Genomic DNA, 481,513 nt, shown 5'->3' with positions numbered 1-481,513 from the left:
GAGTTTAGTCCTTTCTTAGGTTCTATAACTTCTATCGTCGTTTTATTACTGCCTATAGTCGTATCACGAAGCTACTCTACTAACTTATAAAAAAGGACTATATATTTATATAGAGCGAGGACTATATAAATACCTTCTAGTAACTAAAAACGACTCTTTCTTCGGCGCCTATCTTAGCGTACTACTATCCGGAGAGGGAGATAAGACTAGAAACAGACGCCTCGAAGGATATTATCGTAGGAGTACTATTCTAGAAGTAGAACGGGTTATAGTACCCTATTAGGTTCTTCTCTAAGACTATATTACCTAGGGAGCGGAAGTAGGATATCTATAACCGGGAGATACTAGCGATTATAGAGAGTATAGATAATTAGCGGGCTAAGCTATCGGGACTATAACGTAAAGAAAGATTCGAGGTCCTAACGGATTACCGGGCGTTAGAGTACTTTATATTATCAAAACTTCTAAACGCTCGTTAAGCTCGCTAGGGTTTAAAACTTTCCTAGTACTATTTCGTTATCCGCTACCGACTAGGATAATAAAATACTTTTACGGATATATTATCCCGCTTCTAGATTAAATAATAAGGGGAACCGGAGAGCTAGACGTTACTACCGGAATCCTACTTAGATCCCTAGATCGTAAACGAGCGTAAGACTGTTTAAATTAACCGACTCTATATTAGTAGCGATTTAATTAAATAGTTACTCTTAGTAAACCGGGATAACCCAGAGCTAGAAGTATAGCGTTAGGAAGCTAAATAGGAGAACTCCTTAAGTAGATTCGACTTACAAGAAGGGGTACTAATCCGTAATAAGAAGCTCGTAGTCCTAGTATATAGGTAGCTACGAACCCGGTTAATCTCCGAAGCCTATAATTAACTATCTTTAGTCTACCCGAGCGCTAAGAAGCTTTAGAAGTTCCTAGTAAGCTATTTTTAGTAGGAGACTCTCCGCTAGGATATTATTCGGTTTTCGGATAACTATATAATATATAAGCGTACTAAAACCTAGCGAATAAAGACTCCGGGACTCCTAAACCCGTTACCGGTACCGGATAGACCCTAGTAGTATATCTCTATAGACTTTATATATCTACCAAAAGACCGACACGGATATAATAACGCCTTAATAGTAGTCTATAGATTAATAAAGCGGATAGTTTATATACCCTTATTTAAGGATACTATAGCTAGGGATCTAGTAAAGTTATAGTTAATATACTATTATAGATAGATAGGACTTCCGGACTTAATTGTATCGGATAGAGGACTATAGTTTATTATATTATTCTAGAAGACCCTATATAAGTTAATAGGGATTAAGCGGAAGTTATCTACTCCGTATTACCCTTAAACAGATAGGTAGTCGGAAAATATAATCTAGTTACTATCTTAATAACTACGCGCCTTTATAGATAAGTTCGCCGATAACTAGTCTAGTCTACTACTAATAATAGACTTTACCTAGGCGATTTTGCCTTATAAGTCGACTAGGGTCTTACTATACTATACCGAACACGGGTATAAGCTAAGAACGATAGTTAATTAGTAACTTAGTAGTAGCGGACGGGATCTCTATAGGCCAGACCGGGAGATAGCTCGAGACTAGGTAGATAAAATTCGCTAAGTTTATAAGTTTATATAGGATAATATAGCTAAAGCGCAGGAACGTTAGCGTACCTAGGCGAATCGATATCGTAGGAAGCTAAACTTCGACGTTAGGAACCTTATTATAATCACGATAAAGGATAATCGGTAGATCGTGGAAGGGCCGTTAGGTAAACTCCGTCCGAAAGCAGAGGGGCCTTTCCGGATTATCGAGAAGGTAGGACACGCTTTTCGACTATAACTACTAGAAGGATCGTTACGATATAATATCTTTAACCCGGAGAAGTTACGCCGTACGATAAGCACAGATCTACTTCTAGGATAGCCTATCCCTAAACCGGCGATATAGGTTATACCAGAGCCGGAGTACGATATAGAGATAATCCTTGCTTCGCGAATTAACCGGTCGAAGCTTTAGTATCGAGTAAAGTAGGTAGGATTCGAGAATGATATAATATAGTATAATACTAGTAATTTCCGGACTATAGCTTCGAAACTCCGGGAATATTATAAAACCTACCCGTCCCGCCCTAGACCTCCGGTAAATCTTAACCGTTAGTTAGAGTACGAGGCTCTTAATAAGGAGCTACTAGTACGCCCGGACGATAATATACCGTAACGTTACTGTACCTAAGGATAGTCGCGAGTCTAAACGGGGGGTGATATAACGTATAGGTAATAAGTTAATAGTTAACTAGCTAGTTAGTTAACTAGTTCGTGAATAGACTTAGAGTATAGAGTTAGTTAGATAAGTTAACTAGTTAGTTACCGTGAACTAGTGAGTTTACTGACTAGTTAGTTAGCCGACTAGCGAGTTAGTATTAACTAGTAGGTTAGTTAGCTAGTTAATAGATATAGACTTAGGGAGTTGAGGAGGGGATTATATAATCGATATTTACGTTTATAAGATTAGATGTTTGCCTACGCGTTATTGATAGAAGCCTTACGCGTATATATGCGCTGGAGCCTGAGGATTGTTTGTCTTTCGGTTTACTTCTGTAGAGGAACCTTCTATTCGGGACTTTCTATAAGGATTCTGCCGCCTTACTATAGCCCCGCCCACGATAGGTATTTAAGGTAGTACTTTACCTTCCTTATTTCTTCCTTTCCTTTTTCCCCTTCGTCTTAGTTTTCTTCGTTGTATAGGATATAGTTACTTCACCTTCTTCCTTCTATATATAGGTTCTCGTAGCTGTACTGCCTAGGAGTCATAGATAGTATACTTAATTATATTTTCGGTAAATTTATCGAATATAAGTCGAATAAAAAGTCTATAAATATAGTAATCGCGGCCGTTTCTACCTTAAAAGAAGCTAAATCTATCTAAAGTAATCGAGGTAAAGGCAGAGGAAGAGGCCGAGATAATAGAGGCCGCGGTAGAGGAGCTAGATAAGATCGTAGCTAAGACTAAAATAACAAAGACGACTTAGAGCTATAGTATTATTATATCTACTATAAGCGTTCTACTTATTATACTAGTAAGTAGTGCTTCTTCAACCCTAAATCTAAGGGTGCCTCTTAAGGCGGCGTTAATATAGCTATAGCTAGTACTTCTGATTCAAAAAAGGACTTAAAATCGAAAGAGAAATCGGAGAAGATTTTAATAAGCTTCGCCGAAATAAGCTTATTAGCCGTTAATATTACGGCTCTATTAATAGATAATAATAAATAGTATATTTAGATAGTAGACTCTAGTATATTAGCGTATATAATATCTTATCGTATAAATTTTATTAATTTTACGCTACTTATTACTAATATAAAGCTCCTAAACGGTTATTAAGTATAGACTAAAGGATATAGTAATATTATCCTAAACTTTTTAAATAGAAATACTGTTTCTGAGCTTAAGCTATTTAAAGTCTAGTATATTCCTTCTTTTAATATAAACCTAATTTCCTTATAGTAACTTACGAAGGATTCTAGTATTAAGACTCGATTTAATAAGGTATACGGCTCCCTCTATAGGAGGGAAGAGCTTATTGTTATAGCTAAGTAGGAGAACGGTTAATATTAGATTCGTATCTATAATAGTAATAGTTATATTAATACACTTAGAGCTCTATCTATTTAACTATCCTACGTATTTAGTAATGGTTATATACCCGCCGCAGATTCGGCTATAGCTTCTTAAATCGGTAAAATTTAATCTATTATAATAGACCTAGCTTATCGTAGAGCCTATTACGTAGGCGAGCAGAAGGTAAAGTATATACCTAAATATACCGAAGGAATTAATATTAAAAAGGGATCTAGTATTAAGTATCCTTATCCTCCGTATATTCTTAGTAAAGGTTATATCTTACCTTTTAGACGAAGTAAGCGTATTAAGACTATACTAGCGTAGAAGCTTTATATCGATATTTAGGGTCCTATTTCTATCGTAGGCGTTAGAGGCTATTATTATTTTATAACCGTTACCGATAATATAACGCGTTTCTATTAGGTCTTCCTATTAAAGACTAAGAGCGAAATTACTAATAAGATTCGCGTATTAGTAACCTACTTTTTAACGTAATTTAACTATAAAGTTAAGGTAATTTCAGGCGATAATACGTAAGAATATATTAAAATCGCTACTTTTTACGAAGAAAGCGGTATTATTTAGGACCCTATTCCCCCCTATATACCTTAGCTTAACGGTATTACGGAGATTAGGAATCGTTAGCTTATTAAGCCGCTAGTCGCTATATTAGCTAAAAATTAGCTTCCTAAATATCTATAGGGTAAGCTACTTTTAGGTATTAATTATACTATAAACTGTCTCTGGTAGTCTACTATTAATATAACTCTATATAAAGCTTTCTACGGCAAAAAGCTAGATATTTTAAATCTATATATACTTAGCTACTAAGCTTAGTATCTAATTCTAAAGGAACGTAGGGTAGATAAACTTTCTCCGTATATAGCCGAAGTAAGGCTAATAGGCTATAGTACTAATAGGTATCGTCTCTATAATATTTATTTAAAGAGGATCGTAGTCTCTTATAATATAGTCTTTAATAAGAATATAACGAAGGATCTACCTAAGCCTACGTACGATCTCGATATAGAGCTAAAGTCTGTTCCTACGTAATCTATAGCTAATCAACGCTGTTATATACTATCGGATTTCCTACCGGCTAATAGCGATTAACTAGTTTAGCTAGATTTAGCTAATAGCCCTAATAAGCTAGTATAGCTAGTAACCCTATCTCCTTATATTCTAATAGGAGACCTACTATTATCTAAACGGTCTAATATACTACTTTTATCATTTAAACGCGAAGCCTAACTTAAAAAGCTTCGTAAATAGATTAAGCGGAGATTCGCCTATAAATAGAATAAATATATCGACGACAGCCCTTAAACTATAGAGGATAGTTCCGAAACTATCGAGGATAGTCCTAGAAATATCGACGATAACCCTTAAACTATAGAAGGTAGTTCTGAAACTATCGAGGGTAGTTCTTAAACTATTAATAAAAATCCGTAATCTGAGATAGATCTTCGGTATTCCTTACGTATCCGTAAGAAGACTTAAGCGGCTATAGAGTTAGAGAAATATTTATATTCTCTTAAGCGTTTATATATAGCTCTAGCTAACTATATTAAATACGCTACTTTTTTAATTCGTAGTATAGCCGTAGACTTATAATCACTTCTAAAACTTTTATATTAAGCTTTAGCTTAATTAACGCTATATAAACCAGATAGCTAGCAGGATATAATATAAAATTATAGTAAGGATAAATAGACTAAATAGATTAAAGCTATACATAAGGAAATACAGAAGTAGCTAAAAAACGGTACTTAGCGCGTATACGATCTTCCTACTAAAGATACTAAAAAGATACTTCTTCCGCTTCGATAGGTCTTTCGTATTAAGGACAATAGGACCTATAAAGCGCGTCTCGTTATAAAAGGGTTTAAGTAGCGCGAAGGAATTAATTATCTTAATATTTATATAAGTATAGCTAAAGCTTTAAGCTTTAAAATATTCTGCGTAATAGCTACGTATTTCGGCTAGTAGATATATTATATTAACTTCGTTACGGCGTTTTTTAACGCAGAGCTTCTTAAAGAAATCTATATTTAACTTCCTAATAGTTTTAAAGAGCCTAGAAAATATAGCCTTCTTTTAAAGACTTTATACGGTCTAAAACAGAGTCCTCGCGAATAGTATAATACTATCTATAGGGCTCTAATAGTAATTAGATTTATTCGCTTATATACAGATTATTCGGTATTCGTATATATAAAACGTAAGCTCTATCTTCTTATATATATTAATAATATACTAATTATTACGCCTTTAGATATATCTCTTATATAGCTCAAGGACTATATTCGTAAATCCTTCGATATTACTAATAATAGTACTACTACGCGATTCCTTACGATTAATATTATTTATATAGATAGTAAGGTAAAGCTCTCTTAGCTCGCCTATATTCGGAAGGTCCTCGCGAAATTTAACCTATAAGATATATACGTAGTCCCTACGCTATTTTATAATAAGGAGATCCTATAACCGCGTAAGGATACTATAACTCCGGCGGAAGTTAAAGCTTACTATAAGATAGTAGGCTTACTTATTTAGTTAATAGTTAATATACGACTAGATATTATATTCGTAGTTATAAAGCTTGTAAGATATACGTATAATCCCTCCGCGAAGTATATAACTATATTAAAGTATATCTTTCGGTATCTTAAGGGTTCTGAAACGCTTACTATCGCGTATTTCTACTTACTAGACTCTCTTTTTAGATTCGTTAATACAGATTAGGCCGGTAAATATATAGATAGTAGTATATCAACCTCTAGCTTCCTTTTCAAGCTTACGAATAGTATAATTACTTAGGCTTATAAAAAGTAAACGTACGTTACTCTTTCCTCTACAGAAAGTAAGTATATCGCTATATCTTTAGCTATATAAGAGGTATTATAGCTATAGCTTTTCCTTAAGGAACTTAATATAGAGTCCCTTTTATAACTTCCTACTACAATCTACGAGGATAACTAAGACGCTATTTACCTTACTATAAGCCATAATTTATACTAACGAACGAAGTATATCAACGTTAAATATTATTATATTAGAGACTAAGTCTCTAGGGGGGTATATAAATTCGTTAAAATTTTAACTACAGAGTAGGCCGCAGATAGCTTCACTAAGCCGCTATAGCGAGTCTAATTCGAGAGGTTTCTATACCTTTTAGGCATAAAAAAGCTCTGATTCAATAGCCTTTATAGCGAGCTTAATTCTAAGGGTTTAAATACCTTTTTAAGCTCAAAAAGTTGTATTAAGGCATTATTAATATATTTGTATGATCACTTTTCATGTTTTTCATGTTTTGAGTGAGATTAGTAGATCGAGGTCTAGGGGGGTATTAAGATAGCTTAGTGGTTAGGCGTGTTACTAGTATAGTACGCGCCCACGTACACCACCTTCGTAGCTTAGATAGGCACCTCTTACTAGATACAATCTCATTATTCCTTTCTCCCCTCTTTTGGGTCTGCTACGTTTTCCCAGTAGCCTCCAATAATACCGTCCACCACGAACACTAAGGAAGATACCGCTAACCACGCATACTATATTAAAAACCTGGGATATACTATAGCTTCTTCCTCTTTCTCTTTTTCCCCTCTAGGTCTTAAGATCCTTAGTACCACGTAGTTAAGTTAAATAAAAAGTTTCTAAGTCCTTCTAAAGCTTTTCTATTCTCGCGTATCATATTATCTCAAGACCTCCATCCTTTTATATATCTCTTTTTGAAGTATTAGCCGGGTAGTAAGGTACTACGTTCTCTAGCTATCCTAAGATCTTCGTACCTAATAAGAACCGAAGAACCGATAAAAACCTATAGCTATAGTATTAGGACTAGGGTCTAGTCCCGGGGGGGTTCGGATCAGAGTGAAGGTCCTAAGGTCTATGATTTAGACTAATCGCTAAGGAACTAAGGGGGTTCCTCCTATAGGTAGTAGTTAGAGCCCGCGGGTACGGCGGGCTATAACTACCTCTTACGTAAGAGTACTACGGCGGCCTATAGGCCCTATATACGTAGTATGGCTAGGTCGTAATATTATCCCCCTCCTTAAAGGGCTACGTCCCTACGGCCTATTATACTCCTCGTAGTAGTATCCCTTTATCTTTCTACGTCTTTATCGATCGTATAGCTCCCGTTATATAGTTACGTCTTTACCTTAGAGATTATAGACGCGGGATTAAGCGTCTTATCTACGTCTATATATCTTTCTCGTCTTTATCTTAGGTAAATAGGTATAGGGATAAGCGTTTTATCTTTCTATTATATCGCTCTTTAACCTAGATATTACTATTTTTATAGTTATAGCGCTTTCTTTATATATTTATCTTATCCTATCCTATAGTACTATTAGGTATCGTTATAGAGGTAGTATAAGGAGGATACTAGATCTCTTTCTATCTTACTCTTAATTAGAGTCTCCTATTATACCTTCGAATTTTATATCTTAGAATATCTCTAGTAGTCCTATAGCGATATAGTATATCTATTATTTAGAGTACTTACGCTAGAATCCCTAGTACTAGTATATTATACCTATCGGTCGGCGTATCTACTTATACTATACTACTAGACGCTATCCTTATCGTATAGTAAGTTCTTCTTATCCTTTATAGGGTTTAGCTAACTTATATATCTCTATAGCTCGATCTCTAAGTTACTACTTCTATAAATATAGTTCTAAGTATCCTTCCGACTAGTAGTACTATACTTACTACTATACTCCGCGAGTTCCGAGGTACTTATCTATATCTAGTAGCTACGATTTAGAGAGATAAGATTCCTATAGATCCTAAGACTCTTATTCCTTCTTCTCTTCTTAGGATAGGGGATATATCTTCTTTATCTCTATCTCTATCTCTATCTCTATCTCTATCGCTACTATTATCTAAAGAGAAAGAAGAGGATATATCTCCTTCTTTATTCCTATCTCTATATAGTAATTTAGAGTTATAGGTATTTATACTAGTTATATTTATAACTAGATAGGAGGTACTTTAGCTAGCGGATATAGTACTATTTAGCTATTAGGAGTAGTAGTTTATAGAGTTACGCTAGCTTCTAATATTACGGGTAGTATATATATTTATTATCGGAGTTATAAGTTTTACTATCGCGCGTCTTCTATTATAGTATAATAAGACTAGGGCGTAGATCGGTAGCTCTAGGATACTATATTAGCTTAGGATATCTATCTCTTATAGTATCTTATTCTCCTAGCGAGTTACTTATCTTTTTAGGCTTCCTAAGCTATCTATATAGGATATTTTTATATATCTTTTATATATCCTATATAAGTTAATTCTCTCTACTAATAGCCTTATATTATCGCGCTTCCTTCTTTTACTCCTTAATACTCTTCTTATAGAGGACTAGCGTCTTCTATATATTTATATTAGCTATTATATTATTCTGTCTATATTCTCTATCTATTTATATACTTATTTAGATATAAATTCTTTAAATACTACTATTTCTTTAATATATATAAGTAGCTCCTATATATTTTCTTTATCTCCGTAGCCTACCTATTTAACGTAGTAGTACTTCTTATCCTTCGATTCTTATAGGATATATTTTATAAGCTATTCGTTAGTATCGCTAATCTATATCGGTCCTAGTCGCTAGTTCTTCTTGTATAGGTTACTATAGTATAGCTCGAGTAGCGAGATATAGACTATAGGATAGATTATACGGTATTACGGTATAAGAATTAGGCGGTATACTTACTATCCGATCTTTTCTACGATTTAGAATAGTCCTATATAATAGTAGTTAATCTTCCTAGCTAGACGCTTTTACGTAATATTTTTATTCCTTAGTAGGATCTATTTGTCTATACGGAATTCTTTATCTAAGTATTTGTTATCTATATTTTATTTTATCACTTCCTTCGCCTATTATAGGCGAGTATATAGTTATTCTCGTATTATAATTATTTCGCCTATACGGGTAGTTATATCTCCTACTTCTTATTCTTACTCCTCCGTTTAGACTAAGAGTCGTAGGTCTAGCCTTATACCTATAAGTACGTATATAGTGAAGAGGGGAATACTTAAGGTAGTCTGATCTTACTAGATAGGTCGAGTCATAGAAGAACTAAACTAAAACCATAAGTAAGTAAGTCTCGGAATCCTCTAAGATAATCGCGTAGTCTGACATTAGGAACTATAGGTAGGAATTAAAAAGAGTATGATATTATAAGTATAAAGAATCTAACTATAAAGACTGTCTAGATATAAACTATTTATTAGACCGAGAGGTAGTTAATGATTCCTATCCCGAATCCTATATCGTAAGGACTAAATAATATCTCTAGACTATAAGGCTATTAGGTACCTATACCTCTATAGGAAAACTACTCTAAGTATATATAACCGAATCCCCTACTATATAATCTCCTCTCCCTAAAATTAACCGTTCCTTAGTTAATTTACTATATCTTTCGATTATAATATAGGTTTTAATATAGGTTCTCCTAGAAATCCTTAGATAGGCTTATCGGTCTATATAAACTATAGTATAACCGATAGGTCCTTCTCTTTTTATAGAAAATAAGAATATATACTAAATTACTACCTTTCGGTTTTTACTATTATCTTAAAATATCGTAGATAGACGCGTCTTACCCGGTCGCGCTATCCTTAAATTAATTAGTATACTCACTACTAATTCCGACCGAAAAGGATATCTAACTCCTTAATAATAGAAGGTAAATCCTATCTTTCGCGACCGATAAGCGTATCTCTAATCGGGTTCGAATCTAGTAGTCGAATTAATACTAAAAAAGGATATATAAGCTATCTACTATATTTCTAACTAGACTAACCCGAGAGAGTCTTTTTAGGCGATAAAAAATCGCGATAGTATACCGAAAGTTTAGACTAAGTACCGGATTTAGGACTATCTAGGGTCTTATAATTCTCTCTAATATCTATAAACTAAGGTAGAACTATTCTCCGGAGACTAATTATAGGACCGGTTAATCTATAAGATAGGTATAGCTTCGAAATATATATCTTATCTTATTTATATATAACTTTCCTCTAAGAGAGACCGAATTTCTCTTTATTAGTAGCTATCTATATCGTAGATAAAACTTTATAAATTAAACTATTCTTCTAATAGCTATAATTATATAGATCCTACTACTACTCCGTAAAATAGTTCTATATTCTAAGTAATATTTCGGTATAATTTCGCGAATCCTTATCGGTTAGGAAGACTATTTCTTAGATTATATTCGCTATCCGTTAAGATTCGAGAAGATCTATTATATTTATATCTAGATATCGAAAAGTAGTCTATTTACTAGGATATATACTCTTTATATAGTAAGAGAATAAAATTAGTTAATACTAATAATTAGATCGGAGTATTATATAGAATAGATAGTAGATATAGTTATACTATACTAGTTACTAGATACTACTATATTATATATTTTTAGTCTATCCGATTCTTAGATTATATTTATATAACTAGTAATACTAGTTATAAATATTAAATTCCTTCTCGATTATCTCTATTAAACTATAAGGATAGTAGCTATCCTAATTATCGTATAGCTATATAAAAATTAGTACTACTATATTTTCTTTTATATCCTAGTCCTTCTCTAGCTTCTTCCCGAAACTTATAGGAATTCTTCTAAAATAGCGAAGACTTATATCCTAAAGGATTAGATATAGTAGTTTCTTAAAATCTAATATTAGTAGTATTTATATCTTCGGAGAGAATCGAAAATAGCTTCTAAGCTCTTTCCCGGATAATAGCTTAAACTAGGCTTTAAACTCCTTTTTAGTACTATCCTAGTTACTAAGATAGCTATAGAGATAGTATAGATATTATACTAGCGTTATATAATTTATACTATTAGTATAAATATATAGTAGATAAGCTAGTTAAGTTATATACTTCTCGTAAATCGATTCCGGACTAAGCTCGGTCGTATTTTCGCGAATCGATCTCCTAATAAGCCTAAAAATTACTAAAGCTTTGTACTTACTCTCCGTATCTAGCTTCGCTTTCGGAATTAATTTTATTAGCCGAGAAGAATCTATCTTATATCTATAGGATACTAATTTTAGTAGATTTTATAACGCTTTTAGTTTCTTAGTTATAGGCCCTTCCGATACTACTAGTAGCTAGGAATTCTATAAACTTTTATTAAGCTCCGAATTCTATTTATACGGCCGAATTTCTTCTATAGAAGAAATCTAACTCCTTTATAAGTCCTAGAAAGATAACTAATTTTTCGACTAATTTTCTTCTATAGAAGAAATCTATATCTTTTTACTATCCGAGACTAGACTCTAATCCTTAGCTATCTCTTCCTCTAAGATTCGCGATATTAGTTAATATTCGTATAAAAACCTATTCTTATCTACCGAAAGATAGTATCTAGCTAGCTATTCTAATATTAATTCCGTTAAATCGGGCGATTTATAGGTATTATCGAGATTATCTTATATAATATCCTTAGCTCTATAAATCTCTTATCTATATATTACTCTCTTAAGATACTAAAGAATCGCGTTATTAACTCTAAGCTATATTTCTTCGAAACTAATCCTACTCTATACTAGCTTACTAATCTTTTTAGTAAAAGTCTTCGTTTTACCCCTAATTATAATCTTTTTAGTATTACTATTCTAAGCCTATAGTACTATATATATATTACCTATTAGATATAATTCTAGTTATATTCGCGGTGATTAATTACTTTCTTTACTACTATCTAGCTATCCTCGAAATCCTCCTAAGTCTTATATCCCCTCTAGAGTTCGCTATTCTTTATAAAAGAATAAAGTTCGATTATAATAGAGTCTAGAAATTCCTATCCTTTCTTATAGATCTTATATAGATAGAGCTTAGTAGTCTTATAGACCTAGTCTATAGGTAATACGCGTAATTCTTCGATAATTTAACTAGAGGAAATAACTAATATTAGATAATTATTTAGTATTAAAGATATAATATTAAGATACTAATTCGTGCCTAATATTATAGTTTATTAAGCTATATTATTAACTCTTCTATAGAAGAAAAATAAAATCCTAAAGCTAGAAATAATAATAAAATTATAAGACTTCTTATAGTATTATTACTAATCGATATCTTCTATAGAAGAACTTAGCGGAATTTAGCGAAAATTATCTATACTTAAGCTCTCTCTAGAGATCCTAGATCCTCTCTATCTTAAACTCTTACTATCCCTAGTAAATTACCTTTTTAGCCCTATACTAATAATATAGTTATTAAAGAAATTATAAGTATTTAAATAAAGCCGAAACTTAAACGATTTAGCCCGAAAAACTTATTAAAACTTTTAATTAATTAAAATTTAGTAAATAATAAAGGAAATTAGCTTAAAGCTAACTTAATCTTATCTCTATTAAGATAGCTATTCTTTTCTATATCTTTATATAGAAGATAGGGATTTATTCTTAGCTACGATTCTTTTATCTTGCTCTAGGTCTCTTTTATCCTAAAGAGCCTAGTAATAAAATCTTTTTAATCTACTACTATTTATACTAGTACTTATCTTATTTATTTACTAGTAGAGAGTACTATCTAATTCTTCGATTTTATATATACTATTTTTTAGATCCCTTCTAACTTAGTATAGTCTAGTCTATCTAAATTATAACTTATTTTTAGATATTATATTATCTTTAAGCCTAGTATTATATAGAAGGATAAGATCCTTTTCTTTTAGAGATATAAGCTATAGATTTCGGTATAAGCTATAGTATTCTTTATTTTAGATCCTTAATCGCTTTAATCGTAGTATTACTTCTACTATATCCTAGTTATATCTCTTAATTTATTTTACGTATATCGTAATTAGATCTATATATATCTTAACTTTATCCTAAGATAATATTATCTAAGTTAGGATATCTAATTCTATTAGTAGAACTATATCTTATCTATAAATAAATCTAAAAGAAGAGATACTAGTATATATATATAAAGTAGCTCTATCTATAAGTATCGCGATTAGTAGTTTCTACGACTAACTTAGCTCGACTTCCTCTAACGGCTTATATCTATTCGTTATCTTAGATAGAGTATCTTTTAGTATCTATATTACTCTCTTAATTACGCTATTTACCTACGGATTATATATAGAGATCGAAATTATATCTATATAGTAAGATTTTAGGAAATTTCGTAGCTCTATACGTATTTTAGGCCTAAGATTAATTATAATTTTATATAGTACTCTATATCTATAAATAATATCTTCCTAGATAAATCTTATAGCGCTCTTACTATCTATTTTCTAGAGGATTCTTATCTCTAGCTAGCTACTTATAGAATCTCTTACCTAAATAACTCCCTTTCTTCCTTCCTTATTAGGTAGCGGAGTAATATTAATATACTACTTTTCCTAGATTTATATCGGTCTTATACTTCCGATAGATTTATATAGCCTAATAGGATCGCGTATCTAGTATATAAAATATATATATATAAATCTTATAGTCTTATTATATATTCCTAGCTAGTAATATTATATAGCTAGTAGATTATAGGTAGCTTTACGTTCTTTATAGCCTAATTTCTTATATAATTACTATAGTATCTCTTTTTATAGATTAATATTATCTAAAATTCTCTATATAATTAGATCCCTACTATATTCCTTATAGAATAGATACCGATCTTAGATAGCGAATTTTAAGGCCTTCTTCTTAAAGATACTAAATTCTATCCTAGATATCTTAGATAGTCTACGAAATATTATTAAAAATCTCGTAATCTACTAAGACTTATCTAAATAGGGTCTATCTAGAATCTCTCTATCCGTCCTAATTTCTTCTATAGAAGAAATATAGCTCTAGGCTAGCTAGTCTTCCGGTAGGTTTTCTTCTATAGAAGAAATATCCTAAGATCTTAGAATCTTAATAGAAACTATCGTCTTTATAAGAGAGATAGTAATATAAAGATAAGATATTTCTACTATAATAAACTTATTAATATCCCTCTTCTTCTCTTACTCCTCTACTTCTTTAAGTATAATAGATTTCCGAGATAGGCTATCGGCTATCCTATTCTTTATACTAGGAATATACTTTATATCGAAATTAAAAAGCCGAATCTAAGTTAGCTATTATATTACTAAAGTATTAGATAAGTCTAAAGCTAGCCGATTTAACTATATAACTAATATATTAGTATTAGTTTCTAGCGTAAATCTTATACTATATAACTAGTAGCGTAGCTTCTTAAAAGCCTTTATTACTCCGCGATACTCTAATTTTCCTATATTATAGATCTACTCTACTTTAGACTATATCCTAGACTTATACCGTATAATCTATTATATTCTATCTTTTTTCTATATTAAAACCGTCCTCTATCTAATCTTAGAGATATCTACTATAATAATTAAATCTAATAGATCCTAGCTATAATTAACTAGTATAATAGTAGGAAAACTATATAAAATCTCTTTAATTTTATTAAAGGTATACTATTCGCTTTCCTTCTAGTCGAATTTTATATCTTTTCGTAGAACTATATATAAAGATACTATAATATATTAGAAATCTTTTACTAAGATCCGAAAGTAGACTATAAGTCTAACGAAAGAGCGTACTTCGTTATAATTTCTAGGAATAGACTAATCTACTAGTTTAGAAATCTTCCTCTTATTAGGCCTATATCTATTTATATTATATATCTAGCTAATAATTTTAAGATCTAATATCGTAAGCTACGATTTTTTAGTAGAGACTCTAGCTCTAGTAAGCTCTAAGAGATATAGAGTTTTATCTAGATTTTATATATATTCTAAGATAAATTTCCGAATCCCTAGCTTTATAAACTTCTTATTATATCGAGTCTTTAGCCCTTTAACCGGAATATTATCTATAAAAGACTTAGTAATATATAGGACTTTAGCTAAAATCTAGGCTACTATCCTTTAGAATTATAGTACCGAGTTTAAAGCTTCCTATAGTAAGATAGTCTATCTTAATAAGCTAATCGGAGTCTAAATCGTAGTTATATTCCGGTCGCGGCTATCTAGGGCTATCTAATTATATCTAGAAAATAAGTTAATAGTAGAGGATATAGCTATTCCTAAAAATTCTTTAATAAATTCGTCTATATTTAATAGTATATTCGTATTATATACTATTATCTTATTAATATATATTATAGCGTTAACTATATAATATTTATTATTCTTCTTTCTTACTAAGAACTAAGGATTTCGGTAAGAACTATTATAATACTTAAGAATATCTTTCTATAGTCTTTCCTATAATATTTCCTTAACTATATCCTTTAGCGTAAGCGGAATTCGAAATCTATAATATTACTAGGCTTTATATAGAATTATCTTAATCTATTAAGACGGTATTACTTTAGGAAAAATTAATAATATATAGGACTATTCCTATACGAAATAGCCCTCTCTTTTAAATAGTATCTCGCGTAGTAGCTCTCTTTCCTTCGGTAGAAGATCTTTTCTAATTAATATCTTCTCTTCTCTCTTAGGTATTAGATATATAGCTCTTATAATCGTAGAGATCCGCGGAATTAGTAGATTATTAAACTTAGTTTTAGTATTAGGGATATAATATTTAGTAAAATATTTCTTTTCGTAGATTTCCTTCTAATTCGTAAAACTAGTAGATACTAACCTATTATTTTCGGTTATATTAACTAGCTTAATCTTATCCGCCGCTCTCTTAAATAAGATATAAATAGGAATACTCCTAGCTAGTCTAAAACGCGAATCTATATTTAAAAGACGTCTTAGTCGTAAGAATCTTAAAGTAATATCCTATAGCTACCTACGTAGGATTTTATATTCGTAGCTAAACCTTAAATTATCTATAACTATAGATATTTTTTTTATTTCTTACGTTTTCGGATATTTTTAGTATTTTTATAGTATTCTTAGAAGCTATAGTTAAAATATATAGTAGATTATAACCTAGTATCGATATCTTATTCCCTATAGTAGAAGTATCGCTAATTATACTTCTAGATATCCTAAAAAATCTATCTATATAGCTATAGATCCTACGAAGTCTTTAGGCTATAGTTAATATTCCTAAACCGAAGTCTTCTTACTTAGGGAGTATATCCTAAAAACTAATTTTCGAGTTCGATCTTCCGAAAAGATAGCTATTTCGATAGATCTATTAGCTCTTTTAGTAGTAGAGGCTATTACGTCCCGTAGCTAGATCTATCCTAGAAGAATCTCTATTATATAATCCTTCGTAATTATATAGTAGGAATATATTATAATATTACTAATTAAGATAGATAGATCCTCTATAATCCTATAGAAAGAATATATTCGGCTATTAACTAGTACTATATAAAGCTTCGGGTCCTTTTAAATACTAAGGTCTAATATCTATATAGTTTCTAGAGATATAAGATTAACCAATAATCCCTAATTAATTATAGCCTCTAGCTTATATCCTTATATATATATCTTCGTATATAGAAGTCTCCTAGTATACTCTTTAGTAGTACCCGAATTTCGCGGAACTATAACTTATACCGATCTTCAGAGATCCTATACTCGTACAGTTACTTTATCTACTTTTATAGCTTATTACGTAGTAGCGAAATATATAGATATAGTAGTATTTATAGCTACTATAGATACTAAAGATTCGAAGGAATTTATAATATTTCGGACTTAGCTATATAGTTATAGTAATATAAATATTAGATCTCCTAGCGTAATCGTCGGCGGTATAGAAATAGCTAGTAATTTCCTAGTAATTTCTTTCTTATACTAGATAGTAGTATCTACGGAAGGTTTTAGACGTTTTTAGATAGTTACCGAGTTTCCTAGGCCGGACTTATAGATAGGTATCGAAAATCTTATATCTTAGCTAGCTCTCTAGGTTTAACTATCCTAGCCATAGATTTCTTCTATAGAAGAACCGTATAGCTAACTAACTAGTTAGCGATCCTATTCCTATCTATAGATTTCTTCTATAGAAGAAATTTATAAAGGGGCTAGTACTATATCTACTATTATATTATCCTTATCCTTATTAATAGTTATAGGATAGTATCTACTCGGTTATATACTATATACTTTTATATAATTTCTAGATTAATTAGAATACTTACGACTAGTTAGTTATCTATCGATCGCGAAGACTTCTCTCTTATATATTTTATCTTTACTCCCTTCTAATCCTTTAAAGTTAGCGTTCTTTCCTAGGGAAATCCCTACTAAATCTATCTAGGTAGTATAAATTTATAGAGTATAGTAAGAATAGATCCCTAAATATAATTAAGATATATTAGTAGTAGAGACCGTATTAATATTTATATATTAATTCTTCTACTACTAATACTAGTCCGGAATTATATCCTTCTAAAATTAGTTACCTCTCTTACGCGCCTCTAGTCTATTCTTACTAATCCTATTAAGTACTACTCGATTTAGTTTATTTCGGTAGTATAATCCTTTATTTTATATACTTAGGTAGATAGGATAACCGGTTACTCGATACCCTTTATTACTATACTAGTAGTAACTATTAGATAGCTATCTTATAGATATAGAAGTAGGATTATTACGGCCGTCGTTTTTCGTAATTAGATACTAAACTAATATTCTCTACTTATTAGTAGCCCTCTACTAGTCTTTAATAATCTTTAGTATATTTACCGATAGACTATTAAAAGCTTTTGTTAAATTTTCTAAGTCCTATTCTCTTAAAGAGCCTATATTCTTAATTATAGAATCTCTATTTCTCGGAGCGTCTCTTATTTTCTATCCTTCGTACGATTTTTCTATAAAATCTACGTAGACCTAAATCCCTTTCTTAGGTACTATATAGCCTATAGCGAGATCGTAATCTTTCTAGTCCTAATTTAGATCCCTAGCTATCTTTTTAATCTAATCGAAAGAGATCTATTTTTTACTATTAGAAGGGTAGTTAATATTAATTTTCTTCTTCTTAATTAGTTTCGATCTTAACTTTTCCGGGAGTCCTTCGATAAACTAAGTATATCGCTCTAGATCGCTAATATCTCCTTTTTTTACTAGATAGGATAAAATAGATAAGAATATAGTTAAGTAGATAGGGAAATTATCCTACTCGATATAGTTTCTATAGAAACTCTATAGCTAGATATAAGTATAAGTAGTCTATAAGCTATCTATATCGCGGTATTAGTCCTTAAAATCTCTAAAAAACTCCTATTTATTCCTTACTTACTAATTTAGATTTACTTTAATCTATATATACTATAGCTAACTATAGTAATTAGGAAGAATATCGAGAATTCGCGCGTTATCCCTTATCTTATAGCGCTTATATATACGCTTAAAACTATCTAGGAATTCTAATATATTTCTATCTTCGAATTATAGTATACCGAAGATCCCTAGCTTAGGTATAGTCCTAACTATATATCGTAAAGTATATATCTCCGAATTTAGTATATAAGCCTATATTAGTATCGGTGAAGGAACTAGTCTCGGTAGTAGTAGTAGCGGTAGAGATACTCTCTTACTAAACCCCTTAGGCAATCCTTTAGTAGACTTAGAAAGAATATAATCGTGATCGCGATTATAGGGATTACGATAGGCGTTAAAGATAGCTATATTTATAGGTATATCTAAAGATATTTTATAGCCTTCCGATTATTAAGGTTTCGATAACTATTTTTTATTCGATAGTTCTATTAAATTCGGATATTTTTAGGGGTTTTCTAGTATAATTATATCTAAAGAGGTACTATAAGTTTCGAAAAGAAGTTAACTCTTTAGGTTATTTCCGATCTTAATCCCCTAATTAAATCGCGGTTAGGTAGGAATTTCTTCTATAGAAGAAATCTCTAGCTACTATCTTAGTATAGTATTCTTCTTCTTTAATATAGTATTCTCTTTAAGTAGGACCTTCGTATTCGTAGCCTATAGTAGCTGTTCTATAGTAATATACTAGCTCTATATAAAATTTAGATATACTAAGTTTATTTATTAATATTATTAGTTCGGAGGTATTTTTAGTAGTCGAATTAGTATCTCTCGATTATCCTAGTATCGATTAGCTAATAATCCGCGAATAAGATATATATATTAATCTAATAAGGATATTATCTCCTTAGTAAGGCTCGCTATAGGTATAGTCTCCTATATATAGCTAAAAGTCGTATATTTAGCTATAATATACGCTATAAGTTTCGAATAATAGTCTTAATCTCTTCGATTTCCGTTAGGGTTAAACGAGCTACCTACTTTTTCTATAGAAAAGTATAGAATTTCTTAATTATAGTAGTTATAGTAGTAGTAGTTATTTTAGTTATCTTAGTCTTAGCGGTTATATTAGTAGTCGGTAATTTAGTAGTATTAATCTTAGTATTAGTCTCTATAGTAAATCCTTTTATAATTATATCGTAGTAATAGTATAGTCCTCTATCTTAGCTATCTTTATTACGAAGTCCCCTATATCGGTTACTAATAAAGAGGGGAATACTTAAGGTAGTCTAATCTTACTAGATAGATCGAGTTATAGAGGAACTAAACTAAAACTATAAGTAAGTAAGTCTCGGAATCCTCTAAGATAATCGCGTAGTCTAATATTAGGAACTATAGGTAGGAATCAAAAAGAGTATAATATTATAAGTATAAAGAATCTAACTATAAAGACTATCTAGATATAAACTATTTATTAGACCGAGAGGTAGTTAATTATTCCTATCCCGAATCCCGTATCGTAAAAACTAAATAATATCTCCAGACTATAAGGCTATTAGGTACCTATACCTCTATAGGAAAACTACTCTAAGTATATATAACCGAATCCCCTACTATAATAATTATAATTATTATAGCCGAAGAGATATCTTAGAAAGTATAGGATATCTATTCCTATTATTTAAAATTTTTACTGAGGCTTAGTATTAAGACTATATTTAGATATAAGTATTATTTTAATATACTAATTTTTATTAGGTTTTTAGGATTAATTAGTTCCTAGTAATCTAGTAGCTTATATTATAGATATCCCTTATAACCCTTCTCTAGTAGATCTTTCGAATTATCTCTTTTCTACTATATAGAGAAAGCTCTAAATATCCCGGTTATAGTTACTTAGGATAGAAATTTCGATTTTATAATAAAATAAAATTCCGTAAAGCCTTTAAGTATCTATAGAGTCGGGTTAGAGCTATATTTATATAGTTCGTCCTCTTTCCTAAGATATCGATAGTATTTAAATCTTTTAAGTAGAAGTTAGAACCGAATTTTAGTAAATTTATAATTTATCTATAATTCCTATAGCTTTACTACTGAATTATATCTATTAACTATCGCGGGCGCTAACTATATTTAATAAATAGCGTTTTTGCTTACCTCTCTTCTATCCTAGTATTTAGTTATAAAGCTACGTAACTTAATATACGCGAAAACCTCCGCGAGATACTTCTCGGAGTCGGTTATTTTAGCGTAACTTAGGATTAGTAGTAAAGCAGAAATATAAGTTAAGAAGGTAAGAGCGGAACTTACTTATATACACACTAAGTCCTCTACTTCAAAGTATAGGTAATATACTAGGTATAGATATACTAGAATTTCTTATAAGACTATTATCAGAAACGCTAGTAGCCTCTTACCTATTACGACCTAGCCATACTACGTATATAGGGCCTAGAGGCCGCCGTAGTACTCTTGCGTAAGAGGTAGTTACGGCCCGTCGTACCCGTAGGCCCTAACTACTACCTACAGGAGGAACCCCCTTAGTTCCTTAGCGATTAGTCTGAATCATAGACCTTAGGACCTTTACTCTGATCCGAACCCCCCTTAGGACTAGATCCTAGTCCTAATATTCTAATCGCTTTAAACTACTAGATCAGACCGTTAGAACTAGTAAGATATCCCCGAACACCCGTAGCTCGGCTAGCCGCCCCCCGTAAGACCCGGAACCTACTACGTACGCGGAGACGTAAGAAACTATAGAATCTACGGGAGACGCTATAAGGACTCTTATAACTAATCCCTTATAGATCCTTCCCGATACTACGGAAGTAGTAGGAGATCTAGACCGCGAAGAAGAATATACGTAGGAGAAGGAACTAGAAGCCTTAGAGTAGTAGATTAACTTTATTAAAAGAAAAGCTAAGCTACTAGAGAAGCTTCGGGATTATATCTATATAGTAGTAATCCTAGAGATAGAGACGTAGATCGTAGGACTAGAAGTACTAGATATCCTAGGAGAACTCTTAGTAGTACTACCGCCTTATATATATACTATTATAAGTAGTAGTACTAGTAAGGATCCTCTTCTCTAGGACCCTATAGATATATAACTCCGACTCTAGGAGCTAGTAAGGGGAAAGTAAGAACTAAGAGCCCTATTAAATATTAAGCTATATAAGGACTATAGTACTAACGAATAAAATATATTTAAGGCGGTAAATAAAGTATTCTAGGACTATTATCCGGAATAGTACTCGATAGACTATATAAGAGTAATATAGGTCTCGGAATTCCTATTAGGAGTAAAGAATAATAACTAGATATAATACTATAAGAATAATCCGATCCTCGAGGTAATATAGGTACTATTCGAAGAGTAGACGCTCTTATAAGTCGCTAATTCTACGAAACTCTAGCGTAATATAATAAGTAACTAGTAGTACTATACCTAAAAGGAGACGTAGAGTATAAATAATTATATAAACTATATAATATCCCTCTATAATACCCTTAAGAATCGATCTATAAAGTAAGAGCGGGTCTAGTACCTATATATAGGGATCCTATAAGAGATCGAGCTAGAAGGCTATAGGTTCCCCGAGCCTATAACTAATATCTAGGATAACTAGATAAAATACTATAATATAGTAGAGTAGTAAATACTAACTAGATAAGCGGTACTCCGAAATAAGAGATATAATAACGGGAAAAGAGAGCTAGCTATAAGATCCTTTCCGTAGAAGTTATAGAAGAAAGTAAGACCCTATCTATAGAGATTATAGGGGGATAAGCGAAAGTAGAACGATAATACGTAGAAGCTATAGTACGCTAGAACTAAGACGCCCGACTAGATAGGCGGAACGGAAAAGCGTAAATTTAAAGAAAGCGATACTATAGGATACTACTTCTATAAGAAGCCTAGGTATCTTATAAGAGATTACTAGATAAAAACGAAGAGTAAGTTAAAAAAATAGATAACCCTCTACTATAAGCCCCTATAGTATTAGATATAATACTAGAAAAGAGGAGTAGCTAGGAGACCCCCTAAAATATACTAGTATATAAAGCGCTTATATTAGATATAGAAGATACTCCGATAGGAGTAGTATAGGTACTAATCGATAGTAGAGTAAATAAGAGCTTTATTAGCTAAATTTAGGCGAAATAATACCTATAAGATATATAGGAAGTATCTTATAAAGTCGAAGTAGTCGATAGATACGAGATTTAATTATATAGTAGCCGGGAGATACTCCTAAGGCTCGTAGATAGTACTAGAACTTATACGAAGCTAAAATAGTAGTATAAGTCGGTAGATATATCTAGATATAATATAATCCTAGGATATAACTAGCTCTAGAGAGTAAACCTAGAGATCGATTAGGCGTAGTATAGATAGTCCTATAAGAGCGAGATACCGCTTAAATTAGAAGAGATTCCCGTAGAAGAGTTCGAAGAAGAGCTAATATAGCTAAACTCGATATATAGTAAACTACGGTTTATACTATAAGATATAGACGTAGCTATAGCTAGAAGAGCGGAAGAGAGACGTATTATCCTACTAGAGATAACGACGGAATCCCTAGATCTAGCGATCCCTCTAGATTATAAGAAGTATATAGATATTTTTAATATAGAGAGGGCGTCGATACTCGTAGAGTACTTGTAATATAATTATATAATCGATCTAATCCCTAGGAGAGTAGTACTATTTAAGCCGCTCTACCTACTATTAATCGCAGAATTAGAAGTACTAAAAGAGTATATAATAGATAGCCTTACGAAGGGATAGATATAATATAGTAAGAGTAAGGAAGAAGCGCTAGTCCTTTTTATACCGAAGAAGAATAGGAAACTCCGCCTATATATAGACTATAGGAGCCTTAATATAATTATAGTAAAGAATCGATATATACTTCCTTTAATTAGCGAGTTACTCGTACGACTCGTAGGCGCGAGAGTCTATACTAAGTTAGACCTATAAGATATATACTACTATATTTATATTAGAAAAGGAGACGAGTAGAAGACTATATTTTATACGCGCTATAGATATTTCGAGTACTATATAATACTTTTCGGCCTAGTAAATACGCTAGTAATATTCTAGTCCTATATTAATAAGATACTCGCGGATCTTATCGATATATATCTTATCGTATATCTCGATAATATCCTAATCTTCTTATAGGATACAGAAAGCTATATCTGTAATATACGTATAGTACTATAGCGCCTATAAGAATAGAATCTATATACTAGACTAGAGAAGTATACCTTTTATACTATATAGATCGAATTCCTTAGCTTTATTATAAGTAATAAGGGAGTTACGATAGACGATATAAGGATAGCTACTATCCGTGATTAGCTAGAGCTAGAGTATATCTTCGATATTTAGTAGTTCTTAGGATTCGCGAACTTCTACCGCCGATTTATCGATTTATACTTAAAGATTACTAAGCCCCTTACGGACCTAGTCTAGGGGCTAGATATATAATAAAAAGAATAGAATAAGTAGAAGTAAAACTTTAAGCTAACCGAAAGTACGTAAGAGGCGTTTAACGAAGTTAAAGCGCGCTTTCTCTATATACTAATACTCGTATATTTCGACCCTAACCTCTAAAGTATAATCGAGTTAGACGCGTTAGGATATATATATAGAGAGATCTACTTATAGAAATAGGAGTTAGGAGTATAGAAGCTAATTATATTCTACTCGAAAAAGATAATCCCTATATAGATAAACTACGAAGTAGATAACTAAGAAATACTCGCTATTATAGAATACTTTAAGGAATAGTAATACTATCTAGAGGGTAGTATATATTAAATTATAATAAAAATAGACTATATAAACCTCGTAAAATTTATAAGTACGAAGGAGCTCTTCCGAAGATAGATATAATAGGCGGAATACTTAGTATAATATAACTTTATTATCGTCTTCTATATAGAATCGTAAAATCTAGTAGATACTCCGAGTAAGAGACTAGACTATAAATAAGAATATATAGAAGATATAAGTAGTAAGGACTATCTAGGAGACTTAATAGTACGACTAGAGTAATATATCTTATAAGGAAAAGAGATAGAGGATCCTCCTATAGGAATCCTTACGCTAAATATAGTCTTCGAAAGAGAGATAGAAGCGAAAGGATATAGGATAATAATTAGCTAATAAGCCGTAATTATAGGGACTATAGAAGAATTATCTAGGATATAGATACTTCTAATACCTCTCGCTAAATTAATCTATCTTATATAAATATAAGATATAGGTTCTACTAAGAAGAGATAGGAGATTAGAGAGGAAGACTAGCCGAAGAACGGTCTATAGAGTATCTCTTAGAAAGATAACCTTCTTAGGAGGAGTAGGAAGATATATATCCCGAATAAACTAGTACTAATCGTAGAAATTATATATATATATTACGACGATCCTATAGTAGGATACTATACTATAAGATATACTAGCGAATCGATTAGATCGCGTTTCTGGTAGATAAATATACGCGAAATAATTATAGAATATATTAGTAAGTATCGTATTTATTAAAAGGCCGCTATTAAGCGATATAAGCTATATAGGCTCCTAGAACCGCTACTAGTACTATAGAAGCCGATAGAATAGATAAGTATTAACTTTATTACGGGCCTATCCCTATCCCGTTAGGACAGAAAGATCTATAACTCTATTATAGTAATAGTCGATTTATTTATAAAGTACTTACTCTATATCCTATATATAAAGGATATTAACGTAGAAGGACTTACGGATAAATTCTATAACCGTATAATCCTATACTTCGGAATACTAGAGAATATCGTAAGTAACTACGGAAGCGTATTTATAAGCGAGTTCTAGTCTCGCTTCTACTATCTACTAGGAGTAAGAAGGCGTCTATCTACTATATTTTACCTATAGATAGATAGCTAGATAGAGAGATAAAACTAAACTCTAGAGTACTATCTCCGTAGCTATATTAACTAGGAGTAAGATAATTAGGTAAGATAGCTCCTACTCGCGTAAATAGTCTATAATAACGCTACGTATAATATATATAGAACTATACCTATATATATACTTATAGATATAAGGCTAGACCTACGACTCTTAGTCTAAACGGAGGAGTAAGAATAAGAAGTAGAAGATATAACTATCTATATAGGCGAAATAGTCGTAATACGAGAATAACTATATACTTACCTATAATAGGCGAAGGAAGTAATAAAACGAAATACGGATAAGAAATACTTAGATAAGGAATTCTATATAGATAAATAGATCCTACTAAGGAATAAAAATATTACGTAAAAGCGTCTAGCTAGGAAGATTAACTACTATTATATAGGACTATTCTAAATCGTAGAAAAGATCGGATAGTAAGTATACTACCTAATTCTTATACCGTAATACTATATAATCTATCCTATAGTCTATATCTCGCTACTCGAGCTATACTATAGTAATCTATATAAGAAGAACTAGTAACTAGGACTAATATAGGTCGGTAATACTAACGAATAGCTTATAGAATATATCCTATAAGAATTAAAGGATAAGAAGTACTACTATATTAAATAGGTAGGCTATAGAGATAAAGAAAATATATAGGAGCTACTTATATATATTAAAGAAATAGTAGTATTTAAAGAATTTATATCTAAATAAATATATAAATAGATAGAGAATATAGATAGAAAAATATAATAGCTAATATAAATACGCAGAAGACGCTAGTCCCCTATAAGAAGAGTATTAAGGAGTAAAAGAAAGAAGTATAATAATATAAGACTACTAGCAGAGAGAATTAACTTACGTAGGATACGTAAAAGATATATAAAGATATCCTATATAGATAGTATAGGAAGCCCGAAAAGATAAATAACTTACTAGGAGAATAAGATACTATAAGAGACGGATATCCTAAGCTAATATAGTATCCCGGAGCTACCGATCTATACCCTAGTCTTATTATACTATAATAGAAGATATATAATAGTAAAACTTATAACTCTAATAATAAATACGCGTACTATCTATAACGTTAGAAGCTAGTATAACTCTATAAACTACTACTCCTAATAGCTAAATAGTATTATATCTACTAGCTAAAGTATCTTCTATCTAGTTATAAATACGATTAGTATAGATACCTATAACTCTAAATTACTATATAGAGATAGGGACAAAGAAGGAGATATAGCCCCTTCTTCCTCTTTAGATAGTAGTAGTAATAGAGATAGAGATAGAGATAGAGATAGAGGTAAAGGAGATATACTTCCTACCCTAAGAGAAGAAGAAGGAATAGGAGTATTAGGATCCGTAAGGACCTTATCTCTCCGAATCGTAGCTACTAGATATAGATAAGTACCTCGGAACTCGCGGAGTATAGTAGCGAGTATAGTACTACCGGTTAGAAGGATACTTAGAACCGTATTCGTAGAAGTAATAACTTAGGGATCGAGCTATAGGGATATATAAGTTAGCTAAACCCTATAAAGGATAAGAAGGATTTACTATATAATAAGGATAGCGTCTAGTAGTATAATACGAGTAGATATACCGACCGATAGATATAATATACTAGTACTAGGGATTCTAGCGTAAGTACTCTAAATAGTAGATATACTATATCGCTATAGGACTACTAGGGATATTCTAAGATATAAAGTTTGAAGGTATAATAGGAGACTCTAATTAAGAGTAAGATAGGGAGAGATCTAGTATCCCTCTTATACTATCTCTATAATAACGCCTAATAGCGCTATAGGATAGGATAAGATAAATATATAAAGAAAGCGCTATAACTACGAAAATAGTAATATCCGGGTTAAAGAGCGATATAATAGAAAGGCGAAATACTTATCCCTATACCTATATACCTAAGATAAAGGCGAAAAAGATATATAGACGTAGATATAATACCTAATCCCGCGTTTATAATCTCTAAGATAAAGACGTAACTATACGATAGGAGCTATACGATCGATAAAGACGTAGAAAGATAAAGGGACCCTACTACGAAGAGTATAATAGGCCGTAGGGACGTAGCCCTTTAAGGAGGGGGATAATATTACGACCTAGCTACACTACGTATATAGGGCCTAGAGGCCGCCGTAGTACTCTTGCGTAAGAGGTAGTTACGGCCCGCCGTACCCGCGGGCCCTAACTACTACCTATAGGAGGAACCCCCTTAGTTCCTTAGCGATTAGTCTGAATCATAGACCTTAGGACCTTCACTCTGATCCGAACCCCCCTTAGGACTAGACCCTAGTCCTAACATTACCCTTATCACTCCGGTCACCCCCCTTAGTAATATTCTTACCCCTATCACCCACACCTAAGTTTTGTCTTAGTCGACCTCTCGAAGATCATTTAGGGCGCCTTGGAGATTGAGCGCGTTCATGTATTATGGCTTAAGTACGGCTGAGCGGACGGGAAGCCCTATTTTCCATACCCTATGGTCGTATGTACCGGAACCTAAGAGTTTGCAATCAGATCCCATAAATTCAAAATAATAAAACGTCACTAGATGAAACGTAACTCCTAGTTATAGGAAAATTGTCATTATGTTTTACGGGCCCACCTCCCGATCTAATGCTTATCCGATTCAAGTCAGCGCGAACTGTGGTTGTCATAACTCTACACGAGACAAAATAGTCGCTGATTAGGCTCAAGTTCCTCTTTGCTTTCCCTCGCCGAAGCAAGCTTCTGACTGGGAAGTCTCGAGACATCTGAGCACGCGATCGCGTCTAGGCACCACCAGCTGCTACTTCCGTGAACAGTCTTTCACGCTGGAAGCTGTCAGTGGATGTCGCAAGAGGAAACTTTTCGAAATCCCATGAGACAGCACTATACACCTAGTCAGGGCCGTCAAACGACTGGATTTCATGGGATTGTTGGGCTTACGTCAATTGAAGATAAAACGCACGCTCGGACACGGTCGTATTAACGGACAACTAGGTCAAGACACCGAAGTACATGCCACTTCCCTGTGATATTGTTGGTTAATCATATCTCATATTTTTCAATTCAAAACCGCAGACTTACCCCAGCACCAGCCATAGCTCGGCCAACTATCATGGATTTCATGTCTGGAGCAGCGCCACATAAAGCGGAGCCTGCCATGAAGAGGACGACGCACTGGTGTATGATAATCAGACATCCATGGCTCCTGTCGCCTTTGATTCCATTTGAGACAGACATAATTTGCTTACCCTTATGTACAGCCACTTGGCATATAGGTTGCGTACCTCTAGCTGTCTTCGACCGAGGAAGACACAAAGCAGGTGAGCAGAGGGTGAACCTAGCCACAAATATTTTCACGTCAGCCCAGGAAATGAGTCAATTTAAATAAAATAGAGGGAGCTGTACCCGACGGACAACCACGAAATTCGCTCAGCTTAGTTAAACTGCGTAAGAATAGTCTTTCTCGAGGTAAGAGTGAGTTGAGCGGTAAAATTGACCAGTCAATATTTAGCGAGAGAGACCAACCGGTCAGATATTAGCGACAATAGTATTATTGAGGGCAAAGAGCATATGACTCGACAAGATGGCGGTCACAACTAGAACCCACTGTGATTCAAAAATTTAGCGAGCTTTATGGAGGACAAAATTGATCTCACGAAATTTGATCCCGGTGATAGTTCTCTCCTCTTCCTTCGGTACCTCCTCAGAGGAGCTGTCATGTTTCTCACTGAGTTGGGAGTTCGAGCTCGAAGTACAAGGCTCTACAAGCACGGACGGAAGCCCTGCTTTCATTTAGGCAGTATTTCAGTCATTGCGACTTACTTATTAGCGACGGGCCGGACCGCAGTTTTTGTTTCTCGGCTAGACCGATCGCGAAGCCGCAATAGGATGCCGAAGGGATAACGACGGGACGGACCGTGCTTTAGCAACGGCGAAAAGTCTCACGAAGCCGCAATGCAATGCCGCTGGGTTACAGTAGTACAGCTACCTGAAGTCTGCATGTCATTGCAGCCGTGGATAGTAGTCAGTACAGTTATTCACAGTGTGGTAGATGGTCCCCTTGGGTTGCACCCACATCCTACTCTTTTGGCAAGGACAGCACAGCCAAAGAGACCGGACTTCGATGCGCTACCTACTTATTTGCCACCCTTGAAATTACAAGCGATACCCTCGAATGGGCTCGATGCGAGAGTGCATTCAACGTAAACACCCGTTTGTGCTGATCGTTCTTAAGTATTCTCAAAACTTCTGTCTGTGATTTCCGCCATCGACATTCTCATTGAAAACATACATCTGTGTTTTGAGACGGAAATCACCTGCCATTACATATCAGCAGCATGACAACCTTAATCCACCGCATTGCGATGTTCATTATACCTCAGTCAAAGGATATCGATATCCATCTTGATGAATATCGTGGCCTAGCTCAAGGAGCAAAGAGGGTGTGAACGCCCCATGAGCTCTCTTCATTGTGATGAACAGTGCTGACCGCTCGTTTCATAATCGAAATACATGACTCTGAGCCCTATATTCTAGGCGTTCAAGCTGGTCGCACCTTACCCTATGCACGGACCAAGGGCTATACACTAGGCCGCAGGCGTGAAGAACACCTTCCGCAACGTCGATGATATGAAATACTACGATTCCGACTGCGAGACTCACAGGCGTTTGAAGTCGCTGGCTATGCCGCTCAGTGAGGGCGATGTAATTGTTAGGCCCTTCGAAGATGAGGTCGTATTGTCTCCGAGTGTCTTGTTCAAGCTCTTGCTGGAAAAGATGACTGGTCAGACGGGGATATCTGGTATGGCCCGCGTCCTCTTGTAGTTTCAGAAGTTATAACGCTGAGTTAGTGAGAGAGTAAATTGGAGCCGTCATTTGATCATTTTTAATTTCAGAAGTATTGATATCTGGCCGAAGTATGATTCCTTAGGGCAATTCAGACGATGTCTCGACTCACAAATGTCTTCGTGTTAGGTGGTGCTCTTCTAGGTATCTTCCGTAGTATTACCTCATCTCCACGGGCATGTATCTGTATAACGAAGGAAGATATGTAATGGGTGGAGTTTAAATTCAAAGAAAAAAAGTATCAGATCCACTGAACTTGTGCATCACGAGGCTGCAAAAGCCGCGCAGTTTGAGATATCCACTTTTCTTCAACGTTCGCATTGTGGCACGCGGCTGGGTTTTCCGCGAGTCGCGCCGCCAAGCCCGACGTGGCATCCCAGAGCTCATCGCTATCTGGCAAAGCAAATTGCAGATCTGTCAGAGACAGAAGTCTTTCCCCGGGTGCTCGTGGTCCACGACGAGCACTGAAAGTGGGTGCGTCTTCCAGGATTTTGGGGTCAAATACTCGGCACTGCCGGCATACTCTGTATAGTGACAGACAAAACCGTTTGATCTCCTCGATACCGAGCCATATGAAAACGTCAGGATCTACTCCTGGCTTGAATTGAGTTAGCATCGAGGGATAAAAGAACATGTTGCGCTTCAGACATGAGCGCACAAGAGCGACGAGAAGCCGGGAAGGCAGTTCAGGCAGTGCGTGGGTCAATTGCAGGTCCAATTGGTCCTGAGAGATGAGAAGAGAGAAAATGAGGTGCAACAAGATTCCTTGATATGTTGCCATTGGCCAAGGGGTAGGCTCAGGCGAAGATGTGTCATTTGGTTGGCGTTGTGACTCGTCGTGGTGATTTGACGTGTCCCATATCTCCTATCGTATGGCGCATTGTATTAATATGCGAAAACACGGGAAAATCATCTGAACATGAATACGGAACCAACTTTTTGCTCATAAATTAGAAGGCTGAGTTTCTGGTGAAGAACCTTTGCAGTCTGTCGCGCATTGCTTTCACCCGTCACCCAAAGTCCCATCATGATCACTGATTGCAGCAGAAAAGCTGGCTCACGGCCGGGATCGAACGTAGCAGGATGCAAAAGCGGCCAGTGTCGGTGAAAGATCTCGAAATAAGCCTCGACGTATGGTGCAGTTCTACATGAGTTATTCTCGGTCACTTCCGCATGCTGTATAGAGCTTGGTCCCCCTGCAAACGAAGTCGTGGAAAACGCAGAGTCCAACTCCGAAAATGCCGTTAAGCTTGTGTCATCATTTGGACTCTTCCTTTGTTCCAACACGCGGCGTCGTGAATTTTGCGAGTACAGACACTGTTTCCCTCGCTGGGAACAGGCATCACAGGGACTCTGTCCGTTACATTTTGATCTTCGCAAGCGACAGTATTGGCAAGCTCGGACTGCCCGGCTCGATTGACACTCCTTGTTTTTATGATGTGTGCGGATATGTTGCCGGCGCGTGTCATTTCTCGCATAGACGCGGTCACAAAAAGGACATTCATAAGACCGTGGTTGGATGTGGCTTTTGGCATGTCGCGTCAGATGTTCCTTGCGACGATAGCTAAGGCTACACCCGGGGAAGTCACATTGGAACGGCGGTTGCTGCGGAGTCATCGGAAGACGAAGGAGCGTGAGGGAATGGCATTCGCAGAGTAGAACAGGAATATCTTCCAGGCTGCTCGGCCACAGATCGGCCAGGAAATGGACCGGATGTGACAATCGCGATGCAAGAGAATGAAATGGCAATACGAGGTGGGATTCACGATGGCGTCTGGGATACCGAGGGAAGAATGAGGGAATGATGGGATGGTGGGATAGCGCTGGGAGCCCGTTATGGACGAGGGGATGCCGATGGGATGCCGATGGGATGGAGCCTCGAACCTTTCCCCATTAGGCTTCGAGGGCGTACATATCAGGGCGGCCCCACTCTTGGCGCCAAGATGAGGCCTAATTGAGGACGCTGACTCCTTGGCACAACTGTTACCTAAGGCTTCCTCATAGTGAGGTGGTAGTCTTGTACCGATGGTGCAAATCACACTCGGTCTAAATTGCTACTCTGCCAATTCTGAGCTGATCTTGTTCGGATCCACGTACGGGAAAATAGCCCGCTAGTCGGGATGGGTGGTTGTGCTCGTCTGTACCTTCGCGGTAACAGAGGTGCCGACAGAGTTGGATTCAGAGATGTGAGACATTGTTGGTCAAATGGATCAAGCAAAGACAAGTGAAGACAAAGTGTTGAAAAGGATGGGCCTTGGAAGATGTCCGAAGTGTCTGGACTTTGTGTTGGGAAGAAACAGATACCTTCGTCGCAGTGAAAGCTTCGGAAGAAAAGAGTCAAGTCAAGATCAATGGACACCGAATTGAGCTGGATGAGATCGAGAGCGCCATCCGAAAGACGAGCCAGATTCAACACGCCATCGTCAGCGTGGTGGAGATTCAAAAAGAATATGCAACTAGCAGCCTTCTGCGTGGTCGATCCTCGGAGCCCCAGTGGTATTCTTCCCGCAGAAGAATACCTGGAGACGTTGACAACTGTGAGCAACAGCTTGACCTCCCTGCCACCATACATGGTTCCGACAATCTAAATCCTTATCGGAACATTGCACATGGCGGGCACTCCATCCCGGCAATCAACCTAGTCAGCAAGTGCAAGGGTACAGACTACAGAGTATGTCCTCGCGGTCAGCGACGTGCTTGCCTTTCCACTCCTTCATGGGATGGCCCGTCGTATGAGGCCTGTCAAAAAGGATTCGACCAAGGTCGAACGTGTCTCTTTCCCGGCATCCGATGAAGCTTACGCCACTCTTGCTGCGGCAGGAGTTCACCAAACAGACATTGAGGTCACTACCGGGCTTACCCCGGAGTTGAAGATTTCCTCGTTCGTGGCGCCAAGGCGAAGTAGTTCTGGCAGTGTCAGACCATTCACCCTCTGTCGAGTGTGATCAATTTCGACAACTAGATCGAGATAACCGCCGAGCTCATAGCAAGGAATGAGATTTTTATCCTCCGTGTGGTTGGAGGCGGATGAAACCTGGCTTTAAGTGGTGTCGTCGAAGCCGGTTCTGGATCTGTAGGTCATTCCTTAAAAGTCGGAGAGTAACAAAGAGGAGAAGATCAACCAGACCCGGAGCGAGCCGCTTGAGGTTAGTAGAGGATACCTTTCACCCACTACCGTCTGTTTATTCTACCAAATGGAAAACGTGACCTACTACTCACTTTGCTTCGCATCTGCGACGACGAGTCCAAAGCTCTGTGAAACGAGCAGTCTATTCCAGAGATAGTATCTTTATCCATAGACTTAACTAAGCGGAAGAAGTCTCTGGTCTTTTAGAAAGGCCTATTACAGGAGAATTCAACACCATTCCCTAAAGCCAAGCATTTCATCGCTTTGGTGATAAAAATTGCCACCACAGACTGCAAGGTGGACTCTTTCGCAGCCCACTGCGGCATCACGGTTCCCGTCATCTAATGAACAAGCCTTTCTAAAGTCATCAGGTCCGATCTAATCATCTCGAATCAAATTCTTGATATCATACCTCATCTACCTCGACAACCTCATCAATCTCACTTCCGGCTGATCCTCTTTCGTGAATTATTCAATCCGTTCATTCATTCAAAGTGCGCGGAGCATCTATAAGCGCAGACTCAAAGTAAACTTGATTTGACTCCCTACCTACCTTGTAGACTCCAGCTTGATCACAAGAGCAGCATTCTAAGCATCCTGATCCATCCTTTTCGAAGTTTTTGTTCATGCTCTCGTAGGTTTCCGGTCATTCCATTGAACCCTGCATGGTCCATCAAATTGGAGGAGGAATTAAAAAGCCCCCCAGCTTGATTACTGCCTTTATGTGGTTTCCTAGATTGCGTACATCCTTGGCCACTTTCTCCTGTCGACATTAGTACTTGATCTTTGACTCAGGGGCCCAGAGTCGCTGAAGTTCGCGCAACGAAAGCATATTCAAGTACCAACATTTTCCGCGGCATATCAATTCCCCGCTTGACCGAAAGAGTGGCATTTCGCTTGTACTTGACGGTCTTGGCTAGGCCTGTTTTCTCTGGGCGAGACATTTCATCCTATCTAACGCCCAGAAAAAAATTCTACCGGCTGTCATCCCATGTGTTTCATGATCTTGATCGCAGCGCCAATTCTGCCGGCGGGGGGTTTCCCGTTCATTTCTGTCACGGCTATGTTGACAGTCGTGCAAGCGAGTTCATTTGCCGGCGGTCTGTGAGACGTTGGTTTATACGGACGAGCGAAGTTAGGGGAATGACCGGATTGGAAAGATCTTTGCTGCGATGGATCGAAGACGGGTCTCGGTTGCGCGGGGATTATGGATGCTTGAGAATAGGTAGTTTCCGAGTTGGATTTTTAACGGTTTTGCATGGGAAAATGGATTTGGGTTTTGTGATGCTTCCGGCCTGGATGCATATGGTTACTTTGTGCATTATGTAGAAGGCGTCAGTTTGCTTAGAGGACTTGATCGGTTTTATTGGCACGTATTATACGACGCCAAGGTTTCTGCAATGATGCAGGTTCGTGTGGGTCGATTTACGTTTGCGGAAATTGGTCAAATTCGACTTGCATTCAGAACCGTATCCTGTGATTTTGCCTATCGTGGGTGTGATCGACTATAAACCTATGGTAACTTGAGATGCAGAGTCGTCTAGGGATCCTTGAGACCAGCCAGACGAACTCGCTCGCGATCAGCATGGTTTCAGTCATGCGACTGCAGAGGCATTCGAATCCTGCGTCCCTGTGATCCTTGGCAAGACTCATGTCTTTCTCGCTTAACGATGCGTAATGGCGTAATTGCAGGCCCTAATAGTACCCAGCTAAGTATGCTGTTCACAAAAAGGTGGAAGCAAGCTGCCCAGGACGAGTTTGGTGCAGAAGGTGGAGGCACCGTGTCATACTGCAGTGAGCTGGAGAGTTGGCAAGGCAATCGCATTATGCAGAACACAATGATCGTGGATCGTCGATAACATCAGTTCTTTGAAGATGATCTTCAGGAATGACCATGCGGGACAAGACCGCAAAGGGCAAGGTCCTGAGGCACTTCAGACAGTGCGCTTGAATGTCGAGACTCGGTAATGTCCAGTCCGTGACATTGGTGTTGATCAAGTGAGGCTTTATAGACCCGTGACGGATTTGAAGTATCTCTTCAGGGGAGGAAATCGTCATCACCAATTCACATCACTAAGCTGGAGTTTGCGAGACCGGAATGCGGACCGGTTGGCGGCAGACTTGTCCACACGCTGGTTGGCAGGAATGCGCTTTTCAAAGGCTGCGAACACATTGTTAGTAAACTGAGTAGTAAAGAGTACAAGAGTGTGACTAGATTCATACTCTCGGCTTCCTCGGGTTCGTTTGCAGCCTCGTAGTTAAGTACCAAGCTCTTGATACGCTGTTGTTCTTCCCGATCAGCTTGTTGCTGAGTGCGCATAGCAACAGCAAAGCTAGAATCGGAAGGAAGATCAATGGTGCGTGTCTGGAACAATTGTCAGCATGAACGTCACGCCTTTTCATCCCCTTTTTGTTTCCTCATCCTGATCTTACCTGTTGCTTGTTACCCTTCTTCGTCATCAAAGAAAAAGCCACGGTCTTTGTCGGAATAGGCTCTGGTGTGGCCGACTCGGTGGACGATTCGGTTGGAAGATGTTCACGAGGTACTCTCTTCATAGGCAAAGGAATATCAAAGACTCCCTTCCGCTCAAAGCGTCTCGAGTCCATACTCTCCGCCATCATTTTCTCGAACTCCCGATCAAAATCGGCTTCGGCCTCGGGGTCGCGCTCTTCTTCTTGACGAGTGACAACAATGTGCTCATCCTCAAAGTCACTCTCATCATTGACATCCACATTCGGTCCAGAAGCCTGTCATTGTTTAGCGAGCTACTTTGACAGAGGTCAATGATGCAACAATTTTTCAGGGGTCAGCTTACCTCGGCTTCGTCGCTCGACTCTTGATCCTCTTCAATCTCAGGAATGACGTCATCCTCCAGTCCTTCGTCAGAAGAGCTGCTCTCCGCGTCCTCTTCCTCAAGATCTGCATGTCTTTCCGCGTCTTGCACATTGTAGTTCTGTGCGACCGCCTCGCTGAAGATGCGAGTAGCCTCTTCTGGATCGGTGGCCAATTTCCACTGAGGACGCAGACTAGAGTAAGTGTCCTGGACCAGGAAATCCACATCCATGGGCAAAGGGTCCTTGGTAAAGAGGTAATATTGAAAGAAAGTCAAGAAGAAATCAAGTTTCTTCTTCGCAGAACCGCGGTCGAAACAGTGACCACAGGTATCAAGGAGGGTGCAAGCAAGACGAAGTCGGAAAAAGTCATCCGGCATGTCAAGAGGACTAATTCTACCTGGTACAGGAGTGCCGCCCTCGTGGCCGAATGTAACAATGCGGTACAGCGTATCAAAAATGACGGGCGAATCGATCATCTTGTAATTATAGAGCTCTCCAAGATACTTTACCTCGGCGATTCGCTTCTGATTGAATTTGAAGTCGTTCAGTTCAAGGCCGAGCGTGATCTGCTCCAGAACATTGTCCACAATGCCAATCACGAATACTTGGTGATAGCGATAAAGCGCGCTGATCAAGATCGCTAGAAGGTGGATGCTGCCATACTTGACCTTGACTGGCTTGCTGAAGACACGCTCGAGAATGTCCACGACTTCCTGCTCTTCCCAATGGAGCTTGCGGATCGTCTTTAGGACCTTGGTGTAGTTGCGCTTATTCATGTCCAGGTAAATCAGCCGGCGGACATACTGCTCCACGGGAGTTCTTTCTTTCTGCTGGATGGCGGGTCTTGGAGGCGGGTCGACGTAGTAGACGGCGTTTTCAATGACCATCCGCTCTTGTTGACCCAGATGCTGCACAGTCTTTTTTCGACTCAGAGTCTCCAGGAATGAAGCCATGCGCGGCGACGTCTCTGGGTTGCGAAGGAGATAACGACCGCAGTTCTCCAGCAAGTTGCCGATGATCTCAATATTCATACGAGAAAAGTCATCCAATGAGACTTTGAAGCAGTGGAAGATGATGTGTTCGGGAACCACGCCAAACTTGGTCAATTCAGCCAGATATCGCACATTGCTCATACGCACTTGACCCAAGAATTCCTTCGACTTGCGCCGTTGCAGACTTCGAAACTCTTCGTCGAGATAGGTGGTCAAGCCTTGTGGAATATCCGGCAGATATTGTCCAAGCGTCGCGACTAGGCGAGCGTATAGCGGCAGGAGATCAATTCGGCCCTTGGGAATGTCGGAAACGGCCTTAACAAGTCGATTTCGAGAGGCCTTGGAGTTGACAAAACAAAAGTCCAATGCGAATTGATCAACTTGATCCTTGGTCTGCAACTCAGGTAGCTTGCTCAGAAGAGCGTCAACCTGGGCGCCGACCGTTTTGCTGGCAATGGCTGTCGACTGGTCGTCCGCATCCGCCGCAGCACGATCCTCAGCTGTCTCGGTCGATTTTTCCACAGCACCTTCAGATTCGCCGTCTTGCTTCTTCTTCCCGGTTTCTTCACCCTCCCCTTTCTTTTTCTTCCCATCCTCGAGAAGCACGGCAGGTACTTTACCCTTCAGATCTACCAAGTTTTCGTAGAAACGCCTCTCTTCTTCATCTTCCCAGATCCCGGCACCATCACCTTGACCACGAAGGTACTCCGTGGTCTTGACTAGGCCGATGCCACCGCTGCCGCCGGCATCTGCAGACTCCTTCTCGACGAGATCAGGCATCTCTGCACCTAGTGCCTCGCAGAGTACTTGAGTATTGGCGACCAGCTTCTCGAGTGATTTGGACTGCTTCTCGAAATTGGACTGTCGGTCTTCAAAGATCTCGCCGCTCTTCACGTAAGCCTCGGCATTGCGTCGGCTCTGCGATGCAAGTGCCTTCTGGTCGCGGACCACATGGGCCTTGACATCGTCAAGATACCGAGTCAAGATGTTCCTGAAACGCTGCTGCGTCTTCTCCGGAACCAATGGCGGGTCCGATTCTAGAGTTGTCTCCGCATGGCTGTCTGTAGCCTCGTGTTCTCCGCCGTTGGGTTTTGATGTGGCGCCATCCGCCTCGACAGTCTTTCGGCCCTCCTCGACCAGCTTAGTCCCAAGAACATCCCAGCTAAAGCTCTTCACAAATAACACGGCAAGTGGCAAATTGGTGTGGTCGCGATCGTGGCCAAGTAGATCCTTGAGGACTTCCAGCGGAAAGGGCTCAGCCTGCTTCTCCAACTCTTTTAAAGCCGCCGCTGTCTTTGTCGCTCTCATGGGCACCAGATCAGGCAACTTGCCTGTTGTAGCATCCTTTCTGGCATCCTCGGGTCTCTCCGTATCGTCGAGCGTTCTCAGGACACCAACCAACCACAACTCCGTCACCACACGCAGAAGGATTCGGTGCCGGCTCAGACGATCCTTTTCCTCGCGCTCGCGCATCTCCTGGGGCAATGTCTTCAACGAGGCCTTGTCCATGGAGCTCATGCCACGTCCAAGAAGCCATCCAATCTGCCGCGTGAACTCGGCCGGACCGAATCGCTGGTGCAAAGCGCACACGATCTCGACCCCCGCGGCGATTTCGCCGGGCGACTTGAGTTTGCAAAGTCCTTCATAGCAGGCAGAGATGATCTCGGAGAGGTACTTGTGCAACGAGAGGGTGCGGATATCCGTCAGGAAGGTAGCGAGGGCGGAAGCACTGATACCGGTGCGGAGACGTTTGATGAAAGCTGTGTTTTTCTTGAGCGCCGAGTCGAGGGTCTTGCTTACGGGGAAGACATCTGCAGTTACCAGGACGATCAGTCACGGTCAAGCTCGGCGGTGATTCCTCTGTGGAGTTAATCTCGAACAGGAACAAGAGCTAAACATACCAGTCTGTCCTTCCCATGCTTTCTCATTCAGTTCACGGATCTCCCCTGTCCAGACATGTCAGTTAATCTGCTGAGAAAGTCCGAAAAAGCTCGGCGAATGCAAGCGCATACTTTTCTTGAGGTGATCCATGGCTGTGTGTGCGTTTGCGGGGGCACAGGTTTTAGTCGCGGGGTCCTTTTAGAACTTCCAAAAGGTCGATATTGAAGTGACTTGAATGCCACATCGGGGAAAGGAGCGGCCAAATTAGTGAACGAGGAGCGGGGAAAAAAAAGCACTTTGAACTCGAGACTGCACTCCCTGCAATCTGATCGTCGGGCTCAAGGAGCGACGGTGATGAGCGGCGATGGTGGAGCAGAGCAAAGGCAGGCAGATTTGCCAGGCGGTGCGGAGGTTGAAGATCGCCGGACATGCAAAGCAGGCATCTTACTTGGCGCCGCGCTTATCCTACAGTCAGGCCCCGCCGTCTTCACTGACAACCCTGGGTCCTCCTGTACCAGCGTTGGCTTGACAGCTTTTGTTATATCGAGTTCGCCTCACGCGCGCTATTACAACTCTTACAACTCTCGGGATTCTCGAGTGTCGAGTATGGACTATCCTTTTATTACGCAAAATATACTGGAAAGAAATGAGGCAATGAGCGATATCAAAGCCAGGCCTTGGTTAATTCATAAAATTGTGTAACACCAGGAAAGCACCTAATACCTATTCCTCAAAGTCATGAAACGCATCGCTGTCACCCGCGATTGAAAATCCAATAGAAAACTCATAGGACCCAGCCACTCAACTTGGTCCAGTCCTCATTCCTTTGCGCAGACCATTCAATCTCAACCGATACAACGCCAATTCTCGCTTTCCGATGATCGTAAGCGCAAGTCGTCAGCGCCATCAACACCTAAACCTCACGTCCGGTCTCAGAAAACCCAGTCTCCCGAGCTGGTTCCAGGTTCAGCAATCGTTCCTGCAACGCATGTTTCTGATCCTCATGATTCCAGCTTTGGCGGCGGTCGTACTTGGGTTTCCAGGACTGTTGAGAGACCGAGTCTGCAGTAGGTGGTGGTCGGTGAAGCGCCTCTTGATGGGCGAAGGGAGCGCTAGCGGAGGGATTCTCGCGGGTGCGATCAGGCATGGATTGACTCTCCATTGAGGATTGCATTTTGATAGATAGTGGTGATTTGATGGGGACGAGATGTGTGGCTGGAGGGTTGGTTTCGGTGATGATTTAGATGTGGATAAGTCGAGCGATATGGAGGTCGAGACCTGAACTTAGTAGAAAGAAGACCGCGGTGTTCTTGGAGGCTGGAGGAGAATTGTTTAGTCTGGGTTGAATACCGATGGTTTCCAGGTTTGCTTCAACGGACTTGGAGAATGGTAAAACTGGCAGTCCAAATGACAGAGTCTGAGTGTTTTATAAAGACGAGACCCTACAAGATTCAAAAAAAACTGGCACTTGGTGGCGATTGCGGTCTGGGTTGAGATGAAGGTGCAGCCACAGCTAGCTGCAGCTTGCAGCTGCCACTACGGCGGTGGTACCGTGATTGCCTCCAGCCGGGTGGCTCCCATTGCATGATGTAAACTTTGGCTTAAAGTAGTTGTACCAGACTTTTTGCCGAGCCTCCTGCTTTGGATCCCAGAGTAACAGACTCTACTCATTTGGCGGCGCAATTGAGCCATCCATGATACTTCAAGTAGACTCGTCATTGAAGCTACGCTAGCCGTCAAATGTAGAGCATTGATCAGGCCATCTTTCTTGACCCCTTCTGGGACTCTAGATAAGCTACTGTCGTTGAATTTTACTTTGGTAATAAGGTGTTGACTGGCGACGTCCGACCTTATGAGTAGGTGGCTCTGCCAATGGTTGTACTGAATGTATATCTATCCGATCTGCGGCACCAGAGATAATGTAAATGAGGGGAAAGCTCGAGTGACGCAAGAGTGGCGAATGGCCGCAGCGAGAACGTCTGGACACGAGGTACCAATCTAGACTCGGTAGACAAGGAAATACATCGAATGAGGCCGGGTTTCAAGGGAGTTCACATTGTGGAGAGGATTGTTCTATGGCGATCGCCTGCTCGACAATCTAACAGGTGAGATCAGGGTCCATCAGAATGGAAGGTGATGCATATGAATATACCTGGGTCTGGCTCGCAATAAAGTTCCACCTGAAGTATCTGGCCCTGTGCACAGCACGACAACCTAACGGCGACTCCCTGATCCACAGTTTCACCCGAGGAAGCACCCATGTCGGGTCCGACATGGAGACCGCTACAGATCCAATTGAGAACGGGTCAAGACTTGGGTTCTAATACTTTCTCACGTTATCTATTTGACCCGATGCAGGCGTGTCATGAATGAATTAAGACTTTTGATCTATTTGCCTGTAAGAGGAGAATTAAAGTCAAGATACACACTCGGACATCATAGGTCAATTGTGTTACCCAAACACACGGACCCGGTGAGATCGGGCCTCTGAAGGCAAAAAGCGGACAAACAAAAGAGGTGGGGACGCGACGAGGAGCCCATGTGTTGAGCTCGTCATCATGATCGAGGGAACAGCACTCGTACAAAAAGAGACGACAGGGAAGGTAATAGAGGTGGACTGGTGAAACCGGTACATCGAACAGACACATGTTACAAAAAAACAAAATAGCAGTCGGAATCAAAGCAAAAGCGGCCGTCAATGTCGGTAATCCATCACGCATCATGAGAGGTACGAAGAAGTCCCCTTGGGAACACAAAACAACAAAAGCCAAGACAACAGATGTGGCAAATGGAATCGCAGCACACAATCGTACATCGTCATGCCGATGCAAGGAGGAGAGGTTAAGTCGAAAAAAAGGAAGAAATCGCAAAACAAGAGGCTAGGCCCACGGGTCGAGGTCCACAGAGGTCAGTGATTTGCGGGAGCCGAGGAGGAGATGGGGAAATAATGAGGCGCATAAGAAACTAAAGCGAAAACAATATAAGGGTATGCCACACGCCACGCTATGCGGACCACCCAGGATAGGCTTTTGTCTGGGTGGCCAAGAACACTGCAAATATATACGAAAGAGAAATCGATCCGGAACTGGGGTAGGAACTGGGACTTATTTCGGCTTCTTCCAGAAATATTGCTAAATAGAAATTAGTATCGGCCACCCACAAAAGGAGAGAGGAACGATCGGGGGAATGTGGGGAAGCGGTGAAATCTGGAGGTGGAAGATGTCGTACCTTGTGTTGCTTGCGGCAGTTGCGGAGACCCGGCTTGCGAAGATTGGTCACCACGGTCTCACGGCGAATGATGTCTTCGTCAAAGTCGGGAATGTAGTAGAACTCGCTTTCTAACGGCTGTCCAGCGGCGTCTTTGCCTTCACGCGCAACCTTGCCAATGCATTTAGTGGTTTCCAGAATGGTGCGAATGTCAGAGCGCGAGGGACCAGAGGTGTTGGCCACCTTGTCGGATTTCCAGAATGACGGGGGAAGGTTGTTGAGAATGATTGAGAAGGGGGTCGAGGACAGACGTGAGTAAGCCAACTGATTGATGGCATGGTTGCGAACACGCTCAAAGGTTTCCTCTTCTTCCTGGGTCTTGACCTCGACCTCTTCTTTCTCCTCCGAGCTTTCGATATGACGGGAAGAATCCGCGTGAGCACGAGGTACCGGAGTCACCGAGCGCCGACGTGCCGCGGGAGAACGACTGGGAGACCCACCTGCGTGGAACGAAGCCAGACGAGGCAGTAGATTATCTCCAAATGGACCGAATGAATGCACGATAGGATCGTTCTCCTCGTCGTTATCAGATTCGTCGTGATGTCGGCTGACGTCACTAGACTGAGAGATCTGCAGCATTTCACTCGCTCGACGAGCGCTGTACGCCGAGAATCCACCGACAGTGTTATGGCGCTTCAATGGAGAGGGTTCATCTTCATACACAATCACAGATCCACGGCCGCGAGAAGGTGTGAAGATAGGCGACGATGGAGGAATCACATTGCGCACAGCGGGTGATGGCGAGTCCGGAGAGCCGAGGCGCTCGCCTCCCAGGAAGGGACTCTCATGGCGTCTCCGGTGAGGGTTCTTCTGGGTTGGCGTTCCGTCGTCCCATGTCTGCTCGGAATCAGTCGAGGGGCAGTCCTTGCGGTCGAGCTCGTGTCGCGGCCATTGCACCAAAACGCGTGCCTCGTGAACATCAATCATGATGTCCGCATCCTTTATGTCCGATGTAAAGGTCTTGCCCTTTGCCAAATCGTACGTCTTCCCCTGGCAATGGATCTTGATACCATTCCAGCCCATGCACATAATCTCCACTTGGTCACGATCGAAGGGATTCGGGGCGGGTTTGTAGGTTGCCTTGACGTGCACACGCGAGATCATTCGACTCGCTGCGAGCTGGTGGTGGCACGAAGCACTGGATCGGCCCATGAGCACCGGCTCGCCATTCTCAGGCAACATCACCTGCGGGACAGCCGACAAGGGAGACCGTTCCGTAGCGGCGGAGAAGGTACGACGAAGCAACGGCCGAGCAGCGGGAGGTGACGAGGATAGGATATGGGTTGATGAGGTCGGGACTGGCGTTGGGTAAGCATTATCACGAGCCACCCGCTTCGACGGCCGCGGGAGGGACGGCGATGAGGTCAAAGGCTCGAAGGCGGGCAGCAGAGCCGCAGGACGCTTCACACCAGCCGCAGAGGCCGAACGAACAAGGGCGGGAGACGAGTCCATCATGTTTCCCTCCGTGTGCAGAACTCACACGAAGCTTGTTCACTGACGACTTGTCCGGATCTGATTTGGGTGTAGACTCAAATGATTAGTAGACGGCCCAGAGGGGAAGAAAAAAGTCTTGACTTGACGGCTTTCGCGTCACCCGCGTCTTGCTCGAGATCACCCAGACGGGACGTGAAGAAAAGATAAATAAAGGCCTCCGATGAGCTGGAAAGGCACCTCAAGGGCTATCAAATGGGAAAAAGGAGGGGAAGTTGGCTTACCAAGGGGAGCGAGATCCTTTTTGGAGGAGGGAAGTGAAGGAAGGTCGCTAGGTGAGGTGGCAGCAGTAGTGGAATGCAGTAGAGACGGTGGGTTCACCCTGCGCGGTAATGCACGCTTACAGTCAGAGACGCGTTCTACAGGCGCCGACGAGGGTGGGCTCCACTATTTCTTTCCACGCCAACCCCCGTCACCCTTACCCAGCCTTTACTTGAATGATCCGGGGGCAGTCAAGGCAGATATCGCGATCAAGGTACTTTGCGTGTGATTTGCAGAGTCCATGGCTCGATCGAAAGCTACACTTCACTCTACATAGTTGCAGTCCTCGTAAATAGACTCGTCCGCTGCACTACGCGGTCGCGTCTCAAGTCACGTGTGTACCGAGGAGTGGGTCGTGACGGGGCACGCGAGTTCAAGGTTACTGCTGCATACGGAGACAAGCTCGGTGAGGCCGAAATGGGTGTTCGTTTCCATTGACTTCTGGACCAGTGCGTAGCTGCGTAATGTGTATTTCGACTTTGGCAGCATAGCTGGATGCCATATTGTGACCTGGGGTCTTGAGCAGCTGTGGGTTTCTGAACTGATGTCTCATACAAAGCGAGACTATGTGACGGGGAATTCGCACTGCCATAGAAACACATCTGTAGGACAAGCTCGAGCTAGTCCTGCCTGACTCCTATTCGTATTGACTATTGAGTATCTCATATTGACAGTGCGGAACCACCGCGGCGGAAGCTTGTGATTCACTCAAATCAGCCGAGAACAGAATACCTCTCCAGTCAACTCCACGTACCCTTATACTTTTGAGGAAGTACTCATACTACTTACTACTAAATTGAGTAGAATCCAGCCATTGTGATTCCACCTAGGCACTGTGATCGAAAGTCGGTTCTATGAGAGATAGAGATATTAACTCTCGAAAGTGTTCCTCAATTCATCCTCCAAGTCGAGTCTACTACTAATCCGATCCCTCTTCACGGCTGACCGGAGAAGGCGGGGCTGTGGAGGACTGGAGGGAAAATTTTCGCTTCGTGGAGTTCTCATGGCGCGTGAATAATTGGTGAGGTTACGTGACTGCGTCAAGTCCCAGTGGATTTGATCGATTTTAACGTTACTGTAACTACGAAATACCTGACCGTCTTACGCTACCCAAGTGATCATCACCTGGCGGACTGGCCCAGCCCCTCCACATCAACCATGCAAATGGAGAATGGAGTCCACGCAAGGTCTCGATCAAGATTTCTTTTTCTTTCTCACTTCCGGGGAAGAGCGTGAATGACACATGGAACAGGACGGTGATGTGACATGAGTATTGACCGACTAGCCAGTTTCCATGGCCAGTGCATGAATATTGCGTACTTGATCTGCATGGTACTATAGTGTAGCACTTAGCACTGCGCAGTGAGCACTGTACTGGATAGTAGAATGACCTCAGATCTGGAGCAAGATTTCGCCCCGGCAGGAAGGTTGCCCTGGTGTGGGGGCTGTCGATTGCGTTGAGCTGCCAACACTCTGACTGTGTAGGGTTGTAGACTGTAAAATGTTGACTGAAGAGTATGCGTGCTGGTCGATTGGCACGCAACGATACTAAGGTACGTGGTACGTAGGATGTAACTACTAGAATGGCAGTGCTGTCGGAAGATTAGGTAGTGTTTCTACTTTCGAGTCTACTGTACACCCAAGTGGAGGAGTATACAACCACCCAACAACATAAGGATACTGCACAAGTGTACATTTCCTGTGGTGAGATTGAGTTTGTATTCATTTTCCTCCAAGAAACGCCACTAGAATCCAATGAGATCACTGATCATCACCATCGATCCTTTTCCATGCATACCTCGCAGTCAGAGCCTATTCCACAAATTCTTGAAGCAAACTTGAAAGGTATTCTTAATCCCAATCTTCTTTCCGATCGTCCCAACGAGATCGGCCATTCCTCAGTATCGCAATTCCCTAACTCTGGTCTATAGCTTCAAACCTAGAAGGTGTCACTGTCCAAGGTTGAGTCTCGGCTACCGAGTACCGAGTCTACCGACCACCCCATAGGTACTAAGCTCGGACCAACGATGCTGTCTGTGCATTCGGAATAGAAGACTAGCCCAGCTGCTAGTTAGTGGCCTGTTGATGGTGGTCAAATTACCTCCACAATTTGAGATTTGCGCAAAACTACCCACATGCTCGATTGATCGAAATCTTTCATCTAGAGTCTCGAAGACATCCTGAGCATAGAAGATTCACCGATTTCAATACTCACGACTAACGAATAGCTGTCAAACTGACTGCAAAGCGAACAGCCGCTACGAGCGTGTATTGTAGTTCCTCGGGCGATCGCCTGCGATCCTGCAGGATACCCGGCCACTCTCCATACAAAATTGCATTCTCCTTGCGGCGCAGTGATCGTTCGAGCAGAGAGCAGATGCATCGAGCTTGCACATGTATGGAATTCTGGGCTCCATTGATAATTTCATATTGCTGCAACCAGTCATGGAGTTGGCCAACTTCACGGGATTGTCAGCTCACAATTTATACGCTCCGTCCATCCAGCTTTTCCATGCCTTGAGGGTATACAAGCAACGCTCGACATTTGCAGCAGAGGCTGCCAGACTAGCAAGACGAAATCGACTCGATCAAGCATACCATTCGCCGAGTCAGTACATACATAGTTAGCCTAAAGTGTCAGGTAGTCATGGACTCCAGCTAGAGGTATGTGGGGATCGACAAGATCCGCGCATGAATGGACTGGGCCGCTTCGCTGCCCTGGGGTCATCGGCAAGTCGATCTAGAAGTGACATTCCTCGAACCCGAAACTCAAAAACGTGGTTACCTTGGAGATGGAAGGCACTTATTGAGTATTTGATGACCACTTAAGGTTACTTGCTGGGAAGGCAGTGAGGTTGATGGAAAACCAACATTTGGGAGTTGAGTCACGGTACCAGTGTACCACAGTGTCAACAAACCTGGCCATTCCACACCTCGGATCTACCTGTATCGACAGAGGGCCACCTGAGTAGATATGTAGATCTGTGAAGTTCATTTCCATGGGCTGGTCGAGCCGAGAACTGAAGAACTCGATCTGTCAAGATATTCGCCTTCCCCGCAATTCGAATCCAGGGGTAGAGTACGTAGTGAACAAGTGAGGTGTAGGTATGATGCAAGAATCGTTATACTGTAGCCATTCTCCCCGAATCACCTGATAGATCTGTCATTTGGTATCTTGTTCGTGGCTGGCTCATTCATCATGTATTCGATGATGTCGCGTTCAGCTTCACACACACACACAAAAAAAAAGTATAAAAAAACTGATACTGTTGAGTATCTCCGAATGCCTTAGTGTCAGCGGAGGATGGAGCGAGCCTCATGTCAGCCGTGGAGTCAACACTTCGTCGAATGAAACACATTGCCCATAAATGGGTCTCGTGAATCATGGCGCTCTTCGGTAGGCCGAGCCAAATTGTAGACACGGTGCATATTGATCGATGGAATGAGACCGAAAACAAGACACAGTAGAGACTCTAGCGCGACAATTCCCTCAACAAGAATACTGGCACTCCTGGCACCAGATCGCCCGGTGCTGAGTGAACATCAGAAAAATGCACAGGTCATTGCCGAAATCTCCAGCGCTACGTGTCAAACAGCCTGATCGCCTAGGAATAGATGATAGCACAGTTACGACGAAGTGACAGCACAATTCGAGCGAGAACGAGTACTTGATATCTAGAACGGAAGTAACACGGAAGTAACCAAAAGATAAGTTTCAACCCCACACAGGCCACGATCAAGCAGATGGCAGAAGGTAAGATACATTGGAAGTGAAGATGAAAAGGATAAAGGGGCTCCCCTCAGACAACAAGCCGTAATATAGACAGAAGCACAGGTAGCGGAGAGAGAAAGACAAGGCGGCGGGAAACAGACGCTCGAGTGCTTCTCCGGTTCATTCAATTGCCTTGTCCTCGATCCACTACGAGCACCTTTCGGGAAGAATATGGTGGGAAAAATAAAGGGCAACAAAGGGGAAATCAGGCATCATCTAGACCGTAGAGGTTTTAAATTGTCAAAAGGCCGAGATGCGAGACCTCGACCTACTTAGCGCGAGGGTGGTGCTTAGTTGTAGAAGACAAAGTAGGCATTGCCAGACGCCGATCGGGCCTGTTGAGAGTGAGGACGAGTTAGTAACTGTGCCCTTGGCATTCATGATCACAGCCCCATTCAATGACAAATGGCAGTTGGTATGACTCACAGTGCATCCATTGTTTCCTTGAATCAAACCGGCGTTGTTGTAGAAGTTGCCGGCACCGTCGTAGCGACAGTTGTCGCTGAGGTCATCACCAACAAGCTTGATCTTGAAGTTCAGATCGGCATCGGTGGTGGGCTCGTTCTTGAACATGGACAACCAGGTGCCCGAATCAGTGCGGCCGACACCCAAGTTCATGGGAGCCCAGTTGCCGACGGGCTTGGAGCCGTCACCCCACTGGCAACCCTCCTCGATGGAGACACCGTTGTTGTTGACGTAGTATTGAGCAGAGGTGCCCTTGCCCAAGTAGCGGTAGTAGGTGTTGGCATCGGGGCAAGTCAGAGGAGCGACCTGGCCGGGCTGAGCGGCGAGGGGAATGGTCTCGGACTCAGTACCGGGGTAGTCGGTACGGCAAACGGCGACGGTGCTGCTCAGCTCGTTGCGAACGTGAACGCCACCAGTGCCCTGGATGCAAAGAGTCTTGTAATCGGAGTTGGTCCGGTACAGCTTGCCGTTCTTGCAGTGCAGGCCACCGACGGACTGACCGGTGGAGCCCTGGGTAGTGGGCCACTGGGACTTCTGGTAGCCGGGAGGGCAGGCGTATGAGCACATGGCACCGCTGGTGCAGCCGTTTCCAGCGACGGCGGTGACAATTTCAGTGACGAAAGAACCCGCAATGGTCACGTACTGGATGCCAGAGTAGCCTCCCAAGCCAAGGTAGTTCAGTGGGACGGCACCATAGCTGGAGGGGAAATCACTGCAGTCGATTTCACCATCGGGGAACTCAGCGTTGAGGCCCGTGGCAGTGCTGGCAGATGAAGTGTGGGTGGGGGCGGCCGAGCTGGTGGTGCTGGTCGAACTAGTCGTGCTGGTGGAGGAGGTCGAAGTGGAGCTGCTTGAGCTGGTGGTAGAGGTCGAGGTAGGGGCCGCGGAGCTGGTGGTGGGGATGACCACGGCGGCGGTCTCCATGAGCACGTGGGCTGCGAGAGTCGCGGACGAGAGGACATCGCTGGAGCTGGATGCGGCGGAAGCGCAAGCCTCGGGGATGGCACCGTCGAACCATTCGAACTCGTGCTTGGCGAGGCCAGCGCAAGCTTCCTTGCCGCTGATCACCTTGGGGGAGCCATTGCTGGGATCCATGACCACGAAGTCATAGACAGTGGCACCGGCCGAGACGGCGGTCTCGGTCTGGGTTCCGGCAGCGCGCTGGTGAAGGTGAGCATGACCGTGGCCATGGCCATGAGCGGCGGCCAGGGTGCCGGCCGTGGCCAGAGTTGTGGCAACGGTGAACTTCATGGTGCTTCACGTATTTGAACGGGGGGAGAGGAGGGGATCTATATGAAAGAAAGTCGCCATCTGGTTAGTCAATGTCCGCAAGATCCCAGCTGCACAAGCTCCCGTCATCTCCAGAAGGATGCGTCCCTGGCCATACACCCATGCTCTTCGTTCATGGCGAGTGGTTGCGATCGGGTTCAGGGGGGAAGAGCGGCGTGATGTTTGCGCGACATCGCATCCCCAACCTATCTGAGAGGGCATTACGTTGCGCGTCTCGGTCGACATCACATGTCATCTCTGGTGTTGCTGGGCACTTTGCGAGAGCCACCATCTGCGATCCGCACTGGACTTATCCTCCCCTTGGCCAGAGACACCCTCTTTGTGGGAGTATACAGGATAGCACATACATCAGACGCAAGCCAGTCGCGCGTTCTCGTTCAAGGGCTGTACACAAAAAGGGGGGAATTTGAGGAAAAGACCGGATCGCTTCGATAGTCGAGAGTGAGAGGGAGCGACAGGATTTCCGAAAAGAACGTGGGAGAGAGATGGAACTCTCTGGTCGGAGGGAGGAAAACTGAAAGGCTGAGGCTAGAACGAGAAAGGAGAGGAGGGAAGAGGGAAGAATAAAACCCCAGGGATAATAATATGTGGGTGTGGAAAGGAGGGGGGCGGCCTAAGGACGGGGGCCTTGGGGCCTGGGATGTGGGGGGGGGGGGGGGGGGGGGAGCCACTATACTGGGCCACTCAGCCAGCGCCTTGTGAAATCTGGGACAGATTGTTTTTTTACGCATGGACAACAGTCAACCGTGTGTGATGTGGAGCGTGTTTGTGTGTTAAATTGATGTGCATTGGTCTATGCCGAGTGCTGTATTGGACCGTTGGTCAAACAGTCCGGAACGGCTTCAACATGCAGGAAGCATACAGTAGTAGTCAGAGAGTGTCGAAAAGGGGCCCCTAATCAAGACCAAGACGGGGTATGTACAGTACATTGACTATACAGCTACAATGTACAGGACTGCTTTTGTCTTTAGGTCGCTGATCGCTGTAGTAATTTGATTGCCTATTAAGTATCAAGGCACCGCCGCTCATCTCGGCACCTCAATTAGACTTTGCGCAAGTAAAAGTGGGCTTTGTAACTCATGTCCGTCAGAGGGTTTGTCTCCTCCTAGTCCTACTGCTCACAAACTCTGAATCACGATAGATCCCACGATGTGATTGTTCGACCGCACATTGCCCCCTAGTTATCAGGCCCTCTGGACCATCTACCTGTGTTTAGCTGCTCACTGCCCAGGGGCACCTGTCTTGATGAGGACTTGTTTTGGTCGCACCGCTGCCGCTTGCCCGGCAGTGACCCATGGCGATAGTCATGTTTCAGATTCTCAGCCACTGGCCTGAGTAACCGTTCCCGCGATTCATGAAGCCCTCCAGGTCTCGACTGTCACGCTGTTTCTTGGCATAGGCCTCGCCCACTTTTCCAGCCCTGGTGCCCACCCTTGATCGCACCATTGATGTCTGCAGTGTCCATCATGATTTCCAGCATTGAGATACCCATAGATCATCCCATCCACCTTGGGGGGGGAGGTCCACCGACTCTCAGTAGTGGTGTGCTTCGCGCATCTGTAATTTCCAATTTCCGTGGGTGTTTGGTTCCTGGGAGCTTGCCGCCCATGGAAATGACCCAAGCGTCAGGGGGAAAAGCCAATGAAGACGCAAAAGAGCGCGGGTGTGCGGCCGGCCAGGAGATTAGACTCCACTTGGGGCCAGGCACACCAATCATCAGCTCCACCGGCTGCCCAGCAGGCCGCTGTGACCCCCTGGCGGTGGTGAGTAGGTCAACAGTGGCCTTTTTCATGTCCAGCCAGAGAGGCAATGGTCCTGAGTCAGACAAAGTACTTTCCCTTAGTCACTGCCTCCGTACCAAAATTTGTGCCCAGCCTCTCTCTCACTGACGGAACGAAAGAGAGCCCCCTTATCATGTCACGCTATGTTCACTACGAGTCGAGTGACTCGAGTGACTACTGCTTGAATGACTTCATCTCAACTCAATCGCTGAGAAGTCTGACTGTTATGGCCTATAATAATCTAGTCCCATTAAGTGAAAGTCAGACCGCGTCTGTGTCCATAAGATCCGTGATGCCTGAGTCAGGCTCTTTGGACGTCTGAGTGACAAAAAGCTGAATGCTTCTGTCACCGTGTGCTGCAAGCCCTGGCGATCTCACGCCAGGGGCGCTTGTGCTGCGCCTGACTTTGATCCAAGGTACTCAACCCTCACTGCAGCACCTCTCTGTCACTGAGACCTGGACCCCCTCGCAGACTCATAGACGGTTAGCCGATAGAATTCATCAAGCATGAAAAAACCAACAAATATGGTAATCATTCAAAGCTCGGTCAAAACAAACAACGTAGCCTGGCGGAATAACACTAGCTTTTCGCGAGGGTACGGGACTGTGGGTTCGTCTGGCCTGGCTCGCTCTCCAGCCGTGGAGAAACACTGCAGTGGACAACTTTCCAGGCTGAAGAAGAAGATTACGTCAGCCCTTCAGTCTGTCGAAGCCCGAGGTCACATCGACTGGTACGCTAACAATTACAATTTAGGAGTTCCAGTGGCATATCGGCCTCAGCTGATGTACCAAGCATCCTTCATAGTCATACCACCGAGTTTTCGCACGACAAGTATGACGGGATTGGCACTCTGCCCTTGCTGACATACTCGTATCATAATATCATTGTATCACTGTCCATGGTGTAGTTGCCACTGTCTAAACATCATCCGTTTTGCATCACTCACACATTGAGGTAGGCTTTACTTGTCCCCGCCGGGTGTCCCGTGGGGTGCTTGTGACTTCGCCGATGATTACCGAGATGCCATTAAACAGCAATTGCTTGTCCCTCTCCAATCTTGCGAGATCAGCAAATCATGTGAAGTGAGCGATACACGATCCATATTTGGTGGGTCTCTCCAAAGTCCATCTGCCTTTAATACTCTAGAGGAATCTTGTTGAGACGTTTCCACCCGATGATGACCAGCGGCATCAACATTCGAAGTCACAGTAGTCACCTCCGCTCCAAGGTTCGTCGTAGCAGGAGATAATGATATATAGCGCCCTATGTATATACCAGCGCTTTCCATCGAATGATCTCAACCTCCAACGGTGCACTCTGAAGATCTCCCTACAGATCATCCCCATACCTTAGGGACTACACTCCGACGGTACTCATTTTCTAGGTAGCACTCAGGCCACAAACTTCAGAGCCATTTGCAACTTCAAAATTGTACCGCTCGATAAGGATGATCCACATGATGACGAGTCTCTCAGCCCCATCTCCAGACCTACCTCGTCAGAGCTTTCCTCAAAGTAGCACCCCCCTTTAGTTATACGAAGTGACGAACAACTTTCTAGCTGTTGGTGTTGTACCCACCTTATAGAAGCTCCTTGCCCATTGCAGCAGCGCCCGCAGCTTCCAAGATTCAATGTTGGTTGTTCCCGTCCGTGTACAGTTGTACACAAAGAAACATTTACACCGCAGCAACGCCCCCTCGTCAATTTCCAATGCGTCAAGTGCGAGATAACTTGGCAGACACAGACGGTGGCTACCTTATCAACTGAGGACTAAAATCTTATGTACTTGATTCATCTCAGTGCATGTATCAGTAAGCGCTTTCCAGTCAAGGTCATAAGGTTTGCGAGGATTAGGAATATGTGGGAAATCTTTTCCAAACAGTATTGATGGCGGCCGTTCAGGGGTCATATCCCAAGCTACCCACGGCAGACATCGCGAGTCCGCACGATCTACACCTCACGTACCTAATCCATTGACGAGTGTGCCTCGAAACCAAAGATAGGAAACTTGGTATCTACAATCTACACTGCTGCATGCTTTTGAAGCATAGAGAAGGAAAGATTTTCTGTATCAGAGTTCGCTTTGCGGTTTTTATGTTTCTCGGGCAGATTGATCATCCCCCTATCGAATCGATACCTACCAGGTACCTGACCTAGGTCACGCCGGGCACCAGTGTCAACTTTGAACCTGGTCGGGCGATGATCGTCAACCTTGGAGTGTCCATCACATATTGATTATCACCACCTGCAAATCCTGAAGAGCAGGACTCCTACAAATTCAGAAAATAACTGATGAAAGGAGTCCGTCAATGTCGACGGAGAGGTTCCTGCCATATGAATGCTTTAGGTTATGAGCATGTATGGATTTCGCGATCATAGGGTTATCGCTCAATATATATTGTGTCGGACGGGTTGTTGGAAACGTTGGTTATAGTACCTCCTAGTGGAGTGTCTAGTTCTACTGTCCACGACCTATCAAGTACCGTACGCAGTCGACCCTCATTACGGTCTTTCACACCAGCTTCGACCAGTCTCTCCAGTCAACTCTGCCTTCCATGTGCGTCTCGACAATGTGTCACTGACTGTATGATCAGATGAACACCTAAGGTAGGTACCCGACCGGCACTTCCGTGTCCGTTCGTCGGAATACGTGTGTCGCTCAGCTCCCCCTTCTTTAATGGATGAATTGATCACAGTCATGGAAGTCGCCCTAATACTAAATCTTTCTAGTACCCTTTACTACCCCGCCACTACCTGACTCGGCTGGCATTGATCATCGATAGGTGTTGCTCGTCCCCCGTAAATGGTCGATTGTCTGTGCAAAAGAGAATTTATGGGCAAGAGATGTATGGTTAAACCCGATGGAATCAATGAATTTCCCACCCTCATTGAAATATATATCTACTACCCACCTCGGCAGAGAGGTGGTCTGTTCCCCGTCACTGGCCAGCAGAGTCAATTGCCAGATTCGAGACTCCATCGTGCGCAAATGAATAGACGTGGCCGACGACAGCATGCGCGCTACTGGCATTATTGCGCGAGACGGAACAATATGAAGATCTGTTGATTCGAGGTTCAAATTTTAAAAAAGGTCCGGCATATGATTGAAGCGCGTGATCGAGGCGGGAATACTGGACATGAGGGAGCGCTAATCAGGCTTTGGACCATCGAAATGAGACATGTACCTAGGACCGTTGCACAGGTCCGTTTGATAGCCACCAGGCGCCAACACCATTGAATGTAACCACGCGAGGCATCTGCGGGCGAGGGTCGAAGGCGCGGTTGAACGGCTGGTTTCATTCAAAGTCATCACCAAAAACACTCCCATGTACTTAGGAAGCTAAAAAGTCGAGACGGTTGGAGATGGTGAGATTGCTACGAAACCAGCACGAGATTCTATCTACGTCACAGGCTACTGTCTCGTACCTAGTCAGGTGACAGTCGACCCTTGCGATCTTAAAATCTCAAATTTGGTCGATTCTCATGCGTTTCCTGGATCGACTTCACGTAACACATCGGAACCTGAAAGGAGATCACTGCATTAGGTATGTAGAAAGTGCACATCGTGTGGACACGGATTGGGTCTTGACAAGGGCTCGAATATGACCGGAATAGCAATCCATCTTTTCAGTCTAAAAAAGATTATCCGTCAGTTGATACATCGCATGTAGCACGTGTGTCGCAAACAAGACGGACTGACTTCGAGATGACTTTTGAGCAGAGCCGCCGCAGGACCCCCAAGTCGCCCGAATCCGCGTGGGGCTTCGAGCCATCGAACGCCCCATGGAAAGGTCGGCTTGAATGCCTCAGGCCGTCAAGCTCTGGGGTTCAGAACTAGAACGCCAAGCCTCACCGGAGTGGCAGAACTTTTCACTCCGCCTTCCCAGAAATTTTTTTGAGTCTCAATATCGTCGCCGAAAAATTGTAGGCGAGATTGAGACAGATATTCATCAAAATGCCGTCTTCCACTACCCTCACGACAAAGGCAGCCACTGGCACACCTTATCAGCTTGACAACCCTCAGGTACGTGGAAATGTCTGCAAATCCATCCCAACATCCAACATCCAGCAGCGAGAATTAATCCTTTACCTTTGCGCAGGTTGTGAAAGCTTCCACCGCCCTGCTGCGCCATATCAAGTCCAACCAGCAAGAAAAGGAAAAGACGGCGACCAAGAAGACTCTTATTGGAGACAACGATTCGGACGACGAGGATACCCCCATCAACAATGAGGCCGTCTGGTTGCTGCTCACCACCAAGAAGCATGTCGTGGACAAGAACCGCCTGAAGCCCGGCAAGATCGTGGTTCCCCACTCTCTACACACATCTCCCTCTCTCAGCATTTGCGTGATCACCGCCGATCCTCAGCGTGGATTCAAGGACGTGGTCGCCGACCCCGCTTTCCCCCAGGAACTTTCCTCGCGCATCGAGAAGGTCATTGGCTTCTCCAAGCTCAAGGCTCGTTATCAAAGTTTCGAAAGTCGCCGTCAACTGTTCTCTGAGCATGACGTTTTCCTTGCCGATGACCGAATCATCACCCGCCTGATCCCCACCCTGGGTAAGATCTTCTACAAGTCCAGCAAGCGTCCCATTCCCATCCGTATCGCCGAGATTGAGAAGGTCGACGGCAAGCGTGTCAAGAAAGACCCCAAGCAGAAGAAGCCCTCCAAGGATGAGAAGAAGGCTTCCTTCGCCGCGCCCTTGATCTGCGCTAAAGAGATCGAACGTACCCTGCACTGTGCCGCAGTCCAGCTCGCCCCCTCCACTTCCTCCGCTATCCGTGTTGGCTCGTCCAATTTTACCGCTGAGCAATTGTCCGAGAACATCAGTGCGGTCGTGAACGGTATGACCGAAAAGTTCATCAACAAGGGTTGGAGGAACATCAAGGCCATTCACGTCAAGGGCGCGAACACCATGGCTCTTCCTATCTGGCTAGCCAACGAGCTGTGGGTCGAAGACGGCGACGTGATGGAGGAAGATCAGGCTGCAGCGATCGAGGACGCGCCCAAGTCCAGTAAGAAGCGCAAGTCTACCGGTGAGGAGAAGCTTCTCGAGGGCAAGGCGTCCAAGAAGACCAAGTCCGCCGAGGACGAAGAGGAGGCCAAGGCTGCCGCTGCCAGGAAAGAGAAGCTCCAGAAGCAAAAGGCCAAGGCTCTCGAAGATGGTGAGCCTGTCGTGGCTGAGGCCGCCAAGGCTGGCAAGAAGAAGAGAAAGTCGACCACATCATAGTCGGATCTGTTTTTGCCTCGTTATAACTTCTTTGCATGTAAAGGTATTCTCGGCGTACAAAATATCACGTGTGTTATCTTTTTTTGTCGAATATTATCCTCACCAATTGGTGGATCCGTCTATGAACTCTGTAAGATTAAAAATGATTCGGACCAAATTACTCTTCCGAATATTCGAGTGGCTATACAACAATACCTGACGATCATCTGCATCTGCAGCGTCATAGGCTCGGGCGGCTCATGCACGTAGACTTCAAAGATGCCTGTGTTAGCCGAGTCCGACCTCGGGCGCGCGGGTCTTGGCATCCCGACGATAACCACATCTTCGACTTTCACATCACCGCCGATCGCCGAGCGTCAACTCTGACTGTTTGCTCTCCTGCTCTACGGTTTTCGAACAAAACTTGCGCACATCTACACAGCTAAACAAAGATTTCGTGATGATCCCCATTGCTCGATCGTCCGTCTTGCGGGCCGCCCGCTCGCAGATCTATGCAGCCCGCACTCTGACGTCGCCAACTTCCTCGGCGCTCGCCCGCCTTCTCTCCACACTCGCTGTTCTCGAGCAGCGCGATGGCAAGCTGCAAGGCTCATACGCCTCTGCGATCGCTGCGGCGCAAAAGTTGGGGGGACCTGTGACAGCTTTTCTGGCTGGAAGTGGTGTCAAGGGTACATCTGCCGCTGAAGCCGCCAAGATCAAGGGCCTTGACAAGGTCATTGCTGTCGAGAATGATGCATACGAAAAGGTACGCGAGCAACGCCTGTAATCTCTCACTCATGAATCTCACTGACGTGTGTTGTCATTGTAGGGACTTCCTGAGAACTACGCGCCTATGCTGCTTGAGAACATCAAAACGGGCGATTTCACACATATCAATTTCACACATATCATCGCTCCTCACTCGGCCTTTGGCAAAAGCCTTCTTCCCCGTGTCGCTGCTCTTCTCGACGTCCAGCAAATTTCTGATATAACCGCTATCGAGAGCGAAGACAGTACGTATAAATACGGAGTGTCATGAAATTATTTTTCCATGTGGAAGATTGATCTAATCGTTCTTCGCCTACAGCTTTTGTTCGCCCCATCTATGCCGGAAACGCTATTTTGACCGTCCAATCCTCCGACAAGGTCAAGGTGATCACAGTACGAGGCACAGCCTTCCAAGGAGTCGAGCTTGAGGGCGGCTCTGCCGAGATTGTCGACGGTGTTGACACGAACGCTCCCGCCCAGACTGAGTGGGTATCCGAAGAGCTCACCAAGTCCGAGCGCCCTGACCTCGCGACCGCTAGTCGTGTCGTCTCTGGTGGCCGTGGTCTGAAGTCCAAGGAGGAGTTTGACCGCGTTATGCTGCCTCTTGCCGACGCTCTCGGCGCCGCTATTGGTGCCTCTCGCGCAGCCGTCGACAGTGGCTTCGCTGACAACAGTCTGCAGGTTGGCCAGACTGGTAAGAACGTGGCTCCTGAGTTGTACCTGTGTGCCGGTATCTCTGGAGCCATCCAGCATTTGGCTGGTATGAAGGATAGCAAGGTCATTGCCGCAATCAACAAGGACCCCGAAGCTCCCATTTTCCAGGTGGCGGACGTTGGTCTGGTGGGTGATCTGTTTGACAAGGTTCCCGAGTTGACCGAGAAGGTTAAGAGCGCATAAGCTTACCGTTAATCGGCTGATTTACCGCGAAGTGTATATGGATTCCTTACTTTCTGCTATTTTGCGATCTCCCCCGCATGCGGGTTGTATGCTATGATCTCGTTTCCATCTCTCCTTGTTCCTGTTTTTTCATGACAGAATACCACAAAATAGAGAAGCAGAGCCAGTCGACGCTTTGCCATCCGCATCTTGACCTTCAAAACCACCTCTCAGGTAACCATTTCATCAATGCCTGAGCAGTTGACAGGAGCTATAAGGATGACTGTAATATTGGAAGCGAAAGGAGATGTCATCATCGTTTCACACTGCGAGATCGCAATTCAATCTATTCGCGAATGAATTGGGGAGCGAACCAGCCTTGGCTAGTCTAATGACCAACCATTGCCTGATTCTCAGGTCCGTATCTATTTCCATGAGGCTTGGCCGCATCAACCACCCGGCGGAACTCTTGCATCTCCTCATTCGTTAGAGCAATATCTCGCGAGGCCCAGTTTTCCTCCAGTCTCTTGGCCTTTGTCGTCCCAGGAATTGCGATCATACCCTGGGCTGCTACCCAGGCGAGCGCTATCTGACTAGTCGTGCAGCCCCTCCGAGCGGCAAGCTTCTTGATCTCATCCACGATTTGCCTGTTCTTGTAGAAGTTTTCACTTTGAAATTTGGGCGCTGAAAGAGAAAGAAAGAACCCGCATTAGTGTCTCGCATATCATCGGACCGTGACCTGTATCACTTCCAAGTGTCGGCCAATGTCAGATACTTACAAGTGCGACGGAAGTCATCCGGAGCAAAATCAGCAGGCGACTTAAACGGGAAATCATCAACGAGCCATCCATGACCCAGGGGACTGTAGGCGACATAAGCGACACCAAGTTCTCTAGCCGTATCGACCAAGCCATCCGTCTCATGAATGGTCTCGAAAGCCGAATATTCAGCCTGGAGGGCATCGATTTTGGCGACTGTAGCAGGGATGGACGTCAGTGATGTGACTCATGAAGACCATGAACGACAGAAGTCTTACTGGAGTTTGCCTTCCGCAACGTTGCTGCCGAACACTCTGACAGACCAATGTACTTTGTCTTGCCGGCTTTGCGAATCTCATCTAGAGCTGGGATAGACTCCTCGAGCGGGGTGTCTATTCAATGGTAAGAACTGCAGTTGATAGAGTGGCGCGCGAACAATTATCAAAAAAGGGACTCACTGGGATCGATGCGGTGCAGATAATACAAATCAGGGGTGAAGCCCAGACGCTCAATGGTGCCTTCGATGTACTCCTTGATGTGGGCAGGCGAATTGGTACAACCTTTTCCTTCGCCAAAGGCCATCAGACCACACTTTGACGCAACTACAATCATGGATTAGCCTTTGGGGCAGCTGTAGCACCGACGACAGTAAGTGACACTGACTGAACACTTTTTCGCGAACATTGTGCTTTCTAATAAAGTCACCCAGGAGCTTCTCATTGACCCCGGCCTGGTATATAACCTAGGGTTGTAAGAAGGATTTGATCAGTTTCAATAGTGAAGTCCAGCTTCAGCCCAGAACGATCCCACTCACAGCAGTATCCCAAAATGTGCAACCGAGCTCAATGGCTTTGAGCAGAACTGGTTCTGCCTCCTCGAGGCTAAAGTTGTTCCCCAAGCCGAAGCTCAATCCCATCGCACCGAAACCGGGCGACGGTACTTGAAGGTCGCCGAATGCAATTGTCCTAGCCATATCGATGACTCAGATGATACCTGTGCAAGAAGTAGTTGAGTTTGGTGCGCTACTAGGTCATCCTTATATGCATATTCGAGATACAAAATATCTACCTGCTACATCTACGTCGATTAAAGCTGGTAGCAAGGTTATGCCAGTTGCTGACTGCAAAGCGGGTCGCGACCCACGGTCCACCATGTTTTAAGTCCGACAAGGTCTCCGGCGTGGACAATCTTTCCGCAAGATCCGGAGTTAAATGGAGATATTCGTAGATCATGTATTGATATGAGATGACAGTGCAATAGCATCGTCATCTGTCATCGAGAATGTCAAAGTGGTGAGATTACATCTGAACCTTCAGGTTGCATATCACGTATTCGTATACCTCGAGGCACCTCGTTCCAATAACGCGTTGACGCAGTGCGTCATATGGCCGTGGGGCTGGCAGGTCCGCTGAGTCCTGCTATGTACTTGCGATATTGAAGCAGAGAACTTATCAGGGCTCATAGCGGACTGGATAAGCCAGGGACTATATCAACACACGTCTCAGAGGGAGGCTTACTGGAGATGATCGCTCGTGACACGACTTGCTTTGTTTCAAAATCAGTCTTCCATCAAGTCGGCAAGCTTTCGTCAACCGTCTGATCCATAGAAGCCAAAAATGTTCCACAATAAGGTAGGAAGGTATGTAGATGAATCTACTTGCCTGTTTTGGTTAGAGTGACTTTGCTTGAGTAGCTATTTAGTGCCTCATTTATGAGGCGCACAGAGGCCCACATCGATTATGATCAATTAAAGTTACCCAATCAAGATTAGCGCGTTTTACACGCGTGTCGGCGCGTCTTCAATCGGAGGGGGAAACTGGGCGAAATACATTGAGTTGGTGAACCAAAGATTTCGACATTGGCTGAACAGACATGATACAACGACGATTTGAATGATTTCTTCATCGCCAGATATTCCTTCCTCTTTTGACCCGGCCCTCCATCTTCATTCCGAATCCCAACATCCACCAGTCCCTCTGTCCGAGTCGTTCTCCGACGATCTCGAGGCTATCCACTTCCATCGCCTCGAGCAGACCCGCAATAAAGTTGTGATTCAACATCGTGCCTGGAATTTGTCAGATGTGTTTCGCAGTGACGAAGATCTAAGACCCGGTATGGTTTCGTCCCCATTTTCTCCTGTAGCTTGCGGACGTCGATCTAAACTGTCCGTTTGTCCAGATACTCCGACAAAGGCGTGTCCTGCCACACCGCGCCGCAACACGCTGATTAAAGCTTGGACAACCGACCATATACCATCTTCACCTCCAATCCTAGATATGCCTTTCATGACGACACCGGGGTCGACCATTCTCGGGGACGTGGACGCGAACGCGCAGAAGCGCAAAGTGCCGGACACCGATGAGCAGGCCTCTCAGACTGAACCCAAAAAACCCAAATTTATTGGCGGATTCGTCGATGACGACGACGAAGATGACGACGAACAAGTTGCAGCGATGCGGGACGAGCATTTGAAGAGTCAATACGAGCTGCAGGAGAACGCCGAGCCATTACCCCTCGGAAATTTGGGGATGCAGAATGGATCACCGGACCTGAATTCTACTCCAAGAGTGGGCAGTCTTTCCACAGTCGCGATCACACAACCCAGGGTCATTCCAGGCCCCCATTCCGCGCCGAGCAAGTTCCAGATCAAGACTTGTAACGGCAAAACTCGCTACACTTCTCTTCGGAAAGCTGCCGTGCCCATCTCTTACGAACAGATGATTGCAGGCCGCTCAGAAACGGATCCCGGACGGGCGAAACGCAGCTACTATGGTATCGAGATTCACAAATTGATGGACGAGGCTGCGAAGGAATCAAAAGCCGCGAGAGAAGCACCTCGACCAGCGCCTCCTGTCAGTGAATCTATCGAAGCCGGAGAAGTAGATGTCAAGCAAAAAAAATGGGACTCCATGATGTGGACGGAGAAATACCGCGCTCGCAAATTTACCGACCTGATTGGGGACGAACGCACCCATCGCGCAGTCCTTCGCTGGCTAAAAGGATGGGAACCAATCGTTTTCCCTGGCTTGGCCAAATCTAACAAGAACAAAAAGACTGGCCAGGATGGCGAAGAAGAGGAGCGCATGCACCGCAAAGTGCTTCTTCTAAGCGGACCACCTGGTCTTGGTAAGACAACGTTGGCACACGTATGTGCAAAACAAGCTGGCTATGAGGTTCTCGAGATCAATGCGAGCGATGAGCGAAGCAAGGACGTGGTCAAAGGCAGGATCCGCGACGCCCTGGGAACGGAGAACGTCAAAGGAGCGAATGTGGAGGTGGGCGAGAACAAAGTCCGTCGCGCTGCCAAGCCCGTGTGTGTCGTCGTGGACGAAGTTGACGGCGTTGTTGGAGGTGCCGGTAGCGGTGGCGAGGGAGGTTTCATGAAAGCTCTCATTGATCTGGTCATGCTTGATCAACGAAACGCTCGATTCGCTGCAGAGAATGGTGGCAAGTTCCCCAAAAAGCGGAAAGGCGACACGTTTCGCTTTCTTCGGCCGTTGATCTTGGTGTGCAACGATCTTTATCACCCGAGTCTTCGCTCTCTGCGAGCATCGACGATCGCAGAAATGATCCAAGTTCGACAAGCTCCTCTGGAAAATGTCGTGCAACGTGTCAAGCACATCTTCGGCCGTGAGGGCATCCCCTGCGACAATGATGGGGCACGACGGCTTTGCGAAGCCGCATGGGGACTCGAAACCAGAAGAAAACGCAGCTCCAAGACTAATGGGTCGGCCGAAGGAGACATTCGAAGCGTACTAGTTGCCGCTGAGTGGGTGGCTCACAAGCTTCGAAATGAGAGTCTCTCATCTCTGCGGTTGACACGCAATTGGCTCGAACGTCGAGTGCTTAGTGCTTCTACGGAGGGCGGGAGCTTCTTCAAAGAGATGAGCCGCGGAGGGGTGCGTGAAATTGTCAACCGGGTATTTGCCGAAGGTGCAGGATTCACCGACGCTCCAGCCAGCTTGTCATTCCAGGACAAGTTTGACGGCTTGTCGAATCGTGTTCCAGTAGGAGTCGCTGATCTGCGTAAGCGGCATGCTCTGAACCGTCTCCGCGAGATGATAGACTCCAGTGGCGAACATGATCGTTGTGTGACGGATTGCTTCGCAGTGTACCCGAATCAACAATACCGAGATGATAACTTCCTCAGCAAACCAACCCTTGCCTATGACTGGCTTCATTTCCACGACTGTGTCTCGGTGAGGGTGAACACATCACAGGAGTGGGAGCTAGGCCCGTATCTGAGCCAATCGACGCTTGCTTTCCATCATCTCTTCGCCTCTGCTGCCGGCAAAATTGAGGCAAATGATCGTGACAAAGAAGAAGAGGATGCCGAGGAAGAGCACCCGTTCTCGGGACCCAAAGCCGACTTTCTCGTCTTTGAGGCGCAGAAGGAGAACCGATCAATTTTGAACGGGTTCCACGCATCTTTGCCTGCACCTATGCTGCGGATGTTCCGGTCCACTGAGAGCGTAGTGACTGATTTGGTCCCACATCTAATTCGAATGCTATCACCAGATATCAAGCCTGTCATTGTTCGTGGTGGTGGTGACCAGAGGAGTACAGCCAGTATTCGCAGGGAGAGCGAGCGTGTACTTGTGCAGTCCGCTGTTCGGGTCATGACTGGCATGGGCGTGACCTTTGAGAAGGTCCGCGTCGAGCATGAAGGTGGCAGTCACGGTGGATGGGCGTACCGAATGGAGCCGTAAGTCAAGACAGCAACACTGCTGGTCCCATTTTGGTAATCTCCATCTTGGTGAGCCTCAGCTAACTCCGCGACAGATCGATCGACTCTCTAGTCGCATTCTCCAAGATGACCGGCATCACTTCATCATCCAGTACCGCACCTGTCCGTTATGCCGTCCGCCAAGTGCTCGATCAAGAGTATCGCAAAGAGATTCAGCGCAAGTTCTCCAATGCCAAGAATGTCGCGAACGGCAGATCCGTCCCAGGTCAAGCTGGCAAGGAGCAACAGGGCGGCATCGGCTCGCGCAAGGTCAGTGGAGATGGAGCCAAGCGCGATTTCTTCGGACGAGTCATCGAACAACCTGTCCGTGACATTACAGACACAAATCGCGGAGATGAGTCAGAGGAGGCATCCAAGGCAGGTCGGAAGGTGTGGGTGACCTATCATGAGGGATTTTCGAATGCAGTCCGCAAGCCCATCTCAATGGGAGAATTGTTGGCGGGATTGTGATGAAGCTATGATACATTGGGGGATTTGTCAAGGCGATTTCGGTTCAAAGTCGTTGTTTGTCGACTTGACGGCATTGATCCAGCGTTTCTTACTTGTTGTTACCTTTCATACACAATCTTACACTATTCTGATCGACAGCATGACAGAAATCGTACATCAAGGTTCTACCATTATATCTCGTTACTGACCAGCAAGCTCTAGATCAGACTTCTATGAGCTTTGCTACGGGGGAAGCCCAGAACTCCCGCCACTCTCTAGGTTTGATCAAGAGGTTATCCTCAACGCAATCCACTTGAACAGGCAGAATACTAGATTGATTGAATGCTAGGTTGCACATGGAACTATGTAGGCCACGAGGCCTGTCTGACTACATACGCGCGCGACTTCAATGTTCCAAGGACTACAAGTCAAGTTTTGTAACAATATCCAAACAAAAAAAATAAGCAATTATTCTAATCTGCTAAAATCCATGAAAAAAAATCAAGGCATGATATCTGAGATCAAATGACAAGACAAAGGTAATTATGAACAATATTGGTATCCAGGGTCGTTCCATCGTCGCAAACAAGCGGCTTCATCGAGAAAGGCGGTGGTATCAAAGCAGTCTCTCCGAGCACGCGGAGCATCGGAGCAAAGATCAAAGGTGGAAATGGAAAAGCAAATCACTTTCGAGAGACGAGACGCAAGCACCAAACGAAGCAAGCAAGCAAGCATGGAAAAGCAAAGAGGTATCGGTTTCTCATGAGGTTGTTCGGGAGCATTATTGCTGATGTCGCGAAGAAATTGTGGCAGAGGCATTGAAGAGAGAGGGTATCGTCGAGTTCAGTTGTGCAAGGTTGGTTTCAAACTCATATCCAAATCCAATTGATGGAGAGGGAACTGAGTTTACCGCATGCTGAAGTAGCTGGCGACGGCTTCGTTGTGAAGAGCTCGCTTGGCGTAGTATTCCTCAGTGTGTTTGGGAGACGTCTTGGAGGAGCTCAGAGAGTACCACTTCTTCTTGTGGATGTCCATGCCCTTGAGAGTTGTGGCAGTGGAGACGGAGGAGTGTGTGGAGGCGGCGTCCGAAGAGGCGGACTTGGAGGAAGCCTTGGAGATGAAGCTGGACATCTTGAATGGAGGTATGTGGTTGGTGATTTGACGTGGAGTCTTGGTAGATATCAATGTGGTGAATTGAGAGGTTGGAATGAGAAAGGTTTGTTGATTTGATGATCAAATGGATGATCAAAGTAGATAGAGTTTGTGTTGGTGGATTGAGTGATTGATTGCTCTGATGGATTGTTTTGAATCTGATTGAGTGGTGAATGATTGATTTGGAACCGGGGGTTCCTGGGTCTTATATAGTTCTCAAAGTCTGAGAAGATTCTACCATGCGACTCGACTCCATCGTGACTTACTCCGAAGAAGAGACGGGAAACGCAAGCAAAAAAGAAAACCTCATAAATTCTTTTTTTTTTTTGAATTCTCAAACAAAGGTATATGAAAAAGCCACGGCCCCACCTCGCAGCCAAGAAAAAAGGGGATCAAATCTGGAATCCGCTTCAACAGCAGAGCCTAACAGCAGCGGAAGCCTGAAGGGAACAGAGGAGAGGCACCACAATGGCACACAGACGTCAGCGTCAGACACATGCCTTGAGGTGTGGGATCTCGACCCTGAAGGCCTCGGAGTCGGAGTAGCGCTTTAGGGCTGAGGGAGAGAGGAAGCAGTTAGGCGCATCGAAGAGATTTTACGCCGCGGACTACTTTTCGGAGTGAAGTGGATCTCTCGGAGTTCTCTATCGAGGCTAAATACCAGCTCGCGGGTGGATTCACTTTGAACGCCGAGCTCCACATGTATTCAAGACGCGCTCATGTCAACCCAAGGGCGCGCCTTCAGAGACGACATGTGTCGCAATATACGGTAACAGGAGCCAACTTTTAGAGCAGTCAAACGATGATTGTTGCTGACAATTCATTTGCGGGTCTTCCGCTTCTGTCTGTGACCGGTCCCCGACTCTCACGAATATAAATTTGACATTCTATGGTACTGAAGATCATGTTCGGATCTTACCCGTTGGTCGATTGTCAGGGCTCTTTTGTGATGTTTTGCGGTGGATCCGGACATACTCCTCTCTATAGTTGACCAAATACGGTCAAACCTGATCATCCAAGGGCGTGAAATGAGTAATACATCTGAAGAATTGAAACGCCTCACTCACTATTGTGATTAGCAATCACTGAATTGCACAGACTACTCCTCATTCAATAATTAATCACATGTGTTTAGGCACCCAGCTGGATGACACATGAGTGATGTTCCTTTAGTGGTGACAGCCACCGACTGAAGACTAATCTAGATTCTGCCACATACGAATGACATCGTAGCAATGGCACCTCGACTCTGAGACCGCATCTTCCAGAACCCGATCGACAAGGATCAGAGGCATATACCTAGACAGCCCCTTGCCACATACAGTAGTCCATCGGAGATGCTTTGCTGCGGCGGTGCACAAACGTGGCGGTCGACTCAAACCACAGTGGTCAGTGCAGTTCCATCATTCAGTCGATCCGAAAGGCTCCACTTCCCGTGTACCCAATCCTTTCCAGCGCTGCTCGGGGTCCCGAAACGGAGTGGAAATGGAGTTTCGGCCTGGCGAGACTGGGCGGGTGAGCTCATGATGCGGCTATCTGCGGTGGCCGTGGGCGACCAGTGAAGAGATTTTTGATAGACAAACTGGGCAAACAAGTAGTGTTCCATAGAATCGACAATGCGGTTGTAGTACACGAGAATAACTTGTCGAGATTGCTGACTATAGTCTATGGATGGCAATTCCAAGTCAGCTTCCTGGGAGTGTGAGACTATTCCTAAAAGGAAGGTTTATCGATACTCCTCGTATGTTGGCTATGTAGTATGGAGTATGGAGTATGTACTACTATGTAGTATGTAGTATGTAGTATGTACTATGTAGTATGCCACTGCCAGTGACGCAGCCGGCATAGTCGCGGCCCAGGCTGTTTGATTTGGAAGCAAACACCATCACTCCCGCCCACGCGTCTTGGCAGCGCAGTACGAGCATAGCAACTTGGCGGCTGGATTGAAACCCACTGATTCACATCCACATCTCACAAATTCTTGGTCCTCACCTCCGGGCTCGATGAGGGTCTAGGAAAAAAAAGAACGGCTTGTCCTGGAGAGTCCACTCAGCGGGGCCGCGGGAAACATCAGGCCCGTCTATGATTTTTATATAGGAGAGTGAGACTGGCATCTGATCATTGAAGGGGGTGTCGAATACAAGTTGAGCTACAGTATTGCACGCAATGAGTTTGAAATCTATCTATGACTTTGCGGGTCGAGTGTCGCTTACAATGCGGACTGGTATTTCCGACATTGGAGTCAGATCGGTGGCGCATCTGGATCAGAAATCCAACTTATTCCGCAAATCAAGTGAAGCAATCGCTACCATTGAGCCCGTAGGAATTGTCTTCTTGATGAATCTAGAATAGTAAGTATGTAGTATGTAGTACGTAGTACGTAGTACGTACCACTTTGTAGATGTGGTAATCAAGTTCGTCTATGCGTGTCGTTGACTCGTTCCTATTTCAGGATTCAGCACCAGCCTTGAGTCTATTCCGAAGCTCTGCCATTATACTCCGCAAAGTGGGGCCTACTCCGGCGCTTACTCCGAGAGACCAACGCTCGTCTCACATGACCAGACTGCTCCAAGTTAGCGGAGTTCTTTCAGGTAGTTAGCGCTCTTCATTCCGTACGAAGTAATGCACGCTGTCCTAGGCTGAATAGTTTAGCGTCTTTCTTTGGCTGGTGGACTCTTTTAAACATAGCATCGCAATTCGCGATACCGCAGGATCGGCGCTCCGTGTGAACTCCTGAATCATGAACGATGGCAGCTTTCGCTTCGACTAGGAGTTTTACGATCGGTCTAGGAAAGGCGCGTGTAGAGACAACTAGGGTATTTATCGAGCTCGAAAGAGAAGGTTTGATCTCAAAAGCGTACGTTCCACGGCGTTCGCCAAGTTCAACATTATGTTCGGACCAACGCCAAGCCTCACACTCAAGCTCGGACCAGCTCAAGCGTCAAGTCGAGTAAAGGCGGTCACTGCTGAGCAATCAACAAAGCTAAAACACGCCCTGCGATAGACATCGAGTCATCGACTTCCATCTCCACTTGATACGAGATCCACATCTGAACTCAAGTGCCGCTTTCCATTGCTGACATGCTACAGCAAGGGCGTCGCTACCGTATACCTGGACAACTGAATTTCAGGTATGGCGAAGCCGGGGATCTTTGATGTTTGCGAAATGAGCTCTGCTCGGTCAAGAGCCGAGCTCAGGTAAGCAGCAATGATGGCAATGAGTCAGTAGGAAATTAGGAATGATGTGGCGTCCAACGTTCCAGGCAAAAAATGTGGTCTACCTACCTATGGAGCTAGCTTGAGTCCCGTCTGCCGGCGTGGGGGTGGAGGTTTACGCTTGGATAGTAAGATATATTCTCTTTGTTTATCCTGGTTGCGAGTTGACTCATCAAGAAGGGCGAGTTCGGACATGCTCAATCCTTGTCTTGGTTGGATTTGGGCAGCTTGTTGGATGGGAGTACACTCCACGGTGATGCTATTGCTGGTTCACGAGGAATTTCTAGAGCCAGAGAAGGTGCACCGCATTCTCTCAGTTCTCAGGCTCAGTTTGCTATAAATTTACCCTAAGCAGGATGGGCAGACCTGGGGAATGCACAGGCAAGGTGATACATCATTACGATGTTGATCAAATCAGTCGTCGTGGTCCTTACTGTGTGTCATAAATACCAGATTGTAAGATGACACGTAAAGATTCTTGCACTGTATATTTATCGCGAGCCTCTTCCTACATTCCGGTCCACGTCTTCGAGGTATTGATCTGTTTGCCAATTGGCCACAGCCGCGTTGCTCAGGGCGAACGAAGCATTGATTTCATTTTGAAGTGGCATGTATCACAATCGGTAGAGGAAAGAAAGCCTCATACGTCAAAAGAAAAACGAATGTTTCAAAACATGTCTAGGCAGAACTTGAATCATGGATTACCTTGAAGACATCTTCTCACAGACACTGCGAGTAGTAGTCATTCTGCACCTTGCAGGTATACGGACTGGCACACACCGTGGGTCCCGAATATCCAACTCCGCCGCACTGAGCCCAGTGTGCAGCAGTCGCGCCTCCAGTCGCAGTAGTGGTAGCAGGGGCGGTCGTGGTGGTGGTGGTAGTAGTGACAGGCGCCTTAGTGGTCGTTGTAGCAGGGGCAGTCGTAGTGGTAGTCGTCGAGCCGCCGCCAGTGCTCTTACCAGGGAAATAGTTCGACAGGATCTTGTAGTAATAAGTGTATCCCGCTCCTGATGGCGGCTCCATGGAGGCGAAATAATTGCCCCACCACGGTCCGGCAGCCCACCAGGAAGCGCCCAGCCAGACGTCACTGTTGGCTTGCATGTAGTCGAGCATACCAGTGATGGCACTCTCGCACACAGAGTTGGCACCGCCGGCGAACTCGCCCAGGAAACCGAGCTTGTTGTTGTCCTTCAACCATTGGGTTGCGGATGTGACGCGCTCCTTGCCGATGGTGGAGCTGGCGCAGGTGCCCGAGGTACCGGAACCGTCAGAGTCGAGGTATTGGTGCATCTCGTAGACGATCTTGTTCTGGGGGTCGGTCAGGTTGGCCAATCCCGAGTTGACGCTGACCCAGGTCCAGGCGCCGGTCCAGGAGTTTCCTTCGACGAAGATGTATTGTGAGGTTGCGCCGGCAGCTCGGATGGCGTCGATGGCGGCCTGGTTCATGTCGTAGACAGTCGATTGGTCCTCGGTGTTGAACTCGTTGTCTGTCATGTCAGTCAGCACAGAAACTTGGAAGGTGTGATTGATCTCTCTTTCGCTTACTGGTATCAAAGATAACCTTGTCATTTGATGCAAACTGCTTGGCAACAGTCGTCCAGAACGCCTTGAAGTCGCTCGTCGAGGTGATGACTTGGCCATAGCTGATGGACAGGTTAGTAGGATCCTTCATTCAAGGGCGAGTGAATGTGAAACTGACTAGCGTCCATAGTTATGCGGGTCGACAATGGCATGCGCACCGAGGGAGGTGATGAAGTTGATAGTCTATCGGGCTGTCTGTCAGCATGATTGATCCTCTTCCAATCTTGCACTAAGAACATACGTCTGTAAGACCCTTGAGATAGGCTGCATCCGGGCTAGCAGTCATTGAGTTGGGGATCAACCGCTCCATCAAAAATGGCACTCGGAAGATGTTCATGCCACCATCGTAGAGAGTCTGGATGGCCGAATGATCGGGCCAGTAGTAATCGGTTCCTAGCACACCAGGAAGTTTCCCCTGGCCAAACTCTGCAACAGACTCGCTTGCTCCGAACCCTTCCCAAGATTGTCAGTAATGTTTCGATTTGCGCCAGATGGTAGATTGACTTACAAACGAAGCCTGGAGCACGCTTGGAGATGCCCTGAGGCACTGCAAGTGCCAGAGTAGCACTGGCAGCTAGAAGGAGATCGTATCTCATGGTGGAAATTTGAGACGTAATGCTTGCAGATCTGAGGGATTCTGAGACGAACACTTCATTTCCACGGCGTCGCTCTCTGCATTTATACGACGATCAGCTGGCCACCACATCTCTGGCCGATTTCTGACCGGAGACTCAACCGAGTTCACCCTTATTCAGTCAGGAGAGTTTGGCCACACTGAAAATGGCGTGCATCCTTGTGTCAAGACAAGCACAGACCCTTTCTGCAGCGCCACCGGGGTAGCGTGATCAGATTGAGCGCTGAAGAGTTGCAGATCGCTGTATTAGACACGGAAATGAGGGACCCCACCGAAGCCAATTATAGTGTTCGAGTGCTGAATAACATGTTTTCAATCTTGAATCCCTACAAGCGTGGCACCGTCTGCCAAAAAGAGTCGTGGAGAAGGATTGCGGAGACAGATGACGCTGGAGAAAGCCCCGATCCGAAAGGGGAAGAATTCACTCCATCGTGCAGCTGATCGGCGGATTGAGCTAGAACGGTTGAGATGTTTCATGGCGAGAGAAGAGCTGTGATCACTGCGAGTGCGTCGCGCATGGTGAGCGTGGCTCTTTCAGCGTAGTAAGGACCGTATCGCCTTCTTGAAACCAAACTGGCTTTACTCCTGTGCGAGTAAGCTTGCTCTACTGGACGCGAGAAATGTATCTTCTGGCAGGCACTATTCGCATCTTAGTGAGTAACTACCATGACTACCGTCATGTCACTGTGAGAATCAGACCTTATGAAGCTTGGTCAGAGCGTGCCCACAATTTGGAAAAGGGGGAACAGAGTTTACCGCAACAGTATACCCCATGTTGACGTGTGAAATGTGGAACATGGAACGGGGAGGAAATCTTGCAGAGGTGGCTGATTTAATCTCGGAGCGCCCTCCGCACGTCGCTCTGCACACTAGAATGTTGCAGAGCCGTTTTAGCGTGCCAAACCCGGGATTGCGGGGAAATTCAGAACTATGGGGCAACGCCGCTGACTGGATTAATCTGGAATAAAACTAGTCCACGAACCAAAGCTTGCGCTTGTAGAAATTTGGCCGCTTTAATGATACTCTTCGTGCTTTGTTAATTTCCTCAAAGTTTCTTGTTCTCTCAGGGGAAGTTGTCCCCGCTTATTTGCAAGAAGTTGACTACGGTTGACTTACGCCAATGGAGATGTCACAGATGTGTCCTGGACTCCTGGCCCAACCCTGCTGCGAAATTTTTCAGTCAAAAATTTCAGTTGTGTCTAGCAGCCCCTTCTGCGGTCAGCCCAGGAGCCCAGTTCTACTCGTTTTTGCGTTTGTGCGCGTTCTTTCGCTCGTTCGTTCGTTCCATCAGGTATTATACCAATGGCAAGCGGATTTCGAAAAGACGAACAGTTGGTGCCAAGGCAGTCGTATCGCGCGCAGGCGAGCTACGGTCGTTGAAGCTTTTGGCATTAGATAGGTCGTTGGTTTCGGCCAGAAAACCCTCTTGATTGGAGAGTCACTGCACCGCAGATTCCCTTGGATCTTCACCACAAAGCGACCCGGCAAGAACGACAAGATGTTCACCATCGGTCAAGTCACAATCGCTCCAGACAGGATCGAAGGCGAACACTATGTTATCGTGGCTCGGCCGCGTTACGTTAACCAGCCATACCTAGTTACCAGTGGAGACGAAGCCACCGACGCATGGTGTACGGCTGCTAATACAAATAATGCGTGTATTTAGATGGACTGCGACGCTACCGCGATGACACGAAATGTTATCGTACCTTGCTCGATGAACGTAGCGACACCAACCAAGGTGTTACCATTGATGGAAGTGCCAGGCTTCCGACCACGGGCTTCCCAGCACTTTGCGGACTGCCAGATGATCTGGGAGCAAATCCTACCGGATCATATCTGGGCGGAGATCCCCGATGCCCCATGGACTCCCGAGAACCCACTCTCACCCAGACCGGCAACCAGATCTAAGCCGAAGGCGTCAGCGACTCCAGCGCCCTCGGACTCCGTCAAACAGGCACCCAAATACACAGCAACTCCAACGGCGTCGGTCAGAGACACACCCACGCGAGAAGAAAGCACCAGCACTGGTATCCACTCCGCTGCCGTGGCCATGGCTACATCCGGGGTTGCAGCACAGAAGGCCGAGATTGACGCAATCATCACTGCACAATGGCCGCGACGGCAGCCTCAAAGCGAATGGGTATATGGTGCCTGGGTGTCGGGGGTCGCGCCATGGGTCGCAGAAGACGTCGGAGGCATGGGATGTGGTTGAGGGATGGACTGCACATTCAGAGGACTGGGAAGACTCCTGACCACCTGACTCAGGCCGTTACAGGTAACGTTGACAGACAAACGGACTGAGCACTGGAGCGCTAAACACCCAGCTTCGATTGTCTGAGTAGGGTCAAGGGCCAGTGAATTTCAATTTCCGAACATCAACCATATATTGTTCAGAGCAGCAGATTTGGATAATTGAAGTCGAAGGATGCACGCGTCATTCATAAGGGATGCCCGTGACGTCTTGTTACTTCGCGAACTTCATTTACTCAGACTAAAGTGCCTTGAGAGTGAAATGATCTCAAGCAGAGAATGAAAGCGGCGCATCGTCTTGATTACTAACGACTTTGTCACCTTGGAATAGGTTATTCCTGCCTCTTTCCCTATTTTTAACTTGAAGTATGGCCAGGACTAGCGGTCTTGCTCCGACTGTCAGCTAGGATATGAGGTCAAGTCAAATCCGTAAAGGTCACGGGCATCGTTAGTACTAACGGAGAAGTCAACATACCCCTGCCCGCATGAGGGATAACCGGAGTTGAGTGGCACTGGACAGAACGTTATGGGTTAACCATGACGGAAGTATTCGCTACGAGAGATGGTTTAAACTTGAAAGAATATTATCTTGATCAGAAGAATCTCTAATATCCCTATCGATCAAGATCGAGGTATTTGAAAGCATCAAACAATGTGGTGGACGATGACAGCCACGCCGGACAGTGCGTGTTGTATCTGCGGAAAGTGCCAATCTTCTTGTGCGACCAAGTGAGTTCAGCAATCTGACGAGACGCGGCATAAGTACTTCCACATAAAAGAGAGACAGGTACATGAAAAGAAGGACGAAAATAGGAGTAGGAAGTCAAATCAATATAGATGTTAACTAGACGGAAAGTAGAATCTGACATAAGAAGAAACGTCACCTAGATGGGAAGTCAGCAGGTCCTACTAGAAGAGGGCTAAGCAAAAGGTTCAAGTATAAGTATCAATAATAAAGACTCACAATCGTCACTACATGTACTACCCGTCATGGTCGGTATGGCCCACTGCTATAGCGGTGATTAGAGGTCACATCGGCAGTGATTAATTTATAATCCTAGGATTCCTCCAGGGAGCTGCTCTTCTTCCAGTGGGATACGGGTGACCAGAATGAACAGGTCTGGTATTGCGTGTCCGGACAGTCGGCTTTGTAGCTCTGTCTGTAATCTTATAGCAAGCTGCTCTTGGATACTTATGAACGTCGACAAAAATCTCGGCGAGTATTGACAGAGAGCCAATATTCGAAAAAATACTCGAAAGTCAAGGCGATGTACTAGCTTTACTGGTCAGTACGCACAAGTATGATGAAGTGCCCGGATGGGATTGAACCCTCCATCACCGCTTCTTGACCTGTCTCAAGATCGAGGTGAAGTGGTGGATAGAAATTCATAGATAGGGGAGTGTCGACAGACATTTTCTAGGTGTGCACGAAAAAGGCGTCCGTGATTTGCAGTTGGTATTGGAAATGAATGGACGCAAGGAGAGAGAGAAGAGCTATATTCTTTGGTCATCTCGTCGACATTCATCCGATCGCGAACGAGCATGGTCAATCTCAGATTATCATATACTGTTCGTATAGTATGGAAACTGCTGTCTCACCGCAGTCCTAAGCCTGGATAGAATCTCTCCTAGCCGGACAATCTCACACTCATTCCTCTCTCACATTATGTGGCTACCCATCGTCTGTAGCTGCATTCCGTCACATACCATTGACTCTTCTTTTGCAATTCGCCAGCTCACTTGAATTTGTTGGGCAAAAAGAATTCTGAAAACCGAGATGAACAGCGTACACTATGGCTGACCCATCAAACGCACAGAAATGCTTTAAAAGGTCAAGATGTGAGAATCAATCCGCATCTCTCATCCTTCTTGCTATAGCGTGAGAAACTGGATGGGCTTTGACTTTGATGTTCAGATATAGCATTTGATTCAAAGCAGCACTGCCTGAAGCAAAGAATAATTCTGTGGGCCGTGGGGGTCGTAGTATCTTGAAGTAGACAAGCTTAATGAAAGTTGAGCACGATGTTTGACGTCACTCAAATTATAGTTCCTCGTGCCCAAGTCAATTTAATAAACTCCAACAAACCACCTCGATAACATCAAGCGAGATTACCATCACGTAAATTTAATGGAAGTCTTTGCATCTTCGTAACAGTCATGAAGCGCTTTCGCAAAATGATCACTGGGCTAATCCCAGCCCCCGGGCAATTTCCTTAAGATAAATGGGAAGATTGCTCGAATTCGAGCTTCGACGAGCCCAAGATTGAGGCTAGGGCAAAGTCCGAGGTTCATAGTGATGACTTCAAAGCCAGGAACTGCGGCAGGAGAACATACTTGACTCCTGCCTTTGCTACTCATAAGTCTGAGTATAACCGCCCGTTAGGTGCGAATCTGCTTTTTTGACTGGGCTATTTTATGTCAAATCTCTAATGCAATTGATCTGATTGACTAGACCTGTGTTGCTCTCACCTGCAACCCTCTCTTCACAACATACAGCGGATTTGCCAGGAATCAAGCAATTCTTCCTCCTTACAGTATCTTCCTCACTCATTCGTCAACAGCAATCATGAGCTGAGATTGAAGCTTCTTGTGCGGCTTGGGGACGACCGGTGGGCGTACTGTGCCAAGTATTTCATGCTCAAATCTCCAAAGCGGTTTACACCAGATGCACTCCAAACCTTGCCGCTACAGAAACATTGCCAGTACTATGACGGGGTTCATCAAACCTCGCCCTTGTGTATCTTCTACTCGTCGAGATCGGAAAGATGTTAAACAATTTCTTTTTTCAACCCCTTCTTCCTCTTCGGCTATTGATGGTTGCTTTGTAATCCCATCGGGCGTACGGGAATGCGAACCGCAAATTTGCTTATCTCACTCAAAGGACGATTGGAAGGCGGAAAATATCTGAGAAGATAGTCATGGATGACAGAGGTCGGATCACGTTTCGCGTTTGGCACTGCATAATCTTACCAGAGTCTACTACTGGGTGTTGAGATAGCTTGGTGGTCAGGCGTGTCACCAGCGTGGTGCGCGCCCACGCACACCACCTTCGTAGCTTAGATAGGCACCTCTTACTAGATGTAATCTCACTATTCCTTTCTCCCCTCTTTTGGGTCTGCTACGTTTTCCCAGTAGCCCCTAATAGGTTATAAGCCCTGCTTAGCGTATAAAGAGTGAGGTTATTTATATTTCCTTACTGCCTAGGTATAACTTGTATAATAACCTCTTTTTCCATCGTTTTTCGGCGCGTTTTGCGCCTTCTACAGAATGTAGACTTCGTACCTCTTTACGACTTGATAATCCCTATATATCGAATACGGCTACCGAAGCTATTATATCGAATCGTCGCTAAAAGTCCCTTCTTCGGCTCTAATACTATTTAAAAATATACAAAATCCTTCTAGCTTCTATACTATTTTTAGAGCTCTTACGCTCTTTATCTATATAGCGGTATATCGCCGTAGTAGATACGCCTATATAGCGGTATATCGCTATAGTAGATACGCCTATATAACGGTACTTCGCCGTAGTAGGCTTACTATATAATATATCTTCGTTATAGTAGATCTTATATCTTCCGGCTCTTACGCTATTTAGAGCTTTTAAGCTATATATTACCTATATAGCAGTACTTTATCGTAGTAGGATTAATATATTTATAATATTTAATATAGTTTCCGATCTCGAGGCTTATAAAGCGGCTAAAACCTTCGCCGAATTAGTTCCTACGCTTAAGGGAAGAGCTAACTTCGAGAAGTAGAGATAGGGGCTTTAATTTATTACGGATAGTCTAGACGAAGATCTATAGTCTATTATTACTAGTAAAATAATATACCCTATTTAAGAGCCTCGTGATACTCCTATAGAGGAAGCTATTTAAAACGTTCTTTTCGCTTAACTTAGATAAGAGCCTACCGAAGAGGAATTTAATAAGTAGATTAATAAAAATATAACTTAACTAAATAACCGATTTTACTAGTTTCGCTATAAATATATACTTACGAAATATCTTATCTATTATATACTTAGCGATTTAGCTTATAGCTTTATATATAATTATAAAGATTCTTATAAAATATTTCTTTAAAACAGTAATATATATAGTATTAGTAACTATACTACTTTAAGCTATAGACTATCTTCGTTAATTAAGCTTATATATACTAGGAGTAATCTATATAATTTTATTACTAAATAGTAAGCTACTCTAGATCTTACGAATTTAGCTATTCTAAATACCCTATTACTACCTAAATAGGCTCTAGCTTATTTCAAGCTTATAATTAATAGCTACTAAAGTATAAAAGGTTTCTTAAATATATATAAACCTCTAACTAATCCGGAAAGTATACTTAACTATATTTTCGGTAAATTTATCGAATATAAGTTAAATAAAAAGTCTATAAATATAGTAATCGCGGCTATTTCTATCTTAAAAGAAGCTAAATCTACCTAAAGTAATTAAGATAGAGATAGAGGAAGAGGCCGAGGTAATAGAGACTACGGTAGAGGAGCTAGATAAGGTCTTAGCTAAGGCTAAAATAATAAAGATAACTTAGAGTTATAGTATTATTATATCTACTATAAGCGTTCTACTTATTATACTAGTAAGTAGTACTTCTTTAACCCTAAATCTAAGGGTACCTCTTAAGACGGCGTTAATATAGCTATAGCTAGTACTTCTAATTTAAAAAAGGACTTAAAATCGAAAGAGAAATCGGAGAAGATTTTAATAAGTTTCGCCGAAATAAGCTTATTAGCCGTTAATATTATAGCTCTATTAATAGATAATAATAAATAGTATATTTAGATAGTAGACTCTAGCGTATTAGTATATATAATATCTTATTATATAAATTTTATTAATTTTATACTACTTATTACTAATATAAAGCTTCTAAACGGTTATTAAGTATAGACTAAAGGATATAGTAATATTATCCTAAACTTTTTAAATAGAAATACTATTTCTAAGCTTAAGCTATTTAAAGTCTAGTATATTCCTTCTTTTAATATAAATCTAATTTCCTTATAGTAACTTATAAAGGATTCTAGTATTAAGACTCGATTTAATAAGGTATATAGCTCCCTCTATAGGGGGGAAGAGCTTATTATTATAGCTAAGTAGGAGAATAGTTAATATTAGGTTTATACCTATAATAGTAATAGTTATATTAATATACTTAGAGCTCTATCTATTTAACTATCCTACGTATTTAGTAATAGTTATATACCCGCTATAGATTCGGCTATTACTTCTTAAATCAGTAAAATTTAATCTATTTTAATAGATCTAGCTTATCGCAGAGCCTATTACGTAGACGAGTAGAAGGTAAAGCGTATATCTAAATATACCGAAGAAATTAATATTAAAAAGGGATCTAGTATTAAGTACCCTTATCCTCCTTATATTCTTAGTAAAAGTTATATCTTACCTTTTAGACGAAGTAAATATATTAAGACTATACTAGCGTAGAAGCTTTATATCGATATTTAGGATCTTATTTCTATTATAGATATTAGAGGCTATCGTTATTTTATAACTATTACCGATAATATAATACGTTTCTGTTAGGTCTTCCTATTAAAGACTAAGAGCGAAATTACTAATAAGATTTATGTATTAGTAACCTACTTTTTAACGTAATTTAACTATAAAGTTAAGGTAATTTTAGGCGATAATACGTAAGAATATATTAAAATCGCTACTTTTTACGAAGAAAGTAGTATTATTTAGGATCCTATTCCCCTCTATATATCTTAGCTTAACGGTATTACGGAGATTAGGAATCGTTAGCTTATTAAGCCGCTAGTTACTATATTAGCTAAAAATTAGCTTCCTAAATATCTATAGGGTAAGCTACTTTTAGGTATTAATTATACTATAAACTATCTCTAGTAGTCTACTATTAATATAACTCTATATAAAGCTTTCTACGGTAAAAAGCTAGATATTTTAAATCTATATATACTTAGCTACTAAGCTTAGTATCTAATTCTAAAGGAATATAGGGTAGATAAACTTTCTCTGTATATAGCCGAAGTAAGGCTAGTAGACTATAGTACTAATAGATATCGCCTCTATAATATTTATTTAAAGAAGATCGTAGTCTCTTGTAATATAGTCTTTAATAAGAATATAATAAAGGATCTACCTAAGTCTATATATAATCTCGATATAGAGCTAAAGTCTATTCCTATATAATCTATAGCTAATTAACGCTATTATATACTATCAGATTTCCTACTAGCTAATAGCGATTAACTAATTTAGCTAGATTTAGCTAATAGCCCTAATAAGCTAGTAAAGCTAGTAACCCTATCTTCTTATATTCTAATAGGAGATCTATTATTATCTAAATAGTCTAATATACTACTTTTATTATTTAAATATAAAGCCTAACTTAAAAAGCTTCGTAAATAGATTAAGCGGAGATTCGCCTATAAATAGAATAAATATATCGACGATAGCCCTTAAACTATAGAGGATAGTTCCGAAACTATCGAGGGTAGTCCTAGAAATATCGATAATAATCCTTAAACTATAGAAGGTAGTTCTAAAACTATCGAGGCTAATCCTAAAACTATCGAGAGTAGTTCTTAAACTATTAATAAAAATCTATAATCTAAGATAGGTCTTCGGCGTTCCTTATATATCCGTAAGAAGACTTAAGCGGCTATAGAGTTAGAGGAATATTTATATTCTCTTAAGTATTTATATATAGCTCTAGCTAACTATATTAAATATACTACTTTTTTAATTCGTAGTATAGCTATAGACTTATAATTACTTCTAAAACTTTTATATTAAGCTTTAGCTTAATTAATACTATATAAACTAGATAGCTAGTAGGATATAATATAAAATTATATTAAGAATAAATAGATTAAATAGATTAAAGCTATAGATAAGGAAATATAGAAGTAGCTAAAAAACGGTACTTAGCGCGTATACGATCTTCCTACTAAAGATACTAAAAAGACGCTTCTTCCGCTTCGATAGGTCTTTTATATTAAGGATAATAGGACCTATAAAGCGTATCTTATTATAAAAGGATTTAAGTAGCGCGAAGGAATCGATTATCTTAATATTTATATAAGTATAGCTAAAGCTTTAAGCTTTAAAATATTCTGCGTAATAGCTATATATTTTAGCTAGTAGATATATTATATTAACTTTATTACGGTATTCCTTAATGTAGAGCTTCTTAAAGAAATCTATATTTAACTTCCTAATAGTTTTAAAGAGCCTAGAAAATATAGCCTTCTTTTAAAGACTTTATACAGTCTAAAATAGAGTCCTCGCGAATAGTATAATACTATCTATAGGACTCTAATAATAATTAGATTTATTCGCTTATATACGGACTATTCGGTATCTATATATATAAAATATAAGCTCTATCTTCTTATATACGTTAATAATATACTAATTATTATACCTTTAGATATATCTCTTATATAGCTTAAGGATTATATTCGTAAATCCTTCGATATTACTAATAACGGTACTACTACGCGATTCCTTATAATTAATATTATTTATATAGATAGTAAGATAAAGCTCTCTTAGCTCGCCTATATTCGAAAGGTCCTCGCGAAATTTAACCTATAAGATATATATATAGTCCCTACGCTATTTTATAATAAGAAGATCCTATAACTATATAAGGATACTATAACTCTAGCGGAAGTTAAAGCTTACTATAAGATAGTAGGCTTACTTATTTAGTTAATAGTTAATATACGACTAGATATTATATTTATAGTTATAAAGCTTATAAGATATACGTATAACCCCTCCGCGAAGTATATAACTATATTAAAGTATATCTTTTAGTATCTTAAGGGTTCTAAAATACTTACTATCGCGTATTCCTATTTACTAGACCTCCTTTTTAGATTCGTTAATATAGATTAGGCCGATAAATATACGGATAGTAGTATATTAACCTCCGGCTTCCTTTTTAAGCTTATAAATAGTATAATTACTTAGGCTTATAAAAAGTAAATATATATTACTCTTTCCTCTACAGAAAGTAAGTATATCGCTATATCTTTAGCTATATAAGAGGTATTATAGCTATAGCTTTTCCTTAAGGAACTTAATATAGAGTCCCTTTTATAACTTCCTACTATAATCTACGAGGATAACTAAGGCGCTATTTATCTTACTAAAAGCTATACTTTATACTAACGAACGAAGTATATTAACGTTAAATATTATTATATTAGAGACTAAGTCTCTAGGGGGATATATAAATTCGTTAAAATTTTAACTACAGAGTAGGCCGTAGATAGCTTTACTAAGCCGCTATAGCGAGTCTAATTCGAGAGGTTTCTATACCTTTTAGGTATAAAAAAGCTCTGATTTAATAGCCTTTATAGCGAGCTTAATTCTAAGGGTTTAAACACCTTTTTGAGCTTAAAAAGTTATATTAAGGCGTTATTAACATATTTATATGATTACTTTTCATGTTTTTTATATTTTGAGTGAGATTAGTGGATCGAGGTCTAGGGGGGTGTTGAGATAGCTTGGTGGTCAGGCGTGTCACTAGCGTGGTGCGCGCCCACGTATACTACCTTCGTAGCTTAGATAGGTACCTCTCACCAGATACAATCTCACCATTCCTTTCTCCCCTCTTTTGGGTCTGCTACGTTTTCCCAGTAGCCCCTAATACTGGGGAGCAGTCGCGGCCAGCCGACCCTATCTTCGCGTGCTTCCATGTTAACTTGATGGACTTGGCGGACACAAATTGCGATGTTTCTAATTATAATTCATACGGTACCATAGTCTGGAGGAAACTAAGATCACAATATGACGGTAAAATCATCTTTGGTATATGGCGATTCCTCGGATATGCCGATGTACAGAGTTTCTCCCGTCGGATTGATTGATCTGCTTTTATAAGCCTAGAGAAGAAGTGGAGTATATCTAGCCTTCATCTTGTTGGGAGCAGGTAACTGACTGGGTTCAGGTGCGTGTCTCGTGATCTGAGGAGTCGGCAGAAGATATGGCATAGTCGGGGAGGCGAGCCATTGTGGGTGAGGTCTGTATGCATCCAACGAGTTGCGAATTAATTATTTTGCCTTCTTACCTGACCGGATTGGAACCGACTATTGGCTTGCATGATGTAAACTCAGGTCGGGCGAAGCTCAGTCATCATCGAACTGGCCTCATGAAGGACGTTGGTCCACGCTATAGAGATGGCCTTAGTGCGACTTCTTTAAAGGACAAAGATTCAAGGGTCGAATCTCAGGCAAGCCTACCAGAAGACCTTCTTCGCAACAAAATACGTGCAAGTCCCGACGAGTGCAACTTGGAGTAATCCGCTCACCCCACGACGAGGGCCTTGGACAACCCGCGGGCCGGACCATTGGAAGAAAGCCGACCAAGAGGATCGATGGCCAAGATGCATAGGAAAGTTCATATTCCAGAACTTTGGTCGGACGGAGAAGTTAAATAAGCCGGTGTCTTATTGGTCAAAAGTCAAAATAGAAGGACGCATTTTCACAGAGGTACGAGAATGTCAGAGACATTTATCTTTCAACGGGGGATATGGCGGAGACCGAAGTTCGGCATCAGTAGTTTGCACCGAGGCCGATATCCGGGCATGGCGTAAGGTAAAGGGACCCAACGCGCAATGTAGATCAGAAATTACCAATTAGCAAGATATCAATTTGGTGGGAGCCGAGATCTTGAGAGCTTTTTTGGGGTTCTGACTTTGAGCTATGGAGGTAGGATAATCAAATATGCATGTATGACAGAGTCGGGACCTTCAATGACTGAAAACTAGTGCCGGAATGCAAAGTCTCATCGTAACGACCGATAAGCCGGGGCCTAGGTAGAATCGAGGGATGTGAGTGTAAGGCTAGTCGACGAGATTGAGTTGACGATTCAAGTATACCATAAGCCTGGATTATGATGCTGTTGGGGCGTTAGGAGGCATACCACGGTTCTATTCTGTAAGCTGCATCCTAGCTGTACTGAGATCAAAAGTTATAAAAATGCCCGGGCTTAGTGTAGTAATATAATGACTGCAAATGACCAGCGGAAATACCTCTCTGTAGCCTTGAGCAGTAGTTCGAAATCTCGGAATATAATTATTGATGACAACCTTTACCGGACGTAGGTAAACTTACCATGTTGAATGACATCCTAGGATAGGAGCCAGATCTCTGCGAAAGTCCAACCTGCTACGCCAACACACAGGGCTCTGATTCGGACAAGCATAAGGCGCTTTTGAATACAAGGTCGTGATGGCTTACCCGCGATCTAAGGCTCTCTGGCACAATTCAGGTTGATCGTATTCGGAACGAGCTGGCGACACGGGCTACGCGCAAGGTATTTTGTTCACGTGCAATAAAAGAACAGCTCTGGCCTTTATACAGGTGTCATTGGCTCTCCAAAATACATGAAGACTTCTTCCAGACTATCTCATTCTACGAATCAATTTCATGTGACATCCATGACTCGTGAATTGCTTAGTAACGTGCATTCATTCGCGCTACCTAGTCTGTTCTCCAAAACAACGCCCCCAATCTCCATCCGGATCCTGATTGACGTAGTCGTGATGCCCTGAAATAACTTGGGGCTGTAGCCGCTTGAATCCATGTCCATTCGTTCGCGCTGAGCGAATTGCGTCTCGCGTCTTGCCGTCCCTATTTCGGCTCGCTTATCGCTATTACTGTGTTCGGTGGGGCTGCTAAAGTAGCTTCACGAGAAGCATCTGGCCTGACTCGCGAATGCCCTAGCCCGTCTAGCGCGTAGGTGACGGCATTTGATATGATCAGTCGCACTTCAAGTCGTCTTGTTTGGGCGGAGTCCATCTCCTTGCAATCTCCTCTGCCGCAAAAGCTTCTCCGAGACCTTTCGACCTTTCTTGAGATATTCTCTGTGGAAACACGTCGCAAAGATTGCAGAATGCACCATGTATTATTTTCTGTTGGTGTACTATTTTGACATGATTCTCCAGCAACGAAGGGTAGCAGAGTAGGTGGCGCAAGCCACAGCGTCGGAGTTTTCGCGCACAACGTCCAATAGCAGACTCTCCAGCTGTTGTTCTTACTAAATGAAGAGCAAGGGGGAGATCGAAAGCTTGCCCTGACATATTTTAGTGCTCACAAGCGCTTGTAGAGGCTTAGACTCACAGTGACTCTGGGCCTTTAGCCCGCAGCGTTCGAGCGAGCACCCCCGTTCCATCAAGCGTTCCCCATCCATCTGGCGACGACGCACAATATGAATTCTGTTCATGGAGATCTCAGGAACTGAGGCATCATATGCAAGATGGAAAGCGATGATGGAGGCAACGAAAATACATGTCGTATCGCGGTACAGATTAAAGCAAACATGCAGCGCTTTGGAAATTGGCATCGTGCGTTATTTACAAATAAGGTATTTCGTAGAAGCGCAATTGACGATGTCGAGCAATGGCCGCCGCACAGCAGCTAAGATAGGCCTATTCTCGAACTGTACCCGTCGGTTCATTACATACATGTACACATTCTGAGTCACATCGAGCGGTGACGCGCGCTCGAGATTCCATACCTCTGGCCCTCTTCTCAGGTCACTTTAGCCCAAAATTCTTTGGTTTCTTCAATATAACCAGTTTGTTCCAAGGGTAGCTCCCACTCGGCAGCGTGATTTTCCGCAATTTCCAAATACGGCGTTAGCGTTTGGTCCAGGTGATCGCTCGGGGTCCCGGGGAAATGCACCAGCAAATCTCCTGGGTGCACTTGAAGATGTTCTGGTGAATCTGGGTTCGGTCTCAAAGCGTCCGGCGACCTCATGTATGCATTGAACCATCGTAGTGGGCAATAGACTGTATGTTTCCGGAAATATTCGTTCTCATCGAGAAGATTGCTCAGGGCGGATTGATCTTGCCAGGCGAGGGTAACGTCTGGATTGACTGAAGGATAGGCTATCGTTGCAGAAAGCAACCTCACCGACCACTCGTTGACTCGAATGAAATAGACGCCATTATTCAGTCCGTTCCAGTCTTTGGTGAGTAAAAGGTGAACATCTGGGAGAGTCGGAGGAGGCAGAAAGACCTCGAGGGGCATATTCGCATTCATCAGGACCGTGTCGCTGTCAAACCAGCTAGAAGTATGAATTAGGCCTTAGGGATTCATACCCTGTGAACTCGGTTAAGACCTCTCTGCCACAACTTACAAAAGCCACTCGAGTCTCTTGTCTGCAGGTTTCTCCAACTCATGGAGCATTTCAGCGAGGAGGATCGCACACTTGCTGTACGTGCCGCTCAACGTGGGTTTGCGAAGAACAGACACTGGGTAACCGAATCGGCGAGCATGCTCCTCGTGTGTTTTCAGGCCTCTCTCGTATATCGAGCGGTTGCCGTAGATCATTGTGACTTTGCCTATTGTCGGCCGTGGCTGCGCTTGTCGTCTATCACCCAAGGGGGACATTGCAGGTCCAGCTATGGTCCGGATCAGTCCTTGCGAATTCACAAGTACTACCACGCAGCGTCATGTCCGACCAACGTACCCAAGCTATTGCAGAGAGTGTATAGCCCGAATATCGAAAGCACCCCGAGAAAGAGGTTGCGGATCATTTTCATTTTCATGTTCCGGCTTCTCGACGCCGTACTCCATTGGGCCATCTCCGAGGATCCAGTTCTGGCATTCACGTAGGGAACAGCGCAAGAAGATATATCGTAGGGAGTCAAGCGATTGCGAAGGAGGAACAAGTTCGAGGTCCGTCTCTTCCCCATCGGCTAGCTAGAATTAGCCAGCGTCATTAGACCCGGGTTTAGCGCCGTTCTCCTAACGCACCAACCGAGGCGGGGCTGCACGTTCATCGGTCGCTCAGGTGGGCCGCCCTGGGATCAGGCAAAAGTACGGCCATGCCGATCTGAGCACTATAGGCATTCATTCCATTATTTTCTGACTCCCGCGCGCCGGGCATGAAGTACACATCGGTCACCTTATCTGTCTGACCATTTCGGGGCGCATTTGGGCCGTCGCTGGTGGACCAAGACAGAAAGGAGATTCAAAGTTCCCAAACGGGCCGAGACGCCCTGACTCAGGGTCCTACCCTGATCCCCCGGCAGCACCCTGAAGTTTGTTGATCCAAGCGCAGGAAAGAGTGGACACGGAGCATCAGTGTCGACTCTGTCGAGTGTCGAATCTGTCGACTCAGGACTGTCGTGGCATTGGGGGCCGGAGCTCGGCGTGATGGGTGGGCCATCTCCCGCATTACACACGTGATTGGCTCCATGTCGGAGCCTGACTCCATTTGCGTGCGCCAGTCTAGTCCTCTTGAGTCAGTTCAGCTCCGGGGGAGCTTCGCCCCGTTCGAATCTTGTTGGTCAAGTACCCGCGTCACATCTCCCATGTGAAAGTGACTAAGTAGTAAGTGCAGGTTGTCAGGGACGACTGTAGGAGTAGTGCAGGACTGATCAGTCGTGACTGTTGTAGTCTGTTGGTCCCACTGTTCCCTGGTCTCCTCTGAGCGGTCGGGACCTCGCCGATCAAACACACGGACACAAGACTAATGCAAGCACGGGCACACGGACTTTGGACGGAATCAGACGATCATTTACTTCGATATTTGAAGAACTTGTCAACATCCAAGATTTTCGAGTTCGACGGTTTAACGTATGTTCTCTACGGTGAAGGTTTTTAAGAAACTGTTCGAATCAGCCCTTTCACATTCTTCTTTGTGCCTGGTAAACAGCATCCGTGGGACGGTGACGGGAATGGCGCCAAATCAGCCAAACATTACGACGACAGGGATTGACGCCGCGAGCGCTTGCGCTGAAACCTTAGGGCATGTGCTATTGAAAGTAGTCGTCGTTTGGGCAAATAGCCAGGTGTGCCTATTTTTGTCGTGATGCAAGCTACCTGGCAATTTCCGGTGGGCGCAGGGGTCCAGGTCGGCAGATGAACTGATCATCAATGCCTCGAGCCCTTTTCAGGTACAAGGATCACTCACTTGACTCCTTAGCCGCTGCTCTGTCTGTCTCTATAAGGGCCCTCGGAGACCCAGGAGACCCATCATAGATCGATCTATATTGTATCAGTCTGGGGTTATAAGAGGTCTTAAGAGAGGTGATATCAGCAGAGTCAGAGGGTGATCAGTCACGTCCAATCTATCATGAACTTCGCTCCGATGACGGCGGCGTCTGCCATGACGACCTCCATCATGACCATGACCATTCCCATGGTCTCACGCTTCACACCTCCTGCCTCTTGTTCAAGCTCCTGGACATATGAGCCGGAAGCAGCGAACGCTGTGCCGGGGGGTCTTATTGTCCAGAACGCCGCCACCGCGGATCATGTTGACAGCGCTTGTTGGCCTTCGGGCTTTTATCATTATGGGAGAGTGCAGCCAACCCAGCGATTCAGTCCAGGATGGTGTCCCTCTGGCTATACCTCCGCCGATAAGGCTATCAACCGAGGCGTGACCAGCGCGGCTTGCTGTCTGTCGTAAGTGTCATTTCACTTCTCGTCTTAACGTACTGAAACCAGGATTTCGTTCATACTGACCCCAATTCCAGTGGATACTCCTATGCTTCAAGTGTTGACGGCCCCAATGGCATCTATGCCGGATGTCTTTCAATGTTACAGTCGGATTCCTCAACGATTCTTACCGTACGCCAGGAGACAAGTGCCAGTACAGAGATTGTCGGACCAGTCACGATTTGGGGACAGCCTATTTTGATTGCCATGGAATCATCTGACCTGAGTCTCTTCGTTCCTGCAACAACGACAACATCGCTCTCTTCAATGTCTCCCGCACAGACTTCCACATCACATGTTTCCTCTTCTGGGTCTTCGTCTACACCTTCATCTTCATCTGCATCTTCATCATTCACAACCCAGTCCTCATCTACGCAAAGCACTCTATCGCCCACAAGCGCCCCAGGCACAATCACGAGTGGTCTCTCCTCGGGGACGAAGGCGGGAATTGGAATCGGTGCCGGTGTGGGCGTTCTAGGAATAATAGCCCTAATTGCAGCAATCTTCATCTTCCGGCGACGGCGCAAGCACCCAGTTCCCCAAGACCACCTTGCACCCGCTTCGCAACAGCGTTATTATGGTGCGCCCGTCTCGCAAAGCAATCAATATCCCAAGATTGGTAAGGATTTCCTCCCGTCTTTGGAATAATGAGGGGTTTAGGGCAAATGCTGACTTTCTTTTGATAGACGTGTATGCTGCGGAGTTGAATGGAACCAAGGAACGGCCAGGCGAATGGGGTATACCTCCAGCAGAGCTACCAGGCGGGACACGTTGATGAAAAGTTAGTCTTGCGGATATGTGTACTGTGTAAGGATACAGCTCTTTCATGTGCATACAGAGCTGCGTGGCGGTGGAGTTTTCTTGCTTTAAAGTTTAATCTATGTCTAATGATTACTAAATACTGAACACCATTCCATTTCATGTCATAAGACATTGCTCTTGGTTGAATACGGCCCCGTTCTGAGTTTACTGATTAGGGAGAAAGCAAAGCTGTGTCGAGTCGTTGACTATCGAGTGATCGTAGAGATGTGGACTGGCCAATGCAATACCTAGTTATCTACACAGCAGTCTTGCGTCCGCCGTCCAGTACTACTTTCAGACTGAACCTTCGGCCACCAGCAAAGCCTAGCATTACCCATTGTCAAGCCTCGCACCGAATCGTTTCCAGACCCAAAATCTGCCCATATATTATACCCAGGCACAACCAGTGATGTGGCTTCGGGTCCATTCCTGTTGCTTTGTCCCACTGACAACAGCATGGATACTTTGATGTACCGTGGTTTGGGAGGACTGGGCTAATATCAAATTACTCAAAACGAGTGTTCGGTCGCTTTTAATCTCCGCGTGCCGCCAATACTTCCGGGAAGACACAAACTGAATGTCCTCTACGTCTGGTATCAAAGTGCCTTATCATCCTCGTGGTTCTGATCTCGACTAGTGTTCTACCCGACTTCAGTCAGGCTTTCCACTCAAGTCGGCTTTTTTCGGCGAGACGGCCAGATCCAGTTCAAAGTAGGCGCAGTGGTCAATTGACACGTCCAAGCGGCCAAACTGGGCTAACCCAGATGAGGTGATCATCAAGATGATTCTGTGAGCGATTGGTTACAAGGCAGAGTACGACTATGTTCGCGGGCGCAAATCTAGTCCTCTTTCGTCAATTGCTCCGCTCGCTGCATAGCCTCAAGGAGTTTCGATCCCCTGTAGTAGTTGATGCCCGAGCTTGCTACGTTTCCACAGCCACTCTCACTAGGCGATAAGGATCTCACCCTACTCAGGTACACACGTCACACAGACACGAGACCAATGCAGACAAGTGCGCACACGTTGGTCACAGCGGCGTTTACGTCAGGTCGTGAAGCAATATTACCACTTGATTACTGTATTCGACAAAGAATCCTCTGCTTTGCTTCAAAGTTCACTTGGTGTAAAAGTGGCCACTCACTGGAGTTTTACACTCCTTCTGAATGGAATCAAATTCTGCAACGGCACACTTACAGGGAGCGGCGCCAAATAGGTCAAATGGTACGGCAATGGAAATCCTGCAGTCGTAGAGGGCGATTAGGTAGGTCTCCTGTCATACTCTAGTTTTTGGGAGCTAAGAAAGTGTCCATGCTAAGAACACGCTCTAGTGGTTTCTCATATACTTCAGGAACTTCTATCTGGTGACTACACGGACGAATATTGACCCCTCGGAGATATGCTTACTCCCACCCATAGATGTGGACCTCGTATCCTGCGGAACTAATGGATGGAACGGGGCTCATTATCGGCCTGGCGAGTGAGGTACGCCTCCGGCAGAGTTACCGAGTAGACACCGTTAATGAGGTTTGCGTCAACAACTGTACTAGGGTCATAGGGTGACTTGCTTATAATGGGTCCCGTACGAACACTAGTAATGGGACTGGGAACACCCGTAATGAAAGTATATCTGGCGCTATGCCGCTGTCTGCCAGGGCGATGTTTTCGCATTGTCTTGGGTGTTCAACCGTTCAACCACCACCTTTCTGTGGATAGTTTTTGACATGGTTCAGGGCTGCCGCGTGCGGTCACATAGGCATAACCACAGTGAAGTAGCTCTGTGTATTGTGTATAAACAATCGAAATATGACTGTCGGATGAAGAACGAATAGAGAGAGACAGGCAAAAACGCAAAAACAAGAACATACAACAGCCAGGATTCGCATGTGGTCACCCACCATACTACTAACTGGCCGGCGTGTGGCTTAAGCACGGCTGAGCGGACGGGAAGCCCTGTTCTCCACACCCTGTGGTCGTATGTACTTACTGGACCTGTCTCACAATTATCACAGGTACAGGTGGTGCCAGGTAGGTAAGAGTAAGTGCAGAATCTACCAAGGATATCTGTCACCATCCGCCATTCTGGAATATGAGACGGCGTTATGTTATTAACTCTTATAAGCTTAAAGGAGCTCGATCATTTAGCATACCCATCAAGCGTCAGGAATAGGATTACCAGAGTCGGAGAGTTGTCTTTGAGAGACCAGAAAATTAGTCACTTAAATATTCGTAGAAATCCTCTACGGGAGGAAAAGAGAAAGGTGAAAGGCGACTTGAATAATTGAAGTAGGAAGGAGGAGAGAAACTTCCTAGCTCATATGTGGGCTGGTGGATCACTATGTCGGTGTCGGCGATAGTAGATCTCCCTTTACCTGGGTGATCATCTCTATCTCGCTGGACACGACTAAGCACTTCGACGTCACGACGTGGGAGACTCGGATCTTCCATTTTTGAAGGACCAGGGGACGAGACATGACGAGATATAGGCTATAGAAATAGAGGCATTTGGGGGGCGCCGGGGGGAGGGGTATATTACGAGGATTTAGCCACGTGAGAGTTCAGCTGAACTGCATGTTTGGATGATTCTGCTGACTCACCACCGAGGGACCCACAAACCCACGCATCAGATAGCCTCACCTTCCTCCCATCTTCTTCACACCAATCAAGTTGTCTTTCACCTTTCTCTTTTCCTTCTCGTAGATCACCTACAAATACTGCATATGCGGCGAAGAGAGCATGTGCTGCAGTAGCGATGTGACCAACGCATTTCTGCTCCAACAATGTGCGGGCGCTTACAGATCAGATGAAACTCAGATAATAGAGAGATTCTGGAGGTATATCGGACTTATGGGCTACGCCCAAGTAGTAATATTCCATCATCGACCTTCGAAGTGGGCCATCCAGCTGTGCTTGTGACTGTACCCTCCTCGAAATGCCCTCAAGGCCATGTTTAACGCACATTTCGAGATGTCTAACCTAGTCTTGAATGATTGTGTCATGTTGAGTAACAAGTTCTCTACTGCTAATTCGAGCGTGACAATCCACTTTCTAGTAGATAGGTTGTATAGGAACTTAGGCTTCACGCTTGTGATATTCATCTGTTTAAGCTTCTTACTCGACAATCGAACCGAATTAGGTTCCAGTCATATTTCACTTCTTCAGTTTCCCCACCTTTAGACCGCTAGATGAGGTCTTGATGGCAGGGTTCAAGACAGGGTCTTGCTAAGATTATGACTTGATGTGATGAAAATTGATGGCTGAACGTATGGCATGTGATACTGCCGTCTCACCGCAATTTATAGCCTAGATAGAATCTCTCCTAGCCAGTCAATCTCACACTCATCCCTATCTCCTATGGTGATGCTGCACCTCTTGTAGCTACCCCCCAAAAGTTATCTTGCTACTGGATTGGTATACTCAAGAATAGAGCAGCTCTAATCTTATAATATAAGTCAACAAGAGTTACAAGATAACTCCGTCTCGGTATCTGTTACTCGTAGATGCTGGATCGTGACAAATATTATGGATCGACTTCTAACTTTTCACTTAACACTCGCCAGTCAGATATATGAAACAAGCTTGTTCGAGTGCAAACGACCACAGGATGTGGAGAACAGGGCTTCCCGTCCGCTCAGCCGTACTTAAGCCACGCGCCGGCCAGTTACCGGCACACAGGTATTTAGACCCGGGGTAGGGCAGGGGGCTGGTTTGTGTCTCTATGGTGATCAACCCGTGTCAGACAGATAACCACGGGCTCGTACCATCATGTCTACGGTACATCAGCCTCTAATTATACTTGGACAGGACAACGTCTTTGAGGATCATTATCGCAGATCGACTTGAAGCTCGACTTCGCAGCTTTGCGATGGGCTATCGGACTCCAGGCAATGTGCGAGATGATAGATGATATAGCCTGCCCAGTCGCGGAAGAAGCTGAGCCCCGATCAAGATCCATACGCTCTCTATGCCAGCAGGGCCCTGTCATTCGACAAAGCTCCCTGTGAGCAGAGCCTGGCGGTAACCTCAAGCCTACCTTGGACCACTGTGGTGATGTGTGGACGAATGGAAAGCTCTTGGTCATGAGAAGCCAGCGCTTGTCTTAACTTTGGACCGATGAATTTCTCGCCGGCCTTGCCCCTGGAAGCAACCAATAGCCAGTTTCTAGTCACGGTTCTGAAATGGGTCTTCTGGGGCCGGCCGAAGCTCACTCACCAAGGGTGTGACATGGCCTTGGGTTGGGGGCTCTGGCGTCAACATAACCACGGGCCAAAATGCCATCTCGATACCCTCACCCATCGATATCCCTGTGATCTCGATGACAATGGGCTTCGCCGGATCCGCATCCCAAGCATCCTCCCAGTCCCCAACTTCCTCGGCACAAGCGTCTGCAAATTCGAATTCCTCGTCAGATTCAATCGCTCAGTCATCTTCTATATGCCCATCATCAGCCGCACCACAGATATCCACTACAGCTTCGGAGAGCGGCACTTCTTCCCAGTCAACGTTTGGTCTCGAGATAGGCCTAGGAGTGGGCTTGGGGGTGCCGCTGATCGTCGTCGCGTCAGTTTGCATCAGTTTTAGCCTTCCTTTGCATCCGCGAACGACGCCAATTGAACGCTCAAGGAAATATGCGTGGGAGCATAAGCTGGCGTCCCTCGAGTCGATTAGTACGAATCGGCGAAAGAGGCTACGCCCCTCATAATTTGGGGGCGAAAAAGCATATCCCGGAGCTGCATGGGTGAGATCTATACATTGCATCATGGCGATCATACTTATCTACTATCAGACCTTTTGGGGATTTTCCATGCCCGACTGACCAAACGTTTTGTATATAATTGATCCCTTTCTGTGCCATGCATCTTTCATTGACTTTCAGTGGTCACTTCACTCCCCTAGCACGGGCATCGGGACCTTCCAACATGTTTACAGATATTAGTAATCGAATCTTGCCCGATTGCCCAGCGCACTCTTGTCAGGGCAAGATGGATCTGCTAGTGACTCGATATCAATCCGGCTTACACAAAGTCCGATGTTAATATTGCTTTGTAACCTGCTTTGAAATCAGGTTCAGACGGGATCAGGACGATTGCTTCCGCAAGGGAGGATGCGCATAGCAGATGCACGCGTACAGCCACCGAGAAACCCGCCCAGCGACTGGGCAGAGTCTACTTAAGACGCAATGAGGCCATGAAACTCCAAAGACACGACTCTCTCACACGTTCCCCAATCTCGATTTCTATTACTGGCTCAGTCCAGGCCACAGCAACCAAACTCACACTTTCGGCTCACAAGAACCATCATGTCACTCAAGCCTATCAAGATCTACGACCATGGTCCGAGCCCCAACCCCTGGAAAGTGGTCATTGTGCTAGAGGAGCTCGGTATTCCATACACCAGAGAGCATGTTGATTTCGCTGTCATCAAAAAAGAGCCCTTCATCTCGGTCAATCCGAATGGTCGAGTGCCCGCCATCGAAGATCCCAATACCGGATTGACGCTGTGGGAGTCTGGTGCTATTGTTGAATACCTCGTTGAGACATATGACACGGAGCACAAAATCAGCTTCGAAAGAGGCTCAGCAGATTACTTTCTCGCGAAACAATGGCTTCATTTCCAGGTGTCGGGCCAAGGGCCTTACTTCGGCCAAGCAGTGTGGTTTACACATCAGCACCCGGAGAAGATCGAGAGCGCCACCGAGCGCTATATCAAAGAGATTCGGCGTGTTTCTGGAGTCCTAGACAATTTTCTGCAAGACAAGCAATATCTCGTAGGAGAGAAGTTCAGCTATGCGGACTTGTCATTCATCCCTTGGTACTTGATCATGGATTGGTTCAAAATCGATTTGGCGCAGGAGTTCCCCAAATTGAATGCATGGCTGGAGCGACAGCACGCTCGCCCTACGATCGCGAAGGTGATAGAAACACGAAGCAAAGAGCCATTTGAATGATGGAAGCTTTCATCTTCAACAGCCTATGAAATCGCTCGCTGCCCATGGGCTCGGATGTCCAAGCCTCTTGCATGGTGATATCGAGGAGGGAGAGATTCTAGTCCAGGCCACAAATATTCTATCTGAAAAAAAAAAAAATTATCGATGGGATTTGTCTCGCGCTAGAACACATTCCATGTCGTCAATTACAAGTGACTGTCCATTTTCTGACTGTGAGCCAAAAACTTCCAAGTCTAAGTAAAGTACCAGTTAAAGCATGTTATTGTTCAAGTTTAGAGAGCCGGCGGCACGAGCATTCAGGCGCCCAGGCACCAAGTCATAACAATTCCCGTAATTTGCCCTTCCATTCTGGGATTAGCGTGGATGGATGGCTTGGCACAGCGACCGCGAGTTTTCCGTGTCGCGACATCCACCTCCTCCGTATTTCAATAACTTGTCCGCTTATCCTCGCGTCGCCCGATCCGTCATCCGAGCGGGCTACTGTTTTCCTTCGTCCATAGATCTAGCCGCAGGTTCCAGTCCCAATACGCATCGTTGATTGCGCAGCGCTCCGACAAAGAAATAGAGGGCAAGGAGTTTGATCTTCTATCGCCCGCGCCAACAGCTCGACCTTGCGACACTGGTATGGATGGTTCTTCAGCAGAGCAAACATCGAACCCTGACAACATAAACAAAATGGTTGGCACAGACAGCGTTGCTTCTTCAGGTCAGACTATGCCTGCTCCGTTGATTCACCCTGTACATGGCAGCAAGGCTCACATAAGAAATCACAGGGCAATCACGCCAGGTTTCCCCAGAGAAGAAAGCTGAGTCCACTGCTGGGCTCGACAATCCTCTTGATGCCCCTGCGTCGCCCAAGGCACAGAACGCCGATGCCGAACCGGAGGATGAGGAGATGGGAGGCACCGAAACCGACGCCAAGCCTGACACCGAGGGTTTAGACGATGCCGCGGGGGAGTCACAGCCTCCAGAGGCGGCGACAGAAGGCATGGAGGATGCTGCTGGAGAAGATCAGCCAGTGCCCAGCAAATCGGCACTAGAGGGCAAGGCTCGCGATCAACTCATTTCACAGACACACGCCATCATCCTCCCTAGCTATGCCACCTGGTTTGACATGAACACCATCAATGCGATCGAAAAGAAGGCCCTCGCTGAATTCTTCAACGGCCGCAATCGAAGCAAGACCCCTGCCACATACAAAGATTACCGCGATTTCATGATCAATACCTACCGTTTGAACCCCATTGAATACCTGACGGTCACCGCCTGTCGCCGTAACCTTGCCGGTGACGTGTGCGCGATCATGCGCGTGCACTCCTTCCTTGAGCAGTGGGGACTGATCAACTACCAGGCGAGTATCGGCCTTGCGAATGGTGGCTGTAGACTGTTGCTGACTTTCTGCGTTTTAGGTTGACCCCCAATCCCGGCCCTCCAACATCGGTCCTCCATTCACTGGTCACTTCCGCGTCATTGCCGATACCCCTCGCGGACTGCAGCCATTCCAGCCTGGACCTCAGCCAGCAGTCACTTCTGGTAAAGCTCTTGCTGCTACCGAGCGGGCTGCCTCAGCGACTCCCGCGAAGGGCGATTTGAACCTGGAGCTACGCCGCAACATCTACGACGACAAAGGCAAAGATGTGACGTCTGCCGAGGACAAGGAAAAACAGACTAATGGCCAGGCAGCAAACGGAATCGAAATCTCCGAACCTAAGAAGAAGGTCCATTGCTTTTCTTGTGGAATCGACTGCACACGACTCCGCTTCCATTATGCCAAAGCAGCTCCAACGTCCGCAAATGCCAATGTCCCCGACACCAAATACGACCTGTGCCCCAACTGCTTCCTACAGGGTCGTATGCCATCCAGTCACAATGCGTCCGATTTCGTGAAACTCGAAGACAAGGCCCATACCTCGGTACCCGATAAGGATGCTCCTTGGTCTGACTCAGAGCTATTGCTGCTGCTCGAAGCTCTCGAGAATTTCGACGACAACTGGGAACAAATTGCCAACCACGTTGGTACGCGGACGCGCGAGGAATGCGTAACGAGATTTTTGTCACTTGAGATCGAGGACAAGTTTGTCCAGGATATCCCAGAGCTGCGATCCGGTCCTTCACGCGACCCGGTTACACAAACCGAGAACCCGGCCCTGTCAGTAGTGACTTTCCTCGCTCAAATGGCCGAACCTGCCGTTGCTGCTGCCGCGGCCGGCCGATCCATCGAGGAGATTCGCAAGGAGCTCCGTGCCCAGGTGGAGAAGGGTTCGGGTTCGGGTAATGAAGGCGTCAAGTCTGAGGATTCTATGGAGGTAGACTCTTCCCGAGACGGAGAGCAACTGCTGCAGAAGCCCAGGGAGTCCTTGGCCACTGTGGCTCTGGCAACCTCTGCGGCCCGTGCAGAGGCTCTCGCATCTCACGAAGAGCGCGAGATGACTCGTCTGGTTGGAGCTGCTGTTAATGTCACTCTCCAGAAGTTCGAGATTAAGTTGCAGCAGTTCAACGAAATGGAGGAGATTATCGAGGCCGAGCGTCGGGAATTGGAGCAGGCCCGTCGCCAACTCTTCCTGGACAGAATGGCCTTCAAGAAGCGCGTAACGGAGGCTCAAGAAGCTTTGAAGGTTGTCAGTGATCAAGGTCCCAACGAACATACCAACGCCATGCTTGCCGGTGCCGCCACTGCTGGCATCGGAAACACCTACGGCTTCCAAACTCCAGTGGGGGAAGCCCAGCCGAATGTGCAACCCTTGAGCGCCGATGGAGGCGCCGATTACAAAGCCCTTGACCTATGAGCCCTCTACCTGTCTGCAACATGTGTATGATATCCCATGGAGTGTGGTGTATGAGGGGTGAACAAGCCGAGCGCCGTTGTTGAATGGAAATTTGCCCGCCTCTGCTGGTGTTAATGAATCGTCTTGGTTTGGACCTTATTGTCTGTTTGGGAAAAGGCGCAGTATTCTGGTACCTCTACGGAGTTCTAGTCAATTTTTTGAATTCTTTTCCTGCTGTGGAAAACCTTATCAGCGATGGAGGATAGGAAGCGGGGACCCGGTTGTTCAGTTTTCTAGCTGAATCTGAATAAGGGTGCTTTCCAATTAGTCTTCTCTTGTAGCACAGACATGTGGTGAAGCGATCTCTTAAAAACGGCCAAGGCTCATCTCTTGCGGAATCCTAATATTCAGTTACCTCGTCGATGGACTGATTGCGTGAAGGGTCGGGCGATGGTTTGGTTGCCCCTGGGCCCGTCTAGAGTAAACAAACGTCTAAGGAAATAATTCACTGCGATGTGGGTACTAAATGAAGTGGTTCACTAAGGTATCGCTAACTATTTATGCATGTCCACGTGGAGTTCCGTCACCTTTGCCATCGAACTCCCGAGCCAGCTGGTCAATCAGTCGTAGGCCCTGCAGACGGAGCTTCTCCGGGCGTTAAGAATGACTGAAGAAAAGCCTCCCAGCCAGCAGAGCCATACTTTGGAGGCTCAACTCGCGTGTGCTCCTCCGCTCCGAGTTGCGGGCGATGGGTATCATTATCTTCGCTAGATTCGTCGTCTTCACTGTTGACGACTGAAGCAGAGAGAAATTGCTCTGTTCGACGTTTTTTGCGGCGATTTTCAATCAGCGCCTCTTCTACATCACCGGCTTCATAGCCAAATTCCTCCCATTCACCACGATACAACACACGATCTCGCCAATCGACCAGTTCATGAGGAGCCTTGCGCTCGGCTGGGGGTTTGCGAAACGCTTCTTTGTCATTTTCTTCGGTGGCGATGGGTATTTCGAGTTTTGGCGGAGGGGGTTTGCCGAGCATTTGCCATAGGTGAAGCTCTGTTACACGACTGTGCTCGCGATCGAGAGTGTCGGCGTGCTCTTCTTCGAGGTCTAGGAATTCTGTGTCGCTGTCTGAAGTTGTCGAGAAGACTTCTGAAGACGTTGTAGAGAGATGGTCGGTTGTATCTTGAGCGTGACTTGGCGCACGTTGGATCGAGTCCTCGTCAGATTCAACGTCTTCAGCATCGTCAAGTTCTTCATCTCCGTCACTGTCGTTTGCTGCGGCTCCAGGCATAGCATCGGTCTCGGATTTCCGAAAGTAGTCTGTTTCACCATTGAGAATTTCCTCGGCCTCATTGTAGCTCAACTCGCGAGTCTTCCAGCCCTTGGTCTTGCGGCTGTCCTCGATGACCAGCTCGTTGTTTCGGGCAACGTCTAGAAGGAAATTGTCCCGCCGAGGGCGCATGTTTAGAATCTCCATGGCAGCTTTTACATCCTTGCGACGGACCGCATTGGCTCGTTCACGACCATGTAGACTCTGACTTCGAATGCGACTCATGGCGATAAATTGGACAGACTGGATGAGTCGACGAGTAATGCTGACGGCCAAAGCGTAGAGGTCCATCAGCGCCTCTCCACTGAGAGACGGCGACTCTTTCCTGGAAGTCACAAGATTCATCCAATTGTCATCCTCTTTCGAGCCTCCAAAGTTCATGAAGAATCGCTGCTGAAGCTTGACCCATGTCGGAAGATTCAGCAAGCCGGCTGGTAATTGTATATCGCCGCGAAGGGCTACATTTTCATCAGCTGCCAGCAGCTGTTCAGCCCGATCGCTGTCGACATTCCAATTCTCACCAAAGCGCGTGCGGCCAGCAATGGCGGCTGCGAGCTCCTCCTTGGATCGCAGTCCTTGCGCGTACTCGTCTAGCTCGGCGCAGCATGCTTCGCTGATTTCGGCGGCGCCAGGAACATCCCCCATGACAATCGTCTTGACGTGTCGCCCAATACGGTGTTGACCTTGGAGACCTTGTTGAAGGAGTCGCAGATGATCCAACACCTCGAGTTCGGATTTTGTACCGATGGCTGCAGCTATCTCTTTGATTCCATTCTTGCCTTTCCGATCAAGAACATTGTATAGAACTTCCTTCTCTGTCGCAGTCCAGATCACCGCGCCATTCTGGTGGACATTGTATAATTCTTCATCTTCCTTGGTCGATGAAAAGTTGATATCGTTCTTGATCTCGGTAAGGAGAGAGGAGTATAATCCGAGAGTTCTGGCCGACAAATTCTCGACAATGTCATCAAACGGGCCGAATTCGTTCTCGCGACTGATGACTTGCGGTCCTCTGTCAATACTCACTCCATCTTCGAAATCAGACAACAACGCAGGCTTGCTATCAAATTCCTCGTCTGGTAAAGTGTCTAGAGCAGCTACCCGGGAAGAAGAACGTCGAGTGCGCAATTGGTGCGGTTGTTGATCGACGCTCAGCGCGGACTCGGAATCGGAAACTTCATCGGGCGCGAAGGAGGACTCGGAACTGCTCATGGTGCGGGCTTGCAGATACCCAGTGCATCCGAACGAACCGGAGGCGAGGACATCACAGCTGCGCCTGTGAATTAAAAGTGACCTTGCAGAGGCAGAATGATCCAACTTCGACCCAGCTGAGAGAGAAAAAAAAGAGATCCGCTCCGCGATAGCTCCACCACCAAAACAGCGACTGACGTTATCGCGACGGCCGATAAGGAATGTTTGCAATGTTTGGTTGTCTTCTATAAAGCTTTCCAAGCTTATCTTCTGATCTAGTCATGGAATTCATTCGGAGATTTGGGCTCTTAGCAGTCTCGCGATCTTGGACGAGGCCACCCAGGAAGCTTTTGTGGTCGCCGGCATCCCTCCGTGCTCGACTGAATCATACGCAAACACCCTCGACTGGCTCGGCGAGCATTGTGCTCCGCGATTATCAGGAAGAATGTATCCAATCAGTCTTGAAATACCTTGATGAGGGCCACCGACGTCTCGGCATATCACTCGCAACTGGCGCAGGGAAAACAGTACGTATTCAATTATGACTTATGAATGCTCCCACTAAGAACAAGCCTTCAAGGTGATTTTCACGCAGCTGATCAGCCGCATCCCGCCGCGCAGTGTCGAAGCGACCAAAACGATGATCATCGTCCACCGACGCGAACTGGTTGAACAGGCAGCGAAGCATTGTCGCCTTGCGTACCCCGACAAAATTGTGGAGATTGAAATGGGAAACAGCGTCGCGACGGGGCACGGAGACATCATCATCGCTTCAGTACAGACGCTTGCGCGAGGACGCATCCATAAATTCGATCCAAATCTCTTCAAGTTGATTCTTGTTGACGAAGCACATCACATTGTGGCGAGATCATACCGTGAAGCTCTGGGGCACTTTGGCCTAAAGGAACCATCGGCAAGTGCGCCTGTCCTAGTCGGTGTTTCGGCCACATTTGCACGGTTCGATGGTCTCAAACTTGGAGCTGCCATCGATCACATCGTTTATCACAAAGACTATGTCGACATGATCGGTGATAATTGGCTGTCAAATGCAATTTTTACCACGGTCAAGTCCGAAGCCAACCTCTCGGAAGTCAAGAAGGACAAGTTTGGCGATTTCGCTCTTGGCTCTCTTTCCAAAGCCGTCAATACAGCGACGACAAATGACATCACAGTGCGGGCATGGATGGCTAACGCTCAAGATCGAAAGTCAACTCTGGTATTCTGCGTCGATGTTGAGCATGCGAAGCAACTCACCGCTAGATTCCGCGAGCATGGCGTAGATGCGCGGTATATCACTGCGAATACTCACAAGACCGTGCGGTCAGAGCAGTTAGAAGCGTTCAGGAACCAGTATTTTCCCGTGCTTCTGAACTGTGGTCTGTTCACGGAGGGCACAGATATACCTAATATTGACTGTGTTCTCCTTGCACGACCAACGAGGTCCAAAAATCTTCTTATCCAGATGATCGGACGTGGCTTGCGTCTTTACCCCGGGAAGAAGGACTGTCACATCATTGACATGGTTGCCACACTGGCGACTGGTGTCTTGTCAACACCGACACTCTTTGGACTTCATCCTGATGAAGTACTCAACAAGTCTTCAGTCAATGATTTTCAGAAGGGACCAGCAGAAGAAGAACGCCTTTCTGAATCATTAGCCGCGGAGTCAGCAGAACCAGACGTTAGTCTTCAATTTACGAAGTACGATAGTATCTACGACCTGTTGGATGACTCGCGCTCAGAGAAGCACATCCGCTCACTCAGTCCGAATTCTTGGGTCCGCGTCGGCGACGAGAAATATCTACTTTCAGAATCATCTGGATGGCTAAGTCTCGAAAAGGAAAAAAACATGTACAATGTGTACCACGTCATGAAATTCAACAATCCGGCTACTGAGACGCCACAGTTCACGCGTCCTCGGCGCGTCGCATCAGGGGAGGACTTGGAGACCGCAGTCCGGGCTGCAGACACCTACGCAAGCAACAAATTCGACGAGCGGTACATTGCATCATGGAAGCCGTGGCGACAGAATCCCGCCACTGCAGGACAGCTTCAGCTCCTGAATAAAGCCCGCATCAGACAAGGCAAATTACGACCCGACGACTTGACACGTGGTCAAGCGGCCGACATGATCACCAAGCTCAAGTTTGGTGGAAAGAAGCGCTTCAAAAGTATCGAGGTCCAGCAGCGCAAAGCGGAGAGGAGAGAGAAAGCTCTGAATGACTTTGCTGAGTTGCAAGAGAGGACTCGGGTCAAGGTTGGGCCTGTAGAGAACTAGCGAATTGTAGAAGTCCTCGTGCTACGAGTCACTTTTGACTGTCGGAGCGCGGATGGAATGTGACAAGTTGAAAATTGGAGGGTATACGCGGCGGGCGATAAGACCATCCAGGAATGAACCCACTCTACGTAAACTAGTGAAGTGAGCCAGGCGATAGCTGTGGTTCTCTGTGCATGACTCTTCTGGTAAACTACAATACCTACCTAAATGGATGTAGTGATTCTACGGGCCATTTTGTATGCGGACTTTATAGGGGTCCTTCAACTACGGATCAACTGTCTTTTGACTTGCGGCCTGCTCCGCATCTTGAACACTTGCCGTCTGTTCCCAAGTGCCTTGATTCACGGCTCGATGATAGATCCGAAGGCATGACGGTATGGAATATCATATACCTGGTTTTCAGAAGTCTCTCGTGGTCCGCATGTTGCTTAGTGAAATGCCCGTAGCCCAGACAAGCAGTCCATTCTTAAGGCACTGATCCGCTATCCCGAATCCGTATGCATCAAAGAGACTCCTCGAGCCTAATCGTCCCGTTTACACCTGGAAAACAACCCTCTGAATCAGCAAGAGGGTTCTCTTCCATTACTTAGACAATATAAATCTGTCGCTCGAGTCCCATCAGTTCCTCAATTCGCCCAGAGAATGGAGACGGACGAGAATTCACTCTTCCGAACAGCCATGCACAGTGCACATCTATCGCTGTTCATGCTGTTCATCAGAAGACTCAGTCTGCGCTCAGCGTGAAGGAGAAACAAGAACAAAACAGGGGTGACATTGAGAGAAGGCAGGATGAGGAACGGAAATCGTACGAAGCGGCCATAAGAACGGGCAATACTTTGACGATGATCATCATAACGGGAACCTTGGAAGAATCCAAGATTAATCAAGTTCGAGGGTGTGCGTAATGAAGCATTGTAGATTTACGACGACTTCGGTTTTTTTCACTTGAGGTCTAGTATCTACAGTATTTTGGGTACGAGGAATATGCCATGCAAGGCAAAGGCTTGACCTACGCGCAGAGACAACTCGCACGTAGAAATTCAAGACAGCAAGGCAAGCAAGATATGGTTCGAGAGAACAGCCTTAGGAGTCCATCGTAAGATTGTTCAGTCATAAAGAAAATATTGATAGCCAAATCGATACTTCAACCATAACTTTTACGGATCTACAATGAAACGTATTGATTTGAACAAGGTGAATGTATTTGTTCTCAGCAAAAAAGAAACAGACGAAGAAAATTCATAATCATCAACTCCATAATCAGAGCATCGTTGCAAAAGTCTAAACAATTTAGATGTCGTCCTCATCGGAGAACACCTCCTCACCACGCTTGCGGCGGGCAGCACGCTCCTTCTTCTTCTTGCGGAGCTCGGAACCAGTGAGCTTCTTCTTCTTCTCAACAACGATCTTGTTACCCATGGCATCGAACTTGTCCTCGTCGTCATCACCCTTCTGGTCAAGACGGGGACCGGAGCCCTGGCCCTGAACCCAGTTGTGACCGGAGGGAGTCATGACACCGTGGTTAACGGCCCAGACTTCCTCAGTAAGGTTCTCAGTGAACTCACGAGAGTGAGTAATGATAACAACACCACCCTCGAAGGACTTGATGGCCTTGGAAAGGGCACCGAGAGAGTCACGGTCAAGGTAGTTAGTGGGCTCGTCAAGGACGATGATGTGGGGACGCTGCCACGAGCAGGCGGCGAGAACGACCTTGACACGCTGACCACCAGACAGACCACGCATGCGGGAGTGGGAGACCAACTCGGCATCAAGACCGAAGTTGGCGCAGTGCTGCTCAATCTCTTTACGGACAAGGGGACGGAACTGACCGGAGGCGAGGGCCTCCTTCTGATCAACCTCAGCAACCTGCTTGGGGTGAGACACGATGATCTCGGAACGGGGCAACCAGGTGTTCTCGTTAGACATCATGGGAGTCCACTTCTCAGACTTCATGCCGACGTTGTCACCAAGAGCCCAAGAGATCTCGTACTCGTAGGTGTTCTTGAACTTGCGGCGAGAGTGGATGCCGACGACACGGCGAAGGGTGCCGTCAACCTTGTAGATCTTGTCCATAGCCTTCTCGTCCTCCTCGGTGACGATCTTGTTGGCACGGTCCATGGTCTCACGGTCCTCACCAGTCTGGAAACGCCACTGAATGTACTCGGAGGGAGTGGAGTCCAAGTGGTTATCAATGTGGGCGAAAGCGTGCTGCTTAATGTAGGCGATACGGATGTTCTCGTGCTGGTAGACATCACCGGCAGTGGGGATGAGCTCACCAGTCAGGACGTTAACAAGGGTAGACTTGCCAGCACCGTTGGGACCAATGACAGCGATACGAGAGCCGAGAGACACCTGGAAGGTGATGTCACGGATCTGAGGCTGGGGAGTACCGGGGTACTGGAAGGACATGTTGCTGACACGGATGATAGCCTTGGACTTGGTCTTGACACCCTCGAGGAAACCGGGCTCGGGGAACTTGAACTCCATCTCAGAGGCACCGAGCTCGTAGTAAGAGCGAGCAGAGGGGACACGCTTGACGAACTCGGAGAGGGTACCACGGTAACGCTTCAGCTTGAAGCGCTCGTAGTGGACAACGTGCTGAATGACACGGTCCAGGAAGCCGGAGTCGTGAGACACCATGATGGAGGTGCAAGGGGAGGACTTAAGGTAGTTCTCGAGCCACTCAACATTCTTGACGTCCAAGTGGTTGGTAGGCTCATCGAGCAGCAAGATATCGGGGTTCTCGAAAACAGCACGGCACAGAGCGAGCTTCATCTTCCAACCACCGGAGAGGGCACCGATGGAGCCATCGAGCTGGGATTCGAGGAAACCGAACTCGTTGACAAGCTTGTCACGGACCTCAGACTCGACGGGCTCGAGACCGACCTCATTCAACTTCTTGATGGTCCAGCCAATGACAGTGAGCTCAGTGTCAGCAGCGTCAAGATCGTGCTCGACGTAGACGGTCTTGACCTCGTCCTTCTTGGGGAAACCCTCAAGCTGCTCGTTGTTGATGGCACGCATGAGGGTGGTCTTGCCGGAACCGTTAGGTCCGAGGAGACCGTAACGCTGACCACGCTTGAGACGCAGGTGGGTCTGGTTGAGCAGAATCTTGGCACCGTAGGCAAGGGAGAAGGTACAGTTGCAAAGATCCTCACCCTCCTCCTCGTCGGAGGGAACCTCGTCAGCGGCAGCGGCATCGGGAGAAGCACGCTTGCGGAGAGCCTCAGCGATGGGCTTGGCAGCCTCCTCACCGACGATGGCGACGATGTAAGGGAGGGCGTTCTGGGTCCAGGTGGTGTTGTCGGAGTCCTTCTCGTCGACGAGCTGACCAGCAATGGCACCGACGTAGTTGATGACAGCCTCGGAGGAAGCAATGCGGTCCTCGAAGTTCTTCTCCTTGAGGATATCCTTGAGGATACCGGCAACGGTCTCGATGTCACCAGCGGTGGAGACCTCGGGGATCTTGCCGTCCTTGACATCACCAACACGGGTGAGAGTGTCCAAAGCCTGCTTGGTCTTCTCACGGGCCTCGGGGTCGGCGAGGGTCTCGAAGTTCTTGTTCAGGGCGGGCAACATCTTAGGCAAGAAGGGAGCGACCAGCTGGGGGTCCTCGACAAGCTTACACATGTTGTCGACGATGACGGCGGACTTACGCTTGATGGCAGTCTCACGCTCGACGAGGCCACGGTCCAGCAGGGGAACCATGATAGCGAGGGTGGGGCTGGTGACATCGGAAACGAAAGTGGTAGCACCGAGCAAGTGAACGGTCTCGGGGACGTTCTCGGGCTTGGAGATACACTTGATGAGCTCGGGAATGAAACGCTCGATATCCTTGTTGACGATGAGACCGCAAACCTTCTCCATGGTGGAGTAGGCGGCCTTCTTGATGTCGGCCTTGGTGTCCCACATGGCCTCGGAGATTACGGGGATCAGACGGGGAACCTGGTAAGAGAGCTGAGCCGGGGCGGTCTCGACCAGAGTGTCGAGGCACTTGAGGGCGGCCATCTTCTCCTGCCACTTCTGGGCGTTCTGGATGGAGTCGATGAGGGGGGTGACAACGGCCTTGACGGCGTTACCGTTCACAGCCTGGACGATGGCGGCAGCGGCAGACTGAGCAGCCTCCTTGACGGGGACCATCTTGTCACCGACGGCGTTCAAGACGGGGCCGAGGAGGTCAACCAAGTGAGGCTCGACACCGGGGGAGATGGTGGTGTGGGAAGCGATGGCGCGGATACCCTCGCAGGCACGCTCACGAGCCAAAGCATCCTTCTTGTTGGCGAGCTGCTTCTTGAAGGTCTCGACGGCCTTCAGGGGCAGAGCCTGCTCATCGATAGGACCGCTGAAGAGGGTGGCCAGGTTGCTGGCGGCAGCGTTGACTTCATCGGCGGAGGTAGAGACGTTGAGGTTCTTGATGAGGTCCTCGAGGACGGCGATCGACTGGGCGACCTCCTTGCTGGAGACAGCAGGAACGGAAGAAACGTCAACGGCAGGCATGATGGGCGAGAGTTGTGTGGTGACGGGAGGAAATCGTAAATTAAGGAGAAACGAAAGAGATTTTTTCTATGAGGAGGGGTATCTCGGTATGAGCTGGAAAAGTGGCTCCAACTGCGTCAGCTGTCCAAGACGCAGCAACGCTCTGAAAATGAAGAGCGAGTCTAAGAAGAACTTTTGGGGCGAGAGGACTTTTTCCTGGCTGTGCAGAAAAAAGAACAAAAACAGGAAAGAAAGAACCCAAGAAAAAAGATGGGGTGGGAAGAGGATGGGAGAGTGAAGGAGGGAGGGGTGCGATTAGAAGGGGGGGAAGATATTTATCGTGTGGCCCCTCGCCGCCCAACCGCAGAAATTTTTTTTTTTGGCTTGCTGCTGCGGTGCCGCTAGTCCGGAAGAGGCTTAGCTCGTTGGCGGAAGTCAGTGGGTCTGCACAAACGGTACTGATTGGGTGGAGGGGGTGCCTGCCTGATCAACCTCCGTTTCATCATTGGCGGGCTGCCTTGGCGGAGAGACTGCCGACAACTGAATTGTGTTCGGACTGGGGGAGAGACTGAAAATTTTTCGAATGATGCATACCTTGTTGCTGGGCTTTTTGCCGCCGTGGAGATGGGTACGGTTTTCTCCGAGAACCACCATCGGCATGGTGACACCGAACGAACCTACAAGGTGGGTAAAATCTAAATAACCCTTTTCATCTTTGATTATCAAGATTCGCCACTTGTCTATGCGTGAAGTCCTGCTCTTCAGACTGTTGCTTCAAGGGAGGCGTCGGCCAGGTACGCTGCACGATCTAGACGCCGGACACGAGTGACCGTGAATTCATAGGTATCTCTTGAGTAGGTACTAGGTAAAGTAGGGACTAGTAGGCAGTCCTCTCGAGGGATTCAAGCACCACGAGCAGCCCGGCCGAGAATCATGCTTCTAAATGACCGTTACTCTGTCTATTGCCAGACAAGGCCCAAAACGTAGTCTATCAACCCAAGCGACAAAGTTGAACGGCATTCGGCCCTGGAGACAGTCCAGGTGCAACCTACAACATGTGCGGCCCGAGAATATCGAGAATACTCACATCGCTCTTGTTTTGGGACAAGTCAGGGCCCAAGTACAGTATCACGTTAGGTCTTGATCGGCCGAGGTCTTTCCGGCGCACATGGGGTATCGCAGTCTACATGCATGATCAACGGGAAAGGGTGATGCCTCAGGATGGAGACCTCCTCAAATCCGGGGATGAAACACAACAGAGTGCTTGTTGTTTAGCAGGGGGGCAACCTAATGAACTCCGTTGTATCTAGTAATGTACTAGCACTGCGTAGATGGCACATAGCACCAGAGTCGATCTTGTCCACTTTTGCATGTTGATTTGTGTCAAATGATGAATTCTACTAGTACTCCCTGACCTGACAGCCGCAACTTTCAGACAGTCACTTGATGCTAATAGACATCAGATCCAATCCTTTAAACTACTGCCGCACTACCGAGCACTGCACTTCCATGCAACTTTCGATGTGAGGCCTCCGGGCTCCAGGGTCCTTCGACGGGGCCCGGCACCGAGGCCTGGGGCTTCCGAATTCGCCACTGCTCATGATCCGGTGGCGCAGTCCCCAACCAGCCCTACAAACACCCAATCACCGGGTTTGCAGATCTTCAGAGATTTTTTTCTTTTCTGTTGACGTCTTCTAGAACCGTAATAATAATGGTCGAATGGAGATCTCTGGAGCATGATTCGTGTCAGGTGGGCCTGGATAATGACTTTTGAGCTCCAGAGAGAGAGAGAGAGAGTCGGACACTTTCTCGCGGTCACGTTGACTACACGATCTCCAGAGCCAGAATTCGAGATTAAGACCGAGGCTGAGAAATGAGCAGAACTGGCTGAAAACGTCCGGATTCAGCATTATTGAGTGGTCCTGTTCTAGCTGTAGTCTCAACCTGCGATCTTCTTGTGAATACTTCAGCGGTAGGAAGAAAGACCGATCTACCCAGGGTCATCAAAGGGTGGGCTTCCAAGGACTTGAAAGTAACCTCGAGGCTGAAACCCTTTAACACTCGGAAACTCCATCAACTTCGTACCTCAGGAGGTATCTCACATGTACCCCATGTGCCCTGCCGAATAGGGTCCCCTGCATCACATCCACCGCTCCCCAATTGTTTCAAGTTGACCGCAGCTAATCACTCATCGCTTGACGTATCCAGATGGGATTCAGCCCCATTGGAAATCTTCTTCTACCCCTGCACGCCTCAAAGAAAAGAAAGAGAGGAAGTGCTCAGATTCATAATCAGAGGCGGGCTGTCAAGATGTTCTAGTCATCGATGTTGACTCCCGAGACGCTCAGTGCGGATTTCAGGAAATAAAGGGTTCTGAAAGGACAACCCGCCTATATCGCTCAAAACTTATCAGATACCCACGACTTACCTTCGGACCTCAAGATACTGCACATAGGACTTCGGAGACGGCATTACTCGAAAAATAGGCGACAGACGAGAGAAAAAGAATAATTTTCGGTAGAGTACGAGGCTGCATCCCGCTTTTGTCGGGCTGCAGTCTCGCTGGACTACGGATGCATCCCTGCTGTTTCAGGGTCGGCCTGTAGGATGCTCATGTGTTGGAAGGCATCTCAGATTTCTGAGTTCTTCCCCCTCAGACGACAGACCACATTGCGTTGCGTGACCCTGGACAGATGTTCTTTTGGGGTATTCATGTGTAATCTGGTAATCCTTTTCTCATCGGTGACGTGTCAGATTCATGAATTGTATGAGGCAGCAAATCCATGTCTTTGTGCACTTGTGTGGTTGCCGGCTATACGAGGTATCCTTGCTGAACCCCGGAGACGATCCGAGAGCCCCAGTGGCTTGGCTGCACTGCTCTTGTTCGCTCAACATTGACTTACTGATTCCGTGCCTTGGATTCGCTGAAATTTCCCCTCGGTAGAGGAGAACGAGAGCATGACACGACTAATCTCAAGGAGGGAAATGAAACCGAAAAAAAAAGGGGGGCGATTAGAGTTCCAACACAGAATGGGGAGGTTTGCAGGAAACTGTCCAGTTGGTGGCGTTTGTCTAGCCATTGATTGGGATGCGCCCGCCAGTTAGCGATCCAAGGGAGAACCCAAAGTCTGGGTGCTGACGTTGCGATCGAGTCATTGAAGTCATCATGGAGGTTTGTTTGTCAACAGCCCAGAGTCACAGTTTTGGGAGTTAGCGAACTAGCAAGACGCAGTGAAGTGGAAAACCTCGTCGCTATGGTGTGGACTTGGTGTATCTCTTGCACTGGGAGTAGTCTGTTGTTGAAATTAAGAACCTGGGGGTGGATACGGGATCCGCATCGTCTTTGAATGCGCCCCATCGATGATAACAGCCCTCAAGCCCTTCGAAGGGGCCCCCTTTATCTACTTTCAACAAGTCTTTTTCATCCGTGGTCGGACCCATCGCTGCTCTTGCATGTGGACAACCTCAATGGAGTTCCTCGTATTCGTCGGCCGTGATCCCTCCCCCGGTAACCCCTTGCATGTCCCCTTTCATAGTGAAGTCTATATTTTAGGGTCAGCATCAATTTCAATCGCGGTCATGGAATACTTCTCCGTTCTCGATCTGTCTCTGAATCAGCGTCGTTCATGCATATTCCATTGGTTGGCCTTCTCTCAACATTAGCGTAGGACGGCCGATTGTCTACTTTAATGACAGTTATTTGAACATCCAACGGATATGCATATGGCACGTTACACCTGAAGATGGACCAACAGCAAGAATCGTAGAGGATATCATTCCTCCAATCATGCCCGAACCCACATGATGGTGCACGTCGTGTGTCTACTCCCACAGGGCTAATGGGGAGCGGGAAAAACCGTTAGAAAGACCATCGGATCAATCTATCGCGGGATAGTACGATGTGTGTACAGATAGAGGGGGTGATCTATCAAAGGGGTTTGACCGAAAAGTCGGAACTTGGTGATAAGGAAATATTCTTCTCTATTCATTCCACGCATCTACCACTTTAACCATGTTTGACCTCGTGGGCCATGACTTGCTCTTCGCCTAGGGTATTTCTCGATACCGTGCTTTTCGTGGGATACTCGGAATACAGACGGGAGACAGATCGCTGACAACTGACTACACAGGCGACACTGCCGATTCTATGCGAGAATCCTTCCTCGCGCACGAGCTCTGCAAGTGCTCATCTCCATCAGACGAGGTAAGGACGCGGCTTAGCTTTGCAGAAGTTCGCGGCCCTATTCCGTTCGCGAAGTACACGATAAATCCAGGTCCAGCCATTCATGAGGACTACTTGCTGATCACGAAGAAAAGCTAACATGGGTGCTGAGCCACTGAGTACTTTTCGAGGCCGCTGCGAATCTGTTTCCTTCAGGTCGTCCTCTTTGGATGAGGGTGATCAAGGCCCACGCGCAAGTGGAAGCAAAGTAAGCGTCACCAAGGTATTGGGTGATCTGTGAAGAGAAGCAGAAGAGGCACTTTGAGACGAGACAAGGGCGCCATGTCTCAGGAGCAAGCACCATTGCTCCATAGCTTGATCTAGGTCTGATGGAGTGCAATCCAGTAGAGGCGACTTATTTCAAGATGCTCACTTCGGTCAGTGCATTGAACGACCTTGATACATCTGTTCGTGGCCAGCGTCAAAAGGCAAGGTTGGCCAGCATCAGAGTATGTGCGAGGGGGAAAGTGATGGAAACAAGATGCGCACGGATACTTCAGTCTACGGGCACACGAAGCAGCAAGAGAGACGTAAGGAAGCCGCCGGCGAAGAGAGAAGTAAAGAGAAGATATCCTGTTCACACCAGGGAGGAGAACAAGTCCACATTTTGCCTTCATGGTTGGTCTTGAACTGCAAACGAGCAGAGACGAGAAGGTCGGAATCACTCATCATTTCTGTCGATATCTCCATTGTAACGGACTCGTCCAAGCCAAACCTTGGGTACCCGGAATAACGTGAACTAGCATGGACTGATGGAATGAGAGCGGCTGATGAAGACGTTTCAAAAGGAATTTACCCAGCGCCGTTTGAAGTATGGCCTCGTGAAATTGTCCTAGAGTAGAATCTTCTTCACTCGCCAGCCACTCTTCGAGCTCGTTCAACAACGTTTTGTTCAAAAACTGCTTGTTCCAGAAAAAAAGAGAATTGAAGTCCCTCTCGTCTTGTCTCATCGAAAATGGCAGACGGATTTGCTGCCCCCCTCGCCGTCGATGACTGTGTTTCGTTTGCTGTCCCAAGTACGTCAAAACTTTCATGCCATCCCACGGTAATTCAGATGTCTTTTCTCGAACTTTTCAGACGAGAAGACCACTTTGGCCTGAGTGCATGAAATTGGGAGCGGCTGATCGATCTTGTGCGCTTCAGAATTAAGTTGAGACTTGAAATCACTTGCTGACCACTCGCTGTGTCCGTACACAGTTCTGCTTTGCCATGGCTGCTCGGGATCGCGAGGTTGACCCCCTGGCCGTTCATGCCATATGTACGTGGTAAATTCGTACCGGGTCATGCCGGCTGTAGTCACTGACCAAGATATCAACAGGTTTGAAACGTGGGACAATTGATTCCATCGCAGATGAGATCTACAAACTCGCAGACTGGCTCGAGAAAGTGTTCGATGTCACCGTTCCCTTGGTGATGGTCTACCTATATCTCTTTTCACGGCGATTCCTCACTGGCCGACTAAAACGAAGACAAGGTCCGATCTTTGACGTGATGTTGGGCGTGCTGGTTTGACAATGACTGTTTTCTCAAATAGAATAACCAGATCGGTAAGCATTGAATGCTCATGGTAATTTATTTGATCATCGGCGCGGCAACTACCTTTCGCACTTTGCCCTATGATGATGAAGAGCCAGAAGGAAAGAGGATTGGAGGAAGATGTCTTGTGAGAATTAAAGGGCTGTTGCTGAGAAGCGTCGATGAGTCCGTGGTAAGTATGGGCAAAAGAGATTCAGGTACATGGAATGGAATGCAAATTTTAAATGCCCCCAGATCGGACACCACGTATGCAGAAGAGCCTGGGACCCTGGCCTTGGTTGGTTTAAGGTTTTGACAGCTGCAGGAACCGGGTGGGTGCATTGCTTCAGTCACAATGTTACGTTGACATTGACGCTCCGTCCTTGGAATCAGCCTTGCCACATTGACAAGGCCATTCGATGTTCTCCATTGAAAAGATTTTGAAGCGCGATATGTAAGCTTGTATCATACCAGGACTACTATCTGTAGTAGTCAGCAAGACACGAGATGCACTCCAGAGGAGAACGGAAGACCCGTGTTCTGGCGCTATTGACCTCGTCCGCCAAGCTTCGCATATGTCATGGCCAATCGCTTCGCGACGTAGATAGGTAATCCCCAGAAGGACGGCGTCTTGACCTCCAAGGCTACTGGTCTATGTTCCCTGAGAACCATCGGCGGAATCAACTGAAACCGAGTCCCTTCCACATCGAGCTTGTTGGCAACCGACCCGTTCAAGGTATCGAGAGTCTTCCAAGTTCAACCAAGGGGGAAAGGGCAGCTTCCATGAGCTCTGGGCAATGAAAACGCCGATACAATATTAGTGACCGAATTCAAGGGAAGCCTGAAAAGAAGAAAAGGAAGAAGATATCTGGAGGACGAGCCAAAAAGAGTAAAAAAAAAGACGCTAGACTCCGATTCCTATGCGCTATACCACAGAACCCTAGAGCGGGTAAACAACACCCACCAGAACCGCTGGTAAGAACGTAGAGGGGACACACGAGAACCCTGAACATGATGGTACATGACAAATTTAGAGCGAACAACTCCAAAACACTTTCTATGGGTAGGCGCGGCAAAGAGTAGAAGAAAATTTGGGGAAAAAAGGCAAAAGAAAAAGGGATGTTAAAAAACACCGACATTTCATTTCAAAACAGGTCTCATGGCTTCTTCTTAACATGTTTTCCAGAGATATCTGGAGCTTCATCATCGTCAATGATGCGCCACAACCTTCTCGGTGAAAAGCCACTGCCGACGAGATAGATCCCCACGAACCAAGCTGCTAGAAGATTGGCCATGTGGTGGAGGAGATAAGCGTAGGTGACTCCGTAGACGGCCGAGTAGATGGCGATGGCGAAGAAGATGACGGACGTCACATGGCGCAGACGGGTAGTAATGCGAGGGATCATAGTGCCTGAGGTCATGGTCTCGACGAGAAGGAGGAACGGCATGATGGAGAGGACGTTGTGGTGTGACGAAAAGGGCATGAACCAGTGCACGACCAAATTATGGGCCCACACCAGGAGGACGAGCACGTTGATGGGTAGAATCCAAAGCATCAGAATTAGGATAGAATGGGCGTAGTTGTTAAAATTGAGGTGAGAAATCGATCGCTAGAAAGTCGAGTCAGCAACGTTGCAGCTTTCCAGCGCAGAAATGACCGAGAGGGGGGAAGCTCACTGTTTCCTTTGCGTGCCATTGGCTGCGCACTGTGGTCGCTAATTGCACGATACAGGCTACCATATAGGCGAACTGGTAAGGAATGACGGTTGATACGAGCAGAAGCAGAATGGCAGTGTGAATCACGCGACGGCGGGGGGTTGAAGCTGTGAAGACGGTCGAATTGCCTCGGTCTTCTCGGCGGATATAGCCTGACTTGCTAATGATGGCACCGTACACCAGCGAGAAAATCGTGACGAGGCAGAGCGCAAGGTAATTGACGACAACACAAACCCCAATGCTGACAAGACCAAAGACAGGGACGAGGAACCAGAAAAAAGCGTCTTGGGAGCCGAGCAGTAGATCGTTCTTGGTAAAGTCAAAAGGGGTTTCGGTGGAATTGGTTCGCCAGTGAAAAGGATCGTCCGATTGCGGCAGGGCTTTCGTGGTAGCTAGGGACGTCGCCAGAAGTGACATGGCCACCAGCAAGAGGGGCAACGAGGATCGCATGGCCCGGTCAAGGCCATCGGTGAAAGGGATGAAATAACCGGTCTGGTCGTATATCTGGAATTGCTTGCGAAGGACCACTGCAACGACTAAAAGTGGGAAGGCCGCAAACACAGTCCGATAGCGCATGACAAGTTCACCCAAACTCCCACGAATGTCGATAGACAGAGAGATGTCCACCGTTTCGCCCGGAGTCGGGTCCGTCCACAGTTGGAAAGACACACCCCCTGCAGAGACAGATTCGCGCACCGGAGACGGCATGAAAGGTGCGATTCCATGCAAGTTGACGTTGACATCATTCACATTGACAAAGAACTTGGACTCATGGGGGTCGGGAATTGACTGACGAAGCAATGGAGCGAAGAGCTCCTCCTGTTGCGGTTTGCGCTCAATCTTCAGCTTGTAGTTGAGCAGACTGGAGTACAATGCGGGGATGTTGACTTCAGTGAGCATCGGACGAGTCGCTGGCAAGCGCATCTTCAGGCCCGCACTCAGCAGACTGCCCAACCCGACCTTGGCACGGATTACCGCGTCCGAGCTGTCGGAAAACTCGGCCACTAAGAAACCCGCGGAGGGCACGTTTGCCTTGTCCACAATAGCCACAAACTGATGTTCTGCCAGATCTTCCAAATCATATTGAAGGTACGAGAATGGGGGCACGCGATCGTAAGGGAAATGTGAGTTTGCCCTTGACGCGGGCAAAAATATGACATCCTCGGCAGCGCTTTTGCAAGCCAATCGAGTCGAGCCCACAGTGCCCCCAGAAAAGTCCAAATTCATGGAAAACACCGTGGACCTGCCATTACTCAAGGGAAACACACTGCAGAAAAGAACCTCGATGTGGCCTTGTTTGTCAAAAGTTTGATCAGTAAGGAGGGTGAACTTTTTGCCAGAGACACCCTGGGGTGGGATAGGCAAAAGGCGCACATCAGGGCCGTGTCGCTGACCCAGTTGCCGGAGAACCAGTCGCTGGCCCTGAGACAGGATAGTGTTCGCGTTGTCTTCCAGCGTCAGAAGCGTGTCTGGCTCCTTTTGCGAGAGGGTTCGCTCCGCAACGGACTCAAGACCAGTCAGGTACCACCGCCTGAGGAGTTGCATCCGGTCCGCCCGAGGCTTGGTCTGCGATGGACGACGAGTGTCGACAATGTCAAAAAGCGACTGAATGATGGCCTTGCGGAACTGATCGCACCATGTGATGGACAGGTGATCCATGCCGATCCAAACTTTGGGCATGGAGGAGGTGAAGACGGTAAACCCGTGGGTCTCGGGGACGAGGGAGGAGATACTTGTGTAGTCAGATGGCACGACGGTGTCGCGTGCGCCACCCGCGATCGAGATCAGGGTAACGTGCCAGAGCGGGTTGTTGTTGGCCCACGTCTGCGAATATGCTTCTCGCCAGTAATCGTTGATTTGCTTGTAGGTGTGGACAATGTCCGAGTCAAAGGACACCGGGGGTATCGCGTGTGGTGTGGACATGGTGATGATGGTGTTTACCGAATTGGCCTGGTAGTTTGCCATAGTCAAGGTGGTCCGCGCGACAATCCCGCCCATCGAATGTCCGATCAGAATGACGGCGCTGGGGTCCGGTAGGCCCGGGTCACGGCGAGTACGACGGGAGTCGTGGTAGAGTGACAGAATGTATGAGATGGCCTCATTGACATATTCGGCCTGGTCCAACAAGGTCTGCCCATGAAAGGCTGCCATATCCTCATTGAAGTCCATCATGAAGAAGTCGAGGCTGCGCACTCCGGCGGCGTGTCGGGCTTCGTCATGACCCACCACATCGTAATAGTGTCGCGAAGCCTCGGCGGCCAAAGAGCGAACCTGCCGATAACTCCCAGCATTTCCGGGCAGGAAAAGCACAGGGACGCCATTGAGCTAGATACGCGTCGCAAATCATCAGCAACCCATCACCTGACCCGGGCCCCTCAAATCCGAGCCCTGTGGCCCAATGCGCCCACCGGCGCCGCGAGAAGTCTTCCACTTACCCCGATGTTATCCTGTGTATAGGGGTCGACGCCCTCCTCCCGGTACAAGAATAGATTGTATTTGCTGGCGAAACGGGTATGTTCTGTGTCAAATTCCAACATGCGGATGAAGGTTGGACTCATCATGGGTACACCACATCCGGCTTCCCCTTGCTGTCGAGTGGCAAAGGAGCTGACAATCGAGGCCAGAAAGGCGAGAGCGCACAGTGTTGTCAAGGCTGTGAGGATGGAGAGTGACCAGGGACTGCGCAGACTCGATTGACGCGCGCGGCGACTCTCGGGGGAGGATGCCTCCATGGGCAGTCGCGGAGATCCCGGAGGAGGCATTGTCTTGACGTCGGTCGAGAGCTGCGTAGCAGGGTTGCGCCAGACACTGGAATTCCGCGATCGCGGCGTGGAGTGACCGTTATCTCGGCGTAGATCAAAACTGGTACCGTGGCGAGCTATGTTCGAGTGCGATTTCTCGTTGGAGGACTCGGTGACATTGCCCAGGCCCGGACCCGTCCCATGATCGTCGGAGGCGCGTATGGGGGAAGAGTTGTCAGAGTCGTCCGCGACCAGAGAGCCAGACGAGCGTCTGTGCATTGGAGGAAGCGGAGTCGAAACTCATCCAGGACCGAGCGAGTCGGGGGGGGAGACGAGTAGTGCAGACAGCCGAACAAGGGATAAGGAAGAACGGGGGGAATCTTCGATGGGGGTGGATCTTGGCACGGGAGGGCCTGTCGTGTCGGTCGGAGGTCGGTCTCGCCGGACCCAATCGGTATGAGACACGGAACAGCGACACGATGCGAGTCGCAAAGGCTGACGAGGAGAGCAAAGGGAAGCGTGAAAAAGTGAGGAAAAGAGCTGCAGTTGAGCAGAGCAGGACGGCAAGGCAATGCGCCCAGCAACGGCAGCGGCAGAGAGCACCAGCAGGGCCACAAATCAAACGGACCACCGGTTGGGAATCACGGGCGGGCTCATCCGTCCGCTGGTCGAAGTGGAAGCAATCGAAGAGGAAAAGAGATTGGAAAAATCGAGAATTAAAGTAATTCGATTCTCCACTCGGCCAGAATAGAGCAGATTCTGGGCACAAGAACCCAATATCAACCAGGATGCTCAGGGAGAGCACTGAGGGGAGGTAGGGCTATGTCGCAAGCTGGACTATAAATTGAATTGCCGGACAAGGTACCGTACAAATCTGCAGGTGGAGGTTCGCTGATTTGGACTCACCACGCACTCGTTCGTCCTGACTTTGGAAGTTCTCTTTTCTCGCGGCTCCCCGTCGACGCACCTGGCACTGTCAGGCTGAGATCTTGGCAGCGCACGGTCACCAACAAGCGAGAACGATGACGATCCATCACCAGAGGAGCCTTATCGGAGCACCCGGGTTGGAAATCTCGGTGATGGACCAGTAGTGAACTCTTCTGCCTAAATAGACTCGGGCCTCCAAGCAGGAAACGAGTTCCAAGCTTTTCATGTAGTTGGAGACAAGCGCGCCTAGCATATCAAGACGGAGCTCTTTCTGGGCAGTTAAGGTTCTCCTATGGATCAGGACTTTGCATCGTCCAAGCGCATGGAGTACCTTGGCATAGTTCAATTTTTCTGGGAGCGTGCACGGCTGGACCATGCAAGCAAGATGGATATACCTAGATTTGAAGGAAGCACCTGCACTTTGTCAATTCTTGGTCAGCGCTAAGGTAAAGCTTGATTCGGATACGCAGCACCGATCTCTGACTCGTGACTCAAAATATAGCACGAGCATTCTCCTCCACATGAAGTATGGTAAACCTATTTTGCCTCTGGGGCACGACCTGATGGCGCGTTGTCATCTGGTACAGCAGATTCAATATTGACGATCAGAACTATTAATTATCGCTGAATGGGATACATCTGGATTGAAAGATGGTCTGAATGCTAGGATGAATAGTACCGTGCCCACTAATTAATTGTTCCAACGTTATTTCACGCTAGTGGCGAATGATCAATATTACATACATATTACATGTACAAAACTTCTGTATGGATCAGCAAATGTGTTACGGAAGCCTCACTGCATGCGGTAGGATTAACGTACTGTTAATACATTACAGCTCTGGTAAGACTGTGAGCGCTTTAGTGTCAAAAGTGGATTGGACAATAATCTGACGGGGACTGTGAGAACACTCTACACAGTAAACACTGAACAGTGACTGGTGATCGAGTAACCATGTATTTGGAACCCGGAGTAGGTAGCGGTTCTTAAGGAATAGCGACACGCCAACCTTGCCTATTCTATACCTCCTGCCGACATGTACCAGCCAACCACCTGCACCAGTGCAGCTGCCGAGGTGACAATGACGAAAGTACCAGCATTAAGCAAGCCACTTTCAAAGTAACTTTCAAAGTAGGCCGAGTGTCCAACCCAGGTCCAAGCCCGGTGGAGAAAAATCAAGGAAATGAAGAAACCCCGGCCACTTATTATGAGGCCGCAACCTAGATAACCTAGCAGGCACATGGATGGCACAATCACCTATAATATTAGCCTATGTCCATGTTCACTTCAATAGTATTCTTGAGCACAAACCTCGAAACAATGCCGTGATGCATCGCTAGCTTCACTAACCTGGTGATACTGCATTCAGCAATTCTACGCCAAATGGCTGAGAGATGAGTGCGCTGTGTCGTTGACCCGTCCGCGTCACCAATCGGTAATTCCAACTGTCGTCGAAGCGTTTACTGTCCAAAGGTGTTGTTACACACTACCCCTCCCTACGGGACCTCTGAAGCACAATAAGAGGCCTTGCTATCTCTCACATGATCCCGCACGTGGTGCGTCGTCCTCTTCTTACTTTCATCCTGCTCTTTCGCCTCCAGCTTCTAGCACATAATGCAGTATCTCAAAATACCTCGTACTCATTTCATTCGAGAGTCACTGTAGCGCCAGGCAGGCCAGCTCCATATATAGATACCAACGCCCTGAATCTCCGATCCCCCATCTCACTCTCCGTCCTTCAAAGTGTAAGTTCCATCCGCACTCTTCACTTACCAGGCCCCTCTCATCTCATCCATGTTCCGTCACTCTCACTCTATCACCGACAAGGGAAGAAAGACCTGCATGAAGAGAACTTAATCTTCAACCCTTTGACCAGCTTTTGTGGCTGGGATGAGCGGAGCACCAGATTAAGCAGATTCGGATGGGGAGCTTCCTTTCGGTGGTAGGGAGGGGTTATTGTCCGGGGCTGGGGTTTTCTTCACTTTATGGGGATCATAAGGTTACTGACATATTTTTTTCCGTCATCAGCAAGGAATCAGATTGAATTTGAAGTCGAGCCAAGATGGGGAATTTGTTAGCGAGTGTGGATCCTCTCAGATCGTTTCCCTGTGTGAGGTAGGCCGCCGATAAAGTATGTGGGATAGAAAACTGCACGTATGAAGCTGGTTGATGGATTCCGGTCTGTACCTGTCCCAGGCAAATGTACAATCTCAAGACTAAATGGAGGTAAACACAGTACATTGAAGCCGTCTAAACCTTTTTGCAAAAAATAAGAAGATCAACAATTTCATAGCTCATTTCATCCATAGCTAGTACTAAGAAAAAGGATTCAAGGAAGGAATTTTATTCCATTGAGATTCTGGTGTAGTCAAATCTCCCTCCAACCCAGAGAGCAAAAGTGTCAAGACACATTAAACCACGCTAGTGGATAAAGCGACTGGAGGATCCGAAGAACGCAGGAAAAAAAATCCCCAAAGCGGCCGAGATCACTCCCGCTGTTCCACAGTACCTTTCTCAGGGTCACTCTGGTACCCGTCGCGGTCCATGCCACGGTGGGCTGCGACAACAGCAAGGTCCGCATCGTGATCCGCATCAAAGTTCCGACCCAGACGCTCCGGACCTGCCAGGGTCAACAAGATTGTGTAGGCAAAGACACAGCCCATGAAGATACAAATGACCTTGCCATAGTCGTAGCGGTGAGCGGCGGTTGGGGTCGGAGGCAGAGGGAAGCGCTGGCCAATAGTGGACTCGATGGTCGAACTGGCGGAGGACACCAAGTTACCCAGTTGGTAGGCAGTGCCAACCACAAAGGTTCGAATGGAACCTGGAGACAGCTCCATCAGGTGGATGGGGATCACACCCCAGGCTCCCTGGACCATGAACTGTTCAAAGAAGGCAGCTGCCATGACGGCTTCGGTCGTGACGAAAGTGTAAGGGTAGAGCAGGGCGCCACCGACAATACAGATGACAATGATCGAGAAGCGACGACCGAAGATTTGACTGGCCCATCCACACAGGGTGCCTCCGGTCAAGGCGCCCAGGTTGGCGACAATCTGGGTCACGGTGACAGCGTTCTTGCCGAACTTGAACTGGTTACCGAGCATGGTCGGGTAGAGGTCTTGAGAGCCGTGAGACTGGAAAATTGTCAGCATCAGCTACGTTCAAAGTTCCGCTTTCCATGAAACATGAACCCTCAAATCACGTACCATAAAGTTGAAGCCTGCCATGAGGAGGACCATGTAGATCAACAGCAGCCAGTGACGCTTCAATGCGACTTTACCCTCAGAGACGAACGAGGCTGCAGCGCCTCCCCTCATCTCTGCACGAGCTTCTTGGCGTTGAAGGAATGTGTTGGTCTCGGGCAACCACAGGCGGAAAGCGATGATCAGAACGGGCGGACCTGCAGCGAACCAATAAAGCGGGCGCCAGCCATGCGGGGTGGTGTCGACCAGACCTCGAGCAAAGGCAGTCGCCAGCAGGTAGCCGAACGCATAACCCTGCTGCAACAGACCGGAGATGATACCACGGGCCTCGGGAGGGCAGTCTTCGAGAGCGGTGGCAGCAGCATTACCATAGAGACCACCCATGGCGATACCGAAGATCGCACGGCAACCCAGGAATTGTTGGTATGTCTGGCAGAAACCACCACCCAGCTCGATGGCGATGAACAGCAGTTGATTCACCACAAACGGCCATTTACGACCGTAACGATCGGCGGCAATACCGAAAATGATGGCACCCACGGAGCGGAGCATCAGCACGAGGGTGATACCCCATGTGATGTCGGTAATGGAGACATCAAAGGTCTTTGCCAGCTGGGAGGTAGTCAAGGAGACGGTAAAGAAATCGAAAGCATCCCAAGTCCAGCCTGCAAAGGCGACCTGTGTTGGGCGATCTGGTCAGCATTCATGTCCACTGAGACATGCATTTACACTTTGGGGACAGCTTCGCTGCGCCTGATCACTCACTGCAAAGAACATCCATTGTTGCTTGTTGAGGAGTGTCAGCGCCTTGAAAGGATTCGGCGCTGGGTTCATAGGCGGTTTCAGCGACGAAATCCGAGTCGCAATGTACTGCCCGACACTCATATGCTCCTCCACATCGGGCGAGTGTTGCTCGTGAGAGGTAGTCAGATCTTTCGTTTCACCCATCTTGGGCGTCTTCGAGGGCCCTCGGCACCTATGTCAGACAATCGAGGAGGAGAGACTTGAGTCCACGTCAAGCACCTGCCAGACAAGTCTCAGAGTAAAAGCTGGTCAGCAAGACTACTCTGTCTGGGCTGGCTTGGACACAAAATAAAGCCAAACACGTGAGCAGTTAAGCCGGCAAGGAGGAGGGACAGTAGTGACTCTAAATACCACGACCCGTCACTCGTTCCCGAGGAGTAACCTCATGGGGTCGTGGAGTCAAATCCTGCCTCATCATGACCACTGACTGGTCAGATGGACCGAATGACTCTTCGAAAATCTTTATTTCTATGATTTAGATTTTATTTTGTTGCTCCCTTCTTGAGACATGCGAGCGACGGTTGGACCTGCAACCCCGCGCAACCTGGTAGGCAGGGATAGTGCCGAATTAGGTCCCTGGTTCATTCGTCCAAAACCGATGGTCCGCGGTCTCTTGGAGGAGCAACGTGTATCTCTGATCGGGGAAAAGTCACCGCCGATCACTGCTCTGGTCTTCTGTTCTGGGGAAGCGGGAGCTGGAGAAGCCCACACTACTGTACTAGTAGTCTAGTACACTGTACTTCTACCGAAAAATGTATGACAGCAACGTGGTCGATGCGTCGGGCGTCATCTTACCTTGACGCCATTCCACCCAATTTAGTAGAACACCAATTGACTCTATACCCCAGCCCGCTGAGGAAAAGGTCAGACTTGTATCTTTTCGCCTACAGTACAGTGTCTCGAAAGGTACCATCCCCATTTTCTGCAATGCATCTCACCGAGCGGAGACCCATCAGGTTGGCCCGAATCTGTGTCTCAGAGTCCAGCCAAGCTCAGTCCCGTGTTCAAGGAAATTTTAGCCGCTCGGCGTATGAGACTCGCGGCTTTGGATGGATCCCAGGGCCGACAGGGTGACCCGACAAGGGCAGGTATGTGATTCCCAGAGGAGGAAACTCTTTGGGTCTTGAGTCCGCGGGACCCCGATCTCCACCACGAACCTAATCCTGTGCACTACGTGGATAGTGGATCACTGGATACTCTGGAGTCTGGAGTCTCGATAGTAGTAGTAGTAGTAGTGATACTGCTTGCTCATGCTGTGCATTGGCCTTTTGCTATCGGCAGATGTCACCCAAGAGCTGACCGAGTGCAAAGTCGAGTGTTGCTCTGTTCCCCGCATGCGCCTTTCTCCACAGACAACCTTGTCCTTCTTGGTGGTCGCATACCCCGCGCGAGTAAGGATGGAAAGATGAGGGATCGAAAGCGGCTGATTCTGGTCACCGGTCACCGGTCACCGCCAAGGCCGGCCAAGCCCAGCCCTCCCGCGACAAGATTTGCTGGGCAAAGAGCTTTTATCCGTCCCAGGCTTGTTGAACGCTTCGTCCTACGTCGCGGAGTCATGAACATTCCACTCGTGAATTGTGCGTCGGATGTTGTCCGTTCTGCTCAGATGGCTATGGCCTCAAGTTGCGATTTCGATATATGAACCAAATAAGGTGCATTTCCGCGGAGACTGAAGCCAGAGGAACGGTCTGGTACAGAGGACTAGGTTAACCTTCTCAAAGTGGCAATGTGATGCCCTCCCGATCTTCTCCGACTTTGGGATCTTGGGTTTCATTATACCTCAGATGTTCACACGCTCGAAATTCAAAAGGGATCCGGGGTCTGTGTGCCGGTGGAGTGCTGGGGGAACTCCCTGGCGCTGTCCAACTACACTTCGAAGATGGGGGGCTGCGGAGAGCCCCAGGTTCCCAGGTCAAAGTCGTGGCAGGCATAGATTCCGGTTACTCTCAAGTCAAGACACGTTGTCCGTGTGCTATACGAGCCCTTTCGTATCTTTGCATACACGTCAGAATACAGCAGGTCCGATGTTGAAAATCGAGAGTCCAAATGCTTTCATGTTTGGAAGACTTGTTCCAGCGGCCACCTTTTCTGTGCCACCTTGGCCTTTAACATTTCAGTTGCTCAAATCGGCTCTACCTCGGCTTCATTGAGTCGGGCAATTCATCGTGCCCGGGCCAAATCTAGTCCCACTCTCCAGATACCGACGATACCGACCCGCAACAGTTGAGCCTGCCCCGGCGAAGACAACACGGAGGCCCAACCATACAACCAGACCAGACTTGGTGTTCACGGAGGAGCTATCGTGAGAGGCTGTTTGGAACTTAGTCATGATATTTGAAAGCGACACAAATGTCAGTCAACTTGTCACATTCCAGATTTGACGGAAAAGACGCGAGGCCCTTTCCTCCGACTTTCGGCGGGCCTGGGGCTGGGGCTGGATGGCAACCCAAATAGACTTGTGGGGCCCTCGAGGGCAACCCCGAGAATTGAGTGCGGAGTCGGGTTATTCAAGAATCAAGATGGGGTGTGGTCAGCGCGCACGCGGAACTTGACCGAAAGGATCTTGTCTCCCGGACTGGTACAACCCCTAAAAAAAAGCCTAAGGACTGGGTATCGGGTATCCAACCCACAGCCACTATGACTTTAGGCCCGTAGCCTGGCATCAAAGTCAAACACGACTGCGACCAAGACCGAGACCGAAACCAAAAGACTAAACGGGTCAATATGACCGGGCCCAATTGGACCGAGGTTTTTCCGACGCGATGAACGGCCACTGATGGGCTATATGGTGACATGGTCTATGTCGTCCATGGAGGGACTCAAGATTGAAAGGGTTTTCTCTGCTATTCAGTTCTCGTCATCCGGTCTCGGCTTGTGACGTGACCTATCCGCTGGACCGCTATAGTCTCTGACCATGTGCATCTCATCCTTTGCTCTGTTTGTGTGCCATCCACTCGATGGATCGAAGCTGTATGCACCAATGACCCACGCATCCTCATTGCAATATTTCTCGGTGATCCTGCCGACACCCAAAACTTACGACACCACCCGGGGTTAAGACCGAGGAAAGGTGATTCGCAGCCTGGTCTCAGTCCTCCTAGCTCAGATCCCCCGGGACCCTTGTTTGATTTGTTGCGAACCCCGCCATCCAGAATTAAGTCTAAAACATAGCGGCCGCTAAACGAGCATGTAGCCATGCACTCATCTACATACCGTGGTACAGCAATCACTCTAAAATGCTGCAGATTCGATTGGATGAGACCGCCGATTGATCTTATAGCCGGCCTGATGCAGCTAGACCTGGAACCTACTTTATGGAGCTGCATCCAATCTCAATTGCTTAAGTTTGTCGTTCGAGCGGCAAAGCCGCCTTCCGATGACGGATGATTAAGTGTAGGTTCAAGCCTTGTTCTCGGCCATTGAATATAGCTCCGATGGGGCGCACTCGAGATTTGACTTCAAGATCACTTGACGATTCCATGAACTGGGTCTACCTGGAGGGATAGGTAACGGGTGTTCTCGGAGCGCACGCTGGCTGGAGGTTTATATTGACTTCCACAGGGGTCTGTAGGAGCTATTGCGGGACAGGAAACCAAGCCTGATTCAATCCAGGAATGTGCAAAGAAGCTGATCTACCATTTACTGTATGAGGAGACGAACCGATCTTGTTGTGGGTGCGCCTCTTTGCGCAGGCCAAAGCCTTGGATGTGTATCACCCGTCAGACGGGCCATTCTCCATTGAGTCCAACCCACTCTTGAAATTACTCCAATTGAATAGGTCAGGTGCACAAGTAACGTATACCTAATATACCTCACTCTCAGTACCTAACCTCACACTCGCACCTCAGCAATCCAGACATCCAGTTCCCAACTAGATCTACTTCTCTTCAACCCTCTCCACCACACAAGCAGTTCCATACGCACAGATCTGCGAACAAGACCCAAAATTATCCACATCAAATCTCACCGCGATAATAGCATTACCTCCACGACTCATACATTCCCCGACCAGTCTTTCCATCGCTTCTTCGCGAGAAGTGTACATCAGATTCGTAAATATTCGAATCTCTCCTCCGACCGCCGTGCGAAGGCCACCGCCAATATCCGCGCTCCAATTCCGTGCGCGCACCGTGATGCCGTAGATCGTACCCAGGACTTGTTTGATCTTGTAGCCTGGGAGATCGTTCATGGTAGAGGTGATTACGCCGTGGGTATCAGTGAAGCATGACGGAAGCTCCTTGGTCTTCTTGGACGAGGACATGATTGAAATAGATCCGCACTGGGTAGGTCCTGATGACGAGGAGCGTCCAGGGGCGATATACACTGATGCACTGATGCAGTGAATGAAAGCTCTATGACTCTTATTGGTTGTACTCCATTAGCGGGTGATTAGGTGCAGGTCTAAGGTTCTGGGAGGCCTGTTCCATCCAACGACGGATACTGCTCGGGCGTTCAGCTACCTTGGAGTCTTTCTGTAATCAAGATGAGTCCTGTTGATGAATATGCAATCGATGCTGCAGATGGCGTTCACAGCTATGGTTGACTTCTACTCTTTTATACAGTCAAGCCTTGATGGCACAGTGTCTCGTGGTGCTCCCGTCAGTGCGGAATTTCTCGCCAGTTCACGCGCAGCGGCCTGTCCCCATTAGGTAACTTCGTATTGGGGCGTCTCTGGCTGTGCAGGCGAATCTTGCAGTGACTGGATCCACTAGTGACGTCCTACCAGATGTGAGGTGTCCGAGTCCTCCCCCCACCACCTGTGAGATTCAGGTATCTCGTTCTCGTGAGAGGCTTGTCCGTGGATGATGTTGCGTTGTCCTTTGAGTTAAATCTCGAGGGCACGCACTCTTCACGTGATTGACAGTCGCAACTGGAGCACGTGCTCTGTGAAAGTTGTGAACTGATGAAATGCAGCAAAGGTAAGTCTACTGGCAGAACAAGCACAAGCACACATATTCCACAAGCGAAGTGTCCTTTCCGATCAAGCCTACTTGAAGCCTCGTCCGTAGAGTACCTAGCTCAGGTACAGTGGGTATATACAAAAGTACCATGAATGGCCGAACGAACCCCTTTGTTTAACTCGGTCACTTCAACGCCGCGGCTGCCACGGCGCAGGAAGTGGGGCGATAGCAATTGCTTCGACTTGCTTGGCATTTGAAGAATAGCTCATCGGCGTACTACAACATTCTTCAGCCAAGGAAAGACACACCAAGGTCGAATATCGTGGAGAGATAGTGGCAGAGGCAGTGGCTGTGCTCGTGGAGGATTGAGAACTTGAATAGTACCTTAGGTACCACTACTACCGTACTTACCAGTACCCAATGTACCCATGCTGCATTGACCCCTCCCCCCATCTGACTCGAACACGGAACGAAGAGCATAGGAAGCTGGGACAGTTTGAGGCGGTGCGTGGATTAGCCGCGACAGCCCCTCAGCATCGTAACTTCCAATCTCGCCATTAGCTAGTCTCCAAGATTGCCACCGGTCTTATTTAATCAAGGTTTCCCTCTCAACTCTCGAATTCGTTTCCTAGTAATCTCATCCCCTCATTTGAACTCGTCTGAAAATCAGTCAGGTTCGAGCTAAGATTGCTACACTCTCTCATCATGTCTTACCACGGAGCCCCCACGAATAATCAATACGGTGGCAATGACTACTATGGCCAGCAGCAAAGTCAGGGTCAGGGCCACTACCCGCCTCCGCAAGGCCACGCTGGCGCTCAGCAGCCCGGCTACTATCCTCAACAAGTATGTCCAAAGTCGAACACATCGGTGTGCTTGATTACCGCACCCCCCCCCAATGTAAAGGGGACAGTCCCCATTCGTACCGGTTCACTGGGACGCTTCAAATGCTAATGGACCGTCAAAACAGCAACAACAACAACCATATGGCCAGCCCCCGTACGGTCAACCTCAATATGGCGGACAATATCCCCCTCGCGAGCAAGGCCAACATGGTTACGGTGCACCCCCTCAATACGAGCAGTACCAGCAAGGACCCAGCTACGGCTACAACCAACAAATGCCTCCTCAAGACCAGGTTCACTCGCCTTATCCACCCCAACATCAGCAGCAGCAGCAGTATCAGCATGGTGGAGCAAACTCTTCATACTACGGCGGTGAAGCTGCTCAATATCCGCATCAGCAGAACCCGGGCTACGCCCCTGGCCCCGGAGGTCCGCAGGGAGAAAAGGGACTTGGGTCAACTCTTCTCGGGGGCGCAATGGGAGGATTCGCGGGCCAGAAGATGGGCGGTGGACTCCTAGGAGCAGCAGGCGGTGCTGCCTTGGGCGCCATTGGTATGAACGCTGTAACTCATGAAGTGTAAGTCTGCGCGTCGCCTCGTCAATCAGTAATGACCCGCCCCTGATACTGACAATTGCCCGCAACAGCAAGAAGGACAAGAAAGACAAAAAGCACAAAAAGGAGAAGAAGGGAAAGCATCACAAGCGCCGTGGCTCGGGTTCTAGTTCGAGATCCAGCTCCAGTTCCGGTTCTTCCAGACGCTAATCTGTGTGGGATCGAGCCGCGGTGCGACATTGCTCGATCGCCTCGTAGATGCTCTTCGGTAATTCCCAAGTTTCTTGTTCGGCTGGTTTGAGGATAATGGTTGCGTGGACCATTGCTATACCCTCTATGCCTTTCAGCCATTCGTTCTCTTTTCGCATTGCAGGAATACCACCAGCATTGAAGGGTCAATATTATTACATTGTTGCCCACTTCGGCAAACCGACATTGAAGATGATGGCCTGATAGGCGATCGGAAAAAGCAAGAATATCATTTGAATCTTCCCTAGAAGAGGTGATCAGGCAGTAGATTTCGTGAGGACGCTCACCGAGGCATGGGATTGTAGAGCCTTTTTGTTATAAAAGAGGATGCCCAGAAATGATCAACGTGAAAGATGGAAGCAAGAGGGTATATTGGTGGTTGATAAAACACGGAATGATCGCTGCAAGATGGAATAACAAAACCCTGTTCTAGAGCTTGACTCCAGAGGCTTGTTTGACATATACGGGGACCTCCGGCCTTGATGAGCCAGTACTTTGCTCATTCGGTTGGGCGTCTTGCCCTGAACGGCTTCCAGTCACCGGACCAAAGATGTCCTCAACACTTACATCCTTGTCTATCTCAAATGCTAGTTGAGGCATGACTTTGGGACTGTCCCAAACAAAATAAGCCTTGTTCGAAAAGGGATTGTGATGCATGCGAGGAACCAAAGAGGACACCCGCCTCCAGAGTCGACGCATGAAGCGATAAGTAATTGCATGGGGCCGGCCATTTGCAAATTCACGAAACGTGTAATCCTTTTGAGGCCCTCGAATCAAAAAGTCGAGGAGATGGTTACCATCAAGGCCTTCCACGGCATTCTGAGACGATGTAGCTGTTCCTGACTTTCGCCGCCGCGAAGGAGCCCAGTCCCCGGTACCTTCAATCAAGCCATCCAATACTTGAAGCTCTTTCTCAGGAAGCGGTGGTAAAAGGGTCTCCAACAAGTTACCGTACCACCGTTTCCGGATGTTGGTACGCCGTATGGAAGGCATTGGCTTGCCCCAGCTATTTGTTTCGGGTATAGGAGGGTGAAGACTCTTCAATGCGGGCCGTATCCGTGACGATGTCAACACACCATTATGCATTTGGGATTTAGCAAGACTGAGCACAATCTCTGGCGGCTCCCAGCCATCTTCGAATAATATAGGCTGCGAAAGAAGTTCTTTTACAGCCTCACTATTCTGAGGCACTGCTGGCTTCATCAACTGTGACAGAAGATCATGTCTTCGCCTGCCGATGCGGCCATAAGACATGAACAACACTCTCTCCAGAGGGCGCTGGTAACCCTGGTTGGCACGTTGGAGCGTTGATAGCCCTTGTCGTGCTACTCGAGCGAGATCTGAACTTGGGCGGTCTGTTTTTTGAGAATGCCGGTAGCGATGCCTGACATGTTGCCGCATGAATTCCCTGGCCATGGGATCTGGGAGATAGCTGCACTCTCGCAGCGTGGCTCGGTATATTGACCTCCATGATGAAGGATCGGCGATGTGAAGAAATCGAGGTGCTTGTGCAGTTGCCATCGCAGTGAAGGGCTATCTAAAGCTCTAGATTATCGATTGCTCTTATCATCTCAAATTGAAGACACGAAATCCCGGGCGGTAAGACTCGTCACGGGACCGACGCGCCTCTTTTCGCAGCCTCAACCCGCACTTACTGAACCCCAACCACGCGTCGTGCCTCGGATTTAGAGATTCCTGTACATCTTGTATCATCTCACGTGCGCATCCAACACTCACACACATCATTACTGAGGCTCTTGCATGGAGTCTCGGATTGCTGATTGCTACTTTCCTTGCCGGAAGGTCGGCAGCTACGCGCCTCCTCGAGCTCGCGTCTAGCCGCCGTTCGGTACGCATCTCCACCTTGAATAATTCAATATTTCCTACCCTGGTCGTGCCCTTGCGGCTCGCTGAGCATACCACTGCAGCAGACCCTGCAGCATGACCAGTGCCAAGAGTGGTGTCGGATCAGCGAATACCTTACCCTACAACAAATCACACAATTCACAGTCCTTTTCATCCACCCCTCGCGCGACTCCGCCACCTCGAGGATCGCAAATGTCCTCATTCGGCATCTCCAATGGCGCCGCCTCCCGTGGCAGCTTCAATGCCAACTATGATGGTGCAAATGACTATGGAAGCATGATGTCCTACCAGGAAGATCAAGGCCCACAGATTTATCGTGTACGTCCCCCCCTCCCGCCTTTTGCTCACGCCCTGTGCTATCATATCATCAATTGTCTGACACTGTCTTCGGTTCTGTTCGATTTGCAGGCGGTTTACTCGAACATATCTGTCTACGAGATGGAAGTCAATGGTGTGGCTGTCATGAAACGACGGTCTGATTCGTGGCTGAACGCTACTCAAATCCTGAAGGTGGCTGGGGTTGCAAAGGCTCGGCGTACAAAGACCCTGGAAAAAGAGATCACGGCTGGCGAACATGAAAAAGTTCAGGGTGGCTATGGAAAATACCAAGGAACATGGGTCACCTATCAGCGAGGTGTTGAGCTATGTCGTGAGTACCATGTTGAGGAATTGTTGCGACCGTTGCTCGAGTATGACATGAGTCCCGATGGCTCTGGCCCTTCGCACAGCGCCCTGGAAACTCCGACGAAAGAGCAAGCCATGGCAGCTCAGCGGAAACGTCTCTACAGCGGCGCTGAAAATCGCGGGATGACCCAGTCTCAACAGGGAACCTTTTTCCAGAATATTTCACGCACGGCAGCCACGGCGGTGAACGCCCTGAGCAAGGCTCGCTTCGATTCTCCAAATGCGAACAGCCGACGACCCAGCGTCATGCGCAAGCCGTCACAACAATTGAGCAGTCAAGAGTCGCAGATGCAAATAAGTAGTCAGCAGAGCATGTACGTATCCGACAGCGGATTCAGCAGCGCTCCAAACCGTCTGCCAACGCATGACGAAAACGATGAGCTTATGGAGCCGCCTCGCAAACGGATGCGCTCAACGTCACACCAAGGTCCTCCGATTGGACTTCCTCGAGATCACTCTACACTGTCCATTCATGAGCCCACTCCAACCGAACCCAACGATTCATTCTATCAGGACGCGGATCTTGCCCCACATTCAGATGATGGACACAAACGCGGGATTGAAGCCATTGCTCCTGCGTCGAATCCTGAAGGGTTCAAAAAGCAGAAGCTGATCATGACTTTGTTTTTGGACAAGAAAATGAAAGATTTTTCTAAGCACCCTGCCATGTTGCAGCTGACTAGCAAAGAGCTCGAAATGCCTCTGGATAACTACCAGAACAACGCACTTCACTGGGCCGCAATGCTAGCGCGCATGCCACTCATTCATGCTCTTGTGGCCAAGGGCGTGAATATTTTCCGAGTGAATGCCGCAGGCGAGACAGCTTTGCAGAAGGCAGTCGGGACTCGTAACAACCTTGATTATCGGAGTTTCCCACGTCTTCTCCAAGTCCTTGCGCCAACGATTGACATGGTCGATTACAGTGGGCGAACTATCCTTCATCACATTGCAGTTATGGCAGCCACAGGTGGGGGTGGACATGTGTCAGCAAAACACTATCTCGAGGCCCTTCTCGAGTTCATTGTTCGTCATGGTGGAAGCGCGTCTGCAAACGGCAATGTCGGGCCCGAGACGGAGAATAGCGAGGTCATTACTTTGGGTCGGTTCATTTCGGAAATTGTTAACTTGCGAGACGATCAGGGTGATACCGCTCTGAACCTTGCCGGACGGGCGCGATCCGTATTGGTTCCTCAGCTCCTGGAGGTTGGCGCTGATCCGCATATTCCAAACCACACTGGACTGCGACCTGCGGACTACGGTGTTGGTGTTGATATGGTAGATGGCAATGGACAATCGCAGCCAGAAATTGAGCGCAATGATACCTTCATCAATCAATTGGCAAAGTCGAAGAAGGAGATCATTGATGGTAAGATAATAAATCCTTTCTCTCGACAATACCAAGGAGCAATACTGATGCCATTCTAGCCGCGGTGTCTCAAATCAGCAATGTCGTTCAAGAGATGCTTGAAGGAATCGCCGGAGATCTCGCATCAATCAGTACCCAGAAACAGGAGAAATTTGATCATTGGCACTCCAAAATTCGAGAATCAGCCAAGGCCCGTCAGATTGAGCAGAAGCAGCTTGACGCCTTGGAGAAACGGGCGTCGGAGCGAGCGCATCTCGACCGACGAATCAAAAATCTTGAACAGTCATCGAAGGAGTTAATGGAAGAACTAAAAAATACGCCCGGATTTGACCCGACTCGGACTCTGGAAATAGGCGATGCTGACAAAGCTACTGGCGTTGACTTTGTGACGTTCAGGTCCCTGTTTCCGGAGGACTTCGATCCATCCAACGGATTTTCAGCTCAGCAGCTCGAGTTTCTGAAGTCGCTTCCTCGGCCAGAAATCCTGGCGAAACTCATCGAGGGCTATCGGAACATCAACACTGGTATCATGGCGGAAGTCAATGCATTGAAAGCGAAGAATGCTATTCTGGGGCAAAATTACCGGCGCATGGTGATGGCATGCACGGGCTGGTCCGCCGAAAAGGCAGACGAGTCAGCCGAGGGTCTTACTCAATGCGTCAAAGAATTGAATGACAACCCAGTCCCTGAAGATGAAGCTATCGAGATTCTGATGCAAGACCGTGGCCAGGACTGGTAGGGTGGGGGTACATTCGCCATTTGTCATGATTATTTTATTGAGCGTTCAGGCGGTTTTGTCGGATTGGTGTTCTTGTGTTGCATCCTTGTTTGACTAATACCCAGATATCCTTGTTGAATGTCATTCGTTGCCATGTTCTGTATGTACAGTCATAAAGTCTTGTCCGAAGCCATGTTTGTGACATGAAGTTGTCGTTGTTGCTCCCGTTCCGTTCCCAAACACGTGGGGGGACCCATCCACCACAATAGGCTAAATAGAACTATGAATTTAGCCAGCCTTTAGCAGCAGCGGCAGGTGCAGTTGTGTACAAATGTACAGTGGACGATAACGGTCACACCAGGCAGTAGGGACTTGAGGAATTGTTGCTTTCCTACTATTCAACAAAGATAATGATGTCTAGTGATTTGTACATCTGGCCCAAAGCTTCCTTTCTCTTCGAGCATCCTACACGGGATTCGGTTTCCCGGCATAACATGCTCATTTCCCATCAAGGCTACCTACGTTTTTCGCTACGTATCTGCTCATTGCTCTCTTTGCTCCCCCTGAGCTTACATCTCTGTCATTCCTCTTTTCAAAAATTTCTCGGACTACAAATGATCTCACCGGAAGATCAAAATCTTCCACCAATGCCACAATTGATGTACTGGCCGGTGTGACCGTTATCATCCACCGTAGTGTTGTATGTAGTATGTACTATGTAGTTCACCCTAGTTGGGCAAGGTCGGCTCTTGTCACGAAATGACTACTTTTACCCCAAATTCCCCCGCAGTCGGAGGCCACGCCGAGTTGCTCATCTATGAAATTAACCGTGCAATCGTCCGGCAGGATCATTTTCTTGGCTTTCTTGTTTCCTATAAATCGGTGTCAGCCCGATCCGTCTTTCCATGGTAAAACAACGAACCCCTCTCCCGAGTTCCTCTCAACCAATTTTACCATTGTTTTGAGCACTATGGCAAGCGGAATTCTTCGCGTGAAAGACGACACTGTTGTCGATGAGAATGGTCAGCAAGTTGTCCTTCGAGGCACCGCGATCGGTGGATGGATGAAGTATGCCAAGCCAATGTGCTCAGAAGCCCCCGCCAGGTCATTGTGCTGATTGACTCTGTAGCATGGAGAATTTCATCACAGGATTCCCTGGTCATGAGGTGCAGCATCGCGCAGCTATGCGGAGGGTCCTGGGTGACCAAAAATACGAGTTCTTCTTCGACAAGTGGCTCGAGTACTTCTTCACCGACGCAGACGCCCAGTTCTTTGCGAGCTTGGATCTGAACTGTCTACGAATTCCATTCAACTATCGTCACTTTGAGGATGATATGAACCCGCGAGTTCTCAAGGAGTCTGGCTTCAAGCACCTCGATCGCGTGATTGACCTGGTGAGTGACCGCCAGGATACTTGGGCAGAGGACCGCCTCTGCACACTGAGAATCGTTTGTACTGAAACTTGGAGATAGTGCGCTGCCCACGGTATCTATACGATTCTTGACATGCACGCTGTGCCTGGTGGTCAGAACCCAGACTGGCACTCGGACAACCCTACAAGCTATGCTGCATTCTGGGACTACAAGGATCATCAGGATCGCACAGTGTGGCTGTGGAAGCAGCTCGCAGCCCGCTACAAGGACAATGCTTGGGTTGCTGGTTACAATCCATTGAATGAGCCTTGTGATCCTCAGCATGTCCGACTTCCCGCATTCTATGAACGGATCGAGAAAGAAATTCGCTCAGTTGACCCTAACCACATCTTGTGGCTGGACGGAAACACATTCGCCATGGAGTGGAAAGGTTTCGATAAAGTTCTCCCCAATTGCGTCTACGCGATGCACGACTACTCGGTGCGTATTCGATCATGCTTCTGTAGTCAAGAAAGAACAACTGACTGTACATCATCCTAGACCATGGGTTTCCCTACCGGTGAGCCCTACAAGGCGACCCCCGAACAGAAAGACTCGCTCGAACGCAAATTCCTCCGCAAGGCAAAATTCATGATGGAAAAGAAGACCCCTATCTGGAATGGCGAGTTCGGCCCCGTCTATGCTGATGCAGTCCTCGATACCGATGCCGAGTCAATCAATCAGGATCGCTACAACCTACTTGGAGAACAGCTGCGCATTTACGACAAGTACAACATCAGCTGGTCAATTTGGCTATACAAGGACATCGGTCTCCAGGGTATGCTCTACACCAATCCCGAAAGCAAATGGAACAAGACGATCCAGCCTATCCTTGAGAAGAAGCGCAAGTTCTGGCTCGATAAATGGGGACAACGGCCTGCGCCAGAACCCGAGGCGGTCTTCCGACCCATGGTGGAGTGGATTGACCGCGTCAGCCCAGCGGCCAAGGAGACGTATCCGACATCGTGGAACACGGACTTGCATCTGCTGCGAAATGTGTTCAATACTTTCTTGGCGCAGTCCTTCGTCGATGAGTTTGCGGAGTTGTTCCGGGGCATGGATGAGAAGCAGCTCGACGAGTTGGCGAGAAGTTTCCATTACGACGAATGCAAGCAACGAGAGGGCCTGAATCAGATCTTGAAGGACCACGCTGCGACATCCAAGTGAGGAGCAGTACATGTTTGTGAATAGCTCGGATCTCATTGCATCGTATCTCGAGAATTATTAAGAGCTACCGAGGATAGTTACTGATTTATTCTTGGCTTGTATTTCGAAAACTAATCCTAGTAGGTATCCATCTACAACGGCTGCTGCCAGCGGAGGCAGCCAAGTGGCTCTTTCTCAATTTCCTTCGAGATCGTCTTCCTCTCATGTCATTCCGCTGGACTAGTCTGGAAGTTCTCAAATCAGTAATTCCCTACTGTAGACATTCGCGTCACGCGAAAATAGCACTGCACCTCTGCAAAATCTCAGTAAGCGGACGAGTCATGGATGAACGGCTTCCATGTGTTCCGCATAGATCGTAAACATCCAATAAGCCCAGACGCTGGGTTGGAGGGGTAATCGGTGCGTGGAGTTATTATGAGGAGCCTTCAGGGTTTGAGAAGTGGAGTAATTGCGGTCGAATAGAGTGGCTTCACTGGCTTGGGTGTAATCTGCACACAGCTTTATTTATCCGCACGTTATCGATAAGAGGCACATTGCTGAAAAATCACAAAAAAAAGATCGCGGGGTCGACTGTACTCGGATGTGTTCAAGATTCGGTGGCGTCGCATAACAGCTGTTCAGCCTCTCCGTGCTCTAATCCCGACAACTTGTGTCGACATGGCCGGCGAACCTTCCTACCCGACTACGCTAAACAGCGTTTGTGACGCCCCATTAAACTCCCGATATGATCCCATCCATCTAACGTCCGAAAACATCGTGCCGATCTTCGAACTGCCCCTTGCGCAAGAAATTCTGGGTCACAATGTCTCAGAGCAGGATGCACTCATGCAGGTCACCCAGGGCCAAATATCATATACGGACCTTGTCGCTGACAGAGCTCGCGCGGCTCTCCAATCCCGCCGCGACGATTTGACGCCGGAACAGACAAGATCGCAGATTGTGCATATTGGTCTCGCTGCCCTTTTCAGTTTCCTCCAATCGAACGTCACCGGACCTCCTCTTGACTTCACGCCCGCAGACGTCCTTCTTCCCTCGGTTTTGCGTGACGATAAAGTTACCCTTCGAGCTGTGCGCGCAAAGATCATCCGGGATCTGTCCGTGGACGGAGAAGCGCTTTACAAATTGACGCCGAACCCCGAACTCTTCTCTGTCGCCAAGGCCGTTCTTGTTGATTTGGATGTTGATGGTTCAGTTGCGGCCAGCACCGCGCGTATGCGCGTCAATTTCCTCCACCAAAAGATGCTTTCCGAGGTCACAAGCACATTGCAGGATGAGATCTACAAGGATTTGGAAAGTCTCATGAAGGCAGATCTCAATAGTGAGGAGAGAAGTCGACTGTTGGTGGAGCGAGCGCTCATTCACACGCATCATGGATTCGATGCCAAAGCTCGTGCGGATCTTGATCAAGCATCGCAGATTCGGGGCTTTGAATTCGCCTTGACCGGCAAGCTCGGAAAGCGGACAAAATTCCAGGACCGTGACATCAGCCAGCTTGTGGTGGTTGCCAAAAGCGCCGAAGAAGCCCCCGACTCTTCCAAGCCGTCTGGCCCGAAGAATCTTGACTTGAACGACGACACACTGTTGGAGGCTATCTCGTTTGCAGACAAGAAATCCACCACGGTTGCCGATGAACTTCCGGAGGCTCTGCGCTCTGTTGATGCCAACAACCAGCCCATCCTCAATCCCGTCGACTCCGCTATCCTGCTGGCCATGGCTACCGCCATCACCAACACTTCGCCCGACCATGGGCTGACTCGTGAGGAGACGCAACCGTATGCAGCCCGTGTTCTGGAGGGTGGCAGTTCCAATTGGCAGATCTATACGGAAGCTTTGTTGGTTCGCAGTCGTGTCGAGGGCTTCCGCTCGCGCACTGTCGAGAGATCTGTTCTTCAAATGCAGGCACTTGTTGATCAGGTCCTTGCGGATACCGCTACAAGTGACTCCGCCGCTCAGCAGCCAGGCTCTGACGCCACTACGTTCCTTCCTCGTCCGGAGAAGTCTGAATCGGCCCCTGCTGCCGATCGATTAGAAAATATCTGGCTATTAAATTTTGCTACGCGGTGGAGCTTGGAGGCTGAGCTGGCTAAGCGGTGGGTTGAGCTTGGTGGTCTCCGGACTGCTCTTGAAATTTACGAGCGATTGGAGATGTGGGCTGAAGCGGCGCTGTGCTACGCCGCTACCGAACGTGAGACGAAGGCCCGTTCTATGGTTCGCCGGCAACTGTACGAACCCAAGGGCCCCGTTGAGAATGATGAGAATGAACAGTACGAAGGCCCGGAACGATCTGAACTGCCAGTGGATGCTCCTCGACTTTTCTGCATTCTGGGAGACATTGACAATGACCAAAAACTGTACGAGCGTGCTTGGGAAGTCTCCGGGCAACGTTACGCTCGTGCGCAGCGTTCACTCGCGCGTTACTTCTTGGGCCTCACTCCGCCCCAGCTGGAGAATGCCGAGGCGGCGTACCGTAAGAGCTTGCATGTTAACCGTCTGAACGAAGCATCTTGGTTTTCTCTTGGCTGTGTGCAACTCGAACTTGAAAAATACGACGACGCTGTCCAATCTTTCACACGGACCATCCAACTCGACGACACCGATGCACAAGGATGGAGTAATTTGGCCGTCGCGACGCTTCGCTCAACAGCGCCTGAACCAGCTCCCGAGGTTGAGATTGACGAGAGCACTGGCGAGGAAGTTATCAAAGAAGCCGATCCCCACCAGCGTAACCGCGACGCTCTCAGGGCTCTTCTCCGTGCTGCACACTTAAAGCACAGTGATGCCCGCATCTGGGACAACGTGCTTACGGTAGCAGCCTCCATTCCTCCCCCCTCGACACCCTTCCGTGACGTGATCACCGCGCAGAAGCGAGTGATTGAGCTTTTGGGGGAAAAGCAGGGCGAGAAATGTATTGATCTCCCCATTTTCGGCATGCTCATCGACTTCCTCGTGACGGCGTTCGACTATGAATCTCTTTTCACTGAAGGTGACGATGGCCCTGTCATTCGTACAGGCACCATTCCAGGCCAGATCCTTTCTTTGGTTGACGATAACGTGGTTCCACTGATCACGCACTCTTCTACGCTCTGGCTACTCGTCTCGCGCGTTGAAATGTTCCGCAACCGTCCGAGTCGTGCCATGGACGCCCATGAAAAAGCGTGGCGGGCAGCTGTTGCCTCGAATGCCCAGGGTGCCTTTCAGATGGGTGATGAGAAGCCCTGGATGGCAGTCGTGAAAGCCACGGAGAAGCTTGTCCGTGATGGCTACGCGCGGTACGGACCTATGGATCATGAAGAGAAAAAGGTCGAGGGAACTGATGAGCCCGAGATGGTCATGCGCGATTGGCGATTCAAGGCCCGCAGTGCTGTCCGCGGTATCATGGGCAAGGGCAAAGAGTTCTGGGAGGACTCTGAGGGCTGGGAGAAGCTAAAGGAGTTGCAAAGCGAGGTTGTGGGCAATTGAAGCGGCGGAAGCCTGCTCAAGAATTCACGAAGTTATAGAGGTCTATCAATATGATACCACACGGAATGATCGGCGTTGCAATTGAACAAATTTCTACTATTTTTCGATTCCTTTTCTACCCGTAGATCATGCCAGCACGCATCGATCACAGATCCTGACTTGCAGAATGCTTCATGCTCAGACATTCGTCCTTCTCCTTTCTCGTATATCATTATTTGCCTTCGATTTTCCGTTTAGCCATTCCGCAAAAGCTTTCGAAGATGACACTATCCGTTCCTTGGATCCAGCGAATCGTGACTTGCACTTCTCTTGCTTCCTCCCCAGTTCCTGACAGTAGCCGTACCTGGATTCTGACACCTAGTTCAACCTCTGTCGGAGCAGCATCCAGCTTTCCAGACCGAGCCTGTCCGGCGAGCTTCATCTTCCTTCGAGCTTGTCGAGACCAGACATTTTCTGATGCGAAGCCGACACCAGCACTGAGATTTTTATCCCATTTCCAGAACCAGGGAAGTGTGTCGAACTCTCCATTCATACTGGCGATGACTGAATCGACATGAGCCCCGGTCGGTAATGTGAATGTGAACTCTGCCGGGAACGGAAGTAGATGACGTGGGAATCCAGGAATATTCCGAGCTAAAGGCTATTTGTTTTTTTGCGGAACGAGATCGATACCATCAGCTGCACCGTATCTAAGAGCAGGAGGAAGATCATGTTCGAGTATCTTACCATTGAGGGTCTCCGATCTCCCCATGACCACGCGAGAGCCCATCTTTTTGTCTTGTTGCCCTGCACAAATTCGGTGACTGCGTAGTTATTGTTGCCGTATTCGATGAGTACTTCCACGAGCGTCGTTATACTGCTGAGTTTTCCCAGCATTGAAGTGTACCACTGGATCCGTTCTTGCAATTGTCGGCTCTCTTCAATCATGCGGGCGACAAACGCGGTTTCACCACCTTCCACTATCATTTCAACAGCAGCTCCAGTGCAAGCCGAGAATGGGACGTGACATTTCGTCTCAGCAGAGCTCAACATGTCATGCTCTGAGGCGTAGAATGGAGGGTTGCACATGGTAAAGTCAAGCCTGTGTTTGGTGTGAGTATGAGTACACGAAGAAAGACGGTGGGAAACACACTTTTCCTGCTTGAAAACATCCGGCGCGAAGAAGAGGTCTTCTGCATTGGTCTTTATGATCTGGATTTTTGAGTCTAGCCCATTTCGAGACACGTTTTCACGGGCCGTCTTGACATTTTGCTCATCGATGTCTGCCATGCATTATCAGCACTGATGTTCCGAGAGTATTGATCAATTGACGAACCCGTGGCTATGAATCTCCATCGTGGACGGACCTTGCAGCCTAAAAGAGGGTAAATGCTGCAGCATCCTGTTCCTCTGTGGAGGCGTCAGTGACTGCGAAATGTTTGCCCATGATTTCACGTGCGACATACACATCCAGTCCAGCGACCTCTCGGTCTGGGTCGTAGTTTTCACGAATATTGGCAGTACTTGTATCAAGAAGATCTTGAATCCAGATGACGTAATTGAGTCTGTCTCGTCAGACACGATATTTTGGAAGCACGTCGAACTTGATCCTTCCCACATACCTGTTTGGCACCTGCAAACTCCATTAGGCTGGGGTGTTCATTTCTGCAAGTTAATATTACACTCACTGGGGGGCATAGTCTATCTTTCGGTAATTTCACATGAAGTCCAAAATCATGCTCCAACAGACTGATTGTCAACTGCCTGTGAATTTGTTAGCCTGTCGATCGACGTTGGCTTGCCGCTGTATCATGCTTCAATGTACCTCACAGCAGCTTCATCGTGAAAATCCAGTTGACCATTGAATCGCAAGCTGTCGAGTAATCAGACCAGATCCAAGAAAATCTTGGGGCAAGCTCACGAACTGTTTCGCGAATTCTCGCGACTGCAACGCGAGGGCTGCAAAGTCGATTTCCTTCTTGTATAGGGTTCGCGCTTGCTCCATTGCTCTGGTTTTTTGGTACTGCTTATACGGAGGACTCGGGTAGGCTCGTAGCAAGGGAATCTCGCTTGTGGCTTGAGAGATGTGATCAACCTCTCTCGTGTACGGTAGACGTCGTTGCAGTAGACGGACATGAGAAAGCAACATTTATTTCTGCCTCAGGCAACATCATTCAATGGAGCCACGCAAAGCAAATGCCCGTCTTTCAATGCGACGAAGGAAAGGAAGACTCAGCGAAGCCACTGTCAGTCAAATCTTAAGCTACGCAAGAGAGTCATTCTTCGATATCTGATCAAGTGATCTTGAAGCCCTATGTGCGTGGCTAGTCGGATGAAGAGAGACTGAGAAGGTCGAATATTTGACGTGCCGGACCTCTCAGGTAGATACAGGTGTGGCTCGAATTGTGCCTCAAGCATCCCCGCAAATATAGACCCTAGATCTGCCGCGGAGATACTCGCACAAATATTAAGTCCTCTTCCGGGCGTGCTGTTCATGATGTATTTGGAATGTACATACCAGGTCCTTTTGCGATTGTAAGGCTGATAGTATGTGCATAAGTACATTGAAGGTACCGACTGGCCCCCAACTTCGGAGATCATCTACTTCATGGCCTTGTCACATCGACGTAATAGCGACAGCGATGTCTGCGACCTGAGTCAAACCACAACCATTCTTACGGATTCAGTCATCTATACGAATACATTTTATAAGTAGCTTTCTCAGAAGTAATAGATCCTTGGTAAGAGACACTTTGCCAATCGAAAAGGCATATTCCACCAATTATCTCCGCTGCCCAGGCTTCCCATACAGCCGCGACCTGTACTCGGTGCAGACAACCCTGCGAAAGCTGTCCAGCTGGGACTTCGTATTTCATGATGACGCAAGTTGAATTTCTCTCGTATGAGAGCTACATCTCTGCCCCAAAAGCTCGGTGGTTCTGGGATGTTCTCAATAACAACTCGACCTCATAATATCCAAGCTTCTATCGTTGGACACCTCTCGGATTCACTTTCCACAGCAACCATGCTTCCACAAAACATGCTGCTTCGACAAACGTCAGGCGTATTTCCATTGCGTGCTCGAAGAAGATTGTTAGGTCTTTATTCGCAGCGAAGGCACATTCGACAACCGAGCAAGCCAATACACCCGTCGGAACACTTTGATCTCCATGGCAAGGTCTTTGCTGTGACCGGGGGCGGACGCGGACTGGGCCTGGCAATGGCAGAGGCCTTGCTCGCAGCAGGAGGAGAAGGTGAGTGTCCCAAATCACCAGCCAGAGAATGTTATGGGTTTTCAACGGACTCTCCTCCGTCTACTTGTTGCAAATGGGCACTCACTAATGCTTGCACTTGCACAGTTCATTGCTTGGACAAATTACCCGAACCAGCAGAAGAATTCCAAGCGGCGCAAGCACGCCAAGATGAACCCTCAAAACAAAACCTCCAGTACTGGCAACTCGACGTCTGCGACACAAAAGCCTTAGACGAAGCAATGGCCAGCATCTCCGGCAAAAGAAAACGCCTCGACGGAGTCATCGCCGCTGCAGGAGTGAACCATCTCGGTAATGCCACCGACCATACGGAACAAGACATCAACCGAGTCATGCGAATCAACTACATCGGCGCATTCCACACGGCGACCGCAGCCGCGAACTATATGAGACTGCACAACAGCCTTGGATCGATCCTCCTGGTCGCCAGTATGAGCGGGCTGATCGCGAATAAAGGCATGGTGTCGCCTGTTTACAATTCATCCAAAGCAGCCGTCATTCAATTGGCGAGGAGCTTGGCGATGGAATGGGGGAATCCGGACGGACAAATGCGCTCGCCTATTCGGGTGAACTCTCTTTGTCCGGGTCACATCGCTACGCCGATGGCTCAGATGGTGATGGACAAGTCGCCGGAGACGCGGAAAGTGTGGGAGTCGGAGAATATGCTTGGGCGGCTGGCGCAACCTTGCGAATTTGCTGGCCCGGCTATTTTCCTCTTAAGTGACGCCAGTAGCTTTGTGACTGGGAGCACCGTCGTGATTGATGGCGGTCATACCGCGTGGTGAGATAGTGAGTCGCAATACAGCAAAGTTAGCGATCGTGCAGGCGCATTGCTTTTCCCGAATATGATCAGAGATGTCTTTTGGCGTCATCGTTCATTCCAGTCCTAGGCCCTTGAAGTTATCTGTACGAGTATTTCCACCTGCTGGTTTGACCCCTTAAGGTTTGGAAAGGGATTGGGTTTCCAGTGCAAACAGACGCAGCGACAGAGCGCAACGAGTTAGGTCGAGGATGATCACGGTCCACTTCCTCCAACGAGCAGATTTAGAGGACTCTTTGATTACAGGTGAACCGAAAAGCAAGTGTAGTCGATACTATCATTGTTCACTAGCTCGATCAGCGCACCTTCCGCGATCACAGAGGGATCTTGTATGAGTGAGAATCACCATTGAGGTGGGCTGGTGTTGACGACCCTTGAGCATGCTTGATATTGACCAAGATTTAGAGATTGATGATGATGAGAACGCCTAAGAAGGCCAACGGAAGATGCCTGAAAATGAATGTCCATGAACATGAACATGAACAAGAGGCAAAGGGACAGACCGACATGGTGACGGTGACGGTGACCCCGTGAAGCAGTCTTGATATGAATTCAGCGGCAGTACCAATCTGAGCCGAGTAAAAGCGGCGAATTAAAGAGAGAATAGAAAACAGAGCGTAGAATATTTAAGGTTGGCAAAAGGGGTATTTTCATGCAAAGGATGCCATCATTGCTTCTCACTCAGGGCGACTGCTTGGGGAGCCTGGATCTGCGGAGGCGCCACGTCCACGGGCCTCGGTGGTGCCGGAGTGACCACTTCGACGCCACCATCATGGGAGCGGACCGCAATTCTCTGGCCACACTTTGTGCAGAAGTGATGAGTGTCGTGGCACATCTGCATGCAATAGGGCAAGAAGGCGCAGATGATACCTCCAAAGAGACAACAGCAGATCGCGGCCATGCTAAGTATGGTGTTAGTCAAACATTCAGAATACGACTGCGTCTCGCTTGACAGGCCGTAAGGGATATTCATGTTCAGAGGTAACTCACGACGTGTCGCTGGTGCTCTCCTTCTCAGTCCGAGTCGTGGTTTGCTGGTGGCAGAAGGGACAGTCAACCACGCAGGGTTCCTCGCCAGCATTGATGATGTTGATCGATTGCACAGCTGGAGCGACCGCCTGACCGGGCTGAGACGCGGGTTGTGCTGTCGCCGCCTGCGCCGCCTGCCATGCGGTCTTTTCTAGCGGAGCGGTATTCTCGGCGCCTGTGGTGGTGTCGCGATGTCTGCTCGCGGAGTTAGCATTGTTTCTGTCTTTGCGATAGGAATGCGGTCGAGCTCTTTTCTCATTGACATACTGCTCATAGCTTGGTGGTGGCGCATCGGCACTAATCACGTCCCTCGTTCCGGCAGCGGGAGTTTCTTGTGCTGTGGTTGTATCGTTCGCAACCGCAGGAGTTGCAGAGGCAATCACCGAAGTGGCCGCGGGTCGCTCTGCGGTAGCGGTTGTGTTGGTCGCAGCCGTTTCCTTGTTGGGCTCCATGATTATGTCGAATTTGCGAACGTCGGTCTTAATAAGGAGCAGATTCGTTCAGAGACGAGCAAAGAGAAAAATATAGGAGCAGGAGTCCTGCTTCGGGAATAGGGGGACAAAGGACTTTTAATACGAATAGAAGCGAGGCTCAATTTTCGTCTTAGGCCGTACTTGTTTAGCCTCAAGCAGCTGATGACCTTTTTTTTTTGGCCCCAATTTCTGGCACCAAAATGGACTAGTGATTTCATTTGGGGGGAGGACTGGACGGCCTGAGGGCGACTGAGTCAGAGACATGTCTGGACGCGCAGGGCCCCTGCGTTCACATCACGGCCATGTTCATTTGTTTGAGAGAGCTCGGTCCCCCGATGTTGGACGAGGGCTGGGGCGCAAGAGACACAAGGCGCAGCAAACAGACACTGCGTCAAGTCATGCAGGGTGTGAAGCTGCCCAGTGAGACAACAGGCCCGATTCCGGGCTATGCACGACCAGCGCGCGCTAGACTGGAAGGAGTCGCGGCTCAATTGACATGTGAAACTCAAAACAATCCGGGGACTCGATCCGATTTAGCACATCATGACACCGTGCAACTCGGGGTGAGATGAGAGGTCCAGTCACATGACGCGATAGCTAGAGACAGAACGAAGCTGAAGGAAATCCAGGTAACACGAGGAGGACAGTGGACTATGAGGAAGTCAATCTAATGGCATGCATGCCCGGCAATTCAACGGGTGTCCTTAGGTTGTCCACCTCGCTAGGACCGAAAAAGTAAGGTCAAATTATCTATTTATTACGGGTGCCGTTTCGAAAGTGTTCGACTCTCAAAGTAAAATACTACTCCGCCTTTAATTTCCAACTTAACACTTCAAAATTTCTAAGTTAGCGGTCTAGCACCTACCTATCCTCTGAAATCAAGTTCATAGCCCTATAGAGTCACTACTTAAACCTTATCCCTAATAATTCTCTCGGACTATAATTAAATATATAATATTATAATATAAATAAAAGTACTTAAGGATAGTGAGAGACCTACAGCGGTCCAAAGGCACAGGAAGCAGCACGAGATCTGAACGGGTTGGGGAGAGGAAGAAGGGAAAACCTGCCCACGCAGGGGAAAACCTCCAAACCTCTCAACACTAGGCAACAGCTGGTCCTGGCCACGCACACCACGCAGCACCGAGGGAGGAAACTCCATCAGATAGAAAACTTCTGAATGAGTTTTTGGTGTTCTCGGTCGGGAAGTCAGTAGGCGGTAAGAAGTAGCAAAAAATAGTTTCGTCTCTTGGCAAGTACAGCATCGATACAAAATGACAGAACAGTCACGTGAAAAATAGAGTTCAGCCTTTCCACTCTGGTCCTAGCGAGGTGGACAACCTAAGGACACCCCAATTCAACAGCCATTCCAGTTCTGAGCTTCTCCAGCGAACTGGTCAACGGAACTTGAACAGGCTTCTTGGGAGAGTCCAAATCAAACGACCAGTATCAAATACGAGCCTTCCAGTCGTTTGAAGCTAACTGATATTGATATAGACTTTCGGGAGAAGCTCTGTGCGCCAGCGTGGCCTTCCATGGAATTTACCTCCAATTACCAGCGTCAAGGTGACGGTTCCTTAGTTCCCGACCATTGCTGCGACTCCTGATGGCTCCTTGGATTACGCATCATCTGGCACCTAGGTAGGTAGGTAGGTAGCAGATAGCACGTAGATTGAAACGTGATAGATGATGGTCCAGTCTCCTCGTCGTAGGATCAGAGGATGTATGCAACATTGCAAAGTCTCTTGGCTCGGTCGGGCTTGCAGTGATCACGGGGTCTAAGGGTTTTCTGAGAGGGACAAGGCTCAGGGTCGATCATCACCCAACGCTTGCTGTGGGTCATTCACCGTGCGAAGCACTGGTAGAGGACAGAATGTTAGGGGGTTCTTGAGGACCTCGGAAAAAGGTTGTCTCCAGAAATATGGACATGAAAAGTCCAACGACTTAAAGATGGGAGGGTCTTCGACGGTATTGATGTAAGGCGGAAGGCGGTGAGGTGATGGCCGTGGTGATGGAAAAAGAATGCAAAAAGATAGCAAACCCTGGTTTCGATCCAGGTACCTTCGGGTTATGAGCCCGACGCGCTTCCTATGCGCCAGCTTGCTTGTTGCTTGAAAAAGTCTGTCATTTTTAAAAATATGGAGAGTCTGCACTCATCACCCGAAGTTTGCTTCTAGTTCATCATCGGCCTTGGAATGGAAATATACATCATGAGAACAACACATTATGAGAAAAATAAAATAAAGGACCCCCTTTCAACAAACTTAAACTTCAGTTCTTTCATTATGGCGTACTGATCAGCGTCTTTCAAAAACGCCTTAAAATAGCAATTGGTCTGGCGGCTCGTAAATTTCGATGGAGGGGACCCGTCCACTGTCCTCCAGTAGGTGTAGATGGATATATTGCGACCTTCACTCCGAGCAAAGGTCCATGCCTCGTTTCTTCAACGAGCCACTCCCGTCCATGGCTATCATCCCGCAAGCAGAACTGGGTATAGTGCAACGAAACGCAAACCTCCAAGATGGAGCAAGGCATTAATAAACAAACATAGTAAGTGTCAATAATAAATGTCTGAAAATCCAAGCAATAAAGTTTTGGGCCATCACCACCTTCAGCTAGATCGGCTGGGCGCTGCGCTGTTGAGCTGCTTCCTGCTCCCTCTCTAGTCGCTTTAGACGATTCTGTCGCCAGCCCGCACCCCATCGCATTTCAACGACTAGCAAGGGGCACATGAGCAGTGTGGTGCCCGCCAGAAGCAAAAAGGCCCACTGAGCTGTGAGCGCGTCAATCATAGGCTGGATGGCAGCCACCCCGCCGGCTCCCACCAAGCATCGCATCAGGTTGTTGACAGCTGTAGCACTGGCACTCGCACCGGGATAGAGATCAATGATCAGTGTACTATTGATGGTGAAGATGGCCGTGGCACAGTAAGCGATGATGTACTGAAGGATAACCGGTACCGCGAGATGTGTGCGCAAAGAGAAGCCGTATGTGGCGGTGCAGATGATGAAGACCGCCGTGATCCACCAAGTGTTGCGCATGCGGGCGTACTCGATGGGGAAGTCGGGATGAGATTTGGTGGTGATGCGAGTCTCGACAGGGAGATCGCTCCTGACGCAGTAGTCGCGCTCGGTTCGTCTGTGGTTATAGTCCATCAGGTATCCGATGGTGTACGATCCGGACATGCAGCCGAAGCCTGCCAGATGATGTCAGTCAAGCCCGAAGCAAAGCCGGAGAAGAGAAACTGACCGTTGCCCAGAAAGGTCAAGCCGACCTCCAGAGTGTTGAGCCCATAGGTTGATTCGAACAAGTCGGACGTGGACGAGGTCACCATGGACCACACAGAGTACACAACTGCACCGAAGAACAAGGTGACAAAGACATCTTTTTCACCCAAGAACCCGAGAGGAGCTACCACCGTCTTCACGGTAATTTTCCTTTTCGTGCTGTCCCGAGCAACAGCATCCTGTCTGGCTAGTCTTTGACCAGTGATGAGGTAAATCCAAGGCTTGTGGATTCCATGCAGAGGAACTGTTCCGTCTCCGGCAATCGAGCGGAGGGTCTCGGGGAGAAAGAAGAGAATGGTAAGAAGGCTGAGTGTGGACAGTATGGCAAGGAACCAGAAGATCGAGCGGAATCCCAGATATTCGGAGAGAACACCTCCGAAGACTGGACCGATGCCCTGACCAAGCATGCGAACTGGGATGATGTTAGCTTTGCTTTATATATAAATAGACATGTGACTCAGGGGGGGGCTATTCCAACCTACCTCCACCGAATATACCAACCAAGCCTCCCCTTTCGGCCGACGAGGCAATATCACCAATGACACCAGCACCTGTCCAGAGATCAGTAAGAGACATCCTAATCGATAGCCAGCTCCACAGGTAGCAACATACCGATCGAGATGGTCGCGGCACTACCGGCAGCTTGCAGGGCACGGAAAGCCATGAGCTGTCCATAGTTTTTGGAAAGAGCGAGAGCGATGTTCGAAATGATGTAGACAAGGAAAGTGCCCACGAAGATGGTTCGGCGACCGATTACATCGGAAAAGGAACCCCAGAAACTCGGGGCCAGCCCTTGCACAATCATGTATATTGTGACAGTCAACGTGATGAGAGACATGGAGATATCCAAGCTCTAGATGAGAATAAATGTAAATGAGTGTTAGCCGATATTTCCTGGTCTTTTCCATAATGTGCGGGTTGAGCGACCTAGTGGCTGAAGGTATTTACCTTAGATATGAGCCCCAACGCGGGGAAATAGATATTCGAGGACAGAGGAGAGAAAATAGCAGCAAGTGACACGATATAGACCATGCATAACTTTTGAGTTCGTGAAAAGACATGATAGACAGGGGCTGGCGGGGGAGGTTGACTCTCCAGATCGTTTGAGCTGGGAGAAGAGGACGGGATTTGCTTTTCATTTTGGGTTGAAAGACTAGGGCTGGAAGATGAGACTGAAAGCTCTGTGGTATCAGGCATTTTAATCTGCTGTGGGCATGTAGAAAAAGACATTCTGAAGGTAGTGATCTATGGGCGAGCACAATATCGATCATTCGAATCACAACAGGAAGTGAAGTGTATAGAATGGGAAAGACAATGGCAAGCTTCTTGAAACTCAAGATTGGCCTTTGATTCATCTGATTCTCGAAATTCAATGACCTCTGGTCTACGTATTTGTAGTTGGACACCACTCCTAGATTACCCGCCCCCTTTGGGCAGAGACTAGAAGCTGTCCGACACCGAAGATGTGCTCGGAGGGCTCCACACACCATCCAACTATCTCCCATCCACTTGGATACGGAGACCGCGCATGTGCAAGGATCGGACGCAAAAAGTAGACGACACTTCATCAGACCCACAAGTAGATCAATGATTATCAGGGACTTATGCCTATCTTCAAAGGCAGATGGTATTCGTTTGTCCGATTGTGATGGTAGCCGCAGGCTTGACTGTTCTGAGATGGGAGCCCGTTGTGATCGTGTTTAGTTCCAGGTACCTATTATTATGATTTGATATCTTTGCAGGTGCTACATCAGCCGAATAGCCTAGATGGATCAGATCTTAGGGCTTAGAGCTATCTGTTGATTACCCGCCTTTTCAGGATTAACATGGGGTTCTGGAATGAATAGGGGATCTATCTTCCAAGGTGCCTACGTAATCCTGTCTTGCTTTAGAAGATCCATGAAAATGATCTGCACATTTTTTGTACTGCACGAATAGCTTCTCGAACCGTTAATAAGTTTTTTCCGAGTTTTTCCATCCAGCCGCGGAGCTCTGATTGTGCGCTGGCAATTGATTTTTCGTGCAGCCATCAGCTCGAAGTGGCGAATCGAGAAGCAAACCAACACCGTCATTTAAAGATCCGATTGATACTCGTACATCCGAATAAACTGTGGCTTTTCCAGCCCGTGAAACCGTGCTAAGAATGTGGTTCCGATATAAGGGGCGGGCAATTGAGCATCGAATAGATCAAACCCTGCAAAACATGTGTTTTCGGCCCGCCCGTTACGTGGACATTATCTTTCGAATCAGAAAGAAAACCCAGAGCACGCATACGAGATTGTGTTGATCCTCACCACCACAGGTACCTTGTGGCTCCGATAACACTTGTCGCACGAACAGACCTTGCTTGTTACACCAGTCCCATCAGGTTTGGCGTTTCATCCTCCTATAGAGATCGACCTCGAACCGGCTCATCAGCCCTCATCACCCTGGTACAGACCTTTGGCAACGGGTCTCTGAAGACTTGCGTGGTCCGGCCGGGTCAATCATCCGCAACTTAGATGATGAGTTCATCAATTCTAATAACAATCACGATAGATTGTCAAGGGGCAAGGTAGAATGTGGATGCCGAAGCCCAATTTAGGCTTACGACAGCTCCCAAATGATCGACAATCAATAGTGCTTCGCCCTGCCGCGACGATCTGACACACTGACATAGTCCACTTGGTCAATTAGACTCTGGAATCTCTTGGCAAGTCTCGGAAACCCGCACGCACTGGGCCGATTCCATGCCAAGCAATCTCAACACGTTCGTGGATATCGTCACCTTAGAGGCTTGGCCCTAGGGTTTCGCTAAAACCAAGGCTGCCGACCTTTTTTGCAACTCGCATCACTCAACAGGAAGTCTCGTGGAAGGTGTCACCGAGCGCCTGCATCTGCAACTGAATCCTTCACGCACCTCACCATCACAATCTTATCATGATGGCATACCTATATGCACCGTCCTTGTTGGCCGTATGCCGTCAGCAGCGCGGCGTTCCTCGTGGCGGCCAATCGATACGGCGTGTCAAAGTGCATGCCTGTCCACGTAGCATCGAGACCCTGATTTAAGCCTCGGCGTATCTCTTTAGATTGATCCCACCACTCGGGCAAAGTATCGGTCACCAACCGTGAATCGGCTTCGGATATATCTTGGGGTACAGAGGTACCCACGCCAGGGCCGGTCTGTCCGTGCCAAGACGGGTAGCCGAGAAGGTCCTCGTCTCGAACTTGCTTACGAGAGGAAATACACTCCGAGCATCACGCCCAGACCAGACTCTTGCTGCCTGACTTCATCACAACAACCAGGATGGTGTGGGGCGAGACAAGTCTTGCAGAAGGACCACATGTTAGATTGAACAAAAAAGAAGATACAGTGGCAAGGATCAGGGCGAGATTGATGGAAAGGGGATTTTCTCCCAATAGCTTCTGCACCGAACATCACATTCATAGCGAATATCCCGAACACCTTCGGAAGGCCGATCTTGTGCAATGGGACAGTGGAGTCCGTTGACACCCTCCAGTTGAAATTGAAAGATTCCCTTAAGACTATGCAGTCTGCATATCCTGAAGGGTCCTCTCCACAATGTAACCTCATTTTCAAGGAACGCCCGGGTTATAAAAAAGACAGAGTATGAATACATTTTTTTTCGCGCGGAGCCTTTCGCGGTCGCAGAACAGCTCACGTTCAAGTATCGGATCCGCAGATCAACAGATACGCTGAACATTTGGCAAAGGGCTATGATGGTGAGGTCGGGTTGACATTAGTGAGCAAGTATGAGGTGCAATCATTGACGACATAAGTACATACGACCATAGGGTGTGGAGAACAGGGCTTCCCGTCCGCTCAGCCGTACTTAAGCCACACGCCGGCCAGTTAGTAGTATGGTGGGTGACCACATGCGAATCCTGGCTGTTGTATGTATTTCCTTTTTTGTCAAAGGAAATCTGGTTTTGCTCAAAAGTTGACATACCTACTACCTAGTACCTACTTGCCTTCTGGAACATTCGTTCTGCAAGTATCCTCTCCGAACACGACTCTGTGGCTCAGTCGTCTGATTCTCAGGAGCTTTCAAATAATCTTTCTCAGTCACTATCTATCGTAGGGTACTGAATCCGCACGTGGGGGTGATGTAGTAATTCAAAATATTTATGACATGCACCCTGTTGTGCGCAGTCGCGAAGTTGGCAATCGACCTTGCGCCCTCGACATGCTTTAAATTGGTACTGTCATGAACAAAAGCCAAACTGTCGTATCGAATCATCAGCCGGGCCACATGTAGATCAGTATCATGATATCGTAACGTGATGAATCTACAGGTCTATATTCAAAGGAGATACGGTAAGATCAAACAATCTGAATCAGATTGAACCGGGTGCTGGAGTTGGATAATCCGTTCTCGTCGTCAGCTCGAGAACCTTGAGTCTTCCGTTAAAGATGACCAGAAACACCTAAAGATAGTAGAGACTCAGAGAGCCTCTTAGATATCTGCTAAGCACGTGTTTGACCGTTTGTGAGCGGACTCAAACTCTGAATGGTAGCCTTGACGGGGTCCTATCAGAACACACGCATACAATATGTTTTGGTTTCTTTCCTTGTTCTCAGAGAACATGACAGGAAGATCGATTCCGTGTGTAGATCGTATTCCATGGCAAAAGCTTTGATCATCTGACGGTCAGGTCGAAATAGTTGTGAAGAACCACCATTTGCCCGAAGACAAGCAAGATACTATGCAAGAAGAAATGCAATACCGATTGCAACTCACAGTACTTTGCCGGGAATTTGAGTCTGGTATAACTAGGAAGATTCCGGTGCCTAGACAGGGCTTTTTCCAAATGTACAAAGCCACGATACTAGTCTTGAGGTCGTCCAAGACTCTCTGCCCGGTGTGGTCAGTATCGTCCAATGTAGGCAGGGCAGGGCTCAGTCCCGCTTCAGTAGTTTCCACATCGACGCTCCATTCCCACAGGCAATTTATATCATTACCCATCCATGCCACGGCCTCCATCAAGTATGAGCATCAACTTTTGGCAAACAGGTTCCAGGCGTGTCTCTCTATCAGCTGTGTGCAATTTGCGCATGTCTGTCATAGGGGGTTTCTAGATGCCGCCTCAACTCTGGGTGAGGGCTGTGCTGCGGCAAGGACCACTCGTCTTCGTGTGAAGTTACCCGATTCAGAATGTTGTGGGAAGATGACGGACTGGATGGACATACACTTGCCAAAATCGCAGGCCTTTCGTCATTCGAAGAAGCAGGCAGCAACCAAGTGTACTCAAACACAGAGAAATAATGCCACAATGCGTATTTGTATATTTGCCCGAAGCCCAAGGCCATCCAATGGCGGACGTCTACAAAAGTTGGCTCCAGTCCAACGTCGCATTGCTCAACGACACTACTGATGTTCATCAATATTGAATATGTATGGTTTTCTCTCGAATCTGGCTCTAGCTGCCCTAACACCCTCTTCTGGTCCCTCCACGGCATGCAAAGCCTCGCCTTTGGATGCTTCTTGGCCTTCCGTCAATGAATGGACTGCCCTGAACAGTTCCATTGGGGGAACCCTCGTTCAAGCTGCACCTGTTGCATCTTCTTGCCTCAGGGGAAACCCGTTCAGCTCGTCTCTCAACTGCACCGAGGTCCAGAATCACTGGTCCTATGCCGCCAACCACTCCGGATGGCCGGAAAGTAATGACTACTCTATCTGGAACAACAATTCATGTGTGCCCCCCGGGGTAGACGGTTACACTGAGGATAGAGGGTGCAGCATTGGAGGAATGCCTCAGTACATCGTGGACGCTCGCTCTGAGGTACAAGTTGCAAAAGCAATGGCATAGGCGTCGGACAGGAACATTCGTATTGTCATCAAGTCTACTGGACATGATCTCAGCGGCCGGTAGGTTTTTATTCCCTCGATGAATCGGGCCATTATTCTAACGCCCCGATGATATGTATGCAGATCAACGGGAGCATATTCGCTCTCTATATGGACGCACAATTTCAATCGCATCCAGTATCAGCAAGGATGGCGGATCCCTGAAAGCAATGATACAGCAGATGTTCTGATCTGTGGTGGTGGAAACAACTGGGGCAACGTTTACAACGCGGCTCACAAAGTCGGCAAGACGGTTGTGGGAGGAGAGGATGCAACTGTGGGCCTCGGAGGCTTGATCCAGAACGGGGGTCACGGAATTTTGTCGAGTTCATATGGCTTGGCATCTGACAAGGTCTATCAAGTTAGGGTGGTGACTCCTACCGGAAGAATCTTGGGTTGCGAACGATGCACAGAATCAAGATCTTTTCTGGGCCATTCGAGGTACTGGTGGAGGACAATCTGGTGTCGTCACCGAATTCGTGCTTCAGACTCACCATATTCCGAAAAATGTGGTCACGGGGGGTCTGACCTTCTATCCACAAAGCAAAGACAATGCTAGCGCAAACGCGTCTTGGTCTGCATTTGCCGAGGTAGCGTCTTCACTTCCGGATCTGATGGATCAAGGCATCACTGGCTCCGTCATGGTAGCCACGAGAGAAGGAGCTATGAGCTATACTGACCAAAGTGAAGCACTTGCGGGGCCCTCGGTGGTGCTTGGTTTCCTCATGTACAACTCCACGGAAGAAAATATGAATGCGACCTTGCAGGACCTGGCGGCAAACCTCACTCGTGTCAGTCTCAATCAGGTCAACTTGACCTTGACATCATCCGAAACTCAGGGCTACTGGTCATACGCAAAGCCCGATTTTCTCGCTAGTCGTTCTGCAGGTGCGACCAGCTTAACTTCGAGTCGACTCCTCGGAAGAAAAGAGCTATCTGACCTTCCCAGGTCTGATCTGATCCACTACCTTCAACAACTCTCCGCTGCTCAAGTCATCAAGTCGGGCACTCTGCTTGTGTGGGGTCTACAAGGTGGAAAAGGGCCGGCCGGCACCGCCGAGATTAGGCGTGGTAGTGTGCTTCCTGCCTGGCGGACAGCCTACGCCCATGTCATGTCCTACGGCGTCTCAGTCAACGCTACTGCCGACCCAAGCAAGGCTCTGGCTGCGGGAGCAGAATGGCTCGAGACTGTCCTGGAGCCCGTTTGGCGGAAGTGGGCGCCCGATACCGGATCTTACATGAATGAGGGCAATCCGTTCTCCAGAACTTGGAAGCATGACTTCTATGGCGAGAATTATCCGCGACTCCTTCGACTGAAGCAGAAGTATGACCCAAGTGGAAGCATCTTTGTATGGAGTGGTCTTGGTAGCGATCACTGGCGCTACGATCTGCAAAGTGGCTTGTTGTGTCGAGTCCACCCGCAATAGAGAGACATGTTCAGGAAATGACTGGGAGCGGGCAGTGGCCAACTGGACACGCTACTGAGCTTAGCAACCATTGTGATCTGGGCATTCAATTACAGCCACAGGATAGAATGGTAATGAATATAAGCGGTGAATGGCCAGCATTCAGAGGAAGAAAATGAGCTTGTTTGCAGGTGTAGGTCACGCGACACAACGATCTTTCGCTTCGTCGGCAGCATTGACAAGGATGTTAATTCGTGATATTCCTGTTCGCATAAAGTGTTAAATGGCCGGAAATTTTGCTCGGATGAGATACTATTAGCTAGTAGCTACTATTTTGTGGCTTGGAGCGTAAAACAATTGTTCTATGGCAAGGAGCCGTGCTCGATACTACTAAAGCAGTGAAGTAACCAGCAAAGCTGATCTGGAATAACCTGAGAACGGAAACCTTTCCTCGCACTGATCCTGCGCCCAAGGGTCCAGCAATCAAAGTTGAATACCGACTGTTGGCAGATTGGATCTGTAAGATCTCGGCAACGGATCACTAAAACAAAGTCGGCAAACAGGGCTATGGTATCATAGCAAGAGTCTCATGCGATTATGAGGCGTTTTTGATAAGACAGCGACATACATAGTCAATGCCATTGTAAGCTTTCTTACTTTCTTGCTTTATTCAGCCCGCCACACCTGGATTTGAGACCCAAATTGCTGGAACATGATTTGGAATATGAGTACGAGACGATTGTCGTGGTTGGAGGCAGCTCTAATACTAGGAAGTTTGCTCTTCATGCGCGCCCGCCTTGCTGGCTCTGGAAGACTCATCACGAATGCTATGATCCGCAGTGGCGGGAGTCACGCGCTTCGTGACTTGAGGACCACTCGCGTTTTCGATCGGGACGCAGCTGATGTGGAAGGTCAAATCCGTGCACTTGTTGGCGACGACCTGTTGTCCGCCATCGGCACGGTCAATGCAGCTTATGGAGGTGCCATCAGTCATCTACTGGCACTCTCACTTCGGTTCTGTACTAAGGAATGATTGCTGGCAATCTTGCTTGCCGGAGAAGCCGATCCTGTAATTGCAGCTACGAAGACCGCGGGCTTCAAGAAAAACCAAGTGCTCGCAGCCGGGGACCTGCACCGTGATTTATTAATCCGTCTCTAGCAAGGACTACCCGGCAAATCGAAAACGACTACTTAAGGCTCTTGAACTTCCAGGTTGCAGATGACCTGGACGTTCTCAAATGTCAACAAGCTGCTGGACAACTATCGGGACGGAAAGCGCCATTCAAGACTCACGTTCATCCTCATCATGAAAACTAATTGTACGTGAGGTTGATCAGTGAGTGTGGTGCGCATGAACGTCGTGCCATGCCTCCTAAGTAGGAATTCTGTCAGTCCTTCGGAACATGGTAGTTCTATGGAGAAGTCTATGGAGAAGTCTATGGAGAAGTCTATGGAGAAGTCTATGGAGAAGTCTATGGAGAAGTCTATAGAGTAGGAGTGTTGTGGTGAGCTCCGACGTTGAATCCGTGGACACACTCCTGGCTCCTGACTGTGCCCATATTGGTCTGTCGCACGCCTGACCCTCATCAACAGCTGTTCCGCATCGGCATCAGAGTTGAGCTGGCTCCCTCTCAGATTCTGTACATTGATAAGAAAACGTAGAGCATGGAGCGGCTGGAACTTGAACCCACATTAAGTCACAGTCATAGGCCCGTTGCGAACTTGCGAACATCCCCCCGGATGGGGCTCCGAACCCACCGTCCCCACTTGGTTAAAATGCGAATACGCTGGAAATTACCTAAAGCGGTAATGCATGCAAATACTGTAGTATCTTATCCTCTATCTACTCTTCGTGGATCTCGGATCAAGTTCTAAAAATACTTTATCAAGTCAAGTTCAGACTGATTCACGGTCACTGAAAACTTTCGCGTGTAGCGGGCCTAATCCAGATTATGGTATATGATTCTTAAAGGGAAGAATTTAAGTCTGGCAATGGGAAGCAACCCTCTTCAGACAATTATTCATTTTCTCCCTTTCTTTCTCCAAATCTCCTACCACCACTATGACGCGCAAGCTTCAGAGCGTTGGTCTTTGTGACCTCTACTGGAACAATGTCGGAAAACGAGGTCGAACCCTCCGTGTCCTCCGCCCTGCGCAGCTTCTCTTCGCCATCATCGTTGCCATCCTGTACGGCATTGATCTCGTCCATGTGACGAACATGAACACCAGCGCCTCTCCAGAATGGGTGTACGCTGAAGTTGCAGTTGCTTTGTCTGGCGTGACGTCACTCGTGTTTTTCCTTGTACCTGTCGTTCACTGTGCATGGTCAATCTGGGATGGCGTACTAGCGATCATCTGGCTCGCCCAGGCCGGTGTTTTTGGAAATATCTTCATTACGCAAGGCACGCTGGACGAGCCTCACGCAAGCGCGACGTTGTCTCTGGCTTGTATGCGCGCTGCTGTCTGGGTGGATCTGATCAATCTATTGTTGTGGCTTCTCACATGCATCCTAGGCATGACGCGTTGCTGTTATACTAGAAAATCCCGACGTCAACAAAACAACACACCTGAGAATGCTGTTCGATCAATAGAAAAAGATGCGGAGAAAGGTGTTGACTATTCACCGAGCCTTGTGGTCGACAAAGAACGGGAAGAGTGTGCTCCACCGCCATACAGAGAGAACCAGAACCCTGGTGAGGTTCTGACTGCCTGTCTCAGATAGGGTAATGAAGAACCCTCGGTTCTTGGGGCGGTTCTCTCAAGGGGCAAGATTTGTCCCCAAATTGCGCTGGACCGAGTGTTGACACCTGCACCGAAGATGGGTACGTCGGTCCGACTTTGTGTATCGCTGACAAACTCGCTGACAAACTCGCTTAGTGTTATATTTGCCCCAATTCGGTTGAGGTTCGTTATCTCTTTTATTGTTTCCATTCATCTGGTTCACGAATTTAAGAACGGTGTCCTTCGGCCATTTGAAAAGAGGCGCTGGGTTTTGAGAGTATGAATGTATGAATGTCTGGTCATTCTGCCAACAAATGATACTGAATCACATGCGCCGTGGAGGCTGCAGATATCATTACAACCTGTCTATAGATATACCGTGAGCTTCAAAATATCAAGTCATCTGTGACAAGTCCGACCTACCAATGAGTGTCAGGAACGCTGAGATATAGATCATTTTGAATATATTATGCTACAGGGGACCCATGCCATTCTGGAATAAAAGTGGAACAAAACATCAGCGATCAGAATTGTCCGAAAATGGCCAACGCGCACTTCTTCTTGTTTGTATGACATGTGATTCTGCCACTCACCACAGTCCATAGCTTAGGTAGAATCTCTCCCCCATAGCAATCTCTCTCCCCATCTCTCTCACACATCGATACTGCTGCCCCTACAGTAGCCGTATCCCATCAATATCCTATAATAGTATTTAAGGCTTTACTTCGCCTTCCTTATTTCTTCCTTTTGTGATCTCAGAGGTATACCAAAAGGCGGGTGCGGGATCAACTGACTATATATACCGTTGAATGCAGACTATTCGTATCGAATAGTCTAGCTTAGACCTTTTGGCTTAATGATAATACCAGTGAGCAACCGCACCGGGATTCGAGTTTCTGTTTTCCTCTTCGTCTTGGTTTCTTTAGTATATAGGACATAGTTACTTCACCTTCTTCCCTCTATACGTAGGTTCTTATAGCTGTATTACCTAGGAGTTATAGTATATTCATCGGAGTTTGATACGGCGACCCCTGCTCTCCCTAATAGGCACCCCCTCTACCTGAAAGAGGCTGAAATTTAAGGAGTCTACAGCAAATCTGGTGATTATTAGGTATAAACCCATGACTACTTCTGAGTATATTTACCGCCTATTCCCATCCTCAGGCTCCCGCCTTCTATGTAGTATATCCATCCACCTGGCTATCCGCTACTTACGGAAGATCCGAATTCCCATAGATGCTGGCTTGTAGAACCAGAAACCGGTTGTTTCGAGGTTCTTCTCTGGGCTGATCAGCTCAAGACGGTATGAGCGAAGTAGCTCAGGAATGACCTTATACAGCTCGCACAAGGATATCTGTTCAATGGTCAATCGTGGTACTAGGTCTCCCCAAACAAGTCTGCACCCACATTCTTTCCCATACATCCTCTGGAACCAGCTCCGAACTATAACCAAGACAATCAATACAGTTTCTGAATCTCGTTGGGATTAACTCACCTGGAGGATGTATCTCTTCATCTTATCGGCATCTGGCTTCAGCCAACGATCTGGATTATATTCACCTGCATCATCTCCAAAAGCCGCTTCATCGAGTTGCATGACCGCCGGGTTAATTCCCACACGAACTCCGCCAGGAATCCACTTCCCTGAAATCTGGCAGCCATTCGATGGCACCTGTCGGGGCATTGTGAGTGCCACGCTGGGATGGAAGCGGGCGCCTTCCTTGATGCACGCGCTCAAATAAGGCAGCTTGCTCGCTTCATGGTAGGATACATGCGGAAAGCTCAAGTTGCCCCGCTGCGTGGCTTGTGTGATCTCGTTGTTGAGGGCTGCGTGAACTCCGGGATTTTTCAGGATATAATATAATGTGGTGGATAGGTGAATCGCTGTTGTATCACTTCCAGCAAAGCTAACAACCTTTCAGTCTGCGGATCGCGTGGGCTGAGAAAGTATTGAACTTACTATCCTCCAAAGGCCTCCAGCTTCACATCATCGATCTGGAAATCAAGCTTTTCGCCTTGATCTTGGTGGATCTTAAATACCTTGGATATAATATCAACACGTCGGATAATGCCCTCGTCTGAACTGGAGTTCTGAACATGACCCTGAACAGCAGAGTGCGCTGCAGTGGCCAGGTCATTCAATGCCGAAAGCGCATTTCGTGTCTCGGAAAATAACACGCCAACAAGCATGAAGAACGATCGGAGATATGATGGCATGACAGCCGAAATCGCCATGGCAGGGATCAAGGTGTCGGTAGATTTCATTATGCCAAGATGGTCGCCCTTTGCTTTCATCAAACCAAACATTTTGCTGAAGTAAAGCTCGCCAATGACGTCGTAAGCGTACCTATTCTTGTTTTAGATATGCCCAACAACAAAATCTGAAGTTGCCTCACATTCGCGCCCACTCAAGCAGGTCAATCGATGTTTCGTCGTCTGCATACTCCCCAAGTCGCTGCAAGAGAACATCTGTGCATTGATCAATGTACGGCTCTGACTGGAGAATGCTTTGCATAGTATATACGCCGTTGACAATTCGACGCCTTTGAGCATGGACTTTCTCATCAGTGGATGTGAAATGGTCGGGGTATCGGGCTATTGAGCAAGATGTCCTTAGTGCTGATCGAATCCCCCCGAAGCGATGAACTTCTTACTATAGGGTGCGCGGAAAGCCAGATAGAAATCAGTCTAACGAAAGGTTATTCTTTGTTCTTTCCATGTGATTGCGTTCACTCCTTTTTTCCAGAACTGACTTTGATAAATCCAGTATTGACGCCGTAGATAGTCTTGACAGCCTCGGGGTCGCTTATGGAGAGCTCGTTTGGCGCAACGCGAACAATGTGACCTATTCAAATCCATTGATAGTGCGCAGGGTAGAAGTTTTTCAGAGATATCTTACCATAACGTGCATGGAGTCGTTTCTGGACCTCGTGGGGATTCCCGTTGATCACAGAGCGCACAATCCAGGCTCGCGACACTGAAGCACAGAATGGACCTGGAAAAGCTGCTAGCGGGTGGAAGACCCGTGTGTAGACAATCCATCCAGTCCAATAAGCACCAATCAAAAGGCCAAGGCCTTGGAGCAGGCTCTGGACTGTGAGTTCCAAACCGGTCGGCTTGAAGGTGTCCATTGTGGATGAGAGTAGTTGAAAGACAACGTAGTGATGTGGGATAGGGATTTCCAATAACTTGCAGTTTTGAACCAGGGCCCTGGTATATATGCCACTGAACTTGCTAAGTGGGGCTATCACTGGACCAAATTATCTGTACTGTATAGCCTTTTCTTAGTTTCTAGTCACTTCGACGATTCTCTATCTTGCCAGCTATCAATCCCGGGTTCGGATATAATGGCCGATTATCTAGCACAAAAAGACAGCCTTGTCGCCAATGATCAACTTACAGAAAGAGAACGACCTCGTGGAATGGGACCGCAAGAATATGTACTGAATTTGGGAAAATATAGCTCCGATTGTTCAAAGGCGTACATTCATCAAGTCTGATAAAGGCAGTGGTAGCCGGCCAATGGGGTGTACGTCAAATTTACCCCTGAAACAACCATCTTTACTGACGTTACATACAAATTTTTGGTGTACTTATTGGACGTTTCGCTACCTTTGAGGGGCGAATGAAGCTCGGCTAAGAATTAGCCGGGAACGGTCTGGCACAACAGACATGTTGCTAGTCTACCTAAGATAGGGATCGTGCGGGTTATCCTGGGCGCCTCGACGATGAACCACAAAGGCTCCAGTCGTTCCATCATCATAGTTGAAACCAGAAGAAGGGACAACATTTTCGAACTTCGCATTGTCCTGATGTCCCCTAAACCGAAGGATAAAGGGGGGGGGGGGGGGGGGGGAACAAACAAAACGAATGGGAACGAAAACTCGGAAAAGTCAGCCTTACCCCGGTCAGGCTAAAATGGGGCCAATTGATAAAAGACCCACTTGGACCACTCACTACTAATGCAGTATTTCTATATGAGAGGCTGGTGTCACACTATAGTACACTATGTTATACTCTTATGTCTAGTTGCCTATAACCCCCTTGTTGAATACAATCATTTCTTTGTTCACCGAGTGATGAGCCTGTAAGACCCTGATCCGATTCACTAGCATACCACATCGAATATAAAGCGTTACCCTGGCTAATCTTACTTTGGAATCTCACCTGATTTCTCCCACCGCAAAGCCCATCAGCATATGATACTCGAGATGCGATGCGTATCAAAGGCCATGTTAATATTCGTCATGCTGGGTTTGGCAGCGATGTCTTCCGCATTAGACATGCCGCTTTGCGCAGTGAGCTTCTCCTATTCCCTGGCTACGGACTCTACTGATACTCCCAAAGATAGATTGCATGTCGGCTAGTATCAAAAGCTCGCCCTGCATTATGCACGATACTTCTTGTATCTGTGCAAATGCCCCGTTACAGTCAAATTTGACAGCGTGTATCCAAGCTAGCTGCACCGTCAGGGACGGTCTAAGTAAGCCTGGGATGGGTGCCGCTTCAAGTGTGAGTATGCTTATCAATGAATTCAGCTGCAACGAATACAACACGCACCATGTGTCATAGCCCAATTCGCGATAATTCTCGGATCATCAAAATCACTAATTCGGTGTTCGGGGCCCTGGCGATCATTGCAACCCTGATTCGAAGCATGGAGTTTTGCAAGCACTTCGGCTTTGAAGATGGGTTTGTGATCTTGAGTCTTGTGAGATGCCATCTATAAACTATCCGCTACATTCTTATTAACCATCGCAGCTTTTGAGTGTGAGTATGGGTATGTTAGAGTTTTTGAGTGAGTGCTTTGCAATTAGCAATGAGCTAGTCTGTTCTTGTTTTACTGAACCATCGATTCAAGTGGTCGACGCAGGCTACGGACGTGATATCTGGACGATATCTTTTTCAAATGTCACCCTTATTCTCAAGGTACGCGTTGCAGAAGCAGGTCCCTCTTTCCACTTACTGACGGGCCTACTTAGTATAATTGGGTTGTTGAGATGCTCTATGTCGGCGCTGTTTCCTCAATCAAATTGGCTTTCCTCAGCCTTTACCTCCACATTTTCCCAAATCACGGACTCCGAAGTGGAATCTACATTACTATGGGAATAGTGGTCGCTTACTTCATCGCCTTTTTCTTCGGAACTTGCCTCAACTGTTTACCTGTCTCATATATCTGGACTTCATGGACAAATGAGACCAGGGGTAATTGTCTAAATTTCAATGCCTTTGGAATTGCGTGCGCAGTTCTCAACATAGTCCTCGACGTGGTTGTGATGGCCCTGCCACTTCGCGAACTTGCGAGACTGAAGCTTCGGCCAGTGAAGAAGAACCTGGTGATGCTGATGTTTTGTACAGGATTTTTGTGAGTGAAGGGACTACGCGTGGACATTCAAAGAGAAAGAGAAAGAGAGAAATTACTATGTGGTACTGACAAAAGGGGATTTTGTCATAATAGCATCACGATCGTGAGCATCATTCGCCTTAAGTCGGTCGTGACATTTGCCCATACAAGCAACGCAACATGTACGGAAAGCTCTACGGTTCTTGTTGACTAGTTGGACCACCAATGAAAGATTGAATTCACTGACAAATGTCCACAGACGATTTTGTGCCCGTTGCATACTGGTCGCTCATCGAAAGTTACACAGCAGTGATCTGTGTCAGCATGCCAGCAATGCGCCGCCTGTCAAAACGTCTTCTTGACCCCTGCATTGGCATTCCCCACTCATCTGGGATAGATCCAAAGACAACTGAGAGAGAAAAGAGTTTCCATCTTCAGCGAGTGGCCGGGCGGCACTCCCGAGGTGTCTCTCTCGGAAAAAACATCAAGGCCTCTGTGAGCCAGGAGCCCCTGACTCGCCAATATTCGGATGGGATAGAGCTGGCCGATGTTGTCGAAAGATCGTGAAAAGAAATCTCATATCATGCCATATTTTGGTCATACTTGACCCATTAGGGAGAAATATGGACGGAAATCATGACGAGACTGATGATATTCTCATTCTCAGCAGGGTTTAAATCATGACGTGTGAAACGCTTCGGAATGTCCAGCAGAAGATCGAAACCCGGATCCGTGGGTCAGAATGTCAGATCAACTAAAATCGCTACGGACTTGAATCTAGAAGGAATATACAGGTCTGATGACGCGTGCGTAGGTAACGAGCTCGGAGTATAAACGGAAACCTGCCTGGTCAATGGAAGGAACCTTTCCGCTCTCTAAGCCTAAGTTGGTTCTGTACCACAACAAGAAAAGAAAATGTGGAAACCGATTGATCTTGAACTCAGAGTTCCCTAAGACGTCAACTCCATAGATGGAACTTGAGACTTCGACCAAATAAAAGGTTTTTACCTTCCGCGAAGCCATGTACGCACAAGTAAATTCCCCACGACACCGTGTATCTATCGTTGAGAGACAGTCTCTCTTATTCCAGAACGAGGAAAACACTCTCTGCTCTCGGTGCCAGTCAAGAGAATCTCAGTAGTTCTTCATAGGCACCGGAGCAGCGTTTGCCTTGGCTAAAGTAGAACCTTCCAATCCATCCATGACTTCGAGCGTGATATAATTGTCTCCTCCAGAGAGATGATTCAAAGCTATGTTATCCTGCGGGACCAGAAGCGCCGCACCGAGTGAGTAAAATATACCAGCAGTCAAGGCTGTCCACTCTACCAGATCTTTGCTAAAGCCTCCACAATTTTGTGTGCTCACCTTGAGTTTGACTTATATAAATGGTGTCGCCGAAGATGTATACTTCCTAGACTTTTTTGCGAACGTTGGAAGGGATAGGTAGATTGCGCTTGGAAAGCTTGACGAGACGACCCACCTTAGCTATCTAGGATCATGTCGTCACTTTTCGAATGCTGGAGAGTGAGGTCGATCTGAACCCAAGCGTACCTAGTAGGTGCCCAGAAGGTAACTCGAAGGAGGCGGATATGTCCTCCAGCTGAAATCCTCAGTTTCAATACCAGACTGGTGTAGCCCGGGCATCTAGGTAAGCCGGTATTCCCCCGACATCAATTTGGTATGGATATCCACGAAGATTACCACGTACTACGTCTCTGTGGACTTCCAACTTAACTACGAGCACCAAACTGCACGGAATAAGGCTACAGGTGCTGATTCCCTCACAATGTTCTGTTCCGTGACGAGAATTGTATGTCGAATAGGGCGGGAATACTATATATTTACCGCGAAGTGCATTAACATGGAGTGAATTTATAACACAATTGAACTAGCATTTGCCTTTTCAAATACCGACTGTCCTCCAGTCCGGGTCTACCTATGCCAGATCAGTCTTGATCTGCAGTTCAAGTGTCCAGTGCAGTCGGTAAGCATGATCTCGTCTTCAGTTCGCAGTACACAGAAGCTAAAACTAGACAACGGTTATACATAGAGTCTTCGATTGATCCTGATTCCTTTTTGAATCGCAGAGTCATAATGAACTGATCTCCACCCTTGCGAACTCTAAACTATGGAATGTCATGATGGAACGTCGTTCATGACACAGAAACATTGCGTCTACCCATTAACCTCAGAACGCCTGTGGTCGTCCCGCCGTCAATCCTCGATGCCGCTATCGCTTGCTTTCCCATTACTAGGGCGGTATGTCCATTTGACATATCTGATACTGTGAGTAGCTAGCTTCAACATTACCTAGAGACGTGAGTAACATGATACCGATTATTGCTCAGTCACTAATATTCATGGTTGCCGGAGGATGATAGGTAATGTCAGCTTACTTTCCACCCCAAATTTGCTACTCATATTCTGAAAATCAGTTTTGCAAATCACATACGACCATAGGGTGTGGAGAACAGGGCTTCCCGTCCGCTCAGCCGTACTTAAGCCACACGCCGGCCAGTTAGTAGTATGGTGGGTGACCACATGCGAATCCTGGCTGTTGTATGTTTTTCTTCCTGGCAAGGTTATTCATGTTTTTATTGTCTATTCTGATTAGTTGTATTATGTCTCAAGCCTTTTATTCATGCGCTAAGTATTCCTCGTCTAATAATCATCAAATCCTATAGGATATCCCTAGTATTACTCCAATTTATAGAACAACCGCCTAGTAATTGTAGTTTTGGTTTCACAAAATCATTAAGATTGATTATTTGAATTTGAGCTAGATCAACTACATACGACCATAGGGTGTGGAAAATAGGGCTTCCCGTCCGCTCAGCCGTACTCAAGCCACACGCCGGTTAGTTAGTAGTATGGTGGGTGACCACATGCGAATCCTGACTGTTGTATGTTTTTGTTTTTGGCTCAAACTCATTGCCTCTCAACCTCACCCGTCATTAAAGTCGCCGTGTCAGACGTTCGAGCTGTATACAAAGGTCGTTGCCCTTCTCTTCTGGAATACTGACAACCTGGAAATGCTCAAAACCCCTCGGTATGACCTGAGGTCTCGGGGATAAATAGACGTCCGCTCTAGCAGCCTCCATACATGGCTTAAGCATACTTGTCACCCACCAAGCCTGTAAATGGGGGCACCTTGGTACTACGAGTGCCTAGGATTGACACTAATTGCACTGTTTCCCAATTGAGAATGCCTCGTACATACTTTGATTCAGAAGTTTACAAATGCGTGTAGGGATGTTGGAAGGATAGTCTTCAGGCATTGAGAATGAATAAATCAAGTCATCACTCTAGCATGCCGTGAGCGGTTGCAGAGGGCAGTTTAATATGCTGTCGCAGCCGCCATGTCCCATTTGTGAACTTGACAAAGGGGGAACATGAACCATCAGCCGTGAAAGAGATACTTTCTAGACCCCCAGATCGAGCATCGACTGCTACCTTGAGCGACCTCGTCTGGCATGGTAAACGAAGACCATGACATTGTGTCGAACCGAACGAGCCTCACGTTGTCAACCTTCATCATCGTAACTCGTTCCTGACATGAGGGTGATCGCTAAGCCGTACCTGGCAGAGCAAGGCAGAGGAGCAGAGAATCCGGCCAGGGGCAAAGGTGTGACATCGAGCTGCTGGGATTCTGGACCTCCAAAAGGCTAAGAAAATCATGCACGTGAGACACGTAGCCGCACGAAAGCAAATATCCCTCCGCGTTCGGTCATTGTCACTATATCGGTCGCCTAGACTGCTCTGAGTGTCCGTCAAAGGTCCCGACCAGGGTGTCCCGGGCGTTTATGCCGGAGAGAGCCCAGTGCTTGGCCTTCGCTGTTTGTCCCGCCGAGGGAATGAAACATGCTGCACAGCCAGCCTATTTGGCATTGGTGTCGATCTCCGAGGCGAATGCAGGAGAAATCAGCGGTTACGGTGTAGTATCTCAGAAGCGGCCTCTCTTTGCGCCGCCCCGACCACCCCGACCACCTCGACCACCCCGCCCACCACGCCCGCCACGCCCGCCACGACCTCGAGAGCTTTGCATCTTTTCCAAGTCCTGCTTGCTCAGATTCAATGTACCTCCGGAGAACTTGCCGATCGACGAGCCTCCGACACCACGTTCTCTGCGCTTGTTATCCGTTTTGGCGACCTTGCTGGGTTTCTCCAGAATGATGCCGTTCTCTTTAGCCTCTCGTCGTCGCTTCTCATCTTTAGAGACAGCTTTTGCCTTGATACCCTTACGGAAGGCATCAGGCATGTTCTTCTGTTTGTAAAGGGACTCCTTGGCTCCGAGATCTTGCATGCGTAGATCTAGCGCTTTCAAACGGTTCTTGCCAGTCGGGGCAAGGTCAGAAGCTGACTCCAAGAGGTGGGATTCGCGAAGGAGACGCTGGAGATCAAGATCGTTTTTCAGGTTCATCGCTTCGTGGGCGTCGTCCTCTGAGTCATCCTTTTTCGTTACTTGAGCGGTCTTTTTCTTCTCGTCCGCGGAGGTGGGAGGCTTAGCACTCTGTTGATGGGTGATTAGCTGATGTCGAACGACACCCACGACACACTGAGACGTACCATGAAAGCCTTGTACGCTTTCTTATCCATCAGGTCACTTGCTGACAGATTCGCATCCTTATGCTCAACGACCTCCACTTCCGCTTCCTCGTCGCTTTCGTCACCGGAAACACCATCCCAGTCCGAATCCACCTCGGACAAGTCTTCATCCTCTTCATCCTCTTCATCGATGTCCTCATCTCCGGAAGAGAGCGCGTCACTTTTTCGCTTCGAAGAAGCACTGGTCTCAATCGGTTCGAATTGCGCCTCGAAATATTTGCGGAATATGTCCTGAGCGTCATTTACCGGAGGGGGACTTGGCTCTTTCTCATCGCTGAGTCTCGCAACAACGGCGGTATCTTTTCTCCTTTTGACAGCCATGCTTGTAGTTTGCGACGACCAACTTCGCGGGCTAATTCACAAAATGTAATTAACTGGTCAACATCTTATTCTTCCCCGAGACCTTTTTTTTGAAGGGTTTCGGCCGAAGCTCAGTATCACGTGTGATAAGATAAGACCCACTACACGGAGATCGGGGAGACACCGGAGGTGCCCTTTTGCACGCCATCGTGTCAGTCTCATGAAACTATTGTTACATACATCTCAACATTCACAATGACGCAATTTCGGCCTTGTATTGACCTTCACTCAGGTCAAGTGAAACAGATTGTGGGAGGCACACTCAGCCAGGTCGCCGGAGATTTAAAGACCAACTATGTCTCCAAGCTTCCCGCCAGCCATTATGCGGAACTCTACCGAAAACACAACTTGCGCGGCGGACATGTCGTCAAGCTGGGGCCCGGCAATGAAGAGGCTGCGCTAGAAGCATTGAGGGCTTGGCCAAATGGTTTACAGATCGCCGGAGGAATTACGGATCAAAATGCGCAATATTGGATCGAACAAGGCGCGGAGAAAGTAAGCTTTGTGTTCCCTCACCCCGCAATGGAATGTTTAGCCCCGCGACGACGCCGCGAGTCTGTAGTTGAGTTGCGCTTGGTCGCTGTTTTGGTTCATCTGACCTTCGAATCTAAATTTATACTCTGATTGAACGGTGCAATTTTTCGCTCTATTCTCAAGATCTTATACTAATTCGAATCAATTGGCATCTGTAGGTGATCATTACGTCCTTCCTCTTTCCCTCCGGCAAGTTTTCACTCGATCGACTACAGTCTGTCCTAGCAGCCCTGGGTGGTGACAAGTCCAAGCTGGTTTTGGACCTGAGCTGCCGCCGGAAAGACAACACATGGTTTGTAGCCATGGACCGGTGGCAGACCATCACCGAGATGGAGATTTGTCAAGGTACGACACATGCTTTATTACCCGGGTGGAACAGGAAACAAAAGAACGGAATCAAGAAAGCTCTACTCTAGAGATATGGTCGGACGGCTCACTAATCATATGCGAATCTCGCAGAATCCATCGCTTTACTAGAGCCCTACTGCTCCGAATTCCTCATTCACGCTGCAGATGTCGAGGGCCTTCAGCAAGGTGTTGACGAGGAATTAGTGTCCAAACTTGCTGAATGGTGTACCATCCCAATCACATATGCTGGTGGCGCTCGAAGTCTTCACGATCTCGAAAAGATTCACAGCAGCAGTCGAGGCAAGGTCGATTTGACTATCGGCAGTGCGCTGGATATCTTCGGAGGCTCTGGTGTGACGTTTGACGAATGCGTTGAGTGGAACAAAGCTCATCAATGAACCATTACACGTGTATAGAACCCCGTTCGTTGGAAAAAAAATGAATTCAGAACGCATGCCTCATTTTTGAAGCAAGGTGCTGGTCGCCGATATTTCGCTTTCCAGTCTCGAATGCATGCCGGCATTCAATTGCTCCGCGCTTGGTACTCATCATCATATCCAGAGACTTCAGAATCTCCTTGCAATAAGGGGGCTGTCTTATAGTTCGACGGAGCTGCCCTCAATCGAGACAAATCCAGAAGTGACGTAGACAATGGCCATATACTAAATGTTTGTAGGACGTGAAAATCGCCCTTGGTACACGTGAATGCAGAGGTTACGAAGCTTGATTGGAAAGGGGTGGGAAAATTCTTCTGATCGTTGAAAGCGCAGCGTCATTTACAAGGAAACAAAGGGTGATAGAAACACACTGGGGCCAGATCTTAGGGCCAACGGGCATGAAATTTCGTGAAGTGTCTTCATATACCGTGAAGGGAATACTACTAGTAGTGTGTTCGCTTAAATAAGATTATCTCTTACGACATGTCATGGGCCAAACTTTGGTGTGAATTCGCAAGTACCAAACAATGTTCCCGGCTTATCTGCTATCAAAGAGACCTGGGCGAAAAAGACTTCGCATCTACAAGCACTGGGAATACCAGGGGTTGGAGACGGTGCAAGTGAATCCCGCCGCACATTGAGTTGGACCGGTCCAACCGTTACCTCCGCATTGACCCCATCGCGGAACGGTGCCGCCGCCAGATCCGGGCGAGCCTCCGGTGGGTTGGGTGCTCACGCTTGTTGTTGTGTGGCTGCCTCCGTTAGTCGATGTGGTCGTAGAAGGCGAGGAGCCGCTGCCGGGGGAGCCGCCGTCGGAGGAACCGCTACCTGAGAATCCAAACCAATCCATATCGCCCGATCCGTGAATGGGAACCGTGTGGCCGACGCCCGAGGCGAGAATGCCCTGCACATTGGGACCCCATGTGGTAGTAGTGTAACCGGACTGGGGGCTGTTGTTCTTGATCGACTGGGGAGCGTTGTAGTTGTATCCGAAGATATTGGCCCACTGCTTGCAGGTTTCCTGGTAGTTCTCGGGGTAGAGGGTCGTGTCGATGGAGCCGTGGTAGATCTGCATGCGAGGGCGAGAGCCAGTGTAACCGGGGTACATAGCCCTGGCGATATCACCCCAGTGCTGGGGGGTGGTGATGCTCTTACCCTGTGCGCAAGTGCTGTTCCAGGCATCGGCTTGATTGGCGGCCGAGTAGAAACATCCGGCGGGAACACCGTTGTAAAGACTGGCGGCCTTGAACAGCTCCGGGTAGGTAGCAGCCATGACATTCTTCGCATCAATGTTGGTCAGTTAAAAGTTACTCATTCCCTTCATGATGGATACTGCTGAATGTATTTGGAGGGTCCACTCACGGTCATCATCGCACCCGAGCTGGATCCGGTGACGAAGATCTTGCTGGTGTCCACCTTGTATTGTTGGGTAGTCCAGGTAACCATGTTGGCGATGGAGTTGCTGTCACCACCACCGTTGTGGGTCAGGGCAGCCTTGGAGCTGACGTCCCAGCAAGTTCCGCTGTAGGGACTCTCGGGATAGATGACAATGAAGCCATACTGCTCAGCCAGCTGAGCGTAGGGGGAGCCAGTGTAGTAAGCTTGGGCAGTTCCAGTGCCTAGGTCATGGTGGTAAGTCTTTGTACTGTGGAAATCAAGGATATCAAGAAGACTATATCAAGACAACAAATCCCGCTTACAGTAATGAATGGCAACAACGACACCGGGGCTGCTGGCCAACTTCCGGGGAACGTAGATAAACATCTTGGTTCCGGACGGGTTGCTACCATAGTTGGTCACCTGTTGCAGCGACCCAGCGCTGACCCGTTTCGCAAGATTGCCAGCATCTTGGCCGACTGGACTAGCAGTGGACAGGCTCAAAAACAGTAAGAGAGTGGTAAGGAAAGAGAAAATGGAGCCTTTCATCTTGGCGGTGGGCAGCTATGAAGCTGCTCTTGGCAAAAAGGAATGGCAGTTCGAGAAGGAAGACAGTTGGTGAAGACGAAGGGAAAAACAGTGCTTTCAGTTGGGATATTGTCAAGCATTTATGGAGGCTGATCTGCGAGAAGCTCCCTCTCGCTCCTCTGTCGGTCGTCTTCAGCGTGGCCGAAAAGGTAATTGCTCCGGCTGGTTTCATTCTCAGAAGGATTGCGATCCATTTTGGCTGAATGCGAATAATGATATGATTCATAGAAGGCAGGTCTCCGGACCACTGGAAGGCAGGGATCTGCGCTAGCTTCGTCGCCTCCGCTGAATCTGGTTTCCGAACCTGGGCCGACTTTCCTCAGGCTAAGAAAGGGCGTATCAATCCTCCAGGGGTTCCCCGCACTGTGAGCTAAGTGATGGGATTTTTGCAAATTCTGCAGAGTCGATGCTCGTCATGACAGGGATTCTAGACTCACGAGGTCAAGTATCACCGCGATGCGTCCACTCTGAAGAAACTCATTACCCCATATTGCCCGTAGTACGGCACAAGTGCCGGCACACCATGCCCGATTTGGCGCATGCGGACCCTCCCCACTCACGGTCACTCCGTGTCTTGGAATTACATCGACCCTCGTGTGAGATTCGGGAAGATAAAACACCCTGAAACACTTCCAGGCCAGCCACCTTGTTCTTTTCCAGGCTCTAGATTCAGGGTCGAGGTGCGAGGTTGCGGGTTCCACCAACTGGGCTCTACCCAAACCCTTTGAGAGCGGTCCTTGATCCCGGAGCTTGAATCAGACTTGAGTTGGTAAAAAGGCCCTCGGGATGTGCAGAACTTCGTCTGAGTTTTGGTTAAAAGTCAAGCTTGCATCGTGGTGAGTCTGCACACAAAAAAGCTCTTCCCCCAATGAGCTTTAGTTTTTTGTATCACATGACAAGAGCACGAGACTCTGTCGCGGCTAAAGGAAATGCGCAACTGTTGTCCTCGCAACTTCCCCAAAGCCAGACATCGCTCTTGATCCGGTGCCGTCAGTCAGAGAGAGACGTGCGATTCTCTAGCGAGGACGGTGGCGTCACTCATGTTCACCCGGAAAAATGGCGAGATGTGGTAGTTGACCATTCCGGTGCGCCAGCTAATCCTAACTGGGTTTGGTCCAAACAATGCGAGACTGGCTAGCAGGAGTGAGACGTGGTCCTGAGGAAATTTAGCAAAATTTGCTGTGTTCTGAGCGACAAGGGTGAAGGTGCATATTCAATAGTAATACTGATCTTTGAATCTCGTACTGATTGTCTCTTGATTTGCTTCTCGAGGATCTGCGAGTGCGTGTTTCTCATCACAACTTTGCAGTCGACACAGGCATCATGAGACATCGATGATATTCGAGAAAGCCACCCCATAACTTTCCATTTTGGCCTTCTTGGGCGGTTTCAGAGAAGCTTTAAGGGAGAAGCTTGTTGAATTTCCTTGGAAACAGTGAGTGCGTCAGATACGCGTTGAGTTCACGCGCACGCAGACCACTGATATTCGTGCCCTGCTGGATATACTGATCCGCGGGTCGTGAGAGCTCGCTCTTGAGTCGGTAGTAGTGGTGCACTGGTGACTCGGTGGCTCGGTGAGTACGAGTACAGGACGGCCAAGTGGATCGCCATGTGCTCGACTTGTATGCGCCGGTGGGACTGAGTGGAGGAGTGGAGAACCATCTTTCGTATTTCCGGACAATTTTGGTCTGACACACGAATCATACAAAGTCAGGGTCTGGCCTGCCGAAAACACCCCACCCGGCAGGTATGATCAAGTGTGCTGCTCCGGTGGGACAGGCAAGCTGGGATAAAATGCGTCTGTCATTAGGAGGAAGATAGGAGGAAGTGCTGGGTGCAGTGCGGTGGAAAGCCAAACCTCGATACGGAAGGATCAAAAGACCCGTGACAAGGGCTTCTTGGATCTATCACATGAGCAGTGTCACGTTCTCGGACGAGATTGAATTACAACATCTGCTGCAAATTGCACAGCTGGTCATATCCATTTCAACAACTTCTCGTCGTCATCGTCTGGTCAAGCCGTTTCAAGTGACCTGAGCTCATCTGACTTGAATTCATATCATAGAGTCGCCTCAGCGCTTTTTGTCATCTACTGGGAAATCTGCAAGATACGGAAGAGATATGCATTTATCAACTTCAAGCGGAAGATGTGACACACTTAGACAGGCAAACAGAACAACTTAGGACGATTGTCCTGAAGTTTTCTGGCTGAAGATTTGCAACCCCCACCATATGCGTTACCCTGTGATGGACTTTTTACACATTATCACTGACACTCTCCCTAACTCTACCCCTGCCCATGGTTCTTATGCGCAAGTTGATTGAAAATGCCTCTCAATGCTTACATGCTCACTGCTGCCCCAGAATTTCTGGCTCGCTTCATTAGTGATCAAGTGCCAATAAGCAAACTACCACAGCATGACAAGTGCCAGATTGACACTGTTGTAGGAGGACGACCAAGTTAATGCTCTGTGTTATTACTTGCCCGAGCAAATCCCGATCCATGTCAATTCTGTCGCGAATAATATTACTTTTTACATGTGCATTCATTCGCCCCTGAATCTTGGGCCCATGTTCGCCAAAGCAGCTTTGAAGTTTGATTCTGCACCGAGACTGCTGGAAAGAGCTACGACATGTGATGGACCTCCCAACATCCTAGGATATTCGGCGAAATCCGTACACGGTGATCAATAATTCACAACAAGACATGTAGGCCAGATTTTGAGTGTGGTGACATAAATCAATCGTATATTCGCAGAGCACCGCCTTCATGACATGAGAAAATCGGAGAAAATCGGCGGAAAGGAAGGTCAAAAAGGAGATATCAAAAGCGAAAATTGCACTTCGGGAGTTTGCCTTTCCACGTCTAAAAGCTGAATTACTTGAGTGTATGTTTCTTCCCATGTAGGTGGCGCGACTAGTCGCTCCTTCAGGAGCTGGGAAAGTGAACCTGAACCAGAGACGAACGAGAAATAAACCCATTTGACCTCTCGTGCGAAAGACCTCCGGCACCACTCCGGTCAAACAATGTCAACCTGCAGTAATTGCATATTCGATCCACCGACGATCCCCCGCCGAGGCTGAAGAATCCGTAGAAACTCCGGTGGGGTCGGCATTTCTAAGCTTGCTCCTTGTCCCTCGTCCTCGAAATTCCACACACACTAATGCATCGTCCTTGGAGAGACAGACTTTTTTTATCCCACAAATAGTAGCATTTGGCCCAGTTGAAAGGAGATGTTGCATTCAATTGCGGGGTTGACATTTGCGAGGAGGGAGGTTGAAGTGGAGGTTTCGTGGCTTTCGTTGTAAAGGCCGTAAACTCGGACTCGGACTCGGACTCGTGTGTATGCTGTAGAGCTTCTATCTGCGCAGGTTAGAAGAAAGATTTGACGTGGTCAGGCAATATCACTTCCGTCGACACTCCTCGACACGTACGAGATGTATCTGAAAACGGCCTTCCTGGTCGCAGGCCTGGCTTGGGCACAAGGGGCGTTGGCCTCTTTGGAAATCGTCTGTTATTCCACCGTCCCTCAAACTGCCCAAAATATACAGAGAGAGAAAATGGGGCTCACATGAATAGGTGCCTGGTGCTACTTGGACTGCGGGTGGCACGAACCAACATGTGCAAGCTCACGGTGGTGGTACGTAAACAATTGAACGCACATGATGATTCATAGAAAGCTGACTTCAAGTTGCTTCTCAGGTATCATCGAGGAAAATGGTGTCTACTACTGGATCGGCGAGAACAAGCTTGACGGGAGCGCCTTTCAATCCGTGAATTGCTATTCCAGCACCAACCTGGTAGAATGGGACTTTGTCGGAGAGCTTTTGTCCCGTCAGAGTAGCGGAGATTTGGGGCCAAACCGCGTCGTCGAGCGCCCCAAGGTCATCTATAACGAGGCCTCTCGCAAGTATGTCATGTGGATGCATATTGACAGCAGCAGCTATGGCGAGGCAAAGACTGGCGTTGCTACGTCGTCGAGTGTTTGCGGAAAGTACAATTACCTGTAAGGCATATCACTCCATCCTTCCTGAGAAAGAATTCACGCCGGCAGAGTGTTAAGTCTTCGATTCACAGTGGGTCATTCCAGCCTCTGGGCTTTCAGTCACGCGATATGAATCTGTTCAAAGACGATGATGGATCAGCTTACCTCCTGACGGAAGATGTAAGTTTGTCAATGATGCGATTTCAATCCCCCGCGTGCAGATGCTGATCTCTCCCTCGTCACTGCGCAGCGTCCGAACGGTCTCCGAATTAACAGACTGACCGATGACTATACGGGTGTCGCCTCGAATGTGTACCTGTGGCCAGACCATATTGAGGCACCAGCGATGTTCAAGAAAGACGGCGTATATTTCATGTTTGGATCGCAGTTGACAGGTGAGAACTGAGCAGCCGCCTTGTAATGACCATTCATCACTTCTACTAACAATCCAAATGACAGGATGGTGTAAGGTCTCGCATGGTCTGACGACAGATGCTCTGGCACTGACACCAAAATTCTGCAGCAACAAACGATAACAAATACAGTACGGCCACAAAACTCAGTGGTCCATGGAGTTCCTGGAGCGATTTTGCCCCCAGCGGGACGAACACGTACAACTCTCAGACCTCGTTCATCCTAAGAGTTGGTCCGAACGTCATGTGAGTGTGAAGCCTGAAAACCTATGCTCCGTGAGAAACGACACAGCAGAAACGCTAAATGCAATAGGTACATGGGTGATCGGTGGCTGTCCACGAATCTGATGGCGTCAACCTACATCTGGCTACCTCTGACACTGTCGGGAAGGATTGCGAAGCTCGTGAGTAGAATTCTTCATTTGCTCAACCTTGCCTGAGCGCAAAGAAGCCGTGGCCAAAGTGAAACTGACCCGTCTGCCGGCAGACTAATGAAGCCAGCTGGACCATCTCTCGCCAGAGTGCTTGGGCACCAGGCTCGACAACAACATCTTCAGAAGCCGAGTCATCCTCGAACTCTCTTGCCAATGGTGCCAGAATACTCTCTTGCAGTAATTGCTCGGGTGGCAAGTCAGTCGGTTACCTTGGCGGGAGCAGCAACGGCGGCATCAAATTCAGCAGCATCTCCACCAGCTCAAGCGGCATGACCACGGTTCAAATTCGCTATGAGAATGGTGATAGCACACAGCGATACGCCACGGTCACGGTAAATGGTCAATCACACATTCTGGCATTCATTCCATCGCGAAATGGAAACACGCCATCCTCGTCAAGCTTGAATGTGAACTTGAACTCGGGGAATTCGAACGTGATCAGTATTAGCGGATACCAGGGCGGATGGGGTAAGTAATGCTGAACCCGATACAATGCATTATCGGGGCTGCTCGACCTCGAGTATTTGAAGACTGACTTGAATCCTAATTCTAAGCACCGGATATTGATCGTCTGTTAGTGCCACAGCACTAGAAGGGGAACCGAACCACACAGGAATGCGTCTTCACGGACATTTGACTGGTAGTTAGTGAGTGGTTTCATGTCAGCGCGCAAGGACTCAACTATGTCTTTACTCGGATTCAAGAATTAGCCTAGAGATACTTCAATAGGTTTCAGTTCTGTACTTAGATGCGCTCAGCAGTAGATTGAAGGATAAGATAGAGCTGATTGTGTAGAACTAGACAGGATCCGCATTCATCTGACTGGTGATCATCGGATTCGAATGGATGCCTTGCACCATGCCAAAAGCGGTTTAGGCTGTTGAATCAGCTCCGCCCGCCAACCTCCGTAACCTTCAATCGCTTGCTCCTCTATTGGCGTCACAGCTATCTCACAGTCTCACCTCCACGACGCCATCTTATTCAGTGCGCATATAGCAAGCTGCTGCTTCTCCAACCTCTCTTCAAGCTCTGAATTTGCGGGGTCGTTCTGCCTACTACCGCCAAGATGAAGCCAATCGTGTCGGCGATGAACGCCTGGTCCTGGTAGGCTCTCTCTCGACTTGCTACATGCATGTCCACTCCGTTGAAGAAGACAATATCTAACCAAGTTGTCGCCCTACAGTGTCGTTATTTCTGTGTTTGCCATTGTCATTCTTTCAGTTCTCGGCTCTCTCTACGGCGTATGTGAATCGTCTCACCTCACGATTTGAAACCGCTTGCGCTTGTCGCCCGATACTCGCAAAGCAATAACCGTCAAGTACTGACAATATACGATCTTTTACAGAGCAATAACCACACGGTGATGGGATCTGAAGAGGACCCTGAGGATGGTCCTGCCGTCGCCGCTTCTCTGTACACTGCTGTTGTCGTCTACGCTGTACGTCATCTCACATTCCAGCCCCTCCGTCGAAGCTCGCCGTCGCTCGTCTACAAGTTCGCCTTGAGCTCGAGTCATACTACCAGTTTGAAATGTTGCTGACGTGTTGATCGATTTGGATGTTAGGCCTTCTTCGTTTTTTGCGGTTTCCAAGCTTGGCTCCACCTTCGAGACAGCCGAGGCGGCGCCATATCACTTCGGTAATTCAAGCACTATATGAAAAGCAACAACGACCACATTTTCCTTTGATTTACCTACTTCTGTCGTCTGCGTGGAGGCGGTGTTATTTCAGTAGCCTTCAATTTCTGGCTTCATTATAAATTCGGGATTTTTCTTCGGGGATAAGGTGTGTGGATTGGAGAGCGCGAGACGCAGGAGACCTGGGCGCGAGAAAGACAGACTCTCTATTTCCACTCCGGCAACTACGACCTCCCAAATTTGAGCGCTTCTATACCTTCACGTCTCAAGGCCGACAGTCACGAGTCCTGGCTGACTTCAGACAGACAGGAACTTGCTCGACAGGTTTCCTCAATCTCGCAGTTTCCACCACCAACTTGATCCGTCAAGACACGGCGTCCTGTCCTCTACGACCTTTTTGTACATAGCAGTGCGGAATCTGTTTTCCATATTTGTTTGATCGCCTGAGAGGATGCCGTGGTCCCTCACTGAATTCACCTAATGAAGAGCAATACAAACAAATTTCTTCCCATCGTTGATAATCGTTAAGTCACATGTAAGCATTTTTGAGACCCCTTGAAGAAAACAACCAGCAGCGCCTAGAAATATGCGAGAGTAATCGAAATTTTCACAACTTCTGTGGTCGCCTCTCTACTCTTCCTCGCCCTCGCCCTCGTACGGATCGAGCATCTTGGACATATACGGACCATCCAAGGTGTAACCCAGTCGGGCGTAGTAGCTTCGCACCCCCACGCCTGAGATGACACTGATCTTGGTGCTGCCATGCTCTTCGCGAGCAATGCGCTCAGCCTCCTCCATGAGCAATGTGCCAAAGCCTCGGTGCTGGAATTTCCGGGCATCGCGACCGTGAAGTGGCACAGCCGATCCATAAACGTGCAACTCGCGAACGATACTCGTCTGCTGACCGGTAAATTCGGGACGGAATGTGTGAGTAGCGCTGCACTTGCGAAGTCGAAGCAGACCGATAAGAATGTCCTGCTTGGGATCCTCGTAGGCCAAGAATGTCTCCCAGCCGCCATTTGCAGCATAATCACGGCGGATCAGCTCAACTTGCGAGGGACGGATCTTATTCTTGACTTCATTGATTCCGACCTCTCGAGTCCGTACGTCTCGACACGTCGTGCCAAAGTCCTTCATCCGGGCCAGGGCCAGCTCGCGCAGGTTCCCGTTTTCGACTCCAGACGTGACCAAGGGCATTGGGATGTCTCGCTGGACACGGTAGATTCGAGTCCATGGGGGCACCAGAGCAAGAATACGAGCCACGAGATCAATCAACGCGTTCGGTGTATAGTTCTTGTATCGGCCAGTTCGCCACAGCTCGTATAGACCGGTTCCGCGAATGACCAGCGTCGGATAGATCTTCAAGCCGTCTGTCCGGAAAGCCGGATTTTCAAAGTATTCCTGGAATTGAAACAGATCGCGTTCCATTCCCACGTTGGGTAGATCGGGCATCATGTGGCTGACGACCTTAAAGCCTGCGTCCTTGGCAAGCTTGAAGGTCTCGGCCACGGCGGCCACAGTGTGACCACGGTTGGTGTCTCGCGCCACGTCCTCGTACAGACTTTGTACACCAATCTCCAATCGAGTGCACCCATAACGGAGCATGCTGCTCAGATGGGTGTCCAGGCAGTAGTCCGGCCGAGTCTCAATCGTAATACCAACACACTTGGTGTTACTCATTTCGCCCGCCAGGACTGCCTCGTCCACATTGTCTGTTTGGTATCCGCTGAGAGCATTGTGAAGCTGCGAAATGAAGCTATCCCGGTAATCCTCGGGCAAGGACATGAAAGTTCCACCCATGATGATATATTCCACTTTGTCTACGCTGTGACCCAACGACTTGATCTGATCGACTCGTCCTCTGGCCTGCTCGAACGGATCATAACGAGCGCGGATCGCGCGCATCGACGTTGGTTCATATCCGGTATAGGATTGTGTGGAATATTCGAAATCGGAGTCTGGGCCACCGGGGCAGTAGACGCAAATGTTGCCGGTATAAGCGATATGAGGGCATCGATGGGGCTTGCACATGACCGCCACCACGGCGATACCAGAGGACGTTCCTGTACAAGGCTGTAAGCTTCCACGGTGTTGCTCACTCGGCAGTTAGAGGTGACATACGGATCGGCTTCGCAATGAGCTTGGGTAGGATATATTTCTTGTAGTGTTCTGGCACGGCAGCGATGATCGCCGTGAGAGGGGGTTGAGTGGCCAAGGAGTGCTTTTTGGCGATCATGCCCCGCAGCTTGTTCAAATTGATATCTTTCCGTGGCGCAGAGCTGTCTTTCTGAGACTCGTACTCCTGGATGAGTGCATTTGCAATATCTGAGCACGCTCGCATGTATCGCTCATTTTCCGGAATCAGTTTATTGTTCTTTTTCGCCGTCTTCTTATTAATCGGCGCAGTCATAGTCATGGTGGCCATGGTGAAGAAATATCACCGCGCAGCGGCGACGAAGGTTGGAGCGCAGCGCAAGCCAATATCTGATTTTGATCAACTCTGCTATGACGATCGGAATCGATACCGATGAGTTTGATGGCGTTTTGGCGGACAGCTAACGTGGATCGTTCGCGCAACGAAGAAACAAAAGATGTGGTGGCCGAGGCAGCACTCCGAATTGAGGTGATCTCGGGTCCGCTTAAGTAAAGGATTTGTCCCGAACGAAAACTCCCGGGCGCGCATCCCGATTATCCTATCCATCTCTTCCCCGAGTCAAAACCTCTCTTCCTCCACGCTCTCCCCTCTCCTCTCTCCTCCCATCACCTTTGATCATATACAGTCATGCAGGCCTTCCGCCGTAACACCCTCTCGGCCGTCCGAAATGTCGCTGGTCAGCAGCGCCGGACCTACCTTAAGGCCACCTCTGCCTACGCCGACACTGTGAACAACCTGCGGATCAACAAGGATACCAAGGTTCTGTTCCAGGGCTTCACTGGAAAGCAGGGAACGTGAGTATTGGTCTTGAGCATTGAATTGATGCAATGCGCTGGATGCTGACAAGCTTCTTTCTCACTCAGTTTCCACGCCGAGCAGGCCATTGCCTACGGTATTTACCATCCTTGCGTCGCGACGTCGAAAAATAGCAATTCAACTCACACCTCACAGGCACCAATGTCGTCGGTGGTACCAACCCCAAGAAGGCCGGCTCAACTCACCTCGACCGTCCCGTCTTTGCCAATGTCGCCGATGCCGTGAAGGAGACCGGTGCCACTGCCTCGGCCATCTTCGTCCCGTACGAGAATCTGATACTTCAAAACATTTGGCTGCGCGACAAACTGACTCTTTTTTTTCGCAGTCCCCCTCTCGCCGCCGCCGGTATTGAGGAGGCCATCTCCGCTGAGGTTCCCCTGGTTGTCTGGTACGTCTCTGCGCTCCGGCGACTGTCAGACAGCTGGCTCCCCTGATAGGCGCCTTTTTTCGTCCTCTTTCACCCCCCCCCTCTTGGCCCAGGCTAACAACCCATGCGATTGCGTTATTTAGTATCACTGAGGGCATTCCCCAGCACGGTATGATATAATTTGCAGCTCACGGATTGGAAATTTGATCTGACATTCGAATGCTAGACATGGTTCGCATCACCGACATCCTCAAGACCCAGAACAAGACCCGTCTGGTTGGCCCCAACTGCCCCGGTATCATTGCTCCCGTAAGTTTGAAGCATCGCCCAAGCTTGTCCTCACTACCACCTCTAATTGCTTCGCTGCTGTTCTCAGGGTCAATGCAAGATCGGCATCATGCCCGGTTTCATCCACAAGCGCGGTCGCGTCGGTATCGTCTCCCGCTCCGGTACCCTGACCTACGAGGCCGTCAACCAGACCACCCAGGCTGGTCTTGGTCAGTCTCTCGTTGTCGGTATTGGCGGTGACCCTTTCTCCGGCACCAACTTCATTGACTGCCTGAAGATCTTCCTCGAGGACCCCGAGACTGACGGTATCATTATGATCGGTGAGATCGGTGGTTCTGCCGAGGAGGAGGCCGCTGAGTTCTTCAAGGCCAACAACATCCACAACAAGCCTGCTGTTTCCTTCATCGCTGGTATCAGCGCTCCCCCCGGCCGCCGTATGGGTCACGCCGGTGCCATCGTCAGCGGTGGTAAGGGTGGTGCCGACTCCAAGATCTCTGCTCTCCAGGATGCTGGTGTCATCGTTGAGCGCAGCCCTGCCTCTCTCGGCAAGACTCTGCTTGCTGAGTTCGTCAAGCGCGACCTTGTTTAAATAACCCCGTCCTGGAAAGCTCTGCTTGCCATTCTTGTTTCGCCCACAATTTCCGACATTCCTATGCTCAACAAGTGATCCTTTTTCTTTCGACTGGAGAACTGGGGTTGTCGGGAGGTATATCAACCATGTCTGTCTAAATGGTCAACTTGCGGTCCATGTCTTTTTTGAATGCCGCCTCTGTATTCTCTTTCCTTTTTTTTTCCCTCGTGTGTTAGAGACCCTTGAAGTAATTGAATTTCGTGTGTCATTGGAAAGTAATCCATACATCCAGCCCTCCAGTCACATAAACTGAACGTCCCATTGGTGTGTGTCTGATGAATTGTACATTGATTACGCCCTGATCAACTTTCCACTTTGGAGTTACGATCCTCTTTGGACTGACTTTCTCGCAAATACTTCCCGACAATCAGTGCGCCTGTCACGCGAATGTAGTTGCCAACCGCATTTGCCATTACACTTCAAAATTGTTCAACCACCTCTGAAGATGGGAGACCTCTACGCCTTTCCGTAATTTTCCAAAGCCTCGACAATCATCTCCGTCCTCAACACATCCGCAAACTCGCCCTCCAAACTCGCAACCGACACCTGATGCACCGTCTCCGCATCGAACCCTCCCTTCGCAAATGTCGCCGTCGCGTCCGCAGCAAGAATGATCCGACCATCATCCTGTTCCCCCTTCGCATCGACTAGCTCGAAGTCATGAATATGGTCGCCTTTCTGCCTATATGTCAGATCGGTGCCCCAGAGAATATCCACGATCCTCAAGTTCGCGGCCATCCGCACCGTCGTCGACACGCAGTGATCGGTCGTCAACCCCGCAAAAACAATCTGTCGAATGTTCAACTTGCGCAAGTGCGATTCCAGCTCCGTACCAATGAACGCCGAATTGACGTCTTTCCAGAATACGGGCTCCGATCCATCGGCGGCGGGGATTGCAAAGTCCAGCGGCTGGATCCCGCCAGATGGGTGTTCCTGGTGCAGCGGGGACGTGGGCGAGTCGGAGGCGTGAAAGACATGGATGATGTGCAGGTTCTTGCTTGCGCTTGGAGATGTTGCGCGTGCTGTGCGGAAATGGTGGAGTAGGGATTGGAGATTGGCTTCGTAGTGGGGATTGGAGCGCGAGGATCCCCAGTGAGAGACTGTTGCAGGATTGGTGAAGGCGAATTGGTTGTCGATGAGGACTAGAGCAGTTGGCCGACTGAGATCCAGGGGTTGTGCCATGTTAGGAGAGGATGGAGACGGTTCTTGTTCTTGTCCCTGATGATGGGTCACTCTGATGGGAACATCGACTGGAAGGTCTCAGGGTGGTGGCTCTGATAGTAGGAGGGCGAAGATTGCATAAGAGTCCAAACTCCTGCCAGGTGAGTCATTTGGAGTGTTGATTGCCAATACAGCCTCGTGGACAATTTTTAGGTTTCTTCCGCATACAGCAACAAGCCGCGTCGTTGACACTGACACTACTGCGATGGGCAAATGACTCCCAATAAATTGTACGTTATCGACACGCCCTGATTTTGTTTTGAAAATTAGCCTATTTGAGAGCTCAATGCCTTGGTTGCCTTTTTCCTCGAGCCGTGAATGTCCTATGAAACTCTGGACTGCGGTTTGAAAAAGCAGCGATCGTCAATGCAGCAGACGAACTATCATACTTCATTGCCGAGACACAAGGTGACGAGGCAATAGAGGTGCAATTTCCTGTTTAGTTATAGAGCGCTTACACTTCATGCCATGTACTACTTGTACTAGCAGTACATGAGATTACCCACGACACAGAATATTTGCCGGTATGCTCTGGAAAAGGTCAAGCCTCAAAGAGGTTGACGTGTGTGTAAAAGACGTTCATCAAAAGGATGGAAGCTAGTTGTAGCCGACGGTGCCATTCGAGGTGTGTCTCTCTTGCCCAGGTGATCAACAATCCAACATTGAACGTTTCTAGATTGCGTACAATTTAAGATCAAACATCCCTGGTAGATAGGTGAGAATCCTCGAGGAAAAGAGTACCAGATGCAGAATTCTCGTGGGCCTGATTCGACCAGAGAAAAATCCTGAAACCGGCGCTAACATTCTAACTGGTTCCTCCAATACAAAGTCATAGCGCCCGTGACGAAGTATCCCAAATAGCGCTTAATCTGCGTCTATTAATTCATGACGTTCGGATCTGAGTGCGAAGACATCCGTTTACAATGGAATAGGGCGAGTGCTTGATCAGAAGCAAATATTTAAGATGTTGTAATGAGCTTTCTTAGACAGGAACAATTCATACCAGTTTCTTCTGTCTACCTATCTAGGTAGTAGGAGTTCACGATCTTGCTACCACAAGTACCTCGTCGACCTACCTACCGAATCGTCAGAAGCCCTCAATTACATTCATCATGGGCCTCATTTTCTCCCAAGTGCATCAAACGCCCTCAGGTTCCCAAGAAGGAAAATCACACCTGCACCTCGATTCACCCTTACCCTCTGATTTTTCCCAAGAAAAAGTCTTCGCCGTGCTAGCCGACTATCTCAGTCCCGAAAGCCCACTGCCGCTAGATCTGGCGGTGGAATCGCTCTTGAAACTCTTACCGGCCAACGGTCCGGATTCGCAAGAGCTTTGTAGATTCGGAGAAGATTGCTTCGAGATCGCCGAGATAAGCTCGTACAAGACCTCGGCGCACTCCAGACTGGCGCAGTTGCTTGAGGCTTTGGGGTTATCGAGTCAATTTACTTGGGTTACGCGCGAGGTAATGAAATCTTCTTGGCTTGAACGATGAAGGTCCTGCTTGTTGGATAGGATTCTCGTGGCCCTATCTTGATCCATTTGATTCAATGAGAAAAACCGGGCAACTGACTCAAACTATACAGAACGGCCGAGTCTGGCGCTTCGAACCATTACGCATTTCAATGCACAATTCCTATAAAGGTGATAAGCCCAACAGATTCCTTGACATACATGCCAGTTGATGATCTCTCACAATGCTCATCCAAATACTGTACCACTGAGACGCAGGCCCCAATCGATCCAACCCAACCCACTACATAAACTACAACTCCTTCCTCGCCCACCTGTACTCGCACCGCATCTTCCCCACCGACCCGACATACGCCCTGTGGGCCATGCGCGCCGCCTTCGAAGACGACAGAAACTCGGAGCCCGCGGCGCTGCGTAGCGCCTGGGTCCTGGGCGCAGCACAGTGGATCCTCTGGAACGGCCAGGGTCTGTTTCAACTTGTCATGGAGCCTGCGCTGTTCGATGTCACGCTGGAGACGTGGCCGGCTTTGAGGCGGGAGCAGGCCTGGGGGGTGGGGAGGCGGTATGAAGGACGAGGGGAGGGGGGGCTTTCGTTGGAGAGGTGGAGGTTTTGGAGGGGAGGGTTCGGGCAGGTTGAGACTGGAGTTGGAGATGGACTTGGGGATGTCAATGCGGATGCAGATGGAGATGGAGGGAATGATGGATTCAGTGAGGAGTGTAGAGTTGTGGCGGGGAGGGCGAGGGAGTTGATGGAGGCGTTGGAGAGGAATATGAGGTTCTAGGGATGGCTTTGGTTTATGATTCACTCGTCGAACAGAGAAGGGAGGCGTTTGTCCATTCGGTATTAATCCTCCTACACAATGTGCATGAAGATTGCACGATTTCATCAAGTTGGGAGATTGATGTACTATGGTAGTGCGGGTATGATTGCCCTCTCGATTGCTGCCTGTATGCAATATCATGCGTCATGTCTCATTTCTAGATCATTCATCCAGCAGCGGCTCCTGGCCACTCTTCACCGGGACCACAATCGACTCTCGCAGCGTGCCCTGGCTACTCGGATCATCTCTCACGTTCGACGTCACCACCTGCCCGTAATTGCTCGGTGCGACCCGATTGCAAGGCACGCCCACGGGATTAACCAGATTCTGACACTGGAACACCTCGTCCTGTAGATTGGTATTAGACATGGGCAGTCCCAAGGTATGATTGACCGATTGTATGTCGACGTTCTCAAACTTGATCCCGGGACAAGGGTGCACGTCCGAGCAGTAGAGCGAGGCGGCAATGTTGTAGCGTGACGTTCCCCTGATATTCGACCAGGTCACGTCTTCAATGGCCATCTTCGAGGTGTTGCAGTTTCCTGCATTTTCATTGTAGATGCATTGGGAGATTTGGATGGGCATGGCGACGTTGGTCAATTCGAAGTTGCGGAAAACCACGTTCTTGATGAGGCCGCTCCCACCTCCGCCGGCATCTCCGTTGGAACTGTCGTCCTCGGGAACACCCTGCCACGTTTTGATAAAGGCGGCTTCCATGCAGTTGATGCACTTGACATCTTCAAAGGTGATGTTCTCCACGTAGTCTGGATTCTTGGGATACTGACCCACGGATCCGATGGCCATTCCAAAGCCCCAGTGGCAGGTCACATTGCGAACAAGGAGATTGGTGGTGTTTCCCTTGACGGCGATGCAGTCATCCATATTGGTGACCACGGTGTTTTCCACCAGCAGGTTATCGCTGTTCCACGAGTCAAACCCATCGGTATTGACGGTACCCCATTCATCATTGCTGGTCGCGTTAACGTAGAAATTCGTAATCGACACGTTCTTGCTTTGCCAGACAAACGTGGCCCAGAACTGCGGTTGAATGATCCTCAGTCCGTCCACCCACAGATTGGTCGAATTGTAGAAGGTGATGCTAATCGGCCGGCCGGGCTGATTGCTCTGGTTCCGATTCTGAGTATACCAGGCCTGGCCTTGCCCATTGTACCAGCCTCCCTCCTCGCCTTTGAGAGTCACATTCGTGCCGCCAAACAGCCACGCCGTGGACTGGTCCTGGAAAACGACCGAGTAGGAATGTGACAGCCAATACGGAATGTCCGTGGAATATCGAAGCTCTCCGCGCAGCGAAACCTCACAGTTCACCAGATTCGTCGTGTTCATGACCGAGTTCACGTGAAAGACCTGGTTCGCCGCGAAAATCACCTTTCCATCGTGTCCACAACGCTCAAAGGCCTCTTCGATCGAAGGCGCATCGTCCACAGGCTGGCCATCATGTTTCAGTGACTCTGGGTACAAGGTGCACGTCTTGTCTTGCTCGACCACCCAGCCTGCAGCTGCGGCGACCAGCGAGAGTTGTAACCACAAACGCATCATGAAAATTGTGCGGTCGCTCTGTTTCTCGTCACTTTTTCTCGGGAATCAGAGATTCCGAGTCTTGGGAGGACGGGGCCGCCGAGGGTGGGCAGGCCAAGGGAGGGTCACAAAGAAGAGACCCTTTACAGTGCTTGACTACATACCACAAAAGCGCGAGGGTTGCTCCCTACTTATGGGGCGCCCATCTCGACTGAATATAGAGAATTTGCATGCAGTGGGTCACAATACCACCACCCCATTTGGCCGTGTGATTGCCTTTCATGACCGCCTGGGGTCAAGGCCAGGGCAGGACTGTACCTGTTCCCCGCATTTTTCCCCCATCATCATCATCACCATCTTTGTCCAGGGAGGTCAGCTTTCCAACGACCATCCAGGACCGACTCTTTTGCATCCAATCATCGACGCTTCTGATCTGTAGGCCTGAACGAAATCGGTCAATGCGTCCGAGGCAGGGGTGAGATCGGATTTAAAACTGTGAGGGGGAAAAGGGAAATCGAAGAGCCAAAAGAGAGTTTGCGTGATGTCTGTTCCGGTGCAGATTATGCCGTCATCTGATAAGGCAAGTCCCGTGAGCAAAGACATCGGTGTTACTACGAGCGCGAGTCGCAAGTTGCAACAGACCTACCCCAAACCTGACTCTGCACGACTCTTCTTCATGACATGAGACTGTCGGTCCGCTCTGGGCAATCCATGACTCATGCATATGGGAGTGGCTTTCCCGTCGCAGGTTGTCGGCAAGATTGCTCGTACTCGTTCATCCCTGGAGACAACTGTTTTTGTGCCACCATGCCATGTGCGCTAACGGTCGACACGCTTTTGATACTTGAGCGTGCCATGTCATCACGTAGTCTTCATGTCTCTTTACTAGGTCATGGCTCTGAAGAGGGCGCTTCATCAGTAACCTTCTCACTGCCTCGTGTCTCTGTGAAGCTGCATCTCCTTCGACCCCTTGAGGTCTTTTTTTGCCTGCATATATGCACAGCATCTGGTTGCCGAACAATCAGATGTCACATTCTGGTGCGTGGCAGAAGATCGGCAGCCACGCCCCCTCGGAAAGCAAGCCCTCGGAAACTTCTCCAGACAGTGAACGAGCTCTTCTTTGAATTTTGTCTAATCGATATAATAACCGTCTCACTACGGGTAGAAGGATGCATGTCTTGCCCGTCTGACCCCTTCATAGCGTCTGGGCAGGTTGATTCATTCTTCTTCGACTTGCGCCTTTCCACCCCCTGTTTCCCCGTTGGGAGATCAACAAATCTCAAAGTTTCTTCTTCCCATAGTCACGGGGAAACTTCCGAGTCCGACTCCGCAGCATTTCCGCCCGCTGCTCGAGAGTCATGTGGACCTGGTCACCGATCGGGATCAGACACTTGGCCAGGTGCATATAATTCTTGCGCAACAGATGGACCGTGATGAAAATGTAGTCGACGTTGCGGAAGACCAGGGCTCGCTCTTCCGCATAGCGATCCTTGCCTTTGACAAATGCGACAGGGTGATCTCGCCAGTGACGACGGGGGTTCAAGTGATGAGAGGTATGGTAGCCATCGTTGAAGGAGTATCGGTTGCTCTGGGATCGTTGTTAGTAGTCTTTCCTCATCTGGGTCAACTGATTCGCGAGAAAAGCAGGCGGTCTCTTACCGGGACATCGATCAGGGTGATGCTGGAGCGATAGTCCGAGTCTGGGTCGATGGGGTCCACAAAGGCATGCTGGCCCCAGTTTCCCACCATCAAGCCACAGCGCATGACCGTTAGGGGCAGAATCAGCACAAAGACAGTCGCGCGGGCATTGACATAATGGTAAAGCATATAGATGGCGATGTAGTTGCCCAGCTCCCAAAAGGCTGCCTTGGCGGCATACTTGGCCTGCCCCTTTCTCCAAAAGTAAAGCGGCAATTCCATCCAGATGAAGAAGATGAAGCGGCCCACATAACAGGCAAAGTCATACCCGTTGTCCCGGTCATAGAACATGGTGGTACTCAGGTCCTGCTCCCCATTCCCTTCCACATGGTGATGCTTGATGTGATGGTAATAGTAGGAGTTCCACGTGTGTCCAAGCATCGGGTCCAGGAGGTACGGGAAGAGGGTGTCAAAGAGCCAGTATCGAGGCGCCAAGACACCATTCATGTGGATATGTTGATGCTTCATCAAGGTGAACGCTCCGCAGTACCACAGCTGCATGAGCCAGTGCAGGATCCCGTGAATCCAGGAGAACCGATAGTACAAAAAGATCCCACTCGGCACAATGGTGGTGAAATATAACAACAAATGGGTCAACATCACCACATCCGTGGGGAATCGGACCACTCCCTGGGCCCATTGCCGATACGGCTGCAGCACATACTGCTGGAGAGCCACAGGTAATTTGGCTTGTAGCACGGGAGAGTCCCAAAATTGGAAGATGGTAGGATCGAAGTCTGGATGTGATGCATCATTCATATCCTGGAGCTTCTGTGCAACATCTTCATCGCTGGGCCGTTGGGCCCCGGCTGTTGTGGTCTTTGCTCCTATTGCCTTGTTGTCAGTGGTCGGAGCCAATGCTTAATGTTTTGACTGAGTGCAAGGAGGGCAGTATGTGACGACATACCTGTGGCCAGAGATTTATCCACCAAAGTGTCCAGCACGAGGTGATCAGCAATGGTCAACTCTGGATCCACGTATGTGGTAGGATCCATGCTGGGCGACTGAACAGAGATATCGGCTGTTGTTTTTTGAGGTAGACAAGTTGGGGGAGGGATGGCTTGGCAACCCTGCGCGGGAGATGGATCGGGAGCTTGTTGCTCAACACTCATCCATCAGGGGGTGAAGTGTGTTACAATTTCCGGCGAGTAGTTCTAGTGTCTCGAGAGAGGGGGTGTGTTGTGATGAGAATGCCGAGAACAGAAACCGCAAGACTTGAAGACAGTACGCTCACAAGCTGGACATCCACGATCTGGCCTGACTTTTCGTCGAAAACGCTTACTCCCGTCAGGGGGTGGGAAATTTTCTCGGTGAGGGTGGGTCCAGAATCACGGAGATCAGATGGAGATCAGATGGAGATCAGTCGTGATTCTGTGAATGAGAGAGAGCTTGGAGTCGGAGTCTTCTCTGGGTTCTTTGGAAGACAAGTTTCATGAGCATTTGGGACACCCAATCTTGGAAGATATTGCCCAGAGTCCAGTTGTCAACCAATTCGGAGGACGGACCCTGTAAGGGAATTTCTCTAGCCCAGCGATGCTTATTAACGGTAGCCTCATTCCACAACAGTCCGGTCACGATCCGCTCGGTGGAAAAGCTGGATTGCAGGAGTCTATCCTCGAGGGGGTATGGTCATAGGTCTCATGGGTAAATGTGCATATCCAATGTAATGGAGTTGGATCGTCCTGAGCAAGACAGTTCGGTATAGTACAAGGTCATTGAGGTTGAACAGTGAGGCGACCTCGGTGGACCTTTTGCCGGTTGGCTTCCACTTGGACCAGGCGCACCGATTTTTACCCACTCGGTCAAGTGTCGCTCGACGCTCCGCAGTACGGATCTACCGTGTCCAGCCAAGATGAATGGCGTTGGTCTCAGCTCGCAAGTTGCCAAGGTGCCTCTACGGAGCTCGAACAATAAGCTTATCGGAAGGGGACTGGAACCCATCTTGTCGGCACGGGTTCATGGAGAGTCCGCCTTTGCCAGCCACGATCTGGGGCTTCGAAGGGAGGTTGGAGATTGATGAACTTTGTCCTGTATTTTCAGTCTTTGAGTTATACCTGAATTTTGGACGACTGTGGGTCCTAGCATTGGACCGATTCCCAGCGTGGAAATATCGTGAATATCGGTTTGGCCATGCTAGATATCGAAATGGTAGTGAGGAAAGCTCAGGACACGCTGCATCGCCGACGGACTCAACCACGGCGATAGTTGTTCCTCGGGTGCCAAATACACGCACCGCCCCTTATTTCGCAGGCAATGGCATACCGACGACACTACAGTATTTCTACAAGGAGGCTGGCTGGGTTGGTCGGTGGAAAGGTTAATACTCAATGTTGGGGGAAGTCCAGGCGCCGAGGGAAATACCCACCGTGTGTGACGAAGGGTGTGCAGAGTCGAGATGGTCTGGAGATTTCCACCTTATAAGCAAACTCTCTTCTGAACGAGACGTGAAACGAAGAAAAAGTTCATGCAGGGAGCGAATAATGCGCTGGTGGTGAGTGCCAACCTCGGTGTTCCTCCCGTCGTCGAAGCCTCGCTCTCGCAAATCGGCGATCTCATACGCCCGGCAATGAGATCATCGTGATCATGTACAGTACTCCCGTACCTGCACCACGATCCAAATAAAGGGAGCGGTGATAATTGAAAGAATCTCGAAAGCGACCCTCTCATTCGCCTAGTCCAGACCTACGGTTGAGAGGAGTCAATTCGAACTCAGAAAGGCGACTGTCTGCTGTTCCCTACTGCTGTGATGGTTCCTTTCTCCTCCCTGGTAGATCCGAGAATCTGCAAGTGGATGACTTGTCCAGATCTCCGTCCGATCGCGATCTGATCAATAATCCACTTGGGCTGCTATCCACCACACTTCAATCGTTCCTTGTTGGCTTCGAACAGCGTGACCAGGTCCGCCACCCGCCGATGAGAAGCATCGGTGCAGGGTAAAAAGGTAGGGTAGATATGATCTCATCCCGGGTCTCGGCACGCGTGCGGAGATCAATCAGCCCGGGATTTTGCACGTTGTATACACCCAAACGAGCCCAGCGATGACTCGTTTCCGCCCCAGTCCGGGGAGTCTGCCACCAGTTACGACATTCCAACACGAGGTGCACTACGGTTGGATGGACCGAATCGATCTGGGGTCGAATCTGTATGTGACAAAAAGTCGGAGAACCCTCAAAATAGGGAAGGGAAAAAAAAAAAAAAAAAAAAAAACATGGTCATCGGAGACAGAGATCGTACGGAAGAAGAATGATATATGCTCGCTCCTTTGTCGGTCCAAACCTAATCAATTCTCCTTAATTACCAGGCCGGCCAACTCGAAGGAGAGTCTTGTCTTTCAACCCGTTGCGCCGAGAACTCACAGACCTTCCCGATGGAGGCTCTTGATCAAGTCATCTCACTTCCTCTCAACAGGCCCTACCGTACCAAGCAGCTCAAGGATGAGAAGCCCTGTCTCGACGACGATGGATACGTGTGTTTCTCGCCCGACGATGTTGAGAATCCCCATAATTGGTCGAAACGGCGGAGAGCCGGGGTGACTATGAGCGCCGTGCTCTTGGTCGTCAATGCCACCTTTGCATCCAGTTCACCCAGTGGATGCCTTCCTTCGATAGCCGAATACTTTCAAGTCTCACGAGAGGCGGCAGGCTTGACCATCTCATTGTTTCTGCTAGGATACTGTGCAGGGCCTTTGATATTTGCCCCGCTGAGTGAATTTTATGGCCGTCGATGGATCTTTTATGGCTCCTTCACCGGCTACATGGCCTTCAACTTTTTATGTACATGGCCTCCCAATTTCGGGGCTCTGCTGGTGGGTAGATTCTTGACGGGCACTTTCGTCTCTGCCCCCTTGAGTAACTGTCCGGGCTTGTTGGCGGATATGTGGAATCCGCTGCAGCGTGCCAATGCAATGGCCTGCTTCTCCGCGACGGTGTGGATGGGGCCCGCACTGGGGCCTGTGGTCGCAGGCTTTCTGCAGCTGACGAAAGACTGGCGCTGGAGCTTCTATGTCCTCCTTTGGCTCGGCGGCTTAACCTTTGCGCTCATGTTGACCATCCCCGAGACTTATGCGCCGACCCTCCTGACTCACAAGGCCCGACGCATTCGCAAGAAGAAGATCGCCGGATATGAGAATGTCAAGGCGCCGGCTGAAGATGACGATCGGTCGCTGTTGGGTATCTACAGGGTCGCACTGACTCGTCCATGGATCATCCTATTCGATCCAATCTCGTTGCTCATTGCAGTCTACATGGCATTTGTGTATGCCTTGCTGTACATGTTGTTCTCCATCTACCCCATCGTCTTCCAGCAGAAACGGGGTTGGAACGCCGGTGTGGGGGAGCTTCCACTGCTGGGAACTGTGGTGGGAGCGATCCTTGGAGGTTTGATCGTCTTTACAAACACGACCTTGCAACAAAGAAAGATCAAGCAAGGCAAGATGCGAATGGAGGATTCCACGCCCGAGGATCGTCTCCCACTGGCTATGGCCGGTGGGATCGGGTTTGCCGTGACTATGTTCTGGTTTGCATGGACGGCCGAGTTCAAGTGAGTCAATTTCCACTCTTACCCCATTTCAGCTCGGATGGACCCCCGGGCAATGGCATTCTCTGACTTGACATACAACAGCTCCATCCATTGGATCGTTCCAACCCTCGCCGGTGTCTTCTTGTCTAGCTCACTTCTCCTGATCTTCGTCTCATATCTCAACTACCTAGTCGATGTCTACAAGATGTACGCCGCCTCGGCCATCGCAGCGAACACCATTGCTCGATCCGCCTGCGGAGCCGCAGCCCCCTTGTTCACGGATCAGATGTTCGCCGCCCTGGGGGTTGGTGGCGGAGGTAGTTTGATTGCTGGTGTTGCGACCCTTCTCGCTGTCATTCCGTTCCTCTTCTATAGGTACGGTAAACAGATCAGAATCCGCAGCAAGTATGCCCCAACGCCCGATGAAGAGAAGGAGGAGCGAAGAGAGGACGAAGAGCGGGGGCTGGACGAGGCGTTTGAACCGGAGGAGGATAAGCCGGAGGCGCGTAATAATTCTACACAATAGTCATTGGAGGAGGTCTCATGTTGAATCATGTAAAGGAATCGGGTGCGAACATGTCAAGCCGCATGCTGCCCACGACTCTATACCTATGTATTACCACCGATGCTGGTCAGGGTCGAGTGGGTTGATGGTCTGCTGCACTGTCAATTGTAAAATAGCGAATACATGACTGATGAATAGCGAATTCCAACTACCTGCAACAGCTCTGAGCACACGCGATCAGCCTGCGAGTCTGGTTAGTTTTACCTATTGGTGCCCATTTCGACATCGTATACCTCGGTATATGGCACAGCACGAGCAAGTGACTGTTCCTTTCCTGCTCCATGTTGCAGAAGCAAAACTCTTATCGATCCACCTATCCATACTCCAATTGATGTTCGATCCCCGATAAACTTCATTTCTGCCACGATCCCGCAAGGGAGAAAAAAAAAATACCACGAAAAAAGAAAGCCTCCACGCGGGATTGAACCACGGACCTCTTCATGTCATAACTACTCGGATGAGCGGATACAAGTGAAGCGCTCGTACCACTGAGCTATAGAGGCTTATTGTTGTATAGTGGCAACAAAGTGTAATTCTTATAGTAACTGATTAATTCTGACATGGGAGGCACATGTTGTGTACTCTGGAAAAATAACAGCTGCGACCGTAGTCCATTTAGATGTAGTTAAGAGTGCGGCTGTGGTCGATTGAAGCCAACTACGATCCTGATGGTTTTAGATTGTGAGTATCAAGCTGGTTTTCCTGGAAGTTGAGTGGGTACAAGGGTAGACGAAGTGCAGTGCTAAATACCTTGTGCTTTGTTGATGGTTAAGTTTTCGGTTTTTTTGGAACTGTGATATATCCGTGGGCCTTGCCTGTCCAGTATGGGTTGATCGAGGTAAAAAGAAGGATAGGTAATTCCACCTTAATGCCCGACAGCCCTGCCACCACCTACAAAACATTGATCCATATGTGGTAGGAGCTATAGGTGTAGTAATTCCGTGGGACTTGCTGTACCGACTGATCGCACACTGTACAGGTACACTGTACAGTCAACAGTGTACAACGTGTCTCCCGGGAAGCCCTATCATATATATAAAAAAAGGATTCCGTCCGAACCATAAGAGATACCTCATTTCTAACCCGAGGACGGGACCAGCTCCAGTGCCCATCTATGAGCTCCCAATTGAACCATATGCTAGGTATGTAGTATGAACTATACGCATGTAGAGCCAACAGCGACGGACCTTGTACACCTACTCCCCCGAGATAACTCACACTGACTCAAGTCACACGAACCCGACGTCATATGCAAGTAGTCAATATCCAAGCCCTGCCGAGTTCGGACACAGCAATGCCCTGAATCACAGACTCACAGACAGAACCCATTTGGGAAGAGTGGTCACATACCCGAACTGATATCCTGAGACCATCATGCCGGTTCGACGGTCGTATGAGCACGCTCAGCGCAGAGGCTAGCTCGGAAAAAAACAGCCGGTAGCATTCAGTGCAATGTCATGGTGGAACCTCCATGTGAAACCACCTGCAGCCAAGTCAGAGCGCCTCGAGAAGTACGATTTCTTTGAGGTTGGTACTCGAGATCAAACTTCGGTTGAAGTATGACACCCACTTCGGTACTCGCGGGTATACTACCTTGGATATGCAATTGCGAGTGTCTACAATCAACTACTCACCATGGACGCAGGCCAATGGATGATACTTCAATGATACTTCAAGTATCGGGGTGTTATGGCATAGTTGTATGTCAAGGGCCCGATAAGGTTGTCTCCTGACAATATTCCATACCAAACTGCCGACAACGTCCCCCTGATTGATGCTTGCCCAGGTGAAGAGCCCGTGGACCAATTTGGGGAAGAGTTGCCTCTCGTCAGATCATATGTACTACTGACTACAATATGGGAGGATCGATAAAGTCCCGTTTCTTGGGACGGGAGTGGCAACGGAGACTAGTCGTCCAGTACTACTGTAAGGCTGTAAGCATTAAGCAATAGTAGTATCGACAGCCGAACAGTCACGATATCGTGATGCGCACATCAACAAAAGACCGCCATGTACACATGTCATATACCAAGTTCCCCATCCACCGACAATCTTCCAATGATCTCTGGTCAAGACATCACCCATTCCAGCTGGTCAAACTATATTCGGTCGAATGTCTTAAATGCCCTCCACCAATATGATCGACCTCCGCCTCTTCACCAGCCCAAATGGGGCGCAGATCGGCGGAAACGTGGAACCGAAGTGGCGACTGCTTCTCCCTCTGCCCTCCACCCCGGACCCGATCGACTCTAGCGGAGCTGCGTGGTTCACCTTTTCCCATTCTCTCATTGCCCGTGTCCCATCTCCTTGTCCAGAGGGTCACATCCATCTCCTCGCCTGGAAAAGTAGTCGTAGACTAGACTCACTCGCTTCTACCTCACTTGCCCAGGTAAGTCTCCTGTCAGCGCCTTCCACACGGTCTCACCCACCGCACCTCGACTGCACAGCTAGCAGCAAAACAAGGCAACTCTGCCACATTCCGTGTCTCTCCATCAAAGGCAGGCCAACTCGGCGAGCCCGGCTGACGATGGTGCTATTTTAGACGTCCGACCTTTGCGCATGATTCCACTCAGCGGCCTGCACTGAGAGTACCACTGACCCAGTGTACCGTGCTGCGCTGCGAGGATCTGCATCACACTATCAACAGACCCCCCAAAAAAAGCTCCGCACTCACGGGCCTCAATCGTTTCGAGTCATTATTTAAAGGACGATCACATCCGCTCTCATAAAACGAGAATCATCCAGTTCGCCAGGCTCTCACTTTATCAACACTTTCTCCTGCACAATCCATCGTCTCACTCTCTCTTCCTGCCCCCCTGCAAACCGACAAGATGAAGTTCCTTGCAACCCTCGCTCTGATGGCCACTGCGGTCATGGCCGCCCCAGCCGCCAAATCTTCCAAGGAATTTCACCTGAAGACTGCGGGCGCCAGCAAAGCCAAGTTCAACGACTTGTTCGTTTACGCCTATCACACTGGTGCCGGACTCAACGATGCCGTGCTCTCCAATGACAGCTCCATTGCCAGCGCATTCTACTTCAATGGCACCATTGCCCTGGCAGACCTCAAGACTGAGTTCCCATGGGGCATGGTTGCGCCCGGTGATGCCAACTATGCTTGTAAGTGTGAATGAAAAAGTGATCAGATTACATGCGGAGAGAGGAACCCTATGCACGAGGACCAGCGATGATCCGTTACGAGGAGAATTGTACTGACCCGGGATCTTTCTCACAGCATGGGAGCCGATCTTGATCAACGCCGGCAGCGGCACAGAGGGCTTCTCCATCGACAAGGGCAACTTTGTCTGGTCGGCAGACTATGGCTTCGGTGGCTGGTTGGGTAAGTGATTTCTTATGTTGGAACCACCTGGAAGCTTTCATTCCAGTCCTGACACCATCGATCTGACTGATCTCATGTATAGTTTGCGACTGGTACCACAATGCCCCCCAGCTGTTCTATCTGAACCGCTACTACCAGGCGACCATCCCCTCCAGCTGCAGCAAAGTGCAGTTGAAGCCCATCTCCCTTTAAGTGGAGTACCTGCAACCTGCCTTGCTCCACCCGCACTGGTTTGCCGGGTCCGACTATTTTCTGCTACGACGCATGACGAAACTCGACATTTGTATTAATTGATGATCACCATCTCGCTTGATTCTCCAGAACCATATTGAAGGAATTTCATTCATTTTAGCGTGCTTTTTGCACTTCATCAATTCGTTAATCACGTAGACTGCATATTCCCTTTTTTTTTTTTTTTGGTAATCTCGTCATGAAGCTGCGACCGGCGTTGGAGTCGGACCGTAATACCGACGATCCATCCCAGCCTGCAGACGAGCTTCCTCGTTAAAGGGCCCCTGAATGCTACCTCGGAAGTGCTTGGACACATTGTCTCGGAAGATCTTCACAGGGTCGGTGCCTTCCTGCGCACAAATCCAAGTCAACCAACGGTGTCCCGTCGTGACGTGCGTAATTTCGTCATTGTGGATGATCTCCAGCGTCTCGACACTCTCCAAATCCGCCGCAATGCGAAACTTTTGAATCGTCAACGGATTGACATCCAACCCTCGGGCTTCATGCACCAAGGCAATTATGCTGATCCGAGATCGTAGGTCATACGCCGTCTCCAAAGCAGACTGCCACAGACCGTTATGGACCGGCAGCGCACCGAAATAAGAACCCAGCTCCTCGATCCGAGACCGCAGAAGCGAGAAATGCTTCGCTTCGTCGCGGGCGACCTTGAGCCAGTCGTGGAAGTACGCCCGAGGAAGCTCCTGCGGATTCGATTCGACTGTCTTGAAAGTCGAGAACCGCACACAGATATCGATGGCCAGATCGATGGCCCATAACTCAATATTCGCCAGAGCATGGAGCAATGCGATTCGACTCTTCACTGACCCAGCCTTTCTGGTACGGGGCATTCCGCCGGGTCTCACTTCGATCATCTTTTCTCGGCGGGGTTGGTCCGGCGCAGTGACGGTGCCTCGGCCGATCTCCATCGGGGAAGCGGTGCCTTCTCGCGCAGCAAAGATGTTGTAAAGGTGTGTCGTCAATTCGATCTTGTGTTCCGGGTGAGCGGTATTCAAGATGTGAACAGCCCAGTCGCATAGCGTCGCATCGTCGCCAAGATATTGGATCGGGCCGGCCTCTGTCGTGTTCGAGGGTTCTGCTACCGTGGGGACCGACGACACCGAGGTCCCCGTAGACTGTGCAGCCGTTGGATTCGACTTTGACTTCAACTTGACTTTCTCGCTGACAGGCTCCACGCGACTCATTCCCACGGCATCCCCGGCCTCCGTCGGAAAATCGATCAGGACATCACCGTCGGATACATCAACGGGGAATGTACACGCCTTGATGCCCACGCTCGACTCGCCCGTCTCCACGTTAAAGTCATAAGCATGCCATGGACACGAGACGATATATGCCGAATCTTCAATGTCGACCGAGGAGTCCGCCATCGGCCCGCCTGCATGCGGACACTCGGCCTCCATCGCGTAGTAGGACCATCCTTGCGTTTCGTTGGGTTTAGAACAGGACGGGTCAATGGCGGCGAGGCGGAATAAGACGAGTCGCTTTCCGGTCGACAGATGGATCACATAGCGGGGATTGGTGAACGCTGAAAGCGGTCCGCAATTGATCTGCATCTTGGGGGTGATCTGGTGAGGGGTTTGAGGGAAGAGCGACCACGTACTCTCGCGAAGTGTAGCGACTGAGATAGTAGTATGGGGGACTACGTGATAGGGTCATTATCGCGGGGGCGGTGATTTTTTTTTTTAATTTTTTTTTAACGATCACGTGCTGATAAGATTTACACTGTTGATTTCAACTTGATGCCGGGCGGTGGATGCACTGCCAGGTGGACTAGTATGGTACAGGACAGCACGAGCCAGTGAGCCTGTGAGCCAGACTACCAAACAGCGCGGTATGGCGGTCCACCTGAAAGGCGGGGATGGCCGACGGGTCGCCAAATTGCTCTTCGCCGAGTTCGCCGATCCACAACAAAGCATGAGATGACACTTCCTATGCTGTCAATGTTGTCGGAGACCTACAGGGTTCAAAATTTGGATTGGAAGGACGGGACGCGGGAAGTCTATCATCAGAGTTTCTAGTACACAAGAACTTCGATCTGCGTTCATACGCGTCCGGTTGAAGAAAAAGTACATATAAATTCTGATTGTTTACAATGAAGTGAACTCCCTCGTCCAGGTCGATGCCCTTAGTATGACGGTCTGGTGCATCGTGTCAGCAGAGTCCTGTAGTCATTGATAAGCGCCTCCTTTTCTCGGATCTCCTACAATCTGCCGTGGAGGCCTTGAGGATTAGTAACCAGACTTCCTTGCAGCTGAGAAGGGGGACCGGAAAGTAGGGTGCTGAAACCTAGTATAGACTTGAGCTGTCTATATGCATCTATCCGACCGCTGGAAACAGATTCTTCACCAGCTTAGAGAAAGCTTAGCCGTTCGAAATAGGTCGGGCCTGAAGGTCGAATTCTGCAGGGTCAGGGGGCCTGATATTGGATGCCTGACTGCTGTACCAGGCGTACTGCATACTGCGGAAGTGCATAGTCACGCAGCATTATTATGCTGATGTGCTCAGCTTTCCCAATTCTGCCGAGTAACTAACAGTTGAAGGCACCAGACGCTCCGGTGTCGCCGCGATGTCGCGCACAAAGTCGAGTCGTCGACAGATCGTGATCATAGTACTATAGCGCACCTCCACAGAGGCACAGACGAGCAGCAGCGGCAATCACTGACAGTAGCCGAGGGTCGAGGCCGGCAACTACTGTGACGAGTCCGAGTCTGAACGGTGGACTAGTGAGCAGCGGGCATGTCGCACCGAGCCGCCTCGACAAAGCCCGCGCTGTCCCTTTGTCTGGTCCGACCCGGTGGGGGTTTGAGTTTGGGGGCTCGTCTTGCCTTGTCTTGGGTTCGAGCTGAAAAGAGTTTTGGTTTTGTGGGGGCACGCACTTGAGTGGCCAGGGCGGAACCCCACGGAGATCTCGCCCGCGTTGATCTGAGTTTCGTACACGTTCAGTTCAAGCTTCTTGAACAGCCGAATGGTTTGCTAGAGGTAGAATTGAAAATAGGTGTGTGCTTTCATAGTGGTGCGATGATGACTTCGCACGAGTCTGCCGCTTCAGGCGTACCACAGCATTTCCCGTGCAGCCAGCGCAGCTGAACCTGGTCATATCGCATAATCGCACTACTGGCCGAGATCGGGCCTGCAATTGATCTACATGTGGAGCCCATCCAAAGCATGTACGGTAGTAGACGCTCTAGACTGAAGAAGTAGCAACACAGTCAGCCCACGAAGCCACCAATGGTCCAGGTGTGACTCAAACACAGCGAGAGAGACGCGAGGTGACCTTTATTAATGGAGCCAGTCTGCTCCGCGGCCTCGCAAGGGCTTTCCTCTTTCCATCAATCTTTGGCCTTTCACGGTGCTAGGATAGCTTGGCCCTCTGACAGGATTCGGCGCATTGACGGCGAAAGTTCCCCATACCAGCGCATAGCCGGGAGTGGTCCAGAGCCGCGGACGAGAACCGCGCAATAATAGCGTTGCACTCGAGTCATCCCTGCACTCTGGGGCAGACCTGCAGCTCGCGACTCCGCAAAGCCGAGGCGCAAATAAAAGGCTGCCCATTCCCCTCATTCGAAGGGCCTGGAGTTTCAAACAAGAGGAACCCTTCATCACAAGCGCGGAGCTCATGGAACATAGGATGAAGCCCGGTGAGTGACTTCTTCGTCCACTGCGCAGAACGTTCGCGCTCGTTGTGTACGGATACCACGGGCACGCAGTCGAAACCCCACGGGTCTTTGCGCTCCACCGGGAATCTATACTGAAGGCGCTTTTTCTTCCCAATGTAGACATGCGGTCGGAAAAAGCCGAGCTGGATACGAAGAGTCCTGGACAGGTCCTCGATCCCCCTTCCGAGTACGAGCAGGAGTTGCCGGCGCTCACAAGTACCACCGAGCGCAAGTTGATGGCCAAGATTGACTGGCACATTTTACCTTGCTTGTGTGTTCTGTACCTGCTTGCTTTCTTAGATCGGTACGTGCGACCCTGTGTTGTCACAACATTGTCTTGCGATGCTGAATCATGTTGCTAACCTCTGAACCGGGGATATCACAGAGTCAACATTAGCAATGCGGCGATTCTCGGGCTCAAGGAGGACTTACACTTGGAGAAGGGCACGAAATACAACACTGCCCTCACCATCTTCTTTGTGCCATACATTCTTCTTGAGATCCCCTCCAACATTATCCTCAAGAAACTGAAGCCTCATGTCTGGTGTATGTTCTTGAAGTTCAAAATACTTTCTGTTGATGACGTGGATCTGACCCAGTTCTGATTTTTTTTTTCTGGCTCCAACTAGTGTCGCTCTGCATGTTCGGCTTTGGCCTCGTCATGATCTGCCAAGGGCTTGTCTCCAGCTGGGGTGGATTGATGACCACTCGATTCTTTTTGGGTGTCTTTGAATCGGGCATGTTTCCAGGATGTGAGTTATATGTGTTGAGTTGTTGAGAGATTAGACAACCTTGTGAAGCTGGAGGCTGATGGAGAGAGACCATAGGCTTCTACCTGATGGGCATGTGGTACAAGCGAAGCGAAGCACAAAAGCGCTTCAGCTTCTTCTTCAGTTCCACGACTCTTGCGGGCGCCTTTGGTGGCTTGCTCGCCTATGGAATCGGACAGATGGATGGTGCTCGCGGGTGGAGAGGCTGGCGTTGGGTGTTTGTGATTGAGGGTGCCATCACCTGCGCCTTCGCCATTGTCTGGTTATTTGTGCTGCCCGACTTTCCCGAAGAGGTCAAGTGGCTGAGCGATGAGGAGCGCGAGTTTGTGAAAGCCAAGCTGGCTAAAGATGTCGGCAAGTCAGCTCACCACATCAAGATGGGCTGGCGTGAGGTCGTGGGCGTCTTAAAGGACTGTAAGTGGAATGTTTCAATCAGAGCGTTGCTGAGTCAAAGTGTGATCATCTGACAATTTCTCCAGACAGGGTTATCATCGGAGGCTTTATGTACTTTGGTCTCATTGTTCCCGCATATGGTCAGTATGGCCTTATCATGCCTCAAAGCCGTGTGTTTCATTTGTGAACAACCTGTAACTGACCTGTCTTTCCTTGCATAGGTTACGCATATTTTGCACCCTCGATCATTAAAAGCTACGGATACTCTCGTAAGTCGTTCCATCTTTCAATTGTCACAGCGACCACCCCACTCATGACCGAATTTCAACAGCTGTCAAAACCCAACTATACTCAGTGGCACCATGGGCCGCCGCGTTTGCTTTTTCTCTCGTCATCGCCTGGTGCTCTGACCGTCTGAGATTCCGCTTTGCATTTACCATCTTCCCAATCTGCGTGGCAATCGCTGGCTTCGCCATGCTGATGTCCATTCACGGTAAGGAGAATCGAGGAGCCCAGTATGGCGCACTGTTCCTAGTCACCAGTGGTGCGTACAGCGCCATGCCTGTCATTGTCTGTTGGTTTGCTATGAACCTCGGTGGCCATCACCGACGCAGTGTGGGCTCAGCCTGGCAGATCGGCTTTGGTAATATTGGCGGCATTATCGCCACCTATTCCTTCTTCGACAGCGACGCACCCCTGTACAGAACAGGATATAGCATCTGCATCTCGTTCTGCTGTCTGTCCATCGTGGCGTGCACTATCTACGGCTTCCTACTTTGGCGCGAAAACCGCAAGCGCGACAACGTGCCCCCAGAAGCTCTCCCATCGTCGACCGAGGAGGAGTATCTCGGCGATCTCGCTCTCAGCTACCGATACCAGCTTTAGACGTGCAAATGTTATCAAGCGATCTATGACGGGCAGACTTCTCTCATTTTCCACCAAACGCCAGACTGTCAACTTAAATTGGGATACCCTGTGGCAAAAGGTGGAATATACTTCGCTCTCTTGAAACAGGAGCCATGAAAGACTGAAAAGTCTGGGTCTTGAATGCTAATGATATGATGTGATCTACATAATAAATCATCTAATTAAATTCCATCTACTAAACAATAAGCGGGACAAGAATTTATATTCTTGAGTTGTCAACTTTAAGTAGTACAGAAATTAGAATCCCATGGAAGATATGATCACAGGATTACCTTCCAAAAAGTCCCCACAGGAAAACACCATCTTCGCAGAGTCACTCTCAAACGTGTCATTGACCAGCAGAAGGCCCAGCAACAAAGTTCTGCCCCGCCTGAAGCGCTACCGTGTTTGGCCTCTTGGAGCACTCCTCAGACTAAACATGTCAGTGTGTGATGTAAACAGTCACGTGGGCTGTCTGCTGGGCAGGCCCTCAATTCGGCTAGCGGCTCGCTTAGCTGAGTAAGCTGCCCAACACACAAATGCGTCGCGGGTCATCGCACTTTCGTCTTCCCTCAACCATCTCTCCTCATTTTCGCAGAATAGTGAGTCGCATTTCCAGCCCAAGAAAGATGATTCGCCTCGGCATGCAATTGCTAACCATGACCTCCTTCACAGAACATCTACGAAGATGAGAGCTAAGTGGAGAAAGAAGCGCGTTCGTCGTCTCAAGCGCAAGCGCAGAAAGATGCGCGCCAGATCGTGAGTTTATCTGCCCTCGAATTGCGATTGCTTCTCCAAGCGATCGCATCGCCTGCCAACGACAATGATGTTTCACGATGCTAACAGTTCTGGTCAGGAAATAAACTACTCGCCCACTCCATCTCAGTTCTTCGGATTGAGGCCCACGTTTGAACGCCGAACATGACAACCCACGAATGGATATCATGACTTGCACGTCGCGTATCGTTCATCGCCTTTCATAAAAACAAGCTGCATTTTCGAATATGGTCTCTGCTCTCGTTGAGACCTGGCTTTTCACCGGTAGAATCTCGTTCGAACAACTTCTGTTCTCCGTTTCCCAATCCCCAGATTTTCTACATCGCCGGTCACATGTCGAATATTGCATCCAGGTGGTAACACATTGGATCTCAAGCTTGGAAAGGCTCCTATGTTCGGTGGAGGATTGGAGGATTGGTGCTCTGCTGATCCTGCTGGGATTTTGATACCGAGGTTCTGGTCAACCACCAGCTCAGTTGTTTCCCGCATAACCGTTTTTTTTGGATTCGTTCAAATATCGGGAGCTATGGAGAGGTTTCCATCCGAGAGTTTAAAAATTTACTGAACGATCGGTTCACTAGCCACACCAGTTATGAATCGATGACTTGAAAAGTATTCTCATTGTTCAAGCCTGAGTAATTTCGCATCCATATTCTTCCGTAGGACATTGATGTAATTGGAAAATGTGAACCTCATGTAACCATACTTTTGCATTCTGGATGTGTGCGAATTTCCGCTGTCGTGCTTCATTTGTGCGGGATCCGTATACACCGCCTGCCTGATACAGCTTCCTCGGATTTTTTTCTGCCACCGACTCGATAATGATTTGATGAAACTCGTCAGTCGCAAGACACTAGCAGATTCGAAATTGTACAGCTGGGACTGACGAATTCCCACTCACACCGAAATGCCTTCAGAAAAGATTGACAAGAAGCGCAAGCGCACATCAGACCGAAATGAGAGGCCAACAAAGAAGCCTAGCCTGCAGACTCTTCCGACTCTCGCCGCCAGTGTCATTGAGGACAAGAGCGAATTGGCGCCTGTAATTGGTATGCGCAGATCTAGCTTGAGAATTTCTCTCTATCACTTGACTGACATGCTCTCCACCCGATAGCCACGACTCCCGGCGTTCTCAACTCCAAGGACCTCCGGTTCAACCCATACACCAAGTCTCGTCACAATGCCGAGCGGACAGCGACCCGTAATGCGGGCATTGTCGGTGCCGAGATGCTGCTGCAGTCTTCCGAACATGAGAAAATGGACTTTGTTGGTCGTGAAGGAACAGGCGAAGATGCGGATTCTCAATTGACGCACTACGTTGCTGTTGTGGACCCTGAGCGCAAAACATGGCAAGTCATCGAGGCGCGGCGAGTCACCGTGCGTGGTGCTGTTCGAAGCAGAAAGCCCGTGGAAGAGGAGTCGGAGGAGTCGGAGGAGGAAATGGTTAGAAACTCCTGTCCCTGTTCCAACACCTTGGCTTCAGAGGCCTCACAGTATTGTCACGAGTCGATCAAAGCTCGTAAGGCAAGGAGAACATCGCTGATAAACTTCTGTCTACAGAACACAATGCGTGCCCAACGAACCAACCTCACCAACACCTTCGGTACCAAGCAATCTCGCAAGGCTGTTCAATCCATGGCCGAGAACGCCCAACTATCCAACGCCCCCGCTGGCACGCTCAACGAAGCTGGCGCCGCCCTCATCTCTACTCTTCCTGCCGATGTGGCTTCCGGTCTCGCCAAGGCCAGCAGCGTGCAAGCCGAAGTGCAGGCAGCCAAGCCCCTCCCTACCCCCGATCTTACTGCTGCTCATCCCTCGGACGTTTACTCGCTCGAGACCTTGGTGCCCGGTGGTCATTCCACTCTGCGTCAATTGACCGGTGTCGACGAATGGGTAGAGCAAGTGGAATCTGGACTGAGCATCGTCACCGGCTCCCGATACGTCTCCAACCGGGTCGTGGCGGTTGCGCAATCCGGCAACACCACGCAGATCCAGGTTCTCCGCTTCATTCAGTTACTGCTTGAATTCGCCCGCTCACTGAAGGGCATGGGCCGTGATAAGGGCGCCGGCCCCGGAAGCAAGAAGCTCCCTCCCCGCGAAGATCTGCGCAAGATCCTCTCGAGCACATCTGGCGCCGGCGCCACCAGCACCACCAAGGCCGGCAAGGAGGAGGACGATTCAAACCTCGCGCTTCTTCCGGATTCCGTGGTCGATGCTGTTCGTCGCCGATTCGCGCCCCAGGGCGGCTTCCTCTCCAAGCATGACCTGACCCTGCTGCACACGACCATCTGCGCTCTCAGCTTCCATATTCCTCCCCAGCCGGCCAAGGACGGTGGCTCCAGCTCACTGGGCGGTAACTCGCCCAATGAACTTGCCACTGATCCCTCGGATCTGCGTGATGACCTTCGCCTCGACTCGAATACCATCCAGCAATACTTCCGTGAATTGGGTTGTCGCATCGACAAGCCCCGTGAATCTGAGTTTGCCAAGTGGAATATCAAGGGCGGTAAGGCTGAGGCAGCGGCTCGTCGGATTGCACGCTTGCGCATTCCTCTCGAGTTTCCCAAGGTCAGCCGTGGAGGTCGCAAGTAGAAAGGTCTCTTTCGTTACTGGGGTCTTCTGAGCATTGTGTTGAGTATACGGGAAGGGGTTCTCTTTTGCTTCGTTGCAGCGGTTTCGCCTCGACTTGGGGTCGCAGGCCACAAAATTCTGTTTCACGTCGTACACTACTATTTGGGATTGACATTACATGTATATCCGGCGTTGTTATATTGGAACCTACAATTAGGTCGTAAATATGCCGATTCTTTTGACTCTTCGCGTGCACATTTCCTCTTCGTAGGATCTGTGACCTGAGCCCTCCTGTCCTAATACCTATCTATCACTCTTTTATAATATCCTGGATATGCACATGTTTCACTGCGCCTGCTCGCGCACAAACTCATCAATCGCAGCCAGCCCCTTCTCCATGACCACCGGATCAACAGTAACATGAACCCTCACAAACCCACGCAACATCTCCAACCTCTCTCCTTCATCCTCCATCCCAGTCCCCTGCAAATGAACGTCCCCGACAATCCCAAAACACTTCGTCCCCGGCGCCAACAAAACCCCCTTCTGTCGGACCAACGCCTCGCAAAACTCCACATCATCCACAGGCTCCCCGGTTTTCCCATCTCTGAACCTCAGGAAGCCCGTTCCTCCCGCTACGGGCCTTGCCCACGAACACACGTCCTTGTGCTTCGCCACGAACGCATCGAGCATTTGGAGATTGCGTCGGGCGAGTTCAAGATGTTTCGCTTGGATCGCGGGTCGGCAGCGGTCACTTAGGGCTTCTGCGGCGATGAGCTCGTCGATGTTGCTTAGGGCCATGATGGTGTACAGGCCGCGGTTGAAGCACCGGGAGAGAATGGTTGGGTTGCGGGTGGCGAGCCAGCCGATTCGCAGACCGGAAAGACCCCATGCTTTGCTCATGGAGCTGGTGATGATGATATTCTCGTAGGGGGGCGAAGAGGCAGAAAGAGCAGACGTGGGAGAGTCTGTTGAAGGCGAAGGGCCCGGCAAGTCGACGAAGGATAAAGGCGCGTCTTTGGAATCCGAGACCCCGTGGTGGAGAGCGAGGAAGATCTCGTCTGCGAGGACGGTGATGTTGTGCGAACGGGCTATCGAGACGATCTCCATCTGCGTTTGTTTTGAAAGGACAGTACCGGTGGGATTATTGGGATTGTTGACGACGATAAGCTTGGTCGTTGGTCTGATCAGTGCTTTGAGTTGGTTGATATCAGGTCTTGCCTGGTCGTCGAGGTCGAGCTTCCAATACGAGACGTCCACGTTTGGAACGGCCTTTGGCAGCGAGATGAGCTGCGTGTAGCAGGGATACATGGCGATGACATGGTCGCCGGGATTGAGCAAGCTCTGGAATAGCAGGGCGTTGGCTCCGGTTGTGCCGTGCGTTGGGAAGATGTGGTCTGCGGTGATGGTCTCGTTGTATAGGCCGGCGATTTGGTGGCGCAGCTGTGCGCCGCCGCTGAACGATCCCAGTGTCATTTTGAGAGATTGGATACTGGCCAGATTGGCGGTTGTTGTCTCTTTGTCCGTGGACAGATCGATGAGATCTTGTACGGAGAGGCCGGGCGTGGCACTTCCAGCCAAGGGTAGAGACGCTGCAGCCCCTTGGGAGTCGATCCACTGCGAGTTGAAAATTGTTAGACGTGGACTATCTGGATGCAATCCGACGGGGATGCTGTATGGATCAATTTCTAACCTGGGGAAGCGCAAACGGTGCAATCTCGCTCATCTTGAAGAGTGCCGAGTGATTCTCAAATCGCGATAATGAATAGATCAGAGCCTCGGATCTCAGCGTCTGCCCTTTAAGTATTCCAGAGTCCAGACAAGAAAGTTCAGTGACTAGTCCTCGGGAACAAACTTGTATTATCAATCATCCAGCCCAACTTGGAGTGAAACCGTCTGAGTCATCGTACAATATCAGGGAAGCTGCAGACTTGATTGACGCATTGCCAATATTCTACCCCGCAACAGTGGATCTCGTTGGAGTCGAATGGAAGTTCCTCTTGCCTACGCAAGTTGGAGGTTGGAACACCGTGGTTAATGAAAGTTTAAAGCTGCCGAAGTTTCTGAATAGAGAAAGTCACGTCCGAGACTTGAACAAATGATGATATGCAGCATTGGCCATCATGAATGAGTCTGCCAGTCTTTCATGGACCATGGAGTACATCCAAGTATACAAAACGCATAAGAGCGCTGTTACAGGTGTGTGTGTGTGTGTGTGTGTGTGTGTGTGTGTTGGGATGTTTATGCAGCGGCGAGCCCCGGCCCAGCTTGTATCCTGAGAAAATTGCTACTACGTTGAGTTCTACGCGCGGAAGAAAGTGACTCGCTCTCCCTGAAACCCCGATGTATTTGACTTGACTCAGATCTCGGCCAACATGGACGCGAGATGAGATCATGGAGGGAAACTCTGGATATACTATGCTCGTCAACCAAGCACAATGCATCGTATGCATCGTCTAGTCTGATGGACAGCATTCCATAAACAACTGGATCGTACGACCATCACGATTGGCACAAGAAGTGATCAAGACAAGAGTCTCGAAACGAGTAAGAGGGAGAGAGAGAGAGAAAAAAAAAAACCTTTTCATCTCAGACAAACGCTGAAACATTGCAAGATTGTCTGCAATATGTGGATGTGATTATGTTCAAAAAGAAGGAATGGACAGGCATATGTATCGGGTCACATACGACCCGAAGCCCAAGGAAAGCAACAAGTGCTTCTCGCATGCTGCAAATGCTTTATGCGGAAATGGCCTTCTCGGCGGCCTCGGTGCTGAGCTCACGAGCAATGGCAGATTCGAGAGGCTCGGCAGCATCCACGCCAAGTTGGAAGTCCTTCCAGATGGGCTGGTTGGCCTCCTCGGCACCATCAACGCCGACTCCGACGAAGCCACCTCGCGCCTGCCAGTCACTGGTGCGCTTGATGCCCAGGTCATTCCAGACAGCCTGCACCGCCTGGACCAGGTGGTCACGAAGAGGCTTGACGTGGCCTGGGGTTGGGGTGATGCGCAGACGCTCCTCGCCACGGGGTACGGTGGGGTAGTTGATGGCCTGCACGTAGATACCATGCTCTTCCAAAAGCTTATCAGAGGCGCGCTTGGCCAAGTCGGCATCTCCAACCAAGAGCGGGACGATGTGTGAGGGGTTGGGAATGACGGGGATGTCCAGTTCCTTCAGAGCGGTCTTGACAGCTCTAGTGTGCAACTGCTGAAGGATGCGATCGCGAGGTTGCTGCATCTGGTACTGAATCGCAGCGTCGGCACCCGCCATCGTGGCAGGGGGGAGAGGTGGTGAAAATGAAGCCGGGCGCCAGAGAGCGGATCGTGTCCACGAGGTTGGCAGAACCGGCGATATACCCTCCAACACAGCCATAGGCCTTGCCCAGAGTACCGGTGATGATGTCGATGCGATCCATGACAGTGCCCTTGGTGCTCTTGGGCGAAGCAGTGTCCTGCGAGGCATAAACGTCGTAATCCAGGTGCTCTGCAACACCTGCCCCGTGTGGGCCGTACATTCCGACGGCGTGAACTTCGTCATTGAAGGTAATGGCACCGTACTTGTCGGCGAGGTCACAGATTGCTTCAATCGGGGCGATTGATCCGCACATACTGTAGACGGACTCGAACGCGATAATCTTGGGAACGTGGAGGGGGAGAGATGCCAGCTTGGCTTCCAGGTCTTTCAAGTCATTGTGCTTGAAGACCATCTTCTTCGCACCGGAGTGGCGAATACCTTGGATCATCGAAGCATGATTGAGACTGTCTGACAGAATCACACAATCGGGCAGCTTGCTGCCGAGTGTGGCTAGAGTGGCGTCGTTGGCCACGAAGCATGAACTGAAGACCAGGGCAGCCTCCTTTCCATGTAACTTGGCCAAGGTATCTTCCAGGGCCACGGCGTGCTTGTTATGGCCGGAAATGTTACGGGTACCACCGGCGCCCGCACCATAGGTGTCGAGCGTCCGGTGCATGGACTCGAGGACTTGGGGATTGCGGCCCATGCCCAGGTAGTCGTTCGAGCACCAGACAGTGACGCGCTCCTCCGCGGAGGCTGTGTGGGCACGAGGGAACTCCTTGGCCAAGCGATTGATGTTGTTGAAGTAGCGATAGGACTTGTCCTTGTGCTTCTTCTCCAATTCGCCATTGTAGAATGCATCGTAGTCGAACTGAGAAGTGACGGGAGCGGCCGGGCGAGGACCACGAACCGAGGGTTGGGCGGCGGGAGTCGAGCGCAATGTCTTGGCCAGGCTGGGATGGACTATAGGGACACGAGGGCTTGTCAGCACATTAAATCTCAGTGGGGTATATTGTCTTCTTTGGGAGGGGTTTGTCTTACCTGACTCGGTCTTCTCATAGGTGCCGGGGGCGACACTGGCGGGATGACCCCCGGTCGTGTGCAACGCGCGCTTGCTCATCGGGCGCAACGGCGCAGCGGCGGCAGTGCTGGAAGAGGAGGAGAAGCGCTTGAGGCCAGACATGCGAGCAGACTGCACAGCCAAGGCCTTGCTCATCACGGGGCAGCGGCGAGCCACGACCTGGAGGTTGGACATGGTGCCACCGCCGCCGCTCGGATGAGCGGCGGACGACAGGGTCCGCAAGGTCGTGGGAGCGGTGCGCTTGAGGAAGGGGCACATAGCCCGGGACTGCTGAAGCATTGCCTCCATGGTGATGCGAATTGGGATGAATAAACCCCTAAACCGGCGACAATGGGTGGTGTAAGGGAAGACGAAGTTGAGAGCGGGAGAGACGCAAAACGAAAAAGGAATCCCAGGACTTCAGAGGCCGATCAGATCCCGGGGGCACGGAGAGTCCGGTGAAAATCGATCCGCGCGGCGGGGAGAGGCTGACTCATCCTGCGCTGACAAAGTTCACTTGATCATTGGTGGACGGGGCCGGAGCCGTCTGGCCCTGAAAGCCTCGGTCCCAATCGGGCAAGTGTACAGCCTCCTCGGATCATCCTGGCCGTGAACAGAAGAGAGCCAAGAGAGCATACCTTTGCTCTAATCAACACCATAGCACGGCGCCAGAGGATGATCGGTTGAAGGTTGGTGACTGCAGAGGCGTCCTTAGTAGATCTTCGGGTACTTCTACCGGAGTATCCGGTACCTAAGATGAAGCCATTCGTGGGTACTCTTGTAGTGTATTCTATACATGGCTTGAGGTGTACTAGATGTCTCATATCAAGTACCCCGTACAAAGCCAATCCTGTGGCTGAACTCTCGCTCGGTTTCCGAGCTCAATCGCGACTAACCCTAGCCAGTTGACGAGCATCAAGCTTGGAAGGGACCCCTAGACGACGAGCCGATTCTCGATGAGAATGCGGGGTAATTAGTCTCTGTGAATCCTCTGTCTCCGAATTCGTCTTTCCACTTGACTCTTGTCAATTGAAGAACAGGTCTCGAAGACCCTACAATCAAAACATGTCTGCTGCAAATCATTACGCCAGCAGGCTTGCCTCTCTTCCGTGATGCGCCGGTAGATTTGATCTCAGTCAGTTTGGGATCCTCCGCCGCAAATGGGCCCTGCAGTTGCAAAGCAGTGTCAACGATGATTTTGGTGAATTCTACAGTGTACAAACTACATAGCCGTGGTGTGACTTGCATGTCACAGAATACGGATAGATTCAGCGCTGACATCTGGGTGTACCTGATGCCGAGGGCGGAAGAGCCGGCTAGAGTGACTAGACCAGGGTAATCGTAGCGTAGATCGGGATAAGAGTGCCTCGACTACAATGCAAACACTCGCAAGTTAGACTCAACTGGGCATCAAAGATGATTCCCTTGTTTCATGTGATCTATCGGCGTCCCTCATTTGAAGCTTCAGCTCCATCGCGGTGCCAATGAAGATGTGGAAGTACCTACCTACACGAATTTGAGATCACACCGCCCATTGTGCCAGGGGCAGTAGATGTACAGTCACCACAGTACAAGCCCTCGTTCCACAGGCAATTGGATTTTATTATTCCGTCAGCGTCAGACAGCTTCTATGAAAAGCGCCACGAATCATAAGTTTGGTCTACATGCAAAACACCAAGAATGAAACAAATACAAGCGTCAGCATTGTACTCTCCACCGCAAGTGACCTTGTGTTTGGAAGCCTTCCCACTGGAACAACAACAGGGCGATCCACGATCAAAGGTTGATTGAGGCAGACAAATACGATCCATGTCTGCACGTGCATCAAAAGGAGCTCAAAAGTAGTCATAGGGTAATACATGTCATAGGAAAATAAGAGATAATAAAAAAGACAAACAATCGAGCGATTAGGAGGGGAAAGAAAGAAGATCATGGTCAAGGGGGGATAGAGAGAAGGAGAAAATGACCCAAACACAGAATCAACAGGCATATCGTAGACAGAAGGTACCACACAAGAACCGGCGGAGGCAAGTGAAATCCCGCATTGTCAGAAAGAAACGCCACCACCCAATTCAAGATAGAACGCAACAGTATGTAGAACATAGTCAACAGAAAGGTTGAACAATTACAGTAAAACAAAGCACATGATGTCTCTACGACTTCTCTCTAGCTGAGGCCGCCATCACCATCGATCAGACGGAGTCGTTCTTTCACGGTTTTGGCACGTTTGGATGAGCCAGCCTTACCCCCGCCACGACCACGACCACGCTTGGCTGGCGCGACAGAGGAGTTCCCTGGTACCGCGTCAAGATTGTCTGACATGGGGGTAGCAGCACCGGACGGTTTAGCACTGGCATCGTCAAAATGCCCCTCGCCTACAGACACAAACATCCTCGGGTCAGCTCATCTGCTTTCTACAGCCACGAGAGGGATTCGGTGGGCAGTGTGAACAGCATCACAAGAAACTTACCTTCGTGGTACATGTCATCCATCGTCAGCTCACGCTTACGCTTTCCAGGCGCCTTCTTACCGGCCTTGGGGACACCGAACGATTCACCACGCTCGAGCGCCTCCTTTTCTTTCTGCTCAATGAGCTCGGCTTCATCATCGTCCGCAAGCCACATCGCAATATCCTTGGTACGATTCTCACGAGCGCGAGTGTTGAAGTCAACACCGCCAGCGGCACCACCGGAGATAACGACACGCTGCACCTCCTCCTTTTGTAGTGCCCGTTTGCGAATTCGCTCTTCAATGGTGCCGCGGGTGATGAGGCGGTACACCGTGACTTGCCGCGTTTGCCCCAGACGATGGGCACGGTCCATGGCCTGTGAATCGATTGTGGGATTCCAGTCGGAATCATAGAAGATGACGGTGTCTGCTGCAGTCAAGTTGATACCAAGGCCACCGGCACGTGTCGACAAAAGGAAGACGAAGATTTCTGGATTCGACTGGAAGTCGGCAACTGTATCTCGACGGTCCTCCAACTTCGTACTTCCGTCGAGTCGACAGTACTTGTAGTTTCGGTAGGTCAGGTACTCTTCCATCAGATCGATCATGCGCGTCATCTGGAAGTACAGCAGAACACGGTGGCCACCTGGCTTGAGCTCCCGCAATAGCTCGTCCAGCTTGGCAAGCTTGCCGGAATCTGTGACAAACCGTCGCATTGACGGAACCTCGACATGAGTGTATCTAGCCTTGCGCGACAGTGGTTCTGGTAGCATCGGTGGCTTCGAGTACGGTGAAGGTTCGGCCTTGTTGAGCAAGAGTTGCTCCTCGAGGTATCTTGAGGGTTTGCTATACATTGCAGAGCGGACGTCAGGATTGAAGAGGGCACGCCGAGTCTCGAGCTCAGCGCCTTGACCCGAGCAAGAAAGGGTGATGGGCGGAGCTGAAGCCGCAGGCGCAGCGCATGGTTCAATCATGTTCAGACCTTGGTCTTCGAACTTTGTCCGGGAAACGTTCAACAAGTTGCGCATGATACCGTCTGGAGTAATTTCGTTCAGGGCCTGACGATTGTTCCGCGCCACAATGTTCATCAAAGACTGAGGCATTACAGTATAGTCGGGGTAAGCCTCCTTGTCGTCATAGACGACATTCAATCTGGAGAGCTTGTCCTTGAGCGCACCGCGGGTTTGCAAGGCACGCTCAAGTACCCCAGAGCGGCCGTATTGGCTCGCCTCTCCGGCCGAGGTCTCAACAAAGCGCAGGAATGAGAATGCGCCGTCCATACGCGAGCTCTCGTGGACATTTTGCGGGTCCCAAATGTTCATCATATGGTCCAAATACTTGCCTCGGAACCCAGCACGATCATTTCCGGGGCCTGGCATATCCGTACGGCCATCCGCGCTGCACAGTAAGCGGGGCACTTGGTACTCAATTCGATTTCTGATGGAGTACCGGAGATCGACAAAGGGTCCTTCGCGAATGAAGGAGGCACACTCAGCAAAGGTTCCGAGGGAGAGTGGCGATCTGGTCTCGGCACGCTCGAAGAGATCCGGGTGATTGCAGACCTTTCGGAACTGCATGACCAAGTTCATGAGCGTGGTATTATCCGTCTCGTCGCCGACTACAGCCTTCTCGATAATGTCGATAATGCTCACACGATTGCGCAGGTTCGCATACAGGGCACGCTGGCGGTAGTTGAGGTCGCAGAAAATATCCTTCTCGACCTTGTCGCCAAGTTCTTGTTGAACATGCTTCTTGACACGACGGAGCATGAAAGGCTTGAGAATCATGTGCAGACGCCTCAGTTGATCCTCGTTCAGTTTCGTGTTACTCTGCGCATGAGATTCAATGTCCTTGGAAAACCACTCACTGAACTCGTCGTGAGAGTCGAACAAGGTCGGCATGATGAAGTGGAGCAAAGCCCACAGCTCTTGCATGTTGTTTTGAATCGGTGTACCAGTGAGGAGCAGGCGATTGCGGCAGGAGAAGCCCAGCAGATTCTTCCATCGCGAACTTTGCGAAGACTTGATGGCCTGAGCCTCGTCTAGGATCATGTACTGCCACTTGACCTTCTGGAAGTATTGTGCATCGACAACCACCAGCTGGTACGAAGTGACAAGCACGTGAAACTCTGACTCGCGAGTGTACGTGATGTGTTTGCGGTCCCAGAATTTACGGAGAATCTTGCGATCCTTCGTGGTTCCCCAATAAGGAAGCACCTTTAGGTTGGGCACGAACTTGGCAATTTCTTGTTGCCAGTTGTGCAAGGTGGACGCAGGGGCAATCACGAGGAAGGGACCCCAGATGTTGTGGAATTCCGCGAGATAGGCCATGACGGATATCGATTGAATGGTCTTACCCAGACCCATCTCATCCGCAAGGATACCATTGATACCTTGCTCGTACAGGTTGACAAGCCAGTTCAGACCCTTCAGCTGATAGTCCTTCAGCTTGGCGGTCAACATGGTCGGCTGTGAGATTTCAATGTCACCTAAACTGGTCGGATTCTGGAAGTTCATCTCGCCTTCATCAAAGGCCGCCATCTTGTCGTCACCATCCTGCTTGTTGAAGGCGCGGGCACGATCCTGGGCTTGCTGCACGGCATTCTGAGCGTTTGCCATGGCAGCCTGTTGCAAGACGCTTTCATCCTCTGCATCAAAGTCGATATCCTCAAAGTTGGTGACCTTGGCGTTCTGATCGGCAACGCTGTCAGGCAGGTCGACCGTGTGTGCCGTAGGCTTGCCTGGTTGGATAGTCTCGTTGCTCCCGGCAACCGTACCATCTCCAATCGCCTCTGCTTCGGCGGTTTTGATCTTGCGACCAATGAAATGGGAGTACAGCTCTGTCTGGGAGATCAGGAAGTTCAGCTTCCGCTTCTGTCGGTTGGCCTCACGCTCCGCCTCAGCCTTCTTCGCCGACTCGAGCTCTTGCTTCTCAGCCAAACGACGAAGATCACGCTCCTCTCGCTCGTTGCGTTTCCAAAAGCCCATCATCTCACGCATGTTGCGCTTGGCACGGGCTTGGGTATCCTTGGTACTTTTATTGGTCCGTTCTTGCCATTTGCGTGACTGCTTGCCAGCCAGCTGGGCTGTCTTACGCGAGTTCTCTTGACGATTGGAAAGCGAGGCCGTCTTGATACGGTAAACCTTGGGACACTCTTTGCGAGCAGTGTCACGCCAGATCTGCTCGTAAATCTGGTTGTAGCCCTTGCTCTCATAGTGCAGATGAATGATGGGCGTGGCTTCCTTGGACCGGGCATCCTTCTTGGGCTCGCGCGGGGTGGGCAGGACGGAGTCATCCTCCAAGCCGGCCAGATAGGCGTTCTCGGCGGCATCTTTCTCCGCCTGTTTCTGCTCCTTGGATTTCTTGGGCCGCGCCGATGGGCCACCACGTCCCGACTTGCGGCGCGAAGGTGAGCCGCGACCAACATGGAAGGAGCTCGTTGTACCCCCCTCGAGGTTGGGAGCCAGGGGCGTCACCTCGCCGAGCTCATCTTGAGCATTGCCACCTTCCAGCGCACGCTTTGTCGACCGAATCTTCTTTTGTGCCCGCTCTGCCTCGCGCAAGAATTTGGCCTTTTCAGCGGAATCCTGAGCCTTGTCGGCCTTTCGTTCGGCCTCCAGCTTCTTCTGCATTTCCAAGCGGACGGTGTTCTCGCGGCGACGTTTTCGTTGCATATCCTTCTTGCGCTCCTTCTCGTCCTGAATCTCTTTCTGTTGCACTTCGGCAACGACCGAGCTTTCGTGACTGACACGGAATCGTTCTGCACCGAGGATGGCATGCTTCTCGAAAGATCGTCCCAACTCATTCAAGGTGTGATTGCGTCGACGCTAGATGGCTTGTTAGCGGGACTGCGGATGATAGCATTCAATCTAGTTTACATGACTAGCTAGTGTACTTACCTTGCGGCTGATTCGTTCCGTCCGAGAAGTCTCCAAGAGTCGTTTCTTGCTTTTTTCCTGGAACTTCTCTAGTTCCTCATCAAAACCTGGACAGTCGACATCACTCTTGTCGCCACTATCAATATCTATCATCGCCCGGTGAACCTGATCGGTATCGACACCAGCGGGCGGGGTGTCCTTCTTTTGTGCCGGGCGAGGGGCCAGGGCGACCGGCTCCGTCGCGGTCTTGGACGACCCGTTGGGTGTGAAGATCCCCTTGGGTGGCTCCACCAGAGGCTTAGGCTCTACTTTTGGTATTCTGTCGGATTTGTGAAGGAAAGTGCCCGGCACCGGTCCTGTTTCAGGCTGACGGGGTTCAAGCTTTGGCGGAGTCGGCGACGCGGGTTTCGTCGCAGCGGGAGGAGGAGTGGATTTTCGGGCCGGCTGTTCTTCTGTTGGTCCGGACAAGATGCTGGCAAATGACATGGGATCCGCGGCGCGTGTTGGCTTCTGGAAATCATGCAAGCATGATTGTCAGTTAAAGTTCCCTGAGATCGACGTTCATCTATCGACTATTCCGGTGGAGGTCGGTCTAGTATCTAGGAAGGGGAGGGGAAGGAAGGCCAGTGAGAAGAGAAGAAGACCCTTTCTTCATGGACGTACCGATTCCCGCACCGGGGACGTTGATTTGGGCGCCGAGGATCCATAGACGACGCCATTGCCTCTGAGGCCGTAAGGCGAATGAGAATCCCGAGTTGGTGACTGCGAATGGCTCTCCAAACGACTTGTCGGATGAGCGTGGGCGGCTGAGGGCCCGTAGGGCGAGGTGCCATTGCCAGTCATGACGGTTGATGAAAAAGGACGGGGCAGCGGCAGCCCTGGAGTGGCACTCCCTGATGGACCTGATGAGTATTGAGAGGAAGTCTCCGGAAGAGATGGGGGTGGAGGAGGTGCGGCCCCATTCAAGGGCGGTGGAAGGGTTGACGAAGGAAGCGGCGACGCGTGGGTAAAGCGCGGGCTCCGCGACACGGCTGCAGCACCAAAAGCTGGAGGAGTCTGCGGAGCAGGAGGGTGCGCAAAGGATGGCTGTGGTTGCTGCGGTCCCTGCGACGGCTCATTGCTCGGGTAGAAAGAATGATTCTTGGCCGGAGACTCGTTGGCCGCAAATCGGGGCTGCTGCTGGGGGGATTCACCGTTGTACGGCTGAGCGCCCGTCATATTGTGCGGGAGTCCGATGCCGAACCTGCGCAGCAAGGACGATTTTAACCTAGGGAAATGCAGCTGCCAAGGATGGAAAGACTGAGACGGAAGGGCAAGAAACGAGAGATGGGATTGATGGTGAGATGGGAGTCAGCCTCCGACGGATTTTCTCATGAACTCGCTAGCCCAGGACTTTGTGGTCTTTTGATGAGGATCTGGGGGGATCCCGCACGGACGCGACGTCAGCTGGAAAGAGGAATAGCCGCGTAGAAAAGGTCAGGTCGAGAGTGGTCCAGTTGAAGCTTTCAGCGAGAATGATGAAGATGTTGATGCTCCAGCGGAGGATGGAAAAGGTTACGTTTGGAAGAGTGGGAAGCTGCAGGAGGATGGAAGTTCTTTGTGGCCGCGGCAAACCCAAGTCAGAGCAAGCGCGGGTTGGGGGGGAAAAAGGAAAGGCAAAAGGGTCAATGAGACACTAGGCGAGGATGCAGGGGAAACGGTGATCGAGACTGGCGGCGATGATCATTTGAGACCGGATGAGAGATATCGAGAGTTGGAGATGAGAAGGGATGAGGTGATCTCTACGATATGCCTCGAGTTCGGAGGAAAAGATCATCAAAGTCGGTCTTGGGAGGAAAATGAACGGAGGGGGCAATGGTTCAAGGTTGTTTGGTGGGTGATGAGATTATCCGGTAGGTTCTCTCGTTCGGGGCCGACCTGAAGGAAGAGGCTGCCTTTTTTTTCCGTTGCCTCGAGTCGACGGCCGCTCTTTTGGCGATGAAGTTTGTATGATTTCTACCTGGGATAGGGCTCTCTCTCTCTATGATTGACATTCGATTGTGCAGACCGATATGTCGAGGGCTGGCTCCAATGAAAGATCTCATTATGTTTACCATCTCATTTTCAGTGTTGGGCTATCGCAATCTCGTGACAATTGATGCAACGGATGGATACTTTCCATGTCCGATCCTCTCCATCTGATGGTGGTGTCGTGTACTTCCGTGCTGGGCCGCAGTTCATCCAATACAAACAACTCCATACATCAGAGGACCAATCCGCCGGTCGGAATGCAGATCTGGTCGGAGAGATCTTATTCTACCGGATCAGATATTTCGTTCTGTCCTTCTCAACAAACAAGTTACAAAGAGTCCATTGGCGTCTCTTTCGGCCATCAATCGCATCTTTTCATGGCGAGAGCCTGGTTCCTAGCCAAGTGAACGGACGCTACGGTCGTTTCTTCTGGGCCCGATGGACTCGGTCGTGGCCAATCCCGTGACCTGTCCGACGGTGCCTGTCCCCATATGCCGATTGTGCCGCATAACGAGAAAAGAGTAGAGTCATGACAGCGAAAACAATATGAGCTTTGAAGAATGAACCCGAACTCCGGAGTACCATAGTTTCCCCGTACCTGGAGATTGAGACTCAAAGAGACATCAGTAGATGGTATTGAGCTTGATTTTGTCCAACTTCAAGTCCAAAAGGCTCTCTGCTCGTCATTCCGATGACGGAGATACATGCCAAGGCTGAGAGCCACGCCTCGTCAGTGTCAGTGTCAAAGTCAGTGTCGAGCGACGGACATCGAGATCGAATCCTGGTCCTGGAGAGCCATGACTATAGCAGCCTCCTCTTTCAGGTCACCATTCATAAGAGCGTTCATTGCAGGGCAAGTGATTCGTCATTCAAGCTTAATGGGCAGTAGACAAGCATGCAAGGTTGAGTATTAGTTGGTTGAACTCATCAAGTCTCAGGTGATTTGCGGCGCTGGTCATCCCATAACCCCAGGCCACACATAATTCTACAGTTTACAACACGCGCATAGGCAACAGCGACGAGAGCGTCTCCTGCTTTCGATCTCTGGCACGGTAGTTCGCTGTCGCTTTGAAGCCCTAGGAAGAGCGAGCGAGTACCCTCAAACACGTGACCAACAGACCCGTTGATCACGTGAGATCAAGGTGTGAGCATCATTGGTAGCGCCTCGTGTTTCAGGCTTCGCCTCAAGAGGTTGGTTCCGTTCCGTCTTTACTCTATAGCTGGCGATCAACGGGCATGGATCAAGCCAGCTTGCGTTGGCTTGTATCTCTGAAGCATAGAAGTAAGGTGCTCGGGCAAATATGGAATTTTGGTGATTTCGAATTTGTTCATACAGTTAGAGCTTCACATATCTACACTGCCACGCTATCATATTTTCATCTACGTTCGGCAGCTTTGCGGCGTTTACCAACGATTCATGCTCACCCAGAAAACTAAAGATCAAAATCGAGCCAATTTCATCATCGGCAAATTTCCAAACAAACTACTGGTATACGAAAGTTCATGTCACAAGGGTGACCTTCTACCCCCGGAACTCCAAGCTTTTTGTGAGAGGTAGGACGAGGCTCGAGCAGCAGTGGTACAGCCACGATCATCCCGTCTCGGGCGGGACCCGTTGGCGTGGCCCAGCTGACAGTTCCTGAGCGATCGTTACCCGCCATACTTCTGTAGTGACAACTTACAAGTGTCGTGACTTACTGCTTCAGTGCTTAATGCTTAATGGTACATAAAATGTACTCCTACGTAGTGCTGACTACTCGGCATCGGTTCGTTAGATGGTGGCTGATCGGAGAGATCTTCATTCATCATACTCTCCCCCCCCTCCTTTCTTCTCCGAATAAGGTCAGTTCAGTACCATCCATGATCACCGCATGCCGCATGGGCATACCCATCACCTGTGAATCCTGCTACCAGTCTTCCTCTGCGGGATGGTGGAGAAGTGGACCGAGGTGACGTCCTCCACTCGATCGGCTTTCCTATTCCCCAACGTGAAAGTACTTGGAGCTTTCGATCTTCTCGGGATGATCTGGACAAAGCCAGCTCCCCGCTTTCAGATGATGCAGCTCGCCTAAAAGAAGCAGATATCCCACTAGGATGGTGAAGTGGTCTGGCGCTAGCCTGAGTGGCAGTGGTGTCAGTGTCTTGTACCGTCAACCCTTCGGCCGAAGCGGTACTCGAGGCGATTGACAGGTGACAGGCAAGAGTGCAGCCGGAGCTCAGCAAGGGTGTTTCGACTCGAACTATGAGGCGTAACGAGCATATTTGAAATCAAAGGCAAAATATCCATGGTCAATTTCGACTTGACGCTCAAGACGTAAGATTCGATGTCAAAGATGAATGGTAGAAGTCGTGGAAACATAAGGCGATAGATTGTAGGACTAACAATGGATCGGCTGTCGGAAGCTCCATCAGCAGGTGGAACCACTTGGAGCAGTGAGATCGACGGGTTCGGGAGTATATGGAAAGGTCACAGTGACTCGACACGTTGTTCTGGGAGGGGCACATTGATCGATAATGAGCCATCGTCCACTCTCGTAGTGTAGCTGGGATCCGACCAGTTTCACCCGTATAGTGCCACCATCGGTCGTCAACATGGCATCATGAGGCGGTTTGCCCTGCATTGGGAAAATGCCGCCGAGCCGGTTTGCTTGTCCTGCCGATTTGTTGCCATCATCGACATCGTGCGATAAACCAGCTCCGACTCGGTCTCTGCCCCCCATCTTCGTGTTTGATGCGTGTGGGCAACGCACTTCTTAACCCCAACGTCTTCCCTTGTGTCTCACCTCTTCTCTCCTCTCATTCTACCTAACTATCAACCCAACCGAACTTTGCCTCCTTTCTGATCTTTCCAACCAACGTTTGTCCTCTTCATCAATCCACAAGCACTCGCCTGCCACTTCCCTATCCCATATTTACACCCACTGAATCAGTCTTGTCAACACTCTGCCAATATCTCACCCACTTCACCCTCGATGGCACCCCAAGTCCCGGAGAAGCAGTGGGCGCAGGTGGTGGAGAAGAAGGGTGGACCTCCCATCTACAAGGAGATCCCCGTGCCCAAGCCAGGTCCCGATGAGGTCCTCGTGCAGATCAAGTACTCGGGCGTCTGCCATACCGACCTGCACGCGATGAACGGTGACTGGCCTCTCCCTCTCAAGATGCCTCTCGTGGGTGGCCACGAAGGTGCCGGTATCATCGTCGCCAAGGGTGAACTCGCCAGCGGCGTCGAGATTGGTGACTATGCCGGTATCAAATGGCTGAATGGCTCTTGTCTGTCTTGCGAGTACTGCAAGACGGCCGATGAACCTCTCTGCGCCGGTCAGCAGCTGTCGGGTTACACCGTCGACGGCACATTCCAACAGTATGCCATTGGCAAGGCCGCTCATGTGACTCTCCTGCCCAAGGACATCCCCCTGGATGGTGTTGCTCCAGTCCTGTGTGCCGGTGTCACCGTCTACAAGGGTCTCAAGGAGTCGGAGGCTCGTCCAGGACAGACCGTCGCCATCGTCGGTGCCGGTGGTGGTCTTGGTGCCATGGCTCAGCAATATGCCAAGGCCATGGGTCTGCGTGTCATTGCTATCGACGGTGGTGATGAGAAGCGAGAGATGTGCGAGAAGCTTGGCTCCGAGGTGAGTACCACCCGACGTATCATTGAATGGATTTACCATCGACTTTTGATTCATGAACGTTCGCATGCAACCCCCAGTGAAGCTAACAAAGCCTGCCCCCTCCTTAGGTCTACATCGACTTTACCAAATCCAAGGATCTCGTCGCTGATGTCAAGGCCGCTACTCCCAACGGTCTCGGGGCCCACGCCGTCATCTTGCTCGCCGTCTCTGAGAAGCCCTTCCAGCAGGCTGTCGAGTACGCCCGTCCCCGCGGAAATATCGTCGCCATCGGTCTGCCTGCCAATGCCTTTCTCAAGGCCCCCGTCTTCGAGACCGTCGTGAAGATGATCAACATCAAGGGCAGCTACGTGGGCAACCGTCAGGACGCTGCCGAAGCAGTGGACTTTTATGCTCGCGGTCTGATCAAGATCCCCTTCAAGACCGTTCCTCTTAAGGACTTGCCCAAAGTGTTTGAGTTGATGGGTGAGTGATGCCCCTGCCTCTTCTCTTTTGTTTTTCTGCTCCTTTCGTTCCCCTCCTTGATCCAATTGTGACGATGTGCTAACCATGTGTCTTTCTCGGAACCAGAGCAAGGAAAGATCGCTGGGCGCTACGTCCTGCAAATGCCAGAGTAAAGTACTCAGCCGACCGACCCGGCCAACTCGAACAAACTCAAGGTGAACTCTCGCTCTCCGACTATGAGAGCAATGGGCCCTTTCTCCTCTCATGATCTGCCACACCTACCTCTGTATGAATAGCCAGTATTGCCATATGTCCCAATGCTGTGAGCTACATGAATGAGTAATGAAACATATTATTGAAATAAGGAGATGGGTGTGATTCGTAGCCCACTTCATATCAGGCACCCGTCCAGTGCTCCTCAAGCTATTGCGAGCAGGACTCAGTGAAGACACAAGCGTCTAGCACTTTTGAGAAGCTGACCAAAAACATCCTCAGTATCTCCTACCTTTGTACCTACTCTTCGTCAGTATTGCCAAACCTTGCCCACGCCAGGCAACGGGCGCACCCAAGTTAGACGCCGTACGTAGTGTAGCGCCTCATGATCGACAGACCCTCATCACATGACCGACGATCCGTCCTGTTCACTCCGCCATCACCAAAAACTTGAAGCCCAACTGTTCCTTAATGCCTCCTGGATTTCATGGAACCTTCACACCCTGTCAACAACTCATTCCCCGTGGAAAAATGTACAAACAAGTTGGTCGAGAAATAGCTGTGACCCGGTAATGATTAGAAGCCCATAAGTTGTTTGGATATTGTGCATTGTGCTTGCTATCTATGCCACGACTTGTCCAACATTCCCAGTAACGTCAGCTGAATATGGGGTAAGTCTTTTTCTTCTTGTCTTTTTTGAGGGGGGAAGCAGTGCTCGTTGATCTCTCAATGTCGTTTCATGCTGACTTATCCCCGCACGTGCACGGCAAAAAGCGAACGTCTTCGGGAACACCTGCGTCAACCTTTGAATCCTAAGAAGGCTGGGGGACGGGACTGCGTTGATTAATATCGAGAACGGCACAAATGATCGGTGGAAAGCGAGTAAAAAAGAGAGAAAAAACGTAAAAAGACATGGTCCCAGAGGGGGTCGAACCCTCGACTTTGGCGTTACAGACTTTGCAGCTGATATTAGCACCACACTCTAACCAACTGAGTTATGGAACCTTCGTTGGAGAACGGGCCTCGATTTGGACCATAGACTGGATATTTTTTCTGCCGGTAATTCCCGCCTTGTACCTGACCCGCATTGAAAAAAAAAAATGGTTCGTCTCCAATCACTTCAATAAGAGGCATAGAGGCACACCCTGAAAATCATATCAATTCGACATTTTCAAAGAGACAAAAACGTATGGACTCGCGGGGAATCGAACCCCGGACCACTCCCATGCTAAGGGAGTATTATACCACTAAACCACAAGCCCGCTTGCTTGGAGGGCGTTCTTGGTACGGTTATATCAAGCCACCCCGTGTCCCAGTGCGCCAAGTTCCGCTTCGAAAGACCCACCTGCACTCTTGGTAGGTACCTAACCTACATAGGATTGTGGCATACAAATTCTGAGGGCAGGTTCATCAATTGCAACGAAAGATGGAAGACCAAGATCTGGTTGTGAGGTTATGATTTATGCCGAGATCCGAAACGTGTGGCTGCTGTACTGTAGGCTCGGACGGCAATAGCATAGACCCTTCGAGATGTAGTGAGCCTTCAATTTTTCATTCTACCGAGCCTATCTGATCATCTGATCCCTGAGGTGGGCTGTATTGATCCATTGTTGTAGCGGCGGAGCTGGATGGAGGGCAACCCGATTGGGATCCATTGTGTCCGTTACCTAGGGCTGCCTGGAGAGCCTTGAATGGTCTGTATACCTGGGTGTGACCTGACTTTGATCCTTGTGTACGGCGGTCGATCCAGTATACCTAGTATGGTGGTAGGTAGGAAATTGAGGTGTCTATTTGCCCGATAGGTCGACCGCAGATGCCGCGACCTACCTATCTCCTAGATGGCCTTTCTCGTGGAGAACGGACGTCACCCGTGCTCGATACTTCCAATGTTGTTGGGTTGAGAAGTCTATCCTGGTTTGAAGATATATTTCCGGCCCTCACTCGATCAAGACAATTAACACAACCCAACTGCAGATTGTATCTAAAAATACGCACTCCAGATACTACACGAACATGCAGTACATCGAGAAGACTGATATAGATGGAGAAGAACGATCACATGCCCTTAAGTACTAAGGCCACGAGGGAATCCAGCGACTAGAACGTTCACCAGATCGAAACCTCCATCAATAACCGCGCGATAAGCTCCGATGGGCGGCTCCTCGCCGGACCGGTTTATCGCGCCGATAAGGACGGGCAAGCTTATCAGCCCCACGTTTGTTCCGGAGGGTCGATCATCATGACTTAACAGCATGTACATGAGACGGTCGATTCTGTAGCCGCCAAAATGACCAATTGACTGTGGTCAAAGTCAATGCAGAACAGAAAAAGAAGACTAATGGAAACCGCAAACCGGCCAACCGACACAGTCTCCCCACATTTCAATCAGGTTGTTCAATCCACTCAGGGCTCACAATGTCTTCAGTCCCAGGAAGAATGCCAGGAGTGCCGCTCTGCGTAGACCTTCTTGATTCGTCCCTTTCCCTTTCGGGACGCCTCGGCGTTTGCTATGTCACATCCGGAAGCGCTGATTGGCTCACAGCGCCGAGATCCAATGGTCTCGACGCGGGGAACGAGGACAAGGTGAGTTCTACGGGGAAAGATAACAAAAAAGTGTCGCCATCGAGATTGATATAAATGCTCTAGCCCCCGTGCTTTGCCCTTCCCATACCTTCCAAGTTGTCATCTTTAAACAAGCTCAATCAGGAATTGAGCAATATCATCATCTTCGGTGTGACACTTGGTTATCGCCCGCGCACCGAGTAACCTTGAGCCGCTGACCGCCCCCGCACTCAATCCCCTCATCCTTTACAAATCTCCCGCGAGAGTCAAATTCCAATTCACAATGGCCTCCGTTCTTCGCTGCGGCTCGAAGCTGCGCACTGCGGCTCATATGCCTGCAGCTCGCGCTCTTTCCACCACTGCTCGTCGTGCTGCGAATGAGAAGCCCTTCTTCCCCAACGAGCCTGCTGCTCCTACTGTCTCAACACCCATTCCCGGTCCCAAGAACAAGGCCGCCGCTGCCGAGCTTGACGAGGTCTTTGACGTGCGATCTCTGAACATGCTCGCTGACTACCACAAGTCTATTGGAAACTAGTACGACCAACCACCCATATTAGTGCTCTTTTCGACCGAAACTTTGCCACCACGGATGCTAACACCAGCTCACTTAAAACAGCATCGCTGACCTCGATGGCAACCAACTTCTCGATGTGTAAGTCATTGCGCTTTCTGATCCATGTTGTTGAAACAGCATAGCTTACACAGAATCGTACAGCTATGCTCAGATTGCCTCTATCCCCGTCGGCTACAACAACCCCCACCTCCGCCAGGTGTCTCAATCCGAGGAGATGATCACCTCGCTGATCAACCGTCCTGCCCTGGGCAACTTCCCCTCATCTGACTGGTCTCACATCCTCAGGACCGGTATCCTCCGTGCTGCTCCCAAGGGACTGAACCAGGTCTTCACCGCCATGGCTGGCTCTGATGCCAACGAGACTGCCTACAAGGCTGCCTTCATGTACTACCGTCAACTCCAGCGTGGTGGTCCCGAGGTTGACTTTACCGCCGAGGAGATCGAGTCCTCCATGAACAACCAGGGTCCTGGCTCTCCCCAGCTATCCATCTTGTCTTTCAAGTCTGCCTTCCACGGCCGTCTCTTTGGATCTCTCTCCACCACCCGCTCCAAGCCCATCCACAAGATGGATATCCCTGCCTTTGACTGGCCCCAGGCTACCTTCCCCATGCTGAAGTATCCCCTCGAGGAGCACGTGCAGGAGAACGCCGCCGAGGAGAAGCGCTGTCTGGAGGAGGTTGAGCGCCTGATCAAGGAGTACCACAACCCGGTGGCCGCCGTGATGGTCGAGCCCATTCAGTCGGAGGGTGGAGACAACCACGCCTCGCCCGCCTTCTTCCAGGGCCTGCGCGACATCACCAAGCGCAACAAGGTCCTCTTCATTGTTGATGAGGTGCAGACCGGTGTTGGTGCCACTGGCAAGTTCTGGGCTCACGATCACTGGAACCTGTCCACTCCCCCGACATGGTGACCTTCTCGAAGAAGGCCCAGACTGCTGGCTACTACTTTGGCAACCCAGCTCTCCGCCCCAACAAGCCCTACCGCCAGTTTAACACATGGATGGGTGACCCATCCCGTGCTCTGATCTTCCGTGGCATCATCGAGGAGATTGAGCGTCACGACCTGGTCGAGAACACCCGCATCACCGGCGACTATCTGTACGCCGGCCTGGAGCGTCTTGCCAAGCAGTACCCCGAACACTTCCAGAATCTCCGTGGTAAGAACCAGGGTACCTTCATCGCCTGGGATACTCCCAAGCGGGACCAATTCCTGGCCAAGGCCAAGACCGTCGGTGTGAACATTGGTGGCAGCGGTGCGCAGGCCGTCCGTCTGCGCCCCATGCTGATCTTCCAGAAGCACCACGCTGATATCCTGCTCGAGAGCATCGAGAAGACCATCAACCTGCTTTAATCGACTGAACTCTGTGTTGAGCCTTCCGCAAACGAGAATTGACTTTCGGGGCTATTGATACCCGCGGATCTTCATGGACTTTCTTGTCTTAATTTTGCGAATTTGTGAGCGTTTATGTCTGTTCTTTTTTCTCGTCATGTGATGTACGTCACGCTTTCAGTCCTGTGCCTGGAGAAAACACCGTGATATTTCATGTCCATAGACACTTTTTCTTCAAACTGATTTTCATACTTTAAATTTCGAAGTGCGTTCGAGATCACAAGCTCTGCCGGGAGCAAGGCCCTGAAGATTGAGAACCATCGTCTTATTCCCGCGCACTCTAAACGCGTGACCGGAAGATAAGGAAAAAAAGACCAAGAACAAAGGCTAAATGCAGTCATGTAAACGAAACTCCCCAAAACCAAGCAATGCATCCATGTACTCCATCTTCTAATTTCGACCCGCCATGGACTTCGTAACAGGGTATCTAGAATAGAGACAGCCTTCAAGAGGCACGGGAGTTGCCACGGGGGGTCGAGAAGACGGTGAGATGGCATCGAGTATCAAGCGTCTTGGGCCTCATCATGGTCCATACTTCCGTCACGTCTAAAACATCATAACTTGGTTGGCTTCCGATCGCAAGATTCTCGTTCGCGAAGGGGGATGAGTGACTCAGGAGGGGGGACTCACGGTACGAATTTGATCCCAGAGTCTTCCAGACTGCTGATGATGTATTCGGGGAGCTGTCATTAGAGACCGTCCATCAGCATCGAGCGCTCGCTTCATTTGAATAGAGGGTTCAACTTACTATGCCCGTCACTTTGGCCGCATATGTGCCAGCCACGTAGTTGTCCAGTCGTTGCCACCGAGCCACCCAGCTAACTGTTGGGTTTCCAATCGACATCAGTCCCTCAAAGACCTGCGAGGTGCATTCCTCGATGGCGTCGGTGTTTCCTGCGAGCTGGAGCACGTTCTCGCAGTTCGGACAGCCCTCGCGCACGAATTTCTGTAGTGAGACAAGCAAGATATGGTCAGCTCTGTGTCTTTAAGTGAAGCGCCTTGCGACCCAGCACAAGGGGGGATCGTCAGAGTAGAGTGCTGGGTGGAAGCTCTTACGGTGTGTGGCTGGACGACGGCGCAGACCATGCATGCGCGAAGATGACGCTGCTGAGAAGGAGTCGCGTAGAAAGACATGATGATATGGCGCGAGCAGAGAACTTTCCAGACAACAATGAGTGACTGGTTGGAAGATCGGAGTTGGAGTGCGTTGCGCGGTCGATGGTTCTGGAAAAGCGCCAAGCCTTCGGGGACAGCGAATGACGGGGAAAAAGTCACGGCGAGAGCAGATCGCCGAGAGAGCGAGAGACGATCGGAGGGACAAGACGTTGAGACGGCCAGGTTATCAGATCCCTCGGACCAATAGTCTTTTTTTTTTTTTTTTTTTGGGGTCGGCTTCGACATCTCTTGTTCGCCTCACTCTTCCCTTTTTCACCTCCTACCGTATACACCTTTTGGCACCTAGACAATTGTGATCCAGTTCTCAGTTCAATTTTCTATCGCCTGCCCACTCTTCTCCTCTCTTCCCCGCCGCCGCATCGTCTTTGCCCGTCCCCGATCATCGCGGTCTCGTGCCCCTCCGTAAAACCTCGTTTCCACACTCGCCATGGCTTCGGCACAAGAAGAGGCTAACGCCCTGAAGCTGAAAGGCAACAAGGCCTTCGCTGAGCACGACTGGCCCACGGCAGTGCAGTTTTACGATCAAGCCATTGAGAAATACGACAAGGAGCCATCCTTCTTCTCCAACAGGGCTCAGGTATGACCGGCTGCAACATGAGATCACTCGCTTGTCCCATGGTAGATTTGAGGGCGCACTGAATGATGCTAATTTATTGTTTTTTTTTATCTTGAATACAGGCCCAAATCAAACTCGAGGCCTTCGGCTTCGCCGTCGCCGACGCCACTGCGGCCTTGGAATTGGACCCCAACTACGTCAAGGTTAGCCGCTCACCATCGAGCCATCCGATATTCCGATGTTCCTCGTTCCCGGCGAGATAGAAAGCCACGATTCTGATGTGATGATGTTCCACTAGGCGTACTGGAGAAGAGCCCTGGCCAAGACTGCCATCCTCGACTATAAGGGAGCCCTGCGCGACTTTAAGGCAGTGGTTCAGCGGGAACCCAACAACCAGAATGCGAAGATCAAGCTCGCGGAGTGTGAGAAGCTTGTGCGCCGTCTGAATTTTGAGAAAGCGATCGAAGTTTCCGACCCTCCTTCAGCATTCGAGGGCCTGGATATCGAAGCAATTAATGTGGAGAGCGACTATGATGGCGTGCGACTGGGCAGCGAGATGACTCAGGAATTCATCGATGATATGATTCAGCGGTTCAAGGATGGCAAGAAGATTCACCGCAAATATGTGTTCCAGATCATCAAGGCTGTGAAAGAAATCGTCTATAATGAGCCAACCATGGTGGAGGTTGGTGTTGATGCGGGCAAGAAGTTGACAGTCTGTGGTGACACTCACGGTATGTCAACAAACCAAGTCCACTTGTCGATGTACTCAGAACGGCCTGACTAATACGAATCAGGTCAATTCTTCGATTTGCTCGAGATCTTCCGTCGCAACGGAAGCCCATCTGAGTCGCATGCCTACCTCTTCAACGGTGACTTCGTTGACCGAGGCTCGTGGTCGTGCGAGATTGCCTTGCTGCTTTACGCTTATAAGTGGCTGCGTCCGAGCGGCTTGTTCCTCAACCGTGGTAACCACGAGACGGATGACATGAACAAGGTCTACGGTTTCGAGGGCGAGTGCAAGGCTAAGTATAATGAGCGTGTGTTCAAGGTCTTCTCCGAGTCATTCTCTGCGCTTCCTTTGGCGACATTGATTGGCGAGAAGTATCTTGTCCTACACGGTGGTCTGTTCTCAGACGATAAGATCACCTTGAACGATATTCGCAAGCTGAACCGCCACAACCAAAGGCAGCCCGGCCAACAAGGCTTGATGATGGAGATGCTTTGGACTGACCCCCAGCCTCAGCCCGGCCGCGGGCCAAGTAAGCGTGGTGTTGGCCTTCAATTCGGTCCCGATATTACCAAGCGTTTCTGCGAGAACAATGGTCTCGAAGCCATCATTCGATCGCATGAGGTCCGCATGGAGGGTTATGAAGTTGAGCACGATGGCCGGTGCATCACTGTCTTCTCGGCGCCCAGATACTGTGACTCAACGGAGAACAAGGGCGCCTATATCAACATCGGACCCGATCTCAAGCTCAACTATGAAGTCTTTGAAGCAGTTCCTCACCCTGATATCAAGCCCATGGTAAGTTCGGGATCTTGCGGTACAATCTCGTGAGAATGTCCTCAGCTAACGTTCGTGTTCAGGCCTACGCCCAAAACTCGATCTTATCTTCTATGTAAAACCCACAGGCCATACGCTGAGCGGACGCTTTTCCTAGACAGAAACGTTCTATGTATTCACGAGCCCCGCGATCTCTTTTTACTTCACATTCGAATTTCAACATGAGGCGGCGTACGAGCTGGTAACTTTCACCTTGTGATACCTTGGCATGAACTGTTATTTCTAAGACAATGTGACATACGTGTTAATGGTCCATGGCAGACTGGATCCAAATCACTATTATCGAATCTGGCAGACTCCTCGATCAGAAAGACCTCCTCCTTGACCCATCTCCAACTCCGAAGGCCGAGGTCCCAGAACAAGCTGATGTAGGCTAGTCCGCGGCTGTAATCCAGGAGGAAATCATACATCATTGCATGCATCATTGGATACTGCGCCAAATCTCGATTGACCGCTTTCCGTGCCCCGCGGTCCCCCTCCACTAAGACATATGACGGCTTCCCCAGCTTTCCTCAATTCAAAGCAATTAAATATGGAATTTGATCCAAAGACACGTACGAAGACCACCTGATACATTTTGCATATGGCTGGGCTATTCAAACTGACTTATATCAGCCCAGTATCTCACCTCGGACCCATCAAGCTTCGCGTCTGTCTCCGCCGACGACCGATGGCCCGTCATCCTTGTATGCCCACGACATTTACCTCCGTTGAAGTCGTCCACCACAGGCTAATGAGAAAAGACCGGTGCTATTGATGACTTGGCTCGGTCGGTGAGCGCTGTCTCGGATGATGAGAAAGCCAAGGAAGGCAAGGGCATTATTGAGAAGCTGGCGACTTTGAAGTATGAGTTGCAGCATGATCGGCAATTAAGGTAAATTTCATTTCGTCCTCTCACACGATTCTGAGGTGATAAGGCTTACCTTATCTAATAATTGTATAGCCCCCTCGAAGACGATGGTGCGTCGGATATCGCATCGTACAATGAGGAGCTTGTGCAGCGTGGAAATCCCAAGTGGCACGATGCCCCTTGGCTATTTGCCGAATGCTATCTTTGTACGTTCGCCCATTGTACTGCTTCCTGACGGATAATGACATGGGACTGATATCCAAGGATATATAGACCGCCGAATGGAGACCTTCTTCGCCCTGTCCAAGCACTGGAAGGGGTACGATGTCTTTGCACGCCAAAAGATGTCAACCTTCAAGTCCTCCCGACCGGCCGTGCTAGAGCTCGCCGCACGATACCGCGAATTGGCCCATGAGGCGGAGACCGGGAAGGGAGTGGATGGACGATCTGCGGAACAAGTTGAACAAGCTGAGAAGCTCCTCTTCTCGGAAATGTGTGAGATCTGCTTATGGGGCAATGCCACCGATCTCTCCCTCCTGACCTCCCTTACGTACGAGGATATCCAGAAGCTGCAGGGATCGGATGCGCGAAAAGCATCGCAGAAGAACATCCTCGTCAATGACCTCGACGCTGCATTCAACGTCATGCAAAAAGCTCGTACCGAGAAGAAGGACGGCGAGCGTCGTGTCGATATTGTCCTGGACAATTCTGGATTCGAGTTGTTCGTCGACCTCATCCTGGCTGGGTATTTGCTGTCTGTCGGCCTGGCCACAACTATCGTTCTGCATCCCAAGCGTCTGCCATGGTTCGTTTCAGACGTTACACCAAAAGACTTTTCAGACCTTCTCAATTCGATGGTCGACCCACAAGCATTCTACACGGCTCCTGACGAGTCGGGCAAGACGTATCCCCCTCTTTCGGAGAAGGAGGTGCAAGATGTGAAGTTCCTCTTCGAACAGTGGAGTCAATTCCACCAAGATGGCAAGCTCATCGTGCGTCCACATTCCTTCTGGACTACCCAGGGATCTTTCTGGCGTATGCCGCACGTGGCCCCGGAGCTCTTCGAGGATCTCAAGGAAAGCGAGCTTGTCCTATTCAAGGGCGACTTGAACTATCGCAAGCTCGTCAATGACGTACGTATCTTGATTTCAAAGACCTCTTGCACCCAATATAAACACACGCACACGCACACGCACACGCACACAAATCTTATTTCACTAGTACTGACCATCTCACTCAGGCTCAATGGGACCCAAAAACTCCCTTCAAAACTGCCATTGGATCCTTGGGGCCAAAATCTGGAATCCGTGTGTTGGCATTCCGTACGTGCAAGGCGGATGTGGTTGTTGGCCTGCCTCAAGGCGAAGACGAGAGGCTTCGCCAGCTTCCTGGAGGCGGCGGTGCCGAGTCGCGAAAGTGGGCGTGGACTGGAAAATGGGCCGTGGTGTCTTTCTGTGATGGTAAGGCTTGATCTCAATGGGTGGAGACTCTGATTTTCAATATGTGGGTGTGCACAGAATGCTGTAGATTTCTAGGGGAATTTGTTGGTCAACACATAGAACTGTTAATATAGGAGGACTCAATAGATCAAAGTTGACCACCAATGTGCCAACCGCAGGTCACGATGGCGGGATTGTAAGTTATCGCTGTTTTTGATGTTTTTATTGGGCATAGACAAGAAACATGTGCTTGGAAGCAACGGGGAAAAACATTGCGTTAAGCAACCTGGCATTACATACGCTCACTCGATAGAACCAAGCTTCAGCAGGGAAGAAACAGAAAAGTAACAGCCGCTCACAAACAAACTCAACCCAAGACTTTCCCTGCGCTATTCTCCTTGCCCATTTGGTTCAACTTTCGGAGATCCTCCTTCTGCCTCAATCTCGACAACGCCGCAGCCCGGCGTTCGGGTGATAAACCATCAGCTCTGAGATCAGCGAGCCCTGTTCGCCGCAGCCCGCGACTGCCTCCGTTGAAGGTATTGCCCGCGTATGTTTGGCGCGACGAGGGCAGCGGAGACATGGACTCAAGCGCGGACTTGATGTGTGAACGGGGCTGCAGAGCAAGGTCCCCATAGCGATCCTCCTTTGATACTGCGGGATCTCGTCGGTAGAGTGAGCGGTAGCTAAGCTGTTTGTCATCTACTTTCTGGGTCTTTTGGGTATTGCGATCGAGGGTTCTCAGTGCTGGGATGTCTGGCGGGGAGGAAGGGGGCACTGCGTTATGGGTGCTGCGGTAGGCGACGTTGGGTCTCGGTAGGATCTCGTTCAGATAGTGCGTAACTTCGTCATCATCGGCGGTGACATTTTGCGCGGCGCGCTTCGCGTCAATGGTGCCAGTAGTCACATTCCTGGCTTGGAAGCGCTTTCCTGAAATCTTGGACCGAGGGCTGGGACTCGGTGGCCCGCCAAAGTCTGCGGTGGCATCGTCGTCATCGTCTATAAGTGGCGGACCATCGGTCAGCCCAAAGTCTTGAACTTTGACACTTTCGTGTGTCTTTCGAGGGCTGAGTGACAGCTGTGGTTGTTGTCGTTGCTGTTGCCGTTGTCGCTGATTTAGGTCACTCCGGCCCGAGGCTGACGCTCTGACCTTGAGCAAATCGATTTGAGCCTGCATGCGGCGACGCTCTTCTTCGAAGCTGGCCCGCAGCTTCTCTTCCGACTCGCGATGTTCTTGGGTGGTTTTCTTGATCCGATCACGGTATTCTTGAATACGAGCCTCAAGTTTCGTTTCACGCTGCTTAAGCTTGGCCTCTTTCTCCTTGCGTCGGCCCTCATAGCGAGACATTTCTTGCTTGACGCGTGCCAGACTCTGCTTGAGGGATTGATTTTCCTTCTCGAGCTCCAGAGCTTTCTTTTCAGAACTCTGCGCTAGGCTTCGGAGCTCGCTCAGTTCCGGGTTTTCGCGCTTTAGCTCCTCCACCTTGGCGTTCGCTAGCTTGAGCTCTTCCTGTGCCTTGCGTAGCTCTTCCACAGAGCCGGAGGTCCCCTTAGTCGAAATATCTGTCTTGGCTGGCTCGGGGTCTTCCGCCACATTGTCTTTAACCACACCTTGCCGTTCCAATGTATTCCGCAAGGAAGTGACCTGTTGCTTGTATTGCAGAGCCAAAGCTGTCTGCTTGGTCAAGTCCCTAATCAATTGCTCTTTATCCGCCTTGGATCCTTCTCCAACGATGGTGGCAGCCAGACGTGTCACTTGTTTCTCCATGTCTGCAACTTTCTCCTCTTCTTCTCGTAGTTTATCTGCCAGGCGCAGAGCCTCCGAGTCCTTCTTTCGCGCGTAGGACTTTGCAATCGATCGGTAATGGATGAGCTTCTTGATCTCGCGATTGGTTCGCACCCGATAGTTGTCGAATTCAGTCTTCCAGTACTTGCCGGATTCGGAGCGCGGTTCGTCTAGGTTCATTGTGATATCTTCCATGCCTGGTTCATCCTGGGTGACAGGCTGCGCAGCAGAATTGGTCTCAGATGACTGCTCTTGTGATGATCTCGTTGATTCCGCGTTCTTGGACGCATTTTCGCGAGCATCCAAAAGTGTTTGTGTCAGTTTGCTCGGTGGCTTGCCGTTCGCTGAGCCCGACATCCACTGGGCGGTAATTCCTGAGGGATTCGGAGGTGTTTTTGGTGCCCGGCTGGACTGACTCTCCCGCTTGCCCTCGTTATCAACGACGCCTTCTCCAAAAGACACGGTTTTCCGACGATTCGCGATCGTACCTGGGGTCACCAGTATACTCTTTGTGGGCGACCCCGATGGGTTGAATGTATTGTTGATGTCTGGTTTGAGGAGCTCCTTGTCAAAGATGGGCTTGGAGGTGTCGCTTTTACTGCGTTGATGAGATAATGATTCTGGCTGGGATTCGACGTTTTCTTCTTTCTTTGTTTCCTCTTGCTCGGTCTCCTCTGCACCGGGAGTTCCGAATAAAGCGCTCCTAAACGCGCGCATCGCAAACACGGGAGCTGGCGTTTCGGGGGGCTCCAGCACGGCGGAGGTGCCTACGTGTCGAAAAATTGGAGAATTAGTGTCTGTGATCTTTCAATACATCATGCTTCGAAGTGTTACCTGTAGGCCCAGCCTCACTCCCCTTGATCCATTCCAACATGGTTGGGTGTCGAGAATTGATTCAGATAAAGCAGAGAGGCTTGTTTACTGACGCGCGGGAGGACGGGGCGCCAAAACATTAAGGCTAGCGCTTATCGATTAGACAACAGATCTGCGGCATAGTGGTTCATCGGCACACCGGTACATCACTAAATGTGTTACGAGGTACAATTGATCGTATTTGCTAGGAATTGCTTGTGGTGTCTTGAATGAATGAGAGTATAGAACATATCATTCTATAATACTCAAGTCCAAAATACTTGTCTCGCGACGCAAGTCATCTTAGCAGAGGTACATGGGCCGTAAATATAGACTTATGGAAGAGAATTCATGCAGTCAATTGAGATGCAGGGCGACTTTTACAGCTTGAAATATGGGAACGAAGTATAGAAATGATTGACTTTCCTGACCGTATTTTGCATTCTCTCAGCAAGCTGCAAGTGACCAAGTTCTGTACTTCGAACCCCAATAGAGACTTGGCAGCACTGAATCACAACCAGTGTTCTCGTGCATGGATTACTGTGACTTGAGAGACCGTTGGTCTGATTGGGTTCGAGTCTTTTGAATTTCTCGACGGGTGGAGAATGGCGAGTGATCCGAGAGGACACACCTTGAAGCAAGGTCAAGTTAGTCCCTGGCCAGCGCAGACTTGATATCCACTTCTGGGCATAAACATAACGTCTCCACATGCATCGGACAAGGTTGGGTCGGAACTATGTCTAACCGCCATGTCCCTACGGACATCAGTCGGTGTGTATGTCATTGTATTTGCCAGGACTGAGCAATATCAGAGAGTCATGCAATCAGTCATGTATTGCAAGATCAGAATTGATAGTTTTTTGTGAACAAGTAGGTGCCTTTCTGCAATGTAGTTGGGCCGATGTGGTAGGCTGATGTGGTGAGCGTGCATGGTTGCAAATGATACAAACATGAGCAATGGTGGAATGATCAGCTATCGATAAGGCCGATAGACACGATAAGCCCTCAGCGACTATGTAACTAGCAGCTGCCACATTCAGCGCACTGCTGACCGCCTGTTTTCTCGGCGCCGAAAAAAGACCCACCCCTCTTCTACTTAGTTCGTAGTCGCAATAGTTCTTTCTTTTTTGAATCGAGTACCTTTTGTATACCACCTATCTAGACACCGAGTTCCTCATGTCGTACGTCCTCTCCTGGATGTAGGGCGACTTCGCGCCACGCCCCCGCGATGTCTCCCAAGCAAAGGAAGAAAGCATCTCCCCGTGTGAAAAAGCAGACTTCATCTGGCTCCGATTCTTCTTTGACATCCCCCGTAATACCATCATCAGCAACCAATTACCGTGAAATCCACCTCAATGAGGTGGAAGCACTCCGTTCAATCTATGGCGATGATTATCAAGAAGTGGAAACGCGGCGGACAGCATGGCAGGTAGGCAGAAATTCAAAATCAATCCAATCGAGTCTCGAATTACCGGTCTAATATGTGCATTACTTAGCAATCGTCCAATGTAACATTCAAACTTCATCTCCGTGCTTCCTCGAACCCAGAGCCCTACCTGGTGCTTCTTGTAGAGCTGCCAGCTACGTACCCCAAAACAACTCCGAATCTGGCTTTACAGAAGCTCGACGATCTCCGCGAAAACGCTCGGTCACGAATCCAGAAGATCATACGGGACAAACCGAAACAGCTGCTCGGCAGCGAAATGATTTTTGAGCTAGCTGTGTCTATTCAGGATGTCTTGGAGGACGTTGCGCAAGCACGCGAGCATGACAAGGACCTGCCGAGTCTCGAGGAGGAGCGCATAGAGCAAGAGGCCGCTGCCATTCACCGTGCCGAGCTTGAAAAACAAGAAGAATTGCGAAAGCGCGAGGCTGCGCAAGCAGAAGAAGCACGTGCATTACAGCTGATGCTTGAAGACCGGGCGCGACAGCGAAACAAGGCTCAACTTCTGCGAAGAAAAAGTCGGACTGGTGGTGTCGAGTCGAGTGATGTTGAGGATTTGGTTGAAAATACCCCAGGCGCCATTCGCTTCGATCCTCCGATCACGGTTGGCGATACCGATGACAAGCCCCTTTTCTTCCGTGCCGTCCACGCCAAAACGTTGCTACAAAGCAGACAAGGAAAGAAGGCTTTCACTGTGAGACCCGTCGTTCCTGAAGATAGGTGCCACGTGCCTCTGCTTGTGCTCAAAGAAATCACACTCAGCGAGAAACGCTCAAATACCCCTGCTGTTCGAGAGCAAATAAGATCTAGCGAGGACAAACTGGAAGGCTTGAAGAGATTGCGGCATCCAAATCTTGTCGATTTTCTCGGGTTCAAAATCATTCGCCCATCTACCAATCTTGCGTCGGCCGACAATGCCTGGACAGTTCTGACTCTCGTGGAATTTGCGAATAAGGGCTCTCTACTGGAGCTCCTCGACATCGTAGGGACCGTTGCTGTTGAAACTCTGCGTGGCTGGATGATACAACTTCTTGAGGCATTGGAATTTTATCATCGTAGTGGCTTCGTTCATGGTAATATCCATTGCGGTCGCGTCATGCTGAATCGGAGTCCCTCCGGAGGCACAATTGTCAAACTTGAAGCCGGCGTCGAAGAGGCATTACCTGAGTCTCCTGGTGCGAAGCGATCACTGACCACGTCGAAGTCTCCGTTATGGTTCCCCCCTGAGCTAACTCACGAAGGGGCTACCCCAAGCATGAAGACCGATGTCTGGGATCTTGGAATCATTCTACTGCAAATGGCGTTTGGCAAAGATGTCCTCCTGCGGTACACATCGGCCAACCAGCTGATGGTGTCGTTGGGCCTGTCCCCTCCATTACAAGACTTGCTAGGGGAATTTTTCCGACCCGATCCCAAGAAGCGACCTACTGCCTTCCAGCTCCAACCATCGGAATTCTTCCGCGTGGACGCACCTCTTACGGTGCGTGACAGGTCGTCCAATTCGGTATCAATGCAACGCCGACCGCGCTTGGACTCATTTGGGGCCATGCCGGCCTTTTCCAGGTACCACCAGGACTTTGACGAAGCCGGCCACCTGGGCCGAGGTGGTTTCGGGCAGGTCGTTAAAGCGAGGAACAAGCTGGACGGGCGATTCTACGCCGTAAAGAAAATTTCTCAAACATCTTCGGCGGCTCTGAAGGATACTCTTTCTGAAATCATGCTTCTCTCAAGGCTGAATCATCCTTATGTTGTGCGATACTACACCGCATGGTTGGAGGAGGACTTCAATCAGGTCGAAGAGGAAGCGATCTCTTCAACTGAAGGCGATCCATTCTCAAGTCAAGATCACCGCGGTTTCAGTACTGGTGGCCTAGACTTTATCAGCTCTAGTGGATATCCGAAGATCGAGTTTGCTGCCTCGGGGAGTGAAGATGAACTAGACAGAACAATGTCTGGAGCAGATGACAGTGAATCTTCTAGTATTTTCGAGAATGATTCTGGATCCGAGGCTAGCGGTGAACTCAGTCGAGTGCACTCGGGCTCTTACGGCCGCCCTATTCTCACGACACTCTACATTCAGATGGAGTACTGTGAGAAGCATGTAAGTTATTTTTCTTACGAAGCCATTTCTCGCTCGGTGGGCGCTGACTTTACCATTAGACACTGCGTGACCTGATTCGAAATGGCTTGTACGATGACATAGACCGCTCGTGGCGTCTCTTTAGACAGATACTGGATGGGCTGAGCCACATTCACAGCCATGGCATTATTCACAGAGACTTGAAGCCGGATAACATTTTCATCGATGTCGCCAACAACCCGCGAATTGGTGACTTCGGTCTTGCCACCAGTGGGCAATTTACTACTGCGGTACGCTCATCTGCAGCTGCGGATTTCGAAGGTGACTTCACGCGCAGTTTGGGGACAACCTACTACGTAGCTCCAGAGATGAAGTCCGGATTACCGGGACACTACAATGAGAAAGTTGACGTAAGTCACATAAAAGCAAATCTACCTATTCATGTGCAAAGACTGACATTTACTAGATGTTTTCTCTCGGCGTCATTTTCTTTGAGATGTGCCATCCCTTGACGACGGGAATGGAGCGCGATCACACATTGCGATCCATCAGAGAAAGATACCATACCTTGCCTCCTACGTTCAGACAATCAGAAAAAGTCGTCCAGGGACAGATCATTGAGTCTTTACTGAGCCATGATCCCTCCGCGCGTCCGACGGCAGCTGAGCTTCTCTCCAGCGGCAGAATTCCTCTTCAAGTTGAGGAGGAGACGTTCCGGCGAGCCATTGTTCACCTTTTGTCAGACCCGAGCTCCCCAGACTATAAGAAGATTCTATCTGCTATATTCTCTCAGTCCCCGAAGAAGTTCGAGGACATTGCGTGGGACGTAGAGTCTCAAACGGCTCCTGCCGCGAATGAGCTTCTCATTCAAGGTCTTGTCAGGAAGCGACTGACCTCCATATTCCGCAGGCACGGGGCAGTCGAGTCGCCAAGACAGATGTTGTTCCCCCGTTCCCATCATTACACCGCTGGTGCCATGCGGCTGCTGGATGCTTCTGGCAATTTGCTACAGTTGCCATTTGATCTCACACTTCCAAATGCTCGAGCGATTCCGCGGCAAGATCCTTCCCTCGAGAAGACCTACGCTTTTGGGACTGTTTACAGAGAGTCTACCCACGGTAGCGAGCCACGAACTCATCGAGAAGTGGATTTTGATATCGTGTCATACAATACTCTGGACCTTGCGCTCAAGGAAGCAGAAGTGATCAAAGTCCTCGATGAGATAATCGATGAATTTCCGCCGCTCCGGTCTGCCACTATGTGCTTTTTGGTCAATCATTCTGATCTTCTTCAGCTCATCATGGAGTTTTGCCGCATAACCCCGTCTCAAATCCCTCTTGTGACGGAAGTCATTAGTAAACTCAACATCGGCAGATACACCATGCAAAAAATCCGAAGTGAGCTCCGATCTCCGTCCATTGGAGTTGCATCGACGTCTTTAGATGACCTCGCTCGATTTGACTTCCGGGATTCACCCAAGGAAACTCTGCGCAGACTGTCGAGCATCATGGAAGGCACCGAGTTTGTCGAGCGTCTTGCTCCGATATTTGCTCGCTTGAATGTGCTCATGAAATACCTTCAAAGCTTTGGGGTCAAGCGCAAAATCTATATCAATCCTCTGAGCAGCCTCCACGACAAATTTTACCGGGGAAGCGTGTTATTCCAGTGTGTTTTCGACAGTAAGCGCCGTGATGTGTTCGCAGCAGGTGGTCGGTACGATCGCTTGATTCAGGAATTCGCACCAAAGGCACTGTCGAATAGACCACAGGCTCATGCCGTTGGCTTTAATCTAAGTTCAGACCGGCTGGGCTCTTCCATGGCCGAGTATTTAAAGACACGGGCACAGTTGAAAGACACTGAGGGACCAACCGAGAGATATTGGACCGCTCGAAGGGTGAGTTTGCGCCATCTGCTTTCCATCAAATCTTGAAGATTCCATGGCCATGCTAATCGAATCATCATAGTGTGATGTCCTTGTGGCCAGCTTTGATGCAACTGTCCTTCGCACGATGGGTGTCAAGATCATTGAAGATCTTTGGAAAAATGGGATCAGTGCAGAGCTTGCAGTGGATACATCCTCTTTGGAGGAGCTGATGGCCCGGTATCGGGAGCACAATCATCGCTGGATCGTCATCGCTAAACAAGATAGTAAAGAGCGAGGGTACAAAGTTCGAAGTCTCTTGCGCAAGGAAGAGTTCGATATCCGTAGCTCTGAGCTCATTGCGTGGCTTCGAAGCGAGATGCAGATGCAAGCCAGGCATCAACGGGATGGCGGTTTCGATTCTCGCCAGGCTCGCCAGTCTAGTCAACAAGACGCCTCATTTGCGGGTGAACGGGCGAATGACGTGCGTATTCTGGTCCCTCAACACAGGAGCAAGAAAACAAACCGCAGAAACATCATCGAATCTGGTAAGTTTATGACGGTCAACACAAGAGATTCATATTCTGGAGTCCCACTGACACTCAACTTGATAGCGCTACTACACTCCCGTGAGGTTGTTGAGAACGCTCGCAATGGGCCCATCGTGGCGATTGACACTCGTGATGATGTGCTTGACTCCATTCGAAGCACGAGACTTTCCGACCCAGACAGTTGGCGTGCTGTGATTCAGAATGCGCCTTTGACCGAGAGAAAGTATCTTAGTCAGGTGTACGAGTTGCTTAGTGATCTGGCCTCGGAGGGCCGCTCAGATGACAATTCTGAGAATTACAGCAATGCCTTTATCTACAACTACAGAACAGGCTCATGCATTTACTATGACCTCGGCTACGGTGACAAGTGATCGAGCTGAGTTGAGTGGGAAGCATGACTGAATGATTGAATGACTGATTTGATTGAATGGAGGGATGAGGAATGTTGAAGGATTGCGAAACAACTGTTGGATTCCCTGCATGAGTGTTGGAAGCTCGAGATTGGTATTGCATTTCATGGCCTTGGAGGGAGCCTATTGTTTGACCACTGATCAATTTCATGTCAGTGATATTCGGCCGCGTTTAGCGAATCATGCATAGTCAGAATAGAACAATTACACAAGTCGCATCTCACTAGGCTCCTCATCTTCTGGTCAATCAACGTAGCTTTGCGACCGATCGTAAATAGGTAGTCGTGGTATCAAGCTCAAGCGAGGAACTGAAAAGCCAATTCATAATCCCATGAAACTCCAAAGGTATCGATGCTATAGAATACATGAAGGGCCCAATGCCGATTTTGGAATAACGAAACGGGAAGCCCCCTATGCAGAAAATTATTCGAAAAGAACCAAATCTAATCGCTCTCATCATCACTGCCATAAGCAACCAATGGCCCCCCGGACATTTTAGGCGCAGCCTGTGTCGTCACATTGCCCCCAGACATACCCCGAAGAGCCGCCAGCGTTGAGCTCGAGAAGATCCCATTCTGCGTCCCGAGCTGTGCCGCAGGCTCGGGCTGCTGGTTCGCTGACGAGCTTGCCTCGATCATGAGCTTCTCCGCAGGTGCTTCGAGTTGGGGAGCAGCGTCTGATGTATCTTCAAGCTGGCGTGTACGTGCATGCCAAACGGCATCTGGGACATCGTATCCGTCTAGCCCGAAGGAACCCTCGATCTTCTTCCTCTTCTTTGCTTCGGGATCGCGACCCTCGATCTCGGCCACGAATGCGGCGGGAAGAGCTCGGCGGACGGCTTCCGCGGCTTGTTCTTCTATCCTCCGGGCTTCACGCTTTTGTGATAGTGGGTTGGGATCAACAGTGGCCCATCGTACGTTTAGGATTTCGTCGTGGTCCAGGCTCTGGCGCGACATTGCTTGCATCTTTGGATTTGAGTTAGCTGCTGAAAAGTGGGGAGGTTGTCCGGGCTGATTTGGAAGATTGACACCTACGGCGAATTGTGCATTGGCTTCGTTTGAATAAGTCACGAAGGCGACACCTTTATCCTGTCATGTTCGTTAGTTGAGATTCTGTGAAGGTGAGCCGCTGTCATGCTTACAGTCAATACGCGAATGCGCTCGACCTGTCCCCATTCTGCAAAGTGACGAGCAACAACTTCCTGCAGAGTTATTAGTCAATCTGCACTGCTCGGTCTACACTGGGTGGACTTGGAATTTGCGTACCTCGATATCATCCGTCACATGGATTCTTCCCACGTAGAGCGTTCGATTAACTGGAAAGCGAGGTTAATGACTGAACGTCTCTCAAAGCACCCCAGACCGGAGCCAATGGTATCGTACGAACCTCTGGTGAATGCGCCAACACCGCTCATATCGTCTCTGTCAATCAACAGTATCAGTCTCGGTATCGGTATCAGATCATCGTAAACCGCGCACGTCTCGAATCCGCAACCAGCGAGACAAACTCACTTGTAATCTTGATGCTTATCTCGTCCAAATGCATCGACATTGGGATTGAAGTGATCATGAATGGTCGGAATCCGATGCAAGTACTCGCAAGCCGCGCCCTTCCAGCACTGTCCTTTACTGAAGTAAAGACAGAAGTATGACCCCGGCACCGAATCCGCCTTGGTGTATCCCGAGTCGCGCGCGACATTGCACCTGTAAGGCGCAGGCTGATCGAGTCCATGCTTATCATGTGAATCGCCTCCGCTCCATTTGCTGTACCAGATGTTCCAGAGTTCACCTGTTTGCGGGGGAGGCTGGCTTGGGACGGCGGAGGGATCGACTTGGACACGCGCGGGCTTCTTGCGGCGCCGGATGATTTTCTTGGTCTTTTTGACGGGTTGAACGGCTTGATCGCCTGTTTCTGTGGGGACGTCGGGAGTTTGAGTATCTTCGACGACGGCGACGACGTCACTGGGCTCGGTTGTCGTTTCCATTTTTTGTCTTGTGTGACACTTTAGGGTACTTGATAACGAACGATCTCAGGACCAAATCGCGACGACGGGAGTTTGATAGTGGAACAGAATAGAGGTGAGCTGCTGCTGTTGCTGCAGGCGGTGAGAAGGGCGGTGGGAGCTTTGGCAACCCACTGGTCGTTCGGACTGAGTCCGCGGCCGCTATTTTTGGCTTACATAAGGCTTTAACCGGAGCGGACTTTGTCGTTGTCGTTGATATCAGCAAAGAAAAAGGTTTGATGGTCGATCAGACCCTTTCGAGACTATTTAAACACAGTTGAGAAAGCGCGCAGTGCTCTATCAAGCGGTTGAGTGCAGTAACACGAATTCAAAAAGCTCTATCTGAGTTCGACTGAGGGCGCAAAGCCACAGCAACCGCCAAGATGGTCAACATCACGGAAAAGATCAAGGAGTATGATAATTCGAGATGACTGAGACCAGCCTCAAATGCGAATACTGATGATAAGACATGCAGGATTGAGGATGAGATGCGTCGGACGCAGAGTATGTTTTGGATGCCTCCCGCTTCCTCTTAGCATACAGAATCACCCCGCTAACAGGATTGCCCCGCAGAAAATAAGGCGACAGGTCAGTCTTTCTGAGCATCAATGAATTCCGGTGCATCTGAACTAAGCTCTCGAAGAGTATCATCTGGGTTTATTGAAAGGGTAGGTGATGTTGACGCTAGTCAACAGCTTTGAAAAAGAAAAGTATATCAACTGACTCCCATTCGACAGAAAACTCGCTCGTCTACGAGCTCAGCTCCTTGAGCCTGCAGGTGGTGCTGGCTCAGGCGGTGGCAGTGGCTTTGATGTCAGCAAAAGTGGTGATGCGCGTGTAGCGCTGGTCGGTTTCCCATCCGTCGGAAAGTCTACTTTCCTATCAAAGATCACCAAGACGAAGAGTGAGGCGGCGTCTTACAGCTTCACGACGTTGACTGCTATTCCTGGTGTGTTGGAGTATGCGGGTGCTGAGATCCAGATCCTCGATTTGCCTGGTATCATCGAGGGGGCCTCTGAGGGAAAGGGTCGTGGTCGACAGGTTATTTCAGCTGCCAAGGTGAGATGATCACGATCATGTTTAAAACTCGGATTGGCGAACTGGTGCGAGTGAAGGATCTGACGTTTGGATTCGATTTCTCGCCAGACTAGTGATTTGATTCTCATGGTGCTCGATGCTACAAAGCGAGCCGAGCAGCGTGCGTTGCTGGAAGCCGAATTGGATGCCGTGGGTATTCGATTGAACAAGGAACCCCCGTGAGTTTGTCCGCTCAAAAAAAGGGCCGGCGTGATTGGGGGGCGCTAACACCTATCAAAAGCAATATCTACCTCAAGGTCAAAAAGGCTGGAGGCATGAAGATCACCTTCCAGACGCCACCCAAGGTGCTGGATGAAAAGATCATTTACAACGTTCTTCGCGACTACAAGATTCTCAACTGTGAAGTGCTAGTGCGAGATGAGAACGGTACAATTCCCACCTAATTGCAAGGCTTTCTTCCTTGAAGACAGTTCCGCTGACATGGAATGCTCTGCAGCAACCATCGACGACTTTATCGATGTGATCATGAAAGATCACCGCAAGTACATCCGCTGGTAAGTCCTCTGTCTCTCTCTCCGATATGCTCGGACAGAAGCTCTGCCGGTAGTTTATGCTCGCTGACTCACGTTGTGATCCCAGCTTGTACGTCTACAACAAGATCGACAGTGTCAGCTTGGAATTCCTCGATCAATTGGCTCGCGAGCCTTACACTGCTGTCATGTCGTGTGAGCTTGACCTCGGAGTCCAAGAAGTCGTTGAACGCATCTGGAAAGAACTGCGCTTGATGCGCCTGTACACGAAGCGGTAAGATGAAGCGACCCTATTGGAGGGTGAACCATTTGACGATGATCTTATGGGCTAATGGTCGATTCTCATTCACAGAAAGGGCGAGGAGCCTGACTTTAGCGAGGCTCTGATCGTGCGCCAGGACTCGAGTATCGAGGATGTCTGCGACCAGATTCATCGCACACTTAAGGAGACGTTCAAGTATGCCATGGTCTGGGGTGCCAGCGCCAGACATGTTCCTCAACGGGTGGGACTGGGACATATGGTTGCGGACGAAGATGTTGTATCTATAGTTGCGAAATAATTACAAGGCGCACATTGCAGAGTGCATATCTTACAAACTGAACACTAAGTGGCGAAACTACTGATATTTATTTTGTCAATATGTCGGAATTATTTGAATTGTACCGAAAGTGAATATGAGCAATGAAAAAAAGTGAAAATATGAACTCCAAAGAACCCAGATCTTGGCCGTCCATGATCATACCCGAAACAGTTTGTCCAAACTCCGACTTTCCATTTGCGAAACCAACACACTCTAAGCAGCCGCGGCGGCAGCGGCAGCGGCAGCAATGTTCTGCATACCAACGGTGGGTTGGACACCCACGCGCTCATTGCCCAGAAGATCCACCAACAGGGGGCTGGGACGGCTGTCACGCTGAGGGTAGAGACCAGCCTGGCTCTTCTTATACTTCTGCACGCTCTCCAGGTAGATGTCGAAGAGGTAAGAGGAGTCAAGGGGACCGCCCTTGGCCTCGGGATGGAATTGAGTGCTGAAGATGGGACGAGACTTGTGGATCATGCCCTCGTTGCTCTGATCGTTCAGGTTCACAAAGTAGGGCTTCCACTCTGAAGGGAGGGTGGAGGCATCCACAGCATAACCGTGGTTCTGGCTAGTGATGTGGCAGCGACCGGTGCTCAGATCCAAAGCGGGAATGTTGTGGGCCCGGTTGCCGTACTTGAGCTTGATGGTGCGTGCACCAGCAGCCAGAGCAAGCAGCTGGTGGCCAAGGCAAATACCAAAGATGGGGACCTGGGAGGTCTCCATCAGGCGCTGCAGGTTGAAGACAGTGTCCTGGCAGTGGGTGGGGTCACCAGGACCGTTGGAGATGAAGACACCGTCAAAGTGGTGAGCCACCTTGTGAATGGGGTAATCGAAGGGGAAGACGGTAACACTGGAGCCCCGGTTGACCAGACTGCGCAGGATGTTCTCCTTCACACCGCAGTCGATGACCGCGACGTGCGAGTGAGGGTCCGCCGCACTGATGTGGAAGGGCTGCTTGGTGCTGACCTGACGCACCAGGTGAATCTGCTCGGGGTCGGTGAAGGCCTCATCCTCGTTGGCGTCATACTCTTCACCCACAGTGATCTTGGCCAGGGAAGAACCCTGCTCACGAAGGTAGGTGACAATGGCACGAGTATCAACGCCCGAGATGGCCGGAACACCTTCCCGCGCACACCACTCACCCAAGCTCTCGACGGCGGTCCAGTGGCTGTACTGCTCAGCCACATCGGCAACGACGACACCAGCCGCCTGGAGGTGGGGGGACTCGAAGTACTTGAGAAGGCCGTTGGGATCCTTCTCCGCGGAAGGCACACCGTAGTTGCCGATGAGTGGCTGAGTGAAGACAAGGATCTGGCCTCGGTAGGAAGGGTCGGTCAAGGACTCGGGGTAGCCGACCAGAGAAGTAGTGAACACGGCCTCTCCGGAGATGTTGGAACGAGCACCGAAAGATTTACCAGTGAACATGGGGCCGTCGCGGATGGTGAAGGTGGCAGGCTCCAGGGGGGCACGCTGGCGGACAGTGGCCATGAAACGGGCCTGGGGCTTCACGGAGGCGAAAGCCTGAGCCCGAGCGGGCATGGATTTGAAAATGTTCATGAACATGATGGAGTGGAGTTTTGGTATATTAGAAGAAGATTGGAATGGAAGATGGGTCGTTCAATTCAGTTGATACGGGCTTTCCAAAGGTGGTCTGCAAGGGGTGAGTCAGTACACTGAACGCGAAACTCTGGAATTCCGGGCAGAGTCTGCGACGTCTAGGGCCCTCGCAGAGACGGATTGAGAGGTGAATCATACCCGAGATGTAGTCCTGGAGGGGAAAAATTGTAAGCATTCCTGCTCCTACCATGGCATTATGTTTTTGGGTGGGATGGAAGCCAATGAATGATGGGGGTGGGAACATACCTGGGAGGTAAAGATTGAGGGTGCCAAACACATAAGCGCGACTGATGGTCTGTAGCAGTCAATTGAAGGGAGCAGAAGCAGACGATGGCTTTTTAGCAAGACATATGTAGACGCGGCGGGGTTTGATGATACTCGAGGGGGTTGGATGGAGGAAGAAGAGAGGGAAAAGAGTGTGGAGAGAGTCTTGAGAGAAGAAAGAGGAAATCCGTTGAGTCACTGGATGGCACGTGCAGACCGTCCTTCACCGACCACCGGCGTGGCCAATCAGGTGGCCGGGCCGACATCGGCTGGACGAAGTGTCGATCGTTTCGCTCATCCGGCGGCAATTATCGAGGTTTTGATTGGTCAGCTGGGACAGGGCTTATCACGATAGCCGGGCGGAGTGCAAGTGGTGGAGAGAAAAACTTACACCGCTACGGAATGATACGGTTGGCGTTGAACTTGACTGTACCTTGCGACAAACTACAAAGAGCCTGAAGAGGGGGTGAGCGCCGCCGAAATGAGTGTAGGACGAGGTGGTAGACAACAAGACGGATGAAGGCCCTCTGAGCCCTCGAAAAGATCACTATTCGGGCCTTCCAAGGCCTCCAGTGGTGTTGGGGCGTGTGGTTGCCAGTGCCACTAGCCCTAGAGGTGCTCCATCATACTCAACGAGGACCATACTTTATCAACTCAATAGTCGCAAGTGCCAACAATGATTCGAAAATCATAACCATTCTATTCAACGCGGCTGTCAGGATTGTGCTGTTGATCCCACCACCCCTCGTGCAGAACTGCAGACTCTCGGCCATCTCCGAAGAGATGAGTCAAGATTCTCCCTCTGAGCTGGAGGTTGCGAGAAGCCAAGCAGTCTATGGGACCGTCACGAGGTGAAAGTCATGGCCCACCTGCAGTCTTTCTGCCACGTTCGAATTCATCCGTCGGTCGAGATATGTAGTCAAAGAAGGGATTTGATGTAAGTTGGTCTTGATGCGCCTGGAAGATAGTATATAGGGCGAAGGAACCCGGTCCACCCTCATTCTTATGCGATTAGTACCCCACCAACTATCACAATCTACTTTACGAAACACAATCATTGTCACACCATGTGGACCTTGACACTTCTCCGTCGGTCGTGTTCCTGCACTTGGGTGGTCTCGGAGCATCTCCTGCAGGTCGCAGCTCATGACGGAGAGTTCCCACGGGGATCAGGGCAGTAAGTAAGGGCCTTTTGCGGGCCACTCACCGTGCAAGGTGGGCGCTTAAGCCTAGTCCCTGCAACTAACCAGGGAAGAAGTATTACAAGTTAGTTTCACAGTAGTGCTGCAACTTTGTCCCACGTCCTGTCATATTAACTTGACAGCCCGTGCTGTGTCCTTTGCTCCACCTGATATCCCGAGGTCCCAGGCGGCTTGTGTTCAACTGTCAGTGGTAGTACATTATTGTTCTACGACCGAGCGGACTAGACTCCAGCCTCTCCACGGGCGGCCTTGTTGAGTCTCGGCACTCTACACTCGACACCAACAAACAATGACCGACCCACCGCCGCGCAAACGCTCTCGCGCGGCCTGTTTCTCGTGTCAGTCTCGCAAGCGCAAATGTTCAGGCGAACAGCCCTGCAGCACCTGTGCCCAGGCCGGCGTCGTCTGTGTCTTTAGCGATCTGCCGCGCAAGAGGCGCACCCGTTCAGGTGTCGGATACCGGACATCGCTGCCCGGACAGAACAGTGCTCATGAGCGACTGGTGCTCTCGTCCGATCTGGACGGTGGTATCTCCTCTGCAGCGCCCGTCGCTCGACCGGCGAGTAGCAGTGTTGCAGGGAGTGCGCCGTCGCCGGGGTCTCATCTGCGCGTGAAGGAACCGCGTCCCGGCAGTGACTCGCTTGAGGCGAACTCCGGAGCGGCGTTTGTTCGCAAGTTGGGGTTGAGAATTGATCCGGCGCGTGCACCGAGGTTGCACCTTTTCGCGTGGAATGTGGGTGAACGGCGAAAGTCGCAGCGGCACGCCTCGACGCAGACTGATGGTCGGAGACTACCAGGGTCTGTGGTACAGATCTTATCCGAGCAAGAGATGCGCCGCCTGGCTGGAATCTACTTTGAAAAAGTTCATCCGTGCTATGCGTTTCTGGATCAAGGCACCGTGTCTGCACGGATATCACAGCGCTGGTCGTCGACAACCGCTTCGATCGAAAGACCAGCAAGCATGACACGAGACCCACCGTACGATGTGGTTCTTCTCGGCATCGCTGCCCTGGGATTTCTCTTCTCATGCCGGGAACTGTCCCCTCAAGAAGCATTTGTCGTCGACACAGCACGGCGTCTGCTTGAAAGGAGTATCCTCGGCCCAGACTCGCCCACAATCGACATCGTCACGGGATGGGTTCTACGTACAGCCTACCTCCGGATGACAGCTTCACCGCATGCGGCCTGGATGGCCAGCTGTACATTGATGCACCTTGTGGAAGCCGCCGGTCTGCATATCGAGTCCGAGTCTGCAGACCCCGAAGCAACGGGTCTTATACAGACGACATCGTCCCAAATGAACAACAACAACAACAACAACAACAAGCTCCTGAATCAACCCTCCTCCCCAGTGATTAACCGCTCTTCTTCGCATTCTTCCACCGCATCTCCCACATCAGATGCCAATCTCCGCCGCCGCATCTACGGCATGGCGCGCCACCTCAATACATGGATCTCTTTTGACCTCGGACGATCCCGAGTCGTCCTTCATGGCGCCTCCTCTCACCCTCCACTTCCCCCTCCCCTTCCCTCTTCCACAACCACTCCCACAAACACAGACCTCTACCACCTCCTCCCCCTCTCCGAAAGCCTCGACCCAACAGGCCCGACCCCCCAAAACCTCCCCGAACTCGAAACAGCCCTCACCGCCGTCCTCACCCTCTCCTACACCGAACCCTCCCTCATCCTCGTCCAATGTAACCTCATGCTCTGCATCTACCGACGCGTGCGCGCCCTCAACGCCCACGCCCCTCTGCCCGGCCGCGCGCTCGACCGCATCCTCGAGCTCGGCGCCCGCGGTCTACGCGCAGCCCGCGCCATGGTCACCGCCACTTGTCCCTGGCACCAGGTTGCAAATGTGCCCTTTCAGGTCCTTTGTATCCTGTTGGCGATCGATAGTCGGGCGGCGCTGGGGTTGCTTGCGGAGGCGATGCTCACGCTGAGAGAGGTGCTAACCGCGTATGATACGGAGGTTATGCGCGAGGCATACTCGACGGCGTATCTGCTGATTGCGCTGCATCAAAGACGGAAGGAGGACGATACGAGGGCATTGGGGGAGGTTCTGAGGGCGAATGCAGCGGCTGCGGCTGGGACCGGAACTGAGACTGAGGCTGAGACTGAGGCCGCAGTGGGTGGTAAAGAAGGTGCGCCGGTTGATACTAATGGCTTGGCAGCGGATCTGGGTATGAACGTAAATGCGAACGCGAACGCGGACGTGAGCGACATATCAGCAAGGGCAGAAGTGGGAGGCAACATCTCTGCACAAGGTGAAGCGACTGGGAAAGCGCGCGCCCAGGATGTACTGGGCCCCGTATCGGACGCGGAACTCTCGTGGCTGGGTGATTTGATGATTGATATGCCGAGCTTGCAGAATTTCGATCTCGATCAGTTCCTGCTGACGGATGTGCCGTGGCCACTCCCGGAGATGGGTATTTGATGTCTGTGTAATTTGTTTCCCTGAGTATACCAAGGGCATACTGCTGAGGGACTTTAAAGGGCATGTCTCCGTGCTCTTCCATCTTCGAGTGCTCGTCCTTTTCCAACGCCACTTCGTGAATGTAGTATACCGTTCTCATGGTTCCCCACTCGAACTGCGCATAGTCGGTGAACAATTCATAGCGAAGGCGATACAGATCCTACATTGCGACTTTTGTTGTAGGAAACTAGAACGCATCTTAACGGGGTACTGCGGCGACTGTAGCAACTGTTGACTGAAGATCGATGAAAGCGAGTGACACGAAACTCGCAAGACACAGCACCTGCCCAACAAGCCTTCTGCATGTTCCCCCACCATCGCTGTCAACCTCATCAACCAGAATTTCAAACCGATGTCTACGCTTCTCACATCTGTAACTTGTCCTCCTGGATCCTAGAGCTCAATTCTTGATGTTCGGAACTGATGATCCATTCTGTCTACAGACTCCGACAAGATGCCAACAGGCCCGACACGCCTGATAGCATTCTGATGACCAAGAATGCTTAGCTAAAGGCGGTTGGAGAGCTAAAGGTCCCTTGGGTGTACGAACACGAGATGAGCGAGGCGTACGAGGAGGAAACTATGCTCCGCCCTTTGCTTGCCCGGCCGATCCAATACATGAAGGATCTGAATTGCATGTCGGGCTTCATGAGTAACTACTGGGAGAGGTTGTTCCTTCTACAGGGGCTCATTGCAGGCAGATGGGTTGTCGGTTACTCTCCACTCGTAATACGTACTGATATCCTCACCATCTTCGTAAGGCCATAAGACCAGAAGGCCACCGCATCTCTCAAGCCGCACCTAAATACATCGAAGGTAACCAGATCCCCCACTACACGAGGTAGGTATACTTGATGATTAACTATACATTACGCATTCTATTTCATAAAGGTACAGAGTGTGCAGATCCCACAGCAAAAGAATTCCGCTACTCCTTCTTCTCGTGTCCCTCCCGGAAACCAGGTCTAGCTTTTAAGAACCCAACCTGAATCAACCGCCAAAGAACCCACAAGAACCCAAGTAAAATGACAAAGGACGTGCCCAACTCAATGATTTGAGCCGTAACCAGTCCCTCGCCATTATTCAGTTTCAACACCGGCACCTCGATCTCCTCGACAAGTCGTCCAGTCTCAGGATGTAATTGGTAGAACATTGTTCGTGGTCCGAATAAGCCGTCCCAGCCGAGATTCGTGCGGTCAAACGGATTGACCCCCATCTTCGTACCGTCTTCGGCTGTGCAGGCCCAGAATACGACTGGCCAGGGTACTTGCGCTGTGCGGTACCCTGTGTCTGAGGGTGGCAGATATCGCAAGTGCAAGGGAATAGTAGCCGTCCAATTCTTCAAGGCAGATGCTCCTTCGTCTACGGTGGGTGAGTCAAGCTCGAAGAGCCAGGTTGAGCCCCAGCGCTGGACAGCCCAATCTGGTGCCTCGAGATCCATTTCGCCGGCGTGCGCGCGAAGTGCAGCCAAGTTGTGCGATTCCAAGAACAGCGTGTCCTTGGTGCCGAGTTGATATTGATCCCCAAATACGGACGAGGGAAGTGTTAAGTAGGTGTGCAAGGCACAGGTTGCGTCTTCGGGAGCAGGAGGTCGTTGAAGAGAGGGAGCTTGCATGGTAATGGACATGGTGGGATGAAGGCCCGTCGGCTTGGAGAAGGAGACGGAGTAAGTAGCGTCCGAAGGGAGAGGATGGTGTCGAGATGGAAATGAGAACATAGTTGGCTCTATGGAAAAAAAACCCCCAAAGTTAGCACCTTTTTATCACTCATAGTTCCACGCACTGTCGGGATGTAAATCACGTACTCATCTTCTTATCCTCTCCAACCACCGCAAGCAGCCCTCCCACTTGTATTTCCGTACGCTCAATGCCTTTCTCTGCAGTCAGGACACCGATTTCGACCTTGTCATTATCTGACGCAGACTTTGACACTTCCTCCGTCCAACCGTTGGCCGGAGGTTGAGCCCAAAACCCGGAGATTGTCACTGCATGAGAGATGCTATCATAGTCGATGTCGACGGAATTGGCTGTCAGCAGTGTATCCGCGCGCTTATGACATGCGCTGCCACCAGATTGCTCCTGATGACATGCTGTGCGTCGAATATATGCAACGAGCGACCGGAGATCTGCCAGTCGAGTGTAGTATTGAAGGGACGCCGAGGTCGCGAACCTTGTGGAAACGAGCGGGGTTGTGATGAACGAGTCCTAGAAAGATTGGGAACTCAGCATTCAGCGAGCTTGACTCTGATTTCCTCGGTACGTGCCTACCTCGGGCCTCGTGCAATCTACCACGGCTTCTCCGTCTTCGTGATCGACGAAGATTGTACGCAACAGCGTGCAAATTGAGTCCCTGTCAACCTTTCTCAACTACACTGACCGAAAACACATAGACCTGCGCACTTCCAAGGTAACTCACTGTGACCCGTTCCTTGCCTGTGGAGTGTAATGCACATGTAACCCGGGCGAGATCCTGCTCGCAAAGGGCGCAATGGCATCAAAGGAACGCTCGGTCGCCCATCGCAGGCGCAGTTCGTGGGACTGTTCAAGAACATTTCGAAGCTATAGTCATATAGAGAAATATCAGTACAGCGCAAGAACACGTACTTCCAGGGGTTGAAATTTGACACTTCGTTTACCTCGTCAGGGAGTTCGCTCAAGCTCAAGGTGATCCGGTCCTCTCGCGCTGCTACCAGGTTCTGTACTGATAATGTAGAAGCGCTTAAGGAGATCTGGTCTGGTGCGAAAGGGGTTCGGGGGTTTGGGCGAATGTAATACGGCGCTTCATGATGTCAAATCAATTGGAATGGATATTATTGTGTTTGAAGTAAGAGGGGCAACATTGCACTAAAGATAAGGATGATGATGTTGATTTCTCCGAGCTGGCGGGAAGGATGCTTCTCCGCATTCTCTCCCAAATGGGGTTAGACCAGGATGTCCTCCACTATAGCTTTGTATAACGCTCGTTCGAATGCATGAGTTCTACCCACACATAGAGCAATGGCGAATATTAAGAAAGAGTAAAGAGGTAAGAAAGAAAAAAAAAACACAGGCAAAAGAAAGTGCCCTGTTCAACTCCAGCTAATGACTCGGAGGGACAAATTTTAGGGGTTGGCAGAGAATGACAAAAGCGGATGGATAGAATGAATATTGGACGTGCCGTCATGATCGTCAAGAGAACCGCCTAACCAGCGACAGAAAATCAAGTGAAATCGCTCACACCAACGCCTAAAACTATGCATCAATTCAAAATTCAGAAAAAAAAAAGCCTTTCCTTGTGCTCAAGGAAGCAAATCCTTGAGAATGGTCTTGGTCTCAGAGCTCAAGGTCTTAGGGAAGTTGACCTTGACCCGAACGACCAAATCGCCACGCTCGCCGGACTTTCTAGGATTCGGCATACCCCAGCCTGGATAGTGTTCTTCGTGACCAGGCTGCGTGGGACCAGGCTTGGAGACACGGATGGACTTGCCGTCAATCGTTCGCACAATCCGTTCCCAGCCAGTCAAGGCTTCCTTCAGACTGAGTTCCACGGTTGTGACCAGGTTATCGCGCTCGAGCTTGAAGTCGGGATGATCAATCTGTATCAAATGTTAATAGTGACTCCTTAACAGCATGATCAGACTCGGGGCAGGGGATTTCATCACTTACGTATTTCACGATCAAATGCATATCCTGTCGGCCACCTTCTTCTCCATCGCCAATGTTGCGATATTTGATCTTGGTGCCGGCTCGCATACCAGGCTTGATGACGGCCTCCAAGGGCACGTCTTTAACAGTGCGCTTCCCACTCGTATCGAAGGATTTGCTTTTCGCAACGACCGTCTTTTTCACTCCCTTGAAAACTTCATCCAGGGTAACCGGCAGATCCTTCTCAATGACAGTTGGTTCCGGGGTGGGCGCCCGATTTGCTTTGGCCGACGAGAAGTTCCCAGTGCTGGGACGGCTTCGGAATCCACCACCTCCAGCACCACCCATACCATTGAACATGGACGAGAGGATGTCATCGTCGAATCCACCGGGCATGCCCCCGACCCCACCTCCCATACCTCCGGATGACTTGGCAAAGTTGCGGAAAATGTCGTCAGCATTGCTGAAGCTGAAACCGCCATTACCACCACGGCCAGTTGAGAAATGGAAGGTCCGGGTACCACCTCCACCACTGGGCATGCCGCCAAAGCCAAAGCCTTCAGGCATGCCACCTGGACCAGCACCTCCCCCGCCACCGCCACCGCCAGGTGAGGGCGCAGGGCCCCCGCGCAGAAGGTACTCTAGACCGAACTGATCGTAGACTTTGCGCTTCTCCGGGTCTGAGAGGACTTCGTAGGCTTGTGATACCTCTGGAGGATCGTTGTGTTAGTATACCAAGGACCTTGACGAAGTGGATGCGGGGTTGATGCTTTGCAGCATTGGGAACGAGTGGGGGATGGGGGAGTGAGCTGGTAAGTTACACGTACCTTTGAATTTCTCTGAGGCTTTGGGGTCATTTTTGTTCTTATCAGGGTGCCACTTCAAGGCTGCTTTGCGATAGGCCTTTTTTATTTCGTCCTGTGAGGCACTGGGTTGGATGCTCAAGGCATCGTACAGTTTCGTCTCTGCCACCATGGTTGCTATATGGAGAGGTTGATGTCAAAATGTTGTCTTGGCCTGTAATGAGAACGCGACCCAACGCGCGGTGGTGGGCAGTGCACGTTTTTAAAGGAATCGAAGACGTGAAGTGGGAGGAATGGTATGACGCTGCTGCGGTCAAAGATCCTCTTAAAAGAAAGTCCTGGTGACTTCTCGAATGGGACGGGAGATACACTGGTCCTGCGTAATGAATCGGGCTTGTTGTTGTTTCAAGCGGTGTAGAAGTGTCCAAATTGGTTCCAGCTTTCTCTGACTTGGTCTTTCAGCGTGCTCCTAGCTTGAAGCTTATCTTTTGGTCGATGCGCATTAACATGGGGAGTGTTTGTTAAAAAGGTTGATTGCGGGGGAGTAGTTGGGTGGGTTCGATGGCCTCGTTCCCGAGTTGTGACATGTGACGTGTGACGTCGACTTGTCGAAGGTTCCAGAATGTTCGATCGCAGGCTGTTCCAGCAGTTGTATTTTAAGGAGGGTACTATAATTCATAGGAGCGAGATGGATTCATCAACCGAGAGATCATGTCCCGTGTCTCATGCTATGGAGTATGACAGCCTTCGTACTAGGAGATACGTTCAACGTTCATGGATGAGTTCTTGACTTCAGGTCGGTGAGGGTCAAGACCGGCTTCCACGCTCAAAGTGGTATCAGCCCGCACTCTATCACATCATCAACGGGTAGGCCCCACATGCTACCAGCTTTTGGACCTCAATTAAGTCATGGACAAGACTAGGTACTTTCGCCGACGGGTTTCAGTGGCAGTTAACTTTCAACCTCAGAAGTTGACGAAGAGCTCCTGCTCAGATGTGGCCTAGGATACGGCTAGACACTCGAGTATCTGCGAACAAGTTGTTTCTCAGTTTCAATTAGAAAAAGCGCACTATAAAGCCATTGGACCTATTTTGCACTAGGTTGATTCTCCATGTACTACTACCTAATCTAGATCAACCAACTACAATATAATCCTTGATGACAGCCGTCCCATTGACAACCCTGGCAATCTGCTCGTCTGTACATGTCGCCTCAAGCGCCAGAATATAGCATTCAGGTTCAGGACTCTCAGGCACATCATTCTTAATGTGCCACGTCGACGCGGGTCCCTCTGTAGAATAGGACTTATTCTTGGCCGTGTCAATTTTTCCCGTGGCCAGATCCCGATTGAAGAGCGCCCGATGGAAGATCTCGTATGCAGTCTGCGGCTGATAAGCTGGGATCTCATGGCCAGCCTGGTAGACTCGCGAGAAAGAAAAGTTACCATATTGCCGCACCTGGCCTCCCACGTACGACTTATTGATGTGGAGTGGCGCATAGCCTGCGGCACGGAAAGCATCAGCCTGCGCATGTTGTATGCGCAAGCTCACATCTTCGCCGCCGATCCAGTCACAGGCGTAGTCGCGGTCGCCGTGAACCAGGGCGACCTTGATGCCGGAATCCAGAACGTAGGCGATATCGTCGAGGTATCCATGGACATCAGCACGGGCATAATCGCCTGTGGATTGGAAACCCTCATACACGCCTGAACTAGACTCGGTGAAGTTGATGGGGACGCCAAGTGCACCTTGAACCCAGTGCTGGTTGAGGAATCCGAGGAAGTAGTTGGGTGGGAATGGGTCCGGGGACTTGTGGGCAATGTCGTAGTAGCCCCGACCTGCGAACTTCACGTAGGGTCCCTCGACGGTGTTGCTGCAGAAATCACCGGCTTTGCGGCAGACTTTGTTCACCGTCTCGTTGGTGCCATGCATCTGTGGGTCACCCTCGGCGGCAAGAGCTCGACATTGCTGGATCTGGTCCTTGCAGCCACCGGGCCGACCCCAGGCATGCATAGCCCGTTGATAGACGGTCTCATTGATGGTCTGTAGATCGTAGGTATTGTTGAACGCCATGATGGGGTAGGATGGTGCTTGGACGAGGAGATCGACACAGCCGTTGATGATACCCAATGTATCGAGGTGGATGTAATGCGACTCGCTCGCGGCGTTTACGCTCTCGTTTCGAATTTTCTCGTTCTGTTCTTGGAAGAACGCCGTGAACGCTGGACCATAACGACCGCCATAGGATTCCGTCCAGATGCTCACTCGGTCGTCATTTGGCTTGTACTCGGGGAATTCAGAGAACCAGGTCTGTGCAAAGTGCCACAACGAACGTGCTGCATCTTCAGTTCCATTCGCGGCCGCCGAGGCCTTTCCACTCGCTGTAGTGCCAACGTAGAACGTGTTATTCTGTTCGGGAACTCCATGTTCCCATTTAGAGACATTCCACGCCTGAGCGACCTGGTCAAAGGTCCCGTTTGTTATAACATCGTAACTGAAGCCGACTTGATTCGGCTGGTCAATGTACAGCATATTGACGTAATTGTTCCACGACCACGGATTAAGCTCCGTGGAATTACTGTCGGCATTGACGAGACATGGACCGTTCTCTTGCAAGAGACCGATCATCGACGAGCTGCCCGGTCCTCCATTCATCCAGATGGACAAGGGAGCGTTCATCGGATCGTGTCGAGCCTCAAAGAACCAAAAGAATGTGTTGACCGGATACTTCTGCTCCATGCCGACATCTTTCAAAGTCCCCGGAGGCAAGTGCACGTATCCGGAGTACGATCTGACCCCCGGCGTTGTCTCGCAAATACCCGGCTGTAGTCTTGATTCAGTGGCTGATTGTGTAACGATAGGCATCGCGTGTCCCCCAAGATTGCATCCATGGTCCGTACCTGCTTGTAAGAGATCTTTACCCCTTTCTCATGCTTTGATTCGACGACCGTCAGGCCCGATGGGAGTGGCGGAAAGTATTGCGCAACAGCACTCCCTGCCAACGAAGCTGCTGCTAGCCATGCAGCGAAGACCATTGTTGCGCCAGTAAAAGCACTACGCAACACGCAATATCTCTGACAGGCGACAGTACTAGGAGACAAAGCTTGAGACTTCCTGTCGGTCGCAGGCCAGCTTGATCATCAAGTTGACAAACTCAATACCAGTGTAAGGGATCAAGAGTGACGCACCGGTCATGCACACGGCGAGGTCGGTGGTCGACTCTGTACAGATGCAACGATAAGCCGATGGACCTTGGCCGGAAGGCCGCCGGACTGTCGGGGTAAAGTGGGGAATTAGTGCCGCGATGTCAGCGACCGAGAGATACAAGAATGACAGGATCGCCAGTGCGATTGTCCAATGGGCTTAACTATACACCCATTGAGGCCATCAGCAAGATCCTCGAGCTTTGGTCAATCTGAAGACAATCTAAATCGGAGGCTTGTAGCAAATGCTGCACTGAAATCCTGACCAAGGTGCCAAACCAAAAAATGTCACGACCGCTGATCGTGCTTCCACGCCCGGGGTCTGACCAGCCCATCAATGCGTTGCATCCGATCCGAGCACCATCAGAAACCGCCTTCACAGCGACCTTTGGCAATGTGCTCCCCAAAGCAAAGTATATACAAACTCCGTGTGGCAAAGCCGCCTACTACGAGCTTCATCCCCAGCCCACAGGCTCTCGACATAGCCAGTCGCAGCCCAAGATTTCACGGGTTCTCTTCGTCCACGGTGTCCAAACGTGCGCCATTGGCTTGCAACCGCTAGCCAGCGCATTGTCCTCCAAATTCCCATCTGCTCACTGTGTCCTTGTGGATCTTTGGGGCCATGGACTCACAGATACCCCTCTGGTCCCTCATGAGCCGGCACTCTTCCATGCGCTGCTCGACGCGTTGATGGACCATCTTGATTGGAAAGATGCTCATCTCGTGGGGTATTCGTTTGGCGGATCGACAACGGCCAGTTTTGCGGTTGCGCATCCGAAGCGTGTTCAATCTATGGCTCTGGTAGCTCCGGCGGGTCTGTTGTTTGCCCGAGACTTTACAGAGGAGGAGAATGTGTATCTGCGCGGAGGCGAGGGGCTGGAACAGCGTGCCAAGGACTGGGTTCTTGAGTTTCTGGAGGGTGGAAGATTGGCTGTTCCTGCGGATTGGGAGGATAGGGTCAAACGGGGGGAGGTGGTGGCTGAGGCTGTTCGAGACTGGGAGATGAAGGAGCACCGGGGCCATGCCGCCAGCGTGGTGGCTATTTTCCGCGACGGCGGGGTGTTGGATAAGGATGTTGAATTTAAGAAGGCCGCGAACAGTGGCATTCCATATCTGAACATATTGGGCGAGCTTGACGGTGTGTGCAGTGTGGACAAGTTGAAGGCCGTGGGAATGGAGAATATCGAGGTGATACCACAGGTGGGACATGGACTCGTGAGGGAGCGAGTGAGCGAAGTTGCTGGACGAATTGAGCGATTTTGGAATTCGCTGTAGCACGTCGAGGGGTTTCGCGAGTGGGATTGCGGATGGTTGTGATCGAGTGAATTGTGCGGACTAACAAGATCACGAGACCAGTAGGCGCAGCTCCCAGATATGAATGCTTAAACAATAGACTTTCAATGCATACACTGACCACGTTTTATTCAAAGAGAATGATCGTCATATCATTGTTGTATGAACTAGGCTCGCTGCCAAGATACAATATCGTGAAGGGAATATAATGCTATGTACTTCAGCCAAAAGTCAATGAAAAGCGAAGCAATCAAGAAAGAAAGAAACCGCTTGAAAAGCATGATCTGATCTGGTCATCAGTCCACGCTTCCAATCTTTTTTCGCCCTCAGAGAGCGAGAGCAAGACCCAGAGCACCAGCAGCACCAGCCAGACTCATGGCAATGCCACCGGTGGCCGCGGGAGCGCCACCGGTCGAGGTCGAGGAAGAAGCAGTCGAGGTCGAAGATCCAGAAGATGTCTTCAAACTACCAGAAGCGGTAGAAGATGCGCCGGTCTGCACTGCGGTAGAAGTGGCCGTCATGGAGGGCGAGGTCGACTTAGGACTGACGCCCGTAGACGCCGAGGTGGAAGAGGCGCCGCCCAAGCTGCCACTCATGGAGCCGCCTGATGTCGAAGCGGCGTTGGTCGCGAGAGGAGTCAGGCCGGTGATTCCTTCTGAGGATGCCCACGAGATCACATCGGCAGGCAAGCTGCTGGCCCAGGCTGGATAGCTACCGTGCTCATAGGCGTTCAGGACCGAAGACTGGAACGCAGAATCGGTCTCGTACTCGTTGAGCCATGTGGTTGGGATGGCGGTCACCAGGACAGCAATGACACTGCTGGGAGGCAGACCTGTTGTGAGAGCGCCCAGTCCGTCTGTATTATCTGCGCTAGAAGCTGGGGCGGCCAGGGCAGCTGTGGCGAAGATGAGAGATGAGAAAGTCTTGTACTGCATGATGCCGAATTGAGGGCGGTTTGATCTGAGGGAGATGAAGAAGAGATGTTTGAGTTGTGGCTGTCGAAGATGTGCGACGGTCAACGCAAATGTTCGGAGATGCTGATGCACAGAAGATGGGGTGTTGTGAGAGGGAGAAGTATATATGTGGGACTTTAGCTGCGTCAGAAAGGCCTTGGGGATTGCTGGTTCCAGCCGGGGAAATGCACGGTGGGTGGAACGGTGGCCTGATTGATGAGGTGAGACTTAAATAGAAATCAGCAACGCGTGGGAGGCTCCTCTCGCCATCTCATCACTGCTTTGGCAATTGCGAAAGTTCACCAAGGTACTGACTGGTAAGAGGGCTGCTGGACCTCTCACACAGAGCCTTCGTCACCAACAGGCCGCACTCATTTTTTTCTCATGTTTCTCCACCAAGCTCAGTCGACTCAGCCCTGTTGCTGCCTTCCACTCAATGAAATGACCGTACTAGAGACTCAGCGCGGTGCTGATCGGCTTAATCGCACCCAATTGAAATTTCAGCCGCCCCCAAACGCCGCCCCATCGATGGATCCAGTTGCCCACAAGTAAAAGACGGTGATTTCAGGCGTCCAAAGTGATCGATGCCTAAGAGGGATCTACAAGACTAACCTTTCTCCACCGTCTCAGTGGCGTCAACACTCCTCAGATTAGGTAGGCACTGTAGGCAGTAGGCAGTGCTGGTATCCACCTGCACTGCCAGGAATCAAACCTGGAGAAGAATATATCCATACCCAATGAGCGAAGACCAATTTCGGTGTTCTCATATCTGCAGTGTATAGCGATGTAGCCATTTTGACGAGGCCATGTTTGTCAAGTCAAGGTATATGGCCTCAGCGAGACGAGCCGACTCGGGCGGAAACGGACCACAAGTCGTCAAGTTTTGACCAACTAGCGACCAACTTGCTTGGCTCTTCTCGACTATCTGACGACTGGATTGCGGCACAAGTGTAAGGCTAGGCCACCAGGATATCATTGGGGTTGCGAATAGAGTCTGCATATCATGACGTAGCATGAGCCCCTTGCTGACGAGGCTTGCTCGTACCTACATCTGAGGTAGGTACAAATCGGTAATTTAGAAGTAGTAGGTATTGACCGACCGCATATAGTTAGTATATAGTATATACTATATAGTAACTTATATACTTAGTCTAAATCCTTAAAGGGAGGTAGCATGTAGCCATGTACTAGGCATATTGGCACTCTACACTCTACACTCTACACTCTACAGTATCTTGTTACCTTTTGTCAGATGTCTTGGTAACTTGGCACCCGGCCCACGGGCAGAACCCCTGCATGGTGGAAGCTGGGATCGATTTGGTCAAAGCAGGAGATTGAGGCAACATGACGGGCTCGCATGGATAGGATTGATTATGGTCTGAACTGAATGTATCGTTATTATTTTGGAAAATGCCTGGTCATCTACTCATCTTGTGTCTAGAGCCTAGACCAGGTTGTGCTGATCGCAAAGACTGCTATTAGTTATTGTGTCAAGTTGATACCTGCTAGTAGGTAAGGTAGTATCGATGCTCTGTACGTAATCGCAGAGATGGTCAGCCCTGAGGTTCCAAGTGCTCATGTGACATACCACTAGTCATGACTTGTCACCCCCCGGTTTAGGTTGACATCAATGATATGACTCCTACTACATGTTTCTCATGTTCAGTCACCTTGATCATGGGCGATGTGAGCGTTTGAAAACACATCCCGCCTACCGATCTAGATCACGCAATGAAGCGGTATCAGGAGCGTTCAAATCTCAGTTGCAGCAGAATCCTTGCCCTCCGGCTTCACTCTCAGCGACCGTTCAGACTGACACTTGATTCGTACACAGGTGTAGGCGCGGAATCCCTGCGTTCGCTCATGGGTTCAATAGAAGGGCCCACGGGGTTCCCTTACTCAGTGAGATCAGAGAACTAGAACCTGCATTATTCAAGCCCAGCGAGCGAGGCCTCCGATAAGAAAATAGTTGATCCTCGTACGCGCTGATGAGAAGAAAGTGTACTCGTCTCGTCGGAGGGGGTCAGCCTGCTCGATTAAGCAGCCCCCGCGGAGAAGAGACTAACCCGTATTGGGATAGTCCAGCCGACGGCATCGGAAACGGCGAATAACCCGGGGTCAGCATGAGTCTCTGCGTGTACGAGCTACTTGGAAGTTAGCAACTTAGTACAGTGCCGAACCATGTCGTGTCAATGGAATGACACAATCATCCACGATCCTCAATCTCCGTCGTGTAGAGTCATTACATAGAATAGCACACTGATGATGTTCATCGCGACAGTGGTCCATAGTCCACACTCAACAGTGTCTGACTCCCACCATTTCGCATGCTTGCGGCAATCCTCTCCCGTCTCCACTGCCTGACTTTCTGGGTATCCCACTGGCCTCGGCGCGCCATTCACACTATGATTGACGGCCTGCTGCCGATAAACGCTCTGACCCCACCATCGGCTGCTCAAGTCTGGATAGGCTGATCTGATCGGCTATCAATCTCGGGTCTGCACCACAACGCGCCTCCCCCTGCAGACTCACGGCGAGGTTAGTGTCGCGCTATCCATCAACTCTGCATTGCGCTCGTTCTTATATAGTCGCGTGGCGCCCCGGAGAAAGAAAGAACTGCAGCCGGACGCAACCAGTGATCGTGCATCTGAATTGCGTGATCTGACTCTTTGATCATGACGACCGTCTTCCGAAATGGGCGTATCTTCGTGCCCTCGTCCACGCCGGCGCAAGAGTCCCACAACTTTGCCGATGCAATGATCATCACCGATGATCGTATCTCCTACGTCGGGGCTCAGGACCAGGTGGACGTACCTGCGGACGCGACGGTCGTCGACTTGGACAATCGCGTCGTGGTCCCGGGCTTCATTGATGCCCACGTGCACATCCTACATTACGGCCATTCTTTGCAGAAAGTGGACCTGATCGAGTGCGCATCACTCGAGGAGATCCGGGCCAAGATTAAAGCATACGCAGAGGCCAATCCATCTGTACCGCACATCTTCTGTCGTGGGTGGATTCAAGCGACGACGAAGGGAGTGGCATTGGCAAGTATGCTGGACGATCTGGACCCGAGACCGATTTATATCGATGCCTTTGATCTACATTCCATGTGGTGCAACTCTGCGGCCCTGAAAGCCATGGGTGCAGATACAGCCCCGGATTTACCGGGAGGCTGTATTCACCGGGATGAACATGGCCGGCCGTCTGGTCTCTTGGATGAATCGGTCGTGATGAACATGGCATGGCCGTACGTGGAGAGCCTGCACTCCAAAGCAGATAAGCTGGCCGCGCTGGACGAGGCTATTCGTGCCTACAGTGCAGCGGGGTATACCGGTGTGGTCGACATGGCCATGGATGAGCCCACGTGGGAGATTCTCTCGGAATACCGTCGGGACCGATCCATCCCGTTCCATGTCGCGGCCCACTGGCTCGTACCATACACCGAAGACCAAGAGGCCAATTTCAAGTACGTCGATCGTGCCATTGAGTTGCGATCTCAATTCACCGAACCGGACTTTTGCGTGGTCGGGATCAAACTCATTTGCGATGGCGTGGTGGACGGATGCACCGCGGCTTTACTTCAGCCATACACCGGAAAGGAAAGTCTCGTGGAACCCATCTGGCCCGAGCATCAACTCCGCGAGGTCGTCCGGCGCGCAGACGCAGCCGGACTACAATGTGCGATCCACGCAATCGGCGACCGTGCCGTTCACCAAGCCATCAATGTGCTGTCGCAAGTCGGAACTCCCGGTCGTCGACACCGGATCGAACACCTGGAGTTGACCACCTCCGAGGACGCCAAACGCCTCGGCGAGCTGGGCATCACGGCCTCGGTACAGCCCGTTCATTCGGACCCGGCGCTGTTCAAAGCCTGGCACGATCTTGTGGGCCCGGATCGTTGCCAGCGCGCCTTTGCATACAAGGACTTCTTGGATGGAGGAGCACCACTGGCGTTTGGCACAGATGCGCCCACGGCGCGCAATCTTCCATTTCCAAATCTCTACAATGCGACTACACGGCGGTCTGCACTCGAGCCGGAGAGTACGGACACGGTCAATACCCAATACAAAGTAACACTAGCACAAGCTGCCACGGCGGCGACGGCAGGAGCCGCGTATGCACGGTTTGCAGAGTCATGGACAGGGAAGCTGCAGTCGGGCTTGGCTGCCGATTTTGTCGTTGTCGACACGCAATGGTCGGCGGAGAAGTTGCTCGAGGCCAAGGTTTGCCAAACCTGGTACAAGGGGAAGAAGGTTTTTGACGCGAGTCAGTCATGATGAGATTGGCTGGCACATATAAACCAAGAGCAGTTTTGGGGTACTGGGACAATACCCCATATTCTGGTGAATTTATACTTTGGCACCTTTAATGTGATTGCACTCAGATCCCACATCTGAGTAACTTACGAGCAATGCTTTCTAAGGAGAATCTTCACTTACTGCTGTAATTGTCGTATTGACATCACGAGTACATCATTCCAAATAATGAAAGCACCCACGTACAAAGTCCCGACAAGGCCGAAGCAATTGGAAAACGTACCTACGAGATAGTAGACACCAACAAATACATTACATAACCCCCGACCCTCCGCCAAACAAAAGCCCTGCAATCTGATATCGAATCCATTTCGGTGCCGTACCATTTATACTAAAATCACTTCACCACTCAATCTCCAGGTCTGCCCAACTCGCACTGCGTCCCGTGATCAAGATAGCCGATGCGGTAACCGGGCCGTTTCTCTAAAAGCAAAGCGTTAGCACTCACCTCTGCAGTGAGTGACCAGATCAAGAATCCTCCAAACTCGAGCCAGGAAACGGACGGGACATACGACCGAGACCTCCCCCATCGGCAGCAAAGTCATGGTCTGTCATTTTATGCAAATCTTCCAGTGCGTGGTCGTGGGCGAGCTCAGCGCAGGTGGACTGGGAGGAGCTATTGGACGTTGGACAGTGGATATTACAAGCGATTAGATATGTTTCTTCCTGGACGTGCGAGACTCAAATGCTCCCAGGGAAATTCGAGCATCTCCAGTGGACAGGGCAAGGAATAGGTCGGGGTCTCAAGTAGGACTATGGGTAGGTAAAGGTTTGGGTGGAATGTGCACTTACGGCGCAACGTCATCAACGATCAGATTCATCTCTGTATCATCGAGTCTGTGACTCTGCATAGCAGCTGGATGGCCGTCGGCGTCGCTGAGGGATTTCCGAGTCTGCATGGTCTCTGGGACAAGGGGGTGGTTTTCTGTTGTTGAGACCATGTTTGCAATCGATGTGTGGTCAGCCCGTCTCTCGTCACTGTAGGTGAATTGGCACTGAGGTTGTGGACCACTTGAAAGGCAATGGGTGGTAGATGTGGGCTCTGCCCAATGCCCAGTGTCTGGTATGATCGGGGGATAGCTGGATTAAATCAAGTTCGCCCAAATAAGGGAACACTACAATGTGATGGGAAGATCAACGTTGCACAGGGCTGGTTATGTTTGAGAGAAGATGAAGAGAGGTAGAAATCTCCATGGTTCACTGATTCAAGGGTTCGAACAAATAGTGCGGAAAATACATGTAGCGGACCATCGGACAACCTGATGTGGCGAGGGCTATGATATAACCACATTGATGTGTTTCCTTGGGTGGATGAAGCTCCAGTTCCATCAGAGTGGTTCGGATCTGCAATTCGGCGGAACCTGGACATTGGCTACCAAGAAGACCTCTTCAGATGGGGACATCCCCTCGTGCGCAGGAATCGGGAGAGGTGGGAGTTTGGGATGGCTACCGAGTTCATTGAATCTCGCTGCGACACTTCTCCTTCCAGGTGTGCTATTCATCAGAGGTTACAAAGGGTTTAAAGAGAACGCCCTGGAGAATCCTCAAAGATGCTTTTCGAATTCAAAAATCACGGAGAGTCTATAGGGCTATGAATGAATGGGCGAACAAGACAGATCCACGATTCCAGCCCAGAGACGTCTTCAACCCCAAGAAGACCAGGATGGAATGTAAATCAACCAGAATAGGCACACGTTGGCCTTGCTCTGACGTCCAACAAAACAAAGGAGATGAGCACACGGCGTTCTCGCCAATGCTTGAATGTCGTGAGACCAGTCGAATCAAGTATGTGGCCTATCTCCGGTGACATCCCGCCCGAGTTTGTTCCTGCCAAACTCGAAGACGTTCAGCCACAGGGTTACGAGGCCAGGGCCGCAGGCAATCCCGTTCACCAATCCTGCCACAATTCGAAAGGACCCGGAAGTGCAGGGCTGTCATACAAAAAAAAGAGATAGAGGACACATGGAATGAGGAAGGATAAAATGTAAAATATTGGGAAAACGTCGGACAAGACGTCATGCAAGGTAAAGCAATTGAACAGGAGAAGACAGGCGCGCCACATCACCGGGCAGTGTAGAGGCTAACGGAACCATAACAATGAAATCAAAGGGGCTATCTTGACGGGGTCGTTGAGGTATCAGAAGAGATCAAACATGAGATTAATGGAACATTGGCAAAGTTCGGCACGCAGCCGAGCATGTTGGGGAAGACCCAATATACAGGAACACCCATGCGAACAGGTGAATATCAAAAGTGTGGGAATCTTCCACGATACAGAATCTTACATCGGTTGCTGCAAGAGCTGAGGAGCGATCATCGGATGCGTCGACGCGACCATTGTGGGCATGGATGTCGCCATGGTCATGGAGGCGGCCATCGGGGGCATAGGCGGCATCTGAACCATCGAATGGGGAACGTGATGCACAGGAGACGTCGTTTCTTCGCCGGCAGATTCAAATTCATTGCCATCATTTTCCAGGTCATCCTCATGTCCCATGGGCGCCTGACCATCCTGCTGAGCCTCGTGAATGCGGCGATGTCTAGAGAGAGGTCGTAAGAATTTTGCTCGTATATCATCATAGGGATCCTCGGACAAACTTACTGCGCGAGATTATCCGATCTAGAAAAGGCCTTGCTGCAGTATGGACAAGGATATGGTCGCTCTTGTGTGTGGGTTCGTACATGTCTACGCGCCCAGGGTCAGCTAGCGCTTATTGAAACGGTCTCACGGGTGACATGTGGTAGACGGGCCCGTGCATCAAAGACAAGATGCGGGGCAAAACACAACGCACATTTGAGGGAGGAGGGGAGCAACAATTTGGCGAGGGACTAACCTTTTGAGGTGCTCTAACCTCTTGAAGAGGCGACCGCAAGATGGGATGGGGCAAGAATGGGATTTCTGGGGGTAAGGTCCCACCTCCATCATTGTCGCACTTCTCGCGCGACGCGCCGGCCCCGGACCTGCACGATCTGAACGTCCACTGTTATGGGGCATGGCCGGCTCCATTGCGGTGCTGTGGGGCATCGAGGTCACCTCACTTGGTGCATGGCTCACCGGCACAGAGCTGTGGTCAATGGCCTGCTCCATATGCTGAAGAGGAGTGCCGTGACGGGAAATTTCCTGCAACAGATCCTTCTGGGGGAGCATGGCGCTTGGATACGTCGTGTGGGAAAGATCGTGCGCAGACTCATCGCTCTCGGCGACCGGTGCGACCGAGCTGGAAACTGACCGTCGAAGATCGCTCGGGCGATGGGCAGCATAGGGAGGGGGTGAGACGCAGGTCCCTGAGATCCGTTGGCCATGTGAACACCACCGCTGGGCCCGGGAGTGATGGAAGGTCGTCGCCTTCTTTGCTTGTAGGTGGGAGAACCCTCCATGACGGAATACGCATTGGAAGAGTACGGCCGCGGAACACCATAGTGAGCACCAGCGAAGTTGGAAGGCGGAAGCTGCATCATGGGGTTGTAGGGCGCAGTATTCGACAGATCCGGAATCGCCGTGTAAAGACCGGTGTCCTCGTTGGCAATGTAGGCAGGCTCCGAACCCATCCCGACCGAGTGTTGCGGAGGTGTTACGGGCTCGAAGGAAAGACCGCGATTGCTATAATCTTCGTATTGCGACGAAACAAAGGAAGGGGCTGGAGAATACTCGTAGAATGTCGGCATAGATGAATGACGCTGGTGGATGCGAGGAAGCGGCATCCCATTGCGGTCGTACTGGATGTGTCCGTAGTCTTGCTCGCGCTTAATGATGCTTTGAAGAAGGTTGTTGGAGAGGGGCATCTGGGGAGTGCTGTACATCGTCTGGTTCGCATGCTCGTCCTGCAAGAGCGGCATCGCCGGGGGAGCCATCTGGGGAGGAGGCATTGCGTCAACGCTCCGAACCACAGGGGAAGAAGGCTGGCCATATGTCGTACTTGCGTGGGCAGCAAACGAAGAAGTGTTTGCTTGCTGCGCCTTGGTCAACTGCTCATACAAGGACTGGGACGAGTCGAATTCAAAAGACAAGGCCGGCTCGCTAACGGCCACGGTCGTCGCCTCTTGGTTCATCTTCTCGCGCTTGAGGTCGCGCTCGAGCGCGTCGAGGAACAACCGGTCGTGCGGCACACTATACCAATAGAAGACCTTCTGCTTTTTCTGAGTGCGAATGCAGTTGTTCTTATACAAGAAGTCCAGGAAAGCGCTCTTGGGCTCCTCCAGAGTCGCATCCGTCCCCGCTTTCAGGTTTCGCAGGTCGGAAAAGATACCCTCTTCGAATTTTTTCGAGTTCTTCACAGGTCGGCCGAAGGCCTGGAATCGGAAGGCCAGGCATCGCACAATGTCGGTTCCGGAGATGTGGAAGAGGTTGCTCCTGTTCGTCGAATGGGCATCAGTGGACTGTCTTGGGACTTTCTTCTCCTTTGCGGTTCGAGCGCCAGTCTTCATGTTCGCACTAACCAAAGGACACAGGAAACGTAATCTCCGGTCGGCAGCAGGAAACGACGGATTAGCTGGTCAGGCTGCCAGTCGACAGGAGCCGAAAGAAGGAAATATTTCACTGGGCGATTGTCAGCCAAAGAGATGACCCTCCCAGGCGCGATTGAGGAGACAGAAGACTTACAGTTGTCGACCTGTTGCAAAGCGACCTGCGCGTCATGAGGCAGGCTCTGTTGAGCTTCGGTTGACAGCATAAACGTCTCTGGCTTCTGGGGAGGCGCCATCGGGGCACCTGGCTGTGGGTACATGGCGAACGCGCTGTTGCATGAGAATGTCAGCACCGTTCTCCAGGAGGGCCACCCTTTTGTATAGGACGATGTCCGGCCACAAAGAAGGAACTTTAAACAAGGAAAAAGTCTTCCCACTGGACAGTTTTGACATGCCTCTGTGAGACGATGTTCGAGACTCAAAGACGTACCTATTGAGGATGATTCACCGGGCCGGCTTGGGATCAACAAATGCGCAACTGCAGATATCGGGTCAAGGGAGTTTGTGGGACGATCAACGGGCGCGCGCGCTCGCGAGATTATTAATAAGTGCTATAAGCTGGTATCGACAAGATGTATAGTGTGATTGCTTGCGACCAGCTGGATCAGGATGATCAGACGGGAGGTTCCAGCCTCTCGTGTCTTGTATGGATTTATCCGAGTGTTGAAGAACACAGCGGACAGACAGAATGAAGAGCAAGAGAAAGAGAGAGAGGAGATGTGAGGTCGGAACTGGGCCAGCCGGAAACGAACTCTCTGGCACTTTTTCCTCGCTCAGCGAAAAAGAAAAGCAACAAGATGAAGCGAAAGTGAAGGTGGGAGAGGAGGGACAGGAGTGTCGAGATGGTGGTGAGGAGGGGGAGACCGAAGGGGTTGAAGAGAGGAACAGGTTGAACGGGAGAAAGGTACACAACGTCAGACTCGACGGTCGATGGGCGCTACTATGTAGTATGTACCACAAAATCCCGTGGACTGGCTCGATGAAGTACAGTACTAATAATAAGTCGTCGGGAGGTACGGGAGAGCCCACCTTAGATCGAGGTTCCGTACAAGAGAAAATAAGGACTCGGAAAAATGAGAAATAAAAATAAGAAATAAAAAGGAAGATTGTCCCAATTCAACAATAAATAATCCCGATGGGTTAAAAGCATGATCCAACCTGTTGTAGAGTGGGAATTTATGGGTTTTCTGATTCTATTATTTCTTTTCCGAACGGCTTCAGCAAAATTGAGACCGGCCAGGAGGGAAATACGATGGATACCGGTATTGGCTGGTATTAAGGGCTGATAAATTACGTACTAGCCCTGCCCGCTGGTGAATGAAGCGGGATCAATTCCAGCAAAGCGCGTAATAGTTGGGTAATAGTAGATCGGCAGTACAATAAGATACAAAAAAAACCTTTTTTGAGCGCCTGCCAGAAGTGCACGGATTGGTTAGACGGGGATAGTCTAGGAATTGAGAGTTATGCACAGGGTGGTCACTGGTCAGTGATTCTGTCGATGCCTTGAAGGCTTATACTTGTACACTTTACGAGTCCACGCTACAGCGCGACACCGTGGCGGTGTTCGAGATCGTCACGCTCAGTTTCCAGCCTCAAGCTGAGCATGGTCCGACAGAGCTCACAAGATCTACAGCATGAGTCATGAACACTTTCTGTTTGTCAAAATTCTCCGATCTACCCTGCCCAAGAGAGATTGCAGCGCTGAACCCGAAGTATATGCATTGTACACCATCCAAATGGATGCCATGACTCTGTTTATCGATGTGAACAGACGAAATCCTACGAACTGGAGTTATCCTTCCTCGCTGTCCTCCGTTTGAATGGCTCGGGGATCCAAGTACTGACAGGGAGCTCAGTGGCAAGTGATGAGTAGCCTACTGGCCACACTCTCGATGCCTTGCAGAAATTGACAGATCACTAGTTGCACGATGATTCGCCGCTTCTGCCATCTTTGTAGTGACGGGACTGCGGAGGTGCAGATGATCTGTGCCAACTGCCAACCGCCAGCTGCAGTCAGTACAGTGAGCGTTGAGCAAATCTCTACTATCGACGTTAAAGCACAAGACGTCCGTCCTGTCCTTCTCCGAGCCGCTGTGGATGGCATCGTACTGAGTGGAAGCAGAACCATTTCCAAGCCCAAGTTCCCCAGTCACTCGTTCGGGTGCTATTGCTCAGTGCTCACAATCTCAGTACTCGAGAGGGAAATCCCGGGACATCTGCTACCATGCAGCAGCCCAGTCCCAACTGTGCCGGGGCAAAGATGAACCAACCACTGGCGCGATGGTGGAACTGTCGACCATCCATCGGGTCGACTGCCAAGGCGCGCGAACAAGATCAAACTGGCGCTGGAGACGGAGCCGGGACCTTGACTGGGGCTTACTAGACTTGACTGGAGCATCTGAAGCACCCACGGTCTGTTTCAGACTTGGTGGGCGCTTACATGCAGCCACTGAAACCAGGCCGTCTTCTCTCGACAGTCCCACTCGGCACATAGTGACGGAGTTCTTCCCCTCGTCTTCACCATTTCCAGATCGTAGAGCTTCAGTAATTTTGCGGATCTGAGATACTGCTCTGCTTCACCGAAGATCGATCCAAGATATGTGCGGATTTGGCTCACTTTACCTCTGCTTCAGACATGGGGAATAAGCGGTTCGGTCGGCCGGTGATTCGGGTTGGTGTACCGACGCGCCCTCGTGAGTTTCTGCACTATCGACTAATAGTCTTCGGCTTACCCCATTTTTGGTGTTCCCCCGATAGCTTGTCCTGATGAGCCCATAGAAGTTCCAAGGGCGTAGCCACTGGACAAGTGGACAGTCTTCTTGGGGTGAAGGCCTGCCAGGATCCTGTATCTCAAAGGGGGTAAACACGACCAGCATGGGTAGGACTAGGAAGTGAGGAACTAGGAAAAGCATCAGGGTAAATGATGACACATCAGATCGAACGAGTCCCAATGACCAACGGTCCAATAGTGTCCAGTGTCCACTGTCCAGTGTCCATTGATCCAGCATCATACGTTGAGGCGAGGATGGTCCGAACGGATTATCCTTGGCCTGCAAAATGGGTGGTACAGTAATTGGTAGTTGGGACACTACCAAGTGAGGTCGAAAGTCGAATAACGAACCTTGATCTATCAATCCGATCAAAGGACTTTGCGTCCCTGTCAAGTCATCCAAGTTGGCAACGTCTTCCTCATAGATGTGCATAGGATGACCGAACTAGACGCATTACGCTCGGTACCCTTATTCTCCTTCCCAATCCACAATAGTCACCTTTATTTACCCTCGCGTTGTGCCGTCAACGATGCGATACCCAGACCAGGGCCAGTAGTCCCCCCACTTGGTTAGTCTCTAAAGGTGAAACACAGACGATCAACATCACCATCATCATCGGTCATCTCATCCTAGCGAGAGGGGGAGTGGATGGTGCGGGACCCGAGATATCCCCGTTGAAAACCGTGCCACTACTGCCTGCGCCCGTGGACTATTTACCGTTGAGGACTCTGAGTCTGGAGTGCATGCATTAGGGCTTCCTGGGACGCAATCCCGAGACGCTCGCTCTGACTTGTCGGATTCGGAATCTCGCCCATGTTGCCACGCTGGGACCTGAGGCTAGTCATCCTCTTGACTGTCCCCACGTTCGCCCATGATAGTTCATTTTCATGTCCATTCTACCAATCTGCGAGATTCCAGATATTGCTCTTCACTGATCGGGCAAAGACCGCCGTGACTAGTGGATTGCCGGATTCATAACTGATGTCATGGATCAAGAGATTCGGGACCGAAACACTATCCAGGCCGGAAGATCTTTTGCGCTTTGCACACATAGTTGGGCTAGGCCACTGATGTGCCGCCATACTGGTCGGTACTTTGGATCGTAGCCACTGGTACCATGGCGCACTTCCCGGTAGAACTATTGAAGTGCCTGCAATGCCGAGAAGACCACATGCAGTATTGCCCAGTGCCCACAGAATCACAGATCCTTGGAATGGTCGCAATAGTTCGACGTTGCCCCTGATTGTGACATCGGAGATATCGCTCAACGTGGCAATTGAGCTCAGCAGGGCAACGTGGATTCTCCCAAAAAGGAGACTGAGCATTGAGCACGCTCGAGGACCTTAGTCTCACGCTAGAGCTTCCCCCACCGGTCAAGTCAGCTGTGGCTAAGCCTTTAGCCTGTGTTGAGTTGTTAGTCAAACCACTTAGTGTCGTGATGCCTGACTAGTAGTATGGAAGACAAAAGAACAACCTTATGCTGGCGCGACAAAGGGGGTCTTGGAAAGTGAACGGACTCAACGTAGTACTACTGTAAGTGAATAGGTATTGACTCGGGAGACTTGGAACATACCCAGGTAGGTACTCCATTCCTTCAGCGCAAAGAACCAGACATGCGGAATGAATGGGGTTTGAACAGAAACCATGACACTGTCCACCTGACAGTATCTGTTACTCAGTTGTCTAGTCACTTTAGTGTCTAGGTTTTCACTACAAACATTGCGGTGGACGTATCTTGAATTGTACCGTGCGTGTCAGTGATAGTCTAGAATCTCATCCTGTGACGAGGCGGTGATCAAACAACACGGACTCCAGGAAAGTAGTAGCATGGGACCGATCACCCATGTTTGATCAGCACGGCAGACTCAAGTCTATCTCCTTCTCTTTTCCGACCGTGCCCTTTTGATCCATTCTTCGACACTCTTCCATGCGCATCACTTACACTATCATTACCGGAGCCGGGTGCCCTATGTCTGTCCAGTTCCACCGTTTAGCTTTTTTCGAACCTTACCCGCTCGGGAAGGCAATGCTACTAAACCATGGATCTGTATCAGGGTGTCTTACCTTCAAACAAGCAGACACGCTTTGACCGTTGTTTTTTGGGGGTACATTTGTACCACTACACAAGTACATCTTTGAACGCTAGTACTATCGTGCCCTCAGATGAACCAAGCAAAGCATCTGAGCAGCCACTGGAGAGGGTCCCCATGGCTCAGCATCTTCACTTTCTTGGGGCAGCTACCCACTTTGAGGAACACACTAGTCGATGGACTATGGCGCGATTGGTGATCTAGCAGGTTTCATGATGAGGATGGGGTTGTGTTCATTGTTGATTGCGAACGATCGTTTAGGGTCAATGAGGGGTTCGATGTTGATTCCCTTGGGGGAGGGAATGGTACCTAGGAACTTCGAGGAATGTGCCAGTCGAATCCATTTCAAGCCCATTTGGTCGACAGAATCCTCGCAGCCTCAAGCGCACTGTACGAGTCCCAATGGATGAGGGCTAGGAGAATGAACACATGATCAGATCAAGGTTTGCGCCTCCAAAATATAATTTTGATAGTACCTTGACCTCCCGTACAAATATACTTTTTGTCCTGAGACAACTTCCATCCTCGATGGACTCGGGCGTTGTGAACAGCTGACTTCTTCGTCTCTTGTATGTAACTATGTGCGATGCTGGGGTCTCCATCGACTTGGTCAGTATCTCCGACTCTCGTCCCTGGTCCCTCCTGGCGCCATCGGGCTAGACTGCATTCCCGGGACGGATGGCCCGCAATCGTAGCGAGAGCACATGGTTCCCAGACGAGATTCGTCCGTTTGATCGTCTAGCCTGAAACAATCTAGAATAAGACGAACCCCGCCAGACTAGAGCTGTGCTCGCTCATCGGTCCTCACTGATAGCCGTGGACCCGGCACTGCATCTGGTCTTTTTTTCATCTTTCCCCTTTGCCTGTCTTGCTTGGCTCATGATGATGATGCGCTTGCGAGTCTCTGGGACCTTGTGGCTGGGAGTGGAACACTGGAAAGTGTCAAGCGACTCACCTAGTTTGCTGCTGCAATGGCCCGAAGGGGGAAGTCTACAGTCCACAGTTGGACAACGATAGCATAGCTAATTCGCCATACACTATGTGACGATACCACAATTTTCCCACGTTGAGTACGGCAGTACACATGATCGCACCTGGACGTATATCGAGATTGGGCCATTCGGGTATCTGGGTATCCAATTCTAACAGAAAAAGACTGTCCGCCTGTTTGATACATGCGAATCTCTTTCTGAGATCAACACGGTAACCAAGGACTAGGAAGTAGGTTAAGAACTAGAGAGGTAGCTATCGCCCCGGAGAACGTCATGGCCGTTGAGATGGGCCACATGATGCCTTCCGCAGTAAAAAAAACCCCCAAAAAAGAAGAAGAAAGTACATGACGGATTATTTGTGCCTGTCGGGACGACCCGCAACCTCTGACTCGAGAAGTCTTTTCGGAAAGGGCATAGCTTCATTTTCCCCCCTGCCCGTTCCGAACACATCCCCGTCTGCTTCGATGACAGGTCGATTCAATGCCATCATCCTCCGGAAGAGATACACACTTTTGAGTGGGAGAGATACGTAAGGGAATCGAAGAGCAAAGAGCAACGAGCACGAGAAGGGGTCAGGTAGGCAAGTCCACTTGGGACCCTTTGAGCTATGTTCACTTGTACCCGTGTCTGAGTGTACAACTACACCGTAGCTTCGCACTGACCAGGAAACTGGATCCAAGGCTACGCTAGTATCTTGGTAGCTTCCTAGTCTCCTCTGTAATCTATCTATCTAGGCAAACACACTGCTTCGAAGTGCACAGTGCACAACTGCACACACTTCACAGTTCACACTCCCCCAGTATTCAAACAGCCCTGCGGCCACTCCTCTATCTCGGAGCAGAAGATTCTGCTGACCAAGTCGGAATCCCGATGCATGAAAAAAGGGGGGGCCGGTCGCCAAAGAGATGGAGCAACGACAAAAACCCACCCCCTCCACATCTGGATCGATAGCGGACTCGTATTCCCGAATGCTGCCAACTGCCCGAACTATTGACCCAGACTATTAGGGGATCAATTGATGAAAATGATCGAGACAACAATTCTGAATCCCTCGGTGCCCGGCCAGAGACCATTGTCCATCTATCTCGTATTCACCCGACTTTTGGGGGGTGGTTGGTGGAACCTCCTACTGGTTGAAGTATGAGCGAGGAACTATGAAAGTCATCCGACGCAGCTTCGATCGTGGACAGTGCACCGAGGGGACATAGAACGGACCCTGCTCAGAAAGACTGGGCGATTCCTTTCCGCAGTCAGTACTACCTTACCACACATATGATAGAACGCGAAGATGTAGACTGACATACTCTAGCTAGAATAGTCAGTCGTCGCTCGTCACTAGTCAGTAACTCAGTACTAGCTAGTAGCAATACTGCAGTACAACAATAGTTCACAAACTGCGGTAGACCATATCACCTGGGTTCAACAGAGAACCGCAAAATTGAGGTGGATGGGCTGGGCTGCAGACCCGTCCGAGACCCCGTTCGGGAAAATCCCCCGATAGACTTCTCGCACATCATGCCCATGCGACCGGCCTAGTGCAAAGTCTATTGAATCCGTGTCCCAAATTCGCGACTGACTGTCATTGCGGATCGTAGTAGTTAGCCTCTGCAACGATGTGTCCGCTTTCCCCTAGAGCATAGATATATGGTAGTGTCACTGACTCACGACTTACTTTTACTACTACGCTAGTACGACTACGCAGTACGCACCGGGGGGTGTAAACTCTATTGTGAGGTCAACGCTGCCGACGATGGCTCTTGCCGGTTGTTTCGTCGAACGGGAGGGGATTACGGGTACAGGTTCAGGGCGAAGGTGCTTGGCATGAGAGTTCCTTGGAAAGAACAAAGTGACGTCTCTACTTCAAACGGCCAGAAGTTCGTGTGCTCGAGAAAAGGAGTAGTGGTAGTACGTGATAGTTCCGACTTCCTCCTCTAATGTGGACAAATCTGCGGAGGAGGAGGAAGAGCAGAGAGGAGGAGAATGAAGAGGAAAAACACAAATTCTCCATGTGTTGCCAACTCCCCCATCATTAGAGTTCAGGTTCCTGGTGGTGGTTCCGCCTCCACGTTCTCTTCCCTTCTTGGAGGTGTTCCGCAACCCCGTTTCTTCGCTCTCGTGCGAGAATCGCCATCGTTTCAGCCGCGCTGAAGGTCAGGGTCATTGCACGAGGGCAAGTGCAACCCGCCGACTCCAGTTCGTTTCGTAGTTTTTCCGGGCCATGCCGGAGCGGGGAATAAATGTACAGTCAACTCTCAACGAGTCAACAGTGTACAACTGTACACGATTGTTCCAAGCTTCCGGACCTCCACCTCCATTGTGTTTGAGCTGTCTGGGAAAAAGTATCCGGTTTTGGCCCAAGATCCAATTTTTGGGTGTGAATCCACTTTCGTGCAAGTTTTCCCGGCCCCTTGGACCTGCTCGCGTGTATCACTAATGATGCTTTGCGCGATCAAAGCTCTGAAAAACGACGCCCGATTGAGCGCGTTGTGGATGATCGAGCGGTGGAAAATTGCACACAAGATCTGGGAAATGTGGAGGCTGGGTCTGAAACATGGCCTTTGCAAGATCTGCTACTTACAGGAGCTGAAGCGAGTGCGTCTAGAATCTGGTACAACAAACACACTGTAAGTGTAGAGACTTGTCATTAGGGGGGAAGGGGCACGGAGCAGTTCGCAGTGTGCGCGGATCGCACGTTGTTCAGATCGACGGATGGGGTGAGGTCAGGTGAGTTAAAAATAGAGTATCCTCGGGATTAGATGTGGATTTTGTACACATCTATTTGACTAGGAGTAGTCAAAATTCGATCGAGAAGACTAGACCGTCGAGTCCAAGCTTTTCCGTCTCTTGTCCAACATGGCTTCCTTCATGAACGGGCTCCGAGCTCGGATTTGCTTTCCCAAAACGACAAAGAGAATCGGCGCAAAGGAGAGGGCAAGAGAGATGAACGCCAGCAGTGTGCTCGCCCAGTGGAAGCCAAGGGTCTTGTACATGCTCATCGCCGCGAGTGGCAAAAACGCCGAGAAGAGGTTTTCGCCCGTCACGATGATTCCAACGGCGCTGGCGGCGTATTTGGCGTATGCATCGACAACATAGTCTGACAGGCCGGTCACCACAACCATGCTCCCGCACCCGACCATGGCCAGACCAACCGCAGGCGCAATCCAGGGGAAACTTGGATAGGAGGTCCAGGCATAAGTGAACATGCCTCCAGATATGCCGACGACGCCTCCTGCGATTGCCAGATAGAGCCGTGCCTCCGGGATAGGGGTGCCGGGAGTCTCTGTGTTTCGCGCGGCTGAATTGAAGTAGATTGGCCCCGATGCCAGATTGACTACCCAGCCCAAGACTTCTCCCACCACCACGGCGGATTGTATGTACCCGGCTTGCACGGGGGTCCAGTCGTACAGCCCGATGAACACTTGCTCCACCGACTGAGTGAAGAGATACAACGCGCCCACGGTAAAGGCAGACCACATGAACATGACAAACACCACTGACTCGGTGAAGAATAGGATTAAGGGCCGCGTCGCGCTTCGGGCAACAATCATCAACAAGGATGTCCCTTGACTATCAATCTCATGCTGGGTGTACGCCGATCGACCTTCCCTCCGCAGCTTCTTGGCTCGCTGACCCAGGATGGCGATACCTCGGCATTCCTTGAAGAAGAAAAAGTAGACTGGGAAGAATGCACCCAGCCAGGTCAGCTGCATGTAGCTGATCCATCGCCACGAGAGGAAATGGTAGATAGGCGCACCGATCACGGGCCCGATACTCGCACCCGCCAGGTAGGTGACGATGTACAGGCTGACTGGGATGTTTCGTGCCTTTTCGTCGTCCCAGATGTTTCCAATCACTGTGGCCGCGGTATTGGCCAGGATCGAGACGCAGCCACCAGCGAAGAACCTCGTGACAATCAGCGTGGCAAAGTTCTGCGCCAGCGCTTGAGGGATCACGAAGCAGAAGAAGATCACATAGGTCATCAAAAACACTCGCCGCGCACCAAACTCCTCCATCAGTGGCAGTATCAAAAGCGAAGAGCAAGCACCTCCGACGGTCCAGGAGGTTACTGGCCAGTAGGAGTGTGGGAAATTGGTATCAGAAATGCCAAACTCTTCATTGATTGATTCATGCGCTACCGTGATGATCGTGCCATTGGCCATGGTGATGAACGTCGCGAACGCCGCCAGCAGGGTCAAGGTCCATTTTTGTCGAAGTGGCCAATTATACGGATTTTCACGATCGTTCGGGCCATTCCAGAACACGATCTCGACGCCGTTCTCTGGCATATGGTGTTCTGGAGTATCTGCATGTCAGTCTCATTTTTCGCTTCGACAATTCTCGGAGTGTATCGTGATGGAAGCGTACCTATGACCTCGTCATCGTGCCCGCAGACATCGCCACGTGCAAAGACCATACTCTTCGTTTCGAAAACAGACTATGGCGAGAACTTAGGGACGATTTGTGTGACAAATCTTATCCATCCAGCGAGGCCTGTTCGACAGGCTTTTGATTTCCTGTGTTAGCTTCCGCGACCCAGGAAAGATGAGCCTCGAATCGTGCACTGACTTCACGGTTCTCAGCCTCGGTCTTTGGGGCCAAGAAACTTATCCAGTCTGCGTCCACGTAGATCTGCAGAATCTCACTTCCACTTGAGTACCCAAACTCTTTGGATTTCGGCAGAAGATTCCCACATCATAGATTTATATATAGTCGCCGTCAAGGTTTGAGCACTCCAAGAGGCAGAAATTTCCTTCTTGCTCAAGCAAACGTGACTTTCCTCGGGGACACAAGTCTTCAAGTTTTTGCGGTTCTCGAATCCACTTCGGCCTCGCCTCTCCAGATAATAGCCGTTTTGGGACTAGCGCCGAGGGCCCTCTAAATGACAGATGGACAGTCACGGCAGTTGGTTCGTCAGCGGCACGGTCATCAGTCGATCATTGGCGTTCGGTCGTGTTCTTCTTAGATGATTCAATTGCTAAGGCCTTTTCTGAATATGCACCCCGCTACTCCACACGACGGCGAGCGCACGAGGACAACGTGGTGAGCATTTCCATCCAGCCAATCTGTGTTGCTGCTAGACAGGGCTCTGCTTGGCTGATTGATCGGGCATGGATGCTTGTAGATGCAAGCGACCGGGCATGCGCCTTCCAAGAGTAGCGAAGCGTCACGATGTGGTCTAGAACCACTATGTATCGACTGGGGTTGGAATTGGTCGAGTCGCGTGTCGCTTCATGGTTTTTAGATCCTCGAAAGGATTTTAAATGTACATAAGTCGAATAGATTCGATACAATCAAGTTACAAGTCTATCATTTCCATTCCTCCTCTCCGTGTTTAGTAAGATCGAAATATATTCAAGCTAGTGGAATATCAAGCATAATGGACGCTCCCGGCCTGCTTCCATTGCTCGGATAGGACTTCCACCGGGCAGTCATGTTTTGACCCGGGATATTGTCTCCGGGCAGTAGATACCTAAGTAAAGACCGGGGATGTGGACCGTCATGGATAAAAACATACCTGAAAGGTATATTGATCAGGAGCAGGCGCCTAGGTAGGATGAGATTGAACGAATGGAATCAATGCCTGTCAGGTAGGTCAGTACCCATTATGTTCTATTGAATATACTACCTTGTCGACCTAACAGTGACCAACACTGGAAGGTGACTAACTACAGTACCTGGTACCAGGTCACTTACCTAGGTACTTTGAATGATCCTCAGAGTACTATACCCTATATTGTTACCTACCTTAGTTATTACATTTTGACGTCACTGCCCATCCCAACATGTTGCGGTTGAATAAAATCAATGCCTGGGTGATATCAAGCGGAAGTATTATCAGGTGGTCGAATGCGCAGGTGACTGGATCATGAGTCTGCACATATTTCTGGCGAATACTAAATTCAGATGAGATGGATTGAGGCTGATGGCCCAGTTCGGCACTTCCTGACTCAGTTAATGCAGAGCTCGGTTAACAAAGCGATCGCAAAATCGAACAAGTACATCGATTTGATGTTGTGTCGGGCGCTTGTTCAAGCGAATGCCAAGTGCCCACAAAATATCACACACGGCACAAAACAAAGACAGACTCCCCCTCGGGACGCTTCAATACCTTAAGAATACTGACCCGAAGGACGCATATAGCCTTTTCAAATGTTGTTGTCCAGTCTCTGCTGAATAGTGTTTAACCTCGATACTCAGGCACGGGCGGCTCTTACGGAGATGCCCCCTCAGGCGTCCCCACTCCCCCGCATACGTTACCCATTTCTTTGGATAAGGTGAGTTTAGCCTCAACTCGTCCTTTCGAATCCAGTCAAGTACTGTTTGCTTTGAGGTTGGAGTGTCTGAGAAATAGAGTCATCACTTCATACTCACAAGTATGACCGTATAGTCTTCACGTATGATTTTTTTTTTTTCACTCTGTATAGGATATGTTCTATCGTTGATGGAATGCCCTCATCTTGAACAGGTCTAGCCAAGCCACCCATTCACGTGATTTGACCCCGTCCAGCTGGCCTTGGGTGATCTGAGACCTGTCAGGCTGTCCACGTCAACCCCTCGCCCCATTCACAATCCCCATAAGCAATTCAACGTCCATTTGTTCCCAGCTGACGGCAGAGTCTACGGACAGTCACTCGGTCATTGCTTGAGGGTGCCGCACCTAACCCGAGTGGATGCGACTGAAAAGGATCGACCCTTGAGCTTCTGCGCGCTCCTATTTCTGAAATCCAATCGATGCCGGATTGCGCCACGACTCGTATCTCATGCCCTTCTGATTTGCAAAGGAAGAAGCCGTCATCAGAGTGATCCAAACGTACCTTTTAATTGACCTGCGAGTCAATGCCCACAATTCTGTCTCTATACATTTATGCTGCACCTCGGCGCATCGTGATCATTCCGCGGGGTTTGCTGTGGGTCGTCTGTTCTCGGCCCTGATAATCGTCTTATGGTTACTTTGACAAAGCAAAGTGTCAACGAAAGCTCGCCGCTGATGGAAACACGAGTTGGCATCGATCCAGAAGATGAATATGCCGAGAGTCATGTCGAGGGCAAGGTCGTGGACGAATCGTCCAAAAGTGGATGGTACATGTTCTTGTTAACAGTATCAATTGGAGGGTAAGATTTTCTCAGGCTATTGAGCGTACATTTCTAGTGACACTGGTGTTCATGAATCCTTGTGTGGGCGCTACTGACATTCTCCCTTCGATTAGACTCCAGGTTGTTTGGTCCGTGGAACTGTCCAATGGATCGGTACGTTCTTCAGGTTTCCTTGTCGTGAGCTCGAAGTATCATCAAGATTGGCTGTATGACGGTGTCTTGCGAGGCGGAAACTGACAATGTACAGCCTTTCCTTCTCTCACTTGGAATGAGCAAAGCGTTACTTGCCTTTGTGTGGATAGCAGGGCCCATAACGGGAACTCTGGTGCAGCCATATATCGGTATTCGAAGCGATAATTGCCGTCATCCATGGGGAAAGAGAAAACCATTTATGGTTGGCGGCGCTGTGGCGTTGATCATATCGCTGCTTGCCTTGTCTTGGGTTCAGGAAATCATGGGCGGGATCGTCTCAATATTTGGTGTTGACCCTAAAGCGCATGGCGCAAAAACCTTGAACATCATCGTCGCTACCGTCTTGATGTATTGTCTTGACTTTGCCATCAATACAGGTATGTCGATCTGCAATTATTGGTGCCGCGAGAAATCAGCTCTGACACTTCGGGGATTTTAGTTCAAGCTGCCATTCGAGCCTTCATCGTGGACAACTGTCCTGCTCATCAGCAGGAGGTCGCAAATGCATGGGCCAGTCGGCTGACAGGAGTTGGTAATATTTTTGGGTTTATCTTTGGGTACATTGACCTGCCGCGCATCCTGCCTTTCCTCGGCAAGACGCAATTCCAGGTTCTCTGTGCTCTAGCCTCGATCTCCCTCGCCGTCACCCTCATTGCCAGTTGTTTCTATATCCAGGAGCGGGATCCTAGGTTGGAAGGCCCTCCTCCATCGGACGGGTTGGGTCTGATTTCCTTCTTTCGCCAAGTGTTCAAGTCAATTCGCAACCTACCTCCACAGATTGCGCGGGTCTGTGAAGTACAACTGGCAGCCTGGGCGGGCTGGTTTCCATTTCTGTACTATGCCACCACTTACGTCGGCCAGCTCTACGTCAACCCTCTATTCGCAGAACACCCTAATATGACCGAGGCTGAAATCGACCGAGCCTGGGAAGCTGCGACCCGAGTCGGAACCTCGGCGCTCCTTGCTTATGCGATCATTTCGTTCAGCGCCAACATCGTTCTCCCGCTTTTCGTGGTCCCAACTTCTGGACAAGTCTCAGAAACAACCACAAAAAACGACATAACTTTGCATGACGATGGTGAGGTAGCAGGAAATGCTGGCCGTGCCAACGATCCTCTCCTCGAGGAATCTCTGCCCAAAATTGTAGAAGAGAAGCCCACTTGGCTCACTCGTCTGCAAGTACCGGGCTTGACTCTGCGTCGAGCATGGTTTCTCTCACACCTCCTTTTTGCTGCTTGCATGTTTTGCACGCTTTTTATCTCATCCTACCAGGCGGCATCTGTTGTCATTGCCCTGATCGGTATATCATGGGCATTGACCCTCTGGGCGCCATTTGCGCTCATTTCTGCCGAGGTAGCTCGCACCGATGTCACACGGCGCCCACATGGACACGGAGCTGGTGGCCCAAGTGGAATGCATGGTACTGCCTCGAGCTCCTATCAACCCGTTGCCAACGAAGATATTCACGAAGATCATGATCAGCTAAGCGCAGAAGACCAACAAGATGGGCGATCTTCCAAGCCCACGCCTATCGACGAGAACGAAAACGTCGCCCAAGCCGGAATCGTTCTGGGTCTCCACAATGTGGCTGTCTCTTTCCCTCAGATTTTCTCCAGTCTGATTTGTAGCGCTATCTTCAAGGCTGCCCAGAAACCTCGTGGAGAACCTTGGGATGACAGCGTCGGCTGGGTTCTTCGCTTCGGCGGATGCGCAGCTTTGGTCGCGGCCTTGCTTACTCGGAGGCTGAGCGAGGGCGCGCAGTAGAGGTGATCAATCCGCTATTCTTGATCTCTCACGTTCGTGAATCAGACATTTGGCGCTCTAAGCCTATCACTTGCTTTCTGTTACAGAGCACTTGCCTCGGAGTTTGTAATGGGAAAGCTAGCTATTCTACTCCCTACAATGGGTTGGAAGATGTAGTAAAATTTGCATGCAAGGCAAAAAGCGGCGTTTCGCTTGCATAAAGGTCTGTTGAGTGTTGAGAGTGTCGACATGCCACTTACTTGGACAAGTACTGATGATGGCGTATTTTATCCCAAGTAGCTGCACTGTGGCTCCTGCGAAGCGTTCCACGTCTCAGCAGTCAACTTAGTCCAGCATTACAGGAGCAATACGAGATAAGCCAGCAAGCTATTCCTTATGTAAACTCGGAAACTCCACCCAACTTGAATCGACGAAGGCGGATACAAGGGGGACCATGTCATTGTAATACGGTAATTTTCCGCTACCCGGCTTGGCGCCTCCTAGGCAGATGTAACGCATCTTAGAAGCTCCGGCCCCCGGCCACCTTGATGTCGAGCGGATTACGATTAAGCTTGTTCGGCCATCGCCCAGATCCTGGACGACTTGTCAATTGTCACTCATTTCCAAACAGACTATGCGCTTTTGCTACTGAGTCTTGCCGCTGTCTGACTCCCAGCGTGAGCGTTCATTAACCACACTACTACGCACGCGCTCTCCGCGCCGCGCCCGCGGAGGCTCATGACCCAGTCGCAATGTCCACTCAAATCATGGGCGAAGCTCTTCACGCCCTCGTTCGTACGTACACCAAGCTTCCCCGATGATGATGCTGGCTTTTGCCGCACGATTTGTTGTTGACAAAGCTAATCGTGCAACGGTAATGCAGGACGAGCGGCCGAAGATACTGATCCCGATGGTACGCATGAAGCAACAGCCCCCATGATTGCATGAGTATCCAATATCTGGACGAGATCGCGACATCCATACACAGTATCGATAGACTGACGGACGATTTGCGCAACAGAGGCCCCCGAGGCAGGGTCGAAGGAGATCACTAGCTCCTGGGCGCTGTTCATTATGATCATGCTCCTCATGTTTGCCTTGTTCACAAGCTACATCCTACAACAGCGGAAAATTCAAGCGGTCCACGAAACGGTGCTATCTATCTTTGCAGGTACGGTCGCATCGAGAATGTTTGTTGCAACCTTCAGATCAATCAATTGTACTGACCTCGTAGCAGGAATGTTCGTCGGCTTGATCATTCGCCTGTCACCCACGTCAAACCTCCAGGATAGTGTCGCATTTGATTATCAATTCTTCTTCAATCTTCTTCTTCCTCCGATTATTCTCGCCTCTGGATACGAGCTGCATCAGGCAAATTTCTTTCGGCATATTGGCACCATTTTGACCTTTGCGTTCGCCGGCACATTCATCTCGTCCATTGTTCTGGGCCTCGTCTTGTTCCTCTGGACTCGCATACCGCTGGACGGACTTAAGATCTCGTTCCTTGAGGCACTGTCTGTGGGCGCTACACTGTCTGCGACGGATCCAGTGACCATTCTTGCTATCTTCAACCTCTATAAAGTCGAGCCCAAATTATACACCATCATTTTTGGCGAAGCGCTTCTGAATGATGCCATTGCGATTGTGCTTTTCGAGACCGCGCAAAAATACGCAGAACACGATGCGGGGTCTTTGACTTTCTTGAAAGTCTTTGAAGCTGCAGGACTTTTCTTGCTGGTTTTCTTTGGCAGCATGATGGTTGGCGTCATTGTTGGCATTGCCACTGCCTTGGGACTGAAGTACACCCTTGTCAGGCGAATGCCGAAGATTGAGAGCTGTCTGATCGTCTTAATCGCATACGCAAGCTATTTCTTCTCTAATGGTGTTCGACTATCCGGTGAGTCGGCCGTGGACGAGGCTTTCTCTCATTTGTCATGCATCATATGGACAACGCTGACTTTTCCCCTGTTTAGGAATTGTATCTCTCTTATTCTGTGGTATTACATTGAAGCATTACGCTTACTATAACATGTCGCGTCGGACCCAGTTGACGACCAAGTACCTCTTCCAGGTGATGGCGCAGCTTTCGGAGAACTTCATTTTCATCTATTTGGGATTGGACCTGTTCGTCGAATCCAACCTCCACTTCAACCCTCTATTTATCCTCGTCTCGGTCTTTGGCATCTGTCTGGCTCGCTATCTGGCTGTCTTCCCGCTCTCCAAAGCTCTGAATTGGTTCATTCGGTACCGAGCCCGACGTCGAGGCCAAGAAGTTGCTGATGAGTTGCCTTTTGCCTACCAAGCCATGCTCTTCTGGGCTGGTCTTCGCGGTGCGGTTGGTGTGGCGCTTGCTGCTGGACTTACGGGGGTTAATGCACCGACGCTGCGGGCCACAATTCTCGTCGTTGTGGTGCTGACAGTGATTATCTTCGGAGGTACCACTGCACGCATGCTGGAGATCTTGGGCATTCGAACCGGTGTCGCCGAGGAGATTGACTCGGACGACGAGTTTGACATCGAGGTGACTAATAGTGGCACCTACTACAAGCGGGCGGGCACCGCGCTTGGGTACACGCCTCGGCGCAATGACGCTGGTATCGCACTTGATGGGGTCTCTCACCCTTCGCGTGGTGGAATTGACCGCGGCAATAGCTACTCAACGGGCAACAACAGCCGTTCAAGTCCACCTCAAGGCCACACCCGAATGTACTCGGCGGCCTATGGGCCCAAAGACGCGCAATCGAAACGAGACCGTTCCTCCACGGCGACTCTTCTCCACAGCGGTGCAGACACCGGTGGGGGCGGGAGCGACGATGACCTTGGGCTCCCGTCCAACGGCAAGGGACGCGCGGGTCTCGTCGCACATCCCGATGAGTTTGACCTGGATCTAGACGGCCTGTCTGATGATGATCTTCCTCCGGCCGCAGGCAATGCCTCCAGACGCCGGACCCCATCTCATCCCTCCACGGGTGTACACACGCCGTCTCCTAACCACGCCTCGGCCAGCGTTTCGCCCGTTCGCCAACCGCAAGGAATCAGTGCGCGGGAAGCCTTACGAGAGCTCTGGCAAGGCGGCGCGTCTGGAGACCACACAGCCTGGTTCCGGCAGTTGGATGAGGATTATATCAAGCCGAAGCTCCTTCTTGATCAGTCCAATCACAAGGGTTCCGGCGCAGTCTGACGATCGAAGATATGCTACGTGTTTCTCTTCGCTGTTCTGCCTTTTTTTTTTTTTTTTTTTTTGTGGTTTCTCTTTGAGCAATGCCAAGCTCTTCACATCTCCTTCTTCTCCATTTGCCCTTGTTACACTTCTCTCGGCTACCCTCTCTTTTTCTTTTACGATACCTTGGGCATTATGGTGGGTCAGTACCCGGATGTATCGATGTGCCCCTGACGTGCCCCTGTCATTGTTTCTTGCCCCCTCTTGCAATGGCCAGGATTCGGTGAGATGATGTCTATGTACACTTAGCTCTTTCTGGTCAACATGCCTTTGGCTCTCCCATATGCTCGGAATTTCTGATCTTTGTCTCGTTCTCAGACAATTGTGTTCTTGTCTCTGTAGAGATTCCGGTTTCGCGGTTCAACTCCTCAAGATCTTGTTCATTCATGACGGGTTGGTTCTTTGTTCCCCGCTTCTCAATTGCCATATGGTCCCGAGAGTCCCTCGTGATCACACCGACTTTGATAGCAAAAATCTTGCGCGTCATCATTCAAGTCAAGGGCGCATCACTTCCAGTCTCGGAGTAGTTCAGTTTAGCTCGAGTCGGCAGGCCGACGTGCGGGGAAGACGACTCCGCGGTTCCATTCCGCTATATTCCGCCCTGCCCGTCCTCCCTCAGGAGTCACCTCGTCTCAAGCCTCGGGAGTGTGATTCAATCAGTTTCGCGCGCAACGGAGTGCTTGGACTTCGGAAAGCCTCCATGTGGACGTTGTTTGGGGAAGGCGGTCGCCTTGGGGGCCGGTTGGCCTTCCGTATCGTACTTCGTACTACCTATACTTTGTCCTCTACTCAGTTGCTGCGGAGAAACTGGACTGGAGGCAGTAGTAGACGCATCGTGACTCGTGGAAGTAAGAATTTGACTTCTCAGAGTGTCTGATATTGTACAGGACTAGCTCACTCACCACTGTCGAGCCAGCGTCGTGCACGGACTACCTGGTCAGGACACTCCGGCCAACATGTCAACATGTCACCACTCACGTATGAAGCTCAGCTATGTAGTAGGATCTGTCGTAGACCATCTCTTATCTCGTTCTCCCAGACTCGACCAGAAGCCAGGGCGCGCGACTCCTACCGAAAGCAGAATCGTTATCTCGGCTCTACCGCACGGTGCCGTATTTCTCCAACGGTGCCAGTCTCAACTCAGACATGATTCGCCGTCATATTGCTCGCGGCAGCAGTTGGAGTCGTGACTTGAAGAGTGTATCTTCAGCCACTGAGAGTTTAAGGTTGGCCGCCCCTCCGCTTGAAGGATCTCCGATTCCGCTGGGGAGGGTGGCCATTCTGGTATCTCTTCGAGATAAGAGAGGATCAATGGTTGTGTACTGCGGTACTAACGCGGAAACTACCAGGTTAGGTAGTGGTAGTGACTACCTAAGATACTTGACTCGGTACTTACGACTTGACTAGTACTTAGTTACTTACATACCTGCATGGATGATGGTAGTAACTCGGGAGTCACTCACTTGATCTGCCTACCTACCTGAAAACAGTGGTGCGTACTAGTAGTGTCACGGCCTCCTGTACCCAAAGTCCCTTTCTAGTAAGAAATATTCTCTGTCAGAGATGAGCGCAATGCCGAGAGTTCTTTGTATCAAAAAATTCACTTACAGGTGATAACCAGCCCCAAGTGATGTAGGCGATGGCAGGCAGTAGAACGTTGACGCCGAGACATGCCAAATAGCGGAACTCCATTGAGGGGTCACTGATAGCAAGACACCACGCAGCGAGGGCTCTAGACTCGACTAGGAGGAGGGGGGGGGGGTCAATTTTTGCATTTTCTGTGTCAGTCTTTGAAGGTTGCCCACCTCGACTGAATGCTTATCGTGCCAAGGAGCTGGTTCTCGTGGCACAGGCAGTACATAAGCCATGAGTTAGTCCTGCCCGTGAAGCAAGGGAGAAAACGTGTCTACCGCGTGCCGTGAGAGATTGGAAACTCACTGCCTCAAGTTCTCCTCAGCAGAACGCCTTTTTGGTGGCCCGAAGTATCTCAGGACCCTTGGGGTATCTTCGTACTAAAGTCACTTCAATTGGAAAGGCCTTGTATCACACAAGGCGCATCTCGCTTTGTCTTCCCCACTCCCACTCGAACCGCTATCCCCTCGCCCAGCCCACGTCGACAAGAGACCTTAGCCAAGGACGTCATCAGTCCAAGGTGCGCAATTGACAGTCCCATCTTGTATACTCCCCGAATTGACCACCAACCTTCGCCGATCCTCAAGTTAGACGGCGAATCTGCCCCTTCTCAGGGTATCTTCCTGTCGGACGAGCTTGATCAAACAACAAAGCATGGATGACATGGTCAAGTCGTCGCACTCGCGCGATGAAAAGCCCCCCATTCGAGTCAATTCTCCGGAGCTGGCAGAGGTTGGGGATACAGAGTTGCTAGGTGCGTTGGACTCGAGGAGTCTGAATCCAAACATGTGCTGAGGGTCGTGTCGCCAGCGACTTTGGGGTACAAGCAGGAACTGCGACGACATTATTCCACCGTGCAGATCTTTGCTGTCGCATTTAGTATTATGGGACTCCTGCCGTCGATTGCGTCGACCTTGTCTTTTTCAATGCCTGCGGGTCCGGTGGGCATGGTCTGGGTGAGTGATGCCCCCCTTTTGATCGAGGGAAGGAGTTCGAGGCCCAAAGAAAAGGAAGATGATCGGTCATCGCCTCAGGCAAGATGTACTCTGGTATCTGTGGACTAATATCATACTTCTATCAGGGTACGCGTTTTCGGTCGTTACGAATTTAGGACCGCCGAGACTGATTTCATTTATTAGGATGGCTGGCGGCTAGCTGCTTCATCTTCATAGTCAGTCTCGCGCTGGTAAGTGAGCTCACCGTCTGCGACCGGGTTTCACCCATCTCGTCCTCGTATGGCTATAGATGTTCAGTTGGACTGGGACTAATCTTTCTACAGGCGGATTTAGCATCGGCCATGCCCACTGCTGGCGGTCTGTATTTCTGGACGCATTACTTCGCCGCAGAGGAATGGAAGAACCCATTGAGTTTCTTAGTCGGATACAGCAACACCATGGGGTTGGTCGGTGGTATTTGCTCGATTGATTGTAAGTCATGCAACCATCCATACACCCGTCCTATGTTCGTGGAGTCTTCGCTCCAGCGGAAGGATCAACATGTCACTCACCCTGTCTCCCAACAATGAAGACGGCTTCGCCAACATGTTGTTGTCTATGATCTCCCTCGCTCGCGATGGCAACTGGACCGCATCACGATCCGTCATCTACGGCACATACGTGGCAACCGTCGTCTCCCACGGTGTCATTGCTGTCTTCGGAGGTCGCATCATGCCGAGGATCCAGTCAGTCTGCATCTTCCTCAACATCGGCCTCGTCGTGGCCACCGCCATTGCGCTGCCGGTAGGTAAAGCCCAGAACGATCCGCCCGTCAACTCGGGCTCGTACATCTTTGGCGATGTTGAGAATTACACCACGTGGCCTACAGGCTGGGCGTTCATGCTTGCCTGGCTCTCGCCGATTTGGACCATTGGCGCGTTTGATTCGTGTGTGCATATGAGCGAAGAGGCGACCCATGCTGCCAAGGCGGTGCCATTGGGGATCATTGCATCGACGGGGATGTGTGGGATCTTGGGTTTCTTGTCCATGATGATTATCGCTGCCAGTATGAAGCAGGATATTCAAGGAACTTTGAATAGTAGTTTCGGGCAGCCGATGGCTCAAGTAAGTCAATTGACGGTTCCTTTCGGTGTATGCGGCGCAGGGTCTACTTTGGGGGGAGGGAAACGGGGAAGAGCGCGGGTGGAAAGTTAGGGCTTTTTGGAGTGGATCTGCTATACTAAGAATTGACCTTGTGAGGATAGATATACTACGATGCCTTGGGTAAGAACGGCGCTCTTGGGTTTATGGCCGTTGTGATGACGGTTCAATTTTTCATGGGACTGAGCATTGTGAGTTTTCTTTCCTGTCTGCAGGGGGGGGGGGGTTCCTTTTTTTTTTCCTTTTTTTCTTCCTTTCTCGACAGCATGCTCGGCACAGATTTCTAACCCTCTCATCCTCAATCTTACCAGGTCCTCGCCGCCTCCCGTCAGAGCTGGGCCTTTTCCCGCGACGGCGCCCTGCCCTTCTCGTCCTTCTTCCGCAAAGTCAGCCAAAGCAAACTAACCCGCTACCAACCCGTGCGGATGGTGTGCGGCGTCATCGGCGCATCCGCCATCATCGGCCTTCTCTCCCTAATCGACAACGCCGCCGCCAACGCCCTGTTCTCGCTGGCTGTTGCCGGCAACGATCTCGCATGGCTTACGCCCGTTCTGGCCCGTCTCCTCTGGGGCCAGGACAAGTTCGTGCCGGGCGAGTTCTATACCGGCAAGTATCTGAGTAAGCCGATTGCGTGGGTTGCGGTGATTTATATGGGGTTTGCGATTGTGCTGTGTATGATTCCGACGGAGGGGCCGAATCCAGGAGGTGAGTTTTGAGGGTTTTTTTTCTGCCGATTGACGCTTGTTGAGCTGAGCTGATCGTGTCTTGTTGTGGGGGTAGCGACGAATATGAACTATACCGTGGTTATCAATGGGGCTCTCTGGGTCGGAGCCCTGCTGTATTACTACATTTATGCACGGAAGACATTCAAGGGTCCGCAGACGACGGTGTCGCCGGAAGACGAGGGCAAGCAGTTTGAAGCTGAAGCCGAGGCCGAAGCTATTGACGGGGAAATGAAGACGGGGTAAACATTCAACGCTGGAAAAGTCATGCTAGGCGCATTTGTCCCGTCTGTTGAATCGTGTTGAGAACAATCTTGCTTTTTTTTGATGATCCAGACTTCAATGGAGATTCCTTGATCGACATGTGTATACTGGAAATTGATTATCGTTTTTGCTCTTCTGTTCCAGGCTCAATTTTCACTTCGTTGAATCCTCATTCTAGCTTCGCTGATAGTCTGCAGTTCGATCGCTCATTGCAGTGCCAGTCGCTCCTTCAGTTGATGGTATCAAACGCACATCTCATCATATCCAGGTTGGTTCATATTGGTATCAAACAGTATATTTACACAGAAACAGCCCGTCAAGGCAAATGCTCATCACAAAAGAAAAACAAAAAAAAAAGGCAAAGAATGCACCACGCCAAAGTCCATTGAACGCTCCGTTGCAAAAAAAAAAAAAAAAAAAAGGCATCGGATTAGATCAGACCGAATCATCCTCTCCCATAAAAAGCTTCATCACGCGTTAAAGAAATAGAAGACTTGTCACTCGCAGCCGCTGAGAACACCGTGGCGCCGTTTTTGAGCTCAATACTCGTTGGGGATCCAGCTCGTCCGTCACTTCCAATGTCAAATGTATGGCCCATGCTCTCGTGATGTGGAAGACGTGATTCGGAGTACGTCTCCATCTCGACGGTGCGCATGATTTCGAAACGGTCGTTGTCAAAGTCGGCGTTTTGAGAGGGAAGGTTCCTGCTTGCGTAGGTTGGTTGAGACCGAGGGTTTGCAGTCCAGGGTTTTTGGGATCGACTGCGTTCGTTGGTGGTGCTGTAGTAGCGGGTCGAGTTGAGGAGACGAGGGAGGAATGCTGCGACGAGAGGGCGGAGGGCGGGCGCAGAGGAGCAGATCTGTTCGTTGAAATGGTGAGTTTCACCGTCGGGAAGGTATCTTAATCGCCTTGACTTGACATGGTGGAGTATGGCCATGTTTGGCGGCAAGATATCAAAGTCATGTCTAGTCAACTTACCAGTCCAAGGTTGATTTCCACCGATGCAGCGACGAGGATGGGCCAACTGAGCCATGTCCGATCATAACCGACAACCATACTTTGCCAAACATACGCTGTGCGGAAGGATCCGGCCACGTTGACCATGATGCCGAGACTGAAAATAGAGATGACTGCGAGACGCTGCCGAGTAGGCAACTTGAGACTCCAGATGAGCGGCATGGGGATCGCCGTGGCGAGAAAGTCGGTAAAGATATTGATGACACTGGCGGCGAAGAGAAGTCTGCCTTCGTCAAGACATTTGTGAGGATAAGTTGGATTGACCGTCCAGTACGCCTTGACGGGTCTGGGGGGAATCGCAAGGTCAGAAGATGGGCTATAGTCCAGGAGGAAAAGTGCACCAAGACGTGCCCGTGTCGAGGAATCCTGACTTACAAGCATTGGAAAATGCTGACAATGGTAAATAGCCCGCATGTGAGAGCGACAATCGCCATGGACCCGATAAACGCCCAGTTATACCACGCAAAATTTCCCTTGCCGGCACCGAGCAGTCGACGACAGAACCACAAGAGGGAGACCTTGGTGACGCTAGAAGCCCATGAGAACATAATCTGGAAGACGATGTTGAGCTTTTGGACCGTGGGTAGCCAAGTCGGTGGTACGTCCCACACATGACGGTTCCATCCCCAGCTTTCCGTCGCGAGAGACGTCACGGCGATCATGGCAATGGCGAAGCCGAGACCGATCACGATCAAGATATCGTCCACGCCGGCACTGCATGTGATCCGGAGCCGGGTGTACAGCCGAAGAGCCACCACGAGCAATGCCAGTGAAGTAAAAACGATATTCACATAGAGCACACCGTGGCCACGGGTCACTGGGTCGATATAATTCGGCGTTGGCCATGCCGCCATGATCTCTGGTGGAGGGAGCTTCATGATGCTGGGATACGTTGGCTGATGATAGCCTCACCTTGGGGTCGTGCAAGGATTGTTGAATAGGAAAGTTTTCCTCTCCACGCTTCCCTTCCTTTTTCTATTATTTTTTTTTTTTGGGGGTTCTTCTCTCCTAGGACTGAGATCGGCGAGGTGAGTGGTTTCCCAGATGTGACTGGAGTATATGAATGACATCCACCTGAAAGGTTATGCCAGAGAAGAACAGGAAAAAAGAGTCCGAGATCAACCGGGCTCCAACAAAGGAAGGGGGCACTGTGCGATTGATGCTGAGACCGAAACGGTTTCACGAGATGTTCGGTGGACGAAGCTCTGCTTTTCTAGGCCCTGAAACGGGGGTCCATGCCAGATTGAATACGATGTGCACAGTTGCACACTGCACAGCGAGTCCCAGAGTCTGTCGACACCCCCAAAAAAATCCAAGAGAAAATGGAACCACATCCAGCAATGGCCGTACAATCCTACGCCACCAACCCCGCGGGCGTTCCAGGACATCGCTAAATTGTCGCGATGTCCGCAATTGACATACGGCAGTGCACGTATCGTCCCCACCTGGAGCCTCCGAGGCCTGCCATCGCATGAGCCCAGTTGGCGTAGCGGAAGATCCACGCTATCACAATCTGGGACGCATCTTCTGGAACAGCGGGTCGTCGTCCATTGTCCAGGATCCCGGTGGCCTGCACGAGGATAACAAGCGAGCAGCTCGCAGAATCGGCACTGTTTGATATCCATCAACCAGCGGCGTCTGCCAATCGAGGTGCAAAGTCCATGAGACCCGCGTGGGTGAGCGGGTCAGGTTCAGGAGGGGCCTGTGGGACGCACATTGAACCTTAAAAGATGGCAGACGGCCATGTTTTCTGGGTTCCATTGCAGTGGACAATTTTCGAGCCTTGTGCTGTACATTATTCCACAGTGGATGGAGATTGTATGGGCGACGCAATGGCAAAGCGTTCCAATGGAAATTTTATCGGACGCTCTGGACCTGAATATCCACCTGTGGTGCACGAGAGAGCCGACTAGCCCCGAATGAGTATCATCGCCGAGAAGTGGTGGAGAAGAAGAGGTTGTGGCCACTGACCAGAGCCACGATAGGTAGATCGAGCAGCCAGCAGCCCCATACGGCAGATCAACTCCGATCTGATGCGGCACCTTGCGAGAGCACGAGGCATGAGACGCGACAGTGATCCCGGGCTCAGCAAGTGTCATCCGAGAGACAGAGGGCGAACGAAAGCTGCGGAGCCGAACAGGGAAGTGTCAGAAAAGCCGACCGCGAGATTTTCCACTTTGTGTGGCTGACTTTCAGCTGCAATGTAGGAATGTACTAGTGAATGAAGGCGCGTTCCAAGACCTCGCAGTGAGCACCTAGAGACGAGGTCATACTGCTGATACCGTCGCATATTGCCAAGGTCCAGATTAACACCTGATATTACTTGAGCACGTGATCCTCAGTAGTCAGTACTCACTACTCACTACTCACTACTCAGTAGTAGCATTCACTATTTTTGACGACATACGCCCGTCACTCTCACCTATACCTTCAAAAGGTCTTCCCGTGGATAGGTGATGGCCTATGAGCCCTTTTTTTTTCTTGCCGACTCACATTCGTCTGAATATGATGTACTTTTTGACCAAAGTCTATTGATTGTCTGAGCACCTTCTGGGTGGCCCGACGGGTTGAAAGGTCAAGCCACTTTGATGTTGACAGGTACTAGTAGCGGGGTATCGAAACCTTGGGTTCATCGCCAAATCACGGGAGCCGAGGCTTTCGGAAGACCAGAATGTAGACGTCTCAATCCAGTGAATCCACTAGTCGTGGTATCCATGTGCACTGTGCAGCGTCCAGGCTACAGTTGAATCCGAGGGACAATCCGTAGTGATGGCGGAGGTTCAGGCACATGGGCATGGACGGAAGCTAAGAGGGTTCGAGGTTAAACACTACAACATATTCAGCACAATGAGTGTTAAAGTGTGGACTAGTGGACAGTGGACAGTGGACAGTGGACAGTGGACAATGGACATACGGAGAGGCGAGGCCCGACACCGAGGACGTTCCAAATAGAATGGTATTGATTTGACGCTGGGCAGGCACTGTTTACTTTCAGTACTAGGTAGCTGCCTTGATAGTTTGCATTATTTAGTACACTTTTACTATTGACGACCTGTTGAGGGCATTGTTCCCTCTCACTGAGATCGCGGAGCTGTGTGCAACTGGGCGATGTGCAATGACTATCATCCGTAGCCACGAATGGGTCTGGCCTCTCGATGAATCGATATCGTCCCGACGCCATCCATTCGGCCGAGATCCGTGTCTTTTCGGATTCGATCATGTGGGTATTTGAATATACACAGGGTCCAGGCGAGATGGAAAAGAGTCCATCTTCCACCATCTTTCGGGATAATAGATGAATGCTCTGTACCATCTGCGTCAAGATGTTTACTCTCGACTTTCGCATGAGGCCTATCCATCAATCGAACAACTATCGCGTTTCTCAATTTGTCAACGAGCGACTTTGAATCGTGAGTCTAGCGTCCGGCTACCGGATTGACCGACGATTTCGTAATGATTCCCGAATCGAGAATGTAACAAGCATGAGTCTTGTCTCATTTGTCTTCCTATACGGCTGTCGTGCCGTATTCCACTTCAACAGTCACATGCAAAGGTCCAGGTTATCGCCCCCCTGCGGTGTTAGCAGTTGGCACCTCCTCTTCCTGCCCCTGTTCAAGCACGAGCAAGTGTCCTTCTGGTCTGCACTTCTTGCACCAGCTTAGGCCCTCAGTGACACCAGAGACCAGGCTCTTTCAAGGCCCTATTTCTCAGTGTTCCACCCGCCCAGACAAGTGGTCTGTTCTTGGTGGCCAGCCACCAGGCGGGGCGGCTTTCAATAATATATGGGCGTTAAGGTCACAACTCAGATTGATAGCATGATCTACCAAGTGTTCCGCACGTGCTACTGAACTGACATAGCCACGCACTTTTCGTCGTTGTCGTTAGGTCTACCAGAGAGAAGCGAAACGTCCCAGCCCCAAACTCCGAAGCCACACACAGATGATCGGCATGATGCTCCATCGAAGAAGACATAAAGCCGATAACTACTCCGTACTGGATTAAATGTCACAATTGAAAGGGTACGATGGGAGCAGAGATGCTTGATTGGTGAAACGGGATCAACAGGCCTGTCGATTGGCATTTCGCAAAGCTACCGAGTGATCACTTGCGGACGTGTTCCTTATCACAGTAATAGCCTTCCGGGTAAGGTTCCCTATGATCGGCAGTGACCAGAGCTATCCAGGGTTTCGATGAACTCCTTCAAGCCTTCGTTTCGGATCTCGTTTCGGATCAGCGGATGTTGATCGTCGACCACGCCATCAGGCCATTGCTAGAAGAGGGCATACTCTGAAGGGACTCGCCTCAAGTATGTACAACAAGGTTCCCTGTCATTGAACCGGTGTAGGTTAACGGGATCGACAGGAATGATCTTCACCGGCGAACTACGGGCCCAGCACGACAATCGCCGTTCGCAATTTGCTGTTTGCTATCGTGTCGCAGAGGCGATCATGTCACTGTGCATGAAATCCTCGAAGAGATTCGATAAGCCAGTGATGAACCGAGTCGTCACTTTTCAGAGGGTGTTTTTCTAGCCACGTGAAGCATGTGCAATTTCTCGGTCCAAGCTGGATGACCCAGATGCTGAACAAGGCCAACCTTGAAGCCCGTGGTGCCACATACTCCGGCTAATCCGGTTAGGATACTCAGCATTTGCTTAATGCTTACAATTGTAGGCAGCGTGTAATGCCATCAATGCGCATGGCAATTTCCTGAACATGTCGCAGTCTGAGTGACGACTCTGCTTCCGCAATCGTCCTCTGGAAAATCATTGTCGGCCGGTCTATAAAGCAAGGTTCTGTCAACGAGCCCCTACAGGCGTACCGCCAAATCAACAAACCCTTGCGCGAAAGATCTACGCATGGTCGTCATGGCTTGTGAAGAACAGAGGGAAAACAGAATACTTCCCAAATGGCATGGTCAAGTTCAACCACCTGATTTTGGCGCGTACGAGGTCGCATCGATCTCGAGTTCTGTCTAGTCGGTCAATTCGGCTCAGCCAATGTTCTTGAGGACCGACGACTCAAATTTGAGATCCCCCATTTCTGCCATTTGAGGTTCTCCACTCGCACAGTGACGGGGGGAGACGCACGGCACTTACATAGCCGACTACGCCGGTACTACTCTTGACGTAACGCGATCTCAACTTGAACCACGGGTTCTCTCCGTTCGAGACGGGACCTCTCCGTGCGACCGGTAGAGCTCGCTTCGAACGTGCGAAGGCACAAAAAGGGTAAAACGAGCTTTTCCACGGACCTTTAAACCCGTGTATCTGTGGTGTTCTTGGGGTCCCTGTCTGGGTCCAAGGATCACACGAATGAGGTTCACTTCCAACCCCAGTCTGGACTTGAGCCGTGCTATCACTGTCTTGATCATTGAGCGGCGGATCAAGCATCCCAAGCCAAACTCAAGTGCAAGTCAACTACAATCAAGTCAGCCTTCCAGAGACAGCGAAGACTCCGGCGCATGGCGAAGTAGTAGTGTCGGTGACAATTCCCGAGCCCGAAAGTGGTAAATGGGGAAGAGCATAGCATTGCTGTCGGCATCTTCCGCTTTTCCGCGACAATTCTAGCCGGCCACCACTTTGGATCTCGAAGCGACTTTTAGTTTGGTCAATGCTGGATTTTGAGACTCGCCCGAACAAGGGGTTGGTCAACATGTACCATCGGAAGCGACCTGACACTATGATTGACTCAATTGTCGACCTGACTGTGTATTCATGTATTGTGTGCCAGGGTGCTCACTCTCTGAGATTCACCGTCTTCCTCGTCTGGGAGGTGGATCCAATGACTCGGGAAGGGTGAAGACATTCGTGAGTTTCGCCGAATGTAGGGATCTGCATCATACCATTTCTCAAGCTCGCTCGTACATGATGCGACCCTGCAAGAATCTCATAATTCGCGGTCCGGCCTCGTGTAGAGATTCCATTCCACGGGTCAACTTCTTGCGTGGGTAGGAATCGTCCAGAAGCGAGATTGCGGTCGGCAGAGGGTCTTGTTGGAGATTAAGCGCAAAGCCAACCGTACGTTAATGAGTCCCGACGGTACGGCACGATCATTAGGATTCAGCGGTGCGAGATGCATCGGCGGCATGGTGTGTGCTTTCTTTGGCGATCAGAGTAGTCCAGTTCAGTGGAGGGTACTCGAAAGAAACTGAAGGGGCTTGGACATGAAAATGTGTACTTTGAAAATACTAAGTACTACCTAGTACTTACTAGTCACTTAGAATACTTGCAACTCACATGAAGCAAGCATCGTAATAGGACCTCAATGCACCATGACTCGTCGAGTGATGACTTGGCACGACGAAGCCTCAGATACATGAAGCGCATATCCTCGATCGCAAATTCTATCATTCGATTTATTTTTTGATCAAAGTCGACCAACAACTTTTGACAAATGGTCGACACTCTACACTTTCGTAGACATGTAGAAGCCATTCCACCAATTCAATCACCATCATCTGACAATCGCAACACAGAACAGTAAAACACAGGTTCTAACACAAATCGTAGGTCAACGAGAGTGTGGTACCAAACGACGCTTCCGCTTTTACCGCAGTTGCCCGGATGGTCTAGTGGGTTAGTAGCATCTTGATCTGTCCAAGCGAGTCCTGAGCATCCACTAATGCATAACAGTATGATTCTCGCTTGTAAGGATGCCCTTTCACCATAATAATCACGCACTGTCCAAACATCGACTGACCCCAATTCAAGTGGGATAAAACTCATCTGCGAGAGGCCCCGCGTTCGAATCGCGGTTCGGGCCCAACTCATCTTTTTCTTTTTGCTTCCTCATAAAGTGACGCCGCTAGCGGGAATGATTTTTAAATCTGTCGGAGATAATATGGTTAGTCTTGAAACTTTCTTTTTCCTTTCAGCACATATCATTCTTTCTGCAGTATTCGACAATCAATCATGCAAACTTCCGACTCCGATAATCGAGCTTGCCAGTGGAATTGGACAAGCAGGTACCCTTTTCACTTGTATGGTATTCCCTGCCATACTGACAAAGTCCGTTGGCCCAGACAGTGCTGCCAATCTGGGTCACTCTCCTGGATGCGCTTTCATGTAATGACCGAAGAGCAATGTGGGTACGCAGCAAGTATCAGAGCCCTTGCGACGCGTGTATCTACCCTGAGAAGGTGCCATGATTATTGCAAATCTCCAGACCACGCAGCCAGTTCATCTTGAGCTTACAGAGCTCAGCGCTTGATTGTGGAGAATTTTCGTATGAAAGATACCTGGATTATCTCTGGGTCATCTCCTCTTATCACGAAAGTGTCTCTTCAGCCTGGAACAGCGAAAGCACATTAATTGGAATACCCGTGCTCGCTCCTGTGAGGTAGTTTCAGATAATGGAAGCGGAAGACACGGCGGAATCCCGGTATTTCATCCTTTCATTCTCACACATCACCCTTGGTTCTCGTCAAATCTGGGTATGGAACCTCGCTGCAAATCTACGTGAGCAAGTCACCGGTCTCGTGTCACAAGCTGCAGCTACCTCGAGGAAGTGGTACCCCTTCCCAAGTCAAGGTCTCGTTTGTTGCAATCGCCGTACCATCGGTACTACCTTCGCGATGTCCATCATGTGCGCATGTTTCATTGTTTCTTCGAGCATATCGGTCCTGAGCCCAGTCAGTCTCGGTTCACCGGCTCTCTTCATCACGGCTGGATACTCTCTGTCGTGAAGGGTTGTTGATGTCCAGATCGTCTGTGGACTGAGCTGACGAGGTTCTGCAGACAAGTCCCTGCACCCGTGGAATAATTTGTTATCAGTGGCGATTTTGATTACTTCATAACATGTAGATTTCATTGATGCACGGGCGTTCTCGAGTGCTGGGCAGAAATCTTGGTCTTGGGCAGGTGACCTCTAAATCAGCTCGTGACGTTTGTCGAGTAAGGTAGTAAAAGCTCTCAATACGAGCTTGAGACCTAGAATGGTCAAATCAATCACCGCTATTAATCAAAGGTTAGGAGTCGTCTGGAGTGCTATTGACGGATTCCAGTGGCACTGATACCGAGAGTACTTTCTCAGAAGGGATGGTATCATTATCAAAATTCGTGTTGCATTCCACTGAACCCAAGGATTTGATGTCGAAATATTTGAACAGCAACGCCTGGTTGATCTGCAGAAATCCCTTGCTGTATCTATAGCTTGTCTGAAACCTGCAGAACCGGGCTCAATGCAGCTTTTCAAGGTATATGAACACAGTCAACACACACTATCCACGTGTAAGACTCGACCAGGTCTCCACATAGAATGATGAAGATCTTCAAGACCTACCTAAGCAGCTTCTTCTAGAATGGGCATCATTTCGACGATTGGCCGAAAGCCAGAGATGTGGCCCGACTCTGCCAGACTGATGATCCACACTCGGTCGGCACCTGAGAGCGTGACTGGATGAGTGGGAGTTTGCCTTAACAAGCGCTAGCTATCTGATTTTCGCGACCTCCCAACTACTGTATCATTCGAAAGACGGAGACTTGTTGGTGGACCTGAACCGTTGAATCGCACCCGGCGCGTGCTCCTGGGAAGTGGGTCGAAGCATTCGGGTCAAAGTCTTCAAGGATGTCAGCTGAGATTTCTGGGTTCTCTGATGCTACACTTCTGCGCATAGGCATTGACTCATTCGGCTTATCTCAAAATGCTCCCACCTCCTCATTTCCGCCTTGTGAGCGAGGGCATGATGAGTGGCGGCAGCCAATGGTGACGCCCGATAGCGCTAACTCCGGACACGATGGTTGTCCACCGCGGGTCGAGCCGGGCCTGCGGAGTTCAACCGGAGAACTTGGGACTGTCCAGCATTTGGCCTTGGCATCGATGAGTAAGTCCCTTGACATTGGAAGGTGGGACGTCCAGAACGTATGTTGAACATCTTGTCTAGATCCTGGTCAAACACTGCAGTGAGCAGTCAGGACTCAGCAGTGACGTATCCGAATCGTGATCAGGCTGATTGTCGATTTTGGGCATAAGATCTGGGGGACTGCGACTACTAACAGGTAATTTACTACCTAAGGTACCGTAGCCAGGGACTCGTGGTACCTCTGGTCCTATGTGACTCCCGTATGGACCAGCAAATGAGCCTTGAAAGTTTCACTCCATACGGCAAGATTAACGTACTGTTCATACACTACAGATCTAGGAAGACCATAAGCGGTTTAGTGTAAAATGGGATCGAGCAATAATCTGGTGGGCACTGTAGTAACGTGATGATCACGGGATTTTCTGTGTCTTCTGGGACGGGAGCCAAACCTAATCTCTTTCACTGCGTTAAATCGACTCCCCAATATCGCATACTAAAGAGTCCACCATGCGACACTTTTCGACACGCCCAATAAGAGATGGCCACAGTGGTACACAACAAAAAGCAATGACGAGTTAACGACTCACAAGGACCGTACCACCCACCACCTTCCCCTGCGTCGCAAGTTGTTGGTGTTCAGTGAGCCGATCTCGCGGGCTAAATTTAACCATCGCCCCCCTATCCACGTTCAGCCTTTCTTCGCAAATCCTGCTGAGCTGGCCACCGTGCGGATCCACCTCCGTCGTGGCTTAGAGGTCTCGCGCTTTTGTCTTGTCTCCAATTGCGCTGCCTACCTTTTATGGTCTAGGTAGGCTCCTACAAGTTACAACTAAGAGACCCCACCCCGGTGGTTCTCATGTTCCCATGCAGCCACTCAGCGCCTCCCGTCGTGCGAGCCTATTCGAGCCTATCGGCGTCTTTTCAGGGGCCGGTTGGAGTCTAGAGGCGGCTTCAGGTCTTGATCGATCCTGCAGAGGGCGTCTAGACCTGTCAGAGTCTCAGAGAATAAGCTCCCTATTCGCCGGCATTTGATGAAACGGCTACCAAATGGAACTGTCATGACGAGAAAACGGCATGGCCGAGTTTCACATTTTCTCTCAGTGTCTCCCCCCCCCAAAGACAAGAGAGCTTCTTTCTCCAGATTCTCCTCTCTTCTCTTCTCTGTTCATTCCTTCCTTTCCTTTATTCATTCTTCATTCATTTCTGCAAACGGTATTGCCACTTTCGTTCTCGTTCTTAGGCCCTTATCTTACATTTGTGTCGCTCGCTTGACTTCAACCAGACCTTCTTGACGTCTGGATACACCTTTGTTTGTCCTTCATCGTGAAGCGAACTCCGACCGCTTGTATCAACAGCGAAACTACTCTCTCCATCCACCGTCTCTTTTTTCTTCCTCTCTCTAATCCCCAGTTCTCTTCTTTTACCCCATCTGTCAGCATGACTGAAGGTCACGCTGCTCCGGTCCCCGAGGGTCCTGCAATGGCGGTTGGCGACAGTACCGGCACTGCTCCCGTCGCCGCCGCGGGATCTCGTCACCCAGCTGCCACCCAGCCTGATCAGGGTGTGACACCGAGTCTGATGGAGCAGGCCTCCACGGGCAGGCTCACCCCTCGTCCAACCTTTTTGGAAAACTTGGCCAGCTCGCGCGAAGCCCAGTTCCACTTTCACCGGACTGACTCCAGTGAGTTGGAGCGGTACTTTGTATGTGGGAACCCTGTTGGAGGACTTGGAAAGCTCGAGGTGCTAATATGACCTTTGTTTTGGGGCAATGTTTAGCAAGGCCCCCGTGACATGGACAGACACTCCAAATGGCCAATCTTTATGCGTATGCATGGCAGTGTGACTCCCAAAATGATCGTGCCTCTCTTGGTCGTCGGCGGGTGGGCTACTGCGATTACTTGCATTTGCCAGTTCGGCCGTAATCGTATGTGACCTTTGCCAGTCCTGAATCTCCGGATGAAACCGAACCATCTGGTAATGTTTTTTACTGATCATGTCTGAATATAGTTGCCATCAACAACATCCTGCTCACCGTACTTGGTTTCGTGGTGGGTTTGGCATTGTCGTTCCGTAGTTCGACTGCTTATGAAAGGTACAAAAACATCCGAGGGCTCCCATATCTGACGCACTATCTCGACTTGGTAGCACCGTGGAAGAAGCCGTACACTAACTTTCTCTGCTTGGAACGCTAGATGGGCCGATGGTCGTAAATATTGGGCTCAGCTCATTCAAACCTCGCGAAACTTGGCCCGAACCATCTGGGTCAATGCATCTGAACGTGAAGGTGAAGATGGCAAGGTGGACATTCTTCGCAAGGTGTACGTACCACAACTTGCTCTGATAGCAGATTCATGCGACTCAAGTGACTGACTGGAACACAATCACAGGTCTGCGATGAACCTCATTCTTGCCTATGCTGTCGCCCTCAAGCACAAGCTTCGATTCGAGCCAGATGTCGCCTACGGAGACCTTGCTGGATTAGTTGGGCACTTGGATACATTTGCCCTCGAAGCGCATGACCGCAACGCTATGCAACCTCGACCCAAGTCCCTGTGGAAGTCTGCCGGTGAACACCTCGGCGTTTCTTTTGCCGAATCCAACCCTCGTAAATTGATCAAGCGTTCCAAGAAGCCATTGGGTCATCTGCCACTTGAAATCCTGAACCACTTGTCTGCCTACGTGGACTCCATCGTGGCCAATGGTACCCTTACCTCTGGGTTGCACCAAAGCCAAGTTAGTAAGTTTGCCAATTCTCCACCGCCCACCTAGCAGGGCTCCGAGACCAACATCCCGGTCTAATCGAACTAACAATCGTCAAGTCACCATGATGTCTACCCTAAACGAAGTCTTGACTGGAACAGAGCGTGTGCTGGACACTCCTCTGCCCGCCGCATACAGCATCGCCATCGCCCAGATCGCCTGGATCTACGTGATGGTCCTTCCCTTCCAGCTCTACAACTCCCTAGAATGGGTGACTATCCCCGCCTCAATGGTTGCCGCATACATTATCATCGGACTCGCCACCATCGGTAGCGAGATTGAAAACCCCTTCGGACAAGATGTCAACGACCTGCCTCTTGACACCTATTGTCGGCAGATCGCCGTCGAGCTCGACATCATCACCGCCACTCCACCTCCCAATGTCAACGAGTTCATGGACCGTCCCGAGAACCTTGTGCTCTTCCCACTTAGCCAGAACAGCTATGGCGAGTGGATGACTCGCAGCAAGGAAGACATTCGTGCTGCGCTGCGCTCCAAAGTCACGGCTGGTACCGCCATGAGCACCTCTGTTGATACCTCTTCCGATGGATCGGATTCTGCCACGGTGATGAGCATCACTGAGAGGACTAAACAGTCTGTTTAGTGACATGGTCAGCTGTTCAGCAAAAGAGCCCTGTGACTCTGTGGCGGCGCTGCCGCCCATGTTCCACCAACTACAAAAAAAAATGCATAGATTGTCCAGGTTCGAATGAGTTGGAGCAGCTTCGACTGGGAATTTAATCGTGTCTTCCGCAGCGTGAGAGTTACGGCGTTGTTTCTGGGTGTTTAGGGCAGCCTTGTTTCGAGTTTCAAAAAAAAGTCCGCACATATTTTAGAATTGACAATGAGTTTGATTTCTTCACATGCTATATACTATATTCTCCATATTAGTGGGGACTCTCGTGCTCTGTCGAGCAGTCCGAGACTCGAAGAAGGTCCCCTTTGCAATTTTAGTGGCAGCAGCCACAACTCACGAGACTTCAAGACGAACACGCGTCGCAATTGACGTGAGTACCAGACAAGCAGATGGTTGACTGGCTGTAGCTCAACCCTTGAAGTTCTGTCTTCCCGTTCAGTTGGGATTTGACAGATGTTCTCTTGGTGCTCAGGATCGCCGTGGTGAGACTGTAATTCCACTTGTGTCCATCAAGCCAGACACGATAGCTTGAGAAATCCGCGTTCTTGATCAGTCTCACGTGGCTTGAGATAGATCCCTGCCTTTTCACACTCATCATCCATAGACGCGAAGCTCACAAAGGGAAATGAGCAGCGTCGGTTGTGACGGGGTCAGATTCGGCCGATGCCGTAAGCCGCAGCCAAGACGTCACTGGGAATCCCATGTAGCGAAGAAAAAAACCGCCTCCTTGCTCTTTCCCAAAGCACGGGCAAGCTGGCGAGGAAAGGAATGGAAGGAACGAAAATGGTCGATACGGCCTCTCGCCCTCAAGGCACGAACAAGTCCTGACCAGACCCAGCCACCAAAGCGCCTAGGAAGTTCCCCTTTGCGCAGATCCTCCACGCGGCGCCCGATCCGCTTCCACTGCCTCCAATCCACGAACTGATGGCAGCGACAACAGCGGCCCCGTCATCGCGCGGGACGCGAATCCACACACTATCGTATTTGTTGCTCCCATTCGAGGCCGCGCGGTCTCTGTTCTCAACTTTCAGGATGTCGATGGGAATGGCCGTACCCGTGAGACCCAGGAATTGTGAAAGTGCGGACGAGAGGTATGTGCGGGCGGAGAGCTCATCAAGAGGTTGGAGGGCGGGCGCATCTGGTTGGGGGATCCTAGAGTGCGGATGAAATGTTTTAGTCACCGGTTCTTGTAATCGTGCGTTGATATCCCGTTGGATGCCAGGAGGGGAGATACCGGAGACATCGGCAGGAGGTTCTTACAGTTGAAGTTTGAGATAGGTCCATGGCGGATTGCGCGAGGTGAAGTGGATGGTGTTGGGGTTGGCCTCGGGTGCTTTGCGCTTTGGCGCACCAGGATTTGTCACGGGCGTTTGAGTGCTGCCCGCTTGCTTCGAGGCGTCTGCCATGGCGAGTCGAAAGTAGCTTCCCAATTTTCAAGGAATGCGCGACCAGATGAGAGAAAGATGGCCGAAATCTGGAGAGCCGTGGAAGAGCGGAATCTGTAGGTCACGGGATTGCTGAAGAACTCAACCTTAGCTACAGCTCTTCTGGAGCGGCAGACCCAAAGTTTCTCAGATGGTGAGCCCAAATGCGATCAACTTATGGACTTACAAGGTCTTTTCGGTTTCGATTATGACCTTGCCGCTTCACACAGTGTTTTGAGCGCTCGCTGCAGAAAAGTTTTCTCTGTCTCGTCGCCAATTGCAAGTCCAGAGATGCAGAGGGTCTTTTCGCGGGATCTGGCTCCCCGGAGAACAGTAACCGTAGACTTGGGCACTTTGAAGACCTAATGAGAAGTTCCATATCAGCAACTGGATAGGGGTCTTTTCGGGTTCATTCTGACCGCAATCAAAGACGGCCTTTTCCATGTTCCTAGTATCCCCTTCAAGTTCGCCGAGTGAGTACGAACCTCTGCGATCAATTGAGAGACAGCCGTGTTTGCAGCGCCGTCCCGAGGCACAGCGGCAACGGAGATATCCACACGATCACTTCTAATTGCTGTTATACCTGTCCGCTTCGCTGACGCGTTGGGTTTCACATAGCAAGGAATATGTAGATTCCATGAGCCCTTAAGAACGGATTTGGAGTTGTCTGTAATCAAGCGCAGCAAAGATACTTGGCTCATGGTCATTTAATGAGGATGGATGTATCGGACGGTTGAAGAAAGTGGTGGAAGTGGACCCGACGACGGGACGCGGGCAGGTCAAGACTAAAAGACATTGATGGAGTATACGTGAAGGATGGGAGTCTCAAGGTTGCCTCTTGAAACGCGCGAAGCTGTCCTTGTAAGACCACCCGAAAAGTAAGCATGCATCGTGATGAATAGATATTGAACTATGATTTGGTTTAAGTGAAGCGGCCGTCAAGTCAGCTATCATTGAGAACGAGTCAGACCAAATGCTTGAGGATCTGGTCCCTGATGAGTCAAATTGAGTCTGTCGACTAAGATGAGGATTACGGATTTACCAACAGAAGCGCTAACAGCCAGGCGTCCACAGAATGGCCCTGCGATATTCACACGAGAAGCTCGATGGTCTAGTCTTGCAGGGGGTGTTGCTGGAGCATGGGAATCACCTACTGCTGAATTGGACAAGCTTGTGTGTGCGACCGGGAGCTCTCAAGACACCAGCGATAAACTTCTATGAGAAATTCCATCATGTTACACATTTGTAGACCCTACCCATTTGCTCCCTAGAAAAGCAACACGCTGTCCAGGCTGGAGAATCCAGCTGCCACCCCTCCTTCATTGACTTCCTTACCCTTGGTTCTCAGCAACCAGCCACCTTGATCATTATGTAGAATCTTGCCAGTCGTGTCCCACAAGATCGTTCCATAGATGCCAAGCTCAGAGATCACATTACCACGGAGGACTTGTCCATCGTTCCGCAGTGCAACGTTTTCCGCGTCCGGGGCAGGATTGATGAGTTCCATCAACACCCAACCTTTCCAGTCACTCTCAGGCATGGATTTGAGAAAGGCTGGAATCTCAGATTTGTAGATGTTGTTGCCACCTCCCTCACGTTGGGGCTTCAGTACGTGGCGGAGAGCCGTTTCCGGATTCAGCGCAAGCTCACGACCCTGTCCGCTGGCGGAGAGATCGTACTGAGGAGCAAATGTCTCCCGTAATCTGGAAATACTCGTTGGATCCATGCCAGCTAAGAACTTCGACAGATGATCAGGCCCTGTAGGTTCCGCAAGTACCTGCTGGACCTTTTTGCATCCGACTAGCTGGTTCAGTACAGTGGGACACTTGATCGCTGCTGATCGTTCCAAATGAACTCGCGCATCCCAGTCGCGGCTGGTGGTGTGGTCATCAGGTGAATAAAATGCCCGCATATACACCGTCGTCACTTCAAAAACAGATGAAGGCGCATGGGGTGGACTATAAATCAAGGGTCGAGCTGGGATAGATTCCGAGACGGATGTTTGGTCAAGCACTTTGCTGCTGGGCACGCGGAAGACAGGAATACGATGGAACGCTGTCAACCGTCTCGATAGGGCATGCTGATCAAAGACATTGCGTTCGCCATCTTGTACAACAAAGATGATACAAAGTGGTAGCGAAGGTTCGCTCTTTGCAGATCCATAAGCCTTGTGCGCAGCTGCCAGACCCCCGGCCAAAGTTTCAACTGAAGTATTCTCGGGCGGTACTCCTGATTCCAGAAGGGGATGAGGGGGGTAGCTGATGGGATTGCCAGGTGGTGAGCTGAGCAATTCGGTGTGCAATTGCCGCACTAGTGCCGATAGTCCTCCGAATGACGAAGAGATTGTGTTGAACTCGACTTGCTTCAAGGAGGGGGCCTGGTTGGAGGACACATGGGCCATGTAGTCAGACCGGTATAGACCAAGGGATAAGTTTTGAGTGTATCCTTCTTTCTTCACAGTCAAATGTGTCTTCCACAGATTCGCGACAAAATCGTCGACGTCAATCAGTCTGCAATATTCGCCCGGTTTAGCTCCTCGGACAGCAATCTTGCCGGTGGTGGGAAATGTCGGCTTACTCTGCAATGACTTTTCCGAGCCACTCCTCGTCGCAGGTGATCATGGCATAGAGTTGGTTATAGACCGTCTGGAGAGCTTGTGCCTCTTCAAAACAAGACCTCGGGAATGGACTGGGGAAAAGCGTAATCGGAGCGTTTGTCGCTAGTACACGATTTGAGTCGCTCCCCTCAGGGAGCATGCTGGGTGCTGGCCGCACTGCAAGTCCATTTTGAATTGCCCAGTCCTTTGCTGTGGTGACCAAATACTCTTGTTGCGCTTGAGAGAGCGGTGGGGGGTAATTGCTGTAGGCCGAGCTCGTCATCTTGTCATCTCAATTGCAGAAGAGAAGTGGAATGTCACAAGAGACCCCACGCAACAATCAATCGGCTCGTTAATCTTATCAGGCAGCTTTTATCGCTGCCCCTCCATGAGGTGATCCCATGATTTATCAGCATTCTAGAATCGGGCACGCCCCACCTCCAGCTTCGGCACATCCCGCAAGCTCGCGTCGGTATATCCATCCGTCATGAATACAACCGACCGCCTACTCGACCGCCGCTCCGACCGCCTCGTGGACAAGCTATCGCCTCGAATTATGGCCTGCAGAAAAGATTACGTTGTCGTCGCACAAGGTGGTTCACCTTCTGCTTGGTAAACAACACCTCGTTCGTTTGTTCGCATATAAGACACTCTTCTTCAGACAAATCCACTCGCTTAGACTTACGCACTCGCTCAAAAGAGAGATTCGCATAAAAGCATCGCTTTGCCACAACTCACAACTACTACACTTCTACTCTTCTCACTGGGACCTGAAGACGATCTGCACGGACGGGGGCGATCTCTTAAGGTAAGTTTTTCGCAACAATCCTTCGACGAAACATACTGAATATGACAGACCCCCGCGGAATCTTGTGGTCATGTCTAGAGACGCCTCCGATCCGATTGACTGGGATGTTGCGGGGGTAGTTGCATTTCTATGCAATCCACGCGAAGCCCCATGGGCCGATTCGACCACTGCGCCACGCCCCGACCTTACCGTACTAGAGGCCGCGCTTCGCGATAATGAGGTCACTGGAGAAGTCCTTTTGAACGATGTCGATAGCCAAGCTTTGAAGGACGATTTCGGCATCAAACCTCTTGGTCACCGTAGCAGCGTCCTAAGAGCTATCAACTGGCTGCAGGCTCGTTCCCCAAAGTACCGAGCAAGACACGGTCTCCCCTTGCCCCGCGAGACATACTTACAGGGGGCGCTCTCATTGTCCACGGCCAGTCCATCGATTTTGTCTCCAACGCCTACCGCCCCATTGGCACTTCCTCTCTCGCTTGCTCTGTCGCTTCCACCCTCCGCCGTTCCTACAACCACGCCGCCATCCCCGGTCATCAAAGAAAAACGACGCATTGCCCCAACGTTAGTGGCCGATACACAAGGGCTTGGAATACTAGGTCAGCATCAAGTGCCTCCCGCATCACTTGTGCCCAAATCTGGCAACGGGGATCACAGCGTCTCACCTCATGCTCCTCTCGCTATGCCCCCCACCCCACATATGGAGGAAAATCCTCGTATTTCCGAGAGTCCATTCCCGCTTCCTCCTCAACCGTCATCGACAATGGAGAAGGATTTTTTTGACCACTTGCTCGAAAAGTATAAGGATGACGGTGAGGTTGAGCCACTATACGGTGACTCCGAATCTGAATTGGACACCGAAAGTTTGGCTGAGCTGGAGGAGAGGGAGGGGGACGGTGAGGAATCTGAGGGGCCTGCTGGTCAAAAGCACGTCGATCAGCGCACACTTTCACAAGAGGAGTGTGAAGCTGTCTTCTCAGCGTTCATTGACGAGTACAGCGTCTGTTGGGAACGCGAGCATCGGCCGAAGCACCAGCGACACGCACACTACGTGTGGAACCTTGGTCGAGATGAGCGCGGCGGGGCGGCTTACTGCGCTGACGCCAAGAAGATGCAGCAGAGGCTTGCTGTCCGGCTTCAGTCGATGAAGAATATGCTCATCGAAGCCGGATACTCGACACCCCATGACTTGCGCGATGGCTGCCGTGTCATGGAACCCACGCTGGATGAGGTTTGTCTTCAAAAGTGGAAGGCGGACATCATTGCCTCGCCTCATTGTCCGCCTTATGAAGCTCCCTGACCAGGGAACCTCGACAGCGAAAACGGCGGGAGGTCGATGCGGATGAGGAGACCTTGAGCTCTAGCTCTGCGGTCAGTTCAGATTCTGACTGGATCGTGAGTGATGACGAGGTTGAATCTTCCGGACACGTAGCAGAGGACGACTCGTCGGAGGGGGATGACATCGACCATCGGGCGCCGTTCAGGGCTTTTGGGCGGGCTCAGAGTCCATCGGCCCAGTCAACGGCCACCTCGGACGAAAGTGAGAGGGCTTTTGGTGTAGGCAAGCGGCTACGGATCACAGTCAGGGACCGCATCCACGATTCTGCTAGAATTCCCGAGGCTGATGACCCGAGTCATCAAGCCGGCCAGCATCGACCAGTTCCTGACGTGATGTGCCTCGAGTCCTCATCCCCATCCGAGACATCTAACCATGCGGACCGAATGGATGCTGACACCTCGGATTCGAGCCAGAAGCTGCCTGCTGGTTCTCCTGGACAGGATGTCGTGAATGAAGACAATGGGTTCATGGTGACTACCCCACCGCTCAATCCATCCACCAGTTCTTCTCTCATTCCCGGATTGACACTCACGCCTGGAGAACTCAGCTTCATCCATGAAAGTGCCAGCAGTGGCCCCTTGAGAGATCCTTCGAGAAGGGCCTCCACTGGGAGTGCTCAGACCCAACCTCCCCTGGACATCCAAGATATCGACCTGTTCCACCTGGTTTCCGAAATCGGCTGCAAGCAAATTGACGCCACGGGAAACAGCGAATGGATACTTGCCAAGCAAATGACACTTCTCGCTGCTGACGAACGTGAGCCTCTCGGAGAATACTTGGAAAGATACGTGGACAATTTGTACGTCACCCAAGTCGACAGTGCGCTGAGTGCCTTGCTTCAGGACCAACCTCACTTCGACGGAATGACTTCCGAGGAAAGTGCAACAGGCATGCGTTTGGCTATCTACTATGTCTGCTGGCACTGCCGGACGTCGCCGGGGCTCTATGGAGTACAGAAGGATCAATTGAAGAAAGCCCTCGAGGACCTGGATCTCCCAACATTTCTTCCTTTCTTCCGTCGGCTCAAAGGTCTCTTCGAGGCCTATGCGATCTGGGTCACTCAGCCTACAACTCCTGGGCTTGCTGACCACAAGCGTGCCGAGCCGAGTACTCTGAGCACAACTCGTGGGCTTGCTGACCACCAGTATGCCGAGTCAAATTCTCTGAAAAGGAAGCGCAGACGAAGAGGCACAGGGCGATTAAAGCCTCTTGGCTCGCGGCCGCTAAGCACCATGCAAAAAGATGCGCAGATGCGCCAGGCCGAACAGGAGCTAGGCTGGCGGCGGTTGAGACAAGAACTCGAGAGTCGGGGAGTGAGCAACAGCGACCCTAACAAGCAAGCCGTTACGTTCAAGGATCCGGTTATCTACCTGGATCCTCATTTGGGACGTTTTGTCAAGCCTCACCAGTTGACTGGTATCCAATTCATGTGGCGAGAACTGATCGAAGCGGGAAATCCGCAAGGTTGCTTACTTGCCCACGTCATGGGGCTAGGTAAAACTTTCCAAGTGTAAGTCTCCCCTGATCCCCCGCTCTAGCAGTTTGACATTAGCTAAAAGCTGTAAAAAGCGTCTCTCTCCTATCGACAATTGCTGCCGCGGCTGCATCGGAGGATCCCCGGATCCGAGATCAAGTGCCACAACGGTTCCATAATTCCCGCACCTTGATTCTGTGTCCATCCTCTCTTGTCCAGAATTGGATCGACGAATTTCGCATGTGGTTGCCACGCGGGCATCGTCTTGGGGTCGTCTATGAGGTCAGTAGGCGTCTGATGCGTAGAGATGCGCTAATATCGGACAGAGTCGGCACGATCGCAGAATGGTCAAAAAATGGTGGTGTTCTCGTGATCAGCTACGAGCTCTTCAGAAATTCAGTCACAAACAAACCTCCGCTTCTGACGCAGGCAGACCATCAGCTTCTCAAAGTCAGCCTGCTCAGCAAGGCCAGTATCGTCGTCGCAGATGAAGCCCATCGGTTGAAGAGTGCAAACGCTGCGATCTCACAGCTTGTCAGTCAATTCCATACGTTGAGCCGAATTGCTTTGACTGGATCCCCGCTGTCCAACCAGCTATCAGAGTACTACCAGATGGTGGACTGGGTTGCACCAGGCTACCTGGAGGATGCTGCCACCTTCAAGAAGAAGTTTATGGATCCTATCCAGGCAGGATCCTATATTGATAGTACCATGATGGAACAGAGAGAGAGTCTTGTCGCCTTGCAACTTCTTAACGGAATACTAGCGCCGAAAGTCCTCCGCGCCGATACCGCTGTGCTTGCCAATGACTTGCCGCCAAAAACCGAATTTATCATCACGGTTCCTTTGACACAACTACAAAAAGATGCCTACAATTTGTTTGTAGATTGTGCCCGGTCTGATGTAGCGAATTCCACCACGAAACTCTGGTCATGGCTCGCCATCATGCAGCTCTGTTGCAACCACCCATTGCCTTTCTACGAGAAGCTTGCTGGCCGGGTCAGGGAAAATGCGGAAATTGGAGAAGTCCAGTCGATTCTACCAAACACTCTGCAAGAAGCCGAACTCCCCAGCGATCTAGTCTCTCTAATGGATGAGCTCCTCCGGAGCTATTCCAACAAGGCGGATGTGTCACTCTCTCACCGGGCGGTGCTGCTTGACAAAATCCTTGATCTCTGTGCCGAGGCCGGGGATAAAGTACTGGTCTTTACGCAAAGTATTCCGACCTTGAATTTCCTTGACAACATGTTCAAGGATCGTGGGCGGTCTTTCCGGCGCATCGATGGTAGCGTGACCGGGCTTGATCGTCAGACCATTGTGAAAGAGTTCAATCGCGAAAACGATGAAGAGCCTCACATACTTTTGATTTCGACACGCGCTGGAGGAGTAGGCCTCAACATGCACAGTGCGAACCGTGTGGTCATTTTTGACTTCCTCTTTAACCCAATGTGGGAGGAGCAGGCTGTAGGGCGTGCATATCGGATAGGACAAAGGAAACCTGTCTTTGTCTACCGCTTCGTGTCTGGTGGAACCTTTGAGCAGCTCATCTTCAACAATGCTGTTTTCAAGAGACAGCTTGCCGTCCGTGTCGTCGACAAGAAGACCGTCGTCCGAGAGAGCTCGCGTAAGGTCTCGACCTATCTCACACATGTGCACAATGTAGTGAGGGACGATCAACATGAAGCTCTCGGCTGGGATTCCCAGGTTCTTGACAAGCTTCTCCATAGCGAGTACCGTGAGATCGTCCTCCAGGCCAAGCTCTCGCATATTCGCGACAACGAGAGCGACCATCTGACAACCGAGGAAAAGCGTCAAGTCGAAGACGAGCTCGCGATGGAACGTCTCAAGCGGTCAGATCCAGCAGCGTTTCAGGCGGAGATGAAAAAACGGGAGTTACAGGAGCGATTGGCGGGGACAACGAATTCTTTGGTTGATCGGCGAAGGCTATCTCAGCCCCATATGACACCGTTCATCCACGCTCGACCGCATCTCCAGATAGGTCCCTCGCGCACATTATCTGGACAGCCCGCGCTACCGTCCATGGCTGGCGCTAACGGTGAAGAGGTGACGCGCAATTTATCGCGAGAATATCCGTCGCCTCATTTGCCATCGCCAGCACGCGTTCCATCTGTGCAATCCGCTCTGAGCTCGGATCGCCAACTCGCTTACTTAGTACCCGCGGGCAGTGAAGTCATCGTGATCGACGATGATGATGCCTCACCATCGTCTGTCCCACCCGCACCAGACGCAACCCTGCGTCTGCATCCACGCGTCCAGTCTGAAGGCAGTGGTCAGCCCAGCTCTGCACTCGTCTCAGACGATTCGCGTCCACGTGTACTGCCCGGACCAGCGAATTCTTCGCCATCGAATAGGCAACTGGTCAGAGCCCGTCCAGCCCAAACGGAGCCGGAGCAGCAGGCCAATGTCAGCTACCCTCCCAAACCCGTATTAGGTTTCTTCCGTAATCCGATCTGGGCTCCACGAGGTCATACAGTTCCATCTGCTTCTCACGCCGAGTCCCCCACGGCCCAAGAGAATGGCAGTGCCACGCAAGAAGGCCAAGGTTCTACAGTCAGCACATCAGCTGCCCCCGAGGCGCAGACTCCCAGGCGCGTGGTCCCCTTCGACCCGCCCACGGGCTTTGATATGAACGCCTTCATGCGGTTGAGCGACGATGACAGGTCCCCAAGCTAGAGAACAGCCTGGTGTCCCTATGTTTCTCCCTCACGCGGCTCATGCACCTTATTTGTTTATTGATTTGTTGTTTTTGCTTTTGCTTTTGATTGTAAAAAAAGATACCCCCTATTGCGACTAGCGCTTCTCGGCTCCTCTTGTGGGAGCAATGCCAATCCTTATCTCTTTCAAGTTGAATCTTGGTGATATCTTGCAATTTTGACATCATAGTATTCATAGTGCTGATGGAGCCTGTGTTTTCGGCCAGTATTACTTGCTTGATAAGCAGATGGGCCAGGACTGCATCGACGTGGTGAGCAATTACTTTGAGAGTAATGGCATCTCAAAAACTGTGCACCACACCCAACTATAGTACTCTAGGGAAGAGATAACCTGTACTCGGACTCCCCTGCTTCCAACTGTATCGATTTCTGGAGCTTTGTGCAAGGGCGATAAGGTTTGGCGCAGTAATTCACAAGGCCGCCCTGAGACATGACTAGAACCATTCAAAGCATCGCTAAACGCACGCCCATGCTTTCTGGCATCACCATGCACCATCGGAAGAGTGCAAAATTTCTATCCTTGCAAGAGAAAGAGATTTTGAGCCCTCATACTCTTGACATCCAGGAAGCCCCAGTACCTACTTTGACTTCGACGCAGTTGGTACGGGCCACTACTCTTCACTGCGGGCCGTGGTTTAAGTTCTCACTGGTCGATCCTAGCCAAATCCTAACCTTCTTTGCAGATGCAATGGCGGCGATCTTACGTGTTGCAGCTCCGCGATTGATGGAAATTCCAGGGCCTCTTCCCCGCTCAACACTCAACACTCACAAACTCCGGCGGGATGGAGGCTAATAAAGTAGTGATGCATGTAACGTTTGCTCTACGAACCACAGTAGGGCGAAGACGAGTGCCTTGGCGCCGTGAAGGGCTACACATATAAAAGATTGGCAGGAACACATGAGAAAGAATTAGTATCGATACGGACCATCTCACAGCTAATACTAAAATCCTGTCACAATGCAGTTTAGCGTCTTCTCTTTAACGACCCTCTTCGTTGGAGGAGTAGCTGTAGCCAGTCTTCCAAAACATGCGGTCTCACAATCCCCAGCTCCTCTAGCAGGAGTCACCATCTTTACTCCTCCTTCCAACTATAATATCCCGCGTACTCTTTACGCTCGAAACGAACAGCTCCCCAATGGGGATCTCCTCGCCACATGGGAGAATTACTCTCCCGAGCCACCACAAGTATACTTCCCCATCTACCGCTCCAAAGACCAAGGCAAGACATGGTCGGAGATTTCCAAGGTGCAAGATACAGCCAACGGTCTGGGTCTACGCTACCAGCCCTTTTTGTACCATCTTCCTGAACGTGTTGGCTCGTTCAAGGCCGGCACGCTGTTGCTGGCCGGGAACAGTATACCGACGGATCTCTCAACGACACAACTTGATCTGTATGCGTCGCGAGACGATGGTCTGACCTGGGAGTTCTTGAGCCATATTGCTTCGGGAGGCGAGGCACTGCCGGATAATGGGCTGACTCCGGTTTGGGAGCCATATTTGCTTGCTCAGTGAGTGACGACTCTCATGAGTGCTGATTGGGTGTGCCATTATGTGAAGGGAAGACTAACTCGTATATCTTCGGTTCTCTGCAGTAAGGGGAAGCTGATCTGCTTCTATTCAGACCAACGAGACAATGCCACATATGGACAGAAGCTCGTTCACCAGGTTTCAACAGACTTGAAGAGTTGGGGGCCCGTTGTCGACGACGTGTAAGAGTTCCAACCTTGACGACCACCATTCGAAATATGTCAATTTGCGCCAGACTACCAGACTGACTGAATCGCGCAGCGCGTATCCAACATATACCGACCGTCCAGGTATGCCCATTGTCACCAAGGTGAGTCCATTCTAATTCCTGGCCTCAGTTTCATGTCCCTTAAGTAAGACAAAGACTTGGATAATTTAACCTGTAAAAATCACGACGTCCAGCTCCCCAACGGCCAATACATTTACATTTACGAATACGGCTCCTTCTTCAACACTTCCAGCTACTCCTTCCCGCTGTACTACCGCCTCTCATCAGATCCCCAGTCCTTCGCATCAGCTACCCACCACAAACTGGTTGTGTCCAGCGGAACGAAGCCAACCTCCTCGCCATACGTGGTTTGGACACCGTACGGAGGCAAGCACGGGACTATCATCGCCAGCTCTGGGACCCAGAGTACCCTGTTCATCAACAAGGCTTTGGGCCAGGGCGAGTGGACTGAGATTCAGTGCCCTGAGCCACATAGTTACACACGGTCATTGAAGGTCCTTTCCAAGGACAAAGGGAGGTATTTGCTTGTGAACGGAGCAGGTGTTTTGAATGGGGCAGCGAATAAGGTTACGGTGACTGTTATGGATTTGAAGAAGTACTTGTAAATAACACGGTGACAAGGAGTGTGTTACTGTACATTGTACATTGTACATGTTGTCTCAATCGGTAACGTAGTTACAGGCTTATTTCAGCTGGAATGTGCAAGGTCCCTTGGTAAGGTACCATGGCATTCCATAACAACACCAGAAGAAGATAACCCTTGGATCCGGGAAGTGAAGTTAGAGGAATGTGGAAATACAAGGCCAGTGTACTGTGTTCGGAATGACAATGATTCCGCAGTCCATTGGTATCTCAAAACAATCATGACAGGAGTTCTGGGCGAATGAAGATGTTGATATATCGAAAAAGCATGCCACTGGAGTCAAGCCAAATAAACTTAGAGGTCATAATAGCCGACAAGTCCACCTGCGAATAAGGAAAGAGCCTCGTCTATGTATGCGTCGCAAAGTAGGAAACCCGTCTAGATTCTCGAACTGGCATGGACCACTCAACACGAAAAATTGCTCAACTCAGTAAAGTTTCAAAATCAGCGATACGAGTCGCTGTGCTCTCGGCCTTCTTTTTGGCGGTCTCCCGGAATGCCGACAGCATCAGTTTTCGTTTGCGGTCCTGGATATCGAGCACGCGTTCTTCGATGCTATTCTCCATGACAAGACGCCAGACAGTAGTCTCGCGTTTCTGGCCTAGACGATAGACACGGTCCACGGCCTGGTCCTCGATCGCGGGTGCCCACCAACTATCCGCTAGTATGACCTGGTTCGCCGCCACAAGATTCAACCCGACACTGCAGACACTGAGACTGGCAAGCAGGACCGTATACTTCGGGTCGTGAGTAAAGGCATTGATCGAATTGTCGCGCTTGACGGAGGGCATTTTGCCGTCAATGCGAACGAAGGAGATACCATGTTGCTGTAAGTGTGGTTCAATCAGATCGAGGAAAGAAGTCCATTGGCTGAAAAGCACGGTCTTGGTCCCCGAAGACTGGCCTTGCGCAGTCAGTACTTTAATCAAGGCCTCGATCTTGCTGCTTGGGTGCTCCGGGTCAGCAACACCTGTCTCGGCGTCTTCGCCCATCTCTACTGCAGGGGAGACAAGACCAGTGCTGTCTTTAATGTCTGCGCGGCAAAGCGGGCATTTGTGCTGTCGCTCAATGACTTGCTCGATACAGCCGCGACAGAAGGCATGTCCGCATGATGTAATCACGGGATCCTCGAGATTGTCAAGACAGACTGCACACGCCTCCTGGCTTTCGATTTGAATCTGTAGCATATCTTGGAGGGCCTTCAAATTCTCCGGAGTCAGAGGAACAACCTTCCACTTTTCAAGGTCACCCATAAGCTTGTCGATGCGTTTTTTGCAAAGGGCCCAGTGATTGCAAACCTGACGCAATCGTAGGATGACCTCCAATAAAGTGGAATAGCCACCTTCTTTGTCCTTGAAGTCGAGTAGTGCGCCTTTGGCCTCCTTCCTGGACAGATGTCAGTATCGAGCTTCATCCCCAGATGAGTAGAATCCTCGGAATGAACGTACTGAAATGCATTGTACTTCTCCAGTTCATGAGGATGGAACTTCACGCGAAGCACACGCGAAGTCATTTCGGGTAGTCGGAGATTGATAAATTGCATATCTTTCCTGCGGCGTAGACAAATAGTGCTCATCAAAGCTTCAAGTAGCAATCGGGCTTCTGAGTCTTGATTCGCAAGTGGGCGGATCAGGATACTGTTGAAGACACTCAAATCCTCCATGCCGCCTGACATGTGCAAGAAGCGAACTTGGGAATACAGATCCTTGAGGGTGTTGATGATTGGGGTGCCCGTTAATGTCCAGCGAGAATCAGCTCGCACGGCGGTGGCTGCAAGTGCACCCTTCGAGCGCGGGTTTCGGATAGTATGGCCTTCGTCGAGCACGACTCGTCGCCATTGAAGAGAGAATATTCCCGTCTTGGAAGGCTTTTTCGCATTTGGCTCGTATTCCATGGCAAGCGCACCGTAGCTCGAAATCACCACATCGTAGTCGGCAAGTTTGGCCTTTTCTTTCTTTCCAGAACCATGATAGATCAAAACTTTTGGCGCGGATTCTTTATGCGTGTGGTCCTCAATCTGGTTTCTCCAGTTACTCATCACGCCCACTGGGGCCAAGATGAGAGTCGTCTTGCTAGAGGTCGGGGTTTTGGGTGTAGAGTTCGCCATGATGAGGGATATGATTTGTATCGTCTTTCCCAGACCCATGTCATCAGCGAGAATGCCGCCACTCGCCAACGGTGGCTCTTTATCGGTCGAATAGTTTGTTGCCACATTGGTAAATCGAGATCCATCACGTTTCCATAGCTGGACAATGGCGTCGGAGCCTGGAGCTGGCAAAGAAGGCGATTCCTTGTTGATCATCCATGCAAGGCCTTGTCTTTGGTAGGGCAGCAGCTCTGTCGAGAGGCCCGACGGGCACGGGGCCATGGGCATGTGTTCCAGATCGGCCTCTTTCTGACCAAAGGATTCCACCACTTTGCTGATGTCTCGAGGATTGTAGGAGGTACTTTGATCGAGCAGCTCTTCTATACTCTGAGGCTCGCCCAGCCCCGTTGGAGTGGACAGGTTCGCGAATGCGGCGTTTGCATTTGGTTGCCATTGCTGAGCGGCTTTCCCGAGAGCCATCGCCCGAGCATTCTTCTCAGACTGCTTGATTTCTTGCTCGCGCCGTGTTTCTTGTTTCTTTTGCTCCCGTTGGGCCTCATTGAAATCTTTCACGGGGAGCTTGTCGTTCTGCATTCGGTGTTTCAGATCATCTCTCCGGGCTGGATCGTTCGTTCCGAAGAGTCGAAGCAAGACTGGACAATCGAATTGCCCTTTGTAACCAGTCAAGATACCCTCTACGGATAGATCGCGCGCATCCTACAGAGTGTCAATCGAGCGTTTTGCCGTACAGCATGATCTGCGGGGAAACGGGGGCGGCCAAATACCATATAAGGAGCCAGCTTCGCAGCCATGCCTCGTGGGATGTGCCCAATTTGAGCGCCCATCACGTTATCCACGCGAATAGCATTGCGATCATATTGGTTATGGGGCTCTCTTCTCAAGACCACATGCTCGCCCGGAGTAGCAACTCCTCTGTAAAAGCGGACACCCACAATCTTGCCATCGATTTTACCTGTCATAATTGGTCAGTGTTTCTCATCCGTCTAAAATTTAACCAAATGTTCAAGAACTTAGTTTCCATTAGGGCCATAAACTTACCGTAGAGGATGGAACCAGATTCCGAGGATTCATCGGTACCTTGGGTTGACTCGACGAGATCCTCAGCGTGGGCATCATCTTCATCTGCGCCAGGGACTTGCGTGAGTGGGATGTAATCTGCATTTTCCAGAGGAATGTAGTCGGCTGCTTGCCCGAATCTTTGACCTGTGATGATTGAGGAGCCATTGGTCTCATCAGTTCGGCTAGTCTTAGGCCCTCGATTGTCTTCTGGAGCATGGCCATTTGTGTCCGACTCCACTGCCTCAGCCTTGCGTTTCGCTGCAGCTCGAGGCATCGTGTGAGGACGACCTGGCTGCTGGAGTTAAAAGCAGTCAAAATCGAAGCACTAGTGTGATTATGATGGGCAATACAGTGCAGGCCGATGTTTGATGGCAGTTCAATTGGAGATGATTAAATTGAAAGCTACAGCGCTCTGCCCAGCGGATGTGCTCTGTCACCTACGAAGTTCAGACAATCGATAGACGCGAACCGTCATTGATTCTCTGCCAATGGGAGAGGCCAACCCCGGACGGCAGCACTGGCTCGTGTCTCCAAACTTCCCAAGACACGCCAAGTCGCGTGAAACACGCTTTCACGTGATGGTCTTCGGGATGATGTCATCTGTTAAGCAGCAGACGGGAGATGATCGCTCACACTCATACTCGCACTCACTCTCACATACTGAAGCACAGGCATACTCCTCTTTACCTGAGCGAGACAGGGCTGACTCTTGAAGTACAGTGAGGCAAAGGGGGACTACATCATGGACTGTGATTCTGTGCCACTGGTCTCCATATACATGCAACGAGTTACAAAATGTCATTCAATAATCCACCGGAACACAACTGCATAAAAAGACAGGTTTCTCCTCATTGTACGTCCATACTTGTCAAACTATATCCATTTGATTTGACTCAACGACATCCACCGCACAGGTAGACAAGCCCATTCTCCGGCCGTCAACTGAATGTGGCCCACACTCAAAATTGAACCAGACAGGACCGATTCGATGTTCAACTGATACCTAGGTTCTGTCTTGGCCGCGTCCAACAGGCAACAGTGTCCATGTACGCGAAATTGATCCAGTGAGAAGTCAGAACTTAAGGTTACGACCTCAGGTGACGCCTGTAGATACCAGTCAGGTAAGTGGTTCAGGCACAATTGTCTCCAGCTCTCCGCCAGCCCAGTACCTTGGTAACTAGCAGGTAGGTATGGAGTATGGACACTTTAACAGTGCCACCTCCTCCATCCAATCGTCCAAGCAAGCAGGAAAATCCTTGATGCATTGCGTCCTTTTGGCCGAGCTTGGCTCCTACGCACTCTGGCCTTGGCAAGCTACTTCTTCGAATGAGGAATCTGGACTGATTTTGTTTCAGATGTCCTGCAGAATCGATCGAATCTCGTTATCGTTGATCGGGTAGCACGTCATGGCCCGAGATCCAATCCGCCACAGATCGGATTCATTAATACTTGGCAGATGTTCGCCACGCGAGCAGATTCTAAGATATGTACATCAAGGATATGAAGAGACGGTAGAATAATGTAGCTAGTAGACTTCAAGGAGCTTTGATTATTCCATAGAGCCGATAGGAGACATCGAATCCATGATCTGCGACACATTCTGGTTAGGTCGTGTCTACACTCACCTCCGAGCATCTCTGACCGCCTCCCGTCACGTTCTAGTGATCTTCCAATTTACACAGTCCTTGACAGCAACAACTCAGGTGTAATCGAACACTTACTTTTTGGGTCTACCCCAGCGCTTGGCTCGGTCGTATGGCCAATTCGCAGCTGGGTTCGTACAAGGATGTGGTCCAAAATCATCAAGATCAGCTAGACGCTCTCCTGCGAAAGGGTGTCTACCAGCCGGTATTTATCTATCATGTCGTGATTTTCAACATGCTACCTTTCATCGGCTTGATGATACCGCGCCGCGGGGCCACTCGATTTGTCCGACCTGGGATGTTCGTCCTTTGCGTAGCGATTGCGGCAGAGGTTCTCACACGCCGCAGAGCTCTCCTGGGAGGTCACGGATATATGATCGGCCTAATGACAGCCTGGTGGTTGTTGTGGAGTGCCGCGCTCTTTGTGTTTTTAGATGTCGAGAACGACGTTCGACGCATCGAGCGCGGTCCCAGGGCTGCCGAATCGATTCGAGCCGAGCATGGCCATCAAGATCTCTCGAAGGGTGCTGCAACCGCTTCTGCGAGGAAGGCATCTAGATTGAGCGGCAATGTCTGCCACGAGAATGGACAAGCCTTGGCGACTGAAAGCACCAAACCTGGTGATGAGACATTTCACTGGCAGTTATATCCTCGCAAAATGACACATCGAGCCGAGTGGTGTGCTGGATTACTCTTCAACCTCAGAGGGCCTGAATGGAATTGGCGTCAGCCGCACCTTGGTCCCTTACCCCGATCTGTTTACAATCAAGTAGGTAGAGGCTTCGAAACTGGCACATTCCAGGTTCAGGATGACGCCACATACCCAAGGGCTCAGGATCGCCTTCGTGCTGCATTCTGGCAATTCCTCCAGGCATATCTCTTGTTGGACTGCCTTAAAGTGATTATGATGAGAGACGTGTACTTTCGAGGCTGGACGACGCAGAATGCGCCGCCTCCTGTCCCCTTTTCATACGTCGCAGCATACCCAGTACTGGTGCGCCTGTATCGCTGCTTTGTCAGTGGCATGGGCGTCTTTGTTGCGCTCAACTTTGTCACCTCGCTCAATCCCATATTCTTCCTGGGATTGTCGACGGCCTTTCCCAATGCCGCCCGAAAGTTGACGGGAGCACCTCTCGGAGCATCCTGGTTGTACGCTGATGCATTCGGTCCGTTCGGTTCATCTTTGTTCGACCATGGAATCGCCGGTTGCTGGGGCCGATGGTGGCACCAGCTCTTTCGCCATGGCTTCGTCACAACCGCACGCTTTATCCTGTCACTTTTGCCCGAGAAATGGTCTGCTATTTCTCGAGTGAAACAACTGATCTACGTGCTGGTCTCGTTCACGGCCAGTGGACTCGTGCATGCCGCTGGGAGTCTTTCACAATTTGGTGATACCAGCCCTATCTCAGGTCCGTTCTTGTTTTTTTTCAGCCAAGGCATCGCTATGATAGTGGAGCGGACTATCAAGACAGACGTTCTTCCAAGGCTTGGTCTTGGCCAGATCTCGCGCCCACTTTGCCGCGCTATCAATGCAGTCTATGTGTGCAGCTGGCTTCTCTATTCTGGGGCCTTGATTGCCGACGATTTCGCAAGAGGTGGGCTCTGGCTGATCGATCCTATCCCGATCAGTCCACTTCGTGGTCTTGGGCTCGCTTCTGATAAGGGCTGGTGGTGCTGGGATAGCCCATGGTTCGGCTACTGGAGCGACGGCACTTACTGGGGCAGCGGGATTCGCCTTCTTTGAAGTTGAGACAAATGCCCCATTGTATAAATGCCTCTAGATTTATATCGAAATTACAAGCGGTATTCGAGTATAGAGGACATTGTCATTTTTGGTATTCCGAGAGACACATGTGAATATGAGTAGCAAAAATCAACCATCTATCGCCATGTCCTCATCATCGTCCTCATCCTCATCGTCCGTATCTGGATCGATATTCAAGGCAGGCAATTCGTCGTCGCTATCGTCGACTGAAAGCGTCACAACGTCGACCGCTTCTGATACTGGTTGAGGCGCTGCCGGTTGAGAAACAGCCGGGACCTGCTTGGGAACCATGGTAGCTGCAATTTTTGAAGGTTGGAAGACCGGGACACTGGCAGGGGTGTCTTCCTGTGCGTCAATGCGAGGCTTCTTGATCTGGGCAGATTGCTGTTCCAAAGTCGATGATTGCACTCCTGCAGCGGTCTCTTCGAAGTATGTACGTTTTTGTACTGAAGTGGCTACGGAAGCTTCGGTCGTTGGCGCACGAGTGGGCATAGCCATTTCAGTCATGAAAGTTGACGCCTGCGGATTGGCAAGAACCGGTTGATCGGCAATCTCCTCAGCTTCCTCGTCTTCCTCCATCTCCACATAGGCATCAAGTTCAGGCGCGGTCATTATGACAGGCATTCTAGGACGAACAAGAGCCTCGACCGCCATCTCATCAGAGTAATCTCGGACCAAGAAAGGTATCAGGCTGGAACCGGCTCCTCGACCCTTCGCGGCTGGGATGGGGTTCAAGACACTTGCAAGCATAGCCTTCTTGTCGGACGTCAGAATGATCGTACGATCAACTTCCGCGCGGACAGAGGGCGAGAGTAACTGCGGAGAAATGCTTGCGAGAACATCACGCAAAAACGCAGAAGCGGCAGCTTGAAGGTGAGGAAATTGTGGGCCAGCTTTTAGTTGCTGCTTCTTCCTAAGCTCTGGGTCCAGGAATGAGTCCGCATTCGCTGTGCCCGTGCCCCCCTTATTCTTCGATTTGGAGTCACTTTGCGATTTTCCGGACGCATTCTGGTCCTCATACTCAGGCAGAACATCATTGCAGGAAGACCGAATTATACCCATGGTGGAGGCCACCGTTTGCTTCGCCATAGCAGGTCCATTGACTCTGACCACTGACGAAAGCAGTTTGTATGAAGCAGTGCGAACGTCTCGCGAGTATCTTTCACTTTTGAAGATCCATGTCACTTGATCCACGATGTTCTGCGAGATTGAGGCTGTGCTACTCTCCAGCAGACACACGACGTCTTTAAGGAGGTTCATGCAGGCCACGTGGATTCGAGGCAACTCGGCCCATAGAATCTCTCTTTCATCCCGGCTGATTTGGGAGTTGAACTGAACACCACTTTGATTGGCCTCGGAACTGGGAACAGTTACAGAGGCCAATCGAGACGTCAGGTCCAGGATGGATCCCAGTGGAATGGGCACAGTGGCAGCCGCTGGTATCGATATGATCTCGGAAAGCACACGAAGCAGGGTGATCAGTCTATTGACTCCGGAATGTATACCAGACCAGCCCTGGAAACCGAGGGCATCGGTGCTTGAGTCTCCCGCTTCATCGCTGTAGTGCTGCTTCGTGTGGACCACACTGGGATCCACTGACTCCCACTGCTCTGAAACGGCGCGGAATACATGGTCAGCTGCTCTATGAGCAGAAAGTACAGTCGATTTGCACCTATCAATCCACTCCGCGCCTGATTTGTCTTTGGGGGCGCATCGGTAGAGGGACGCGAATACCTGCACTGCCACTTCCTGGACTGACTCGGGAAAAAAGACGTGCGCAGAAGAGCTCAAAATTTCGGCAAGAAGAGACGACAATTGGGTGCCAAATGGACGAAAAATTGTAGGATGCCGGGGAATTAACTCGAGTATGGCATGTAGTGCAAGTTCCGTGAAAGGGTTGTTGGGCTTGGACTTCCGGACAGATCCAGACGCGGTCTTGACCAGAGTCGAGACCAAATTAAGGACCGCCGTCACAAACCCTGGGAGATGTGGAGTCGTGATCTCGCGAACAAGTGTCGGGTATTGGTATGTGAGGTGAAAAATGCGAGTCAAGGTAATGATACACATTTTTCGTGTGGACAGCGGGTCGGGTTTCTAGAAAAATGGGAGACTGAGTTAGCTGGCCCCGGACGAACAAGTATAGCGCCATGTGATGGGCTTCTTTCATATGAAGTGCGACATTCGTACCGCAAGGATGCCGATCAACCCACGAACGATTGGCTCGTATCCTCGTAGGATTTCCCATTGTCCCGCTTCAACAGTGGCCTTGGCTAGCACGACGGCAGTCCAGCGTCCCTCAACAGTGCGGTCTTGCAAAAGACTTGCAAGACGAGTCTTCAATTTGTGGATTTGAACAGCATGATCCGAGTCCCCCTTGCCAGCCTTCTGGCCCTGTGGTGCTGAGAGAAGGTCGGAGCAATCGCTCAGCGAAGTTGCAAGGAATGCAGTGATAGAGGGCAGTTGGTCCACTCGAGTCGTTGTCAAGCGATGCGTGACTGCACGTAATGTTGTGGATGCCATTGGGCGAGATAGCAGAGCGAGTCTGACGCCGCTCTGCGTGATCAATTAGCGACGAAGCTTCAAAAGTCCCACGCGTGATGGCAGTTGAAGGTTCAAAGCCGTTAAGAAAAAAATGCAATAGCTTTTTTTTTTCTTGTTCTGGAAAGCCGTACCAGGCAACGAGCTCGGGCCACATGATGCCGCGGTAAAATACCCGATTACGGTTACGGCAATACGTGGACATCGGTGTTGTCGATCACTTTGGGGTACAACAAGGCGAACTGGCTTGCAAATGCCGCACATATTTACTCGTTCATCTCCCTTCGCGCCTCCTCAGCAGATCCCAGGACAGCTATGGCGGTATGAAATCCCCTCATATGAGGCACTCGGGATCTATTCGAACCGAGCGATAAAGTCTGGCTCAGAACTCGCTGACTGGGGCGATCTAGGGAGGCAACGCTGACAAGGGACAGCGATACATCACGTCCTTGGACCAGGCGCGAGCGCAAGGCAGATGGGACGAAGTGCCTGAACTCATAAGAAAGATCAGAAAGCATGCGCCAACACGCACCTGTGAGTCAGTCCTTGCTCTGCGACCCTACTTGTGACGGAGGCTAACGGCGTTCCGACAAATTCAAGGCGCTGTCCAAACCGCAACCGCGGAGTCTCAGGTTGTGGCCTATCTCCAACAGAAGTCGTCCACCGAGAAGCCTTTGACCCCGAATTTGACAGAGCTTATTCCTGGCTTGCTCACAGTCATCGACACCAATGACGGGACACCTGAGGAGATTTTGCAGGCACAGGTTTGCCTAGGATGGATTCATTGGATTCTGAGCGAGCCGGCTCTGGCTGTCGAACGCTTACCACAAGACCTTGTCAAGTCTTTGGCAGAATTTTCCGCTGCAGGTCAAAATCCATCCTCATGGACAGAAATCTGCTTGGTCAGAGGTTGTTATATCAAAGGTAAGAAAGGCATATCTGTTTAAACTTGTTGCACAGCCAAGTTAACATTGCACAGGTGCTGCGCAAGTTGCGATCACCGGAATGGACGAAAGCCTGGAGACATTTGCGGCCCTGTCTACATGGCTCAGCGACGGAAGACTAGGCTCAAGCAACCCTCAATTCCTGAGCTGGGCGGAGGCTTTATTGTCGAAGGGTGCAATTATGGCCAGTGATGAGACTCAAGCAAACTCTCCAGACTCTGAGACCAGACATGTGGAGATTGCACTTCGACTTTTCCGATTATGGGCTGCTCTACCTGCGGTCAAGCAAGGCTTGCCCCCTCAAAAGCCATCCTATCTTGATGCGCCCGCACCGCATTCGCGGTGCATTGTGTGGAAGGCGTACTATGGGCTTCTCACAACTGTTCTCCAAGACGGGCTCCCATATACGGCATCTCGCGAAGGCAATGAACGGCTCCAGCTGGCTAGCGAAATAAGACGTGTAGAGTTCATTTGCGAGAATAGCGTCATCCGAGACGCGACATTCCCCAACGCGAGCTCCGACAACGCTGAGATCGAAACTTGGGTGGAAAAAGTGATTGCCAATTGGGAGATTATGTGTGGACCTCACTGGCAGGATCACGATCTGGGCGAAGGCGGCCAGGTTGCCATGGGACGGAATGTCTTGGACGTAGGTTCACTGGGAGATATGCCAATTGAGCCTTGCTAACATTTGATCGAACTGCAGATTCTCTACCGGGCAGCATCAAAGACTTATCACTCTCATTTGATTTTACGACGTCTTTTCCACGTCCATTCGGCTCTCACAGATTTTGAACTTGCGATTCAGGCTTTGGATTCATACATCGACATCGTCACCGGTGCGATGAGTCGTGCGGAAAAGGGCGCTGAGTATGGTGAATTGGAGAAACCTGAAACATTTTTGCAGACTCTCTCGGAAGGAGTGGTTCTGTTGAGTTGTCTTGGGTCATTTGACGAGGCGGAAAAGGCGAAGAGCTTGACAGAGCTTATCAGGAGTCACCTCGAGAAGCATGGCATGGATATCTTGCCAGAATCATCAGATCAAACCCTGATGATCACCGAGCGTAATGCGCCCTCCCAAGCATCCTCGATTGATCCGGTCATTCTAGCCTCAACTTACCGGGCGGTTGGGATTGGGCTTGCTAATTGGGCAAATTTCACTCCCCAGAATGAGGCTCGAGACGAAATTCGCAGTGAAGCTGTGGACTACCTGATGAAGAGTGCATCACCTTCCTTGGGAAAGACTATGGATTATTCAACTCTTTACACGTTGTCCCTTGTGCTCGCTGAGAACCGTGACTTAGACACCGCGATTGAATACGTGAAGTCCGCACTTACTTCCCATGGATGCTCCGAAACTACGGAAGACTACTCAAGAGAGCGCGACCTCCTTCCTATGTGGCACCTGCTCGCACTTCTTCTGAGCGCGAAAAACGAGTTTGACATAGCTGAGCGCTCATGTCAAGCTGCTTTCGATCCGTTGCCCTCTGAGCTGCTCGGCAAGAGCTATGGGGACAGGTCGGCAGACAAGCGCTTGTCTAGACCTTCGTCCAATCCGAAAGATCGAGATGGTACGCCAAGCCGGCCATTTGTGAGTCGTTTGCATAGTCGAGAAAAAGAGCGAATGCTGCAACTTCGCATAACCCAGCTTTCATTTGTGGAGGTCATGGAAGGGCCTGAAGCTGCTGTGAACCAAAGTGGTCAATTGCTGCATCTTTTTGCCACTTTGTTCCATGATCTGAACCTCGATAGCAATGATACCGAGCCCAAAGCTGACCAATTGGTGCCACCTAAAAGCTCCGCGGGTACGACACGGAGTTTCAGAGGAAGCATTTTCAGTCGGCATCGCGCATCCCATTTGAACGATCGCCGGGCTGAATCCTCATTGTCCGCAATCCCACCAGTGCCTCCCATCCCAAATGGAATGGCTGGCGCTGGAGATGCACCCAGCATTCAGATCACCCGCGAAGAGCGTGACGGCCGAGGTAGCCCTTCAACCCTAGGCAGGTCCGACTCGCATAAGGTGAAAAAGCGTGCCAGCAGCATTCTCAAGCACGAGAAACCGCGCAATGAAGAGCATCCTCCGTTGCCCACCGGACCGATGAACGCGGACACAGTAGACTTCGCTGTTTCTGCAGCTCACTCGACCCAGGCGACAGCACATCCTGTTGGGATGGAGCAATCCTCACAAGCAGTTGCACACAGTATGCCCGTTCGACAAAAGCCAGTCTCGGCTGGTCACGATTATAACTCACACTTGCACGATGTTCGGCTTCCGCGCTCTCATCGATTCAATTCCCCCACATTTGCTTCGATGAAGTTCTCACATGCTCGATCCCAAAAACATGCTCTGGGTCTGCTGGTTCAGATATGGCTTGTCATTGCAGGATTGTACCGCCGAGCGGGCTTGTTTGATGACGCACGAGAGGCCTGTCAAGAGGCCTTGAAGCAAGCATCGCGTGTGGAAACACTGACTGCGTCCTTTGAATCTTCCGCTCGAGCCTTTAGCAAGCGTGGCTGGGACAACGCCAAGAGCTCTGATGAGCTTTGGGCTGACGTTCTCACTGAGCAAGGGCTACTGTCACAGAGCCAATCGAAGCCGCATCAAGCGATGAAGATCTTTGAGGAGGCCCTGTTACGCTGCCCTGATCATCCGACGGCGACAATCGCGCTCGCCAATTTGCTTCTGGATCTATGGGATCAGAAGTTGCCACTGGAGTCATCAAATGCAGATGTTGATTTGACACTTTCTCGCCTGTCTCTTCTGTCAATATTACCGAAGCCCAAGATTGCAAACGCCATCTCAATTGACGAATTGAAAAGACCCGCATCCGAGTCTTCCTCTCGCCCAGGGACTGGATCTCCGCCGCACGACGTTGATCCCAAACATTTACATCGCTTGGCAGCCCGAGACCGCGCCTACGGCCTGCTTTCGTCTTTAACAAAGCTCGGCAGTTCGTGGGACAACTCTGATGCTTGGTTCGCATTGTCACGTGCCTACGAGGCCGGCGAGCAGATCGACAAACTAAAGGATGTTCTATGGTGGTGTATAGAACTTGAGGATCGCCGCCCTATCAGGCACTGGTCTACTCTTGGTTCGGGTCTTTACGTGCTCTAGAATCCAAGTTAAATCCATGATTGACCTTAATCCCTTCCTGTATCTATTTCTCGAGTCTTTTGCGCTGTCAGCGCCTCGTCACTCTCAATTTTGTGCTCCCAGATTCACTCATATTAGTTTGACATACCACTTCAATGCCTGACATACACAAGCGCTCTGCATTGTCCGGCCTTGCAAATGTTGGCGAACCAGTACACGTGGAGAAAGGTGCCGTTTTGAATGGAATACAGATATTAATCTCAAAGTTTCGATACTACACTTTGGTGAAGTTACTGCAAGGGCAACTATATGTACATCGTTCGGAACTACTCTAGGTGTTCGAACTGTTTCGGGAGGAAAAGCTCATGAAATTGGGTCAATGGAAGGCACGCCTGTTTGTCTTACTGAAAATGGATCAAGACATGCAACTTTACCGCGGAGCAGCCACAGGGGTCCAGGCGGAGTACTTAGGACGAGTGCTGAAGCAAATCATCAGTTGATCGATCGAAGTGGTGTTCGAAATGAACAGCAGTGGCTTTAACGTACGTGGAGTATGTCTTGAAGGCAGCACGGCTCGCGGTTGGATTAACGCGGTGCTCAGGAATCTCCCAGGCACGCTGACCTGGTTGAAGAAGCTTGTCTGCAACTGGAGGTGTATCGACCATGTAGGAGATCCAAGCGTGCCTGTAAGCCGCGTCAGTACTGAGACACAAGCCAGGATTTAGAGGACGGGACTCTGGGAATACACTCACCAGCCCGGTTCAATGTGATCGGGCTGATACTCGGGCCAGTTGACCTTGTAATCGACCCATCGTGTCCGAACTGTACACAAGACATTTCTTCAGCGCTCCAAATCTCTTTCATGCTTCCGGAGGTCCACCTAGTGTGAGGGAGGTCTTACGAGGCAACTCTTCTTCCATGTTCTCGTAGAACTTGTTACCGAAGCGATCGGTTCCGATCAGAGTTCCGGCTTTGGTGTCACCTATCGTGGGTTCCGCGTCAGTATGGATGGCGCTCTTGATCGACATGAGTTACACGAACCGATATTCTAGTGCGCAGACCAACAAGTGTCGAGTGAGTCAATCCATTCCGCTAAGAGAGTCCGGCTATTCTGGGTTCGACGGGAGTCGTACCTGCATTTGGTGGGCATAGTCCTGTACTTCTGCGTTAGTACCCCTATAGACAAATACTACAGGTCAAGTGCGAGACGAACCTTCAGACCAATTCGGCGCAAGTTGCGCAGCGTCCTCAATACGGTGGACATATTTGCGGTGCGATTGAAGTGAATGGGGTCTACGAGCTCAACGAGAGGGCGTGTGGAAGATGAGGTCTGAAGCCGGACAGTTTGCATTGTTTGCACGCTCATTGGTCACTTTCCCGATCAAGCAACCCACCCTTCGCCGCAGTCAAGAATAAACATGTTTGGTCGTATTGGAGGCCAGACTCTCCGTTGCCTCACTCGGCGTCAGATTACGAAGAGAAAATTATGTGATCGCAGCTTTACTACGCAGACTGGCACCAGTGCAGCTGCGGCGCCAATTTCCTCACCTCTCGGAGGACTTACAGTCGAGCTTGATCGCATTGCACCCCGATTTGAGGTGCCAGCCTCGCAAATCACTATTCTTGACTCACCTGCCAATTTCTACTATACTTTAAAGGTTTGTTATTTGACTGATCAATGCAAACTGTGCATCCGTATTAAAGCTTACGTTCTCTTCTATAGAGCAAAATTCGAAACGCAAAGCGTCGCATCTATCTTTCTACACTTTACATTGGCAAGACGGAGTATGAGTTGATTGAGACAATATCTGATGCTCTTCGCGACAATCCGAACCTACGAGTTTCAATCCTCACAGACGCTCTGAGAGGGACACGGGAGACCCCAAACCCTTCTTGCGCATCGCTTCTCTGCTCATTGGTCTCAAAATATGGCGCGGATCGAGTTGACATTCGGATGTTCCACACGCCGAACTTAACTGGAGTAAGGAAGAAATGGATACCTAAACGTATCAATGAAGGTTGGGGCTTGCAGCATATGAAGCTGTATGGTGTGGATGACGAGATTATACTCTCAGGGTGCGTCGCTTTTAAGAGAACATCGAGACCGTTAAACTGACGCCAACCCTAGCGCGAATCTATCAGAGGACTACTTCACGAATCGACTCGACCGATATCATGTTTTCCAGTCCAAGGATTTGACTGACTACTTTGCTGGAGTTCACCACGGAGTTTGCAGCTTAAGCTTCCAAGTCTTGCCGGACCCTCATCACACCTCCGGGTATCTTTTGGACTGGCCCACTGCGAATGCCGGTCCTTCGCCATTGGACGATCCGGAACGTTTTGTCGAGAGCGCTTCAAATAGACTTCGACCTCTCATTCAAGCTTCTCAAGAGACGTCCGCCACGTTCTCTTCCTCCAACAAGACTTTCGTTTATCCTGTTGCTCAATTTACACCACTCTTGAAACCCGACAGCTCTACTGAGTTCCCGGCTGTCACCAACATACTTCGTCTCCTTGCTGAGGTACCTGCCTTCTCAGGGGCTCGATGGCTCTTCACTGCTGGCTACTTCAATATACACCCTGAGCTATCTTCCTTGCTGATCTCAAGTACCTCTCGTGGGACCACCAACCCTTCCACCACAAGGGGCACAGTCCTTACCGCCTCGCCTTGGGCTAATGGATTCTATGGCTCTCCAGGTGTATCTGGCATGCTGCCCGCGGCCTACACCCACCTTTCCGCGCGTTTCCTGGACCGTGTCGCTGCTGCACAGGCGACGAACTTCATCCAGCTGAAGGAATGGCGTCGGGGTACTGTGGGCAAGCCAGATGGGTGGACCTATCATGCCAAGGGTCTTTGGGTCACATTGCCGAGTGAAGAGAACCCCAGCCTCACCTTTGTGGGAAGCAGCAATTACACGAAGCGAAGCTACAGTCTGGATCTTGAGGTCGGGGCAGTCGTTGTCACGAATGACCAAGATCTCAAACAGAGGCTCGGCGAGGAGACGCAGTGGCTGCAGAATGATTCGAAGCAGATTTCGAGGGAAGACCTCATGCGCACTGAAAGGCGTGTTGGCTGGAACGTGCGGCTTGCTATGTGGATCGTTGAAAAGGTCGGCGGTGCCCTATAATCTTGTGTTTAGAAGCTATATGTTCATACGCTTTGTGTGCTGTAAGATAGACTCGAGCAACTGAATAGTTGCTTTTTCTCATGCCTCATTCTTATGTCTTATAGACGTGCATTCGCAACCCTTTATTGTTGGACACCCCGTAGGGACCTTGGACACTGTTGAAGAGAACTCCAGTCTCACTATTGCTGAGTCATATCCTACGATCAACTGATCGCGCCGTCGACCTAGAGGACTAAATGCTTGATGACTTGGCTTGTACTCTGTACTGCGCCAGAAGTTGTGAAAAAGTACAACTGAATCATACTGTAATTGTTCATGATATAAGTGAAATAACAGGGAATGACTTTTCGGCTTCTACCGGTGTCCTATACCAATCGCAAATGCCAAAACTAATACCGAGAGATATATCAAAAGAAGAGAAAAACCAATGCGTTCCTAAACTCCGTGTCGCGATGGGGTAGTGGGTCCATTATCGGGTCGTATCATGTCAACATTCCTCCATCCACCTAAGCCCTGCCTGGGACCTTTCGCCCGCTGCCAGCCGAAAAGCGAGCGGGACCAAGCCCAGATCGCACCTCGTCGAGCATGCGGATACCAATTGCTTCGTTGCCGTTCTTGCCGCGCTTGAACTTTGTGCCCTTGCGTTTGGCTTGAGCACTGGTGTTGTCGTCCCAGCCAGCGAGGAAGTCATCCATGACATTGTGGAAATCGCTTCGCGACATAGCCGCGCCATTGGCATCGACAAGACTAGGCGCAGTTGAGGATGCAGTTGACATGCCCGTCATGCCGGTGGCTCCGGTCATACCGCTGACCATGGACATGTTGTCGTCGTATTCGTCTTCCTCATCGAGCGAGTACAAGGCCTCAACCTTTTCAAACCGATCGTCCAGCAATCGATGACCCTCAGTCCGAGCGAGGGCCGACGAAGTCATGGAGTAAGCGGAAGGATTAGTCAAAGCACCCTTGCGCTTCTTGCGACGAATTGGAGTGCCGCCAACTGTGAAGGCAGTAGATGCCACGGTCTGCTGCTCCGAGGGCGCAATCGTTGGCGCAGCTGGGACGGGGGCCTTGCCTGTCTTGGCATCTTTCTTGAACTTCGCGAACTCGTGCATCCATCCTTGGGTATCGGGCTGCGTATCCGGGGCAGGTACGTCGTGCTCAGGCATCTCGCCCGGTTCGAGGGACTCCTTCGGCATCGCCTCACCCTGAGTAGTTCGTAGAACATCCGTTGTGTTCCTCTGAACAGGTGCCTTCTCTGTGGCGTCCGACTCCCAGCCCTCGTCGTATTCCTCGTCGAACAAAGTATCCTCCCAGTCACCTGGGTCCAACTCCTCGCCTTCCTTGGTCAACTCGCCAAACAGATCCTCGCCATCATCGTCGACATATTCCTCATCTTCCAAAGCCTCCAGGGCTTCGCGCAGACGGGGGTCCATATCGGGCTGGAAACCAGCAATCGCATCGGGAACATCTTGCTGATCCTGATAGGTTGGCTTGCGAATGTACGACGAGGCAGTCGAGCGCATGTCACCAAACTGTGAACCGTACTGGCTTCGAGAATCATCCAAAGAGACTTGACGCAAGGCATCCTCCAACTTCATGGGTTTGTCCTTGCCCTTGCCCTTTTCAACCTTGGCCTCAACGAAGTGTGCATCGCCACCGCCGGTGCCGAGTTCACGCAGATGTTGCATGTAATCATATCTGGTATCATCGTAGTAGATGCCGAAATTTGCGGCTTCACCCTCATTACGGCGAATTGCTTGATTTTTGAACTCGGATTGAAGCTCTGACAGATTTCGGGAAGGTTTCTGGGACGAAGTGGAAGCAGTCGAGGAAGAGGGCGCAGGGCCACCGACTTGGTGCAGCACGCGATCCTCGGCTTGAGGATCATGGATCAGCGGGTCTTGCTGAGAACGATGGAAAAGTTGATAAGTCGTCGCATTTTTCTTGTCACTGAAATCGAAGTCAGTATCACCTTGAAATTGATTTACGAGTCACCTTAAATATGCTTACATCCACTGGCGGGGAGGCATTTTGACGTTTGATCTGTGTTCGCGAACAGAGCCAAATGCTTCTCCCTTTGTTGCGCTCCTAAAGAAAAAAAAGAAAAAGTGGGATAGATAGGGTCACGTGGGGCTTATCGCTGCCTGAGCCCCTCGGGTCCTCATTGACTTCAAATCTCAAGATGGGAGAACCCTGAGCATGAGTCTTGTTCAAAATGAAGCGGAGTACTTTATCCCATAAGCCTCACAATTCTCCAAAGCTAATAGACTATATTTTCCCTACCCCTCCGCAAGATTGGTCTATCTTGAGAAATTTGCCATCTAGGATAGCGTGCTGAGTCATCGTTATCTTATCCGCGGGGCCGTCTGATTAATCCAAAAGATTTCCGATTTTCAGGCGGGGTCGAAATAACTTTGTCTTTTCCACCATCAATTATAGTTCACAGCTACACCAATACAGACATCATCATGGTGTTGGCTAAGTCCAAAAACTCAGTGGGACTGGGCAACAGTCTCATGAATGATCGTTTTGGCAAGGGAAAAGCCTCAAGCCAGAAAAAGGCCTCGCACAACAATGCTATTGCCCGCAAGAATATGCTGGGTGAGACCTACATCACAAATGAAGCCCAGGAAGCATCATGGGTGAAGATGCGTTCGATCACCGAACAAGCCGCTCTCGATGAATTCCTCAGCACCGCCGAGCTGGCAGGTACCGATTTCACCGCTGAAAAAATCAACAACGTCAAGATCATTCACTCTGATCAGAAGAACCCGTACCTCCTCTCCGCCTCTGAGGAGAAGAACGCCGTCAAGAAACATGAGAAGAACAAGGGACGCCTGACTGTACCCAGACGACCAAAGTGGGACTCTACGACGACACCGCAACAGTTGGAAACGATGGAACGTGAAAGTTTGTTGAACTGGCGTCGTGGCCTCGCGGAGCTGCAGGAAAATAACGATCTCTTGATGACTCCCTTTGAGCGCAACTTGGAAGTTTGGCGTCAACTATGGCGTGTCATTGAGCGATCTGACCTTGTGGTGCAGATTGTCGATGCTCGTAACCCTCTCCAATTTCGCTCCGAGGACTTGGAAAACTACGTCAAGGAGATTGACCCCCGCAAGAAGAACTTGCTACTCGTCAATAAGGCCGATATGTTGACTCAGAAGCAGCGGGAAGCATGGGCTGACTACTTCGAGAGACACAATATCAATTTCCGTTTCTTCTCAGCTCATCTGGCCAAGGAGAAGATGGAGGCTGAGATGTTGAAAGAGTCTCAAGAGGATGAGGATTTGGCGAAGTCTACTAAGAACTTGAAGGTTGAAGATGAGGAGGAGAAGGACGAGGAGGAAGAACTTGAGCAGGAGGCTGGCGAGGAATTCGCTGCAGCGCTTGCCGACCCCGAGAAGTCATTAGGCCCACACATTCTTGATGTCGATGAGCTGGAAGCGCTTTTCTTGGCCAACTCGCCGGAGTCTTTGGCAGATGGATCAAACCCCGATGCTCCAGCCAAGGGCAAGACTACTATCGGTCTGGTCGGCTATCCGAATGTCGGTAAATCGAGTACCATTAACGCCTTGTTGGGAGCCAAGAAGGTGTCGGTTTCTGCCACCCCCGGTAAGACCAAGCACTTCCAAACGCTTTACCTGTCTCCGGAAATCATGCTTTGTGATTGTCCTGGTCTTGTTTTCCCCAACTTTGCGACGACTAAGGCCGACTTGGTGGTAAATGGTGTACTTCCGATCGATCAGCAACGCGAGTTCACAGGTCCCGCTGGACTGGTTGCCCAGCGTATCCCCAAGCACTTCATTGAGAATCTTTACGGCGTGAAGATCCGCACTCGTCCCATCGAGGAGGGCGGTACTGGAATCCCAACTGCCAGCGAGCTTCTTCGGGCATATGCGCGAGCTCGTGGTTTCTCGACGCAAGGTCTTGGACAACCGGATGAGTCTCGCGCTGCGCGATATGTGCTGAAGGACTACGTAAACGGCAAACTCCTTTTCGTCCATCCGCCACCCGTGCCATTGGGCGAGACCCCCACCGACCCTCACGCTTTTAATTATGAGCTGTACGATATTGCCCATCTCCCTCCTAAGCGCCAGGCACTACTTGCCAAGACCACCGTGGACCCCGACAACGACCCAATCGCCAACAATGAGCTCGAAGTTGTCGCTGCCGAGCCTGATATCTCACAGTTCACAGCCCCGCCAGTTGATAATGCACCTGGCCTGCGATCACGCACCCTCGACAGTGGCTTCTTCGGCACCGCTACCGGCCCCTCCGCTGGCCGTATTAATATGCCTTTCAACCACAAGTACACCGAACAGGGTCAGCAAATTCGCCAAAACCTCACTGGACGCAAGGAACGAATGATGATCGCCCTAGAGCGGGGTGTGGATGTGTCCGAGGTTCGAGGCACGGCCAGCTCGAAGAAGCACTTCAAAGGCAACAAGCGTCGTGCCAAGGCTAAGCGCAACAATGGCGAGGAGACCGAGGATTTCTACTAAATCTGAATTTCGCCCCCCTGAAAAGTCCTTCTGCTGGTATTTCCTTGTCTACGCGCTACGCGCTCGCTTGTCACGTCCTGATTTGAACCTCGGCCGGCGAGTCGAGATGGATGTTTATGCCTCGGATTCCCCGTTTGAGATGATTGTCCTTTTTTTCCTTTATGACCCCCTACTTTCCCCTTTTCCATCTACACATTGACATCATGCCATCTCCTGTGGAGGCTGATGGTGACAGATTCGGCGATTGAGTCGTGCTGGAGGGGGGTGTTTTTTTTGATTCGACATTTACAGGTGTTTGGGAGAATTTGCGATTATTCTAGCATGGTTTCAATGCACATACCGAATGATTCTGAAATTCATCGAAGTTCTCCCTTAGAGTCTTGGTGATGTGATGACAAAACACTCAGAGCGGCACATTGGGTGTAGGTCAAGAAATCGTTCAGGTTCAGTCTGACGCTTGTTCATTTGGATATCATTGCCAAAGTCTTGTTCTACCTAATTTTCAGATAGAAACTCATTTATATCACGGCTCTTCGAGCTTCTCAAATCACGTAAAACAGCGCTCTAAAGATGACTCTTGGACTTGAAACCGGAAGCAATCAGGAGACGATCAGACTCCTGCTGCTGCCACTTCAACTTGGCCATGACGTCCTTCTTGCGGGACTCATTCTCCCTGCGACCCATCTGCTGCAGGTGAACCTCATCGGGACCGTCGGCGATACGCAGTGTCCGGATACCAGCCCACATATACGCAAGAGGAGTGTCCTGGCAGACACCAGCAGCACCATAAGCCTGGACGGCGCGATCAATAATAGCCAAGGCTGACTGGGGGACCAGGACCTTGGCCTCGGCAATCTCCTTCAGAGCAGCCTTGGCATCCCCCTGGTCGATCTTGATAGCGGCGTTGAGGACGATCAAACGCGCAGCGTCGACCTCGATGCGGGACTTGGCGATCCACTCGAGGATGACGCCGTGAGAAGACAAGGGCTTGCCAAAGGTCTTCTTGCGCTCATCGTTGACACGGGCGATCATCCATTCGAGGGCCTTCTCGGCGGCGCCGATCGTGCGCATGGCGTGGTGAATACGGCCGGGACCCAGACGGCCCTGGATGATCTCGAATCCGCGGCCCTCGCCGAGGACCATGCTGGACAGAGGCAGGCGCACGTTCTTGAAGGTGATGTGGCCGTGACCGTGGGGGGCGTCGTCGTAGCCGTAGACGTGCAACATGCGGTGAATAGTCACACCGGGGGCGTCCGCTGGGCACAGGACGACGGACTGCTGACGATAGGTATCCTTGTTCTTGGGGTCGGACTTGCCCATGACGAGATAGACCTTGCAGCGGGGGTCGCCGGCGCCAGAAGACCACCATTTCTACAAAAGCCGGTCAATCAACGTTAGTGCTAAACTTGATATGGAAATGGCAGACGGAACCAAGCAAGCAAGACTGCTTATCCAGAGGGCGAGGGTGTTGTTTAAATTCTCAAGAACTCACCGAGCCATTCAAGACATATTCATTGCCCTCGCGACGAATCTCCAACTCGATATTGGTAGCATCACTCGAAGCAACATCGGGCTCGGTCATCAGGAAAGCAGAGCGAATCTTGCCTTCGAGCAGAGGGGCCAGCCACTCCTTCTTCTGAGCCTCATTACCGTACTTGGCCAATACCTCCATATTGCCAGTATCTGGGGCAGCGTTGTTCGTAGCCTAGCATCACACATCAGACCGAATCATTTCTTATCCTGGGGCTCGTTGCCAAGGGAGTCTGGCAGACCCAAAGAGGTCTCTCCGTTGTTCCCCATACCCCCTCCCCCAAGAAGATTGTGGGAAACACATACCTCGGAAGCAACCTTGCTCTTACCGAGAATCTCGGCCATCAGACCATACTCGACATTGCTGTAGCCAGCACCCTCCTTGAAGTGGCTCTTAGCCAAGAACATGTTCCACAGACCGAGCTTCTTGGCCTTGGCCTTGAGCTCCTCCATGACGGCGGGGGTGGTTTGCCATCGCTTCTCGCCTTCGCCCAGCTGGGCACTGAAGACAGCCTCGGCGGGGATACACTCTTTCTCGACGAACTCCTCGACCTATCCAAGCAAGTCCGTTCGTGTCAGCTGTATGGTCATGTATATAAATGACTTGATTTAAATCTCTGGGGAGGAGCAGGAGCAGAAGGAGGGAGAATGCCCTTACCAGATCGAGAGTCTTCTTGGCCCGATCGCTCACAAAGGGCTGAGCGATGACGGGGATGCGTGAAGAAGCAGACATGATGTGTATGTGTGTAGGGGGGGGATGGGGAGGAAGTACTTCTTTCGAGAGCAGTAAAGAGAAGGAGGACGTGATCTTAAAAGGAGAACAGCCGAGAGCAAAGGGTCTAACTAGCTGAATATAAGATCCGAGTGAATTGACTAATTGCGGAGAAGATGTTGTGGAGAAGCCGAGCAACTGGGGGGCTTTTGCCTCGGCCCCTCGGTGGAAGACTATTCCTCTTGTTGGACAGGAGGTACCAGCACCACTGTTAGGGTTGACCCAAGAACGGAGGGCAAGATCCGGGGTATGTTAGCATCCTGATCGTCGATCAGTTATCTGAATCGTGCAAATGATCACACCGAGCCAGTTGACCAGATTGCAATGAATTTGAGGCAATGGAAGTCCGGTCGCTCTACGGTCATGTTGTCACTTCAGCCGCCGAGGGGCGTTTGTCATCTCGGCCGGCTGCCTCGGCCAGTGGACCGAATGATACAAACCTACTAAACGCCACCGCAACTCGCATAGTCCTCAGAGAGCTTTTCTTGACAGATGAAATTGACATTGCCAGAGTGACGACGAAACACGAGAAGACGTTTTGAATCTCGCAGGAAGTCCGGTCGGATCAATTGCTAATGTACGATTGACCAAATATACCATCCAGAGAAGTAATAGAAGAGAAAGTTCCAACGAATAGTCCTGCACCCCTAACCCGACCAAAAGAACCAACGAAATAAACACACAAAAAACCAAAGAGGGAACGGGTCGAAGTAAAAGGTAGAGAAAAGAGGAAGAAGAGAAGTCACAGAAAGGGCATTGCGGGTCATCAAAAAAAAGAAACGGAGCCAGTATATGCGAGCAATGATAACCGCAAGCCTGCCCTTAAAGACCGAAGCACTCGCTCAAGACTTTCGTCAACGGACGGACTATGTGGAAAGAGGTCCCAAGTGAAGACATCTTCCCACTGGCCTCAAGGAGAGGTCACTTCCAGGATAGCTGACAAGCGACCAGCACCCCAGCAATCGGGCTTCTCCCGAGGCCAACACCATCGAGTGGGCGGAATATTCAACGACAGTTCATCCGACAAAGAGCAATGTATTGCACACTGGAAACGCATTGGACCGTCTAATCAGTGGCTTGAGTCTGCCCAGCTGATGATTGCTCGTAACTCTTCTTGCCCAGCTTTGCGAAGAGAGACTGAGGCTTGCCAGCGCTGTTCGAGACACGTTAGCGTCGAGTCCCAGCTGTGCTCAGGTGTCCAAATCTCATCCTCCCATGCAGATAAGCATTGCGAACACTTACTTCTTGAACCGCTTGCTCTTGATGTCGCTCAACTTCTTCGTACAGGGGCTCATGATATCGTCCGATGGAGAAACGTAGGCGTTTGACTGTCTAGAGGGATGCGATTCGAATGTCAGAAGGACTATTTCTTGGAGGCGAATCACGGAGACCATTACGAGCCAGAAGGCGTCGCGATCGAGCCATCAGATCAGAAGGATCGGCGCTGGAAAGCACTTACTTTTCGCCGCCATCCAGCTTCGCCTGAAGGGCCTGGCGGTGGAAATCCATCGATGACAGATCAGCCTTGGAGTCAAACTTGTCGCCAGATGAAGCGTTGGCAAGATGCGTATTTGTGGGACGATCGGCCAGAGGCTGGGTGTGTGCTGTCGTTGAGTCCATTGTGAATGAGAGGATATGTGAGAATGTAGAAAGGGGGATTCGGATGAGACAGCGTAGATGGGATGTTCGGATCGATCAACAAAAGACAAAGATGTAGGAACTGGGGTCAATTTGATACAGCATGCACAGAAGCAATGAGAAGCGGAGATTGAAAAGGTCACAGCCTCTGGAGAAGGGGAAATGGTGGGTTCGGATAAGAGAAAAACGTGTGTTGTTGGTGGCAGCCGAAGGAGAAAAATGCCCCGTTTTCGTTGATTGTTGACCCGGCAACCCTGCCGATGATTCCACTCAATGACCTCCTCACGGGACGAGACAAAGAAAGCGACCAGAGCCGGCTCCATCGAGACGTCTATGACGCACATCTGTAAAACATACATTCCAGCCGCACAGTGCTGTGACTCGCCTAGAACATACTGCTTATTTCGAACATTGGATTTGTCATAAGTAGATGTTTGTTTATTTGGCGTTGTCGGGGTCAGTTAAACTCAAAGGAGGAATGACGCAGTTTCGGACCCTCAGCGAAGACGATGCATGCTCGTAACGGCTATTCTTGTTATGTGCATTGCGTGTTCCAGTTGATCTCAAAACGGCAAAGAGTGATACACCAAGGTCTTCGTGAAAAGTAACCATACGTCTCATAAGGACGCCCAAAAAGAAAAAGAAAGATGCTTATACTAATCATGCCCGCAATGCCATGCAAAATTCATAAAAAAAACGCAAGACCAGACGACTTGCGAAGGGACAGACACACAATAATGAATGCAGGAAGAATGGAAACAATCATTCAACAAGGGAGTGGCTTCAATTCTCTCTTTCATTTGCATCAGAAGCCCTCGAGCTTGTGTACATCACGTCCTCGTCTTCATCCTCGGCGCGCAGACTTGATTGCGAAGCTCGTGAATTTAGTACGGGCGGAGTGCTATGAGATCGGAAATGAGGAGATCCCAAAGTAGGCACGGACATCAGCTCCGGAGAAGGAGGTTTCCGACGCTTCTCGTCGTCTACTTCCGCGAATTCCGGAGTGACTTCCGATGGAGGCGTCGGTGGAATGTAAGTTACGTCGGGGCTGTTGGAACCTTCTGGCGACATAGAGCTGTCCGAGAGTGTCCTTCGATGCACAGGATGCTCCTGGTAGGAGGAAGGCGCTCGGGGAGAACTGGGGCTCGCAGTCGGGGTCTCGAAAGGTGGCGATGTGGATCGCAAGCTGTAGGATCGCGCGACCATGCGCTGGACACGGGGGAATTCCATGTAATTGCCGACCGATCCACGAGAGAAAAGAACAACAGCAAAGCAACACAGTACCATGATGCTTTGAATCATGATGACTCGCTTCTGAAAGACAAGTTCGTCGGCCAAAACACCGAGTTGTCCGCTTAGTGACTGGACTTCTTGGTGATACCGAACACGCTGATGCTCGAACTCAAAGGCGACGGACTTCCAGACATGATCATATTGCTCACGGAACTCCTTCAATTCATTGAGTACTGTACTATTGAGATTTTCCAGAAATGTAGAAGTCTTGGCAAGCTGGCGCTTTTCAACTTTGCTGAAGGCGTCACGAAGTATGCGAGATTGCTCTTCAATGTACAGCAGTGAAAGCGTCGAGTTTGACTCGAGCATTTGCAGTCGCTTGTGAACCGATTTGAAGAACGATTCTTGCGTAGTAGGAATAGATGGGGGCGGTTGAGTTGAACTCGGGCGTGCTTGTTCGGAACTGACGCCATTGGTTTGCTCATCTTTAATGTAGGTCGTCGCTTTCCCGGTGTTTTCGGTCTTGGGATCCTGGGTAGAATGATCTGGTGCGGCCACGGTAACCTTAGGTGGCGACATTGCAGACTTGTGCTGTGCACCAGACCTCTGCTGGCCGTCGGGTACTTTTGGTGCTTTCGGAGGGGGCAGTGGCCTTGAGGATGGGGTGGAAGGCCCTTCTCCCGGCACGGCTGTAGAACTGGCATTCACGGCCTTCTCAATGTGACGATCCGATTCTACATGGGACGCACTGCGATCTGATGTCTCTTCTGTAATTGCGCAGATTCCAGTCACTGGACAGAACGTTGCATTTGCCGAAAGGTGCAGCAGAACCTCCGCGAGAGGATTCGGACATAGTTGATTACTGGCTTCCTGCCTCGAGCTCACAGCGACAAACTCCTCCATGGGAGCCTCAAACGGCAGGGCATCAACAGGCTCAGTGCCATCTGTGATTTCACTAACCTCTTCGTCGAATTCGGTCTCACCTCGGCTCACACTCTCATCGTGCTTGTATTCCTCCATCATCGTGGTACCATGAACTCGGATGAGACTGATAGGGCAGTAGAATTCATGGCCGTAGTGGGTCAGGAACTCAACACGCAAATACCGAGCCCAAATCAAAGAATTTTCCACGGCAAATGCCTGCACTTCACGGGTATTCCTGGCTTCAAACACGCCGAGCTCTTTCCACTGGTCCGGTTTCGCGGGGTACCGGTCCGAGACGCTCACGCGGAACGTGTGGAAGATGGAGCTGAAGAACTCGTAATTGGCAAGAACGACGGTGTCAACGAGAATATCGTCACAAAGTTCTAGAATGAGGAACTTGTTGTTTGCTCGACACTCATTCAGCATATAACTATCCTTGTTCTCCACGAGCACAGCCGATGACCCTTTGCATTCGGGATTGGTCTTAAGCACCGTTGCCGCGCAATCGAATGACGCATAATTAAATCGCTCTTTACATGTGGTACCTGCGTCTTTGCGCCGTGATCTGTCAGGTTGCGGTGGGCTCAGAGTGAGAGCATCTCCGTTGTCTTCAGTCTTCGCCGGTGCTGCTGACTGTGATGGGATAGGTGTTCCCCACGCCGTCGGACTCGCCTCGGGTGACTCTGCAACGAATCCGACAAAGTCGAGTTCAATCTCCGCGTCGTCTCCCAAGGAGTCTAGCGCATTGTTGATGCCAGGTTGTCGCCGGCCTTCTTTGCCCACGGCTGTCGCGCGTCTGCTACCGCCAACATTGTCGACCGACTGGCCGACTTTCGCCAGATTCTGCTTCTTCCAATCCTCAAAGGACAAGAAGCTCGAGCTGTCGAGGAGGGAGTCTGTTTCTGCATCGGAGTCCGACTCGGGTCCGCCGGCAGATGATGGCGTCTCTGCTGTCACGCCAGCAGACCCCGTGCCTGTCACGGCGCCGGTCTCATTCTTGACCACTGGCTGAGCTAAATTCGGATGTCTTCGATGACGATCTGACTGCGCATTTTGTGTCCCTGCATCATTCGCGATGCACGTCGGATACTGGAATAATGCTGCCTCTGCTTGCCACGGAGATCGCGCCAGGCCATTGTCCCGAGACGAGATGGTGCCTCCGTGCCACCCAGTCGCATTTTGGACACCATTACCACATGTCGCGGCAGAAAGAGCCATCATCACAGCCACATATTGTAGCCACGTAGGCCATAGTCGCCGGGTCATCGTCGTGCCCTGCGAAGTCGTCGGCAGCGAAGAAATCAGTCTCGGTGGCTAGTTGGACACAACACTCGGGTATATAAGCTGTCAATCCTCCGCTTTCACCAGACAAATTGGTGACGATCAATGCGCGCGGTGATGGGCCCTTTCCACGATCGTTTGTTCCAATCTATGTACCGGCCCGTGGGGTGTCTGGCGTGATAGGCATGATTCTCTAACCTCCAGCCTCGAGAACTTGAAGTCTCGAGTTCGGTCGATCGCAAGTATGTACGTGACGTGCGAAGGAAAACGGGCGAAGTTTTGTTGGGCAATAGAGTGTCTCCAATGAACTGATCGTGTGGAAAAATAATGACAGATTAGATCTCTCTAGTTGGGCTTGAGACGAGCTGGCGGTAAATGAAGACCCACTCGCTGGGTTGCCACTTTCTCTCTCTGTTCAACAAAATCTCAGTTATCGCGACTCGGGACTCGTGATGGCTTCGAGGGGCGTGTCCACAAGCGAGCAGGCTAAGCTCGACACAGTTGTGGGCTGGCATCTCGCCCGCTCGGAGGCTGGGGTCACCGCCTCCCTCACCGCCGCACGGGCTCTTGTCTCGTAGCGCGGACCCCGATGGATTGAATCATGTTGCAAGCTTGATCTTTTGGATATTCTATGCGATGCTTTTTGGGGGTCGCGGATGATAAAATATCCGTGGTGCAAGATTGAGTGTGTTCATTTTTTTTTTGCTACGAGTGCCGCATCAGGTGCATGGCCCGCTGCAGGCTGGCGCTCAATCAGCTGAACGAAGGCTTTTGAGTTGCTGAAGTTGGTGTGGCATGCACTTATTCCTGACTCGATTCAAGTCCTCTCTATCGCCCACCGCTTGTTCGAGTCCCACTACTTCAGCAGTCGAGGGGGACCCACCGGCTGCAGGGCATCTAAATCGGAATTGTCGACCCTGTCGGGTGTTTGAGGCAGTTGGCACTTATTGTTCCTATATTACTCGAGGCTACTGGGTTAAAAGACTTCGTCTGTGCGGATGATTGAATTTTCCTTTTTGACGGACCAGGTGCCTAAGTAGTAACAGTACACACGATTGTTGTTCGGTTCGCGTCAAATCAGGAATGCACGTTGCAGATACAGTAGTCCACATTCCACCTCGCAAAACAGATGTCTGGGACGTCCCTGGCACACAAAAGCCTCACCGTCGTCGTTGTCATCTCAGAGTCGTCACAAGTCCATATGCAATAAATGTTGGATAGATAAAAGGGGGTCATGGTGGAGGCCAATAGAGGAATAGAAGAGAGAAGAGAGAAGGGTCAAAAACAAACAAACCACCGGACTCAACCAGTTCGGCTCCGTCTTCTAATCTTTTGGGTGCTCGATGTCTTCCAGCTGGAAGCTGTACTGCGCGCAACCGTATATGGTACAGGTTGGGACAGAAGTAGGGGGAACAAACCAGCTGCGTGCAGGCCACCCGTCCCGAGAGTTGCAACGGCAAGCCTCGAGGGTGAAGCGATCAGCGGAAGCATCGGCAGAGAACAAAAACTTCAAAAGGTAGAAAAGAATAGGGGTCGAGACAGGGGTAGGACAGCATTGATCAATATTAGTTTATGAGAGACATTTTGAACTTTTTTTTCGCAGCTCAATATCAGAGGACCAGATGCAAATGAGACTGTGGAACGATTATGAGGGGAGACCGGTAAAGGCGGTCGACGGAAAGAGATTCGAGGTGTGACAAGGTGAGCCCAAACTCAGTCGGTGATGTGCTAGAGGTGGAGATCGTGCCATCCACCCACGAGATCGAGATCTTCGTCAAGACTGCCATCGTAGGCCAGGTGCTTCAGAGGAGAATGATGGGGGGAGCGTTTCGAAGCATCACCGCCATCGCGACGCCAGTCCTTTTCAAGGAAGGCGCGGCGATGACGCTCGACTTGAGGTGACTCGCGCTTGGTCCGGGATCCATGGTCGAATCCAGAGGAGCCAAGACCCCAATCACGCCGCCAGTTACCAGCAGCGCGCTGTGGACCAAAAGGTTCACGGGTCTTGAAGTTACGGCGCTTATCTCCTAGCTCAGCCCACTTGTCCATATGAGACGAGGCTTTGTTTGGCGACGACGGGGCATGATGGAACGGACGAGGTGTACTGTTGGAAGTGCCAGTGTCACTGTCGATGTCCCATGTCTTGGTAGGAATGGCGCGAGGAGCCACGGGCTCCGGGTCCACGATGTGAAGTTCATCTAGATTCAATTGATCAAGGGGGGATGCGGAGTCCTGCTCGCGCAATCCCGCCATCGGAGTGGTTTGGCTTTCCTGGCTCCAACTACGAGAGTTCTGCTCACGGCGTAGTTGGAACGCGGACTGCTCGTTCTCCGATTCTTCTTCTTCCTCATCCCAAAGATCACTCCAGCTCTTGGAGATTTGATCCTGGCCAGGCTTGCCAAACACCATCGAGAGAGAGGGCAAGGGCTTGGCAGCGTGACTCGGGAGGGATCCAGTGATAGGAACGGGATCAGAACGGGGAAGCTTCGGACACTCGCGTTGACGGCCGAAGTGCATAGCCTGGAATGAGTCACCCATGGCCGAGTCCAAGACGGAGGCGAGCGATGAAGTGTCTGCATGCACCGAGAACCAAGAAGTTCCTCCAACCTCGGAAGGAGGGAAGAGATCTTCGGTGTAGCTCTCGTTGTCGGGAATCACAGACAGTTGACGCATCGCCTGGGGAGGGCTGGTTTGCAAAGCCTTGGCCCAGGGGAAAGAATCGCCTTGAGTGACGTGAGGGCTCTGGATGGAAGGAGTGCGAAGAGGCTCGCGGTTGACGGTAGCCGCCACCACCTCGCGATCCTCGGTGCAGAAGTCGTCCAGGGCCTCATCATCCGTGGTAAAGGAGACAGCACGCAGGATGCACTGGCGGACCTCGGACAAGGAGCGCTTGGTGGGGTCAATGGCCAGACAGTGAGTCAAGACCTCGAAGGTGTCTTGAGACATGTTGGGAAAAATGTCAAACAGCGACTGTCGGTCGCGCACGTAGTCCGCGAAAAGAACATCCGACTCAGTAGGCGTCACGAACGGGTTCCGCGCGAACAGAATGTTGAGCATGCAGATACCAATTGACCAGACGTCCGCCTGGGCGGGGGAGTAGCCGGTCGAACCAGGGTCATACTGTTCAGGGGCCATGTAACGGTCACTGCCCACACAAGCTTCGTGACACCAGGGTTCACGGGTGGCGAGACCGAAGTCGCCCAGCTTCATCACACCTTCATGGGTCAAGAAGATGTTCTCGGGCTTGATATCACGATGGTAAATGCCGTTGGCATGCATAAACTCCACCGCGCTGATCAATTGAAGCATAAAATCGCGGACATGCTCGGTCTCCAATGGACCACGGTTTAACCGGATCGCCTCATACAGATCACCATTGGCGCAGTATTCCAGGACCAGATAGGTGTGGTGTTCCGTCTCGAAGTTGTGAATCAAGTTGACCAAGTTAGAATGGAAGCCAAAGCGCTGGTGGCACTCCAATTCCTCAAACCGATCATCGGCAGCCGATGGATCAGTAGAGGTTGACTTAGCCAAACACTTGATGGCCACCTCGTTGCCGGTGGTCACGTCGGTGGCAAGAAAGACCATGCCAAATGAGCCGTGATTGAGGGGAGCCACGGTCCGGAAACGGCCATCGAGAAGAACATCCTTGGTGAAGTTGTCCTTGAGACACTGCACGGTAATAGACATGATGCGATGTGGTTGTGCCTTTGGAAGGACACGAATGATCAAGAAAGATAAACGTCAGAAGCACAGGATGCAGACAGAGAGCAAGAGATATGAGCGCTGTCAATGACTCAAACAATGAAGATCGGAAACAATCTATGAACCGCTTCGATGAATTGAACAAGAATGAGGAAATTGCGCGGGACAAAAAAAAATGAAAAAAGTAGTCGGACAGAACAACGTCAACAGAGCGACCAGGCTAGTAGAGATGGAACCAACGGTCAAGAAAAGAAACAAACGATCAAGCCTTTCGTCTGATAGAAAGACAATCGGTGAATCGGGAAATATAGGCGGTCAGAGGACTAAAGGGTAGACACTTCTCTGAGCAAGTCCAGCTGTCATGTAATATATCGGCAAAGGAAATGAGAGAGATCGACAAAAGGAGACAACAGGCGCGCACGAGACGTGGTCGAGCAACGATGACAGGGGAAAATGCGTAAGGAAACGGTGGAAGGACTGTTATGTGCTCATCGGTAGGTTGTTTTTGGTGTTGTTGGTCGTTTTATTGGTCGAGGGGAATGGCGTCGAGCCTGGTTGGGGGTGAGGAAGGAAAAGAGATTGTCGAATGAATGGACAGAGTGGATGGATAGGAGGCCTGGTCGAACAGACTGAAGACAACAAGATAGGAGTTTGCGCTGCGTAAGATCGTGACAAGTTTGCGGGAAAAAAGAGAAACTGAAAAGGAACTCGCGAACACCAGGTTCAGGGTCGAGGATTGCTGAGACTCAAGGAAGAGGCGGCGGAGTCAATGATTCATGAAGGTTGGTGGAGTAGATATAACAGTCGAGAAAGAGATGGCTGTCACAGATCAATGGAGAGCGGGGAGGAGGCTCTCGATTGAGAGGGTGAGAGTCTGGGATCCTGGAGGAGCACCTTTGCAATTCCAAGTTGGAATCGTTGAAGCACTCGAAGCCAGGTTCCCGGTACGTTCTGATCAATCTTTGAGCAGTCAGACCCGACAATCGTGTGTAAGAGCTGAGAGGAGATTGAGTGACGGCTCACCGAAGGGGGGGGGTCTCGGAGGTGGAATTTATAGTCGTGCCAAGCAGGCAGACGCTGGCGATAGGAGACTTCTGGCTTCTTCCGGAGCAATGGTGTCAACGGTTCGTTCAACACCAAATGCCACAGAAGATCGTAGTCTGTTGTCGATTTGGAAGGCGCACGAGAACAGAGATCTCGGAGCAGAAAGAGGCAACTCTCTCAGCAATCGAAGATATACTGCGAGGCTTTGGCGATGGGGGTCAAAAGCGTAGGTGTGTCACCAATCCGGACGGGCCGATGGTGAGGAGAAGGTGGTTGGGGTACAGGGGAGAGTTGCGGTGGCGGACGGATGGGAGGTCACAAAAGAAGTGCAAGAGCAGAGGAGGCGTGGATACGGAAAGAAGAAGGAGGTGTGAGTGATGGGATGGCGAGACGAAGATATGAACAAGAGAAGGAACGGGAACGGGAAGTTGAGATGGGGAGACGTCGAGGAGTCACCAGAGTCACGGGTGGAGACAGATGAGCCAGACAATCTTAGGAGACACTGAGGAGACAAGAGGAGAGAGGCCGAGAGAAAGGGACGGAAGAGATGGGGGAATGACCGTATTGATACCACTGTATGGTCACAAACCTCGTGGGTGTCACTGGGTGATCGACACCGAGGACCGTGGTCATTTCCATTGGCAGTGATGAGAGATACGGGGGCCGCGGCGCAATATGCAGTGGGGAGTGGGCACGCTGGAGTCTGAAAGTGGAAAGGTGGAGAGGGGACCTGATTGTTACGTCCATGACGTGATACGGCCTATGTATGGAACCGACCAGTCTTGGTATTACTGCACTCATGGACTCATGTCCTTTGACAGACCAAGTTCCATAGGTTGGAAACATTCACCGTACAACTCCGGTGCTCAGGGCTCATAGCTGGGTATGTATATGTGAATGGATAACTCTACTTGAAAAGGCAGTTCACTCATATGGTCCATGGCTACGGCTTGTTTGATTTATATATATGAAAGCCTGGGAACGAGCCTGAGCGGTGCACACACAAGGTCTCCTCGCAACCGGGCGCATCCGTCGAGACGGGTATTGTATGCCGTCTGGCGGATCACGCTGGACGGGAGTAAGGAACCCAAAAATCCACTGACGAGCGAGCAACAATCCGAGGTAATAATACAGCGAGACTGTAAGTATACATCAACACGCCGAAAAATCAAAGGGCCAGGCTTACGAGGGCGTCCTCGGAGGGTCCTCTCTCCGAATGACTGTTCAGTGTTCCCAAGGTCCCAAGTCCCAACACTCCAAGTGATTCCGCCTTCTACCATCAGGTAACTACACGTGGTACACAGCACACATTACACATTACATAGTATGTTACTTATGCCACGTATATGATTAGTACTTAATTCAAAGAAAAGGAGCTCAAGGCCGAAGTTCTGACTTATGTAATATGAACATTGGAATTGTGCAGGAAAACACGCACTGATACGTGCAGTATGTAACGGCTGGATTGACCTCCGTGCTTCGTTGTTGTTCTGCGCAGCTCCTGAACCTTCCAGGCATTCCAGGGGCCCAGGAAAGCCGTCGCGATCTCGCAGTCGCACCTTCAAGGGGGAACCTTTCTATCATTCTCCATTCATTGCAATATGTGTACTTGAAGAATTCCACCGATCTGCCGGAGTGATGACTTAAGCCGTGTGTACGCTGGGGCAACCACATAGAGTAAATACTAAATACTAAATAGCAGTATGAGACAGGCAGCCATCCACCTGCCACCATAACACTGTTCTGGGAAATGCATTCCATGTTTGACATGGAGATGAGGGTGTGAAACATAAGTGTACAATTCCTCGAGTAAGGGCGGACCTCTTTTTCTTCCCTTTACATCAAGACTCATTGTTGGGGTTCATGGAGGGTGTCCATTTTGTTAGCTCCGAGTCCCGACAGCTTGTTATCCTGAACTTTATGTGAAGTCAAATCCCCTCACCATTTGACTCCTGGGAGAAGCCGGAAGGCTATCAGAAATTCAGAATGGGTACAATGCAGCCTGGGGCAACTAGTACAGGTGGACATATATGGGGGAACCCACTTTTAGGGGGAAGCAGCCCGGCAAATGGACGGGACCTGCAGTGGTGCACAATGTACATTGTACGGTCACTACGGTGTAAATTTGGTCTCTTGTGACTGTATAATTACACAATCACACATGACTCTATTGACTATCGACTAAGGTATATACTATACAGTATACAAAGTTATCTAACTTATGAGACCATTACACCTTATAGTTATACATTACCAGGATGGTATGGTATGGGTCCATGATACTGATAGTAGTACTACTACTAGTCGTCTACTCCTAGTGGTGCTGGGGTTGGGTCAGACTAAAAGATTCGGCTGGTCGGGGGGTACAGTCCAAGGTCCCCAAGAGGACATCAGACCCAAAGGACGAAGACCAGACGCCCAAAAGGCTAGATGGCCTTGTAACTCCGAAAGCCCTAGATCAGAAGGACGAGCGCGTACTGCTGCGAGCCGACACCGCCTCTCTTTCCCCCCTCCCGGTACCACGGGTACCTGGAATGATCGATGACTGGGAGACTGGGCGGGTGACCAGAAGACTCACAGTACCCGCTGTTGGGAGACAGTGCCAGGCCTGAGTGAAGTCACAGTCACTGCCCCAGTACTACCACGGTACCTGCCACTGAGTCACACCACCTTGGGCCAACATGAACGATCCAACTTTCTCTGGATCGCATGACAGCGCCAAAAAGAAATGGCTCCTGCCTGAAGCCAGCGAGTCGCGACCCGGAGCGGGTCCCGGTGGCGCGCTAGACTTCATGCGGTGGGCTGCGCAGCGGAGTCGAGGGCGATCACGAATCAAGTGACACTGCGGCGGCACTATTTCCGGTCTGCATGACGCCATGGATTAGGAATGGCGTGATTTTTGCTGATTGGTGTGTTGCTGGTGTTCTAGCTGCGCAGGAGGGGCCTGTAAGCTTCTGGTTTTTGGGTCTTTGCTTTCAAGGTTGGTTGCTGCTGCCGCTGGTCTGCTTTGTTTACTGGCGCTTGACCTGCTGGCATGCATGTGGCTGCGGTGGGAGTGCCAGAAGTTTGTCTGTTAACTTTGGCCTGGCTACATATGATTCGTGAGGACCCATAACTTTGTTGGCCGTCGAGATAACGCGTTCTCTGTAGCCCGAACAGTACTACAGTGTTGACTGTGAACTTGGGAAGTTGTGAAGTATACACTTGGTCCCAACAATCATGGTCTTTGAATGTCGGTGCATTATTCCGAGACTTGGTTCGCATGTTGTCTAACATGAGGGAATAGCGGAATATCAGAAATAATTAGAACTGAAGGTCGGGTCTGCCTTAGTGACTGCCTCTTCGTTTCCTATACAATGGGTTGTATATACCAGGTAGGGTCAACCACAAGTCCAACCTAGTACTACTACCTTGGTATTACTATCTACTAAGGTGATTTCCTGTTCTCCAAGGTGATCCCACGCCTGTTTGCTTATCAGGAGTGAACATAAGGTCCACACCTATATGACCTATATCATACACAATTAAGTAGCCGATGCGACCGCAGAAATTCCTCTTCTAAACCCTGATATTGCGCCCTTTCTTGTATATTTGCATACCTACCAGGACGTAAGTCACCTTATCGCTGGTGCCACCCGTCGCTCATCGTGCAGAATGATGGGGACCAGCGGGGCCTCTAGTTCAAATATGTATCTAACTACTCTGTACACAGATCATGTATCACTCTTCCCGCTAGCCTGTCTTTCTGTCGATGATATGTGGGACTGCCCCAATTTTGATTGACAATCTACGCGCCAGCATGTACCATAGATAGCAACCTGTCAACGTCAAGGACCCAATCTAAGCGCTACACATCTCTGACAGTTTGATCGTCCTGGCCTGGCCCCTAGACCCCTCCTTCCATCGAGAGATGGGGTCTATTATTTCTTCGATCGTCATATCCCAAGGTCCTCACTGCAAGGTACCTATCGCCAGGACTGTAGCCGTGTGACTGTACTGCCATCGCAGCGCCGGTGTTCCATCTCCTCCCCTGTCCTCCACTTCCCCCGGGTCGAACGCCTTCATGTCGCAGAGTCATGTAGCTATCATGATCGAGGGTTGGCGCGCGGCAGTACCCAGGTGTGAGACAAGGGGATCATCAGAATCCTGGCCACAAGGCAGCTTTGCGGGGTGGATGTGAAACCCCCTCACCCGCATGGTGTGCTTAGTCGAGTCGGTAGTACTGTAGTACTCCGGAACTCCCTGTAGTGTAGCACTATTAGTGATGTAGTCAGTGTACGTGTAGTAGTTACTGTGGTGCGGTTGCTTCCAGATCAAGGGGTGGAGATGACTCGCGACTCTTAGGGAGCCGAAGAAGGGGGCGGGGGGTTTACGCAAGACAGTGGCGCCAACGTGCTGACATTATCAGAGACATTTCATGTTGGAGACTAGAGTTTGACATTAGGGGGTCTGATCAGTTATCGGACATGCTAATAACATCACACCTCGCCGAATTTAAAGATTAGTAAGTATTGAGTACTTGAAGGTATGATAATATCAATCTGCATGAGATGCCTTACTAAATAGGTAGAGATGACTGAAGTACACGCGTACAACAGTAATGCACCTCGTCAGTTAATCTAAGTAAAGCACCGCTTGTGCTTGCTGCATCACGCACATCAAGACCTGGAAACCGGAATGCATCCTTAAATATGCATTCCAATTGTATCAGCAATGACAGGATGTACAGCCTTGGTGTGAAACCGTGAAATACAATAATATCATTGTATATTCATTTTGTAAGATCTGACTGTCTGGGTAGGTCTCTGATACTCCGGAGATCTCTTCGCTACCATCAACTCCCTTGAGACATGTATATCTCTGATTGAGCCTAGGAGGGTCAGCAAAGCACCATCACTCCCCTAAAGCCCTGAGTCTCCATAGCCAAGTCCACTAACTTTCTTAACTTAGGCCATATCCTGCCCTACCGTCTTGCATCCCGAGCCAGGTCAGGAATCATTCCCATAGGATAACACAACCACCCTGATTCTGTACGCCTGCATGGCCCACAGCACGGTCCTTCTTCCCTCTCCCCTTCCCACGCTCCAAGTAGGTTCCAACCGTCCAGCATCGAGCCCAATGCAGATATATACATGAAGCGGTGAAGAGTTTGCACGTCAACCTCGTAACACGGACTAGCTCTGCTAATGCCCAGCCCGGCCGTTATGATGTTCCAGTTCCAGTTCTTCCCCTCTCGGGACTGACCGCTCCCCCTGCGAGACCTATGCCCGGCACGCTTCTTTCTCATCTGGTCCTTGCATGACCCGAGCCGAATGGATCGAGAGTCTCACAAATCCGGGCATAAACCTAACATGCCTACTGAGGTACATTGCACCTGAAGTACAGTCTCCACTATCAACCGTCTGACCAGACGCTTGCTCCTGCAATCGAGTGGATTCGCCGTCCGATCAGATGGCCGTGCAGTTGGGCATAAACATCTCGAGGGCGAGATCATGGCAGCAACAGATGCAGGTTTCCAAAGAGTCGTTGACTCATTGCAGGTGGATAGGGGGTCTTGATGATTCGATATGATTCTACACCCTGGCTGTGGACTAGAGGGTGCGGACCGAGGAAGGTGTCATTTACACGAAAGGAGGTGGTGCCTACGAGGAAATTGAGCGACGAGGTATGGCTGGCTTGCCGTGCGCGGGAAGAAGAACAGGTAATCGAGAACCAGACAGTAGCTTCAGGTACCTACTACCTCACAAGCATCGCGCGATGACCTGGTTTCTGAATTCTTTACTTCTCAACGTTTGGGTCGGTTCTATCCAGTATCCACTGCTATGAAGTTCTGAGGATCTATCTGGTGACGGTCCGGATAACGAGACCATCGTACCAAGTCCAGAACTTGACGATTGAGTACAAATAGCCACCTGAAAAGGAATCATCGGTGACCCGTATTAGTTGCAATTTTCGCACGTCATCACTTGAAATTGACACAACTGTTCTTGATGGTCTCGAAATGTCTATGGGTTGAGCCTGTGAGATGGCCCCGGACAAGGGCCTCGAAGTAGTATTGGGTGCACTATCATGCAAAAATACATTTTCGGGAAGAGATGGGGTGCCCGGTGCTTGTCGTGCACGACTCAGATGATGTTGATCGAATCCAGTCCCACGTCTGTTCTGACTTCCGCTGGTCTTCCCGTCAATGTTGATTCTACACTCCACATCCAACATTGAAATTATGTAGATACGAGGCACAATATAGCCATCTCCCTTGTGAGCAATGATGTTTGACCTTGAACCTGATGGATCCGCGTCTGGTGGATACGCTAATTTAGTACTACTACTACTACTACTGCTGCTGCTACTTTTTTCCTACTAGTCCATCCATTTTCGCCTCTTAGACAAACATGGTGGAATCTTCCAGTGTTGCACGACAACGGAAAAGGAGCCCGTCAAGACCACCGTCCACGGGTCGGATAGCACGGGGGCGAGAGTAGAGGTCAAATGAACCAAAGTATCTAGGTTACCTAACTATAGGTAGGTACACAGGAACCAGCTGCCCTGAACATTGAGTCATTGATATGGCACAGCATGCCAGCAATCGGGTAGTACAGTAGTACTCAGCTTCTACTATCACACTTGGTACTTGCTGTACTGATGATGGGTCAATGTTCTCGGGCGCCTCGTGTTGATCGATTGAGAGCGTTGATCACAGAAAAACACATACTGCAAGATCAAAGTTTCACTCCCGCCAACCGGTGTCGTGTGCGTCCCATTTGTCCGCCCAAACCTCCAACTCCTCCCTCCCCCGTCCAGCTCGCTGCACGAGGCCGAAGACGGCAGTAGTATAGACTTGATCAATGGCTGTCATGCGAGTTCAAATCTTGGACCTTGAATCCGAAGGGTAGATTAAGAAGAGGGGGACGATTGCTTGGATGGTTATTTCCAGGCTTAGGCCAGTCGACAGACTGGTTGTAGCGCCGGGTTACTTGTAGATCAGGGCTGGATCTACGGTGTGCTTGTCGGTTCCATGATATGGTGAGTGTGGATAGGTGGATGAGGAAGCTCTTAGGAGACTTGAGCTTCGGACTTGGTGATGTAGACGGTGAGTAGCTAGCTATACGGCATTCCTGTCCCGACTCGCCTTACTTTCCGGTCTGAGCAGCATAGCCTGACCTAGTACGATGTTTATACGAATTGAATAAAACCACGTGTGAGAAAGTCAAGAGCCGGGAACTTTCAATTAGGGCGAGGGCGAGAAAAAGCAAAGCCAGCGTGTATGAAAATCTCTGACCACACTTTGTGCTTGTCTATCAATTCCCGAATCGACGACAGACAGAGTTCCATCTTCATGGAAAATTGCCCTTTGCAGCACTGCAGTGCTGGTCTTCCTGCTGACCCTCACATTTTTTAAACCTCAAACCAAACAGATGCGTTCTACATGACCAAGTTTGTGAAATCTTTTCGGATATGGTACTGACATCTCGCCTGATTGAGCTTGACTTTCCATAGGTTGATTCCCTAGACACTAGACCCGGCAAGATGGCGTCGTTCATTTCCATGTCATTATCCGATATAGACTGGAGCATTTGGCTGTAGCCTGTCTGTCTGGGATCGTCACTACGGGTGGGACCTCATCATGACGAGAACTGTCGAGCTATTCACGCAATCACGATACGAGCGTACGCACCTGTATCTTTGATTGAGTCGCGATGTCATGCATCTCATTCTTACAATGATATGGATACATGCTAGAGCCTGCTCGGAGTCATTCAGTATGTGGTTGCCTCTTATCGATGATCTGTATCTACGCCAATCACCAAAGATAAGAGGCACGCTGTACGAAAAAGTCAAGATCGATAAGCAAGAGAGTGATGTATGGTTGTCGACAAGAATGAGGCACGACCGATAACGGGAGTGCTCTACTATTCGCATGTCCAGGACCCCCGCCAGTATATAAGTGTATAGGGATCGGAACCAGGGACCACTTGAGTCTTCCCCCCGCCGGACTCGGTCGATCCGTCCGAGACGGTCGTGCTCAAGTCTGGTTGCCCTTATCAAGTTATCTAGAGTGATCAATTGCACCGTCCACTCTTCAGATCTTCCCGGAGTCTGGAGAAGATGGACCCTTGTGAAACAGACATCGGGAAGTTTGCAACGGTATGGTTAGGTAGGTACAGTACTCGAGGCGTCGAGTGCGTCGAGTTCACGACTCGCGAATGACTCGAGTCGAAGTGCTTCTTTACCGGATCGTATCGTCTCCAATCCACGGTAGACCGCTTATCACCTAATTTTGCGCCTATCAAGAAGGACCCACCCCCGCACCCCATCATGTGATGTTACTACTAGTAGGCTAGTAGCATCCAGAGTGGATATGCGGTCCCAAGCAAGAGGGTACTTGGTGAGAAGGAGAGAAGCACAGGGTGAATGGATGTACCAATGGATGTACCATCTGCAAACGGGTAGGGAGTTTAGGGACTAGGAAGCGTGGACATAGTCGTGATTATTTTGTACGGGCTCGGGCAGTCAAATTGGCGATCTGCCACCCTTGTAATTTGGTCCGCGGTCTCCGGGTAGATCCATTCCGACTGTAATCATGTACTGTCCCTCGAGGACAATAGAGCTGGAATTTGGAGTGGCACGTTCAATCTGACCTCCTATCATGTAATCATCTTGCCTTTGGTCGATTGCGGTGATGGATAGGGTCGATCTCCGATAACTTCCGAGTCGGCCCATCTTGTTCGCTGATTATCTACAGACAGCATGCAATATTGCAATGACCTATCTCTAGGTACCTACACTCTACACTTCTACAGTAGGTATACGTAATAACTTTATAGGTCCTCACTATGTGGCCTTAGTGACGGGGAATACTTCCACTACTTCCATACTTCCACACCTCCACCCATGTGCGTAGATAGTACGATAGAGCATCACTGATCGCTCATTCCGGATCGATGATAACACGCAGCATGATGAACAGTCCTCTTCGATTGGGTATCTGACTGATAGTCTCCCGTCATGGTCACTCCCTACTGGCTGTGATTCGTATGAGATCACACCTTTGCTCAGGAGGTTCTCGGGAGACGTCTCCTTTGGGCCATTAGCCGATGATGCCGTCGTGGCCCATCGTCGCACATTGTACGCTGTACATCGCACAGTAGCAGTAGTAGCTGTAGTGGTAGGAGTGCACAACAGTCGAATTTCTGCTCGTCTCTCGCATCTCTCCATCACCCGAATGACGACTGATTGACATGGCCATGATCGCATCACGATCCCTCGATAGGCCCGCCTCAAAGGGAAAAAAAGGATGGTAGATGGACGGAAGAACGGTGGAGGGGAGGGGGAAGGATTCTAGATGCGAGTCGATCAGTCTAATCCCAAAGTCAAAAGGACAATAGGAAAGGCCGAAGGATTTGTCCAACGACTCCAGTCCGGCTGGGTCGTTTATCGTCATCATCATCAACTCCCGTCACCATCACCCCCACAACCATCATCATCAGCGTCACCCACTCGGGGTGTTGTGAGATCCTCTTGTGTTTGTTGACGAGCGCCGCTGATCACTCGGGATAAACGATCCGAGGCTTCTTTCTGGGTTTACACTCTGCGCTTGTAACTTCCCTTTCGCCTTTGCGTACGTGGTCTTGTTGATTATGTTTTTTTTTGGCCCAGCCACTTGGTGATTTCCATTTTCCATTTTCTTTCCCCCTTCCCTTTCGCCTTTGCGTACGTGGTCGCGTGCCGTCGAGCTTGGACCCTCCACATCGCACAGAGAATGGCCATCTGCCATCTGCCACCTGCCACCTGCCACCTGCGCTGTGCTGCAAGTGAGTCGTACAATTTGTTGAGAGTGGCGGAACCGTAAACGGAGGAAGGAAAGGGTGGGAGAGGGAAAACATGGACTGTCGCACATTTAGACTCCAGATTGTGTCCAGTCTTCCACACTCTATCCCTCTTGCAGTTGCCGCAACCTGATGAAGGCTGGTCCAATAGACTCCAATACTAGAATGCCGCAGTGCTCATCCAGGAGGAGGCAGAGCACAGCTGTTGTACAAACCACAGTAGTAGTAGTATGTCCATGCACATTCCATCTCGCGCAAAGGATCCACTTTGTGGCCTCCCCCCGCCCCCCGGATTTTGACCCCAGATTGAGGAAGATAAGGATAAGAGATGGAGTATGACTCGGTGGGAGGTGGCTGGCAGGGTGGGAGATAATCAATCCATCCTACCAGCCTCTTCTTTGCGTTGTGCGATTAACGTCCAGAGCTATCTCCTGTCAGTAGACAAGTCTGTGTGGATGGTCTCCATAGCTCAACCGAGTCATGTCCTCCTACTCGAGAGAGAAGATGGAGTGTTGAACCGAATGAAAGTAGTGCGGGGGAAAGGCTGTCGCTTGCTGGGTAGCGATCTTCCCAACAACATCCCAAAAATGATCCCACGATGGGGGGGTGATGAACTCTGCCTATCATGCTTTCTGTCCCGATAGACGTGTTCCATCTCAACGGACCACACTTTGCACCGTTGCAGCATCACAGGGTACCGTACGGTGTATAGTAGTACGTACACTGTCTCTAGGCGCTTCAACTTCTCCGCAGCTATCTAACGCTTATTGCTGATGGGCAAGAAGACATCGTAGGAGCCTCATGGGCATTGTGGCACCCCTCCCCCCCCCTCCAGCCTCGAAATGATGAATCATGTGGAACTTCTCCGCGTCCTCTATTCTCCGCACACCAGCCCTTGTTGGGGATGGAATGGTTCTATGGTCTTCCAGAGCCATACTACCATAGTACGACAGCACTCATTCCTGCGTGTCAGTCACAAACAGGGTCCGTAAGGGAGTGGAATCGACCAGACTCTCATCTGACCAAGGGCCTGACATCAACGACGAGTTCCAAAAGAGGAACATGGTAAACAACCCCAAGAAAATTCAGTCGCCCCTAGCCGAGGTTGCCAAAGCAATTGGAACTTCAAAAGACATGTCAGTACTGTAACTTACGCAGTATGACACTACTGACCAGTGACTAGTAACTACTAACAGACGAACAGTAACACTGACTAGTGACCACTGACTACGGACTACTGAGGTAATAGGTTAACTGGGTTCACCGGGTTGTGACCAACACCAGACATTCTCCATGACTGTTTACGGGAGGCACAGGAGAATTGATCAATCAGAAAAAAAGCCGTGAATCAGATCGTGCAAGACAACAGAGACATGTCCAGTTGACTCGGCGACGGGTGGAAACCTCGTACAGCATACGCCATACAATAGAAGATGTATTGTACATACGAGACATGTCCAACAACGGCTTGCATCCAGACATGACAGGCTGCATATCGGATCCTGTGAGGAGACAGGGTGAGACCTTGTTCGCAACGTCCCTGGAACCGAGAATCCTCGGACACAAAAGACATCGATGCCAAGATTCAATTGAGCTTGTGCCATGGAAAGGGCAAGGGAGGGTGAATAGGGTGGGCCAAGATATCAAGTCCAACGGTCTCGACAGGAGATGCATGCATTCGCGGATGTCTTGTCCTTGCGCAGCAAGATGCCGAGTCCGATGCACCATGCAGTGCATCTTTGTTTCTCGATCATGTTAAGGTGGAGGCGATGGCAACATTTGCCATCGATGCAAGGGGTCTAACAGAGGTCTTGCAGAGGTGTTGAGATCCACCTGTTTTGGAGAGTCGAGCTTGCATGAACATTTGTTCAAGTTTATTTATTTATTTTTTTCATTCTATGGAGGAAGGGGGGGGGGACAGAGCAAGAGAGATAGAGGTGTAAATCTCAAACTGGTTTGTGCGTCAAGCCGTCCACGGTGACTTGGAGCCGACATTGGGAAAAAAAAAGCAATCGCTCGCTCGACCGACATCTATTAGGTAGTTAGGTAATACCTAAGTACTAGGTAGTAGTTTAAAGCGTACCCTCTACGGACTCAAGTCGAGACTGCCGTTTCGAATTCCACCACGGCCGATATACATACCACGGGCATATGGAATGGGCCATGGGTACATGATACTGCAATGCCCGGACCTGACCGTCGATCATGCTCTTTCATACGCAATCATGCTCGCTCGCCACTATGGCCGCACATCCGCCAGACGTATTACATTCAAACTCAGAGTCTGTAGTTGGATCTAGAATTCGGTGTATACAGTGCACTTCCCACTCGGTGCGCTGTACTCAGGTACTAGACTGGCAGATTCATAAGATATCAGATCTACCGTTCGCGCAGCTATTCAGCAGGGTAAAGTAGAGAGGTTCAACAACCCTGACGTCGGGATTTGATCACCTACTGCATATCCATTTGGAACGCGTACACTGCATATGACCCTCCATGGAATTGATATCACTCTTACTCTTCCCGTGAGGCCGGCGGCTACTGTTTGCGGCGCGTCTGCGCCTGAGCTCGCCACCATATCGATGCCGACAAGGTACTATTGTACAATCCGCAGTGCGTTTGATACTGCGACTTGCAGATACTGTACTACCAACCTTGGAAGGTTTGAAATGGTTGAATTTTCTTGAGAAATCTTGTGATATTGAGCCTTATTCACTTTTCATGTGTTCATATTGCAGAAAGGCACGAATGCAGTATCAGATTCCAGCGTCGCGGAGTCGCATCCCATCATACGCTATTCGTCCCACTCTCTGCATCGATCACAACAATCATACATCCAAGCATTGAAGCGCAGCTCATAATCTGGCGACGTTACTCAATCATGTAGATGAAGCATACTAGGCGGAGATGAAACGACGCTCTGCCAACCAAATCCCCGGGTGCGGGGGCTTTTTTGGCGCTGCCCATGACTTTGGTCTCAATCCGAGTCGCCTGTTCGTCCTTTGAGAGAAGATATTTGACCATTCGGACGTATCGGTAGCGACGCGTAATCGATGGAGCATTTCCAAGCCATAGACGGTCGCGAGCACGAGAAGGGATGCTAACAGGTCGATCCACCTTCCGAAGTTGGGGCGGAAGCGTCCGCGATGGGAATCCCCTCATGGTTAAGAAATAAATCTAGTGAACCTGCTCGGTTGACCATAGCACACTGGACGACCAGGTCCAACAGAATCCGACGCAAGAGGAGCAAGGTCATGTGGCCGCGTTGACTGCTTCCAGTGTCCTCAGCAGTGACTAGGCGTCTTATCCATTCTACGAAGAGAATGGTTATTCTTCACGAGTCTCCTCCAGACTCCGTCGTCTCATCTCGTCTCGCGAAAGCTTGAAAAACTGTTCCGCACATTGCTAGCAGCATTTTTTGTGAGGGAACTTCGGCCGGGTATATACATACAAAAGTAGAGAGATGAACACGGGGGGTATTGCAAACATCAGTGAAGGGCATGCATCTTATCAATTAAAACAAAAATCGACCGCTGTAGACTCATGCAAACTCTCTGAGTCATCTCCAAGTCACCTTCGAGTCACTCATCATGTAGGGTCGTAGTCATCGGACGATCGCCGGTGACCAGGAAAAGTTCTTAACCGGTACTTAGAGAGCCCACTCATCGACGGCATCCGAGGAGCTGATGAAAGGCTTATCGATCTGTTTGATGGCGTGATCTCCACAGAGTATGCTATTCGGATGTGTTAGCGGGCTAATCATCGCAAGGATTTTATCATCAAGACTTTCCCTTGACACCACTTACCAGGCCTCCGCGATCAGTCCATCCAACTCTTTGACAATTTCCTCCCTTCGCGTCGGTGCAAGATCCCCCGTGCTCATCTGCGCCTGCAAGTCTCGAATATATTTCTTCTTACCCCCTGCTCCCTCCAAGACCTCTTTGCCAAGACAGTCACTGTGGAAAGCATGCTGACAAGGGAAGACGAAGAACTGACGGCTTAGGAGAGGTAGCGAGCAAATCCAGCATTTCTCACCAGGTTCCACAACCGCATATCGTGTGTCCAAGTGGGCGATTTCCGAGCGGATCTGATGCGCAGTCTGAGCCGAGTTGTCCATCTCCTGTCGCAGCTCGTCGATGTGACGCGAGTATATCTCGAGTGCAGTGCAAATCTCATCCTTGAAATCGTCAATCACGACAAAATCCGGGAAGAATGGAATCAGATCCTCGATATGCAAAAGTTCGCAGCGCCGAAGAAACTCAATTGCGTCCTTGATGCCCGTGCCAGGTTGTTGGATCTTTTTCTCGGCTACAAGTAGCCACAACTTTTTTCGAAGCTTGTCATTACCCTCAGGTCGGTCGGCCACAATCGCCGCCAACTCAATATCGTTGCTTTCCAAAGCCAGTTCAACTGCCTGCAGGTACTGGCCCATGGCGCTGTATATATGGACACAGGACTGCACGCGCTTGTGTTGGATGCAAAGCCGGAGCGCGAAATCTGCATCGTACCGAGGAGGTGAGGACGACTGTGACTGCAGATAGTTGAGCAACCCGGACTCGGACGTTGATGAGCTGGAAGCATGAATCGAGATCAAAGTGTTGTGAACCGCAGCCGAGGGGTTGGGATGATTGACTATGATAAAGTTCAGATATCGCACCGCCTGATTTTGACTGAGGGAGACGTTGGCTGTCTTGTTATAGTTCAACATGGCGGGAATGAGGCGTTCAGGATCAAGATTCGTCTGCCGCATCAAGATTTCCACCAGTCCGGTTGCAGCGTGCGTCATCAGCACGCTGCTATACTTGTAGAACACGTCGGGCTCGCTTTGGCGTTGGAGAACATTCAAGGCTTCCGTCCACTTTTCTCGTTGAATCCAATAAGATAGGACATAATTGTGGTCATTGATAGTGGTCGCAAAGAAAAGAAGCTCCTGTTCACGGCCATGACTGCTGATAATATCGTAGACGGTCTTTTTATCGAGATCAGACTTGTGTCGCGTTACAAAGTCTTGAAATTCAGCCTGCGTTTCATCCAGCTGATTTTGGACTTGGCCCTCAGTCGCTCCCTCGGTCAATTCCGCTTTGGTGGCAATACTGTCATCCAGATCATTCAACTTGGACATGAATAGCTCCACAAGCCAACTTGCAACCATAAGCCGCTGCATAACAGACGCTTTTTTGTATGTCGAGAGTTGCGATAGCAGGTACTTCCGAAGCGCATCATATTCCTTGTTGTCCACCATTGCGAGACAAGCTTCTTCGAACCCTTTGCTGCTCTTACCCCAGACCTTGGCAGCTTCGAGGTAATTGCCCTTTTCCGCCAAGTAGTCACCAGATGCCTTGAGGACAGCGTCACGCTGGGCAGAGCCATGAGCATACTGGAGTGCCTCATCGAATTTATTCCCCTTGAGAAGGACCTTCCAAACATCCCTGTCCTCGTCGTTGGCTACGACTTCATAAATCGCCTTGCTTGTGAAAAGCCAGTAGGTATTCTGAGTAAGATCGGCCAAAAGCCCCAGCGAGCTTTGCCGAGGTTCCAGCACGGCCTGATCATACACGATTTCCTCATTCAAACGACTAGCCGCGACCACGCGCCCCTCGACAAGAGCCAGGACATGCCAACGAGTGAGTGTCATTGCAGTAATGGGGTCTTGTATCATCTTCCTCACTCCTCGAGCGGAAAGAGTCGCGGGATATTTTGACCGAGGAAGCATTTTCGCATTGTCAAACGGGTTACCTGCAGAGAGCGGACCATGGTAAATTCCCTCCGCGTTCAACCATGCGAATTCTTTCTCTGCTTGGCTGTCGGTCTGGTGGCTGCCCGCAATCGACGATGAGTTGACCATCAGCGAAGACGGCGCAGAGCTTGAGGAGTTTGCGCTCTCGTGAATTAGGGCGGTCTCGCGTTGGAAGAGATCAGCGTATATGGATCCACCCGCATCTCGACCGTGCCTTGTTGCAGCAACCACCCGGCCCAAGAAGTAAATCAGCCTCCCACATGTCGCCAGCATTACTTGTCTCGACTCTGGGTTCGACGGGACCAGCTCAGCGCTGATGCCCGTCACGGGAGAGCCATCCAGCACCCTGTACACCACAGTGACATATTTCTCCTCGCGCCGATAGAACTCGGTTGACGGTTCAATGTATGTCTCGTAGACACTTCCATCTGTTGCGCCTAGGAGAATCTCACGGGTGGAAGCTGTAGGGAGAGACGGGTTCCATGCCACGCTTTCAATAGAAACACCCTTGAGACGAGATAGCGCCTTTGGCTGGCGCGATTGCGTGTGAAGGTAGTAATTCTCCCCGAGCGTCGTTGTTATAATGAGGTGTGATGCCGACGGATCCAGAAACATGCGCTGAATCAAACCGGTCTCGGACGACTTCTTAGGCAGATCAATGTCTATCGCGAATAGCCGTACAGTTTAGCTCAGATGTAGTGCGGATCGAGGGTAGCGGCGATTCAGCCCTTACCATCAATATCTTCTGGAGAGTCGAGGTCAATTCTAAGGATTCTCCCTGTTGAGAGTGCCAGAATGAGCACGTTGTTCGCGACCTGGGCAGCAACGAAATCCGCTGCGATGTCGAATTGCAGCTGTACCCGCTGCACATCGAAGATAGGCAGAGACTCCGAAGCCTCCGTCAGGCCATTCGGAGCCACATAGTTGCTGGGTCCATCCAGCGCCATAATATGCAGCTGGCGCTTATATCATTCCGGTGTCTGAAGCCTTCGGTCGGAACGCACTTGGTTTAGCTTTACAGGAGCTTGATCGTCAGTCGGCGGGAGAGGGACGCGGAGCTGAGCTACTGTACGTGGGGATGCGGAGACCATGACTTTGCCTGCCTGAGGCAGAATGAATCCCGAAGAGCAGCACCGCTCTGATGGGTTATGTCGTATTGCAGAAGCCTTGGCTACGAAGATGTTTAAATTCTACCTTTCCCCTTCTGACCAGGTCGAGTAAAATGATATCGTACGGTGAACCTACAAGAATAGGACGTCCTTTTATGCTGTCACAGCGATGGCGCAACAATCTGTACGTCAGTGGTTGCTGGCGCAGAAGAATTGCAAGATACCGAGGCGTAATTGAATGTCAAGGAGAATAGAAGAGACTGAACGATGATTTTGAAATCTATGCATACAGTAGGGGGTATCATGGAGACGAATGCAGTAACAAGTCAGACATATAGGAAAATTTCGAACGCACAAAAAAAGAAAGTAAGGAAAGAAAAAGAACCAGAAGAGGGAAACGGGAACAGGACCGAGACATGAGAAGGCTGAGCGTCTCCTGTTGGCTGGCAGGTAAAGCCTTTTCAACGGACAGCTCAGGTGCTCAGCGCTCACTCACATCACAATGCACTCGCGATCTGGCTTCCGAGCCTTATCCTTGGTTCGGTCCTTCGATTTGCCCTTGGGGTTGCGATCCTTGGCCTTTTTCTCCTTGCCATCGAGCCTAGTTGGCCCAGGGCTGAGATCATCCACAGCAGGCTCATCAACCTCAAGAGCAATATCGTCAGCCTCTCCATCGCCATCGCTGGTGAACTTATCACGGCTCAAGCGGCCGGCAAAGCGAGAAAAGGTGGACCCAATTCTGTTGTCACCGGTTTGGCTACCGGCACGGCTGCCAGCAGTGCTCTTGGTGTGCCGCGAACTCCGACGGGAAAAAGTGAAGGAGGCACCGCTGCCTGCTTCTTCCATCGGCGCCAGTCTTGGCGACATGGAGGGCATCGACCGGGGAGGCCCAACGGGGACGGAGTCCGTGAACACCACGCTTGGACGTCTCTCAGCATTGGCGAGCGGCTGAGTCACGTGATCGGGACTAGTGATCTCAAAGCTAGGTCGAGCTGAGGTGACATTGTCGGCCGCGATGCCTTCTGTGTCAACAGTCAGACTCGAAAGCTTCCGACACACATCACCCATCTCCCCGTCCAAGGTGAGGTCGGATGCGAGCGACGAAGCCTTGTTCGAGGCATCAACGGGACTTGGATCCTGATCAATTGGGAGGATCTGATAGAACAGAAGGTAAGGCGATTCTGCCTTCAGTGCCTCCTCAATATCAACCAAGGTAACCCGCTCCGCCGCCAGATCGTCAAACCGCATCCAGTTTCTCGGTGCGTCTGCACATGTAGGCTGGGCCCCATTTCGAGAACCAGGAGGTATGCCGTCCTCAGTCGTTCCTCGGACCAGCGCGATGTAGTGTCCCGAGTCGACCGAATTGCCTCGGTGACACACGACAGCCTGCAAGGAGAGTTTGAAATTCCCGTAAATTGGAGCGTCGCCATCCAGGTTGTCATCCTGAATGAAGTGAGGAAGCCCAATCTCAACAGGAATGTCAATGTACGTGTTAAGTCGTACAGCTTTCCCATTGGGTGTGAACGAATAGCGCTTCAGACACATGCCCAGGATAGGGCGCTTGGCCGAGAAGTGCGCGGCAACCTGTGCATCATTTGTAGGCGTGTTGTCCGTGTACCAGGCTGAGAGAAATTGATATTAGCTGGTGGTTCATACGCATACGCAGAGACGATGGACTTACGAATGAGACTGAAGAATTGCCATGCAGGCATCATAACCTCCTTCCGAATGACACCCCTTCTGGGACCTTCCGGTGCCGCTGAATCCGGAACCTGCTGTTGATTCTCGCTAGAATCAGGGATGAACCTTTCGCGGACAATACTGTCACGTCGACCGAGCTTCCGCGCATCCGTAGAGTCCGCGGTACCGGAAAACGACGACCAAGGACTTGCTCTCTCAGGTAGAGGCGAAGTTGATTGGGCAGGCGAATGATTAGGCGTGGCCTCAACTTCTTCAATATGTGCGCTGAAGCCTTTCGATATGGAAAGATCGTCCACCGACTGTGAGCTGAGAGTATTTCGTCGCTCCATGTATCGCTTCACTTCAATGCGGTTGTTGAAGTATGCTTCCAGGCAATCTTCAAGAGTGAGCACATGGCCGTCGGTTGGCTCTGGTGGGATGGCCACCTCAAGAAGTCGTTCATTGACAAATTTGTGATCGTCACTGACATCCTCCTTGCCGGTGTGGTAAATGTCCATCTTCAGAGTGAGAAGAGGCAGCTCAAGCTTCTCCGTAATGAAAGTGAAAGCCTCAGAGGCATCTTGTTGGCGCAGCTTGGCTGCGTCTTCCCAGCCGCACTCTGCCAGAGTCTCCTGCAGAAATTTGGTCTACCCGTTTCTAATTAGTCATGATTATAACCACTTGCCCAACAAAAAACTTACAATGTCGGTAGTGATCAGCTTGCCCGCTCGCAGAAGGTTCACCCAAAACCTGAGACAAATGGCAAGCTTCCGGCGGGGCTCGTCACTGAAAGACTTGTATAACATAGCCTCAAAGCAATCCAAGTGTGCAAACATGGAAAAAAGCAGGGCATCCAAGTAGCAGGTGACACCTTGCCGGTTGACTGCGCCAAGAAGCTTTATTGTGGGGCTGTATGGTCGAATAACGCCTTCAATGGCATCCTCCAAGAGCAGAAGAAGGCTGATGGCTTTATCAACCTCAAAATTTGTGTTTTCAAGAGCGTGTCTGAAATGTTCAACTCCTAGTGTGCTGTACCCGAGAGAGCGAAGGTGGGCTTCGACAATTTTCACCTGAAGGCCAGGAGCTATGTCAGCATTGTTCTGTGTGATGAACATGGATTCCTGTCAGTACCTTCTTTTCTTGCTCGGTACTCTCATCTTTGGATGTAGATGAGACAAAGAAGTCTCGTAGTATCGGCATCAGCATTCCTGCAGTCTTCACAAGGTGTTCAGTCAGTTCTGTTATCAATACAGCTTGCGCTTTCTTCTCACTTGAAGACGCCAACGTACTTCATCTTTGGAGCTTCGAGCACCTCCTTTTTGCCGATCACGGCGTGTAAGGAAGCGATGAATGCCAGACATATTGTAGAGCTTGTTCACCAGAAACAGGATGTTGTTTGGAGAACAAAATTTTAAGAGAAGAACAGCATGCGGGGTTGAGTGAGGAGGCTCTGGGAGCTTAGTCAAAGCTCCAGAGTTTCCATGAAGCACGCGGGATGGTCATGGGCTGTGTATTTGAAGTAATGACAGTAGCATGAGATAATCTGAGTGTGAATGTGACCAGAGATAAGTTTGGAACAAACCCAAAATGGCCAAGGCACAGGGTGTTGACAAGAAAAGAGTGCACGACCGAAACGTGATGGGCCTAATCTGTCAACCGGCACTTTCATTTATCTTTCCGCGGGGCAGCTCCAGTCCTGCCAGGGCCGATCGGCTGAGTTGATCGCCTGGTGAAGAAGGCATCAGCATCACGTGGAAGTATAGACAACCTGACAGCACGTGTTGATCAGTGATGACTATAGGAAGCGGAAGAGCAGACTGGGGCGGTGAGCTGCAAAGTCTCTCATGGTAGACACTATAGACGATTGAATTGATCCGACATAAATGACCATGAATATCATGGTATCGATCTCTCTTGACCTTGCTTAGCCCTCATTATTCGAACCTGAAGCTGAAGCCGGCAATGATCGGCCGAATTACTTAAAGTTCGAAGCCCAGTGCGCCTAAAAGGAACTGGCCGTGTTTGCATCAAGAAATAGTCACAAGTATTGAGACAAGCCTCGGGACGAGAGTACATCCTGGATGAAGGTTCGGTGTAATGCCACGGGTCTTAAAGCATAAATCTCTTGATATGTTGTTGTTCAATGAGGACCAACATGCTTCCAACGTTCCATGCATTAAGTGGAGACCTCCTGGCCCCCAAAATCAGGCATGAAGCTTGGGTGTCTAGTCACATGATCTTCCGCTCCGATGCAAACAATTTTCCGCCCAGGGACGCCGGGGATGATCAATCCCCAGTCAAATTGCCGAGTCATACAAAATGGCCGTCAGGGAATCATCAAGACACCTGGCACGGTCTGTGCCTAGGGCATTTGTGCCCTGCAACCGCACACCGGCATTCCTTGGCCGCCGCAATGCCTCTGACGAGGCTCCAAGCCGGCGTCTGTCGGACCAACTGGACGAGCTCGAGACCGCGTCGTCCTTGAGTGCGACTGTCCCCGAAGATGTCGCAAAGTCCTTCGACCCGGTGGCCCGCTCAAAGGGTCGCAAGTCCCAGCTTCCTCGGTCTCGGTATGTCTCTCAGACATGTACCTTCGTGGCGATGAGTTCAATTTGATGCTGGTGATTTCGAGATCGGCTGCGTCCCAAATACAGTACGCTAATAGAGACCTCGCTTTCTAGCTACCAATTCCGTTCTCCCAAATACGACCGCGGTCCTCTTCACCCTCATCAACCTCCTCCTCCTTCAGATCCCTCCTCCCGTCTCTTTGTTCCTGGACCCTTCTCCCTTCCGCGGGCCCAGCAGACCTATAATGCCACCGTCGCGTCCGACATTCTGACCCTATGTTACGTTCACACACCTCCGGGCTTCAAGGCTCCTGTCAAGGCGCCTCGTCTGCGTGAGTGGGATGAGAGCTCTCCATACCACAAGAACCGACCTCTCCGCGGTCCTCGCGGTGGTGATGTACTCCGCTTGCTCCGCAAACCGATCAAGTTCAACAATATCCCCGAGATCGAGCGAATCACGATCCACAGCTACGTCAAGGGTGCTGCGCAGGAAAACTCAGGCTGGCTGCACGTTGCTGGTATGGCTGTGCAGGCCATTTCCAACGTCCGTGTGGAGACCTCCAAGTCCAGGGCTAGCGTTGCTACATGGAGTATTGCGCCCGGCCGTGACACTGTCGCTGTCAAGGCGGAGATGTACGGCGAGACCATGTATCATTTCCTCAGCAAGCTAGTTGATGTGGTTCTTCCTCGCATCAAGGACTGGCCGGGCGTCAAGGGCAGCAGTGGTGATAGCAGCGGCAATATTACGTTTGGTCTGGAACCAGAACAGGTTGCCTTGTTCCCGGAGATTGAGGTCAACTACGACATGTGAGTTCCATTCCGCGCGGTGCTTTGTTCTCAATACGACACCAGATTCTAAACTGACTCTGCGTTCCGACAGGTACCCTCCCAAGATGATTCCTGGTTGCCACATCACCCTCCACACCACCGGCAAGTCCGACAAGGATGCTCGCCTTCTGCTCAGTGCCATGGGCGTGCCGTTCTACGGAAAGATCGTGCACTAGATTACTGGCACTGAGACATCGTATCTTCTCGAACCTGTAACTTTATGAGTGGCCATCAAACCGGTCACTGCAACTTTCTACCGAACTGTGTACTATCCATTTATTCCTCTTTTTTTTTGATCTCAAGCGGATTTGCTATTAAGGGTACATTTATGTCGCGGAATATCCGCAATCATACTTTGGAGAAATATATTACTCATTTTTAAAAGGATTGAAGTTTGTACAGCTAGATTCTCAAAGAAGTGAGCGCTTGGCGATGGTGAGCAATCGACCGACACCTAGAAGAGACTTTTGTAGTAAAGATTGAGTAGTGTCAATTAAGAATCAGCAGCGCTAAGGTGGTTCAACGGGCAATTATCACATAATACAAGGATGAATCATCAATAGATTCAACGGAATCAATAAAATGATCAGTGTCACCACAACCAACCAGCCTTAAGGAATGGGCGTTGCTAGGAACTGGCACTTTAGTAGTTCGTCCGCAGTGGGTCGCTTTTCGTAGTCAAGTTGGAAGGTCATGTCTAGGAACTCAACAGCCTCGGGGCTAGCATGTTCCGGCGCAGGTGGACGAGCCTGATTGCTCCCAATTGCGAAAATAGCTTGCAATTGGCTACAATCTGGGAACGGATGAGCGCCAATGAACATCTCCACGACGAGACAGCCCAGACTCCAGATATCGGCCTTTTTGGTGTGGGCTGTTTGGCGGACGACTTCGGGAGCCATCCAGTAGACGCTACCTTGTAGTGATGGACGGTGCAAATGGCCGCCTCCGCCGCTGCTAGCCCGAGAGCCCAGGACCGTGGAGGCTTCAACTCGTTTCGAGATGCCAAAATCGGAAATTTTGACGCCACCCTTGTTGTCAACAAGGATGTTTGCGCCCTTGATGTCACGGTGGATGATATCTTGGCTGTGAAGGTAGGAAAGACCTGCCAGGATCTGTCGGACAAAGTTCTTGATAAGCGGCTCCTGGAAGGTGTTGTACTGTTTCAACATGGTGGCGATCGATCCACCCGGCACATATTCCAGGAAAATGTTCAGGAATTGGTCGTCTGTGGAAGTCCCGAGATATTGTACAATATTCGGGTGGTGCATTCCTTGAAGGAGCTCAATCTCATGCTTCAGCGCGGTAACCATGTTATTTTTGCGTTGATCAAACTCTGTGCCCTTGGTTGCTGATGGGATCTCGACCTGCTTGACAGCCATGAGTTCACCAGTGATGGCGTGGAGGGCAAGGAAGACACTGCCGAACGAACCCTCGCCGATAAGCGAACCCTTCATCCAATTCTTGGGAGCGAAATTGTTACCGGCCAGGAAGTCGTCCATGAGAGTTGTGTCGTCTTCCTCGCCGTCTTCGGCAACCAGTACGCTTAATCGCTCGTTAGATGATCCGCCATCTGTAGCGATTACGCTAGAGCTTTCGTCAATCATGCTCTGCCGTGAAAGGTTGGGCTCATCGGAGCCGCTGTCAAACGAAACGAAAGATTTTCGGTTCGGTTCGATGGGGGACTCTTCTTGCAATGGCTGTAGCGAACTTGACGCAATGGAATCTCGATATGAGGCCTGGGGCAGGTTGAACCTGTGTATTGATAAAGGTCGCGAGGCGCGAACTGCCTGTGCTCCTCCATGCGACTGATACCAAGAATCGGCAATGTTGGGCATTGGAGGAATATGAGGCAATGGTGGGAGTGGAGGCGCGTCTTTGAGACTCGACGCAACGCTGTAGTTGCTGACGACACTCAGGCGACTTGCGGCGCGGCTCAGACGTTGTGATCTTCGCATTGTTTTGGCAATGTCCTCTCGATCGTGACTGGGGAAGAACGATTGAAGCTCGTGAATGATCATCTCGCTGGGTGGTCTTTGGCCGAAGAAGGATCTCAGCTTGGTCGCGACATGATTCCGATCGGCATCGTCTATTGTCTGATCTGCGTCATCTGGCGATGTTGCTGGACGATGACGAGGACCCGCTGGAGAGAGCGGCTGCTTGGTATTGATGACATTCCACGACTCGCCAGTCAGCTGCTGGATTTTATTCTTCTGTCGAGGATTCGACTTGTTGAGAGCGTTTTGGTGCGTGACTTGGCTTTCGTCAAATGCAAGCTGCGATGCTCGGCGAAGCTCATCCACATCAGGTTCACCCGCGTGGATCTTGCGCAAGATCAAACGACCACGCTCGGATTTATTGTGACCCTCGCAGATCTCCATGAGCTCCGTCTCCGTCAGACGCCTACAATTCGATAGGTCTGGCTCCAGCCCGTCAAGGACATAAAAGCAGTAGTTTCGGTACTGGTGCTCTGGGAGTTGCAATTTCTTCAGGACACATATTATCACCTCATCAGGTGTTTTGCAGTGTCTGATGTCGAGGACCTTAGTTTGTCCTCCGGTATAGATGACCCGAATCACCGGGGAATTTGGCGGCAGAGGCCCCATCGTTAACCCATCAATACTGGGCTGGCGAGGATGTGCCGCGCTGCGAGCTGCATCACTGGGTATGCTTGGGTTGCGACCAGACGTTGAACTGCCACCCGAGGTTGGTTGATTGGAGTAGGTATCCTTACGCCAGTCACTGAAAGGAGGCGATGCCGACTGCGTCTGCTGCGCCGAGGACTTGCTCAAGTACCCAATTTCATCCTCCATCAGTCGAGACATTCGCCTGTTTTGAAGCCGGACAGAGGAGGCACCCGAGTGGTCCGAGGGAACAGCGGCTGCTTCCAGCGCAGCCAATGTGTCCTGATTCGAGATTGTGTGTCAGACTCTGGTCAAATTCGGCAAGTAACTCTACAGTTTCTGTTTAGTGTACCCACCATGTTCTTTTGTCGCGGGTTGATCACCGCGTGATTTCGCAGCTGCTTGATAGCAACAAAGATGCGGACGCGGTCGCCGACCTTTTTGATCCCCATTTCCTGCAAGATTTTCTGATCGCATTCGATGAGATTGTTCCCATTGAAATTGTTGGCTGTGTCGTGTTAGCTCGTTCTGGCCTGCAGAATCTCTACTACTGAGTCCCAGGCACACTCACCCTTGAAGATCGCCTCATACTGGCCGCACTTGATGCTATGCAGCCATGAAATCACCTGCTTCTCACTCCACTCCCTTGATAGCATCATCAGCACCCTGAACCCTCATCTGGCCGAGCATTGGACATCACAAATATTGTCTTACCGAACCGTTGTCAAGTCGTCCGGCATATCTGACAATTCAGACTTGGTAGGACTGCTGTAGCCGAACCCTTCCGGTGCCTTCGTAGCGGTCGTAGGACGCTGCGAACTGGAATAGAACGAGCTGGCCGAGCTTTGAGCGCCGTGGGCACTGGACGGGCCTAAGGTAGCGTACTGGGGTTTCGACGCCAGCATCATGAGGTCGTGCCCTGCTTGCTTCAGGAGTGTGCCTGGTATTTGCGCCGCGCCCTGGTTGTTCGGGCCGTTTTCGCCTAGGCAAATCGATCACCACCGGCCCCCTTCCTACCACAGGCCGTACGGGTTTTCTCACCCACAGATCGACGATTGAGGGCTGGCCACAAGGATGTCGGCGTCAGGTCAAAGCATAGTCCCAGGGATGTCTACTGTATGAATTGAGTTAGCGACAGTGCCCTGAATCTTGAAGGGATTGTGGTCACGCGGAACACCGGAGGTGGACTTGTAGCGGAGACGTCTGAGAGGGGGCAGGCCGAGTTTCTTTCGCGCCGTGCGGGTTCTTGAATCCAGCCTGACTGTTCCTCGCGACGGATGAGAACTTACTTTCCGATGTTGTGATGTTCGATACTGTGGGATCGGTCTCCAGTACCTTACACACGCTGAGGTTGGAGTGAGAGGGGGGATGCGTCCCGGTGGGCAGCTCCGAGACGGAGGTTTTAAGGCGGAGGAGGGTATCACCGGGGAATGGCACTTGAGGCGGGCCGAGAAAGGGCGATCGCCGGCCAGGTGAGGAGGGGGAACATCAGTGAGTATCAGATTCAGTGGATCAAGGGCAGAGCTCAATCTGGTTGGTACCTGGGTACTCGGCAGTACCTCAGACCCCAGACTCGTAGTGTGGCCCTGCAGGGAACCTGTTTGTACTTAACTTGTACCTGATAAGTCGGTCGTCGGTACTACGGCGGTTCCAAGAGCTCACCATTCCCCACTTGTTTCATCTCTGCTCGTCCAGTTGTCCACCACGGAAGCATATTTCTGATTGTCATCGCTATTTGCGACACTTTGGCACCAGCTTCTGCTGGATTTCTTCTGAAGTCGCTGTTTGAATTATTATACTATATTTCTCTGCTTTTTACCTCTCTTTCGAACCATTCGCTGACCTAGAAGACTGTTCCGGGTAATTGTCACTCCATAGTCCATAATAGTCCATACTGTCCATGCGTTCTCACTTGTTCTCACTTTTCAGGCACAGAGCTTAGTAAAGATGCGGGCGGCTCTTTGGTGTTTCTATAGTGGGCACTGGGCAGTTGGTTCCACCATTTGACCGATTTTGTTGGCTCTGCGGGCACGGATGCTCGCTAGTGGGCAGTCTCCAATTTTGAGTCCGTTCAATTATTGTTTGCCGGAATGAGGAATCTTGTATTGCATGCAAAAAGATCTCTCAACCCACCGATCAATGTGGTACACGCGGTGGGCCCTGAGGCTCCCAGTACCTGATCCCATCACAGTCGTCCATTCGAAGACTGATGTCTCGAACCGTTTGATCCATTCAACTATCCAGTGACTATTGCATTCCAGAGACAGGACAATGTCTAGCTTGAGTCAAATGTCAAAATGCCCGAGCGATGTATAGTGGAGCCATGTTTGCCTTCTACTTCCACATAGTTCGCGTTGGACGGTCTGTGCAGAATCCGAGCCAGCTTGTCACTCCGCATGCAATAGTGCGCATTGATTTCTGGAACCCCTTACGTCTATGACTTCACTTGACAAGCCATCTTTTGCTTGTCGGAGATTGGGGAAATGGCCCTTTCATTCTCACTAAAACGTCGGTCTTTGTCCCATTTACCTAGATTGAGGACTGGAACCGCCTTAGGCAGCATCAGTATTGCTACAGCCTTGCGCCGACATAGCTCGATTGTCATAGGCACCCTTCCCCTGTTGCGACATGAGCGCAGAAGAAGGAGTCGCCTATTATCACATGTTGATCACGCCAAGACAGAAAGCAATTTTCCTCTTGTTCGTCATGTGACAGCTCTGGGATAGATCATTGAGCCTCTAGGTATGTACAGATATCAAGACATCGGACGGACGTGATTGCATCCTTTTCCAAGCTCGATCACATCCTATTGCCCAAGCATGACAGACATGAGCAACACCGAGAGGAGCAGGGTGCTCCAGCTCAGCATGACTGCGTGAGGCCCACCTGAGGCGCAACCATGACTTCCGACGTTGGCATCCAAACACCGGCCCACTTGCTGAAGCTGAGTCTGATTGAAAGTTTTGCAGTATGCAAAGCACTTTTCAGGATAGTTGCGGTTGTAGGTCTCGGGCCAAAGAGTGTACTGGCCGCTCGTGCAGCATTGTGTGAGAGCTTGATAGGGCGTGTTGTTGTTTTTCATGATCTGCTGAGATATCGCGACGCCACACCAGCCAGGTTGGTAGGGCCCTGTGTCTGGAAGGGCGTCTGTGAAGTTGAAACATCTGTCGGCACGGGACATTATGCTTTTGAGAGATCTATGTGTGATGGATCCGGCGATCAAAAAGTTCTCTGCATTTGATATGAATCTGGAAGGGAGAAAAGATCGGGATTGAAATCTGCCTAGGGTCAGCTATCATGTAAAGAGTTGACAATGTCCAGTGAAGATGGACCATTTGCTTATGCAGATTTCAGACTCACTGACTTTGATGAGGAAACGATCTGGTTCCAGCAGAGCTCAAAACCCGCACTGAGTCCACTGACTGGGGAGACCCGACAAAGGAATGAAGTGTAGACTGCGCTCATGCCCTTCATTTCTGGGGGAGATCAGTAGGTTAAATATCTGTGTGCTCAGGGAATAGATTAGCGAGTCTTTTCCCAAATGCATTCTGACAGAGAAACAACCAATATCCGGCGGTCCCTGCCACCGGTCGTTCTTAGTCCTCCGCCCGGGCACTACCGTGGGAGAGACCTTAGGGCAATGCTTGCGACTCCATTGGTATGAGCCAGCAAAGGCTCCCAAGCATCTGGCACCGCTCACTGTGTTACTCTAGTGGTTGCCAGACAACCGGCCTTCATTATTGACGTGCATTGGATGGCGAGGCCCCACGCTTTGCAAAGCGGGCAGATGTGAGAGGTTGAGACAGACGATCGGATCTTAGAGCCAAGTCAGAAGCTCAATGTTGACATCACTAGTAATCACATGAGCGTGAACGGGAACAGGCCCATGAGGTGTATAGTAGTAGTAGTAATACTGGACATCGGGCGTTAACTACATACAGTATAGCGTGTTCGACTTGACAGGGGACTCACAGACGGGCGCAACTTGACTGACTACTATACCTACTAGTACCTAATTTCTAGGCACTACTCTCAGCTCTGTGGCTCTTTTCCGCTTCATGCTAGTTCAACGTCCAATGCCCCTGATCCCGTCTAGTTGGCCCCAAACAACCCGTCCCCACCGAATCCGAGAGTAGTCCGCATTCCGTAATACTCATGATTCGATGATGCCTGAATGGTCGCCCATTTGAAAGAAAAATAACCATTACTTCGAGGCCGGCGTGGGGGCGGTAAATAAAACGGACAACAGGGGGTCCATGCACGCCACTCGCTAAGGGGATCCCATCCTCCGAGTGCCCATTCCCCACGTGCACAGCACAGACGTAGCTCGCTGTGCTAAGGTAAAGACGGACTTCCGGGCTGGAGAAGCCCGTATGCCACTCAAGATAAGAGCGGAACGGTTGAGTAGGTCAAAAAAAATACAGCAGTAGTACTCACTACTCAGGTACTATCATGCTCGTTCAGGTCTCAAAGAGTGAACAGAACCTGTCAGATCCACATCCGAAAGCTTATCGATCCCTTTCTGGAAGTGTGATACTACTGTACTATAGCGTAGCGCAGGATGATAGATAGAGAATTCACATTCAACACCGGTGCTTGAGCTTTTTAAATATCTACCGTATCTTCGAATAGTGGTCATCTGATAAGCGCCCTAAAATCTCACCCAGAGAGAGAAATGTGATTGTCACGAATCAAACCCACACGGCAAGTATGGACACTATAGTGGAAGCTCCACCCTATAAGCTAGGTACCCCCTATATGAATTTTCGAGTCAGTCATCGTTTCTTTCCTTCGTTCTCTTCTCTGCATGACCATGGTATCTTGAATTGTCTGTTGATATATAAGCCAACACGAACGCATCACCCGATTCGCACGAGCGGCCTGATGACGCTTGTCGTTGGCAGTGGCTCATCATGCAGTCAAGAACCAGCTCTTTCATGTCGTCGCTTAGGTCCGTGTACTTGAGGACCAAGGAGTCCCTTCAAACTCCCGATATAGAGCTATGGGGCTTCCATAGCTACAAGCTTGTTGGTGAGGGTCAAGGCAGGGCCGAAACTCGCTGGTACTCGCGGATTGCGAAAAAGACATGGTCCATTATTGGACTGACATTTCTGTTTCTTCTTGCATGTTGGGGAGTCTTCAGATATTCACCCTTGCAGAAAGATCCCTATGAACCATATGACAGGCTTGAAATACGTGCTTGTCATCACCCCGTAGCACAACTTGTTGTGAATGCGCGGAGAGCGTTCAACAGGACACTGGAGCACCAATCTAGCACATTGGAGGAGGCCGTGGCAGAATACCAACGGAGATACCAGATGCCTCCACCTCCTCATTTCGACGAGTGGTATCGCTTTGCCACGGAGCGCTCAACGGTCCTCATCGATGAATTTGATACGATATACCATTCCATTCTGCCATTCTGGGGTCTCTCGCCAAGTGTGATACGGGATCGAGTGCGAGAAGATGTGGGTCCCGTAAACGAGACTTTTGTCATGGGGCTAACTGTGCGAAACGGCACAATCGACACTTTTGGGAAGCATCAAGGTGATTTTCAAGAGCCTGGGACAAGAAAAATCATCGAAAAATTCCAGCAGTGGCTGCCGGCTTTGACTTTACAGTTCAATGCCCATGATGAGCCACGAGTGGTGCTCGCTCATGAGCAGCTCAATCAACTGGTGAAAGAGGGACGCACGGCGCAATCACGACTTCGTGCCAGAGCAACAAGCTTATCAAACACGTTCTCACCCGGGGACTTGGAGAGTCCGTCGCGTCCAGTGCCTGGTCCTTATAGCCGATGGAATAGCTTTGTCCGGCAAGAGACGTGGCTCTTGTCGCGGCTGTCGTGTCCGCCAGAGACGGCGGCAATGAGTTTGGACGGCAACGCTTCGGACAACACGGCTGCATACGCTCTGAATTCATTGGGATTTATCTTCAATCAGTCGGCCGCGAGTGACGTCTGCAACACGCCCTCTCTGAGGCACCGTCTCGGCTTATTCCAACGTCCAAATGCATTCAGTGTGTCCAATGAGCTCACTCCAATGTTTTCAATGTCTCATCCGTCCACATTTCAAGACATTCCTGTTCCGTCTCCATATTATTATGAGGATAAGTCAAAGTTTGATCCGGATACCGCAGTGACCTGGGAGGAGAAGAAGCCTCAGTTGTACTGGCGTGGACGAACCAATGGGGGCCATAGCTTCAAGGGAAGCTGGCGCCAACTCCAGCGCCAGAGGATCGTTGGCAATCTGACCCATCCTCAATCGGCCCGTCATGTCTTGTCTCTCAAGTCGGGCTCGAGATGTACATCTAGACGCAAGGCGCAATGGGAGATTCAGCAAGCGAACGAAACCAGGACACCAGGATATTTCGATATCCACTTTACCGATATCGCGGACTGCGATGATGATTGCGACGAGGAAATGGCATTCTTCAACGACGTGGTCGAACCTGAGCCGCAGGAAAGGGCATGGAATTATCGGTACTTGCTGGATCTCGATGGTCACGCGTACAGTGGGAGATTCTACGCCTTTCTACGCAGCAAGAGTGTCCCCTTCAAGATCACCTCCTTCCGAGAATGGGATCAGAATATCCTGTTTCCCTGGGTTCACTATGTGCCTGTGAATATGGGGGTCCGAGAAGTTCCCGAGCTGATTCGCTTCTTCGAGGAGAATGAGGCTGGCCGGGAAATTGCGAAGACCATAGGTGAAGATGGTCAGACTTGGGCGGCTCGGGCCCTTCGAAAGGATGACATGGAGGTTTACATGTTTCGGCTTCTTCTGGAGTAAGTGTTTTGATCTTGATGCTAACACTTGATTGAAACCCGCCTGCTAATCTCATTCTGTTGATAGGTATGCCCGCGTACAAGATGACAACAGAGAGAGTCTCGGATACGTGTTGCCGAAGCAGTGATTTACCCATATTTTCACGCATAGATTTTTTTATTTGGAAACTTCTCGGAGGCGCATACAAGGTAGTGCAAGTGGATATTGACAATTTTCGTGCCAGCGCAAGGTATATCTTGACGCGTTTGCATATATTTCAGGACCTAAGGTACTTTGACTGAGGAGAACTTTGGTAGTGGCATCGACTGCATATATCTCATTTGATTCCAGACAACCAAGACCTGAATGAAATTTCCACCGGGGATCCTCCGCTTGACTTTTATGCGGCACTTGCGGCACCTGAATTGTCTCCGTCTGTGCACATATCACCTAGTAGTTGACCACCTACATAAGATGGAGGCATACCTACCAAATTCACGTGCTCAGGCCTCGACGGCATGTGGCCGCTAGGGTATACTAACCTCAGATAGGATGCCATTCTCTTGCCCATTAGGTTCGTCCCCTAAGAATCACAGCCTTGAGAGGAAGTAACTTAGTGCTCCGCCGTTGCCCGTGACATACTTAGTCGAAAGCAGGGCCCGGTTGACAGTGGTACAATGACACAAATTCAGAGAGAAACAAATATTTTGCAGATCAGGATATGGAAAGGGAGGTCTCCAATACTCGATTAAAAGAGGTTAATCGATCAGATGGCCCTATACGGCGAAGCTGCCTAAATACAGAGTACCCTTCCCGCCGGGCATAGGTAAACTTGACTCCTTTGGTCGCAATAGCTCACTTTCATGTCACATGTCAAACTGCCATGCCTGTTGAGCTCGAGCTGAGACTATGACGATGCTGCCTTGCTAATAGATAAGCCATACGTGCTATACCAACGTGCCTATTGGGCATTCGAAAGAGCATGGATGGCTAATCGTAAGCCCTGCTGCACTAGCTCGGCGGATACATCATATTTCAACACGGGCGTCGTCCTTAGGTATGGTATACTACTGCTGTACGTCAACCGCCAGGTATACTCTGCAACATGAGCCAATTAAACAGCTATGATGACAATATACTCAACGGTCGAGCACCAAATTTCCTAAACATGACCTCAGCCACCCCTTGACGAGATCTACAACCATGAGCCGCCAAGTCCCCAGTTATCGATTCCTCGAGAAAAAAAAAATCCCCCCACAATTCCCTTTTTTCCCCGCTCGGTTCCTTGACGCCCTCAAATTCTTTCCCCTCTTCTTCCCTCCAAGAGTCCCGCAAACGTTTCCATCGCACGCCTTGCGCTTTCTCTTTCCCCTCACAGCATTGGAATAAAATGGAGGACGAAAAGAGCGCAAAGGTCAAGAAGAAGAGCGCCACACATCGCAAGTCATTGTCCTGTGAATACTGCAGTCGCTCTTTCGCCCGTCTGGAGCATCTCCAACGCCATCTCCGCACCCGTTGAGTAACCCCTCTTCCACCACTCCACGCCTCGTGATTGATCCCATCTAATGTAGGATAACAGATACCAAGGAGAAGCCGTTTTCATGTGACATTTGTTCCAAGTCCTTTGCGCGCAGGTACGTTGATGACGTTCCTTGCCCTCCCTGTCCTCTCAATCACGACCTAGTTTTTCCCTCCCGCCTCCGATCAACCCCACAATGGCTGAGAATTGAACAATTACAGTGATTTGCTGGTACGACATGAGCGATTGGTACATCCTGCAGAAGCGGCAGCAGGTCGCGACCATCGTGCGCAAAATGGTGACAACCAACCTCACGAGGTTCCACTTCAGTCCACAATAATTCAACCTACCCCCCACCACCATGAGTCTCGAATGCTCGAGCTCGCCGATGCCATCCCAGTCCACACCCAAATACCACACCCTTCCACTGAGGTGCAGATACAGCCGCCCTCAATTGTCGAAACAGCTCACTTCAATCCCTCCTGGGGTTATGACTTGAACCTCTTGTCGCATGCAGCTAGCCATGTCGCACTAGAGGGTCAACAGGAGAACCTGGAATCTTTACGAAAGCAATCTCAAGCGGTCGGCGCACCATCTCAATCCCTTCCACAGGCACCAGAGAGGGGTATCACCGACAATTATGGCGTCGAGCCATCCATGCTCGACCTAACAGATCTGGGTGATCCTGTCCAGGACTTCACGGTTTTTCTTGAGAGCGTCGGCTTATCATCGGATTGGGATTCTGGAGTCTTTTCGTCCGTAGAGGACTCCATGCTCCCTCCAGGTTTAACAGTGGACTCAAAGTCACATGGACGAGAAGCTGCGCCGACTTCGTCGTCTAGATTGGGTGTCGATCTGATGAGCGATCCCCGCGGGCCAGCCGACGAACAACCGTCATTTTCCAATTTCGGATCCAGGCTGCCGTCTCTGCAGCCCGAGTCTCATGAGATTGAGGATCGCATTGGTCTCTCTGATGAGGGCTCTCGACCCGCGTGGGACATAAGCAATACCGATCGGCAAATTTTCGTTCAAAAACTGGAAGAGTTTTCCTACGTTCTGCCCAAGGGATTTGTTCCTCCCTCTCGGCACACTCTCTCCCGCTTTTTCGCGGGCTATATCAATGGGCTGAATGAACATCTACCATTCATTCATGTACCAACATTGTCGATCGCTAAATGGTCCCCGGAGCTCACGCTAGCGACCGCCGCTGCTGGGTCGCACTATCGCTTCGAGAATGGCAGAGGCATTGATCTATTTCATGCGGCCAAAGCCATCCTCCTGGAGCGACTTCGCCGGAGGGATAGTCGGCAGGTACCGTATCCATCGTGGAACTACATTTCACCTCCCTCGGGCTTTCCTAATTCACGGGGATCATCCATGCTCTCAAATACCACAAGCAGCCCATTCCAAAACCAGCATATCCAAAACACTCCTATGAACCAATCCATCTATACCCTTGATGATTCGGATGCGCACATGGAAGTGATCCGGACTTTCCTACTACTTACAGTCTTCGCGTCTTGGGAGCGACATCCCGAGTTGTTACGAGAGATCCTTTCGCTGCAGAGTACACTAGCAAGGCTTGTCCGCGAACATGGCTTGTCAGAACCACCTACAACGCCCGATCCCATCAGCTGGGAGGAATGGGTGCGAAGAGAGGGTAGTCGCCGGACAAAACTCATAGTTTACTGCTTTTTTAATCTTCATTCCATCATGTACAACATTCCTCCAATGATTCTGAATGGGGAGCTCAAGCTGCATATGCCAAGCTCACATGATCTTTGGAAGGCCACCAACGCCGCTCAATGGCGGCGTGTCCAACGAATCCGTCAAGGGACCGAGGTTCCTTTCCAAGATGCGTTTGCCCGCCTTTTCCTCAAGTTCTCAAATCCGCCAGCGTCCACCCCAATCTCTCCGTTGGGCAACTACATCCTCATCCATGCCATCATCCAACAGATTTTCTTTGCGCGGCAGCTGTGTCTCTCGGCCCCGAGCATGCACGGGACCAGTCTGCGACAGGAGGATCTCAATGTCCTCGATAATTCATTGAGCGCCTGGAAAGCGCTCTGGAAACGAACACCTGAATCGAGTATTGATCCGCAGAACCCGGCAGGCCCCATTGCGTTCACCTCCACCGCGCTGCTCGGCCTTGCATATATCCGCCTTCATGTCGATCTCGGGCCCTGTCGCCATTTGGTCAGCCAGGACCCTCAGCAGATTGCCCATGCTCTGAATGAGTCTCCGCCACTCGTTCGCCACCCTCGGCTCATCATGGCTTTGTTGCATTCGGCCCACGCTCTTTCAATCCCGGTTCGCCTCGGCATAGACTTTGTTGCGCGAACGCACTCGTTCTTCTGGAGCATACAGCACTCACTCTGTAGCCTGGAATGCGCCTTCCTTCTCAGCCGCTGGTTGCTCGCCATTCCTCTAACGCAGTCCGAGCAGCGGCTCTCCGAACATGAACGGAAACTTTTACTCTGGATCAAGAGCATGATGGATGAGACAGAGATGGCTGTAGATCCCCCCGGGGCGCCAGATCTGGACTTTATGGCCAATCCTTACAAAGTGCGACAACTGAGCGTCGCAATTGTACGCGTCTGGGCTCGGACATTCAAGGGCAACACCAGTTGGGCCGTGGTGGATCTGGTGGGCTCTAGCCTGGATGCATATGCAGATCTCCTTGAGGGTTGGCCTGCATCGTAAGATGAGGCAAGTCGAGGGTAAACGTGCGTTGATGGCGAGCAGTCATGTCCTTTGTCTTTCGACACATCGCACTGGGGTTCCACGATCATGGTCATTAAAGCCGGCCGATTCATACCTGCCTTCTCTGTCTAATTTTGATTTGATGATGACGTGATATGACATCCATGGAGTTTTATTTTGGGTTGCAATGCTTGGGAAAATAAATGACGATCGGTTGCTACTATGGATATTATGGAGGATTTGCTTACTTTCTCATTCCAGATTTTGACTCCAACGCCTCTTGTTTTTTGTGTTTTTTGTGTTCCCTTTTCCCTGTTTCGCTGTTGGCTTCCACTGTGACGGTCTGATCTCTTTCCTCATTTATACCCTTCAATGTTTGCATTTTGACGTTTTCGAGAAGGCACCTGTTGGTGAACGTCTCACCTTACATCTGGTGACTAAGTTACCGATGATTTTGTGTTTATGACCATGGATACCTAGTAGGATCCGAGATCACGGTTCCAAATATTGAGTTTGGTGTCTGGCGTATCAAAAGGGAAGAGCCTATGGTATAGGAAGCGGCCAGCGAGGCGCTTCTTACATCTTTTAACCCGCGTCAGCTTGCAATAATTTGATGTGCTAAAAGTCGATATGCATTTACTTCTTTCATGCATAAGAAATTAGTCAGACCACCCATCTAATGCAATGTACGCACCCGGTGCTATGAATCCGAAGTACACAGCTACGCCGTGCATCACCCCTTCTTCGATGCCTGGGCCTGGCCCCTATTCCTCGTCACACTCGCAGGCACAAACCGAAGTGCAGACATAGATCGCGTGAGACCATCAAGCTCCATATCAATGGAGCGATCTTCAGCCACCCGGGGTCCAGGCCGTATCTCCATCCTCTTCGGACTAGTCGGGCTGGCCGGGCTGGTCACGTTTGTCGGATTCGCGGCTTGACTGACGGAACTGCGGCGTCGCAACCGCCCTTCTTGGATAGACGAGATGGAGGCGGATGAGATCCGACGCCGGTGGCTTTTGTTCAGCGGCCGGAGGAGCGAGGTCTGTTTGTCGATGCCGTCATTGATTATGTAGAAATTGTAAGTCTGTGAGAGTCGTGAAGAGAGAAGAGGTTAGACATGTTAGCAGCTGACATCTCTCGGGGACGCGTCGGTCTTGCTGGGAAGACGAGGTACGTGGGAAAATTGAAACATCTCAGATGGGTGGAGGTCTGCAAGGGCGAAGCATACTCGAGGAAACATATGCTTGTCTACCAAATGAAGCCGCCGTTTGTGGGGTGATGAACATTGCCGTTCGCAGTCCTCGATGAAGCAGCGGTACTGTACAAGTACCATTGTTTATATTAGCAACCTTGCCACGAGGAACAATACTAAGATGGCAGACGCTTCGGCAATTGCAATTGCAATTGCAATTAGACAGGCTGAACTCAGCATCTTCCACCTCGCAGATCTTACCGTCTTCTCGCCTCGAGCCCGTCTCGCCGCTGCCAACGGATCATGATTCTCCTCAATATGGAGATTTAAGAAATGCGCTGTTGGAAAATTCTTGCTGCATTGCGAACACCGATTGACATGAGTCTGCTGATAATGCACTTCGTAGTCTTCGTATGAGGCAAACGAGACAGTCTCTCGATGCGGTGGTAACGTGCAGTGCATGACCTCCACGAATGGAACGGTGTCGCGGTGAAGCAGTTTGCTGCGGTCCGAAGGCAGCTTCGTCTCGCTGGTCGTTGACGACAGTGACGGTGAGCTTGTGAGAGAGTCGAGAGGGAAGGCAGAATCTTGAGGAGCGCTGGGTGAATGTGAGCGCTTGGCCATTGTGATGGGCTTCTTCAATTGATCGCTCTTTTATCTGCTTTGAATTCTTTTTTTTCCCCCTCTGCTGGTCCTGCGATCTGAGCGTCCTGTTGCATGAGAGGGGAAAGTGCAGCAGCCTCCAGTCGATGTCGGGAGTGGTGGATTGTGACTGATCGGACTGCAGCGGGGATGGTGGTGCAGAATTGGATGAGGTCACAGCCAGAGAGAAATCTGGTCGAGGTCAGAGACAATCAGTGAGGATCAGTGAAGACGACAATACTAGTATCCATCTGACTTATCACGAGGATGATAGGACCAAGCAGTTAGTGCCTCAGGTAGAAGTAGTACTGCAGTGGTCAGTCGAGGCGATGAGGGTTGAGTCCAAAGGGGTCCTCCGTTGGGCAAATGGGTCACTGGGGACTCACGGAGTACTTCGTAAATGCCGGTAGACCTCACTCTGAAACTTGTACTTCGACAGTCTCGCAGAGGGCCCGTCCGGTCACTCTGGTTCTATTACTAGTACACTCGGAACCTTTTAGTAGTACTTTAGTACTTTACCTGGTAAGCTGGTCCAGGTAGTGACTAGTACCTCCTACTATAGGCTGGTCGCTATGTCGCTGAAATGATCGCAACCTTTTGAATATATTTCCAGCTTCCTCTTGTCAAAGACATTCCATTTTGGACAAATTCAAAAGATCATTTCTACGATTGACCCCATCGGTCTCGGTCTGATCATCTCTCCAAGCTCCATACAAAATAAGAAAGATACACCTCCGTAGCCAAGCAACCAACCACATCCGAGCCGACAGGCATTCCCTCGACCCGCCCAATCCGAACTGACTCTCCACGCTTTTTTGGGGGGGGGGGAAACCTCAGCGCGGCTATCGCTTTCTCATTCGCGCTCATCCACCTCCCAGCTGCCCTGCCTGACCCCCCCCCCCCCCCGGATCCGCCTGCAGAGGGGTCTTGATCTGATGGCTTGTCTACTGCTGCATTCACCCGCAGTCTTCCTCCTTCCAGCCACAGCTATCTGACCGGGCGAGGTTGACGGTGGGGTGATCAGTTCGCTCGCGCCCACTCGAGCATGGCGTCTCTGTTCAAAAATGCGTGGCGGTCAGTCTCTCTATCCCTCCATCCTCAGTCTGAGTGAGATCCCTCGATCGGTAAAACTCTTTGCGCACTTGCATCTACCTTATTCATGCGGCGAGACGGCCACGGATGCTGATCAAGGCACAACTGACCTGTTTTTATTCAGGACTGCGACAAATGCCGAGCAGGAGCTGTTGCGCCGCCTAGCGGAGAAAGAGCCGACCTTCGCCGAAATCTCTCAACTTCTCTCCGAGTAAGTCTATCTTTCGGGATCGGCAGTCTCATTTGAATTGCTTCGGTCACGGCGCATAGGCCAGGTGTGATGATCTCGTCATTCTAACTGCAACTGCTCGTGTGCTTCCCAATTCCAGATTCCGCACCGCTTGCCAAAATGCGATCCTGTCTGATTTTGACACCGCTCGTACACTCGACGTAGAGGGACGCCTCTGGGAGGCACATCTCAAACTCAACAATCGTTTCCGAAAGCTCCTCGCTCGTGTGAGTGGATCGTCAACCCAGAGATATGCGTGCGCGGGGGGGGCTGCGGGATGTCAGGAGCTAACTTGAGCGCACGCGCACTGACCAGTATCGAGAGGAGACGACGAAGAAAAGACCCGTCGAGAAGCGCAAATTGGAAAAGCACTATTTGGACTTTATCAAGTCAAGCCAACGTTTCTACCGCGGCTACATCCAGCACCTTTCTTCGCAATTCGGTGGAATTGTGGAATTGGAGAAGGTCGCGCACAAGTTCAACTTTGAGAGTGCGCATCAATCCATCGCCTTCGGCTTGCTCGACCGCAGATTGCTAATTCAGGCCCTCGGCCGTTTTTCTAGGCTTGTCCAGTATCTCTCCTACTACCATTACCCCCGAACTACGTCTGCGCATCCTCCAGTCATGTCACGCAACCCTGATCCGGCTGGGTGATCTGTCCCGGTACCGTGAAACCGAACTTGCCAGCCACAAGCGCAATTGGGGCCCCGCGATCGGATACTATGACTTGGCCTCGGTGATCTACCCAGCGTCAGGCGCATCCCACAATCAGCTGGCCGTGATTGCGCTCGCCGATGGGAACCATTTTCGAGCCACATACCACCTCTACCGCGCCTTGTCCGCCCACAACCCACATCCGTCGGCCAAGGGGAACTTGGAGATTGAGTTCAAAAAGATCATGAACGCATGGGCTAAGCGCGAGCTCATCAAGCCTGAGGATCAAGGCGTCCCTGGAAAAGCACTCGCGCCATGGTTCGTCTACCTCCATGCTCAATGCTACAGAGGTCTTGACTTCCCAGAACATGAGGAGCTTGAAAGTGAGGTGATGAGCCAGTTGGCAGTGGATGTGAGGGAACGCTCGCATGAAGGGACGCTCCAGAAATTTTGCCTGGTCAACATTGCCGCAGAAGAGTTTGCTCGAGCTCGATCCACCGAGGAGTCTGTATCACATGCTCGAATGTTCTTCCAGCGCATCAATGTGAAGACCTTCTTCACTCTGCTTCAGATTCTTCTGGTCGAGCTTGAACGCTTTGCGGGTGACGAATCCATCAACAGTAGCCAGGCCTCGAAGAACGGTCCAGACAAGGTCACCGTTGTCGCTCGGCGGATTCTGCCTGCTTTGCGCCATTACAGCTCTTGGCTCCTTGTCACTAGTGATTACCTGCTCTCTTCCAAGGAAGAACAGGACTCGTCCCTGGCCATTCAGATTCAGGAATTCTGGAAAATTTATGCAGGTACCCTGACACTTTTGGCATCAACATTTGATGTCGTCCACCTGCCCGAGGTGGATTACTTGCTGGAGGAAGATGAGGAAAGCCTAGGCTTTGCGCCTTTGGACCAGCCCGCAACTTCTCGGCGTTACGTCGGTCAAGGCGATTGTCTAAAACCGAGGATGAATGACCCCGGAGTGGAAAGAAGCCACCCCAATATTGAAATGCTGTATCGCATTCGAGAATTTGTGATCGACGGCTTGGATCTGGTCGTGAGAAGTGTAGGTCGCCTTGACTTTCTGAGACTCTTTTGAGAGGATTCATTTGAGCTAACCACAGGTTGCAGAGAATTCCCGTCACGCTGGTCGATGAGGAGGACAAGAAAACATTCATCTATCAAGAAGATGGACTGCCTTCTCAGTTCTTCTCCAGTCCCTTGGCTCATCCGGCTCCTTTGATCGCACCGGCCGTGGAACGAGAAGATATTCCCCCAGCGGGCCAGAACCCCGTCACTGGTGGCGAGACGCGCAGCACGTATGGTGACGCTCAATCCGTCTCTGCTTCTGCTTGTGCTTCAATGTCGGTCAACATGCACCGTATTGCCGAGGATGTCGATCGCCTGGTCGAGTCTGACACCTATGAGAATGCTCCCAACGTTCCGGATCAATTTGCTTTCCTTCGAGATTCTGCACGCATTCCCGCCCCTTCTGCCCGCCCGCCCGCAAATCTCGACGCCTTCAACTTCAACAATGAAATGAGGGCCCAGCAGCTGAGTACACCACTGCTCCCTCCCGGTCTGGGCGCTCCCAGTGTTCAGATGTCCGAGGCTCTACGCACCTCGACTGGCCAGTCTTACAATCCTCTTCCAACGCTCCCGAGCATTCCCAGTATCTGGAACACCTCAACTTCCACGCCGCTCCGCGATGATGCTACTTCGTCACGCACGCCACCGGGGCTTGGGTCACCTGCTCCGGCGCATTCACCAAACGCCTTAGACGCCAATCGAGTCAGATCTCCGGTCGCAGATCAAGCTGCAAATGATCTCCTTAGGCACAGTCTGATGGCACAGTCCCAGCTTCCCAGCTCTCAAGAGGTGTCGAGCTCCATGCCATCGTGGCTTCAATTTACCAACTCTCAAGCTAGCAATCAATGGCCTGCGGATCCCCGCCGCTTCTCCTACGCGCCGGATCAATCAGTCTCAGGCGGGTTTCCCACCCAGTCCTGGCCAAATGAAGCCTTCATCGCAAGCAGCTTGGCACCGGGCGCGGGTCCATTCGCTTCGGGATTCAACAATCACCGCAAGTCCGCTACACAGTTGGGCGCCATCGGCCAAACCCCGCCCTGTGGACAAGGAGGTTGATATCTGCCAAGAAGTGATTTGAACATCAGTAATCGAATCCCCACCTCCTCAGAGTCGGTATTGTTGCTACTTGCGAGTTGGGCAAAGTCACGCTTATCCATGAGGGCCCTCACTCAATTTCCCTGGCTGTCCCCATTCCAGCGAAGGTATAACCTTGTATCTAGGCGGAACTTTCAAGGGGTGCAAGTGAGAAGCAGTCAACCTTTTTCAGGCAGTTCGACTTGGGGAGCGTGATGTGTCTTATTCTCCGCTGATTCCGCATATGATCGACCACGATCCGTCTCACCCAATGTGTCCTCTGCTTCGAGAAAAGAGACCTGGTTCAGCGTTGACCTGCATGACTGCTCCCTCTCAGAGACCCTTATTTGCCGCCTTGGTCCGTCTGCATACAACATACCGGCGATTATCATTTGCTAGGCGACTGCGCGTTCAACACGTTTCGAATCCAGGCCGTCGCTTTGTGACCATCAAGACTAGCTTCATTTCGCTTGAGTGGTCGGCACTTCAGGTCGGTCGCAGCGCTCGTCTGTTGCTTTTTCGCGCTCGCGCTGTCATTGTCTTTTTCTTGTTTTTTTTTTAAAAAAATTCTCGTGCTCTTCCAGTAGCCTTTGAGTGCGTCAGAAGTCGATATCAAATGAGTACATCAAGTCTTCTTGCGTGCTGTCATTCCTTTATCCCGAGCTTCGCTGTTGTAATTGGTTGCGCCTAAATGTGAATAGAGTTTCGTAAATCCTAGATACTCTTCGATCATTCAAACCTGAACCTAGGCACGATAAGTCCATCACCTGGCAACAGTACCTATACTTATCTCGGTTCAAAGAATCCGAATTCCGATCCACGCTACTGCACTTTCTCCATTCTTTCCACTTTGAAAATTTCGTAATCTGCTTTGATGATTCGTATGACGCATACAATATTTGGATCGCACTGAGTACGTGTGTTGTGGATCAAAGCTTTATTCTGGTTTATATAGTCATAACAGTCGTTGTTGAAAACGCGCCTTTCACTGCCACACGACAGGTGGCCGCGCCATGTCAGGATGTGCAAGCTTGTCATGGTGGAACAGGACAAGCAACGGTGTGTAAAATAGAAATGATCAAGCACAGCCAGACAAGACCTTTATAATAGACCCCGCTGACGAGACCACTTGACACGAACCATGTCGGATTTCATGATCTTCCGAAAGATAATATGATATTTGATAGGAAAAATGTTTTGGGTATAGAAGGTTGAATCATCCAAAGGGGTTGTGCGGTGCATCTTTCGTTAGTATATACGATACACCGAGATTTCTGCTAGAAATCTGTGTTGAAGAGTAGAGGCTTAGGGTTCATGATGCGTCACCTTCTCAGTGCATTTAAGAGCTGGAGTAGGTTTGCTTGGGGGAAGGGTAACTAAATGGAGAAGGTTAGGGCTCATCCCATGGAGTGTGGTTGGAGACGACATGTTGAGAACTTACGAAGGTCCAAGCTCCTGAATACCCTTGCTGGCGAGCCACTGGCCCATGTCGATGCTGACCTCGAGAGACTTGCCAGAAACAACACCGGCGCAGAAGCCACCGGCGAAGGCGTCACTATTAAAAAGAAGAGTCCAAGTCAGAACAGCTCACCGAAAAGTAGGATCGTGCCTGCAACTTACCCAGCACCATTGGTATCAACGATGGCGTCCTTGGAGATCTCGTGGACCTTGAACTCCTTGACCTCGACATTGCCATCGGCGGAGGCAATACCCACAACGGTGGGCAGAGTACCCTGGGTGACAATGGCAACACGAGGGCGCTGAGTGTTCTTCTTGGGCAGGAGAGCGAGCTTCTTGGCGATCTCGACAACGTCCTCGGTACCCCACTCGTGGCTGGCGGAATAGGCGCGAGCTTCGTCCTCGTTGCAGAATGTATAGTCGGTGTAGGGCAGGACACTGTCCAGCTGCTCCTTGAAGAATTGAGGAATGAAGGGGGCAGAGAGAGACAGCATGAAGACCTGTATGAAATGGGGTTGTTAGCTCACAGATGCCGGGGTGTTCCATCGAGGTTGAGGAGCTCATTCACCTTGTTCTTTGCGGCAGCCTCCTCACCCAGAGCCTGAATGGCAGGGACGCAAACAGTCAAGTGGTATCCACCGACATAGTAGAACTGGGCCTTCTCAACAAGAGACCAGACCTGAGGTTGCTTCAAGTGCTCAATCTTGTACTCGTTGGCGGCAGCAAGGTGGGTGCACATGCTACGGTTATGGCCGGTGATAACGACACCGCACTTGCCGGTGGGCTGGGTCTCATCGACCCGGTACTCGGTGTGGACTCCAGCCTCCTCGCAGGTCTTCTTCAGAATTTCTCCGTACTTGTCCTTGCCAATGCAGCCAATGTAAACAACTGATTCCTCGGGAAGCATGTACTACTCATTTAAGTCAGCCATTGGATTTCAATGATCTAGTTCTGCGGGAAACTGGAGCACTAACCTGGGCGCCACGGGCAGTGTTTTGAGCAGCACCACCGGGGATGAGCTTGGCATCTCGAGAAAGAAGGTCCTCGTAGATGCCCATGTGCTTCTCCTCGGCGAGAATGGCATCATTGGCCTTCAGGCCATACTTCTCAAGGAGAGCGTCATCACTATACACGAATTGGTTAGATCGGGAACCAGATTTACGACCTGGAGGAGGTCTTTCCGTACCCTTTGGCCTGGATGTCTAGTGGGGTATTAGCACTCAGAATTACTCAAACAGAACGATGATCGATGAGACGGCAACCAGTGAACACTTACCAAGAAGAGGGTTCTCCAAGCACAACAAAGCGTATCCCTTAGTAGCGGCCATTTTAGCAAATTATTTCAAATGAAATTGCAATGATGAATCGTAGGAGAAGGAAACTGAATTGTACACCGATGGGGTAGAATGGTGGGGTTCGGCAGAAACAAAGGCGGAAAGCCTCGATAGCCCAGACGGAGATCAGACATCACGAGCGTCAACCCATAGCTTCACGCGTCCGAACAGACCAAAAACTAGCTTCAACGTCAGATCCTGATCGGATTAAACTTGCTATCCGAGAATTCCTTTCACTGCATGAACAAATACACATATCGTCATGACAGAACCAATACTAGAGGTCGCCGAGACCATCCAGACTGCGTCGATAGTGGAGAATCCATCTGCGGCCCATGATGTGAACCCTTCTACCGCAGCTTCGGAGAAGAAGCCAGTTGTTGCAGCTCCAGACTCTGATGCTGGTAGTTTGGCATCGGACATTGTTGACCCTAGTCGGGTGATTCGACCTCTCCGTCGCCGCCCAACGTTACCTCCTCTACCAGACTTGCGATTCGAACAAAGCTATCTCGCAAGTATCAAAGACGCCGACACATGGGGACGAGTAACATGGATCACTGTTAGGGATCAGGTACGACTACTCAAGTTCGGCGCTGAGCTTGTTGGAAAAAGAAAGATACGCAATGATACTACATCAAAAAAAACCATCAAGCTGATAACATTCTCACTCTTAATAGGTGCTTCTTCCTCTAATTCAGGGCACTCTCTGGACCCTGGCGCTATCTGGCTGGCGATTCTGGAATCGCAATGCCTCCTTAAGTGGACATACACTTGGTAGTAGAATCCGCCGATGGTGGTACGAAGTCAACAATTGGAAAGTGCCTCCAGTCGGCTGGACAAAGGATCCGAAGCTGGCCTCGCAAGCTGAGAATGTGAGCGCCACCTTGTAATAACCAAATAACCGCCCTCCGACCCGTGTGACTGATGGTCCAGGAGTTTTTACAGTTTTATGATGCCGAGTTCTCCACTGCTGGGTCTGCTTGATTTGATTAGCTTCATATAGCAGACTGCCCGGCCTTGCGAGAGTGAGTCTTGTGCGACCGGCCGATTTTATTCTCTTACAAGCATGTTTGGCGTTGGATTTGGGCGTTTCACCATTAGGCTTTCTACTCTTCAATTTCCAGAATTTGAGCCGTTCACCACCTTGATCAAGATGAGACTACTGGCTGAACATGGCATGGCATTTGGGAGTTCTTATTAATGTCATCAAGTATAGGTAGACTTTACTCTTGAACTCGCAATGTCCTCAATCATGTCCACTTCTGTACTGGCATCTATACAAGGCAAATGACAGCGAGGCACTGGAGATACACGCCTTCAATCTGTACGTTGACCGAGTAAAGGGCAAATACAATCGTGATTATTCACATTTCAAGCGACCGGGTAGTTTCCGGTATTTCAGGTGGATGGCGGAACTTCAATGTCAGCTGGCTTTGGGCGACGCTCGTCCTGAGGCCTTGTCTGGGTCTCTGTTGGACCTTTCACTTGGGTGACTGAGCTTGACGCCTGGGGATTATCCTGCGAAGCATTCAGCAGGGCAGACATCGGCATCCCGTTCGTTTTTGGGGCTTCAGGCTGCGACGCCGATGAAGTCTCTCCTTGGCTCGGTGTCGCCACTCCCGGAGCCACTGTAGATCTTGAATCGGCAGCCAGGGGTGCTGTGCCGATGGCGGTCGTAGGTGTTGAAGGGACCATTGAAAGAGGCTGTGAAGGGGGAGGAGGCTCATCGGAACCTTGGGATACCTCAAATGCGCCTGGTTTGCTGTATCGGAGATGAACCATCAAGCTTCGAGGCTCTCCGTTGATCACGGATTCATCTCCACTCACGTCCTCGCCCTCTTCTTCATCACCTTCCAAGTCATTCTCGTCTTCATCTCCTCCGTCCCACTCATTGCCGCTCTCATCAGACTTGGCCTCCGACTCGCCATCCAAATCGTCCAGGTCGTAGCCAGAATAGCCGTTCGAACGAGACGACATACGATTCCGTTGCGGTCTCTCTGTTTCGTCCTCTTCATTTTCGGAGTCCTCTCGCTGTCCACTCAGAAGCGACTCTCCATAGGCGCCGCCAGCTCGGGACCTAACTTGTCGCCCGCTTGCCGTGAACTGAGGGCGCGCTGGTTCGCTTGAAGACAGTGCAGAGGAATTTCGGGCGGATCGTCTGGTCGGCTGTTCATCGGAGAAGATATCTTCATCGTCGTCATATGTGTACTTAAGCTTTTTGCCGCGAGTGCGGCCTTCGTATAAGGAGAAACCTAGCTCCGGGCGTGCAAAAGCAGCCTTCCTTGCAAGCCGGTAGTCCCGACGCCTGCGTTTCTGTGCAGTGATCAAAATATGGTCAGCCAATGGTTCGGCGTGTGAATCCGTGTGCATCGGGCGACTTACCTCTTCAGACGCCTCAAAGCGAGGAATGGCAGCCTGGATTCGCTCACTAAGCTTCTTGGAATGAACGCTTTTCTCTTCTTGTAATCTATCGGCAATGGCCAGCATCTCCGGAATGTCGCCAGCAACACTCCACCAGGTCACGTTCTTCAGAGATGGGTTGCTTTCGCGGTAGAGTCGGAAGTGGGTATCATCCTGACCCTCGATGAGCCAGTACCGGCGTTTAAGGCTATCTCTGCCCCAAGGTTGGACTGAAAGTGGTTGGTTCAGATCGTCATCATGGCGCGCCTGTTTGTACGATTCCTTTATCTTGGCTTGAATCGCATCGGACGAAGCAAGCGACCATAGGATCAGCGCTCGTAGGAGTTCGAGCTGCAGTGGAGATTGTGACGTTAGGCGTCAATGGACGGGGTAAAAATTAAATAGAGAAGCCGTAAGCGTACCCGTTCTTCAGGCGACATTGTCGCAAAGGAGCGGCCACCGTGAAGTGGATTCTTCCTTTCCCAGGTCTTGGGCCATTGCGACTGATGTGTGTGTATGGCCTCCTCTAAAGGCCTCGTGTAGTGGTTTCGTCTGAATCGCCAAAATTCCATCGTCAGCGCAATGCTACTTGGTGAAGGCGCGGCCACGAACGCGCTAAGCGCGCCGGGTTGGCCAGGGAATTGAGTGGCGATCATACTCAACGTCCTTTTTCCGGTTCAGAACAAGTCCCAGTAAGGCGCACAGAAGCCGCTCAATCCATTCGCCAGGTACCAGACCTTCAACTCCCTTCTCAATGTCCTGTGGACCAAAGTGTGGAAGGCTTCGCGGAAAGGCCTCGTGAAAACGCGCGCGGAACGTGACGATAAACTACATTTTGCACCAGGTCAGCATACAAGCCTCGAGAGATGAATGACGCGGCACTCAGAGTAGAAATACTTCGCGTTCATAGAAAAGATCTTCTAGCTTTGCATCACTCACCGCAATGGTAGGATTATCTGCCAAGATGTAATCATGCGGCGGCGATGGCTCTCGTTTTGGCGGCGGAGTCTCGGACTCCTTCCTGAAGTATTTCGCGATACCGACAGGCTCGTCGAGGGCAATGGCGGTCTCATCATCCGTAGGAGGCGCCGATGATAGCGACGAGAGGTCGGAGTCCGATGTTGCCATGTTGGATGTTATGGGGGTAGATGCCAATGGCAAGTCCAGAGCGATGGAGCCCGCGCAAGGAAGCGTCACGTCGGCAATCGCGCCGGCGGCCGCAGTTCCATTGCTTTGAAAAAGAAAGGTAATTGCCATACAGCAACAATAAGGCAGACAGATCGGCAGGATCACCAGTTGCAGTAACAACAACCTAATGTCACCCCATGACTGCTGCCTGAATAGTCGAGTAGCGGCTCGATCGTCCGAGTCTTTCGTATCTGTAGTGCTGTAGACTCGTACAGTCACCATAACGTATAATCTGTCCATAGCCGTGCGTCTCAACAACGCCCGGTTAGCGGGTATCTTATTTAAGAGGCTTTGACTAGAGCAATACTTCATTTGGGAGTTTGTTTAACGTACATTATGGAGAATTTCAATTAACAAGATACCTCTTATACTTCATGGATACACTTAGTGTAATTGGAGGTTGTTGTATACGAAAATTCACGGAGTATCAAGGGCTACGGGCTCGAAAATCCGAGTACCCGAGGCTCGGGGCTCATAGTAGTACCGTCTGTTGCGCGGAGTTACCGAAGAGAGTAAAGCTTTCAATGAGGAGAGAGAGGAGGAACAAGAGACGTAGCAGAGAACATCAACGTAGTAGGGACGCTTTGTGTCTTGACTCTAAATCCCACTTCTTTCTGCGCGTGGAACTTCCTCAAGGCCTCCCTCGATCCGTGTTTACACTCCTCCTTCGCAGTCGGCTACTTTAATTGTGGTCGTCACCTCGCGGGGAAGGCAACAAAGGCAAGTATCACCGCGGATAGATCCTGATATCGTCTAATTACTATTCACCTAAGAAGCCCTGTCCATCTTTTACATAGAATAGGGAAGCATCCGTCTAGGATGATTAATCTGGGAAGAGGTCCATTTTTGGTAGTATAGTCCTAGAAGAAGATGATTTAGGATAGTACTTAACTAGATGGTTTCTTCTACTCGCGTTCAGTACAGTTTGCAGTTGAAGCCGTAAGCCTCCTTGTTACGCTCCCCTAGATCCGTAGTAAATAGACCTTCTGGGCCCGGCGCGAGTATCAGAGAGTCATCAGTTATAACGTGCTGTTCGTTCTTGACTCAGGCTCGCATGTGAGAAGCATTGAAAGGATCACACAGCAACAGGTAAAGGCGGCCGATTGAAACACTTGGGAACGAAGATAAGGTTCTCAAGACTGATAACAGGCCGTGCTTAGAAGGCGGACATAATACATACAATTTTGCGATATCATGAGGAAAGATTTGAGAACGGTGTTTGAAAAGTACCATCAGAACTTCGGTCTGAAAAGACGATCCAACAAGAGCCGTAAGTTTTCTAAGGTATGTAGCCTACCTACCTACTGAACCTAGACTCATGGATCATGCTCCCGAGGACTGCAGCTACAGTGAAGTAAATACTGCAGTGTCTTGGCCTTAAAGCTTGCTGTATGACTGTATCAAGTACAAACAATCATTCCCAGATGCACTTATTGGCCGCAGTAATGAAGTACTGTAGTAAGCTACGCAGAGCAACCAGTGTATCCTGCAATCGTGTAAACGCGCCCTATTCAGCAAGATGATGTTTCAATGTTCTGCAACTCATTCGATTATATCTGCCGGATCGTCATTGCTTGATTGTATTTTTAGAAATCCAAGCGATGGAGAACTTTCGGGTCGTATCACACAGCAAGGCCTCGTAGTGTGATGGGCCGTGGTAGCATGTCTTCAGATCTTCATGGCAGCTCAGCCTGTAGTCACGAGTGACTAGGGCCTTCGTGGACACGAGGTCATGGATCTTTCGGAAATCCTCTGGCTTGAGATAAGGACTAACTTATTACATATGTTGACTTCGTAGTCGACATATGATTTCTGAAAATCAGGCAAATAACTGAGGTCTAGAATTCGAGTTTAATTCTAAATAGCTACGATGCGAGGTTGGGGCCTTGGACATTGCACGATGGAGAGTAATGCCCAAGTTCTGATATCCCGAAACGTGAAATCAGCTTCGGCACTCGAGATGAAATCATGAGAACCAAAAACAAAAAGAGTGTCTTCAAACATCAAAGCCAAAATCCATCAAGGACGAGTGAGTGCAAAACCAGGCGTTCGCATATTATAGAAATATCTAGCTGCTAGTCGATTGAAGGCTTCTGGTCAGATGCGTTGACTTTACACCATCAACAAGCATGATGTAGTTCAACCATAAGTGGATATGAATCACAACGAAACTCGAGGACTCTGGCCCTGTCGAGGCTAAGACTGTACTTGACTGGCGTCAGGGCTACTGATATCGTCACGTGACACAATGAGCCGCCTCCATCTCTTGTTGCGTCAATAAGATTCATCAACAAGGAGAATTCAAATAAGCCTCCTGATATGACAGCGATCCGATTATCTCCTGTAGAATGATCAAGACTTCTCAGCGGGAAATATCCCTTCAATTTGTGCTTGTGGTTTCGCTTGCTGGTAGGCTTGAAAGTCCTCAAGTTGGCTAACGGGCGGCAGCCCAGCCGGGGTCATGTGATTATCTAATCAATGGTTGCGCTAACGCTGATTCGGTTAGGTTAGCGACCGCACCCTAAAGCCCACACAGTCCCATTCCCCGAGCATTTCTCAATCTCCTCAACGACAAGTCCCATCTTCAATTCGAGGTACGACACTTCCCCTTCCCACTCGACTCAGTCTTTGCCGGCAATCGACTGGACCTGTCACTTCGCAAAAACTAACACAGGTCATCAATTAGACAGTCGCCATGGGTCGCGTTATCCGCAACCAGAGGAAGGGCCGTGGCTCCATTTTCAGTGAGTGCGATCGCATCAAAAATTCCAATCCCAGCCCGATCATCTGCGTCAGCGCGACAAACGACAGCAACGAGGACAGAGCATGAGATTGCGATATCGAGGACACCCATTCGAATTCCAAAGACATTGAAATGCTGATACAATTTTTTTCCCTTTCTCTATAGCGGCCAACACCCGTCTCAACAAGGCTCCCGCCCAGTTCCGTACTCTTGACTACTCTGAGCGTCATGGATACATTCGCGGTGTTGTGAAGGAGATCATCCACGATGCTGGCCGTGGTGCTCCCCTCGCCAAGGTCCAATTCCGTCACCCCTACAAGTTCAAGATGATCAACGAGACCTTCATCGCCAACGAGGGCATGTACACCGGTCAGTTCATCTACGCCGGAAAGAACGCTGGCCTGACCGTCGGCAACGTCCTCCCTCTCGCCTCCATGCCCGAGGGTACCGTCATCTCCAACGTCGAGGAGAAGGCTGGTGACCGTGGTGCGCTTGGCCGTACCTCCGGTAACTACGTTACCGTCATTGGCCACAATGAGGATGGCAAGACTCGTGTCAAGCTCCCCTCCGGTGCCAAGAAGGTCATCAAGAGCACTGCCCGTGGTATGGTTGGTATCGTCGCCGGTGGTGGTCGTACCGACAAGCCCTTGCTCAAGGCCTCCCGCGCCAAGCACAAGTTCGCTGTCAAGCGCAACTCTTGGCCCAAGACTCGTGGTGTTGCCATGAACCCCGTCGATCACGTAAGTTCCGGCCCTTTCCCTGCCGAGGAAGCCTGTCCAGTTTCTTTTCCAGGGTGCAATCTAACGAGACTTCTGCAATATAGCCTCACGGTGGTGGTAACCACCAGCACATCGGTAAGGCCTCGACCATCTCCCGCTACGCTGCCCAGGGTCAAAAGGCCGGTCTTATTGCCGCCCGCAGAACCGGTCTGCTCCGCGGTACCCAGAAGACCAAGGATTAAGCGTGCGTTTACGTGGAGTTTTTGTTGTGACGGGTTGAAAATGGACTTCTGCAATGAGACATATGTATCTAGGCGAATGCGGATAGGCGTCCCATGCGCCCTTAGCGAATTAAGGTTGTGGCCACCATCCTTTTGTCTGACGGTCGAACAAAACCAGAAGGGTGATGGCGATGGGGTCCAAGGCTGGCCTCATCATGTCATGGCAGAACGGAAAAGTCAAAAAAGGCCCTTGACGGCTCTTGGAATGATACACCTTTTCATTTTTTTTCACGCCCGTTCTGGTCCGTCCCATTTGTAGGTTCAAGAGAGGCTTGACAGGTGGTCGAAGTCACTGTTGTTGAGTGTACATCATCTTGAGGCAATTCCTATCCGGGTGCTACCAAATGTATTCCGGCTAGGCTCTCCGCTCCAGTCAGACGGGCTTAATGGGCCATTCCCTCACTGGTCCATGTACCGTACTAGGAACACCAGGTCTCCAAAAGCGTGCTTGATGATCTACCTGCATGGCCCAATTACGTGCTTTCGTCCAATAGTCGAGATTGAAGGAATGCGCCTTCGTCCCATCCATTTTAGCCCGTCGGCATCTCACGTGGCCACGGCTTGTCGAGCATGTGCATTGATCTCGTGTCCTTGAAGCATGAACCTCTCTCAAATCTGCAGATGAGGTCAGGGTCTATAGGATGGACTGAACTGCATGTAGGTATTCTGGGTCCTCTCGTACTTAGACATCCGATTTGGCAACAATTGCAACGGGTAAACTGGATGCTCTCAACCATGTTGGTGTGTATTGATCTTTTGGACCTGTCTGTGGACAGGAGTGAGCGGTGCGGCTGTCAATTCTCCCGTTCTTTTCAATTCAAACCTATCCTTCTTATCATATGAGGCGATGTTGGTTCTTACAAGGCGGGAGATGTACTGTAAGTAGTTTGTCTTAATGTTGAGAAATCTACCTCGGAGACACCAATGATGTACTCGTTGGAATTTGTGCCTGTACCTTCCCTGCTGTGCCAGCACTACATCAAGTCTTGGGTTCTATCAATGGCATAGCGTGGGGTCCACGTGGTCTCAATTCAAGCGTGATACATGGAATTTATATATCACGCAGTCAATACGTAAGTTCGCAAAAGACGTCCAAGCATTGGGTCATGGATTCTCTCCAACAATACAACGGGTCTAACAATTCCGCTCCAGAAAACAAGATGCGAATCGCCCGCTAAATGATCACCATCCGATTAAAACAACAGAGTTCAGGTTGATATAGATTGCTATTCTTACCTGCCCCTACCCATCCTCGAGTAACTCCACCTCAATCAGGCTCGATACTGACTCAGACTATTGACGGGTGGGGTTTGAATGATGCTGTCAATATGACCAATCACAGCCCCAGGACCGGGTCCGTCCCCCATGGAAGTCGGCAGTTCAATTGCAGACCACAGCTCCATCGCGGGCCATGTGACTGTTAGTAAGCTTGGGTGTGTTAAGTAACTTAGACTGTGTTCGAGTCCTCGAGTCCTCGACCTACTCGATCATGGTTGACACATTTCAGCCTCAGCCCGGTTATCATCACAGTCTGACTGGAGTGTTTTGCTACGCAAACACATCATGTCTTCATCATGATCCGTGTCGCAGATTACTAGCTGTCTGGCATTAATCCTGGCTCACGATGAACGCTTCCGAGCCAGTGCACAGGACCCCATTCCCCCGTCTAGCCCAACCCACCCACACACTCAACTCCTCGCAGCGCTGGCAAGCCATCACCAAACGCGACCCGACCATCAACGATTTCGTCTACGCCGTCCGCACCACCAAGATCTACTGCCGCCCATGCTGTCCCGCCCGACTTGCCCGGCGCGCCAACGTCCAATTCTTCGACACCGCAGCGCAAGCCGAGACCGCCGGGTTTCGAGCGTGTAAGCGCTGCCGGCCCCAAGCAGAAGGCACGGCGCTTGCAAACCACCCCCAGACGGCTTTTGTGGACCAGGCGTGTGAGACCATTCGGGCTCAGCTTGCGGTAGGGCTGAAACCGCGCTTGCAGGATCTGGCGGCTCAGGCTGGGTTGACGGCGAGTCACTTCCACCGGGTGTTCAAGAAACGTGTGGGCGTGACGCCTGGTCAGTACATGAGTGGTCTTGTCCAATGGGATTCCTGGTCAGGGTCGGACTCTGCGACACGCCTGAGTAGTGTCTCGGCTTCCAGGTCTGATGGTGAAGTGTTGCTCCGGGAGATGCCGGAGGAAATTTGTAGTGAGAACAGTTCCGTTGGGGGGATGAATGGTCGGTGGCCCGGGCCGATCTTGCTGGGGTCTATGGAAGGGACACATTTGCCTGAAGTCCATCAAGACTGTTTTCTGACTGCTGATGCTGTGTGGAATGACTTTGATGCTGTGCTAGCGCTCGAGGCTGAGCCCGAGGCCGAGCCCAAGACACCATCGATGGCTACATTAGATCTAGACCTGCCCGGTCTTGACTAGGCGCTGGCCTGATTTGTAAATTTCGTGGTCATGAGATATGCCATATACAAAAATTGCGTGAGCTCCTCCCTTCCTTGACACAGTTTCGCTTGGCAATTACAGTGAGAGGATGAACCATATCTGACACACATCGGGGACATGTGTACATTCACTAGTTACTGGATTGTACAATGTACAGAATATGTACTAGAACAACTGACCTCTGTCGGCCCGCGGTATATGGACCTGCAAATGTACGCTATTACGCTGTAGTTGACCTCGTGCGTTCTACACTTATTCCAACCCGCCCGTTGTTCCCATCAGATCGAATCCCCCGGACAATAAGCGGCGGTCCAGGCGTTTGGTGTCGTTCAAGGAAGCATTTGGGGTCTACCGTCGAGTACACACTACTCACTACTACTGCACTCCTGGAGTACTGGACACGGCTAGAAACGGTAGGATCGTCGGACCCCTCTGTTCTAGATCGCGGGGTACGATTTTCGGATGTACCACTGTAATGTCGCATCGAGTCATCGACTCCATCGAGGTCGTTCGTGGGCGACGATCGCTTGTTAGTTATGATCAAGTAACTGAATGATAAATATATTAGGTAGTGATGTACTAGCAGTCATTTGTCTGAGTCTCTTCCTTGACTCGGTTATGTGAGACTTATCCCTCCTAATCAGATTGGTATCCTAGTGACTTGGGAAACCACTCCACGGCCCTATTTCCCACTTCTTTCCATTCTGGTGGGGGTCGAGTCAATAGGGACAACCAGATATCGGAATGTCTTGCGGCGTATACGGCGTATACATCGTAAGTCTCCACGTAAGCTTCGTATTCGAGATTGCCGTGTAGCATTGTACTTAAGGACTAAGTACGATTTCCACTCACGTATGGCTGCTGAAAGTCGATCGATGAGTACGAGCCCAGGAACAACGACACCCAAGACGGAACCGTGATGAATGAGTCCAAGATAATACGTATTTGCATCCTGTGTGACCATTGCCACCGTTGCGACTTGCCAGTGACTTGTCTCAGAGGAGTTTTCCTTGAAACGCGGACGAAACCAACCCGTTTTGAATGCGGCCTCCGGGGCTCCGTGCACTTCTTCTTCTCACCCACAACTCCTGCGACCACTCATGAGTTGCATGGCATCATGTTCTGAGAAGCGCCAATCATGATATATACTGTTGAAACCTGCTCTTACAGCAGTGAGCAGTGAGCACCGGACCAGCCCACCCACTGAGTCTAGAGTATGTGATAGAATGGTACATCAACAGGTACTCCAGTAGTACTCACTGGTAATCGCTCTAAGTGGATTACATAAGAGAGCGTCTGCTCTCTCGCAGTACCGTCTTTCTAGGTACATATCAGAAAATCTTTAAGAGTGGTATGAAGAACGGGGGAGAAAGGGACAATATCAGTGGTCCAACACTCCCGAATCATCCCTTGCAGACTTTGTAGAGTACAATGGTACTTCATGCTGTAGGACCAGGTCCAACCTGTTGGCTTGTTTGTGCTCTCCAGTCTCAGTGATCCTGTCCCCTGTGGGGTGGCAAACCTTCTGAGAACCGGTTCTGGAATCGACGAGGTGGTGAGTGGGTTCGGTGGATTGTGTGGACGATTACGTCCGGCGGTTCACTGAATGGGTGGTTCAGATAAATTTAGCATTTGACGAGAGAGAGATAGAGCCAGTGGGACAAAGAGAGAGAGAGAGAGAGAGAACGAGATTCGTCCGAAAAGCAAGCATAACGTTCGGATCTCAGACCCCGGTACCTGGCGTTCCAGTAGGAGACAAGCTGCGGATGTCCAACCCAGGGGCCATTTCGCAAGAGCACTACGGTCCCTGTGAGTCTAAGTACTGAATACTCAGTAGTAGCAACTTACTCCTCAGGAATTACTAGGCGGACGTTGCTCAGTCCAGGTACACAGGACTCCAGAAGTGATGGGACTGGACTCCCGAGTACCGGGGCCTCGTTGTGCTGTGCTCCTTGGCGAGAGCGACCTTTTCCTCTCCACTTCATCGGCCCACCAACGCGTGTCACTGCAGGAGAAGGTAAAGCCCCCGCCAAGAGTCTCCATTCACGATTCGGTCAGGAGAAAGCATATTCAGCAGGGAGACTGAAGCCATGGACACTTGGAAAACACTGCAGCACCCGGTTCTTGAGCCACCAAGATCCTGGTTGTGAATTTAAGTTTTCTAAACAACTATCAACCCAATAAGCAGGTCCGCTGGTCGGCAAGAGCTTACCGTTTCTCCATTATTTTACAGTATACTCTATACTACTAGACTAGTAGACACTTACTCTATAGGACTAAATTCTAATTGTTGCTCGGGGTCCAGAATTTGGATGGATACTAGACTCTGGACCACAGCCAGTTCCTGCCACGAGGAGAGTTGACTGAAGCCGTAGTCGGTTCTCAATCTGTCGTCTGCTGAAGAGGTCAGGAGTCCAATCCCAACTGATGCTGGAGTTGCACTTCGGTAGAACTGTCTGTACTTACATTCCGGTTGTTCTTCTTCTCCACCGATCGACATCCACAGCGTGTCTGCATGCAGGGAAGCTTCGACTGAGACCGAACCCGAGATTGCATTCATTCTGGAATCGCCCGTTTGGGCCGCGGTGGCGTATCCGACCAATATGACCCAAATCCACGATGATTTCCCAAAAAAGCATCAATGAGGGGGTGGGGAAACAATCAGATTCAGGAGCGACAAATCAACTTGCAACGCTCCGGACACTCTGGACACTCTGCGACGCTACTACTCGACTCCGGCGACAAATTGACAATGATCCAGCGTCCTACGCGTCTGGAAGTAGCTCCGGTGTTCTCATTTATCCTGTGCAAAGTCCTCTTTGGACCTCGCTCCTTCTCTTTTTACTCTTTCTTCTCCAATTGACCCCCCTCCCCTTTCTGCCAATTCCTCCTCGGTGGCTGCCTTCCCAACCCCCCCCCCCTTCCTTTTCATCTCTCTCCCCCTCTGATCTTTCTCTCTCTCTCACACCTCGGCCTCCTCTTTTCTCTTCTCCACGAGCAGGCTGCTGGCGGGTGGACTATCCACAACACAGTCTCTCACACACACATCCTCCCATCTCGTGCAGGGAGTTTCACTCGCAATCCATCTTCCAAATCGTGACCCTTGTCGATCCGTCTTTCGTTGAGGTCACGTCACAATCGCTTTTTACGTGACATTCGTTGTATTGACCGACCCGATCCACCCGTTTCACTAGCTGTGCTGGGCATAGTAATCGTCGATCAACACTCAACACTCAATTTCTACTCAGTACTCAAACCCAGACCCATCATGCATATGAACAAGAGAATCGGTCGCCTGAAGCAGTGGGCGGGTGAGCGCATGGGCGGCGAGGTGAAGACTTGCCAGTCTGATGATTTCAAAGCCCTGGAGACGGAGATGGGGGTGCGACAAGAAGGTATGATCTGGAGAAAATCATCAATGAAAAACAGTTCTCGCGATTCCCCCAGTCTTTGATCACCAGCTGACCAAATTCTCTCCAGGCGTCGATCGCATCCACAAGTCCATGACGGCGTATGTCAAAGCCATCTCGAAGCGTAGCGAAGGCGATGACAAGGAGAAGACCCTTCCTATTGCGCACCTCGGTAGCAGCATGGTGGCCCACGGAGAGGACTTTGATGGCAATTCCGAATACGGACAGTGTTTGACCAGTAAGTTTCCATGGTGTGGATGTGCAGTGTCGACCAACATCCCTCTTCTTCAATCCTTCCGTTCAGCAATCTGACGTGACCCAGTGCTCGGACGAACCGAAGAGCGCATCGCGCGCATTCAAGAGAGCTACATCTCACAGGCGACATCGAGCTGGCTTGAGTCGCTGGAGAGATCCTTGGCCCAGATGAAGGACTACAATGTACGTGATGCACAATAACTACTCATCGAGATTGATCCCTAATGATGTTTGTCTCTCCACAGCACGCTCGGAAGAAGCTGGACAGCCGTCGACTGGCTTACGATACGTCTCTGTCGAAAATGGAAAAGGCGAAACGGGAAGACTTCCGCGTGGAGGAGGAGCTGCGCACGCAAAAGGTCAAATACGAGGAGGCCAACGATGATGTGATTCGCCGCATGCAGGACATCAAGGACGCCGAAGCAGAGAGTGTGATGGATCTGGGTTCCTTCTTGGAGGCCCAGCTCGAGTATCACGAACGATGCCGGGAGGTGCTGCTGCAGCTTCGCAGTGAATGGCCAGCCGGGTGCAGCCAAGCGCCATCCCCCCCACGACGTCCCAGCCGAGCTCGGTCGAACACGGCTCATTCGTATCAGGAACGATATGAACCCCTGCAGGAGGAATTGGAGACGGTGACGGAGAATCGACCCACGATTCGATCCAACCGGACGGTCTCAAACTACGGTGGCGACTCATCCGCACGCGAGGCGTATCCCCCAAGCAGCGGTTACGCGCGACCAATCCTCAACCGAACACCCACCTTCGAAAGCCCAACTCAACTGCGACACGAAACCTCCCCCGCGTCCAACCAGTGGATGCATCGCACCGCGAGCGATACCGTGGTGCCTCGGCGGAACAGCGTGCAACCTGCTGGAGGACGATTCCTCGCGGACCCGTACGCGGATTCGGAGGCCAGCTCCTATGGCCGCTCCAGCCCAGAGCGACCCTACAATGGCCGTTCGATCTCCCCTGCGACCTCTCATGGCAGCGTGCCTTCCCGTCGTCCCAGCTCCACTGCGTTGAATGCGTCGGGCATGACGAAGAAGGCACCTCCACCACCCCCTTCGCGTGCGAAGAAGCCGCCACCTCCACCACCTCCCATGAAGCGGTCCTTGGTCACGGTGACCGACCTGTAGGCTCACCCAAGTCCGTGGAGAATGGAGAACGTAATCTACTCTGGCCAGTAGCTTTTCCTCTTTTAACTGCTGTCGCCCAAGCTGGGGGATGCATGGGCCGGTACCCCCTTTTTTTTCAAGTCGCTTGCTTTGATTTTAGTCACTGCTTTCCGCGGCGGCTTGCCAGGAGCGCAATCAAAAACGCTTTGCTTTCTTTTCATATTCTTTCATAGCTTTCCTTCGCTGAACTTTTCCTATCGATGCTGGTGTGTTTTGTGGATTGAACTTTGCTCTCTGGGGTCGAGTTCAAGGAGATCTGTCCCTCTCTGTCTTTGTATCACCAGTCATACAAGCAAGCCTATCAATTTTTTCAATTGTCCCCGTTTTCTCCCATTTGCGACAACCGTAGTATTGAAATGGATGCAGCGATGTCGAGTGTTAATTGATGCAGCCTTGTGCGTTTTCAAGACATTTATCTGAGCCTTGCGCTTGCATCCAGGTAGGGAGGAGGCGTTGCAAGCCCGGTTCTGTTCAACCGTATCTTCTATGTGAGAAAGATATATCTAGTTGACGGGTACTGGGCCTACTGGCTGCCGCACGTGAAGGTACCACCTAGATGAAATAGAGGCCCGGCTGATGCCACGATTGACCTAGATCTATTTATTGGCATGGTGGCTTGATCAGTCATTGCATCGCTAGGATAGGACAAGAGAGTTGACTGGATAGAGTGACAATCAAGAATTCCAAAGAAATGATTGAATTAGTAGGTTATCTTATCTCAGGCCCTTCATCTCGTAAGTGGTCGAGGAAATAGAGATTGAATGCCTTGAGTCTCAGGCGTGAAAATGATCCACATGTACTAATGTAGTGTCTCAGTGTACGATAGCGGTATTCAAAGTGCGCGGTACTCGGCGTAAGCCCAAGCACACACAGCTGAGTCAGCACCCAGAGCGGCCTCGTGACCACCCGTGACCAGCACTGGAAATCTCCTCTCGCGGTCCTCCTGTTGTGAGTCGCCCTGTCGCCTTCTCCAGCGAAAGCACCAGGTCTCCCCGAGCGAGTCGCGCAACTCGGTCCCCTCTATCTCCATTTCCATCCATCCACCTCTGCGACGCGCCATAACCAGCGCAAGTTAACCTTTTTTCTTGCGTCCCCCCCCCTTCTCCATCAGGCTTACGCGCAGCCCGTCACGCTTACTCGCTTTTCCAACTCTCCGTATTGTCCCCCAGCAAGCAGCAATACCCGCACTTGCCACTCTGCCACCCAGCTCCATTCATCGATCGCATCCCCGAAGCTCCGGCCACCAGGCCCAAATATCGTCCCCCATCCATCGCCAAGATTCTCAACAAGACCCGTTGATATTACCTCAAGCTCACTTATCTCTCACCCTCCGCCCCCGGCGCGCACCTCATCACCCATCCGATTGCCCACCCACCTACGGTCGCGCTACCTGTTCCTCCCTGTCCCGCCTGGGCGCGACCTGGTATCGTATTGCAGTGGAACCATCGCATTATTTAGGCCACGCTACCTTCCGTATCGGCTCGCGTCGCGTCGCAACCTAACGCCGCTTTGGTTCACCATCTATGAATTGATCAAGTAACGCAAATCTTCATCATGGCTTCCTTGCAATCGGCGCCTACCATGGCGCCAGGCAATTACGCCCTACCAGCCAATCTTACCCAGCAACATGTGCAGGAGGTTCTTCAGGTTAGTGTGGCACATGCTTCATTCTAATTGAGCTGTATATAATCATTCTGCTCCGGATACCTATATTGTCACTGCCCTTCTGCTGCCCCATATGTTTTTTTTTTCCTTTTCGCGCTTGCTACGGCCCAATCTAATACTGCCACAGAAATTCAAGCAGATGCAAGAGCAGGGTGTCAGCCCTAATGACCCCGAGTACATCAAAGCCCATCAATTGCTCGCCACCATACAGCGTCAGCAAGTCTTGAAGCAGAAACAACGTCAGCAACAGGCGCAACAAGCTCAGCAACAGGGTTCTCACGCCATGAACATGAACGCACCCCAGAATGGCGCTATGTCTGATGCTGCTGCCAACGGACTTCACGGTCAGTCGTTCTTGTCCTGGACACGAGCCAAGTATGACGATCCTTAGTACTGACAAAAGGTGATCTCACCATAGCTCGAAACCCATCCGCTTCCTCAATGACTGGACAAAATGCCGACAGCCAATCCGCCAATCTTCAACCTGGAGTCAACCGCAAGGGGCCAACCGTTGGCGGAGGAAGCTTCTCGGCGGAACAATTGGCTACTCTTCGAAATCAGATCATGGCTTTCAAGACACTGTCCAAGAATCAGCCTATCGCACCTGCCCTACACCAGCAACTGTTCCCGGCCAAGAAGTCACAGCAGACTAATATGACCGACAAGCCCACCGCATCAGAGAAGGGATTGGACGGTCAAGACAACAGTGCTGCGGCGTCCTCAGGCGACGCCACTGGTGAACCTGCCGAGAAAGATTCGTATACACGATACGACCTCAGCGAGACGCCTCTTCACAAGGTCATCAACTTCGACGGCCACAAGCACCGCATCAACCGACCTCGCGTTCCGGCTCTGGAGTGCACTGGTATCGATTGGCGTCAGGTTCGTGAGGACCGTGAGTTGCTCGTGTACAACCGCATGTCGGCTCGTATGAAGGAGCTGGAGAAACTTTCAACCAGTATCGGTGTTTGGGACACAAGCAAAAGCGATGCGCCTACTGGAGATGACTCAGTGAAGTTGAAGGCTTTGATCGAGCTCAAGTCGCTCGGCTTGCGGGCCAAACAGCAAGCTTTGCGAGAGAAGATTCGCCGTTCCGGATTTGACGCCGCTGAGACCAACCAGACAAATCGGGCTGTGCATCGTCGCATGAAGCGCCCGTCTCTCCGTGAGGCGAGAATTACCGAAAAGCTCGAGAAGCAGCAGCGCGACGCCCGTGAGACACGTGAGAAGAAGAAGCAGTTCGATCAGCTGCAGGCTATTCTGACACACGGCCACGAGATGGCCACTGCCTCAGTAGCAAGCCGTAATCGCTCAACCAAGCTGGGCCGCATGATGATACAGCATCACCAGCACATGGAGCGCGAAGAGCAGAAGCGTGTCGAGCGTACTGCCAAGCAGCGTCTGCAAGCCTTGAAGGCCAACGATGAGGAGACATACCTGAAGCTCCTGGGACAAGCCAAGGACTCGCGTATCTCCCATCTGCTTGGCCAGACTGACAAGTTCCTGAAGGAGCTTGCGAACTCCGTGCGCCAGCAGCAGCGGAACCAAGCCGAGCGTTATGGCGATAACGAAGATTTCGTGGACGAGGACGAAGAGATCGTCGACAGTGACGAAGATGACGATGGAACCGGCAAAAAGAAGATGGACTATTACGCCGTCGCCCATCGTATTCAGGAGACCGTTACGGAACAGCCATCCATCCTTGTCGGCGGTACCCTGAAGGAGTACCAGCTCAAGGGTCTCCAGTGGATGATCTCACTGTATAACAACAACCTGAACGGTATTTTGGCGGACGAAATGGGTCTTGGAAAAACGATTCAAACCATCAGTTTGATCACTTACATCATTGAAAAGAAACGGAATAATGGACCTTTCTTGGTCATTGTGCCACTGAGTACTTTGACCAATTGGACACTGGAGTTTGAGAAGTGGGCACCTTCGGTCACGAAGGTGGTGTACAAAGGGCCACCAAACGCTCGCAAGCAGCAACAGCAACAAATTCGGTGGGGCCAGTTCCAGGTTCTCTTGACGACTTACGAGTACATCATCAAAGATCGCCCTATCTTGTCTAAGATCAAGTGGGCGCACATGATCGTTGACGAAGGTCATCGTATGAAGAACGCGAGCTCCAAGCTCAGCAGCACCTTGTCGACTTACTATCACACCCGCTACCGTTTGATTCTCACTGGTACACCCCTCCAAAATAATTTGCCTGAGCTGTGGGCGTTGCTCAACTTCGTTCTGCCAAACATCTTCAAGTCAGTCAAGTCTTTCGATGAGTGGTTCAACACTCCATTCGCCAATACAGGCGGTCAAGACCGCATGGATCTCACCGAAGAAGAGCAGCTGCTCGTCATTCGTCGTCTGCACAAGGTTCTCCGCCCATTCTTGCTGCGTCGTCTGAAGAAGGACGTGGAGAAGGATCTTCCTGATAAGCAAGAGCGTGTCGTCAAGTGCCGTTTCTCTGCTTTGCAAACCCGCTTGTACAAGCAATTGGTCACTCATAACAAAATGGCCGTCAGTGACGGAAAGGGTGGAAAGACCAATGTCCGTGGTCTCAGCAACATGCTGATGCAGTTGCGAAAGCTTTGCAACCATCCTTTCGTATTCGAACCAGTTGAAGACCAGATGAACCCCAGTCGCATGACGAATGATTTGTTGTGGCGAACCTGCGGTAAATTCGAGCTCCTGGATCGAGTCCTCCCCAAGTTCCGCCGCACCGGTCACAGGGTCCTTATGTTCTTCCAGATGACACAGATCATGAACATCATGGAAGACTTCCTTCGCATGCGTGGTCTCAAGTACCTTCGTCTTGACGGTGCCACAAAGTCTGATGATCGTTCCGACTTACTGAAGGTGTTCAACGACCCCAACTCCGAGTACTTCTGTTTCTTGCTGTCCACCCGTGCTGGTGGTCTTGGTCTCAACTTGCAGACTGCCGATACCGTCATCATCTACGATTCCGATTGGAATCCTCACCAGGATCTGCAAGCTCAAGATCGTGCTCACCGTATCGGCCAGAAGAATGAAGTTCGCATCTTGCGACTCATCAGTTCAAACTCTGTCGAGGAGAAGATCCTGGAACGTGCGCAGTTCAAGCTCGACATGGATGGCAAGGTTATTCAGGCCGGAAAGTTCGATAACAAATCAACCAGTGAAGAGCGAGACAAGTTCCTGCGAACTCTGTTGGAGTCCACTGAGGACACTGAACAGTTCGGTGATCAGGAAGAAATGGAAGATGATGACTTGAACGAGATTATGGCCCGCTCTGAAGAAGAGCTTGCTCTGTTCCAACAAATGGACAGGGAGCGAGAGCAGAATGACGAATACGGACCTGGTCGTCGTTATCCTCGATTGATGTGTGATGAGGAGTTGCCTGATATCTACGTTCAAGAGGATGCTCCTATCACAGAAGAGCCCATCACGGAAGTATACGGTCGTGGCGCCCGTGAGCGTAAGGTCAAACGATACGATGACGATATTCCTCTTGAGGAGTGGACGAGACTCGTCGCTGAGTGTGAAGAGAGCGGTGCGAACATTGACGACGTTGTCGAGCAATACTTGCAGGAACGTGAAGATCGCAAGGCTCGCAAGGAGAAGAGGAAGCTCAAGGCTCAAGGTGCTATTGAATCCTCTCCCGAACCCGTCGAGAACGACGAGACTCCTCCCCGCAAGCGGCGTCGTGGACCGGCTCCCAAGCGCAAGGCGGAAGAAGTGGCCGAAGAGACACCGCAGCCCAAGCGCAAGCGCGGTCGTCAGCCCAAGATTCCTGACACTCTAAGCAGCTCTGATCGCGCAGCTTTGACCAGCATTGTCAACAGCGTGATGTCATCCCTGAAGGAGATGACCGAAGAAGTCGAGCTGGAGGAATCTGACGGCGAAGAGGGTGGCACTGTACTTCGCTCGATCATCGAGCCATTCTTGAAGCCTCCTCCTCGCCACCACTATCCTGCTTACTACAAGATCATCCAGAACCCTATTGCCATTGACATGATTGAGAAGAAGATCAAGCGTGATGATTACCAGAGCATGAAGGAGTTCCGGGATGATATCCATCTTCTCTGCGAGAACGCTCGGACTTTCAATGAGGACGGCAGTCTTTTGTTCCAGGATGCCAATGCCATTGAGGTAGGTCATTTTGTGTTGATTGGAAATTCGTGTACCAAAAAGTCCTTTGATTGCTGACAATGAAACAGGCTAAATGTGTGGAAGAGCTCAAGAAGCTCACCGCGGACCATCCGCAGTTTGCTAACTTTGATGGCGGCGAATCCGTTGCGGGTGAAGGCCAATCGACCGGTGGTCCCTCCGGCCCTGCTACCCCTCAGACGACCGGCACACCAGCTCAACCAAAATTGAAGCTTACCTTCAACAAACCGAAGGAGGAGAGTGCCACTAGCGCTGCGACGAGTATCGCCAATGGTCCCGACGGCGAGGATGAATAAGTGTCCTTGCCTTTCAATGCGATTTGTTCGACTCTGTACTTTTGATTCTTTTGAGATCGGGGAGTCTTGATTCTCTCTCCCCTTTGTGTTTTATGAAACCTTTTGAGTGCGGGAAAGAGGCGTTTGTTCCACCATGACCTTCTTTTTTCACACTGAGTCAGGGGTGGGTGGTTGGAGTTGGTGTGAATTTTCCCTTGAACGAGTGCCCGGCTGCCCGCTAGCTCATGGGCATGGCTTTCTATTATCGTTACAGTTGTTTACCCTATCATGAGCGCGCTCCTTTCTATTCAATGGGTTCACACGCTTCATTTGTTCTTCAAATTCCACGAGGTTGATTTCCTGGACGATGGCACGCGGTCAACCCATGTGCACTTTTTATGTTCTCAGTATGTATTTTTTTTTCACAACGCAGAGATTTAACTTTAAAAGGAATGGATTGTCTCAGTGCGGTCTCTGTTACTGTGTTGCCCTGCCTGATCTTGCAAGACTAGTTGATGCGGTTCAGAAGCGACTATTTGACACATCCGACTGACTGGACAAGTTGTCCCGGACTCCCGGGCTCTTCTGGAACATTACACGCCCGGCAAGGTAAATAAAAGCCCAAAGTAACAACATGACAGCCCCTGCCATGGCGAAGCGTAACTTCCAAGGTTGACCCTCTCCGTCCCCGCGGGCTTCCATCCCGCCCTCAACTCGAATCCAACCGTTTCAAGTCTAGTAGTCCATCACATGTCCCGGGCAGGCCTGGGTGGCTTACGTTCTGCAATGAGTCTACTGCTGTAATTTGTTGATTCGCATGGCTCAGCGTCCATACCGGAGATATCCCCGTGTCTGCGGCGACCGTTGAACATCTTTCGATATACGGGTTTTTTGTGTCGTCTCCAATTTGTTGCTCTCGCGTGCGTGCGTAAGACGTGTGTTGTGTTCTTGATCACCTTGGCGATTGGCTTGGCTACACTGATGGATGGAAGAGGGTGAGGGATGTTGACTACGGGAAATGCGCTGACGAACTTTACAAACGTGATGGGGAATAGGGTGTGTATGTACACGTGCTGGGGAATGACCGATCTATGGATGAGGCTTGCAACAAAGGGGAAAAAGGCCCGGCCTATCGGTATATGACACGAAGGGGCCCCGAAATAAAAATCAAAAAAAAAAAAAAATTCACAAGGCGCCAGTGAACAACGTCTCCTTTGAGCGCAGTCGAGGCGCAGAAGTATTCGAGCCTCGAGATTCAATGGCAAAGCGACCATCTTGCCGCGTCTCAAGGAGAGCCGGCTCACTTGGATCGATAGCGCCTTGACTATATTTCTCGAGGGCCTCAAAGACGTGGCCGAAGACCTGCCGATCCACGTCCGACGCCCAGAGGAAATCTAGATGTTCGTATTCGGGGATGGCCTTGGCGACTGTTTCGCGGGGAAGACCCTGGAGCATGACGTTGATGTCGACGAGGCTGTCGCTGTCTCCGTACAGAAGGACGATGGGGGTCTTGATGTTTCGGGTTGGGTATTTCACGGGCTTGTAGAAGCGTTCGCTGGCCACGACGCTGAATGGGGCGTGAGTCTCGTCGTCGAAGAATTGGAAGTTTTTGTTGCGGATGATTTGGAACCAGTGCACGACGGACTTGGTGCTGGTGAATGAGTACAGATGCAGATATGCGGCGAGCTTCTGCGTTCGGGAGATATTGCGACATTTCCAGTTGAACAAGGCCCGAAGAGCCATGTCGATGATCCGAACGTAGATAGGTGGATAGAGGATCGTTTGCCACATGGTCGTGGATGAGAGTATACTGCGTCGACCGAAGAGGAGGAACAGGAAGTCGGGCGACGCTTTCATCAGTGAGTCGACGATACGATTGCGCAAGCCCGAGGGAGCCATGGCGGGTGCCAGCGCCACGAAGACGTCGACTTTCTGATTCAGCAATGGATGGATCGATAAAGTCGCAAAGGCTTGCGCTGTGCCCTGTGAGAATCCAATATAAGACAATGACGGCTGGCCGGTCACACCGAGAATGTACTCAATGCTGTCGGGAATATCGTGAAAGGCGAATTGATCGATCGAGAAATCCCAGAACTCATTCGACCCCGGCGAGAATCGAACGCATTTCTTGGCATACTTGTTGCCGCGATTGTTCCCCAGCCAGACGTCGTACCCCTGCTCGACGAGCCGGAACGGCAGACATCTCTGTTCATCTGTGAGGGCGACCCACACTTCACTGCACATGAGCAGGCCGTGGTGAAGATAAACGACCTTTTTGCTGATACCTCCTGCTCCTTGGTTGACTTTTGTGTTCTCCTCGCCCTTTTTGTAGGCCAATCGGTGGAGTCCAAGGAGATATCCATCGCCGGTCTGAACAATATGCTCTTCCGCTTCATACCCGAAGAGAGAGCAGATCTCTGTGAAATCGGACGCGTCAGCTATCGCGGCCGCAAGTCTCTCTTCCTGGGTCTGTTTGCCTCGTGGCTCCGTAGATACAAATCTGTTGAAGAGAGACTTTGACTGTTCATAGCAAAAGTGGATGATGGGCAGTGCTAGTAGTTCCTTTTTGTCAGTATTCGTAGTCTGGGGAGGAATCGGGAGACGAGTTGATGTGGACTCACGAAGGCAAAATGTGATCAAGTGAATGACCGTCTCGAAGAGAACCAGTAATAACGATGCGAAAAGCGCCAAATATTCGAACCTTGTGCCCCTTTAATTTAGTTCACTTTTCCCTCGAGGTATACTTCACTCTGCAGGGCGAAACGTACCAAAACAGTCGCCCGATAAAGGGAACACGCGCCATGGTTGTAATTATTGATGGCTCAGATCAACAAGAATAGAGTTAGGCAGCTCATCTGCTCTCTCGTGAGTGATGTCCACCTGAAACAGGCAGTGGATGTCTTCATTGACGGGAGATAAGCAGATGAGAGTCTCACGCCCTCGACGTCATGCTCAGGCACAAGCATGTGAAAGGAATGCTTACCTCATCCCCGCCCGGCGCCCATTCGGGACTTCCGACTCTGGGCCTCAGGCCAATAAGCGGCGGACGACGAATGACCCGCCTGAATTCCCCCGAGCATCGATGCGCCGATAGCCATCTTAGCACGCCGTTTGTGACATAGTCTTGTGTCTGTGTCTGTAGGATCACCATGCCTAGCTCATGTCAGGACATCAGTGAGTACGACCCAGTGCTGTGCGACGTCTTGTTGCCGTTGCTGTGCGACCTTTTGGTAGCGCGTGTCAAGTGCCTCGAGAATCAGATGAGCTGACTGCGCGTTTGTAATTTGATCAGGAGAGGCGCTGGCCCAATGCCTGCAAGAGTCGGACTGTATTATGGTCCAGCGGCACACACCACGCGAATGTCTCTCATCACCACTCGCCGAACAATTACCCATGAAGTGTCAGCAGTTGCGCAAAGGATTTGCCGAGTGCAAGTGAGTATAGATCATCTCCTCGGGTCGAGGTCGGACGAAGTTTTCTGTGAAACCTTTGCTAGAGCTGTAAAGCGCTGATCTGCGGTTCTAAATCTAGGCGTGGTATGGTTGATATGCGCAAGCGATTCCGAGGAAACCACCCTGTCTCGGTCAAGAAGGAGATGGACGAACAAAAGTCGGAGTCATCAGGACAACTATACGCTGGACGCCCAGCATACACGACCGTCAAGGAATTGAGCGGCGACGAAGTTCAGATGGACCCCGAGAAGACTCGTGGACTGTAATCCCCGTCAAATCGACGAGCATGCGGTCACGGGCTACTAGGGGGAACGGACTTGCTCGTGTGTGTACATTGTACGATTCGACTTGGAAGAGATCTGTGGGGTTGCATTGTATTCTACAAAGGAGATACTGCTGTATCGTGCTGGCATGGTCCGGAGTTCAAATTTTGATTTACTGTGGCGTACTCTCTATTCCTGCCTTCTCAACACCATGACTTGATTACAAGGCGTTCTTAGGATATCCAACACTTATTGTGCCTACTACCATAAACTCGCAAAGGCATGCTGTGATATTCAGCAGAAGTAGGTTCAACCAGTCCGTACCGAAGGATCACCTATTCTTCATGTGTGAAAATAGTTTCGTTGACAAGAGGTCTAAGAAGACAAGTTTTGTATGTTAAGAGGTGAGTTTTTACGAGGTCAGTGCCAACTACCGCAGTATCATCACACCGGCCTGGTTCCTACAAGACATTGTGACTTCAACCTGCAGCCTCCAACTCTCTATTGAGAACGCTCCTTCAAGCTCCAACTAAGAAGGACTGAACTTTGCTGAGGCTCAAAACTGTTCGCGATTCTGCGGCGACGCTTTGACTCCACAAGAAGAACACAATGAAATCGACGGAGTTCAGTCGTGATCTAAGATTTTGGGGCTAGAAAATGAAAAGAATATACACAGCCCGTTGCGGGTTTCATCTCGCTAAAGAGCCTGTCACAGAAGATCGTATCGTAAGAGTGGTATCCGCTTACTGCGTCTTCTTGAGCTTGTCGGTAGCTGGAGCCGAGTACAGCCAGACAAGAACGAACGCCAGGAAGCCACCGATCACCGACCACAAACCGGCGATCCAAACCCATCCAGCGGAAATGTCCCAGCTGCGCGGATACTCGTCGTGGGCAAAGTGACGCACGGTCACTTCGTGCTTTTCCTCAATGTTGGTGAAGAAAGGTCGCTTATAGTTGATGCGGAAAGAGAAGATACCGTGTTGATCGGGCGTGGTGAACTTGGTGCTGTAGATGGTGCTAGTCTCCGTGCGGCCAACGGGCTTCAAGGCCAGGCGATGGAAGGGTGAGAGCATGGTGAATTCCAGCTGGAGTTCGTCGTTGCCAGGAACCTCGAAGGGTACCCACTTATCGTAACTGTATTCGGAGACCTCGATATTGAAGACCTATGCACAGTGAACGTGTCAGTTTTTTTTGGGGGGGGGGGGGGGGGGGGGGGGATGGATTTCGCTGGAATTGGATACTACGCACTGTCTCGTTCTTGATGCGGTAGATCTTGGGGTTCAAGTTCTCCGGAGCAACCTCGCCGTCAGTGGCAAGGTGATGCTCAATCTTCTCGACCTTGAGGACACCAGTCTCCTTGAAAGCCCAGGCAGTCAATTGCTTGGCAAATTCGCGATTGACGGTGGTGGTTTTCTTGCCACCAGGAGCCTGAACGGACGCAGAGAACCACTGGTCCTCCAGCGCCTCCACAGAGCCGAGGACTGTGAAGCGAGCAGAGTTGCGGGCTTGCATAGCGGAGACAATATTCAGCTGAGAGCCTGTCGCCTCAATATCTTCAGGTGCGGGCATTTCCTCCTTCGGGTTGTATGCGTAGGCTGTCGCTGGGGCACGAAGGATAGGTGATACAAGGTTGCTTTCACTGCCTAGAGTCTGCGGAGCGACGCGAGGCAGGGCGACAACGCCTTCGCCGTTGAAAAAGGCCTTGACATCGGGGCGTAAAGGTCCGGGCCGCTGAAGAAGGAGGACGTCGTGCTTCTCCGCGGAAGAGACTGTATCGTAGTTGAAATGATCAACAACAACCGACGACCGGTCGTTCGAGAGCTGGATGTCGACTTCGAGGAGGAGGGAGCTAATGGCGCTAGAGGTAGCGGCCCTGCCAGAAAGGGCGAGGAGGATGTTGCCGTCTTTGTTCAGGAAGTCCAAGATATTCTTCGGGGTCAAGCTGGGACCGAGGCCTGTTTCAAGTCAGTCAATTGATACGACCTCACATCCAGAAATCCAGGTCTTACCTTTGGACTTGGGAGGAAGAATGAGCAGATGATCATAAGCTCGTGCGCCGTGCTTGAAGAGAGACAGCTTGTCGCTTTTGGGCGATTCGAAGGAAACGTCGTACCCGCGACCTAACCAAACAATCAGACTCCGTCACGATCAATCCACTGAGCCACATTCCGTACCTTTGAGATCCGACCATAATGTCGAGTAGGCACTCTGATCTGTGGACTCGTCCAGGACAACCAACAGGCGGCTGCCGGAGCTACTCAAGGCGTTGACCGCGGCCAAGAAGCCGCAGAGAAGCAACGCAAGGCACCACCGCATTTTGCAACGATTCCGCAGCAAGCGGATTGGATGCCAGAAAATGGAATGTAGGAAAAGAGAAAGGCGTACAAGAAGCAAGATAATAAGAAAGGGTTCAAGGAGGAGGAGGAGGGGACGTGAGCGGGAGGATGTATAGATTCCCCAAAAGGGCGACGTGTTAATCGGCACCGGTGCCAAGACCTGGCTGGATCCATCGCATCTCCGAACGTCGAACTTCACCTCTCCCCCACGAATCCCGACTTCTGAACGTCTTGCCGCCGCGCACCCTCGATCGTTGACCGGTATTGGGGTCTCAGCTCTTGAACCGCATTCAATTGTTTGCTCGAGATATCGTCTCGGCAATTTTACCCCCGCAAACCTCGTCGTCCCGAGTGAAAAAAGCTCCTGCCTAGCCGCCTCGTCGTTCCTCGACCGAGCCCGTCCACCATGTCCACCCCTCAATTCTGGTCTACACCCTTGCGGTACCTCCGCTGGGCTTCACATGAGAAACCTGCCATCTTCTACTCCCTCATCATCGGCTCCATGGGCCCCGTCGCGCTCGTCGGTCTGCCTCCGCTTCGCCGGGCCCTCGGTGACGTCGACCCCGAGCCCATTCCCATGACATATCCCAGTAAGTTTGCGAGTTCTGGAGGACCACTCCTGAGACCGACGGTTTCCAAAAAGGATCCAGGGCGCTCTGTGTCGCGACATGACCCAGGCTGATTGCGACAAACCCTGAAACAGTTCCCCAGGGCCCCCGCGTTGTTCCTAAGGGCTACGAGGACTAAGCGGCTGCTCACAAACTGCAGCACCAAGGGCTACGCAAGGATAAACAAAGCTCTTGGTGACTTCAGTCCACCTTCATGATTTGAAGAATTACGGCCAACTGGGACCGAGCTTGTGCGCATTGCAACTGCCAAGTCTTACCTATGTAATTTCTTGATCAGAGATCATCCCGTGCGTTCGTCGATGATGTCTCCAAGGATAAAACAAGGCCCTTGATACCATTCTTTATTATTTTGCAACTGCGGTATATTTTGGTACCGAAATTGATCCGTTGCAATTCATGTACTGTACTTTGCTCTCGTGGTGATCCTTCAGCCAATGCAGATTCGCCGATTTTGTTTAAGATGCAATGCCCTGCTTTCTGTTTCTGCAACCTTAAATCTCCCGTCGAGGTTACGAGTCTCTTACAGAAGCTCGAGAATTTCCCGCTCACTTTGAGAAAAGTTATAATGTATGGCCCCGTTGATGAAAACTCAAGGTGAACGAGTGCAAAAGCATATGCTAGATTTGTTTTGCGCATGTTCAGATTGCAATGATCAGATGTTGGCAAATCGTGTACCTAGAGACTAGAGACTGGTAGAGATTGGCTGGCGCATGTTCAGCTTATTCCACTGAGACACTAAGTTGCTGTAAGACTCCAAGAAAAATTTCATGACGGCCAAGCTTCAGAGTCTGTTTAAATGGACTGAAAGAACGATTCATCATTGGCAAAGTAGGTCAATGCTAGATAAAACACACAAAGCGCCAAAAATGCTCATTTCTACATGCATGAACCATTGACATCTCTCCATCGAAATGTTCTCCCCCGACAATCGGCGGGAAGCATATGCACACGTAGGCAGGAGATCAACGGTCAAAATGGTGGACGACGGAAGTCCGACTCCGGACCCCCTCAAGGGAAAGCAAAAATGCTCATCACAAGTCATCCAAAACACCTTTTGCTAAACATTTATATCGGAATAGTATAACAGCAGCAACAACAGTGACACGAACGTATGAGTGAGGGAGATAGAACCAGTTTGAACATTATGAGACTCAGTCAAGAGTCTAGAGCGGAGCCGTGCAGCTCGAGAAGCTCCGTTGAAGGGTGATAACATGCTTCGCCTCCCAGGGAGACTGGTCCGCCGATTGAAACCCCAGGAAAGGGCTCCTCGCAGCGCAGGCCGGACCAGAGACATCCAAGGAGCGTGGCAAGGAAATGGTGGCTGTTCCCTCCAGACTGAAGTGTCAGTCCATGAAAAGGAGAACGTCCATTCTCTGTGGCACGAGCGGCGAAGGAGGCACCCATAGGAAACAACCTGGGACAGGATTACGAGTAAGATCGGCAGGTGTTGCTCCCTCTCAGCAGATGCCAGGAGTTATCATAATAATCATAGAGAGGAAACCGGGGATACCCAAAGCGCCGGCGAAGATGCAGCGTGACGTTCTCCGTCATCACATGAGAGGTGGATGAACGAGATCCAGGTCGGCCTGAGACATATCCTTCAAACTCGCCGAGCAAGCATGCAGAGAGGAGGTAAGAGATAACACGCCAGATGGGAGAGACGGAAGGAGAGAGCAAGAAAGAAGTGATATATCGGTCCCGGATGGGGGATGGGTCATCATGTCGTGAGAGTGCAGAAAGGTTATGATTTTATTGAAATTTTTCTTCGATCTGTCATCTACCGCCGTCCGCGGTGAGGTTCCCGTTCCCTGGTAGGTTGGGGTCTACTGCGCTCGTACTCCGGGGTATATCTGGGCTCCATTGAACTTGTCATTCGTACATCCACGGCAGAAGTTGAGGCAGGATATCCAATCCCGGAGGATGCGGGAGAATAGTCTGAATCATCATAACCAGGGCCGGGATATCTGGGAGCATTCCGGGAATTCCCCTCGTAGCCGCTGTAATTGTGACCACTTGCCGTGTAGGTGTATAAAGAGGGGTGAGTGTCGGCTGTGGTCACAATTGGTGGCTGAGAGCCAGAGTATGTGACTTGAGGTGGAGGGTATGGAGCTTGGCCTTGTCCGTAGGGGGAATGGGAAGAAGTGTACGCAGGAGCGGGATAAGGAGCACTCTGGCCTGCACTGTACGGACTTTGACTGTAAGGGTCCAGATAGGGCTGAGCCGGAGCGGCATTATATGTGGTTGGAGAGGGCCCCTGTTGTTGGCGAACCTCGTGAATGGCCGAGGTCGCATAATTCGCTGAGACACTGTTCGGGGCCGGAGATGGTTTCACGTAGTGAATGTAACTACCTCTCGGGTGGCCTGCCTCGGCGTCACGCGAGGCCTCCGCTTCCCAACGGGCGGAGTCAGCTTTCAGATCAGCAATCATCTCCTACATTGATGAGGTGAGTTGTCAGCAAGTGATCTCTTTGCCATCGACGGCTACGAATCCCATGTCCAAATGTGAAAACTTACAGAGGTCAGATTTCGATAGGCACGGATGAAGAATCCTTGACGACCCTGTGACGTTGTTAGTCTTTCCGTCGTCGAATGTATACAGCCGGATGGCAAAATGGAACAGGACAGGAGACGGACACTATGATTGCCGGGCCTCACGAGCGCATCATTCCCGAGGTAGCGGCAGATATCGGCTTGAATCACCTCACGGTTGATCCCATCGCCTGGAACGAAGTATTCATTCTGACGGCCTGTCATTTTTTATGGATCCGCTTGGGTGTGATCCGGTTGGATGGTCCTTGGGGGGAATTCAAATGGTATACTCCGGGGGCCAGTAGGTTGACAAGAGTAAAACAGACAGCAATGATCCAGGAGAAAGCTGCGGACAAGTCCGTTGGGGGTAGCCGAAGGTAGTTTGCGGTAGATGAATTTGAGTTCCGAGGATTGAATTGATTGTACACAGCAAATCTTCTATGAAGTGTCCGACAAGGGAAATAAAAGAGGAGCGACCGAATTCTTGCTCCCTTCACAACTCAAGTGAAGCGGATAATACGTTGCCGTCGATTCTTGTCAGATCTGGAGCGACGTTTCCCGGTATAAGTGGCCTGATAGCGCTTCACAATTTCCTATGTGGGAGTATGTCCTGGTGGGTTCTGATCGTGGGTGACAGAATGGCGTCCAAAGGGAGTCAGAGCAAAAACAAACACGCCTGGCGAGTCCTTCCAGTTCCGTGGGCTCTGGAAGAAGAGATGAAGATGGAATATCCTGAGAATTGCTTGGAAAGAAATGTCCAGAGGGGGGTTCACTACCAGCCGAGCGACCAAAATCAAGTCTTGCAAGGCTTCAGGTGTTGGGAGAAGATGTCACAAATCCAGAGGGGTGGTAAGATCCTCTTGGATATCCTGGGGCTGACGTTTCGTGCGGCTGCACTGTCTTTATCCACTCTGTTTCTCGAGGATACGAGATTCTTGGCTCTCACGAACAGGCGTCGAGAAGCGAGAAGGAGAACCAAGGGGGGAGGGGGGAGGGGGAGCGAAGATGATGGAAGGGAGAGAAAGAGAGAGAGTGAGAGAGTAAGAGGGCGGAGGAATAGAGAAGAGAAAAAGGCGGTTGACAGCTGAGGAGGAAGAATGGGGATGGGGTGGAAGAAAAGAAAGGCAGAGGGGCGCACTAGAGTGGACCGGGTCAAGTGGCAGGCAGCCTCACAGTCGCAACTTCGCGACAGATACGCAAAGTACTGTACAAGTATACAAATTGTACGGGGCCACAAGCCTACAAGGTTGGAAGACATACACAGATGTTACGGTACGAAAGGTACCGCTGCAGTAGTACCATTGGCATTGAGCCGGTGCATTGGCCCATCGCGCATCCTACTGTGACTTCTACCAGAGCCCAAAGGGTACCTGATTGTTTACATCCAGGGCTGTACCACTACCGAGTCTACCGTCAACAGGATCACGTACAGTACCGTGCAGTAGACGCCGCCCCAGCTGGGCGCACCCATCAGCAAAGACAGACATCATTCCCTCCCCCTCCTTGAAGACGGCCCAATTGTCCTTTCGACCTGCAGTCTGATGCACGCTGCAGAATTTGGGTTCTTCGTCCCCTTAATGGTGGAGGAGATGGAGAGGGGAACATCCTTTTGGGCTGATCTGTTGGTGCCACGACTGCCCCCACTCCTCAAACCGCCTCACTGAACCGCTCTGGTCGAGCCAGTTCTTGCCTCGCCCGCGGGAAGCATGCACGGTCTTCTTGGGCTTAGGCCAGCGGCGAGTCTGTGTGACCATTCGAGATGACATGATCATCGCGGTCGGGTCGAGCCTGCATAGCTATGTAGCATCATCGCATGAACTATGTAGTCTGTACTGGACATCAATCTCTAATCATTGTCGTATCTAGTTGATCTACCCATTGTGGCATAAATCAATAGGTACACAGACGGGTGGGTTCAGGTATTGAAGTCGTGCGAAAGACTAGGTACCGTATTCAGTATGATTCCATTATCTACCCTACCCGGCAGTCTTTCTCAAGCCCAACCCCCTCATGTACAGAGTGCAAAGTCTGGACGGTGTACACGAGGAGTTGAGTCTCGCCTTGAGCTTGACGCCTTCGTGGGTGCAGCCCGCAAATGGAGTGAAGTAAATCAACGGGACCTAGCCGGAGCATGATTCTTTCATAGGTCTCCCGAGGCCCGAATGTGGTCATCGAGGACGAACCGCCGCAACAAGACGCAGTCGCAGGTTTCTTAGCAGTCACCGCTCACAGCCTGTAGTCCTACACCTCCACGGACCACATCACCACAGTGATTGACAGACACAAAGGTTGGGCTGCCGGTCCCTGGTCACAGCTCGGATTGCCCCCCCCCACCCCGTCTGTGCCCTTCTTGGGCCGAATGATTGTCGATCTCCACTTGGACCTCCAGTGGATCCGCATCAAGATGGAAGGCGGAAATTCTGAAGTGGCCTCGACACTCGACAGAAGCAATGAAAAGCTAGAGCGTCAGAGGTGCAATAGGTCGAGCGGTCAGCAAGAAGACCGTCTCCCTAGGTCGCGGATGAGGCTATGAGCACCCAGCCCATCAAGGACTCGGCAAGCCGTTGGGGAAGAAATCTGCGGAAATCTGTCAGGGGCTTTTCGACAGTCCACCATGGATTGGAATCGGACAGTTCTCGTTCCTCCTCACATCTCACATGAGCCTACGATGGAGCCAATGACCGTCCTGAAAGGCTGCCATCAGACGAGCTTGCCACGGTCAAGCCAGCCATCATGCGTTTGGGCGTTGGGCACGAATGCGTGGCTTTGGGCATCACGAACCTTGCCGGGGTTGTGCCACCCTGATTAGCGCGAATGGGTCCCGCCAGACCAGCTGGGCCGAAATGGGTCGCTAACTGGAGAGCGACCGGGAAGGACAAATATCTTTGATCCAGTAGTCTCGTCATGGAACACCTTCATGACAAGATCTGCAGACCATCAATACGTCAAGCCTCTTCTCTTGTAAGGACAGTGGGACTGAGATCAGGTGCAAAGAATCTGGACTCTGGACTTTGGGACGTAAAAGTCTATCTGTTCTTGCAGTGCTTCCACTCGACGATTCATCTCTCAGCCATGTGGAAAGGAAGAATGGGTGACTCGCAGCAGGGGAGTTCGGGCCGCTCAAGATCGAAGACCTGTGCCACCATCAGTACTAAGTTAGTAGTAATGGCGTACAAGCTTAGAGCAACACATGATTCATGAACGCCGTCATCGGCTCCATCGATAGATTATAGCCCCATCGAATGAGAATGCTCCATCAACCTTCGAGAAGCTGATTTTCATAACGGAAGGAATAGTGGTGTGCAGGATATTGTGGATGCTACAGTAGCAGGTTGGAATCAGATTGACCATGCAAGCATGCTCAACAGGTACTACTTCCATTTGATTTCTGATCGGTCGGGGTGGGGTTCTCCCGTCGCTTCAACCCTGGATGAACTGGAAGTCTGGACACCTGATCTGCAAGGCTGCAGTTGAAGTCACGTGGCTCACATGGCCAATCTGGGGACATTCGAGACGCGCGGTGAACATCATTAAGATTCCAATGCATCAAGCTCGACCATCCAGATACACCGCGCTCTATTTCCTGTCGTTGCGGTCAGTGAGATCTGCGTCGCGATGCGGCAGCTTCGAGCATGTCGTCTGAAAGCCAGCCCAATGCGTCGCCGCACGATGCCGTAAAAAGATCTCGTTTTACCCATCGGCAGCTTCATCTGCTCCGTCAGGGCTCAACTGCCACTCCGCTCCGGGCAATCGCGCATATCGATCTCGATGCCTTCTATGCCCAATGTGAAATGGTGCGTCTGGGCACTCCTCGGGATACACCGCTTGCCGTGCAACAATGGGGTTCCCTGATTGCAGTCAATTACGCCGCGCGCCCATTCGGAGTGACCCGGATGATTACCGCGCCCGAGGCTCGCAAAGCATGTCCCAATATTGTCTTACAGCATGTTGCGACATTCAGGGAGGGGGAAGGAGGTAAATGGGCGTATCGAGATGACTCGTCCATGAACATCAGTACCGACAAGGTCTCGTTGGATCCCTACCGCGCCGAGTCGCGCAAGATTCTCAAGACCATGAAAGAGGCGCTGGAGCAATGGTGTACGACCGAATCAGATGGAGACACATACCGCTACACCCAGGGTCTCTCGGCTGCGCTGGAAAAGGCCAGTATAGATGAAGTCTTTATTGATCTGTCGCCTCTGGTGTACAGCGTTCTGCTTCAGAGATACCCGGAGCTACGACCGGGCTTGCAGGAGGAGAATCGGGACGTAGAACTCCCCCTCCCCCCACAACCGCGGTGCAGTGGCATCCTGAAGACTGCCTAGTAGACCTTGATTTGCACGAGCGAGAGGAGGATGATCCAGACTGGGATGACATTGTGATGCTCGTAGGGTCGGAGATCGTTCGGGCGGTGCGGCAGGCAGTCTGGGATGTCCTTCACTATACCTGCTCTGCAGGTCTGGCTCGCAATAAGATGCTCGCAAAGCTGGGTAGTGCCTGCAACAAGCCTGATAAACAGACCGTGGTGCGAAATCGGGCTGTGCAACATTTCCTGGGGGGCTACCGATTCACTCAAATTCGGATGCTGGGAGGTAAATTAGGGGATCAAATCACCTCCTTCTTTGGCACCGAGAAAGTGAGTGAATTACTCAACGTGCCTCTGGAGCAGCTGCGTGCGAAACTCGACGACCATACTGCCTCCTGGTTGTACGGGATTATTCGTGGTGAAGATCGATCCGAGGTCAATTCACGTACACAGATCAAGTCGATGCTCTCAGCCAAATCGTTCCGGCCTAGCATCAATACACTCGAACAGGCAGAGAAATGGTTGCACATCTTCGCGGCAGATATCTACGGGCGTCTGGTGGAAGACGGCGTACTTGAGAATAGACGCCGCCCAAAAGTGATCACGCTGCATCACCGAACTGCGCAAACTCGATCTCGGCAGATTCCTATCCCTGCGTCCAACATCATTGACGAGAGCCTTTTGTTTGAACTGGCGAGAACACTCATGCGACAAGTCATGACTGATGGGCAACCCTGGCCCTGCTCTAATCTATCCCTCAGCGTGAGCAGTTTCGAGGATGGCGTGACTAAGAACAAGGCAATTGAAGGATTCCTTGTTCGCGGCGACCAAGCAAAGCACCTGAACCAGAACTCTCGCCCACGCGATAGCCCGCCAACGTTGAGTGACTCGATTCCAATGGGAAAAAGGCGCAAAATCGAGGACGATGGAATCAAACGCTTCTTTGCTCAGCCAGCCCGCACTGACAGAACGGTCGGAGGACCAGACTTTCCTTCTCCCCACAACAGCGGATTCTCTGGGGATTTGGTTCCACCCGCTAAAGTCTCCGAAATTGAAGATGAGTCGAGCTCCATACCGCAATACAAATGCGATCGTTGCTCTAGGTCCATTTGCGAATTGGAGCGAGAGGAGCACGAGGACTGGCATTTCGCGAAAGACCTGGAGATACAGGACCGGCAAGAGGCAAGAGATATGCAACACCAACCATCTAATCCAAACCCCAACGCTTCACGCGGTTCTGCTTCTACTCGGGGGCGAGGCGGCCGTGGCAAGCCAGAGAGGGGACAAATGCGACTGGCCTTCTAGAGCTTCGAAAAATTAACATGCCACCTATTGTGTACATCAGCGGTAAAGCAATCCCTTGAAACGTATCATGGCATAATGCCCTCATCGTATAATATGATTATATTTCGAATCAAATCAGTACTACACCCAGAAAAGGCCAGGCGATAGATACTACGTCTAGCCGTCCGTAGCTAGAAGTTTAGATGCATGACCATTTCCCGACGAACACGTCTTGTGCTGGCAAGGTTATGAGCCTCGTGAGTCTGAATGAGTTGAGTTGTACCTTACTTTTGCAAGGATTCGAAGCAACTCCTTTCGCGTGGACGTTTAGTCACCTGATATGTCTGCACAGTGACCTATTCGCCCTCGTATGCGGCTTTGTGATGTCGTCATGCTATTGTTGGCTATCACCTCTGTACTTTTACGTATCCAGCCATATGCCATTCTACTTGAACGCTCTTATCAACGTCATCTCTGACTTCCACTATAACCTATAGCGCGCGGGATCTATCCGGCGGTCGTTGCGATTGAGTCTTGTCTGGACCCATGGACCACAAATCTTTGACCCACGTTCAGGTTACAATGAGAGCAGTACTGTAAGCCTTGAAATCGAATCCAGCAGCACACGCAGCAGACACCGGGATATTCCAGCAGGCAGGTATAGTGGTATACAGATCGGTTTAAAGTTTGAAACGATGTACCTTGTTGTGGGCCGTGAAACTCGCTGTGCCTCGTGCCTTTTCTCGAGCCAGCATTTGCGGTGGTGCGCTGTAGTGTGTGACATCAGCGGGGTGGATTGGAAGTTCCCAGCACGGTCATCGGGCATTAGCGTGTGCCGCATGTGTTTGCGTGGCCCCCGCGAGACTTTCTGACAGCCCTTGTCGGCGACTGCTGGTCGGATCTCAAGGCCCTTGGGCTCTTTCTTGTTCTACGATCATCGCTTAACTGGCATCAAACGGTTGTCGAGCTCCTAGTCAGTCTCACATTGCCCGACTTCAGACACCCCCGAAGAATTATATGGCCGACGAGAGCATCGTTCTTTTGCAGGCGCTGTCTTGCCCCGCTACCGCTGATGAGCCGCTGCTTTTACTACTGTTGGGAATTTAAAATACACAACTAAGACTACCGAGCTGACACGATAGAGTGATGCGCTTGAACAAACGGCCACACTCACTTTTTGACGATCCTTGACGCTTTCGCTTGAATGCCCAGCATGTCGCGACGAGCTCCACCACGCGAGTATTATGAAGAGGATGAGGATTTGGAAATCGAACGGGAGAGAGATCGGTACCCACGATCACGTCGATCTGAGCGTGATCTTGACGAAGAGGTTGAGTACCAACGGCGCAGATCGATGCCACCAGCGGAGGATCTTGAGCGCATGCACATTCGGGACCGACCACCACGTGATATAGTTCGCGAGGCCTACGAAATACCAAGAGAGTCAGGTCCTCTTGTGAGACGGTCAAGGGATGAACGAGATGAATTCTCACGGGAGAGAGAGCTAGAAGAGCCTCGCGTACGCTCATCTCGCCGGCGAGGAAGCCGCAGTCATCGACCTCGTGAACTTTTGGAGGAAGAGGAGTCTGAACTCATCATCGGCGAGAGAGACAGGCGTAGGGCCCGAAGACATCGAAGATCGCATGATTCGGAGAGAGACGATATCGCAATGCGTCACCGAGGACGTGCCAGTGAGGGGGATCTGAGGCCTCGAGGAAGGATACTCGAGGAGGAAGATGAAGTCTACTATAGATCGGCGTCACGGCCACGGCACAGACCATCGCGCCGTGAGGTGGAATTGGAAGAAGAGATCGTCAATGGTAGAATTGAAGACCGATCGCGAAAGTCACACTACCGACGGGAGCCCACTTACGAGGATGAGCTGGTGATGTCTTGGAAAGACCGCCCATCCCCTCGAGAGCAGGAAGAGGAGGAGGATATTAAGCTCCGAGAGACACGAAGACTACGAAGGCCCAGTCAACCAGAGCCACGATATGTGCGGGAACCCCCGTCGAGAGACCTCCCCGGTGCCTGGCCTATTGAAGAGGAAACCGAAGAAGACGAGGTTCGATATCGAGAACGGAGACGCTCACGGCCGCCCAGACACTCCCGACACCGTGACTCTGAAGAGCTGGAGGATGAGATTCTGATTCGTCGAAGAGATCATGATCGCCACGCTGGTCGAGATAGCATGGAGAGTGATGAGATTGTCATTCGAAGGAGCAAGGAAAAAGTGCTTCCTCGAAAACGTTCCTTGTCCCCGGAGCGAATTCGGTCTCCTTCTACTGTACACCATCGACACATTGATCACGGTAAGATATACAATGAGACCCAAGTCGTGGGCATTAAACAACTGATGACCCAATTATCAGACTTTGAGACTGCGCGTCCGTCCCGCGCTCCTAGTCCTGACCTCACTTCGCCCCGAGCCAGTTTTGACGAAATAGACTATCATCAGCGGTAAGTCAAGCTGATCACACTTAAATCACGTCTTATACTAATTTTATCATGTTGCATGGCAGTACACGCCGAGGTCCTGGTGGTCGTATATCAGAGGAAGAGATTGTCATCAACCATCGAGATCGGGAAGAGTCTGTGTCTCCAACTGCAGGTTTTGCCAGCAATCCAGAAAGCCAGTGGAGGGAGGAGCCACGTAGGCCTCATAGCCGTCAGCCGCGCTCCCTCGAAGATGGAGACAGCATCTCGTCGATCTCAGGAAGTCCACCTCCTCAGCCACGAGGTCTCTCTCGTGGACCGGTGATCGACGACGACATCATTGAAGAAGAGATCAAAATCCGACGAGAACGATCCGAGCGTCACTTGCGTGAGGAGATCAGGAAGAAGCAGGAGGAGGAGCTGTCCATCATTCCTTCTCCGGCAAGAGACGAGGTTGTTGAAGTCTCCCGCGCTCTAGAGGTCGTCGAAGTGGCACCAAAAGCGGCGGTTCAGGAAGAGTTAGAAGTCCGTGGGCGTGTCGAGCAACAAGTCGTGGCCGAGCGTCCCGACGAGCGGTGGACGGAAATTGCAAAAGACCTGGTTGTTCGCGAAGCCATTGAGCGATTGGGATATGAATTTGAGGAGACAAGAAAATTTTACTACATTTTCTCCTTTCTACAGCCGGTGAGTCTCCTGCACGTATTGGTAAAGAAATGGATGATGCGAGTGCTAATTCGTGCTTATTGCCTCCCAGGCCGATATTGATGAGCTAGTGGAGTTATCGGATGCCATTCGTCACGCACGACGACGTCGGATCAAGGAGATGCAGCGAGAACGCCAAGAAAGAGCACCTCGACCAAAGTCTATGGTCGAGCGAATACCTCCTCGCCCGCGAATGTCACGACACATCCGAGAGCGAGAATGGATTGTCGAGGAGCGAATTTGAGTAATGCATCTTTACTGCTATCATGTACGGGGATTTTCACTCAACTTTGCAACACACGACTTACGATTACGATTACAAGATACATGCATGATGACTATTATATTTTGATGCCAACGACAACGACAGAACCTGAAATTCCTTGCGGACTTTTTCATGCTCATGCGCTTCATCGTCAAAAGCACTGCTCTTGGCCTTGGCTGTACTGTAGGTAGTAGGTAGTGGGACCAGGTAGTGAGGCAGCTCGATTCTCAAAACGTTTCACAATATACGCATCCATCTCGAGGCGTCGTGTTCGACGTCGACTTGAATAGTATCCAGATGCACTGTGAAGCATATTTGTCGTACCTGAAGGAATTCTGTCAAGGATTCACCCCTCCATACTTCCAATTTCTTGTAGAGCATCAATTGTTCACCGAATGGATGTGTTTTTTGCCACTTGAATTCTCCATTTGCGTCAGTCCAGATTTCTGACCGAAACATGACACCAATATTCAGGGTGGTGGGGGTCCAACGGAGCAGAAACCATGGAGCAGAATGGACGGATAGCCGATGGCCCGATAGATACCTATTAGGCTATTACTACTCAACCAAAAACAGACAAAACTGAAACTGCTCTGCTGAGAAACTGATGAGAGAAGGTCTGCTGTAGGTCACCTCTTGAGTGCCTAAATGCCTTTTTCTTTTTCATGACGGGAGAAAATTGTAGTCCCTGGAAGCCTTGTCATGTCACTCATCCGGCAGAAGACAAGAACTAATCCATTCACCCTTGTACTGTAATTGTTCAGGGCCCCGTTTCATAACAGTTAGCAGGGTCCACTAAGATCATTTCTATTTTTCCCCATTTGCTGATCTGCATGTTTGCTGAATTCAGTTCCCCCCCCGTCCTGTAAATCTCGTTGGGCTTGAATACCCGAGGCCGACCACCCCGAAGGTCACCCACGGGCAAAGGCTCAGGGGGTACTGGTAGTGCATGCATGGGCCGTTTGAGGTATGGTGACTCCCCCGCGCGGTGGTCATGACTTCCTTCAGACCCTGCTCAGTGCTGGGTGCTGAGAGATTGCACTTACTCTTGGCAGTATGATTACACTGGAGCCATGAAGCGCAGGAACCTTTCTGATCTCACTGGGTGGAAAATAGACGAGAAATTTTGATCGTCAACCCTAGTGTTTGGGATCCTGATACCCGTGCAATCAGAAGGGTTCTGCATGTCGCTGGGGGTCGGTGGAGACTGGAGACCAATGGGCGATACAGATACAAAATGGGAGGCCATGGATTGATTATTTTCTGGATGTGGGCGGGTTCATACGGGTTTCTGTTGCCAAGTGAAGTGAAGTCAGTACTAGATAAGTAGATGCATGCCTATTATGAGACCAAAGGAAGCAGCGTGACTATGGATCATTGGATTGTACGCAAGTTGGCCTATCCCGTGTGCACTGTCTTGTGCCGGAGTGCCGAAAGTCTTGGGATTGCCATGTCCCCATGGTCACCATATCCATAGTCTAGTTCGCGCATTGACATCGATCGCGTGGCTGTTGGTGCCAGTTAGATCTCGGCCAAGGGCTCAGGCTGGCCTCAGCGACACGAGTACCATGGATACATCTTCTCTGGTTCAAGGCTCGGTGCGGGAATCCAACAAAGCTGTACAGGGACAAAACTTGGTGCCGTGTGCCAGGGGAATGCCTTCAAGCCTTATAGTAGTGGTACCTTACTACCTACCGAGTCCAACCAATTTGTTGGTACTTGAAGGCCCGCGGTGGTCGGGGTACGATGTGGGTTCGCTTGATAATTTGATATGTTGTGTGTGGCATCTCCGCCTTGAGCCATTGTTCTCAATCTGCAGGCATGCATTTGCAGAGGAGGTGTTAGGAGGTGGCTAGTAGGCTATAGTAGGTGGCTAGGTACAGCATCATCATATGAGAGAGGGATGAGCGGTATGAGATTGACTGGCTAGGAGAGATTCTATCTAGATTATGGACTGCGGCGAGACGGCAGTATCACATGCCATACAAACATGAGGTGTAAGGCCTGGGAGACTGGGTATGAAAACAGACCTTCTCCAGTCTTGGAGTGGAAAATTTGAGCACAAAGCATACATTTTGAATTGACTGCTATGTCATATACTAAGTAGTTGAGTAGAAGTGCTGTTGTTGTGAAGGAGTGAGTAGTCTTGCATCACCTGCCCAGAAGTTCTACAGTATCTGATGGACATTCTGTTGATTCCATCTCCAGCACGGTCGGCTCAGGATGGATCACCGCTGCAGTTGCCCACTTGCCAACCGGGCTGGGCTAAAGCCACTGACTCTCGGTTTTCCAGATAAATGACACCACGATCGGGATCATCTACCAGAATCTTTCAACAAAGAGGGCAAAAATACTCCGACTATGACCACCGATCACCGACCGGCGACCACTGCTGACCCCTGACCAGTCATTCCTATCGAAGGTCCCAGAAACCATCCGATCGGAAAACAAGCCCGGCCTGTGAAGATGGCAGCCAAGATTGAGCTTGAACTCTCACATGCATGAGCTCAGTAAGGTACTGTGAGGGTAGAATTTGATCAACTGCTGGTGACCAGGTCGGCAGTCACACAACTACTAAACTCTACTGTCTTGAGTGTCTTCGAATCTTGTCGGTAATTAGGTATACTTACTGGAAGTATATATCTTGTATACATGGTCCTAACTCTCCTTATGTCAGTAGACCGTACAGTACAATGCCACGGAAACTATACTGTAGTCAGTTTGTTCCAATTTTCACCTCGGGATATTCCATAGGCCCGATGCAGGTTTTTGATCATCGTTGGCTGGAGTGCAGTGCTTGACTTCGGTGTGGCTGACGGCAAAACCGCTGCGTGGCTACAGCGCCCGAAAGGGTAAGACACCGTCGAACGATCTCGGCCTGATTCAGATCCACTGATTACGTATACTCGGCGAGTATTCGAGTCATCAACAACACCGTATATTCAATTATGCATACAATCGAACATGGTTACATACACGCATATACTGGTAGGGCACAGTCGCAGGTAGATAAAAGTGTTGTGCACAGAGACTATTTTGTACACTGGCTGGGGCCAAGCTTATTCGAGAGTCAACAGCGGTCAATCTTATGTAGGGAAAGATCATATGGTGGACTACTGACGAGAGTGTTCCGACTTCCTAGGCATGTATTCGGACGGAGTTGACCGACTATTATTACTAGACCTAGAATGAATCTGAACTGCCTGATATGATTCTATTTGGTTACTCTATGACTGGAGAACTAGAGCGTTCTATTGCTGGTATATGATGCGAGTCCCGCAAGGATGCATGAGCACCCCTGGCTCTGGAGTCTTGATTCTGAGGAATGTACCCGTGTACCATGTCCTGTCGGTCTTCAACTTTCAAGATGTAGTTACATACTAACCCGCCCGTGGCCCTGTAGTACAGTGTACAGTGTACATCACTAAAAATGGTCATATATAGCTGTTGGGGTTCCATTCAAGGCTCTTGAATATCTACCAGTACCGAATCCATGGACCTAACCATGTACAGTAAGTACTTAAGCACTCGAACAGTTCGATTGTTTCCGTCTACTTGTATGAGCGGATAGCAAAAGCGACCATACTTCACAACTTTATAGTAGACGAAACTAGGGAGTAGAAAACAAAGAGTAAAGCACTCAGCAACCTGCCCCTGTACAGATACATATCCATACCTATGATTGGAAGTGATGTCGGACGCAAATTTACCTTATTTCCTCTCATAAAAGATGTTGCGAGGGAGTTGTTGTCAACTTGTCACCATTTTCCCAGACCCGGTCAATGCCGACGCGCATCCTCTTCTTTAGATCCTCTGTCCCCCTCGGGGAATGGATTCAGACCAAAGTGGTAGTTACTTGGCTTGTCTTCCTCTGCCTCGACTTGCTGCTGTCCATCCTCCCTGAGTCGGTAGCACGGTGCAGTACTGTTTCGCTCTCCGCCGGGTCAATGGTCAAGAATGGTCCTGGTCGCAGAGAAGCCCGGTGGAGCCCTAAGCAACCAAAACCTGGAATTCTGGTTGATAGTGGACCACCACCGAACCAATCACTCCGGCACGTTGAATGGGTTACGAGCCATGGATGATTCTTCGGGGTGAAACCGGAAAATCTTAAAAAAGCTGCTATTAATTCAGGTGGACGTGATTGGCACTCAACGTGCCTGAATCCAGATGCGCGAAAACTTTCCCAAGAGGGGAAACCAAAACAAAGTCTCCCAGACTCCGGATGTACAGCTACAGACACCACTCACAGGAACTGAAGAGGAGCAACAGGGACCGCCTCATGAATCGCTGCCAAACCCCCATGTCACCAAGCTGGCACTGCGAGATGTACACAAGGTCGGGTAGAAAAAAGGGAGTCGTACATAGACTCAGACACCGTTGACCGTAGTCTTTCCGTCAATACGACGGTCTCAGGGACGTCGACCAAACCCTGGACTGAGGGTCATTGCGGTGACATGTACAATGGTACGAGTCTTCACTCTTCATAGCTTCCCCTCGTGAGATTGAGCCGTACATGGTCCGTCAATCCGGCAGTCAATGGTGCAGAAAGATTGAATGGGGACTTGTGAAGTGTGATCTTCATAGAACGGAGGTGCGTTTCCGCTTTGTAAGGTGGTTCCTGGCACTGGCTGTCTTCTTCCTGCTAACGTGCTAAGTACCTTGTCCTTGGCCGAATTAAGAAGAACAACATCCCGACTCGAGTAGCTTGTCGCATCAAGATAGACGACTGTATCAGTGTATATCGTATAGTGTAAACTGTCAACCCTCTGCGTCGACGCAAATCGTCCATTCAACTTGTCAAACTGTTGTTCTCTGGCCATTGTTGATTATATACCCATCAAGTCACTTAGAAGAAGCATTGAGTGGAATTGAGCTTGGGTTCAGGTCGGACATCGGACCTCGAATCGAGTCCTCCGATACCCCTCGAGGTATTGTATCTCGGTGCATTTGATTTTTCGGTGTTCACGAGCAATTGATCGCATCTCGATCGAGTCCCTCCGCCCCAGTGGTCAGGCCAGAATTTCACACATACGTCAACCAGATTCCCAACTGATGCCCATTCTCCATTCTCCCCGTCTAGACTCTGGTCTCTTGGATTACGGCGGTCGTACACAGCCAAGGACGTGCACGACAATCGAGTCTCCACTGCGAAACTAGCGGCAATCCCGGACGAGGTGGACTGGAGGCCGACGCAGGAAAATCGTCCCTCCCGAAGAATAATACCAACCTTCCTCTTCTTCTTCTTCTTCTTCTGCGTACCTTCCACCATCCCTCTCGTTCCGCCCGACCTTCCCCTCCTCCCCTCCTGGATAGTCATTCCATCGAGCGACCAGACTTCCATCCTTGCTTCGCTCCACGACCAAGATTGTAGAATCCTGAGCGTCGGTTCCAGTCCGCCCTCATCCCACGGTCATCGGTGCAGCGCTCTCTGTCACCTTCGTCGAGATTCCCACCTCCCGCTGGTTGGGTTGCACCCGCCGGTGTCTCTCCCGCCCCTGATCACTCCGGCCGACCTCTTTCCTCGCTCGACACCATCAACACAAACGATGCGTTTGCCTCTCTGAACGGGCACTCTCCAGACCGGTCTGTCTTTTGAGCGGGTCGTGACATTGTCCTTCCGTCCGTCTCGTCATTACTTCCTCACTTCACCCACTCCCCCGACCGACTCCCGCCGCTTCCTTTCACGCCTCTCTTCGTCGCATGCGTGATCCTCATCTCAACCATCGGTCGGCATCACTTTCACAAGGCTACCAACCCAGACTCTTCCTTCTCTGACGCGCTCAAGTCAGGTGAGAATCAGCTGGCGTCACCGGAACCACCCAGCATCCGGCCGGATCGCGCCGACAGATCACACGCAACAGCGGCCGCCTGTGATCTCCCCACTTTCACTCTTCCACCGCATCCCCTTGAACGCCGTCCACATTGACGCCAGGATGCATCACTTTCTCCTCTTTCTTCTCGCCCTTCTGTTTGTGGCCCGGCCGGGCACAGCGGCCACAAACAAGTTGACCTACTGTGCCACCGCCAATACTGGGTCGGACTTCTCCTCCGGTATGCCAAATCTCCACTGCAAGATCAAGTGAAAGATGTCGGGGACCATCATCCAGAGAGTTCGGTGTACTGACAGCATTCTTAGTCTCCAGCATCTACCAGTCCAACGGACTATGCCAGAAGACTTGTGCTGGCTATGCTCTGGGGGTCCTGCAAGGGAACCGATGCTGGTGTACCAATGTGGCTCCGTCGGAGGCCTCGCGAAAGGATGTCTCCGAGTGCGCCACTGGCTGTCCAGGATACCCCGCTGATAGCTGTGGCAATGCCGGGAAGGGCGTGTACGCCTACGTCCCGGTAGTGGGCAACTCGGTCACCAGCACGGCCGGCGGTGGTCAGAGTAGCTCGAGTACTTCGTCCTCGTCGACCTCTACCTCCACGTCTAGCTCGTCCTCGGTAAGTCGCGACATTCCCTTCTTTTCAGTATGCCCCGAGTCGCCTCCTCCCCCTTTTTCTGCAGTGGAGTTGAAGCTGGATTCATGGCTGCACGTGTTTTTCAAACTTTGTGGTCCTTCATGCTTGGGCTCGGGTGTTTTACTGTCCCATGAAATCAGATGTCTCATTCGTGGTACAGGAAAGCACTAGTAGCACTTCCTCATCGACAAGTACGCAGACCAGTACTCTGATCACCTCCACACCACCTCCTGTATCGTCTCTCCCTCTCCCCCTCCCCCTCCGCTCCCTATTCAATGATATCATAGGCCCGTATGGGATCACTGTGAACTAACCCAGATTGCCTTGTTAGTCGACCACCACCGACCCGGCGACAACGTCGGCCGGCAGCCTGGTCACGGTAGAGACCACCCTGGCAGGCCTGGTCAAAACCATCACGGTTCCGGCGCCGACTGCCACAGGTGCTCAGGATTCATCCAATCACGGTGGGGGCAGCGCTAGCCTGAGCGGTGGCTCTATTGCCGGCATCGTCATCGGTGTTCTGGGTGGCATCGCCCTGCTTGGCGCGCTCATTTTCATGGTCTTCTTCTATCGCAAGCGGGCCCGCGCCGTCAGCCCGATCCCGAGCACAGCGGACATGGCCGAGCATCGTGCCAGTCAAGCATCCTCTTTCTCTCGGGGTGTTTTCTCGCAAGGACCTCAGGATGGCTCAAGCCTGGGTCGCAAGCATACATTCACCGACAACCGGCTGAAGACCGACATCTATCCCAACGGTCCTCGCGACAGCAGCGTTTCCCTGCAGGACAACGAAGACTATTCGCGTCCTGTCCTTCGTGTAAGCAAGCCCAATCGGTGATTACAAACCACAAGTGGAGAAGAAACTGAGAACTGACACGGACTTTGCAGCTTACCAACCCTGATTAAATTTGAGAAGCTGAACATGTTTGCTGCTTCTCGCCCGCCCATCCTCGGTTGCTCCTCCCTCCCAATACCAACTCACCTTCTTCACCTTCTTGCTCCGCTCCGAACCTTTTTCTTATGATACCCACTCCTTTCGCATGGTCTTTTTCCAATGTTTCTCAAGTGTAAGGATTTGACGGAGGGAAACGTGTACCTCATTCACATGCCCGACCGAAACAAGATCTGCTCTTCCGATAAAGTGCTCCCAGTAGTCTCGCCTTTTTTTTTTTTTTTTCGGCGGCGGTTCCCTTGATCTCCCGCCCACTTGATCTGTGTCGGAAGCGCTGCATGCTGCAGACGAGAAGAGAGTGAACAGAAGGGGTTCTCGAGTCGAGTGCGCTACGTGATGATTCTGCAGGTGGGAAATCCGGCCTCCATTGGTCTCGCTCTCCCTCAAAAGCCGTCCTGTGCAGGCAAACACGACCTCATGACCTGCACTCTCGCAATACCCACATTTTGCATACATATCTACCCTCGGTGGGGTAGTGGCGTTTATTGTTTTCCGACCCGTGCGTGTTTGTCCGCTGCGATTCAGCCATTTGCGATCAATGATCTGACCCGCGCGTGTCGACTTTCTGGCCGTGTCGCCGGACCTCTTGCCCGCGCTGTTTGTGGTTTTCCAAACTCGCGATTTCATTTCTCTCATAAGAATAATGTTTTTGTATCATTGAGCCCGTCCTGTGTGTTGACGTGCATCCTGCTATCATCCTAGCCTGGTCATCATTCACAGCGTTGGATGGTAGTCCCCTATTCTTTTTGTTTGTGTTTCTAGAAATTCGATACACCCGAGGCCGAAGCACACTCGTGGAGCCTCTCGAGCAATATTATTTCCGTCTTTTATTCGCTCACTCACTCTTCATCCGAAATCTTGGAAATTTTGTGATCCATCTCCAGCGTCAACCATTATAGTTTCACGAGTAGGCTCTTACGTGACCCGAACCACGCCAGCAGCTACCTATCGCATTCTGAGCTAGGTCATCTTCCCAGTCGATTTCAGTATGCTCCGACCCAGAGCTCCGTCTGCTACTCAGACTTGTGTCTGAACTACAAATAGACCGTCGAAATTCCCGCGGGAGAGCTTCACTACATGACTCGCTCGAGACGGGACCATCAGATCCATCCAGCCAGTCGAGAACCAGTGAATCAGCAGGTGCAGCACTGAACCGGACCGCTCCATGTGCCAACAGTAGGCGTGCGATCGACACTAACTTGGATGCTGTAGCCAGATGAAGAGCACTCTCTCCGTGCATCGACAGAATGTTCAGGTCCGCGCCCCTTTCGATCAGTGACTTTGCCACAACAAATCGTCCCGTTCTCACGGCCAGATGCAGCGCCGTATACCCCCACATATCCTGGACGTCGACGTTCATCGCAGGATGACAGGCCAGAAGCATAGCGAATGGCGAAAGAGCTCTGGGTTCATCGCCCAGAGATACATGCAATGCCGTCTGGTCCAGATCATTTCGAGCATTGAGAACGCAAGGTGGTATCTGATCCAGAACCCAGGCGAAGAGCCTCGCATCTTCTCGAGCGACGACACTATGCAAAACCGTCTTTCCACTTGCCGAGACGCAGGCCAAATCCCCACCGTACTCGACAGCCGTTCTGACAGTCTCAACAGAGCAGTAGAAGGCCAGTGTCGGCATTACTCCATCGGCATTTACATCCGCCGACGCGCTGATTAGAATCCGAACGATCTCGTCGTCCTTTACCCTGGCCGCATGGACCAAGGGACTGGTTTCCGTGACCAGGTCGAGTCGCGACGCATCGGCGCCATACTCCAGCAACAACTTCACCATATCAACGCATCGAGACTGGACCGCCAGACTGAGTAATCGCTCGCCAGATACAACATAGGCATTAGGATCAACATTTCGTCGGAGCAATCCACGCGCAATATCAAGCTCACCTTTCTCCACCGCCATCCCGAGGACCTCCGCGTCAGTAGCGCCGAATTCACCTGCGGGAACTCCATAAGAAGCGTGCAGACTGAACACCGGCTCGTCGATGCCAGGCCGTTGGTCTTTGTCAAAGATGAAATTTTCCTCGTATTGGTGGAGCGGCGCGAGGCAGACGACCTGGGCTCGATGGGTGATTTCTTGGTCGCAAATGGAGTAGAGCGAGTGGCAGGATCTTGCGAAGCGGAGGAGGGAGCGGGTGTCGAGATGTTGTCCGATTTGGAGGGTCAGCTCTGCGGGTAGATCGCCTAGGTTGATGGGTGTTTGGGGGAGGCTGGGTTTGTCCTGGTTCACAGTGTGTGTCATTTTGCGGGGACTTTGTACCAATATGTTCAAGGATTTCAGTGCGTTTGAATGAGGCTTGAGTATCGACTGGTGCCAAGTGTGTGGTATTCGGGAGATCTTGATATTCGCGAGTACAGTATACATGATAGATATAGAGCTTTTATGTATGTCGAAGATCGCATCAATGTCAGTACCTACTTTATTTGCACATGGGCGCTTTGTTACAATGAACAAAGCACTCGACGTCACAATGGCAATATTTGAACAAGAAACACGAAGACTTTGTCGATATATCAAAGGAAATTGGTCAACAATGAAGACACAAACGTGCTCATACCTAATGCCTCTTTGTCGGCGACTTTCTTGTTGATCATTGATACGAGAGGGTCTCCAGGTCTTGGCTTGAGCCCATTTGTATTTCTGTCCCCTACGTGTAAATTGTGTATATCACCTCGCAATGGCACTGTTTTCCCACTCGATCACCCCATGAGCTGGAGATCAGATAGGGCTCTGATTTGCCCCAGACGGGGTTTGTCTGACTTTCCCTACGAACCGAGAGCCTTTGATGAATGTCGGAGCAGTCACGTGATGCAAGAAACCCTTCCAAATATCCCCGTCTCGATCCAAGGAGAGACACGCTTGTCGGGTATGTATTCTTGGAAATTAAGAAGGGAAATTTCATCATTTGATTAGAGGCTGTTTAGGAAAAGTAAGCTCCTGCCCAGGCTAGGGCCACGGGAGGGTTACCTATCTGAGGGTAGGGAGATGAGAGAACGACTAACATCCACTTGGGGGGTACCCTATACGTCTCATGATCCTGTTCCTGGGACCTGATTCAACACATAGAATGCCTTAGTGACCAGTGCCTGCTACTCTATCAACTGTGTTCCTACCCATTCACTAGGGCATTGAATGAGGCAAACCACGAATGCATGATACAAGACATGCGATAGTATTGAACGATGAGATGTCAATGAAGATGTTTGACTAGTGGATCAGACAGCAATAGATAAGAATACCTATCATCGAGCTGAATAGTAATCGTCATGACCATTAGGCTTGGAACTGATATGTGATATGGTAGTTACTAGCTGCTAGACAGTAGATAGTGATGCTAGCTACCCGTGCCAGCGCCGGTAGATGGGAGAACAAATGAACAAGACGTGGTGATGACAAAAAGCAAACAAGGTGTTTGAATCATGCTGATTCCCCTCCCGTCCTCTCCGTCTTCTTTCAGCATCCTCCATATCAGACGGGACGAGATCTCTAGGGCGGCAGCAGTTGCAGGACTTGTATAAGAGCCTTATCAGGTGTCAAATCGTAGTCACTCTCACCTCTCCTGGACGAGATCTCTAGGGTGTTGAATGAGTCAAGTTGGACCGAGTAGATGATGTTACATGTGATCATGTGAACAGACGTCTTCTCGGGACGCCAAGATGCCAAGCATAAGGTGGCTCGTCGAAACGCTTACACGCAGTCATGTACCTCAGTCAGTACAATTGGCGAGTCCCCTCAAACTCTAACCAAGTCGAGTCCTACTTCCTCCAGATGAAGTAGTAAGATTCTGCACATCAGTACTACAGGACTAAGTCATCTATATGATCTACTCATTTTGCGACACGCTGCCTGGAACGTGGTATCTCCCAGACCTGATGCTTCTCCCAATTGTTCAGAATTCAGAACAGGCGGTATGTCTGAGTCTGAGGGGTGTCCGACTTTTGCAGTGCCGCTATAAGGCGTCCAAAGCTGCACACTAGCGATCAAACCGGTCTAGTCTCGTGGATACAGCATCTCGTATCAACCTATCTTCTCTGTCCTTCCTACAAGGGTCCTTGACTCGATTGACTAAGCCTCCCCTCGCATAATGAGGCCCTGACCTACTCATCAGAACCTTTTACGCACCGCAATCAACTTGCTATGAATTTTTTTTGGGAAAGAAAAAGAAAAAAAAAGCCGCGACAGACTGGCAAAGAGCGTCCCTCAAACGAAATCTAGCAAGAAAATCGAATTGATCTTGGGTAACTCTAAACATTGCCTTGAAGGAGAACAGTGCGGACGATGTGACCCTGAAGTGGGGGCGGGATCTTACGGACCGCACGCCAGTGCCGCGGGTCCCAGGCGGCTCTCCGCAACATCGTTCCAGTGGTGTTCGATCGCTTGCCTGATTTGGTTAGCGGGTTCCGGCCCCATACTATAACGAGGATCTCTTCCGTTGCTAGGCGCCAGTAGGGAAGAAAGATCAAGTCGGCGACACGAACAGAGATTCCATTCGCACCGAGTTCATTGGACTCCAGTCGCACACTCGATTGTCCAACGGCTCCTGAGATATGCAAGTGTGACACGAAATTTCATGGACCTCAATAACCCTGTGCGGAAGTCTGGCCGTAGTCGAGCAGATGTAGCGCGATTATATCTTGCGGCTCCGTTGGCCCCCCCCCCCCCTAGTGACGACCTGATGGACCCTTAACTACTTCGCACTTGGCATGGATCATCAGCGTTCGGCCGGTGTCTCTTGGTGCATTCCCATGACTGAGGCACTCCAGCCCTCTGACTACCTTTGCCGAGAAGAAATAAGATGATTTGGGTTATTGACCCAATGACCGTCTCTGCGTCTCCTCCAACTCCCTAATTTGCTTCCTGAATCACTACCGAGTCTTTCTCTTCCAGACGCTCCCAATGCTTCTACCAAGAAGCGTTTTGAGACCTGGCCTTACCTTTCTCAAATCCCCCATACACCGTCTGCTCTTGGGCTTTGCGCTCCTCTACGGCCTCGCGATTACCTGGGCTCGCGCCCGTTGCTGGCGCGATCCGACATCGGCCTTCTTCGCAGAAGACGAGGCATATGAGCCCGCGTACTCTCTCCAGCGTGGCGCGCAAGCCAACGCCTTTCTCGACCATGCCAACCAAAACACCCTTCCTCTTCATTTCCACACCAAAGCATCTGCTCATCCGACGATATGTGTGGGTATCACCTCGGTGGCACGGAAAAATGCAACATATCTCCAAGGCGCCGTCGGGTCTGTACTGGAGAGCCTGACGCCGACAGAGAGAGGTGATGTACACCTCACCGTGCTGATCGCACATTCCAATCCAGCAGAGCATCCGGCGTACGCAGAACCGTGGCTCCATACGCTGGTCGACAGGGTGCTGCTCTATGACCCCGACCTCATCGATCTCGAACATATTCGCGAGTTGGAGACCCCTGAGGCAAAGATATTTGCCCGCGAAAAGGGCCTACTAGACTATGTCTACCTCCTTCGCGCATGCGAATCTCTCCATACGTCGTATACTGTGATGCTTGAGGATGATGTTGTTGCTCTGGACGGCTGGTACCATCGGACCAAGGAAGCTCTGCTTGTTGCCGAACAGAAGACGGTCGAAAAAGGATGGGACAAGTGTAAGTTTACGATCATTCGCCTGCCAATTCACCATGGGATCTTTTCAACCGTGGAACAGAAGATTGACGGGACGACATTTTTTTTTTTTTTTTTTGCAGGGCTATCTATACCTTTGACTCTTCTATACTGAACAGTTTCTCGGATGGAACTCGGAAGAATGGCCTACCTACCTGCTATCTTCTCTCCTCCTCGCGCTCGGAGTAGTAGCTCTGGCAACGGTGATTCGCTACTCCCGCCCAGCTACGGCTGCATATCTTCCAAACAAGGTCATTGCCATTCTCGCATTCGTCATCACTCCTCTCATCATCATTCTCTTTTTTGCTGCTGGACGGGTCACGATGCTCCCGATGGCAGCCGCCGTCCACAAGATGCCTCGGTTCGGATGCTGCTCTCAGGGCTTAGTCTTTCCGCAGACGCGCATCGGAGATTTGGTATCCTGGTACGAGTTCAAAAGACTTGGATACATCGACATGCTGACAGAAGAATATGCCGATGCGAACAACGAGGTACGCTGGGCATTAACGCCTAGTGTACTGCAACATGTGGGCAGCAAGAGTTCAAAGGTGAATATGCCCCGGGAACACAGAACCCGACGGACTGTTTCCGAAATGATCTGGAACTTCATGTTCGAAAAGAATGATGTAGGGGAACTACGCCGCGAGCATAAACAGCAGTCTGAAGCAGATGTATAAACATGTTCAGGTACTTAGATACAAAATGAACCTATCTAACCTTGAAAACACTTTTATCTACCTTGGTGTCCAATCTCTGGCATGTGATCCTGCCAGTGCTGGTCGATCATAGATAGAGCCTCCCCCACAACAATCCCACAAGTCTTTTTCACGTCTTCTTGAGCTGTCTCTGTCATGAGCCATTTATTTCCTATCACCCGTTCAACCGAAGACAGTAGAAATATACAACCAGACAGAACTCTACAAGCTACAAATCCAAGCCGGGCTCGGCATCGTTCTGAAAAAAACAATAGACACTATCAGCAGCAACGATGGCACCGATCACAACTTGAGAGAACCAAGTAAATACTTGCGACCAATCTTGCCGATCTTCAAATTCAAAGTGCTGAATCATATGCCAAACAAAAAAGAACATGGACACCCAGCGCAGCGCGATAACCCCTTCATGCACTATATAATCTAGCGCAGATTTGCCGTTGTATATACGCGTCTGCATGCTCGAGGTATTCTTTCGAATCCCCGTCGACCACGTCAGAAATTCATAGCTCTCGTTCATGCCGCTCTGACCCCGGTGGTGGCTGGGAAGTGCCTCCGTCAAGATGCTTGGCCGCTGTGCGAGATAGAAGGCATTGTCTGACGGGGATTACTCTCTGCTGCTGCGAAATTTCTTTCTCTTCCTCCATCTTCCAAGGGTTAATATTCTGTCTAACATAAATCACGCACATATCGTTCTTCTGTCATGCTTTTCTACACGCGAGGAGACCTTGGATCAGAAGAGAGTGGGCTGCTACCTATTCAGCGATCTTGTGTCGTTGGTAGTTGTAGCTTTAGGCTGATGATAAACCGTTGGGAAAAAAACGCGCCAGATCAGTAGGAAGAAGAAAGAAAGGCTTGAAAGGTTATGTTGTACACCCGAGGCAAATGGAAGGCTGGAGGAAAAAGGCTCCATCTGCGAACGGCCCTACTGCTTCTAAATCACCCCAAGAAGTGTAACGATAGTGTTGGTTTCTAGTATACTATGGTAGTCCACCAAGCATCGCAAGACGGGAAAGATCTGGTGCTAGAATTGTTTAGGTGCTGGAATCTTTGACATCAGTCTCAATAACCTTCCAAATGCTCTTCTTCGTGCTCAACCCTCTCCGATATATTTCTCGCTCGCTTGTTGTTGGTGCTCTCAGTATATCAATCCATCGGGTTCTTCCACCCCTTAAGCCTCGGTTCCTTTCATGATAGACCAGTTCAATTTGTCATACAAATCACCTGATATTCCATTTTTTTTTATCAGATAAAAACGTCCACTGGCCCCGTGGCACCCGATCAAAGCACTCGTTACTGCATTCTCGCCACTCTCCAGCTCGGGCACCTACGAAACCAGGGCCACAGCCTCAGTTCCCGTGATATACACGCTCCGCTCCCAGAGCTCATTCAATCCATGCAGACAGCCCGCGGGCTCGTGCATGACGCGTTGTTGGTAGTCCTGATTAACGCCGACGGCATTCCTTAGGTTAGGCAGGGTCTCTCTGGAAAGGCTGAATCAAAGCATGGTTGCAGGTGGGTTTCTTTTGTGTTCACCCAATTGTCTGGAGTACGAGCCCGAGTCCGAGCCCGAGCCCGGTGGAAGTACCTTTTTATCGGGTTCTTGCATGGGGGTATTCTAGCTGTAAAACACTGTTCCTCTGGTGTCAATCAAGTGTGTACTAAGTGGCCGAGATGAGAACGACAAAGGCTCGAGATAATCTCGAAACTTCCAGACACGATCCGCAGATTAGATCCGTGGGTTCAGACGCTGGTCTGTTCATTAATAGTAGTCGCCGGCTTATCATCACGACTTACTTCCCCGCCTCGTTCATGTCGATGGCGATATTGTCTACTTCTCTAGATAGGAATAGCACCAGCACTAGTACCAGCACCAGCACCAGCAGTGGATGGCGTAATTACACCTCTGAGACGGATACGAGCTCCTTCTAGAGCGATTCTTGTCCGTTTCCAGAACACGCTCGACGTGATACTGTAGGTAAGACGGCCAGTGGACATGTACTGGAGCCTCGATTGGAAGTCAATGAAGATTCTGTAGCCTGAGTTTATGAACGGCAAGGGATCTTGGATTGTTTGAACGCGCACATGGATGATTTTGTACTGTGCAACATTTTTCGACCCCAGATTCATATTTTCCGAGATAGAGAGCGCCCCTTCGAAACATCTCAGAGACGGGACGGACCACCAAGGGCCAGACGTGTTGCCAGACGCCTCTGACTCGATTGGTAGCATTGATTGAAGGCTTATCTGGCAATATTACGCAAAGGACTTTAAGCGCCGAGTGTGCGCTAAAGCTCTGGTATTGGGCTATCGATGCAAGTGGCAACCTTAGTGACTACCTCACTCGATGACGGGACAGACTTGTGGAACGATTACTATCGATGTACACTGTACAGTAGACTCACTACCTAGTTAATATTTACTATTTAGTATTCACACAGTGAGTAACGACGTAGTACTTAACGTAATTCCCGGCCAAGCGAGACACCCGGCCAGGCGAGACACCTATCCAAAATCGCGTCTTCCTATATATATACTAACTTCAACCACCTACCATACTACCAATTCGCTCTGAATCTCAACAGAAATCGGCTAATCAGGAGGGCAAGATCTTATTAGCTCTTAATGATATTAAAAATGGCCGTATTAAATCTCTCCGCGCAGCAGCGAAGCTATACGAGATACCGCCTACTATACTATACTACCGCGCCCGAGGACGCCTTCTACGCGTCGATTAACGTCTCCCTAGCTATAAATTAACCGATATAGAAGAGAATTCGCTTACTAAGTAGATTATCTCTATAGATACGCGTAGAGTAGCGCTAAGACCTACTACTATAGCAGAAATAGCTAATATCCTCCTTGCTACGCGTAGAACTAACCCTTCGCCTACTATAGGTAAGAATTAGCTATTAGCTTTTGTTAACCGACGTAATAAGCTTCGTATACGCTTCTCGAGACGTTATAATTACTAGCGTATCCTAAATAAAGACCCGAAATCGCTACGAGCGTAGTTTACGACCGTATAGCGTATTATCGATAAGAATAGTATATAAGCGGAGGATATCTATAACTTTAATAAGATAGGATTTATAATAGGCCTTATTTTAGCGTAGAAAATAGTTACGCGAGTAGAATACTACGGTCGGCGGTCTATCCTATAGCTAGGAAACCGCGAATAGGTTACTACTATCGAAGCTATCTACGCTAATAGCTACTCGCTTCCGCTATATATAATCTTTAAGGGTAAAGTTACTATTATAGGTTAGTTTAAGAACCTACTAAAAGACTAGCGGATTAAGGTCTTAAATAACGGCTAGACTACCGATAATATAGGCCTTCGCTAGCTATAAAAGTACTTTATCCTATATATAAATTCGTACATATAAGGCCGGTTTTAGCTATTAATTCTTAACGGCTATAGGAGCTATCTTATACTATAATTTAACCGAATCTATATAGAAAATAATATTATTCCTCTTTATATATCTTTATATTCTTCGTATCTACTATAACTACTTAATATTAGATACTTTATAGTCCTTAAGCGCGCGTATAGTCGCTTTATAAGCGATCTTACGCGTAAAGGATATAACTATATCGATAAGTTTAATTTCTTAGATAATTACTAACGCGCGCGGCTAGAGACCTTCTAATAGCTAGCTATTATTTAGAATAGCTTTATAGCTAGTAGCCTAGTACTAGTCGATATAGAAAGAGTACTTTCGAAGCTTAATATCTCTCTACGAATATCTATACTACTAAGTAGCCAGCTAATAAGTAGATCTAGCTAATTTATACTAAAAATACCGATTTAGCTATAAAAGTAAGCTTCGATACTTAAAGATCTACTAAAGTAGCGGTCGAATAGCCCTCCGAGCCTATTAAAGACTATACTAGATTAGATTATTAAGGGCTACTATATAGCGCTATATAATACCGCGCTACTAGTATAAGAAAACGCGAATCTATACGTAGCGAATAAGAAGGTAGTAAAGAAGCGTAATCGTTTAACTAGATATATATCTTACGAAGAGGATTTAACTATCGAAGAGGGCCTATAGCTAGTTATATAGTTAGATTTACTAGTAGAAGTACCTACGGTAGAATCGTATAGGTAGGGCGAATTGCCTATTTAGGCAGACTAACCAGCGAAGAGAGCCCCGCCTAGGTGTAGTAGGTGTAGAGAGATTGGCTATAGGATTAATTTATGTAAAAATCGCTATATTTAGCTAGATTAATGGGTGTTGGTTGAGAGAATCGATTTTGAAATTTTCTAATAAGTTTGGGTGTCTCGCCTGGCCGGGTGTCTCGCTTGGCCGGGAATTACGTTAGTCTATTACAAAAGGGTGCTAGTCAGCCTCGTCTCTCCCAGGCTGCAGCGTGTCCAAGCTTCGAGAAAGAATAACCAAAGCGAGCCCGCTACTATAAGCCATGCGCTGAGCTCGTTCTGTGCCGATAGCGACGTTCAACCACCGAACACAAGATTGGCCGGGTAGTCATGCAGACTTCTTCCATTCGACGGATCATTCACGACACCCTTGTCATTGTCAACCCTGGAAGAAAAAGCAATTCGCTTTGGCGTTCTGGCCCCCCTTTTTTTTAGCCCCGGTCGACTTGCAAGGATCTCGGACCCGGACAGCCTACCTTGTCTCTTTTCGACATCCGACGTTTTATTCAGGGCGGGGGAAAAAAGAAAGAAATAAACGCGGGAGTCGAGGGAGAGATTGCGCACGTAGTTGTACCTGAAACTGGTAGCACGAGGAGTCTATAATTTTGGAGGCGTAGTTTGCCTGCCTAGTCCTGCTGTCCTACTGCCTCGCTTTCAGGGTCCTTATCCGTGAACATGTGAATGTCGTGGATTACTGGATCCCAGGTGATCTTTGATGCGCAGATGACTCTTGTAGATGACTCGTTCTCGGGATTGGGTGGTATTGAGGTGTTGCTGGAGATGAGGTTCTCGGTCGAATGATTGCATGATTGTCGCGCAGAGGGCAGACTGTAGCAGTGCAGCAGAGTAGACTGGAACGGCGACGCTGTAGCGTACTGGAACTGCCTTGCGACCAGGACCTGAAAGTGGCCTCCCGTCTGCGCCTCGGCTCGGGAATGAGAGCAAAAAGAAGGAATCGACAGCCTTCTCTTTTTAGTCGGTACTTTATACCGAGAACAGGGATCTTACTGTTGAGATAGCTTGGTGGTTTGGCGCGTCTCACCAGCGTAGTACGCGCCCACGCATACTACCTTCGTAGCTTAGATAGGTACCTCTCACTAGATTTAATCTCACCATTCCTTTCTCCCCTCTTTTGGGTCTGCTACGTTCTCCTAGTAGCATCTAACAGGTTATAAGCCCTACTTAGCGTATAAAGAGTGAGGTTATTTATATTTTCTCACTGCCTAGGTACAACTTACAAAATAACCTCTTTTTCCATCGTTTTTCGGCGCGTTTTACGCCTTTAACAGAGTACAGACTTCGTACCTCTTTACGACTTAACAATCCCTACGTATATAATATAGCTAACAAAGCTATCATATCGAATTATCGCTAAAGTCCCTCCTTCGGCTCTAACGCCTCTTATACTAAATCGAATCTTCCTAGTATTTTTACGATTCTTAGAGCTTTTACGCTCTTAACCTATATAGCGGTAAATCGTCGTAGTAGAATACCTATATAGCGGTACTTCGCTATAATAGGCTTACTATATAATATACCTTCGTTATAGTAGATCTTATACCTTCTAGCTCTTACGCTATCTCGAATACGTAATATTTAATAATTTAATATAGTCTCCGATCTTAAGGCTTATAAAGTAGCTAAAGTCTTCGCCGAATTAGTCCCTATACTTAAGGGAAGAGCTAACTTCGAGAAGTAGAAATAGGGGCTTTAATTTATTATAGATAGCCTAGATAAAGACCTATAATCTATTATTATAGGTAAAATAATATATCCTATTTAAGAGCCTCGTAATACTCCTATAGAGGAAGCTATTTAAAATATCCTTTTCGTTTAACTTAGACAAGAGCCTACCGAAGAGGAATTTAATAAGTAGATTAATAAAAATATAAATTAACTAAATAACCGATTTTACTAGTTTCGCCGAAAATATACACTTACGAAATACCTTATCTATTATATACTTAGTGATTTAGCTCGTAGCTTTATATACGATTATAAAGATTCTTATAAAATCTTCCTTCGTATTAGTAATATATATAGTACTAGTAACTATACTACTTTAAGCTATAGGCTATTATTATTAATTAAGCTTACCTATACTAATAGTAATCTATATAATTTTATTATAAAATAGTAAGCTATACTAGATCTTATAAATTTAGCTATTCTAAATATATTATTACTACCTAAATAGGCTCTAGCTTATTTTAAGCTTATAATTAATAGCTACTAAAGTATTAAAGGTTTCTTGAATATATATAAACCTCTAACTAATCTAGATAGTATACTTAATTATATTTTCGGTAAATTTATTAAATATAAGTCGAATAAAAAGTCTATAAATATAGTAATCGTAGCTATTTCTATCTTAAAAGATATAAAGTCTACGTAAAATAACGATCGAGATAGAGGTAGAGATAGAGACCGAGGAGATAGAGGCCGCGGTAGAGACTCCGGACGAGATTATAGCTAAAGTTAAAATAATAAGAATAATAATAATTAGCTATTATACTATTATATCTACTATAAGCATTTAATAGCTTATACTAGTAAATAGTACTTTTTTAACCCTAAATCTAAGGGTATCTCTTAAGACGGAGTTAATATAGCTATAGTAACTACCTCTGACTCAAAAAAGGATTCTAAGGAGAAGTCTAAAAAGAAGATTTCTATAAGCTTCGCCGAAATAAGCTCTTCTATAGTTAATATTATAGCTCTATTAATAGATAACGACGAATAGTATATTTAGATAGTAGACTCTAGTATATTAGCGTATATAATATCTTATTATATAAATTTTATTAATTTTACCCCGCCTATTACTAATATAAAACTTCTAAAATAGTTATTAAGTATAGACCGAAGGATATAGTAACGTTATCCTAAATTTTTTAACTAGAAGTACTATCTTAGAGCTTAAGCTATTTAAAGTCTAGTATATTCTATCTTTTTATATAAATCTTATATCCTCTTAGTAACTTACGGCGGATTCTGGTATTAAGACTCGATTTAATAAGGAATACGGCTTCCTCTTTAGAGGGGAAGAGCTTATTATAATAGCTAAGTAGTATAACGGTTAATACTAGGTTTGTATATATAATAGTAATAGTTATAATAATACTCTAGGCGCTCTATCTATTTAACTATCCTATATATTTAGTAATAGCTATATACTCGCCGTAGATTTAGTTATAGCTTCTTAAATCGGTAAGATTTAACCTATTTTAATAGACCTAGCTTATCGGAGAGCCTATTATATAGGCGAGTAGAAGGTAAAGTATATACCTAAATATACCGAAGGAATTAATATTAAAAAGGGATCTAGTATTAAGTACCCTTATCCTTCTTATATTCTTAGTAAAGATTATACCTTACCTTTCGGACGAAGTAAGCGTATTAAGACTATACCGGCGTAGAAGCTTTATATCGATATTTAGGGTCCTATCTCTATTATAGATATTAGAGGCTATTATTATTTTATAATAGTTACCGATAATACTACTTACTTCTATTAGATCTTTCTGTTAAAGGCGAAGAGCGAAATTACGGATAAGGTTCGTATAATAGTTATCTATTTTTTAACGTAATTTAACTATAAAGTTAGGGTGATTTTAGGCGATAATATATAAGAATATATTAAAATCGCTACTTTTTACGAAGAAAACGGTATTATTTAGGACCCTATTCCTCCCTATATACCTTAGCTTAATAGTATTATAGAGATTAGGAATCGTTAGCTTATTAAGCCGCTAGTCGCTATATTAGCTAAAAATTAGCTTCCTAAATATCTATAGGGTAAGCTACTATTAGGTATAAATTATACTATAAACTATCTCTAGTAGTCTACTCTTAATATAACTCTATATAAAGCTTTCTATAGCAAAAAGCTAGATATCTTAAATCTACGTATACTAGGCTACTAAGCTTAGTATCTAATTCTAAAGGAATATAGGATAGATAAGCTCTCTCTATATATAGCTAAAGTAAAGCTAGTAGACTATAGTACTAATAGATATCGTCTCTATAATATTTATTCAAAGAAAATCATAGTCTCTTATAATATAGTCTTTAATAAGAATATAATAAAGGATCTACCTAAGCCTATATATAATCTCGATATAGAGCTAAAGCTAGTTCTAGTATAATCTATAGCTAATTAATACTATTATATACTAATAGACTTCCTTAATACCGAATATAATTAGGTCGTAGCTAATAGCGATTAACTAATTTAGCTAGTAATCCTATCTCCTTATATTCTAATAGAAGATCTACTATTATCTAAATAGTCTAATATACTACTTTTATCTTTTAAACGTAAAGCTTAACTTAAAAAGCTTCGTAAATAGATTAAGCAGAGATTCGCCTATAAATAGATCGAATATATCGATAATAGCCCTTAAACTATAGAGGATAGTTCTAAAACTATCGAGGGTAGTCCTAGGAATATCGACGATAATCCTTAAACTATAGAGGATAGTTCTGAAACTATCGAGGATAGTTCTTAAACTTTATCTAGGATAGGTCTTCGGCGTTCCTCACGAGTCCGTAAGAAGACTTAAGCGGCTATAGAGTTAGAGGAATATTTACGTTCTCTTAAGTATTTATATATAGCTCTAGCTAATTATATTAAATACGCTACTTTTTTAATTTATAGTATAGCTATAGACTTATAACTACTTCTAAAGCTTTTATATTAATCTTTAGCTTAGTTAATACTATATAAACTAGATAGCTAGTAGGATATAATATAAAATTATAGTAAGGATAAATAAGCTAAATAGATCGAAGCTACTAATAAGAAGATATAAAAGTAGCTAAAAAACGGTACTTAGTACGTATATAATCTTCCTACTAAGGGTACTAAAAAAACGCTTCTTCCGCTTCGATAGATCTTTCGTATTAAGAACGATAGGTCTTATAAAGTATATCTTATTATAAAAGGATTTAAATAGCGCGAAGGAATCGATTATCTTAATATTTATATAAGTATAGCTAAAGCTTTAAGCTTTAAAATATTCTACGTAATCGCTATATATTTCGGCTAGTAGATATATCACGTTAACTTCGTTATAGTATTCCTTAACGCGGAGCTCCTAGAGGAGATTTATATCTAGCTATCTAACGGTTTTAAGAAACCTAGTAAATATAGCCTTCTTTTAAAGACTCTATATAGTCTAAAACAGAGTCCTCGCGAATTGTATAATACTATCTATAGTACTCTTATAGTACTTAATTTCACTCGTCTATAAGCGGATCACTCGGTTTTTATATATATAAAGCGTAAGCTCTATCTTCTTATATACGTTAATAATATACTAATTATTACGCCTTCGGACGTATCTCTTATATAGCTTAAGGACTATATTCGTAAATCCTTTGATATTACTAATAATAGTACTATTACGCGATTCCTTACGATTAATATTATTTAATCTATAGATAGTAAAGTCATACTTTCTTAGCTCGCCTATATTCGCAAAGTCCTCGCGAAATTTAACCTATAAGATATATATATAGTCCCTACGCTATTTTATAATAAGGAGATCCTATAACCACGTAAGTATAATTATAGGCCCGTAGCTACCTTAGGTATCCTAACCCTTCCTTTTCGCGATAACTAGAGCTAGATAAGCTATAACCTTACTATATAGCTCCGTTCGGTTACGTAAGGACCCTTAGTCCTCTATATATATATAGTTACGTCCGTAGCTATACTTAGAAGAACTATATCCTATCTACCCTCTAGATCTTATCTAGTAGTAAACCCTTATATTAGCTAAGCCTCTATACTTAACTACTTAAGAGCGAGAGCTTACTTAGAACTATACTTACTAAGCTCTCGAGACTAAACAATCCCTAAAGATCTAGCTTAAACTACCGACTATTTATAGTATTAAGTAATCCTCTTCTTACTATACTAAAAAATCTCGAAAATTATATAATAGTATAAGAGAGGGCTTAAACCCTAAAAAACTCTACTCTACTATAGTCGGTATATAGGGTATCCTTCTAGAAGAGATCTAACCTACTAGTAGTTAAGTAACTAGAAGTAAAACTAGAAAAGAGACGCCTAATCGGAAACAAAAGCTTCCTTATTTAAATAAACTATAATCCTTATTAATATATAGAATACCGAAGTATATAATCCTCTTCTAATAGAATTCGATATATAGGAAAACCTATATAGGGCTTATATCCTATACTCCGAACCTCTTATATTACCCCTAGAATCCCCTCGCTAGCTAATATCTAATATACTATAACTAGTATTACTATCGACTAGTAACGCTCTAATAATCTTACTAGCTAATATAGCCGAATCTCTTTAAGGCTCTTACTAAAGTATCCTTAATCCTACTCCTTAGAAGAAGATTATCTATCGAGCTATCTTCGACTAAATCGCGACCGCTTAATATCTCCTAGGATAGATACTATAGATATATCCGCCTCCGGCCGATCGAGATAGTACTAGTATATCCCGAGAATCTAGTATAGATACTACTATCCGAAAATAACTAGTTAAAATAGTCCCGAAAATTAAGGATTACGCTAGTATAATTAGGAATAATAGAGCTAGAGAGTATCTATATAACTACGAATACTTCTTTATAGAAGTAAGCTAACTCTCCGACTCGATCCTCTAGGACTTAACTAAGATTATATATATATCTAGAGCTCTAGTAGATAATATATAGAAAGCCTACTATACCTAGTCTAAATATATTAACCCGATATATAGTATATAATATACCGCTACTTAGGCTAAGTTCCGAGAATAGATTAAACACGAATTCTCGGAGTATATTAGCGCCGAATATAGGCTTAACTAACTTATAACCTATAAATAAGATAGCCGGTAGGGATTCGCTAAGTATACCTATAACTTATAGTAGCTCGCGGCTAATTATAAATACGATTTCCCTAAAGATCTTATTATTTAGTTCCTTCGCCGAGATACCTATACTAAACTCTAGAAGAAGTAGACCGAGGATCCTAATAAGCCTATAATCTTATATAGTATTATCGATCGGTTTATCTAATATAAGTAAGATACTATAATCGTAAACTATATTAGCTAAAGGAACTAGGACGCCGACGGTAATACCTATATAGATAGCCTTAACGCTATAAATAGCGATATATATATCTACTATAACTATAGCTAAGTAGGCTATCTTAGACTTATCTATAAGTAAAAGTATAATCTTATAAGCTTCCGTAGCCGCGGAGACAGATATAGATATAAAGGACGAGGAGATCGCGGTAATAATAGTAGCCGCGATCGGAGCTAAGTAGATTAATCGAAACCTAAGTCTAAGAAAAAGGATATAGATAATAATAATTTAAAAAACTAAATTACTTAGATAAGATAGATATACTTATCTAATATATAATAGTAGTATTAGAGAGCTAGAACTAGCCCGATAATAACCCTTTAGATCCCTTATAAGCTAAGTAGGCTACTAATTATAATAGTACTCTCGCTATCCTAGAAAATAGCCTATTAATATACTAGGCTTATATCGGTCTCCCGGTATAGAATATTAATATATAGGCCCTACTAGATAGTAGTACTTTATATATATTTATATCGAAATCGGTTTTAAAGAAGTATAGGAGCTAGCTTCTTATAATATATAATAAATATACCTTATAAGTTAAGCTTCCTAATAGATAGAGTATATAGTCCGATACTTCTTACTAACTACTAATATATATTAGTAGTTAGTAGGAGTATATATAAGTATAGGCCTTAGATCTATCTAGATTCGATCTAATCCTTAGTAGAAATTTCTTTATAGCTAAGAATCCCTATATTAATTAGGTTATCTTAGTAATAACTATCTATAATTATACTAGTTTATACTAGATCGAAGCTATTAATCCTTCTTATAATAAAGAGCTCGAAGAAGCTAAGCTTAACCTAATTAGCTACTCCTAAGCTTAATAATATACTAGAAAGAAAGATTCCGAGAGCTTTCTATTAGCTCTCTAGCCTATCCGAGAGGAGCTAAATATAGTCTCTAAGTTTATATACCTAGATCCTAAGATATATAAAATTATCTAATAATTCCTAGATATCGTACGAGATAAGCTCCCTAATACCTTTCCTCCTATTTAAGCTATAAATTATATAATCGATACTAGAAATATAAAGCTAGTTAATATTAATATCTATACTCTTTCTTATAAGAAGCTATAGGAGTAGATAGCCTAAGTTAATCTACTTCTAAAGAAGGGGCTTATATATCTATTCTCGAGCCTATAGGGATTCCCTATCCTATTCGTTAAGAAAGCGAATAGGAAGTAGCGAATATATATTAACTATTATATCTTAAATAATATTATAATAAAGAATAGATATCTCCTACCTCGGATTTAAGAGCTATTTAATTAGGTCGGAGCTATACTATTCCTCTTAAAGATAGACTTAGTATCCGGATTCTAGTAAGTATATATATATAAAGATTCGGTAACTAAGATAGTCTTTAATACTATCTAGGATAAATACGAATAGCTTATAATACTATTCGGCCTCTATAATACTCTAGCTATATTCTAAATAGTTATAAACGAAGCCTTATATCTATTCTTAGGTAAGTTTATTATTATATATCTCGACGATATACTTATCTTCTTAAAAATATAAAAGGAGTACTACGAGTACCTATACTTAGTACTAGAGATACTATAGAAATATAAATTAGTAGCCTAGCTAGATAAATATAAGCTTTTAGTTAAGAAGCTAGAATTATATAGATATATAATTAGTTATAGATATATATAATCCCTACTAGCTAAGGTAGAGGTTATTCGGAACTAGCCGAAGCTATATAATATCTATAAGGTCTAATAGTTCGTAGGCTTAGCTACTTACTACCGATATTTCCTCTAAGGCTTCTCGGAAGTCTATATATCCTTATATAAGTTAATCAAGGAAAAGGATAAAGTCTTATAAAAACAGAAGTCCCGGCCGATTCGGTAGACTATTATATATAAGTCTATATTTATAAGAATTAAGGAAATATTAATAGAAGCCCCTATACTAATATAACCTAATCCTTCTAAGCCTTTTACTATCGAAACCGACGCCTCGGAGTAGGCTATCGGTATAGTCTTATACTAGGAAGGCTTAGATAGGAAGCTTTACCTAGTTATATTTAATAGTCGGAAGCTAAGTACTACCGAACTAAATTATCCGGTCTACGAGAAGAAGCTCTTAGCTATTAAGAAGATCTTATACTAATAGTCGCGATATATCGAAAATAGTACTTAAACTACTATCGTAACTAATTACGCGAGCCTATAATACTTAACTATAATAGTTATATATAGTAAGCGATTAGCCTACTAGGTAGAAGAGTTCTAAGAATATAACCTAAAGATCTAGTATCAGAAAGGATTAGAAGCTATTATACCTAATACCCTTAGCTATAGACCTAACTTTATTAGGAATAGTCCTATAAATATATCCGAGTCTAAACCGATCTAGGAGACTACTCTTAATATTATAGAAGTAGACCTAATAATAGTCGGAGGTATATTAGAGAGTAAGTAGCTAGAAGCGACTATATAATTCCTAGAATTATAGGAGAAGCTAAGTAACTAGGTACTTATAAAGGTCGTCGAGAAGTATATACCGAACTTAAGTCTTTAGATATATCCTAATAACGCGAATAAGTAATTACTTATATTTACGTATAAAGACGGTCTAGTAGCTCTATATCTAGAGCCTATCTTTTATATAGATCTTATTAACTAGATATATATATAGTATAGCTACTTAGGTTAGCCGGAGTTAAACGGAGTTATCCGTCCGAGGATATAGTAGCTATAGATATAAAAGGATATTAAGGAAGCGGTATATATATACCCTAATTATTAGATTTTATAAGATTCGAAGAAGAGTCTAGAAAGAGAGTCGCTATAGTATATAGTAATACGCGATATCTAGCTATTATTATATACGAGAATAGAAAAGCTTTAGAAGGACTTAGAAACTTTTATTTAACTTAGCTATATAGTATTAAGAATCTTAAAGGCTAAAAGAGGAGAAAAAGAAAAGGGAAGAGGCTATAGTCTATCCTAAGTTTTAAGATAGTATATATAGTATATATAGTAGGCGTAGTATACGCCCTCTACCCTTCTATATCCTATCCTTATCCTAAGTTAATCCTACTATACTTATAATATTATCTCCTTCTTTAAAGGACCTAGCCCTCTAGGTCTTTAAATTCTAGTACTAGTAGCGTTAGTTCTATATTATTTAATTAGCCTACTTATCGTTATCCTTATAGTTATTATTAATTTTATCCTTTAGCGCTATCTTAGTCTAATTTTATAGCCTCTTCGGTAGTCCTAGCTAATTAGGATACTTCCTATAGAATTCTATAATCCTTTCTAGTAAATTTTTAAAATTCCTCGTAGGATACTAGGTATCGTTATATTTATACCCTTTCTACTTTACTTAATACTATAACTTTCGGTACCGTAGCTATACTACGAGGATCTTCTCGATTTCCTATTCCTACTCGCCTTTAATAATCTCTAGTAGTAGTTCTAGATCTAGTAGTTAGCCTTATAGCGGTTCCGATTTTAATACTTTTCGTAGCTTATCTAGTAAGAATATTAGATATATCTTTATAGAGTCCGGTAGTTCGATCTTATATATATTTTCTACCTTCTCGAGAATCTTAAAGGATCCGTACGCCTAGTAAGCTAATTTACGGCTAGATTAAGGAGTTTTCTAATTTTTCGAAGTTACGTAGACTATATCTCCGATACTAAAATCTTTAGGTCTACGATATCGATTAGTATATTCCTTATACTATTCCTAAGCTATAGTTACTTATTATTAGACTTATTCCTAAATCTCTTTTAGGTTACTTATATAGTCTTATACTACTTAAACTTCCTTTAAAGGGTCTCCTTAATAAAGTCGAGGTTAAATATATTACTACTAATTAAGCTTCTTTAGTATCTTCTAGTTAAATAATACTCTAGGTTTATAACCTCTTTCTATATAAAAGAATAAGATACTAGTTATCCCCTATAGTAGTACTATAGTAGCGAAATCTACTATCGTAAGATAGTTAGACTAGTTATCTTAATAATAACTTATAAAGGACTATAGATATTAAGCTATATATTAATTCGTAATCTTACTCTAACTATTAGTTTATAGGTAGTATACTATTAATAGTTTCTTCTTAATATTAAGGATTCTATAGAATTCTATCTAAAATTCGGATACGAACTAGCCTCCGCGATCTAAGATAATCGAATCTAGTATTCTAGTCTAGCGATAAATATAGTTAATAAAGATCTAGATAGTCCTTTTTATATTAATATCCTTATAGTAAGAGATAGAGATTAGTCGCTTCGTTAGTTAATTAATAAAGACTATAACTATATTATAGCTATACTTATCGCGAGAGAAGAAGCGGTAATCTATAGTAATATACTACTATAGCCGGCTAGGGATCGGAAGTAGTTTTAACTTACTAGATATCTTATCCTTCTATACCTTAGTTCGCTTATATAATTAGTAGTTATTAATATATTATCTTATATCCTAATAGAGCTCTAGCTAGTAGTATCGTAAAGCGGTTATTCGATATATTTTATCTTAACTAGGATAGGTAGTTAATAGTTAATAGTAGATCTTATTAAGTAGTCTTATATATAAATTACTATTCTTAGGAACTATAAGTTAAGTTCCTTCCTAGAGGAGATAATCTTATCTTAATAACTACTTACTTAAATTATCTTTTGCGTTCTCCTAATACTATTTAAGGCTTTTATAATTCTTATTTACTTAAAGAATTTATTTAATAATATTATTTTAGACTATATTAACTAATAAGACTATAGGATAGACTTCTTCCTTAAGTTTCTTTCTTAGGATTATAATTTATTTAGGCTAGTCCTTTATCTTTAATATCTTCTTTTTTCTTAATAGTATATCTATAACTATATTACTCCTACTATTATAATATTTAATAATAAAATAGTATTATAATAGTATCTCGGCCTAATATATTTAATAAGTATTAAGCTTCTTATCTATTATAAAGTATTATAAGAAGTAATAATCTATCTAGATTTCGAAGGATTAAACTCGTTATAGACCCTCTAGTTCCGCCCGCTATTCCTTAAGTACTTTAATAATAGCTAATATTTCCTTATTATATATATCGTATTTTCGTTAACCTTAATCTATTATCTTCGAAAAGAAAGCTACCGGATATTATATCCTATTAGTTTCCTAGGATAGTGCTATACCTAAGTAACTATCGGAAGTATCTATCTCTAGGCGTATAGGTATATTCGGATTATAGTAGTTTAATACTAGAGTAGAACTTAAACTTATTTTTAATATTTCGAACGTAGATTAGTAGTCCTAGTTCTATATAAAAGACGTTTCCTTTCTAGTAAGGTAGTAGAGTAGTTTCGCGATATAGCTATAATTTCTAATAAATCTCCGGTAGAAGTTATATATATCTAAGAAAGATTATACTCCTTTAATAGTCTCCGGGAATATCTATACTATAATTATATCTATCTTTACCGGATTAACTTTAATTCCCTATATACTAATAATAAAGCTAAGGAATTTAGTTACTTATATATAAAATTTATATTTATATAGTACTAATTATAAGCCTACTTTTTATAACTATTATAATACTATCTTTATATATACTTAGTACTATCTTAAGTCGCTCTCGGTATAGATTAGAATATTATCTATAAATATAGTATAGAAATTATTAAGATAATCTCCTAAAGCCTAGTTAATATAATATTAGAACGTAGCCGGTCCGTTAGTTAATCTAAATAGTAAGACTTTATATTTATATAATCTATATCTTAACTTAAAGATCGTAAGGTCCTCTAAGTCTAAATATATATAAATCCTATAAAATCCTTATTAAATATTAAGTTTAGTAAACTACTTAGTCTTATTAATCCGTTAAAGTAGTTTATCGATTAAAGATAAGGGATATTAGTCCTTCTTCGTTAATATATTTAACTTATAGTAATTAATATAGAATCTTAGTCTACTACCGGGCTTAACTACTATTAAAATTAGTAACGTATATAGTACTAAAGAGGGTACGCTAAAACCTTTTACTAGATTCTATAGTATATACTACTTTATAAAGCGTAGCTCCTCTTCCGTTATTTTATAAAGTAGATAGTTAAGCTACTTAAAGGAATTATTTTTAAGCTCGATCCGGTAGTCCGGTATTCCTCTTAACGGTAGTAGTATATCTAAGGCGATCTTAGAGAATATATCTATAAACTCGTGGTATTCCTTCGGTATAATCTTCTTTATATCTAGTATCTTAGATATAGTTATCTCTATTACTTTATATTATATATAAGAATAGAAAAGCTTTAGAAGGACTTAGAAACTTTTATTTAACTTAGCTATATAGTATTAAGAATCTTAAAGACTAAAGAGGAGAAAAAGAAAAGGGAAGAGGCTATAGTCTATCCTAAGTTTTAAGATAGTATATATAGTATATATAGTAGATATAGCTTACGTCCTCTATCCTCCTATATCCTATCCTTATCCTAAGTTAGTCCTACTATACTTATAATATTACCCTCTCCTTTAAAGAATCTAGCCCTCTAGGTCTTTAAATTCTAGTACTAGTAGTATTAGTTCTATATCGTTTAATTAGCCTACTTATCGTTATCCTTATAGTTATTATTAATTTTATCCTTTAGTACTACCTTAGCCTAATTTTATAGCCTCTTTAGTAGTCCTAGCTAATTAGGATACTCCCTATAGAATTCTATAATCCTTTCTAGTAAATTTTTAAAATTCCTCGCGGGATACTAGATATCGTTATATTTATATCCTTTCTACTTTACTTAATACTATAACTTTCGGTACTATAGCTATACTATAAGGATCTTCTCGACTTCCTATTCCTACTCGCCTTTAATAATCTCTAGCGGTAGTTCCGGATCTAGTAGTTAGTCTTATAGCGGTTCCGATTTTAATACTTTTTATAGCTTATCTAGTAAGAATATCGGATATATCTTTATAGAGTCTAGTAGTTCGATCTTATATATATTTTCTACCTTCTCGAGAATCTTAAAGGATCTGTACGCCTAGTAAGCTAATTTACGGCTAGATTAAGAAGTTTTCTAATTTTTCGAAGTTATATAGACTATATCTCCGATACCGAAATCTTTAGGTCTATAATATCGATTAGCGTATTCCTTATACTATTCCTAAGCTATAGTTACTTATTATTAGACTCGTTCCTAAATCTCTTTTAGGTTACTTATATAGTCTTACGCTACTTAAACTTCCTCTAAAGGATTCCTTTAATAAAGTCGAGGTCGAATATATTACTACTAATTAAGCTCCTTTAGCGTCTTCTAGTCGAATAATACTCTAGGTTTATAATCTCTTTCTATATAAAAGAGCGAGATACTAGTTATTCCCTATAATAGTACTATAGTAGTAAAATCTACTATTATAAGATAGTCGGACTAGTTATCTTAATAATAACTTATAAAGGGCTATAGACGTTAAGCTATATATTAATTTATAATCTTACTCTAACTATTAGTTTATAGGTAGTATACTATTAATAGTTTCTTCTTAATATTAAGGATTCTATAGAATTCTATCTAAAATTCGGATATAAACTAGCCTCCGCGGTCTAAGATAATCGAATCTAGTATTCTAGTCTAGTAATAAATATAGTTAATAAAGATCCGGGTAGTCCTTTTTATATCGATATCCTTATAGTAGGAGATAGAGATTAGTTACTTTATTAGTCGATTAATAAAGACTATAACTATATTATAGCTATACTTATCGCGAGGAAAGAATTAGTAATCTATAGTAATATACTATTATAGCTAGCTAGGGATCAGAAGTAGTTTTAACTTACTAGGTACCTTATCCTTCTATATCTTAGTTTGCTTATATAATTAGTAGTTATTAATATATCGTCTTATATCCTAATAGAGCTCTAGCTAGTAATATCGTAAAGCGGTTATTCGATATATTTTATCTTAACTAGGATAGATAGTTAATAGTTAATAATAGATCTTATTAAGTAGTCTTATATATAAATTACTATCCTCGGGAACTATAAGTCGAGTTTCCTTCTAGAGGAGATAACCTTATCTTAATAACTACTTACTTAAATTATCTTTTATATTCTCCTAATACTATTTAAGGCTTTTATAATTCTTATCCGCTTAAAGAATTTATTCGATAATATTATTTTAGACTATATTAACTAATAAGACTATAGGATAGACTTCTCTCTCGAGTTTCTCTCTTAGGATTATAATTTATTTAGGCTAGTCCTTTATCTTTAATATCTTCTTTTTTCTTAATAGTATATCTATAACTATATTACTCCTACTATTATAATATTTAATAATAAAATAGTATTATAATAGTATCTCGGCCTAATATATTTAATAAGTATTAAGCTTCTTATCTATTATAAAGTATTATAAGAAGTAATAATCTATCTAGATTTCGAAGGATTAAACTCGTTATAGACCCTCTAGTTCCGCCCGCTATTCCTTAAGTACTTTAATAATAGCTAATATTTCCTTATTATATATATTATATTTTCGTTAACCTTAATCTATTATCTTCGAAAAGAAAGCTACTAGATACTATATCCTATTAGTTTCCTAGGATAGTACTATACCTAAGTAACTATCGGAAATATCTATCTCTAGATATATAGATATATTCGGATTATAGTAGTTTAATACTAGAGTAGAACTTAAACTTATTTTTAATATTTCGAACGTAGATTAGTAGTCCTAGTTCTATATAAAAGGCGTTTTCTTCCTAGTAAGATAGTAGAGTAGTTTCGCGATATAGCTATAATTTCTAATAAATCTCCGGTAGAAGTTATATATATCTAAGAAAGATTATACTCCTTTAATAGTCTCCGGGAATATCTATACTATAATTATATCTATCTTTACCGGATTAACTTTAATTCCCTATATACTAATAATAAAGCTAAGGAATTTAGTTACTTATATATAAAATTTATGTTTATATAGTACTAATTATAAGCCTACTTTTTATAACTATTATAATACTATCTTTATATATACTTAGTACTATCTTAAGTCGCTCTCGGTATAGATTAGAATATTATCTATAAATATAGTATAGAAATTATTAAGATAATCTCCTAAAGCCTAGTTAATATAACGTTAGAATATAGCCGGTCTATTAGTTAATCTAAATAGTAAGACTTTATATTTATATAACCTATATCTTAACTTAAAGATCGTAAGGTCCTCTAAGTCTAGATATATACGAATCCTATAAAATCCTTATTAAATATTAAGTTTAGTAAACTACTTAGTCTTACTAACCTATTAAAGTAGTTTATCGATTAAAGGTAAGAGATATCGGTCCTTCTTCGTTAATATATTTAACTTATAGTAATTAACGCAGAATCTTAGTCTACTACCGGGCTTAACTACTATTAAAATTAGTAATATATATAGTACTAAAGAGGGTATAATAAAACCTTTTACTAGATTCTATAGTATATACTACTTTACGAAGCGTAGCTCCTCTTCCGTTATTTTATAAAGTAGATAGTTAAGCTACTTAAAGGAATTATTTTTAAGCTCGATCCGGTAGTCTAGTATTCCTTTTAACGGTAGTAGTATATCTAAGACGATCTTAGAGAATATATCTATAAACTTATAGTATTCCTTCGGTATAATCTTCTTTATATCTAGTACCTTAGATATAGTTACCTCTATTACTTTAGAGTTAATAATCTTATCGATTTAAGCTAGTAATATAATAAAGGATTATATTCCTACTAATTATATATAGTAGTAGAATCCTAGTCCGCTAATAGTAGTAATATTAAGACTAAAGTCCGAAGTTTTCCGCTCTATTTTCTTCTTATATTCGTTAATTTAAGGTTCGTAACTTAAACCCTTCTTAGTCTTTTCTTCCTATTTCTTAAAGCGTTAATCTCTCTATTCTATATCCTTCTAATATTATAAGATATCCGTAATCTTCGGTCTCTATAGGATAATATAAGGGACCTCCTTCTATATAGCTTATTAAATCTCCTCTCTTAGGATAGGCTAATCTAGCTATACTAATCTCTAATTCTTATAGTCTAGTAGGATATTATACTCTATAAACTATACTCTTCCTAAGATTATATTATTTCTACTAAGCTCGGTAATAAATATTAGTTACTTAAGCTATATATAGCTATTAATTATAAGGGTTAACTTAGTTATATAGATAATAGATTCCCTTAATCTACTATTATAACCTATAACCGGATAAGCGGTTAGAAGCTTAAGGATCTTTATCCTAAGGAGTACTAGTAGCCTAACTATATTCGAATAAATATAGAGATATCTATCTACTCTAGTATCTACTAAATATTTAATTTAAACCGTTCTTCTATTAATAGCTATCTAAGCGTTAATAGTTATACTACTTATAGGCGATAGTAATTTATATAAGTTTAGCTTAGATATACTCTCCGGGATAGAGACTTTTCCTAGAATTAGGCTTTTCCTATATTCGAGTTAGAGTTAGATCTCTTAAGTTCGACGAGGTTTACTTTATCGGCTTCCTTAACTAATAATCTAGTAATAGTTACTATAATAGTAGCTAATTTCTTCTTAGGATAGTTACGAGAGAGGTAACCTTTTTTCTTATAGATAAAGTACTTTCCTTCCTTTATAAGTTATACTCTCTTAGCTAGGTCTCTAATAAAGATTAGAGAGGCTCTAGTTATATTTAAGTTTAAGATAGTATTTCGAGCTATAGTATTACTCTAAGTATAACTATTATATAAACCTATACTTAGGAATAACTCGTATAGGCTATAAGCTACGATCTACTATAAGATTCTTCTAGCGGCTTTCTAATATCGGTATATAAATTAATCGAGAGATACTCTATTATTATCTATATCTATTATTACTTAGTTTTATATTAGTAGTAGGATCTTCTAATATAGATCCTATTTTTATAGATCTATAGATTAACTAGCCTCTTCTACTAGCTAGTTAAAGTCTACTAGGAAATTATTAAAATTAGTCTTAATATCTATCTTTAGATTTATATATATATTATATAAATCTCTTATAATCCGGGTTATTAAAGATACTTCCTAGATACTTTAGTATCTCTTTAAGCTTCTTATACTAGTTAGTAGTATCTATATATATATAAGGATTAATATATATTAGTACTTTTCCTTTATATCGACTCTTAGTATATATAATATAATACTTCTTAGTTAGATAGTAATTATAATTTAGTTTAAGTTTTTTAAGAATATTTAATTCTTAATCTTTAAACTTAACTTTCTTACTATTACTAAGTATTAGAGGATTAGAGATCTTAGTTAATTTATAATAGAGTCCTTTAGTCTTAGATATAATACGACTTAAACTAATTCCTCTACTAGTATTATAATCTATCTATATAAATTATATCATAGTCACTAGTATATTACGTTCTTTAGTAGTCTTATTATAGTCGGCGCGAAGACTAGCGTAAGCTTCTTCTATATACTAGATTTCCGGAGTCTATTCTATAGTATTTAGAGACTTTAATATCTTATTTTCCTCGGTTAACTATTCGATCTACTTAGTAAGATATTCGTTCTTTTCCGTCTCCTATTTTAAGGCTTAAAAGACTACTCGAGTATTACTAGAAATCTACTTAAGTAGCTATTCCGGGGTTTCGAGTTTATATTTAGTATCTTTATAGCTAAAATTTAAAGAGGTTCTATAAGGAGTTCGTTCTATAGAGGAGGTTTATTTATATAATTATACTATTATAGTTTCGGTACTAGTTATATTAGTTTAGTATTAGTAAAGTTATTAGGGTAGCTAAAGGATATAGTATCTTACTATCCGACTAATACTTTAAAAAGAAAAAAGGTTATAAAAGAAGAGGAGAGCCTTTAAGATAATATTATACGCGATAATAGAAAAGCTTTAGAAGGACTTAGAAACTTTTATTTAACTTAGCTATATAGTATTAAGAATCTTAAAGGCTAAAGAGGAGAAAAAGAAAAAGGAAGAGGCTATAGTCTATCCTAAGTTTTAAGATAGTATATATAGTATATATAGTAGATATAGCTTACGCCCTCTATCCTCCTATATCCTATCCTTATCCTAAGTTAGTCCTACTATACTTATAATACTTTAGAGTTAATAATCTTATTAATTTAAGCTAGCGATATAATAAAGGATTATATTCCTACTAATTATATATAGCAGTAGAATCCTAGTCCGCTAATAGTAGTAATATTAAGACTAAAGTCCGAAGTTTTCTGCTCTATCTTCTTCTTCTCCTATTTCTCGAAGCGTTAATCTCTCTATTCTATATCCCTCTAATATTATAAGGTATCTATAATCTTCGGTCTCTATAGGATAATATAAGGGACCTCCCTCTATATAGCTTATTAAACTTCCTCTCTTAGGGTAGACTAATCTAGCTATACTAACCTCTAATTCTTATAGTCTAGTAGGATATTATACTCTATAAACTATACTCTTCCTAAGATTATATTATTTCTACTAAGCTTAGTAATTAATATTAGTTACTTAAGCTATATATAGCTATTAATTATAAGGATTAACTTAGTTATATAGGTAATAGGTTCTCTTAATCTACTATCGTAACCTATAACTAGATAAGCGGTTAGAAGCTTAAGGATCTTTATCCTAAGAGATACTAGTGGTCTAACTATATTCGAATAAATATAGAGATATCTATCTACTCTAGTATCCGCTAAATATTTAATTTAAACTATTCTTCTATTAATAGCTATCTAAGCGTTAATAGTTATACTACTTATAGGCGATAGTAATTTATATAAATTTAGCTTAGATATATTCCCCGGGATAGAGACTTTTCCTAGAGTTAGGCTTTTCCTATATTCGAGTCGGAGTTAGATCCCTTAAGTTCGATAAGGTTTACTTTATCGGCTTCCTTAACTAACGATCTAGTAGTAGTTACTATGATAGTAGCTAATTTCTTCTTAGGATAGTTATAGGAGAGGTAACCTTTTTCCTTATAGATAAAGTACTTTTCTTCCTTTATAAGTTATACTTTCTTAGCTAGATCTCTAATAAAGATCGAAGTATCTCTAGTTATATTCGAGTTTAAGGTAGTATTTCGAGCTATAGTATTACTCTAAGCGCGACTATTATATAAATCTATACTTAGGCGTAACTTATATAGGCTATAAGCTATAATCTACTATAAGATTCTCCTAGCGGCTTTCTAGTATTAGTATATAAATTAATTAAGAGATACTCTATTATTATCTATATCTATTATTACTTAGTTTTATATTAGTAGTAGGATCTTCTAATATAGATCCTATTTTCGTAGATCTATAGATTAACTAGCCTCTTCTACTAGCCGGTTAAAGTCTGCTAGGAAATTAGTAAAATTAGTCTTAATATCTATCTTTAGGTTTATATACTTATTATATATAAATCTCTTACGATCTAGGTTATTAAAGATACTTCCTAGATACTTTAGTATCTTTTTAAGCTTCTTATACTAGTTAGTAGTATCTATATATATATAAGAATTAATATATATTAGTACTTTTCCTTTATATCGACTCTTAGTATATATAATATAATACTTCTTAGTTAGATAGTAATTATAATTTAGTTTAAGTTTTTTAAGAATATTTAATTCTTAATCTTTAAACTTAACTTTCTTACTATTACTAAGTATTAGAGGATTAGAGATCTTAGTTAATTTATAGTAGAGTCCTTTAGTCTTAGATATAGTACGACTTAAACTAATTCCTCTACTAGTATTATAATCTATCTATATAAATTATATTATAGTCGCTAGTATATTATATTCTTTAGTAGTCTTATTATAGTCGGTACGAAGACTAGCGTAAGCTTCTTCTATATACTAGATTTCCGGAGTCTATTCTATAGTATTTAGAGATTTTAATATCTCGTTTTCCTCGGTTAATTATTCGATCTACTTAGTAAGATATTTATTCTTTTCCGCCTCCTACTTTAAGGCTTAGAAGACTACTCGAGTATTACTAGAAATCTACTTAAGTAGCTATTCCGGGGTTTCGAGTTTATATTTAGCGTCTTTATAGCTAAAATTTAAAGAGGTTCTGCGAGGAGTTCGTTCTATAGAGGAGGTTTACTCGCGTAATTATATTATCGTAGCTTCGGTACTAGTTATATCGGTTCGGTATTAGTAAAGTTATTAGGATAGCTAGAGGATATAGTATCTCGCTACCCGACTAATACTTTAAAAAAGGTTCTAAAAAAGAAGAGGCGAGCCTTTAAGATAATATTATATATAAGAATAGAAAAGCTTTAGAAGGACTTAGAAACTTTTATTTAACTTAGCTATATAGTATTAAGAATCTTAAAGGCTAAAGAGAAGAAAAAGAAAAGGGAAGAGGCTATAGTCTATCCTAAGTTTTAAGATAGTACACGTAGTATACGTGATAGGCGTAGTATATACCCTCTACCCTCCTATATCCTATCCTTATCCTAAGTTAGTCCTACTATACTTATAATAGCTATTCTAATATTAGGATATCGATCTAATCGGTATCTTATCTACTATACCTAATAGGAATCGGTAGATTATTACTATAATTAATTATATAACTAGCTAGCTAGTTATATAAGTAGTACTAGAAGTAATAGAAGAATTCTTAGATTAGTTCTTATATAAATAAATCTTTATAAACTAAAGTATCCTCTTAGAATTATTATCGGATAATAGTTAGAACCTACTTTCGGGAGCGGTCGACTACTATCTAAAGCTTCTAAAGACTAGATATCGAACTATAATCCCTTATTATCCGCGAACAAATAGGAAAGTTAAGAACCTAAATAATTTAATTAGATATATATTAACAAAATATCTTATAGATAAGCCTACGAAAGCTTAGGACTTATATCTAGTATAAGTAGTATTAGCTATAAGGATATAAGAATATATAGTTACTAGTCTTAGTCTATTCTTCTTAGTATATAGTATATACCTATAATTACTAGGTAATAATCCTATATAAAGTATCTTAATAGATAGAGACTATCTCGGCGAGCTATAAGATCTAGGTAATATAAGAATAAAAGCTAATAAGCTCCTTCTTATATAAGTAATTAAGACTAACCGGATCTATAATAGTAAGATCACAAAGATAGGCTTTAAGAAAGAAACCTAGATCTTAGTATATAATAAATTACTAAAGAAGTATAAAAGTAAGTAGTTTAGCCTATTTAAGATACTTAGCCGGTATCTACTTAGTATATATATACTAGTAGAGCTAAGCGGTTATATACTCTACTACTTAATTAATAGATCTTAGCTTATCGAGGTAAAAGTCTAGGACCCTAAATAGCTATAGGTATCCTAGGTAGTATAAAGCGTTTTATATATAAAAGGCCTATATCTATAGCGATCTAAGAAGATCCTATATATCCTTAAAGAGGATAAGAACTTCCTATCTTACTTAGAACTATTCTTATTTATATATAAGAAATAGGATAAGTTCCGTAAGGATATCGCTCGCTAGAAACTAGTAGGGAAGGGAATAAGCGTAGTAATAAGAGCCTATAAGAGATAATATATTATCTATACTATACTTAATTACTATCGAAAGAGACTCGAATAGATATAGAAGAAAGTATATAAACCTATTTAAGATTAGGAGAAGCTATAGTCCTCTAGGTTAGAAAGTATAGACCTAGAAATAGATAGTAAAGATATATAATAGAGGAATAGCGATATATAAAGCTATCTAGTCTACGGAAGTAAGCCTAGGAATACCGATACTTAAGAAAAGACCCTATTTAAAGGCCCTATAGCTATTATAATTCCTATAAAATAGTCCTAGTAACTATAAAGAAATATATATATATATACTAGTATTCTTATAAGAATTCCTCTAACGGATCCTTCTTACTCTTATCTATCTTCTTACTGCTATTATTATTATTATCCTTATCGAATTTACCCTTAGTCTTAAGTATCTATATAAGAATATTATAGTCGCTTTATATATAGATAATAATATCCTTAAGAGTAGCGTAAGCTTCTTTAGCGTATAAGAAATTACTATTAGTAGTATACGATTTCTTATTATTAAGAGATAAACTAAACTAAGCGTTCTTAAAAGGCTATAAGATAGACTTTTTCGAGATCTAACTCGAGCTATTAGCTACCTTTATACGCTTAGAAGATTCTTCTATATATAAATACTAGCTATCTATACTCTTATACTTAGGCTTAGTCGCGGTCTTAGCTACCTAAATAGCTAGATAGTTCGGATTCTCCTTTTTTAGGAGTATAGTAATCTAAGTAGGAAGAGTTTTATTCCTTTTATAGAATAAATACTTAGCTCTATCTCTATCCTAAGTATAATTCGCGTAGGACCTATTAAACTAAGGCTTCCTATCGAAGATTAGGATCTAGTAGGACTTAAATAGATCCTTCTTCTTATTATAGAAGAGATAAGACTTACTAGATAGCATCTTAATACTAACTTATTAAATAAGTATATATTAAAGATATAATTAATTCTTATAATCTTTTAGGCTATAGGTCTAGTCGATATTATATATATACTTAAGCTAGTATATAGCGAGATCGTTACTCTTCTTAAAAGAAAGTAAAAGGGGATTAAACTATAAGTTAAGACCTATATCTATATACTAGAGTTAGTAGATATATAATACTATAAGAGAGTAAAGAAGATCTATATATTATAGATAGAGGAATCTTATTATTGTCTACTTCTCCTTCGGAATCCTTAGCTATCTTACTCTTACTATCGCTATTATTATTATTACTATTACTATTATTACTATTATTACTATTACTACTATTATTATTACTATTACTATCGCTATTACTACTATTATCCCTATTACTATTACTACCGCCGTAGAGATAATAAGTAGTCCTCTCGATATTAGATAGATATATAGGAATATCGGAGTCGATAGGAATAGCGCTACTCGGAGTATTACTAGCCGGAATACTAGATTATAGCCGGCCCTACTCGAGAGATCGAGTTAGTATAGGTATACTATTAGAAGACGTATTATAAGTTACTAAAGTATATATTAATACTAAAGAGAGGTTATTATCGGTATTGAATAGATATAAATAGTAAAGGACTTATCTATATTAAAGCTAGAAGAAGATTTCGAGTACTAAGAGAAGAAGAGTATTATAAGTTATAGGAAGAAAGAGAAGTTAAGAATAAGTATTTAAGTAAGAGACTTATCTCGTCCTAGGAGTTACTATATCGAGAGAGATTCCTTTAATATAGATACGAATTACTAGATTTAGTAAACGCTAGAAAGCCCTATAAAGCTATAAGGGCCTAATCCTATCTGTTCTTTATATAGATTAACGCTATCGCCTAATTTTTATAATAGTCGGCTTCGCCGATCGATTTTCTTTATCTAAGTTCTACCGTTCTTATAAGTATAGCGCCGATTAGCGGGGATTCGGGTTAGAAATTATAGGAATTACGGGAATTCTAACTCGGACGTAGCTCTTTTAATAGGAAAACGCGAGTATAAGGATTTTCGTAGCGCTTTTCTTTATAAGAGATTCCCGACTATAAGGATATAGTCGAATCTAGTAGAGAGAGATATAATTATAGGCCCGTAGCTACCTTAGATATCCTAACCCTTCCTTCTCGCGATAACTAGAGCTAGATAAGCTATAACCTTACCGTATAGCTCCGTTCGGTTATATAAGGATCCTTAGTCCTCTATATATATATAGTTATATCTATATATTATACGGTACCTACTAGTTACTATAAGTAGAGCTACCCTAGGGTAATACTTACCTAGTTCTACTATAGATTCTAAGAGTATCTCGTAACTATACTATCGCTATACTAAGCCTTATACAGACTCGGGTCCTATTAAGTATCTTACAGAACGTACTAGTAGTATACGCTAAGTAAGTTAGTTACTTAGTATAGGATACTAGGTAAGCTCTCCTACTTATAGGTTAGGTTATCTTAAAGATAAACTATAAAGTATAAAGTACTACTAGTAGTAACTAAGTAATAATATAAGATTAATCGCGAAGAACTAAATATATAGTACGAAATAAGTATCCTTATATATCTAGTCCCTCGTGACCTAGTATTAGGGGGCTAGGGCTATTATAAGTAGTCCTAGTAATATTATAGATAGTTTCGAGTATATTACGGATATATTACGTTATATCTACGATATATCGTTACTCTGTTATTATTATATAATTTCTTAGCTTTTGTGATATAATAACTTCCCTTTATAACGTTTATCTAATCCTACCTTACTAACTAATCTAAGTTAATTAGGTAACGTAGTTCCCGGCCGTTCTGTATACCCGGCTGTTCTATATACCCTCTCTAAATTCGCGTTTCTATATCTATATATTAACTTTAACTATCTACTATACTACTAAAATACTCTGATTCCTAGCTAAAATTAGCCGATTAGGAGGGTAAGATCTTATTAGCCCTTAACGATATTAAAAACGGCTAAATTTAATCTATATATATAGCCGCGAGACTATATAATCTCCCTTATATAATCTTAGCCGATCGCGCGAAAGGTATACTTATACGCGTTGATAGACGCCTAACCAGCTATAAATTAACTTAACTAGAGGAGGATTCGCTAGTAGAATAGATTATCTCTCTAGATACACGTAGAGTAGCGCCGAGGCTAGCTAATATATAAGAGATAGCTAATATTCTACTAGCCGCCTACGGTAGCTAGCCTCGATCTACTATTAGTAAGAATTAGCTATTAACCTTTATTTATCGACGCGAAGAGATTCGATCGTGTTTCTCTAGGTAATATAACTACTAACGCGCCCTAAATAAAGATCTAAAATTATTATAAGCGTAGTTTATAACCGTATAATATATAATCGATAAGAATAGTATTTAACTATAGGATATCTATAACTTCGATAAGATAGGGTTTATAATAGGTCTTATATTAATATAAAAGGTTATTACGTAAGCTAAATACTATAGTTAGCGATCGATATTATAGTTAGGAAATTGCGAATAGGTTACTACTATCGAAGTAATTTACGCTAATAGCTATTCGCTACCGCTATATATAATTTTTAAAGATAAAGTTATAATCGCTAGTTAGTTTAATAATCTACTATAAGATTAGCGATTTAAGGTCTTAAATAATAGCTAGACTACTAATAAGATTAGCCTATATTAGCTATAAAAGCTATTTATCCCCTTAATAAACTCGCGCGTATAAGGTCGATTTCGACTACTAGTTCTTAATAGCTATAGTAGCTATCTTATATCTTAATTCGATCGAACTTACGTCGAAAACGATATTATACTACTCTATATACCTATATATTTATTATATCTACTATAACTACTAGATATTAGCTATTTTATAGTATTAAAACGCTCGTACGGTTACTTTATAAGTAATCTTACGTATAGGGGCTATAACTATATCGATAAGTTTAATTTCCTCGATAACTACTAACGCGCGCGGCTTAAGGCTTTTTAACTAATAATTATCTAAACTAGCTTTATAGCTAGTAGGCTAGTACTAGTCGATACTAAAAGAGTACTTTCGAAGCTTAATATCTCTCTACGAACGCCTATACTACTAACTAGCTAACTAAGTAGTAGATCTAGCTAATTTACACCGAAAATACCTAGAACGGTAATTTAGCTATAAAAGTAAGTATCGATACTTAAAGATCTACTAAAATAGTAGTCGAATAGCCCTCTAAGCCTATCGAAAACGATACTAGATTAGATTATTAAGGGCTACTATATCGCGTTATACTATATAGCGCTATTAGCGTAAGAAAACGCCGATCTATATATAGTAAATAAGAAGGTTATTAAGAAGCGTAAACGATTAACTAGATAGATATCCTACGATTAAGGTCTAACTATTTAAGAGGGCCTATAACTAGTTTAGTAGGTAAATCAGCTAGTTAAGGTAGCTAAGGTAGTATTATATACGTAGGACGAAACGCCTAATTAGCTAGATTAGCTAACTACTAGGGCTCTGCCTAGGTATAGTAGGTATAGGGAGATTAGCTATAGGATTAATATATATAAAAATCGTAAGATCTAGTTAAATTAAAGGGTATTAGTTAAGATAATTAATTTTGAAATTTTATAATAGGAGTTAGTATACGGAACGGCTAGGTATACAGAACAGCTAGAAACTATATTATTAGTATCCCCTCTCCTATATTAGTATATTACGCCTAAGGACTTCGTAATATTATTCCCTTCTTTTATAGCTCTTTATCCTTAAAGATCCTTAAGTAGCGTATCCCCTATATCCGTAAGTTTTCCCCTTTATTATTTATTTTTCTATCTAACCTTTCCTATTAACTATATCGTCTAAGGCTTCTATTATAAAAGCGAAGCTCTGGTAGAAGATAGAGGATAAGAGGTATCGTTCGATTATCTCTTATACTCGTTACGCCTATCTTTATAAGTCCTATATTTAGTCTATCTCGACCGATTATTATAGTAAGTATATTCGAACTACTAGTAGTATTAAATATATAATACCTAAACCGACGTTTTCCGATACCGAATAGTAGCGACTTATCTA

The 481,513-nt window shown here is 48.6% G+C and overlaps 135 protein-coding genes across 135 annotated transcripts; 64 read left to right on the top strand and 71 right to left on the bottom strand.

The window, feature by feature from the left end:
• Positions 1–28,807: 28,807 nt before the first annotated feature.
• Positions 28,808–29,054, bottom strand: N7539_000612 (Phomenoic acid biosynthesis cluster MFS-type transporter; the record flags this gene model as incomplete). Its single annotated transcript, XM_056930216.1, has 2 exons — positions 28,808–28,840; positions 28,899–29,054. The coding sequence occupies 2 exons, from the start codon at positions 29,052–29,054 to the stop codon at positions 28,808–28,810; spliced, it is 189 nt and encodes a 62-aa protein (XP_056794509.1).
• A 121-nt stretch (positions 29,055–29,175) lies between these two features.
• On the bottom strand, positions 29,176–29,609 carry N7539_000611 (Phomenoic acid biosynthesis cluster MFS-type transporter; the record flags this gene model as incomplete). Its single annotated transcript, XM_056930215.1, has 2 exons — positions 29,176–29,279; positions 29,474–29,609. 2 exons carry the CDS (start codon positions 29,607–29,609, stop codon positions 29,176–29,178), a joined length of 240 nt encoding a protein of 79 aa, XP_056794508.1.
• A 1,294-nt stretch (positions 29,610–30,903) lies between these two features.
• Positions 30,904–32,435, bottom strand: N7539_000610 (Zn(II)2Cys6 transcription factor domain-containing protein; the record flags this gene model as incomplete). Its single annotated transcript, XM_056930214.1, has 2 exons — positions 30,904–31,527; positions 31,599–32,435. Coding segments are annotated over 2 exons (1,461 nt in total), but the record flags the coding sequence as incomplete, so codon positions are not given.
• Positions 32,436–35,846: 3,411 nt separating this feature from the next.
• Positions 35,847–39,647, bottom strand: N7539_000609 (regulator of nonsense transcripts 2; the record flags this gene model as incomplete). Its single annotated transcript, XM_056930213.1, has 6 exons — positions 35,847–35,950; positions 36,013–36,154; positions 36,223–36,537; positions 36,606–39,427; positions 39,518–39,562; positions 39,629–39,647. 6 exons carry the CDS (start codon positions 39,645–39,647, stop codon positions 35,847–35,849), a joined length of 3,447 nt encoding a protein of 1,148 aa, XP_056794506.1.
• A 763-nt stretch (positions 39,648–40,410) lies between these two features.
• Positions 40,411–40,671, bottom strand: N7539_000608 (uncharacterized protein; the record flags this gene model as incomplete). Its single annotated transcript, XM_056930212.1, has 1 exon — positions 40,411–40,671. The coding sequence occupies one exon, from the start codon at positions 40,669–40,671 to the stop codon at positions 40,411–40,413; it is 261 nt and encodes an 86-aa protein (XP_056794505.1).
• Positions 40,672–42,601: 1,930 nt separating this feature from the next.
• On the bottom strand, positions 42,602–44,216 carry fhdA (putative transcription factor Tos4; the record flags this gene model as incomplete). The annotated part of the gene is made up of 2 exons (XM_056930211.1): positions 42,602–42,628; positions 42,726–44,216. 2 exons carry the CDS (start codon positions 44,214–44,216, stop codon positions 42,602–42,604), a joined length of 1,518 nt encoding a protein of 505 aa, XP_056794504.1.
• A 4,362-nt stretch (positions 44,217–48,578) lies between these two features.
• sun1 (SUN family protein UTH1) lies at positions 48,579–50,004 on the bottom strand (the record flags this gene model as incomplete). The annotated part of the gene is made up of 2 exons (XM_056930210.1): positions 48,579–48,623; positions 48,715–50,004. The coding sequence occupies 2 exons, from the start codon at positions 50,002–50,004 to the stop codon at positions 48,579–48,581; spliced, it is 1,335 nt and encodes a 444-aa protein (XP_056794503.1).
• Positions 50,005–55,779: 5,775 nt separating this feature from the next.
• Positions 55,780–57,052, top strand: N7539_000605 (uncharacterized protein; the record flags this gene model as incomplete). The annotated part of the gene is made up of 2 exons (XM_056930209.1): positions 55,780–55,848; positions 55,925–57,052. 2 exons carry the CDS (start codon positions 55,780–55,782, stop codon positions 57,050–57,052), a joined length of 1,197 nt encoding a protein of 398 aa, XP_056794502.1.
• A 439-nt stretch (positions 57,053–57,491) lies between these two features.
• Positions 57,492–58,696, top strand: N7539_000604 (electron transfer flavoprotein subunit alpha/FixB family protein; the record flags this gene model as incomplete). Its single annotated transcript, XM_056930208.1, has 3 exons — positions 57,492–57,797; positions 57,861–58,044; positions 58,119–58,696. 3 exons carry the CDS (start codon positions 57,492–57,494, stop codon positions 58,694–58,696), a joined length of 1,068 nt encoding a protein of 355 aa, XP_056794501.1.
• A 367-nt stretch (positions 58,697–59,063) lies between these two features.
• N7539_000603 (Aldo-keto reductase yakc) lies at positions 59,064–60,406 on the bottom strand (the record flags this gene model as incomplete). Its single annotated transcript, XM_056930207.1, has 6 exons — positions 59,064–59,359; positions 59,455–59,649; positions 59,712–59,825; positions 59,892–60,035; positions 60,097–60,175; positions 60,248–60,406. The coding sequence occupies 6 exons, from the start codon at positions 60,404–60,406 to the stop codon at positions 59,064–59,066; spliced, it is 987 nt and encodes a 328-aa protein (XP_056794500.1).
• A 919-nt stretch (positions 60,407–61,325) lies between these two features.
• Positions 61,326–64,630, top strand: N7539_000602 (putative sister chromatid cohesion factor (Chl12); the record flags this gene model as incomplete). Its single annotated transcript, XM_056930206.1, has 3 exons — positions 61,326–61,545; positions 61,612–64,138; positions 64,216–64,630. The coding sequence occupies 3 exons, from the start codon at positions 61,326–61,328 to the stop codon at positions 64,628–64,630; spliced, it is 3,162 nt and encodes a 1,053-aa protein (XP_056794499.1).
• Positions 64,631–65,515: 885 nt separating this feature from the next.
• Positions 65,516–65,740, bottom strand: N7539_000601 (uncharacterized protein; the record flags this gene model as incomplete). The annotated part of the gene is made up of 1 exon (XM_056930205.1): positions 65,516–65,740. The coding sequence occupies one exon, from the start codon at positions 65,738–65,740 to the stop codon at positions 65,516–65,518; it is 225 nt and encodes a 74-aa protein (XP_056794498.1).
• Positions 65,741–67,975: 2,235 nt separating this feature from the next.
• Positions 67,976–68,338, top strand: N7539_000600 (uncharacterized protein; the record flags this gene model as incomplete). The annotated part of the gene is made up of 2 exons (XM_056930204.1): positions 67,976–68,112; positions 68,221–68,338. The coding sequence occupies 2 exons, from the start codon at positions 67,976–67,978 to the stop codon at positions 68,336–68,338; spliced, it is 255 nt and encodes an 84-aa protein (XP_056794497.1).
• Positions 68,339–69,697: 1,359 nt separating this feature from the next.
• Positions 69,698–71,157, bottom strand: egl2 (putative endoglucanase; the record flags this gene model as incomplete). The annotated part of the gene is made up of 5 exons (XM_056930203.1): positions 69,698–70,467; positions 70,526–70,623; positions 70,680–70,744; positions 70,803–71,014; positions 71,070–71,157. The coding sequence occupies 5 exons, from the start codon at positions 71,155–71,157 to the stop codon at positions 69,698–69,700; spliced, it is 1,233 nt and encodes a 410-aa protein (XP_056794496.1).
• A 1,755-nt stretch (positions 71,158–72,912) lies between these two features.
• Positions 72,913–73,410, top strand: N7539_000598 (uncharacterized protein; the record flags this gene model as incomplete). The annotated part of the gene is made up of 1 exon (XM_056930202.1): positions 72,913–73,410. The coding sequence occupies one exon, from the start codon at positions 72,913–72,915 to the stop codon at positions 73,408–73,410; it is 498 nt and encodes a 165-aa protein (XP_056794495.1).
• An 11,600-nt stretch (positions 73,411–85,010) lies between these two features.
• On the bottom strand, positions 85,011–86,060 carry N7539_000597 (glycosyltransferase family 34 protein; the record flags this gene model as incomplete). Its single annotated transcript, XM_056930201.1, has 4 exons — positions 85,011–85,548; positions 85,621–85,885; positions 85,954–85,958; positions 86,056–86,060. 4 exons carry the CDS (start codon positions 86,058–86,060, stop codon positions 85,011–85,013), a joined length of 813 nt encoding a protein of 270 aa, XP_056794494.1.
• Positions 86,061–87,564: 1,504 nt separating this feature from the next.
• N7539_000596 (uncharacterized protein) lies at positions 87,565–88,577 on the top strand (the record flags this gene model as incomplete). Its single annotated transcript, XM_056930200.1, has 2 exons — positions 87,565–87,896; positions 87,968–88,577. 2 exons carry the CDS (start codon positions 87,565–87,567, stop codon positions 88,575–88,577), a joined length of 942 nt encoding a protein of 313 aa, XP_056794493.1.
• Positions 88,578–92,840: 4,263 nt separating this feature from the next.
• N7539_000595 (uncharacterized protein) lies at positions 92,841–93,308 on the top strand (the record flags this gene model as incomplete). The annotated part of the gene is made up of 1 exon (XM_056930199.1): positions 92,841–93,308. One exon carries the CDS (start codon positions 92,841–92,843, stop codon positions 93,306–93,308), a length of 468 nt encoding a protein of 155 aa, XP_056794492.1.
• Positions 93,309–94,026: 718 nt separating this feature from the next.
• Positions 94,027–94,674, top strand: N7539_000594 (glutathione S-transferase family protein; the record flags this gene model as incomplete). Its single annotated transcript, XM_056930198.1, has 1 exon — positions 94,027–94,674. The coding sequence occupies one exon, from the start codon at positions 94,027–94,029 to the stop codon at positions 94,672–94,674; it is 648 nt and encodes a 215-aa protein (XP_056794491.1).
• Positions 94,675–95,349: 675 nt separating this feature from the next.
• rscE (uncharacterized protein) lies at positions 95,350–97,460 on the top strand (the record flags this gene model as incomplete). Its single annotated transcript, XM_056930197.1, has 3 exons — positions 95,350–95,380; positions 95,448–96,025; positions 96,084–97,460. The coding sequence occupies 3 exons, from the start codon at positions 95,350–95,352 to the stop codon at positions 97,458–97,460; spliced, it is 1,986 nt and encodes a 661-aa protein (XP_056794490.1).
• Positions 97,461–98,055: 595 nt separating this feature from the next.
• On the bottom strand, positions 98,056–99,984 carry N7539_000592 (uncharacterized protein; the record flags this gene model as incomplete). The annotated part of the gene is made up of 1 exon (XM_056930196.1): positions 98,056–99,984. One exon carries the CDS (start codon positions 99,982–99,984, stop codon positions 98,056–98,058), a length of 1,929 nt encoding a protein of 642 aa, XP_056794489.1.
• A 260-nt stretch (positions 99,985–100,244) lies between these two features.
• N7539_000591 (DEAD/DEAH box helicase) lies at positions 100,245–102,241 on the top strand (the record flags this gene model as incomplete). The annotated part of the gene is made up of 2 exons (XM_056930195.1): positions 100,245–100,490; positions 100,544–102,241. The coding sequence occupies 2 exons, from the start codon at positions 100,245–100,247 to the stop codon at positions 102,239–102,241; spliced, it is 1,944 nt and encodes a 647-aa protein (XP_056794488.1).
• Positions 102,242–103,531: 1,290 nt separating this feature from the next.
• N7539_000590 (putative translation elongation factor eEF-3) lies at positions 103,532–106,738 on the bottom strand (the record flags this gene model as incomplete). Its single annotated transcript, XM_056930194.1, has 1 exon — positions 103,532–106,738. The coding sequence occupies one exon, from the start codon at positions 106,736–106,738 to the stop codon at positions 103,532–103,534; it is 3,207 nt and encodes a 1,068-aa protein (XP_056794487.1).
• Positions 106,739–112,148: 5,410 nt separating this feature from the next.
• On the top strand, positions 112,149–112,451 carry N7539_000589 (uncharacterized protein; the record flags this gene model as incomplete). The annotated part of the gene is made up of 2 exons (XM_056930193.1): positions 112,149–112,197; positions 112,258–112,451. The coding sequence occupies 2 exons, from the start codon at positions 112,149–112,151 to the stop codon at positions 112,449–112,451; spliced, it is 243 nt and encodes an 80-aa protein (XP_056794486.1).
• Positions 112,452–113,611: 1,160 nt separating this feature from the next.
• Positions 113,612–117,190, bottom strand: N7539_000588 (GPI inositol-deacylase; the record flags this gene model as incomplete). The annotated part of the gene is made up of 3 exons (XM_056930192.1): positions 113,612–114,064; positions 114,132–116,495; positions 116,606–117,190. The coding sequence occupies 3 exons, from the start codon at positions 117,188–117,190 to the stop codon at positions 113,612–113,614; spliced, it is 3,402 nt and encodes a 1,133-aa protein (XP_056794485.1).
• A 3,135-nt stretch (positions 117,191–120,325) lies between these two features.
• N7539_000587 (sugar transporter family protein) lies at positions 120,326–121,990 on the bottom strand (the record flags this gene model as incomplete). Its single annotated transcript, XM_056930191.1, has 3 exons — positions 120,326–120,973; positions 121,046–121,720; positions 121,808–121,990. 3 exons carry the CDS (start codon positions 121,988–121,990, stop codon positions 120,326–120,328), a joined length of 1,506 nt encoding a protein of 501 aa, XP_056794484.1.
• A 3,733-nt stretch (positions 121,991–125,723) lies between these two features.
• On the bottom strand, positions 125,724–126,107 carry N7539_000586 (YbjQ family protein; the record flags this gene model as incomplete). The annotated part of the gene is made up of 1 exon (XM_056930190.1): positions 125,724–126,107. One exon carries the CDS (start codon positions 126,105–126,107, stop codon positions 125,724–125,726), a length of 384 nt encoding a protein of 127 aa, XP_056794483.1.
• Positions 126,108–127,452: 1,345 nt separating this feature from the next.
• N7539_000585 (putative glutamine-serine rich protein MS8) lies at positions 127,453–128,173 on the top strand (the record flags this gene model as incomplete). Its single annotated transcript, XM_056930189.1, has 2 exons — positions 127,453–127,593; positions 127,718–128,173. 2 exons carry the CDS (start codon positions 127,453–127,455, stop codon positions 128,171–128,173), a joined length of 597 nt encoding a protein of 198 aa, XP_056794482.1.
• A 650-nt stretch (positions 128,174–128,823) lies between these two features.
• N7539_000584 (uncharacterized protein) lies at positions 128,824–129,810 on the bottom strand (the record flags this gene model as incomplete). The annotated part of the gene is made up of 1 exon (XM_056930188.1): positions 128,824–129,810. One exon carries the CDS (start codon positions 129,808–129,810, stop codon positions 128,824–128,826), a length of 987 nt encoding a protein of 328 aa, XP_056794481.1.
• A 525-nt stretch (positions 129,811–130,335) lies between these two features.
• Positions 130,336–133,049, top strand: N7539_000583 (putative APSES transcription factor (MbpA); the record flags this gene model as incomplete). Its single annotated transcript, XM_056930187.1, has 2 exons — positions 130,336–132,310; positions 132,370–133,049. The coding sequence occupies 2 exons, from the start codon at positions 130,336–130,338 to the stop codon at positions 133,047–133,049; spliced, it is 2,655 nt and encodes an 884-aa protein (XP_056794480.1).
• Positions 133,050–133,998: 949 nt separating this feature from the next.
• Positions 133,999–135,607, top strand: N7539_000582 (glycoside hydrolase family 5 protein; the record flags this gene model as incomplete). The annotated part of the gene is made up of 4 exons (XM_056930186.1): positions 133,999–134,096; positions 134,158–134,422; positions 134,501–134,881; positions 134,942–135,607. The coding sequence occupies 4 exons, from the start codon at positions 133,999–134,001 to the stop codon at positions 135,605–135,607; spliced, it is 1,410 nt and encodes a 469-aa protein (XP_056794479.1).
• A 657-nt stretch (positions 135,608–136,264) lies between these two features.
• On the top strand, positions 136,265–139,066 carry N7539_000581 (tetratricopeptide repeat protein; the record flags this gene model as incomplete). The annotated part of the gene is made up of 1 exon (XM_056930185.1): positions 136,265–139,066. The coding sequence occupies one exon, from the start codon at positions 136,265–136,267 to the stop codon at positions 139,064–139,066; it is 2,802 nt and encodes a 933-aa protein (XP_056794478.1).
• A 211-nt stretch (positions 139,067–139,277) lies between these two features.
• Positions 139,278–141,050, bottom strand: N7539_000580 (DUF890 domain protein; the record flags this gene model as incomplete). Its single annotated transcript, XM_056930184.1, has 8 exons — positions 139,278–139,706; positions 139,793–140,147; positions 140,199–140,328; positions 140,382–140,455; positions 140,512–140,610; positions 140,687–140,809; positions 140,871–140,918; positions 140,971–141,050. The coding sequence occupies 8 exons, from the start codon at positions 141,048–141,050 to the stop codon at positions 139,278–139,280; spliced, it is 1,338 nt and encodes a 445-aa protein (XP_056794477.1).
• A 1,020-nt stretch (positions 141,051–142,070) lies between these two features.
• N7539_000579 (uncharacterized protein) lies at positions 142,071–143,102 on the top strand (the record flags this gene model as incomplete). The annotated part of the gene is made up of 2 exons (XM_056930183.1): positions 142,071–142,299; positions 142,405–143,102. 2 exons carry the CDS (start codon positions 142,071–142,073, stop codon positions 143,100–143,102), a joined length of 927 nt encoding a protein of 308 aa, XP_056794476.1.
• Positions 143,103–143,804: 702 nt separating this feature from the next.
• On the bottom strand, positions 143,805–144,618 carry N7539_000578 (LITAF-like zinc ribbon domain-containing protein; the record flags this gene model as incomplete). The annotated part of the gene is made up of 3 exons (XM_056930182.1): positions 143,805–144,039; positions 144,128–144,361; positions 144,434–144,618. The coding sequence occupies 3 exons, from the start codon at positions 144,616–144,618 to the stop codon at positions 143,805–143,807; spliced, it is 654 nt and encodes a 217-aa protein (XP_056794475.1).
• Positions 144,619–147,254: 2,636 nt separating this feature from the next.
• N7539_000577 (uncharacterized protein) lies at positions 147,255–149,156 on the bottom strand (the record flags this gene model as incomplete). The annotated part of the gene is made up of 5 exons (XM_056930181.1): positions 147,255–147,835; positions 147,889–148,338; positions 148,409–148,477; positions 148,539–148,779; positions 148,875–149,156. The coding sequence occupies 5 exons, from the start codon at positions 149,154–149,156 to the stop codon at positions 147,255–147,257; spliced, it is 1,623 nt and encodes a 540-aa protein (XP_056794474.1).
• Positions 149,157–153,323: 4,167 nt separating this feature from the next.
• N7539_000576 (putative isoamyl alcohol oxidase) lies at positions 153,324–155,205 on the top strand (the record flags this gene model as incomplete). Its single annotated transcript, XM_056930180.1, has 4 exons — positions 153,324–153,713; positions 153,774–153,799; positions 153,863–154,139; positions 154,192–155,205. The coding sequence occupies 4 exons, from the start codon at positions 153,324–153,326 to the stop codon at positions 155,203–155,205; spliced, it is 1,707 nt and encodes a 568-aa protein (XP_056794473.1).
• A 745-nt stretch (positions 155,206–155,950) lies between these two features.
• N7539_000575 (uncharacterized protein) lies at positions 155,951–156,178 on the bottom strand (the record flags this gene model as incomplete). The annotated part of the gene is made up of 1 exon (XM_056930179.1): positions 155,951–156,178. The coding sequence occupies one exon, from the start codon at positions 156,176–156,178 to the stop codon at positions 155,951–155,953; it is 228 nt and encodes a 75-aa protein (XP_056794472.1).
• A 1,068-nt stretch (positions 156,179–157,246) lies between these two features.
• On the top strand, positions 157,247–157,906 carry N7539_000574 (uncharacterized protein; the record flags this gene model as incomplete). Its single annotated transcript, XM_056930178.1, has 1 exon — positions 157,247–157,906. One exon carries the CDS (start codon positions 157,247–157,249, stop codon positions 157,904–157,906), a length of 660 nt encoding a protein of 219 aa, XP_056794471.1.
• Positions 157,907–159,112: 1,206 nt separating this feature from the next.
• Positions 159,113–161,036, bottom strand: N7539_000573 (cytochrome P450; the record flags this gene model as incomplete). The annotated part of the gene is made up of 8 exons (XM_056930177.1): positions 159,113–159,259; positions 159,313–159,348; positions 159,401–159,812; positions 159,866–160,252; positions 160,302–160,500; positions 160,560–160,593; positions 160,659–160,750; positions 160,805–161,036. 8 exons carry the CDS (start codon positions 161,034–161,036, stop codon positions 159,113–159,115), a joined length of 1,539 nt encoding a protein of 512 aa, XP_056794470.1.
• Positions 161,037–162,104: 1,068 nt separating this feature from the next.
• Positions 162,105–163,816, top strand: N7539_000572 (CFEM domain-containing protein; the record flags this gene model as incomplete). Its single annotated transcript, XM_056930176.1, has 6 exons — positions 162,105–162,203; positions 162,253–162,417; positions 162,667–162,834; positions 162,888–163,270; positions 163,364–163,431; positions 163,509–163,816. 6 exons carry the CDS (start codon positions 162,105–162,107, stop codon positions 163,814–163,816), a joined length of 1,191 nt encoding a protein of 396 aa, XP_056794469.1.
• Positions 163,817–167,192: 3,376 nt separating this feature from the next.
• N7539_000571 (uncharacterized protein) lies at positions 167,193–168,175 on the bottom strand (the record flags this gene model as incomplete). The annotated part of the gene is made up of 2 exons (XM_056930175.1): positions 167,193–167,759; positions 167,816–168,175. 2 exons carry the CDS (start codon positions 168,173–168,175, stop codon positions 167,193–167,195), a joined length of 927 nt encoding a protein of 308 aa, XP_056794468.1.
• A 234-nt stretch (positions 168,176–168,409) lies between these two features.
• N7539_000570 (1-(5-phosphoribosyl)-5- ((5-phosphoribosylamino)methylideneamino)imidazole-4-carboxamide isomerase HIS6) lies at positions 168,410–169,494 on the top strand (the record flags this gene model as incomplete). Its single annotated transcript, XM_056930174.1, has 3 exons — positions 168,410–168,709; positions 168,907–169,093; positions 169,208–169,494. 3 exons carry the CDS (start codon positions 168,410–168,412, stop codon positions 169,492–169,494), a joined length of 774 nt encoding a protein of 257 aa, XP_056794467.1.
• A 619-nt stretch (positions 169,495–170,113) lies between these two features.
• Positions 170,114–171,459, bottom strand: axeA (putative acetyl xylan esterase; the record flags this gene model as incomplete). The annotated part of the gene is made up of 3 exons (XM_056930173.1): positions 170,114–170,812; positions 170,896–171,134; positions 171,234–171,459. 3 exons carry the CDS (start codon positions 171,457–171,459, stop codon positions 170,114–170,116), a joined length of 1,164 nt encoding a protein of 387 aa, XP_056794466.1.
• Positions 171,460–174,936: 3,477 nt separating this feature from the next.
• On the top strand, positions 174,937–176,923 carry N7539_000568 (glycosyl hydrolase family 43 protein; the record flags this gene model as incomplete). The annotated part of the gene is made up of 10 exons (XM_056930172.1): positions 174,937–175,008; positions 175,079–175,139; positions 175,202–175,505; positions 175,577–175,664; positions 175,735–175,879; positions 175,944–175,949; positions 176,008–176,143; positions 176,211–176,301; positions 176,385–176,799; positions 176,886–176,923. 10 exons carry the CDS (start codon positions 174,937–174,939, stop codon positions 176,921–176,923), a joined length of 1,356 nt encoding a protein of 451 aa, XP_056794465.1.
• A 474-nt stretch (positions 176,924–177,397) lies between these two features.
• On the top strand, positions 177,398–177,871 carry N7539_000567 (uncharacterized protein; the record flags this gene model as incomplete). The annotated part of the gene is made up of 3 exons (XM_056930171.1): positions 177,398–177,435; positions 177,515–177,572; positions 177,677–177,871. 3 exons carry the CDS (start codon positions 177,398–177,400, stop codon positions 177,869–177,871), a joined length of 291 nt encoding a protein of 96 aa, XP_056794464.1.
• Positions 177,872–178,597: 726 nt separating this feature from the next.
• Positions 178,598–180,392, bottom strand: N7539_000566 (Elongator subunit ELP3; the record flags this gene model as incomplete). Its single annotated transcript, XM_056930170.1, has 2 exons — positions 178,598–180,030; positions 180,089–180,392. 2 exons carry the CDS (start codon positions 180,390–180,392, stop codon positions 178,598–178,600), a joined length of 1,737 nt encoding a protein of 578 aa, XP_056794463.1.
• A 357-nt stretch (positions 180,393–180,749) lies between these two features.
• On the top strand, positions 180,750–182,182 carry N7539_000565 (succinate--CoA ligase (GDP-forming) subunit alpha; the record flags this gene model as incomplete). The annotated part of the gene is made up of 7 exons (XM_056930169.1): positions 180,750–180,916; positions 180,986–181,014; positions 181,074–181,200; positions 181,264–181,326; positions 181,449–181,474; positions 181,532–181,614; positions 181,682–182,182. The coding sequence occupies 7 exons, from the start codon at positions 180,750–180,752 to the stop codon at positions 182,180–182,182; spliced, it is 996 nt and encodes a 331-aa protein (XP_056794462.1).
• Positions 182,183–182,680: 498 nt separating this feature from the next.
• On the bottom strand, positions 182,681–183,406 carry N7539_000564 (cysteine hydrolase family protein; the record flags this gene model as incomplete). Its single annotated transcript, XM_056930168.1, has 1 exon — positions 182,681–183,406. One exon carries the CDS (start codon positions 183,404–183,406, stop codon positions 182,681–182,683), a length of 726 nt encoding a protein of 241 aa, XP_056794461.1.
• A 1,151-nt stretch (positions 183,407–184,557) lies between these two features.
• Positions 184,558–185,698, top strand: N7539_000563 (DUF3632 domain-containing protein; the record flags this gene model as incomplete). The annotated part of the gene is made up of 3 exons (XM_056930167.1): positions 184,558–184,908; positions 185,030–185,087; positions 185,175–185,698. 3 exons carry the CDS (start codon positions 184,558–184,560, stop codon positions 185,696–185,698), a joined length of 933 nt encoding a protein of 310 aa, XP_056794460.1.
• Positions 185,699–185,899: 201 nt separating this feature from the next.
• Positions 185,900–187,291, bottom strand: N7539_000562 (uncharacterized protein; the record flags this gene model as incomplete). The annotated part of the gene is made up of 1 exon (XM_056930166.1): positions 185,900–187,291. The coding sequence occupies one exon, from the start codon at positions 187,289–187,291 to the stop codon at positions 185,900–185,902; it is 1,392 nt and encodes a 463-aa protein (XP_056794459.1).
• Positions 187,292–188,552: 1,261 nt separating this feature from the next.
• N7539_000561 (fatty acid desaturase) lies at positions 188,553–189,966 on the bottom strand (the record flags this gene model as incomplete). The annotated part of the gene is made up of 3 exons (XM_056930165.1): positions 188,553–188,861; positions 188,933–189,795; positions 189,879–189,966. The coding sequence occupies 3 exons, from the start codon at positions 189,964–189,966 to the stop codon at positions 188,553–188,555; spliced, it is 1,260 nt and encodes a 419-aa protein (XP_056794458.1).
• Positions 189,967–192,338: 2,372 nt separating this feature from the next.
• On the top strand, positions 192,339–194,015 carry N7539_000560 (MFS transporter; the record flags this gene model as incomplete). The annotated part of the gene is made up of 2 exons (XM_056930164.1): positions 192,339–193,510; positions 193,592–194,015. 2 exons carry the CDS (start codon positions 192,339–192,341, stop codon positions 194,013–194,015), a joined length of 1,596 nt encoding a protein of 531 aa, XP_056794457.1.
• Positions 194,016–196,191: 2,176 nt separating this feature from the next.
• N7539_000559 (uncharacterized protein) lies at positions 196,192–196,579 on the top strand (the record flags this gene model as incomplete). Its single annotated transcript, XM_056930163.1, is given in 2 exon segments — positions 196,192–196,443; positions 196,460–196,579. 2 exon segments carry the CDS (start codon positions 196,192–196,194, stop codon positions 196,577–196,579), a joined length of 372 nt encoding a protein of 123 aa, XP_056794456.1.
• Positions 196,580–196,885: 306 nt separating this feature from the next.
• On the top strand, positions 196,886–197,583 carry N7539_000558 (uncharacterized protein; the record flags this gene model as incomplete). Its single annotated transcript, XM_056930162.1, has 3 exons — positions 196,886–197,171; positions 197,287–197,391; positions 197,474–197,583. 3 exons carry the CDS (start codon positions 196,886–196,888, stop codon positions 197,581–197,583), a joined length of 501 nt encoding a protein of 166 aa, XP_056794455.1.
• Positions 197,584–197,819: 236 nt separating this feature from the next.
• On the bottom strand, positions 197,820–199,196 carry N7539_000557 (Rieske [2Fe-2S] domain protein; the record flags this gene model as incomplete). The annotated part of the gene is made up of 1 exon (XM_056930161.1): positions 197,820–199,196. One exon carries the CDS (start codon positions 199,194–199,196, stop codon positions 197,820–197,822), a length of 1,377 nt encoding a protein of 458 aa, XP_056794454.1.
• A 2,063-nt stretch (positions 199,197–201,259) lies between these two features.
• On the top strand, positions 201,260–203,347 carry N7539_000556 (putative MFS transporter; the record flags this gene model as incomplete). Its single annotated transcript, XM_056930160.1, has 8 exons — positions 201,260–201,281; positions 201,351–201,603; positions 201,685–201,845; positions 201,929–202,051; positions 202,127–202,483; positions 202,549–202,632; positions 202,684–202,731; positions 202,794–203,347. 8 exons carry the CDS (start codon positions 201,260–201,262, stop codon positions 203,345–203,347), a joined length of 1,602 nt encoding a protein of 533 aa, XP_056794453.1.
• A 1,705-nt stretch (positions 203,348–205,052) lies between these two features.
• N7539_000555 (DNA-directed RNA polymerase I subunit RPA49) lies at positions 205,053–206,737 on the top strand (the record flags this gene model as incomplete). Its single annotated transcript, XM_056930159.1, has 3 exons — positions 205,053–205,194; positions 205,260–205,588; positions 205,706–206,737. 3 exons carry the CDS (start codon positions 205,053–205,055, stop codon positions 206,735–206,737), a joined length of 1,503 nt encoding a protein of 500 aa, XP_056794452.1.
• A 324-nt stretch (positions 206,738–207,061) lies between these two features.
• On the bottom strand, positions 207,062–208,442 carry N7539_000554 (uncharacterized protein; the record flags this gene model as incomplete). The annotated part of the gene is made up of 2 exons (XM_056930158.1): positions 207,062–208,333; positions 208,410–208,442. 2 exons carry the CDS (start codon positions 208,440–208,442, stop codon positions 207,062–207,064), a joined length of 1,305 nt encoding a protein of 434 aa, XP_056794451.1.
• Positions 208,443–209,455: 1,013 nt separating this feature from the next.
• On the bottom strand, positions 209,456–211,379 carry hemA (5-aminolevulinic acid synthase HemA; the record flags this gene model as incomplete). The annotated part of the gene is made up of 3 exons (XM_056930157.1): positions 209,456–209,909; positions 209,980–210,973; positions 211,052–211,379. 3 exons carry the CDS (start codon positions 211,377–211,379, stop codon positions 209,456–209,458), a joined length of 1,776 nt encoding a protein of 591 aa, XP_056794450.1.
• A 1,857-nt stretch (positions 211,380–213,236) lies between these two features.
• ino80 (chromatin-remodeling ATPase INO80) lies at positions 213,237–218,614 on the bottom strand (the record flags this gene model as incomplete). The annotated part of the gene is made up of 4 exons (XM_056930156.1): positions 213,237–213,445; positions 213,541–217,345; positions 217,418–217,906; positions 218,060–218,614. The coding sequence occupies 4 exons, from the start codon at positions 218,612–218,614 to the stop codon at positions 213,237–213,239; spliced, it is 5,058 nt and encodes a 1,685-aa protein (XP_056794449.1).
• A 3,764-nt stretch (positions 218,615–222,378) lies between these two features.
• Positions 222,379–223,649, top strand: N7539_000551 (zinc-dependent alcohol dehydrogenase; the record flags this gene model as incomplete). Its single annotated transcript, XM_056930155.1, has 3 exons — positions 222,379–223,035; positions 223,143–223,497; positions 223,603–223,649. 3 exons carry the CDS (start codon positions 222,379–222,381, stop codon positions 223,647–223,649), a joined length of 1,059 nt encoding a protein of 352 aa, XP_056794448.1.
• A 2,455-nt stretch (positions 223,650–226,104) lies between these two features.
• On the top strand, positions 226,105–226,455 carry N7539_000550 (uncharacterized protein; the record flags this gene model as incomplete). The annotated part of the gene is made up of 2 exons (XM_056930154.1): positions 226,105–226,272; positions 226,369–226,455. The coding sequence occupies 2 exons, from the start codon at positions 226,105–226,107 to the stop codon at positions 226,453–226,455; spliced, it is 255 nt and encodes an 84-aa protein (XP_056794447.1).
• A 79-nt stretch (positions 226,456–226,534) lies between these two features.
• Positions 226,535–228,175, top strand: gatA (4-aminobutyrate transaminase gatA; the record flags this gene model as incomplete). The annotated part of the gene is made up of 4 exons (XM_056930153.1): positions 226,535–226,785; positions 226,868–226,903; positions 226,967–227,669; positions 227,747–228,175. 4 exons carry the CDS (start codon positions 226,535–226,537, stop codon positions 228,173–228,175), a joined length of 1,419 nt encoding a protein of 472 aa, XP_056794446.1.
• Positions 228,176–228,840: 665 nt separating this feature from the next.
• Positions 228,841–229,348, bottom strand: spt4 (transcription elongation factor SPT4; the record flags this gene model as incomplete). Its single annotated transcript, XM_056930152.1, has 3 exons — positions 228,841–228,897; positions 228,963–229,160; positions 229,271–229,348. The coding sequence occupies 3 exons, from the start codon at positions 229,346–229,348 to the stop codon at positions 228,841–228,843; spliced, it is 333 nt and encodes a 110-aa protein (XP_056794445.1).
• A 469-nt stretch (positions 229,349–229,817) lies between these two features.
• ppt1 (protein serine/threonine phosphatase PPT1) lies at positions 229,818–231,572 on the top strand (the record flags this gene model as incomplete). The annotated part of the gene is made up of 5 exons (XM_056930151.1): positions 229,818–229,967; positions 230,069–230,149; positions 230,245–230,680; positions 230,744–231,474; positions 231,537–231,572. The coding sequence occupies 5 exons, from the start codon at positions 229,818–229,820 to the stop codon at positions 231,570–231,572; spliced, it is 1,434 nt and encodes a 477-aa protein (XP_056794444.1).
• Positions 231,573–232,003: 431 nt separating this feature from the next.
• N7539_000546 (damage-control phosphatase ARMT1 family protein) lies at positions 232,004–233,834 on the top strand (the record flags this gene model as incomplete). Its single annotated transcript, XM_056930150.1, has 6 exons — positions 232,004–232,067; positions 232,129–232,199; positions 232,257–232,387; positions 232,457–232,569; positions 232,637–233,496; positions 233,604–233,834. 6 exons carry the CDS (start codon positions 232,004–232,006, stop codon positions 233,832–233,834), a joined length of 1,470 nt encoding a protein of 489 aa, XP_056794443.1.
• A 335-nt stretch (positions 233,835–234,169) lies between these two features.
• N7539_000545 (uncharacterized protein) lies at positions 234,170–236,462 on the bottom strand (the record flags this gene model as incomplete). The annotated part of the gene is made up of 2 exons (XM_056930149.1): positions 234,170–236,355; positions 236,441–236,462. The coding sequence occupies 2 exons, from the start codon at positions 236,460–236,462 to the stop codon at positions 234,170–234,172; spliced, it is 2,208 nt and encodes a 735-aa protein (XP_056794442.1).
• Positions 236,463–237,668: 1,206 nt separating this feature from the next.
• Positions 237,669–242,747, top strand: cpcC (putative protein kinase (Gcn2); the record flags this gene model as incomplete). The annotated part of the gene is made up of 6 exons (XM_056930148.1): positions 237,669–237,869; positions 237,937–239,985; positions 240,045–240,374; positions 240,431–241,858; positions 241,929–242,373; positions 242,440–242,747. 6 exons carry the CDS (start codon positions 237,669–237,671, stop codon positions 242,745–242,747), a joined length of 4,761 nt encoding a protein of 1,586 aa, XP_056794441.1.
• Positions 242,748–243,229: 482 nt separating this feature from the next.
• Positions 243,230–244,770, bottom strand: cwc2 (active spliceosome conformation promoter CWC2; the record flags this gene model as incomplete). The annotated part of the gene is made up of 5 exons (XM_056930147.1): positions 243,230–243,874; positions 243,928–243,987; positions 244,052–244,101; positions 244,173–244,207; positions 244,298–244,770. The coding sequence occupies 5 exons, from the start codon at positions 244,768–244,770 to the stop codon at positions 243,230–243,232; spliced, it is 1,263 nt and encodes a 420-aa protein (XP_056794440.1).
• Positions 244,771–245,171: 401 nt separating this feature from the next.
• Positions 245,172–246,916, top strand: N7539_000542 (uncharacterized protein; the record flags this gene model as incomplete). The annotated part of the gene is made up of 10 exons (XM_056930146.1): positions 245,172–245,200; positions 245,264–245,292; positions 245,362–245,376; positions 245,432–245,456; positions 245,526–245,847; positions 245,935–246,044; positions 246,107–246,252; positions 246,323–246,380; positions 246,466–246,630; positions 246,709–246,916. The coding sequence occupies 10 exons, from the start codon at positions 245,172–245,174 to the stop codon at positions 246,914–246,916; spliced, it is 1,107 nt and encodes a 368-aa protein (XP_056794439.1).
• A 234-nt stretch (positions 246,917–247,150) lies between these two features.
• Positions 247,151–248,500, bottom strand: cpa1 (carbamoyl-phosphate synthase (glutamine-hydrolyzing) CPA1; the record flags this gene model as incomplete). The annotated part of the gene is made up of 1 exon (XM_056930145.1): positions 247,151–248,500. One exon carries the CDS (start codon positions 248,498–248,500, stop codon positions 247,151–247,153), a length of 1,350 nt encoding a protein of 449 aa, XP_056794438.1.
• Positions 248,501–250,309: 1,809 nt separating this feature from the next.
• Positions 250,310–252,457, top strand: N7539_000540 (putative C6 transcription factor; the record flags this gene model as incomplete). The annotated part of the gene is made up of 1 exon (XM_056930144.1): positions 250,310–252,457. The coding sequence occupies one exon, from the start codon at positions 250,310–250,312 to the stop codon at positions 252,455–252,457; it is 2,148 nt and encodes a 715-aa protein (XP_056794437.1).
• A 967-nt stretch (positions 252,458–253,424) lies between these two features.
• Positions 253,425–255,272, bottom strand: N7539_000539 (uncharacterized protein; the record flags this gene model as incomplete). Its single annotated transcript, XM_056930143.1, has 5 exons — positions 253,425–254,221; positions 254,301–254,700; positions 254,764–254,845; positions 254,912–255,054; positions 255,132–255,272. Coding segments are annotated over 5 exons (1,563 nt in total), but the record flags the coding sequence as incomplete, so codon positions are not given.
• A 501-nt stretch (positions 255,273–255,773) lies between these two features.
• N7539_000538 (putative DnaJ domain protein Psi) lies at positions 255,774–257,094 on the bottom strand (the record flags this gene model as incomplete). The annotated part of the gene is made up of 3 exons (XM_056930142.1): positions 255,774–256,070; positions 256,141–256,829; positions 256,947–257,094. The coding sequence occupies 3 exons, from the start codon at positions 257,092–257,094 to the stop codon at positions 255,774–255,776; spliced, it is 1,134 nt and encodes a 377-aa protein (XP_056794435.1).
• Positions 257,095–258,056: 962 nt separating this feature from the next.
• On the bottom strand, positions 258,057–259,957 carry cp1 (putative carboxypeptidase S1; the record flags this gene model as incomplete). The annotated part of the gene is made up of 2 exons (XM_056930141.1): positions 258,057–259,745; positions 259,823–259,957. 2 exons carry the CDS (start codon positions 259,955–259,957, stop codon positions 258,057–258,059), a joined length of 1,824 nt encoding a protein of 607 aa, XP_056794434.1.
• Positions 259,958–260,410: 453 nt separating this feature from the next.
• On the top strand, positions 260,411–261,400 carry N7539_000536 (alpha/beta fold hydrolase; the record flags this gene model as incomplete). The annotated part of the gene is made up of 1 exon (XM_056930140.1): positions 260,411–261,400. The coding sequence occupies one exon, from the start codon at positions 260,411–260,413 to the stop codon at positions 261,398–261,400; it is 990 nt and encodes a 329-aa protein (XP_056794433.1).
• A 344-nt stretch (positions 261,401–261,744) lies between these two features.
• On the bottom strand, positions 261,745–262,353 carry N7539_000535 (uncharacterized protein; the record flags this gene model as incomplete). The annotated part of the gene is made up of 1 exon (XM_056930139.1): positions 261,745–262,353. The coding sequence occupies one exon, from the start codon at positions 262,351–262,353 to the stop codon at positions 261,745–261,747; it is 609 nt and encodes a 202-aa protein (XP_056794432.1).
• A 2,693-nt stretch (positions 262,354–265,046) lies between these two features.
• On the top strand, positions 265,047–266,651 carry N7539_000534 (amidohydrolase; the record flags this gene model as incomplete). Its single annotated transcript, XM_056930138.1, has 1 exon — positions 265,047–266,651. One exon carries the CDS (start codon positions 265,047–265,049, stop codon positions 266,649–266,651), a length of 1,605 nt encoding a protein of 534 aa, XP_056794431.1.
• A 388-nt stretch (positions 266,652–267,039) lies between these two features.
• N7539_000533 (uncharacterized protein) lies at positions 267,040–267,631 on the bottom strand (the record flags this gene model as incomplete). Its single annotated transcript, XM_056930137.1, has 3 exons — positions 267,040–267,113; positions 267,203–267,306; positions 267,483–267,631. 3 exons carry the CDS (start codon positions 267,629–267,631, stop codon positions 267,040–267,042), a joined length of 327 nt encoding a protein of 108 aa, XP_056794430.1.
• Positions 267,632–268,971: 1,340 nt separating this feature from the next.
• steA (sexual development transcription factor SteA) lies at positions 268,972–271,414 on the bottom strand (the record flags this gene model as incomplete). The annotated part of the gene is made up of 5 exons (XM_056930136.1): positions 268,972–269,230; positions 269,525–269,908; positions 269,968–271,041; positions 271,128–271,227; positions 271,291–271,414. 5 exons carry the CDS (start codon positions 271,412–271,414, stop codon positions 268,972–268,974), a joined length of 1,941 nt encoding a protein of 646 aa, XP_056794429.1.
• A 3,407-nt stretch (positions 271,415–274,821) lies between these two features.
• N7539_000531 (uncharacterized protein) lies at positions 274,822–275,250 on the bottom strand (the record flags this gene model as incomplete). The annotated part of the gene is made up of 1 exon (XM_056930135.1): positions 274,822–275,250. The coding sequence occupies one exon, from the start codon at positions 275,248–275,250 to the stop codon at positions 274,822–274,824; it is 429 nt and encodes a 142-aa protein (XP_056794428.1).
• A 4,570-nt stretch (positions 275,251–279,820) lies between these two features.
• On the bottom strand, positions 279,821–281,421 carry N7539_000530 (uncharacterized protein; the record flags this gene model as incomplete). Its single annotated transcript, XM_056930134.1, has 2 exons — positions 279,821–281,301; positions 281,373–281,421. The coding sequence occupies 2 exons, from the start codon at positions 281,419–281,421 to the stop codon at positions 279,821–279,823; spliced, it is 1,530 nt and encodes a 509-aa protein (XP_056794427.1).
• A 2,529-nt stretch (positions 281,422–283,950) lies between these two features.
• On the top strand, positions 283,951–286,058 carry N7539_000529 (putative sucrose transporter; the record flags this gene model as incomplete). The annotated part of the gene is made up of 4 exons (XM_056930133.1): positions 283,951–284,120; positions 284,216–284,255; positions 284,350–284,671; positions 284,734–286,058. 4 exons carry the CDS (start codon positions 283,951–283,953, stop codon positions 286,056–286,058), a joined length of 1,857 nt encoding a protein of 618 aa, XP_056794426.1.
• Positions 286,059–286,804: 746 nt separating this feature from the next.
• Positions 286,805–289,218, top strand: N7539_000528 (bifunctional K:H/Na:H antiporter NHX1; the record flags this gene model as incomplete). Its single annotated transcript, XM_056930132.1, has 5 exons — positions 286,805–286,832; positions 286,921–286,950; positions 287,059–287,208; positions 287,275–287,934; positions 288,011–289,218. 5 exons carry the CDS (start codon positions 286,805–286,807, stop codon positions 289,216–289,218), a joined length of 2,076 nt encoding a protein of 691 aa, XP_056794425.1.
• Positions 289,219–289,516: 298 nt separating this feature from the next.
• Positions 289,517–289,744, bottom strand: N7539_000527 (uncharacterized protein; the record flags this gene model as incomplete). Its single annotated transcript, XM_056930131.1, has 1 exon — positions 289,517–289,744. One exon carries the CDS (start codon positions 289,742–289,744, stop codon positions 289,517–289,519), a length of 228 nt encoding a protein of 75 aa, XP_056794424.1.
• Positions 289,745–291,928: 2,184 nt separating this feature from the next.
• Positions 291,929–293,953, top strand: N7539_000526 (putative GABA permease; the record flags this gene model as incomplete). Its single annotated transcript, XM_056930130.1, has 7 exons — positions 291,929–291,971; positions 292,029–292,075; positions 292,169–292,316; positions 292,417–292,949; positions 293,090–293,176; positions 293,297–293,690; positions 293,766–293,953. 7 exons carry the CDS (start codon positions 291,929–291,931, stop codon positions 293,951–293,953), a joined length of 1,440 nt encoding a protein of 479 aa, XP_056794423.1.
• Positions 293,954–294,416: 463 nt separating this feature from the next.
• On the bottom strand, positions 294,417–295,866 carry N7539_000525 (uncharacterized protein; the record flags this gene model as incomplete). Its single annotated transcript, XM_056930129.1, has 3 exons — positions 294,417–294,830; positions 294,950–295,274; positions 295,364–295,866. The coding sequence occupies 3 exons, from the start codon at positions 295,864–295,866 to the stop codon at positions 294,417–294,419; spliced, it is 1,242 nt and encodes a 413-aa protein (XP_056794422.1).
• A 9,361-nt stretch (positions 295,867–305,227) lies between these two features.
• Positions 305,228–307,154, top strand: N7539_000524 (bestrophin family protein; the record flags this gene model as incomplete). The annotated part of the gene is made up of 6 exons (XM_056930128.1): positions 305,228–305,491; positions 305,567–305,714; positions 305,798–305,882; positions 305,983–306,108; positions 306,178–306,527; positions 306,610–307,154. 6 exons carry the CDS (start codon positions 305,228–305,230, stop codon positions 307,152–307,154), a joined length of 1,518 nt encoding a protein of 505 aa, XP_056794421.1.
• Positions 307,155–307,993: 839 nt separating this feature from the next.
• N7539_000523 (uncharacterized protein) lies at positions 307,994–308,593 on the bottom strand (the record flags this gene model as incomplete). The annotated part of the gene is made up of 2 exons (XM_056930127.1): positions 307,994–308,339; positions 308,448–308,593. 2 exons carry the CDS (start codon positions 308,591–308,593, stop codon positions 307,994–307,996), a joined length of 492 nt encoding a protein of 163 aa, XP_056794420.1.
• A 1,285-nt stretch (positions 308,594–309,878) lies between these two features.
• Positions 309,879–311,490, bottom strand: N7539_000522 (glutathione synthase; the record flags this gene model as incomplete). Its single annotated transcript, XM_056930126.1, has 2 exons — positions 309,879–311,121; positions 311,189–311,490. The coding sequence occupies 2 exons, from the start codon at positions 311,488–311,490 to the stop codon at positions 309,879–309,881; spliced, it is 1,545 nt and encodes a 514-aa protein (XP_056794419.1).
• Positions 311,491–312,085: 595 nt separating this feature from the next.
• On the top strand, positions 312,086–317,519 carry N7539_000521 (putative SNF2 family helicase/ATPase; the record flags this gene model as incomplete). Its single annotated transcript, XM_056930125.1, has 3 exons — positions 312,086–313,257; positions 313,317–314,861; positions 314,921–317,519. 3 exons carry the CDS (start codon positions 312,086–312,088, stop codon positions 317,517–317,519), a joined length of 5,316 nt encoding a protein of 1,771 aa, XP_056794418.1.
• A 999-nt stretch (positions 317,520–318,518) lies between these two features.
• On the top strand, positions 318,519–319,922 carry N7539_000520 (sialidase family protein; the record flags this gene model as incomplete). Its single annotated transcript, XM_056930124.1, has 4 exons — positions 318,519–319,069; positions 319,154–319,270; positions 319,350–319,398; positions 319,491–319,922. The coding sequence occupies 4 exons, from the start codon at positions 318,519–318,521 to the stop codon at positions 319,920–319,922; spliced, it is 1,149 nt and encodes a 382-aa protein (XP_056794417.1).
• A 460-nt stretch (positions 319,923–320,382) lies between these two features.
• Positions 320,383–323,400, bottom strand: N7539_000519 (DEAD/DEAH box helicase; the record flags this gene model as incomplete). The annotated part of the gene is made up of 4 exons (XM_056930123.1): positions 320,383–321,346; positions 321,409–322,763; positions 322,832–323,019; positions 323,106–323,400. The coding sequence occupies 4 exons, from the start codon at positions 323,398–323,400 to the stop codon at positions 320,383–320,385; spliced, it is 2,802 nt and encodes a 933-aa protein (XP_056794416.1).
• A 1,481-nt stretch (positions 323,401–324,881) lies between these two features.
• N7539_000518 (wax synthase family protein) lies at positions 324,882–326,513 on the top strand (the record flags this gene model as incomplete). Its single annotated transcript, XM_056930122.1, has 1 exon — positions 324,882–326,513. The coding sequence occupies one exon, from the start codon at positions 324,882–324,884 to the stop codon at positions 326,511–326,513; it is 1,632 nt and encodes a 543-aa protein (XP_056794415.1).
• A 129-nt stretch (positions 326,514–326,642) lies between these two features.
• N7539_000517 (RIX1/PELP1 family protein) lies at positions 326,643–329,054 on the bottom strand (the record flags this gene model as incomplete). Its single annotated transcript, XM_056930121.1, has 2 exons — positions 326,643–328,628; positions 328,722–329,054. 2 exons carry the CDS (start codon positions 329,052–329,054, stop codon positions 326,643–326,645), a joined length of 2,319 nt encoding a protein of 772 aa, XP_056794414.1.
• Positions 329,055–329,387: 333 nt separating this feature from the next.
• N7539_000516 (uncharacterized protein) lies at positions 329,388–333,134 on the top strand (the record flags this gene model as incomplete). The annotated part of the gene is made up of 5 exons (XM_056930120.1): positions 329,388–329,393; positions 329,483–329,606; positions 329,673–329,996; positions 330,052–330,665; positions 330,723–333,134. The coding sequence occupies 5 exons, from the start codon at positions 329,388–329,390 to the stop codon at positions 333,132–333,134; spliced, it is 3,480 nt and encodes a 1,159-aa protein (XP_056794413.1).
• A 409-nt stretch (positions 333,135–333,543) lies between these two features.
• N7539_000515 (complex I NDUFA12 subunit family protein) lies at positions 333,544–334,377 on the bottom strand (the record flags this gene model as incomplete). Its single annotated transcript, XM_056930119.1, has 6 exons — positions 333,544–333,592; positions 333,660–333,797; positions 333,866–333,935; positions 334,015–334,129; positions 334,247–334,267; positions 334,327–334,377. 6 exons carry the CDS (start codon positions 334,375–334,377, stop codon positions 333,544–333,546), a joined length of 444 nt encoding a protein of 147 aa, XP_056794412.1.
• Positions 334,378–334,531: 154 nt separating this feature from the next.
• On the top strand, positions 334,532–336,241 carry N7539_000514 (CDP-diacylglycerol--glycerol-3-phosphate 3-phosphatidyltransferase; the record flags this gene model as incomplete). The annotated part of the gene is made up of 3 exons (XM_056930118.1): positions 334,532–334,771; positions 334,837–335,189; positions 335,242–336,241. 3 exons carry the CDS (start codon positions 334,532–334,534, stop codon positions 336,239–336,241), a joined length of 1,593 nt encoding a protein of 530 aa, XP_056794411.1.
• Positions 336,242–336,747: 506 nt separating this feature from the next.
• N7539_000513 (ribosome biogenesis protein LTV1) lies at positions 336,748–338,271 on the bottom strand (the record flags this gene model as incomplete). The annotated part of the gene is made up of 2 exons (XM_056930117.1): positions 336,748–338,191; positions 338,252–338,271. 2 exons carry the CDS (start codon positions 338,269–338,271, stop codon positions 336,748–336,750), a joined length of 1,464 nt encoding a protein of 487 aa, XP_056794410.1.
• Positions 338,272–338,709: 438 nt separating this feature from the next.
• On the top strand, positions 338,710–340,746 carry N7539_000512 (ribosome biogenesis GTPase LSG1; the record flags this gene model as incomplete). Its single annotated transcript, XM_056930116.1, has 1 exon — positions 338,710–340,746. One exon carries the CDS (start codon positions 338,710–338,712, stop codon positions 340,744–340,746), a length of 2,037 nt encoding a protein of 678 aa, XP_056794409.1.
• Positions 340,747–341,310: 564 nt separating this feature from the next.
• On the bottom strand, positions 341,311–343,009 carry N7539_000511 (uncharacterized protein; the record flags this gene model as incomplete). Its single annotated transcript, XM_056930115.1, has 4 exons — positions 341,311–342,117; positions 342,239–342,451; positions 342,583–342,828; positions 342,935–343,009. The coding sequence occupies 4 exons, from the start codon at positions 343,007–343,009 to the stop codon at positions 341,311–341,313; spliced, it is 1,341 nt and encodes a 446-aa protein (XP_056794408.1).
• Positions 343,010–344,113: 1,104 nt separating this feature from the next.
• Positions 344,114–344,668, bottom strand: N7539_000510 (Spo12 family protein; the record flags this gene model as incomplete). The annotated part of the gene is made up of 3 exons (XM_056930114.1): positions 344,114–344,201; positions 344,291–344,380; positions 344,508–344,668. 3 exons carry the CDS (start codon positions 344,666–344,668, stop codon positions 344,114–344,116), a joined length of 339 nt encoding a protein of 112 aa, XP_056794407.1.
• An 801-nt stretch (positions 344,669–345,469) lies between these two features.
• On the bottom strand, positions 345,470–348,109 carry N7539_000509 (Sad1/UNC domain protein; the record flags this gene model as incomplete). The annotated part of the gene is made up of 1 exon (XM_056930113.1): positions 345,470–348,109. The coding sequence occupies one exon, from the start codon at positions 348,107–348,109 to the stop codon at positions 345,470–345,472; it is 2,640 nt and encodes an 879-aa protein (XP_056794406.1).
• A 1,743-nt stretch (positions 348,110–349,852) lies between these two features.
• On the bottom strand, positions 349,853–351,814 carry N7539_000508 (putative serine/threonine protein kinase; the record flags this gene model as incomplete). The annotated part of the gene is made up of 1 exon (XM_056930112.1): positions 349,853–351,814. One exon carries the CDS (start codon positions 351,812–351,814, stop codon positions 349,853–349,855), a length of 1,962 nt encoding a protein of 653 aa, XP_056794405.1.
• Positions 351,815–365,571: 13,757 nt separating this feature from the next.
• On the bottom strand, positions 365,572–365,862 carry N7539_000507 (uncharacterized protein; the record flags this gene model as incomplete). Its single annotated transcript, XM_056930111.1, has 1 exon — positions 365,572–365,862. The coding sequence occupies one exon, from the start codon at positions 365,860–365,862 to the stop codon at positions 365,572–365,574; it is 291 nt and encodes a 96-aa protein (XP_056794404.1).
• Positions 365,863–366,349: 487 nt separating this feature from the next.
• N7539_000506 (vacuolar protein sorting protein DigA) lies at positions 366,350–369,384 on the bottom strand (the record flags this gene model as incomplete). Its single annotated transcript, XM_056930110.1, has 3 exons — positions 366,350–366,434; positions 366,507–369,099; positions 369,171–369,384. The coding sequence occupies 3 exons, from the start codon at positions 369,382–369,384 to the stop codon at positions 366,350–366,352; spliced, it is 2,892 nt and encodes a 963-aa protein (XP_056794403.1).
• A 654-nt stretch (positions 369,385–370,038) lies between these two features.
• On the bottom strand, positions 370,039–372,587 carry N7539_000505 (ubiquitin C-terminal hydrolase family protein; the record flags this gene model as incomplete). The annotated part of the gene is made up of 5 exons (XM_056930109.1): positions 370,039–371,168; positions 371,228–371,873; positions 371,928–372,296; positions 372,358–372,441; positions 372,516–372,587. 5 exons carry the CDS (start codon positions 372,585–372,587, stop codon positions 370,039–370,041), a joined length of 2,301 nt encoding a protein of 766 aa, XP_056794402.1.
• A 958-nt stretch (positions 372,588–373,545) lies between these two features.
• Positions 373,546–374,797, top strand: N7539_000504 (mitochondrial 54S ribosomal protein uL5m; the record flags this gene model as incomplete). Its single annotated transcript, XM_056930108.1, has 3 exons — positions 373,546–373,796; positions 373,908–374,600; positions 374,674–374,797. The coding sequence occupies 3 exons, from the start codon at positions 373,546–373,548 to the stop codon at positions 374,795–374,797; spliced, it is 1,068 nt and encodes a 355-aa protein (XP_056794401.1).
• Positions 374,798–375,232: 435 nt separating this feature from the next.
• On the bottom strand, positions 375,233–378,147 carry N7539_000503 (STE11 family mitogen-activated protein kinase kinase kinase; the record flags this gene model as incomplete). Its single annotated transcript, XM_056930107.1, has 4 exons — positions 375,233–377,524; positions 377,599–377,750; positions 377,814–377,887; positions 377,957–378,147. The coding sequence occupies 4 exons, from the start codon at positions 378,145–378,147 to the stop codon at positions 375,233–375,235; spliced, it is 2,709 nt and encodes a 902-aa protein (XP_056794400.1).
• Positions 378,148–380,048: 1,901 nt separating this feature from the next.
• N7539_000502 (uncharacterized protein) lies at positions 380,049–380,423 on the bottom strand (the record flags this gene model as incomplete). Its single annotated transcript, XM_056930106.1, has 1 exon — positions 380,049–380,423. One exon carries the CDS (start codon positions 380,421–380,423, stop codon positions 380,049–380,051), a length of 375 nt encoding a protein of 124 aa, XP_056794399.1.
• A 1,732-nt stretch (positions 380,424–382,155) lies between these two features.
• On the top strand, positions 382,156–384,154 carry N7539_000501 (uncharacterized protein; the record flags this gene model as incomplete). Its single annotated transcript, XM_056930105.1, has 2 exons — positions 382,156–384,026; positions 384,094–384,154. The coding sequence occupies 2 exons, from the start codon at positions 382,156–382,158 to the stop codon at positions 384,152–384,154; spliced, it is 1,932 nt and encodes a 643-aa protein (XP_056794398.1).
• A 1,242-nt stretch (positions 384,155–385,396) lies between these two features.
• Positions 385,397–388,228, top strand: N7539_000500 (uncharacterized protein; the record flags this gene model as incomplete). Its single annotated transcript, XM_056930104.1, has 3 exons — positions 385,397–385,520; positions 385,586–385,640; positions 385,747–388,228. The coding sequence occupies 3 exons, from the start codon at positions 385,397–385,399 to the stop codon at positions 388,226–388,228; spliced, it is 2,661 nt and encodes an 886-aa protein (XP_056794397.1).
• Positions 388,229–388,961: 733 nt separating this feature from the next.
• On the bottom strand, positions 388,962–390,047 carry N7539_000499 (uncharacterized protein; the record flags this gene model as incomplete). Its single annotated transcript, XM_056930103.1, has 2 exons — positions 388,962–389,315; positions 389,685–390,047. 2 exons carry the CDS (start codon positions 390,045–390,047, stop codon positions 388,962–388,964), a joined length of 717 nt encoding a protein of 238 aa, XP_056794396.1.
• Positions 390,048–391,110: 1,063 nt separating this feature from the next.
• N7539_000498 (uncharacterized protein) lies at positions 391,111–394,176 on the top strand (the record flags this gene model as incomplete). Its single annotated transcript, XM_056930102.1, has 6 exons — positions 391,111–391,139; positions 391,282–391,368; positions 391,487–391,613; positions 391,702–391,876; positions 391,950–393,097; positions 393,163–394,176. The coding sequence occupies 6 exons, from the start codon at positions 391,111–391,113 to the stop codon at positions 394,174–394,176; spliced, it is 2,580 nt and encodes an 859-aa protein (XP_056794395.1).
• Positions 394,177–395,533: 1,357 nt separating this feature from the next.
• On the bottom strand, positions 395,534–396,980 carry N7539_000497 (adenosine kinase; the record flags this gene model as incomplete). The annotated part of the gene is made up of 7 exons (XM_056930101.1): positions 395,534–395,570; positions 395,636–395,749; positions 395,815–396,152; positions 396,221–396,562; positions 396,627–396,777; positions 396,839–396,854; positions 396,929–396,980. The coding sequence occupies 7 exons, from the start codon at positions 396,978–396,980 to the stop codon at positions 395,534–395,536; spliced, it is 1,050 nt and encodes a 349-aa protein (XP_056794394.1).
• Positions 396,981–397,248: 268 nt separating this feature from the next.
• Positions 397,249–397,970, top strand: N7539_000496 (DUF1770 domain-containing protein; the record flags this gene model as incomplete). Its single annotated transcript, XM_056930100.1, has 3 exons — positions 397,249–397,557; positions 397,664–397,858; positions 397,920–397,970. 3 exons carry the CDS (start codon positions 397,249–397,251, stop codon positions 397,968–397,970), a joined length of 555 nt encoding a protein of 184 aa, XP_056794393.1.
• Positions 397,971–398,384: 414 nt separating this feature from the next.
• N7539_000495 (uncharacterized protein) lies at positions 398,385–400,514 on the bottom strand (the record flags this gene model as incomplete). Its single annotated transcript, XM_056930099.1, has 5 exons — positions 398,385–399,299; positions 399,369–399,737; positions 399,809–399,938; positions 400,045–400,214; positions 400,326–400,514. The coding sequence occupies 5 exons, from the start codon at positions 400,512–400,514 to the stop codon at positions 398,385–398,387; spliced, it is 1,773 nt and encodes a 590-aa protein (XP_056794392.1).
• Positions 400,515–403,269: 2,755 nt separating this feature from the next.
• On the top strand, positions 403,270–404,278 carry N7539_000494 (60S ribosomal protein uL2; the record flags this gene model as incomplete). Its single annotated transcript, XM_056930098.1, has 3 exons — positions 403,270–403,318; positions 403,483–404,057; positions 404,141–404,278. The coding sequence occupies 3 exons, from the start codon at positions 403,270–403,272 to the stop codon at positions 404,276–404,278; spliced, it is 762 nt and encodes a 253-aa protein (XP_056794391.1).
• A 1,663-nt stretch (positions 404,279–405,941) lies between these two features.
• On the top strand, positions 405,942–406,748 carry mpt (putative DNA repair and transcription factor Ada; the record flags this gene model as incomplete). The annotated part of the gene is made up of 1 exon (XM_056930097.1): positions 405,942–406,748. The coding sequence occupies one exon, from the start codon at positions 405,942–405,944 to the stop codon at positions 406,746–406,748; it is 807 nt and encodes a 268-aa protein (XP_056794390.1).
• A 3,289-nt stretch (positions 406,749–410,037) lies between these two features.
• N7539_000492 (uncharacterized protein) lies at positions 410,038–411,570 on the top strand (the record flags this gene model as incomplete). The annotated part of the gene is made up of 4 exons (XM_056930096.1): positions 410,038–410,164; positions 410,217–410,417; positions 410,502–410,617; positions 410,680–411,570. 4 exons carry the CDS (start codon positions 410,038–410,040, stop codon positions 411,568–411,570), a joined length of 1,335 nt encoding a protein of 444 aa, XP_056794389.1.
• An 871-nt stretch (positions 411,571–412,441) lies between these two features.
• N7539_000491 (uncharacterized protein) lies at positions 412,442–412,669 on the bottom strand (the record flags this gene model as incomplete). The annotated part of the gene is made up of 1 exon (XM_056930095.1): positions 412,442–412,669. One exon carries the CDS (start codon positions 412,667–412,669, stop codon positions 412,442–412,444), a length of 228 nt encoding a protein of 75 aa, XP_056794388.1.
• Positions 412,670–413,163: 494 nt separating this feature from the next.
• On the top strand, positions 413,164–417,716 carry N7539_000490 (putative RSC complex subunit (Sth1); the record flags this gene model as incomplete). The annotated part of the gene is made up of 4 exons (XM_056930094.1): positions 413,164–413,256; positions 413,402–413,618; positions 413,666–417,402; positions 417,471–417,716. The coding sequence occupies 4 exons, from the start codon at positions 413,164–413,166 to the stop codon at positions 417,714–417,716; spliced, it is 4,293 nt and encodes a 1,430-aa protein (XP_056794387.1).
• Positions 417,717–418,880: 1,164 nt separating this feature from the next.
• N7539_000489 (sterol esterase) lies at positions 418,881–420,498 on the bottom strand (the record flags this gene model as incomplete). Its single annotated transcript, XM_056930093.1, has 2 exons — positions 418,881–420,396; positions 420,464–420,498. 2 exons carry the CDS (start codon positions 420,496–420,498, stop codon positions 418,881–418,883), a joined length of 1,551 nt encoding a protein of 516 aa, XP_056794386.1.
• Positions 420,499–420,844: 346 nt separating this feature from the next.
• On the top strand, positions 420,845–421,413 carry N7539_000488 (PET191 family protein; the record flags this gene model as incomplete). Its single annotated transcript, XM_056930092.1, has 3 exons — positions 420,845–420,869; positions 420,988–421,129; positions 421,227–421,413. 3 exons carry the CDS (start codon positions 420,845–420,847, stop codon positions 421,411–421,413), a joined length of 354 nt encoding a protein of 117 aa, XP_056794385.1.
• A 740-nt stretch (positions 421,414–422,153) lies between these two features.
• N7539_000487 (dolichyl-diphosphooligosaccharide-protein glycotransferase) lies at positions 422,154–423,726 on the bottom strand (the record flags this gene model as incomplete). The annotated part of the gene is made up of 4 exons (XM_056930091.1): positions 422,154–422,573; positions 422,659–423,365; positions 423,420–423,530; positions 423,585–423,726. 4 exons carry the CDS (start codon positions 423,724–423,726, stop codon positions 422,154–422,156), a joined length of 1,380 nt encoding a protein of 459 aa, XP_056794384.1.
• A 426-nt stretch (positions 423,727–424,152) lies between these two features.
• N7539_000486 (NADH:ubiquinone oxidoreductase subunit NDUFA3) lies at positions 424,153–424,493 on the top strand (the record flags this gene model as incomplete). Its single annotated transcript, XM_056930090.1, has 2 exons — positions 424,153–424,336; positions 424,450–424,493. The coding sequence occupies 2 exons, from the start codon at positions 424,153–424,155 to the stop codon at positions 424,491–424,493; spliced, it is 228 nt and encodes a 75-aa protein (XP_056794383.1).
• Positions 424,494–426,152: 1,659 nt separating this feature from the next.
• N7539_000485 (putative transcription factor RfeG) lies at positions 426,153–427,129 on the bottom strand (the record flags this gene model as incomplete). Its single annotated transcript, XM_056930089.1, has 3 exons — positions 426,153–426,806; positions 426,890–426,934; positions 427,010–427,129. 3 exons carry the CDS (start codon positions 427,127–427,129, stop codon positions 426,153–426,155), a joined length of 819 nt encoding a protein of 272 aa, XP_056794382.1.
• A 3,407-nt stretch (positions 427,130–430,536) lies between these two features.
• N7539_000484 (DNA-directed DNA polymerase eta) lies at positions 430,537–432,515 on the top strand (the record flags this gene model as incomplete). Its single annotated transcript, XM_056930088.1, has 2 exons — positions 430,537–431,172; positions 431,208–432,515. The coding sequence occupies 2 exons, from the start codon at positions 430,537–430,539 to the stop codon at positions 432,513–432,515; spliced, it is 1,944 nt and encodes a 647-aa protein (XP_056794381.1).
• A 1,183-nt stretch (positions 432,516–433,698) lies between these two features.
• On the top strand, positions 433,699–435,876 carry N7539_000483 (uncharacterized protein; the record flags this gene model as incomplete). The annotated part of the gene is made up of 4 exons (XM_056930087.1): positions 433,699–434,806; positions 434,867–434,954; positions 435,017–435,614; positions 435,685–435,876. The coding sequence occupies 4 exons, from the start codon at positions 433,699–433,701 to the stop codon at positions 435,874–435,876; spliced, it is 1,986 nt and encodes a 661-aa protein (XP_056794380.1).
• A 4,867-nt stretch (positions 435,877–440,743) lies between these two features.
• Positions 440,744–441,238, bottom strand: N7539_000482 (uncharacterized protein; the record flags this gene model as incomplete). The annotated part of the gene is made up of 1 exon (XM_056930086.1): positions 440,744–441,238. The coding sequence occupies one exon, from the start codon at positions 441,236–441,238 to the stop codon at positions 440,744–440,746; it is 495 nt and encodes a 164-aa protein (XP_056794379.1).
• Positions 441,239–441,830: 592 nt separating this feature from the next.
• Positions 441,831–443,194, top strand: N7539_000481 (WSC domain-containing protein; the record flags this gene model as incomplete). The annotated part of the gene is made up of 3 exons (XM_056930085.1): positions 441,831–441,948; positions 442,025–442,368; positions 442,691–443,194. 3 exons carry the CDS (start codon positions 441,831–441,833, stop codon positions 443,192–443,194), a joined length of 966 nt encoding a protein of 321 aa, XP_056794378.1.
• Positions 443,195–444,209: 1,015 nt separating this feature from the next.
• Positions 444,210–445,562, bottom strand: N7539_000480 (F-box domain and ankyrin repeat protein; the record flags this gene model as incomplete). Its single annotated transcript, XM_056930084.1, has 1 exon — positions 444,210–445,562. One exon carries the CDS (start codon positions 445,560–445,562, stop codon positions 444,210–444,212), a length of 1,353 nt encoding a protein of 450 aa, XP_056794377.1.
• Positions 445,563–448,217: 2,655 nt separating this feature from the next.
• On the top strand, positions 448,218–449,631 carry N7539_000479 (uncharacterized protein; the record flags this gene model as incomplete). Its single annotated transcript, XM_056930083.1, has 2 exons — positions 448,218–448,916; positions 449,074–449,631. 2 exons carry the CDS (start codon positions 448,218–448,220, stop codon positions 449,629–449,631), a joined length of 1,257 nt encoding a protein of 418 aa, XP_056794376.1.
• A 1,875-nt stretch (positions 449,632–451,506) lies between these two features.
• On the bottom strand, positions 451,507–451,899 carry N7539_000478 (uncharacterized protein; the record flags this gene model as incomplete). The annotated part of the gene is made up of 1 exon (XM_056930082.1): positions 451,507–451,899. The coding sequence occupies one exon, from the start codon at positions 451,897–451,899 to the stop codon at positions 451,507–451,509; it is 393 nt and encodes a 130-aa protein (XP_056794375.1).
• Between the last annotated feature and the right edge of the window lie 29,614 nt (positions 451,900–481,513).

The sequence above is a fragment of the Penicillium diatomitis genome (assembly GCF_028827545.1).
Source record: "Penicillium diatomitis strain IBT 30728 chromosome Unknown utg000001l_segment0_segment0, whole genome shotgun sequence".
NCBI lineage: Eukaryota > Fungi > Ascomycota > Eurotiomycetes > Eurotiales > Aspergillaceae > Penicillium > Penicillium diatomitis.
Note: the sequence above shows the minus strand (reverse complement) of the source record. Positions and strands in the feature narration are given on the sequence as shown.